The 567,572-nt window shown below is 46.8% G+C and overlaps 7 protein-coding genes, 4 long non-coding RNA genes, 1 other non-coding gene and 5 pseudogenes across 57 annotated transcripts, besides 48 other annotated features; 7 read left to right on the plus strand and 10 right to left on the minus strand.

Annotated features, from left to right (window-relative positions):
* Positions 5,780-6,297: an enhancer, noted in NCBI's record as "NANOG-H3K27ac hESC enhancer chr1:53895322-53895839 (GRCh37/hg19 assembly coordinates)". NCBI's record gives its function as "activates a minimal SCP1, AML or CMV promoter by ChIP-STARR-seq in naive and primed H9 embryonic stem cells {active_cell/tissue: H9 hESC(naive and primed)}" and the evidence as "EXISTENCE:reporter gene assay evidence [ECO:0000049][PMID:30033119]".
* Positions 6,253-6,453: a silencer, noted in NCBI's record as "peak233 fragment used in MPRA reporter construct". NCBI's record gives its function as "represses an SCP1 promoter by STARR-seq MPRAs in K562 erythroleukemia cells {active_cell/tissue: K562}" and the evidence as "EXISTENCE:reporter gene assay evidence [ECO:0000049][PMID:32103011]".
* SLC25A3P1 (solute carrier family 25 member 3 pseudogene 1) lies at positions 14,500-16,150 on the minus strand (annotated as a pseudogene). The gene is made up of 2 exons (NR_002314.3): positions 15,905-16,150; positions 14,500-15,178 (listed from the first exon to the last, which is right to left on the minus strand). The product of NR_002314.3 is annotated as a solute carrier family 25 member 3 pseudogene 1 (transcript).
* LOC105378733 (uncharacterized) lies at positions 15,766-21,522 on the plus strand. Its single transcript, XR_947371.2, has 3 exons — positions 15,766-16,031; positions 16,133-16,223; positions 21,311-21,522. It is a non-coding gene; the product is annotated as an uncharacterized LOC105378733 (long non-coding RNA).
* Positions 20,726-21,020: an enhancer, noted in NCBI's record as "tiled region #5491; K562 Activating DNase matched - State 12:CtcfO". NCBI's record gives its function as "activates a minimal TATA promoter and a strong SV40 promoter by Sharpr-MPRA in K562 cells {active_cell/tissue: K562}" and the evidence as "EXISTENCE:reporter gene assay evidence [ECO:0000049][PMID:27701403]".
* A 14,006-nt stretch (positions 21,523-35,528) lies between the features above and the next one.
* Positions 35,529-43,618, plus strand: DMRTB1 (DMRT like family B with proline rich C-terminal 1). Its single transcript, NM_033067.3, has 4 exons — positions 35,529-36,160; positions 37,603-37,775; positions 40,767-40,977; positions 42,725-43,618. Exons 1-4 carry the CDS (start codon positions 35,584-35,586, stop codon positions 42,790-42,792), a joined length of 1,029 nt encoding a protein of 342 aa, NP_149056.1. The 5' UTR covers positions 35,529-35,583; the 3' UTR covers positions 42,793-43,618.
* Positions 39,035-39,563: an enhancer, noted in NCBI's record as "H3K4me1 hESC enhancer chr1:53928578-53929106 (GRCh37/hg19 assembly coordinates)". NCBI's record gives its function as "activates a minimal SCP1, AML or CMV promoter by ChIP-STARR-seq in naive H9 embryonic stem cells {active_cell/tissue: H9 hESC(naive)}" and the evidence as "EXISTENCE:reporter gene assay evidence [ECO:0000049][PMID:30033119]".
* Positions 45,294-45,833: an enhancer, noted in NCBI's record as "H3K4me1 hESC enhancer chr1:53934837-53935376 (GRCh37/hg19 assembly coordinates)". NCBI's record gives its function as "activates a minimal SCP1, AML or CMV promoter by ChIP-STARR-seq in naive H9 embryonic stem cells {active_cell/tissue: H9 hESC(naive)}" and the evidence as "EXISTENCE:reporter gene assay evidence [ECO:0000049][PMID:30033119]".
* Positions 45,834-46,371: an enhancer, noted in NCBI's record as "H3K4me1 hESC enhancer chr1:53935377-53935914 (GRCh37/hg19 assembly coordinates)". NCBI's record gives its function as "activates a minimal SCP1, AML or CMV promoter by ChIP-STARR-seq in naive H9 embryonic stem cells {active_cell/tissue: H9 hESC(naive)}" and the evidence as "EXISTENCE:reporter gene assay evidence [ECO:0000049][PMID:30033119]".
* Positions 59,957-60,577: an enhancer, noted in NCBI's record as "H3K27ac-H3K4me1 hESC enhancer chr1:53949500-53950120 (GRCh37/hg19 assembly coordinates)". NCBI's record gives its function as "activates a minimal SCP1, AML or CMV promoter by ChIP-STARR-seq in naive H9 embryonic stem cells {active_cell/tissue: H9 hESC(naive)}" and the evidence as "EXISTENCE:reporter gene assay evidence [ECO:0000049][PMID:30033119]".
* Positions 76,647-77,487: an enhancer, noted in NCBI's record as "H3K27ac-H3K4me1 hESC enhancer chr1:53966190-53967030 (GRCh37/hg19 assembly coordinates)". NCBI's record gives its function as "activates a minimal SCP1, AML or CMV promoter by ChIP-STARR-seq in naive H9 embryonic stem cells {active_cell/tissue: H9 hESC(naive)}" and the evidence as "EXISTENCE:reporter gene assay evidence [ECO:0000049][PMID:30033119]".
* Positions 79,687-80,250: an enhancer, noted in NCBI's record as "H3K4me1 hESC enhancer chr1:53969230-53969793 (GRCh37/hg19 assembly coordinates)". NCBI's record gives its function as "activates a minimal SCP1, AML or CMV promoter by ChIP-STARR-seq in naive H9 embryonic stem cells {active_cell/tissue: H9 hESC(naive)}" and the evidence as "EXISTENCE:reporter gene assay evidence [ECO:0000049][PMID:30033119]".
* GLIS1 (GLIS family zinc finger 1) lies at positions 82,369-315,294 on the minus strand. Of its 11 annotated transcripts, NM_001390836.1 has the most exons (12): positions 315,235-315,294; positions 313,936-314,236; positions 176,231-176,408; positions 170,238-171,120; positions 167,135-167,158; positions 105,921-106,082; positions 100,907-101,017; positions 96,764-96,896; positions 90,755-90,911; positions 85,979-86,157; positions 85,250-85,417; positions 82,369-82,906 (listed from the first exon to the last, which is right to left on the minus strand). In NM_001390836.1, the coding sequence occupies exons 2-12, from the start codon at positions 314,192-314,194 to the stop codon at positions 82,749-82,751; spliced, it is 2,412 nt and encodes an 803-aa protein (NP_001377765.1). In that variant the 5' UTR covers positions 314,195-314,236; positions 315,235-315,294; the 3' UTR covers positions 82,369-82,748. The 11 variants fall into 11 exon arrangements, with proteins under 11 accessions (NP_001377765.1, XP_016855898.1, NP_001354413.1 ...); XM_017000409.2 differs by lacking the exon at positions 167,135-167,158 and having other exon boundaries at positions 100,919-101,017; NM_001367484.1 differs by lacking the exon at positions 167,135-167,158.
* Positions 82,721-83,247: an enhancer, noted in NCBI's record as "NANOG-H3K27ac-H3K4me1 hESC enhancer chr1:53972264-53972790 (GRCh37/hg19 assembly coordinates)". NCBI's record gives its function as "activates a minimal SCP1, AML or CMV promoter by ChIP-STARR-seq in primed H9 embryonic stem cells {active_cell/tissue: H9 hESC(primed)}" and the evidence as "EXISTENCE:reporter gene assay evidence [ECO:0000049][PMID:30033119]".
* Positions 83,248-83,774: an enhancer, noted in NCBI's record as "NANOG-H3K27ac-H3K4me1 hESC enhancer chr1:53972791-53973317 (GRCh37/hg19 assembly coordinates)". NCBI's record gives its function as "activates a minimal SCP1, AML or CMV promoter by ChIP-STARR-seq in primed H9 embryonic stem cells {active_cell/tissue: H9 hESC(primed)}" and the evidence as "EXISTENCE:reporter gene assay evidence [ECO:0000049][PMID:30033119]".
* Positions 102,730-103,233: an enhancer, noted in NCBI's record as "H3K27ac-H3K4me1 hESC enhancer chr1:53992273-53992776 (GRCh37/hg19 assembly coordinates)". NCBI's record gives its function as "activates a minimal SCP1, AML or CMV promoter by ChIP-STARR-seq in primed H9 embryonic stem cells {active_cell/tissue: H9 hESC(primed)}" and the evidence as "EXISTENCE:reporter gene assay evidence [ECO:0000049][PMID:30033119]".
* Positions 103,738-104,241: an enhancer, noted in NCBI's record as "H3K27ac-H3K4me1 hESC enhancer chr1:53993281-53993784 (GRCh37/hg19 assembly coordinates)". NCBI's record gives its function as "activates a minimal SCP1, AML or CMV promoter by ChIP-STARR-seq in naive H9 embryonic stem cells {active_cell/tissue: H9 hESC(naive)}" and the evidence as "EXISTENCE:reporter gene assay evidence [ECO:0000049][PMID:30033119]".
* Positions 115,524-116,491: an enhancer, noted in NCBI's record as "H3K4me1 hESC enhancer chr1:54005067-54006034 (GRCh37/hg19 assembly coordinates)". NCBI's record gives its function as "activates a minimal SCP1, AML or CMV promoter by ChIP-STARR-seq in naive H9 embryonic stem cells {active_cell/tissue: H9 hESC(naive)}" and the evidence as "EXISTENCE:reporter gene assay evidence [ECO:0000049][PMID:30033119]".
* Positions 116,492-117,459: an enhancer, noted in NCBI's record as "H3K4me1 hESC enhancer chr1:54006035-54007002 (GRCh37/hg19 assembly coordinates)". NCBI's record gives its function as "activates a minimal SCP1, AML or CMV promoter by ChIP-STARR-seq in naive H9 embryonic stem cells {active_cell/tissue: H9 hESC(naive)}" and the evidence as "EXISTENCE:reporter gene assay evidence [ECO:0000049][PMID:30033119]".
* Positions 122,260-122,759: an enhancer, noted in NCBI's record as "H3K4me1 hESC enhancer chr1:54011803-54012302 (GRCh37/hg19 assembly coordinates)". NCBI's record gives its function as "activates a minimal SCP1, AML or CMV promoter by ChIP-STARR-seq in naive H9 embryonic stem cells {active_cell/tissue: H9 hESC(naive)}" and the evidence as "EXISTENCE:reporter gene assay evidence [ECO:0000049][PMID:30033119]".
* Positions 152,636-153,265: an enhancer, noted in NCBI's record as "H3K4me1 hESC enhancer chr1:54042179-54042808 (GRCh37/hg19 assembly coordinates)". NCBI's record gives its function as "activates a minimal SCP1, AML or CMV promoter by ChIP-STARR-seq in naive H9 embryonic stem cells {active_cell/tissue: H9 hESC(naive)}" and the evidence as "EXISTENCE:reporter gene assay evidence [ECO:0000049][PMID:30033119]".
* Positions 161,372-161,572: a silencer, noted in NCBI's record as "peak234 fragment used in MPRA reporter construct". NCBI's record gives its function as "represses an SCP1 promoter by STARR-seq MPRAs in K562 erythroleukemia cells {active_cell/tissue: K562}" and the evidence as "EXISTENCE:reporter gene assay evidence [ECO:0000049][PMID:32103011]".
* Positions 193,075-193,241: a silencer, noted in NCBI's record as "fragment chr1:54082618-54082784 (GRCh37/hg19 assembly coordinates)". NCBI's record gives its function as "represses an EF-1alpha promoter that drives an FKBP-Casp9 reporter gene in an ReSE screen in HepG2 liver carcinoma cells {active_cell/tissue: HepG2}" and the evidence as "EXISTENCE:reporter gene assay evidence [ECO:0000049][PMID:32094911]".
* Positions 196,688-197,192: an enhancer, noted in NCBI's record as "H3K4me1 hESC enhancer chr1:54086231-54086735 (GRCh37/hg19 assembly coordinates)". NCBI's record gives its function as "activates a minimal SCP1, AML or CMV promoter by ChIP-STARR-seq in primed H9 embryonic stem cells {active_cell/tissue: H9 hESC(primed)}" and the evidence as "EXISTENCE:reporter gene assay evidence [ECO:0000049][PMID:30033119]".
* Positions 254,246-254,540: a silencer, noted in NCBI's record as "tiled region #11088; K562 Repressive non-DNase unmatched - State 21:Repr". NCBI's record gives its function as "represses a minimal TATA promoter and a strong SV40 promoter by Sharpr-MPRA in K562 cells {active_cell/tissue: K562}" and the evidence as "EXISTENCE:reporter gene assay evidence [ECO:0000049][PMID:27701403]".
* Positions 260,861-261,690: an enhancer, noted in NCBI's record as "H3K4me1 hESC enhancer chr1:54150404-54151233 (GRCh37/hg19 assembly coordinates)". NCBI's record gives its function as "activates a minimal SCP1, AML or CMV promoter by ChIP-STARR-seq in naive H9 embryonic stem cells {active_cell/tissue: H9 hESC(naive)}" and the evidence as "EXISTENCE:reporter gene assay evidence [ECO:0000049][PMID:30033119]".
* Positions 261,691-262,519: an enhancer, noted in NCBI's record as "H3K4me1 hESC enhancer chr1:54151234-54152062 (GRCh37/hg19 assembly coordinates)". NCBI's record gives its function as "activates a minimal SCP1, AML or CMV promoter by ChIP-STARR-seq in naive H9 embryonic stem cells {active_cell/tissue: H9 hESC(naive)}" and the evidence as "EXISTENCE:reporter gene assay evidence [ECO:0000049][PMID:30033119]".
* Positions 264,879-264,942, minus strand: RNU7-95P (RNA, U7 small nuclear 95 pseudogene; annotated as a pseudogene).
* Positions 270,104-270,730: an enhancer, noted in NCBI's record as "H3K4me1 hESC enhancer chr1:54159647-54160273 (GRCh37/hg19 assembly coordinates)". NCBI's record gives its function as "activates a minimal SCP1, AML or CMV promoter by ChIP-STARR-seq in naive H9 embryonic stem cells {active_cell/tissue: H9 hESC(naive)}" and the evidence as "EXISTENCE:reporter gene assay evidence [ECO:0000049][PMID:30033119]".
* Positions 287,712-287,912: a silencer, noted in NCBI's record as "peak235 fragment used in MPRA reporter construct". NCBI's record gives its function as "represses an SCP1 promoter by STARR-seq MPRAs in K562 erythroleukemia cells {active_cell/tissue: K562}" and the evidence as "EXISTENCE:reporter gene assay evidence [ECO:0000049][PMID:32103011]".
* Positions 291,710-292,209: an enhancer, noted in NCBI's record as "H3K4me1 hESC enhancer chr1:54181253-54181752 (GRCh37/hg19 assembly coordinates)". NCBI's record gives its function as "activates a minimal SCP1, AML or CMV promoter by ChIP-STARR-seq in naive H9 embryonic stem cells {active_cell/tissue: H9 hESC(naive)}" and the evidence as "EXISTENCE:reporter gene assay evidence [ECO:0000049][PMID:30033119]".
* Positions 291,710-292,213: a biological region, named in NCBI's record as "H3K4me1 hESC enhancer GRCh37_chr1:54181253-54181752".
* Positions 292,044-292,213: an enhancer, noted in NCBI's record as "experimental_8368 CRE fragment used in MPRA reporter constructs". NCBI's record gives its function as "activates a minimal promoter by MPRAs in K562 erythroleukemia cells, with activity observed for both the introgressed and non-introgressed 1:54181672 variant alleles {active_cell/tissue: K562}" and the evidence as "EXISTENCE:reporter gene assay evidence [ECO:0000049][PMID:34662402]".
* Positions 314,710-315,428: an enhancer, noted in NCBI's record as "H3K4me1 hESC enhancer chr1:54204253-54204971 (GRCh37/hg19 assembly coordinates)". NCBI's record gives its function as "activates a minimal SCP1, AML or CMV promoter by ChIP-STARR-seq in naive H9 embryonic stem cells {active_cell/tissue: H9 hESC(naive)}" and the evidence as "EXISTENCE:reporter gene assay evidence [ECO:0000049][PMID:30033119]".
* Positions 314,710-315,643: a biological region, named in NCBI's record as "H3K4me1 hESC enhancer GRCh37_chr1:54204253-54204971".
* Positions 315,114-315,283: a silencer, noted in NCBI's record as "silent region_910". NCBI's record gives its function as "represses an Ori minimal core promoter by ATAC-STARR-seq in GM12878 lymphoblastoid cells {active_cell/tissue: GM12878}" and the evidence as "EXISTENCE:reporter gene assay evidence [ECO:0000049][PMID:35858748]".
* Positions 315,294-315,643: a silencer, noted in NCBI's record as "silent region_911". NCBI's record gives its function as "represses an Ori minimal core promoter by ATAC-STARR-seq in GM12878 lymphoblastoid cells {active_cell/tissue: GM12878}" and the evidence as "EXISTENCE:reporter gene assay evidence [ECO:0000049][PMID:35858748]".
* Positions 334,399-338,151, minus strand: LOC124904179 (uncharacterized). Its single transcript, XR_007066094.1, has 2 exons — positions 336,677-338,151; positions 334,399-334,540 (listed from the first exon to the last, which is right to left on the minus strand). It is a non-coding gene; the product is annotated as an uncharacterized LOC124904179 (long non-coding RNA).
* Positions 338,152-341,607: 3,456 nt separating this feature from the next.
* NDC1 (NDC1 transmembrane nucleoporin) lies at positions 341,608-414,426 on the minus strand. 4 transcript variants are annotated; one of them, NM_001168551.2, is made up of 18 exons: positions 414,335-414,426; positions 411,630-411,750; positions 408,620-408,721; positions 404,129-404,183; positions 401,928-402,066; positions 395,101-395,209; positions 385,825-385,876; positions 383,786-383,921; positions 382,555-382,647; positions 380,058-380,139; positions 376,823-376,978; positions 373,029-373,274; positions 372,819-372,934; positions 369,359-369,409; positions 365,263-365,326; positions 363,288-363,388; positions 348,459-348,619; positions 341,608-344,163 (listed from the first exon to the last, which is right to left on the minus strand). In NM_001168551.2, the coding sequence occupies exons 1-18, from the start codon at positions 414,389-414,391 to the stop codon at positions 344,100-344,102; spliced, it is 1,905 nt and encodes a 634-aa protein (NP_001162023.1). In that variant the 5' UTR covers positions 414,392-414,426; the 3' UTR covers positions 341,608-344,099. The 4 variants fall into 4 exon arrangements, 3 of the variants coding, with proteins under 3 accessions (NP_001162023.1, NP_060557.3, XP_011540068.1); NM_018087.5 differs by having other exon boundaries at positions 404,129-404,303; XM_011541766.3 differs by lacking the exon at positions 414,335-414,426 and adding an exon at positions 414,037-414,265 and having other exon boundaries at positions 404,129-404,303.
* Positions 346,668-347,230: an enhancer, noted in NCBI's record as "H3K4me1 hESC enhancer chr1:54236211-54236773 (GRCh37/hg19 assembly coordinates)". NCBI's record gives its function as "activates a minimal SCP1, AML or CMV promoter by ChIP-STARR-seq in naive H9 embryonic stem cells {active_cell/tissue: H9 hESC(naive)}" and the evidence as "EXISTENCE:reporter gene assay evidence [ECO:0000049][PMID:30033119]".
* Positions 347,148-347,283, minus strand: LOC124900439 (small nucleolar RNA SNORA58). Its single transcript, XR_007067395.1, has one exon. It is a non-coding gene; the product is annotated as a small nucleolar RNA SNORA58 (small nucleolar RNA).
* Positions 386,404-386,518, plus strand: LOC124904725 (uncharacterized; annotated as a pseudogene).
* Positions 387,669-388,203: an enhancer, noted in NCBI's record as "H3K27ac hESC enhancer chr1:54277212-54277746 (GRCh37/hg19 assembly coordinates)". NCBI's record gives its function as "activates a minimal SCP1, AML or CMV promoter by ChIP-STARR-seq in naive H9 embryonic stem cells {active_cell/tissue: H9 hESC(naive)}" and the evidence as "EXISTENCE:reporter gene assay evidence [ECO:0000049][PMID:30033119]".
* Positions 414,180-414,309: a silencer, noted in NCBI's record as "silent region_912". NCBI's record gives its function as "represses an Ori minimal core promoter by ATAC-STARR-seq in GM12878 lymphoblastoid cells {active_cell/tissue: GM12878}" and the evidence as "EXISTENCE:reporter gene assay evidence [ECO:0000049][PMID:35858748]".
* Positions 414,420-414,899: an enhancer, noted in NCBI's record as "active region_1050". NCBI's record gives its function as "activates an Ori minimal core promoter by ATAC-STARR-seq in GM12878 lymphoblastoid cells {active_cell/tissue: GM12878}" and the evidence as "EXISTENCE:reporter gene assay evidence [ECO:0000049][PMID:35858748]".
* On the plus strand, positions 417,678-417,972 carry RPL37P7 (ribosomal protein L37 pseudogene 7; annotated as a pseudogene).
* On the minus strand, positions 427,863-465,927 carry YIPF1 (Yip1 domain family member 1). 4 transcript variants are annotated; one of them, NR_036639.2, is made up of 12 exons: positions 465,843-465,927; positions 465,374-465,593; positions 465,037-465,116; positions 459,243-459,406; positions 454,772-454,852; positions 454,445-454,532; positions 447,502-447,618; positions 442,888-443,054; positions 442,330-442,512; positions 436,186-436,283; positions 431,131-431,181; positions 427,863-428,400 (listed from the first exon to the last, which is right to left on the minus strand). NR_036639.2 is itself a non-coding variant. In NM_018982.5 (11 exons), exons 3-10 carry the CDS (start codon positions 465,065-465,067, stop codon positions 436,194-436,196), a joined length of 921 nt encoding a protein of 306 aa, NP_061855.1. In that variant the 5' UTR covers positions 465,068-465,116; positions 465,374-465,593; positions 465,843-465,927; the 3' UTR covers positions 427,863-428,400; positions 436,186-436,193. The 4 variants fall into 4 exon arrangements, 1 of the variants encoding a protein (NP_061855.1); NR_036640.2 differs by lacking the exon at positions 465,374-465,593; NM_018982.5 differs by lacking the exon at positions 431,131-431,181.
* Positions 464,686-464,980: a silencer, noted in NCBI's record as "tiled region #6831; HepG2 Repressive non-DNase unmatched - State 16:ElonW". NCBI's record gives its function as "represses a minimal TATA promoter and a strong SV40 promoter by Sharpr-MPRA in HepG2 cells {active_cell/tissue: HepG2}" and the evidence as "EXISTENCE:reporter gene assay evidence [ECO:0000049][PMID:27701403]".
* Positions 465,866-466,160: an enhancer, noted in NCBI's record as "tiled region #3939; HepG2 Activating DNase unmatched - State 1:Tss, and K562 Activating DNase matched - State 1:Tss". NCBI's record gives its function as "activates a minimal TATA promoter and a strong SV40 promoter by Sharpr-MPRA in HepG2 and K562 cells {active_cell/tissue: HepG2 | K562}" and the evidence as "EXISTENCE:reporter gene assay evidence [ECO:0000049][PMID:27701403]".
* Positions 469,903-470,403: an enhancer, noted in NCBI's record as "H3K4me1 hESC enhancer chr1:54359446-54359946 (GRCh37/hg19 assembly coordinates)". NCBI's record gives its function as "activates a minimal SCP1, AML or CMV promoter by ChIP-STARR-seq in naive H9 embryonic stem cells {active_cell/tissue: H9 hESC(naive)}" and the evidence as "EXISTENCE:reporter gene assay evidence [ECO:0000049][PMID:30033119]".
* Positions 470,317-487,216, plus strand: DIO1 (iodothyronine deiodinase 1). Of its 7 annotated transcripts, NR_136693.2 has the most exons (5): positions 470,317-470,485; positions 470,569-470,677; positions 480,796-480,939; positions 482,225-482,424; positions 486,061-487,216. NR_136693.2 is itself a non-coding variant. In NM_000792.7 (4 exons), the coding sequence occupies exons 1-4, from the start codon at positions 470,341-470,343 to the stop codon at positions 486,127-486,129; spliced, it is 750 nt and encodes a 249-aa protein (NP_000783.2). In that variant the 5' UTR covers positions 470,317-470,340; the 3' UTR covers positions 486,130-487,216. The 7 variants fall into 7 exon arrangements, 5 of the variants coding, with proteins under 5 accessions (NP_000783.2, NP_998758.1, NP_001034805.1 ...); NR_136692.2 differs by lacking the exon at positions 470,569-470,677 and having other exon boundaries at positions 470,317-470,568; NM_000792.7 differs by having other exon boundaries at positions 470,317-470,677.
* Positions 470,388-470,517: an enhancer, noted in NCBI's record as "active region_1051". NCBI's record gives its function as "activates an Ori minimal core promoter by ATAC-STARR-seq in GM12878 lymphoblastoid cells {active_cell/tissue: GM12878}" and the evidence as "EXISTENCE:reporter gene assay evidence [ECO:0000049][PMID:35858748]".
* Positions 470,388-470,904: a biological region, named in NCBI's record as "H3K4me1 hESC enhancer GRCh37_chr1:54359947-54360447".
* Positions 470,404-470,904: an enhancer, noted in NCBI's record as "H3K4me1 hESC enhancer chr1:54359947-54360447 (GRCh37/hg19 assembly coordinates)". NCBI's record gives its function as "activates a minimal SCP1, AML or CMV promoter by ChIP-STARR-seq in naive H9 embryonic stem cells {active_cell/tissue: H9 hESC(naive)}" and the evidence as "EXISTENCE:reporter gene assay evidence [ECO:0000049][PMID:30033119]".
* Positions 472,687-482,828, minus strand: LOC124904180 (uncharacterized). Its single transcript, XR_007066095.1, has 2 exons — positions 482,541-482,828; positions 472,687-472,980 (listed from the first exon to the last, which is right to left on the minus strand). It is a non-coding gene; the product is annotated as an uncharacterized LOC124904180 (long non-coding RNA).
* Positions 487,706-522,435, minus strand: IFT25 (intraflagellar transport 25). 21 transcript variants are annotated; one of them, XM_047422521.1, is made up of 7 exons: positions 521,685-521,829; positions 516,115-516,227; positions 506,169-506,275; positions 504,502-504,570; positions 500,034-500,077; positions 492,909-493,246; positions 487,706-488,748 (listed from the first exon to the last, which is right to left on the minus strand). In XM_047422521.1, exons 2-6 carry the CDS (start codon positions 516,210-516,212, stop codon positions 492,920-492,922), a joined length of 645 nt encoding a protein of 214 aa, XP_047278477.1. In that variant the 5' UTR covers positions 516,213-516,227; positions 521,685-521,829; the 3' UTR covers positions 487,706-488,748; positions 492,909-492,919. The 21 variants fall into 21 exon arrangements, 12 of the variants coding, with proteins under 12 accessions (XP_047278477.1, XP_047278476.1, XP_047278475.1 ...); XM_047422520.1 differs by having other exon boundaries at positions 487,706-489,608; XM_047422519.1 differs by lacking the exons at positions 487,706-488,748; positions 521,685-521,829 and adding exons at positions 491,191-492,527; positions 522,367-522,435.
* Positions 494,557-497,713, plus strand: LOC124904181 (uncharacterized). Its single transcript, XR_007066096.1, has 2 exons — positions 494,557-494,724; positions 495,478-497,713. It is a non-coding gene; the product is annotated as an uncharacterized LOC124904181 (long non-coding RNA).
* Positions 521,726-522,795: a silencer, noted in NCBI's record as "silent region_913". NCBI's record gives its function as "represses an Ori minimal core promoter by ATAC-STARR-seq in GM12878 lymphoblastoid cells {active_cell/tissue: GM12878}" and the evidence as "EXISTENCE:reporter gene assay evidence [ECO:0000049][PMID:35858748]".
* LRRC42 (leucine rich repeat containing 42) lies at positions 522,480-544,298 on the plus strand. Of its 3 annotated transcripts, none has more exons than NM_001256409.2 (9): positions 522,480-522,679; positions 523,918-523,951; positions 528,116-528,602; positions 534,279-534,410; positions 536,486-536,604; positions 538,164-538,252; positions 538,426-538,539; positions 542,426-542,510; positions 543,795-544,298. In NM_001256409.2, the coding sequence occupies exons 3-9, from the start codon at positions 528,130-528,132 to the stop codon at positions 544,067-544,069; spliced, it is 1,287 nt and encodes a 428-aa protein (NP_001243338.1). In that variant the 5' UTR covers positions 522,480-522,679; positions 523,918-523,951; positions 528,116-528,129; the 3' UTR covers positions 544,070-544,298. The 3 variants fall into 3 exon arrangements, with proteins under 3 accessions (NP_001243338.1, XP_006710391.1, NP_443172.1); XM_006710328.5 differs by lacking the exon at positions 523,918-523,951 and adding an exon at positions 523,992-524,111; NM_052940.5 differs by lacking the exon at positions 523,918-523,951.
* Positions 525,206-525,500: a silencer, noted in NCBI's record as "tiled region #3629; K562 Repressive DNase unmatched - State 25:Art". NCBI's record gives its function as "represses a minimal TATA promoter and a strong SV40 promoter by Sharpr-MPRA in K562 cells {active_cell/tissue: K562}" and the evidence as "EXISTENCE:reporter gene assay evidence [ECO:0000049][PMID:27701403]".
* Positions 525,274-525,323: a silencer, noted in NCBI's record as "silent region_914". NCBI's record gives its function as "represses an Ori minimal core promoter by ATAC-STARR-seq in GM12878 lymphoblastoid cells {active_cell/tissue: GM12878}" and the evidence as "EXISTENCE:reporter gene assay evidence [ECO:0000049][PMID:35858748]".
* Positions 532,846-534,045: an enhancer, noted in NCBI's record as "MED14-independent group 3 enhancer chr1:54422389-54423588 (GRCh37/hg19 assembly coordinates)". NCBI's record gives its function as "activates an origin of replication core promoter dependent on BRD2, BRD4, P300/CBP and CDK7 cofactors, and independent of MED14, by STARR-seq in HCT116 cells {active_cell/tissue: HCT116}" and the evidence as "EXISTENCE:reporter gene assay evidence [ECO:0000049][PMID:35650434]".
* Positions 533,366-533,660: an enhancer, noted in NCBI's record as "tiled region #11594; HepG2 Activating DNase matched - State 14:Gen5'". NCBI's record gives its function as "activates a minimal TATA promoter and a strong SV40 promoter by Sharpr-MPRA in HepG2 cells {active_cell/tissue: HepG2}" and the evidence as "EXISTENCE:reporter gene assay evidence [ECO:0000049][PMID:27701403]".
* Positions 534,906-535,612: an enhancer, noted in NCBI's record as "H3K27ac hESC enhancer chr1:54424449-54425155 (GRCh37/hg19 assembly coordinates)". NCBI's record gives its function as "activates a minimal SCP1, AML or CMV promoter by ChIP-STARR-seq in naive H9 embryonic stem cells {active_cell/tissue: H9 hESC(naive)}" and the evidence as "EXISTENCE:reporter gene assay evidence [ECO:0000049][PMID:30033119]".
* A 6,809-nt stretch (positions 544,299-551,107) lies between the features above and the next one.
* On the minus strand, positions 551,108-552,280 carry HNRNPA3P12 (heterogeneous nuclear ribonucleoprotein A3 pseudogene 12; annotated as a pseudogene).

Below are 567,572 nucleotides of genomic sequence, written 5' to 3' on the forward strand. Positions count from 1 at the left end.
ACATTTTATGCAAATAATCAGTCCAAGCATAATAAGCTTAATAATAAGACTAAATTTTTTTGGTGGTGGGGGGTGGGGACAGAGTCTCGCTCTGTTGCCAGGCTGGAGTGCAGCAGCGTGATCTCGGCTCAATGCAACCTCCGCCTCCTGGGTTCAAGCAATTCCCCTGCCTCAGCCTCCCAGGTAGCTGGGACTACAGGCACGTGCCACCACACTGGGCTAATTTTTTGTATTTTAGTAGAGACGGGGTTTCACCATGTTGGCGAGGATGGTCTCAATCTCCTGACCTTGTGATCTGCCTGCCTTGGCCTCCCAAAATGCTGGGATTACAGGTATGAGCCACTGCACCTGGCCAAGACTAAAACTTATTTTGCAAATAAATTTGTCTTACTATGATTTGTCTTTGGTAAAAACAGGGGACTGGTGAGAGAAAAATTATCTTTCAAAAGAAAATCATAGGACACATTGTCAGGCCTCTGAGCCCAAGCCAAGCCATTGCATCCCCTATGACTTGCACATATACATCCAGATGGCCTGAAGTAACTGAAGATCCACAAAAGAAGTAAAAATAGCCTTAACTGATGACATTCCACCATCGTGATTTTTTTCTGCCCCACCCTAACTGATCAATGTACTTTGTAATCTCCCCCACCCTTAAGAAGGTTCTTTGTAATTCTCCCCACCCTTGAGAATGTACTTTGTGAGATCCACCCCTGCCCGCAAAACATTGCTCTTAACTTCACCGCCTATCCCAAAACCTGTAAGAACTAATGATAATCCACCACCCTTTGCTGACTCTCTTTTTCAGACTCAGCCCACCTGCACACAAGTGAAATAAACAGCCATGTTGCTCACACAAAGCCTGTTTGGTGGTCTCTTCACATGGACGCGCATAAAATTTGGTGCCATGACTCGGATTGGCGGACCTCCCTTGGGAGATCAATCCCCTGTCCTCCTGTTCTTTGCTCCATGAAAAAGATCCACCTATGACCTCAGGTCCTCAGACCCACCAGCCCAAGGAACATCTCACCAATTTTAAATCCGGTAAGCGGCCTCTTCTTACTCTCTTCTCCAACCTCTCTCACTATCCCTCAACCACTTTCTCCTTTCCACTCTTCAATCTCTCCCTTCTCTTAATTTCAATTGCTTTCATTTTCTGGCGGAGACAAAGGAGACACGTTTTATCCATGGACCCAAAACTCCGGCGCCAGTCACAGACTAGGAAGGCAGCCTTCCCTTGGTGTTTAATCATTGCAGGGACGCCTCTCTGATTATTTACCCACGTTTCAGAGGTGTCAGACCACGCAGGGACACCTGCCTTGGTCCTTCACCCTTAGCGGCAAGTCCCGCTTTTCTGGGGGAGGGGCAAGTATCCGAACCCCTTCTCTCCGTGTCTCTACCCCTTCTCTGCGTTTCTGGGGGAGGGGCAAGTACCCCTCAACCCCTTCTCCTTCATCCTTAGCAGCAAGTCCCGCTTTTCTAGGGGGCAAGAACCCCCAATCCCTTATTTCCGCACCCTGACCTCTTATCTCTGTGCCCCAATCCCTTATTTCCACACCCTGACCCCTTTCCCGCTTTTCTGGAGGGTAAGAACCCCCGAACCCCTTCCCTCCATGTCTCTACTCTCTCTTTTCTCTGGGCTTGCAACTTCACTATGGGCAACCTTCCACCCTCCATTCCTCCTTCTTCTCCCTTAGCCTGTGTTCTTAAGAACTTAAAACCTCTTCAACTCACACTGACCTAAAACCTCAACGCCTTATTTTCTTCTGCAACACCACTTGGCCCCAATACAAACTTGACAATGGCTCTAAATGGCCAGAAAACGGCACTTTTGATTTCTCCACCCTACAAGACCTAAATAATTTTTGTCGAAAAATGGCCAAATGGTCTGAGGTGCCTTACATCCAGGCATTTTTCACACTTCATTCCCTCCCAAGTCTCTGTTCCCAATGTGATTCCTCCCAAATCCTCCTTCTTTCCCTCCCGCCTGTCCCCTCAGTCCCAACCCCAAGCGTCGCTGAGTCTTTCCAGTCTTCCTTTTCTACAGACCCATCTGATCTTTCCCCTCCTCCCCAGGCTGCTCATCGCCAGGCCGAGCTAGGTTCCAATTCTTTCTCAGCTTCCGTTCCTCCACCCTATAATCCTTTTATCACCTCCCCTCCTCACACCCGATCTGGCTCACAGTTTCGTTCCGTGACTGGCCCTCCCCCACCTGCCCAGCAATTTACTCTTAAAAAGGTGGCTGGAGCTAAAGGCATAGTCAAGGTTAATGCTCCTTTTTCTTTATCCCAAATCAGATAGCGTTTAGGCTCTTTTTCGTCAAATATAAAAACCCAGCCCAGTTCATGACTCGTTTGGCAGCAACCCTGAGACACTTTACAGCCCTAGACCCTAAAAAGTCAAAAGGCCGTCTTATTCTCAATACTCATTTTTTACCCAATCTGCTCCCGACATTAAATAAAACTCCAAAAATTAAATTCCGGCCCTCAAACCCCACAACAGGACTTAATTAACCTCGCCTTCAAGGTGTACAATAATAGAGTAGAGGCAGCCAAGTAGCAACATATTTCTGAGTTGCAATTCCTTGCCTCCACTGTGAGACAAACCCCAGCCACATCTCCAGCACACAAGATCTTCCAAACGCCTAAACCGCAGTGGCCAGGCGTTCCTCTAGAACCTCCTCCCCCAGGAGTTTGCTACAAGTGCCAGAAATCTGGCCACTGAGCCAAGGAATGCCCACAGCCCAGGATTCCTCCTAAGCCGCGTCCCATCTGTGTGGGACCCCACTGAAAATCGGACTGTTCAACTCACCTGACAGCCACTCCCAGAGCTCCTGGAACTCTGGCCCAAGGCTCTCTGACTGACTCCTTCCCAGATCTTCTCAGCTTAACAGCTGAAGACTGACACTGCCCGATCGCCTCGGAAGCCCTGTAGACCATCACGGACGCCGAGCTTTAGGTAACTCTCACAGTGGAGGATAAGTCCGTCCTCTTCTTAATATGGAGGCTACCCACTCCACATTACCTTATTTTTAAGGGCCTGTTTCCCTTGCCTCCATAGCTGTTGTGCGTATTGACAGCCAGGCTTCTAAACCTCTTAAAACTCCCCAACTCTAGTGACAACTTAGACAATACTCCTTTATGCAATCCCTTTTAGTTATCCCCACCTGCCCAGTTCCCTTATTAGGCCGAGACACTTTAACTAAATTATCTGCTTCCCTGACTATTCCTGGATTACAGCTACATCTCATTGCCACCCTTCTTTCCAATCCAAAGCCTCCTTTGCATCCTCCTCTTGTATCCCCCCACCTTAACCCACAAGTATAAGATACCTCTACTCCCTCCTTGGTGACCGATCATGCACCCCTTACCATCTCATTAAAACCTAATCACCCTTACCCCACTAAACGCCAATATCCCATCCCACAGCATGCTTTGAAAGGATTAAAGCCTGTTATCACTCGCCTGCTACAGCATGGCCTTTAAAAGCCTATAAACTCTCCTTACAATTCCCCCATTTTACCTGTCCTAAAACCAGACAAGCCTTACAAGTTAGTTCAGGATCTATGCCTTATCAACCAAATTGTTTTGCCTATCCACCCTGTGGTGCCAAACCCATTTACTCTCCTATCCTCAATACCTCCCTCCACAACCCATTATTCTGTTCTGGATCTCAAACATGCTTTCTTTACTATTCCTTTGCACCCGTCATCCCAGCCTCTCTTCGCTTTCACTCGGACTGACCCTGACACCCATTAGGCTCAGCAAATTACCTAGGCTGTACTGCCTCAAGGCTTCACAGACATCCCCCATTACTTCAGTCAAGCCCAAATTTCATCCTCATCTGTTACCTATCTCGGCATAACTCTCATAAAAATACACATGCTCTCTCTGCTGATCGTGTCTGATTAATCTCCGAAACCTCAATCCCTTACAAAACAACAACTCCTTTCCTTCCTAGGCATGGTTAGTGCAGTCAGAATTCTTACCCAAGAGCCAGGACCGCCCCCTGTAGCCTTTCTGTCCAAACAACTTGACTTTACTGTTTTAGCCTAGCCCTCATGTCTGCGTGCAGCGGCTGCCACTGCTTTAATACTTTTAGAGGCCCTAAAAATCACAAACTATGCTCAACTCACTCTCTACATTTCTCATAACTTCCAAAATTATTTTCTTCCTCATACCTGATGCATATACTTTCTGCTCCCCCGCTCCTTCAGCTGTACTCACTCTTTGTTAACTCCCACAATTACCATTGTTCCTGGCCCGGACCTCAATCTGGCCTCCCACATTATTCCTGATACCACACCTGACCCCCATGACTGTATCTCTCCGATCCACCTGACATTCACCCCATTTCCCCATATTTCCTTTTTTCCTGTTCCTCACCCTGATCATGCTTGATTTATTGATGGCAGTTCCACCAGGCCTAATCGCCACACACCAGCAAAGGCAGGCTATGCTATAGTACAAGCCACTAGCCCGCCTCTTAGAACCTCTCATTTCCTTTCCATCGTGGAAATCTATCCTCAAAGAAATAACTTCTCAGTGTTCCATCTGCTATTCTACTACTCCTCAGGGATTATTCAGGCCCCCTCCCTTCCCTACACATCAAACTTGAAGATTTGCCCCCACCCAGGACTGGCAAATTAGCTTTACTCAACATGCCCGAGTCAGATAACTAAAAAACCTCTTAGTCTAAGTAGACACTTTCACTAGATAAGTAGAGGCCTTTCCTACAGGGTCTGAGAAGGCCACCGCAGTCATTTCTTCCCTTCTGTCAGACACAATTCCTCAGGTTAGCCTTCCCACCTCTATACAGTCTGATAACAGACCAGCCTTTATTAGTCAAATCAGCCAAGCATTTTTTCAGGCTCTTAGTATTCAGTGAAACCTTTATATCCCTTACGGTCCTCCGTCTTCAAGAAAAGTAGAACAGACTAATGGTCTTTTAAAAACACACCTCACCAAGCTCAGCCACCAACTTACAAAGGACTGGACAATACTTTTACCACTTTCCCTTCTCAGAAGTCAGACCTGTCCTCAGAATGCTACAAGGTACAGCCCATTGAAGCTCCTGTGTAGACGCTCCTTTTTATTAGGCCCCAGTCTTATTCCAGACACCAGACCAACTTAGACTGTGCCCCCCCCCAAAAAAAAACTTGTCATCCCTACTATCTTCTTTCTAGTCATACTCCTATTCACCGTTCTCAACTACTCATACATGCCCTGCTCTTGTTTACACTGCCGGTTTACACTGTTTCTCCAAGCCATCACAGCTGATATCTCCTGGTGCTATCCCCAAACTGCCACTCTTAACTCTTGAAGTAAATAAATAATCTTTGCTGGCAGGACTATGCTGAATCTCCTTAGGCACTCTCTAATCAGATGCCCTAGGTTCTCCCAATTCTTAGACCTTTTATACCTGTTTTTCTCCTTCTCTTATTCCATTTAGTTTTTCAATTCATACAAAACCGTATCCAGGCCATCACCAATCATTCTATACAACAAATGTTTCTTCTAACATCCCCACAATATCACCCCTTACCACAAGATCTCCCTTCAGCTTAATCTCTCCCATTCTAGGTTCCCACGCCGCCCCTAATCCCGCTTGAAGCAGCCCTGAGAAACATCGCCCATTCTCTCTCCATACCACCCCACAAAAATTTTCGCCGCCCCAACACTTTACCACTATTTTGTTTTATTTTTCTTATTAATATAAGAAGACAGGAATGTCAGGCCTCTGAGCCCAAGCCATGCCATCGCATCCCCTATGACTTGCACGTATACATCCAGATGGGCTGAAGTAACTGAAGATCCACAAAAGAAGTAAAAATAGCCTTAACTGATGACATTCCACCATTGTGATTTGTTTATGCCCCACCCTAACTGATCAATGTACTTTGTAATCTCCCCCACCCTTAAGAAGGTTCTTTGTAATTCTCCCCACCCTTGAGAATGTACTTTGTGAGATCCACCCCTGCCCGCAAAACATTGCTCTTAACTTCACCACCTATCCCAAAACCTATAAGAACTAATGATAATCCACCACACTTTGCTGACTCTCTTTTTCGGACTCAGCCTGCCTGCACCCAGGTGAAATAAACAGCCACGTTGCTCACACAAAGCCTGTTTGGTGGTCTCTTCACATAGACACGCATGAAACACATATTATTAGATTCTAGCTTTGTCCATTGTTCTTGAGTTTTTATTATTTTCCTGTAATTTGGACTGAATTCTGAATTCCTTCCTGGCTATATGTCTCCAAACTAACATTTTCAAATTTTTTTTTCCATTTTTCTGACTTGGAATCATTAGAAATCATTGAAACTGTGCTTTTCTTAAGGCCCTGCAAACTGAAGCTAGACAACTTAAACTTCAGGAGAAATCAAAGCAACTTACATATAAACAGATTTCATGCTTGCTGAAGTATGGACTACTGAAAAAGTTCACTTAAACACCTGATTCGAACTACAATCCGAAGTTGCCACTGCAATCTGAAGATGTTTCAGAGACTCTTGAAAAGCTTGTCTATAGACTATTCCAGGCATTAACCTTTGTTTTTCTTCGGTTTCCATAGAAATGCCTCGTATTAAAGATGTTTGCCAGCAACATACAGACAGAGCCAATCTGCAATGCCACCTCCTGGAATAGGTCACAACTGTTTAACCAAACTGATATATTCTCAGGGCTGAGACTGATTCAAGAAGATATAGAACGATACACTTAAATTTGCTCTTTTCTGTTTATCCCAATTTGTTTTTCTACTCCTTTGTCCATCTGTACCTAAAACTTCTAAGCCAAATCTCTCCAAAGCTATTGGCTTAGCTTTTAATATGTGAATTTTTTTTAAGGTTTCAACGTGGGGACTGAAGGAAATCAAAATAGTTTACCCCAAAATATATTTCTTTGCCATATTTTGAGATGGCTGTCAGAGAGCCAGCAAACAGAAGTAGGCATGCAAAGCTGTCTTTTGTGGGGGAGATTTACATCTGTAGAGAATTTGCATTGAGGCAGCCAGGCTTTCCTTTGTCTGGATCTAGGGAAAAGAGTCTGACACCTTTAAGGTCTGAAAGAAACACCATCTATTCTCTCTGAGGGCTACTACCTGTGGAATTTCATCTACATAACAAGACCACCTTTGCTAGTCAGGCCTTCTCTTCTTTTCCTCCCATAGCCTTTGTGTGTGTGTGTGTGTATGTGTGTGTGTGTGTGTGTGTGTGTGTGTATGCTGCCATAACCTGATTTGCCACAATCCAGGCCCCCATTCTTTCTGTAACCTCAAGATGGCATAAAAACTTCTGCACCCCACTGGGATACTGGGTAATCATTCTGATGTACTCTATGTACATGTTAAGAAATTGGATGCCTTTTCTCTTATTAATCTGCCTTTTATGAGTTGATTTTTCAGTGAATCTTCAGAGGGTGAAGAAGTTTCCCCCTTTGCCCCTACAAAATTTATTTTTCCCACTAAACTGTAAGATCCCCAAGGGAAGGGTCCGTGTATTATGCTCATCACAAAACCTTTCTGCCTAGCACATGGTGGATATTGACTGGTAGTGTTTTAGACTGGGGCATGCGCAGAATTACCACAATGCTGCTGAAAGTTTGGATACCATATCACAGAAGCTCTCAAAATATACTAACTGAAACACACACACACACACAAACACAAATGTGGTCATAATCACATCGTTAATACCTACGCTATTTACATATCCACCCAAATAGTAGAATTCAGGAAGCCAAGACAAAGTCTCCTAAGTGATATTAAAATTTACATTTCCTTTCAAGTGGTTCTTTGCTCATGATTTTAAAAATAATTGATCTTCAAGAACACAAAAACAAGCATACTATAATTGAATGGCTGCCTATCAAAATGTGATCTGACTTCGGTAATTATTTTTGCCTTCCAAAGGCTCAAAAGACTTTCTAAAGACATACTTGTGCAGCAAGGAAAAGAACTCATAACCTTAACGCTTTGATTCCTTCTCATCTTTATCATGTGGTATTAACATGTAAATATGACCTTTGCTTTTCAAGATTTTACCTACTTCCTTTATTCACTTCTCAAAGGACAGATCAATGGATGAGATTACAGCTATCATGAAATTAATTTCATATACTTGAGAAAGCTACTTTAATCACCACCTGGAGGAAAAGATAAATAGCCTGATACCACTTCCTTAGCTGTAGGAACTAAGATTAGAGGAAAAAATTGTGATAAAGCCTCTCGTTGAAGCTGCAATACCACACACACACACACACACACACACACAAGCAAAAGTGCTGCATTTATGATCAGTCCCTTCAAGTTAGAACTGAGGCACTGACCTGGTGAGCAAATGACTTAAATATTAAATTAAATATTGACTATTTTGCAGTTTATTTCTAGACAATTTTGCCATAGGTTTTCCACAATTGAGACACACTGCAAACTCCTCATTGGTACAAAATGAGGAAAGCTTTACAGTACATATAAATAGAATTTTTTTTTTTGAGATGGGGGATCCTCCCACGTCAGCCACCTCAGCCTTCTGAGTAACTGGGACTACAGCCGTGCACCACGATGCCTGGCTAATTTTTTTTTTTTTTTTTTTTTTTTTTGGTAGAGACAGGGTTTTGCCATGTTGCCCAAGATGGTCTCAAACTCCTGGGCTCCAGTGATCTATCTGCCTCAGGCTTGCAAAGTGCAGGGATTACAAGCCGGCACCACTGCACCCAGCCTGAAATTTTTTTAAGAAATAATTTCAAGGTACTATAAAAAACAATTTAAGAAAATGATAGTCATTGGTTCTATCAAGGTGCTGAGCTGGAGTAATGAAGAACATGTGGACTTTGATTCAGACTATATCACTCATTAGCTACATGACTTTGAGCAAGTTATCTAGCATCTGAGTCTTAGTTTTATAGAGAAACAAGAATTGTGATTGTCAAGCGTGTCCATGTGAAGAGAGTCCACAACAGGCTTTGTGTGAACAATAAAGCTTTTTAATCACCAGGGTGCAGGCGGGCTGACTCCTTTTTCAGACTCAGCCCACCTGCACCAGGTGATTAAAAAGCTTTATTGCTCACACAAATCCTGTTGGTGGACTCTCTTCACACGGATGCACTTGACATTTTGTGCTGAAGACCCAGGACAGGAGGACTCCTTCGAGAGACCAGTCCCCCATCCTTGCCCTCACTCGGTGAGGAGATCTACCTATGACCTCAGGTCCTCAGACCAACCAGCCCAAGGAACATCTCACCAATTTCAGATCGGGTAAGCGGTCGTTTCACTCCCTTCTCCAACCTCTCTCACTATCCCTCCACCCTTCAATCTCTCCCTTCCTTAATTTTGGTTCCTTTTCCCCTTTCTGGTAGAGACAGAGGAGATGCATTTTATCTGTGAACTCAAAACTCCAGCGCTGGTCACAGACTCGGGAAGACAGTCTTCCCTTGGTGTTTAATCACTGCGGGGACGCCTGCCTGATTATTCACCCACATTTCAGAGGTGTCTGATCACCATGGGGATGCCTGCCTTGATCCTTCACCTTGGTGGCAAGTACCACCCCCCGCCCTCTGTGTCTCTACCCTCTCTTTTCTCTAAACTTACCCTTTTACTATGGGCAACCTTCTGCCCTCCATTCCTCCTTCTTCTCCCTTGGCCTTTGTTCTAAAAAACTTAAAACCTCTTCAACTCCCACCTGATCTAAAACCTAAGCGTCTTATTTTCTTCTGCAACACTGCTTGGCCCCAATACAAACTTGGTAATGGCTCCACATAGTCAGAAAATGGCACTTTCGATTTTCTCCATCCTACAAGATCTAGATAATTTTTTTCAAAAAATGGGCAAATGGTCTGAGGTGCCTGATATCCAGGCATTCTTTTATACATTGGTCCCTCCCTAGTCTCTGCTCCCAATGTGACTGTCCCAAATCTTTCTTGTTTTTCTCCCGTCTGTTCCTTCAGTCTCCACCCCAAGCTCTGAGTCCTTTGAATCTTCCTTTTCTACAGACCCACCTAACCTCTCCCCTCCACCCCAGGCTGCTCCTCGCCAGGCCGAGCCAGGTCCCAATTCTTCCTCAGCCTCCACTCCCCCACCCTGTAATCCTTCTATCACCTCCCCTCCTCATACCCAGTCTGGCTTACAATTTTGTTCCACAACTTGCCCTCCCCCACCTGCCCAACAATTTCCTCTTAGAGAAGTGGCTGGAGCTGAAGGCATAGTCAAGGTTAATGCTCCTTTTTCTTTAGCCAACCTCTCCCAAATCAGTTAGCGTTTAGGCTCTTTTTCATCAAGTATAAAAACCCAGCCCAGTTCATGGCCCATTTGGCAACAACCCTTAGACGCTTTACTGCCCTAGACACAGAGGGGCCAGAAGGCCGTCTTATTCTCAATATGCATTTTATTACCCAATCCACTCCTGACATTAGAAAAAGCTCCAAAAATTAAGATTCTGGCCCTCAAACCCCACAACAGGACTTAATTAACCTCGCCTTCAAGGTGTACAATAATAGAGGCAGCCAAGTGGCCACGTATTTCTGAGTTGCAATTCCTTGCCTCCACTGTAAGACAAACCCCAGCCACATTTCCAGCACACAAGAACTTCAAAAACCTAAACCATAGCAGCCAGGCATTCCTCCAGGACCTCCTCCCCCAGGATCTTGCTTCAAGTGCCAGAAATCTGGCCACTGGGCCAAGGAATGCCCGCAGCCCAGGATTCCTCCTAAGATGTGTCCCATCTGTGTGGGACCCCACTGGAAATTGGACTGTCCAGCTCTCCCAGCAGCCACTCCCACAGCCCCTGGAACTGTGGCCTAAGGCTCTCTGACTCCTTTCCAGATCTTCTCAGCTTAGCGGCTGAAGACTGACGCTGCCCGATTGATTGCCTGGGAAGCCTCCTGGACCATCACAGACGCCTTGGGTAACTCTTACAGTGGAGGACAGGAATGTCAGGCCGGCCTCTGAGCCCAAGCATGCATGTATACATCCAGATGGCCTGAGGCAACTGAAGAACCACAAAAGAAGTGAAAATGGCTAGTTCCTGCCTTAACTGATGACATTACCTTGTGACATTCCTTCTCCGGGACAGTGAGTCTCCGGAGCTCCCCACTGAGCACCTTGTGACCCCCGCCCCTGCCCGCAAGAGAACAACCCCCTTTAACTGTAATTTTCCACCACCTACCCAAATCCTAAAAAACGGCCCCACTCCTATCTCCCTTTGCTGACTCCTTTTTCGGACTCAGCCAACCTGCACCCAGGTGATTAAAAAGCTTTATTTCTCACCCAAAGCCTGTTGGTGGTCTCTTCACACGGATGCGCATGACAGTGATTATATGAGAAAATGAATATGAAATGCCTAACAATACTATATGTATACTATGGCTTTTATTATTCTAATAAGATATGGATGATTTCACAGAGAATGCCAATTATAGGTGTGAGGGAAGAATAACCCCCATAGGTTCTTAGTTGGAGTTAACCTGTTACAAAAGACAAATTAACAAGAGAAAAAGAAAAGCTTCTTAACATGTATATTTCACATATACATGAGAATAGAGAATGAGTAGTTCTCAAAGAGGTGGCTTTGAATTTCAGTTTATATAGCATCTTCAACAAAGAACAGCAGGACGGGCATGGTGGCTCACGTCTGTAATCCCAGCACTTTGGGAGGTCAAGATGAGCAGATCACTTGAGCCTAGGAGTTCGAGACCAGCCTGGGGAACATGGGAACATGCAAAAACCCCATCTCCACCAACACACACACACACGGAAAAACCCCATCTCCAACCCCTCCCCGCAACACACAACGCTAGCTGTGCATGGTGGTATGTGTCTATAGTCCCAGCTACTCAGGAGGCTGAGGCGGGCTCAGGCTCAATCACCTGAGACCAGGGAGGTCAAAGTTGCAGTAAGCTGTGATTGCACCACTGCATTCCCACCTGGGTGACAGAGACCCTGTCTCAAAAAAAAAAAAAAAAAAAAAAAAAAAAGAACAGCAAATATTCAGAGAAATTTTAGGAAAAGGACTTTTGAGCCTTTAGGGACAGCACCTTGGGGGAAGGCAATAAATGGCACATAAAGGCTAGTTAGTAAAGCTTGTTAATACAGATTGCTCTAGTATCATCTCCACACCTATAAGGGTCTAAAGTTGTTTTCAGTGGTTAATGTTTGTTCTGTCTCGCAGGAAGGTGGGCAAGGTACTTTTTGTCTTTGTAAATCTATGTCCTGCTCTTTGGCAAATAGGGAGAGGGTAGAGAGCTTTCCTGCATTTGCTTCTTCTGTTCTGTTCAACAATCTTTCATATTTTGGGGTGGCATATTCTGGTCTCCTACACGGGCAAGGTAAAACACTGAATAAAATTTTTAAATTGTTCCAAATAAATAATAGCTAGGAAAAACCTTAATGATTATGAATTCTTGTTATCTTTACTTAAATTATCTTTATTCTCTATTATCAGCTATCCCTACCCTATTTATTCAAACAGACATTTGTAAGCCACCAAAAAAAAGAGGGGAGTGGGGAATAGAATGTACAGGAACCGAATATGAAAACTGCTGACCCGAACTAAGTAAATTATTTTGCTCTTCACCCAGGCTGGAGTGCAGTGGCACGATCCTCCCCTCAAACTCCTGTAATCTCATACTCCTGGTCTCAAGTGATCTTTCCACCTCAATCTCCCAAGTAGTTAGGGATTTTCACAGTGTTGCCCAGGTTGAACTCCTGGCCTCAAGCAATTCTCCCTCCTTGGCCTCCTAAGCTGTTGGGATTACAGGTGTGAGCCACCTCCCTGGCCAATAAACCCATCTTCTTGACCATATTCATAACTGCCAGAATCATGCCATCTGGTTCTCCTTAGATTATACTTCGCTAAACACACACCATGTATATTACAAAAATTATCTGGTGTTATCAACAGAGCAATCATGAAATACCACAAACCAGAACAAGTGGTCTCTTACTATCTTGAAATCCACAGATTTTTGCAGCAATTTCCAAAATTATATTACTAAAAGTACTTTACTTAAAAATTGTTTACCAAATAAACTTCCTACATTTTACAAGACAATAGACAGAAATGTATTTAACTGAAGTGTCTTAACAATAGCTAATGATCCTTCCCAATAATATGCTAAGTAGAAGCATTAAATATTAATAAATTTCATTCCATCTCATTCAAAAGTCGACTTTTTTATCTCTTTATTATTCAAGACAGTTCTGACATACTTAAACCTAGACACTTTTAAACTTCCGTTAACCACTGAAGAGTTTACTATTACAAAGTTTAAACATTAACATATTCTAAGTTTGTAGTCTAATTTAATACAAGTTTTTAAGGCAATCATTTTACACTTTGGTAAGTTATATCAAATGCCTTATTGAAGTTTGTTTCTTATTCATATTTTACAAACATCCCTAATTCACAGAATTTCACTGATTGTAAAATTTCCCCAATCAGAGATGTGAAGGCTACAGAGAACAAAAAACATGCTTTATAATTTCAATAAATTTTATGAATCTCAACCATTGTAAAGATCACTGAAACATCTACCAAATTAAGTTAAGAGTATTTATTACACTTAAAGTGAGATTTTCCCTCCAAAGTCACCAAAACCATTCTTTAATATTCAACAGACAGTAGTTGGAATTTGCAGGATTTTGGGTTTTTTCTTCCTTTTTTTTTTTTTATGTCAGGGTGGTATGGTCTTCTTTGGATGTATGGCTGTTGAAAGCTGAGTTATACAAAAGAAATCTCTGGAGAACAGAGGCTTTTCTTTACATATTTATTCCCAGAGCCTGCCCTTCATCTCTTTCTGGCTTTCCACATTGATCCAATTGTAGCACTTCCTGGAGAGAGCTATGTTCTAATCAGCAACATCAGGAAGAGAAGGGACAAAGCAAAAGGAGAAAATGCAGATCTTCTCATGTCTCTTTGAAAACAGTGAATACATTCTAAGCTATCAGGCAGTATAAGTCACAATTTAACTTTTAATAATTTTTTACCTGTAATGGACATGAACAGGAAATATGCGATGAGTCATTCATCTATTCAATAGGTGCCCGATTTCTATTGAGATGAACACCGTGTACCAGAATCTCACTTTCTTCCCCATCCATATAGTTGTGCTGACCTTAAAACCTCATTTGCAGGCTATTCAGTAGTTATGCTTGGATAATCTCTACAGAAAGGGCGAATCAAAGGAGATAACACCTAGAGACCCTAAACTACCTAACATTACTTCCTGTTAAGTATTTTTTCCTTTTAATTGCTGAAAAGCTATTGAGTTAAAGCAACCACGCCAACTCCCCAAAGATAATGGTTCAAACCCCCAAACGAAATGTTTGCAATCCTCTTGAGTTGCCAAAAAGAAGCAGTCATTTAAAGAGAACTCAGACTGCATATTAAGTAACCTCTGCCCAAAATGTTAACATCTTACACACTAGCATTGTTTGCACGCGATTCCCCACTTGACGGAAATGTGGACCCACTGTGGCTAGAGCGGTTCAGAACTTCACACCTACTTTTTCTTCTTCAGGGGTTCGGGCGCTTGAGCCACGGGAGGGCGAGGCAGCTTGAAATAGACCTTGACCAGGTCATAGATAAACCACTGCAGGGCCGTGAGGGTGCCGATCATGGGGATGTGCGCAAAGAGGCCGATGCGCGCAACGACGCCCTTCCACACGCCCGTGAACCCCAGTCTTCGGAGGACGCCCAGGGCCGCGATGCCCTTCTCCTTGTTCAGCACAGACACCACGGAGTCGGCGGGATGGGACACGACAGCGCAGAAGACGCCACGAAGGTGATGCCCAGCTGCTTGGCCTTGGTGCACTGGCTCTGGGGCTTGGGCACGGCATACCTGTAGAGGTCCTCTACCGTGCGCTCGAAGCAGGCGAACTTCATCATGGTGTAGGGGATCTGCCTCAGCCACAGCGGCGCCACGCCCTTGTAGAAGGCCCACAGGCCCTCCTCGCCCTACATCCTGGACGCCGTGGCTCGCAGGGTGCTGGCGTAGCCCGGTCGCGTCTGCACGCGGACCTTGACCGCCTCCATGGGCTCCAGCGAGACATCGGGGAAGAACTCGGCGCTGGCCCAGGCGAAAAGGTACAGGCCGGCTCTCCACCCGTAGGCTTTCTCTGGGCCCAGGAGCTCCGCGGAGCGGATCTTGAAGACCTCGTAAAGGCCGAACTTGAAGAAGCCCTGCAGGGAGTAGCCGAAGAAGGTCTGAGCGCAGCCGCGAGCCAGGCCGCACAGCCCGTCGCTGTGCACCGTCACGCCGAAGCCGCTGAGGACGCCCTTGTACCAGCCGGGGTCCACCTGCATGCGGCACTTGACCAGGTGCAGGGACACGATGGCCGTGTGTGTCAGCCGCAGCTCAGCATCCCGCCCAGGCCGCACAGCAGCAGGTACCGGGCCGAGCCGTACTCCACGCTGGCCTCCTCCACAGCCGCCGCCCAGGGTCTGCTGACGCCTTGGCCCACGCTTCTCGCCTGCAGCGCTCGGCGGCCGCGAGGGGATCATCCATGGCCACGCTGGGTGCGGGCCCACCCTGCCCTCCGCCCCTCCAGGCGCACTCACTCAGGGGCCGCGGGGCGGGGCAGAGCGTCGTGAACCTCCCTCGCGAGTCCGCCCACACAACGGCCCAGGCGAGGGGATCCCTGCGGGACCACAGCGCTTCAGCCTGTGCCTGTGCAGTCCGCGGTGTGAAGGACGGTTTAAGTAGGCGGTGTCACCCCGCCCCTTCCCCTCCAGCACGCCCCGCCCCTTCGCCCCGGCGCCCCTTCGCCCCTTCTCGCCCCTTCTCGCGTCTTCGCCCCTTCGCCCCTTCGCCCCTTCGCCCCTTCAGGTCAATGGGCTCCTGGTAGCTGCAGGAACCCCGCCCCGCTGAGCCTAGGCCAGTCAGTGGTCAGTGGTCCCAGAGCTCACCTTCGGCGGTGGGCCGGGCCTTCACCACCCTGGTGACTTTGGTCCAGCTTGGCTGCCTAATCCTCTACAAAAATGCGAAGAAAGTAAACCAACATGTACAAACACGAGTAAACGCAGGAATAGGCGAGTACGTAGATCAGGAGGCGGGCGAAGGGGTAAAGAGTCGCCATGCACTGTTGCCTTCCTGAGAGGCCTTTCTGGAGTCCTCACCCAACTATGCCGGTTTAGGGGAATGGTCATCTCCATGGCAGTGACGTTCCACGGTGCGAATGGGCAGAGAGAGCCAGTGGCTTCCGGCCTTACATAACCTTCTCACCTGGTAGGTAGGTGAGTTTCCCCCAGCTCACACACCACTCCTGTCTCCCAACAAACGGTTGTAGTGGGAGCCTAGGAAGTATGGGGACACTCACTGAATTTAGGGGGGGGTGCTGATTACTTTCACTTATCAGGTATTTTCTTTTCATTGACTACTGATTTTGGAGAATACGAAAGTGAGTCAGAAGCCCTCTTCTTTTGGGAAGCTTACAGTTTCAGTGGCCTGAAAAATAAGAACTAAGTGATTCCAGGTATAAATCAGTAGCATACATCATCCATTCATTTACCCACTTTGTGCTAGGCCCTGTGCAGGGCTAGGGGTTCAGCAAAGAACTAGACATACTCCTGCTAACTTCTAAATAAGATTTTTTTTAAAAGAAAAAAGTCAGTATTTTGATAAGTATTATAACAGAATTTGTTTTTTGAGACAGAATCTCACTCTGTCACCCAGGCTGGAGTGCAGTGGTGTGATCTCAGCTCACTGCAACCTCTTCCTCCTGTACTTTTAGTAGAGATGGGGGTTTCACCATGTTGGTCAGGCTGGTCTCGAACTCCTGACCTCAAGCGATCCGCCTGCCTCGGCCTCCCAAAGTGTTGGGATTACAGGCATGAGCCACCGTGCCCAGCCTATAACAGAATTTGAATAAAGTTCTAGATGAACAATGAAGGAGCAACTAATTTTGCCTGATGAGGTTCAGAAGATTTCCCTGAGGAAGTGACAAGTGTAGCTGGGTCTTGAAGGATAAGTAGGAGTTTGCCACGTAAAAAAGACTAGAAAGGCAATTTCAGGTGAAAGGAAACAAACCTAAGTGCATTTCCTACTGAGGAGAGGGGCTTAATTCAGTATGATGGAAATCAGCAAGGGTTGAGTCTGGAAAAATAAAATTGGGTCAAATTAGGGAAGGCCTTAATGTCTTGTTCAGGACTTTGACTTTTATCCTGTAGGGCAGGCCTATCATTCTCACAAGTGTGATCCGCAGACCACCTGCATCAGAATCACCTGGAGTGCTTTATTAAAAATCTCACCTCACACTCTAGACCGTCTGAATGAGAATCTCTGTGCGTAGAAATAAGTGATTTTAATACACTCCTAGGTGGATTCTTCACTAAGCTTCACTAAAGTTTGAAAACTACACACCACAGTATGGGAAGTCAAGAATTTTTTTTAAGGTTTTCTGATCCACCCGCAAGTGGCATTTGACCAGGTCCAGGGGCATGATGGACATGTGTGTCAGCCCACAGCTCAGCATCCCTCCCAGGCACATGGCAGCAGGTACCAGGGCCAAGCTGTAATGATACATATTGATCAGATTTTCTGATCAATAATTTAGTGCTTATATCCTGAACTGGGTGTATTAAAGAGAATAAAAAATAATATTCCCTCAACCCTCGTAAGTTCACAGTTGGGACAGACTCCTGCAACAAAAGACAGATTAACAAGAGAAAAACAAGCAAGTTTATTAACACATGCAGTGCACATAATGTGGGAGAAAAGTAACTCTAAGCAGTAGCTTAAGAATCTGGCTTATATAGCATGTCTAACATAGCATGATATAATACATTTTAGAAACGTAACAAGACAAAAGAAAAGCAGTCCCAGGCTCCTTGAGGTGAGAAAATGTAGGAAGGTAAATTTATGGGGAAACTAATGGAGTAAAGTCTGCTCAGATTCCTCTGGCACTGTCTCTAAGCTGATAAAGGTTGTAAAGAAGAATTTATATCCCGTCTTCAGGCGGGAAAGCAGGGTGGGTGGATAGAAAGACCTTTTGTCTTTGTAATTCTCTGTCCTGCTTTTAGTCAGACAGAAAGAAGGCAGAGAACTCCCTACATCTGCTTCTTAATTGCCTTTAACTAAAAAAAAAAAAAAAAATTAAGTCAAAGAGGCATATTTTGATGTGACAAATTCTGGTTTCCTTCAGTATTCACCTGTGAAAATTTATCAAGCTGTACACTTAAGATTAGAGTACATTATACACTTTATGTATATTATACCATAATTTTTTTTAAAAGTTGACTGGTGTAAAATTCTCACCCCAAACTGGGGATGATGGCTAGAGGGGAGAACAGAGGCAGATACAGGTTTTCTCAATCAACGATCCTTTTTTAAAACTCCTCTCCTTGTAATAGTCTTCTACCAGGAATTTAAGTATTAAAGAGAAGTCTCCATCCTTGAGTCAGACAGAACAATGAAGTGTTAAAATATCCCATACTAACTAAATTAGGGCTTCCCACAGTATGTTCCTGGGAATACTGGTCCACTTGAAAAAGGTCTGCAGTCAAATGAGTTTGAGAAGTAATATGCTTTGGATCTGTGTCCCCACCAAATCTCATGTTGTGTTGTAATCCCAGTGTTGGAGGCCTGGTGGGAGGTGACTGAATCATGGGGGTGGAGTTCTCATGAATGAGTTAGCACCATCCCCTCGGTGCTGGTCTCATGATAGTGAGTGAGTTATCGTGAGATCTAATTGTTTAAGTGTGTAGCACTTCCCCACTCTCTTTTCTTCCTCCTGCTCTGGCCACACAAGATATTCCTGCATCCCCTTTGCCTTTCACCATAATTGTAAGTTTCCTGAGGCCTCTGCAGAAGCAGATGCTGCTATGCTTCCTGTACAGCCTGTGGAGCTGTGAGCCAATTAAACTTCTTTTCTTTATAAATTACCTAGCCTCAGGTATTTCTTTTCTTTTTTTTTTTTTTTTTTTTTTTTTTTTTTTTGACAGAGTCTCACTTATCTCATGTTGCCCAGGCTGGAGTGCAATGGAGTGATCTTGGCTCGCTGCAATCTCCGCCTCCCGGGTTCAAGCGATTCTCCTGCCTCAGCCTCCTGAGTAGCTTGGATTACAGGTGCCCGCCACGACACTCAGCTAATTTTTGTATTTTTAGTAGAAACGGGGTTTCACCATGTTGGCCAGGCTGGTCTCAAACTCCTGACCTCAAGTGATCCACCTGCCTTGGCCTCCCAAAGCACTGGGATTACAGGTGTGAACCACTGTGCCCAGCCTCAGGTATTTCTTTATAGCAATGTGAGAGCAGATTAATACAAGAAGCATTTCACACTAAGGCATGCTTCTCAACTGAGGTGATATCATCCCCAAGGGGGTGAAATGGTTCTTAGGGGGCAAAGAATCTTAGTACAATGGTTTGTGGCCCACCCAGTAAAATCTTATTCCTTAGTATTTAATTTTGGGGGAGAGTGGGAAGGAGGGAAAGGATGATTAGTAAAAATGTCTAAATCCCTGGGGGAGGGATGGCCTATAATGAACAAAAGGTTGAGAAACGCTGTGTCAGAGCTTGCTCTTGGAGATTCACAGGACACATAAACACATTGAAGAGTGAGAAGTTGTTTAGTTAAAAAAAAACTCTGGCTTTGTTAATTTAGAGTTTCCTAATTTTCCTGGATTTCAGAACCCCTTTTTCATTTTTATTTTATTTATTTTTTATTTTTTGAGATGGAGTATCACTCTGTCGCCCAGGCTGGAGTGCAGTGGTTTCATCTCAGCTCACTGTGACCTCCACCTCCCAGGTTCAAGCAATTCTCCTGCCTCAGCCTCCCGAGTAGCTGGGACTACAGGTGTGTGCCACCGTGCCTGGCTAATTTTTGTATTTTTAGTAGAGACAGGGTTTCACCATGTTGGCCAGGCTGGTCTCGAACTCCTGACCTCAGGTGATCCACCTGCCTTGGCCTCCCAAAGTGCTGGAATTACAGGTGTGAGCCACCGCGCCCGGCCAGAAGCACTACCCCCACCCCCACCTTTTTTTTTTTTTTTTTTTTTTTGAGACGGAGTCTCACTCTGTCACTCAGGCCAGAGTGCAGTGGTGCAATCTCGGCTCACTGCAACCTCTGCCTCCCGGGTTCAAGCAATTCTCCTGCCTCAGCCTTCCGAGTAGCTGGGACTACAGGCACACGCCACCATGCCTGGGTAATTTTCTGTATTTTAGTATAGATGGGGTTTCACCGTGTTGCCCAGGCTGGTTGGGAACTCCTGAGCTCAGGCAATCCTGGTACCTCAGCCTCCCAAAGTGCTGGGATTATAGTCATGAGCCAGTGCGCCCAGCCCGGAACCCCTTTTTTATATCATACCTATTCACATTGCTATTCATAGACATAACTATTCATAGACGTAGTCTTTCATGGAGCATATTTCGGGAAATGCTGGACTCTTCAGAAATGGAGTTTAGAGAAAATAAGGAGTAAAGAGGGCTAGAGTAATAATAACAGCAGCTACATTTACTGAACCCTTAGGCCTCCATTTCCTAAAGGTACAACTTGGATGTTTTCCTAACATATACCACTGTTCACTTTATGAAACCAGAGGTTATATCAAATTGATCTCATTTCTATCGGATACCTGTTCTGTACTGTGGGCGGCTAGCCACCCAGGTGCCGAGGCAAGAGACCGAAGGCACAAGCTGTTCCAGTGTAATAAAGAAAATATATATAATAAGAATAGTTTTACTAGAAATAGATTATAGATGTGGTTATATATGAATATTATTAATCATTAGTTTGTAGCATTACTATTTATTCCAATATTATAATAATCTTTGTTCTACAATTATAACCTAGAAAAAAACAGGCCATACAGAGATAGGAGCTGAAGGGACACGGTGAGGTGACCAGAAGACAAGAGTGTGAGCCCTCTGTTACACCCGGACAGGGCCACTAGAGGGCTCCTTGGTCTAGTGGTAACACCAGTGCCTGGGAAGGCGCCCATTACTTAGCAGACCTTGGTCTAGTGGTAGCGCCAGTGCCTGGGAAGGCACCCGTTACTTAGCAGACCGGGGAAGGGAGTCTCCCTTTCCCCGGGGGAGTTAGAGAAGACTCTGCTCCACCACCTCTTGTGGAAGGCCTGACATCAGTCAGGCCCGCCTGCAGGCATCTGGAGGCCTAAACGTCTCCCGGTGATCCTGTGCTTCAGTGGTCATGCTCCTGGTCCACCTTCATGTTCCACCCTGTACACTTGGCTCCACCTTCTAGGTAGCAGTAGCAGAAATAGTGAAAGTATTAAAGTCTTTGATCTCTCCAAGAAATACATAGAAGAAATAATGATGTAAGCTATCCTCTCTCTCTCTCCGCCTCGGCTACCAAATAGGGAAGGGCCCCCTGTCCGGTGGACACGTGACTTGCATGACCTTACCTATCATTGGAGACGACTCACACTCCTTACCCTGCCCTCTTGCCTTGTATACAATAAATAACAGCATGGCCAGGCATTCAGGGCCACTACCAGTCTCCGTGCCTTGGTGGTAGTGGTCCCCTGGGCCCAGCTGTCTTTTCTTCTATCTCTTTGTCTTGTGTCTTTATTTCTACAATCTCTCATCTCTGCACACAAAGAGAAAAACCCACAGGCCCTGTAGGGCTGGACCCTACACTGTACCACTAAAATATATATATATATTTTTGAGACAGGGTCTACTGTGTCACCCAGGCTGGCATGCAGTGACGTGATCATGGCTCAATGCAGCCTCAACCTCCCGAGGCTTGAGCAATCCTCCCACCGCAGCCTCCCAAGCAGCTGGGACTACATGCACATGCCACCATGCCCAGCTAATTTTAAAAAATTGTTTATAGAGACAAGGGTCTCACTGTATTGCCCAGGCTGGTCTCAAACTCCTGTACTCAACTGACCTGCCCTCCTTGGCCTCCCAAAGTGCTGGGATTATAGGAATGAGCCACTACACTTGGCCTTAAACTATTGTTTATAACAATGAATTTGTACAAGTTAAAGAAAACAATCAAGAAATTGTCAGGACAAAACTTTTCTTAGACAATTCTTAGTTCAGTAATGTCTCAGTTCATTAGTGTTGTTATAAAGGAATACCTAGGTAATTTATAAAAAAAAAAGAGGTTTATTTGGCTTGTGGTTCTGCAGGCTGTACAGGAAGCATGGCACCAACATCTGCTTCTAGTGAGGGCCTCAAGCTGCTTCCATTCATGGTGGAAGGCAACAGGAGATGGGGAGAAGATGGGGAGGAAGGCAAAAAAGAGGGGAGGGAGGTGCTGGGCTCTTTTAAACAACAGGCTTTCTCAGGAACTCATGGAACTCACTTGCTACTGTGAGGACTGCACCCCCTCATTCAGGAGCCACTCACCCCGTAACTCAAATGCCTCTCATTAGGCCCCACCTCCAACATTTGGTATCAAATTTCAACATGAGGTTTGGAGAGGTCAAATATCCAAGCCATAGCAAATAACTTTACTAAAACACAGCCATAAAGTCAGTAACAACTGAAAGTAGCCTACGAGAATATTTCACCATTACAGAGCACACAACTACCATTATTATTTCCTTGGTTGTTACATGATGTTGGGCAACATTTCTGTCTTGAAATCATCATTATACTTTTACTGTGTTCTTTCTGCAAACTTCAATTGATGAGTTAAGTAGACCTTTCCTTTCCAGAAGACCGAATAAAGACTTGTGTTTCTTTTATTTGTTAGAGAGAAAAGAGTGAAAACGTATTCCTTTATTCATCCATTCAACAGATTTTTATTGAGTGCCTATTATGTGCCAGCACATTTTAAATGTATAGCAAAGCAGAGCTAATATCCCACATTGTCCCCAAACAGAATTTCCAAAAGCTCTAAAACATAATCATAGAGCACTTAGATAAAACAATAGCAAACACTTATTTGGTATCTACTCTTTGCCAGTTGCTATAAACATCTGTAATCCTACAACAAGCATACAAGATAGATGTTCTTCCCATTTCATGAATACAGAGTGGCAGACACTGTTGTCTACTCTTTAGCAACAGAACCCCTATTTGTTCAGGTATCTGGGAGATATTCTTTGATCTCTACATCATTTTGACTCACTTCCTTCTCATGAAATTTTAATTTGCATGTAGGGTATTTGATTTTCAGCCATAAATACTTAGGCCCATGGCCCATTGATACTTTCTCTACTACAGTTACACAAATATATAATATATTCATGCAAGATGTCCTTATTCCTGTTGTCCATGTTTTTGTGTGTGCCCCTCCACTTTCCTCTACCAATCCATGTCATCTTACAGAATCAGTTACAAAGTATGTCTGCCAGAAAACTTTCTTTGCTTAATTCACCTCCCTTGTGTTTGCCAGACTTTCATTTGTATGTAATCTGGACTGGTAAATTGCCATTTTTTTTTAACTGTATAGGAAATACTTCTGACAGGATTGTAAGAACACTGCTTATTTTGTTTATGTATCATTTCATGGAACGGTGTTCTATCCAGTAATCAGGGGATAGTGGCCAACTCTCTTACCTGTAAAAATGAACCAGAGTAGTTGCCTGAATTATTTTCTCAGAGTGAACGTAATCAGATGACTTCATCCCCCCATAGTGAATCTCTATATTCACCCTACAAGTTTGGAGAATAGTGTTTTTGATATGTTATTTTATTTTGTTAGATTTAGCCTAAAACTGCCTCCTTACATATTTTAAGTTTGGCCTAAAAGTTTCTCCGTACATAGTGAACTGTAACCTAACTGGATGTGCAAACAGACTGCAATCTACCCTTGTGCCAATCACTGAGATTCAGCCAATCAAAGTCAGCCAACTGTTCAAACTATGTTCAAATAACGCAACACTGAACTGTAACCAATCTGGCTATTTCTGTACCTCTTTTCTGTACATCGCTTTCCTTTTTCTGTCCATAAATCTTCTTCGACCATGCACCAGTGGTGGAGTCTCTCAACCTATTCTGGTTCTGGAGCTGCCTGATTTGCAAATTGTTCTTTACCCAATTCAACTCTGTTAAATTTAATTTGTCTAACGTTTTTCTTTTTATATACATTTTTTTCTTAACAGCAAGCTCATCCTTAATCTTTTTATAATTTTTAAAGTATATGGAGGACAGTGAAATTAATAAATTTAAGTCCTTAGGAACTTCATGGGAAGGGGAATTGAATATTTATTAAACACTATGACTTGTCAGTACAGTGAATGTTTCTACTCACTTCTGACACCAAGTGTGGATTTTTTCCACACCACCAGTCAGTTCTCCAACTCTCTGGACACCAACTGGGTATCCAACAATTCAATCCAATTTGGACACTAACTACTTGGAATTAATGTCAAACCCCACAGGTTAAGGGCTTAGTCCCACAAGACTGTCCCCACTTCAGACACCAATTGCAAGTCCAGAGCCTCCCCTATTTCTGACCTACTGGCAATACATTGGAGATTCCCACAATCTCCTCATGTTCAATAATTTGCTAGAATAGCTCACAAAACTCAGGAAAACACTTTACTTACATGAACTGGTTTATTATAAAAGCTACAATTCAGGAACAGCCAAATGGAAGAGAGGCATAGGACAGACTAAGGGGAAAAGGGGCGCGGAGCTTCCATACCCTCCCAGAGCCTGCTAGCCTCCCAGCATGTCAATGTGTTCACTAATCTGGAAGCTCTCAGAGCCCTGTACTTTAAATGTTTCATGGAGGTTTCATTACTTGGGCATAGTTAAATCATTGGCTATTGGTGATTAACTCCATCTCCAGTCCCTCTCCCCTCCCCAGAGGTGGGGGTGGGAGCTGAAAGTTCTAATTGTCTAATCATGCCTTGGTCTTCCTGGTGAGCAGCCCCCATCCTGAAGGTATCTAGGGGACCCCAGCCACCAATCACATCATTAGCATATAAAAAGACACTGTTATCATTCCAGAGATTCCAAGGGTCTTAGAAGCTCCTGTCAGGAACTGAGGATAAAGGGCAAATATCATAACAAATGATGCTCCTATCACCCCTATCACTCAGGAAATTACAAGGGTTTTAGGGACTCTGAGCCAGGAACCAGGACAAAGACCAGATATATATTTCTTATTATATCACAATATCACAGTCAGACACTATGATATAGTAGAGAAAGTGTCACAACTTTGGGCTGAAACAGATTTTGAGTTCCATTTTTTTTCTAGCTGTGTGAACTTAGACAAGTTATGTATCCTCTTTCTGAGCTTATTTTTCTTTTGTAAATCTGTAATTTGAGTTCATTATAACTACTGTTTATCTTTTAGGGTTGCAATAGGAGAGACAATGTGCACGAATGTGTGAGAAGTTGTGCATAAAGTATGTGGCTCAGTACCCTGTACGTTAATAAGCATTCCACAAATGTCAGTTCTGTTACTCACCCCCATTTTCTGGCCCCATTCAATCCTCTCAGAACTCATGTTTCTGTGATGCCAGTCTCTGCTCTTTCTCCTCCACTCAAGTGGATGATTCGGTTAACTAAATTCCTACTGACTCTGATGATTTGGGACAGGAATTGAAGAAATCATAACTGGCAGAGGTGTGAACTTCTTTGACAATGCCCCAAGATGTGTCAAGGCATAAAATAAGCAGGTGTCAGGTCTCTGAGCCCAAGCTAAGCCATCATATCCCCTGTGACCTGCACGTACACATCCAGATGGCCGGTTCCTGCCTTAACTGATGACATTCCACCACAAAAGAAGTGAAAATGGCCTGTTCCTGCCTTAACTGATGACACTGTCTTGTGAAATTCCTTCTCCTGGCTCATCCTGGCTCAAAAGCTCCCCTACTGAGCACCTTGTGACCCCCACTCTGCCCGCCAGAGAACAACCCCCCTTTGACTGTAATTTTCCTTTATCTACCCAAATCCTATAAAACGGCCCCACCCTTATCTCCCTTCGCTGACTCTCTTTTCGGACTCAGCCCGCCTGCACCCAGGTGATTAAAAGCTTTTATTGCTCACACAAAGCCTGTTTGTTGGTCTCTTCACACGGATGCGCATGAAAGCAGGACAGAGATTGTTCACCTGTGGCTGTCTCAGAGCAGGACAGGACAGAGAACCAGGCAGCCTTCCTCCTCTTCCAAATAAACCCTTCCAGCCTGGTGCTTTATTCCGTTGAATTCCAGCTATAGTGGCCAACTTGTCCCAGCTTTTCCTGGACAAAACAGGGAGGTTTTACCACTAAAAATCACGTGTCCCTAAAACTCTTTCAGTGTCAGGCAAATCAGGACACTTGGTCACCATACCTGAGGAGTCTGGGCTATGTCCTTGGCTTCCACCTATGGGCAGTGTGCTGCACTATAATAAGCACAGGCTTTGGCACCAGGCATACCTGATCCACAGTCTGGACTATTCCACTTCTAGCTATGAAATTTGTAAAGTTTGTCTTATATTCTTGAACCTCAGTTTCTTCATCTATGAAATACATCATATTCTTTCCTAAATTTGTAATAAGCTTCATATTATTAAATGATACAACAATGCTTGCAATGCTGTAAAACCTTTATATATGTTAGTTCCTTCCTGACTTCCTTAAGAGGAGTTTCATTATTCTCTGGGGTACCATGTCTCTAAAAATCCCTGAAACCTCAAGTTTCCATGAAGGGGGGTGGCCATCGGGCAGCAGGGGGCACTGTTGCCACTATTCCATTCTTCCTACCCACTTCTCTGCACCCCACTATCCTCACACCAAAGGAATAAAGCTTTAGTAAGCCACTGATGAAAGATGGCCAAACTCGGACACAGGAAGGGGAATATCACACTCTGGGGACTGTGGTGGGGTGGGGGGAGGGGGGAGGGATAGCATTGGGAGATATACCTAATGCTAGATGACGAGTTAGTGGGTGCAGCGCACCAGCATGGCACATGTATACATATGTAACTAACCTGCACAATGTGCACATGTACCCTAAAACTTAAAGTATAATTAAAAAAAAAAAAAAAAAAAGTTGGCCAAACTCAAAACCCACACTTGGTTTTAACTTACCTAAATGTGTCCCACATGCTTGCAATAATGTTAAGGGTGTATCTGGACCCTTTTACATCTTGTACATTAATGTATAATCCTTCTCACTCCAGGGCGTTTATGAAGTGCGAGGGGGCCAAATGTTTATTCTTAGAATTATTCAACCCCAGATAATTAATTATTCTGATGAATTGTATACTTTTTTTTCTTTTTTCTTGACCAGATTGGAAACAATGATAGACATTCAACTGAGATTTATTTGTAAAACTCTGACAGATTGGGAATGATAGAGTTCCTTAAACTGTCTCTTAAAATAAATATTTCTGATTTATCTGGCAAGTTAAAGAGGAAAAAGCAACAATCCCCAAACTGATTAGGCCAAGTAAGTTTAACTATGTTTAAAGAAAATGTGTAGGAGGTAATAATCTCTATATGCTTAGGAAAAAAACTGTTCATAACAAATCTTCATGCCTTTTTTTGTTTAAGGAATTATTTGTGCAAAGCAAAATTACTACTCCTAGTGGTAGTAATTGTTTACCTGGGGTAGGTTCTAAGGGAGAAGAAGGGTATTAATCAAATACTTTAAAAACTAATTTTCCAGAATTCTTACAATATAAAATGTCCACGGGACTACATTTATCAAGCGACATGTACATAATCAACCTGTGCCCTCTGGTTGAGCTTTTAGGCAAAACTGATGGATTCTATATTGCAGGCATGCTGTAACCTTAGTAAATAATGACACCCTTCTTTCTTTTCTAGTTTACACAGTATTTTACTAGTAATTTATACCTAACAAGAGAAATAGGAAAATATTCCCATAAAAATAACATCATATGTTTGAAGATTCAAAATGCAAACTGGAGTTTTATTAGACTCTTCTAGCTGGCATTTTCTAATAGTAATATTTCCAGTTCTGAAGCATGAGACAGTGTTTTGATCCCATTAAAAAGGCCCTAAATGGTAAAGAGCAGAGATTCATGCGAGTGAAGGTTATCTAACCACCATGATGGAGGGGTGTATGAACGTGGTACACTCTACCTGAAGATGATGTAACACCTTGAACATAAGCTACTGTGGAAAACTTGGTCTTCAGAAGTAGAAGGACTGAGCACACAAATCTCTTGTGCACTGCTGCCCAATAGAAATATAATGAAAGATCATACATATAATTTAAGATTTTCTGGTAGCAACATTAAAAGAGTAAAAAGCCACATCAAAATATTATTTAATTCAATATATCCAAAATATTACTTCAATATATCCAAAATATTATTTCAATATATAATATATATAAAATTATTGAGATATTTTGCATTCTTTTCTTCATACTATGTCATTAAAATCTGGTGTGTATTTTATACTTTCAGAACATCTTAAATTTAACTGGGCACATTTTAAGTGCTCAATAGCCACAGTAAATAATAGGTATAGTATTGGACAGCTGGTGTTTAATGTATGCTTGGAGAGCCTGATGCCACTGTGTAGCTAAATCAAATCCTGTGATTGGAGGTGGCTTGGAGTCAGTCAGAAATACTACTTATCTCTCACCCCCCTTCCCTTTGTCCCTTCTTCCTCCTTGATACTATGTAATGCATGCTAACCATGTGCCAGATACCAGACCTGTGCTGGGCTATTCAAATGTATTATCTCATCAATCCTACAAGAGTCAGGCATCTCACCTTGTAGTTAAAGTAAAGGAAATAACTAAATGGTGGCAATATGGCATAGTACTTAGGAGTTCAGACTTGGAGGCTATTCACATGTGTTTCTGTCACTTCCTATGTACCTTGGGTAAGAATATTTCTGAACTTTAAGCTTCAATGTTATTTGTCAAATGGACACAATAAAATTACCTACCTTATACATGTTGTTCTGTGGTTTAAATGAGGCCATGTCTGCAAAGTTGTAAGCATTCATTAAATAACAATATCACTAAATGGGATATTGTGCCACACTTTGGGATTTGCAACACGTTTTACAAATATTACTATTGCAACTGAGGCTCAAAGAAGTTAAATAATTTAGCTAAGGTTAACACAGCTAATAACTAATGATCATGTTCTCACCCAGCTTGCCTGTCTTTATAGTATTACTTGCCATCTGTTTTCAGTTACAAAATGGACCGAACTTGTACTGACTCTCTGACATAAAATGTTTAGAAAGGTTACTCGAAAGATAAATTATTGATATCTGTTTGCCTTTCTCATAGAAGCATAACTCAGGAAAAAGATGCTGGTTTTTTGTTTTTCGATAAATAGTTACTGTTTTCTAAGAAATTAGACAAGGAACATACACAGAAAAAAGAAGATTCAATTTAATTTTCTTTTTCCTTTGCTCTTTTTGACTGCTTTTACCAGAGAACAGTACCTTGTATATGGTAGGCATTCAATTCATGCCTCTTGTGTTAAATTGAGTTTGCATTTTACCACAGGACAGAGATATTAAAGGTTATATTATTCCCTATTAGCAATGTAGTTTATAGGGACGTGTGCCTCTCGTATTTTCAGAAAAAAAAAATTGAAATTTATAGAAATTTGATAGTACTATCAAAAATACATGTAATCAGCTACATATACATATTATGAAAGTTTCTGTGGGCTGAGCACAGTGGCTCATGCCTATAATCCCAGCACTTTGGGAGGCCAAGGCGGGAGGATTACTTGAGCTGGGAGTTTGAGGGTGTAGTGAGCTATGCTCGCGCCACTGCACTCCAGCCTAGGTAATAGAGTGAGACCCTGCTGCAAAAAAAAAAAAAAAAAAAAAAAAAAAAGAAGAAGAAGGAAGGAAGGGAGGGAAGAAAGTTTCTGTGGGTGTCAAAAAATGTTTGTTCATCCAATTAGCAAGTAAAAACAAGACAGAACAAAGGTCAGTACTATTGGGTTGAAGAGTAGCACTTGGAGCATGCCCTCTCCGCCAGGATGGTGTACTTTTCCTTTGCTCCACAGAATTGCTTGTTCCAGTCTTAATCTTCACAGCCTCTCCAACAGCTTTGGTCTGTTTGACTGCCTCATGCTCTTCTTTTCTCTCACTCCTTTGTCTTCCATCCATTACTATTTTGTGCCTCGCTTCTCTAAGATTCCTAGGAGAGGTCAGATGAATCTGTTAATGGTGTCCCAGGGTTAGAAGGAGCAACCCTGTCTGGCCCAGTGCTAGTTTGGGCCATGGCTAGCCTCAAATGTGTGCCCCACCTGGAACAACCACCTCAAGGAAAACCCCACTCAACTCTATTTGAATCTTGCAATACCTGCACGAGTGCTTATTACTTACTGTTTTGCCTGGCTCTGCCGTGTGATTTCCTCTTCTCCTTGGTCAATTTCCCTCAAGGACTCCTTCCACAGCCTGGCTGCAACTTACTTTTCCACCTCATTTCTCGCCAGTGTCTCAACCTTGCTGCACTACAGCCACACTGTAGGCCACTGAGCATGTGGGACACACTTCTGCTTTTGTGGCTGGCTACTAACCCTTTAGGCATCAGCTTAGAAATCAGCCCCTCAGGGAAGTCTTTTTGATTTCTCAAGCCAGTTTAGGATTCCATATGGGTTCTGAAAACCTGACTTTTATTACTCTGGAATTACTTGTTCACCAAGTAATTGGATTGCCAGCTAGAATGTAGGCCTAAAGGCAAGGATCCTGTCTTTTTACTTAACTTCTGCATGCCTTATGCTTAGCACATGGTTGGCACTCAATAAATATTGACCATGGATAGAGAAAAGCAGCTAAGCAGGGCATCCTAGGAAGTTTCTCCAGGTTGGTACCCCCTTTACCCCCCTTTGCTCCAACTATAATATATAATGATACAAACATTTCTATTCATCACCGAAGCTTTCTTGGGGAGATCACTGTTTGGTTTAGAAGAAATATTTGGGTTAGCAAATATATGGTTAATAACATAGACTCTGACGTTAGATTTCCTGGTTTTGAATGATGGCTCTTCCACTTAATGGCTGTGAAATCTTGGGAAGTTCTAAACTTCTTTGGTCTCAGTTTTTCATGTATAAAATGCGGGTGATAATAACAGTAACCTACCTTGGAGGCTTGTTAGTAGGATTATATGACTTAATACATGTAAAGGACTTGAGAGTTCCTGGCACATATAAACAGTTAGAAAGTGCTAAATATTATTATTACTATTATTAAGCCATTAGGGGAGGGGGTGAATTCAAGAACAAAGTCAGTCCCCCAATTCTGCTGGTCAGAACAGTGGCCTTGATCACTGTGGGCTTTCTGTTTGCCTGAGCACTTGTATAATATTTGAGGGAAGTTGCTGAAGCCAATTGGGGAGGAGATAACTTTGACATTGGCAGGAGAGGGAGAATTCATTCACACATTCAACAAGTATTCACTGAATATCAATTTTGTGCTAGACATAAAGAGAAATAAGACAGCCACAGCCATCATGGAGGCTAACAGAAATAGAGAAAGGAGAGTGGAACTAGAGAGGCTGGGTACTAGCCGGTGGGAGGACAGAGCACTTGTCTGTGGGAAGACAGACCAGTGGGTTTGGCACAGCAGAGGAGGATCCTGAGAACAGAAATGCTAAGACAGGATTTTAAAGCATCTGCCATAGGATGTATCATGTAAATCCTCCACTCCACCTCTTCTATGAAATCTTCAATAAAGTTTTCATTGCTCACTGGAGAGAGCTCGAAGAAGGGAAGATAGCAGATATCTGGGTTATAGCTGCTGGGGGAAAGATGCTATAGGCAAAAAAAAAAAAACAACCCTTCCTTACTCTTGAGCGCTGCCAGTAAGGAAACATTCTAGTGCATGCAATATTTAATGATTATAAATGATACCCCTGTGCACTGCATAATGCAAGGCTCTTTAAAATGAATATGAATTAAACAGTACCAGCAGCAATCATATTAACCAAATAGAAGAGGCGTTAGGAAACTAGGGACTCTGGGAAAAAAAGCTGGGAGTCATATATGACCACCAAGCATCCTCACTGCGGTTAATTAGTCAAACTGCAATTCTTCAGCAATTGTAAGTTGGCAGACTTTCTTAAATGTAAATATCCCAAGGTTTAGGTGTGGGGAAGGAAGTCATTCACTGTGTATTTACTGCTCCCATCCTTTTTTGACTTCCTGTTTTCTGCTTTTATATCATGTCACTATCTTTTAAAATACTGCCAGGTGCAGTAGCTCATGCCTGTAATCTCAGCTCTTACGGAGGCCGAGGCCAGTGGATCACTTGAGCCCCTGGGCAACATAGTGAAACCCCACCTAAAAAAAAAAATACAAGAGTTAGCCTGGTGTGGTGGTGTGTGCCTGTTGTCCCAGCTACTCGGGAGGCTTAAGTGGGCAGGTAACCTGAGCCCAGAAGGCAGAGGTAGCAGTGAGCAGAGACCATGCCACTGCACTCCAGCCTGGGTTATGAAGCCAGACCCTGTCTCAAAAAACAAACAAACAAACAAACAAAACCCAGTTTAAAGAAATGTGTTTGTATATATATCTTTTTTTTAAAGCAGCAGTCTAAGAAGTAATTAGCCATCAACCTAAACAGAACAAAACTATTAATTTGCCTGAATTTCCAAGAATGAGATAAATAAAACTCTGTTGAAATTTACCTACGCAAATTGAGACTTTTGGGGGAAAGAAATAAACTAGTATTTTTCTTCGTAGATTTGTTTACTGTGTAAACCCTGCATCTTAAAACATGACTACTGATTAAATATATGGTTGTTTATTAACGTTCTCAAAGCACTATGCAAATTCACATCACCTTGGGTATATTTTGCCTCTGAAGCTATGAAGTGAATATGGAAGCATTTTGTAGTTAACAAGGCTAACGTATGTTAACTCAAATAGCTTGCTTTGAAGAAAATTTTCCTTTAAATTATTAATATTAATGAGAAAGTGAGAGCTTGGGTGGTCAAGCATGAAATATGAATGAGTAGTTTTCGTTTTTAGGCCTTATTATCCGATGTCACCTGATGTTCAAATTTAAATTTGATAATGCAGAAAATAACAATACAATTTGCAGTGTCATGAAACAATGCAGCTTGTGCCCCAGATTTTTCGACAGCAGTACTGAAACTATGATTTTTAAGTGACATTTTCAAAAGACAAGGTCAGTGAAAAACGCTATACATTTTTTATTGGGTAGAGTCAGAAAAAGAGCTTGCCTGTCCTTTAACTATTTTTTTATTTTTTTTTCGACAGGGACTTGCTTTGTCACCCAGGCTGGAGTGCAGTGGCACAAACACGGCTCACTGCAGCCTCGACGTTCTGGGCTCAAGCGATCCTCTTGAGTACAGGCACGCAAGTCACCATCCCTGGCTAATTTTTGTAGAGACATGTTTCGCCATGCTTCCCAGGCTGGTCTGGAACTCCTCAGCTCAAGCTATCCTCCTGCCGCGGCATCCTGAAGTGTTGGGATGATAGGCATGAGCCACTGCAACCGGCCACTAATCATATATATATATGATTCTTCTTGAGACAGAGTCTCGCTCTGTTGCCCAGGTTGGAGTGCAATGGCACGATCTCGGCTCACTGCAACCTCTGCCTCCCGGGTTCAACTGATTCTCCTGCCTCAGCCTCCCGAGTAGCTGGGACTACAGGCGCCCGCCACCATGGCCAGCTAATTTTTGTATTTTTTTTAAGTAGAGACGAGGTTTCACCATGTTAACCAGGCTGGTCTTGAACTTGTGACTTCCGGTGATCCACCTGCCTCAGCCTCCTAAAGTATTAGGATTACAGGCGTGAGCCACTGCACCCGGCCCACTAATCATATTTTTAAAATAAAAACTTAAGTGAGAGGTTGTTAGAGCAAAGCAGAAACAAACCTAGTCCTCCTTAAATGGATGCAGAGCAACCAGTGAAGTCCTAACAAGCCAAGTAACACAGGAAACTTTTTACTACTTTTACTTTCTTATTAAGATGATTTTTTTTAAAGCAGAAAAAGACTTTAAAACCTTTTTTCGCTTTCCAGATCTAATAAGCCCCCCAATGGTAACCATTTCCTATTCCCAGGCAGCTAGTGAGAAACGCAAGGTACAACTACAATCACGGACTCAGGAAAATCAAGGTGGACACCAGGCGTGGGCTTCTCCCATTCTACCAACAGAAAGAGAGAAATTCAAAGAAAGAGCAATGAAAAATGCACAAGTTTTAGCCACATATTAACTGTAACTACCTCCTTAAATGCGACTGATCTAATTAGAAGCTTTTCAGCTTGTTAGTGGCCCATTTTTTCCTTTTTTTGGACAAAGAAGGGAGGAGAGGGGAGGGGAGGGAAATGGAGGCAGTGGGGTGGTGGGGGGGAGGGGCGGGAGAGAGAGACAGAGAGAGAGAGAGAGAGAGAGAGAGAGAGAGAGAGATGCCTCAGGGTGTCACAAATTTGTTTTTAAAAAATGAATTAATGGCCGGACGCGGTGGCTCACGCCCGTAATCCCAGCACATTGGGAGGCCGAGGCCGGTGGATCACCTGAGATCGGGAGTTCAAGACCAGCCTGGCCAACATGGCGAAAACCCCGTCTCTACTAAAAATACAAAAATTAGCTGGGCATGGTGGCGGGCGCCTGTAATCCAAGCTACTCAGGAGGCTGAGGCAGGAGAATCGCTTGAACCTGGGAGGCGGAGGTTGCAGTGAGCCAAGATCCTGCCACTGCACTACAGCCTGGGTGACAAAGCAAGACTCTGTCTCAAAAAAAAAAAAAAAAACAAAAAAAAACAATTAATGCCCTCGGGTAAACTATGACGTTTGTGCTAACTTTTCAGATGTCCCAAGATTTGGGTTGTTTTACAAGGATAACGAAGTTCATGATGAGGTTAAGCAATCACTGAAGCTAGTGCTAGAAATTTTTTTTAATTTAATTTTTTAGAAAGAGGGGTCTTGCAGAATTTTTTATTTAATTTTTTAGAAAGAGGAGTCTCGCTATGTTGCTCAGGTTGGTCTCCAACTACTGGGCTCAAGTGATCCTCACGAGTAGCTAGGGCTACAGGCACAGGACACTATGCCAGGCTTAGTGCTACAATATTCTGTCTATTTTACTTTAAAATATTCTAAGTATGCTCACTTTGGAAGGCATCAACATCCAGAAATGCATTCCTACATCAAGACTCTCAAGAAACGGGAATTACTGTAAGGGCATACCCTTGAGCAACCATCACACTGCACTGAACTCTTGAGAATATTCTGGAATATCCTGGAAGCATCTCTGCAGGGCAGAGAAGTGAACTGCCACAGAAGGAGCAGCTTTGGGGAGAAGAAATACAGTTTGCCTCTTACAGTATTTTTCTACACCGAGAGCTACATTCCTCCCGAGTTTTAAATTTGTGGACCGTTGAATATCACTCCGCCTTTCATAAAGTTACAAATACCTTCCGTCGGTGGCGGGAACAGAGTTTGGAAAATTACATGCCTAAGACTTCAGATAAGCTAAATGACATACATGCAATAGCATCCCATGAAGAATTTATTCAACCCAATCCATTGCATCTAATTACCCAAAGCACAGAAACTCTCCAAACTGTGCACCCCCCAAAAGGAGGGAAAATGCAAGGTTCCTGCTGCAGTTCCCGGGACACACTGCGAGCCGCTTTGTTACAAGTGTATCCAATGTCCCCAGAACGAGGGACTTGTGGGGCGCGGCTCATCCCAGCGCCACTTGCTCTGCAGCTCCCAGAGGTGGTGGTTGTGTTACGAAGGCTGACCCTGCCAATGGCCGACAAAATGGTGCGCACCCCCAAGTGCTCGAGATGCAGGAACCATGGCTTCCTGGTGCCCGTCAAGGGACACGCGGGCAAATGCCGCTGGAAGCAGTGCCTCTGCGAGAAGTGCTACCTGATCTCCGAGCGCCAGAAGATCATGGCCGCGCAGAAGGTGCTCAAGACGCAGGCCGCCGAGGAGGAGCAGGAGGCGGCCCTGTGTGCGCAGGGGCCCAAGCAGGCCTCCGGGGCTGCGGCCGCCGCCCCCGCCCCCGTCCCCGTCCCGGCCGCGAGCCTCCGCCCGCTGTCCCCGGGGACTCCCTCCGGAGACGCCGACCCGGGACCCGAGGGCCGCGCGGCCGCTTGCTTCTTCGAGCAGCCCCCGCGGGGCCGGAACCCCGGCCCGAGAGCCCTCCAGCCGGTTCTGGGCGGCCGCAGCCACGTGGAGCCGAGCGAGCGAGCCGCCGTGGCGATGCCCAGCCTTGCGGGACCCCCTTTTGGGGCGGAGGCCGCAGGCAGTGGCTACCCTGGCCCCCTAGACCTGCGCAGGCCGATGCGGACCGTGCCCGGCCCACTGTTCACCGACTTTGGTAAGTCGTGGCCTTGGTCCCGCGGTCGACTCCCGGAGCTGGCAGCCCAGGCCAGCCCGGATGGGGAGCTGGCATAGGGGTTCGGGGTGGAGAGAAGTTTTTCCACGGGTAACGGACCTTCCGCTTTGAGAAACCCTTCTTCGAACAGGGATTTGGATTGGGTAACTTTTCGCAAAAAGGAAACGAGAAACAGAAAGGAATGGGCGGTTCAGAGGGCTTTTAACATTTAGCTGTAGTTTGTGCCATTCCGGCATGCAAGAACAAAATGGCGTCCAGTCGACTTAGCAGTGCTTCCTCCTCCGGGGGAGGCTTCGAGGAGCCGAGTCCTACTGCTCTTGCGCACCTCTTCCCGCCATTTCCTTGGGCTGGAGGCTCCTCCTCCAGAATAACAGAATTTTCCTGCCGGCACGTTAGCGCAAGGACGCCTGCGCACTCTTCCCTCCCGGTTCGCGGTCGGGAGGCTCCTCCCCTCAGCTCCGCCCTGGCCCAGTGCGCCTGCGCACCTCTTCCCTCCGTTTCCCCACGTGCAGGTGAGGGGAGCCTGCTTCTTTACTCCACACACGAGAACAGTTGGTCAGTAAAGATGTTGCCTTTCTTTTCTCCCTTCACCTTGTACATAAATTACATTGTTCCCTGTGCCTTGGAGCTTTTGGTATTGAAGTAGTTTCAAGTCACATGTACATTTGAAGCTTTAGAAGCCCCGGGGTTTGGTGCGGACGCGTTTTCCTGGTGTCTCCCCCGTGGTGGTGTGGTGGGACGGGCTCAGGCCGAGGCGGGGGCCCGGGTCACGCTGGACAAGCTCCTGCCCTCTGTGTGCCAGGGCACTGGTCCGGAGGCTCCCGCAGGCTCGTCCCGCCCCCCTGACTTTCCAGGAAAATCTAGGTCCCCAGGGAACGTCCCATCTGACAGGGTCACAGGCCTGAAACTGCAGATCTAGGAGAAGCCACCTTTCTTTTTTCCATCTCAACAGACAAGCAGGGCTGAGCCGAACCATGAGCCAGGCATTCGTGATGGAGGACGCGGGTCACATTTCTTGCCCTCAAGGACCTTGTCCTTGTGGGAGGGACAGGGTTGATCAAAGAGTCACACAAATCAGTGTCCAGGGCTTGAGCCATGGCCGGGTTCACTGTGACCCGGAGGAGGAGGAGGAGCTCGGCACTGAGGCCTCAGAGAGGCAGAGTGCGGGCTGACGGTGTGTGGGGCAGCGGGGAGGTCTGGAGGCGGCCCCGGCCCACAGCGGGCTTGATGGCCGTGCTGAGGACTTTCCAAGAGCAGTGGGGCTGGCTGGAGGATGGAGATGCAGTGAGGGCCCAGCGGAAGGAAGTGCGGGGTGGGCTTTCTGTGCTTGGACGGCAGCGCTGATGACCCCGCCGCCCTGGGCCGCCCTGCGGATGCTTTTCCCAGCGGTGTCTAACACTTCCCTCCTTGCTTGCGTTCTTTAGTGCGCCCTCTGAACATCAACCCGGACCGTGCACTGGGCCCTGAGTACCCTGGTGGCTCCAGCATGCACCCCTACTGCCCGTTCCCGCTGGGCTACCTGGACGCCCCTCCTGGCGTCCCCCTGCAGCAGGGCTTCCGGCATGTGTCCCGCAGCCAGTACCAAGGCGGAGGCTTGGTGAGTCCCACCCCTCACTTCTTGCCAGCTTCCTCCACCCAGTCTGCCCCTGCTGCCTTGATGGATCCTCAGTCCCAGGAAGCCAGCTGTCATAAACTGTGCCCACGCCATGCCAGCCCCCGAGTGCTGGTGGAGGACTAGGCACTGCCCAGGCACAGTGTGTGTGTCTCTGGGAGCACACGTGTGGACCAGTCTGCACCACTCGGCTTGGGCTATGGCCTGTGCTTTTCAGGGCAGTGGGCTGAAAGGCTCTGAGCGTTCAGGATGACCCCTTCCTTGACTGATGCTGATGCTAGAAGGGCCCTTCATTTTGCTGGACTCCAGAAAGGGCATATCACCTTCCTGGGACCACAAAATTTAGGGCAGAGCCAGGACCAGAGGTAGGCTCCCTGCCCACAGGTATAGCACACTTGAGACTGCAGAGGGCTTTCAGGAGGAGGTGGCATTTGAGCGGAGTCATGAAAAATACGGAAACCTTCCCCCAAACACTTGACACCTTAGGAAATACCTGTTGAAAGAATGAAATTTAATCCTTTTATAAGATTAATAAAGGTCAGTCGTTAGCTGGTATTCTCTGTAAGCTGGGAATTTTGAGAGCGAGTGTGTAAAGTCAGGTCATCCCTGTGGTGTGTACTACGAGGCAGGTGTGATTGAGTTTTATGGCCTTGATTACCAGCTCCTTCCAGACTAGGATGGCTAAAAGCCCCCTCTCTCCTTAATGAAAGTCATTAGCTGCACAGTGTGGAGCCAGTCCAATGGGGCTCGAGCTTCACCCGGGCAGGTTGGGCACACAGGTCACTGGGTCCTCACTCCTGCTTCAGCCTGGCGGCAGCAGCTTCTCTTCCACTTATCTTAGATGTTGTGAGATTGTGCTTAAAAATCATTTTCCACTGATTCAAGGGAAGAAAGTTTGAAAGCCACTGGCCTTGATAATTCCAGGGTGTCTATTGAACCTTCAAGGCAGGTATTATACCCCATTGTAGCATCGAGAAAAAAAGGCTCAGAGAAGTTAAGTTTTTGGCCAGGGTCACAAAACTGGTGAGAGAGAGACTGGGATTCCAGTTACACAGCTGGTTGGTGACAGAGCCGGGTCGTGCACCTCAGTCGCCCTGACTCTGGAGCCCAGGTGCTTTCCACTGCCCTTCCCTCCCTCCCACAGAGGTAGAACACACATGGCCCTTGACTCACACCAGCACTGCTGCCTGCCTGACATCTGTGGGCACTGCCCAGGGAGAGCCAGGCATCTCCAGCCTCCACACAAAGAGAGGGGCTCTGGCCAAGTAAAGCACGTTCCGTCTGCTCACACAGAAGTCTGGAGCCTGGCGTCCAGGGCAGCGCTCTGATTGACAGGCCTGCCAGACGGCCTTTGTTAAGAGTGTGATCTCAGTCGGTTTATCTGGGCCTGAGCTGCCACCACAGGCCCCAGGCAGGAGCTGTGATCCAGGGAGATGCTTGGCTGAGAAGCTTGGAATTAAAGCACTAATAATCCCTCTTCCACCCTCTCAAGTCTGGAGAGAGAATCAGGCATTGATTTGTGAGCTGTTTCAAACCCAAGAGCCCCTGAATCACTTTCATCCTTGTCCTGCTGCCCCCTGCCAAGGCTTGGAGGTGCTCTCCAGAACAGTTTCCTCCTTCCTGTTCCTGTCCCTGCCCACCTGCTGCTGCTTGGCTTCCTCTGCCCTCCTGTTCACAGGACAGCACTGGCCCTGGAGGTGGGCAGACCTAGGGTCCAATTCTGCCTCCCCCGTCGTGTCCCAGCCACGTGACCCGTGGCAGTTATCTGACCTCTGAGGACCTCACTCGGGTCTTGGTCTGTAAAATGGGAGTGAGAGGACCTATCTATTAGGGCTCCTGAGAATAGATAAGGCGATGCATGTAAAATACCTAGCACAGGGTCTGGCACATAGTAGGTACTTAAAAGTGAGATTTCTTCCCTTCCTGCTGGTTGAACGAAGTTAGGAAGTGCTGGGTTAATCTAAGGAGATTTTTGCAGACTCTTCCAAGCCTTTAATATGCTCATGTGTGACCCACTAATGTGGGGAGCAGTATATGGGGTTTCTCAAACTCACTTAACAAAGAACACTTTTAAGAGTACTAAAAAATACTTTGTAGGACACCAGGACTCCATGAAACTCAGCTCAGGATGTGTTGCTCTGAAGCATCTGGATAGAGAAGTGAATGACAGGAACTACATCCAAAACTCAGTATTATTTCTTACGACATTTGTGTGTTTCTTGGTTAAGCTCTGAGTTGTGCAGTCATCCCCTCTCCAGATCCTCTGATGGGGCCCTGTGCTGTGGTAAGGGGTTGGATTCCATCCCTTGAAGAAGGGACAGAAGCAGCAAAATGTTCATCAGTGAGGCCACTTGCCTGAAGTCACCCAGTGTATCTTGCCTCAGAAACAGCTGCGCTACACCCACATTGCCAACCTCTTCTCCCAAAGGCCCCCCTGGCACTTGAGTTTAAGTCACCACATGTGCCAGACAGGGGGTCCTGTGGGGTTGGGATGCGTTCAGACCCTTCCCCAGTGCAGAGCAGCGCTGGACAGAAGTCAGCTGAGTGGGCTATGGAGTCAGCCAACTTGGGATCCAGTTCTGCCCCTTAACCACAAAGCAGCTCTGCGGCCCTGGGCCTGTAGCTTCATCTCACTGAACCTGTTTTTCATAATTACAGCAAGAATAGTAATAGAACCCACCGCCTAGGATTCTGAGCACCCAAGCACAATCGCCCTGGCATATACAGAAGGGCTCTGTCACTGTGACCGTTCAGCTGTTCCCATGCTTATCTGAGGTTGCCTGTGTTCCTTCTTGCCTTCAATAATTTGGCAGGTGTTTGCTGAATGCCCCCTTCCAAATGCCCTGTGCCTGTGTGTTTGGGGCCGTGCATCTACCCCATCAGGAGCCCCCCACTTCAGGGGTGAGAGCTATGTTTGGTCAGCCCATCTGGCTAACTCTCTCTCCTCTCCGCCTCTCTGCTGTGTGTGCCGTGCAGGTGTCAGAACCAGGAGGAGACTTCCAGCCAAGCTACTACCTGCCGCCGCCGCCGCCGCCACTGCCGCCCCTTCCACCGCTTCCACCGCAGCCCCAGTTCCTCCCGCCAGGCTACCTCTCTGCGCTCCACTTCCTCCCCCCGCCACCGCCACCACCACCTCCATCATCTTTCTCACTGACCGTCCTGTTTGATACTGACAAGGAGAACACTGGTGAGTGAGCTCCAGTCTTCCAGCTTCAGCGAGAGCCAGGGAGACTTTCTGGAGGAAGAGGTACCTAATCTGAAGAAAGGTTAGGTGTGGAGAGAAGGGACATGGAATTTAAAGGGTGTTGAGCCCTAGAATGAGCTCCTTCTTACACCCTTCCTCCAGTCCCCATAGGCACACATCTAAGGGAGGTGGGAATGGGATTCCAGGTGAGGAAACCAGGGCCTCCAGCAGTTCTCTTGGGTATAAATGGCAGAGCTGGGATTTGAACAGAGTTTTTCAGTCTAGCTCCCAGTCTAGTGCCTGTTCACTCACCTTATTGGCTCGTGGGCGGTGCTGTGGAAGACAGCAGGCATATGGTGTGTTTGGAAGACCAGAGGTGCCAGGCCTCTCTAGCTGGGGTAGGGGAGCAGATGGAGAGACTGGAGCAGCAGCAGGAACCCGTGTGGTGGGGCTGTGCCTCTGCCCCAGGCCACTCTGAGGGAACCAGACCAGGAGCTAGAGAATCTGTCCTTCACAAGCTCTGCCACTGGGGCACTGGATGATCCTGGGCACTGAGGCTTTTCAACTATAAAAGGGGCCCCCTTACTAGGTTACTGTGAGGGTCGAAGAAACTTTTGGATGTGAAAATGTTTTGGGTTTTCTTTTGAGGGCCCTTGCAGCTTTAAAGCTTCTAGGACATTTTTCCTTTCAGTCTTCCCCTGGGGCTCCTATGATTTGGAAAGAACTGACAAACTCAACTAGGCCTTTAAAATGACTGTCAGACCATCTTATGAGCTAGAGGAGTCTGGTGGTATCACCATTTTACTGAAGAGGAAACTGAGGCCTGTTGCACACTTCCTGTGTGTGCAGTGCCTAGATCCAGTAGCTGGAGAGGTGGTTTCATGTGGCTGAAAACCACTGGCCCCAGTGCTGGGTGGCCTGGGTGTGAGTCCTGGCTCCAGCACTTGCCCAGCTGTGTAACTTGAGCAAGCTCATTTACTCTTTGGTGCTCCAGTTTCATCATGTGTAAAAGGAGACTAATAATGGTCCCTACCTCATGAGGATTCTGAGGATTAAACAGAACCTGAAGTGATGAAGGCATTGGTGAAGGTGGCCTATCACTGTCTGTTTCACTTAGTGCCCATGCTGCCATTGCAAGGTGGATACGTCTCATTTTACAGAAGGGGAAGCTGAGGTTCAGAGCTGTGGAGTATCTTGCTAATTCCTCCCAGCTTGTGACGAGCAGAGCAAGAGCTGGAACTTGAATCTGAATCACATGGCCAAGGCTAGGATTCCAGGCTCCTGGCGCCTAACAAGTTAAAGAAAATACATTCTCCCCTAGGGCTGGGAATGATGAGAAAGGCTTATGGAAAATCTGTATCTGGGCTGGGCACAGTGACTCACACCTGTGATCCCAGCACTTTGGGGAGGGTGAGGTGGGTGGATCACCTGAGGTCAGGAGTTCAAGACCAGCCTGGCCAACATGGGGCAACCCTGTCTCTACTAAAAATACAAAAATTAACTGGGCATGTTGGCGGGTGCCTGTAATCCCAGCTACTCAGGAGGCCGAGGCAGGAGAATTGCTTGAACCTGGGAGGTGGAGGTTGCGGTGAGCTGAGATTACACCACTGCACTCCAGCCTGGGTGACAGAGCGAGACTCTGTCTCAAAAAAATTAAAATAAAATAAGAAAAAAGAAAATCTTCATCTGCAAATAGGTAGTTGTAATTTTCGCTCTTTCTAAATCCAGCTACCTTCTTTGTCCTTCACAGATGACCAGGATGCAGAGGTACTGTCGGGTGAGCCCAGCCAGCCATCGTCTCAGGAGCAGTCCGACTAGGCCCCAGGCCCGCCCTCCTGGCCAGCAGAGTGGGGCACTGGGGGGCAACAGCAACAGTTTTCTTGTCTTCATTCAGTGATATGTAGGGAGGAAGGAGGTTGATAGCATAGATGGCAACTGATTCCCAGTTTAAGATAGGAGGAAGGAGAGCAATTTCTAAGTTTCAATCCTGCGCTGTACAGTTGAAGAAGAGTGTGGAGGAAGCTATTACCAGGGGAGGGCCAGGGCTCTGAGGAGTGGGCGCTGGGAGAAGCTCCCATTTAGGAATGAATTTAACTGTCCTTGGGTTACACTACCATTTATTGGAACAAGCCCCAGAGGCAGTATTTGATTTCCTCAGGCCCCACTCTAGGACAGGAGGCACCATCTATTTCAGCCTTCTGCTGCCTTTGCCTGGTCCTCCAGGTTGCTGGGGGCACCACAGACATCAAGATTCCAGTTCATCCAGGTGGCTGGAGCCAGCAGCCAGGACCAGGGTCGTTGACAGCAGGTTCTGCAGCATCCTGCCTTGCTGCTCTGTCCCCCACATCTTCCTGGCCACAGCCCCTTGCCCCTCCTCTAAGGGGTTTTACTAGCAAGCATCCTGGCTGCTGGGGCTACTTCATTCCCCCTCCATAAAGTTTCAGCCATTATGGGCACTGGTTTTAAAAAATTTATTAGTTTGACTATTTGATGTTTTTATAGTGATTGCCAACTTTAAAAAGTAGGCTGTTCATAAGCACTGATGCAGTCCCTAGGGAATAGAATGGTGCTTCTGATCACCTGTGACATGAACAGTTTCTTCTGTGAGGACAGTTGGCTATTGAAATAAAATGAGCAATGGAAATCCTTGTGGAAGGCTTATTCTCCCTTTGATCCTGGTGGAAGGTAGGGTTGGCAGGAGCCTGAGTTGGGGAGATTGGGGGCCTTGGTTTGTGGCCTGTGGCTGGCCTTGTCTGCACTTGCTTAGTTCCTATTTTTAGTTCCTGCCCTCCCTGTTCTACCTCCCCTTTCTTTATCAAGTGAGGGGATTGGGCCAGGCTAGTAGACTTCTTTATTATTACTGTTGTTATTTTAAGCAATGGAGACCTTTTAAGGAAATCTGATGTAGACACACAAAATGTAAAGATGTCTTAGTTTCCTTCCTCCAGCTCCTTCCATAGTCCCTGCATAGGAACATGCATTTAAAAAAACAGAACTTGAACCAATTCTGTTTTAGGGTCCTCGGCTTCTTCCATTGGTTGCATTTATACCTTCATTTAGAAAACATCCTGTGTTTCTACTAGATTCAGAACTTGACAGTTCCCAGCTCTGCCCATGAGGAACATGACATCTAGTGGGAGAGACAGAGAGTCTTAGGGGATTCATACTAGAACAGAGAGGTAGGGAGGCTGTGGGAGTGGTCAGAGAAAGCCTTCTGCAGGAGTCAGGGCCTCAACCACAACATAAGGGGCAATAATGAGTTAGGCAGAGAAGAAAGAGATGAGTACTCCCAGTAAGGATGCAGAGGAGGATGGGGACCTGGTGTGAAGGATTCCATGGTCAGGGCAGTGTCCTGTTCTCTGTCCAGGGAAGGGCTGGCACCCAAGAGAACAGGTCAACTTTACTTCCTTTTTTGCCTGTGGGCAGAGGTGTCCAGGCATCCTCCTAAGTCCTGGGATAGGTAGTGGGGGGATCATTGAGAAGTGATACCCTAACTATTCTCTTACGTCAGTGTGGTGGCTGGGGCCTAGGGCCTGGGCTTTGTTGGAAGGCACTGGAGGCAGGCACTGTCACAAGAACTTTTCAGTTACTGCTATACAGACATAAGAGTGTTTTCAGCAGGGCAGACCACGCATGCTGAGGCCTGAGGTCTGCAGGTCAGCACTGGTGTCAGCCTGGACAGGATGATGCGGTGATTTGGGACTACCCTGGCTTGGGGGCTGAAGCTATCACTTACCCCAGTGCTGGTCTTCCCCTTGGGGACCACAGTGCTGCAGGACCCTGAGAGGGTGGGAGAAGACATGCCTTTTGGTTGCACTTGACATCAATCACCATGCCCTAACTGAACCCCTGACCTGCCAGTACAGCAGGGTGGGGCTGGATTGGTAACCTTACTTTTTCTTTTTCTTTTTTTCTTTTTTTTTTTTGAGACGGAGTCTCGCCCTGTCGCCCAGGCTGGAGTGCAGTGGTGCGATCTCGGCTCACTGCAAGCTCCGCCTCCCGGATTCACGCCATTCTCCTGCTTCAGCCTCCTGAGTAGCTGGGACTATAGGCGCCCACCACCACGTCCGGCTAATTTTTATTTTATTTATTTATTTTTTTGTATTTTTAGTAGAGACAGGGTTTCACCATGTTAGCCAGGATGGTCTCGATCTCTTGACCTTGTGATCTGCCCGCCTCGGCCTCCGAAAGTGTTGGGATTACAGGCGTGAGCCACCGCACCTGGCTGGTAACCTTACTTTTTCATAACACTTGAAGTTTTATCTTAGACTCCACATTTTGAAAGATTTTCCAACCAAGTTGCACTACTCAAATAAAGCTGCTTTCCTGTTTCTGGTCAGCACACACGCAGAAGTATGAAACAGTCTCTGTGGCCACATGGACACCACAACTATTCCAGACCAATGCAAGGAAATGGGTTGTTTAGTTAGCCTGTGGGGAGATAGGAGGCTTTGGTCTTTGGAGAAGAGTAATGTCCTGTTGGAGGGGTTGATGCTCACACGACTCCAGGATGGGAGGATTTCTCATTTCCCCTGTAGGCCTGTGAGCTGATGAATCTCCAGAAATTGGTCGGCATCTTTCCTGGAGCCTTGGAGGCACCTGCTGGGGTGAAAAGACCAACTGGGGGTCAGGGGCTTGTCCCAGTGCTGCCCCCTGGCTTACTGGTTTTCAGGAAGGCCTGCCTTCCTACCTTTCCCCGGTATGAACCCCAAGTTGTGAGCACCCAGCCTGCCCTTTCCTGCCCCTGTGGGCTCACTGCGGTTACTTCCCCTGGTAGGTGGTAGACCCCTGCTCCCCGCAGCTTTGCCAGGCAGCCCAAGCCATGATCCCTGAATGCCCAGCTCCTCCAGGCAGGCCTCCAGCAGCAACAGCATGAGCACTGAAAAACCAGTTCTGCTCATGTTGCTGCTCTGCATACAAGCCCTCCGTGGCTCCTTCCTGCTCCCTCTGGCCGGACACGGTGGCTCACGCCTGTAATCCCAGCACTTTGGGAGGCCGAGGTGGGCGGATCACTTGAGGTCAGGAGATCGAGACCAGCCTAGCCAACATGACAAGACCCCATCTCTACTAAAAATACAAAAATTAGCCGGACATGGTGGCTCACACCTGTAATCCCAGCTACTCGGGAGGCTGAGGCAGGAGAATCGCTTGAACCTGGGAGGTGGAGATTGCGGTGAGCTGTGATCACACCACTGCACTCCAGCCTGGGTGACAGAGCAAGACCTCATCTCAAAAATAATAATAATAATAAGGACCTGCCTGCTGGCCTCTCCAGCCTCTCCCTCACTGGCTGGCCCAGCCCAGTTCCTGGAGGGCTTGGGGTCGTCCAGGTCCAGGCAGAAAAAGGATGGAAAGCCGAGAGACTGGCCGCCAGGGGCAGCACTCTTCATCCCAGATGGCCGGGATAATGTTCTGGAAGGCAACCAGCCGTCATTCCCTGACCCCGGTGCCCTGGCAGGGCGCCGCCGGGAGAGGGCGCGACGGCAGCAGTTGCGGGCGGGGCCGGGGCCTGTTGCCTAGGGACCGGCCTCCCACTAGGAGCATGTGGGCCGGTCGCTGCGCCTCTGCTCGCCGGGCTGGAGGAATAGGTTTCTGCAGCGGCGGGCTTGGAGCGCACCCCGGAGACTAGGAATTTCCCTCTAGTTTAGGCTATGCAATCGCCAACTTCAGCGAGTTGTCTTTGCGCAGCCCTGCCTGTGACATCCATGCCCTCCTAACTTTTCTTTAGACACCACCCCCATCCTCGTGTTCCATAGCACATTCGCCCGCTTTCTTTCCTTTCCGCACTTTTGCGCGTGGACAGTCCTCTGCCTAGACTCCTTCCAGCTTCACCTAGTCATCTATTGTCCTTTCAGACTTAGTTCCGGCGCCGGCTTCTTCAGGACACCGGGCCTCAGCCTCAGCGTGGGTTAGGAGCTCGTGGGGCCTGCCCTGCCCGCTGCTGCCTTCCGTCAAGGCCGCTGACCCCACTGAGTAGATGCCCCTCCCACAGGCCCGGGAACGTCCTGCAGGCAGTGGCAAGGGCTCTTAAGCCTCTGTCCCCAACTTCCAATGTGGGGCTTGGCCCTGGTTAGCCCAGTGCATGTTGCCAATGGATGCGTGAATCCAGGGCATGTGTGGTTTTCCGGGTGGAGGGTTCAGTTGGCCCAGCCTTTGGCCACCTACTGCGGTATCTTTTGCCTTACATTTTTGCTCTGTTTGCTGGGACATTACAGAGGGGTCAGAAAGTCAGCTTTCGTTGAAACTATACTGTGTGCCAAGCCCTGCATTCCTTCCCTGGTTTAATTCTCACCACGACCCATGGAAGGGTTGCATTATCATCCCCGTTCTAGAAAGTGGGGCACACACAGGGATGGAGATTTGCCCGAAGTCACACCGTTTGTAAGTGGCAGAGCCCCAGGTATAATAGAAGTGTGGACAAGGGTGTGCAGAGGGCAACATGGGTCCCTGGGCACCAGTTACGGAGTTTTTAATATCCATTTTGCTTTGAGTTGCCATCCTGGGATTTATTGAACACAGAACCCATGACGCGCCCTAGTTTCTGGGCAAATTCAGGCGCAGCATGGGGAGTGTGGCCTAAGGGCATTTACCTCCTCAACCACTGCCCACTCCATTCACCATAGCATGCAAGGCCCCGAGGGAATCCTAAAGCTGGCATCATGGTGAGTCAGCAGGAAGAGCCCTCAGGGTCTCAGGTATAACGCCCCAGTCCACCAGAGATTTTCAGCATCTCTGCGGCTTGAGCTCCTGCTGTGGCCTAGGCTTCACCATGAGCCCCACTACGTGAGATGAGATTGGCAGAATGCTTGCTATTGTGGCCAGGATGGAGCAAGGTGAGGAGGGGTATTTTCAGAGACAGGTTCTCACTCTGTTACCCGGGCTGGAGTACAGTGGTGTGACCATGGCTCACTGCAGCCTCAACCTCCCAGGCTTAAGTGTCCCTCCTGCTTCAGCCTCCGGAGTAGCTGGGACTACAGGCATGCCACCATGCCTGGCTAATTTTTAAATTTTTTGTAGAGATGGAGTCTCACTATGTTGCCCAAGCTGGTCTCGAACTCCTGGGCTCAAGCAGTCCTCCCGCCTTGGCCTTCCAAAGTGTTAGGATTACAAGCGTGAGCCACCACACCCAGCCCACTTTTCTGAGGAGAGTGGGGTAGAGGTACTCTGCTCCCTCTTGGAGACAAAATGTATCCTCAAGCCATGGGGGGAGGGGGGGATGAGGTCCTCTCCTAGCAGTCCTGGAGATTCTCACAGCTCCTTCCACTGCTGGGTGCTATGGTCTTGGTGGGCCTGGGCCTAGGCTCCTCTTCCTGAGGTGCTGCGTGAGCCAAGGCCTCCTCTCCTTGGCTAAGGCTGGGGTCTTTGGACCTCGCTCTTCTTCCTTTTCTCTTCCTAGCTGTGTATTGTTGGGCTCATCATGTAATTTTTCCAAGCCTTACTTTGTCCTCTGGTAACATTGGTTCAGTGGTGCTCTGAGGATGCAGGAGTGCTTGTGTGAAACACCTTCTTTGATGGCACCTGTGTCATTGGATGCTTGAAGGCAGTGACCTTTTTGAGACCACGTCAGAGGCTAGAAATGACCAAGGCTCTTTACTTCCTGGTGCTCCCCACATTCCAGGCACTGTGCTGAATGCTTCCTACGCATTCTGTCTCTGAGTCCTCAGAGTGACCCCTCAGGCAGGCACCAAGTACCTCATCTTACAGATGGCAAAACTGAGGCCTACAGAGATTAGATTTTCCCCCTCAGTTGCCCTGTCCATAAGTGGCAAATTCAAGTTCCACCTGAGTGCAGAGCTAAGTTCCTAGCTGCACTGTGCTCTCCTGCTTCTCTGAGAGGGAGTCTTGGGGAAGTGGTCCCCCCAGGACTTGCTGCCCAGCTGGGGTTCAGTGAGTGTGGACCAGTCAAAAGCAAAGAACAACTAGCTTAGGTCCTACACGAGGAATGAAATCATTTCTCAGAAATTTCCAAATCCTTTAATTTCATTTTGAAAATGATGAACAAACAAACATGAAGTTGAGTTTTTAAAAAAAACATGAGTATTAATAGCATATTAAAATTTAAGCCTTGTAGGGCTGGGTGCAGTGGCTCACACCTGTCATCCTAGCACTTTGGGAGGCCGAGGCCGGCAGATCACAAGGTCAGGAGTTTGAGACCGGCCTGGCCAATATGGTGAAACTCCGTCTCTACTAAAAATATAAAAAATTAGCCAGGTGTGATGACCTGTGCCTGTAATCCTAGCTACTCGGGAGGCTGAGGCAGGAGAATCGCTTGAACTCGGGATGTGGAGGTTGCAGTGAGCCGAGATCACGCCACTGCACTCCAGCCTGGGTGACAGAGTGAGACTCCATGTCAAAAAAAAAAAAAAAAAATTAAGCCTTATCCGTTTCACAAAGTAGATGGGAAATTTTTCAGTATTAGTGCTTTTAATTCAAATGTTACCTGGGAAATAGTTTTGATTTTTCCTAGGATAGTTTCTTTTCATGGTTATTTCTTCATCTTTCTCCAGGCTTTTTGTTTGTTTTTGTTTAAACATAATTAATTATAAATATAAATAATGCACAAACATGGTAAACAATTTTAAAGTATGAGCAAGGAACAGATATGTTTTCCCACCTCTATTTCTCATGCTCACTTATATCCTTCAGAGATATCCCTCTTTTTTGTGTCTCTTTCCAGAGATAATTTATACATATAAAAGCTTTTTTAGATTAAATTTTAATTCTGAGGTTGTTATAGATTCATACTCAGTTGTAAGAAATAATACAGAGAAATCCTGTGTACCATTTACCCAGCTCCCCCCGATGGTGACATTGTGCAAAACTACAGTACAACATCACAACCAGAATATTGACATCGATAAGATCCATCCCATTTATTCTGACTCAGTTTTACAGTTCACATTCAAATTAATTTTTGTATCAGGTGTTGAGGTGTAGATTAAGGTTCCTTTTTTTGCCTGTGGATGTCCAGTCGCTCCAGCACCATAGACTCCTCCACTGAATTTCTTGGTGCCTTTGTTAAAAATCAATTGAGCAGATGTATGTGGGCCTATTTCTGGGTTCTCTATTCTGTTCAATTGATCTGTGTTTTGAACAAACACACATACAGTGGCATATGATCCACACTTTTGCATGTCACTATGTTTGTTAACATCAGATCAGGGTTTCTGAGCCTTTTTTTCATGCCATGAACCCCATCGTCAGTCTGGTGAAGCCAGTGACCCCTTCTTAGAGTAGTGATTTAAGTGGATAAAACAAAACGCATAAGGTTATAGAGGAAACCAATTAGGTTTAATACACTTGTCAAAATAGAGAAATACATTTGCCACTTAGTAATACATGTTATTCCTGGCTAACACATTAAATACCAAGGTCTAGCCGTGGATCTAATCACTAGTAATAGTTTCAAAGTAGTGATGTAATTGATCTTTTGAGATACGTGCCACAACCGTAAAGTGAGACGAGAATATCTGTGATTTCTGTCAGTGACCAAGTCACAGCTAATTCTACTGGGGTTTTGGGGCCTACATTCATAATTAAAGGAGACACTGAATTATAGTTAGAGGTTAGTGAAAAATCAAGCTGTGATTCCCTCATCCTAGTTCACAGAGCCCTTAATTCTCTCTAGGACCCCAGTTATGAACTTCAGCATTAGAGCTTGAAGATCCTCACATCTTCTTTCTTGTTAGCAGCTGTGTAGTATTTCGTTGAATTGATGCACCCTTATTTAATCCTACTAAGAGACGTTTAGGTTGTTTCCAATCTTTTGCTATGACTGCTAACTTAATTTCCTGAAGGTTTCTCCTGCTAAGGTTTTCTTCTCAAGCAGGGCCACTACGCCAATCCCACTGCATTCAGGATAGACCCTTAGCCAGTCTGCGGAGGATGTCTGGGTAAGCAGGCTCCAGCCTCACCTCTTACCCCTTCTGGAACTGTCCAGCCTCCATACAACAGCATCCTTTGCTTCTCCCAAGCCTAGGATCAGGGGTTTCATGACAGTCCTGGTGAGCGAGCAGTTGGGTAGGCGGGCTGGGGAGGGTTCCCCAAGCTGTGCGGCATCCTGTGAGCAGATGTAAAACTCCTCTGTGCCTTTGTGCTACATTTTATTAACAGCAGATCGCAAGATGCTAACATTTTATCATGTCAGCTCTTGCATTTGAGCTAGCACAGGCATTGGCCTGTGAGTAATTAGCTGCTGGGTGGTGTCTTTTCTTCATCTTCTTTCTTTTTTTTTTTTTTAATTGAAATCAGAAAATCTGTTTTCTTTTCTTTGTTTCTTTCTTCTTGGTAGTAGATGCAATCCATGGAACACTCCACGTGGACTTGGCTGTTTCTCCGCATTCATGGACAATTAATTTCCAGCTATAATCCAGTTTCCCACCAAACACTGAGTTGCCTCCCAACGCTGTCGACCACTTGCTGGAACAATTGTCCCCCCTTTGCATGGGAAAGCAAGATATCATGACACTTTGTTCTGATGTGCAAAACATACCTGGTTTTGAGACCCTGGCCATTTCCATTGTCAGTCTTTAATTAAATCAGTGGTTTTCTACATCTGGCTCTTGGATTTTTAATTTTTCAATTTGGACTGATTTTTTTTTTTACTACCGTGGCATATTCACATCAGTCATGGAGTGATGTCAGCCACCATCTGCAACATCAGAAACAGCCCATGTTCTATCCACTAAGGCAATAGCATTTATTGGGTGCCTAGGACATGTTAGGCTTTGTGCTGGGCCCTTAGGATGAGCTAGATATTGTCCTTATGCATTGCAGCATGAGCGTCCGAATACCCAGATATGAGCATTTCCCCACATAAAACTCTTCCCTGGTTCTCCGCTGTTTGGGGGATTGAGAGGCAAAGGTCAGTAATCAAAGTCCTCTCACAACCTCCAGTTCAGCTGACCATTTCGGGGGTTTCTATGCCACATTGTCCCCGTTGCATTAGAATTTCCCAAAATGCCTTCAGCCCTTGCTCACGCAGCACCCTCTGCCTGGGTCACCCCTCCCACGGGGCCTCCTCCCTACTCCATGGAGCCTGTTCTGAGCTTCCCCAGAAGTCCAGCCTTGCTCTCCTTTGTTCTCTGTCCGTTGCTGCCAGGCATGGCTTGCATATGTCTCCAAGACATTATTGCACTTGTTTCTTCTGTGCAATTCTTCTTTCTTCTTACCTCGAGGGTAAGGATTACATCTCACTCACTGATTGAAATCACCAGCCACAACTTCGTGGCCAAATCCAGTGGACAGTTCTCTGTCTTCTGCTTCCTTGACCTCCCGCTGCATTTGCACACACTTCTCCAGACTTCAGGGCAGCACTCTCCTCTCATCTGATTCCTGCCTCCTGGGCTGCCCCTCCTTCACTCATGCTCCTCCTCCTTCTCTGCCTGCCCTCTGGCTATTGGGGCTTCAGCCCCTCCTTTATTCTTGTGGATGCTCTTCTTCTGGGGTGCTCATCCAGGTCCATGCTTTTGCTCCATCTTGTGTGCAGCGAGGGCTCGCCTGGGCTCCAGACTTATGTCTCCTTTGTTGTCTCAGCCTCTCTGACTGTATGTCTAAAAGGTGTCCTGGCAGTGGGGGTTCTGGTAGGAAACGGAGGCCAACTTGGTAGGTTCAAGAGATTTAATTTCTTGATTAATCACAGTCCACCAACTCTTAGAGTTGTGGGCAGGGTTAAGGGAAACAAAGAGACACTGGTGCCCTCAGAGACGCTGCAGCAGGAACTCGTTACCATCCCAGGGCCAAAGGGACAAACTGGTGTCCCCAGATCCCAGAGCGAATGGGAGCCTGTGGAGGAAGGTCTGCCCTGTGCGGTTGTGCTCATGAAGACATGTGACTGCAGCCAGGAAAAGCAGCCCTGCACACAGAGGGACCCGGGAGAAGCATCCCTGCCGTGCTCTCCTCCTGCCCTCTGCTCTCTTGCTAGTGCCATCCACTGTCCAGACCCAAGCCGACAGCAGAGGGTCAAGGGGCCTGGGCGAGGCCATTCACACACCCTGGCTCAGCCTCATGTGGCAAAGAACAGGGCAGAGAAGGGCGAAGAATAGGCTGGGGCGGGGTGGATAGACAGGACTAACACAGTCTGCCCCTTTGCTGCTCAATGTCTATTCTTGCCCTTCTTTCAGAGCAAGAAACTCTAGTTTCCAAAATGGGGGCAGAGACACAGAGCCCGTCAGCCACCGAGTCAGCGTGCAGCAATGGCATTTCAGTCATGCTCCCACCAGAAGCCTAAACCAGAACCCTAACTCAATGGTAGGAGATGGGGAAAGAAATCAACCAATAAACACAGCCTGCAGGCAGTGGCTGTAGTCACCACGTCTGTAGCTGACCAAGAAGCAGAGGACAGTCATCATGGCTTCTTTCTTCCAGCACCCACCCCATGCTCCCCTCACCCTTGGAGCCCCTTGGCTGGTGATAGTTCTCTACCTGGTAGGTGACCCAGTTCTTCAGTCCTGCCAGGCCCGAATCCCCAGTCAGCCTGCTTTGGTTGCCTGCTGCAGTTTCCCCTGGCAGTTAGAGGACATGGGAGCACCTCTCCCTGACCTCCGTGGATGCCCAGGTTCCAGGCAAAGCTCCCTTTTTCTCATCTGGCAGCAGAGCCCAGCTGCTGCATGGTGATCGAGCTTACCCAACCAAGGCACCGTGGTAACTGTTTGCCTGTCAGCTCAATAGCACGAGGAGTCTGAGTAGCCAACAGCAGCCCCACTTTCTAAGGTAACGGCATCACAACTGTGTTTCCTGGCGGAAGACTTTGAGGAGTAGGACCTCCAAACCTGCTTAGTTCAGCTTCCTCAAAACCAGAGTCCAAAATGAGGTTTCATGCACCTGTGACTTATTAAGAAAGCACTCCCAGGGGAGACCAGTCAGGGAGAAGGGGAAGGACAGGGAAGGGGAAGAACCCCAGGAAGGGCCCAAGTTCAGGCAAGCCTCAGCCCGAGCCTGAGCACATGGGAGCGCTGGCATGTATGTGTCCCCTGGGAGTTAGGTGGACATGAGGCGGGGCAGCTGGCTGTCAGCCTCTGACTCCCTCCATGGTTAAGGGCTGCCCCAGCGGTGAAGTAAATTCCCAGCCACCTCCAGCTGCCTGAGCCAGTGTGCCAGGCAGGCTCTGGGAGTCCAAGGGATGTTCTCTGAAAAAGAGCCTCACGTGTGGCTGTTAGAAACAAAAATACACCAAAACCAGGAGGCCCAAAAATGGGAAAAAAGAATCCGAGGGAAATCTGGGCAGAGCTCCAACATTATCTGTTATGTTGCAGAGATGGGAAACAAGAATTCCATAAGTGGGTTATTAAGGTACAAGAATGAGGGGGCTGTGGTGATGGGTGCATAACTCTGTGAATGTACTAAAACCCATCACATTGGCTACTTAAAAAAGGAAATTTATATGACGTGTGAATTATATCTCAATGAAGTTGTTATTAAGAAAAGAAGGACTGGGGACACTCCTGGTGGGAGACAGCACCGTGTACTGGTCCCTGGCTAAGGACGCCACCGGCCTCCAGGACAGGGCCCTGCCTCACAGTGTGCTGCCTCCCCGCTGGCTCCGCAGCAGAAGCTTCAGCAGGCCATTCCACCATCCCTCAGACTAGCTACTAGGTGCAAGCCTGTGGCCATCCTTCTCTCACTATCCATTGAGTTGCTGGGTTGGAGGCACTGCAGTGTGGCAATGGGTAAGGCATTCCATATGGCCACAGATGGCATTACTGGCAGAAGCATCCAGTAGAGAAGGCAAATCTCTGTCCAGATTCCCTGGGGATGAATTTCAGCACCCCTCCTGATGGAGACTGTTCCATGTAATCAACTTGCCATCACCGTGGTTTCCTGAGGGATGGCCAAGTGGGCAACATTGGTCTATGTGATTGGCAGCCTGGGATCTCAGCAGCAGTAGGCAAATTGGCTTTGGTGAAAAAAGTCCCTGTTGTTGCGCCTGTGAAAGGCCCCTCTCCCTATGGTTATGCACTGAATACTTATGTCTCCCTCACCAAATTCATGTGTTGAAGGCCTAACTTACAGTGCCTGTATTTGGAGATGGGGCCAAGATTACTCTAAGAAACTAATTAAGATTAAATGAGGTTATAGGAGCGGGGCCCTGATCCAATAGGATTAGGGTCCTTAAAAGAAAAGGCAGCTGGGTAGGGTGGCTCATGCCTATAATCCCAGCACTTTGGGAAGCTGAGGAGGGCAGATCACTTGAGCCCAAGAGCTAAAGACCATCCTGGGCAACATGGCAAGACCCCATCTCTACAAAAAATAAAAAATAAGAAAATTAGCCAGGCATGGTAGCATGGCTGTAGTCCCAGCTACTCAGTAGACTGAGGTGGGAGGATCTCTTGAGCCTGAGAGGTCAAGGCTGCAGTGAGCCGTGATCACACCATTGCACTCCAGCCTAGGCAACAGAGCAAGACTCTGTCTCAAAGAAGGACACTGTCTCAAAATAAAAAAGACACCAGAGTGCATTCTCTTTCTCTCTCTCTCTCTCTGTCTCCCTCTCTCTCTCTCTCCCTCCCTCCCTTCCCCATCCCACCCCCATGTGCACACACCTTGCTCACACCTTGATCTTGGACTTCCCAGCCCTCAGAACTGTGAGGAAAACATTTCTGTTGTGTAAGCCATGCAGCCTGTAGTATTTTGTTATGGAAGCCCAGGCAGACTAAGACACTGGCTTTGATGGTCACTTAGTTCATGAGCCCTTTGAGCAAGGACAGGACTAGCTGGGCAAAGGGATTAACTGATACCCACAGGATGGGTCCTCTTGTTTACCTAGTTATTGAGAGCCTCCTCTGCAGTGGTTGTCTCCTGGTGGGCATTTATGTGGGACATGAATATCTTCCCATACTGTGCCTTACAATTTTTTTTTAATTTTAAAATTTTTATATATTCTTTATTTTTGTAGAGACAGAGTCTCTACAACATATGCTATGTTGCCCAGGCTGGTCTTGAACTCCTGGCCTCAGGTGATCCTCCCACCTCGGCCTCCCAAAGTGCTGGTATGCCTGTTTTGAGAGGTCTAGCTACATACCTACCTCCTTATAACCAATTTTCCAATCTCATTTTTTCCCATTCCTTGAGCACCCGTAAATCCCTGCCCATGCATTGATGCAAATCCATACCTCAGCCTGTCTTTCCTTCCATGAAGTGAGCAATTGAAGGAACCAGTTGAAGTTCTCTGCCCACAGGAGGATCTCCTTTTGCCACTGTCTTTTGGGATAGTCCCTGAGTGGAGCTGTCATGCAGCCTCCATGCTTCTGGCTAGTGCTGGCATACCATGCACACCCATTTCTAAGCCAAGCTTCCAGAGGTTTCTCTTCTGTTAACTGGTCAAAGGGGATTTCACAAAAGACATGGCAAAGAAGCAGCAGCAGGTTTTGAAGGAACCTAGGCCAGGTGTTCATATAATTTACTTGTAACTTCTGGACCTGTTCCAGCCCAATTTTGTGCATGTGTTTCCATTAAATGCTAAGAATGCTGCATGCTGAGTGCTGCTGCTCATAGAGGGTCTCCTTTCACCAAGGCTGCTCACACCCAACTCTATGATTTGGAGGAGCAGATGAAACCTAGTGTATCAATTTTCTATTGCCATAAATTGGTACAAATGCAGTGGCTTAAAACACCTATTTACTAGCTCACAGTTTCTGTAGGTCAGAAACTGGGTAGCAGCATAACTGAGTTCTCTGCCCAGGGTCTCACCAGGCTGAAATCAATGTGTTGGCCAAAACAGCAATCTCATCTGAGGCTCAAGGTCCTCTTCCAGGTTCATACAGGTTGTTGGCAGAATTCAGTTCCTTACAATTGTAGGAATGAAGTCCTGTTTTCTTGCTGGCTGCCAGTTGGAACTCACTCTTAACTCCCGCTCTTGTCCTAGCCACGTGGCCTTCTCAACACAGGCAACTTCTTCTTCAAAGCCAGGACAATCTCCAGTCTGCTATGATAGTTTTATATAATGTAATTGTAGAACTGACTGTCCCATCATATTTAGACACAAGGGGAGGGAAGTCTATGGCCATGTACGCCAGGGGGCGGGCTCTTGGGGCCATGTTAGAATTCTGACTGCACACCTGGTTTATGACGTGCACTTGTATCATCATACAGCAGGAAACGGATAGTACATTCAAACTAAGACAATTTAAGGAGACTTAATAAAGGAACTAATAAAAAGATTTGACAGGAAATGGGGAACGAGGGGTAGCGCGGTACCTAGAGAGCGCCCTTACCATTAAGCCTGGAGGGGTGCGGGGATGGGACAGTTGGTGGACCCTGGGAAGAGAGAGTGCCGTAGAGAAGTCAGCTGTGACTCCCATCAAGGGACAGCCTACAGGAAGGGCGCTGGGAGCAGAAAGACTCTCTCTCCCCCACCCTCCAGTCTCCTGCTATGGCTCCTCAATGCTGAGCCTAACCAGAAGCCAGAGAGCCCCAAAGCCCCTTGATGCACTCCCCACAGGTCAGCCTCCTGGGGCACAGAGCAAGGGAGGAGAAGGGAGAGAAATTAGGGGCAGGGGTGGGTGCGCAACAGGAAGACATCTAGCCAGCGGCTCGGGACACAGCTGTTGGGCGTCCCATGGCCATAGAGGTCGGTCTCTACCAGGGCCAGTAGCCAGACTCAGCTGCCTTTCTAATGCGGAAGAGCAGCTGATGAGTAGAGCATCAGGGCTCCAAGGCAGAGGGCTCTGTGCTGTGACACTGGGGGCACGTCACTCCCACCTGCCACCCAACCTGCCTAAGACATTCCACGCTCCCTTGGATCTGCTGGGTCACAAGGTCTGTGTGTCAGGGCAGCTCGCACTGTAGCCAGACCTAATGCACAGCCCTTTCTTACTTGGAGCCCCTCCAAAACTGGCAGCCTCACCAGTTTCCCAGGAAGTAGGTCAGAGCCGCACTCCCAGGTGTGGTGTACGCATCCTCGGAAATCCAGAGGTCCTGCCAGCACCATGCCTCTTATCTACTGGCAGATGGTACAAGGTATAGCCATGTACCTTTCAGAGGAGAATTCCAAATTCTGTTACCTCCTGCCTGCTGGTCTCCTACTGGAAGCCAGAGAGTGCAGGAGCCCAGGAGATGCTGTCTGTGGGGGTCAGCCCCCTGCACACGGAGCAGGGTGGAGGCTGCATCTGCTTGTGACCTGCAGAGGGAGAGTAACCACCCCCACACGACACGCATCAGGTCAGTCCCCTGCCCCCAACCCACCAATGGCCTCTACTGCTCTTCAAATAACCCCCTGACCCTTGGCCTGGGCCTTGAGATTTGGAGCCATCTGGCCCCCACCAGGTTGGTACATGAGAGACACTCATCATTGGTCCAGGACACCTTCACTTGTTTGTTTGTTTGTTTTTAATAATGTGATAAGCACCCATGAATCCATTGCTCCAGACAAAAATCCAGGCCCGGACAGTATCTGACCTCCAGCCAGCGGACCCCCATTGACTCTCACCTCTCCGGCCTCAGCAGCCAGAACCCGGAATCCCTTTGCCTCCTGCACTTGCTTTGCTTGTTGGATTTCATTGCATCCATGTGTATGCCTAGATGGTCTTTTGAACAGCTGTTTTAGGATGTAGTCTTTGGGGCGAGGCTTCCTCACTGAATATGACGTTGCTCACATTCACCCATGGTGTGGTGTTGTGTGCTGCTGCCTTCTCTGCTACAGGGTACTCTGGGGGCATCCTGGGGTTCTCGTGCTCTTCCTCTGGCATGTGGGCATGCAGGTTACGCTGCGGGGAGCAGGGCTGCTGTGGATGTCACTGCCCAGGTCCTTGTTGGTCCACCTCTCCCCACACCTGCTACTCCCCTTCCTTTCTCTCACCCCCCGCATGCCAGCCACACTGGCCTTTCTCCATTCCTTTGAGCTCGTCCCCACCTTGGGCCTTTGCTCCTACCGTTTCCTCTCCCAGGAATGCTCTCCTTGCCTGGCTCGTCCTCATTCTGGTTCAGCTTGATGGCATCTTCTCAGATGCCTGCCCCAACCCACTGGGCTCTGTAGCCCTCCCCTCCAAACATCTGTCCCCTTGAGGGCAAAGTATTCCTGGGGGGCTAAGGGAGGGACTCCAGCAGATGTGGCTGGAGCACAGGGTGAGAGGGTGGGGCAAGAGATGCGCTGGAAGCGGTTGGAGAACAGATGCCGGAAGGGCCTTGAATGTCATGCCAAGCAGGTCCGAACACGCCCCAGGCTTCAAAGTGTGTTAGGATCCAAGCCCCAGAGGAGGCCTCCGGCAGCCAGAGCACTCCCCTAGGCCCTTGAGGAAGGGCAGCTACTACATGTGCTTCAATATGAGGCAAGAGGTTCTCCCCAAATATGGCCCTCAGAAAAGAGGGGGTTGCTCGTTTTGAGTCTATATAGTTTCACAGTTTTTAGGGGGCACTTGTTACTTTATTTTGAAAATCAAAGTTGTGGCTGGAGAATGCACGTTAGATTAAAACATCCTCAGCTGTTATGGATGCTCCTGAGGGCTACCTGCAAAAGTGGTGGAAGGAGGATGTGGAGAACCTTCTTACTAACAGGCACCATCCAGAGCGGTGTGACCCGGGAAAGGTGACAGTGCCTGAGGCCACTCAGCCAGGCTGCGTTCTTTGAAGCATGGGGGCTACACAGCGCAGGTTCATCCTCCTTGTTTTCAGAAGGGGAAACCAAGGCCTGGGGAGGTGAGTGACTTCCCGAGGAGCAGAGCCAGGCCTGGAATGCAGCATCTCTGCCTCCAAGCGCTTCCAGCTTTTTCAGTGTAAATGCAGGGCAACGCGAAGGGCACAAGGGACACAGACCTTTCTGCTTTCTTGGCCTTGGTGGCATAGATGATGCTGTTGTGGGGAGCATCAGCTTTGCAGCCAGGAGACCTGAGTTCTAATTCGCAGCTTCTTCCCGACCCAGCTGTGTGACCTCAGGCAAGTTACCTCCCCTTCTCTAAGCTGGCTTCTCTGCGAGTGGAATGATAGCAGTGCCCTTTCCTGGGCTGCTGTGAGGCTGCAGCCTCTGCAGAGGTGGGAGGGGGTCAGGCCCGTGAGTGTGGGAGCCAGGGGTGTGAAGGGGACACCAGGGTGGGGTAGGGGAGCTGTGTCCTCTCTCTGAAGTGGCCAATGGGGCAGCTAGGATGTGGCCCTGCTCAAGGGGGCCCAGGTGCAGCAGAGCAGGGGCAGGAGGGGCCTGGGTGGCCATTCAGCTGCACTCACAGCCCTGTGCCCAGCAGGTCCAATGGTTCTCACCATGGGAACATGTGTTTGCCACCACAGGCCTTGGATATCCTGTAAAACTCACAATTTGTTCAAAAGAATAAAGAGCATGAAAGGGGCTGCCCGGCCTTCATCCAGGGCTGGCAGTGGTGGGAACGGCCCCGAGGCTGCTTTCCATTTAAACAAGATTTGGAGGCGTCTGTTCTGTCAGAGCTCTGGGTCGGGAAGCCCTCCCCGGCACAGATCGTGTGCTCGACTCAGGCTTTGGATGGAGGACATAGGACCTCACTTCCCCATCTGTAAACAAGGGTAACGATGGGGTTATGACATGTGATAAAGGATGAATGTATGCAAAGTGCTTAGGCCTCAGTGGGAGAGCAGGTGCTGGGAAGGGTTATCGTTATTTCTATAGGAGACAGATGTGTGCAGACTGACCCCCGAGGAGCAGCACTGAGATTCAGGGAGACTGGGTCTGGGGGACATGGGAGGACCCTGATCTGCTGGAAGAGGCAGGGAAGCTTTCCTTGGTGGAAACAAGGGACAGGGTAGACAGAGGTGGGTCCCAGCAGAAAAAGTGGCATGTGTAAAGGCTCTCAGGCGGGAACAAGGTTTTCATATTTGAGGAGCTAATAGAAACTCCCCAGGGCTGAGAGGCAGGGGCCAGGTCGCACGGGATCATGCCTTAGAGGCTACCAGCCTGGGCATCAGTGAATGCTTCCCAAAAAGTGACACACGGGCTTGGTGTCAAGGAGCAAGAAGGCATTAGTATTGTACAGAAGGGTGTCCCAGGCAGAAGGAACAGCATCTTCGGAGGCCTGGAGTCCAGGGAGCGCAGGCACAGTGTATGGTGAGGCCATGCCGGGCCTGGGCCGGGCCAGCTCCCATCCCTGTCTGTTGGTCAGGAGGACGCAGTTTCACTTTGTCCCACTCGCCTCTACCTCCGGGAGACTCAGCACACCCAGTGTATGCAGCCAGCTAACAGGGATGAGATGTGCTGTCTGCTGAGCTGGCTCTGGAGACCCAGGTGCCATTTGGAGCCTGTGAGACCCCTTCTTAGGGGAGTCTCAGCCAAGAATCAGGACAGCACCCGGATCTCTGGCCTAAGTGGGTGATGTGCTGAGATGGGAAAGTAGGAGAAGGGTTTTGGGGTGCTGAGCAGGAATGTCTGTGAGAAGCTGCAGAAGGGGTGGGGGGCAGCTTCCTGGGGCTGAGCTCAGGAGGGCACCCTGCACTGGGGATGGAGAGCGGATGCTGTCCGCGCAGATGTGGTGTGCAGTCCTAAGGGGCAGGGTGCCTGCGGACAGGGACGGAAGCCTGAAAAGGAGGCAGCCGGGGGATGGAAAGAAAGCCGGGACAGGCGGGAGAGGCCTGGGTTCCGAGTAGTGGGCTGAGAGTGGCACTAAAGAGAACAAGAAGGGTATTGGAGTGATCGTGAGGTGGTAAGAGACAAGTGAGTGTCAACACATCCTTTACAAATTAGGCTATCACCAGGAGGACAGAAATAGGGAGGAAGAGACGAGGGAAGGGGTCTGTGGGGGCCAGCGGGGATCAGCAGCCTCCAAGGTTCTTTGGGTTCCAATCTTCCCTGACGACTTGGTTTATTTATGGCCAGGGGCTTGTGGGGAAGGCAAAGGAGTGGCCGCGAGGGGGCGCCAGGACCTAGCCCAAGCCCTCCTCCAAGCGGAGACTGGGACGCTCTCGTCTTTACTCAATGTGTTTCCAAGGGGATGTGAGCTGCGATGACAATTTTGAGTTTCCATGAAGCAGGGTCTCTCCTGTCCTCCATCAGAGACTTGCGGCCAGTCCTGCCAGTGCCCTCTAGGCCCCCATTTCCGTTGGTCCGTGGTGGTGCCCTCCTCACCCAGGTGGTGTGGAAGTGGAGGGGTGGATGGGAGGCACGGGCTGAGAGAGGGCCCACGGGGCCTATGCCTCCCTGCCCGGCCCCACCCATGCCCCGTGGGGCCCCGTGAGTGCTCTTGCCTGTAAGGACGCCTCCCAGCTCCGAGGATATTTATTCACCAGCCCGACCTCCACAAGCACGTGGGAAGTCACCAGGACTATGTTGGTGAGGAAACTGAGGCACAGGCCACTGCATGCTTTCACGCTCACCTGCCTGAAAATCCCCGCTGCAGGGAAGGCTGCACTCTGGGCTCTGGGGCTAGGGTGGGCTGTTTCTTCTCTATTTGCTGCGAGTACCCAGTCAGAAACCACACGGGACCAGGGTTAGGAGCTGCAGATACACAAACCAGCCCAGTAGAAGGCGGTCTCCTCACAGAAAGAGCACTGAGTCCAAATGCAGCCCTGGTGCAGGGGCTTCCAATGTTAGATGCTCTGTGGGGAGGCCAGGAATCTGCATTTGGAGTACTTGCCCCAAGTGGATCTGAAGGCAGGGTTGGGTGTGAGACAACCCTATGAGAAGCCACTCTATAGATGAAGGTAGCTTGTTAAGGGCACGAGGCTGGACTGCTGCTGCCGAGCCCCAAAGTCACATTTATCCCTTTCTTCCTTTGTTTAACAGGCATCAACCCATGGGGGGCCCTTGCTGTGCCCAGGGTGCTCAGAGAGAATTTACAACCAGTCCAGCCTCCGAGAGACTCGCAGGCTAGAGGGGAGACACTCACCTACAGCAAGCAATGAGTGCAATGTGATCATTGCACCTGGGAAGCTTGAAGGAAGAGTGCTCCGGACAGAAGGAACAGCACGGACAAAGGCCTGGAAGCAAGAGGCAAGGCTGAAAAGAGCAGGGCCAGGGAGAAGGCTGAGTGACAGGAGGAGGGCCAGGGCTCAGGTACAGAGGGGCAGAGCCCTCACCAAGGCCTTTGAACCTTAAACTGGGGCTGGGAGAGCCTGGGCGTGTCTCACACCGCTCTGCAACTGTCCTTTTACTTGAAAGTCTCCCACCATCCTGAGGACTCCCATGGCTGGTGAACTCTGTGAACCCACTCCTGGCAGGAGCCCTGGCACCCCCCGAACACCACACTCTAGTGTCAAGCTGTCCCCACTGGAATGCAGGTTGGGAAGGAGGCAATGGAGTGGGGTGGGTGGGAGCTGAGGTTGCAAAATTTGGTGGAAATGGGTGGGGATGGAGGCAGTGGGGAAGGGGAGGCGGTGGGGAAGGGGAGGCGGGGAGCTGCTGATTTGTTTTAGAGCAAGAGGCTCTGGGCTGCTTTCTAAGCTGCAGCATCAAAGGCTGCCTGGAAACATGTACAGAATAAGGTGGAATATTATGGAAATTGTCCTCCCTGCTTTGTGGCCTGGGAATTCATGATGATTGAGAAGAATTTCCCCTGGTCTCATATTTATCCCTCTCTTTGAAAGTAAAGCTTTTGGATCAAATAAATAAAAATTATGGTCATACATTTCTTCTGAACTCAGCTGACTTCACCAGCCATACTGTAAATGGATGGAACTTTTTAAAAGCTGTTCTTCCAGGGTTGGAGGGTCAAGCGGACTTGCCTCTTGAGAGTCAGCGTGGTAAGGTTCCAGTGTTCATCCTTCCTGCCATCATGCTTCTGGTCACTGGCACCAAGAGTGACCTGGCAGTGGAGGGCTCTGGCACCATCCTGACGTGGCCACGCCAGGGTCTTGTGCGAGTCCCTTAGACTTGTTGAGCCTCCGTGTCTTCTCTGCCAGGATGGATTAATTATACCTACTGATCATTCATGTTTATTTTTCCTAAAGTAATATAAACACATTGTTTCAAAAAATCTAATGGAACTATTGGCCAAGAAAGAAAACCAACAGTCCTCAAATTATCCCCATCTCAACCAGTTCCAACCCAGTTCCACTTTCCAGAGGCAGCTGCTCAAGTCCTCAAGCTGCTTCTGTCTTCCCTTTCATACCTCAGTCCAGCATGTTAAAAACGCTGTTTCCCCCGTCTCTACTAAAAATATAAAAAATAGTGAGGTGTGGTGGCGGGCGCCTGTAGTCCCAGCTACTCAGGAGGCTGAGGCAGGAGAATGGCGTGAACCCGGGAGGCAGAGCTTGCAGTGAGCCGAGATTGCGCCACTGCACTCCAGCCTGGGCAACAGAGTGAGACTCCGTCTAAAACAAACAAACAAAAAATCGCTGTTTCTCGCTCCTCCGAGAGACATTTCTATGGGCTTCCTGGGCAGGGCAGTGGGAACCTGCCTTTCTCCCGACGCTCCCACACTTCCTCTTCCCCAGCTCCTGGTAGTCAGAGCACATACGTTTTCACTAAATCGATATTCTGGATTTATGTTGTCATGATTATGTAAATATTTACTAATCCAAGTACTGTAATCTGATTAGTTTCTTTTCCTCATGCTTTTACCGTTTTCTGGAATTAATAATTGCCTGTTTTCTCACTGGCCTAGCTGTCTACGTTTCTATTGCTAATTCTTCCCCAGACCTTCTAATAGCGACGTCCAGCACCTCTCACATCACTCTCATACCCACCAATGCATCCAAGCATCTGGCTCTGCTAGCCCTGGACCAGCCCTCCACTTCCTACAACCCAGCTGTCCACTTGGACTCTGCTTGCCACTCTCCTGCACTGGGATCCTTGTTTGCAAGAGGTCTTGGCTTATTCCCTCAGTTTAGGAGAGCTTTCCTCTGATAACTTTTTGAAAAAAAATTTAGAAAATACTTCTTTTTGGCAGTGCGCGGTGGCTAATACCCATAATCCCAGTACTTTGGGAGGCCAGGCGAGTGGATCACTTGAGCTCAGCAATTTGAGACCAGCTTGGGCAGCATGGTGAAACCCTGTCTCTAAAAAAACAAAACAAAACAAAAATTGTGTGGTGGTGCACGCCTGTAGTCCCAGCTACTGGGGAGGCCAAGGTGGGAGGTTCATGAGCCTGGGAGGTGGAGGCTGCAGTGAGCCGAGATCACACCACTGCACTCCAGCCTGGGTGACAGAGTAAGACCCTGTCTCAAAAAAAAAAAAAGAAAACAATTTTTTTTTGTAGTTTTCGCACGTCTGAAAATTCCTTATTCTATGCTCACCCTTGATTAATAGTTCAGCTGGGCATAGAATCCTGGATTAAAAATTGCTTTCATTGAAAAATTTTAAGTCTTTTGCTCTACAGTTTTCTATCTCCCAGTGTTGCTTTGAGAAATGTGATGAGATACTGTTTCATATTTTTGTAAGAGGCTTTCTTTTTTTCCTCCTCCTTCTCCTTTTAGGATCCCTCCTTCATCCCTGCTCTTCAGAACTTTTCGAATGCCATGTCTTGGCACGGGCCCTTTTAATCTGTAGCACTGGGCACTCAGTGAGCCCTGTCAAGCTGGTGGCTTATATCCCTTGGTCTTCAACATTTTTCTTCTGTTGCTTCTTTGATAACGTTCTTTCCTCCATGTTCTCTTTTCCCCCTTTCCGGAACTTTTTTTTTTTTGAAATGGAGTCTTGCTCTGTCACCCAGGCTGGAGTGCAGTGGCATGATCTTGGCTCACTGCAAGCTCCATCTCCCAGGTTCAAGCGATTCTCCTACCTCAGCCTCTCAAGTAGCTAGGATTACAGGTGTCCGCCACCAAGCCTGGCTAATTTTTGTATTTTTAGTAGAGATGGGGCTTTACCATCTTGGCAAGGCTGGTCTTGAACTCCTGACCTCGTGATCCACCCACCTTGGCCTCCCAAAGTGCTGGGATTACAGGTGCGAGCCACTGCGCCCAGCCGGGAATTTTTATTGGTCAGATACCAACTTCCTGGATTGATATTCAAACCTTCTCATTAATTTTTCCCTATTTTTCATTTATGTGCTTACTCTCTTACCTTCAAACTTTCTATCAGAGCTTTAATTTTGGTTATCTTTTCTGTTTGTTGGTTTTGGTTTTTTTCTGCTGCCTGCATTATCTCTGTTTCCCCCAGCTTTTGTTTGTTTGTTTGTTCCTGGTGATCCTTGGTAGATGACTGGTATAAGAGTGAGGCACTAAAAAGCCAATGGGAAGCTCTGTGAGCCTGATTGGACGGGTGAGGCTTGTTGACTATGAGCTTCACTGGGGTGACCTAGGGGCAAGTCAGCTTCTTGGGGTGGGCTCAAAATGCCCATTTCTAGAGGCCAGTTTTTCCAGAGAAGCATCTCCACCTTCCTGTCCAAATAGCCACTTGGTGTTTCTGCATCAGAATCCCCTCTGGTCCAGTTTCTGTGAAGGATAAACCATCATCTACTGGTCTTCTGGGAGTGGGATGTGAGTGGCGGAGGGAGGACTAGCTGCTTGGTTTTCGGGGGGCCCCAGGGAGTCTAATAGCTCCTACACTGACTGTCAACCAACCCAGTCCCCTCTTTTTACTCCACCCTGTCTCCCACCTTCCTCAGGACTTGGTGCCTCTGAGTCCTGGGTGTTTCTGGGCTCTGTGGGAGACCCTGCCCATGTCTGGCAGTGCCCCTCGGCAGTCTCCAGCTGCTTCTGCCACCAGCCCAGGCTCCACTTCCTGCTGGCTCCCATCTCCCATCAGCGCCTCTCCTGTTCTGACAGCTCCTTTTATTTCTTTATCATCACCTTAATGGGGTTTAGAAGGAGATGAGATAAACACTTATGTCCAGTCTGTCTCTGCCATTTCAGTTACACTTTGCTCACATCAGGCAATCTGGGGAAGCCAAAGAAACATCATCATTATTATAACAGCTAATATTTATCCAGCACATTCTCTATTCCAAGAGCCCCGTTAAGCATGTTACAATGTATTATCTCATGGGATTCTTACTATCACACTAGGAAGGAAGTTACAGATGTGGAATGGGCTCAGAGATGGGGGTGACTTGTCCAGGGGCACCCTACGAGCCCATCCAGACCTCTCTGCAGGAGTCAGCCCCCTGGGCAGTCGTGGTACACTGACCTCTCCAGCCTCCCTCTTGCCCTCCCCCAACCCTGCTCCACTGGCCCGAACTACCCTGTGTTCTGCTCACCAGGGCTCACCCTCTCATTTCCACACTTTTGCATGGGCTGTTCCCCTGGAAAAGGAGCAAAACATGTTGGGAGAGAGCGTGCCTGTGAAACAAAAATGAGCCAGGCTCCCGGGCTGTGGCGGAAGCCCCCACTCACCTTCTATCCTCCCTGGCGTCTGTGGGAGCACCTTTCCAAGGTGGCCTCTTCCTTCAGTGGTTTTGATCTGCAGAAAAGGTTCGCTTCCGCCTGTGCCTGGAATGCACACTCTTCCTGGCCACTCCTGTTTCACTTGAGAAGGGTGGCTTTCCTCTCATTAGTGCCTCACCTGTTCGTAGTTATGTATCTCTGAGGTGACAACTGGCCAAGCAAGGGACAGGGTTGCATCCTGATGAGAACTGCAGTGCCAGTAGAGAAAATGATAGATTAGTCATCTGCTGCCACCACCAAGATAGTCACTTATTTAGACTGCTTGGATTCTATCATCATTAAGAAGGCCAGGCATGGTGGCTTACGCCTGTAATCCTAGCACTCCAGGAGATAAAGGTGGGCATATTACTTTGAGCCCAGGAGTTCAAGACCAGCTTGGGCAACATGGCGAAACCCTGTCTCTACAAAAAAATACAAAAATTAGCCAGATGGCACATGCCTGTAGTCCCAGCTACTCAGGAGGCTGAGACTGGAGAACCACTTGAGTCTAGGAGGTGGAGGTTGCAATGAGCCAAGATTGTGCCACTGCACTCCAGCCCAGGTGACAAAGCGAGACTCTGTTTCAAAAAAATAAAAATAAAAAAATTTGGGCCGGGCACGGTGGCTCACGCCTGTAATCCCATCACTTTGGGAGGCCGAGGCAGGTGGATCACCTGAGGTCAGGAGTTTGAGACCAGCCTGACCAACATGGTGAAACCCTGTCTCTACTAAAAATACAAAATTAGCATGCTTGTAGTCTTAGCTATGTGGGAGGCTGAGGCAGGAGAATTGCTTGAACCTGGGAGGTGGAGGTTGCAGTGAGCCAAGATTGCGCCATTGCACTCCAGCCTGGGCAACGAGAGTGAAACTCCATCTCCAAAAAAAAAAGAAGTTTGTAAGCAACAATTCAGCCTACAGACTCTTTTTAAAAACTAATGTGGCTGGGCACTGTGGCTCATGCCTGTAATCCCAGCACTTTGGGAGGCTGAGGCAGGCAGATTACTTGAGGTCAGGAGTTTGAAACCAGCCCACCCAACATGGTGAAACCCTGTCTCTACTAAAAATACAAAAATTAGTTGGGCATGATGGTGTGTGCCTGTAGTCCCAGCTACTCTGGAGGCTGAGGCAGGAGAATTGCTTGAACCCAGGAGGCAGAGGTTGCAGTGAGCCGAGATTGTGCCAATGCACTCCATTGTGGGCAACAGAGTGAGACTCCATCTCTAAAAATAAAAATAAAAATAAATAATAATAATGGCTTTGGCCAGGCGCGGTGGCTCATGCCTGTAATCCTACCATGTTGGGAGGCCAAGGTGGGCGGATGACTTGAGGTCAGGAGTTCAAGACCAGCCTGGGCCAACATGATGAAACCGTGTCTCTGCTAAAAATACAAAAAATTGGCCGGGTGCAGTGGTGAGCGCCTGTAATCGCAACTACTCTGGAGGCTGAGGCATGAGAATGGCTTGAACCTGGTAGGCAGAGGTTGCAATGACCCAAGATCATGCCACTGCACTCCAGCCTGGGTGACAGAGTGAGACTCTGTCTCCAAAAAGATAAAAAATAGAATAATAATAATAATGGCTTTATTGAGATATAATTTGCATGCCATAAAATTCATCCATCTAAAATATACAATTTGATGGTTTTGGCTATATTTACAGAATTATGCAACTTCATCACAACCAATTTTAGATCATTTTCATCATCCCCCCAAAAAAACCCCATGCCTATTAGCAATTACTCACCATTTCCCTCAAGCCACCATTCCTGGGCCACAAGGAATCTGCTTTCTGTCACTATAGATTTGCCTGTTCAGATTCTTCATATAAAAGGAGTCGTACAGTATGTGGCCTTTTGAGACTGGCTTTTTCCAGTGAGCATAACGTCTCCCAGGCTCATCCGTGCCGTAGCACGTGTCAGTGCTTCGTGTCTTTTCCTTACCGCATAATATTCCGTTGAGCGGATAGACCACATTTTGTTTATTCATCTGTTGATGAAGATTTGGATTGTTTCCACCTTTTGGCTATTATGAATTGTGCTACTTTAAACATTTGTATACAAGAGTTGGTGTGAACATATGTTTTAATTCCTCTTGGGTTTTTTATTCCACCTAAGAATAGAATGGCTGGGTCATATGGTAACTGTATTTAACTTTCTTTAGGAGCTGCCAAGTTATTTTCTACCACAGCGCAGAGAATTTACATTCTCCCCCGCTGCGTATAAGGGTTCTGATTTCTCCACATTCTCACCAACAGTGCTTAGTATCTGACCGTTTGATGATGGCCATCCCAGCGGTTATGAAGTGCATCCCACTGCGATTTTGACTTGCATTTCCATGATGGTTCATGACGCTGAGCATCTTTTCATGTGCTATTTGCCATTTGTAAATCATCTTTCTTCTTTCAACATTGGGTTGTCCTTTTATTACTGAGATGTAAAAGTTCTTAATATATTCCGGCTATAATTCCCTTATCTGATATATGTTACGTATATTTTCTCCCATTCTGTGGATTGTCTTTTCACTTTTTTGATGATGTCCTTTTAGTACAAAAAAATTTAATTTTAATGGAATTCAGTTTATCTTTGTTGTTGGTGGTGGTGCTTTTGGAGTTATATTTAAGAAATCAATGCCTAATCCAAGGGCACAAAGATGTTTTTCTTTTTCTTTTTTTCTTTCTTCGTGTGAAACAGGGTCTCACTCTGTTACCCAGGCTGGAGTGCGCTGGCACGATTTTGGCCCACTGCAGCCTTGACCTCCCGGGCTCAAGCAATCCTCCCACTCAGCCTCCCAAGTAGCTGGGACTATAGGCGCACACCACCACGCCTGGCTAATTTTTATATTCTTTGTAGAGACGGGGTTTTGCCATGTTGCCCAGGCTGGCACAAATATTCACTCTTATTTTTTTTCTTAGTTTTATAGTTTTAATTTTTATTTAGGTCTTTGGTCCACTTTGAGCATATTTTTACATATAATATGAGGTAGGGATCCCACTTCATTCTTTTGCATGGGGATATCCAGTTGTCCCAGTACCCATATGTTGAAAAGACTATTCTTTCTCCATTTAATTATCTTGGCACTCATTAAAAATCAATTGACCATAAATGTGAAGGTTTGTTTCTGAACTCTCAATTCTATTCCTACAGGTCTTTCTTTATGCCTATAAGCTTTAAAGTAAGTTTTGAAATTGGGAAGTGTGAGTTCTCCAACTTTGTTCTTCTTTTTGTAGATTGTCTTGGCTATTCGGGGTCCTTTGAATTTCCATATGAATGTCATGATCAGATTGTCAATTTCTGCACAAAATCCATCTGGGACTTTGAGAGGGATTGTGCTGAATCTGTAGATCAAACTGGGGAATACTACTATCCTAATAATACTAAGTCTCCTAATTGATGAACATGGGCTGTCATTTTGTTTACTTAGGTCTTCTTTCATTTCTTTCAACAATATTCCATAGTTTTAAGGCCAGGTGCGGTGGCTTATGCCTGTAATCCCAGCATGTTGGGAGGCCGAGGTGGGTGGATCATTCGAGGTCAGGGGTTCAAGGCCAGCCTGGACAACATGGTGAAACCCCCCCGTCTCTACTGAAAATATAAAAATTAGCCAGATGTGGTGGTGGGTGCCTGTAGTCCCAGCTACTCAGGAGGCTGAGGCAGGAGAATTGTTTGAACCTGGGAGGCGGAGGTTGCAGTGAGCCGAGATTGCACCACTGGGCTCTAGCCTGGGTGACAGAGTAAGACTCTGTCTCAAAAAATATATATATTTTGTAGTTTTCAGAATATAAGTTTTGTACTTTTACTAAATTTGTTACTGAATATTTTATTCTTTTGAATGCTATTGTAAGTGGAGTTATTTTCTTGATTTCATTTTTGCAATGCTCATTGCAAGTGTATACAAGTACACTTTTTGTGTATTGAGCTTGTATCCTGCAGCCTTGCTGAACTCGTTTGTTAGCTCTAATGGTTGTGTGTGTTTGTGTGTTTGTGTGTGTGTGTGTGTGTGTGTGTGTGTGTGTATTCCTTATAATTTTCTATATATGAGAACATGTTATCTGCAAATAGATAGCTTTACTTCTTCTTTTCTGATCTGGATACCTTTTATTTAATTTCATTACCTAATTGCCCTGGCTAGAACCCCCAGTACAATGTTGAATAGAAGGGTCAAGAGTGGGCATCCTTGTCTTGTTCCTGATCTTAGGGGGAAAGCATCCAGTCTTTCACCATTAAATATGATGTTAGTGGTGGGTTTTTCATAGGTGGCCTTTATCAAGTTAAGGAAGTTCTCTTTTATTTTTAGTTTGTTGAATGTTTTTCTAGTCATGAAAGGGTGTTGGTGTGTACCAGTAAGGTAGAGATTTTAGTCCCTATTTTACATATATATATTAGAAAACTAAGGCTAAAAAATGCTAGAGCAAATTTGGAAAATAGGAATAAATATGAAGAAGGAATAAACATCACTATCAACCCCATCGCTCAAAGATAAACCACTCTTAACTGTTGGAAGAACATCCTTCCAGACTTTCTTCTAGGCCTTTTTAGAAAATTGTCTGCACACCACATAGACTACCTTATTTCACTGCATAATATGTCCAGAACATTGAGGGAAGGATTTTCTTAGCCAGAGCTGAACAGAGATGAAGGGGTCTGCCTGGTTCCTTGTTGGTGGGAGCACGTGAGCACAGCAGCTTGTCCACACAATGTAACAGGGCGTCTCCTGGGGGATGTTTTTGAGCCAGTCTTCTCTCCTGGCTGTGAGGCTATCCAGGGCTAGGGCCAGGCTGAGTCATCTCACTTTCTTGTGCCCAGCTCAGAGGAGACTTGAGTCAGTTTGATGAAGTGATCAGCATGAGCCGAGGGACCCAAAAGGGAAATGAGAACCGGCTGAGTCTACAGCTTCTCTGGGCTGGGTCCTTTAGGAAAAGGAATTATGACAGAAGTGTCCTGGCCTGGGCTCTGCACTCAGTGGGCAAGTCCCTGCCCTTCCCCAGGCCTCCATCTCCCTATCTGTCAGATGGGGATTGAACCAATTTCCCCTACAGGCCCTTCGGAGATGGACTGGGTGAAACTCTGGGCCTTGATGCCTGAAAGACTCTGGGGTCTTGAGACCCAGAAGTTGGGGCCTTCTCCCAGGATGGGGCCCAGCAGCCATATGGGAATCCCCAGCCAATGTGTCAGCATCAACGCTGTGTAACATACTGCACATTTACCTGTGTGGAAGGAAGACTTGGTGACCTGGTCTTGAGGAACTCCCTGTCATTGGAAGATGAGGCGGCCTAAGGAAAATGTCCTGGAAAGATGGGTCAGCTTGGCAGGGCTGCGGAGCTCCTGGAGCTCTGGCTGGGAGTTTGGAGACTTGGAAATCCAGTCTCTGCCACTCTCCTGCTTGCTGAGTGGCCTGGGAAGGCCCCACTCCTCCCTATCCCTAATGGCTCTGAGTCTGTGACCCCGTGAGTTTATCCAAGGCTCTTACTGACTGTTGAGCAATCACTATGCTCTGGTGCTGGTAGCTGCAGAACTGAACCAAAGGATGAGGGTCAAGGTGGAGGAAGCAGGACTCGAAGAGGCAGCTTGTTCCAGGAGAAGGGAGAGCAATCTTTGGGCCCTGCAGACCTGGTCTGGCACTCTGAGCCTAGATTCCCTCTCTCTCTCTCTCTCTCTCGTTTAAAGAGTGAATGAGTTAACATATGTCAAGTGGTTGGCACATGGAGGGGCTCAAAAAAATTCCTGTTGTCATGAGCAAGACCTGGAAGTTGGGGAGACCAAGGGAGGTTCTTGGCCAATGGATGAGGGTAGGCAGCATGGACTGTAGAAGGTCTCTTGACCTTGGAGTGATGGCTTTGCCTTCGGGCAGCCTAGGCCCATCAGCTGGCAGGGTCACATTCTGTCTCTGTTTCTGGCAACAGCAGGATTTTCCCTCCCTAATTATCAACCTACTTGGGGAGATGCTAAAAGTAATGCCCATTCCTGGACATATGTCCAATTGTCAAGAGGGCACTGTGGAATTAACTATTTCGTTAGCACATTAAGTGCACAGAGAGAAATTAAGAAAAAAGACAGAGATTTGCAGGCTATGGGAAGGGAGGCCATGTTGGGGGCACTTCTGGGTGCTCAGCCCTGAAACACGCTTGCAGGAGCCTACCTTGTTGAATGGGTGTAAGAAGACCTGGAGCAGCCTCCGACTCTTCTTAAAACACAGTGGAGTATGACAAATTGCTCAACTGCTGAATCGACAGATGGAGACTTCTTCCCCTCTCCCACTCTGTCCGTGGCTCTCCAAGGTCACCAAATGCTGCCACTCCTGGTTTCTCATGTCCTCTTCAACACAACATCATAGTTTTCCATTTCTCAGTTGAAGACACTGAAGCCCAAAGAGGGCATGCGACTTGTCTAAGGCTGCACAGCCAGAATTTTTTTTTTTTTTTTTTTTTTTTTAATGAGACAGGGTCTCCACTCTCAGGCTGGATTGCAGTGGTGCAATCACAGCTCACTCACTGCAGCCTTGACTTCCCAGGCTCATGTGATCCTCTCACCTCAGCTTCCTGAGTAGCTGGGACTATAGGCATGCACCACCACATCCAGCTAGTTTTTGGATTTTTGGTAGAGATGGGGTTTCACCATGTTGCTCAGGCTTATCTCAAACTCCTGGGCTCAAGCCATCCACTTGCCTTGGCCTTCCAAAGTGCTGGGATTACAGGCATGAGCCACCACGCCCTGCCTCCAGAGCCAGAATTTGAATCAAGGTACAAGGCCCTGGGTAGACAAGCTGGGATGTGCTGACTAGTGAGGCCTCTGCCCAAGACAGCATGGGGTGGTTTGAGCACTGCCCTGGGTGTCCTGAGACCAGACCCACCACCAAATGGCCATGTGTCCCCAGCAAGTCAGGCCATCTCCCCGGGACTGTTTCCCCACTTGTACCATGGAACTTGATTTCAAATCATGAGGAGAATGCTTAGGGCACTCATCTAAATGGGCAGTCCTCGAACGAAAATACTCACACCTGAGCACCTACTATGTACCAAGCCCTCACTCTAGCGCCCCATTTGATCCACCCACCAATAGAGGAGGCATCGTCTCATCTTACAGAGTAGAACCTCAGATTCAGTGAGGTGACCTGCTCAAGACCCCAGTCGGAGCATGGCTGCGTGGGTTTTGGAACTCAGATTTTGGGAACTCTGGAATCCCTGCTGTCAACACTCTGGGCCTCACCATCTTTTTTTTTTTTTTTTTTTTTTTTTTTAGACAGTCTTGTTCTGTTGCCCAGGCTGGAGTGCAGTGGCTTTATCTCAGCTCACTGCAACCTCCCCCTCACAGGTTCAAGCGATTCTCATGCCTCAGTCTCCTGAGTAGCTGGGACTACAGGCATGTGCCACCATGCCCGGCTAATTGTTTTTTGTAGTTTTAGTAGATGGGGTTTCGAGATGTTGCCCAAGCTGGTCTCGAACCCCTGAGCTCAGGCAATCCACCCTCCTCGGCCTCCCAAAGTGCTAGGATTACAGATGTGAGCCACCTTGCCCAGCCTGGGTCTCACCATCTTTTGAGAGCCACCAGCTCCCTGACCCTGAGTTTCCCCATCAGTAATAGAGCAGTGTGTGCCTGTTGCACTCCGGACACCTGGGCACAGAGCCCCCAGGAAACCCCAGGCCCCGTGGAGATGGCTGCAGCACAGCCTGTGTCTTGCTTGGCGAGGGACGGTGTCTGGGCCCCGTGGAGCCTGTGTTCCTGGCATTCTGCCCTGCATGGGGCTTAGTGACTGCCCCCTGGGGCTGCTCTCCACCTCCCACCCTTTCCTTCCTAGCTGGAGACCCCCACTCACTTCTCCACTGGGGGCTCAGGCTCCAGCTCCTCACCCCGGGCCCCACCTTGAGTTGCTCCCCGTCTAGTGGCTGTGGTTTCACTGACACAGAGGAAACCACAGATGAAGGCGAAGTGCCAGGCTCCAGTGATAATACCAGCTCAGCTGCACATGGCCTTTCATGGTTTGCAAAACCCATCTCCTGTCCATTAGTGCTTTTTATTCCCCAGAAGCCAGGAGAGCTAAGAGGATAGCTCCCTCTCCACAGATGGGGAAACCAAGGCCCAGAGTGTGAAGCGACTTTCCTCCAGTCAGTGGTATAGGCAGATTGTAAACAGGCTGACTTCCAATCCCAGGGTCTCAGCTCAACTTGGCATGTGCCTCTCACCTCAGGAGTTTGGGGACAGCAAAGTTCTGGGGCTCAGAGGGTGGCCAAGGGCATGGGCTTTGCAGTTGAGAGGACGTGAGTTCAAAACCTGGCTCAGTGTGATCTGGGGTAATTTACTTTGCTTCCCTATAGAATGGGGGTGAAAGTAGGACCTTCCCCACAGGGCTGTGTGGTTTAACAGTTAATGTGCATGAAGTGCTGCGGTGCTGGCCATGGTGAGCGGCGTCCTCACCCCTCCTGGGTGCTGGAGCCCCCGGGGAGCTCTTCAAACAGCAACCCGGCTGCCCTCAGAAAGGCTGAATTTGTTGCTCAGAGGTGGGATCTGCGTGTGCAGCTTGGGGACTCCGGGTGTTTCCAATGCGCAGCAGCAGTGGGGGGCGCTCTGCTTTATGGAGCCCATTGTGCAGATGGGTAAACAGTCTCTGAGGGGCAAAGTGACCCCAAAGGACCCACAGGTCCTCTGGGCTCCTGTTTCTGCCTCCTCCATGACTTGGCTGCCCTCAGATGACTGGTTCCTGAGGGTGCCACCATGCAGGCAGGTGAGGCAGGGGCTCAGGCCTCCCTGCAGGGCTGGCTGGGCCGTCACGGCCGGGCCTCTCCTTGGGGACTTGATTTCTCCTCCTGTAGATAATAACCACCCCTCACTTCCCTGCCTCAGGGGTAGAGAAGGCGGCCCTGAGAAGTTGCGTGGTCCTTGACCCAGTGACAGGACTGCTTCAGTCTCTTGGCCAATCTTGCTTGCACTGCCCCAGGGACGGGGGCTCCTTTTCATCCCAAAGTCATCCCAGGGTCTCCGAGCACAGTCACCTTCTTCTCTCAGGGTGTCCTGCAGAGCTCTGGGGTTGGGGCCAGGGTCCCCGGGTCTCCTGTGCCCCCAGCACTGTCGGGTATGAGGTTAACCGGGCTCACCCTGTCCTGGCCCTTGTTCTGCACATACTCTTGTCACCAGCAAATTAATGCAGAGAAGCCATTATTAAATCCCAGCTGTGCACCAGACCCTCTGCTGGGCACTGGGGATACAGGGCCACCAATGTGGTCCCTGCTGTGACAAGACAGTCACGAAGTAAAGAGGACTCAGGCCCCAGACCCTCCCGCAAGGAGGCCCCATCCTGGAGGAGCGGAGCCTGCCCCAGCTGCCAGGCACGCGAGAAATCCCAGCCCAGCCGCACCAGGACTACTTGAATTCATTTCTGGAAAACGTCAAACATCCACACAAGTGCTCTAGAGAACAGCCTCGGAGCCCCAGAGAATACCCTGGTGGCCGAGCCTCCAGCGCCGGCATCTCTACTTGCTGTTTCCACACCCTCGGCCCCCTCCAAACCATGGGGCTGCCGGGTTCTTTATTCTGCCCTAAAACTAATGCAACCAGACCCAAGTCCAACCCCAGAGCCGGGCTCCCTGCCCTCCTGTGCGGAAAGGACACGGACACGCCTGGTGGATGGCGTGGCCTGGACAGGGCTGCCTGGCGGCATGTCTGTCTCCTCGGCCTCCCATGGCCCTTCTGCAGGATCCTGTTGCACCCAGGCCTGGGGCCCACGATTAAATCGTGCATTGGCACTGCAGCATGGGGCCAAGGAGGGGCTGGCAGCTCCTTCCCACTTCACATACGTTTGCATTTCCCCCAGAGACGCGACCACTTAGAAACCTATAAATCCCTGGCAGGGCTGCCGGCCTAGGCTAGTATATAAATCAGGACTTGTAAAAGCCTAATGGCCCCCTCTGGGCGGGTGAGACGGGCGTGTGCCAAGAATCCTCAGGCGGCGCCCCAGGACTCAAGTCTTGGTCTCTAGCTGCAGATGGGCAGGGGGGCAGGCAGGCGCCGGTGCCACAGACCTGCCTGGAATCCCCGCTCTGCCCCCTCTCCAACCTCGGGCAAGTCACCCCTGTGAGCCTCAGTTCTCTCCTCAGTACAATGAGGTCACAACCCGTGCCTTGCAGAAGGTCATCAGCAGGCTGCACAAGCCCTCTAGGAGCCCAGCATTCTTTTCTGGTGGGCTGAAGGGATGGGGGACAGAGCGCAAATGGGGCCCTGAAGCCTGGGCTCTCTGCTGCCTGCTGCTGGCCTGCCACCTGCTCTGAAACTCAGACAGGTCCCATGCCCCTCCACACCCGTGTCCTCCAACCGCGTTGACGGGTGTTTGCTGTGGTCCTGCTCTGGGCGAGGGGCTGTGGGGCCAGGTCCTTGTTTCCTCGTTGTCTCTCTGGCTCCACTGATGGGTATAAGAAACAGGTACTGTGTGCTGGCTGTGTGCCGGGTGCTGGCTGTGTGCCGTGTGCTGTTCCAGGGGCTGGGCAGTCAGCAGTGAAGAGGACAGCTCAGGCCCTGACCTCCTGGGACGGACGTTCTAGCAGGGGCCTCAGCAGCGCAGTCCCCTCTCAGCAGAGGGGCCTCCCGAGGCCCAAAGCTGCCGGGTCACTCCCCTGACCACCCCCCGGTCGGCTAGATTAGGGGGCGTGGAGAGAGGCTGGAAGGGGTGGCAGAAACAGAGTCTCTTGGGCCTGGGCTTCCCTTCTGTGCAGTGAGTGGGGTGGGGCTGGTGGTCTCAGTGGGCCCTCTCAGCCCTTATGGTCCGGGTCCTCTGATAGCTCATGGGGTCCCCAAGGGCCAGCAGGAGCACAGGGAGTCCCTAGAGGACAGGACCAGTGATGGTGAATCCCAGTGCCCAGCATGGAAGGGACCTGGCCTGGGCACACACACAGGGCAGGAGGGGACCTAATACCCAAGACCTGAGACCCTGGCAGGGTCAGAGCCTTCCTCCACCCTAGAAGGGTGGAGGAAGGAGAAGGCGGGTTTGGGAGGGGTGGGAGGGACAAGGGGCCTGGGGTGGGAGGGACAAAGGGGCTTGGAAGGGGAAATGTGGAGACAGAGGAGGATGAAGGTGAAGAGCCAGAGAGGAGTGGGTAGGGATGGGGGAGTCAGAGAAGGAAGACAGAGAGGACAGAGGGGGACAGAGGAGAGAAGGAGAAGAGGGACAGGGGAGAGAGGAGAAGAGAGGGACAAGGAGGCGGGGGAGGGACAGGGAAAGAGGAGGGGGAGAGGGACAGGAAGAGAGGGATGAGGGGGATGGGGAGAGAGGAGAAGGGGGAGAGACAGGGAAAGAGGAGAGGGAGGAAGGAGAGGGAGAGAAGAGAGGGATGAGGGGGATGGGGAGAGAGGAGAAGGGGGAGGGACAGGGAAAGAGGAGAGGGGGGAGGGAGAGGGAGAGAAGAGAGGGATGAGGGGGATGGGGAGAGAGGAGAAGGGGGAGGGACAGGGAAAGAGGAGAGGGGGGAGGGAGAGGGAGAGAAGAGAGGGATGAGGGGGATGGGGAGAGAGGAGAAGGGGGAGGGACAGGGAGTAGGGCGAGGGACAGGGAAAGAGGAGAGGGGGGAGGGAGAGGGAGAGAAGAGAGGGGAGGGGGCAGATAGAGAAGAGAGGGGAGAGAGGCAGATAGAGCGGGGAGGGGGAGAGACAGAGAGGGGAGCGGGAGGGGCAGGCAGAGATGAGAGGGGGAGGGACAGAGAGAGGAGAGTGGGGAGGGGCAGGGAGAGAGGAGAGGGAAGGGGGCAGGGAGAGAGGAGAGGGGAGAGGGGCAGATAGAGAGGAGGGGGGAGGGACCAGAGAGGAGAGAGGGGAGGGGCAGGGAGAGAGGGGAGGGGCAGGGAGAGAGGGGAGGGGCAAGGAGAGAGGAGATGGGGAGGGATAGAGAGAGGAGAGCGGGGAGAGGCAGGGAGACAGGAGAGGGGAGGGGGCAGGGAGAGAGAGGGGAGAGGGGCGGATAGAGAGGAAACGGGGAGGGACAGGGAGAGAGGAGGGGGGAAGGGACAGAGAGAGAGGAGGAGGAGGGACAGAGAGGAGAGTGGGGAGGGACAGAGAGAGAGAGAGGAGTGGGGAGGGACAGAGAGGGAAGGGCGGGACAGGGAGAGAGAGGGCCCTGATCCCTGATGGAGACAGAGAGACCAAGGCTTCAGGGTGGGGGTGCTGGGCCAATCTAGCTTGAACTTGACAGAGGCCAGGACTGTGGGGGCGGCCTGGAGTGGCAGGGCTGGAAGGATGCCATGGTCTCCTGTCCATCCTGGGCTCTGTGCCTATGCCCTGGGTTGGACTCGGGGGCCCCTGGGTGGACTCAGCCCCTTGGCTCTATAGACCCTGTGGGGTCCTGGGCTTGTGGCCCCCTAGGGGCTCTCTAGGCCCTGTGAGAAATCTCAGCCCCTCCACCTAACCCCACTAGCCTCCCTGTGTGACAGTGACAGTCACACCTCCTTGCCAATGGTGGGTCTGGGGGTAATCGCCGTGCCCTGCAGTGGCAGTGGCCAGGCTCCCATGTGCTGCGGGCTGCAGATCAGGGCTTGGGAGGGGCTTTGGTCTTGGTGTTTTTAAAATAAGGGCTGAAGATAGCACTACGGAGGGAGCTCAGGTCCAGCCCCCGGGGGTCCTGCCTGGGGACCGGTGTTGCAGTGCTCGCCTTCGCCTTCGATTAGGAGGGAGACCCTGCCGGCGTCGGGGCAGGGCGTCCCGAGTGTGCCAGGAGGAGCGGGGGCTCAGTGGAGTCCCAGGCAGAAGAGTGAGGAATGGCATTTCCAGATCCCGGTCACCACAGCAGTGGGACCCACCCCCGAGCCCCTCCGTGCCCTGCCATCCCCTGCGGCCTACTTGTCTCTGCTCTGTCTCGGCCTCTTTGTTTCTCTGCCTTTGTCTCCTTTTCTCCCTCTCTCTGCTCTCTGAAATTAAATGGGATCCAACTGCCAGCTCCCTGTGTGTTCCCCGCTTGCGGCTCAGCCCCTTTCATTATTAACAGAAATATGTCCTCATGGTGGAGCTTCACGCTGCTTATCTGGAGTGGATTAAGTGTTCACAGTGACATGCAGTACTGATTCCTCAGCATCCCTGTTCAAGGAGTTTTGCCTCGGCCTAATTAGTTCCATAAAATCAGTGGAGGAGGGGATGAGGGGCGAGGGGACCCTGGGTGGCAGGCAGCAGCCCGATGTGCTGTGTGACAATGGGTCGATCCCTCCCTGCTGGAGAATTGGACTGGGCCACTCTGGGAGGCAGAGGCTGAGAGGTGGTGGGAGCAGGTCGCCCGATTCTGCAAGGGGCAAGACAGTCTGAAGGGTGAAGGTGGAGGCTCCGGAGCCCGATGCCCGGGTTTGAACCCAGCTCTACCACTCACAGGCTGTGTCACGTGGGCAAGTTCCTTAACTTCACTGTCCCTCTTTTTTTTTTTTTTTTTTTTTTTGAGATGGAGTCTTGCTCTGTCACCCAGGCTGGAGTGCAGTGGCGCGATCTCGGCTCACTGCAACCTCCGCCTCTCGGGTTCATGCCATTCTCCTGCCTCAGCCTCCAGAATGGCTGGGATTACAGGCGACCGCCACCATCCCTGGTTAATTTTTTGTATTTTTAGTAGAGACAGGGTTTCACCATGTTGGCCAGGCTGCTCTTGAACTCCTGACCTCAGGTGATCCACCCGCCTTGGCCTCCCAAAGTGCTGGGATTACAGGCGTGAGCCACCGCGCTGGGCGCACTGTCCCTCAGTTTCCGTGCCTGTAGGATGGGAGTAAGTAGCAGGGTTTGGCAGGGAAGACCGTCCTTTTCAGCTCAGGGTGGTCAGGAGTTTCCTGAGGGGACCATGCTGCGGTGTGGGCCGGGGTGTCTTGAGTGATTCCCCAGCCCCACCCCACGCCGAGTGAGGGAGGAGAGGAGCAGCTCCCAGTCTGGAGTGGGCTGTGTGGAGAGAGCCACTGGACTGGGCCGAGACCTTCAGTGGAAGACACAGCCACCCAGGGACCTTCCCTCCCACCTCCCTCCCATGCTGGGCTCCTCACTGGCTGGAGCCAGCCCGGAGCCAGAGGGCAGCGGCCCTAAATGCAGCCCCCACAGGTGGGCCCTGGACACAGAGCAGGCAGAGCGCATGTCTGGAGGGGGCAAGTAGGACATGGGTGCAAGAACCTCGTCAGCAGGCTCCTGGGAGGAGGCAGAGAGCAGATCCCCGGGAAGCCCTGCAGGCTGGCATGGCACTGCTGTGTCAGTGGCATCGTGGATGATGGGGAGGACCAGGCGCTCATCACGGCTCTGTCACTATGTGGCTAGGTGTTCACTCTGACCCTCAGTCTCCCTCTCTATAAAGAAAGGGGTTACTGGGCCTTTCATCTTGTTTTGCCTGCCGAAGTCAGCGTGTAATACAAAGAGGCGGCCCTTTGGTGAGGGTGTGAATGCCGGCTGCCCCTCCTCACCTACAGAGGAGACAAGAAGACCCCTCCCTAGGCTGTTTCTGGGAGCACCGGGAGGGTGGTAAACATGACCGCCCTTGCATGGTTCCACTCCAGAGGGGATGAGGCAGGAATTTTCCTGGATCTTTGTAGCAGGTGATCAGTGTGACACGGTGAGATGCTGGCCATCGTCCAGGTCACCTGCCCAGGCCTGGAGCATGGGCCTGTTCCTCGTGCTGGATGCTGGAGAGCGAGACGGGGAGATGGGGACAGACCCACGCAAGCCTCGGTCCTCCAGGGTGGGCACAGGGCTTCTGGGACAAAGGCTGCTCTTGGCACCTGGCCTGTCTGCAGGGACCAGCCTTTGCCCTGGCTTTTTGAGGCTGTTTGGGCTCCATCCCCAGCAAGCTTGCCCTGCCCTCCCAGTTTTCTCTGTTTGCAGAAGCCCAGACACTAGATTTGAAGCTCGTTCTCCCACCCGCTGAGGAGTCGCTGTAGCAGGTAGAGGCCCAGGTCAGACGGAGCTGGGTCCCAACTGTGGTCTGACTGTGGGGCCCGGGATCTGAAGCCCGTCGCCGCACCCTCCCAGCCTCAGTTTGCCCACCTGTCCATGGGGATGGGCCTACCTCACTGCACAGTCCTGGGACTAGCGCTGGTGTCTGTAAGGACCATAGCGCATGGTGGGGGCCACGTGCCACTGGTTCCCATCCTCGTGGTCAGAACCCAGGGCCTGAGCTGGTTTCTACGCAGCCTCCCTAGCCCTGAACACCTGGCTCTGTCACCCTCCTCCGAGGCTCTCCCGGTCCCAGCCTCTGGGCTGAATCATAAAGCAGAACGAGGACTTCACATCTCCTTTCCAGTTTTTAATGTTTTTTCTTGTAAAACCAAAAATATAAAACTGGCAGGGGAACGGAAAACAAGTTCTGCATATTTTATATACACGAGGTCTGTGATTTCAAAACCACTGCGGGGAGGAACGGGAAGACAAGATCGAGGGAATGTTACAGGGCCACAGATCCTGGCGGGCACCTCTGTGCGCCCAGCTCAAGCTCGGATGGCGGCTCCCTGGCAGCGCTGGGTGGGGTGGCAGCGCTGGCTCCCCTGGGTCATGGCCTGGCTGTTCCGGCTGTGGCCTGGCACTCCTGCTAGGTGCACGGAGGGTGGGAGCGACAGCAGGTGGGCGAGGTGGCATCTGCAGTGCTGGATGGGCAGGCGCATGTGGGGGCTCCTTCAGGTGTCTGTGTAGATGGAGGGGATGTGGCCCAGGCAGTGGTCAAAGGCTCCATTGGGGAAGAAGCCACAGTCCTCGGGGCCGCTGGACACCACATCTTCAGATGGCTGCTGTGGCAGCGCTGTGGGGCATGAGGCCTCAGCCAGGGCCTCATAGCCTGTGAGTGGTTGGGAAAGGGTCAGCGCTGGAGGCAGCAGGGGCTGTGCCTGCGCATGCTTCCCAGTTCCAGGCCCCACCCCGCCTGCCCAGGGTCATCCCCTCACAGTGTCCCGTCGGTGGGGCCTGCTTGGAGCCCCCAACTTTTCCAAATGGGGGAGCTGGCCGCTGGGGTGGGGCGAGGGCTTGGGAGGCACCCTGGGCCTGGCACACCCAGGGGGCCCAGGGCAGCTGGGGAGACAGGCACGGGGTTGACTCAGGGAGGTCCATCACCAGGGCTGGGCTGTGGGGCAGAATGTGGGGGAAAGAGAGGAGCAGGGTAGGAGCAGCTCAGCCCTTGCCCTCAGGGGCTGGTCCCCTCCTGGTAGAAGGACCAGCTCACCCCCACCCTTTCAGTTGTATCCCCCAACCAGACTCAAGAAACTCAAAGAAGGCCACCAGCATTTACTGGGCACTTAGTAAGTGCTCATTTCAGCTTGCCTCGCTTCGGCTCCACAATGCTCCCCTGCGGTGGGATTCACTATCCTATTGTACAGCTGAGAAGGCAGGCACAGAGGCCAGGATGCTTGCCTAAGGTCACAGTGTGAGTAAGGGGTGGAGCTGGGATTGAACCCAGGTCCATCTGGCTTCAGAGATACCTGGCTCTTCCACCGGACATGCTGTCTCCAGGGTGGGGCCACCGCTCAGAGGCCCTTGACTTGGGAGGGGCCGGGAGGGGTGATCTTCTCCAGCCCCTGCCCGAAAGGCCTGCCAATGAGCTGCTGTCATGCATTTGTGTGGCCTAAGACAGGCGAGCCTCAGTCTACGCAGTGGGGTTGGGCTGAACTGTTCTGAGGCCTGCAGCCCCTGAAGCTTGTCAGCCTGGATTTCATGCTCTGTGTGTGATTTTTGCTTGACCGGGGAGGTGTGCACAGAAAGGCAGCTGAGCGGGCCTGGAGTGGGCACTGGGGAGAGGGGAGGCTGAAAGAACCTCCCCTGGCCGGTGTAGGGCCGGGGTGGGGTGTGGAAGCTGCCTCCTGCTCCATTCAGAGCTATTCATTCTAAGCCTTGCTGCTCAGCTGAGAAATCCCATGTGGGCTGGATGGGGGTGGGGAGGACAAGATGGGGAGAGCCCACAGTGCTGGGCACCTCAATTCGGGTATACACAGACACAGAGCACCCGTCTTCCATGTGAGCCCCATGTCACGCAGGGGGCCATGCACACACGTCTATCCCGCGTGGACACGGCACACGTTTACCCACGGGCCTGTGGGCACAATCCTCAAACACAGGTGCACACGTGCACACAAGCACACGTCTGTGGAAACAGCCATGAGTCGTGGGGTGGGTGACACAATGTGCACACAGATGGGGTTCACGGACATCCACATACACCTGGGGTAATACATGTGCAGACACGAGAGTGCAGCCCTGCCAGCTCCTGACACTCACGGGGCGCATGCTGCCCAGAGCCACCTGTGCAAGCCCCGCAAGCACGGGCACACGCAGACACCTGGCACGGGCGCAGGTGTGTGGACGTGGACCCACAGGGTGGTATGTGCCCGGCTGAGGCCTCAGTGCTTGTCCCTATATACCTGTCCCTCCACCCTCCCGCTCACTACCTCAAAGCTGCCCCAAGGGCCTCTGGGGCGGGTCTCAGGTTCCCCTTTGTTGGAGCCCTGGAAACCTCCTGTTAGACCTGGGCCCCGAGGCTGTTTTGAGGGTGGGTCTCAGCTGGAGGAATTCAGGGAGGGTCTAGCCCCTCCCTTCTGATGCCCCTGCTCTGACTAGGCCTGCCCTGCTGATCGGAGCCTGGTTCCACCTGGGCTGCGGGCACCCTCCCCTCTCCCTGGGCTTCTCTAGCCAAGCCTGGGGCAGAGCTGGGGAGGCCCAGGGCCCTGCAGGGCAACACCAGGTACCTAAGTGGGGAAGGAACAGCATGACCTCCAGGTTCTGTCCCCGCCTAATCTCCTGTGCTGCCAAAGGGAGAGCAGGATTTGTTCATTCCCTGCTATATCCCCAGGGTCTGCAGCTATGCCTGGCACACAGTAGGTGCTCAATAAATAAAGTGAAGCAGTAATTAAACCATGAGCTCCCAGTCCGATTCTTCAGAAACCTGCCAGCATTCAGACACACATAAGGCTCGCAAAGCTGTGCAAGGAGCATGCACTTTCCAGTCAGGCAGGTACAGACAGTTCTGCGGGGTCCTGGGACCTCTCTGAGCCTCTACTTCCCCCTCTGTAAAGTGGGGATGGCCCCACCACATAAGCATCCAAAGGCTGCAGGACAGCACGTATGCAGCACCCAGCACTGGGTTGAGCCTCGGCAGGTGCCCAGGACTGGGAGCCACGCAGGCAGGGCTCACCTGTGGCAGGCAAGGGCGTGCTGAGGCTGTGGTAGCCATTGGGCCGCAGGGGGTTGAAACCGTGGGTCTCCCCGACCAGTCCGTCCCCACCGGCTGCTGGTTCAGCCATCCGGTAGCAGTCGCCATAGGGGAAGCAACTCTGGATGGAGTGGAAACTGCCCTGGTAACCTGCAGACGGGGGTAGCAGGGGCCGCGTTCACAAAGGAGAAGTGCCCAGGGCAGGGAGGGGAACATCCTTGCTGCACGCTCCACCTCCCGTGTTGTCCTGTCCAGGCATTGTGGGTGTGAGAGAGAGAGGAGGGCCCAGGGCAGAGGAGGTGCAGGAGGCTGGGGCCCCATTCTCAGCTCCGCCCTGCAGGGAGGGGAGGGCAGGCGAGGGGTGGCTGAGATGGTCTCACGTGGCTGCTCCTGAGTCACCCGTGGCTGATGCCTACTCCCTCCACTCTCAGGCGCTCAATCCCGCTCACTGGCCTCTCCTCAGGGCAGCGGGCCTTTGCTGCCTTGTCCAGAACACACTCTTCCTCACTCTCAGAACCAGTTTTGTCCAGGCTGTGCCCTCAGCTGGGCCTCTTATGTCCCCTGTCTCCTAGCTTCTCTCAGCCCCCAGTGCCCAGCCGGTCATTCTCTGAGTACCTGCCTCCCCCACTAGGTCACTGTCTCCTCGTTCCTCTGGGGTCCCTAAGTGGGAATTGGGGGGTTATACGGAGCGGGCCCCTGGCCAGAGCTTACCTTGTGGGCTGGGCAGAGGCGGGGGTGGAGGGCTCTGGAAGGGTGGGTAGGACGGCTTGCTGGGGAGTGTGGGGAAGGGCTGGCCCCCCGGAGAATGGCTCTGAGAGGATGGGGGCAGCGGCGGTGGCCCCAGCCCCTTCAGGGGGCTGACTATTGGTGAGAGGAGGCCGGGCCCCAACCTGGAGAGAACAGAGGTGCCCATCAGCAGGCAGGGGTCTGGAGGGTGGGGGCCAGAGGCAGGGCTGCTGCGGCTTACACCCCTCCAGCGACGGGGAGCCCACTCACCAGCTGACCTGCTCCGACTTACAATAGTTAGAAGAGGAGCTTTTATTTTTGGTCATGTTCAAGCCAAACTTTTCAATCCTGTAAGCTTTGGAGTCTGGTATTTAGGATAGTCAGCAAGAAACACAGGTAAGAGGCACAACCTTTCCAGCTGAGAGAACTGTGTTCAAACCCCTAATTGCTCCGTTGGCCAACTATTTTGGGCAAGCTGCTCAATGTCTCTGAGCCCTGGTTTCCTGGACGGGCTGCTGGCTCACCACCGGGCACGCTGCAGTGTTCATTACCTGCTGGGTGCCCGGCTCTCTGCCTCGTGCATGCCACTCTGGCCACCTGGACGAGGAGCCCTGGAGCAGCCCATGGCACTCACAGTCAGCATTCACTGAGCCCCTGACTTGCCCCAGGTCCTGGGAGACAGGTGTTCTTGTGTCCTTTTCACAGACCAGAAAACCAAGGCTCAGAGAGCTTTGCCCAAGTTACTCCCAGCCACACAACATCTCAGGGGTTATGGTGAGGGTGACATTAAAGCAATATAGACAAAGTGTGATGTCCAATACATTCTTAGCCACTCCATCAATCATCATCATCATTATGAAGAGGAAGGGAAGAAAAACTAGCAAGTCGGTCCCATGGCCAAGTCGGCATTTTTTTCCTGCACAGTGTACTCTGAGGAACCTTCCGTTTCCAGCCCTGGCCATCTCTCCTCCACTTGCATACCTCCTGTGATGGGGGCTCACCAGTTGCCTTCATACAGAGCCTGAGGGGGATGCAGGCTCTAGACTGTGCACTCTGGAAACTCATGTTCTGAAACAAGACTGCAGTGGCTGAGAGCAGCACAGGTGCCCTGAGCCCAGCCCAGCCCGAGGGCCCACTACCTGGACCACAGGATGCTGCAGGCCAGGTTCCCTTCTCATGCTACCTTCCTAAGCCCCTGGGCCCCGTTCACAGGGGCTAAAATGACTTTGGGATCAATGGCTTGGGGGCTCTGGGGACAAGGCTGAAGGCTCCCAGCCTGTAAAGCATTTATGTACATGGCAGAAAGAGGGAGATAGTGAGAGCTCGGAGTCCCCATTTTCTTGTCTGGATTTGTGGCTTGTTGGACCATCCACATTAAAATATACAGCGAATTCAATGTCACAGCTCCAGGTGACCTCGTGACCCTTGCCCACCCTCTGAGACACCAAGTATTGACAAACAGATCAGTGCCTCTCTGAAGGAAGCAGGGCTATCTGGAAATGGGGAAAGCAGATTTGGAGAGAGGCTGGGGTCTCCGCATCTGTGCTGTGCCAAGTTCCTCTCTGCTCCCTCCAACGTTGGCAGCCCCTCCACTGCCCCTCCAGTCTGCTGTCATCATCCACACGTGTGGGGCCCCCGTCACTGTGAGCTCGCTGAGGACAGGGGAAGCAGGGCCTCGGTGCTGGGTCCCTGGCCCGGCCACTGATACACTGTGGGTCCCTGTCACTGTTTTAAGTTCATGAGACGAATCCTCATCACACCTCCAGGAATAAATTATCATTATCATCATCATTATTTTTAGGCCTGTCTTGTGGGGTGATCAAGTGGGACAGCGTCTTCCTCTATGCACTAGAAACCGTGGACAGCTGTGCACGAGCTGTGTGTTCTCATGACCAGTTCTGGCTGAAGCTGGGCTGGGGCCTGGCCGGAGAGTGGCTCCTCCTTCCTGCAGGCCTGCTGTGTGGTGGCTGCCTTATCCCCATCCCATCTGGGCACCCACAACCCAGCCCTCCCCTGGTTTCCTGAAGCCCCTGTAGGGAGGGCCAGGTCTTGGCCCTTCTCGGTCACCCGGTGCCCAGCGCTGGGCATGGCACACAGTGAAAAACCAATGACACTAATAAATGAGTTTCTGAATCTCTCAGTTGCAAATCCCAGAGATTAACAGCATTGCAGGATTAAGATGAACCAGATATGAAGGGGAAAAAACATGTGTTTTCAAAAGTTTGTTTTTCCTGTCTCACTCCACCATAAATTCACATTTGCCACCTTCACAGCTGGTGAAATTAAACAGAACACAACTCTCTCCACAGCAGACATGACGCCTGAGGCTATGCTGCTCTACCTGAACCCTTTAAAAGGCAAAAAAGATCTTCTGGAGCTCCTCCTCTGAGTCATGCAAATGATTCCTAAATCAAATATTTTTGCTTCAACTGGAACCTATAAAAATTAATATAAAACCTCACTAGCCTGGCAGACTGAGGGCTTCATACCTCGCACAAGGCTGGGAAAAAAAATACCCTATTCGGCGTCTTCTCTGAGCCAGGGTAAATAAATTTGGTCATGAAGTCAGGCCCTCTTAGCATATTTTTGAGTGAATCAGATAATTCTGTCAAGCTATTTAAACGTCCCAGCAAACCACTGGGGAGCCACGAGTGGCCGTTCCTTGTTGACTTTGGCAGGAAGTGGAGGCTGAAGGCCCTTTCCCCACTCTCTTCTCAGGGGATGAAAAAAGAAACCCATTCACGCTGGGCCTGGGCCTGGTGTCAGGCACGAGGACGCTTCTCTCCTGCAGCTGGACCCGAGGCTCCTACCCGCAGGCAGGGGTGGGCAGGCGGGGGTCCCGTCTTGTCATCACTCTGCTTCTCACTGCAGAATTCTTGACGGGCACTTATGCAGGCGGCAGGCAGGTGATGAATGAGGCGGAGCAGAGTGCACGGGCCCAAGCAGCGAACGGCCTTCGTGGTTTATTTTCCTTTGGTTGGAGATGTTTTTCGGCTGGTTGGTGGGTGAGCAGGTGGCCTGAGCAGCTATGGGTGGGGGCGGGGACCATCGTAGTAGAGCCTGTGCCAGGTGAGGCACACAGTGTCAGGCGTGTGTACGGCCCTCACCACCTTCCTCAGGGAGGGCCTTATAATGCCTTTCACAGAAGCAGCAGCTGAGGCTCAAGGAGGGCCCGGTTTTCTGGGTCCCCCTTTGCACCCCCTTCAGGCTGCCTCTTCATGGTTCTCTGCTCACACTCACAGCCACAATCTTCCCCTGCCTGTCAGCAGCCCCTCTGGACCCCCAGCTCATCCCTGAGGCCTCCTCCTCTCCCTGCCCAGCTCGGATTTCCTACTCCCGCTGCCTCCAGTGCCACCACTGCCTTCCGGGCTCCCCCTCCCCAGCCTGAACCAGGCCCTGGCTTGGGATGCTGTCTGTCCAGCGCCCCACAGTCCACCCCACCCCTGCAATGCCGCCCTGCGTCCTCATCCCCAAACCTGACCACATCACTGCTCAACACTCTTCAGGTCGAGTCTCATCCCAGGCCTTGGGATCTGGACCTGGCGACATCGCTCCCAAGTTCGTCACCCCACACAATGACTCATGTTTCCCAGAACACCCCAAGCTCTCACCATGCCTACCTTCACTCTTGCTACTCCTTCCTCCCAGCTTCTCCACTCATCCAACTCCAGCCTCACCTCCTCCAGGAAGCCTTCCCTGACACCCTCCTGGCAGCCACACCCCACTGGGCTCTCCTCTGGGCTCCACAGCCCTTCTGCTTCCTTGCCGCACACCACTGGCCCCCTGTGTGGTAGGTCTCCCTCTCACAGTAAGCATCTCCAGGGCCAGAGTCATCGAGGCACCAGCACTGGGCCCAGGGCCTGCCCACAGGGGCTCCATAATTGAACACCGAATGAATGGGTGAATGAATGGCAGGAGGAGCCCAGTAATAATAGGAGCAGTGGGCCACAAATGTGGCGATGAAGCCAGGCTGGCCCCAGGCGCAGGCAGGCCATGGCCAAGGCTGTAGCCAGGAGGAGGAAGGGCAGGGAAGGAGGAAGGTGCTGGGGCCAGGCCTGCGGGGACAAGGTGATCAGCAAAAAACAGCAGGGAGGGCAGGAGTGTGGGGCTGGGAGGCCTCCCTCTGCTCATTTGCAAGAAAAACAGATTTTGGCAGATCATGGTCCAGCAATTAACACATTCACCATTTCCAGTCAATTAAGTGGCCACAATGAGAACCACACTGGGTGCAGGAAGAGGCTGCCCCTCTCCACAGTGATCCTGAAGTAAAGGCTCCCAGGCAGCCCCCCGCAGGCCGGGCAATGCCCCAGCTGCAGTGGCTGGAGGTGGGCGTGGGGCCCAGACCAGCGTCTGTGGAGTGCGCGCAGTGGGCAGTCTGCTCCCAAATGCACAGATGAGGCAAGGAGACACCAGAGTGAGGCCCCGAGGAGGCCTGGGTTCCATTCTGCGTGTGGCAGCCCAGAATGCAGGGGTCGCTGGGAGGGGCCACAGCATTTTCCCAGGGTCCTCCAGTGGGGAGAAGAAGCTGCATGAAGTGAGGCATTCAGAAGCCAGTACGGTCTACTCAGAGTTACTGCAGGCACCAACGGAATCATGCACACAAAGTGTGTGGAATGCAGTCTGCAGTCAGTGTTCCCTGAAGGTTGGCTATTTTCATTATCAGTAACAAGCAGATAGATAGTGCGGGACACCTGCTCTCCCTGCCTCCCCCCGAGATCCCCCCTTGTTGCCCCTGGAGGAGGACTGGCCTGGTGTACATACCCATCCCGGGTGCTCTCAGCCATGGGCAGAGGGGACAGATGGTGGTGGGAACTGGTGGTGGCATCCAGCGGGTGGTGCCTGGAAGGTACGTCGTGCGCTGGGGGCAGGAGGCCCGATGCAAGTCCGTTATGGGGGGTGATGGAGCCAGGATACACACCTGCAGGGAATCAAACAAGGCTCACTGGACTCTGGCCACTCCCTAGAGATGGTTGTGATGGCCCAGGAGCTGTGTGTGCCTGATGATGGAGAAATAAAGACAAGAGGGAAAATGAACAACGTTGTATCACTGGAAGTTTAGGGGCCCCAGTGAGGGAGGTGCTGGCCCCACTCCACTCAGTTCAGCCTTGCAGGCCCTGGCTAAAGGGCTGTGTCCAGGGCTGGGGCTCACCCTGATAGCAGAGGTGGACTGGCAAGGGGCTGTCAGAGGCGTGGGGTGCTTAGGGTGTGTGTGTATATGTGTGTGTGTGTGTGTGTGTGTGTGTGTGTGTGTGTGTGTTCTGAGATGGGGGCATGTATAGGGCAGGCTGCCTCAAATCTCTGTGATGCTGTCCTGGAAAAGAAGAGGCTTGTTCTGTGTGGCCCCGAAGCAGACAGAGACCCAGGAATGGAGAGAAGCTTGAGAGTAGACAGCAGCCCAGGGCTCGGCAGTGCCTTCTAACAGGCAGTGCTGCTGCAGGGCAATGGGCTGCCCTTGCACAGAATAACTACCTCCCCCAGAGATATGCAAGCAGAGCCGGGGTGTCCACTGTGAAGGCTTCCAAAGAGAGATGACTGCACTAGCTGAGTGGCAGCTGGCCTGGGAGACCTCTGAGAAGGGCTGCCATGGATGGTTGCATGGGCGGTACACTGAACAAGGGTCCCAACTGAGGAGAGGAGTCAGCCTCATTCTAGTCTCAGATTCTAAACCTTCAGAAGACACCTGCAGGGTGATGCCACCTTTTATCACCTTTTACCCCCGAAAGTCTTACCCTTGTTAAGACAGGGAGGCTAATAAATCAATGGGGGACACTAGGTCAGAGTCAGACTTTGCTCCAGGGACCCAACTAGGGTTTGGAGTTACTGACCCCAGCACTCCCAAAATGCCTTCACCAAGAAACCCTAATCAGAGTAGGAAATAAACTCCTACTCTGGGACTGGAGCCTAAGAAAGACATGGCAAGAGTTGTAAGTTTTTGATGTTCCCTATTTTATCTAAAAAAAAAAAAAAAAAAAAAAAAAAGAATGCACCTGACCCCTGCATTCCAGGCCATTACACCCAGAATGGAGCCCAGGCCTCCTCCAGCCTCGCTCTGGCTTCTCCGGGGCTCATCTCTCTAGGAAGTGGCCAGTTTTGCATCCCTTTTTCAATCTGGCCATGTTTATTTTGATAGCAATTGACATCATTTTTTCTGAAATCCATGCATCCAGCAGATGCCCTGGGAGGACTCTTTGTGACCTGGGGGCTAGCCCGGGGCTGCACTGATGGACTCTGTGTGACCTGGGGGCTATCCTGGGGCTGCACTGATGTGGTGTCCATTCTGATTGGCCAGTGTGCACCAGGGCAGCTGTTACATGCTGAATAGCACTCTGGTTACCATGGATCCAGACCAGTGCTCTTATTACACCAGAAGGACCAATCTGAGAACACACCAGTCTCCTTTCATGGATGGGGTAAGGGAAACTTTTACCTTCTCAGTTGGTTGGGGTTCCCAGGCTAGCTCATCCCAGGCTGGCCCCTTTGGCCCAGGCCTGCAATTCAGGAGGCTGTTGCAGGGAACCGAGCAGGGCTGTGGCAGGGACGGCAAGCTCAGTGCCTCAGGCAGCATGGCGGGGAGCAAAATAAATGAAACTGCACGGATTAACAAGGGGAGCAGCAGGGCCTGTGGCAAAGGGGAGAGCACACATCCCAGAAAGACCTTCACATGGAAACCGTTAAAAAAAAAAACAAGCCTGTAATCCCCGCACTTTGGGAGGCCGAGGCGGGAGGATTACTTAAGGCCATGAATTCGAGACCAGCCTGGCCAACATGGCGAAACCCTGTCTCTACCAAAAATACAAAAATTAGTCGGGCGTGGTGGCATGCACCTGTAATCCCAGCTACTTGGGAGGCTGAGGCAGGAGAATGGCTTCAACCCGAAACGCGGAGGTTGCAGTGAGCCGAGATGGTGCCACCACACTCCAGCCTGGGCGACTCCATCTCAAAAAAAAAAACAAAAAACAAAAAACAAAGCACCACCACCACCACCACCGAAAAGTGCCCCTTTGCCTATGAGGCCAAACAGTTTGCAACTCCTGGCCTGGAGTTAAAGCTGCAAGCACCCTACGTTACATTACATCATGTGAGATTCAACTATCAAAATAACTACCATTAATTAAAAACATACTATGTGCCACACTGTCTTTCCACATTATCTAGTTTAACCAGCTTGACAAGTGTCAGTGGGGAACATAATATATTCCATTTTAAGATGAGGAAACTAAATATTAACAAGTTGAATGACTTGTCCAAAGTCACAGAGTAGGCGGCTCATCAGGCCCATCTTCCAAGCAGCAGAGAGAGAAAGTCCACTTGAGGCCAGGGCTAGGAGTGGCTCCAGCTCAGGTGATGGTCTGGATACCCAGCTGAGGCCTCGGCTCTGGTGCAGGCATCACTGCTGGCTGCTGTGAGACCCAGGGGCTCTGGGCCACCGTCCTTACCGCTCCCTGCCTCTAGGACTCTGCTCCCAGGCCTAGCACCACCTGTCTGTCCAGCCACTGCCTACCTCCCCAGCTTGGGGGAAGGTGCCTCAAGCGGTGTTTGTGGAGGGAGCCTGGCGAGGAGCTGCCCACACTTTGAGCCACTCACTACTCTCCTTAGCACCTCTTCGCCTGCCATCTTGAACCAATTTGGGGGCCTGACAGCTGGGAAGGCTTAGAATCCTGATCAATCCTGCACCTTCTTCCTCAGCCACGCTGACCTCATGCTTCTCAAGTCCTCACTGCCCATCACATTACCCTGGATCTGCTCAGGATGGGCCTGGCAGATAAGCTCCCAGGGGTTGGGTGGGGGGTCTCCTGTGCAGAAGAGAACTGGTCCCTACTTGAGGGAGCATCCTGCAATTGGACAATGGAAATTTGGTGTCTCCCTCTGCAGCTCGTCCCTCACCCTCTCCCCTCTGTTCTGGACTCTGCTAATCCTCCCTGACTCAGTCCCCTGCCCTTGCCCCTGCCCCGGGGCCAGGTCCCGGCCTGTCCAGCCTCCACACCAAGGACGGACACAGGGTGGGTGACCGAGTGTGTGAACTAGAGATGCTGACCATGTCAGCGAACAGCAGATGGGAATGAAGGAACCATGGGACTGCGAGGGGCAGCGGAAGTGGGGACGCCACGGGGCCTGATGGGCTCTCCCCAAAACGCACCACTTCAGGCTGTAAAGCTGTGTCATCAATCATCAGCCGTGAGCGCTTAACCTCTGGCCCTAACATCTGTTCCCTTCTCAGCCATCTGCCCTGCGGCCTGCAGAAGAACCCAGCAGGCCGGATCCTAGGGGATCCAGGACCCCGGGCTTCACCTGCCTGGTCCTGCCCTCCCCGCTGCACTGGAAGCAGCTCGAGGACAGGGCCAGCACCGGGCCTGGCAGACAGCAGGTGCTCAGTATAGCAGAGGAGCAGCACTAGCAGCAGGGAGGTGCGGGCTCTGGTTAAGAAGACAGCCTGCACAGATGGTCTGGGTTCCAATCCTGCCTCTGCCACCTGCTAGCTGTGGCTTGCGTGTGCCTTCTGAGGCCGACGTGAGGATGATGGCAGTGATGTCCACGCACAGTCCCTGGAGCAGCACCTGGCACACAGTCAATATGTGCTGGCTGTGCATGATTGTAAGGTGGACGAGTACATAGTCATTCTTCTTGCTCACCATAAACAATAACAGTAAGATGATCAGTCACATAGGGTTTATGTAAGTGACCGCATCCATGATCACATTTGTTCTCACAGCAGATGAGATCCCTCAGTGCCTGGGAGGGAAAGTGAGGCTCAAAGCAGGGAAGATACCACTTATTGTCACAGAACAAGGGCAGTAGCTTCAGCAGGAGTGGCTCCTCCAATCTGTGATGATGAGGACTCAGCTGATTCTGTTTCTCATCGGTAGCATGGGTTTCACATCCTACTGCACAGCGTAGTTGGGGATTGAACGAGAGGATATTTGTGAAGTCAGTGGCCCAAGCAGGTGCTCAAGAGATGGTAACTGCTGGCCCTGTCCCTTCTCGCTGGGACAAGCCTGAGGCCGGCATCTGGGAGAACAGGCTTGCAGCCTGGACTGGCTGCTGACTTCTCTGGATGACCTTAGGTGATTCCTTCTCCTGCCCAGGCCTGAGTCTTCCCAAGGTAAAACTGACGGGGTAGGTACAAGACCTTTGCCCTGGGGGCAGCACTGCTCCTCCACAACAGCTTTCTTTCTGGCTGAATCAGGAAGCAGCTTCCAAGGCCTTCTCGACACAGAGCTCCAAGTAGTCACTGTCATGACCATTTGTTAGGAGCTGGCACTTGAGATACCTTCGTCCCTGGGTTGGATGAGCCCCCCGGTCCCTTCCAGCCCTGCCATTTTAGCAATTCTGACCCTATGAGAAGCAGCCACACAGAGGGGTCCTCTAGCTAGACGTGAGGAGGGTGCAGACCCTCCCCCAGGCATCCATCCGCCTGTGTCCTCGCCCTTGTGGACCTGCCTGAGCACAAACCCCTGGAAAGGGGGACCCATGAGAAAGGCTAAAAGGCTTTTCTTCCTGAGGCTGTTTGGCAAGTGCTTTGATATATTTTTAAATCTGTTGCTACTTCAACATTGAGGGGAAAGAATAAAAAATTAGAAAACAAAAAATGTTGAAAATGGTTGGAGTAATTCAAGAAATCCCAGAGGGTGGGCAGAAAGTCTGTTCTGATACTGTGGTTTCTTTAGGGGAGTCGGGGGTAGAGCGCAAGGACTGTCAGCTGGAATCCAAAGGCCACGCTGCCCTTATCTGGGCTGGATGCCTAAGCCACAAAGCCAGGAATTCCTGCTGCGGCCTGAGACCTGCCCCGTGGCCCACGGCTGCTGGGAGGGACAGACAAGCCACCTCAGCTGGACCAAAGGCCCTTAGCATCTGGTTGGAGGGGCCCGCAGAGTCCCAGGGGCTCTGGGGGCCCCATCTCTGGGCCACAGAGTTTAGCGATGAGCTGGAAGTGATCTGGGCTAAGTTCCTATCCTCTCAGAGCCTCAGTTTTCTCCTCTGGAGCAGGAGTCAAGGCCAGGAGCAGAATGGGCTCTTCTTGAAGACGGTTCCTCCCTGCGGATGATCCTGGCAGCATGGGCCATCACCAAGGGCACCAGAGCCTCTCTTGCTGATGCTTGGGGCAGGGCCATGGGTTCCCCCAGCCCAGCTCTGCATGTCCCCATCCTGGGTGCTGGTGACTCCAGAATGAGGCAGACCCTGAGCCTCCCTTGAGGAACTCACAGTCTGGTGGGGGAGACAGATGGGCAGATGGGAAGTAGAGTGACAGCTCAGAGTGCTCAGCACTGGGGCAGAGCGAAGCCCAGAGGAAGACTTCCTGGAGGAGGGGACAAGGAGGTGGGTCCTGAAGGAAGGGCAGGAGCTACCGTCATGAAGGGTAGGAGAAGAGGGCTGGCTGGGTGTGGACAGTGTCCGGGGGTCGGGGGGAGCAGGAGCAGAGAGTGTTCAGGGAACTGCATCCAACATGCCAAGGAGGAGGCAAGAGCTGCCAGGAGGACCCAGGCCCCATACACCTTGAAGGCCAGGCTGAGACGGGTGAGGGCTTCATGCCCTGAGCAATGGGGAGCCACAGAATAATGTGAAGGAAACGTCCACCTAGTTAGACGAGCTGCAGGGAGAAGATGGATTGGAAGTAGGGAACCAGAGGCAGAGGCAACCAAGTCCAGATGAGTGAGTGCCTGCAACATGTCATGCCCATGTGGGCGGCCCACTGAGCATCACTTGTCCTTGACTGTGGGCAGAGAAAGGCCCCTCCTGGGCTACGCCCCTGGCCCTGCCTCCCCGCACACGTACCTGGGAGCAGCTCCTGGCCCAGGCCACAGCCACCCTTGCCGTCGCTGGCAGCCAGCTGTGTGGACGTGTGGAGCTGCTGCAGGACCAGACACTCGGTCAGGACGTCGGCCTCGGTGTCAGGGCCCGCATGCAGCTGGGGAGCAAGCAGAGGGAAAGGAGGTGTTAGTGTGAGACCCCTGCCCACCAGCAACCCTCACGTTAGGGGACAGGGCAGAAAGGACTGCAGCCCCAGGGCAAGACCCTTCCCTTCACTGTGCCTCAGTTCCCCATCTGTGAAATGGGCTGACTGTGTACATCGTGAAGATGTTGTTAGTCCAGGTCCTTTGAGAAGCAGATGCCAAGATGGGATTCAACATGCAAGGATTTAAATGGGAGACGTGCCATCTGTGAACTAGATGGGCTGGGAGAGCCCAAGGACTGAGAGAAGGAGGCAGGGAGAAGGGGTCAAGCGGGAGCCTCCGGGACAGGGACTCAGGGAGTCCTCAGCAGCCAATGTCTGCTGGATGTCAGGGAGTCCAGTGCCTCCTAGGAAGACTCTGCCTCAGTGTCCCTGCTGGGCCTGCCACACTCAGTCATTGCTGGGAGCAACCTGTGGGAGGTGTGGTCTCCGATGGGTAGCTGAGTTCTGCAGGTGCGTTCTGTGCAGCCGCACCGGTGAATGGACGCGGTAGGAATAAAGCGCAATAGGTGTGCCGTCAGCCTCCCCCAACCCCCCACCCAGCTCTTTCTTTCTTCCTTCTTGGTACAAGGTTCAGTGGAAATAGTTCAGGGCTAGGGATGAAGAGCTGGGCTCGGATCCCATCCTACCTCTTCTTACTCCCTGTGTAATGCTGGACAAATAACATAACCTCTCTGGGTCTTGCCTACCCAGCCTGTAATAAGCAGCAACAGTCACGCCTCACCCCAGGCTGCCATGAGGAGTAATGACACAGAGTGACGATGGCTGGGGGCATGCTTTGGAAGTGCTGTAGTAGGGGTGGCAGAGCTCCAGCTGGCCGAGCCCCATCTGGTCACCCCATCATGGGCACGATGGATCAGTATATAGACTTGAGGTCCCTTGGCTAAGGGTGAGCCTGGGCTGGGGTGCACCCAGTAACCCAAGCAAATCTTTGGCCAACAACCCTTGGCTGTCCCCAGACAGTCACCTCAGAACATCTTCCAGAGCCAGGATGGGAACAGGGTGAGGCCTTCAGGACACTGGATGATGACTGGGGCAGGCACCTGGGAAGGGCCCCTTCTCTCAGGGAAATCCCAAAGCTTGGCTCAGCCAAATGCTCATCTTCCCCAGGACAAAACAGACCCAGAGAGGGTGAGAGCCCTGCCCCACATCACACAGCAGCTGAGAGTCAGCCCTGAGGGCTTTTCTGCCCTCCTAAGACAGCAGGGCCAGGCCCAGGCTTGGAGAAGGCAAGCCCAGCCTCGAGATGGGCTCTTGGCTCCCTGACCCAGCAGCTGTTTTCCATGTAAATTAAGTTTCTGGCAAAAGAGAGCCAAGGCATGTTCTTGTAGACCGCAATGTCGATCGGATTAGGAGCAGCAGGAGAGGAGAATTAAGGAAGAAAAGCATTTCTAATTTTCTCTGAAACGCGGCAGGGCTGCCAAGGACTTGTCATAATACAAGGGTCGCTTTACCCAGAAAGATACATCATCCCTGATGGCTCTTAATGGATGCTTATTGTTGGGAAGTTTGCAGATCTGTGGCCCCAAGTCCCCGGGGGCTCAGTGCGAGCCAAGCATGGGGCCTGGGAAAGCCAGGACAGGATTCTGGTCCTCAGGCACTGGTCCGCTTGGGACAGAAGCCTCCCTGGTGTGGAGCTCCAGTCTGCTAGAGCCTGGGCCATTCCCTGTCCCCACTCAGGCCCTCAACCTGAGAGCAGTGAACGGAGCTCAGGCCCTGGAAGCAGACAGGTCTGGGATGGACCCTGGCTCTGGCACTTCTGGGGTGCATGATGCTGGGCTGGTTTGTTAACTCTCTGAGCCTTAGTTTCTCCATCTCTAAAATGAGTGTTTCATGACTCTAATCCCCACATTTTGGGAGGCCAAGGTGGAAGGATTACTTGAAGTCAGGAGTTTGAAACCAGCCTGGACAACAAAGTGAAACCTCTATCTCTACAAAAAAAATATATTAAAAAAAAGCCAGGAGCAGTAAGCATGCCTGTAGTCCCAGCTACTCAGGAGGCTGAGGCAGGAGGATCACTTGAGCCCAGGAGTTGGAGGCTGCCATGAGCCATGATCGTGCCACTGTATTCCAGCCTGGGTGACAGAGTGAGACTTTGTTTCTAAAAATAAAATAAAATGGGAATTACAGTGCCCACACCTACGGTTGTAGTTTCTTTTTCTTTTCTTTTCTTTCTTTTTTTTTTTTTTTTTTTGAGACAGGGTCTTGCTCTGTCACTCAGGCTGGTGTGCAGTCCAACTCCTGGGCTCAAATGATCCTCCCACCTCAGCCTTCCGAGTAGCTGGCGAGCTAGGGCTATAGTGAAGCCTAAATGAGATACAGGATATGAAGCCCCAGGTACAGTGCCTGAGCCTCAGAGGCACCTGGGCTAAAGCACATCCCCTCCCTCCTCAGGGAACATGGAGGTGGTGTTTCACCAGAAAGCTCATGGCGCAGGATTTGACCACGTCCCTCTCTGCTCCACAGCTTCCAATGCTCCCCACTGCCTGCAGGCTGGAGACCAACTTCCCAAGCCTGGCGGTCCCCTCCCATCTTCTTTCCCACTGAGGCCCCTTGCTCCCAGCACCCCATCGCTGTCTCCCTATCCCAGGGCCTGAGGCAGCTGCTTCCTCCAGCCTGCAGGCCTCTGCTGTTTCATTCCTGGCAGTGTCCACAGTTCACAGAACAATGCTTGGAATACAGTAGGTGCTCTGTAAATCTGGTTGAACCAATAAATGCGATCTTCCCACTCTGTCCTCCTCTGTCATGCCAGTGTCCCTGAGTTGGCCCCTGGTGTTTCTTTCACTCCCACACCCTCCCTGGCGCTCAAGGACCCTCACTCCCTGGCCCTGGAGTTCCATGGGAGTGCAGGTGTGAGTTAACCCAGCCAGGTGGGCTCTGCCCCCAGCTGCAGTCCTGTCCCTCCTGCCATGGCCCAGTCCCCTCAGGAACTCACACACGGCTCGTCCAAAACAGCATCCCCAACCCATTTTCTACATGGCCCTCAGGGTTACCTCTCAAGGTGCCATGTCCCTGCTCTGCTTAAGACCTCTCGATGGCACCCACTGTGCCCTGGACATAGCCCTGCCCACACCACCTCTCCTCACTGCGCTGCTTGGCCGCTGATCCTGCACACACTGGGCTTCAGGCTTCAGCCCTCTCAGCGCCAGTCACTCTGGGGAGCGTTCTTCTGAATTCACCGGCCCAACTCTTAGTCCTTCCTCAAGACCAATGAACACATACACCAATTTCTGTTTTGAACTTTTAAATTTGTGCCAGGTACAGTTCTAAACCCTCAGCATAAACCGTCATTTACTCCTGACCGCAGCTGTCTAAAGCAAGTCCTTTTTTGTCCCCTCTGATGGCTGAGGAACCTGAAGCCCAAAGGCACGTACGTGCCTGGGTGCAGAGCCAGCGGAAGCAAGCCCCGCGGGCCCACTCCGCGCTCACACCCCTAAACACTGCACCCATGCCTGACGCCACTTCCTCCACAGACCTTCCTGCTCCCACCCAGAGGGGCTAAGGTCCCCTCATCTGTGCCCTGACTTTTCTCTGCACATCTCTCTCGCCATCTTAATGACATGAGGTAGAATCATCTCTTTGTGTCTGCTGTCGCCTGCCAGGACACTGAAAGCGGGGACGTGCTTTTTCATTTCTGCATCTTCCGTGCCCAGCACAAGGCTGGACATCATGTGTTTACCACACAAGCCGCGGGAGGTGCACAGATGCATGGGGCGAGGAGCTGGTGGGCAGTCTGTGGGTGGTAAAGGGCCAGCTGGGGGTGTGGAAGGAAGGGCTGCGGGTCAGCAGAGACACTAAGGGCAGGTGGGAAGTGGACGGACGGACGAACGGACGAACGGATGGACGAACAGTGGCATACAGGGCGAGTGGGTGGGCAGATGCATGTGTTGAGGGTGGGCACCTGGCCTGATGCGGTGCAGGCGGCTGCGAGGTGGGAGGAGGCCAGATGAGGAGGGCTGGCTTACCTTCTTACGCACCTGCTGCTCTTTGGCTGAATGGGCCTTGACGTGCTTGCGGAGGGAGCTGGGGTCTGTGTAGCGCTTGGAGCAGCCAGGGATCTGACAGGCGTACGGCTTCTGTAACATGGGGGGCACGGGTGGGGTGAGTGAGGCCCATCCCTACGGGACACGCGCCTCCGCGTGACCTGCTGTGGGGAGGTGACCAGGCGAGAGGCTGGCTGCAGGCCAAGAGTACTCTGCCTCAGCCAGCCCGGCCCAGCTGTGGGGAAGGTGCCTGGCCTGGGAGCGGAGCAAGGGGTTTGTGTCTTCATTCCACCACCATCCTGGGACCTCAGGTCAGTTGCCTCTCCTCTCTGAGTCTCACCTTTCTTCTCTGAAAAATGGGGCCATCTGAGGTCTAAGGGTTCTTCCAGGTCAGACCCTGGCTCTGAGCCAAGTCCACCCTTTGGACCCCACAGCTGCAAGTAAGCATTGAGCAGACAGGGAGTGCAGTCAGACAGCTGCTCTGCAGATGGGGAGGAGGAGAGGGGAAGGGGGCACCCACACAGGGCCAGGCTAGGCGGCACTGACCGCACCTTGCAGGTAGGTGCAGAGGCACCGGACTGCTCTTGGGGCCACAAGAAACCAGGTCCTCCTGCCAATAGCTGTGAGAGGCTGGAAGCACGGCTGGATCTGAGAACACAGGGCTGGGGAGGCTGGGGAGGCTGGGGAGTCTGGCGGGGCTGGGGGCTGTGCCCTGTGCATGGGGAGTGGACAAGTCTCTTCCCCTCAGGCCCCCATGGCTCACCCAGAATATAAGAAGTGGACCCCAAATCCATCCCCACTGCCCCTCCTGAATTCCTGCCCAGGCCCCACCCTGCCCTCCAGGCCTCAGGCTCCCCACACACAGCCAGAGGGGAAGGTCTTTCTCACAGACCCGCTCTTGCCTTTGAAACCCCTTGGTGGCTCCCTGGTGCCCTACAGGCCATCTCCCGGCACCGCAGGCCCTACACCTCCCACCACGAGCACCTCCTCAGCTCTCCCGCAGCCACGTCACCTCCTCTCCAAGCTCTCCTCGCATCCTCCACCTCCTCCCCGGGCCAGAACATCCCCCTAAGCGCTGTCCAGCCTATGTGCTGGGTTTGCTCAGTGTCCCTCTTCTCAGCCAGGGAGCGACTTGTCTGATTCATCCTAGGTCTGAGTGACCCAGGGCAGGGGACTCGTGGCTCTAATTGAATCCCAATCTCTCCCAAGGCTTCCACAGGACCCTGCTTGAGGACTCTGGCCGCTGCTGGGGCTTGAAGCTTACAAGGCTTCCCTTTGCGGACACGTCTAGTGCTTCCGCTCTCTTAGAAGCCTCTGCCCTGCTGGGACTGCAGGGGACAGGAGAAGGATTGGAGGAAATGACACCTCTCAGAGTGAGTGCCAGGGACTGCCATGTCCTGCCAGACACACCCACGTGGAACTGCCCCCAGGACCTCAAGGCAGCTTTGCCCCTGCTGGACTAAGGAGAGGCCAGGCCAACCTCAGACCCAGGGAGAGGTACCCATGGCCCTGGGACCTCATGAGGAGGGGAAGCAGAAAGAGACGACCATACCTTGGTGCTGCCATGGAGAGTTGCCAGATTAAAGAAACGGAGGAGAGCAAAAAGAGAGAGACAGCAGTGAGAAGCTTGCCGGGGTTGGCCTGGGAGGGAGAGCGGAGGCCTGCCGCGGATGGCCCCTGCTGCCCCCAGCCCACCGCACCCCAGAGGTAGGCTCCCTCTCTCACACACCATACACACACACACACACACACACACACAAAACCACCACCACCACACACACACACCACACCATACACACCCACGCACGGCACACACACGTGCGTTCACATGTGCCCAGGCACACACACGGCCCTGCCCTGTCCCTGAGCCGGCCCCAGGACTGTCCCTTGGGGATGCTGATACAAATCCACTCGCTTTCGTCTAAAAGCAAACAAGCTGGCTCTGTGTCTGCCGGCACATTCGCCTGGAAACGGGCGGCAAGGCCCATCTCTGTGTTTGTTTTTCCAGGGCCTGACATGTGTAGAACATTCCTCAGGCCCCATTCCCCGTGAGCCTGTGGGAAACCCTGTGGCCGTCCCCAGCCAGCAGCCAAGCTCCGCCTGGAATGGCCATGTGGGCTGCAGCGCCGGGCGGCCTCCCTCTGTCTGTAATGAGGACGCTCCGGGTGAGTCTGCCGTGCGGAGCCCCTGCCCGTCTGCACTTGGAGGCCAGCTCTGCTGGGAGCGCTCCCCTGTGCAGGCCCCGTGCTGAGCACCAGCCATCCGCCATCTCCCTGAGCCCACACCCACCCCATGAGACTCATCCTGCTTTGCAGAAGAAGAAACTGAGACCTACATTTTGCCCAAGATCCCACAGCGGGGAGAGGGAGGGAGCGTGTGCAGGCCTCTGCTAGAATGCCTCCTCTGCTCGGTGGCCTCGAATGGTCCAGTGAAGTGGGCAGGGGAGAGAGAATCATCCCAGTGGGGAAGCTGAGGCCCCATGCAGGACAGCGGCTTATTCGAGTCCGCTCAGGGGATCTGTGCACTCAGGACTCGAGCCCCACACTGAGAGCCTGGGACACGGCAGGATGTGGTCAGTGCCCAATCAGTAAGAGGACAGGCAGGGGAAGGCCGCCCAGTCCATGTGCGGGGCCTCACACCTGCTGCCTCAGCTGACCTCCCTCGCTCTCTGAAGCAGGGGTTTTACCTCTCAGGAGGCCCAGGGAGGCCAGGGGCTTTCCTCAGACCTCCAGGACCAGGAGGCATGGCCACGGTCAGAACCCTGGCCTGGTCCTCTCCAGTCTGTTCTGAGAAACTTTCCCGCCCATGGAGAGAATCCCACATTCTCCAATGCCAGAGGTGAGCTAGGGACATGGCTGGTCCCCTCTGGAAAGCAAGGCCCTGCCCTGTGAGGGGCCTGACCCGAGGGGCCTCTGGGGGCAGGTGCTGGGACAGCAAACTAGCAACACAGAGCTGCCTGCGGTGTTTATGTGGGGAGCTGGATCCGAGTGGGGTGCTGGGCTTGGCGGCTGCACTTCCCAGGCTTCCAGGGGACCTCTTGGGGAGACGAAGGCCTGAGATAAGCCTGCAGGCTCATTCTGGGCCTGGCCTGACCTAGACCTTGGGGTTCTGTTCACACACCAAGTGGGGGCCAGAGGCCTGTTGCTTTGGGGCTGGGTCCAGGAAATGCAGTAAGGAGGGAGGGAGGAAGAAGGAGGGTCAGGGAAGGTGGCCCGAGAGGCACGGGAGGGTAGGGAGAGGGTGCAGGGAGGCCTGGCACTGTCAGCGCTGGCTTGTGGCCTCTGGGAGACATAACTGGGGGTGCTGGGGCACAGAGCGTGCCTCTCAGGACCTGGGCCAGGGTGCCACGGGCCCCTTGGGCTGAAAAGGTGACAAAGGCAGGGAGATCTGCTAGCACCCACTCCTCACTTCATGTCCGTAGCACAGCCTGTGACAATGAAGCTGAGAAGGGGAGGACTGTTGGGTTCAGGTTGGGGATGGGGCCCTTCCTTGCCACCCTCACCCCTCTGCTCTGCTGCATCCCCCAAGATGCCTGCCACATCAGCTCTTCCAGCAGAGAGCACTGGACTTGGAGTGGCCCAGCCCAGGTTTGCATCCCAGCTCTGCCACACACCTGCTGTGGACAGGGCAGATGACTCAGTCTCTTTGAGTCTCAATTTATGAAATGGGGATAATGGGCCCCATCTTGGTTGGTCACCAGGATGAAACTGGGGGCAGTGTGTGTGAGACTGTGGGGCCAGATATACAGAGTGTCCCCCCCAGGGCCTGGCCTGGCCCCAAGAACATTGCTTCCCTGCTGTTTTCTGGGCACTGAATCTTTTCTGGATCTCGGTTTTCCCGGCTCTAAGGTAAATGGCTGGCATCAGAGACCTGCAAGTGCCCTTTCAGCTCTGACCTCTGCTGTCTCATGGCCTCCAACTTACCCTGGAGGGGTCAGCTGCCCTCCTGGGCCCCTGTTTCCTCCTCATCTGTGAACTGGACGGGCTGGGGGGCAGCCACCCAAATCCCCCAGCCTCTGACCCACAGAGTTCCCCAAACACCTGCAGGAAGCATAGAGAAACCAGCCTGGGGCCCGGACATGGCTCTGCTGCAGACCCCAGTCTCCTGCAGCACATGGGGGCTGGGGTCCTCCTCAGGCACGTGCCCCTCACCCAGGGCCTAGTGTAAGGCCCTGGTCTGAGTCAGCTCTGCCACCGTCCAGCTGTGCGATGGTGAGCAGGCACTGGCCTCAGGTGTCCCACTTCCCTAATCTGTCAAATGGCTTCGTGACTGCCCCTGCCCAGAGCACAGGGTCTGTATGAGATCCTGAGGGGTGAAGTTTTAGAAAGCGCTCTATTAACGGCACATGGAGGGCTGCCTGGGCAGACATTGGAATAAAGCTGCTGTTACCTATGCCTGGTGCAAACAAGGGAAGGAAGGTGGGAAGGGAGCCAGTATCTGGAGGCCTGGGTCACCTGCAGGAGCCTGGAGTCTTAGGCACTGCCCACCTCCGCTCCTCACCTGCAGGGCTCAACGGACAAAAGACCACCCTGGAGAGCCTCTGACCTGTGTCTACGGAGGGGGCAGGAAGAGCAGGGAGCAATCTGCTCTGGCGTGGCTGACAGGTTCTGGGGAGGGGACACAGGAAGGCGAATGTGCTCTCTCCATGAGGCTGTGCACGGCTCTGGTGCCCAGGCTGGTACCCACAGGCCAAAGCATTGCTTCTTAACTGGGGCAGGTTTGCCTCCCCTCACCCCCGGGGACATTTGGCATCAGAGAGTTTTGGTTGTTGCGACTGGGAGTGGGAACATTGCCTCCTATCTAGTGGAGAGAGGCCAGGGATAACTGCTAAACATTCTAGAATGCAGAGGACACCATCCGACCCACTGCCCTGCCAAGCATCTCCTGCCCCAAACATCGGTGGGGCTACAGGGTAAGGCAGGGGCTCTGCACTGAATGAGTGGCAGGTGTGTGGCCATCCTCCACCCCGCCCTGGGCCTCTGCCTGTTGGGCCTACCGTGTCTAGGTGGGTGCGCTGGTGCTTGGCGCGGTCGCTGGAGTTGCTGAAGGCCTTCTGGCAACCCGGGTGCTGGCACAGGTACGGCTTCTCGCCCGTGTGGCTCCTCAGGTGGATCTTGAGGTTCTCCAGCCGTGAGAAGGCCTTGCTGCAGCCTTCAAACTGCAGGAGAGGCTGGTGAGGGGAACTCCCAGCCCGGTGGGCACCCCAACCCTGCATGGAAACTAACCCCCCAGGCCTGCCTGGCCCCAGCACCCCTGCCCCTCCCATCCTGCTGGAGCCTCTGAGAGCTCTGGATCAGCTCCCCATGAAGTGCTCAGGGCCCAGGCCTTATCTGGAAAGGCCTGGTGAGTCCAGAAAAATAGCACCCTGACTTAGAAATAGGGCGTGAGGGCTGGAGAAGAAAGTGGCCTTTCCAGTTCTGGACCCGAAAGGCTCCCCTCCCCAGGGCCATCTGGAAACGAGGCACTTGCCCTGACCACAGCACAGCCCCGAATCAGGGCAGGGGTGTGTCCCAGCACAGAGAGCTGAAATAGGGAAGGACCCACAGCCTGGATCTGAACTGGGCTCTGTCCCAGAGAGGCTTTGGGCAGTGCTCTTGACCCCTCTGCGCCTTGTTTCCTTGTTTTCAAGCTTGAGACTGTGTGGCCACCACTCAAGGCTGACATGAGGGCCCCAGGGGGTAGGACATTGAATGTCATGGGGTTTGTCCGTCTGGAGCACAGAGTTGATGCTAACTGCTGTCAAAACAAGAGCCACGTTTGTAAACTGAAGGGCCCTTCACAGATCCTGTGGCTCTGTGACCATATACAGCCCTCCACACCTCTCTTTAGGCCCACCCAATGCCCTAGATCAACATCAGGGGTTGGCCAGACAATTTCCAGCCTTTGTTCATTCAAGTCACTCAGCAAGGAGTGTCCCCTCTTTCACAGCCACCCACCAACCTCCCTCAGCCCTCACAGCCACCCACCAACCTCCCTCAGCCTTCAAAGTCAGCTCAAATGCTGCCTAGCGGAAGCAGCAGCCTCTCCTCCTTCAGTGTGATGAGCTGCTCCTTCCGACTTCTCCCCATCTGTCCCTGTCCCAGCCAGGCTGATGTTCTGGCCATGTGCTTGCAAGGGTGGGAGGAGGGGACCAGCGCTGACGGGCGCCTGCTACATCCAGGTGTGGTGCTGGGTGTTGGACACACAACAGCTGTGAAGTATACGGCATTAATGTCCCCATCTCAGAGATGGAGGCTCCATGTGGTCAAGTGACCTGCCCAAGGTCACAGGGCTGTGACATGGCAATGACAGGACTCAGGCCAAGTCTGATGCCAAAGGCCAGGTGGCTCTGCTATGCCTGCTGCCTTCCTAGGGCAGGTGACCCTTGAGGAGGAAGGGACCAGAGGAGGCTGGCCCCCTCTCATGAGCCATTGATTTCATCCTCCATGTCCAGGGCTGAACAGCCAACCATGAGCACCTAACCCAGATTAGGGCCCATGGGACCCTGCCCCTCTGACCCAGGGGCCAGCATGGGCTCCCAGCAGCAGGTGGCCAAGGATGAGCTGGTAGCAGCCGTGTTACCCGAGGACTGGCGCTCCCAAAGCCTGCTCTTCACATCCTTTCTCTGGGGCTCACCTGCGGGGAGTAGGGGGAGGAGCTGGTTGGGTGCCTGGAGAGGACTGTGGGCTCATTTCAGACCCTGTGATCCACCTGGCTGATTTTCATGGCCTTGGCTCAAGGCTGTTCAGCACATTGAGTAATTTCTGGTGCGAGGCTGTTCACTGGGACAGACTGGCTCCAGTCTGCGGTGAGTGCCAAGCTGCAGAGAGAACTCAGACATGGGTCCTGCCCTCTAGGTGTAGAGAGCCCATGTGGGAGATGCACACACGCACACCACCATAAAGCGACGTGGTTGAGATGTCACAGAGGGAGACACAGGGGCTGTGGCCACACAGAGGAGATGCCTGAGGCAGCCTGTGGGCCGCGAGCTGCTTCCACGGGCTTGATGACTGTAGCGAGCTTAGACAGACATGTAGCAGTGTGGAGACACAGGCAGGCAATTCCCCCAACACTGATGCATTCACCTCATTCTGTCTCTGGCCCTGCCCGAGCCCTGAACTGCAACCAACAGATCCAAAGAAGATAGTGGGGTGACGCACACTGAAGGCCAAGGAAGGGCAGGCACCAAAGCATGAAAAAGGCACAGATTCCCTGTGAAGGCCCCTGAGTGGTTGATGTGGGGTTCATTACGCTGGGGGTGGGCTGGGCTCTACTGGGCAAGGAGTCTGCAGGGAGCTCAAAGGCCAGATAGCGGGGACTCAAATGCTGGGCCAGTGAGCCTGGACTCCACCTTGGGGAAAGTGGAGACACTTCTCCTAAAGAAGGGAAAGGACAGGCTCAGATATGTGCCCTAGGAAGACCTCTCTGGCTGCTGGTGACAAGTGGGGACCGGGGGAGGAGACAGGAAGATGGCAATTGTAGCAGTTCCAGAGGAGGGTCACCAACGCCCCATCCAGGGCAGAGGTGGCAGATGGAGCACAGGCCAGGGCAGAGCTGCTCAGACAGATATGAGAGACACAAGAGACACGAGAGACAATGATGGTTCCGGGACAGCTCCCTCTGCGCCTGTCCCCTGGAAGCCCAGTCACAACTTGGGGCCGTGCTCTGCTGGGGCGGGTCCAAGGCGAGCCACCCACAGCTGGGTTTTAGAAGCTGTTCTGCTTCCTACTTCCAGATGTTGTGCCTTTTTCATGCATCCAAACCAGGAGGAAATCCTGTTTGGGCAGTAAATAGGCTGCAAGCCACCTCCCTTGCTCGCCTGCAATGGCCTTGTGCCAAGTTCACCCCAACGTGAGATGGGGGAGCCCGGGCTGGAGAGTGGGGCTTCCTCTCAGCATCCTTTGTTCCCCTCTGGCCCATGCAGGGCAGGGAGGTATCTACAGCAGAGGACAATAACTCCTCCAGGCTTCGTCATTTTCCTGACTGTGGGAGAGTGCTGGAAGGTGGACCATGATCGATACATCATCTTCTCCCCGAGGTCTGTGTATTCCTGCCTTGGCCAACCCTCTGCTCAGCACAGTTGCTCTGTCTCTATTCGGACTGTCCCCCTCCTGGGACTCCTTCCCTTCCAACTCTCTGACCATCTAATTCATACGTTTTTCAAACACAGGATCTGCAGCTTGGTGTTCATGGTCTTCCAACATGGACCCAACTGCCTCTCCCATGCAGACGCTCCACGCGTGATCTGCAGGAGTGAGACTGTGTCTGAACAGTCCTGAATTCTGTTAGGAATTTCCATGCCCTCAGGCCTTTACTTCAGTTGTTCCCTAGGCCTGGAATGCCTTTCCTTTATTTGCTCTTTTAGCAAACATCTACTCCTGTTGCTTAAGCACTCTCTCTCAGAAGCCTGCCTCAAACTTCCCCACCCCATCCTCTGTGACACCCATGAGCTTGTGGGGTAGGTTTTCCCTGCACAGCCATGGCCTTCTCCCCATGCCTCCAGGCTGAGAGTTTGAGAGTTCCTTGAGAGCAGGGCTGGCATCTCAATCATGGGGCAAAGGGTGGGACAGAAGCATGATATGGGGGTTGCTGGGCATGCAGTCCACGCACCCCTGTGAGTACACCCCCTTACCCCAGTGTGCAGAAAGGTACCCCGATAAGTGCGTGTGCCCTGATGCCTGTGCTGTGCCCATGTATGTTGGCCCAGCCTTGTTCTGCTCCCCGCCCCCTGGAACTTTCCAGAGCTGAGCCACAGGCTGGGGTATAATGAGCAGCTGGCTGGGATGCCCTGATGAGAGTGGCCCGTCCCTCCAGGTGGAAACAGAGGTACCAGCAGACGAAGGGGCACTGCCCCATCAGGACTGGTCTGGGATGAGGATGCTGCAGGCACCCCTGGCAGAGCCAGAGTCATGCCCCATCAGGACCAGCATCCCAGACACGCCAGGGGCCTTGAGGGCCTATGGGATCTGCCTGCAGCTGGCTGCCAAGGTCCCTGTGGTCCTTCCTAGTCAACAACTGCACAGATGGGGACAACAGAGGCACAGAAAGAGGGATGAGAGCGACCATCAGTTCAGCACCTATTGTGTGCTTGGTTCTGCTGGGCCTGGTGCTGTCACAAATGTGGCACCTTATCTTCTTCACTGCCCAGTAGGCAAGTATTACTGTCTCCACTGACAGATGGGGAGCTGATGCTCAGGGTGCAGCCAGCACAGGGGTTACACACACGGACCCTGGTGTAGACCCAGCCCAGGGGGAGCTCTCTGGGTCCCGGGAGCAGCCTCCAATGAGTGCGAGGTAGCCTTTGGGGTGGGTGTGGCTTGAAGGGCCCCCATCCATAGGCTGTGTAGGGCTGGGAGGGCTGCAGGGAGGGAACCCCCACCATTGGGTTGTGGGGGCACAGATGCTGCAGAATGGATGCATGGGGCTTGTGAGACCAGAAATGCAGCCATCTAGCACGTCCCTGGCTTCGACCTTGGTTTCTCAGGTGGAGGGAGGACTTACCTTCAGGTAATGGCACCACGACCCGAGGGCATCGTAATGATTCCATGGGGCCTGCACCACAGGGAGTGCCACTGGGGCGGGGCCTTCCTGACATCCCGGTCGCCTCAGGCTCTATGGTACATTTGTCCTGGACAGACACCTGCTTCCTGCTGCCAGTGTCCAAGGGTACAGGCTGGCAGAGCAGACCCTGGACCCCCACTGCAAGGGCTGAGTGCCTCTATGTGGGGGGTTCAGAGAGGGAGATTGTTCCCCCTGTGCCAGGGGCACTGAGCCTGAGCTATGCCATAGGCAGAACTGCCATCTCTCCTGAGAAAGAAGTGCCTGCAACACAAGGTAAGCCCTGTGGCCTGAAAGCCAGCTGTGCACCCCATCCCTCCACCCCCACCTGACCACCCACCCCATCCCTGCTACTGTGCACCCCCCATCCTTCCACTCACGCACTTCTGCGAGTCACTCACTCATCCTCTCCTCTTTGAGCACACAGGTTCTTATCCTCCTGCCTCACTCAGCTGCCCCTCTGTGTGCCTGGCAGTGTGCTCTGAGCTGAGACCCAAGGGCGTCAAAGACCCATAGCTCCAAACACACTGGAACTTGTTCAGAGCCCTAGGAAGGGGCTGACCCGGGGGCTTCTGGCTGGCAGAGGCTGGGGAGCTACAAAAGCCTTCACAGAGGAGCTCAGCCCTGACACCCAGGCAGGGGCTAGAAACACAGAGCCAGGAAAAGCATTCCAGGGAGAGGGCAAAGCATGAACAAAAGCAGGGAGGCTGGAAGAGGTGGGATATGTTCTGGAAACAGCTAAGGATCTATTGAGCAGAGAAGGAAGGGAAGCAGGGAGAGGAGAGGTGAAAGTAGAAATGGGAGTTTTGGGGGCTCCCTTCATTCAAACACATGGGGTAGTGGTTCCTTCTGCAGCAGGCAAATTTGGGGATTTTTGATTCTAAAGACTTCACAGAAGCCACTCCATGCAAGGACTGATGTGGCACAGGCTCTTCACTTGAGGGACTCTGGTGCGACTTCTGCTGGCTGGACCACCCCAGGTCACGCAGGGCTGATGCCCTGGGTCTGAGCTGTCACTGTTTCTTCCATCTACCTTTACTAAGCACCTACCGTGAGTCCAGGCACTGGGCTGGACCGGTGCAGGAGGGTGCGACATGGGCCCCTAAGCCTCAAGCACATATGGCCCTGAGTTGCTGGCACATGGCCAGCCCACCTTGGGGCCTCTCAGTCCCTCATGGTGGATGGCTGGGTGGGTATGGGGCCCCTGACCTCCCACCTTCTACCTGGATGCTTGAGCCAGGAACATGTTCCCTCCTCTCTGGGCCCTGCATCCAACTAGTCACCAGCCCAGGAAATGCCACCTTGTAATCACCTTCCAGGTCTGCCCCCTTCTCTTCTTATCCACCCACTGCCCTAATCCACACCCCAGCATCACTTACCTGGGTGACTGCACAGGTGCCATCCTGCCTCCCTCCTGCCTTTCCCAACCCATTTCCACGAGCTATCTGAAAAGAAGACTTAAGCCCATAGCTCTGTGTCCCTCCCTGCTCAAACCCTGCATGGTTCCCCAGTGCCTCAACATGTACAGATCCTCACCCTGGCATTCTGGCCAGCATGATCTGGTCCCTTGGTGCTGGCTTGGTGGCATCTGTACCCTCCAACCCCCGTACCCACACCAATGCATTCCAGCTTCAGATCAGCCTGGGTGCAAAGCTGGCCTCCACGCTTCCCGACCCGATGAATCAGGGTGAGCTCATTTCACTTGTCAGAGACCAGATACCTCAGATGTAAGAAGGGGCACACTGTGGGGGCTCTGTGAACCACTGTGTGCAGAGGCATCAGCGCTCTGACGCCATCTGTCCATGCAGAGAATGATACAGGCACCTTCTGTCGAGGGTGGATTTGAGACACACTGGCTCAAATAACCAAAAACACAACAGACTGATCTGGCTAGAAGGAAGGGCTCCCACACCATGGGAACAGAGAAGGTGATACTGAGGGCAGGGGGTACCCAGGATGGGGAGAAGGAAAAGCAGGCATGTATAACAATCTTGAAAAATGTAAGAATAGGTGGTTAGGTTTTTCTTATTTACCCCAAAATACACAAACAGTAAAACATATTTGAAGATGAAGTTGGGGTGAATTCAGAATGACAGTAGTGACTGGGTGACACTTTCTCTGACACCTACCGTAGGCCAAGTGCTGTGTGTGTTTCATTTAATTCAGACAACGTTCCCCGCTGAGGAAGCTACTTCCCAGCCCACTCTGCAGAATAAGAAACTGAGGCTCAGAAGGGTGATGTCACTGGCTCCAGGTCACACAGCCAGTCAGTGACGGAGCAGGAATCTGACCTTGGGTCTGGCTGATGAGTCTATATGTGTCCCTAACCACTCTGGCCACTGCCTCAGGGACTCCTACCTAAAGCACCAAAAGACAAGTTCTCTCTCAGGAGCTAGTACTGTCATTTCAAACCAGGCGTCACAGGTTCCATTCCTGGGGCAAGGCCAGGCCTGGGCCCAGCCCCAGAGCTGACGCTGGGAAGGGAGGATGCCCACAGTGGATGCCTCCATGCAGAAAGGAAAACCAGGTGGCACAGTGGAGAAGAAAGTACCAGCTGATCCACAGAACAGCCTTGAAAGGCCCAATTCCCACATGTGGGGTGTGTTACAGCAGAAGATTAAAAAAACGGGGAAAATACCCCGGGAACCGTGAAGCCCCAGACCATCTGGAGTTTTATAGTGACAGGCAGGGGAAAATCAGAACCTAATTGAAAAATGTCCACTGCAATCCATTACTGCTGCGTGCCGCTCACAGAGCAGAGGGCAGGAGATGAAAGACAGAGGGGAGCCATCCCAGGAGCCAGGCAGGGGGTGGCATCCTCGCCTCTGGGCCAAGCCCAGGGACCCCTCAAGCTCTGGCTTGGGGAGGGGGAGGGCTGAAGCCCAAGATCCGCTGGGGGCTGGCTCAGACGTTCAAGTTGCAGGGTGGGTCCACCTTCCTCAGCAAGCCACACTCAGAGCCTTTTATGCATCTGTGGACGGGCTAAGAGCATGCAGGGGAGCCCCAGCACAGTGCCTGGCGTGCCGCTGGCACTAGGTGATGGCTCTTCTCTCCCTCTGGCTCCTGGGGAAGAACCAAGGGCCCTGTTTCACATGTGAGTTGGTGACACCATGCCGCAAACCAAAGTGCTGCAAATCAAGTCACGCAAACAGAGGTTTGTGCTGGGGATCCACCACCGGGAGCCTGAACCTGGGCTAGTCACGCCTCATTTCTGTCCTCGTTTTTCTCTTCTCTAAAATGGGGCCACCACAAACGGCTGGTAGAAGTAAATAAAAGAATATGCCCAGTGTAGGAACTGGCACATAGCTGGTGCCTAATGAATGTCAAGTTTCCTGCCTGCGGCTGGCATGGCCCAAAAAGGAGGCAGGGTTCAGTTTCTCATGCTCTAACTAAGAATCTGGACACAGAGTGAAGAGGAGGTTTGGGGGAACAGGGCATGGCACGGGGGCAGGGGAGGAAATGCCTTCAGTTTTAGCATTTGCCAGTGACTTGCTTCTAAATAAACACATTTCTGGTTTAAGGGTAAAATATATTGGGTTACAAAAGTCTGGCAGGCCATTCAGGGATCAACTTCTCATTTTTGTACGAACTTTTAAGTTACTTTACAACAATGATGTGGATGGGAGAAATGCAATGCCAGCTCCTTCTCCAACATGTCAAATAATCCTGCGTTTGGCCAGCTTTAAAGGCCAGCAAGCTGGGCACTGAGGGCCGCTCCTCGCTCCTGCACTCTGGGAGGGGCCGCTGGCTGGCCTGAGGTTACTGTCCTGTGCTCCCCCGTGGGGCTCCTTGAGGGTCTCCTCAGAGTTTGGGGCTTCGCCAGTCCTCTGTGGGGAGGTTGAGGCAAGAATGGAACGGACAGACGGGAGGAGGGTCCTGGGGGTGAGGCTGGAGGGCACTGACCCGGGCTCTTTGATTTGGACCGTGAGGCTCTCGAGGGTCTGGTGTTTGGGGATGCAGTGCCACCTGCATACATGAATGGAAAGTGGGGCATGTGCGGGGACTGAGCAGAACAGCAGCTATCACATTGACCATGTGCCTAGGACTGGGCCAAGCTCTCCCTAAACACCATCTCACTAATCCTGCAACCCCTATTGTTACAGAGGTGGAAACTGAGTTTAGGTGAAGTGCCAGAGTCCCAGCGCTCACTCATGGGATGGAGCCTGGGTTCACCTCCAGTGCCGAGGTCTGTGCCCTGGGCACACTCTGGTCCCAGGTAGCCATGATCGAGCACTGCCATGAGAGGCAAGACCATCTGCTCACTGGGCCTTCATAAGCAGCTGGCAGGCCAGGGAGGGCTGGGGGCACACAGTGAGGCAAGGGAGAACAGGACAGAGGGACCATACACCTCCTCTGGGAGCCCATGCGGGTGGGCCTGTCCTTGGGAGGAGGATCTCAAGGCTGAGGGGGTGGGGGCTGCAGACACCCTGACCCTTCCTCACCAGGAACACACTGACAGCTCTGGGCTGGGCTCTTCTCTGGCAAAAGTTCCTGTCTGGGCAAGAAATGGGTTCCTGTCCCCAGCAGTGCAGTTGAGGCATCTCCTGGAAAGGTGGCCGGCCAGCAAGGATCAAGAGAGTCACCCTTCCAGGGCATGTGGAACCCCCGAAAGTAGGAGGTGCAGGAGGGGCTGAGTCAGCTTCTCTTGGGCCCAAGTGGACAGGTGGGATCCAGGGGCTCTCCCAGTGCAGAGCTGTGGCTAGACATCGTCTGGAATGAGGAAAGAGGCTCTGCCAGGGGCCAGGGCTCCGCAGAGAGCACACAGCATAGAATGGCTGACACATGTACACCAAGCCACCAGCCACAGGCCCAGAAACGTGGACACTCACACACTCTGATGTGAACACCTCTCCCTCCAACCAAGCCACACGTCGGAGACAGCCCCAACACACACCAACACACACACATGGATTCACACACACACACACACCAAGACCCAGAAACTCCCTCACACACACACACACACACTACACCTAAACACACACACCCCAATTCACCCACACATACCATATCCCCACATATATACCACATAACACACCCACACATATCATACCACACACACACTCCACAGCACATGAATGCACACCCCACACACACACCATACCACACATCACAGCACACCCCCAATACATACACATCATACCTCCCACACACACGTACCACACCCCCAACATACACACACCACACCACACACACACATACCACACGGTATACACCCCCCCACACACACTACACATCATACACATAAACTGTGTTTACACCCCATGACTCATATCACAAAAACACACAGGCCAGGACACACATGTTCACACATATACCCAAAGACGTCCAAGCCCCAGACCTGCCACATTCACAAACACACTAACCCCCACCCACCAGCCACACCGACACACTGCCCCACGCATAGCACAGCACACGTGGAAACTGGCCACCTGGAACATGGATGTGCGTGTGGGGTTCACTGAGGGGCTGGGTCCACTGCGCCTCCTGACCTCTGAGTGGTGGCTGGCCTGGCCTGGCCTTGGGGACAGCATGCATAGCCTGAGAGATCTCCACTGACCTCTCTAGCCCAATGTCTACTTCCCTCCCCACGCTGCAGCCACAGGCCACACATTGCCGCCTCCACGCCTTTGCCCATGCGGTGTCCTCTGCTCAAGGTGCCCCTGTTCACTGGCCAGTCCTCCTTGTCACTCTAGGCTTGGCTCAAGCCTGAGGCCTTCCCAGTTCTCTCACTGTCATCCCGATGCTGCGGCCAGGACTGCCGGTCCCTTACCACTCTCCTACCATTCAAGCATCACACACTCCTCTCAGAGCTCGGCCCTGGGAGGGAGAGAGGCAGACATAAGACCCCAGCGGTGAGCCTCGCACAGCCTGCCCCGCCCACACAGCCAAGCGGAGAGGAGCATGTTCCCATTTGCTGGGGGATTCTTTTTAGGTGGTGCAGTGCCTCACCATAAGCCCTGGGGGTGAGGCTGTGAGCGCTGCTTCAGGAGGAAGAAGAGGGCCACAGTGAATAAAACGGTCTCTCCAGGCCTCCAGCCTCAACCCTCTCTGCAAACAAACTCGCCCCACGGCCTCAGCAGGGGTCTCCCTCCCCCAGGGATGGCCTGGGGCTCAGGTGCTTCCTCCTCTTCCTGTGAGCCTCAGTGTTCTACTTGCAAATGGGGTGTCCTCCTGCGGTGGACATCAGGGTGTGGCCTTGGTACTGGGCACAGGACAGGTGCTCAGTAACATTAGTCCCCTTTTGGGATCCTCTCCCAAGTTCCAAGAAGAAATAGCAGGAGAGGGGTGGTGAGCAACACCTGGGTCTGAGATCCAAGTCCAGCCCTGGCTCTGCGTGACCCCGGCCCAGCCACCTCCCTTTCCTGAGCTTCACCCCGAGCTGCCTGCCCACCAGGGACCGCCTGCCCAGGATGGGGCAGTGGGGCGATGGTACAGGTGACAGACGCATCCATGCCCAGCACTGTACAACATACATCTGGGGCTGCCTGGGGAGGGCGGAGGCCAGAGATTCTCCACCCACTGCCTGAAAGAAAACCCAGTGTCAGGTCACCAGAATTATCACACACGTACCACAGGCAAAGCTCCCTGTCTTGAGTGGGTGGAAAGAACCTGCCAGTGTGCACCTGAGGCTCAGATCCCACCAGAAATGTCCCGTGAGGCCTGAGACCTCCATCTTGCGAGGGGGCAGTGTTCAGCACCAGGCCAGTGAAGAGTGTGGGGGTGGGAGCTGGGCTGGGAAGATCCACTGGTGTGTAGCTCCTGGAGCCACAGTGACCTGAGAGAGTTGGGGGTGGGAGGCCACCAAGAGGACTCTGCTTAGTAGCAGGATAAGCTCTACCGGGAGAAATGGTGAGCCTCCCGTCCCAGACGCTCAGGGACAGAGCCGGATGATGTGTACTCATCAGGGCTGCTCAGAGGGTGCAAATAGTTCCTAAGGTTACCTTCAGGAGATCTCCTTTAGGGGACAGCCCACAGTTTTAAATTGGTCTGGCCTGCCACCTGGGGCCAGTGGTATCAATAGGCCAGGCTAACCTGCCTTGGTCCTCCCCACACCCACCCAGCCACCCACATGATTGACCAAGAGGCCCCAAGGTGGGCTGGCCCTGTGCTGGCATCTCACGGCCATATGTGCATGAGGCCTAGTGGCCCACATCACACCCTCCTGCACTGATCCAGCCCAGTGCCTGGACTCACAGTGGGCACTTAGTAAAGGTAGATGGATAAAAACAGTGATGGCCTAGACCCAGGACATCAGCCCTGCACACGCACTCAAGTTAGGGAAGGGAGGTGAATTGCAGTGGGAAACCAGTCACACACACACAAACCAAAGGAAACCAACCAGGGAGGGAAGGAGAAGCTGGGAACAGACAGAGGCAAACCCATCCGGTGGCCAAGTGCCTCCATCTGCAAAGCCCTTCTCTTCCCTGGCATCACAGCAGCCCTGTGAGAGGCAGGACGGAGTTGCTGCTTTTGAGATGGGTAAACTGAGGCACCAGGTGGTGAAGGAAACTGTCTGGGGGTCTGAGGCTCGGTCCGTTCATCCTGCAGCTGGGGGAGTTTGGTGAGGAAGGTGCCTGGTGCACAGGTCTGTAATCCACAGCTCCTCCTGTGGCCAGTGATGATGGCACCTGGGTGATCACTCACCAAAGCTAAGGAAGGGGGAGGGCCACAGCCTTGGCTCAGAGGCCTCTGTTCAAGGGCTCACTCAGCTTCTCAGCAGTTGGGAGCCACTGCCTCCTCCCCAAATGCCCCACTGTCCACAGTGACATCTGGTTATAAGCAGGTGCCCAGCAGACTCAGCCAGAGGAGCCCCCTGGGCCAGGAACCCTGAGGATATCCCCTTCCCTGATGGGCCTCGGTTTTCATCTGTCAAAGGGGTCCGTGTGGAATAGCACTGCACCTCCACTCAAGCGCCGGGGGGAAGGAGATGACTTAGCAGAAAGCAGAGCAGACAGGAGCAAATTCCTGGCTTTTGGGTTTCAAAATCCCAGGCCGCAGGGCCGAATGGAAAGAACTCTGGACACGGATGAGTCACAGGCAGTTAATATTTCAAATGATGTTTCCGCCATAAACCCATCGGAGAGTGCCCAGCACAGGGGCTGGCACAGAGCGGGTGTTCGTGAACATCTGTTAATGAATGAAAGAACCAAGCAACAAACAAATGAGCCTTGAGGGAAGTGTGGGGCGGGTGGGGAGATGGCTGGCTGCTCAGCAGTCACCTCCCAAATTAGTTGGGGGCTGGGAGAGACCTTGTGATGAGGAAAGAGCAAAGCTTCCTGTACTTCCACCCTCAAACGATGCTCCAGCTGGGACAGGGACATTGGAGGGAAGCCAGACGCATGTACATGGCATGGGTCCCTAAAAGCTGCGAGGTCCTGAGCTCTGCCCCTTCACCCCTGGGGCTACGCCCTGGGGGTGCTGACAGCACCACTAGATAGGTCTGTGGGACCTGAAGCAGGGCTGCTCCCAGCAAGGCCCAGGCTACCTGGGGCATCCAGGCAGGACTCTGGCTGTCTCAGGGAGGTCCCCTCCCCGCACTATGGAGAAGACACTGAGTCTGGGCTGGCCCTGAGGCAGCCTTTAGATGGACAGGGACAAGTAGATTCTGGCCAAAGATGGGGCAGGATGGTTCAGCAGGTGTCAATGTGATAAATGACTCTACGGGCCCCTTGGTTCAGTGTAAGCCCCCCAAAACCCAGAATTTGCATGCAACTATGAGAGAAGATGGGCAGTGATCTGTGAACTGCCAGAGATTTGCTACCCAGCATGTGGGGGCTCAGGATAGGAAGGGAGTGAAAGGAACATTTAAAGTTACATTTTTTTTCTCTTTCTCACTCCAGTTTGTGGACTTCAGGTTTGGACCTGACATAAGTGAAACAGAGAGCACTAGCAGTCCTCCCTCACGGGGAAGTGGTCCTCCCTCATGGGGACGTGGACACGGGAAAAGCGAGGAAAACTGCCGCTGATGGGCGCCCTCAAGTCAGGCCATGCTACTCTTTCGGCGGACTGCCTTGTTTAACCTCCGGAGTGCTCTAGACAGAAGGTGCCACCGTAATCGCCTTTCCTAGATGAGGAGACAGAGGCTCCCAGAGGGCCTGAGCCCAGGGCCCCTGAGGAGTGAGAGCAGCAGTGGGAATGGAGCCAGGGTTGAGGAATGAGCCCAGGGCTGTCTGATAGCAAACCCCTGGCCCCTGTGCTTATGTTGCATTAAGTCAAAAGCAGAGTGGTCTATTGATTTAGGAAACACTAGCCCAAGGGGAAGAAATGACTACAAACAAAGGACTAAATGTTTCCATGTCAACAGAAAATAATGCTAGCAACAACAGCCACTGCAGTAAGCGCACTGGTCTCTCTTAAAACCCCAAATCGCCAGCTGTTCGGCTCAGAACAGGTTGGAAAGTTCTGGAAGGGTGTGGGGGAGGTGACCCACCCCTCACCTGCATCTCGGATGTCCCAGGGGTCTGAGAGGGAAGTGGTCATCTGCCGGCCAGGCAGGCCATCCGGCTCTCACATGAGCCTTCCCTCTTATTGGGCAAGGGAGAAACACCCCGTGGCCACCACTTGCAAGAGAGGACCGTGTCACTGAGAAAAGTTACATCCACACGGGAGAGCAGGAAGGGGCCCCTGAGGAGAAGCACGCTGTGAGGAGCTCCATGGAGAACCAAGGGGTGGCGGGAGGAGCCGTTCTGGGGCGCGCAGCCCAGCCCAGATGCCTGGCTCAGCAGAGCTGCGCCACCCGACTCAGAGGGACGCCTGGAACTCATTAGCATTATGTCAGGAATAATATAAAATTAAAACATTTAGCTTTGGCTTCTAAAATTAAGGAGGACAAAAAGAAAAGGATGCCATTGTGCTGAACCGCTCGGCTATGACCTGGGCACCAATAATTTACAGAAAATAGATCACTGCATTGCACTTGGGCCCAGTCAGGAGCCCGGGGTTGCCAATAGGGCTGAGGACTAAGAGAGGAGCCCGCAACTCTGCTGGAGATGGGAGAAGGGGAAGGTTGGGAGCCAGGGTGCAGTCCGGCCCCCGGGGCACAGTGAGGCCTTCGGGCAGCTCACTTGCCAGGGCAGCACCAGGTACATGTGCATCCTGCCACTCTCTTCCCTGGCCCCCCACCTCTAGGCTGGCCGTTGCTCCCAGATCCATCATCTCTCCTGCAGCAGGGAGACCCCTAAATTGCAAGCCTCTCCTTGCCACTCCCAAACCCTATGGGTGGCTCCACTGCCTTCAGGATACCACCCTCAGCCCAGCACTTCCAGCATCTCGCCGACTGACCTCTGGGGACCCTCCAGCTGTAGCTGGCTCCCCAAGCTCCCTGGTCCCTCTCCAGGTTCCTGTTACACTGACCACTTGGGCCATCAGAACTTCATATCTATGTGTTTTTATATATGCTGTTCCCTCAGCCTGGAATTCCCTCAAGTCAGGCTCAGCTCCAACACTGGTTTCTTTGTGAGGTTCTGGGCTTTGGGGCAGGTCCTGGGCCCAAAGCCTCTCTGGGTTCACCCTAGCCCAGGGGTAAATGCAAATGGCTGGGCTGGGCTGCGTGGGAACCCAAGCCTCACACAATGTCAGTACTGGCCAAACCTCCAAGGACCTCATGTTGTGGGTGGGGACACCAAGGCAGCCCAGAGAGGGCAAGGCTCCCCAAGGCTTCCCCTGCCACCAGCTTTTTGCAGGCCCCTGGATCCTTAGGGCAGGCTCTTCCTGCTCCTGTGTGCTCATTGTGGGAAACAGAGTGCTCAAGAGTCATCCAGACCTGGATTCAAATCCTGATTCCCCTCCAATTCTGTGAAAACCACCTAATACCCTAATTTGTCTGCATTGCCAGGGAGGTAATGACAGTAGAGTATCACCCCTCCCAGGGCTGTGGAGAGTCAGCATCAACACGGCAGTAACACAGTCTACACTACCTGCAACCCCATGCAGAGACACTGTGGTCCATGGACCCCAAGGACAGGGGGCCTGATGGGGTAGACACAGGCTCCTGGCTCCTCAGGAAGGCAGTCTGGGCAGAGTCCCCAAAGCCTGACCTGTCCGGCGGCATCATGGGGCAGACTGTCATGCTTTTATTCAGTCATTCATCAGCCATTCATTCATTTCCTCACTCGCTTATTCACTCAGCTAACTGTTCATAGCCAGACACCCAAAATACGCTGTTAGTGAAAAAATCAAGTACCTAAACAGTAAGTATAGTATGATTCCATTTTAGTAAAGAGTGTAATTATACACACAGAGAGCAGCCTGGAAAAATACTCCAAAATATTAAACAATGGTTATTTCTGAGTGGTGTAGTTAGGGATAACTTTTCCTTTTTTCCTTACATTTCACTCTCTACTTTCTACTTCTTTACATATTATACTTATTGCTTTATATTTTACACTATGTTGTTTTGCTAAAGTTTAAAAAAATTTACAGTGGGCAGCGTCATACTTTCATGGACAGATTTAGTCACAATTCTAGACTTCTTGCCTAGTGCTACGTGTGCCCTTGCGTGAGTCGCTGCAGAGGGCGGGACCCTGGATGCCCCCTGCTGCATCTGGAGCCAGATCCGGTCCATGCGCTGGCTCCTGTCCTACGTGACATGAGCAAAGGGCTTTCCTCTGGACTCATTTTCCACATAAGAATACAGGGACAACACGATGGCTTCCAGAGGGGATCTGAGGATTAAGGAAGACATGGATGGGGACCAACTTGCCGAAGGGCAGGGGATACAGCTCATGGTGACAGTGGTGTGCCTGCATCAGGGAAGTGAGACCCACCCACCGATGCACTGAAGGATGTGGGTGCCTCCTCGCAGGGTGACGCCACCAAGCTCCTGTTTCACACATGATGGCCAGGGACGCCTGAGGAGGCAGGGGGCTGGTGTAATTAGATACTGGTGACAGGCAGACTCACTCCTAAGAGCAGAGGAGCCAGAGGCAAGCCCACGCCACAAACCTTGGCAGGGAGGGCGAGGATGACATTTCACTCTGCAGCAGCAGCCAAGAGTCATGGGGCACTGGGGAGGAGCGAGTGCTCCCTCAACACCATCTCTGCAGCCTCAGCCAAATGTCTGGGGACACATCCCTGAGCCATCTGGATGGGGTGCAGCTTCGGATCAGGAAGACCAGGTTCAAGTCCCAGCCCTGCTGCTTACTCGCCTGTGTCCTCAGGCACGTTACTCAGCCTCTCTGGTCCTGGAGGTGTCTTCTGGAAAACGGGGTTAACACTCCCTGTTTGCAGGTTTATTGCAACGACTACATGAGATGAGAGATGGCAGGGCTCGTCAATCTGGCCTTGGGACAGGGTCCATCCAGCAGTGCCAATACACCAGCAACAGGTGGCACACTCCATGCAACCGACACCAAGGTGCCTCTGCTGCTATCATTCTCTTCTGCGGCCATCATTCTCTTTCCAGAATGTTCTTCTCCTGCCACTTCATCTGGCTGAGTCCTGCTCATCCTCCAAGCTTCAGCTCATAAGCCACCTCTTCCAGGGAGCCTTCCTAGATTTCCCTGTTGTTAAGACTAGGCTGCCCTGGGGTCCCCCACCATGCCCTTCCTTCCATCACAGCCCCTGGACTCAAGCATTGTAACTGCCGGGCTCTGCGCCTCTTTCTTCCCCTGACTGGGTATGGAAGGCTGACACAGAATGGACCTGGTCCTGACTGGCCTCTTATTCCAGGGCCCAACAAGGGACTGGACATACAGCAGGTGCTCAGGGCATGCTTGCTGACTGCAACGCTGTGCTCGATCAGGGTTAGCCACCCTTGTTTCACCTCACCGCTGGGGAAGGAGAAAGGCTCTTTTCTTTTAAAATCCCAGAAGGTCTGAGTTGAAAGGGATGTTAGAGGACGTCTACCCATTTTGCAGATGGGAAGACTGGGGCTGGGTAAGGCGAAAAGACCTGCTCAAGGCTGCCCAGTACATGTCAGTGGTGACACAGAGACAGAGAGCCAGGGCTCCAGACTCCCAGCCCAGTGCCCTCTGATCCTTGGCCTCGGGGCTGTCTTTTCACAGCCAGAGAGAGGGCAATAGCCAAGAGCTGCATGCTCAATGGGGCTGAAGGTGGCAAGACCAACAATGCACCCTGGTCTGGCCACCTCCATCTCCCCTCGTCAGCACGGAACCTGCCTGAGCTCTACTGTACTTCTCACTGCTGGCTCCTGCCTTTGATGGATGGAAGGTGTCACTTACCTCCGCCAGGCTCCACTTCCCAGGCCCTGACCCAGGCAGGGCTCCCCCAGCACACCTACCCCTCCAGAACGTCACCAATGGCCAAAGCCCTCTGATGGCCCCCACAGGCCTACTCAAGCCTGGGAACATATTTGCGAAGGCCAACGCAGTGGGTTTTCATCATTTTTGGTATGGCCGTACATTCTGGAATACAAACTTGGTGAATCAGGCTCAGACTGGGTTTAACGAATTCTATTTCCCTGCCCCTCTGCTGAGCCAAGCCTGGCTGTCAGCGATCACCAGGACAGAATGGCAGTGATTTCTCATTAGAAATATGGTTCATAAAGTCGATTTCCATTTTATTGGAGCAGCCAGGAGCAGCCAAACACGGCCCAGTGGTGGCTGTCTCTGTGAGGGGGCAGCAGGGAGGACTTGGTTTTTTCATCTGTGCTTTATTGTGTTTTACATGTTTTCTGCAATAAGCATATAAAACTTTTACAAATATTTATTTTTCAAAACTCAAGGACAGACTCCTCCTGCTTCTCCCTCCCGCCTCCCTGCTGGCCGCATCCTCTGCTGCTGTTTTCGCACGGGGGGCATTTCTGCTGAGTGCAGGCTGAATGTCTCCCCTCCAGCTGCCGCACTCCATGGGACTTGGGGGCCAAAGATGATCTCACAGGGCCGTTCTGGCTCTGGCACTCCACATCCAGGGTGTGCCCCAGGGCACCTGAAGGTGGGGCTCAGGTGGGTGAGTACTGAGAGCCTCCCTTCACACCAACACGGGACTTCAACCTTGCATGCACATCTCTAACGGGAGGCCCGGTCTGCACACAGCACTGAGTGAGGCTTTAGCATGTTACTGCTGGTATTCCCGTGTCCACCATGGACAGGGGCTCTCGGGGCAGGAACGAGAGAAGGGCCACATATCACGCATGGACGCCTGCTCCAGCTATGCTAATACCCACAACCTCGACTCATCCCGTGACAACGCTGCCATGCCACCAGGGTTATCCCTGCTCGCATTTCTACCACTTTGTCATGCTGCCTTTGCTGTGATGAGAACCCTGGGCCTGGCTCTTTGGGACAGGTCTTGGAGGAGCTCAGAAGTTGCTGAGGTGCTCTGACAAGGTAAGGGTTATAGACAGCCTCTGCCCTGGGAAGGCAAACCTAGAGGAAGGTCAAGCGTGGGCCAGATTTTCTGGCTGACATTATGCTTGCATCTGTTTCCCTGTGGTCATCCATGAACCTTCAATAAAGTCAGTTATTTTTTTATAGCTCTGTTGAAAGGTACTTCACATAATCATAAAATCCACTCATTTGAAGTATACGATTCAGTGATTTGGAGTATATTCACAGCATTGTACAAGCATTACCACAATCAATTTTAGAATATTTTTATCACTCCCGAAAGAAACCTTGTATCTACTAGCAGACAGCACTCCCTATTCCTCCCTCTCCCAAATCCCTAGAAACCACTGATCTACTTTCTATTTCTATAGATTTGTCTATTCTTGACACATCACGTAAGTTGAATCATGCAATCTGTGGTCTTTAGTGACTGGCTTCTTTCACTAGCGTCATGTTTTCAAGGCTCATCCATGCTGTCACATGTGTCGATACTTCACTCTTTTTGATGGCTAAATATTTTCCATTGTATGGATATACCACATTTTATCTATCCATCCCTCCATTGATGGACATCTAGGTTGTTTCCACCTTTGGCTATTATGATGAATGCTGTTGTGAACATTCATGTACAAGCTTTTCTGTGGACATTTGTTCTTATTTCTCTTTGCTCTATACCTAGGAGAGACATTGATGGATCATATGTTAACCACTGATCATTTGAGGAACTGCCAGACTGTTTTCCAAAGCTACTGCACAATTGCACATTCCCATCAGGGTACAAGAGTTCCACTTTCTCCACCTCCTTGTCAACACTCGTTATTGGCATCTCTTTGATTCTAGCCCTTCTAGTGGGTGTGAAGTGGTAGCTCCTTGTGGTTCCGATTTGCATTTTCCTGCTGGCTAATGTTGAGCAACTTTTCATGTGCTTTGGGCCATCTGTATCTCTTCTTTGGAGAAATGTCAGGTCAAGTTCCTTGCCTATTTTTAAGTTATGTTATCTTTTTCATTATTAAGTTGAAAGAGTTCTTAATATATTCTAGGTACAAGTCCCTTATCAGATATGTAATTGCAAAAGCAAAGTCAATTTTGAGCTGAAACAACAACAGCTAACATTTCTTGGGTACTTCCAATGTTCCAGGCCCTATTTCAAGTGCTTGTATGTGTATTAAGTATTTTAACTCCCACAACGCCATGAGGTAGGTATGGTTGTTATTAATATCATCCCCATATTACCAATGGGCAAACAGAGTCACAGAGCAGCACCCTGCTCAGGTCACCCACCTAGGAGGCCACAGAATGAAAGCTTGGGGCATTAGGGAAGGTCACGCCCACCCTTGAGCTAGCACTCCAACTGGGAAGTGGTGCCCCTGTGGCTGGCATGGGGTGGCAGCAGCAAGAGGCCCCTTAATGGGGACATGACTCCCTGATAGGCATCAGAGCCACCAGGTTCAGCCCAGCTCATGATATTTTCTCTCTCCTTTGCCAGCCCTGTATTCAATTTTATTCGCAAAGAAGTCAGTTTCCTTACAGGCATGCATGCTCAAATTGGGTGGAAAAGGAATTTCCTTCCACAAGGGATTCCAGACACTGGCTCAGGAACCGACCCACTGCAAATCATAGATGATGATGTTTCAGAACGATGATGTCAGCACCAGAAGCAGCTCAGCCCCCATTAACACATTAGCAAGTGAGCATCCCTGGCCTTGCTCTGCAGTAGGCCTGGGCTGGAAGAAGGTAGGGCTGCTGGGAACAGAGGCCTCTGGGGGAGGCTTGCCCCAGGGCTGGGAGGGTTAGACATGACAGTGCGTAGAGCGAACACACACTCACACTGAGTTAGGTTCAAACTGCCCTTTGACATCTCCATTCTGGGCTCCTACCCAAGGCTGAGGCTGGAGGTCAGACTAGTTTTATGCAAGAAGATGATAAAATATTGGCATTATGAACTATGAGTGGCGGAAGATAAGTCCCACAGTCGGGGAAAAGCTGAGTGAACAGTGCCACAGTCCCCACACTGGATGACCATACTGCTGTGAAACCACAATTATCAAGTACCATGGCGCAATGGCAGATTTCTTAGTCATAATGCTAAAACCACCAACATGAATATTAACAGTCCTCTCAACAACTCCACAGGGAACATGAGGCACAGAGAAGTGAGGTGCTTCATCCAAGACGAGGGGTGACAGGTTCAGACGCTCCCCACTCCAAAATCCCAGCAATTTTTATTTTTATTTATTTATTTTTTTTGAGACAGAGTCTTGCTCTGTGCCCAGGCTGGAGTGCAATGGCGCGATCTCGGCTCACTGCAACCTCTGCCTCCCGGGTTCAAGTGATTCTCCTGCCTCAGCCTTCCAAGTAGCTGGGATTACAGGCGCCCGCCAACACACCTGGCTAATATTTATATTTTTAGTAGAGATGGGGTTTCACCATGTTAGGCCGGTTTTGAACTCCTGACCTCAGGTAATCCGCCCACCTTGGCCTCCCAAGGTGCTGGGATTACAGGCGTGAGCCACTGCGCCCGGCCAGTGATTTTTTAAAGGATCCCCCGTGTTGAGCCCTCACTATGTGCCCGGCATTGTGCTAAGAGAGGAGCCAAAGGAAAACATCCCGCCACGGTGGTTTGAAGTCCTCTGTTCTCTTTTTCTGGTTTGCCAAATTTCTAACATATGATTATGCCACATTTATACAAAGAAATTTAAAACACCTGCCTCTCAGGGTTGTTGTGAGGCCTGGAAACTGTGGTGGCCCATCTGCACCCTGCACCCATGCCCGGGATGGAGGCCTTATGCAGAGGAGGGATAATTGCAGGGCAAGGGGGGTCCCTCAGCCTCTGCAGAACTGTGGGTCTCAGACCACTCCCTTCCTCTCACCAAACAGGGTAACCACCTCTGTCCTGATGCCTCCTTGGGCTTCTGGGAAAACGTCAGGTCGGTTGCTTAGAGCCCTGGGGCTTAGAGTCCTGGGGAACCAACAAGAAGCCCCGCGAAGGGGCTGCCTTTCTCAGGGCCCCTCAGAGTGCTCTGCAGAGCATGCTGGCAGTCCCTCCCCGGTGAGGGCACTCCCAATTGTGAGCTCTGTAGTCTAGCCTGCTCCCACCTCTGCCCTCCCTCTGCCTGCCATTCAAGGCCCCTGTGTCAGGGCTCAAACCCTGCTCTCCTCTGCCCTCTGTGCCCACCGCCTTCCCTGGATGTACCCGGTGGTTCCTGCCTCTGGGCCTCTGCACAAACCCATCCCTCCTCCTGTGTATATGTCTGTCTCTGCCATATACTCCTTCTCCACACTTCGACATACATGTACCTAACTGCAGAAGCACTCCATATTCACCCACCCACACTCTTGCACCCAACCAGAAAACTTCCCAACCAAACACTCCCCAATCACACCCCCAAACAAACTCTGCAACCATACACATCCCAACATACTGCAAACAGCATCCCCCAGATCCAGTCACATAAACACACATACCCACTCCCTCTAATCACCCCCAAAGCTTAACACATGCCCAGATACATTCAACCACACACACACTGACTGTCACAGAAGCCCCGCCAAAGCCCAAAGATGCAAGTCCCCTAGCCTCTCCCCTACCAGCTCCCAGGCCTCACCACACACCCCAACCCTAAGCTGCTATAGGTGGAAAGTGTGTCCCGGTAGGAGGGGGACCAGGCGGGTCCCTGAGAGCCCTCACAAGGCCCCCCGCTGCTCCTGTGCCTGGGCCAGCTCTACACAGCATGGCCCAGGTGGCAGGCAGACAGCCAGCTCCCGCCAGGCCTTCCTTCTCAGGTCTCCCTTCCCACATTCCTGCCTGCCCCAGGGGTTTATTCTTCCCCTGCTCATTGATGATGAAAATACTTTTAAGCCAACCACAAAGATTGTTGTCTTTGTCTTTTTAAATAAAAACCAACAGATGCATTTGGGGACCCTCTGGTTTTCCTCTGGGGTGATTTACATGACCACAACCAGTTCTTGGAGAAGAAAAGCAAACATTCCCGTGGCCTAATAGAAACACTTGCCCTCCACCATCCATCCTCCCAGCTGAATCGGCTCGTGCCCACAGATGGCTCCCCAGGGCTCCTCCATCCCACTTAGAGGCTGAGGGGCCAGAGGAGGATCCAGCTGGACCACGGGCTGGCAGCCCCACATGAGACAATCTCTCTGAGAGTTCTTCTGTTTTTATTTTTGTCATCGGCCCTGGAAGAGGGAGTTGGGCAGGCAGAGACTAACTACCTCAGTGACAGAAAAGGAGACTCCCATGAAATCAGCCCATTTAAACATTTAGCAACCCTGGGAGGCAGCAAGTGGAGCTATCTCCATCTGACCAATGAGGAGATGGAGTTAGAGGCACAGGAATTACTCACGTGCTCCAGGAATCAGCTGGTGGCAGGACTAACTGTGTCAGGTGCATAGCTGATGTTTCAGCTCTGGCTGGGATCACCAGCCTTCCTTGCCTTTCTAAAGATACCCCTGTCCCACCTGGCTGGCTGAGAATGGCTCGTCCGGAAGATGTAGATGAACCCCATCCCCATCAGCCTTGGCGAGCACACATTGTGCTTCAAAACCAGGATAAACCTGGAAAGCGCAGCCTCGGGGCTGGAGAAGTTTGTGGGGTTATTCCATCCAAGCTTCCCCAGCACAGGAATCCACTCCATGGTGCCCTGCCCAGGTGCACCCAGTCTTGGTTCGCATACCTGCTGAGAGCTGCTCTCCCTCATGAGAAAAAAAAAAGCTTTACCTATTCTCCATTCATCCATTCATCCACCTATCCATACCACCAGGACCCATCCACCCACCCATCCACCATCCATAAACTATTTCTCAAATGCCTCCAAGAAGCTAAGCATCATTCTAGCTGCTGGTGACACAGTGGTGAGCAAGACACATGTGGTCTTGGTGCTTGCACAGCTCACCTGCCGGTGGGTTGACACAGACAGCAACCAAGTAAGCAAATGAGTAAGACAATGTCAGACCGTCTAAGTGCAATAGGAAAAAACGCCTGACCTTGTGGTATGGCAGGGAGTACTGGTGGGGAGGGGCCTTTGCGACTTGCAGGTGGTCAGGGAAGGCCTCTCTGAAGAGCTGGCATTCAAGCAGAGAAATCAAGGATTCTCATCCTTCTCAGGAGCTACCCCTAAGCTTTAGGGACGGAGAATTTTGGATAAAGGGAATAGTCCATGTAAAGGCCTTGTGGTGGGAAAAGAGACAGAGCAAGGAGGCCTGTGTGGCTGGAGCAGAACGGGCAGGTGGAGGATGGCCAGGGGCTCTGGAGAGGTGGGGGTGCTGCAGCTCAGACAGTGTGCCTTGCTGACCAGCGGGAGGATTTGTCTGGAGGTTCTGGGGGACAGGGCTCCCTAAGATGGAGCAGTGTCAGCCTCAACAGCCTCCTGGGTGTCCCTAAATGGAGAAGAGGACACTAGGCCTCCCTAAACTCTGGCTCCAGGCCCCTCGCCAGGGCCACCTCTCAGTGCAGAGAATGCCATCCTGCAGCCATGAGGCCACAAGATGGCACCCATTACTCCTGACCACAGCCCCTTCTGTCACCTGGCCCTCAAGGGACTTTCCCATCTGCTCTCTCATCTAAGCATCCCCCAAACAACGGAGACAGGGCACTCATGACAACCTCCTCTTGACAGAGGAGGGGACAGAGGCACAGAGAGGCAGGACGACCATGTGAGGTCACACAATGAGTCACGAGTAGAGACAGCCTGAATCCAAGTCCTTCCTTCAGGGTATCCAGATGGCCCCACCAACCCCACCACAGCCCTAGGGGGTGATGTGTGGTAACTGAGGTCATGGCAGGCAGTTGGGGCCAGGCACAGTGCCCGGCTATTCACATAGGTTAGCTTATAAAATTAGAACCAAAGCTCAGAGAAAGGAAGTGGCATGCCTGAAGTCACACAGCACATCTGAGGAGGAGCCAGGATTTGACTCAAGTAGGGCACTACAGGACTAGTCCGGAGGCTCATCAGTGCTAACCAATATGGACTCAGGTTGGAGCCCTGAGTCCATATTGCCCCCCCAGGGCAACAGGGCACTGGAGAAGGGTGTGGTGTGGATGGGGGTCACAGCAGGGACAGCAACACAGGCCCCACCAAGCCTGACCTGGAACGTGCCCATCATTGGGCCCCCACAGCCGGGTCTGACAGGCTGGGGCACATTCCCCTGAGAGCCACTGTGGGGCTCAGAACAGCTGCCCTGCCCTCGACACACCCCCTGTCCCTGCTGAGGCCACTTCTGAAGGACACTGTCCTCCTCCTAAGCTCCATCAGGGCGTGTGAGGTGTGGAGCCATTCTCTGGGGCACAGAAAGGAAAGGGCCTCACAGGTAGGGCAGGGCACTTGGGTATCTGAGGGGGACTGGCAGGTCCCTGGAAACCCCAAAACTGTCTCCCTGGGCAGACCTGGGCAGCTTCCCTAGGCTCAGGGACCCACGGGACTGGCATGTTTCAGAAAGAACCCCATGCACTCTCAGATCTAAAGACGGGTAACCCATCTCCCCACTCAGGCGACATCGCCGCTCCCTTACCTGTAAAGCAACCTATCAGGCCACTCTGGTTCTGGAAATTCTCTTATACCTTGTTTGTGGCTCTGAAGGCTGCTGAGAGAGATGTGCCACCATCAGCTCATGCTTTTAAGAGACCACTATAAGAGCATAATTGCCTAGCACTTTGGGAGGCCGAGGCGGGCGGATCACGAGGTCAGGAGATCGAGACCATCCTGGCTAACACAGTGAAACTCTGTCAGTACTAAAAATACAAAAAATTAGCTGGGCGCGGTGGTGGGCGCCTGCAGTCCCAGCTACTCGGGAGGCTGAGGCAGGAGAATCACCTGAACCCGGGAGGCAGAGGTTACGGTGAGCCAAGATCGCGCCACTACACTCCAGCCTGGGAGATAGAGTGAGACTCTGTCTCAAAAAAACAAAAACAAAAACAAAAACAAAATGCATATTTGGATTGTTTGTAACACAAAGGATAAATGCTTGAGGTAATGGACACCCCATTTCCCCTGGTGTGATTACTACACATTACATGCCTGTATCAAAATAGCTCATGTAACCCATATATACACCTACTATGTACGTACAAAAATTAAAAATTAAGAAATAAAAATTGTGTGTGTGTATGCAGGTGTACTGCAGGTGTGTGTGTGCAGGTGTACTGTAGGTATGTGTGTGCAGGTGTACTGCAGGTGTGTGTATGCAGGTGTACTGCAGGTGTGTGTGTGTGCAGGTGTACTGTAGGTATGTGTGTGCAGGTGTACTGCAGGTGTGTGTGTGCAGGTGTACTGCAGGTGTGTGTGTGCGGTGTATTGCAGGTGTGTGTGCAGGTGTACTGCAGGTATGTGTGTGTGCAGGTATACTGCAGGTGTGTGTGTGTGCAGGTATACTGCAGGTGTGTGTGTGTGCAGGTGTATTGCAGGTGTGTGTGTGTGTGTGTGTATGCAGGTATACTGTAGGTTTGTGTGTGCAGGTGTACTGCAGGTGTGTGTGTGTATGCAGGTATACTGTAGGTTTGTGTGTGTGTGTGGTGTACTGCAGCTGTGTGTGTGTATGCAGGTGTACTGTAGGTTTGTGTGTGTGTGCAGGTGTATTGCAGGTGTGTGTGTATGCAGGTGTACTGTAGGTGTGTGTGTGTGTGCAGGTGTACTGCAGGTGTGTGTGTGTGCAGGTGTACTGTAGGTATGTGTGTGTGTGCAGGTGTACTGCAGGTGTGTGTGTGCAGGCATACTGCAGGTGTGTGTATGCAGATGTGTCTGTGCAGGTGTACTGCAGGTGTGTGTGTGTGTGCAGGTGTACTGTAGGTATGTGTGTGCAGGTGTACTGCAGGTGTGTGTATGCAGGTGTACTGCAGGTGTGTGCGTGCAGGTGTACTGCAGGTGTGTGTGTGGTGTACTGCAGATGTGTGTGCAGGTGTACTGCAGGTGTGTGTGTGTGCAGGTGTACTGCAGGGGTGTGTGTATGCAGGTGTACTGTAGGTTTGTGTGTGTGTGCAGGTGTACTGCAGGTATGTGTTTGTGTATGCAGGTGTACTGTAGGTATGTGTGTGTATGCAGGTGTACTGTAAGTATGTGTGTGTGTGTGCAGGTGTACTGCAGATGTTTGTGTGCAGGTGTACTGGAGGTGTGTGTGTGCGCAGATACTTGTTTGTGTGCAGGCATACTGCAGGTATGTGTGTATGTGTGCAGGTATACTGCAGGTGTGTGTGTGCAGGTGTACTGCAGCATGTGTGTGTGTGCAGGTATACTGCAGGTGTGTGTATGCAGATGTGTGTGTGCAGGTGTACTGCAGGTATGTGTGTGTGTGTGCAGGTGTACTGCAGGTATGTGTGTGTGTGTGCAGGCATACTGCAGGTGTGTGTGTGCAGATGTGTGTGTTCGTGTGTACTACAGGTGAGTGTGTGTGTGCAGGTTTACTACAGGTATGTGTGTGAGTGTGTTCAGGTACACTGCAGGTGAGCATATGTGTGTGCAGGTATACTTCAAGGTGTGTGCATGGGACATAAGCAGCACCAGGCCAGCATCCCCAGACCCTCTCACCTCCCGAAACACCAGAATGAGCCCACAGCCATGGCTGGGACTGGAATGAAGTGTGTCCATTCACCCACACTCAGGACTTATTTGCTGAACATCCTGGACACTTTGTCCATAGTATCATAAAGGCCCCAGGACAGCTCCAGTGGTAGGCATTATTATCATAATCCCTATTTTGCAGATAAAGAAACTGAGGCATGGAGCATTGTGCAACTTGGCCATGGTCACTCAGATAGTCATAGCAATTGGGATTTGACTCAAGCAGTCTGCCTCTAGAGGAAGGTTTAGGAGACTGGGTCATCAGCCCTTGGTGACTGGCTAGATGGATGTAAGGAGGTGAGGAAGTGTCCAGAAAGCCTCTTGGAGGTCTGTAGAAATGGCGGCAAGGGCAGCAGCAGGTACCCAGATGCAGAGCAGCCATGCCCTGTGGCTGAGGCCGGCTGGGGAAGAGCCTGGCCCCCTGACCTCATCAGGTAGGCCTTGAAACAGACGCACAGGGCAGCTCACATGGTGTCGTTGAGCAGCTACCAAGAAATATCTTGTCACTCCAATTACATTTCTGAATACCTCTCCTAATTCACTTCCTGTAAAATCAGACAGACTGGGTAAATATATATCTTCTTTTAAATGAAGCACGTTATAGTACCTAAATGGTTTTTATCAAGTTGTTTCCAGTCTCTTGAAAATTTCTGATTTCTAAATAATCCTTTATCCATTCCATATGCCCCTCTGAAGTCATTGTTAACAGAAAAGCAGAAAACACATAAATAATCTTCCCTTTTGCATGAGTTTAGGATTGACTCCAGTTGCTGCCAATCAAACATCATTAGGGGAGCCCCAAATCAAAGCAGGATGGTGGAGTCACTAATTAGATCGGGAAGCAGGCTCTGGATGATGAGAGATGAGGTCTGGAGGGGCTGGCAGTGCCCAGCCCTGCAGTGGGTACTGCCCCTCAGGCTGGAAGGGCACACTGTCAAACACACGCAACGTGCAAACAATGTGACCAAGAGCCTGCCCTCGGAGGTGCAACAGCACGCAGGTGGGGTGGCTGCCACAGAGGGACACAAAGGGCCCGATGCAGGAAGAGTAACTTAAGGACCTCTCCAGGCAGGCCAAGGGTCATGCTGAGAGTCAGCCCAGGGCTTTAGTCCCCTGCTCTGCCACTTACTATCAAAGCGATCTTTCGATGAGGGCCTATGGAGGCCTCACTGTCACTTTTCATGGATCTCTAAGATAAGGCCCCGGTTCCTCTGTGTGCATTCAAACCTCTGCCCTGGGCAACCTTTCCAGTCGCTGCTCTGCTGCTTTCCACCCTGGGCCCTATACTCCACCCCAGCAGACTTCCAGCCATTCTTGAACATGATGCGCCTTTGTTCACACTCTTCCCATGCCTCCCCCTAACGATCTCACTCTCTCAGGGCCAGCTCATGTGTCCACTGCCCTTCTCCAGTGTCTGGCTTCCCCACTAGACTGGGGCAAGCAGGGTGTCCCAAGGTCAAGCAGGGTGTCCCATTCATGCCACAGTGCCCAGCACCTGCCCATGGCCTGGCCCAGAGGAGCTTTTAGCAAAAGCTGAGTGAGTGAATGAATGAATTAATAAATGCCACCTTCCCCTCTGGCTGGGACATTTACCCTGCACCATTCACCCTGCTCCATTCAGGCCCCGACACGTGTTGAATACCCTTGATCTGTGCTCACCTATCCTGGACCATGTAGACTCTGCTCAGATGTGGCCAGAAACAAACCAGAGCTTAGCGAGCAAACACCTGCCTCCTGTGATCGTGGTGCTCTAGATGCTGAAGGTTAAAACATCTGGAAGGCAGACAGCAGTCCTAGACTTGCCTGTGCTGTCCCAGAAACCAAAAACCAGGAAAGATACAAATCCCAAACTGATGAGTGTTTGTGGTAGCAGAGGTAAGACTCAGACCCAGTGTGAGAAAGGCCTGGGATGCTTTGTGGGCCCTGGAGCCCTGGGACTTCTTAAAAACAGTAACTCAGAATGCAGGGGGCTTTGTGGCCGCTATCATTTTGTATAAACCCTGTTTTGGGGACTTTGGCTTCTCTGGGGACAGGGACCAAGTGTTTCTTGGCTGCACTCATCCTTCCTCAGACCCTGACCTGGCAAAGAGTGGAAGGCACCAGGGCCTCCTGGCTTGGTGGACTGGAGAGAGGACCTCAGGCTACAATCCCACTGGGCCACTCGTTCAATCCCAGCACTGTCCCGGGGTTTTGGACTCTGAGATGGAAGGATCCTGGGTCCTGGCCTTCACCTCTCCTTCCTCCCTCCACTGTGGTCAGTCCCTCAGCCCTCGTGCCCATCCTTCCGAGCCTGCTCGGCCCCTGCCCTGATCCTGCCAGGCGACCTCAGGCTGGGATGATGATTGGCGAACTCCTGCTGATGTCCAGCACTGGCTAGCCCCTCCCATCACTCACTCACCATGCGGCTCTGCTCCCCCTCAGGGTCGAGCCCAGCCGCTGCAATGCGGGACAGAGCCTGGTCCTGAGCCCCTGCGAGCCTCTGTTGCAGCTCATCCTCCCCCACACGCCCTGCACCCCCTGGCCTCAGCCCTGCAGCCAGCCACCCGCCATGCACGGGAGGGAGCTCTGTTTCTCTCTGACACACACAGGCACTCACCCTCATCCACACACACTCACTGTCAGGTACACACTCATCTACATCCCCCCCAGTCATATACACACACTCTATCACACATATACACACACACACAGTCATCTACATAGTCTCTCACCTGTACACATATGCTCACACACACACAGCCCCCTACCTCTGCCCACAGTGTTCCCTCTCCTAGATGGTCTTTCTCCACCTTGGCTAACTTATCCTTCAAGGTCCAACTCAAGTGCTTCCTCCTCTGGGAAGTGCTCCCTGACTTCCCAGGCAGGATTAGAGGCCCGTAGACTCCCACAGCTGCATGCCTAGCAGGATGAAGCACACACACAACATAAGGAATTTCTAACCAGGACTCTGCTGTGGGCAGGGACTGCCTCCTTGATGAAGATACAGAAATGAATCCAATACGAAGCTGGAGTGGCCTGTAGAGCTCACCAGCGAAGACAGACAAAGAAGAGCCAGCTTTGCCCAGACCTGGGGGCAGCAGCTGTGTTGACTCATCTCTGTCCCAGCACTGAGGGAAGACAAGGAGCCCTAGGGGTTGCTGGGCCTGCCCCTGCCCAGCAACTGAGTGCCCAACCCAGTAACACCCACCTGGGCCTCACGAGTCAGGCAGGAGCTCGCTCCCTGTTTGCAAGGGCAGGGGTTCCACTGGCAGACGGACAGTTCCGGTCGGGAGATATCTGGTCCACACACGGAGCAAATATCTGTTTCCCCCTGGTGCCCACCAGTTAACCCTTCGTACCTTCCAGGGAGAGTGGAGGCTGTGGTCGGGAGGGCAGAGCGGGCTATAGGTGAGACTGAAGACAGGCCCCTATTTGGCTGGTGGACCCCAGGTCCTGTTGGCATCACTGGCTTTGCACTGCCTTTGGCAAACACTTGTTGCGGGCCGTGTGTCCCGCAATGTTCTAGGCACTGGGGCAGCCATGCTCACAGTAGGTGCTTTAAGAAGACCTCTGCCATGGTCTGCTCAGTGGATGCCTCAGAAGTGGCCCACGACAGTGGCGATGAGTCCTTGGACTCCACCCATACCTCAGTACCCCAGGCCTTGCCACCTGAAGGGGCAATACACCACACTTTTTCCTGCCCCATCCTGCCCTGCCACTGGTATCCCACCCCGCCCTGCCCACAGCCAGGCAGCCAGGCAGAGCTCCAGAGAGGAGGCCGGGCCCACACTGGATGTCCGCTCCCTTCAGGATCTCCAATGTGCGCTCCGGGACCAAGCCCCTACTGTGTGCCCCCAGGACCGAGCCCCTACTGTGTGCCAGGCATTGGGATTGGGATGGCTTCTCTACAGACATTGACTCATCTGTTTGATTCCCACAGGCAGAGTGTCCACTACTCTTCCCTAGTCCCATTCCACCCCACTGGCCAAGTCAGAGATGAAGAAATTGAGGCTCAGAGAGGCTACACCACTTGTGTAAGGTTACACGGTAAGTGGGAGAGCTCCAGGATTCAGGGAAGCCAAGCAGCAGGGAAGTTAAGAATATATTGCATTTATAAACAGTGCACGACTTTACAAGCCTCCAGCTATAATTTCATCATAGCCCAGGACCTGGAAAGTCTGCATAATCCTGGAAGGCGCTGGGTTTCAGCTAAAAGACTGCTGTGACTGCTAATTGGATCCTCAGCCTACACTGTAAATCAGACCAAAGTGTGGGCAATCTTTTTTCAAACAGGCACTGTATGTCTTTACATTATTGTTGGCGGACCAGGGCCTTAAATAATTTCTGTGTAACTCAGTTCATAAATCTGCCCTCGCTCTGTGGCTGGCAAACACTGCCGGAGAAGAGACCAGGTTCCCAAGGTAAACAGCTGGACTGGCAGCTGCTCCCTGGCCATACAAAATCCAGAGCACTGGCCTGGGGTGGGGGCTGGCTGCACTCACTCAGGAAGCTCAGAACATGCTGGGTTTGGCAGAGGTCGAAGAGCCAGTGGGCCCAGCAGTTCATGGAGAGTCATCCCGAGGTGTGAAGCCAAGGAAGCTTTGGCCCATGGGAGCCAAGGTGCTCTGGTTGGGGAAAACATGCCGGCAAACAGGGCAGGTCCAGAGGGTGTCCAGAGAAACTGCAAGGAACTCCCCCCTCACCACGCACCTAGAGCATATGAATCTCTCCACACCCTCGGGAGGCTGGCTTCACTATTCCCGTCTCAGAGGTGGTGAGACAGGCTCATTTGTCCACAGAGCCAGCAAGTGGTGAACCCACAGTGTGAACCCAGCGCAGCTCGGTTTCAACGTCTTCCCATGTTACCCATGAAAAGAGGACCTGGGGGCAGATGGGGTTACAGAGACCATCTTCACCAAACCAGTGATCTGTCTGCCAGGAATAAGTGCATGCACGGTTAAGGGGGCAATGCAACAGGGCGTCTGAATTTGGGATGATGCCAGAACACCACAGTGAGGGAAGGGGTGAGCTTCCCAGAGATGAATGAGCAGAGGCCAGACCATCTCTTCTTACAAAGATGCTACAGATGAGGTTCCTGCACGATCATGGAGAAAGGTAAGAGTCAGCGCCTGCTTTCAAGGAGCTGAGTGGCAAACAGGAAACAGGACACCAAGATTTTCACCGTGCAGAGATGAGACACAGAATGAAACTGAGATGTCAGAGAAGTGCAGCCCAACCAGGGAAAACAACGAGGGTCACCTCCATGGTGACTCATGACATGTGGAAATGCACTCCCACACCCACAGCTCACCCACCTGCTCCTAAAAGACTAGCACCCCAGACCACAGCCGAACTGGCTCAACATCACCTCGCAAGAGCCTGTCAGAGCTGCAACCCCACCCTCTCAGCTGAGTCCCAGCCCACACTCCACATCGCACCACACTGCCCCGGGGGCAGGCATCCCATCCCCTTAGGTGCTGGTACACCTCCAGATATTCTCATTTCATCTTCCTCCTCCAACCGTATCAACACTATTAGAACAATGATGATAAAGAAGAATCTTAACCACTAGAAACCTCGATTTCCTCATTTGTCAATGGAGGTGATGACAGAGCCAGATCTGCGGGAGACACGAATGAAATGATGCATGCAAAGCACTCAGCACCGTGAAAGATCATCATCTAGTAGTTATTCTTCAAATAACACTTTACAGTGCTCTGCCATACATTATTTCCTATGATTTTTACAATGACGTGTAGAGTAGCTATCATTGGTGACTATTTCACAGATGAGGAAACGGAGGTTGTGCTTCTGGGCCATTCTGCTGCAAAATAATCAGATTATGCATAAAATATAGCTTCTGTCACATTGCTTGGGTTATAGGAGGTAAGGACAATCTCAGAGGACGGGAGAAACAGAAGTAGAAATCCCAGGCCAGAACTAGGCTGAAAGGTGGGGTTCCCCCAAGGGCAGGTACTCAACTCAGGCCTCCAGTGTGTCCAGAGACAAACCCTGGCCATGTGGTCTCATGCTCAAAGGTGACCAAACACATGAGGCAAGAAGAGGGAGGCTCTGCAGAAGCAATGAACCACAACGCTGGACCTTCCAAGGATTCCAAATGCTAAAATGATCAGACTTGGAGTATATACTAACAGGGGTGAAATGTGTAAGGAGTGAAAGGGCACAATCACAAAACATTAGCAAGTAACGAGACTGTCCAAAACCACCAATCAGATTTGAAAAGGAACCAACAGAATTTCCAGAAATTAAAAATGTAATTGTTGAAAATTTTGTTTAAACATTTTTAATTTTTCAAAAATGTTGACTGAAATGAGTCAAACAGCAGATTAAACACAGGTAAGCCAGAAGAAAGAACTGAAGAAATTTCACAGATTTCAGATCAGAAAGACAAGCAGCTAGAAAATAAGAAATATAGCAGCCAGAATAAGAAGGCTAATCTACCTTTAATCAAAGTCTCAAAAAGAAGACAGCATAGACAGGAAGCAGTATCTGAAGAGATAACAGCTTGGAGTTTTCCAGAGCTGCAAGGAGGAAAAAAATAAAAGAAATCCACATTTACTCACAGAATAGTGAAAATTCAGACTATCACAGAAGTAGAAGAACTTAAAAGCAATAGACAGGAAACACAGACACCCATAAAAGAATGACGGAGACTGACAGTTTTCTCTACAACAAAACAAAATCCATTGCCAGAGGCAACGTTATAATATTTTCAAAGCACCGAAAGAAAATAACTGTCAACCTAGAAGTGGGCATCTTCTATCTATCTTTCAAAATGAGGACGAAAGAAAGAGCACCTTACTCAAAGAATTTCTAAAGAATAAGCTTCAGGAAGAAGGAAGATGATCCCAGAAGAAAGGTATAAAATGTATAAAAACTAATGATGTGCAAATAAATTCACAAACATGTAAGTAGAGCTAAACGCACACTGTTTTATAAAATGGTAATGCCCTCTAATGCACGGGGTTGAAGAAAGGCCAGAACTAGAACACTGTACAACAAAAGCATGTAGGTTTGGATGAAATGATTAAGAGGCAGTGCCCTAAGGTTCTTGTATTGTTGGGGAGGGAGTTAAGGTATTAATGTCAGACTCTTTTAGGTTAAGAATTCATAGGTAATCATTAAGAGAAAGGAATTAATCAATTTTATTTTGCTTTTTAATCAATCTAAAAAGCAAAATAAAAGACAATAACGGCAACAACAACAAAACTAAGCCAAAACATGGAAGCAAAAAAGGAAGCATAGGAAAAAGCAAAGTAGAAAGCAAAATGTAAGATATCAGAAATATGTCCAAATGCATTAGTAATCACTAAAATTGAAAATGGACTAAATTCTAATTAAAACAGAACATGTCAGCATGAACTAAAGACATAAAATAAATTAACCTCCCTTTTGCTAATTACAATAAACACATCTAAACATAAGGAAAAACATACCTAAAACATAAGAAAAAAGTTTAAGGGGTAGAAAAAGATATACCATACAATTACTATTCAAAACAAGGCTGGTATAGCCACATTAATATTAGATAAAATAGAACTTAAACCAAAAACATTATTAGGGATAGATTGATTATCTAATAATAAAAGTTTTCATTTTATAGAAACCTAATCATGTTGCAGTGAAACCTAATAATAATATTAGCAATGCAAAGCCTACCACCTTGGTGGTAAATTTCAACACCTTTCTTTCAATTACTAACACATTAAACAAAGAAAAAAATAATAAAATTACAGAAAATTTGAATAACACAAGATTTTTGATCTACTGAACAAAAACAGAATATGCACATTTTTCTCAAGTACATATGCAACATTTACAAAAAACTGCCATATACAAGACCAATATCATATAAATAATGTTCTCCAATTACAGTAAAATTAAATTAGAAGTCAATCACATAAAGGCAAAAAATGTTCCTATGTTTGGAAAATTAAAGGCCCACTGCATCAATCAAAACATTATAATGGGTATTTACAATACTTATTTACAATTTATTGCAACTGAACTATAATGCCAACACTACACATCAAAAATTCTGAGATGCAGTAAAAGTGGCATTAAAAGGGAAATTTATTTTGCAAATGTTTATGCTAGAAAAAAAGGCTGAAAATTAATGTGCTAGGAGATCCATTTCAGAAATTACAAAAGGGACAGCAAAATAAACAAAATGTAAAAGGAAGGAGATAATAAAGATAAAAGCAGAAATTAATGTCATAGAAACGAAGATAAAATAGAACCAAAAAGACAGGAATTAGTTCTTGAAAAGACTAGTAGACAAACCTCCGATGAAATAATTTTTTTTAAAAAAGAAGGCACAAAAAAAGGAATAATATTAGGAATAAAACGAGAAACATAACTACAGATCCAGTGAAGATTAAAAAATAAGAGAACACTATGACTGGTTTTATGGCAATAAATTTGAAAGCATATACAAAATGGACAAATTCCTTGGTAGGGGCAGGCTAACTTCCCAAGAAATAGAAAGCATTAACAGTTCTATGCCAATTAAAGTAATTGGATCAGTAGTTTAAAATCTTTCCACAAAGATAGTTTTATAGGCAAGTTTACCAAATGTTCAAAGAACATATCATTCTAATCTTATACAAATTCTTCAAGGAATAGAAAAAAAAAGGGATACTCCCAAACTCACTCCATAAGACCAATAAAACCCCAATATCAAAATCAGATAATAAAAGTAGGAGAACCACAGGCAAATATCACTCATAAATAAAGACAAAAAATTTTGAATTGAGTGATGTATAGAAAAGAGAACAAATTATATCCAAGTTGGGTGGATCCCAAGAATGTAAGAAGTATTTGACATTAGTAAAGTCTGTAAATTTGACTCACTACATATACAAATTGAAGTAGTTAAGCTATATAGCTTAATTATGATAACCTCAATAGACTTAGAAAGAGCATTTGATAAAATTCAATGCACATATATTCTAAAATTATTAGCAAGTTAGGAATAAAAAGGAATGTCTTGAACAAGGCAAGATGTCCCCTCTTACCATTCCTTTTCAATATCATACTGGAAGTCCTAGCTAAGGAAGGAAGTCAAGGAAAGGAGACAAAAGATATACAGATCAGGAAGGAAGAAATAAAACTGTTCACAGATGACATAAAAGTATATGTAGAAAATCCAAAAGAAGAGATGAAAAAAACCTATTGGAACTAATAAGCAATTATAGCAAGGTTGCAAGATACAAGGTTAGTATATAAAAATCAAGTTACTTTCCTATATATCAGCAATGAACAAGTAGAATTTGAAATTTAAAACAAACACAGTATCATTTACATTAGCACCCCTAAAAATGATGTACTTAGGTATAAATCTAACAAAATATTACCAGATCTATATGAGGAAAATGACAAACCTCTGATTAAAGAAATCAAAGAACTAAATAAATAATCCCCATATTTCGGGGGAAGGGCCTGGTGGGAGGTGACTGGATCATGGGGTAGATTTCCCCCTTGCTGTTCTCATGATAGTGAGTGAGTTCTCACAAGATCTGATTGTTTAAAAGTGTGTGGCACCTCCACCTTCTCTCTCTCTTTCCTGCTCCACCATGGTAAGACATGCTTGCTTCCCCTTCACCTTCCGCCATGATTCCAAGTTTCCTGAGGCCTCTCAATCATGCTTCCTGTTAAGCCTGCAGAACTGTAGGTCAATTAGACCTCTTTTCTTCATAAATGATCCAGTCTTAGGAAGTTCTTTATAGCAGTGTGAAAACAGACTAATACAGAAAATTGGTACTGGGAGTGGGGCATTGCTATAAAGATACCTGAAAATGTGGAAACAACTTTGGAACTGGGTAACAGGCAGAAGTTGGAACAATATGGAGGGCTCAGAAGAAGATAGGAAGATATGGGAAAGTTCGGAACTTCCTAGAGACTTGTTGAATAGTTGTGACCAAAATGCTGATAGTGATATGGACAATGAAGTCAAGGCTGAGATGGTCTCAGATGGAGATGAGGAAATTTCTGGGAACTGGAGCAAAGGTCATTCTTGTTATGCTTTAGCAAGGAAACTGGTGGCATTGTTCCCCTGCTCTAGGGATCTGTGGAACTTTGAATTTGAAAGAGATGATTTAGGGCATTTGGTGAAAGAAATTTCTAAGCAGCAAAGCTTTCAAGATGTGGCCTGGCTACTCCTAACAGCATATAGTCATATGTATTTACAAAGAGATGGTCTAAAATTGGAACTTATGTTGAAAAGGGAAGCAGAGCATAAAATGTTTGGAAAATTTGCAGCCTGACCATGTGGTAGAAAAGAAAAGCCCATTTTCTGGGGAGAAATTCAAGTCAGCTGCAGAAATTTGCATAAGAGGAGCCGAATGTTAATAGCCAAGACAATGTGGAAAATATCTCCAGGGCACATCAGAGACCTTCACAGTAGCCCCTCCCATTACAGGACCAGAAGCTGAGGAGGAAAAAATGGTTTCGTGGGCTGGGCCCAGGGCCCTGCTGCTTTGTACAGCCTCAGGACATGGTGTTCTGCATCTCAGCTGCCCTAGCCCCAGCTGTGGCTAAAAGGGGCCAAGGTACAAGTCAGGTCATTGCTTCAGAGGGTGCAAGCCCCAAGCCTTGGAGGCTTCCACGTGGTGTTGGGCCTGCAGGTGCACAGAAAACAATAGGTGAGCTTTGGGAACCTCTTCCTAGATTTCAAAGGACGTATGGAAATGCCTGAATGTCCAGGCAGAAGTCTGCTACAGGGGCAGAGCCTTCATGGACAACCTCTATTAAGGCAGTGAAAAGGGGAAATGTGGGGTTGGAGCCCCCACACAGAGCCCCCCTTGGGCCTATGAGAAGAGGGCCACAGAATGGAGACCCCAGAATGGAGATCCACTGACAGCTTGCACCATGTGCCTGGGAAAGCCACAGGTACTCAACACCAGCTCATGAAAGCAGCCGCGGGGGCTGTACTCTGCAGAGCCACAGGGATGGAGTTGCTTGAGGCCTTGAGAGCCCACCCTTTACATCAGCATGCCCTGGATGTGAGACATGGAGTCAAAGGAGATTATTTCAGAGCTTTAAGATTTAATGACTACCCTATTGGGTTTTGGACTTGCCTGGGGCCTGTAGCCCCTTTGTTTTGACCAATTTCTCCCTTTTTCAATGGGATAATTTACCCAATGCCTGTAGCCCCTATTGTATATTGAAAGTAACAAACTTATTTTTTATTTAACAGGCTCGTAGGTGGGAGGGACTTGTCTTGTCTCAGATGAGACTTTGGACTCAGACTTTTGAGTTAACGCTGGAATTAGTTAAGACTTTGGGGGACTATTGGGAAGGCGTGATTGGTTTTTAAATGTGAGAAGGACATGAGATTTGGGAGGTGCAGGGGTGGAATGATATGGTTTGGCTCTGTGTCCCCACCCAAATTTCATCTCAAATTGTAATCCCCAGGTATCAGGGAAGGGGCCTGGTAGGAGGTGATTGGATCATGGGCGGATTTCCCCTGTCTTGTGATAGTGAGTGAGTCCTCACAAGATCTAATCATTTAAAAGTGTGTGGCACCTCCCCCTTCTCTGTCTCCTGCTCCACCATGATAAGACATGCTTGCTTCCCCTTCACCTTACACCATAAGTGTAAATTTCCTGAGCTCTCCCAGTCACGCTTCCTGTTAAGCCTGTGGCTCTGTGAGTCAATTAAACCTCTTTTCTTCATAAATTACCCAGTCTCAGGTAGTTCTTTATAGCAGTGTGAGAACAGACTAATACAGTAGGTGAATGGGTAAGTAAACTGTGTTGCATCTAGACAATGGAATATTATTCAGTAGTGAAAAGGAATGAGCTATTGAGCTATAAAAAGACCTGGAAGAAACTTAAATGCATATTACTAAATGAAATATGCCAATCTGAGAAGGCTACATACTGTATGATTCCAACCATATGACACTCTGAAAAAGTACAAACTAAGGAGACAGTGAAAACATCGGTGGTTGCCAAGGGAAGGAGGGATAAACAGGCAGCACACAGAGGACTTTTAGAGCAGAAAAACTATTGTGTGTGGTCCTATAATGGTAGATACATGTCATTATACCTTTGTCCAAATCCACAGAATGTACAATACCAAGAATGAACCTTAATGTAAACTATGGACTTTGGGTGATAATGATGTGTCAATGTAGGTTCGTTGATCGTAACAAATGCACCACTCTGGTGTGAGATGTTGATAGCAGGGGAGGCTGCGTGTGTGAGGGCAGGGGTATAGGGTAACTCCATGTACCTTCCACTCTGTTTTGCCGTGAACCTAAAACTGCTCTAAAAAAGAAAGTCTATTTTTTTTTTTAAAAAAGCCTTTAATCTGAGAGAAAGAGTCCATAAAAATCCTATAGGAGATATTACACTTAATGGTAAAATATTGGAAGCATTTAAAATCAGGAGCAAGACAAGGAGGTCTACTATCATTATTTCTGAAAAAGATAAAACAAAGTATAAAAATTGAAAAGGAATAAAATGTTCTTTATTCACATCTATGAAAGTCTATATAGAAATATCAAAAGAATCTACACAAAAATGAATAGAAATAATAAGAGAATTTGGCAAGTTGGCTGGGTATAATATAAATATTTAAAAAGCGATTTTATTTCTATTCACCAGGAACAAATAAAAAAGTAATTAAAAAAGATAAAATTCACAATCACAACAAAAAGCATAAGAAGACTTATAATACATCTTTAAAAGAAAGATATATAATACATATATAGAGAAAAATATAAAACACTGTAGAAAGTCACAAAGAACATGTTTATGAACAATAAGAATTAATAATCATATAAAGAGGTCCTATTCCCGTTCCCCCCAACCAAATTGATCTATAGAGTAAATGGAATTCCAATCAAAATCTAATCAAGGTTTTCCATAGAAATTTCTTTCTTTCCCTCCCTCTCCCTGACCTCTTTTTCCTTTCTCTCTTTCTTTTTTTATTATTTGAGTTGAGATCTTACTCCATCACCCAGGCTGGAGTGCACTGGTATTTATAATAGATAGTTTACTGAAGACTTGAACTCCTGGGCTCAAGCAATCTTCCTACCTCAGCCTCCCAAGTCACTGGGACTACAGGCGAGCACCATTCTTGGCTAATTTAAAAAAAAAAAAAATTGTTTAGAGATGGGGGTCTTACTATGTTGCCCAGACTGGTCTCAAACTCCTGGCCTCAAACAATCCTCCCACCCCAGTCTCACAAGTAGCTGGTATTACGAGTGTAAGCCACTGCACCTGGCTTCGTGGAAATTTTAAAGTTGATTCCAAAATACACATATGGAAGAGCAAAGTCCAAGAAAAGCCAAGGAACACTAAAACAAGACTGGGGTGGGAAATAGCGGGGATGGACTTTTCTACTAGATACTAGCAAAAACTTTTTATGAAACTATGGTAATTAATGTGCTGTGGTATTGGTGCAGGGGTAGAAAAACTCAGTAATAGAACAGAAGTGCCCAGAAATAGGCTCATAGATATACAGAGTCTCTGATATATGACAGAGTGGCACTACAGATCACTGGATTTGCAGATCACTAGTAAAAAGATAGGCAATCCAACAAACGGCTCCCAGAATAGCTGGATATCCAGCTGGAAACAAATCAAACTGGATTCCTACCTCATACCATATACTCTAATTCCAATGGATTAAAAATAAATGTGAAAGTAAAAATGTAAAATAAGCCCTCCCATTATCAGAGGATTTATCTGTAGCATTAAGGTAGAGAAGGACATTTTACTGCAGACACAAAAATACAAACAATAAAAGGAAAGATTGATAAATTCCACTCATGAAAATGAAAAGCTTCTACTAAAAAAAAATACCATCAGGAAAGTGAAGCTAAGTCACAAACTGACAGAAAATATCAAGAATTCCTATAAATCAATAAGAAAAAGACAAACAACCAATAGAAAAATGGGCAGAGGACGTGAAAGGACTTTTACAGAAGAGGAAACACAAATGGCCTATAAACTGTGAAAAGTGCTCAACCTCATTAGTAATCAGCTAAAAATGAAAATTAAGACCACGAGATGCCATTTCACACCTGCCAAACTGGCATAGTTACATAACATTTTTGAGGACATAGAACCACAGGACTTCAATATGCTGTAGGTGCGAGTATAAGCGGAACAACCACTTTTGAAAACAAGCCGGCATTTTCATACATTCCCTAAGCCAGCAATTTCATTTCTAGGCACACATTCTAGTGAAAATGTTCCATAGGTTCAAAAAGAGACATGAACAAGAATATTCACAGCAGCGTTGTTTGTACTAGCAGAAAACTGAAACAACCCAAATGTCCATCAACAAGAGAATGATTAAAGTTTGAGTTATTCACAGAATGTAATAGTATACAGTAGTGAAAATGAATGAATTATAGCTGCACACAATAATATGGATAAAAATTTTTTTTTTTTGAGACAGAGTCTCACTCTGTCACTCAGTCTGGAGTGCAGTGGCACGATCTGGGCTCGCTGCAAGCTCCACCTCCCAGGTTCATGCCATTCTCCTGCCTCAGCCTCCCAAGTAGCTGGGACTATAGGCGCCCGCCACCATGCCCGGCTAATTTTTTTTGTATTTTTAGTACAGACGGGGTTTCACCGTGTTAGCCAGGATGGTCTCGATCTCCTGACCTCGTGATCCGCCCGCCTCAGCCTCCTAAAGTGCTGGGATTACAGGCGTGAGCCACCACGCCCGGCCAAAATCTTAAAAATATAATATTAAGTGAAAAAACTGCAGAGACCACATACAGTATGAGACTATTTTTATAAAGCTTTAAACCAAGCAAAACCAAACAATATATTGTTTAAGGATACATATGTGTGATGAAATCATGTTAAAGAAAGCAGCGAACACTAAACAGAAAATAGGCAGTAGTTCCAGGAATTCACAGATGTTCATTTTGTTATGCTTTATTGCTTACACATATTTGCATGTATTCTCTTGAATATATCAAATATGATATAATTAAAAAATTAAACATGAGTCAGGGCTCTGGGGCCAAATAGTACTTATGCAAATCCTGGTGTCTCCACTTCCCAGAGCATTGCCCTGACAAGTATCTTTCCTTCTCTAAGCTTCCATTTATTTCTCCATCTGTAAAATGAGAATGGTGACACCTCCCCTGTGGGTATTGGGAGCTCATCCTATTGCAGCACAGTATCTGGCATGTATGAAACACTGAGCATTTACTACTTTTATTTTTACTATTAATAAAGATCAGCGCAGTCACTGGCAGGGCAAGGACCCAGACACCCCATCCACCTGATCCAGTGCTCCTTCCACGACACCAGCTGTCCTCTCTACCTGTTTGCCCACCTCCCTTTGGGCTGCAGTGGGGAGACTCTTTCCAGCCCTGTCATAGGAGCAACTACATCAGGTGGCACCATGGCCAACAGCCTCCGTGCAGTCAGGGGACGTTTACATTCCTGGTGGATTAAAATTCTCAGCAGGCACTGCAGCAGCCTCCAGGCCTTGGTGATTAATAACACAGCCCAGTGCTGAGAGCTCTCAGAGAATGGCTGGCAAGGAGCCAGCAGGATGGCACAGGAACCTATTGGACACATATGAGCTCTGGGGACAGAAACATGCCTCTTTCTGGCTCTGGCTGACCCCATTGCCTGGAGCTGGGGCAAGGGAGGAGGGTCAGTGGCCCCAAGGCCTCCTGTCTCAGGGGTGAAGGCTCCAATCCTAGCTGCGCCTCTGCTTGCTGCAGGCACAGTCAAGCAAGCTGCTTCACTGCTTGGGCTTGAGTCTGTCATTTGTAAAACAGCACCTAGCTCAAAAGTGTTAGTGTGCTCAGAACAGAGCCTAGCACACCAAAGGCTCAGTCACTGTGTTTTGTATTTTTCTTTGGAGAACCAGTCTTACAGGTTACCACCAGCAGTTTATGGGTCCATCTTCTTGAGGGCTGGAACTCAAGCTGAATTATGTCTGTGTCCCAGGGTCCAATGCGAGCCCTGGTATGGAATACAGAGCTTCAGCGAATGTTTACTGAGCTCAATTACCAAGTGGCAGGCCAGCCTCTGCTCCCACACTTTGGGGATGGAAACCTCATCCCTTCTGTCTGCTGGGGAAGGTGCCGCCTGTTAGAAAGTCCATCCTGGTACAGAGCTGAAACCTATTTCAATAGCTTTCTCCCTCTAAGCTTTGAGAATGGGGGAAGGACAGTGGCGGTGGGGGGAGACCCTCCACCCCCTCCAATTTATGTCCACTCTCCAGGGCCCAATCCAGCCCACCCTTCTTGGTGTACTTCCTCTGACCACCCCGGCCTGAAGGAATGGTGCCCTCCTCAGGCTTATAGAGCCCACATTCCCAGACCTACGTTGTATGGACACACACAGAGATGTGCAGACACACACAGCCACACGTACACATAGTTACATGGTCAAAAACTAACACACAGGAGGACACATGACATCTTGACCCATGTAACACGTTCAACCATACAAATGTGCCACACAAGCACATGCACATGTACACGCACACACACATGCACAGTTAGAGACGTGGTGTGAGGAGCACGCAGATGCATGCACACATGGGCCCTCAGACACAGGAATGTCAGAAGCCAGGGTGTCAGGGTCGGAGCTTCTTGAGGGAGGCAGCCTCAGTGCTTTCCTAGAAATGGACTTGGTATACCCTGAAAACATCCCTTCGGAGTGGCTCCGGCTAATGCTGGAGACCACAGATTTCTCCTTGGTTGCTCAGCAAGCCTGGCATCTAAGGGGCTCTTTTAGAAACAGCATAAACAGACACTCAGGGCATCCTTTCTGCTCCATTCCATGCACTACAAATGGTAAGGCAATGACTATTAGAGCAGCAGCTGCTGCAGGCCAGCCAGCTCCTGCAAAGATAGACCAACTGCTGCTCCATCCTGCAGCCGGCTCCAGGCACTCAGATGGCAGAACTCCGTGATCTGGGTGGGGCCTCACCACTCTGAGACCACCCACACCTCTGTGGTCCTGGTTCCAAGTTCCTTCCAGGGCACTGTCCGTGAGGCCCTCCCTGGTCCAGCACAGCTCTGAGCCTCAGTTTCCACACATATCACTGGGCCTTTGGTCAGCTTCCCCTGCCACTGCCCCATCCAGCCTGCCTTCACCTCAGGTCCCATTCACTGCTCTGTCCCAGAATATGCACCGCTCTGTACCCAGAACATGCACATGGCCTGGCATATTCTGGGTACTCAATAAGATTATTGAATGAATGAACACTTCTCACCTTGGAAGACAGGCATCATTACTGCCACAAGCAGCAGGGCCTCCCACGCAGTCTCCCCTGGGAGATTACCTGTATACTAATCCCCCTCTCAGGCTCTGCTCTGGGACACCCACCTAAACACCATTGTACAGGTGAGGAAACAGAAGCTTCAGAAAGGTAAAGTGACTTTCCCCCGGTCACACAGCACAGCAAGCCCTGGGGACTAGTTTTGGGGAAGAAGTTTCTCACCCTTTCTCTGCCTGGAGAGGCTGGTGGGTCATGATGTCTGCTGGTCCCCAATATGAGTAAAGGAAGCAGCCCCACCTGGGCCTTGTGTCTAAGCCACATTTGTCATTCCAGCTGTACCATTAGCAAGGGGCACTGTGATCCTCATGGGGCCATGGGGTCTAGCTGTGAATGTGGTAAAAAGCTGGGGCAGGAGGGCTGAGTTTAGTCAAGGTTTGGCCACAGGCCCGTTGGAGGGAGGATGTCTTCCCTCGCCCACAGTCAGGCTCCTTCACAGCAACTCTCTTAACAAATGGTGTGATCACTCCGGGGGCAGGGTGGGCAGCCCCGGTCTGAACCTCACATCTCATCTGGGCCCTCACTGGACACCTTGGCCCAACACAGAGGATACTTGGGCCAAGTTGGAAAACTGCTTGCAAGCACAGTACTTTCCAGCAGCCTATATAAATCTGGAGAAAAGGGGTTATTAAACCCTGGGAAATGGCAACTAAAGATACTATGTTCTTGGAAAAATTTCTAGAATTAAATTATCTGTGAGTTATCAAGAACGGAGCACAGATTGCAATTAACATCCCGGCTGCCTATGGGCGCTGGCCCTCACGGGGAACAGGAAGCTCACACAAGCCTCTGTTCACACACGCCTCACGCCCCCCTGCTTCAACCCTCCTGCGGTCTCTGCAGCCCTGAAGACAAAGCCCAAGCTCCTCAGTCTGACATCTACAGTCCCCCATCACCGGGCCCCTGCCTGCCTCTTTGGCCTCCTCCATCACTCCATGCTCTGGGCCTCACACAACTCTCATCTCCAAGCTTTGCCTATGCTGGTCCCTCTCCTGGGACACCCTTCCTGTCCTTTAGCACCTCGGTAGTTCTTATCAAGCTTTCCTCCCCACACGGGGCCCTAGTGTCCAAGTCCCCTCCTCTGAGCTCCTGCCTGTCTTCCCTCAGGGTATCCATCCCGTGGTTGGTTGTGTGACTTGGGTCACAAGTGGCTCTCCTTGTCTGGACTATGAGCACTTCCAGGGCAAGATTCCTGGCTGTGTGGCCAACACTCAGCACAAGGCAGGACATGGAGCAGGTGCTTGGTGAATGAATGCAGGATTGAGTGAATGAATGAACACACACAAACAGTGACACCCATGCAGGAGCAGCACTGGGCTGGGATGGGTGCAGGAGGGGCTACACAGGAGGATTCTGTAATGCCCTCTGATTATGCCGCCCTGCGGGTCCCCTCTGTAAGACACAGGGCACATGCACAGTCAGGAGGAGATCAAAGAGGGCCCCAAGGGGGTACAGTGGGCACGAACAACCAAAACCACTCTGCTCTTGTGTGTCCCCAGGGAAAGGACAGTCAAAGTCATCACTCCACACCGTGCTTGCTGCACCCCAGGGCTTAGCAAAACACCCTCAGAGGAGACAGACTTGCTTTCTCTGCCTCCTCACCTCAGATGCCCACCGCCCCTTTCCTACCCGTCCCCCTCACCAGCTCCTGGAGACGTGTACCCCGGGTACTTCACACTCCACACTCAGCAAAGGCCCTGTTTCTGAGGCCAGGCTTCCTCCCTGATCCAGGCCCAGCCACATTGGGTGACTTCCTATCCTGGTCTCCTTCCCCAAATCCTCTCTCCTCCATCCTCCTCAATGCCCCCTCCCAGATCCACACATCCTACTGGGGCATCAGATGCAGGGACAATCTCAGCTCCAGCACTAGCTGTGTGACCAAGCATACGTGACTTAACTTTGCTGTGTCCCATTTCCTCATCCATAAAAGAGAGAGAATAATACCTATTTTGCAGTGTGAGATGACCCATGTAAAACCCTCAAGCAATTCCTGGCAGATGGCCATGGTGATCACTGAGCACAGCTGCCTCTTCTTCCAGCTAGTTAGCTAGTGCACCCCTGACCTCCCGCCTCCCCATCCACTGGGCCTCTCTGGCCCCCACCTCCTCACTGCCCAGCTCAGATGCCTCTCCCTGTCCTTCTGGCCCTCTCAGCTGCTAGGCTGGTATAAACCCTGAGCAAAATGCATGGATCAGCTCCGCCTTCCTGGATTCCAGCTGCTAAGAAGGCAATGACCACAACGTGCACACACATATGCACACATACTCGTGCATGCATGCACAAACACACACGCCTGCATACAGTCCACACCAGCACAGGCTCGAGGGCTCAACTCTGTACCCCACTCTCCTCAACCTAAGCCACCTGGTCTGCTGTGCAGTCAGTTTTCCCTCAAATGTCCCCCTCGGCTGCTTTCAAACTGCCCTTTTCTCCTCCAGCCCTTCTCATTCACATTCTAACAAGGCCCAGGTTCCCTCTGCTTCCACCAAAACCCTCCCTGACCCCAGGGCTTTTCCTGATGGCTCCACTGCTCACCCCACCACACTGTCCCCTTGGCCACCCAATCTCTGTGCCTCACTTTCCCTGTTCTTCCTCCCTCCCCCAATAAATGCTGATGTCCCCTGTGGGTGCTCTCTAGCCCCCCATCTCACAGGCTAGCTCCTCCAGCCTCCCCCCCCTCCATGCTTCTTAGTCTACCTTGAGGCTGACCACACCCCTCTCCTGCCTTAGGAGCTCCAGACTTGCGCATCCCCTACCCCCCTGGGGCCCTCTGGCTGACACCTCCCTATTCAGCATGCCCCAGATCAAGTCACAGCTTCCTCCCCAAGCTGCCAGGCCTGCACCAGCACCCACTCAATGAACCCAGGCCAGAGGCTGGAGCCCTCAACTGGGCTCCCCACCCCACCCCATGCATCTAGCAGACTCCGCACTGCCTCCTGGTGACCTGTCCCTCCTGATTCTCTCTCTCAGATCAAGCCATTTCTGGAGCTGACAAACACGTGAGTCTTACTGGCTGCCCAGTTTCCCCATAGTAAGAACTATCACTCCTTGAGTGCGGGAAGTGAAGTTGTAAATAGGGAACACCTATGCCTCCCACAAAGCAGGGTCCAGCCCCTATCCACCTGAGGGCAGCCAGGCCTGGCCAGTGGGTTGCCCTGCTACAGCTGTGGCCCTGGAGCACAGAAGTGAGGATCCCATCATGGTGTCTGGGTAGGCTCTAAGCTTGTGTGCCCCTGGAGGACCTGGGATCCTGCCTGTTTTGAGTCTGATCCTCTTCCCTTGGACAGATAGCCTGTGGTCCCTGGAGCCTGCCAATATATTTCTGAGTGGGGATGCAGGGCTCACTATGGCCAGGATTGGTTTCTGCTGCTTGTAACTAAGGAACCTGGCAGGTAGACATTCTCTCCTCCTCTGCCACCACTCCAAGCGAGGCTTCGTTAACTCACACCCTGGCCCTTCCCCATGCCAGTGCCTCCTCCTGGAAGCCCTTTTATCTCCTCCACGATGCCATCCTGATCCCCCTACCCTAGGCCCAGGCTGATTGTTGCTCCTTCTCCTAGGCCCCATCATCCCCTGAGCACCTCCTTAAAGCAGGTAAAAGAAGAGGGCAAACAGTGTCACCCTCGGGGACCTTGGAGTCCACTAGGCTACAGACTCCTTGAGTAAAGGACTGCATCAGTCTCAAGTAATAGACTCAGACTTGAAGTCTGCAAAGACAGGCTGCTTGCTATAGCAGCCTGAATCCCACTGGGTGATCGGGGTCAAGTTAATTAACTTCTCTGAATCTCAATGTCCTCTACTGTAAAATGGGGATAATGACAGCTACCTCAGAGGGCTGACATATTGCTAGGCTAACAGCACCACACAGACTAGGACCTAGGTCCTTCACTACCAGTGTTTACTTGCCCTTGGCTTTTCTCAAATAATAGTAGCATAGTTATTTGTGAAAATAAGGTCTATTGTTTTGTTCAGGGTCTCTGTATCATCACCTGTTAATAATGAACTCTCTCATTTTTACAGCCTTCCTCCAGCCATCAGCTCATATGACTCACACATAAGACCTCGTAGGGATTAATATCCAGACAAAACTGCCCCCAGCACACAAGCTGGCTGGTCTGCTTCCTTTCCCACTCAAAAAGAATCCTGTATCAACAAGTTGCCCTCTTTGCTTTGGCTACCAGGAAGCTCCAGGAAAATATACGATTCAATCACGATAATTAAGTGAGCTTAGGTTTTCCAAGTATTTATGTCCTTTTCTCTAATCTATGTCAATTTAACTGCACATAGATCTTTTATTGTAACTATCCATCATTTCTTAATGGAAAACAATAACTCAATGATAAGGAACAAAATCAACTGTAACAGAAGGGAGCAGAGTAGAACATTGCAACAGGATTTTCCTCCACCTACCCCTTTTCACAGAGGATGAAATTGAAGCCCAGAGAAGGGAAGGGGTGAAGAAAACATGTACCATTCTGCAAGCAGCCCCAGGATCTGCAGGCCTTGCTCTTGGGGCTGATTTTCTAGGAGACACAGCAGGCACAGAACCTACAGTCCATGATACTTCTAGGAACTCATGAAAATGTTTTAATTTAAAATCCAAAAAAAAAAAAAACAGTTTAGGTCAAAGAAAATGTGTTAATACATAATATGTTTTTCTTTATACCAATGCTGTCATAAAATATACTTTTAAATGTTTCTCATGGAGGAAAGGGCCCAAAGGCAGAGGTGCTGGAACTTGAGGACGTCAATGAGAAAGCCCCACTGGATTTACCATCTCACCAATGGGGACTGGACACTCCTATTGCCCCCTGCCCAGCTTCCTGGGGCCCAGGCCTACTCCATGCTTCTCTCTCTGACACAGATCCAAGGGCAACAACCTTCAGCATTCTCACGACCGTGCCAGGGGACATGAGGCCTTGCCAGGTGAATCTAATTTACCCTCTAGGTAACCACCTCAGACAGCTTTTGAAAGGCTGAAACCGCTGCTCAGGCTGTGGGAGGGGGATCCCATGGCTGATTTCACCAACCAGTTGTCAGGACAGATCTTCCTGGGTTCACAATATGGAGACAATTAAAGAGCTGGTGCTTCGAAGCCATGAGCTGCCAACCTCCCGACAGAGGTGCTGACTGCAGGCATCATACCCTCTGTTCCTATCAGCTGGAGCTGGAAGCAGCCCTCACTCCTCAGGACCACACCTTGTCTTCCCCCAGTACGCAAGCTGTGCTTGCCGCGGGGGCAGCCATGGGGGCAGCCGTGGGGGCAGAGCTGGCCCAGGAAAACATCATCACACCCCAGGGTGTGGCAACGGGCTCAGAGGGAGAGGTGCACAGGGCAATCGCCTGCCCTGGGCTTTGTCACAGACCTCCCTGCCGCTCAGCCAGCTCCCTATCTCTCCAGTCCCAGTGTCTGCGTTGGAAAGATAGGGCAATGGTCCCAATGACATGAGGTTATCGTAGGACTATACGGAGTAAAGGGCAGGTAAGCAATTGGACACGGTTATCATTTCCACTGAACAGGTAAGTAAACTGAGACCAGAACAAGGAAAATGCATGTGCAGCCACCGTCCTGATGAATAAGGGATCAGGTAAGGCCTGGGATCAGAATCTTGATTCCAGGAGCCCCTGGGGCAGAGCCTAGGCCTCTTGAGGGGTGGCTATGCCTGCAGGCTTACCTGAACCCCATGCCACCTCTTACTGGCCATGGGACCTCCCCACATTCTGTCTTCTGCCCCCATGGGTAGAGCCATGAGCCGCAGAGCCCCTCCATCCTGACCTGGTTCCTGCACCCTCTTTCAGGGCTGGAGCCCCAGGCCGCTGCCCCAAGCCCTCCCTTTCCCGAGCCCTACAGGCCTCCCTACCTGTGAGGTTGGTATCTTCCTGTACACAAAGGTCAGGGAGTGAGGCAAGAGGACACCTTGAGCTCCTAGTGCTGATTCTTGATTTAGCAAAACCTCCCCAGAGGTTTTGTGCAGGTTAAGTGGAGAGATATGCTCCAAATCCATGAAGAGCCCAAATTACACGTGACTGCTTTTGAGGAATCGCAGGAACTAATTAAGAGGCCTGGTCAGGGGTCCTCCAAGGTGAGCTCAATTTAAAAGAGGAGTCATCGCTGATGCTGACAGAGGGTACCCCAGAGCAGGGGGAGGCCAGGGGCTGGAATCCCAGCTCTTGATCTCTCTGGGCCTCAGTTTCCTCATCCATAAAATGAGCGCATCACAAGATCCACTGAGAAAACATGGACGAAAGCCTTAGTCTGGCATATGGAAGAGAACACGTGCCTAACCAATGCCGCTTTCCTTCCTTCCTCACACTTTAAAATAGCTGTTTTTGGATGGTGGAATCATTTTTCCTGCTGCATTCTTGGCTGTTTCCATCCTTTTGTTATCAATTAATGCAAAATTGTACTCCTGCCCCACCTCTGTGCCCATGGTCATAAAAACAGAATCTGCAGAGATGGGCTTAATGATAAACAGCTGCTGCAGCAGCAGCTAATTACTGAGCATCTACTATGTGGAGGACTTGATCGTAAATTCCTTTCCAAGAGCGAAACAGTGTGGGAACCTGGATAAGAACGCCTCTCTGGGCCTCAGTTTCCAAATTTGTGTTTCCAGTCGCAGCAGATGGTTTCTATGTTCCTGTCTGAATCTGACATTCCAGGAGCTGTGAACTGAGGGCATAGCCTCTCCTGTAACCTGATAATGCCGATGAAGAAGGGAGGGAAATAGGGGTCAGGGGTAAGTGGGTGCTGAGCACCACTGGGTACTGGGCACTGGGCTGGCCTCCCTGGGCGGACAGTCCCAGCTAGGCTGACCCAGAAATACCTCTGGGACAGCAACCGTGCAGCCCTCAACACGACCCTGTGAGCTGCTGCAAAACCCCCCACTTCATAGGACAAGAGTCCTGACTCTCTGTCTGAGTCCTTTCTAGCATGTTCCATTCCTTCTGCCCCACTGAACCACTCTCCCCCTTTTTATTACTAACATTCATTTATCTGTTGATCACATATTGTGCATCGGGAACTGTTTGAGGCATTGGAGATACAGAGGGAACAAAACAAAAACATCTAGACTTTATGGAGCTCAAGTTTGGCTGGAGGACAGATCATAGACAAACACATAACAGGATTTCAGGTGGAATATAGGGGCAGACAGTGGCCAAAGGTGCTACTTTCGAGAGGCAGTCAGGGAAGGCCTCCTGGAGGAGGTGACATGGGAGCAGAGGTCAGGCTGGGGCAAGAGCATTCCAGGCAGACGGGGCAGCCATGTAAAGAGCCAGAGGTGGAAATGAACTTAGCATATCTGAGGAACAGCCGGAACAGAGCAAGAGAGAGGAGTGTGGAAGGAACTGGGGCCAGAGAGCTCAGGAGGGGCCCACACCTGCCCTTTCCATGCCCTCCACCCCCTTCCTCCTCCCTAGGGTGTGCCAGGAATGCAGGAAAGTAACTATGGACATCTGAATGTCTGAGCTCACAGGATGGAGCTCAATGGAGTCCAAGTCTTCCATTTTATAGATGAGAAAACTGAGGACTCAGAGGGGTGGGATGACTTGCCCAGAACCACAGACAATTTGAATGCAGAGTTGGGGAGGGAACCTAGCTCTGAACCCCTGGCCTCACTGTCTCTACTTAGACTGTATCAGGGTCAGGAGACCTAGGAGGGCTTCCAACTTCATCTAATCCAAGTCCTAATCACATACAGAGGAACTAAGGCCCCACAGTCAGGTGGCTCCATGCAAATGAAGAAAGGAGGCTGGCAGAGCCAGGCAGTGGAAGCAGAGCTGGCACTGGTGCAAGCCTGTGTGGGTCTTTGCACAAGCCAGGCTTCCTCTGACCCTAACACCCACAGCAATCAGTCATCACACCTTCCCAATGCACTAAGAAGGTGTGACATTTGAAACTGGTTAAAGTCTCCCTGGAGCCTGCCCAGCAGCTCTTTGTGAATCAGACCCTGCTAGGAGGGAAGGTGATTTTGACACGTGTGGTCTACATGCACCGCCAACCGTCTCCTGCTGTGTGACCTCCAGCAGGTCACCTCTCCGCCCTGGGTCTCAAGGCCCCATCTGTCAAAGGGTGTGGCAGGGGTTGGGAGGGGCATCAGAGGAGCTGCTGAACCTGGGAAATTTCCTCCCAGTGCACATGACAAGAGCCAGTGTTCTTCAGAATCTGGAAGGCAACACATGTAAGTGCTCACCGCAGGTGGTACTAGCACACAGGTGGTACTCAGCAGACTGTGGTGTCTAGCAGGCAGGACACTGGCTGGGAGTGAGGGATGCTGAGCTTGCCTCTTTCGCTCTGCAATTTCCAGTGAGCCACATCCTCTCTATGGGCCTCAGTTTCCACATCTGCAAACAGCAAATGTGAAGATCCAGGCAGTCGGCCTTGTGGCCTAGCTGAGGCACCTTCTGTTGTCCTGGACTCCTGTGGGAAGGAGGGAGGGGAGCAGGTAGAAGGGGTACTGGGGATCTTACGGAAGTATCTGAAGCACTCATTTTTTCTGCCTGTGGCCAGACTCTCTTAAGCTCCAATCACTGTCATGTTCACTGGCAACTCAGCCTGATCAGAAATGACCCCGTAAGCCAAACTGCCTCCCAAAACTTGGGGTTCAGCAGATGCTGGGAAGAATACACTCACATTTAAATGTGGTAGGCAACTAGGGACAGCGGGAAGATCATGGGGCAGAGCCAGGACCTGAGCTGGAGGCGCAGATGTAACACTGGCCAAGTAGCTTCCACTCTGTGCATTTCAGTGACCCCACTGTGAAACAGCAATCCAGCCACCGCCCTGTGCCTTCCCTGAGCACAGGATCTAGCCATCAAAACTCTGCAGCCCAGGGCCCTGCCCAGGGCCTGACTGTTCCCCAGGAAGATACAAATGTTACTTTTGGCTTGAAAACACTATGGCTTGGGGATCTGATAAAACAAAGGGGCTGCTAGATGGTTCATCAGTTGAACAGACACTCACTGGGTGCTCTGTGCCCAGCAGATGTCCCAGTCTTGCCCCCCAGAATGCAGAGTCCTGCAGAGACCTCCAGTCCCATTGCCCCATCCCCAGGAAACGTACCGCCCAGTACCACATTGTCCATCTGCTGTCTGAGCTTATGTCCCAACATGGCAGGACCTATCAAGGGAAGTGGCTATACAGAGAGGGCAAGAGCAGGCTGCCTTCTAACAGGAGGCCACCTCCCAGCCATTTGGAAATTGCTACTTGCAAGGCAACAGAATCTCAGTGACAGATTCTCATTTTATCATTACCCACGTCACAAGAATGTATTGCGAGGAGGAGGGGCCGGGAAAGTCGGTGCCTTAATCACTTACAGACCACGGAGGCCCCAGTCCTGGCAGTGGAAGAAGATTTATTGTGGGGACGGGTGGAAAACAAAGAACAGTTGTGCAAACTTTACGGAACCACATTATGGGATATGCTTTTCCCATTTCCCACTGGCAAATGTGCTGGAGGCAGTTTCCGAAGGAGGACCCAGCTCCATTACCCAAACATGTGCAGACACTGTGCCCCAGCACGACACACTAGGCTGACCTGGCCTGGCCCACGGGTGCCCAGGCGTTGGCAAGACTGGGTGCATGGTCCGAGGCCGGTGGATCTGTGGAAGAAGGGCTCCAGATTTGAGTGGACTGCCCTTCCTGAGCCCCAGTGTCCTCATCTGCCAATTGCCATGTACCCACCACACTAGCAACACTAAATGTTACCTCTGCCCATATCACAGTCCTGTGTACAACTCTTCTGAGACTCTCTCCACTCCCTCGGGGCACAGTCCAATTTCCTTACACTAGACCTTGAGGCCCTTTGAGGCTCAATTCCGATGTTTCTGCCCTCAGCCCCCATGCAGGTAATTCACTTCAAGACCAAAAGGACACCTATGTTCCCCACAAGGTCAAGACTATCACATGTCAAAACCTTCACGTGTGCTGTTTCCTTTCCCTGCAATGGGTCTTCTCATGGTCTACACCTGGAAAGTGCCCACCCACCTGTCAGAGCCCAGCTCTCATGACATCCTGAGGAAATCCTTCTCCCTCCTCTGTGTCAGAGGCATTTGGTTAATTCATTTGCCACCAGACCATTCTTCCTTTGACACTGTACTCCTTGCTTCTAGCACTGAACTTGGCACAAGGGGGTGTCAAGCTGTGTTGAAAGGTTGGTGGCCAGGTGGGGGTGGACAATACAGATTAGCCCAAGGCTGTCTCCCAAGGGAAGGGCACAGTTAAGGAAGGACTCTAAAGAAGGGCCTCTTCTCCTCAGCATCTCGGTCTTGGTGTGTCCAAGGTGACCGAGACCTTAGGGGTTACCTGGCCCATCCCCCATTTAACAGACGAGAACAGGATGCTGAGGTCTGCAGCTGCAGCCATCCAAGTGAGCACACAAAGCCAGCTCTGGCAACCCCATCTGTTATCCAGCAGAGACAGAGTCTATAAATTCTCAGTTACGAAGTTTGCCATTTCCAGGATGGCCCTCTCAGAAAACATGGTCTGGACACCTTCTTAAAGTCACTGTTGATTTTATCTGACATTCTCACTCCAGTAAGACAATCATTTCAATTCCATTTACATTAAGTTCAAAAGCTTTTTCCTTTATTAGTTTAAATTCAATTCAAATAGTTGTGTTTTTTATCCTTAATTTTTTTTCATATTCCATAAAGCAATGTTGGGCTCACAAAACTTGGCCAGCCCTCCTGTTCCCTCAAATTTGGTGCTCCTGGGAATTCTCTTCCCTGTGAGAGCTTGGGACTAACGACTTCAAAAAATGGGGAGGTGGGGGAAGGAACAAGGGCTCCTGTTTTCAAGCATCTAATATGCGCCAGGCACGAGGTAAGTGCTACACATATATGATCTCATCTAGTTCTCACAACACTCTCCCCTCCACGCAGACAGGAAACCAAGGCTCAGAGATGCCACGTGACTTGTCTTGAGGTCTCACAGCTGGTTAAGGGCAGAGTAAGGGATTTGAACCTTAGTGGTTGTCCTGTGTGTTTAGCCATTGGTCCACCCTGGCTCAGAATTTAAGTAAGAAGGGAAAGGGGTGGGGGGTCAGGGATGGAGATAAGTAGAAATGGGGGATGGGGAATGGGGGTGAAACAGGGCAGGGTGGGGATGGAGGTGGAAGTGAGGTGGGGGTGGGCTGTGGAGCAGGGAAGGAGGGCATCCAGCAAAGCTGCAGGCTGAGGCCTCAAGACCAGGAACTACATTTGGGGAGCACATAGCCAACCTGTTCCATTCCTGATGGGGAATCTAACCGGGAGGAACACACCTGTGAAAGTGCCCTGTCTGTACTCAGAGGCCTGGCTGCAGGCAGGAGTACTGGAATGGGAGTCAGAGACTCAGCTTCAGCCCAGCAGCCCTGACTAGGGCAACAGTGCCCCTCTGCAGAGCACTCTGCAGGTACAGAGCACAGCCCCTCCACCCCCTACAGAAACTTCTGGGGTGAGCATCACAGCTCCCATTTTACAGATGCAAAAACAGACTTGGGAGTGAAGTGTCTTGTCCAAGGCTGCATGGCTAGTGAGCAGCAGAGCTGGGATGAGTCTCCAACTCCATCTATCTCCAGTCCCTCTTGTCCTTCCCCAGGCAAGTTATTTCCATCTGGGGACTCAGTCTCCCCTCTGCACAGTGGCTGGTGGGGGACGAGGCTCTGACCTAATTGCAAGGCCAGAGAACTGGAAGGACACTGGCTTCCAGGAAGCCTCTCCTTGTTAAGCCCAAGCCCCCTGGGTTTGCTTTTCCAAAACAGGGGAGGAAGAAAAGCATCCCAATGTAAGCCAAGATCTGTGGAGCTAAACCTCGGGCTCAAGAGAAGAAAGGACATTGGCATCTGTTGAGCCCCTACTAAACACTGTCTACTGCAGACTCTGACTGCTAGGCACTATCCCATTTCACAGTGCAGGAAACTGAGGCTCAGCACAGCCAAGCGACGCATCCAAGGTCACAGAGCCAGCCCATGGCAGAGCTGGGACTTCCAACAGCCTTTTCTGTTTCTTTGGGGACATTCGTGACTGAACAGCCACTATCCATTTTAGACTTTCCCTTTTCTCTTTCGCAAATGCAAACTGTCCAGAACGGCCAGGACCATTCTGATATACTTACTGTGTGCCATTGTCTAGTTTCTCATCAAAGCCTCACAACAGTCCTATTACCCCAATTTCATAGGTAAGAAAACCGAGGCTTATAGAAGTCAAGCTATACTTGTACACAATCACAGGCTGAGGGGTGGCAAAGCTAGGTTTCAAATTCAGGCTTTCTTGCAGAAAAACTTCAAGCACCAGATTAGGGGGTAGACGTGACAGTCTTTAAAGTCCCACCAATGTTGTGACTTCATGGGAAACTACTCAGGAAGACAGGGTCCGGGCAACCTCACACAGCCTTGGAACAGAGAGAACAGATAATCACAGGGCAGAGCCTCTGTCCTAGGGAGGGGACTCAGCTCCTCCACAATGAAGGCCAGGCCAGGCACTGAAGGGCATGTGGTCCCCCAGACACTTGGCCATGTTAGGAACCACTGTTACACACAGCGCAACACATGCTGGGAGAACAGGAGGCACAGAGAAAGGGGGAGCTAAGGAGGGAGCACTGAACTGAGTTGTGAAGGATGTATAGGAGTTTGCCAGGCTAGGAAAGGCATTCTAGACAAAGGAATCAGCAAAAGCCAAGACCCAAAGGATTTAAAGGACCTGGAGAATGCAGACTCTCTAGGAATTCAGGAGGAGAGGAAGCTTCAGGGCAGGAAGAAATAAAGCAGGCATCCCTGGGTTGCTGTTAATGTACCGGATGACATGAGGCCATGGTGCCTGCTCTCTGGGCTTCAGCTTCCCCACCTAATAATGAGGGTAGACATGAGAAGTGACATGATCCCAGGAAGGATCATTAACGAGGACACTTCTGGATGCCAACTTGCAAGCTGACTTTGCCCAAAACAGGTCTCCTTCCCAGATCCATCCAATCCTAGATTGAGTTGAGGCAAGTTGAGGATAGACTTGGTGGCTTGAGTGGGTGGGACCACTTGGCCTCTCTGGCCTCATTTACAGCAGGATTCTCCAGGGCAGCTTTTTGATTTGACCAGAAACCCCAGCCTCCAGGAAGGGAGCTTGTTTCCAGGCGACTATTCTAATGAGAGTGAAATGTTTTACTTTTCAACCCATGAGGTGTTCTCTACTCCAAGACAGAACAAAGAACCCATCAAGTCAGCAGGCAACAGGCTCTCAAGGTGACTGGGTGCTGGCTTCTTGAGAAAAATAGTTACATGCAATATCCATTTACTTCCCCACTCGACTGAGGGCTCCTTGAGACCAGGCAGGATTTGATTCCCTTCTGTGACCCCAGGACCCAGCCAGGGGGCACACAGCAGGTGCTTAGTGACAGCTTGCTGAATGAGTTTCAGATCTGGATATTCTCTCAATGTTTGTAAACAGACTGATGATTCTGTGCCTGGGAGGTGGCTTGGGGTCATGGCTAGTACACAGTCTCTGGAGTCAGACTGAGACCTGGGTTTAAATCCGACCCCACCATGCATTTGGGACCTGAACTTGGGCCAGAACTGGACTGTCCTTTCCCCATCTATAAAATGGGGATCATAATTCCAGTCTCCATGAATATTTTGAGGGCTGAGATCATGCACGTGGAAGCACTACATAAACTGAAAATCGCCCAACAAGCGTCTCAATAATGATCTTGTCCCACTTGATCAACCTGGCCAAGCTTATAAAGCCAGGCTGCAAAACCTCAGCTCCTGGCTCCCCTCCCTGTCTCCATCATCCAGCAATAATATCACAAGATTCAAAAGCAGTGTTCTTCCCACAGTGCCAGAAGTCTCACATCACAACATCTTCATCTCTGCACCCCCAGCTCCTAGCACGAGGCCTGGCACACCAAAGCAAGGCAAGTGTTTCAGGGGAATAATTCTTTCCTAATTGGAGGGTCACTTTCCCACAGCCTAAACCTTCCCCAACTTTCGATTATCAGCCCCTTCAGGGAACTTTCCCTGCCCACTGATGCATACTTGTTGTGCAGTCCTGGGCCCCTGACCACCCTCTCTGGGTCTGTCTTCCCTGTTCTCTGTCTGTATGTGATGGGATGAACTGGCCGACCTGCCACTCATCCATTTCAGGATCCTGGGTAATTCCCTGGGATGAGCTTCAGATGTTGCAATGGGTGAGGGGTGTGTGCTGGCCTTAAAATGCTCAAGCCCACAGGGCTGGTCTCAAGATGTTGGGCAGGGGGCAGAAGGCAGCAGATGCACAGGGACTCCACCCACTGTGATTTGAAAAGCACAGAGGTGACTGTTCTTCTGAAGGAAGAGGTTGGGCAAAAGTAGATGAGTAGAAGGCGGTGTGTCCCATTAGAATGGGCCAGGCAGCTGAGGCAGGTCATACAGAGCAAGCCATTTTGCCTGCGAACTTCAGAAACATACAGTTTCTTCTTCTGTAAAATGGGCATGGTAATTCATGGCTGGCCATGGTAAGTTTCAGAATATATTAATTCTCTTCTCCCTCAGGATATCCCATGGGATATGAGCCCAGAACCCCAATCAAATCTCTCTCCAGTTAACACTGGTTGGGCAGGTCAGCAGATATGGTTGGTATCTACCTCCTGCCACTTGGCAGACTGTGTGATCTTGAGAAGTGATTTGGCCTCTCTGGGCCTCGGAGGTTTTTGTTTTTGAGACAGGGTCATGCTCTGTCACCCAGGCTGGAGTGCAGTGGTGTGATCATAGCTCACTATAGCCTCAAACTCCCTGGCCCAAGTGATCCTCCTGCCTCAGCCTCCCACGTAGCTGGGGCTACAGGCATGTACCACCATGCCCAGCTAGGAGGTCAAAACAACAGATAGGGAATGGCTTGCATTGAGCCAGGATAAAACCATCTCTGAATCTCAGTAAGGAGCAACTCCCTTTAGCTCCCCCGCCCCTCCCAGCACCCAGGATTTTGTTTCTCAGGGGCTGGCGGAGGGGGGTAAAGGTTTGGGGCAAGGCAAAAGGGAAAGCCAGAAGCCCCAGGATTATGGGGAATGACCGTGAGTTTGGCCCAGGCTAGGAGGGCAAGGCCCTCCCGGCAGGTCCAGCCAGGTGGCTTGTGTTCTGAGTTCCTTGGCTAGTTAAGGCCAATCCGTAATACTCAGCTTTCAACCAGATTGATTTCTCTGGCCCTAGATTCAGAGGCACCTGGGACAGACTGGCAAACAGTGGAGAGGGGCGTAAGGAATGGAGACCAGTGGCCAGTGCAGCTGCAGTGGCCAGAGGAAGCTGGGCAGGATGAAAACCCGGCCCGAGACTCCAGCAGCTCATGAGGACTGGGAGGACACGCATGGGCCTCCTATGCCACAGGTCCAGCTGCCCCAGCCTAGCTCCATGCCCCCTGAGCAGACACTGTCTGACTCAGAGAAGGTGATCTGCAAATGACTGTCAATGAACAAGATGCAAAGAATCAGGGATCCCTGGTAGATATCGAATGGCAAGGACAGAGTGCCTGCCCTGCCCAAAGCAACCACCCACATACTGCCCTTCCCACCCTACTGACAGCAGAGGCTGCTACAGTCTCAAGTCCAGGCTCTGCCACCCATTGACTGGCTCTTTTGAGCCACAGTTTCTTCATCTGTAAATCAGCTGTAAATAACCCTGCCCTAAGCCCCAGGGCTACTGTACACATCACCTGAGATCAATGCTGGAGTGTGATGGGGAAGCAAGCACCCTCCCTTACATCATCTCTTTTATCCCTAATCACAACAACCCTAAAAGGCAAGTACTATTATTACTCCATTTTACAATCGAGTATGCTGTAGTTCAGAAAGGGTAAGTCACCAGCACGAGGTCACACAGCTGCCAAGTGACTAAACCAGGCTGGGTCCCAGGTCTGTGGGACTCCAGACCTGGGCTTTTCACCTCTGCACATGCCTTCCGGACCGTGCTCACAGCTTTGGTAAAACTCTTCACCAAAGTAAGGGACTCTTCTCATGCCTATTGTTGTTTTATAAAACCCAAGGTAGAGAAGGGCATTGTCATGACTTTTCCTTTTTCACTCTGCCTCTCTCCTTCTTGATGTGGAGAAAAGCAAGCTACAGTCTGCTAATTTCTGCAGTCGCAGACAATCAGAATTCCGGCCGTCTGGGAGAACCAACCTAAGAAAGCATGAAATTAATCTGTTCAAAGTTAATGTCTTGGAGTCGTCGCGTCAGTATTTGGGTTGGACGGGTAACCTTGTTATCGTAACACAGATGAAGCACCACATTTAATAAGGCTGAGACAACTCGGGCAACGTAAGAAACATAACAGGATATTGCAAAAAGATTAGGGAGCTTCCTCTGGACAGCATGGATGGGCCGTGCAGAGGGCAGGGTGGGGGATGGTGATGCCATTGACCTTGGGGGTCCAGCAAGTCCCTAGTCCCAGGCCTGGCCTAAGGACTAAGATGCTCAGGCAGAGGGGAGCTGGGCTCCTCTCAGCACATTGAGGCCTGCCTGGTGCCGGAGCAGAGGCTCCGCTGGCTAAATGTAAGCCAGCTGCGAGAATGGGAGTGTTCCAGTGGGATGGGATGGGGGAGGCTTACCTCATGAAAGAACTGTGGAAACGGCTGCTGGAAAGATAATAAAAGGATTAACTGCTATTTTAGTGGGCCATTTACTCTTCAATCAAAATGTCTCATCTATTTCCTGTTCTCCAGAGGCTCTGGGTCCAAAATTCCTTTGTCTATTACAGTGCATGGTAGCAGAGGCCTGTCATGAAAAATTAATAATTTTACAGGGAAGGGAGATTTTACTTATCTGGGTGCTGGTTGAGGCCCACCCCTTCCCCTGGGTTACCCACTGTGCCAGCATCATGGAGGAGAGGGAGCACGCCCACCCCACCGCAGGCAAGAGGAGGCCAGGGGAGGCTCTGACAAGCCTCCGAAGCCCAGATCACTGCTGCTGTCTCCAGATGGTGACACCCAGTGGGGCCGGCCCTAAAGCCCAGAGAATAGTCAGTTTAGCAGAGCTACACAAACAAGAGCATTGCAGTTTGGAAAGATGTAGGCTCGAGTCCCATTCCAATGGTTACTAGCTGTGTAACCCTTAGCAAGTTATTTTTATTACCATTATCATTCTTAGCCTCTATTCTTATTATAACTGTTGTTATTGTTTCCAACTAGCTGTGTGACCTGGGGCAAATTATGCAATCTTCCTGAACCTCAGTTTCCTCATCTGTAAAATGGGGGTTCACAGTATCTACCCCACAGCATTGTGTTGAGGACCAGGTGGAGTTGTCACTTAGAATAGCACCTGCACACAGTCTGTACTTGGAAGCTGCTTGCTGGTATTATCATCACCACAATCCTAAACCCTGGAAGAGGCAAGACCAAGTGTTCTCATGGGAGCAAGTGGAAGGCCAGCCAGACCCCACCCAACCTTTGTTTCTTCATTTGTAAAAACCCTTGGTTTTACAGGACTTGTAAGGATTAAACAATACTGATAGGTGAGTGTAGACACAGCTTGATATCACCTCCTCCATGAAGCCCTTCTGGGCCTTCCCTCCCTGGGACTATGCAAACTCCATCCCAGGACCTGCCACTCATCTCCCACCCATCTCTGAGCATGAGTGTCCCCAGGGCAAGGGCCATGGGAGGTCCAGGTCTGGGTCCCCAGAACCAGGCCTCAGCCAGTGTAAGCCAGTGTCCTGTGAAGTCTGTGGAATCAAGTGAGATCCTGGCAGCCTGGCCGCAGAGAGAGAGACCCTGAGTCTGCACTGAGTAACCCAGGCCCCTCTGACCCCTCGCTGGGCCCTGTTTCCCAAGCTAGAAAGTGGGCGGGGAAGGGCTAGATCCTCTCTGACTTCCCAAATTTCCAACACAGATACTCTTCTGGATGCCGTGATTCCACACAGAGGCCCCACTGTGAGAAGACCACTAACCACAGGCAGAAGCCAGGTGTAAGCCAGTGTCCTGTGGAGTCTTGTCAAGGTTCCTTCGGGTCACAGAGCCTCCACCTCGGCCCCCACAGGCACCCACAGACTCACCCATAAAAGAGAATATGTGAAGGAGAACTGTGGCTCAGCAGCTGTCAGCTCCAGGGTCTCGGGGAGATATGGGGGCCCAGCTGTCTCCCAGCAGCCCTGGCCTGGCCTGCGCGCTGTCTATTGGTCAACTCCTAGGCAGGGGCATGTGTCACAGGACCCCAAACAAGCCAGAGCATCGCCAGGGGCTGGCCCAGCCACCAGGCCTCCTTCCAGCATCCTCTCAGCCCAAAGGCACAAGATAAAGTCAAAGTCTCAGCCTGTCCAATGCACTCTCCCCACCACTGCTCCACACACCAGAATGCTAACCACAAGCTCCCTCCTCCTGCCTCCCCTTGGCACAGGCCATTCACTGCTGCTCACTTGTTTACAAAGCAAACTCTTTCTCCTCCTTCAAGACCCAGCCTCCTGAAGCTGCAGAAGCAGATCCTGTCCGACGCCCAGCTCCCAGCTCCACAGGTAGGTGGGGCCCAAGGGCAAGCACCTTGCCCCAGGAGGACGGAGTTTATGCTGCTGATTGCCAATGTGTCCTGCCTCCTTCCTGGCCCCTACAATGTCACCCTGGGCTCTGAATGGGGACACTATGCCCCTTCCCAGACCAAGTGCTCCATGAGTGGGTGTCCAATGACAGTGTTTGACACTTGCACAAGTCCAAGTGTGAAACAGCTTGACTTTAGCTATGGCACCAGCCCCAGCACACCAGCCATGCTGCTGTCCTGATGGCTGGGCGGGCTGGGCAGTGGCCCTGGTGGCCCATGCTTCTCAACACCAAGCACACCCTGAGGTCCAGCTCTGCCGTTTCTGGGCAGGCACCTCTCCTAGTGGGCTGGCTGTGCCTCGGAGGTAGCACAGCAGTTAGGCTGAGTGTATCAGGGAGTGCTCCTAGCCTCTGATACAGTATTCCCCACAGACGGGGCAGAAATGACCTGTCACAGAAATGATCCATCACAAGGGCTGGAGGCCTGAGTACTCACAGTTAATATGCGCGTGTGTGTGCACGCGTGCATGCATGTGTGTGTGCACGTGCGCATGTACACATAATGCTAGTGCCAGAAACCTGTCTCAACTCCAGGAAGAACGCTACTGGTACTACCCAGGGCCTTAGCTAGTAACCCTGGGCCCCAGCCCAAACCCTGCCCTGGGGACCTGCAGCTCTCGAGCCGGGTGCCTGTTAGGCCCCACTGTTCCTTGGTGGAAGCCAAGGCTGTAGGCAGCACTAGAAGGCCCAGGGAACCTCACTGGGATGGGTGGTGGTGAGGGCCCAGCGCTGGAGGAGAGTATGTTCTCCACATCTCATTTGGCCACCAGCAGATGGGACATGGAGCACAAACACATGAAAGAAGAGGCTGGCCACGCCTGTTTTTCCAATCGCATGTGCACACAGCCCCGGGCCCTGTGGCGTGCTAAGATATATCTAATGCCTCAGGGTGGGGGACTGGGCACCTAGTGAGTATGAGGGCCCCTCTGCCACGGTTCCCAGTGACAGGGGCACTGACCGTCTTGACCAGGGGCCACATCCACAGCATGGGTCCTTTCCTCCTCAACCACAGGGATCTCAGCCAGCCCAGAGGACGGAGTCCCAGGCGGCCTCTCCTGGGGCACTGGGGTGAGTGCTGCTCTGCCAGAGGGGCTGGGGTGAGGCCTGGCGGCCGGTGGGAACTCACCATGCACTTGTTGGGCTTCTCGCCCGAGTGCACTCGCATGTGGATGAGCAGCTTGTAGCGGGCGTTGAAGGGCTTGTAGCGGCGCACGCAGCCAGCCCAGAAGCAGGTGAAGTCCTCGCCCTTGCGCTGGTCGATGTGGCTCTTCTCGATGTGCCGCACCAGCTCCTCCTGCTGCTCATAGGCTGCACAGCAGTCCACCCAGCGGCACGCCTGCCGCCCGGCCACCACCCTGCCTGCCAGGCCCAGCCCCAGGCCTCCAAGGCTTGGGCCAGGCGGCAACTGAGACAGGGGATAGGGGGGCGGCAGGCCCTGCTGGTGAGGCCCAAAGAGCTCTGAAAACTCATCCGCGGGTTCCTGCTTCAGGAAGCTCGCCTTCCGGCAGGCTTCAAGTTGCAAGCTGCCCTCATGGCTGTCCGTCGATGCAGGGCCAGGCCGGGCCCGCTTGGAAGGGCCCCCCAGATCTCCCGTCAGAGGGGGGCTCCGGAGTCCATTTACACAGGTGACCAGAGACGTCTGGGAGGAGCGGATGATGGAGGTGACGTCGGAGGAGGCACAGGGTGAGGAGGAGGCTGGGGAGGTGGGGGGTAGGCCCAAGACGCAGCACCGCTTCAGGCTGCCCTCGGGGAGGTGGGTCTCGGGCTGGAGGCCCAGGCCAGAGCTGGGTTCGCTGCCCAGAAGGTAGCAGGAAGGCGCAGGGGTGGCGAGGCTTCGGCCCGGGAGGTCCAGGTCTGGGTGCAGGCCAGTGGCCAGCGGGCCCCGACAGTGGGCAGACAGGGATGTGCGGGCCTCTGCCATGGCTTGGTAGTCGGGCAAGGACTCCTGTTTGATGTGTTGTGTGGTTGGGAGGCTGCCGTTCACATACGTGGCCTGGGGTCTAGGTGACCTGGAAGACAGTGCCCAGAGAGGTCATGAGAGGCTGGGCTCGCCACAGAGGGAAGGCTCAGGTGGGGGCAGACAGGGAAGCTGAGGATCAAGGGATGGACAAGCCCAGGGCAGGAGGCAGAGGCTGAGGGCTAGAGGCAGAGAAAGAGCACCTACAGACTGGTTGTCTGGAAAACAAGCAGAGTGTAAAGGAAAATGGGGAGAGAGAGGAAGAGAAGGGCTGGGGAGGGAAAGAAGAGGCAGGAGGCCAGGCACAATGGCTCATGCCTATAATCCCAGCACTTTGGGAAGGCAAGGCAAGAGGACTGCTTGAGTCCAGGAGTGTTCACGACCAGCTTGGGCTACATAGTGAGACTCCATCTCTACAAAAAAATTTACAAATTAGCCAGGTGTGGTGGTGTGCACCTGTAGTCCCAGCTACTCGGGAGGCTGAGGTAGGAGGATTGCTTGAGCCCAGGAGGTTGAGGCTGCAGGGAGCCAAGGTCATAACATGCACTCCAGGGTGAATGTGGTGAGAACACCAGGAAGGAGGACCTTGCATCGTTTTACCAAAGCTCAGCACCCCCACCCAGCCCTGGATGCCACGCCATCCTGCTTCCCAGGGGGCTGCCCTGCTCCCTCTCCGTGGCCTTCTAGTGAGTTCTCCAGGAAGAAGGCTGAGGCTGGCATTTTGAGGAACACCCAGGTCCAGGGTATATTAAATTCCACTTACATGTCCTTTAAATCTTTCTTAATTTTTGTAATCTAGCTTAACTTCTACAAATGCTAATTGTATGACACTTCGCCCCAAGCAGCCTGGCCTTTCCACTGTTAATGTCAGTGCATGGGGGAGTCTGAAGTGCAGTCCTGGTGGGGGTGTCTCAGGAGGAACTGAGGAAAAGCTTCTGAGGGGTCCCAGGGTTTCAGGCCCTCACAATGTGACTGCATGAAACTGCGATTTTGGGGAAAAGCCATGGGGCAGGCCAGGCAGGGCAGCCCATGGGAGCACGTGGGTTTGAGATCAGGCTCAGCCACATCCAGCCGTGCAAACGTGGGCAAGGTCCTTTGCCATCCTGGGTCTCTCTCCTCCTCTGGGACATCAGGAGGATCCTCCCCATGAGAGCGAGGGTGGTGTATGTGGGCACAGCTGGGGTTTGCCAGGTGGCTGTCTTCACCACATAGGTGGTACACAGGTGCCCAGAGGGCCTCTCCCACATGTGGAACATTCCCTCCACCACTGCGCAGGAGGCCAGGCTTAAATAACACAAGGGGATTCCTGCACTGAAGCTTCCACCATTCTGAGTGGGGGGACCAGGTAAGGTGCAGAGAGAGACGGAAGGGCCTACCTGTCACCAGAGCACTCTGAAAAGGGGAAAGGTCAGGAAAGTGAGGCAGGGCTGAGAGTTAGGACACCCCCCTGGCTGGCTAGGCAGAACAGGGAGCCTGGTGCTATGCCTGAAGTCTGGCTAGGACACCCCACGCCACCTCATCCCATCTGAACCTCAGTTTCCTTGCCTGTAAAATGAGGGCTAAGTCTCTCTACCTCAGAGGATGGCTGCCAGATCGAGTGAGATGGCCCCGTGACAGCCCTCTGCGAAGGGGATGGCAGGGTGAGGGGAGCTCTTATCGCCATTCACCACCACTGTCTTGGGGCTCTCTGCAGCCAGAGCTGTGGGGTCATCACCTGTCCCTCAGTTTCCCAAGATGGCCTTGCAGCTCCAGCCCCTCCATCTCTGGCTCCCTGCAACTGGAGCAGCCCGAGCTCCAGTCATGAGGTACAGGAGGGGAGGGGAAGGGACAGGGCTCCCTGGAAGGGAGCTGCTGAGATGGGGATAATCAGTGTTTCTCCAGCAGAGACTCAGGGGAGAGGCAGGGATCTCAGATCGCATGTCTCTGAGGGCTCAGGAACTGCAGTCTGAATGGAAAGTCAGTGATTTCACTCAACATGCTTTTCACTCTGTGCTGGGTGATGCTGAAGAAGTGGGAAGACCAGGTCCCTGACCTTGGGCAGCTCCCCTTCCAATAGGGGAGTCTGTGGACCAGTCCCCTGAGAGAACATTTACATTCTGCTGAGGGGTAGGTAGAGTTCTGGTGAACAGAACTAGTTATGTAGCCTCTCTAGCCTCAGTTTCCCCACTCAACGGCAGTTGGGGGTTGAGAGCATTAATGCATAAAAAGTGCTTGGCCTGGTGAAACCCTGTCTCTACTAAAAAAAAAAAAAAAAAAAAAAAAAAAAAAAAAAACACTACAAAAAATTAGCCGGGTGTGGTGGCGGGCGCCTGTAGTCCCAGCTACTCGGGAGCCTGAGGCAGGAGAATGGCGTGAACCCGGGAGGCGGAGCTTGCAGTGAGCCGAGATGGCGCCATTGCACTCCAGCCTGGGCGACACAGCGAGACCCAGAAAAAAAAAAAAAAAAAAGTGCTTGGCCTGGGGTGTAGTGCACAGTAAGCACACCACCATTGTTTTTTATTAGCCGTAGGATCTGGGCCTCCTGGGACCATGAGGACTGAATACAAGAATGTGCACCCAAAGGAGTCACTCAGGAAACCGAGGCTTTTATTAGTATTAGAGAGTTAGGCTGGAGGCAAGGAGGCAGCTGGCGCAGGAGCCCAGGCGCTAGTTGCAAGGTCCTGAGATTGGGAGGGGCAGGCGCCGAGAGTGGAGAGAAGGGGCCCCAAACACAAGGCCGTCGGGCGGTTGGGGGAAGGCACGGAATTCAGATCAGGTGCGGCATAGGGGCTGGGGGTCTGTTTTTCTTTAGGAAAATGAGCGAGTCTGAAAGTGTCAGCTCAAATTCAACCACTTTAATAGGGAGGGTGTGGGGGCACAGCAACTTAGACTGATGCCGGCGTAGAATTCTACACACAGACTCTCCTGTGCCGTAAATTGTCAAAATGATATTCAAAATGACAAATGATATTTCTGACTATCTCTAGCAAAAGAAAAAAAAATCCTCTTCCTTAGCTTTTCCTAGGTTAGCACAGCTTCTACCCTGAGAGATAATAGAATGAATTTCACCAGGGAAATTGGGTACCACTGGGGAGCCTCCAGAGAAGAATCCAGCAGATAAATGCATTTGACTGTCACCAAACAATGCACGGCTCAAAAACTATAAGACGCTTGCTCCTTGCTATGGACTGATTTGTGTCCCCCCAAAATTTATACATTGAAGCCCTAACATCCAGTTTGACTGTGTTTGGAGACAGAGCCTTTAAATAAATAATTAAGGCTAAACAAGGTTATAAGGTTGAGGGCCTACTCTGATAGGACAGGTGTTCTTATAAGAAATGAGGGCCGGGCACGGTGGCTCACGCCTGTAATCCCAGCACTTTGGGAGGCTGAGGCAGGTGAATTGCTTGAGCCCAGGAGTTCAAGACCAGCCCGGCCAACATGGTGAAACCCCGTCTCTATAAAAAATTAGCCAGGCGTGGTGGCACACGCCTGTAGTCTCAGCTGCTGGAGTGGCTGAGGTGGCAGGATCACTTGAGCCTGGGAGGTGGAGGCTGCAGCGAGCCAACATTGTGCCACTGCACTCCAGCCTGGGTGACAGAGTCAGACCCTGTCTCAAAAAAAAAAAAGGAGGAATTAGGGCACAGGCCGAGGGATGGCCACGTGAGTACTCAGCGACAAGGCGGTCATCTGCGAGCTAAGGAGAGAGGCCTCAGAAGAAACCAAACCTGCTGGCACATCAGTCCTGCACTTCTAGCCTCCAGAATGGTGAGAAAGCACAATTCTGTTGTTTAAACCACCTAGTCCATGGCATTTGCTATGGCAGCCTAAACAAACGAATACACACCCAAAATCAGAAGTTTTACTAATATCAAAGGAAGCCAGAAGGAATCTAAATTCTCAAAGGAAAATGGTTGCACTTGGGAAGAACAGCATCCTTCTATTTAGGAATTTATCCACTGTGGAGCTCTCACGAGAACGTAAACTCCATCAGGAGAGATCTTTGCTTCCTTCACCAAGATGCTCCCAGCACCGACCACAGTGCCTGGCACATGACAGGCACTTGACAAATGGCTGGTGAAGGAATAAACTGCAAACCGGCAACTGGGCAAATGTTTAGAATCTCTGGTCTGTGAAGCAGGCCTCAGGCCAGCAGCCCCAGGCAGTGGGTGAGGGGCCTGGGGCTGAGCTGGTGTGCACAGAGGCCTGTCTGTGACTGACCTGGCTGTCAGCAAACCAGAGGGCACCAAGGCTGCTATGGTTTGAATATCTGTTCCCTCCCAAACTCATGCTGAAACTTAATCCCAAATGTGGCAGTGTTGAGAGGTGGGGCCTTTAAAAGGTGACTGGGTTGGGTCATGAAGGCTCTGCCTCATGTATGGATGAATCCGTTCACGGGTTAATGGATGATCATGGGAGTGGGACTGGTGCCTTTATAAGACGAAAGAGACCCGAGCTAGCGTGTTCAGCCCCCTCACCAGGTAATGCCCTGCGCCACCTCGGGACTCTGCAGAGGTCCAGCCAGCAAGAAGGGCCTCACCAGATGCAAACCCTCAATATTGGACTTAGCCTCCAAAAATGTAAGACATAAATTCCTTTTCTTTATAAATTACCCAGTGCCAGGTATTCTGTCAATATGTAACAGAAAATAGACTAAGACAAAGGCACAACTGAGACCCCAGGAGAAGCTGTAGGAGGCGGGCGTCAGCCCAGTGCACACCCTAATGAGACAGGGTGGCCGGCACTGGAAGTGTGCAAGCACTGAGTGGACAGCTACCCAGCAGGGCTCTGTGGGCCATGGTCTCCTGGGGCAGAGATGGTATGTGGGAGGAATCCCTCTCTGCCCTATCAGCAGTTCAGGGTTTGACACTGTATAAACTCTGAGCTGGGCTTTCCTTCCCCAACCTACCCATGAATCTTCCTCTTCTGAAATGATTGATTCTCTGTGAAAAGCTTCGTCTGCTTGTTCAGCAGGGAAACACCTCAACAGAACCATCTTGTGTCTCTCAGAAGGCAAAGCAGAAGGTGCAGGATCTAGGCCAGGTAGCTGCTTCTGAGCTACGGGCCCCTCGTGCCTCCATTTCCCCATGTGTCCCCCCAGCTAAAAAGAGGAGGTGAGGCCTGAGGCCCATGGTCCTGGGGCCTCCTGGGAGTGTCCACAGAAAGCAGCTGCCCACACCTACCTGTCAGGGTGGGGGAAATGCAGCAGCCTCTCACAAGCTTGGGGGTGAGCCCGGGGCGGTGGGCTTCCTGCAGGGAGAAACAGGCCCTGGCAGCAGGTGGGGCCAGGGCCCTCAGCAAGGTCCAGGTCCAGCAGGCTCTTCTCTGAGCCCGGGGTACGGTGTCCGTAGCTCCCATTCACTAGGCAGAGAAAGACAGGGAGAGAGGGACACAGTGAGTGGGAACAGCCTGCAGAGGGGTATGGGGAGAGGGCAGTCCCTGGGGTACAGCAAGGGACAGGGCACCCAGAGCCAACACTCACTGCATCCCTGCTGCATGCAAGGTACCAGGATACCTCATCTAATTCCCACAACCACCAGCAGGATCGATAATAAAATCCTCCATTCTCAGATGGGGATGCTAGGTCTCCGGTGGTTAAATGACTGTTACATGAACACTGGATACCTCCTATGTACAAACACTGTTCTAGGTGCAGGAAACACTGGTAAACAAGAGAAACTCCGAGTCTCTTGGAACGTACAGTGTATTATCCTCACGTTAACCACACGGTGCTCATGAGGCAAGGTGTGAGAACACCAGCTGGGGCAGGTGGCTGCTCAGCTGCGCTGCTGCCCACAGGCTGGAGGGAGCAGTGCTGACATGTGAATGTCAAGGAGTACGTGCTCACTAAACAGCATCTGGTACAGTTAACACAAAAGCTCAGTCTACATTGTCTCCCAAATTGTGTTACACCACAGAAACACAGTGTGCAATTATACCTCGCTATTGCCTGATTCTTCCACAGCCTGCCTCATGCCCTGCCTCGCCCTGCTAGTGGGTTTCTAGGAAGATTAGCTGAAGCAGTTGATGTGAAAGTGCTGAAAAACCACATAAAGTGTAACAAGAGTCAGGCGTGCTTGTTCTAAGCTCCTTCCCCTCTCTGGGCCTCAGTTTTCTCATCTACGGATGAGGGATATACACCTCCAAACTCCATTTTCTTATGCTTTCTGTCCTGTCACTCACAGAGCAAAGCTAGGGAGGAAAGGACATGAATTTTGGGGGCTGACAGACCTCGATGTGAGCCCCTACTCTGCCCCAAACCAATTCCATAACTCAGACAAATCCCTGCGCAGGCCAGACCCTGTTTCCCCTGTGTAAGGGGATCTCACCCGTTCCCCAGTGATGCTGTGAGCCTCTGAGAGCAGGGGCACAAAGTCTCTAGCACGGTGCTGAAACCTAGTGGATGCACCAAGAAGGAAAATTGTTCTTATTGTTAAACAGCACTTCAACAATTACAAAGTGCCTTGCAGATACAATAAAACATGATTGATAGGCCCAAGTATGGCCAACCCTGAGAAAGATAAACCATTAAGACGTGAAAAAAACCTGGTCCTGGAACATGATTGACTCCTTACCATGAGGAAAAGGACATCAGCAAGCGCAGCATCTGCCGAGCAGCCTGTGCAGGACCAGGGCTGGGGACACACACCACTGTCGCACTTGAGCATCCCCACTGCTGTCCAAGGGAGGCCTGAGTCTCACTATCCTCATTTTACAGAGGACAAAACAGAGGCGTGGGGAGGTTCAATTACTCACCCAAGAACACACAGCTAGGAAGCCTCTGAGTTGGATTTCTGGATCAGATCTGTCAGACCCAAACCCCACGTCTTAATCGCTATGTAATAAGAAGCCTTTTAGAGAGTCCACCCCCGAGGATCCCTGTCCCTCAACCCTAATTCTAGCCCACCCTCAAGGCAGTTCCTTTGGCACACAATTATCCCCATGCTGAGGCCGGGCACTCAGTGCTAACTAGCCATGTGCCATAGCTCTGGACAGGCACCAGGCATTTGCTTGCCGAGCACGTTCCAGTCTGTGGATGAGCATGCAATGCTCACAAGGTCCCAGGGCAGGTGAGGTGCTCATATGGGAGCCTCCACGTTCCCAGCCACACGCGAGCCCGTGGAGAGGACTCGGCAAACATCTGCTCCCACGCTACCTTCCCAGCCCCAGCCCCAGTCCTGGCCCGTCCTGCTGCGAGCAACGCTTGTTCCCACTGGCCCTGGCTGCTGCCTGGCCAGCCCCTCGCAAGCTTATGTTTTAATAACTGGGTTGTTTTTTAATTAAAATGAAATCCCTGGTAACAAATGTGAATGGCCCGAGTTAATGAGAGCAGGCTGCCGCTCATTTAACTCCGTCTCTGCTTGGCCGTCTTTGCCTTTTCCAAATCGTTTCTGCATGCAATTTTATTGTCCCATTGAGGCAAACCCTGGGACTGGGCCTCAGAAAACTGTGGATAATTTTATGACCATTAATAGCATTTGGAGCAGAGAGAGCTTAATCATCACACGGAGCAGTTTCACCAGGGTCTTTCTCCCAGGGTCTCTAACGGGGGTGCCGTTCAGAGCTTCCTTCCAGGACTCACCAGGCCCCTCTGGGGCCTTGGGTTACTCCTCCCCTCCTGCACTTAGGAGGCTGTGTGCAGTGAAGGAAGGCAGGCCCTAGAAAGGGTGGACAGCCAGCACCTACCAAGCCCTCACTCATCAAGACCTTCAAGGGTCCATCCCTGTGGGGCAGGGGCAGGACAGCCATTTTCCAGATGAGAAAGTCAAGGTTTGGAGAGAGATTCTGTGCCTTTGAGCAGGCTTGGGGGTCTGTAAGAAGCAGGGCCACAGTTCAAACCTAGATCTCCCAGACTTCAAAGCCCACATCCTGCTGCCTCTTGGCCAACTGCTGAATAACCAGAGACCCCTAAATAAGTGTCCCCACCTTTGACTCCAATGAGGGTCATGTTGGAGAGCCTCTGGGAAAGTAAAAAGGAAAACCATCATAATGATGTCTAAGCTTTAATCTTTGCAATAATTCTGCCAGGAGGGTAAGCCCGCTCCATCGACAGATGAGGATACAAAGGCTCAGAATGGTCAAAGCAGTTTGCCAAGGTCACACAGGGAAGAAGGGACTGAGTGGAGATCAAACCCATCACTTCTACAGGAAGAAATAGTCTTTACCCAACAAACTATTGAGGCCTGTTAGCTTCTTCTCCTCTGGATACAGTAAAAGGTTTTCCTGCAGTAAATAAACAAACCAGCTTTGGGAGGGAGGGAAGGGGGAAGGCGCCACTCAAGTCATAGTATGGTGCCACTTAGTGCTCTAGGCTCATTCAAGCCCTTGTCTGCTGGGACCCTCACAGCGCTCTGGGTGGAAACATCAACCTCCCAACTTTGCAGAGGGACACTGAGCACCAGGGCCAGCAAGTGGTCACCCAAGGTCATACAGTAATTGCTGGCATAGTCGTGGCCCAAAGTTGGTCTTTCAAAGCCTAGACTCTGCCCCGGGATACCTGCTGTCTCAGAGACTGGAAGTTAAACCCAACACTGCAAACACGTGTCCCAGAAATGCTGCTGTCACTGGAAAGATGCGGGGACTCTCATCGCTACCCATCACGGTCCCATGTCTGCCAGGAAAGATGTAGGCACTGCCTCCTGTCTGTTGTCTTGCCTCCCTGTCCCCAGTGACTTCACAAGACCCAGATGGAGGAGGTCCACTCCTGTTCACTCTCCATCTCCAGAGAGCATGGATGGATGGATCCTTCCCTGGAAAAGCCGGGGGAGCAGGGGTGCCCTAGAAAGAGGTTGGCACCCGCAACCATGTCTCACTCTGTGCCACAGGGGGCCAAGAGCCAACCTTGGGCCTGGCTTTCCCCATGCAAATGAAGCTCCTTTGGAGACTTACAGGGTGATGGAGTCCTGTGTTTACTTTTACAAGTTAGTGAGAAATCCTAGAATGTCAGAGTTGGGACTGGCTGACCATCTATTTCATTAATAGATAAGAAGCTAAGGCTCAGAGAAGGAAAGGGCCTGCCCCAGCCACACAGCAAATCCATAGCAGGGCCTGGATTGGCACTTTTTAAGCTAGGTAAGAATTTCATTTGGTTTTCTCATCAAGCCTCAATGTTCTTATCTGTAAAATGGTGCTAACACCTAACCCACAACGTTGAGGTGACAAATGAGAATATGAACACAATGCATTTGGCATGAGGCCTAGCTCACAGTTAGTGCTTAAAAAGTAATGTGATGATAATTATTTCTTTTATTTCTCCTTGAGCCTGGGGCAGGGAGATGGGGACCTGTAAGGGAAACATGTTGTCCCCAGAAAGGGCAGGTCTGGATGACTCTAAGGCCAGACTCAGAAGGACAAACCCTCAAGACTTGGGGTTCAGTACATGCAGGATGGCGTAGCCTAAACGAGGTCACAGCCAACAAATCCGAAGCAAACAGCTCTAGTTACACACCAGAGAGCTTTGCAAATTACCATAATGACTTGGCTATAAAGTGGCACCACATATAAGGTGACTCCCCACAAGAATTTTAATTTATGCTGAACCCTGCCAAGTCTGCGTGAGAGTGGGCAATGATGCATTCAGCATCTAAGACCCAGAGGCTGCCTCCTTGCAGTCCCAGAAGCATCCAGCAGCTGGGTCCAGGCAGGCCTACATCATGACCGCCTTCTTGTTTTAACCACAAGCAGACTTTATTGTCTATCAGGCACTGGGCTGGTGATAGGGCACTGCACTTTACAGTTTACAAAACATTTTTGCATCCATCACCTGTGAGCTTCATTACAACCCTCAGGAGTTGACTGGGCAGGCTCAGAGAGGGCAGGTGATTTGCCCAAGCTCACACAGCAAGTATAAGGCTTAGACTTGCCTGACTCAGCCATCTAGTCAGCAAGCTTTTTCTGTAAAGGGCAAAAAAGTAAATGATTTAGGCTTTGTGGGTATATAGTCCCTGCCACAACTACTCAACTCTGCCCTTGTACCATTAAAAAATATATATATATGTGTGTGTGTGTGTGTGTGTATATATATACATATATATATATACACACACACACACACAAATGAGTGGGACTGTGTTCCAATAAAACTTTATTTAGAAAAACAGATTGCTGGCTCCTAGGCTGTTAATCGCCAACCCCCGATCTCATGCAGCAGTGAGAGAGACAGGATTCAACATCTGAAATGAGCATACTTTTTCCTGCATCTGTAAAATGGGGAGGATTTTACAGGGTGGAGCTGAGGGTGTGAAATCACTGTCAAATACTGAACGCAGGCCTGGCTCCTGGTGGGCATTCAATGAATGGAAGTGCCTTCAGCCTGGCTCTGGGGCCACTACAACCTAGACTCCCCTGTCCACCTGGTGTGACCTCACACATCCATGATGCTTCGCTGCTCTGAGGCACACATCCTCGGCATCCCATCAGGGTGGCCTGACCCTTCCAAACCCCTCTGGGCCCTCAGAGCCCAGCAGAAGCACACCTCCTCCTGGAATGGTGCTTGGTCTCCTGCCTTCCCTCCTGGCTTCCTCCACTGCCTGAGCTCCCCGGCCTCGGCAGTCCCTGCGAATAGCTGCCACTTAGGTGCGCCTTCTGCACATCCAGCACGTGCCAAATCCTTCCCATGGTTTTTCTCTAAATCTTCACAACATCACTATAGTACTCTCTACTGCCACACAGATGCTTTCGGTGCAATGAAAGTCCTACCTCCCCTACGAGCCTGAGAAATCCTTCAGGACAAGGATCTTGGAGCCCCAGAGCTGCTGAATGTCAATGTGGCCCTCAGCATGATTTTGTCCAACTTGCTTCACATATTGAAGGGAAAACAGGGGCCCGGATTGAAGAAGGGACTTGTCCTAGTCACACAGTGAGTGCGTTCTCTAGACACCTGGGCCCCCCAGGCATGTGCCCTCTCATTCCCTCATTCCCAGCACAGTCAGGCCCACAGCAAGTGCTTAGAAATGCTGGGAGGGTAGGTGGCTGGGAGGCCTGTCTCAAGTTTACTTTTGTGCCTACTATATGCCAGACACTGTGACTTAGGGGAGTGGAACAAGCTTTGTCACACACACACCTAGGTTGAAGTCCTGCTCCACCATTAACTTTCTAGCTATTTGACCCTAGACAGTCACCTCACCCTTCTGAGCCTCAGTTTCTTCATCTATAAAATGGGGATAAGAATCCCAGCTCCAGGGGATGGCTGGCTCTTAGGATTAAGTGAGGTAATGTACATGGAGTCTCTGGCATGGTGCCTGGCACAGGCAGCACTTTGATAAAGGCCCCTCTGCTGCTGTCTGGACAGGCAGAGAGACATGGTCAACAGCCCCTGGGGTAGACCTATTTTCCTGGGCAGTGGGCATCAGCCGCCATGGAAGAGCAGCCCTAGGCCAACGGAGTCATGCCAGCAGCCCTTCCCCAGGAGGCTGAGCATGGGCGTGGCAGCCCCCTCTCTGAGCCTAGCTTTGCCCTCTGTGCCCCAGGAGTGCTCTGCTGGGCTTCCCACAGGTCAGGCCCTGGCAGGAGGGGCACCCCAGGAATCACAGGCAGGAGACATAGTGCTTCCCACTTCCTAGGTCCAGGGCGGGTGAGCAGCTCACCGCAGGACACACAGCAGAGACAGAGCCCGAGCAGCGTTCATCTCCTAACCCTTTCTGCTCTCTGGGCTGCCTCGTCACTCCCTCTTTTCCCTCCTCACAAAATCCAGAAGCCCAGAGACCAGCAGGGAGATGGGCTTCTGAAAGAGGAGCAGCAGGAAGGTGGACAGCCCGGTGGACCGGGTTAGCTGAGACCTGCTGCTTGCCTGGAGCCGCCTTGGGGCATTCATGGCCATCAGAGGGGCCGTAACCTCAGCAGGGGCCTCCAGAACAGCAGGCCTGACGCTCGCGGCCTCACGCCGGGCTTCTGCCGCCCACCACCTCTTATCCCAGACTGCAAGAATCCCATAAATTCCCCCTTTAAAGCTAAGCTAGACTTACGGGGACTCGGGCCAGTGAAACCTGAGCAGGCTCACCTCAGGACGGCGCCGCGGAGACACCCGAGCCAGCCCATAGCTCCAGCCCGGTCCAGGGCCAGAGTGAGCAGCCCAGGGCGGGTCACACATGTGGGGGCAGGTGTATGGTGTGTGTAAATAAACACAGCCAGGGGCCAGCTTTTCCCTCAGACTCTCTTACTGCTAGCAAAATCACACATATTTATTGTAGAAAAAATCAGAAGGTGTACCTAGGCAAATTAGAAAATAGATATCACCTATAAGGCTAGCAGCCAGAAAGCACCATCACAGACATGAGGACATAAACCTCTGCAGTATTTTCTATGCATCTATATACATTTTTTGACAAAAAGCAGGGAAATACATGTATTTTCTTTTCTTTCTTTTTCTTTTAGAGACAGGGTCTCACTCTGTTGCCTAGGCCAGGGTACACTGGCGTGATCATAGTTCACTGCTGTCTTGACCTCCTGGCCTCATGGGATCCTCCACCTCAGCCTCCTGAGTAGCCAGGACAACAGGTGCTTGCCATCACACCCGGCTCATACTTTCTGATACTCTGCTTTTTTCATTTAGTAACATACCATGATACCAAAGTTGATGGAGTGCCCATTATGTGCCAGGTACAGTGCTAGGCTCTTTCCGTGCCAGTATTGCTAAACCCATTTCCAGATGAAGAGTAAGGGACTTGCCCAAGGTCATGCAGCTGTGAAATGGGACAGTCAGGATGCAAGGCCAGCTCTATTAGACTTGGAAGGCACTGCTGACCCAGACACTGCTCCACATCATTAAGCGATTTAGGGCAGCTGCAGCTGATGGCTTCCCCAGTGTACTAGTCAGTTCCGGCTGCTATAACAAAATACCATAGACTAGGTGGCTTAAACAACTGAAATGTATTTTCTCACAATTCCAGAGGCAAGAAGTCCAAGATCAAGTTGCCAGTGAATTTGGTTTCTGGTAAGGGCTCTCTTCCTGGCTTGGAGACAGCAGCCTTCTCACTATGTCCTCACATGGCCTTTCCTCAGTGTGGGCACGGAGAAAGTAGAGTGAGCTCTCTGATGTCTCTCTTTTTTTTTTTTTTTTTTGAGACAGGGTCTTGCTCTGCTGTCATCCAGGCTGGAGTGCAGTGGTGCGATCATAGCACACTGCAGCCTCAAGTTCCTGGACTCAAACAATCCTCCCACTTCAGCCTCCCAAGTAGCTAGGAAGGACTACAGATGTGTACCACCATACTTGGCTAATTTTTTATTTTTTAGAGATGAGGTCTCACTATGTTTCCCAGGCTGGTTTTGAACTCTTGGGCTCAAGCAATCCTTCTGCCTTGGCCTCCCAAAGTGTTGGGAATATAGGCGTGAGCCACTGCCCAGCCTGGTGTCTCTTCTTAAAAGCATACTAGTCCTATCTGATCAGGGCTCCACCCTTATGACCTCATTTAACTTTAATTACTTCCTTAGAGGCCTCATCTCCAAACACAGCCACACTGGGTGTTAGGGTTTCAACATATGAATTTGAGAGGGGGACAGTAATATTCATTCTGTAACACCTAGGATTCACGCCCTCCTTTTCCCTCCCTAGTAGGATCCCATATTTCCTATATCTAGCTATGGAGCTTGAGAGAGAGTATAGCATCACAGATAAGAGTATAGATTTTGGAGCCAGAAGACTAGGTTTGAATCTTGATTTTGCCACTTACTAACTGTGTGACCTTGTCTAAGCCAAGTGACTTAGCTTCTTTGTGCCACAGTTTATGAAGTTAAAATGGGTTAATGTACCATATATTAAGTACCTAGAACAGAAACTGGCATACAGCAGGCACTACATAACTGTTTGCTATGATTGTTGTTCTTATTAATCCCACCCCAGGGTGGGCTGTGGAAGGCCTGAACCAATCAGCATGTTCCCATCTCTCCAGATATAGTGCCACAGTGAATGGCTCAGAGAGAGACATGTAAGGCAAGCTGGCTTAATTAGACAGATTCCTGGCAGTTCTGTTTGATGACTCTGCCCCCCTGCATGTGAATGAGGATGCATGCAGCCCTGGGGGCTAGTAGAAGCCATCCTGTTCCCCTAAGAAAAGTCAACTGGAGGACAAGGTCAATAAAATGAGACCTCTCAGCTAGAAGAACAGCAGAGAAACTAAGTCACAGCACTGGTGGCACCAAGAGCCTCCAGTGAACAGTAAAGCTCTTATAGTGTTTCAAGCCTGTCACAGATGGGATTTTTATTACTTAAACCAAAAGCATCCTTATTAATATTCTTCTACAAAATAATTTTTATCCACTTGACAATCTTTGTTTTTAATTTGAATATTTAGTCCATTTATACCATTTACATTTAATGCAATTACCATATATTTGGGTATTTGGGTTTAAATCTTTTTTTTTTTTTTTTTTTTTTTTTGAGATGCAGTCTCACTCTGTCGCCCAGGCTGGAGTGCAGTCGTGCGATCTTGGCTCACTGCAACCTCCACCTCCTGGGTTCAAGCAATTCTGCCTCAGCCTCCTGAGTAGCTGCGACTACAGGTGTGTGCCACCACACCTGGCTAATTTTTGTATTTTTAGTAGAGATGGGGTTTTACCATATTGGCCAGGCTGGTCTTGAACTCCTGACCTCATGATCCACCTGCCTTGGCCTCCCAAAGTGTTGGGATTACTGGCGTGAGCCACCGCACCCAGCCTAAATCCTTTTTTATTTGAACCTATTCTAGGTTTTCTCTCCTTTCTTACCTTCTTTCAAATTAATCAAGCATTTTTTATTATTCCATTTTATTAGCTTGTTAGATATACTTTCTTCTATTGCAGTCTAATATAGATCAGTACAGTCATGCATCAACAACAGGGATACATTCTGAGAAATGCATTATTAGATGATTTCATTGCTGTGTGAACATCATAGAATGTACTTACACAAACCTAGGTGGTATAGGCTACCATCTATGTGGCATACATGATCACACCTAGGCTATCTGGTATAGCCTATTGCTCCTGTGCTACAAACATGTACAGCATGGTATTGTACTGAATACTGTAGGTGACTGTAACACAATGATTAGCATTTGTGTATCTCTAAACAGAAAAAGTACAGTAAAAATACAGTATCATCATCTTATAGAACCACCATTGTATATGTAGTCTGTCATTGATTGAAACATTGTGCAGTGCATAAATGTACTTTTACTACTTTCTACACAAGGCAAGAACCTCAGGACTCTAATTCCATTCATGTGCCTACACACACACATTCTTTGGGTTACTGTTTTTGTATATTTCAATTCTACATATATTTTTAAATCGTTACCAGATAGTATTGTTTTGTGTAGTCAATATAGTGTTTATTTATATATTTCTCAAAACCAGTGCCATAGTAATAGTTAATATTTAAAAAAATACTTTCCCTTCATCCTGTTTCCATATGAGGTCTTTTTCCTTTTGCATTAAAAATTTTTAAAAATTGTAAGCCTACTGGCAAGGAATTATCTCAACTTTTTCTGGGACCCAAACATTTGTTTGAAAATGTTATTATTTCATTACTTCTGAAGAATATTTCTGCTGGGTATAGAATTCTAAGTTGGCAGTTATCTTCTTTCCATATATTATGGATTTATGCCACTGTGTTAAGAATTTCATAATTTCTATTGGAAAGTCATCTCTAAGTCTTTTGAAGTTATTGCATCTTCCCCCTCAACCCTGACTACTTTTAAGATTTTCTCTCCGTGTTTTGTTTTCAGCAGTTTGACATAACTATGGTGTGCCTAGGTGTGCTTCTCTTTGTATTTATTCTGCTTGAGGTTCACAGGAATTCTTAAATATGTGTCACAACGTCTTCTGTCAGTTTTGGAAAACTACTGGCTATTACCACTTCAAACTTTACTTTGCTCGTCGTCTTTCCCCTGTCTTTCTGGGGCAACAATGTATGTTAGGTCCTTTCACCATGTCCTATATATCTCTTATGCTATTTTTGAATTTTCCATCCTTTTTTAACTTTCATGCATCAGCCTGGATTTTGTCTACTGGCCTATTTTCCAGTTCACTGATCCTCTCTTTAACTGCATCTTTTAAATCTAGCTTTTGCATTCTTAAATTCTGTTACTATATTTTTTCATTTAAAATTTTTCATTTTATTAATTTTTATGGTTTTCAGATCTCTATTAAATTCTCTATTTATCAATTTTCTTGAACATATTAATGTTATGAACAGTTATTTTATTTTTTGAGACAGGGTCCTGCCCTGTCACCCAGGCTGGAGTACTGTGGCATGACCTTGGCTCCCTGCAGCTTCAACTTCCCAGGCTCAAGCAATCCAGCCATTTCAGCCTCCCAAATAGCTGAGATTATAGGCAACACACGCACTATCATGCTCAGCTAATTTGTGTATTTTTTGTAGAGACAGGGTCTCAACAGTTTGCCCAGACTAGTCTTGAACTTCTGGGCTCAAGTGATCCTCCTGCCTTGACCTCCCAAAGTGCTGGGATTGTAGGCATGAGCCACTGCGCCTGGCCAATCACAGTTATTTTCAATCCTGTGTCTGATAACACCAACATCTGGACTACTTGTGTGTTTTTATTGTGTTTTTCTCCCTCTTGGTCCTGTCTCCTGGTATCTCTGGTAATTTTTGACAGAATGCTCAATATTGTGTATGAAATTTGGACAGATGATATCTTCCTCCAGAGAAAATTTTATTTTGCTTCTTAAAGGCAGGTAAAAGAGGAAAATATCATCTTAATTCAGTCTGGGATTTGGCTGTTTTAAAGCTGGGCTTCACTCTTTGTACAAGTTGCTCTGTTTCTGGCTCATCCATTCTTCTAGATGCTGCCTGTCAGGGTCCTCAACTGAAAGTTTGGGATACCAAGCTTCTTCTTTGCTGACCCTGAACTTCACATTTGTCTTCCTAGAACTTGAAGCTGTTAAAAGCTCTGCCTAATTTATCAACTTCTTTTTTCTTTTTCTTCTTCCTCTTCTCAGAGACAGGGTCTCACTCTGTTGCCCAGGCTGGAGTGCAATGGTGCAATCAGAGCACACTGCAGCCCCAAACTCCCAGGCTCAAGGGATCCTCCCACCAGAGCCTCCCAAGTAGCTGGGACTACAGGCCCATACCACCATGGCCAGCTAATTTTTTAATTTTTGTAGATACCATGTCTTGCTATATTGCCCAGGGGGTCTCAAACTACTGGCCTCAAGTGATCTTCCCCCCTCAACTTCCTAAAGTCCTGAGATTACAGGTGTAAACCATCACACCTAGCCCACTTCTCAACTTCATAACTGCCACATCTGTTGGTTTCTTTACCCCTTAGCCTGTGCCATGCATAAATCAGCAAATAACTTGAAGGAAAAGCAATGCTGAATGTTAGGCTTACTTTTTGTTTTTTTTAGATGGAGTCTCGCTCTGTCACCCAAGCTGGAGTGCAGTGGCGCGATCTCGGCTCACAGCAAGCTCCGCCTCCCGGGTTCACACCATCCTCCTGCCTCAGCCTCCTAAGTAGCTGGGACTACAGGTGCCCGCCACCACATCCAGCTAATTTTTTTGTATTTTTAGTAGAGACGGGGTTTCACTGTGTTAGCCAGAATAGTCTCAATCTCCTGACCTCGTGATCCACCCACCTCGGCCTCCCAAAGTGCTGGGACTACAGGTGTGAGCCACCGCGCCTGGCCTGTTAGGCTTACTTTTTGGCACTTCCCCATCTCCCTGGGATCTTGACCCCTCATGATCTGCCTGTCTCAGTAGCCCTTAACTCCAATTTTTGTCTCCACAGCACAGTAAGGCTATAGAAAGATCTGTTGAGCTCTCTGACTCTTGGCCCCACATTACCTACAGATTGGCTAATGCCTGAAAGGAAGAAGAGGCACAGTGTCATATTCACCTTAGTGCATTTCCCTTCTCTCTGGTGTCTTGGTCCCTCAAGTCCTAGCTGTCTCATTAGTTCTTTGATGCCTTTTTTTTTTTTTTTTGAGATGGGGTCTCGCTCTGTCACCCAGGCTGGAGTGCAGTGGCACGATCTCGACTCACAGCAAGCTCTGCCTCCCAGGTTTACACCATTCTCCTGCCTCAGCCTCCCGAGTAGCTGGAACTACAGGCACCCACCACCACGTGCGGCTAATTTTTGCATTTTTAGTAGACATGGGGTTTCACCATGTTGGCCAGGCTGGTCTCAAACTCCTGACCTCAGGTGATCCACCCACCTTGGCCTCCCAAAGTGCTGGGATTACAGGCGTGAGCCCAGCCAGTTCTTTGATGCCTTTAAACAAATGCTTTTTATATTTTATCCAGAGGAAATATTAGTCCGATACAAGCTAATTTGCTATAGCAGATGCAAAAATCCCCTTTTAACAAATAATTTTAATGACTCTATAGATTCCATTCTATGGTTGTACATATTTAATTTTTCCTCATGGTTGGAATTAAAATTATTTGGAGAAGTGAAAAACTCAAAACGACCATTTAATGAATGTCTTTATAGACCTATCTTCATGTCCATCCATATTTATAGCCTTAGGATAAATTCCTAGATGTGGGACTGCAGAGTCAAAGAATATGCAAAATTTTAAGCATTTATAACAGAAAAGAATAGGAGATAGCCTATATATCCAATAATAGAAGAATGAGTAAGTAAATTATTGTGAAGTTATTCAGCAGAAATTTTATGTAGCTATTGAATATGATACAGTGAAACCCTACCATAATGCAATAAGTGTGACCCAAAAGCTTCAATAAATTAAACATGCAGAGCTGTGTTATTATGTAATTTAAAAATGATATTTTTGGTGGTTTTTTTTTCAGTTAATGTGTGGGAAAAAATGTTTACATTGATTAAATATGTAAGAAACAGCCCACTTATTACAAAGTCCACACCACACAAGGAACTGAGAAAGTCTCAAATGATTTATGAGGCAGTCACTTCCTAAACCCATCCATTCCCCCACAGCTCCACAGAAAAGATGAATTCTCACTGCCCCATTTGTAAAGAGGCTGGACAGAGGACAGCAACAACTACCAATGGCCAACCATGTTTTATATGAATTTGCCTCATCACAAGTCATGGGTTTCTCTAGATTTACTCAAGTTTTCAGTCACAAAGGAAAATATTTATAAGAATTAATTATAAGCGCAGGATTCAAAATTCCATATACTAAAAATGACCTGAAGAGTAAAAAGAATGGCAAATCAATACATCAAATGTTAACAATTCATTCATTTAACACATGGATATTGAATGCCTACTATATGCCAGGACCAGGCACCAAAAATGCGGTGTTCCAGTGATGAATGAGAAAGGAAAGTCTCTACTCTTATGCGGTTTACATTCCAATAACAGGACAGTTTCAAAAGTACACAAATAAATATATACTGTAATATCAGGAACTGATTAATGTTATAAATTAAAATGAAAACAAGAAGTTAGAAAGTAAAGAGAGACAGGACAGTCAGAGAAGGTGTCTCCAAGGGGGTGACATTTGAACAGAGGCCTGAGGGGAGGGAGGGCATGCCAGGAAGGGGAAGCAGCAGGGTACAAAGGACCCGAGGCTGGAGTGCGTTCCAGGGCGGGAACACAGGCCAGGTGTGGCTGGAGCCTAGCAAGCAAGGTGACGGAGGCAGGCAGTGAGGCCACAGAGCAGGGTCTGGGGGCTGCGGTGAGGATGCTGGGTGTTATTCCAGTGTGGCAGGAAGCCACTGGAAAGCAGGGCACAACCAGACTCGACAGGTGGGAAACGCTCTCTGAGTTTTGTGTTGAAAAAGACTTTAGAAAGAAAAGCGTAGATGCAGGGAGGTGGTGGCTTTGGGATTAGGGGTGTTAAAAGCTCTATATTCCTTTTTTGGATTAAGGGGACTGTTCTGTTTCCTCATTGGAGTGGTGGCAATGTGACTCTATGCATTTGTCAGATCTCACAGAATTGTTCTCTCACACGCACACACACGCACACACATGCACACACATACTCTTTCACACACATGCACACACACGGACTCTCACCCTCTCACACACTCATACACACTCTCTTATACTCACATATTCGTGCACACACTCACACACACTCTCACACACATATGCATTCTCTGTAAATTTACTGTACATAAATTTTTAAATAATTTTTAAAAATCTCTATATTATATATTTTGAAATATTTCACATTGTTTTAATAATAAAAAGACTGCAAACAAAATCCTTGAGAATAAACCTAAGACAGAATGGGACTAGACGGTGGTCCTCTAACTCAGCACAGACCCTCCCCCAGGGTCTGTGAATAGTTCCCTGTCCCTCCTGGCCCACCTCTAGTAATTTGACGGCAGGGGTCAGGAGGACACTCTCAGATGCTGGCCCAGGGAACTGCTGGGTATCCTTCCCCTTGGTGGCTGATGGATGGAAACAGGTGCATCCACATGAGATAAGGCGGCTGGCAGGAGGGCTGTGCAGGGCTTCCTCCTCCTCAGGGCAGGTCTGCGAGGGCCTCTGCCCTCTCTTCCCTCCTAGTGCCATCTCCCAGGCTCCCCATGTCTCCCAACTCCTACCCTGTGAAAGGCTGCACCACTGCCCGGTGTGAGTGACCACTAGTGCCTCTCTAGGGCCAAGGGAGACTCCAGGCTGGGGTGCAAAGCAAGGTCCCAAGGAGCTGGAGCTGGTAGAAGAAGGCACTGAGAGTATTTAACATATTTCTGTATCTCCCAAGGGTTGGGAGGGATGGTCTAGTAAGTAAACCCCAACATCCTTTAAACTTCTCAGATTTTACCTTTTATCATACTGAGCTAGTATGATTCCAAAATTCAAAATTTGGGATTTATATGCAACAGGGATTCTATAATTCCATGAATCTCTCATTCTAAGATGATATGATTTTATTTATTTATTTTATTCATTTATTTATTTTATTTTTATTTTTTTTGGAGACAGAGTCTTGCTCTGTTACCCAGGCTGGAGTGGGATGGCACCATCTCGGCTCACTGCAACCTCCACCTCCTGGATTCAAGCAATAACTCATGCCTCAGCCTTCCGAGTAGTTGGGATTACAGGCGTGCGCAACCACACCTGGCTAATTTTTGTATTTTAGTAGAGACAGGGTTTCAACATGTTGCCCAGGCTGGTCTCGAATTCCTGAGCTCAGGCAATCCACCCACCTCGGCCTGCCAAAGTGCTGGGATTACAGGCAAGAGCCACCGCACCCAGCTCTAAGGTAATACAATTTTATAAAGCTAAGCACTTCAATTACTGCTTCTAAGATTCCATGATCCCACAAATCTGTCATGAGGAGATTCTGAAGTTATAAAATTCCATGATTCTCTGATCCCAAGGCTGCCATTTCCTGATATGTCCTAGAGCCCCATATAAGCCCCTGCCCGGCCTAAATTTTCAGGGAGCGACAGCGATGGTGACCAACACTCAAAACAGCCAGGACAGTAATGGGATGACAAGAAATGCAGAGGAAATGGCTGTTGAAATCGCTAAGAAAATGTATCAGAGATAAACATATTCCATCTGCGTTTTCAGTACATACAGGGCCATAGATGCTTATGTCAGGTATATATTTATTACTTCATGCTTGGCATTTTTTAACCTTCTCCTTTAAATCAAGCTAATTAGGTAACTCCTGTGCCCACACTGGTTTTTTCCCCCTCACTGATAAAATGCCTTCAAATGGCTCAAAAATATACAAAGTGTAAGAAGGACTCCATGACAGCAACAGGGTTGGGTGGGGGATGCCCAGCTCTGGACAGGAGAGGGGTGTGTGGGAGACAGGGATGCCAACACCTGACAACCCCTCTCTCCACCTCCCTCCATCTTGGGTCTCCATGAGAAGGACTGGTAGCTCTGAGTGAGATAATGTCACTGTCCTGGGGGACAATGCAGACACCCTGGACACCTCAGCTCTCCAGGAACGGGCACAATCCGGAGATCCAGCCCGGAGCAGACAGGGGCAAGAGTTCCAAGTCCCTCCGAGGCTCGGGATTTCTGGATTCTGTGGAAAAGATTATTTGTTCCACCATGTGGCCAGAAATAGGGAAAGGGCTACTGGGGAAGTCACAGCTTTGGCTTCTGAAAAATCCCACCCCCAACCCCATCTCCACCCCAGACCTGAACCCACCCAGATCCCAGGCTCCCTCCTCCAGGAAGATTTCCCTGACCAGCCCCACCCCATGGGGCTTCATGCAATCCTCTCTGCCCTCCTCCAGAGGGCCTAGAGCCAGCCTAGGCCCTAGGCTGGAGTCAGCCTGCACGCTCAGCCCGCCAGGAACAACAGGCCCTCAGACATCACTGTGGCAGAGGTTCCAAGGTGGGGTTCCACCCCAGGGGACACACTGGAAATCATGGGGGTGGATTTCTGGTGGCTGCCATGACTGGGAGTACTTGTCATTTAGTGGGGAGCAGCCAGGGATGGCCAACTCACCACCAAGAGTGGGTGGGTCAGTCTCACACTAACTTTCTAATATCTTGCCAGATATTCAACTATCTGTAAACAAGCAACCTGATCATCTAAGCCTAGAACATAGCTCCATTTTACATTTAAATACAAGTACTTTCTCATGGTTTTAAGAGACACTAAATTTTCCAGGAATGGAACTGCCATGTAAATTGAGGAAAGACTATGCTGTGTTTTGTTTGGGAGCTGACCAGGGATTGTTCACCATCTCAGAAAATCACATCACCCTCGGCCACGCTACTTGTGACATCTGTGTGTTTGCAGCCATCAAGCTTAGCAATGCCGCACACGGGCAATTGGCCGATGACTTCATCCCATCTTCCAGCACAGTCATGCCTGAGTGTGTGAATGTGGAAATACATTGTTTACAAGTTATTTCCCTTTTAGTTCTTCTTCAATATAAAACCTTATATGAAAAATTTTTAAAAGATGGTGCAGGCCGGCTATGTTATCGGTGCATTTCATTTCAGGAGAGCAAAGGAGGCAGTTCAAAGAAGGCCCTGTTAAGAAAAGGAAGCGCTGCTGAGAACCTCAGCTCCCAGCCATCCTTCTTCAGGTAGGGAAAGCAAGGTCTCCCCCAAGGTCACAGAGTGAGTGGGGGTGAGCAGGACTGTGTCTTGATTTCTTGCATCCCAGGGACTATTTCTGGATTCAGTGACAGAGTCCTGAGCCCAGAGGGACCCACAAGAAGGCAAGCATATGGTTCCTTTGAAAGCTCCCCAGGGAAGGTGAGCAGGCAGTCCAGGCCCTGTGCTGGGGCACAAGGTGGGAGAGTGCAGGGCTGACTCCAGAAAGCCCAGAAAGGGCAGGCCTGGGGAAGGGACCTCGGCAGGGACAGTCTCCCCACTGGCCGATCAGCAGAGAGGGTTTGAGAACCTGAGACGGAGCTCACCTCCCCAACCCTTGCCCATCCCAAAACTTCCCCTTCTCCCGCTGTAAGTGATCAGCTGCCAGCTTGCAGAACAAATGCAGAAATGAATACACCAGGTGAGAACTGGGCTAGGCCTTGGATGCCACTCAAGCCTCTGCTGCCAGGAAAGACTGCTAGAAAGATGAGAGATAAGAAGCCCTTTCTCTAAGATGCAGGCCCCTAGGGTGGGTCACCAGGCCACAGTCCCAGCTCTGGCCTTTACAACATTATTAGTTGAAACCCACTGGTTTCTCTCAAGAGACAGGAGGTGGAAACTAATGAACATTTCCATGAAGCAGCACCTAGCAGTGTTTTCATCCAATTAGGAGCAGGCCTCTGTGAGGGGCAGGGAGGCTGCAGACTTGCCCCTGGCCCTGCCTGTAGCTGTGCACAGGGCTGCACCAGCCCACACAGGACCACATTGCCCTGACTTCTGAGGATGCAAAGGGGGGTTTCTAGGAAAGTCGAGGGGCTGATGAAGGGCAGCCCACTCACAGATACTGCTGCTGCTGCTGCCAACATTGCCAAGGAGAAAGCCTGTCCATGAGACCATACTTTACCTCCATCAGGAAGCAGCAGGTGCTCATGCAAGTAGGGCTCCCTATTCAGGCCTGACCCTCTTTTTCACACTTGAGGTCAAGAATCCAGGGAAAGGACCCCCAGGCAGGAAGCAGAGCCCAGAGTTCTAGTCCTACCCTGGCTCTTAACTCACTTTCTGTCTTAGGCAGCAACCAGACCCTAGGCTTCAGTTCCCTTTTCTGTAAAACAAACACAGTAGACTGGAGATGCCTCTAAATGTTCTGTCGTCTTCTAATCCCAGACAGCCACTGTGAATCCCCTGTCAAAAGGCTTCATGATCCAGAGGCGGGGCTGGTCTTGGACCAGACCTCTGCCTCTCCCTCCTCTGGCCCCAGCATTTGGACTCTTCATGGTGGACAGGCCTGCCTGGTCTGGCCTGGTTGCCGCCTCCCAAGACCCTTTCTGGCATGGGCCAAAGAGAACACCCATCCACCCACCCTGAGCTGGGCACTGGGGCCCAGAGATGAGGCAGATACTGCTGCTGCCCTCAGGAGCCCTCAGCCTGGTGACAACATGGACCAGAACTGCAATGCCCTAAGGATGAGGTGCACACCTGCCTTCCCTTATCCTTCTTTAGTGGGGCCGCTGCTTCTAGGAAGGCTTCCCTGACCCTGCCACAGGGTTGGCCATTCCCCACTACAGCCCTTACCATGGGATGTGAGTGTTGTGTCTGCACCTAAGGGCCAGAACACTGTGCTAAACATTTCATCTAAGCCTCTCAACAGTCTTGCTAGATACATCAATCAGCCCATTTTACAGATGAGGAAACCAAGGCCAGGATGTTGAAATGACTTCTCCGGAATAACACATCTAGAAGGAGACATACTTGGGGTTCATCCCCAGGGCTGGTGATTCCAGACTACAGTCCTCAGCCCAGGGCTCCAGTGATCACCCTATACTCAACCCGCCAGGCGGCCCACAGGCCAGGAGAAGCCATTCCTATGGGAACTGTACACACCTTGAGAAGCATCCCTCAGCCATTCCACTGTAAGGTGGCAGGACTAAAACAGATCTAAAAGATAATCTTGTTTTACATAAGAGGGAGACTGAGGCCCAGTGAGCGTGAAGGGCTGTCCAAGGTGACACTGGGGCCAGTGGCCAAGTCAGGACCAGAACCCAGTCCTCCAGAGTTCCCATCAGGCAGTCATTGCAGAGCGCCTAGCTGCTGCCTCCTAAAGGTGGCCAGAGAGGATGATGCTCTCCTCTCCTTGGCATCCTGGGAGGTACGGGACATTTACAGGAACAACTTGGTTTATGAGTGTGTCTCAAAGGTTCTCTGGTTAGTTCTGCAAGGCTGAGATCAGCATTAATCCTGCTGGAGAGATGAGGACACTGAGTTTGGGCAGTGATGACAGTCATACCAGGATTCGATGCAGAGTTGTCTGGGGCAAAGCTCTCCTAGGCTGCTGGGCTCTGTCCAGCACTTCACGTTTACACAGATGACCTCATTAGTCCTCACTGGTTAGGGCTGACCTGTACTTCTGACGCCAGCTCAGTGCCCCAGCATCTTGTCTTCAGACCAGCGCTGACATCGCAGTGTACCACCTTGATGCTCCATCTGGTCAGAGGACAGGGTGAACAGAAAATGGGCGGGGGGGCCACCTGGGCTCAGGGCACAACTTCCCCAAAGCTTGCCTGCTTTTCTTCTCACTGCCAGTTTATGCCGGCAGAGCTGGGGCAGCTCACTGCCAAGCACAGGGACCCCGTCGGCGGCTTGGCCATGAATGAGTACAGTGTTTGGTACTAGTCAACAAGATGGATGTTGTTTCGTTTCGGCTCCACGCACCGTAAACATTCTGTGGCAGACGCAGCTCCAGGTGGCTCACTGGCTCTCATCCGCAGCTGGGCCGGCCTGCAAAGGCCCATTAACATGGACATAAACAAGGAGGGCTGGGGGTGGAAGGCGGGAGACTGCAGGGCCTGTCCCACTTTCAGGGAGAAGAACACAAAAGAGCAGAAATCCCGGAGCCAGGCTGGAGGTGGAGGCAGCCGATGGAGGACGAACAGGACCCAGCCTGGTGCCTGTTCTAGCTCTAATGCTGATCCACTAAGCGACCTTCAGCAAGCCTCACACCGTATCCAGATCTCAGTTTCCTCATCTGAGAAAGAGAAATGGGCTCCACTGTCAGGCTACAATAAGGCCCATAGAAATGGTTTATCAAGAAGCTGACTGGGCCAGTAGCTGCATGAGGACAAGGACTCCATCTGATCCATTTTGGCCCTGGGGATAGGAACATAGGCTTTAGAGACAGCCAGCCTGGTCTGGAATCTGAACTTTGCCCCTCACCTGCCAGTGTGGTCTTGGCCAGGTAACCTAACCTCTCTGTGCCTCCATTCCCTTATCTGTCAAATGCAGATCATCATACTAGTTGCAGGGGTTTATTGTGAGGATCAAGTGAGATAATGCCCCATGGGACACTTAGCTCAGGGCCTGGCACACAGTCCATAAAGGGTCACTCTCATTCTGTATCCCCCCCAAGTCTCCCCCAGCCCAGCCAGGAGCAGGCCAGCCAAGGCCAGGGATGGCCAGGTCTTGTGGGGCTCTCCCTCCTGGTCTAAGAGGATCTTTGGATCCCACACCAAGTACTCAGCCTGCCTGGCGCCTATGTGGGCCTCACAGCCCGGCCCCAGACACCAAGCCCCAGGCCCGTGTGGGAGGTGGGCCAACTTGATGAACATCTATTCTCCAAGTGCCAGTTGGCTAAAAATCAATGTGTCAAATGACCAATTCGTCAAAAGCCAATTAGCCACAAATTACTTCGCCAAATGGCTACATTCCCAAAATTTCCAAATAAACAGTTACCCAAAACTTGTTTATTTTAACCATTTATAAAGATGACAACAATTTATGTTAGAAGAGATGGTTTTAGTTTTAGTAATACGTTTTCATTTTGTGTTCATAGCAGCATTTAAAAAATATATTAAAATGGTCAAAATCAAGGATTATGGGTGAGTTTCTTCTTATTTCGTATTTGCTGTTCAGTTTATTTCATTTGATTTGGTCATCAGACATCAATGTTTCATACAGAAAAATTTTTTTTTTTTGAGACGGAGTCTCACTCTCGCCAGGTTGGAGTGCAGTGGTGCAATCTCCGCTCACTGCAATCTCTGCCTCCTGGGTTCAGGTGATTCTCCTGCCTCAGCTTCCCGAGTGGCTGGGACTACAGGCCCATGCCATCTGTATTTTTTAGTAGAGATGGGGTTTCACCAGGTTGGCCAGGATGGTCTCGACCTCTTGATCTGCCCATCTCAGCCTCCCAAAGTGCTGGGATTACAGACGTGCCACTGCGTCCGGCCTCATACAGGAAATCTTAAAGTTACACTGTATAGAAGGTTGAATGGTGGCCCCTTGAAAGATATTCCGGGCACAGTGGCTCACGCCTGTAATCCCAGCACTTTGGGAGGCCGAGGTGGGTGGATCACTAGAGGTCAGGAGTTCGAGACCAGCCTGGCCAACATGGTGAAACCCTGTCTCTACTAAAAATACAAATACTAGCTGGGTGTGGTGGTGTGCGCCTGTAATCCCAGCTACTCGGGAGACTGAGGAAGGAGAATCATTTGAACCTGGGAGGCGAAGGTTGCAGTGAGCCGAGATCGCACCACTGCAACTCTACCTGGACAACAGAGCTAGACTATGTCTCAAAAAAAAAAAAAAAAAAAAAAAGAAGAAGAAGAAGAAGAAGATATTCCATGTCAAATCTCCAGAATTGGTGAATGTTATCTTATTTGGAAAAAGGGTATTGGCAGATGCAATGAAGTTAAGGATTTTAAGATGAGATCACCCTGGACTATCCCAGTGGGCCCTAAATCCAAACAGAAGCATCCTTATGAGAGACATACACAGGAGAGACAGGCAGACAGACAGGGAAGAGGCGACATGGCCAGGAGACGGATGCTGGTCTGCCTCAAGTCAGGAAATGCCAACAGCCACCAGAGGCCCAAAGAGGCAAAGATTCTCCCCCGGAGCCTCCAGAGGGAGCAAGGCCCTGCCGACACCTTGATTTTGGACTTCTGGCCTCCAGAACTATAAGAGGATAAATATCTGTTGTTTTAAATTTTCTGTTGTTTAAAATTTGTGGGTAATTTGTCGCAGTAGCCTCAGGAAATACATGCTTTTTAAAAAAATTATTCTTTGCCATTTTCTGTTTTACCAATTCTTATCTTTTTTTAAAGCATTCTTTTGCTAATGTCTTAAGAAATGTATTAACCTCAGTTTGTTTCTAGTAATTAACACATGACTGTGATATGGTTACTTATGCTGCTTCTTAGTTTATTACTTTAGCCATTTTTTAGGACTTTTTATGATTTACAACCAACTTTCAAAATTCTTTCTTTACAATTTCATATTAATGGTTAATGTGTATCGAATCTGATATCTGCTTTTTAAAAATAAATCAAATTCAGCAATATATATTAATAGAAAAGATAACAAACACATCATGACCAAGTGAGGTTTAGAGAGTATAAGGTTCTAAATTGAGAAACATAATTCACTTAATCAAAAGAATAAAGAAGAGCCATATGATCAGCTCCATAGACACAGAAAAAGTAGTACCCACTGATGATTAAAATTCTCAGCATACTAGAAACAGAAAAGAATTTCCTCAAAATAATAAAGTATATCAATGATAAACTATAGCTAACATCATGCTTAATGGTGAAAGGCTGAATGTTTCCCCCCAAGACTGGGAACAAAGCAAGGATGTCCGCACTCACTACTTCTATTTAACATTATTATTAGATGTCTTAGCTAGTGCAGTTCAGTAAGAAAGGAAAAAAGCATGAAGATGGAAAAAGAAGCATAACTCTTTAACCTCAGATAACATGATTGTTTACATAAAAAGTCCTATGGAATCTCTAAAAACAAAAGAAAGAATAAATTAGACACGTTGCAAGATATAATAAAACATAATAAATATTGCAAACATAATAAAATGAATTTTAATTCTCTATACTAGAGGAAATAACAGGAAGATGGGATTTGAAAGCAATACCACATATAATAGCATCAGAAAACACAAAATGCTTAGAAATAAAGTTACAAAAGCTATTCATATATAAGACCTTTCAATGAAAAATAGACCTTTCACTGCTACTGAGAGAAAGCAAAGAAAACCTTAATAAATGAGGAGAGATACTATGTTCATGGATGAAGGATTAAATATTAAGATGTCAATTCTATCCAGATTGACCTGTAAATTTAATGCCATCTCAACCAAGACTCCAGTAGGCTTTTTGGTAAAATTTGACAAGTTGATTCCAAAATACATATGTGAAAATATTAGAGATCTAGAATAGCCAAAACAATATTGAAAATTAAGAACAAAGTTGGAGAACTCACACTATCTGATTTCAAGACTTTCTACAAATCTACAGTAATCAAGACAGGGTGGCACTGGCATAAGAATAGACATAGATCAACAGAACAAACAAAGTCTACAATTAAATCCACATTTACATGGTCATTTGATTTTTTACAAGGGTGCCAAGGCAAACCAATGAGAGAAAGAAATCTTTTCAACAAATGATGCTAGAAAAACTGGATAACTGTATGGAAAAGATGACCTTGACTCCTATCTCACACCACACATGAAAATTAATTTATAATGCATCATCAACCTAAACTTAGAACTAAAACCATAAAACTTCCAGAAAAGAGCACACTTTGGGACAGGCAAAGGCTTCTTAGAACACACAAAAAGCAGGAAACATTTTAAGAGTTGATAAATTGGACTAAATTAAAATTTTAAATCTCTTTTTTTTTTTTTTAAAGAGACGGAGTCTCCTTCTATCACCCAGGCTGGAGTGCAGTGGCGCAATCCTAGCTCACTGCAGCCTTGAACTCCTGGGCTCAAGTGATCCTCCTGCCTCAGCCTCCTGAGAAGCTAGAACTACAGGCATGTACCACCATGCCCAGCTAAAATTTAAAATCTCTGTTCTCTAAAAAGCACCATTTAGAAAGTGAAAAGGCAAGGCAGAGAATGGGGAAAATATTCCATATATATACATATATATCTCCAACAAGGCTTGTATCCAGAATATATAAATAACTCATAACTTAATAATAAAATGATAAACAACCCAATTTAAAAATGGACAAAAGACTTGAACAGACACTTCTCAACAGAAGACACACACATGAGAAGGTGCAAAGATGCTCTGGAGAAATTAAAATAAAACCAGGGGGCAATAGCAATCCTAGTCTGTTTGAATTTTTGTAACTGGACACCCACTGAAGGGCTGATGACTGCTCTATCATGAAGGACTGCATTCTTCACAGCCAGTCCAAAGAGAAAACAAATGCAAGTCCAGCTTCTGGCCGCTCCAGGCCTGGATGACAAACCTGGCTTCATTAGTATTGACCTCCTTTTCTTGCTTCTGAGCAGGAAGGAGTCAGAAAAAATTCCCTGAGGAGATGACTCTTGAGTATGAGTATGAGGAGATGACCCTGAAAGAGTATTTGCCAGGAAGATGGGGCAAGAACATCAAAAGTGCAAGGCCAGCATCTGGCCAGAGGCATGCAACAGCTGGATTTATTTGGGGGCTTTGAGTATTGCGGATCTGGGACCAGGAAGCCCAGGAAGTAAGAAGTCAGGGGCTGGCACAGATGGGGCCTGAGTGACACATCAGTAACCTTGGACTTCATCTTCTACTGTGATGAAGTCATAGATTCCATAGCTCGGCCTTGACACAACTAAATCCCAATAAGCAAACCATTTTCATTCATTAATTCATTCAAGTAGTCATTCAAAAAACATTGATTGCACATCTCCTGTTGACATTCTTGTCTCCCCATCTTAGATGGCATCCCCCAGGCCCAACCCTGGCTCTTTCTCTGGGATATACAGCCACCATGGAGTGAGCTCCTATTGTGTCTGGAGCCAGCCCTGATGCTTTGTAAGGAAAATCTTAATCCTCACATTTTCTCCATTTTGCAGATGAGAAAAGGAGAGACTCAGAGAAGAAACTGTTTCAAACCCATACTTAATTCCCAATCCCCCCTTCAGGTCAATCCATCCGTCTACACAGAAACAGTGCCCAAGTATAGGCTGAGGACCAGGCCCTGCAGCCAGCACAGGGGCGCAGGTGGCCATAACGCTGCACAGAGAAGCTCATGCCAACCTGGCAGTAGCTGTCTCTCCTATCAGAGGTGACCTGCCTTCTCCACAGAGGTCTGGGTTGGCCCCAGATGCCAGGGCTAAGTGATCTTGGAGCTGTTGGGAAGGCACCCACTTGCTCTCTAGGGCTCACGACAATGGGTACACTATCCCTTTGCTTCCTGGCAGAACCACCAGGCCCGGAGTGAGGGCCGCTCTTAGGAATGGCAAACGAGGGCAGGGCATGGTTCCAAGGCTCTAGCTTCCTCTGCTACAAGCCCACACCTCTCTTTGGCATGACCAGAACCTGGCCAAATAGTGAAGTTCCCATTACTGCAGCTAGTGGGGTTGCTAATCCAGCTAGAGTCACATAAATAAACAGCAGACACAACCCATAACTTCCCCAGGGGACAGCCTCCCTCCACCACACCCCTCCCTCCGGTCTTGCCAAGTCTGTCCTCGAGAGCCAGCAGCCTCAGCCTTTGCACACTGCCACCTCATCTCAGGAACCCCCTTCTGCTCCAAACCCTCTTCTGTGGCTCCTGTTCCCAGGGCTGCTACTCCCCAGCCTGCATCCAGGGGACCCTGAGCTGGCCGTGGAGGCCCTCCCTGACCTGAGAAGTCTCACAATCATACCATCCTGCTCTACCATCTTTATAGCACTCATCATTATTTAAAAGCATCTTGCTTATCTGTTGACATCTTTGTTTTCTGCTCGCTGAGGGCAGGGGCTTGGTCTATTTTGATGACAACCAAGATCTGAGAACACAGCCTGGCTCAGAACAGAAATTCACCAAGTATCTGCTACATGCATGAATCCTGTGAGGCCCAGCTTCAGTGATGCCCTCAGTGCAACTTTCCTACACATCCTTGCTCTGCTCCTCCGAGGTGCAGACCCCAGGGTCCACTCCCGCATCATCTGGCTCCCGTGCCTGCAGACAGAGCTGTGGCTGACATGCCCCTGCATCCTGCATCCAACCAACAACCAGCCCACCATGGGGGATTCATTCATTTTCGCTGAATAAATAAATGCATGCAATTCAGCTTCCCCACCTGTGATAAATGTGGAAGGGCTTTGTAAACTGTAGAGCACTGTGAACACACATTCTCCAGGGCCTGACGTGCCGAGGCCCTTACCACACGTCTGCTGAACTGAATCCTGGGCAGTTTCTGCCTAGGCCCTCGTTCCGGGTCCCACAACCACAGCCACACTGAGAACTATACAGCCCCAGTTAGCATGAATCTCGAACAAGGCATTACCTGAATGGCCTGGGAGGCAGAGGTTTACAAAACCAAAGAGCTGAACGCTAGGTAGTCCTGGGAGGGGGAGGTGTGGGCGGCCTGCACATGTGAGCCACAGATGGTCAGCTGGCCGATCGGGAGGGTTCTATTTCAGTGACAATTCATTTTCAGTAATTATCCCCCTCTCCTTTAAAGTCACCTAAGGCAGTCCTCGTGGGCACCGGACCGCTTCCCTGAGCGAACTTTCAAGTTATCTGCGCTTGTGGAGATGCGTGGAATTCAAAGCAGATGTGCCAAATTGAACCTCCCGCTTGCTGCTCCAGCTCCGATTTTTTTCCCCCAGCCCACTGTAAATGTTTTTAAAATGGGACCCCAGTACTAGACATGTCAAACAGCTGAACTCAAGGTAGAGGGGGCTGCCAGAAGGGAAGACGAATGAAATTTAAAATCCCTTTCGACAGATTAACTAGACGCACTTTGAAGCCATAAATCATGCAGACAGTCTAGAAGAAGCTAATAATGGATTTCGGTTTTGTTCGTATTTATTATCTTAAAGAGATAGCAGAATGCAGGGCCAATGTGCCTGGCTGGGGAGTCCACTGGGGACCTCCTAAAGCTGAGTATCAACCAGAGAGGAGGTGGAGGGGAGGAGGGACATAAGCACTAGCATTATGTACCTGTTGTGTGCCAGGCACTGGGCTTGGCATGACTTGTTTTAAGCCACAATGCCAACCATGTGAAGAAGACACTATTGTCCCCATTTTATGGATGAGGACCCCAAGATGCTCCAAGATAGCTTGCTCCAGGCTATGTGGCCTGTGTCTCTTGACTCTAAAGCCCTTGCTCTTTCTGCCCAATAGAATTTAGGTGAAAAGGGAGGACCCCGTCTGAGAGCACACTGAACCTGGGGGAGAGGGAGAGACAGCAAGGGTATGAGCACTCCAGCCCTGAGGGGCCAGTCCCCCAAGTGACCCATGCACTTCTCCAGAGCCAGGCCTTTAGCCTTGCTGTGCCCTTGCTGTGCCTTGCTGTGCCTTGCTGTACCTGGGGTGCCTTTAGTGGTCATTTCCTGAGCTTGTGTCTATGCTAGGACCTGGCCTGGGTCTCTGATCTCAATAGTGTGCCCCAGATGACAGCATTTTAGTGTTTGTCTTATTTGTCACTAGAGAGCTAGCCTCAATAGATTTGACCTTATCCACCTCTGTATTCTCCCATGGCCACACAGTAGATGCTCAACGTCCCAGCACCCTGAACACCAGCATCACATCTACCAAGGGCAGGAGAGCCATGGGAGGGACTGTACTGGCTCACTCGACACGCTTTTGAATGCCCACCTTGTACAGCACTGGGGACAGAACTGTGCACCAGAGTGCGTTCGCCAGGCTTACACCTGAGTACCAGTCACTTTATCCACGAATTTAACACCATCAGCCCTAGGCGGGAGAGACAATTATTCCCACCTAAGGGAGAGGAACCTAACTCTCAGAAGCCGAAGCCACTTGGTCAAGATCAAGCGGGATGTGCACCCACCCACAGGCACCCCCTCCACCGTCAAAGCCCCACCCCACTCATCACCTAGCAGGTCTAAGCTCAGTCTCCTGGGTGCTGATCATCAGACTCAAATGTGATACAAAACCACAGGGTGGAGACGGGATGGATTTAACAACCAAAGGCTACAATATAGGGACGGGAAACAGCACCCTGAGAGGTCAGAAGGGGTGGCCATCGGGGAAGGCTCCTGGGCACAGGACAGAATCCTGGCTCGTCTGTTTACAATTCTCCAAGACTTCCATCCACAGCAGTGGGTCCCAAACTGTCTGGCACATCAGAACGACCTGGGGAACTTGAAAAATAAATCTGGGCTCTGCTCAGGTAGATCAAATCGAATCTCACCTCTCTGATCTGATCTCCCAGACTGCATGCACATGTACACACATGGGGACATGTACACACACAGGATGTATCCACACACAGGGACACACACACACACCACACAGTCATACAGCCCAGGCTCTCCAGCTATCTACCCTTACCGTGATGTGCCAAGGATGCAACCCCGCCCCTACTCTGTGCTTTATGATGTTCTCCCTCCTGAGATGCCTTTCTACCCACTTTAACCTGGGGACTCACTCCTACCCATCCCTCAAGGCCCAGCTCAAATGCTTCCTCCCTGAAGCCCTCCCCAATCCCCTCTGTGCTTCACAGCCCATGAGCCAGCCCACATGGCAGTTGCTATCACTCTGTAGCATCATGCGGCACAGATGGCCCCAGCTGTTCCTACCCCACACTGTTAATTCTTCTAGTCTCGCTGCCTGACAGCACCTGGCTCTTAATGGTGCCCTAGAAATGAACAGCATGAGATGGGCTTCGAGAACAGGACTTGATCCAAAGATAAGGAGGGCCAAGGGCATGGCTGGGCATCTTGTTCCACTCTTCCCCAGCGTGCCACCACCACACCGGCCTCCTCCCACATCTTAGACACAGTGAGCTTGCTCCTCCTTCTGTCCCCTCTGCCCATGGGCCTGGACAGTTGCAGTGGCTGCTTCTTGTCATCAGGATCACCTTCCTGCAAGAGGCCTGACCTTCCTCAAACCCCGTCATTCTCTTTTTCTTCTCAGCACACACACTGCCTACTACATATTATTATATTTGCTCATTATCTGTCTGTCCCACTTGAATACAAGCTCCACAAGCCCAGAGAGCCTTCTTGACCATTCCTGCACACATGCAGGCCTTGAGAAGGCCACCCTAGGCCATTCAATATGGAAATGCCTTGGATTTTCCTTTCTGAGAGATATGTATGGTTGACTGTGCTCGTTCATTCGTGAATTGGGGGTGAATCTTCAAAAACTAAAAAAGAATTCCATAATTGCATCTCCCAGACTGCTCAGATTTTGATATATTCATTTTTTCACTACAACTTTCTATGTTATTGTGTGTGTATGCATACACATACATACAGATATTTAGCATCTGACTACATTGACATTTATTATTTGTTACACTAAATATCAAATCATGAGTGTTTTCCTTTGTCACTAGGGGTTCTTCAAAAGCCATCTTTAGAACGGCTGCATAATATTCCATCATGATATCACACCATGATTTATTTAGCAATTCCCTGTTGTTAGACATTGAGGTTGTTTCCAATTTTTTTGCCATTATAAATAATGCTGTGATGGGTGCTCTTGCATATAAATCACTGTCTGTCTCTCCAAATGCTTCCTTAGAAAAACTTCCAAGGGGAGGAATTCCTGGGCCAAAAGGGCTGAATATTTTCCAGGCTCATGGAACACACTGTCAAACTGCCCTCCAGAAAGATCAGCCCAATTTATACTCCCACCAGTGACTGTGAGGGGACCAATTTCTTTCTTTTTTTTTTTTTTCTTTGACAGAGTCTCACTCTGTTGCCCAGGCTGGAGTGCAATGGCACAATCTTGGCTCACTGCAACCTCTGCCTCCCGGGTTCAAGCAATTCTCCTGCCTCAGCCTCCCAAGTAGCTGGGATTACAGGTGTGTGCCACCATGGCTCGCTAATTTTTTGTATTTTTAGTAGAGATGGGGTTTCACCATGTTGGCCAGCCTGGTCTCGAACTCCAGACCTCAGGCAATCCACCCGCCTCGGCCTCCCAAAGTGCTGGGATTACAGGCATGAGCCATCGTGCCCAGCCAGAGGGAGCCAATTTCATTGCACACATCAACAAAGAGCAATAGGATTTCCTTTCTCTCTGCTAATGTGCAAGACTGAAATGATAGTTCATTTTTTTATTTGAGCTTTATAGCTAGTGGGGGCGAATATTTGAAAATACTTTTTGGCTATCTGTATTTCTTCCTCTGCCAAGTGTCTGTTCCTGTCCTTTATGCATTTTCTCTCATCATTTTGTGAGAGCTTTTTAATGTAGTAAGGATATCAGGTTTGCTCTTTGTAGCAAATACTCTTCCCAATTTTTTATTGCCTTTTATTGCTGTTTATAACTTTTTCCCCATAAAAATGTTTTAACTTTTCAAGTAGTGTAATCTAACGGGTTTTTTTAGTTGCAATTACTTTTGTGATTTATGTAAAGCTAGTCCTTTTCCAACCAGACAACAGATAAATATTTCCCTACAATACCTTCTAATTTTTTGTGGGTGGTTTCATTTTTCACACTTAACTCCTGAATCCATCTGGAATATATTTTGCAAGATAATGTAGGTGAGGATTTAACTTTATTTTCCCCCAAATAGTTAACCAATTGCCCCCATCTGTGTTATTTTAAGATCCCTATGGCAGGGTTTCCACCATCTCTGAGCAACACCAGAGAGTTATAATAATCATAAATATCACATGTATGTACTTACACTCTACAAAACATTATTCAGTCATCACATTTTTGTTGTGTACCTGCTATGTGCCAGAGACTATTCTAGGTGCTGGGATACAGCAGTGAATAAAACAGATAATAATCTCTGCTTTCATGGCATTCATCTTCTAACAGGGGACATAAACAAAAGAAATAAGTAAATTATACAGAATGTTAGTGGTATACAGGAAAATAAAACAGGAAGGGGCATATGAAATATCTGAAGGAAGGATGCACTTTTATATGGGGTGTTCAGGGAAGGCCTCACTGAGAAGTGTAACGGGTAATGACCTGAAGCAGGTGAGGGATTGAGTCATATGAGTGTCTGGGTCTCGGGGGAGGGCATTTCAGGCAGAGGGAACAGCCAGTGCCAAGGCCCTGAGGGAGCAGCAGACCTTACTAATGGCCAGGATCAGCAAGAAGCCAGTGGGCTGGTGTGGAGCAAGCCATAGAGCAAGAAAAAAAGGAGAGACAGGGGAATAAAAGAGAGGTGTGTGAATGAGTGTGAGGGATGTGTGAATGAGTGTGACTAAGGGGCGTGTGAATGAGTGTGACTGAGACCGGGGGAGTAAGAGAGAGGTGTGTGAATGAGTGTGCGGGATGTGTGAATGAGTGTGACTGAGGGGTGTGTGAATGAATGTGACTGAGGGGTGTGTGAATGAGTGTGACTGAGGGGTGTGTGACTGTGAGGGGCATGTGACTGAGGGGTATGTGAATGAGTGACTGAGGGGGCAAGTGAATGACTGAAGGGCGTGTGACTGAGTGTGACTGAGGGGTATGTGTATGAGTGTGACTGAGGGGCATGTGAATGAGTGTGACTGAGGAGAAGGGAGAGTAAGGGAGAGGTGTGTGAATGAGTGTGACAGACTGGGGGTGTAACAGATGGGTGTGTGAATGGGACTGAGGGGTGTGTGAGTGTGACTGAGGGGTGTTTGAGTGTGACTGAGGGGCATGTGGATGAATATGACTGAGGGGTGTAATGAGTGTGACTGGGGCATGTGAATGGGTGTGACTGAGGGGCATGTGAATGAGTGTGACTGAGGGGTGTAATGTGTGTGACGGGCATGTGAATGTGACTGAGGGACATGTGAATGAGTGTGACTGAGGGGCATGTGAATGAGTGTGACTGAGGGACATGTGAATGAGTGTGACGGAGGGGCATGTGAATGAGTGTGATTGAGGGGCATGTGAATGAGACTGAGGGGTGTGTGAATGAGTGTGAATGAGACTGAGGGGTGTGAATGAGTGTGACTGAGGGGCATGTATATGTGTGACCGAGGGGCGTGTGTATGAGTGTGACTGAGGGATGTGTGAATGAGTGTGACTGAGGAGAAAGGGGGAGTGAGAGAGGTGTATGAATGAGTGTGACTAAGGGGCGTGTATGTATGTGACCGAGAGGCATGTGTATGAGTGTGACTGAGGGGCGTGTGAATGAATGTGAATGAGAGGTGTGAATGAGTGTGACTGAGGGGCATGTGAATGTGACTGAGGGGCGTGTATATGTGTGACCGAGGGGTGTGTGAATGAGTGTGACTGAGGGGTGTGAATGAGTGTGACCGAGGGGCATGTGTATGAGTGTGACCGAGGGGCGTGTGTATGAGTGTGGCTGAGGGGCGTGTGAATGAGTGTGACTGAGGGGTGTGTGAGTGTGACTGAGGGGCATGTATATGTGTGACTGAGGGGCGTGTGTATGAGTGTGACCGAGGGGCATGTGAATGTGACTGTGAGGTGTGAATGTGACTGAGGAGTGTGAATGAGTGTGACTGGAGGGGCGTGTGAAGGGGCGTGTGAATATGTGACTGAGGGGTGTGAATGAGTGTGGCTGAGGGGCGTGTGAATGAGTGTGACTGGGGGGCGTGTGAATGGCTGAGGGGCGTGTGAATGGCTGAGGGGCATGTGAATGAGTGTGACTGAGGGGCTTGTGAATGAGTGTGACTGAGGGGTGTGTGTATGAGTGTGACTGAGGGGTGTGAATGAGTGTGACTGAGGGGTGTGAATGAGTGGCTGAGGGGTGTGTGAATGAGTGTGGCTGAGGGGTGTGAATGAGTGTGACTGAAGTGCGTGTGAATGTGTGTGACGGGGGACCACAGAGGGACTCGGTCCTTGTGTGGCTCTTCCTTTACCTCCATGTCTGGAAGAAATTAGGACTTCGTGAGTTTTAGGCAGAAAAGCAACATTTCTTGTGTCTCAACACTGCGTGTGTCAATCCTAGCACTACTGACATTTGGGGCTGGATAATTCTTTGTTCTTGGGGGCTGTCTTATGCATTGCAGGATGGTTAGTAACATCCACATGCATGCGTGCACACACCCAGGTGTGAGAATCAAAAATGTCTCGGCGTGGGGGGGATAGGGGGAGAAATTGCCCCAGCTGAGAACCACTTTAACAGGATCACTTTGGCCACTGTGCCAATGGGTGCAATGGCAGAGAGACCAGTTATGAGATCACGAATCCACCAGTGAACAGAGAATCATGGCGGCTTCAGCCAAGAGTGGGTGAAGTAGCTGGATTCCAGATCCACTGTGAGTGCAGAGGCATCGGGATTTATCAACAAATCAGTTATCAGGGAGTAAGAGAGAAAGGCCAAGGATGGCGCCAAAGTTTTCATCCTGAAGTCTTATAAAGATGGAGTTGCCGTTTCCTGGGATGGAGACGATGGGAGAAGGAACGGGTTTGGGGAGGACATCAGGAGCCGGATGCTGGTCACAAAAGTTTTAGACATGTTTAGACACACAAATGGAAATGCTGAACAGTGTCTACCAGCAGATCTGCAGTTTAGGAGCCAGCTCAGGTCTGGAGATAACTTTGGATCCATAGCAAGTAGACAGTGTTTGAAATGCAGTAATACAGATGAGACCACAAAGGAATGAATATAAAAAGAAAAGAAAGGGTCCAAGGGCTAAACCCTGAGCTCGCCAATGTTTAGAAGTCAGGGAGTTGAGGAAGAGTAGCCAGAGGGGAAGGAAACCAGGCATGAGTGGCGTCCTGAAGCTGTGAGAAGGAAGCGTTTCCAGGCGTGTAGAACGCTCAGCTGTGTCAAGGCTGCTTACAAGACAGACAAAATGAGGCCTGAGAATTGCCCAATGTGAGGGTGGAGCGAGGAGGGCCTCACTAGAGTTCATTTGTGAGGGAATGCGGGGAGAGAAACGAGACATTGGGCATAGACAACAATGGGCTCTGGACTCTTCTAGCACCTGTGACATCCTCTCGGCCCCACCGCTATTCCAGCCACTGCAGCTGCGGCCAATTGAAGGCAGCTTCCACAGTAGCAAGCACCTGCGAGGCCACCTCACACGTCCAACCCCAGAGTGGGTGGGGGTTAATGCCTCTGGAGCCACCTTGACCCAGGGGTATGGAAGCCCACGAATAAACGCTTCCCCTTGACAACACTGAGATGCATTCCTGCAGCTCATTAATGCATTGGCTCCCCACCGCCTTCCATCCCCCATCTCATTCCTGCTCCCTGGGATCACTTCCCAGGAACATTACCTAGACCAGAGCATGACAATCTCTGCTTTCAGGGGAGTCCAGGCTTAGACAAATGGGAAGGAGGCTGTAGTTGCATGTAGAGTCAACAGAGGTTGTCTCTGTTGTTGTTTTTTTTTTAATTCTTTTTTCAAGAAATAACAACAGGATTGTATGCTGATAGGGATGATCCAGGAGAGGGGCAAAAATTGATGCAGGAAAGAGAAGGGAGAACGGCAGGAGCAGTGGTGGCTTTGAGCAAGTGAAAGGAGGGTCCACAGTAATACTTAGGAAACCGACCGTGGACTGGGCCATAGAGCAAGCCTCGATAGTTCAAAGAATTGAAATGAACAAAACATGTCCTCTGGCCACATGTGAAAAAGACAATCAGAAATCTCATATATTTGGAAATTAAGAAACATGGCCTACAACCGGAATCAAAAACATAACGGAAATTTAAAATATTTTGAAATAATTAATAATGAAAATGCTACATATTCAAACTTCTGGAATATGGCTATCATATTCCCTAAGAAAAAATTTATGATTTTAATGTCTTAAATGTGTTTGTTAGAAGTGTTGAAACTTAATAAGTTAAATATCCACCACAAGATGTTAAAAAAAAAAAGCAAAATGAAGTAGCAAGAGAAACTATAAAGGCAAAAGTCAGCAATATAGAAAATATATATACACAGGCACACACTACAATAGGATCATAAACAAGACTAAAGCTGGTTTTTTGAAAAGATGAATAAAATCAGCTCTTGAACTACTGACAAAGACCACAAGAAAGAAGGAGGAGGCACAAATAACTAGTGTCAGGAATAAAACTGAGACAACACTTTATGCTGCAGGCAATACAAAGATGTTTACAGAATATCATGAATATTTCAAGCAAATAATTTGTGAAATGTACTCAAAATGGACAAATTCCTAGGAAAATATAATTTATCAAAACTGATAAAGACAACGGAAAAACTAAATAGTCCAATAGATATTAACATAATTGAATTAATGGTTTTAAATCTTCCCATAAAGAAAACTCCAGACCCAGTTGGCTTTTCCAGTAATTGCTATCCAACATTCAAGAAAGAAATAATTCTATTCTTATACTCATTCTTCCAGAGACTAGAAAAAGGGGGAATACTCTCCAGTTCACTGTATAAGGCTAGGAAAACTTTGGCATTAAACCTCAAAAAGGAGGCTATAAGAAAGGAAAATTACAAGTTAATTTCATTCATGAGTACAGACACAAAAATTCTAAATAAAATATTAACAAATGAAACCCAATAGCATAAAAACAGGAAAAATACATCATGACCAAGTCAGGTATATCCAAGGAACTCAAAGTTGATTTAACATTAGAAAATCACTTAACGCTATTCACCACATTAGTAGATTTTAAAAGAAGACCCTATGATCATCTCAACAATTGCAGAAAAAAGCATTTGATAAAAATTCGACATCCACTCATGATTTTAAAATAAAAACATTAACCAACCCCGAAAAGAAAAAAAAAAGCTTCCTTAATGTGATAAAGAATATTTGCAAAAAGCCAACAGCAAATATCACAGTTGGTAGTAAAATGCTGAATAGATATTGGAAGCAAGACGTCTGCCATCACTGCTCCTATTGGACATTCTGTGTAAGGCTCTGGGAGCATGGAAAGGCAAGGAAGAGAAGTCAGAAGAGGAAGGACTTGTGAAGGAGCTGACACCCACACCCAGGCTTCTCTGACCCCAGCCCACTCATCACTGTCACCTCTCAGCTCACCCTGAGCATCACCTGTCTTCAGTCTACCTGCTCCCTCACTCAGTCACTCGGCGACGCCTACTGGGCCTTCTGGGAGCCCATGCACTCACCTGCATTTTCTGACTCACGCCACTCTCCACCTGCGCTGTTTCTGACTTTGCTTCCTAAGGGGCCACACTCAGTGCAGGGACCACTCCTGTATTACTCTGTGAGCTGCAGTGTCCCTACCTCAGCTCCTTCTGTTCGTGGGCAGGACGAGGTCTGACTCACCTCTGGGTCCCTAGCCCCTCACGTACAACAGGTCGCAGTGAGCGCTTGCTGCAGGACGTGAGGGTGACTGGACATGGGAGCTACAGAAGGATGCTGCCTCCTCAGTGGGGCCTTCCCACTCACCAACATGCACTGGCTTCTTCCCTAGGAGACCACTTCCACTGCTGTGCACTGGGCAGCTCCTCTGTGCCAGCCCTGGGCTGGTGGGCACTGACACCTAGCTCCCCCCGGCAGGCTGGCAATGGCCACACAGCCAGAGCCCCACAGGGGTCTGTGGGGCAAGCAGGTACCTCACCCAGCCACAAGGTCAGAAGAGGCTCCCAGGAGGAAGGAGCCTCTAAACTGAGGAATAAATGACAAGTGGATGTTCATGTCTGAAGGAGGGTGATGACGGGAGGATACCCAGGGATGGGGAGCTACAAGTGGGTCCCTGAGGGTGACACGATGTGAGTGCAGCAATGAGACCAGAGAGGTCACTCTTCTATCTGTGAGAACCGTGGACCCAGCTCCCCTAAAACACATGAATGCACTGATAAGATGGTGCACATACCTTAAAGCCCATTCCCACACCCGAGGTTCAAGAATATGGACTATAGCCTGAGGATGGCAAAGTCAAACTGTTGCAGTCTTAGGGGAAGAAAAGTACACATACGGCTGATTTGCTGCTCATTTTCACCCATAACCTTGGGCAAGACTCAAAATAATACCCGCAGGGCCTAGGCTGCCCTAGGACAGACACTCCACATCCAACATACAAGGGTCCTGCAGGCTTTGGCTGGTGGCCTCGCAGTGACTGTACCATTGTGGGGAAATGTCACCATCCCCCTTGTGAGCACCTGCGCAGCTACCAATTGCAGAGCTCTCACCATGTATCAAGCAGTGATGGCCAGACCTGGGCCAGACAGTCAGGGGAGAGAAGCGTGTTCCTGGAACAGAATACATTTGTGCAGAGGACAGGGGCATGGAGGAAGCTGGTGTTTCTGGGGCCTGGCTGGAGGGCCATCAGTGCCAGGGGACCAGCTGGACACCCATGGGAGATGTTGGCCCCTGCAGGCCAAAGCCTGCAGCCTGAACGTTATAATCCTGAGAGAGGGAGGGAGCCAGTATCCCATCTGGGTTTAGAGGGATCACTCTGGTGGTCTGGAGCCACACATGTGGTGGGGACTGCCACGGGGAGAAGCACAGAGGCCACACGGTGTAAGGGTCAGGGAAGTCCTGGCCTGAGAGATGCAATATATGTGGGAGGGGAAGCAGAGAAGGCACCTCGGGGAAAGGGAGGGTTCCTTGTTTCTCTGCATTGTGACAGATGATAACCACAGGCCCGCATGGTGCTGGATACCATAACCCAAAGACAACGTGGTCCGTTCCCATCACAGCAACCACACGGGTGTTGCCTGCAGGAAACCAAGCTGAGCAAAACAGACACTGGCCCCAAGGGGCAGGCCTCCCCCAGGCCAGTTCAGGCCCCAGCTGAAAGATGACGCAGAGACCCACACAGGGTTAACCAGGAGCCACTACAGAGAGTGAGAATCTAGCTGTGACCAAGCCAGTCCTGAGCCCAGTCTGTCCTCCCTTGTTCCCCACTGCCCCCCAACCCCACTGCCACCCAATCCCAAAGCCTCATGACCCCAGCAGGGCCTCTGAGGCCCCATGGAGCAATGGCAAAGACCCTGGCGTCTGGGGGCAGAGAGTCCAGTGTCCATGTCCCAACTGCACATCCCGTGAGGACCTGGCCAGCCTACCTCCCTGTCAATAAGCCCCTTCCAACCCTAGAACCCCCCACACCCAGAACAAGGAGTGGGGCAGGGGCAGCCAGTGGACATGAAAACGAGGGTAAACCCTGGAGGGAGTGGCCGGGGGAGCACATGACGAGGCGGGCCCTGACCAGGAGGCAAGTCATAGCAGAAGGGGGACTGCCAGGCTCTGGGTTGGCCCTGGGTGACCTGAAGGTTTCAGACAATCACAGTCCCTCTTGTGGTCTGGACTTCCTCATGCACAAACTGGGGCAGGGAGTGGAGGGCAGAAGGAACAATTTGGACCAGATGACGCCAAGGTCTTCCAGTTTCTCAGAGTGGTTGACAGCACCGGCCCCTGAATCAAAGGATTGAAACTAGGATCTGCCACTGGTTAACTGTGTGACTTTGAGCCAGTCCTTATTCTGACTGAGCCTCAGTTTCCTCATCTGTAAAATGAGTCAATAATACCTACACCCACAGAGTCATTCTAGAGATGAAGCCACACCAGCCGATGCAGAGTACCCACATGACACTGGCCACACTCTCCAGCATTACACTAAGGGAGCTGCGGGCTGGCAGGGCGATGGCATATCCAGAAAGTGCCAGTGGGCTCCACCAGTCCCACCCTCGTTCGGAGGTGTCCCCTCCCTGCAGGCTGCTCTCCTTCCCATCTCCCATTGGCCCGCAGGGTGGCAGCAGCCGTCTGGGAGGCTGGACTGAGCCGCCACTCTGAGAACGCCTGTCCCTCTCGGGGCTGGCAGGAGGCACCCCATAAATCAATCAGTAAATTCCAAGCAGATGCGCACAGGCTGTTTTGGTTGGAACCCTGGCCCTTTTCTGTGGTTGCAGCGAAACCAGACTCTCAGGTGATTCACAATTTGACGGAGGCCTAGAGCTGGATCCACCAGAGGGTGACGATAATATTTTCTTTCCTGTCTTACCTCGGAGACAGGGTGGGGCTTTTTTTTTCCAGCCCGCTATCCTGGGCCGACAGCATACTCAGGTTTACTCAGTGAATATTTATAAACCTCCAGGCTTGGGAAGCCAGTCTCAAGGACCAGGAGCACTGCTGTGGGCTTCAATGTATGCAAACCCTTCTCCCCCAGGACTATACTCCTCACAGCTGCCCCGAGGTTCTGCTTTGCCACTGAGGAAAGTAGGCAAATGTGGATGTTGTTTAAAAGCTGTGGCTTTGCTGCTAATAGTCCTGGGTTCAAATCCCAAGTCTGATACGTCACTGAGCCTCAGTTTATACTTCCACAGAAACAGGGATACTACACTTAACAAACACGAGCATGGTGAGATTTAAATATATATGAGGTGCTTCCATAGTGCCAAGCACATTTTATTCATTAAGTTGTCACTATTATGATTATTATGATTGCTCAGAGAAGGGACATACTAGCCCTAGGTCACAAAGCAGTCAGAGGAGTGCAGGTGCCCTGTGCAGCAGGATGGGACAACCCAAAGTCAGAGGTGGGGTACCATGCCTGGCATCACTGAGCCAGCTAGCTCCCCAGGCAGCCAGGGTCAGGCAGGGCAAACACTACCTTGCCTTCCGGAGGCTCCACAAAGCCCCTTTGTGAAGAATGCCCAGTAAGAAAGAAAAATACCCAGGGCTGCATCCACAGCAAATTAGTGGTTTGACTCCTTTTGGTTGTAACCAAATGGGAGGAATATAAAAAGGCTGGGAGCCAGGTTTAAAAGCAGGCAAGTGACTCTACACCGTTGTTGGTGAAAATCCTGGCCTGTCCCTCCCTGGGTCTCAGTTTTTCATCTGACAGCTGGGGGCTGGACAGTTGGGATCCTCAGGCCCCCAGCACCCCGCTCTCCTGTGGAGCCTGGATCTCCTGCCTGTAGGGTGGCTGTTTAGAGTCTGACAGCAGCAGCCATCCACTGAGCACCTGCTATGTGCTGGCCCCTCTCTGAGCACTTCACTTGGACTGTCCTCCACTCCTCCCCAGAGCCCTGTGACAAGCGCTGTCACTGTGCCCATCATACAGAAGGGGAAAGTAAGTAACGTGCCCAAAGTCATCAAAGAGGTAAAGCCAGGATTTAAAACCCAGGCAGTAGTCTGGGATACTACATTAAGCCACTCTGCCACTCCCTCCCCTACCCCATGCCCCTTTCATGCATGTGCACACACACACACACGCTCATGCTTGTACTGAGGCAGCTCCCGGAGTCTGGGCTTGGCTGAGATGCACAGCAGGACTGCGAGATTAAGAAGACGTGGGGGAAAGGAAGAGCTGAAGGCACACTCTTAGGCCTCTGGAGGGAACAGAACCGGGGACTTCAAAAGCACAGGGAGACAGGCCCAGCTGATGATGGATGGTTTAAACCTGACCCTGGGGCAGAAATGTAGAAAAGGGCCCATACTATTGCCTGGCAGCAATGAATACCTCCATAGAGAGAGTCCCTGAATATCTTGGGGGACCACGGGGCAGGGTCTGCGGTGTTGACTCTTCTTGGAACCATCAGAGTGCCCAGTCCAGGGTTTGCATACAAAAGGTGCTCATCCTCCAGCTGAGTACCTGGGCTGGACCTTGGGCAAGTCCTTACTCTTTCTGAGGCTGTTTCCTCATCTGTAAAATAGGGATAACAACACCTGCCTCATAGGGTTGTCCTAGAGATTAAATGACAGTGGATGACATTCCCAACAGACAGCAAGCTCCCCTGGGAAGGAACAGCTTTCCTACAGTGACATCCCAGTGCCTGCCGTAGGAGCTCCAGCAGTCTGGGGAGGAGGAAAACAGGTGGGGCCAGAGGAACCTGAGCACTCTGAGAAGAGCCTCAGGTGCAAGTTCTGGCTATATCACTTGCTGACTGTGTGACCTTGAAGAACTCACTTGCCCTCTCTGGCCCTTGGGCTCATCACCTGAAAAATGTGGGTGAAAAACTCTGGCCCGTGGGTGTGGGGTTGTCACACAGAGATTGGGGGCCTAAGGGCACTTTGTGGATGATGGAGCCTTGAATAAACAAGGACAAGTAGGTGAGTGGTACTGACGAGGGCGCACCAAAAAGGGGCCATCTTGGTGGTGGAGGGTGGTTTCTTAACACGCCTTCCTGACACCCGACACCTCTCCTCAAGCTTCTTGGGAAGGAACGGTCCATCTGTCCATCTGTGCTGCAAAAGCAAGGGAGTTCAAGATCACTGGGTGCTCTGTGCTGGGAACCTCCACAGCTTGCACATCATTTAATCTCCAGCCCCAGGTCTCAAGCTGAGGGCTGTCCCATCCCAGGGCCGCTGCTCTGTGCCTCCCATCCTGGGCTGACCCCGAAGCTCTCCCTGACAAGAGTGTCTGCTCCCTGACCCCACTCCACTCCCAGGCACTGCCAAGTGTGGGGCCTGGAGGCTGCTCCTGGGGCCAGCTGGCCAGGCCAGGACACCTCAGTGGTCCAGCAGGCCCAGAGCTTGTGGGGCCAGGCCACACCTACCCTGATGAATCCCAAGGCAACACACTGCCCTGTTTCTGTTCCCCATTACGAGGACTGGTGCCCATCAAATAAATCAGGCTAATGGAGTCTGATGAACAAAGATTCAGATGGTGGGACACTGTAATTATAAACATCAGCAGCTTGGCAATCTGGGATCAGGGGAGCTGTCTTGCTTTGATGGAAGGCGAGCACTGGAGAGATTGTTCTGGACATTACAGGCAGGAGAGGCTGGGTTCCCTGCACCTATTTCACACTACTCTGCAGTGCTGTCAGAGTTTCAGGTTGCCACGCAACGATAAGGCCTTCCACCTCGGGGCCCTGCCACAATACGCTGCTGGAATGGCTCATAGTATCCACACCGCCATGCCAGTCAGTATTCTCAAGACTTTACAGAAGGTTTGTTCTGTTGGTGCTAATGAACGCCTGTCTATCCTGTAACACCCAAGTCAAGTGCTACCTCCTCCAGGAAGCCTTCTGGGTATCTCCTACAGTAAAGCACTTCTTCCTCTGTGCTGTAGGACTTGCCTTCCAGCCTCACATGAGCTAAGCTCTCTCCTTTCTTGTGTCTTTGTGTCTGCCATTCCCTCTGCCTGCAACACCCTTCCCACTGCAGTTTTAACTCCACTCACCCGTCTTGTATCAGATTCAACGTCACCTCCTCCGGGAAGTCTCCCTGATCTCCACCAGGCTGCCCGGCCTCCCCAGTTCCCTGCACTGTAACTTAGTTCACATGTCTGTGTCCCACCCTTATCTGGAAGCTCTCTGTCCCCAGTGCCCAGTGCAGGCCTGGCACCAAGTAGGCAATTCAGGAATTGTGAGCTCAAAACAACTCAGGAATTGTGAGCTGAGGAAACGTGTTCTATCGCTGTCAAACCACCACAGGGCTGGGACAGTCTGAGGCCTGCAGACTGTGGTCTGAGTCCTCTGAGTCCCGTCTTCTCGGACTAACAAGACCCAGTTCCTAGTTCCCGAACAAACGAAACCACCAAGGTCTGTTGTGACCCAAAAGTGGAGGGCTTCATATGGAAGGAATCAAGAGGCACAAGGAATCAAGTATCCATTGGAGCAGACACTTTATTATCCAGGCCATAAACCTGATTTACACTTGGGCCGCTTCTCTCCAGCAGCTCTGTAAAGTTTTAACGTTGCCCCAGCAAGCCCTGGGAACAAACCTTCAGAGCAGCAGGAAGAGGCCCATTATGACTTTGGTTGGGGGCAGTAGTGTTCCCAGATGCTCTTGTCCTCCAGGTAACCCTGCGGGTGGAGTCACCTGAACTTGACCTGGAGTGAGCCACGGGCTGAGAGCCTAGAGACCTGGTTCTAGTTCAGACTCCATCATGCACAGACAGTGTGGCCTTCACAAGCTATGTGTCCATCTGGGCCTCAGTCTCCCCACCTGTACAATGACCATGGGGAGGGAGCAAGGAGGCAGACTCAGTGCTAGTAACCAAGGTCACAGCATAACACGGCAACTATAGCTTCAAGCTGTGGCTTACTAGCTATGTGACTTGGGCAAGTTATGGAAGCTCTCTCTGCCTCACTTTCCACACCACGAACATGAGCGAACGGCGGGAGGGTGAGGCCTCCTCCTACCCCAGGGCTACGATGAGCACCAGGGGTTAACTGAGAAGCCTGTGGAGCAGCACCCCCGGGGTCTCCTAGCACTTCAGCCATCGGGGGCTGACAGGAGGAAATGAGGCCCTTCCAAACTGGTTGTCCAAACGTCCCCCAGTAAGCTAGGGGGTACAGAGTGTAATCCCCACACGATAGAAGAGGAAGATGAGGCTCGGAGCCAGGGGCTTACTCTCTCTGTAATCCAGTGAGCTGGGAGCCCAGCCCTGGCCTCCTAATGCCAAGCCTGGAGTTCTTTCCCTGATAAAGAATGTTCCAGGCCAAGTTGTTTTGAAAGGAAGGGGCAAAGTGGGGGAGGGGAGCAAGGCTCCATGTTAGGGTCAACTCTCATATTCTGGAAGAAGTCTCTACAAGACACCATTTAGGGTCAGCTGATTTGCCTCTTTCTCTCTGTCCTACCACCATCCCAATCACCAGCTCCCACTGCAGCTAGGCTGCCGGGTCACCCTCCCTCCACTTGGCTCTGCCCCAGAGAGCCTCTGACGGCCCAGCTAAAACTGTACCCCATCCTGTCCACCTCCAGCCTCTCACTCTGCCATGATAAATCACTATTTATCATACAACCTGACATAATATTGATGAATTTTTCTTCATTAAACAAATATTATTGTTATTCACAAACAAATTCATTAAACCTATTAAATCCTGGCTGTCATAGATGTTTGGGAGAAGACAGTGAACAAAACAGACAAAAATCCCTGCCCTCCTGGAGCTTCCGTACAGAAGAGGAGGTGACTCATAAATAACAAACATGATCAATAGGTCAAACATACGGCCTATTAGAATGGGAAGAGTTCTTCAAAAACAACTGAGTAGAGTAAGGGGATGGGGGTGCTGGGGTAGGGCAGGGTGCTGAAGGTGGGCACCACAGAGTGGTGAAGGGTATGCCCAGCAGAGGGAACAGATGGGACCAGGGCCCGGAGGAGGCAGTGTGCTGGGCTGGAGAGGAGGAAATTAGAAGGAAAGAATTAAACGGTGCATTTGGGGGGCCCCGGGGTCCGGCATCATCCCACAGGCCACAGAGAGGATCCAGAATTGCATCCTGAGTGCCACAGGGGCTCACTCCACAACAGCAAGTATTATTTGCAGAGGAGCGACAGATTCCACTGGTATAAAAGGATCACGCAGGCTGCTGTGCTGAAAGCAGACTGTCTCGCTTATTTGTTGGTTTACGGTTTATCTCCTCCACAAAAATCTAAGGTCCATGAGGGCAGCACTTAATCTGAATTGATCACTATTATCTCTCCTCAGTGCCTAAGAACAGGGCTTGGCATGTGCATAGGAAATGTCTGTGAAATAACTAAACAAACGCACGCCAGCCACACCGGCCTCCTGGCTATTCCGCACTCATGCCAAGCACAGTCTGGCCTCGGGGACTTTGCAATTGATGTGTGCGCTCTGCCTAGAATGCTTCTCCCCCCCAGACATCTGCATGGGTCCTTCCATATTTCGGATCTTGATTCACACATTGCATGAACATTGGGGCCTTTCCTGGTCGTGCTATTCCAAACACGAAATAGCCCTCTCCAACACTTCCTGTCTCCCTTCCCTGCTCATTTGTTTCTGTTTCACTTGTTACCAAATGACACACTGTATATTTCCTGTGTTTCCATCTGTCTCTACCCACTAGAAGACAGGCTTCTGGAAGAAGATGTTGGTCTATTGTAGTCACTGATCAGTCCCCGAAGTCTACAACAGTTGTGACACCCAGCAGGGGCCTAGCAAATGCTTACTGAATGGGGAATGACTCCTCCCGCTTACTCTCTTATCCATACTCAGCAAGCAGGATGGCAGGCCAGGGTGATAGGGGATGGCCGAGGGGATGGCCTGCCCAACAGCAAGACCCCCTATGAACCACAACCCTTGGGGTACAGGCCAACATGGGAAGAAGGGCTATGCCATCTGTGCTAAGTTGTTTCATGGTAAGCCATCTCCTGGTAACCACAAGTAATAAGTGTTTTCATCTCCATTGTACTCAAGAGGAAACACTGGTGCTCAGAGAAGCTAAGTAACTTTCCCAAGTTCATAGAATTTAGGGGGCAGCAGAGCTGGATTTTCAAGAGTCTACCTGACTCCTTGCTTGCAGGAAGTAGAGCTGGGCTTTCGTGGTGTCTACCTCACTCCTTGCAGTTCTTATTCAATCAAAGCCTTATTGACCTGCCATGCCATGCCTGACCCTGCACTAGGTCCTGAGGAATGCAGCAGTGAACAAGGGGGGCAGGGGCCATATTCATTCATATGATGAATATTACAAAGAAGTGAAAATGAATGAACTAGAGACACCTGCAACATCCAGCAACATAATGCTGAATTTAAAAAGCAAATCTCAGTATACCGAATAAAGTTCAAAATCCACTAAAATGGAATATATTGTTTAGGCACACATAGACACGTGATAAAAACTATTTATTTGATTAAAAATTATTTTAAAGCAAGAGAATGACAAACATAAGATTACCTCTAGTGGGTAAGCAGGGATGAAAGAAATAAAATATATAAGAATTGAAAGGAATAAATAAAACTTATTATTCACAAGTGATAATCAGAAATCAAAAAGAATCTAAAAACAAACTAGACCATTAAAAAGTTAATTTGACAAGGTCAGTAGATATAACAGGAACACTCAAAACTCAATTATATACTTATCTACAATAAACAGTAAAGGGAATTTTTTAGATATCATTTATGGTAACATAGAATAACATCAAATACATACGGATAAATCTAACACAAGATATACAAGACCTCAACAAAGAAAATTGCTAGACAGGCTGGACATGGTGGCTCACACCTGTAATTCCAGCGCTTTGGGAGGCTAAGGTGGGTGGATCAGTTGAGGTCAGGAGTTTGAGACCAGCCTGGCCAACATGGTAAAACCCCGTCTTGACTAAAAATACAAAACTTAGCCAGGTGTGGTGGCGCACATCTGTGGTCCCAGCTACTTGGGAGGCTAAGGGAGGAGGACTGTTTGAACCTGGTAGGCAGAGGTTGCAGTGAGTAGAGATCACACCACTGCATTCCAGCCTGGGCAACAGAGCAAGACTCTGTCTCAAAAAAGAAAGAAGAAAGGAAAGAGAGAGAGAGAGAAAGAGAGGGGAAGGAAAGAAGGAAGGAAGGAAGGAGAAGGGAAGGGAAGGAAGGAAAGGAAGGAAGGGAAGGAAGGAAGGAAGGAAAGAAGGAAGGAAAGGGAAGGGAAGGGAAGGAAAGGAAGGAAAGGAAGGAAAGGAAGGAAAGGAAGGAAGGGAGGGATGAAGGAAAAGAAAATTGAGATAAATTAAGGAAGACCTAAATGAATTGAGAGATAAGCCATATTCATGGGTCAGAAGATTCCAAATGTGAATTTAGAAATTCCAAATTTATCTAGAAGCTGGAAGTTGCAAATTTTTCTTCCCAAATTTATCTAGAGATTCAGTGCAATCCAAATCAAAATCCCAGCAGGTTCTTTTTGTCTGTGGAAATTACCAAGCTGGTTCTAAAATTTATATTAAAATTCAAACAGCCAAGAATAGCCAGGGTGATCCTGAAGAATAAGGTAGATATCAAGACTTATTATAAAGCTACAGTAATTAATGTGAAACTGGCACAAAGATAAACAAATAGGCTAATGGAACAGAACAGAGAATCCAGAAATAGAGCCATTTATTTAATTGATTTATGGTAAAGGTGGCCCTTCAGAAAAGTGGGGGAAGGACAACGTGGTCAATAGAAGCTGCTGGCTCAATCGGATTTCTATACAATGTCGGAAAAAAGAAACTTGACACCTTCTGCACACCAAACATAAAAACCAAATCCAGAGAGCCTCCTCGTATTTAGATGGACTATACATCTAAATACTAAATGTAAAACAGCCAAGCTTCAAAAATAAGCTTGTAAAAGAAAATTGTATAGGAGACTATTTTCACAATTTGAGATAAATTCACAAAGATTTCTTAAACAGGACTCAGAAGCACTAACCATAAAAGTAAAGATGAATAAACTAGATTATTTTGAAATGGAGAGTTTCTACTCATCAAAAGACATCATTAAGAGAGAAAAAGGGCAAGCCACATCTAACTAACAAAGGGCTTGGATCTAGAATACATGAAGATCTTCTACACGAAAAAAGGCAAACAACTCAATTAAAAAAAACTTCCCCAGACACAGTGGCACATGCCTGTAATCCCAGCATTTTGGGAGGATGAGGCAGGAGGATCACTTGAGCCCAGGAGTTCAAGACCAATCTGGTCAACATGATGAAACTCCATTGCTACAAAAAAACAAAAAATTAGCCAGGCATGGTGGTATGTGCACCTGTGGTCCCAGCTACTCAAGAGGCTGAGATGGGAGGATCGCTTGAGCCTAGGAGGTGGAGGCTGCAGTGAGCCGTGATTGCGCCACTGCATTCCAGCCTGAGCAACAAAGTGAAACCCTGTCTCAAAAAAAAATAAAAATTAAAAAAAAGACTTGAATAGGCACTTTACAAAAGAGAATATTCAAATGGTCAAAAAATATATGAAATGATGCTCAACATCATTAATCGCCAGAAAAATGTAAATTCAAACCACACTAAGACACCAACACACACCCACCAGAATGGCTAAAATTTAAAAGACAAGCAACATCGTATGTTAGATGGGGAGCAATGGGAACTCTGCTACTCTGCCAGCGGGAGTGCTAAAATGGTGCAGCCACTTTGGAAAGCTGTTTAGCATTATATACTAAAAATGAACATGGTCACATCCTATAGCTCAGCAGTTTAATTCCTACATATATACCCAATAGAAGTACACGTATATGCACATCCTAAGACATGTATACATATATTCATCATAATGTAAATATGGTCAAAAACTGGAAACAACACAAATGCTCGACAGCAGTGGAAAAGATGAGTAAACTGTAATACCATACATCAGTGAAAATGAATAAGCCATAGCTGCACAGCATGAACAGATTTCAGAAACATAATGTTGAGTGAAAAAAATCGGACACGAGAGAGTATGTACTGTAAGATCCCAGCCATATCGAGTTCAAAAACAAGCAAAACAAATCTGTGGTACCAGAAGTCAGGCCTGTGGTTACCTTGAAGAAGGAGGCAGGGAGGAGAGATGGGGAAGGCCATGAGTGGGGCTCTTCCGGGAATAGTAATTACGTAAATACTGGGTCCACAGTTACATTCACCTTGTGATATTCATCGAATTACATACTTACGATTTGTGTACTTTTCTATATACAGTTGACTCTTGAACAAGATGGTTTTGAACTGCACGGATCTACTTATTCATGGATTTTTTTTCAATAAATATATTAGAAATTTTTGGAGATTTGCAACAATTTGAAAAAATTCACAGACGAACTGCATAGCCTAGAAATATCACAAAATTAAGAAAAAGGCATGACTTAAATGCATAAAATGTATGTAGATACTAGTCTATTTTATCACTTACTACCATAAAATATATACGAATTATAAAAAGTTTAAATGTATCCAAATCTGTGCACACAGTTACAAACTGTACATGGCACCATTTGCCGTTCACAGAAACTGAAAGATGCAGTATTAAATCATAGCTGCAGAAAATTAACTATATGTTCTGTACGACTGCAGCTATGTCATAGCCACCTCCTGTTGCTATTGGGTGAGCTCAAGTGTTGTGAGTATCTGTGAGGTGCTCATCATCTCCGTGTGAGCAGTTCACCTCTCCAGTATATTGCGCACCACAGTAAAAAGTCATCTTTCAAGGTTCTCACATATTTTTTATCGTGTTTAGTGCAATACTGTAAACTTTGAATAACACCATAGGACCCATATGAACTGCCACTGGTGATGCTGGAAGTGCTCCCAAGAAGCAGAGAAAAGTCATGACATGACAAGAAAAAGCTGACTTGCTTGATATGTACCATAGATTGAGGTCTCCGGTTGTGGTTGTCATTTCAGACGGTTCATCTTGCAAACAGATGATGTAAACTTACAGTATTGATAAATACAATACAGTTCTATAAACATATTTCTCTTATGACTTTCTTAATAACAATTTCTTTTCTCAAGCTTACTTTATTGTAAGAACACAGGATGTAATCCATATAACATATAAAATATGTGTTAATCGACTGTTTATGTTATCCGTAAGGCTTCTGATCAACAGTAGGTCATTAGCAGTTAAGTTTTTGGACAGTCAAAAGTTATATGCAGATTTTTGACTATACCGGGGCTCTCAGCACCCCAACCCCTGTGCTGTTCAAGGGTCAACTGTGTAAGATTTACTTCAACAACAAGTAAAATCAACATAGAATCACAGAAACAAAATTGAGTAAAGTGATCACCTCCAGATGGGCAGCAGGGAGACAAGATAGGGGCAGTACATGCATAAATGTATTTTGTTAGTGTTCAAGTCACAGTTTGGGTGGTTAATTATATTGAAACAGGGGTGGGGGTGATAATCCAGACGGAGAAATAGATAGGTGGGCTCATTAATGGACCAAAGGCAGTGACACAAACCAGTAACTGTGCTTGATCCAACTCTATGCATTCAAGGTTAAAAACATAAATCCATAAAAAAGACCACACTTGGCCGGGCGAGGTGGCTCACACCTGTAATCAAAGCACTTTGGGAGGCTGAGGCAGGTGGATCACCTGAAGTCAGGAGTTCAAGACCAGCCTGGCCAACATGGCGAAACCACGTCTCTACTAAAAACACAAAAATTAGACAGGCGTGGTGGCACACGCCTCTAGTCTCAGCTACATGGGAAGCTAAGGCAGGAGAATTGCTTGAACCTGGGAGGATGAGGTTGCAGTGAGCCAAGATCACGCCATTGCACTCCAACCTGGGCAACAGAGTGAGACTTCATCTCAAAAAAAAAAAAAAAAAAGACCACACTTTAGGAAAGGCTTGGTAGGGTCATGAGGCGAGTAGGGGATGCACTGCTCTGTCAAAGCTAGAATAAAATAGATATTCCTTTCTTATTTCAGCATGGGGAACAAAGGCAGGTCTCCGGTAATTACAGACTAAAGAGATGGCGGAAGGAACGAATAGGTGAATCAGGACGCTCCCCCAGTCCTGGGATCTCACCCCGTCTGCCCACTGCAATTCTCTCCTCAGGCTTACACCTAGTTTTGGCTGGCACTGGCCTAATTAGTGCAGCCTCTAATAAAACCTCCTCACCATCCTCTCTCAGGCATCGAACACTGGCCCAGGGAGCCCTGGATGTTGGGCCAAATGAGTTAACAATTTCCTTCTAGCCCTGTGGCGTTTCTAAAATGCTAGTCCATTTTTTTCACAGTCTGAGAGGCCAGAGTCTGAGCCGTTTAACAGTCCAGTTCTGGCCTAGATCTGTCACCACGACAGTAAAAAATAAAAATTAAAAAAAGTTTAAGTGCATCGTATGCTTATAATAAATAGTTTGCACAAAATTATTCATTCCACATATGGGCAGAGCGATGCCTTTCATGTGCACATTGTTTGTGGAGAGCCCGTAACTGGAGTTGTTACTGGGCAGAATGTGGAAGTCGTTTTCTACTATTAAGTAAGGGAAACAAGGTTCGCATTTTAAAATTAATTCAATGAAAACTATTAAGCAGTTGGCCGTGAATGCCTTGCTATTTTTTCCAAACTGATACTAATAAGGGCTCCTACTGCCAGCCCTGCCTAAACAAAAACACAAGAGTAACCACAAAATTTCCAAGAACATTTTCCCAGTGTTCTTCTGAAACACAAACCAGTGCAGATCCCACAAAACTTGAGACCCAAATCCCTGTGACAGTACCTTCAGGTGGGTCTGGGGGGGCGACTGCCTCTTGGGTGCCAAGGGGCTGGTGAGTGGATCACTGTCATCCTTTTGTTCAATAATCAGCTGAGGCCAGGCACAGTGGCCTCACATCTGTAATTCCAGCACTCTGGGAGGTGAAGGCAGGAGGACTGTTTGAGGCCAAGAGTTTGAGACCAGCCTGGGCAACATAGTGACACCCTGTCTCTACAAAAAATAAAAATTAGCTGGGCATGGTGGCACACACCTGTAGTCCTAGCTACTCAGGGGGCTGAGGTGGAAGGATCGCTTGAGCCCAGGAGCTTGAGGCTGCAGTGAGCCATGTTCGTGCCACTGCACTCCAGACTGGGCAACAGACGAAGATCTTGTCTCAAAAAAAAAAAAAAAAAAGCAATTGACAAGCGGGGCACCCCAAGGCCTGGGCTCTACCTGAGTATTGAGGGGTGGAAGGCACTCAGGGTGAATGAGACAAATGCACGTCCTCAAGGCCTCTCCAGAGTTATGCAGGCAGCAAGTACTAAGCATTGACAGTACACCCACTGTGGGACAGCTGGCGGAGGCAGAAGACTACAGGATTCAGAGTCCGAAAGACCAGGGTTTAAATCTCAGATATGCACTTCCTAGCTCAGTGTCTTCATCTGTAAAACGGGCTGTTCTGTGAATTCTGTGTGTCCCTGTATGTAATGAGCCTCTCACATGCTTAGCACACAGCAGATGATCATCAAAGGTTGGGCCCCTTTCTTCCCTTCTGTGCCAGCTCTGTGCTGAGGATGTGGAGATGAGTTGGCCGCGGCTCTCAGTGGAAAACCAGCTTGCTAGAGTAGGAGGTACAGCCTTCTATGGGAGCTCAGTGGGGGAAGGAGGCTTAGATCTCAGGCCCAGGGGTGAGTCCTCCACCTGCCATACCTGAAGGCATGCCCTCATCTGCTGGCCACTCCAGACACTGCTGACCAGAAAAGAGGGTGGGATGAGATGGTGGCCAGGGGATCTCTGGAAGCCCCAAACCATTCTGGGATGAACAGTTTATATGTCCATGTCCCTGGGCCCTATGACCATGAGCCCCTGGAGGGCAGGGATAGTGTCTGACTCATCTGAGTCCTCAGTGCCCAGCCAGGCTGGGAGCAGACCACAACTCAGTGAAGGTTAGTTGATAAACGAATGAGTCCTCAATGATCTCTTCCATGTGTTTCCCGAGGCTCCTCGGTCCCTGTGCAACACAAGCCTCCTCAGTCACCCTCCTAAAACCAAGATCCAAGGTGACATAGAGGACCTGGACCCTGGGGCCAGTCCTAGGATGACATGAGGACCAGCTAAGGCCCCTAAAAATGAGGCAGGGGGCATGACAACTTCAGCCCCACCCTGGCCATGTGGTCCTGGGAAAGCCATTGAACATCTCACTGAGCTTCCATTTCCTCATCTGCAAGTGGGGATGATGAGAAAGCAACTCCTGCCCAGGGCGGCCAAGAAGATCAGCTGAGAAAACAGAAGAGAATGAGGCTTGCTGCACACACAGGAGGCTCAGCGCTTCCTTCTGATGTCTGTCTCTCAACACATTCTGATGGTGCATCTCCTGTGGGCAGGCCCTGTGGGCCCAAAGAGACAAACCCAGGCTGGAGGTCGGACTGGGTAAGTGCAGAGGTCCTGAGCACCATCAAGCCTGAACGAAGCAAAGGAGAAAGAAAAAGTGGCTGGGGATATTGCTTGGCACTGATGGGAGCTTAGCAAATGCTAGACTGGTAAAGAAGCAGATGGATGGACATATAGATGGGGACAAACGAATGAATGAAGACAAATCTCAAGGTTTTGGTTCCTCCTCTTCCCATGGTTTGGTGTGCCTTGTCCCCAAGAGACTCAGGCCCACAGTCCTCTCAGGGCCCCCAGTGGAAGTACCTATCCACAACATGCATCACAGCCCGGCGACCCCTGCCCAAGTCTCCATCCTCTCCACTCGCTGTCTATTTCTCTCTGTCTGCGTTCCTCTGTTCTGTCTCGTGGTCTCTTTCTGCAAGTCTCTAACGTTCTCTAGCTCATTCTGTTTTTCTCTGCAGGTGGGTATCTTTACCCAGATCTCCTCTTGGCCTCTACCTCTTCTTTCTTTCCTTCCCTCCTCCCCCTCACCCCACTGCCTGTCTTCCTGATCGCCATGTGAATTCCTTCTTCCTGCGGCACAGGTGTGCCTGCAGATGTTTTATCCAGGGAGACACTGCTGGTAAGCAGTGAGAGGATCAGGGTGAGACAGACATCCCTGCTGAAAGGGGGTGTGGCCTGAGGTCAGCTGTGACCCCAGTCACTGGCCCTCCACCATCCCCGCCCTCCCCATGCATCTCCTGATCCCTGGCCCTCCTCTGGCCCCCACCCTACAGGCTGCCAGCAGTGGGTGAGGAGGAAGAAGTGCTCCCGAAGGAGAAGTATCCACCTGGACCAGACCCTAAGGAACAGGGTGCCACAGGACCGGCAGGTTAGTTTTCACTAAGGGGTTCCCAGTCAAAGCACTGCCATCCCCCACCATGGGGCAGACACAGGAGGCTGTGAGAGGGGCAGTGCCAAATTCCACCTAGCTTGGGACTGAGACCAGTACACACAAGACCTCAGCATACCAGCAATGCTGATCACCTGCACAGTTGAGCCTGGCACTTCACAATTTCCCAGATCCTGACACATCCACCCTTCCCTTCAACAAATACTTATTGAGCACTCCTCTGTGCCAGGCACGGTTCTAGGTACTTGGGACAGAGCAGCGAACGAGATCAACAAGATCATGTGGAACTACTATTCCACACTATCTCTACTATTCGTGTGGAGAGCAAGCAACCTGCGAAGTCAGAACACAGAGGCCAGGGGGATGGAGGAGCCATAGGCGGTGAGAGGAGCAGGTCGGGGGCCGGAACAGCCCCAGCTCTGAACACATTAAATCTGGGGTGCCGCCTGGGTGTCCACATGGAGACACAGGGATGGCAGGCAGACAGGCAAGTCTGAGTTCCGGGGAAGATCCAGATGGGCATAGAAATTTGGGAGTCATCAACAAATGGGCGTTCTTCAAAGCCACGGCCTGGATGAGATTGAGAGAAAGAAAGGTCAGTGAGATGGTGGGGAACCAGAACGGGGACTGGGAAGAAGCGGAGGGGGAAACTCGGAGAGCGCAGTGTCTGGAGAACAAAGTGATGAGACACATCAGGGAGGAGGGAGCGAGCCCTGGCAAATGCACTGAGGGTCCCAGGACTGAGGCGACTGCAGCCCGGCCAGCCCTCCAGCGATCCTCCTAGGAGCAGCGTCGTGCCGCTACAGATGTGAACGCCCAGCAAGCCAGGGCTCCGAGAAAAATGGAGAGAGAGAAATGGGACCAAAAGTACAGCTAACTCTTTCCAAGAGTTTTGCTCAAAAGGAAAGGAAAGGAACGAAGGCAGTCTCTGAAGAGGGAAGTGGGTTGAGAGGTTTGTTTTGGTTTGTAAAATGGTAGAAACATCAGCTTGCTTACATGGGGATGGGGATGACTCAACAGAAAGGAAATGCTGATGATGAGGAGCTATGTCTTGGAGCAGGTGACGGGGCCTAGTGCACAGGGCCAGTGTGACGCTCACACACCCCAGAGGCTGGCCAGGCAGGAGGACCTGTCCTCATTTTTTAGGTGAGGAAACTGAGGCTGAAAATGGCTAACCTGTACCTTCAGATGTAGGAATGCCCAGGTGTTCCTTTCTCACCTGACACCTTACTTAAAAACCTCCTGTAACCCCCCAGAGGGTGAGGAATCTGCATTTTAACCCCTTCCCTAAATGTTTCTTATGCACACTGAGGTTTGATAATCACTGCTCTAGACGAGTTGTCTCCAACTTTTTTGATCTCATATCCCAATCTGGAGAAAATGTATTCATTGATAATTTAACTATGTATATATAACCAAATGCATTCTACCACATGCTAGTTATATGGCCTTGGGGTGCAAGGAAGTTCTCCGTGTCTCAGTTTCCTCATTTGTAAAAACCACATATCTCATACAGTCATTGTGAAGACCAAGTGAGTTACAAACATGTGCAGTGCTCAGAACAGTGCCTCACATGGAGGCTCATCACCATTATTATACCAAGAGTGAGATGCACCAGATAAGAATCGCATTCTAATATTTCTTCCCCCACCCCACAGACGTTCTGGGCACCCCCAGCTGAGCCATCGCTGCTCCACACAGTGAACTCGAGGATGAGAACCACATCTTTCTTATTCATCTTATTTCCCTTGCCTACATGGGGGTCTGGCACACAGCAGGCAGGCAATAACCTTGTGCTGGTTTACTTGTTACACCTGTTTATTTATCCACACTGCTTGGGCCCAACCTCAGGTTGAGGCACCACGAGCTGCATATCATCACTTAATCTTTCCAACAAGCACCAAGGTAGGGATCAATATTCCATTTTACAGCAAGAGACACTGAGGCTCTGGGAGTAAAGTGGTTTGTCTAAGATCCCAGATAGAATTAGAGCTTGGGCCCAAACCCAGGACACCAGATGCCTAGTCCCATGGCCAGTGGCCTCTCCCCATCACCAGGGGCTCAGCCCAGTATATACTGCTGGGATCTGGCCAACTGGGGAAGGGGGGTTGGCTCTCAGCTTCCTCATCCTCCTGCCCCCAGTGGAAGAGGAAAAGAGGAAGCACGGGGCAAAGGCTCACACACCTCATAATCAGCAGATGCACCTAGGGAAGCAGAGCCCCAAACAGGGAGGGAGGCAGAAGGGGAGTTGCGGCTCACAGGCACACCACCCCATTCCACTCCACCCCAGAGGGGAGTGCCCCATCCTAAGGTGAAACCCTCGCCTCTCATCAGGAGTCTGCATCTTCTCCTCACCTGAGACCTCCTCCTGGCCAAGCTGCAGATCAGCCGGGGAGGCTGCATTAACGGCTTTCTGAAATGTCACCAAGAACAAAGCTCCCCTTTCTGCCAGCCTCTAGTATTTACAAGCAAGCACAAATCTGTGAGAAAATTCAATTGAACACAGATGGCAGGAAATTCCTCTAAAATGACAGTGGCCAAATTCAAACCACAAGACATGAAAATAACCCAACATACTAGACATGAAGAACACATCTTATAGACTTCTCCTCGTGCGATTTGCAATCTGTGATGGATTACCAGGAAGACAGACTGCAGATTTATTGGACTTCTGTAGAACACGGATTCCATTTGCAACAATTAAACCTTCCGTGGTTGAGAAAGGGGTCGGAGAGGGCCAGGGGGAGATGGTGAAGTTAAGGAATGTGTTGTGAGGCTGATAAAGGTGGGCGTTAGCACTGGCAGTACCGGAGGGCCAGTCCAGCCAAAGCCCAAGGTGCCACTAGGCTGCAGGCCCCACTGTGTGGCAGTCAGTTAGGGGCAGAGGCATGCCGCCAGGCTACCGCAGACAGGTACGTGCAAATCTGCTAGTCCTCTGGGTCTAAGCTAGACCAGAGCTGTGGCTGGATCCTCATAACTGCAGAGGTCCGGAGGGTGCAGGAGAGAGGAACACAATCAATGAGCTGAGGGACAGCGATATCACAGTCCCCACACCTTTGACAAAGGAGACATCACTCATAGACAGCAAGTGGCTGAAGCTGGGTCCCTGTTTGCCACCCCCGGGCTAATGCACCGGGGGCCTTTTAGTGTGTGCTGGTGGCTGGGCACAGCCATTAAACAGGTGTGCTTAAACTCTTAATGAGCTCAACATATGCTAATAAGCTAGAGGCTCAGGTGTATGTAATGGGTCAGTGGTTGAGGGGTATGCTAATAGGTCAGAGACTCAAATCCATGCCACAGAGCTTTCTTTACCAAGTGGCTGGCACCCAGCACCTGTATATTCCACCACCCAAGTCTTCAGAGGACTCAGATCTCCAAGGGAGATGGGTAAGAGGGATTAAGATGACCACAGATTTGACACTATTCCCATTAAGAGGTTGGTCTGTTCCCCCGCCCCTTGGGTCTGGTGTGGCCTGTGACTGCTTTGGCGGATGGAGCAGAATGTGGAAGGAGCACTGTGCCTGTTATGAGCCTGCCTTTATAAGGACTGGCAGCTTCCCTCTTGGTTTCCTGGAGCCCTGAGCTACCACGTGAGAAGCCTGATGCCCCTGCCGGACGCATCCACAAGGCTATGTGGAGGGGGAGAGGACCGGGTCCAGCCCAGCCTTCAGTTGCCCCCACCCATGCACCATCCTAAGAGCTGTGTGTCTTGCCCCTCCAACCAGAGAGCCATCAGCTGACTGCCACCAAAGGGACCCCAGTTGATTGCAAGAGGAACACAAGGGTCACCAGGAAGAGCCTGACAGCAAATTCCTGACTCAAAAAATTGTGAGATCTGGTGAAATGTTGGGTGATTGAAACCACTCAGTTTTGGGCTAGGCTGTTAAGCAGATCATCCACCCTTGCCCCTTCTCTGCACCCTCTCTGTTCTCTCCCTTTCAGCCTCATCCTCTCAGCCTGGGCTCTCAACTTCCTGTCTGGTCCCCTACTAGCCACATTCCACCTGGTCTCCAGCAACCTTGCTGGTGCTCAAAGCCCTGTGGGGTCTTGATCACCCCTCCAGCCACCGCACCCACCACTCCCCTATCCACCCCTATGCTCACCATTCCCCAGATGGAGCACACTCTTCAGAGGCCCCCATGCTGTTGTACATGCTGTTCCCTCTGCCTAATTCACTGCTCCCTGGCATCTGCTCAGCCAACTCCTATGCATCCTTCAGGGCCCAGCTAAAATCCAGGGCATTTATTGGCTCTCTCCTATGGACCCTTTTAGCCTTCACCATCCTATATTGCTACTATACACCTGATCTTTATTATACACTAGTCTGGGAAGCAGCTTGAGGAAGGGACAGAGGCTCCTGATTTGTCTGCCCTGTGCTAACACAGTACCTGGCACAAAGTTCAACAGGGTTTTATTGAATACGTTAATGAAATAACAAATGCATGACGCCAGAAGTTCAGTGCAGATCCTGGCCCTAAGCAGTCTACAGGAAAGGAAAACATGAAAAGCTGAATTCCAACAAAGAATTCTGTCAGGCAACACAGCAGTCATTATGGGCTCAAGGTCAGGGAAGAGAAAGGCTACTGGGGCCTGGAAAGTCAGGGAGGACTTCCTGGTGGAGGAAGCCCATGCTGATGTCAGAGTCTCCTCTTCCAGTAGCACCTCAGGTGGGTCCTCTGGGCCGAAGCTGCCCCTTGCACTCCCACTAGCCTGACTGCACTGGTGCTGCTCACATGCCTGGCTCCCTGTCAGCCACTCACTGCTGCATCCATGGTGCACAGCAGGAGGTAGGGGTGTAGAGGACAAGGGTCAGCTTGTCCTCTACGGTGGCATCATAACTGGCCTACCTGTCTCTCCCCCAATACAGGGCCCCACCCAGAGTAGGCACAAAGAAGCTGGTTGTCAGGAAGAATGAGTGGGGAGGTGGGGGGCACAGCAGGCAGGAGGAAGGTCTGAGGGGCCCAAAGAATGCACCAAGGGGCCAAGGGGGTAGCAATGCCCTGGCCGCATGACCCCAGAGTCTCCCCTTCTATGAATGCGGATCGTGGCAGGGGCGATGCCGTAAGTACTTGGCACAGCAGCGTTTACTGATATCCAGGTACACCCATCTGGGCCTCAGAGGGTGCTGGGGAATAGCCCAGACCCTGAAGCCCTCTGAGTGCTCTGAGCCTGAAGAATGGCTCTGCAAGCAAGGAGGCCAGGAAGGGAAGGAAACATTTCCAAAGCTCCAGTCAAGAGCAGGCCTGGACTTGCTGTCACATTCCAGGAGGGAGCATGAGATGAGGGCAATTGGGAACAGGGTCCAGAGAAGCTCACGGGCACTCAGGTGGCTCGGCTCTGCAGGAGGAGAGCTTTCCAGCCCTGGGGTGAGCTGCCTAGAGAGGTAGTGAGATGCCCATCACTAGTTGTCCATTCAGCAACTGGGTAACCTCTTAGATTAGAGAATGTCAAGGCTGGAGGGTCTTTCAGTCTTCTTCATTGTATCCACAGGGAAACTGAGGCCCAGAGAAGCCAAAGGACTTCCTCAAGGTCACATGGTGAGTTGGTGACAGACCAAGACTGGCACCCAGGTCTCCCTGCTCCCAGTCAGGACACCACTCCACACAGGCCCTCCTCAGCAGACCCAGAGCCAATAATGTTTGTGAGGGGGCCACACCTGGACCCCACTCACTGATGCTGAATACTAATCCCCAAGGCTCTGCAGCACTGAGAAGGGGCTGAGCGCCTGGACCCACCCCCACCAGCGGTGCCACCCTGGGAAAGCTGTTCATCTACATTGAGCCTCAGTTTCCTCATCTGCAAAATAGAAATAGTAACAGATCCCACCTCAGTGGGTCTATGTGAGGATTAATGAGATGAAAGAGATAAGAGTAGTTAGAACATCCCATTGTGCTTCAAGGGCTCAATAAAGGTAGATGTTGACTTTTTCTTTTTAACTGTTTGAGGCACTGGAACAAAAAGGCCCCTGCCCTGCTCCCTCCTGGCTGGGTGGCCTTGGGTAAGGCTCTTTCCCTCTCGAGCCCCTTTGCTTCATCTAAAGTGAGCAATTTGGCTCCGTGGTCACAAAGGTCCCGGCCAGCTCAACAGTTCTTTGAGTCTACTCTGGGCTTTCCCAGACATTCTCCAGGTTGGGGAGCCACCTTGTTGGCAGCCCTTTTCCAGACACCTCAATGGGGGAACATCCGAAAAGCATCAGGGCCTTGCTTAGGGGAGGCTAGGCATCCACTGCCTCATTTCCATCTTGCAGACCCTTGCAAGATGAGCTCATTTCACCCCCACCTCCACCCATGCCTCCCTTGCCCCAGCCATCCTCCCTCTGCCACAAGGAAGGAGCTGCTTTCTGGGTGGAGTAAGGGGCATTTATTCATCCAGCACGTATTATGTGCCAGGCAGGGCATCAGGCCCTGAATGTCAGAGCAACTCAGAGATGAGGACAGCGTGCCCCATTTGCACCCAAGGAAGCTAGCTCCAAGACTGGCCCTGGGTCACACTAGTAAGTGACACAAGAGAAACTTGAGCCCACATTCTACACTCTACCCTAGAGCAGCTTTGTAGGGACCCTAAGCTGAAGAAGGGTAGAGGAGGACAGGACGTGGACTACAGTCCCCTTGAACCAGATCCCTGGCCTGGGGTGGAGAAAAGGGGAGAGTCAGGGTCAGCCTGACTGGGGCAGGGAGGAGGGAAAAGGCCAGCCCCTGGGGCAGCATACAGACATGGACCCTTGAGCCACAGCTCAGCCTAGACCTTCTCCCTCTCAGCTTGCTATCTGGCTGGATGGGGGCTCTCCTGGTGCTCAGGTTTATGGGAGTGTGTACCTTCAGGGCTCAGCAGGGAGGAGAGACTACAAAGAGAGCAGGGAGTCACTGCAAATCGAAGTGTAGCCCACCAGCCGAGCTGACTCTCCCAGCTGGGCAGGGTGGACCACAGTCAGCAGCCAAGACAGGATTCACCACAGGGGGAGGTGGCCATGCAGGATGGGATGTGTGCTGGCAGACCCATGTTGGAATCATCCACCACCCGTCCACTGAGTGGCCTTGGGCAGTGTCCCCTTAACAAGGTTGGAGGACTGAGCAAGATAGACACATATACACATCCATGTATGTATGTCTCAGCACTGCCTGGCTCATAGGACACAATCAGGAGAAGGTGCAAAGTGAGAAATGCTAATGCTTCTTGGGAATGAGGTCCACAGGTGGGGGTCCCTGCCTGTTGGGAGGACAGGTAAGCAAACGGTTAGTGACAGAAAAGGCCCTCACCCAGTCGAGACAGTCAGGGAAGGCTTCTTGGAGGAGGGGGCACTTGAGCTGGGCAGTGGGGATGAGGTACAGGGAGACTAAGGTAAATAGCACATCCAGGATAGAAGGCAGAGGAGGAGTTAAGAGGCAGGCTGGGCCCATCACACGGCTTATTTGCCTAGTGATGCATTTGGGCTTTGTCCTGGAACAAGATTTTCAAAAAGCCTAATTGGTTTTTATTAGAAACAATCCCCCAACATCGAAAACTCCCCAAATGCCTGGTCTTCTAGACTTCCCTAGACCACTCCAGAGGCCCACACAGTTGGAAATCTCTTAAAGGGGAGGCGTGGGGAGGACGTGATAGAGTTTCTGGGCTGCTGAAGGACCCTGAAGGCCTGATTCGAGGAGGCCTAGAAAGGCGCTGACTCCTTAAGGTCAAGCAGGACCCAGGCCTCCAGCAGCCACCCGAGACTCCTCCTCCCCACGGCTCCCTGTGGGACCTCTATGCTGCCCCTCTCTGGGGTGGCCCCAGGATGTGCCTACCGCACGGCAAGTAGCAGGGATGGTGGGACAGACACAACACTACAGATCAGGACTGGGGACAGGGAGGTTGGCTACCACCAGATGAGAACTCAGTGAAGAGTCATTCAACCCAGGACTGCCAACAGGGAAGATAAACTTCCTGTCCTGAGGTCTCCGCTGGGCTGTGTCTCCAAACAAGAGCTAGGACCAGTGCAGGGAGGGATGGAGGGCCATAGATTGGGGCTGGGGTGACAGACCTCTGCTCAACACAGGGAGGGAGTGAGCTTCCTATCCCCAGAGGTATGTAATCAAGGGGCTGAACTGCTGCTACAGAAGGGAGGCCTGCCCCCTGCGAAAAGGCTTAACGGAAAACAAAGCCCTCTTAAGTCCAGGCCTCACAAGCTGGAAGACCCCAGGCAAGTTGGTGGCATTCTTGGGGCCTCAGACGTTCATCTGTCGCAGGGGATGTTCTTCCCTGGTTGATGTGCCGTGTGAGGAGCCACAGCGAGGACACTCGGCAAAGCACTATAAAAACATGCAGCATTATCATCATCATTCGAAACAGGCTTTCTGAAGAGTGGGCCCCCGCAGGACCCAAGAGAAATGCATCCCTTGCCGTCTATTGAAACCATGTGTTCCCAATGAGGTAATGGATGGGAACGCACTTTGTAAAATGTAAATCCCAGCACAAATGGTAGTTGTTATCATTGCCATTATCATGATGATGATGGCGGCAAGGATGATGATGATGAGGGCTGTTCTCCCATCTCCTGCTGTGGGGACCCCAAGTGGCCAAAAATAATCAAGCGTGGATCCTGAGGGCAAACCCATCACATGTGGGCCGTCAGCCTCCTGGTTTGGAGGCAGCTACAGGGGGCAGTTTCTAACAGGCTTAGCCAACTCCATAAGGGCTGCCACATTGCCATTGTAATCAGGTGCCCCAGATCCAGCCAGGCTGAGCTAATTATCCCTCCCACCCTCACCTCCAAACCTATGCCTCCTTCCCCACCTCTAATCAGAGCATCGTCCTCTGCCTTACTCCCCCATCCAACCAGTCACCCATAATAGTGACAACTAATGCTTACTGAGCACCAATGTGGGCTGAGACTGTTCTAAGTCCTTTACAGAGACCATCTCCCCGGCGCTATAAAGCAAACACTGTACACCCCCATTTTATAGATGGGGAAGCTGATGCACAGAAAAGGTAACTGCCCAAGGTCACACAGCTGATAAGCACTGGAGCCAGGATCTGAACTCATAGATTCACTGGCAATCCAGAGCCCATGAATGGCCTCTTCCATCACCCAAGCATCTGTCGCAGCTCTCCCACTGAGCTCCATGGCCACTCCCAAGTGTCTGTCACAGCTCTCCCACTAGCTCCATGACCACTGCCACCACCCTAGTCCAGACCCCCAGCACCTCCCATCTCAGCCTGTGTGGCCCCAGCCCCATCTGCACACTTGGCCTGCCTCCCACAGCCAGGTGAATAACTCAGGGCTTGGATCTTCTTGTTCTTTTCTAGGTTTCTAAATTCCGGTACAGGGCTGGGCCCACAGCAGGCAGGCATCAGTGAGTTCTGATTACACGGAAGTGAACCAAACCCATATCAGAGGCCTGGGGGCTGCCAAGGCTGAGGAGGGGCCACAGACGGCAAGCGAACGGCTCCTGGGTGCCAGGGGCCATGCTGAGCACTTTCCGTGAGTTATCTCATTTCATCCAAAGACCACTCCAGGCACAACTGTGCCGCTGGACAGATACAGAGGCCCCTTCACCCCACCAGCTGGGGCACCCTCCTCTAGAATCCAGAGGGGAGAACCCCAAGCTGGGCTCCGTGACCCTGCCTCATTGCCCTTCACGGCTGTGTGCCACAGCTCCCTCACCTGTCCTGTGGAGTGAGCCATCCCTTTCTGGAAGGGTGGTTGGGGCAGTTGGAGGAGCAAACACTGGTGAGTCGCTGGCCAACTCTGGCACTTCACTGGAGCCCGGGGAACACTGGCTGCCTAAGCTCCATGGAGGTCTCTCTCGGGGTCAGGACAAAACGTTCCAAGGCTGAGCCACGGCTCCCTCCAGGCCAGCGGCGGGGCAGCCCCAGGCAATAGCCTTTACAAGGAGCCAGGATTTATGGGATTTATGGCTCACATCCTCAGAAAAGGCTCCTCTGATGTGGCTCCAGGCGCCTCGAGGGAACCGGGAAAGACTAGCCGGGGGGCTCTATCCCAAGCCACCCCTCCCTTCTCACTGACTCCCCTCCTGACTGCTCTTGCCCAAATGATCTGGAAGGTGGCAGAGAATCCAACTCAGAAAATGAGGGCAACCCAGAACCCACTCTGCAGGGAGTCTGGCCCTAGCCAGCTAGAATCGAAAATAACCCTGACAGGATCCATGCGGTGCCCACTTCCAGGGGAAAGCCTGGCACATCAGAGATTCTGGTGTGCCCCCACCCCAAACCCCACACCAGCAGAGACCAAGTCACTCCCTCTACCATGGTGAGTATTAATCCCACACTGCACCTGCTGGCCCCTAGCCTAGAGCATCCTGCCTCCCACACACCCCCTCCAGGAAGCCCTACCGGATGCTTCCTACACCAGAGGCAGAGTCAGAGTACGATGTACTGCTGATTATTGTCCAGCACCTGCTATATGGCAATGCTCATTAAATATTTATCAAATGGACATATGAATTCTCTGAATTTGTATTGTTTGCAAAGAGCACTTGCCTCCAATGTCATCATCACATGCAGACAACCATAACAATGGAAAAGTATTTAGCATTCAATATGGGCAAAGTTCTAAGTAGTTTTCATTTAAGGCACAGTTACTCAGCTTCTACTATGTGCCAGGCACCATTCTAGGCCCTGGGGATAGAGAGCAGTGAGCAAACAGAAACCCCTGCCCTCACAGAGCTGACACTTTAGTAACATAAACAGCAAACAAACGAATAGTTGCACCCATCAGTTGGTGGTATGTGCAGTGGAGAAAAACAAAGCAGGCAAGGAAGCTGGGGCCTGGGGGTGGGGTGCAATTTAAAGCAAGTTGGTCAGGGAAGACTCCAAGAGGCTGGTGGCTGAGCGAAGACCTGAAGGAGCGAGGGAGCATGCCAGGAGGTTTTCTTGGGGGACAGTATTCCAGGCAAAGGGACCAAAAAGTGCAAAGGCCCTGGGGCAAGAGCACAGATGGTGTGTGAGGGTGAGCAAGGAGGCCTCTGTGGCAGGAGGAGGGGGAGGGCAGTACAAAATGAGGCCAGAGTGAGCAATGGGGCGAGGGGGGCACTGCTGCCATTGTAAGTAAGGACTGTGGCTTTCAATTTTGTGAGATCGCAGCCACTGGAGGGTTCCGAGAGAGCCTATATAGCAGGGAGGCCAGACAGGAGGCAGCACTGCCATAATCCAAGCAAGAATGGTGCTAGCTTGGGCCAGGATGATAGCAGGGAAATGACAAAAATGGGTCAGATTTGGCCTGTGTTGTCAGGAAAGAGCAAGATTTGGGGCTGCTTTAGATGCATAGGGGAGAGAAGAGACAAGGGGACTCCAAAGCTTCTGGCCTGGGCAACTAGTAGGAACATGGGGAAGACTGGGGGAGGTATATGTTGGGGATGCCAGGGGTTCATTTTGGATGTGTTAAGTTGGAGATCTTTTAGACATCCAACTGAAAAGAGAAGCAGTGTAAAGTACGGAGGTGAGGTCCAAAATGGAAGTATCAATTTTGGATCTACCACATGATATCCAAAGACATCAGTGTAGATGAGATCAAGACAGCAAGTCTAACAGCTAGGTGCAGTGGCTCACACCTGTAATCCCAGCTACTCAGGAGGCTGAGGGAGGAGGATCGCTTGAGCCCAGGTGTTCGATGCTGCAGTGAGCTATGATCATGCCACTGCACTCCAGCCTGGGCAGCATAGCTAGACCCTGTCTCTTTAAATAAAGAGCTTGAATAGACAGATACAAACCCTGGGGCATGGGTACTTATAGACGAAGAATCAGCAGAAGTGAGTGAGAAGCAGCTATCAAGGAGGTAGGAGAACCAAGAGGTGACCTTCAAGCAAACAAAGTATTTTAAGGAGGGAGTGAGTGTCTGTATCAGCTACTGCTGAAAGGTCAAATACAATGACGCCTAAGAACTGACCCTTGGATCCAGCAACATCGAACGCCCTGGGGACCTTAATTTTGGTGGCATGATGGGATGAGAGCCCAAGTGGAGTAGATTTAAAGGAGAACAGGGAAAGAGAAAATGGGTATTAACTCATTTAATCCTCATGACAATCCTATGAGGTCAGTACTGCTTTGCTCATAGTCACAAATTTAAAAAGTGGGAGGTAGGAAGCATCAAGGGCTAACCAGAATGCACGAGGTTACACAGCCAGGAAGTGGTGAAGCCAGGCTTTGAACCTGCACTAGCTGGCTCAAGGACCTCTGGTCTCAACACTATACTCTGCCATCCCTCACTGCTGAACATACAGTCACCTGTTAACTGAGCACCTGCTATGTGCCAGGGCTAGTGCTTCACAAACACGACCTGGACAGCAGCTATCTTTTCTCAATCAGATGCAGGTTGGTTATTTCCCTAACCTGCAGATAAGGAAAACTGGGCTCAGCTAGTAGGAGGTGAAATAAGCATTTGCTGGTCTGGCTGACTCTGATGCCTGTGCCTGTAACTGATAGCTTTCAGGATGGAATCCCAGGTCCCACTAGATTAGACACTTGCTTAGTCAGGGACCAGACCAATCACCCTAATTTAGAGTCCCCAAATTCCAGTGGCTGACAAAGAGCCCAGGTATCAGAAGCAGCTCTCAGGTCCCTTCAAGGTCTGGCTTGCCTCCTCTCTAATCTCATCTTCAACCCCACCTCCCATCCCCACTCTGCCCACTCTTGGGGATCCAAAGCCAGGCCTGGCAAATTTGAAGCCTGAGTTCTTTTCCCCAAAACCACCAGAAACACAGCAGAGAGAGGCAGTGAGCCCAGACAAGCCCCTGGATGGCAGAAATAATCCCATGCACCTCACACCCTCTACTCACCAAATCCCTTCCCATCGGCAGGTCTGTGGGCCAGGCTGGGGAGCCAGCAGGGCAGGGGTGATGAAGTCAAACTCTGCTGTGCTCCTAATGCCTCCTTTCTTAGTGATCTCACCCCTCCCTCCTCACAGGTTCAACCTGCCCTAGAACCAGGGACCAGCCTTCTTCCAAGATGACCCTGCAGCTGTTTCATCTTTGTCTTCAGAACATCATCTCCTTTCATGCCCATTCACTGTGCTGCTCATCCCTACACTACTTCATTCATTCATTCGTTACAAGGGAACCTCCTTCTCCTAGTGTCTTAATTTGAGGTTCAGTTTTTCTTGGTGAAAATGTTGATAATGTATACTTGCAGGGCTGTAATGAGAATAAAAGAGATTCGAAGGACTAAAAGCACTTTGGGAACTGCAAAGCACTGTGCACATGTGTGTGCCACTCCGGAGCTTCCCCTGCAAGGCCACTGGCACCTGCACGCCCACAACGGCACTTAGTTCACTCCAGGTGTATCAACCCAAAGCTCTCCTTCTCTCAATATGAGCTCCATGAGGGCCTCACATCCCACTCAAACCACTTCTCTTGCCCCTTGCTTTTGCGTGGCACACACTGGTTTCACAGTTCTTGAGGGAGACCTCATTATTCCCATGCTATGAAGAAACGGAGGCCTGCACCAGGGCAGTGCATCCCCAAGGTCACTCAGCCAGGGAGGAGTGGGGCTTCACCTATGGCTCAAGCTCCATCAACTCTAGCCCGGCCCTTCCTTGGTCCTGGTCTGGCCCCAAGGTCCATTCCCAACCTTGACACTGAGCGAGCTTCAAAACACCTTCTCATCTCTCTTTCAGACTCACAGGCTCTCACAGTTCATTTGTACTGCTACAATAAAACACCTAACACTGGGTAATTTATAAGGAACAGAATTTATTTTCACAGCATTTTGAAGGCTAAGAAGTCCAAGACCAAAGCATCAGCATCTGGTGAGGGCCTTCTTGCAGCGGAAAGCAAAAAGGGCAAGCTAGCTGAAAGGTGCATTAAGCCTCTTCTAAAAGGGCCTTAATCCCATGAATGAGTGCGTAGACCTCATGGCCTAATCACCTGTTAAAGGCCCCATCTCTTAATACTATTATATTGGCAACACCTGAATTTTGGAGAGGCCCCATTCAAACCATTGTACATGGCTTCAATAGTTCTCTACTGCCCTTGGGTAGCAATCCATTTCATTACCATTGCCCTCACAGCCCCACCTTATTTGGTCCCTCTGGCCTCTATGGCCTCATCTCGTTCCATTCTGCTCTCTGCCCTCAACAAACCTGCCTGCCCACCGCAGCATCTGCTCCATTGCACAGAGCAACAATAATCCACTCCTCCAATTAAACTCTTTTCAATTACACCTGGGTTTCTCAACCTCAGAACTGATATTTTAACAGCAGTAGACACTTCCTTGTTGTGGGATTCATCCTGTGCATTATATGATGCTTAGCAGCATCAAGAGTCACTACATACACATACACACATACACTCGTGCTCCACATAGTAACATTTCAGTTGATGACAGAACATATATAACATCAGTGGTCCCATGAGATTACAATCCTGTATTTTTACTCTACCTTTCCTATGTTTAGATAATTTTCTTTTTTTGAGACAGAGTCTCGCTCTGTCACCCAGGCTGCAGTGCAGTGGCATGATCTCAGCTCACTGCAACTGCTGCCCCCTGGGTTCAAGCAATTCTCCTGTCTCACCCTCCCATGTGGCTGAGACTATAGGTGCACGCCACCATGCCCGGCTAATTTTTGTATATTTAGTAGAGACAGGGTTTCACATATTGGTCAGGCTGGTCTCAAACTCCTGACCTCAGATAATCTGCCTGCCTCAGCCTCCCAAAGTGCTGGGATTACAGGTGTGAGCCACCATGCCCAGCCCTATGTTTAGATATGTTTTAGATACACAAATACTTACCATTGTGTTACAGCTGCTTACAGTATTGAGTACAGTACCATGCTGTATAGGTTTGTAGCCAAGGAGCAGCAGGCTATCCCATCTAGGCGTGCGTAAGTACACTCTGTGATATTCAGACAACAACAAAATCACCTACGACACGTCTCAGAACGTATCCACAACACTGGGCAATGCATGACTCTGTATGGTGAGGGTTGGGGGCTGAAAGATAGGATCAGGTCTGGGTTCCTTCTGTACCCCTCACTTTTAAGAGGAACACTACATTTTATTTTACAAGGTGCTTTCATACCCATTGTCCCCTTTGGCGCTCCTAACCCCCACATGAGTCACCAAACATTATAGATGAGGAAACTGAGGCACAGATGAGGCCTGGGCATTCTCCCAGACAATCTTCAGGTAAGCTGGGCCCTCCTAGCTCAGCGCTCCTGCAGACCTCTATCTGGGCCTCCACTCATGTGGTCCCCAACAGTCCCTGAACATGTCCTCTGTGCCTGGCCCTGGGCTCATCCTCCCCCCACCTAGAGGAGTTTCCAGGTGAGAGACCTGGACACGGAGATGTGCACTCAAGTGCCATGGGGGCTACAGTGGGGCACCCACAGGAAGGGGGTGGAGTGTGAGCAGAGCTCCATGTTGCCCACCCTGTGGGCCCATGAGCCCCCTATGTATATCACTACCAACACAGGGCCTGGATCCCAGCGTGTGGTCAGCGAGGGAGAAATGAAAGAAAGGGAGAAGGGAAGGGGAGGGGTAAGAGGGGGCAGAGAGAAGGGGAGATCTGTCAACCAGGTAAGGCTAGTGAAGACCAGATCTCCTGCATGTACCAAAGCTGGGTCAGACACTTCCTAGTCATTCATCACAAACACCCACTGAATATCCACTCTATGCCAGGCTAGGGACTGGAGGTCCTTCGGAGAACAAGCCAGACACATCCCAGCCCCTGTGGACCTTATAGGCTGCAGGATGTCTGGGCTCCATAGCCCCAGTGCTGCCTTTGATCCCAGCCCCTCCCATCACGTGCTAACTGCCTGCTATGTGCCTATCCCACATAGACTGGGACTCCCTGAAAGCAGAGGACAGGTCCAACCCTTTGCTGTGTCCCCGGCACCCAGCACAAGCCTGGCCCTGAATGGCCCATCTGTTGGCTGAACTGAAGAAATCATGCATCCAAGGATTCAGGCAGCAGAGGGTGGGGGAACTGCTTTAGAGAGGACTTCCTGACCAGGACAGCAGCTTGCAGCCCAGCCAAGGCCCAGCCAGCTTGTTTTGTCAGACAAGCAGTAAATACTTAAAGTGGGACAGACTCCGTGACAACACATGGAGATTACTGGTCTGGCTTTTTATCTGCTTTTATCAAATGATCCAAAGCATAAAACAAGAGTGGCTCAGCAGCCACAACCCAGGCCAGGATCCTATTTCTGGACTGGACCACTCTCTGGATTCAATATTAAACTAGCTCTGGCCAAGAATGGCTCAGCCAACAGGAATCTGAATGCTCCCCCAGCCCGAACCCACATCTCCATCAAGAGGAGGCAGCGTCCCAGAGTCACGAAGCACCTGGCCAAACAGAGACAGAACAATTCTGGCTGTGTGAGATTTTTAAAACCTTTTGGACTATAAATCTCCAAAAAGTGAGACTCCTCCCGACAGACCCCAATCTGATGCCCCGCTTTTCTAAGCCCTCTAACTTCTTAGCATGTCATCTTAGATGTCTACATTGTCTTACCAAGAAGACTGTTATTGATTCAAAGACAAGGATGGGTCTCATTCATTGCTTCCTGCTCCAGATCCCAGTACACAGGAGGTGCTTAATACAAATTTATAGTTTTCACAACTTAGCAGTTCTCTAAGAGGAAGACACCTTCCATCCAACCCCTAACACACCAGCCACATGAAATTCCAAAGGGATAAATGTTAAGTCCTGTGATAGGATTCAAATTGCTTCATGCTGGGTCTCCCTGAGTTCCCACAGCAAAGCTCCAGTGTCTATGTAAACTCCCAGTGGAGAACTAACCAGACTCTAGTCTAACATTTGTTCCCAAGTCAGCCTCCCTGACTGTGCCCTGCCTAAGGTGCCTTGTTCATCTCTGCTCTGCAGCACCCAGCACCTCACCTGACCCATGGGAGGAGCTTACTGGTTCTTTGTTAAATGAAGATGTTTATCACGTTACTATTTGCCATAGCGAATGAAAAGCAGGCAACAATCTAAACGTCCAGCACCAGAGGAAAGACTGTGTAATTATATCAGGGTGTGTGCAGGTAAAGAAATACTGTATGACCACTATTTTGAGAGGATGTGGCACACGAAGAAAAATTTTAAAGTAGAGTATGAAAGTATCATCCATGCCATGATTCAAACTATTTTTAAACCATGCATGTGGACAGAGGTCAGAAAGGAGCAGTGAGCAGAAGAAACTGGTGATGTTTTTGTGGGGGTAAATTTGTGTAACAATGCATCTCATTTTCAGTTACTGCTATAATGCTGTCAGTGAAGAAATTTTTAAAATAATTTACAGAAGAACAGGAAAGTGAAAACCTGTCTTAGTAGCAGGGGATATTTTTAAAGGATAGAGGATTTGAAGGATGGAGATGTTTAACATACGGAGTCAACAAATTGATGAGATCTCAAGCTCCATTTACCAGAAGAAAAATGTTCAGGTGAAAATACTCTCCTCCTGGGCCCAGAAAGGCCATGTCCACCAGGCTCGGCTCCTGGCACCACATTCTAAAAGGAGCTTGGGTACCTGTATTTGGAGAAGAGTGCCCAAGGCAGATGGCTGGGGTGTTGGCTCCTGGAAACGAGAGGCCCATGGCCCCCAGTGCCTGAGGCCTCACAGAGTAGAACCAGGATCAATGGGAGAAGTTATAAGGGCACAGATTTCACTAAATATAAGAACGGTCTTTGAAAGTAGTAAGCTCCCCATCACTAGAGGTATTCAGGGACAGACTGGAAGCCCTCCATTAGGAATATTTTAGGGAGAGGCACATGAATTTCATGAATGGTATGGAAAATGGAACATTTATTTATTAAGTACCTATATACATTAGAATGCACTTTATATGTTATTTCATTAAATCTTCATAGATTTTTACAGATGAGGAAATTCAGGCTTAGGAAGGTGAAATGGTTTGCTTAAGTTCACAAAGCTGGTTAAGGCCAAGCAGGGATTCAAACCCAGATCTACCCAACTCCAAAGCTCCTTCCCCTCCTTCTCAACTTTTAAAATATTATATTTATTAACAAGAATTGACTGGAATCTTCATTCCCACTTCCTCCTACTGTAGGATGAGGAAATTCTCAGCTTTTCCCTCTGTGAGCTATAGCCTGGGATACACAGCAGGCCCTGGCCAAGCTGGTTGTGGCCAACTGCAGGGTAGGAGGGCCAAGGCCAACTGAGTCAAGGCCTGCCTCCAAGCAGCCCTGAACCCATCCCACCCAGCCATTCTTCCGATCCAGGTGCCAAAATGGACCAGAAGCCCAGGGTATATCCTAAGCCTTCCAGGGCTCCTGATGGGGCCTGAGAGTAGAGTTAGGAAGCAGTGCAGGGCAGTGGGCAGAACATTAGATGAGGAATCCAGAGGTCTGGCCTCCATCACCTTGGGCAAGTCAGTCCACCTCCACAAGCCCCGCCTTCCTTTGTACGAAATGGAACCATTCTACCCACCTGACTCAACTCAGAGCTGTATGGAGTTCCTCCGGGAATACTTTCTTACCTTCCTATCTGTTAACTCCTACACATCCTTCAAGGCCCAGCCCCAAGATCACCTACTCTGTGAAGCCATCCCTGATCACCTCCTACCCCTGGGCCTAGAGTGACTTATTGTGTGCTTCTCTAGTACTCAGAACATCCCCTATCATTGGACTATTTATTCGGCTGTGAGTCTTGGAGCAGTCTCTAACCGCACAGAGCAGTGAGCTGGATTGACAACAGGGCTTCTCTGCCAACCCAAACCCAGTTGGCTTTTGAGGCCTTGCATTTGCAGGTCTCTGTGAAGTCTGCCTGCAGCCTCTGATGCTTTGTTTGACAATGTGCCCTGCAAGACTTTCCACCTGCTCCTCTATCTCCCCTTCCCGACACAAACCTCGAGTTTTCTCTCTTTCTATGCCCCACAGCACCCAGCTCAGGGCTGGGTATAAAAGCGGGCCGTGATCTCCCAAATGTAGCTGCCCACAGTGGCAAGAGCGCCCTGGAGCTGCTGTGGCCCTACCCTACTCTCTGCTGGGACTGGCTGCAGGGCTCAGGCAGCGTGGGCCCTCCCCTAGGCCCAACATAGCCAGACTGTCCCCAGGTCTCTGCCCAGCCAGGTCGCTCCAGTGTCGGGTACATTACTCCCTGAGCTGGCAAGCACTCCGTGTTCCCCACAATCTCATGCCTATAAAGGCCTAAGTGGCGCCAGTGGAGGTGGAAGCCTTGTTCCAATCTGGGTCCCCACAAGCCCCCCTTCATTTCCCGAGCCCACACTCAGTTTAGGCTCATAAGTGTTATGTCTTTAACCTCTTGTCCACACCATGCCCACAGAATTTTTGTTGTTGTTGCTAGTGGAACGCCGCAGTGATTTAGAGATAGCAGTGATAAAATGACTCTGAAAGGGCCTAGATTACCACTGGGGCGACTTGGCCAGGGAAACTCAGCCCCAGATACACAGGAAAAACAAAATATACCCATGCCTCCAGTTACACTGTGCTGAGGGAATGAACCAAAAGGGCTTTACAGAAAGGCAGCACAGTGTAGGGGAACCGTGGTTTCAAGCCCTGACTACGCTCAGCAGCTGTGAGGTCCTGGGCAAGTCACCTCCTTCGGAAAGAGTCCTTTGACACCTACTTCCCCAGTGGCCCCTACCTATGTACACCTACTACTCCCCGAGCTTCTCATGCATCTCCCACTACACTGGATTTCCTCCAAACCAGGGTTACATCTGTTCTTCTCAGTCACCCAGCTCAGGGCCTGAGACAGAACAGCACTGGTAAGCATTTGTTGGATGAACAGATGGATAGAAAAACAAAAGAACGAAGTTCAATTCTCTGGGCCTATTTTTCTCTAGAACAAGAATTAAGCCACTCTCCATTATACATTCCCTAATGCTAAGCACAATGCCTGGTGCACGGTAGGTGGTGAAGTCCGCATGAAGGCAAGAATGCATGGAAGCCTGTGTGGTCTGACTCCTCATCAGGGTTATGGTTAAGAATCCACTGAGGCCGGGAGCGGTGGCTCACGCCTGTAATCCCAGCACTTTGGGAGGCCGAGGTGGTCGGATGACTTGAGGTCAGGAGTTCAAGACCAGCCTGACCAACATGGTGAAACCCCGTCTCTATGAAAAATACAAAAATTAGCTGGGCATGGGGGCACGCGCCTGTAATCCCAGCTACTTGGGAGGCTGAGGCACAAGAATCGCTTGAACCTGGGAGGCAGAGGTTGCAGTGAGCCAAGATCATGCCACTGCACTCCAGCCTGGGTGACAGAGCGAGACTCTGTCTCAAAAAAAAAAAAAAAAAAGAAAAGAAAAAAAAATCCATTAAGATGGGGGTGAAAACATTGCAAATACCTGTGTGAGAGTGGCTTTGATCAGTGCTACCCAACGTGTGGTCCACAGTCCAGTGGCATCAGCATCGCCAAGAAACCTGCTAGAAATCCAAATTCTCACCCCAACCTATTGAAACAGAATCTCTGTGGACAGGGCTCAGGAATCTGGATATTAACAAGCCTGTCAGGTGATTTTTAGGTACAGGAAAGTGTAAGAAACACTGTTTTTAAAATCACAGGTCTAAATTACTTAAGTTCTCTGTGCCCTGGTTTCCACATGTGTAAAATGGGGACGGGAATACATGTAAATGTGCTCAGAGGAGTTGCAGGCATGTGAGCTCTTGTTGCTGTTGTTGCTGAACACCTAGCCAGGATGTTCAGCATGGTGCGAGACACTAGGAGAGGCAGAGAAGAGCAGACACAGCCCAGTTCTGATGTCCAGAGCTTAGGCTTAGGGTAAAGGCATGTTAACCTGAGGAACATGTAATGAAGTACTTGATGATGTGGCTGTGGTCCAAGGCTGATCCAGAGGCCCCTGGGATTGAGCTGAAGTCATTCACATAAGGGATGCTAGGCTCACCACCCCACCAAAGCTGGCAGGAAATTTCTCTTTTACAGAAAAGGAAACTGAGGCTGAGAGAGGCAAGACTGGCCTGAGGTCATTCAGGCAGTGCGGGATGAGCCAAGCCTGGCATGCAGGCTGCTAAGAGAGATTACAAGCAGATTTCAAATAGAAGTGCCCTGCAGGAGCTGTCACTCACTCGCCATAGCCCAGGAGCGGCAGGGACAGTCTGCCTGCACACACTCGGTGAATTCAGCTCTCCTCACTCACTTCCAGCCAGGAGACTCATGGGCTGAAGGAGTCACAGCATCTCACCTGGAGACAGCTGGTTGTCTGCAGCCACCAGCTTTGCTTGACTGGGGTTACGGGTGAGGGTCCTGATAACTCCAGCATCCTGAAATTCCCCAAAATAGCCTCTTTCCCAAACCCTGTTAAATTAATATTCATTCACTTACTCTCCAAGGGTCTTCTGTGTGCAGGCTCTGAGTCCTTGCTTTAATCCTAGCAAGGACAAGAAAATCACTCACCTGGGATTATTATTCCATCTTTAGAGATGTGGCTCAGAGAGGGTATATGGCCTGAGGTCACACAGCTCAAGCAGGGTCTGATGGTGAAGCCTGTGCTCTGCTCGTGCCCTTGCTGCTTCCCTGAATCAGAAGCTTGGGTGGTGCCTGGCTCAGACCCAAATTAGGGCCCAACTTTGGGCAAGTCATGGCCCCACTCTGAGTGAGCCCAGATCTCCCAAGGCAAGAAAAATATCATCTCTCTCCCACACCTGTCTGGGGAAATGTAAGAAAATGAAGCAAGGAGCTGTGCAAACACACAGGTGTCACTGACCACCTCTCACAGCTGGCCTCAAGCACAGATAGACACTGCCAGGGGACTTCTCCTCATGGCTCTGAAGGCAAGAGGACGGTTTTCCTCATTTTGGCAGAGGCTTATAGAGATGCAGCTCTCACACAGAGGCACAGAGCAGCAAAGTCCGGACTCGAACACAGGTCTTCTGGCTCCTGGCCCTGGGCTCCTTCCAATTGGAGCGCTCATTGTCCTGCCACTTCTTCACCAAAACCTCCCCCAACCCCCACCCCACAGAACAGCGGCTCCTACCCCACCCCATCCCACCTCCTCTCCCTACCTGGCCCAGAGAGAGAAGCCTGGAGCCAGCAGCCATCAGGACCTTGTCCAAAAATCCCCAGGCAAAAGCAGGAGGGGGAAAAAAGGCACAGTTAAGATGTGAAATGTCTTGAACAGAACCCTCTTTTATTTTGAAGAAGAAATCGTAGACTTGGTTCACAATTCAGGGAAAAAAAAATTAATCCTTGGATTCACTTTGGGATTCAGCAAATTAACACCGTTTGCTCTGGTTTGGGGTTTGAGGTTTTGGTCAAATCTGTGGGATGCAACAATTGGGGATACCCCACCCCACAGGCCCCAAGGGTGTCAGCCTCAGTGGCTCCACTTAAGGGGTGGGGACAAGGAAAGACTCATCAGGGAAGACCAGGCAGGAATCGTGGTTCCCCTCAAAGCTCTGAGCGCAATCGGCCCAGGCCTGGACTGAGAAGCATCCACCCTTCCCCAACTCAGTCTCCTCCTCAGTCTGGGCTAAGGGCTGGGCTACCCGCCTCCCCCACACCCTGGCACAGCAACCCAGGGAGGAACCTCCAAGCCTAGGAGATCCAACACACCCCCATAGGCCCTGCCCGGGTCTTCCTGAGGATCTTTCCACCTCCTCACTGTATGGGGTACTCCCTGAGGGCTAGTCCCCAGAATCCAGCACAGTCTACAGGCATGGCCGATGTAGATATTTAGAAATCACCAGCACCCCGCACGCACCCCCAGCCCCAGCCCTGCCACAGACATGTTCCTTAAGGACAATCAGGCTGAAACAGGCAAGGCACAGGTCCTTCCCCAGCCCTCGGGCTGAGCCTTCCAGCTTTTCACGTGTGCGTCCTGAGGCCAGAAGCACCCTCCACCCTGACCTCCAAGAGTGCCCTCTAATGCTCTCCAGGGCCAAGCCAGGCTGTATCCCTCCCCATCAGCCTCATTTCAGGGCTAGGAGTTCTAATACCCCCTTGAATTTATTATAATTTCTCTTTCATTCTTGCCTCATACTAGAATGAGAAGGCTTTGGACGCACTTGCCTTCAAATCCCACTTACCGGTCCTGCGGGCCCTCTGGCCTTGCTAAGGCTGATCTACAAAACCAGAATGTAACACAGGTCTCTGGGACTGCATGACGTGACATACACGGAGCCCCTAGCTGAGCAACGCAAACAGCAGGTACCGCACAAGCCCAAGCTCTCCTTCCCCTGTCCCGCTACCCTTGAGGATGACGCCGGCCTACAGCTCTGATGACAGACGCACATTAGGGGTATAATGAGCTTCCCGAGGAGCTAGTGTTTCCATCAACAGAGTGAGTGTGTAGATTAGTTATAATGGGAGTTACGGTTGCTACATCCACTTTTCACCAACGAACAAAATTGGTGGAACCAGAAAGGCTCCTTCCATGAAGGACCAGCAGGGATGCCCACCTTCCAGGTGAGAAGATGTAGGCACAAAGCTGCCGAGTGGCTGGCCAAGGCGGTACAGGCAGTGGGGATGGCGCGGGGGCAGGAATTCGAGTCTGCCAGGTTCTGGGACCCAATGGGGAGAAACACCCCGCAAATGACAGACTCGCCTCACCAACACCTAAGCATGTTCCCAAAAGCTCTGCTCCACGGCCTGGCCATTGAACGCCAGACAGACAGCCAGAGGAAAAACAACCCAGTTTGGAAGGCAATAAAAATGTGTTTTTTCTTGCTAAACAAATTAGTTTACATCTGGCGATGTACAAATAAATTGAGGGGCCTCTGCAGGCCCAGACCAGACGTCTCCCAGGGCCTGGGCCCCAGTCCGATTGGACCCAGCCGCGGGCACCCGCGAGGAGCACCTTCACTTCACGCTTGCTGTCACGCCATCTCTGGGATCTGCCGTGCCTCCTCACCTCTCCCTGCTTCTCTGTCATCACCTCAAGAACTGCCCATCTGTAGGCGTTCCTCCAAGCCTTCTTCTCGCTTAAGGGAGGAGCACAGTCTCTGGTGTTTGCCTCCCATCTCACTGCTGCGAGGCCTCCAAAACGTACTTTCCCCTCTGAGCCTCAGTCTCCTCAAGTGTCAAATGGAAACACTGATGTCTCCTGCCAGAGCTGTGGCGAGAATAAGATACACCTGAGGTCCCCACCACCATGGCTGGCACTTAGAAAACAGCCCCCAAACGTGGGATTCCTCCACAGTTCCCTGGCACCACCGGCTCCTTGGGAAACATACTGGCTGTGGATGGCCCGAGGTCTGTTGATCCTGGTCTTTCTTCCCCATGCTCCTGAGGCAGTGGGCACCCCCATCAGACCTGATGATGTCCCCAACAGATGTCCCCTGAGGTGCCTGCCACCCTTGCTGTAGAGCCACGCTGAGCTGCAGCTCGCCGCAGATGCCCAGAGGGCCCCCTTGCACGAAGAACCTCTCTGCGGATTTGAGCCATCAGTTCTCAGGTGGCCTGGGAGTGCAGGAGGGTGAGGGGGGGGGGGTGGGGGGCAGGGGGGAGCGGGGTCACTGCCTCAGAATGGGCTGCAGCTGTTCAACCTCCACACAGATGAAGAAACTGAGGCTCAGAGAGGTTAGATCACTTGCCTGGCATCATTAAAAAAAAACAAAAGCCAGGTCTCTGGACTCCTAGCACCAACAATATTTTCTAATTCACATTAATGAGAAAAGGCTGGTACCTGCACCCCCAGCCATGGATGGGGAGGTGATGGCAGAGATGTACTAAGGGCACAGAAACATCACCTACAGCCTGTCCAAGTACCAACAGTCACCATGACTGCCCAGTTCTCTTGGCACTAAAAGGCTGCTGAGTTCGAGCCCTGAGTTAAATGAATGCATCACTGGGGCGTTGCCAACTGGTACTATCAGCCAGAACACAGACAAGAACAGCCGGGAGCAGAGCAAGAGTGAGGCCTCAGCCTGGGGAAGGGGGAAAGGTCTCTGACCTCAGTCTCCTTAACTGGAAATGGAAAGCACCGCACAAGCTGAACTCCAGGGTCCCTTCCCAGCCAGAGAATCTGCCTTCTATGGACCCAACTTTCCAGCCCACTTCTGCTGTCAAGTGTGGTGTGCCTGTGGTCTGGGTTCCCAGGGAGCAAACCTAAAACCAGCCCCTGGCTGCTCCTTCCCTATGACCCTCCACAGCCTGGGAGGTCACCCCCCACCTCTCATGTCCTCTTCCCACCAGGCCCAGGTCTGAAGTTGGGCTCGTGGCCACTGCAGCTGCCGGCGTTCTTAGATGAAGCGGGAAACACGGGGGAGCAACCTTACATCCCACTTCATCTCCCTCCACTACCTCCAGGCCACCCTGGACCTCTGATGGGAGGGGGAAGGGGCCCACTACGAGGGGGAACGGGCAGGAGAGAGGGAGGTGGCAGCCACAAATGCCCCCAGCAGCAGCTGCGTGACTGTGGGAGCTGGGCCTGCAATTAAAATAAACCCCAAAACAGCCTTAAAATAACTACAAGGCATTTCAAGAAGATTGTATTGTTGAATTTACTGTTTGTTTACTGAGACAATCCGAGTTGGGTTTCAGATGAAAGTAGGAGGGAGACCAGATGTGAGGCTGAACGTCTGACCTGAAGCATCTGCTGCTCCAGGAGGAACCCAGGAAAAAGGGCCAGCCCAGAGTGAGGCAGTGAAGACTCAGAGACTCAGACCCCTGCCCAAACCACAGGCTGCCTGGCCCCTCCTGTTCGGGCCCCAGAAAGCCACTTGCCCCATTTACACAGAGCCCAGGGAGGGCTACTGACAGCCACTGTGTCCCAGAGAGAAGTCTGAGCCACAGAACCACAGAGATGAGAGCTCAAAGTCAGCCATGCCTCCTGGACGGGCCCCTTGGCTGCTCTGAGCATGCTTCCTTGGGACAGCAATCACTCCTGCCTTCTGGCGCTGCCGGGAGGAGGGCCTGGGGAGGGCTGGAAAGCCCCTGTAGCATGCTGACACACGGTGGACAATGCTGGCCCAACTTTTTGACTTCTCTCTCCAGCTCGTTGGTCCTTTCTTGTAAAGAGGATACTTAGAGCTGAAAACCAACAGCTCCTACCCACACCTGAGGCAGCCTGACCTTGGAAAGGCCACCCCATGTTCCTGTGGCACCCAGGGTGCCCCCAAATATGGAAGCAGTAATGGAGACCCCTGTTTCCTTACCACCCCATCCAGGCCACATGTCTTTGAACTCCTCAAGGTCAGGTGCCAGGTCGAATTCTCCAGATCCCCAGTCCCCAGCCCAAATGTCTGCTGAATGAAGGAGGGAGAAGGCAGGGAGGGAGGCAGGTCTCCACTCACAGGAGATTCTAAAGGACCTAGATTGTCTCAGCCACTAACAGCTTAAAAAAAAAAAATTCAGATCAAATACGGCATTTGTCCTTAACGTCTTCATAAGGAAAGGCAAGGAGGGAGACTTCCATCACATAAGCCTCATAGATAGGAACACGGAGGCCCAAAACGATTAAGAAAATGTACTTCCCTGTCCACAAACCCCTGCTTTTTGGCAGGAAGTAGAGACTATGATCTATGCCACGAGTGTGGTGCCCACCACTCAGTGGCACCAGTACTGGGGTGGAAGGGGACAGCCACAGACCTCTGCTCCTGACAGAGCTGTGTCACCATGGGCAAGATACTTAACCTCTCTGAGCCTCTTCCTCCTCTTGCAAAAGATGAATAATAAAGCCCCTCACCTTGACAACATTAAATAACAGAAGGGAAAGTGTTCTGTGAACTGTAGACCACATGGAAATGTGATCCTCAGAAGATGTGATAGTCATCCTGTTAATATCAGAGAAGGTTTTAAAACTCACGTGGCCAGAAAACAAATCCTATTTGGGGGAATAGGTGTGATGCTCCTACTATCTGCTGAATGAATGAATGAATGAAAGACACTCCAAAACCAAAGCCATTCAGGTCATCTGAGTTTATTCTAAGACTGATTCTCCCTACTAAGCAGCAGGAATAAAATATCAGATCTAATCCCACAGCTGTCTAAATGAGCAGGGTGAGACGTATCTGAAGATGCAGAATTGACTGTGGACAAGAGCTTTACCCTTCACTGTGCCCAAGGTGAACTTCTCCACAAGACGGCACACATGTGGCCACTGCCCAACACATCTACCCTGAGCAGACGCTGGCCAGATGATCTCAACCCTGGACACAGCTGGGTCAATGTTTCCAGGGCCTTCAGCCTGACTGCGCTGATACTATCTGCCAGGGTCAGAGAGAGGATGCAGGCCCCTCTTCTCGGCCTTGGGTCCACACAAGCCTCTGAAATTAAGTTAAAGAGGAAAACTCCAGCACTCCTCCACTGCTCCGTGATCCACACTGGCAGCTTCTTTTCTGAGTTCGTGGCTGCGTGAAGACGCATGCCCAGCTGTCAGTACCTAGGCTGGGTTATGAGTAGATGGCATGCTCTTCTCCAGGGCTGCTCATCAGAACCAGGGCTGCAGCCTGAGGTGGGCTGAGATGGGGCCAGCCACAGTTGTCCAACAAGGCAGAGTTTCAGGGCCTCATCATCTGCTGCCTGCATCTCTGCCACCGCCCCTCACTGGCCGCCCTGCTCCCAGGACAATGCCAAGTAGGGAGGGATATACTGGCTGGAGCCAGAAAGGGGCCTGGACCCAAGTCAGAGACAAGGGAGAATTCCTGTAAAACTGTGAGTAAAATGGGAGAAGTGGATGCCACCAGGCTGGACAGTCACAGGCAGCCAAGAAAGAGAGCATTCATATTCTCTCTGCTGACAAAGCAGGGGACTGGACTTCCTGCAGCTTCCACAGCTCCAGGATGGCTATTTCTTTTCAAGGACTACTAAGGAGAGGTAGGAAAAGGGCTTGAGCCCACCAGTGGTAACCACCCCACAAAGACTTGTGAAGCCCCCACTTTGCTCTAGGTGCGTGGGACACAGGAGGACCTACCCTTAGGGAGCAGATGGCTCAGAGCTGAGTGCATTCGAGGTTGCTGTGGGTGGGTGGAGCAACTGGGACTGAACCCCCTCTCTCCTCCCCCATCCTCTTCTTCTGTAGAGCCATCTGCACCCAGCCAGCAATACGTTCCTGCTCTCGGGGGCCTTCTTTGACTGCTTCCCCTCCCTTCCTGCTACACTCTGTGCTGAGTTTATACTACACTAACTTAAACCACTTTGTAGGCTACTTTGCAAGTGTTCTTAATCTTTCAACTAATTCGTTGGCTCTTAGAAAATAAAGGAAATTTGAAATTGCTGTGCTGCATGCAATAAACTCTTGGCATCTGGCCAGCGGGGGCCGTTCCAGGCAGAGTCCGCACCAGCCCTGCACAGATGCTTCCTGTTGTAAAGGTGAGGCACCCCTCTGCCTCTACACAGCCGCTCACCACCGGACTCCGACTCCAACTCCAGACCCGCTTGCAGCCATGCATTCTTCACTCCTTCAGCCATCCAGCAAGCAGCCGCTGACACAGCTGACACCTGGTGGCAGGTTGTGTGTTAGGCATGAAGGAGTGGGGGGATGAAAGGTGCATCAGGCACAGTCCCTGCATCCCTGCATCCCCGCGAGGAGCTCACATTCTGGTGGGGGAATGGCCCTCTCATTCTGTAGATGACTGAAGTAAGCTGAACATAATCAGAAGAGGGCCTTCCTCTGCAGGTTACCTCTCAATATGTGTCCCCATAAGGGATGCTGAGGCACAGGCAGATGGCAAGGGCCCTGGCAGAGACCCTAAGTGCTGGCGTTGCAAGTTGGCAGCACTTCGCTTATTAGAATACACCCACGTTCCTGTCTGAACTGATTCTTCAGGGGCAATAACGCAGAGCCAAGGGGCAGGCAAGGAGACAAAGGCTTAGGAGAGGCCCTTTCACCATTGGTTAATCTAGGAGGAGCTGCCTTTCATAACAAGTGTGCAGCAGTAGCTCATTCAATCAGACCAGAATAGGAAGGAAACTCGAAGATTATCTGAGACAACCCTGCCATTTTACCTACAGAGGGACTGTGGCCCCTAACTGTATGATGAGCTAAACAGATGTCCCTGCCTTGAGCTCAGCACCTAGTGAGGGGTCAGAGAGCAATCAAGGAACCATACAAATAATACACGATCAACTCTGTTAGAGGCACGAAGGGGGTATACATAGGAGAGGAATCAGGAAGTCTTCCCTGTAGAAGCAGCATGAACTGAGACATGAAGAATGAGGAAATAGTGAGCAAAGGCTGCAGCAAAGGAAGGGAGAGGATTCCAGGTCAAGGGAATGGTCTGTGCAAAGGCACTGAGGCAGAAGGTGGCACCGTGCTTTAGAAGGAAAGGAAAGAAGGCGAGTTCAGTCCTGGCATATGGAGTCTGGGGTCCCACTTCTGGCAGACACATTCCTGGCTCCCCAACCTGCACTGTGGATATACACCATGAACACCTCCTGAACATCTACCAATGGCCAGGTGCTCATCCAAGCGCTCACACTCAGTAACCCGCTAACGGGCATCCTCACACCGCGTGAATGTGATTATAACCGCAGGCAGGCAGTCCCCAGAGCCTGAGCCCCCCCAACCAAAGGCCTCCTAACTTGTGGAGCACAATGACCATGAGCAGAGACTATGATGTCAAAGCCTGGGTTCAAGCTCCAGCCCTGCTTCTGATTATCTGCATGACCCTGAGTGAGTTACTCTATCTCTGCAGGCCTCATCTGTGAAATGGGGAGAATGAGGGCACCACCTACCTCAGAGAGTTCTCACGTGGATCACACGAGATCATCCACATAAATCAGCACTGTGTCTGGCACACAGCATGCATCAAGGACGTTAGCAGGTACTAGCCTTAGCTCTTCTGTTTCTAGCCCTAGCAGAAGACCTGGCACGGGCAGGCATGTGGAATGAAAGAATGACCGAGGTGCCCGGTAAATGCTTGTCAGGAATGGAGTGTCACAGCACTGAATTGGGTACCCTGGGGAGGTACTGAGCAGCTGTCAAGAGAGACCCTCAAGCACACAGTGGGTGGTCACTTGCTGGGGATGCTGCAGAAGGGATTTGTGCATTGGGAGGATGTGGACTAGAAGGATGAGGGCTTTGTACAGTCCTTGCCAGGCTTGAGACTCAGGGACTCTCCTGACCCACCCCGCCTGCCAGAGCTCGGACAATTTTATGGAGCTCAGTTTCTTAATCACCTTGTTCTGCTGGGGCTTAGAGTGGAATCTTTTCCCCAAATTGGACATTTATGGGGCTGGAGTAGAGATGGAGAGCAGGATGGATGAAGTGTCCACATTCCAGCTGGGAGGTTAAGGGCTTTTGTGTTCCTTCCTTCTAAACTCCAAAGTTCCCAGCCAGGCCTGGGGGTGTCCATGTCTCCCTCAGATGGGCAGGGCATTCCTGGGTCCATGTCCTCCCCACCCCCAAGATCTCTGCAGTCCAGCTCCTCCTACCCTCTCTGGAGGGAGCCAGGCTGCTAGAACCTCAGGGCCTCCCCAGAACTCAACACAGGGCTGGCACCCAGAAGGTGTTGTGTATTTATGGAATGTGTGAACCAAATTCAGCCGATTTTCCTAACCCTGGGAAAGCGTGGGAAAGCCTAGAAGCCTCTAGGGGTCTCCCTGCTCCCTCTGACTCCTGGGCTTTTTGTGGTCAGGACCAGCCTGGGGCCCTTAAGATGGTTCATGGGGACCACTGCAGGTGAGCCTCACTTCACACTGTGAGGTGAAGCAACAAGTAGAGGTCAAAGCCACCAGGGTGGGTGGCTGTTCAGAGAATCTTGCTCTCGCCAAAGAAATGGAGGGCCCTCCAGTACCTCCTGAAGCACAGTTTGGTTTCTGTCACTACCTCAAATCAAGAACTCACTAGTGCCCACAGGGTCACATCCAGGCTCTTCAGCCTGGCACTCATTCCCTTCTTCCCTGCCATGAATCTCCTTCATACAGCTCCCACACCAGCCTGGTGGGCCACCTGCCTCTCCTCTCCTCCTGGCCAGCAGGCTCCCAGCACCCCTACCCCATGACCACCTCTCAGCAGAAGTCCTGGGCCTGCTTTAGGGCAGGCAAGTGGAGCCTGGCTTGCTGTGTGGCTTCAGGGAATTGGCTCTGCCCAGATCAGTGAATCCACTCTGCCCAGCCCTGAGCTGGAAACAGAGGACACAGAGAGTCATGCTGCCATCAAGAGACTCACGGGAGGGGAGATAAGCCAGAGCTCTGAGGCTGTGGGGACCCAGAGGAGACACCTGACCTGGGGTGGAAGTCAGGGAAGGTTTCCTGGAGGAGATGCTGGCAGAGTTCTGGGAGGGACACAGAAGAAAGAAGAGGGTGGGGAGGCATTTCCCCCAGCAAAAAGGCCATGAGCAAGCAGGTAAAGGTGAAAGACAGCAAGACGGGTGTCCTGGCTGACCTCTGCCAATGCCCAGCTCACAGGAGCACTCCCCATCCAGAGGCCACAGAGAAGGAGACTAGACAGCATGCAGCTGACCCTACATGCTGCCACACACCCCTGCACCTTCACTCCCTTTGGAGCCCGCGGACATACCATTCCTTGTGGCCGCCCCGCCGCGGAGGACCGCGTCCCCAGAGCGCCGTGGTGTCTGCGCTGCCGGGCGCGATCTGTTATTATCCCCCGTCAGCGCTGCCGGCCTGTGTACATTCCTCCGTAATGAGTCTGACCTCCTCGGCAATGTTTAATCAGAGCCTAATCGACCCTGGCTTTGATCTGCTGCATTTTCTGCAAAAACCCTGGTACCTGATTTTTACAATCTGATTAGCAGGCTGACTCTCCGAAGCCAAAATTACCCTGAGTTGCAGAGATCCCTGCTGAGTTCTTTGTGTTTTTTCCCCTCTCTTCCAACAAGTTATTTCCTGAGACAACTGTCACTTCCCTCCTTGCCTGTGACTGTCTCCCTCACCCTCAGCTTTCACATCCAGTCAGTTGTCAGGTCTCAAATAGTGGGTCCTAACCCATCCCCTCCTCTCCCCAGCGGCTTCAGCGCTGGCCACCGCTACCACGGTCTGAGGCTCCTGCCCCTGACTGGCCCTTCAATCTGTCCTCCATCCCGCAGCCAGATCTGCTGGGAGCCGCTGCCACTGTGCTGAGCCATCTGGCCTCAGGAACTGCTCCCTGCTGAGCCCTCCAGCCAGCCTGTGGCCAGCCCCACCTCAGATTCTCCCCACTCCCTCTCATGCATGGGTTCCGTCAGAAACCTGCCCTCCCCCTCTGCCCCTGCCCTTCATCTAGTTTCATCTCCCTGTCATCCACCAGGCTGCTCACTGGCCCCTCTCCACTCCCGCAGCCATGATCCCAGCTGCCCACCTATGGCCATTGTTCCTTCCATCTCTCCCACCAGACTGCAAAGCCCCTTTAGGAGGTTCTCTCTCATGCTCCACTGTTTCCCCACGGAGCGGAGCTATGACTGCCCTGAAGCTGGGTACTCAGTAAATGAGGGAGGAAGGAAGGAAGGAAGGAAGATTCCCTTGCAGCCCATTCTGGAGGCCACGCACTGCCAAGTCAGACCGTGGCCCCTTGTTATCTTTCAGCTCCACACGGCACAATTCTCCCCTCCGGCTCAGCCTACTCCACTTTCCACCAGCCCCCTAGCCTCTCTGATGGAGGACATTGCTTTGTTCTCATCCGCAGTGCTTTCTCCCTCCAAAGTGGGAAAGAAGGTTAGGAAAGAGAGCAGAGGTCCTTGTGAGCACAGGAGAATGGTCCTTGCTTGGTTGGTGGCAGACCCTGAGCTGGACCCTGGAGGCACAGATGAATCAGATCCTCTCCCTCTCCTTGGGAAGCTCACAGACTGTGGGGGGAGGCAGCGAGGGAAGCAGATAAACTGGAATGCAGGGAAAACAGTGCTCATCTCTGGCCAGGGGAACTGACTCTGCTTGAAAGATACAGGAAGGAGTCCAAGAGGGAGCATCTGAGCTGGGTTTAAGAGAGAAATAGGAGCTCTCCAGCCAAGAAAAGAGTGACCATGCAAAGGCACAGAAGCATGAGAACGTGTGACGGGTTCAGAGGATGGGAAATGTTCCAGGTGGCCTGAACGGTGGCGGGGGTGGGGCAATAAGTTTGCTGTGGCCAGATCACCAAGGGCCTTGTCCACCATGCTAGGGAGATGGGACTGTGGCCTGCAGGATCACCGTGTCCATCACCTAACTGAACTTCCTGACAGTGTTGAGCCCTTTCTTTGCCCTGGTACACAGTGGATTCCAGAGCTGTGTATAGGAGGCTCCCAAGAGCTACTCCACTGCCAGTGAGGCCACTGAGGCTCAGAGAGGCCAAGTAACTTCGACGAGGTCACACAGCCTCCGAGGGGCAGAGCATGGACTGGAACCCGGAATCTCCTGAAGTTAAGGAAAGGTTTTCCCAGGATGAGGCAAACGAGAGAATCACTGTGGGAGCAGAACCAGAGCCAGGCAGGAGAGCTGGACTTGGAAGGGGCCGCTTGCCTCTTGGGCAGAGGAGGACGGAAGTAGTCCCAGCTCCCAAGGCCCTTCATACCCTGCAAGGCACCACCCGCCCACCTGGGTCTCTCAGACATTTTTAGGGGGTGGGCAGTGGAAAGAAAGAAAGAGTCTCCTAAGGGATTCCCATGGAGTTCTTTCACTAATTATTTACTCCCAGTCATTCCAAGGACAACATCTATCACCCGGTCCAACCAGCCCGCCCCGCTTCACCAAGCCCGTGTCAGGCCTCGCACAGTTGAGCCCCCACAATAACTCCTCATGGAAGACCCGAGTACATCCCCGCTCTCCTGTGAGAGCCGAGGAGCTTCCTGAAGGGCCCCCTGCTGTCGGGTGGTTCTGTGCGTTCTCTTCCCCAAACCACAAGGTCTGCTTACATGCAATGGGTCCCCCCAGCTAGGAAGGGGCAGCACCAGGTCAGAGCCCCCGCCGCCCACCACCCAGCCAGGGTCTTCCCATAGCATCTAGCCACCTCCTTCACGAAGGGACGGACAGTGGGCAGGAGTTCTGGTTAACGGGGGTTCCAGTTAACCAGGTATCACAGGGTGTTCTCTGCCCCAGGCCCCCATGTCACCAGGGGACAGTGACAACTGCTCCCACTTGTGCAGGCTCCCAGGCACAGGTGCTTGACCTCCCCGCATCTCTCACCCCAACTCGGGGAGCTGGTGGCGTCCACCACATCATAGATGAGGAAGAGTCCTAGACGCAAGCGGGCCCGGCTGTGCCCCTAGCCCCACCTCAAGCCCGGAGGACCCAGCCTCTGGCCCTCCCTGGAGCCATCAAGATCACCGTGCTGTGCTGTCGAGGCTGAGGAACCGGGGCTGCCTTGCTGGAGGCCAGACTGGCCCTGCCCCAGCGCGTTTCCTGCTCGGCAGGCTCTGGCCCTGTGTGTGGCGTGCTGACACCCGCTCTCGGTCCCTGATTCAAGAAGAGCACCTCACCAGACTCATTCGTTTCTGTTTTCTCTGCAAACATCCCCACGGGCTCATCGCTCCCTCCTGTGCCCAGGAATGCGAGTGTGGGCTCATGGGGGATAAATCCGTCTGAGTCTGTATTTTGACTAGTCCCTACAAAATGTGCTCTGAGCACTTTGCAGGGTAGAGGTGGGGAAAGGGGAAGACGTGGCGGGTGGAAGGGGGCTCTCCCCTCGTGCAGCTGTGCAGTCCTGCCGAGCCAGGGACTAGGGACTACACCCAGTCCCCCAGCCTCTGTGCCACCTTTCCCACCACCCTCTCTGCTCTCCTGCCCATTCCTTAGTGCCCGGGCCAAATGCCCCCTCCTCCACAAAGACTTCCCTGGTCTCCCGACTGGGAACTAGGATGTCCTTCCCGAGCTCCACAGCACATTCCTCCTCCCTGGTCTCACGCTGATGGGTGACTGTCTTGCTTTCCCCAGGAAACCCTGAGCTCCTCCAGGGCAGGCCCACAGCCCCCATACGGTGTCATGTACAGGAAGAGGTGCTAAGGAAAAACCTGCTAAATAAGTAGTTTTTAAATTGGTTTTTGTGTGGGGGGGGATGTTTTCTGGTGAAAACCAAAAAACCTGCCAGAAAAATTCTAAAAGGGCTGCACCACTCGTTTTTCAATTTTTACTGAGTGCCTGATCTTGCCCAATGGCAGCGAATTCATTTGGGGGCACCTTGAGGACACCTGCTGGCAGAATCCATGAAGGCCCAAGAGTAGTGCAGAGGCACCAGCCACACCCCCAGGCCAGACTCTGGGCCAGGCATGGCTGGGGAATAAAACTGTCACAGTAGTCTTAGAACTCCAGGGTCCACATTCTTCCTCAAGCCCCCTGCTTTCAATAGCACTTTGTGGATGGCTGAGCACATTCTCTCAGGTCGTTTGATGGTCTCCTTACACTCCACCCTCACAGGGTGGGGCAGGTGAAGAGACCAGCCCAAAGGTACAGTTGGTCCATGCACCTCAACACTCATTCAACAGTCATTAGAAAGAGAGACGTGGAGAGTTTCAATTCAGAGCAGTAAGTGCTGTGATGGAGCGAAGCAGGGGCCAGTGGACATACAGAGAAGCCACAGCCCAGTCAGAGGGAAGGAGGCCTCAGAGGCTTCACAGAGGCACCACCTGCCTGGGCAGGACTCACAGCAGCTGCCCTCCTTCTCCTGGCAAGAAGCATTTACCCTGGCTGGGCTCTGGTTCCAGTCCTCCCTCCTGGCTGCAGCCCTCCACTGTCTACCAAGTTGACCCACCTGTTGAGTCCCGTGTATCTTCCCACCCAGAAACATCCTGAGCTGAGAGCCGGCCAGACCAGAGCAAGTGACCACAGAGACAGGGAGTCCCAGCAAGATCTGCACTGTGACCTTTCTGCCTGAGAACAGTAGAAGGCAAGCGCTCAAGAGGTCTTCATTCTCAACACTTAGCCCAAACAAAGACTTACTTCTCCATTTGGCCACAGGCAGTACCAATGCCCTGTGTGATGCTAGGCAAACCGAGCCCCTCTCTGGGCCCACAGTAACAGCCTGAGACCAGACCTCCCCTGTCCAGGAGCATGGCATCTGTGATGTGTTACCCCCACCAGGCCCCTCTGAGAGGCATCTCAGCGCCCATTACTGGCCCCTGCAGATGAGGTCCTAGGAGCTCAGCCTGGCCCTCAGGCCCCTGGCCCTCACCAGCCTTCACTTGCCCACATGTGCCCTTCAGAGCCGGTTTATCCCCACCACTGTGCACCTCTGGGCTACACGTAGTGAGCGGAATGCCTTTCCCCTTGCTGTCAGGCCAACACAAGCCTATCTCTTCCCAAATGAAGCTCTCTCACACCTTGCACTGGGCTCCCTGACCCTGAGTCACACTGTGTGGTCATTATCTGATACCTGGTGGCCTGCCCCCTCTGCTGTGAGCACCCTGCGTCATGCCTGAAGCTGATTTATCTCTGGATCCCCAGCATAGGCTAGAAAGGGTAAAGAACAGGAATCAAACATCAACCACATGTGCACAGTGATGGCATCAGGCCAGGGAGCCTCACCGCCCAGCAACGCTCGGCACCACGACACCGCATCTTCAGGGCCACAGGCAGGGATGGCTCACTGCCCCAGGCTCCGCTGCCCCCATCAGCGCATGATGGGGAAGAGGGTGGTCTCCAAGGCCCTTGTTCTGTGAAGACCTGTGCTGCAGGACACAGCTGGGGCGGCTTCCACTGGCCTCATATGAGACATGGCGGGGGCTGCTTCAGGAACCAAATCTCAAATGGCCTCTGCCTGAACTGGCCGCCAAATGGTCAGTTTGGAGGGTGGAGAAAGGACACTTTAACCACAGCACCTCTTGGCTTCAACGTCTGCATCTGGCAATGGACATGACAGAACAAGCAGGACGCTGTGGCGCAGCCTGCGCTGTCCAGTGCTGTTCAGAATGCCAGGGCCGTCTCTCTTTCCCTCAGTCATCCAGAGAGGCAGGCAGGGCAGCGATGATTAACCCCTGTTTTCGGCTGAGAAAATGAGACTCAGGAGGCAGGACATTTGAACTGGCCTTAACAGACAGAGAAGGAGGAAAGGGCATTCCGGCAGAGGGGTTGGCATCACTGGAAACAGGTGATGATGTCGATGTGAGAACTGTCCAAGGGTGTGGCTGGAGCAGGAATAATAAAAACCAGGTGCCACTCCAACCGCTTTGCATAAATCTAGACATGTAATCCTCACAACAACCCCTTGAGGTAGATACAATTATGTCCCCCTTTTTCCAGCTGGGGCAACTGAAGCACAGGTAATCTTCCTGACGTTGTCCAGCTAGCAGTGAAGGAGCAGGGATGAAGCAAACCCAGGTTCCAGGGTCCACATTCCTCCTCAAGCACTTGCCCACACTGCCTGTCAAAAAGGAAGGGAGAGACCAGGCGCCGTGGCTCATGCCTATAATCCCAACACTTTGGGAGGCTGAGTCAGGAGGATCACTCAAGGCCAGGAGTTCAAGACCAGCCTGGGCAACCCAGCAAGACCTCCATCTCTACAAAAAATTTTGTAGAGATTCAGGCTAGGGCGCACTCCCGCTGTGTCCCTCCAGCTGTACCCACAGTGGGAGCTTCAGTGCCCAGGCCCAGCCTCTCTCACCACCTGCTGCCCACTGATCCCCATCTGACCCAGCCCTGCTCATCTCATCATCCCCCCTCCCACCACCACATGAGACACACATAAACCTAAATCCATGTTCCTCAAAGTCTGGCCTTTTGCCTGTTGCCCTCAGAATCCTGGGCCCACTCTGGACTCCATGAGCAGAATCACTGGAGATGATGAGGACCCCGGGCCCAGGATCCCAGATTCACACGGACTGGGAGGAGCTGAGCCCCCTGCTGCTCCATGCTCTCCCACGTCCATGAGCTCCTCCACCACTGCTCCTCCTCCATTCCCTCTCCCTCTCCCAACAACCGCCTCGCCTGGAGCTTCCACACCTTTTCCACCAGCCACTCCCTGCAGCCACTCAGCCAGCATCAAATCATACACTGGCCGAGCTTCGGATTTGCTAATAAAGGGTCCTTCATTTCTGCACAGCTCCACCTTACTGAATTTGCAGTTTCTCTAAATGGCCTCTATATTCCTTTCATGGCCAATCCTGACCTCCCTCCTACCCCCACTCCAACCCAGGGTCACACCCACCCAGCATTACCAGGTTCCACAGTTAAACCAACTCCGCCCCAGTGACTGTGTCTCTGAAAGCATAGAGAGATGTATATTACCATTACTCTAGTCCCACCATGGCAGCAGCAAGGCCCATATGGACAGGAGTCGTGGAGGAGCGGGGAGTTCCACACCTATAATCTAACCTGGAGACAGTGTCTGGCAATTTCACACCCAGCCTGCAGCCCACTCTGCAGTTCTCCCTATCTCTATTAAATACCTGACCCCTCAAACTGCCTCCCTTTTTCCTAACACAAGCTTTCTTTTCCTTCTCATCCAACCTCTCTTTTTCCCCACCTAAAGAGGGAAGGGTTTGAAAAGCTATTTCTAAAACTACTATAGAACAATAAAGCCCCTTTGAACGAAGCACACCACGTAATGAGGCTTAAACTCACTGCCAGATTCAGCATCCTGGAGCTCAACCCTATGTCATATCCTTGCTCAAAATCCCTCCATGGCTCCCCACTGCCTGAAGAGTAAAAGGACTCAACACAACCATAAAATAGCAATGGTATCCAATGTACTTGAGATGTGCATGGAAAGAATGTGGTAATAACCTGAAGGACGTAACGATAACAATAAACATAGCTAGCAATTATTGAGCACTTACTGTGTGCTTTACACACATTAATGTGTTACCCTACAGGGTTACAGTAACCTTCACCCAGCCTTGCCTGGTGGGTGCCACTATTGTCCCTGATTTAGAGTTTGGGGTTGTGCTGAGAAATGGAGCTTCCAGCAGCCCCATTTCTCAGCCACTGTGGGTGTAGCTGGGGGAGGGATACTGAGGGTGTGGGCTCTAGCCTGAGTGGAAGTGGGGGACCCTGACCCAGGTGGGGGTGAGTTTTTGGAGGGCTTGGCTAGAAGTTGGCTGTGAAGAAGGGAAGTTGGGGAAACCCAGGCCATCCTAGCTCGGGCCTGCTTTCTCCCCACTGGGCTGGAACCCCACGCTTGCCCAAGGTCCCTGCAGGCCCAGTTCTCTGGATGGTAGGCACCGCCACCCTAAGCAAACCCCAAAGTCTTTGAGAAACCCACTCAATCTTCACTGGCTGGACTGGCCTCTCTGTCAATGGACTCCCAGGGGCCCATCCCATCCCAGGAAGCACCTCCAGAGCCCTTTTCTATCCCTCTACATCCATGTCCATCTTTTCTGAAGGAAGGTATGTCCCTCACAGGTGCACAGCACTTCACAGTGTGAGGGTGCTTCGTCGAGACCTCGTATCAACCCAGACAGAGAAGCAGGGCAAAGTACATTCCACTCTGCAGACAAGGAAATCATCGTGGCTCCATATGTTACACGCACTGTTTCATAATTTAATCCTCCCTACAGCCCCTTCTGAGACTATTATCCCACTTTACAGATGAGGAAACTGACGCAGAGAAGGGCTGTAACTTGCCATGGCCCCATGTCAAGTCAGTGGCAGGACTTGAACCCAGGTCTCCCTGGGGGCATTCAGTCTCTGGAGGCCACCAATATGGCCAACTTAACCTCAGAAGATCCATCTTCCCTGCTGCTGACCATCCCAAACCTTCTGGACACCCAGCCCTCGGGGGCAGGCATCTGGCCAACCACTTGAGATGGTTCTCAGCAGCCCCTGTGGCCAGAGGCCAGAACTGCTAAGTCTGGCTCTGGCATGCTCCCCCAGCCACCACATCCCATCCTGGTCCCACAGCACCCCAGCCAGAGCTGCCCCCACAGCCCAGCCTCTCACCCCCGCCCACAGATCCAAATTTCCATTCCCTCAGCAGCATGAGCTCAGTGGGGAGGAAGGCAATCTGATTACAAGCAGTCCCGGCCTCGGGGTCGCCAAGGGTGTGGGCATCATAAAGCAGGCGCTCTGGCGGCACTGAAGAGGGGAGGGGATGGTGCAGGAAGCCCGGGATGTCGAGGCCGGGCTCTGTTACCACCGCACTGGGTGGCCTCCTGAGCCTCAGTGCCCCCACCTGGAAAGCGTGCCTTTTCATCGATCGCTGCCTTACCTAACCCTCCAGATGGCTGTGCCGCTCAAAGTGACCTTGATGAGAAGATGCTTTGGGAAACAGGAAACATGACGCAGACATGAGGAGGCTGTGTCATCACCGTCACTCTGAACCAGCTTTCCCTGAGCGCCTGCCTGGGCCAGGCCTGACGGTGGGCACTGGGCTCACGAAGAGGAGGAAACAGTCCCGGCCCCTGCAGTCTACTGCCTGGTAGGGGAGACAGGCAACAGGCGGCCACCACACAGGTGCCCAGTGCTGCATGGAGGGACACTCTAGGGACTGCAGGGACCCAAAGAAGGGGCTCTGGCCCAATCTGGGGTCAGGGCAGGTCTAGGATGGCCCTGAATGAGTTTGAAAGACCAATGGGAGTTGGCCAAATGGAGGGGGTGGGCCCTCTAGGTGAGAAACGGCAGGGGCGCTGGGGGAGGGGTGACAAGGAGAGAAGACATCAGCAAAGCACACAGCACACCGTAGGTGCTCAGAACGCGGTTGTTCTCTTCCCCTCCCCATACCTCACCCTGTGGACTCAAGTCCAAGCTTATACCTCCTCACTCCCTTTCTGCGAGCCGGCTGGCCCTGCCAGGGACCCTTTCTGCCTTCTCTTCTCAATGGGCTGCACCCAGTGTCCCTGCTGGCCCAGGAAAGCCCTGCTGACCTGACCTTCTGGGTACCAAGCTGGGCCCAGCCCATGAATTAAGCTCATGCAGAGGGGGCCCTGCTGAGGCGGCAGCACCACCCAGGAAGAAAGCCCAAGCTGGGCAGACACCGCTGGGGTCCCAGCTCCACCTCCTACAGGCTGTGTGGCCTTGGGCAGGCTGCTCAAGGGCTCGGACCTGGGACTTGGGGTAGAAGGAGTTATTACAGACTGGGCTACGTGGGGCACACAGCACAGTCCTGCACACACACTAGCAGGAGCTAAATTCTCACTATCATAGTAAATTAACGCTGCCTCAAAAAATCCAGGCTGTAGGGTCACTTGGTAAGCATGAAATGTTGCACAGGACAACGGTACTGGTACGGAAGGGTGGCTGAAAACATCGGCGGCTCCGATCGTGCCTGCAAACAGCCACTGCACTCCAGCCTGGGCAACACAGTGAGACCCCAATCTCTAAATATACGTAAATATATATACTGGCTCACTACCTCCCCAGACACTAGGGACCACGGCCAGGCAGCAAGTGGTTCCTAATAAGTCAGGGAAGGCAAGTCAATGAAAACATTACAATCCACAGTAGGCCCGCATCTGTTTAAAAAGCCCTGTGTGTGTAACGAAGCCCTGCAGGCCGACTGTCAGCTGGGGTGGGGGTGGGTTGAGGAAGAGGAAAGCCCCCAGGCTCTGCTACTCTCAGCTGCTCTGGACTGTGCGGCCCAAATCCCCACTTATGTGACCACAGGCCGTCATCTCACCTCGAGAGCTTGCAGCTCCCATGTGTAAAAGGGGAGTGAGAGGCCTCCAAGTTCATGGTGCAAGTCTAAGGGGAGGATGTGTACGAAACACTAACTGGTAGTGAAGCATGAAGGAGCGGCATGAGAGAGAAGCAGAGGTCAAGGGGAGTCACTTCCAGGCTGGGTGAGCTGAAGACTAACCAGAAGAAGGTGACAGACAGGGCACTACGGCAGCGACTTGTCTGTCCTCAGCCAGCCAGCTGGGAGCTCCCTGAAGGCAGGGACCCATCTCACTGGTGCCATGACTGCCACATAAGTAGCAGGCACCGAGCAGTGAATGTCCAGCACAGCGGAGGGCTCAGCCCGACCCTGGGCCTCTTCCCTCCACCCTGTGTCCTGGGAGGCCCCAGGTCCAGTTCAGGAAGGCAGGAGGGGCGCGGGGTGGTAGACAAGAGCTTGGAGCCCAGAGCCAGAACAAAGGAGGGGAGATGGCCTGGAGAAGTGTGCCGCACCGGGACCCAAAAACTGGCTTTTACTGAGCACCTACTGAATACAAGGGTATTGGGTTTATATACAGTGTTTCATTTAGCTCTAGCAACTACCTCTAGAAATGAAAACTCTTCATCTGTTAAGATGGATTAAGCAATGTAGCCAAGATCACTCATCTTAGGAGAGGCTCAGGTCTGCCTGACCCAGGGGCCAGGGGCCTTTCCTGGCCCTCTTTGGCCCCTAGCTGTGGGTGCCAGAGCATCTCTTGAGAATGCAGGCAGACTCGCAGTCAGCAGGCTGCACTCCAAGTCCAGAAATGTCTCCAATGCATGAAATCCCCAGGGCTTCTCCACTCCCAGCAGTTACCCCTGCTTTACAAGGTGGGACAATTCTGAAGGTTTCCCTCCCCTCAGGGAGCTGGCGAGCTCCAAGCGGTTAATGCTTTGCTCGGCACAGGCCTGAGTTTAATAAAACTAGAAGCAGCTAATGGCTAACAATAAAAAATAATATTTTTCCTTCAAGCAATTAAATTGTAATATAGATCTCACTAATTCCTTCCTGTTCTTTCCCTCGAGATCTCTGATCAAGCACCAGAAGAAATAAATTATGCATCACTATTCCCCACTTGAAACTCAAGTTTTAAGGAATCTAAGGGAGAAATATTGCCTCCTTCATTAAGGCAGAAATCTGAGGATTTTTAGAGGTTTCACGTAACAAGTTACCTTTCTGCAAACACAGGATCCACGACCCAGACCCATCTGAAAGATCGAAAAATGCACCACTTGCCCTTTCTCCAAAGAACCACAGGGTGTGAAAATTAGTCTTACCAAAGCATAGCTAAAAACTCTCCATGGCCCCCTCTACCTACAGGAAAATAAATCAAACTCCCCCACCCTCACCCCACCCGGCCATGCTCATGAGGCCCTCCAACTTTATTTCTCTCCTTCCCTCCACGTGCCCTTCCGTGCAGCCAAGCAGAGCTCACTGCTGTCCTCATACGTGCTGTCTGCTTTCCCACCATTACACTTTGCCCATGCCGCCTGGAACTCCCTTCCCGCCAGCGCTCAAGGGCCCACCTCCCACACGGAGCCTTGCCTGCCTCCCCCAGCTGGAACAGGTCATCATCCACTCTTGGAACTCCTGCAGAACTCTGTCTCTTAAAGACTTTCGCCTTTCAACCCTGGCTGACAGCCTCTCGAGATGGCCACATGAGTCTGGGCACAGAATACCTTCCACGTGGCATCCCCATACAGCCCCTCTCGAGATGCCCCTTCATTGTGCTTAGCATGGTGACCAGTATTTTTATAGGAGGTGTGTCCATATTCACTGGGTGGATTCATAAATGAATTCAATAACCACTGAGGACTACTTCTCTCAAGACCACGGGAGGGAGCTGGGAGGAGGCAGGACAAGAACTTTTGGACATTGTCTGGATAGTGGGAAGACGGTCACAGCAACAAACCCCAAGAATGACACAATAGCAGGCTCTGTAAGGAAAGTGGAGGAAAGACAGCAATGCCAACCTGAGTGGGTCACCCTGCCCAAAATCCTTCAGAGACTCCCCCTGCCTACTGGCAGAGTTGGGACTTCCTTAGCTTGGCATTCAAGGCCCTCTGAGGTTCTCACTCTGCTGCCAACTTTCATTTCCTATTCCAGTTGCTTTGCACATGCAGTTCCTCCCCACCGTTCTGCCTAAGGGACCTCTCTTCACCCTTCAAAGCATGGTTCAGTGCCACCCCCCCAAGTCCCACCCTCCTCTGGGGGCCACTGTCTGTTCTGGGGCCTCCCCTTACCCAGGCTGTGAACATTCCTGGGACAGGTTCAGGATGTGATCCACCCCCAGCAGAGATCCAACCCCTGCTCAGGGCTCGAGAAGCATCCATGGAGCTAAACTACACAGCAGAGGAGGAAGGAGAAACAGCTCTTCTGGAAGGACCTACCCATCCATCACACTCCTTCCACAGTCCAGCTAACACTTATTTAGCATATACTCGGTGCGGACACTGTCCTAAACACTTTTGCACGTATTGCCTCACTTCATCCTAGCAACAACCTAGGAGGTAAGTGCTACTACACTTTTACTGATTATTTTACAGATGAGGGAACAGAGGCACAGAGAGGTTAAGCAACTTGCTAAAGTCACAGAGCCCATAAGAGGTGGAACTGGGCTCAGAGCCAGTGGTTCTAACCGCTACAACGAACACTCTATGTAAAATACAAGGACGTGTATTGGGATGGGGACAGAGCAGGGTTATTCTAGCAACCAAAGCCCTCACGTTTGAAAACCTCCCTGTCTCCACATCCGTTTCCTGACATCTGCCCTCTTCTGTGCTGCCCAGGCCAACATTCCGAGGACTCCCCACCCCACCCACCCCAATGCCCCAGACCAGACAGCAAACAAACAGGAAACAATTAAAGAACCAACCAGAAAGTCTCATAAACTCTCCCAGGAACACGCCCTCCCAGCTTCAGTGCGAGATGTCAGAGCTGGGGAAGGACCTTAGGCCACAGCTCTGAAGACAAATGCAACAGGCAACATCCCCTCGGAACGCACTCCAGAGGATGACGCAGAAGGAGTTCCAGGCAGTGATTTTCCACCTGGAAGACTTCCGAGTCCCTGATGTCAAGGAACAGGAACAGGAGCCAACTCGAGCCTCTGCTTCTACATCCCCTCACCCTCCCCAGAAGGCAGCTTTTGACTGCAGCCTTCCCTGTAACCCATGGTTCTCTCACTTAGGGTCCAAAAAGCTGTGAGGAAGACTGGCTGCCCTGCCTAGTCAGCAGGTCATCTTCCTGGTCTGCCTTCCAAGCACGCGCCACTGCTTGTGGGCACTGGCCCCATTTCCCCATCAGGGGTGAGATATTTGTGAGCACAGAACACCAGCCCTTGGCCAAGCCAGGGACCTCTGTTCAGCCCTGCCACCTGGGTCCGGGTAGACCGAGGCTGCTGCCAGAAGAGAGCCACTTCCTGAAAGGTCCATGGGCAGAGCTTCCAGCCAGGGATGCCCTCCAGACCTGCAGCCACCTCTCCACCAGGCTTTCCCTGTGTTTCCCTGCCATAAAAACTCAGCCACTTCCACAAGCATGCCATTTCATGGTTTACGAGCCCATTGACCTAGATTATCTCATCTGACCCTCATCACGAACCTGTGCGGGCAGCACCAAACCCCACTGAGGAAATGGGATTGGAGACTGAAGTGACTTGCCCAAGGTCCCACAACTAATAATGACCATCAGAGTCATAAAAGGAGCCACCCAAGAGTAACAGTGCATGCCACACACTGCACTGTGCTATGAGTTTTACAGCCATGATTGTTTTTTGTTTTGTTTTTTGTTTGTTTGTTTTTTATTTTTATTTTTATTTTTTTTTGAGACAGAGTCTCATTCTGTCACCCAGGCTAGAGTGCAGTGGCATGATCTCGGCTCACTGCATTCTCCGCTTCCCAGATTCAAGCAATTCTCCTGCCCTGGCCTCCTGAGTAGCTGGGACTACAGGCACGCACCAACACGTCCAGCTAATTTTTATATTTTTAGTAGGGACAGGTTTCACCATGTTGGCCAGGCTGGTATCGAACTCCTGAACTCAGATGATCCACCCACCTCGGCCTCCCAAAGTGCTGAGATTACAGGCGTGAGCCACCATGCCCAGCCGATTGTTCTTGATGCCTGATCTTAGTCTGCTCAGCTGCCATGACAAAATACAAGGTCAATATCCCTTATCCAAAATGCCTGGGACCAGAAGTGCTTTTGATTTCTTTGGACTTTGGGAGATTTGCATTATACTGACCAGTTGAGCATCCCTAGCCTGAGAATCCAAAAATCCAAAGTCTGAAATGCTCCAACTGAACATCACGTTGGCACTCAAAAGTTTTGGATTTTGGAGCATTTCAGATTCCAGGTTTTCAGATTAGGGATACTCAACCTGTACCATAGAGTGGGTGCCAAAACAACAGAAATTTATTTCTCCTGGTTCTGGAAGCTGCAAGTCCGGGATCAAGATGCCAGCATGATTGGTTTCCGGTGAGAGGTCTCTTCCCAGCTTGTGGACAGCTACCTTCCCACTGTGTCCTCACATGGCAGGAAATGAGAAAGCAAGCTCTCTCATGTCTCTTCTTGTAAGGTGCTACTCCCATCCTGAGGCCCCCACCCTCATGGCCTCACCTAATCCTAATTACTTCCCAAAGGCCCCATCTCCAAATGCCATCATATTGGTGGTTAGGGTTTCATCATATGAACTGAGGGAGATATACAACCCTAAAACACAGAGAGGTTGAGTGATCAGCAAAAGGTCACAGAGCCAGAAGAAGGGCTGGGACTCAAATCCAGGCTTCCCTGACCCAAAGCCAGGACTCTGAGCTGGGATGACTCTATCAGGGGATGGCAGAGGCCACTACACGCTCAGCCAGGGTCTCAGCCCACTGTACCATGCTACCTCAAATGGGAACATCTACAGTGCGCAAGGCCCTCGGCCTGGAGGAACCAGCAGACGATGGAGTAGTCAGATGCTCCTGCTCTGGATGCGCCCCCCAGGCCACTGCCAGCCCTCACCTCCCCCTCATCACAGCCCTGTGCCACAGAGTCTCTCCTCCTCCTTTTCTCCCTGTTTTCAGGTAAGGAAACCAAGACCTAGAGGAAGGGGCAGGAATGGGAGGGTACGCGGCTCCGTGGCTCCAAAGCTCTGGGTTTCTTCCTGTGACAGCATCTGTGAAGTGCATACATCTCGGCCCAAGACAGGCTGTCAGGAAGGAAGGATGGAGGGTAACATGAACAAATGCATGGCCTCTGCTCGTGTAAATGCATGGCCTCTGCTCGTGTAAATGCATGGAGCATGCGTGAGGGTGGGTCCCAGAAGGGGTGGAGGGGTCAGATCCTGCAGGAGTTTGGTTTTTTGCTCTTCTTTTTAAATTTGAGATACAATTCACATATCACAAGATTCACCCTTTTAAAGTGCACTATTTAGTGGTTCTTACCGTATTCAGAGAGGTGTGCACCCATCACCACTATCTAATTCCACAACATTTTCATCACCCAAAAAGAAACCTGTACCCATTAGCATTCACTCCCTATTTCCCCTCCTCCCAGCCCCTGGCAACACTAATCTATTTTCTGTCTCCATAGATTTACCTGTCCAGGACATTTCATGTTAATGGATTCACATAACATACGACCTTTGTGTCTGGCTTCTTCCACACAGCATAACGTTTCTAAGGCTCATCCGTGTTGTAAGATGTCAGTACTTCATTACTTTTTATGGCTGAATAATATTCCATTGCACAGATATACCACATTTTGTTTATCCATTCATCAGCTGATAGATATTTAGGGTTGTTCCCACTTTTTGGCTATGATGAATAATACTGCTATTAACATTTTGGTACAAATTTCATGTGGGCCCATGCTTTCAGTCCTCTTAGGTGTAAACCTAGGAGTGTAGCTGGGGGGTCAAATGGTAACTATGTCAAATGGTAACCTTTCGAGGAACTACCAGACTATTTTCCCCAGCAAAAGCACTATTTACAGTCCCACCAGCAGGGAATAAGGATTCCAATTGTTCTACACCCTTGCCAACTCTTGTTACTGTCTTTTTGGTGACAGCCATTTTAGTGGGTGTGAAGTACCATCTCATTGTGGGTTAGGCAGGGTTCTGAACTCCCGACTCAGGGAAAGTCTTCTTCCCCCAAGAAGAGGAAATTTGGGATTCAGAGCCTCCCAGAGCTCCCAGCTGTCCAACGCCCTCCTCCGCTGTCAAAAGGAACACTTACTGAGAGTGCTCATGGCGTGCCAGGTACTGTCCTAAGCCCTATTGTGGCCCCATTTTACAGGTGCAGAAATTGAGGCATAGGAAGAAATGATTGCCCAAGTTGGTAAGTGGTAGAGTCAGGATTCAAATCTAAGCTAGAGTCTGGCTGCAGGGCCCTGGCTCTTAACCACCAGGACCCTCTGCCTCCTACGTAGAGACACTGCTGCAAATGCACTTTGTTTGAAAATGAAAGAACTGGGTTGGGTGTGGTGGCTCATGCCTGTAATCCCAGCACTTTGGGGGGCCGAGGCCAGTGGATCACTTTAGGTCCGGAGTTTGAGACCAGCCTGCCCAGCATGGAGAAACCCTATCTCTACTAAAAATACAAAAATTAGCCGGGCGTGGTGGTGGGCGCCTGTGGTCCCAGCTACTCTGGAGGCTGAGGCATGAGAATCACCTGAACCCGAGAGGCAGAGGTTGCACTGAGCTGAGATTATACCACTGCACTCTAGCCTGGGTGACAGAGCAAGGCTCTACCTAAAAAAGAAAAAAAAAAAAAAAAAAAAAAAAGAAAGTCCAGCTTCCTCCACAGTCAGCCCAGGCACAGAGCTGGCATTTAACAAATGTTCATGGAAGGCAGGCAGGCTTCCCGTGTCCCCCCTCCTGCATTTGCCCATGTAGGTGACTTTGATGGCAAATCCCTTTCTACTCCCCACCATCACAGCAGCAGGGTGCTGTGGGGTCAGAAGGGGCTATGGCTGGAACTCCAAGGTCACTGCTCCTCCCCTCACCAGGCTGCCTCTCCAGGAGGATGCCAAGGCTTTCTCCTCACCTGTAAAATGGGGATAAGAATAGAACCTACTCACAGGGCAGTGGTGAAGAGCAGGTGAGCTGGCACACAGAAAGTGCTCAGAACAGTGGAAGACGCAGGGCAAGCATGCAGTACACATTAGCACACATGAGCATGAAGAAGCCTCCCCCGGCATCTGCCCCCGGGTTCCAGGTAGGGAAGCTGTGGCCTCCTGGGAGAGGGTGGCAGGGGTTTCCAGATAGGGCAGGAACAGGAGAGAGAGACGGCTGACCCAGAGCCACCTGGCCACAGGCCAGAGTTTCCCTATCACTGCTCTGGGCAGGTCACACTCATAGCAACGACCTCAGATAGCAGGATGTGAGGGGAGGGGGCTGCTCTCCAGGGCAGGGGTTACGGCCACTTGACAGTCTGCCCTGAAATTCAACCCAGCCCAATTAATGAGGAACGACTGTGTCGACAAGGTCTGCCTTGGGACCTCAGCCACAGAAGACTCTGGCCACATTCTCTGCATGGCCATAAAACAAAGAGCCTACCCTGACCAGTCTGCTAACACCCACCCATAGGCCTCAGGATCTTGTCTGCAGAAACGTGGCCTGCCCACAGGGCTGTGGGAGCATGGCACTGAAGGCCACCGTGGCCTGTCCTCATGAGGGGGTTCTCCTGTCCCCCAAAAGGCCTCTGCTGAGCACCGTGGCATCAAGGCTCTCATCTGCTCAACAGATCTTCTCTGGCTTCAAAGTCGGCCAGACCCAGGCTCCCCAATCTCTGCTCTGCCACTCGCCAGCATGGGCAAGTGGCTTCAGCTCCTTGAGCCTCTGCTACATTAAATGTAAAAACTTACCCCATCCTTCCCTGGCAGGGCTCTGGTGGAAGCCGACGTTTACTGCATGTTTGGTCTGTGTTTGGCACTGTTCTATGCATTTTCTATGTGTTAACCCCACTTTATTTTCACCACCACTCTACAAAGTAGGTACTATTATTATCTCTATTTCACAGATAAGAAAACAGAGACAGAGAGGTATAAAGGAGACTCATACATGGGGCACCTGGTACAGGCCCTGGCACCTAGAGCTGCTCAAAAGCATGAGTCAGGCCAGGTGCAGTGGCTCATGCCTGTAATCCCAACATTTTAAGAGGCCAAGGCAGGAGGATCGTTTGAGGCCAGGAGTTTGAAACCAGCCTGGGCAATATAGCAAGACCCCATCTCTAAAAAAAATAAATAAAAATTACCCAGGCATGGTGATGTACAACTATAGTCCTAACTACTCAGGAGACTGAGGCAGGAGGATTGTTTGAACCCAGGATTTCAAGGCTACAGTGAGCTATGATCACACCACTGCACTCCAGCCAGGATGACAGAGTGAGACCCTGTCTCTAAAAAAAAAAAAAAAAAAAAAAGCATGAGTCCTTACTTTTCCAAATAGATCAAGGCAATAGGACAGCCCTTGACCTAAAGAGACCACAGAGCAAACTAGTCTCCAAGCAGCCCTCGACACAAACCTCCTAACCCAAGGCATTCAGAGCCCAGAGGAAGGTGCTCAGAATACTGCCTGCCTGGGCCGGGAAGGCTTTCCAGCCCCTCACTGGTAAAATTGGTGCTGAATGGGCCCATCACTACACAGACCTTCAGTAGCCTCACAACTCAGTGACCATGTCCAGCAAGACACAGGGCAGGGGGAAGCACTCCTGATCCCTCCACAACCAAAACCGCACACATTTAAGCCTCTTAGATTTTCCTATTTTAATCAAGCCTAGCCCAGAGCAACATTCTTCAATAAGAGGGATTTGTTTAGCTTGTTCTGAGAATCAGTGTTGCCTACTAAACAAACAACCCTTCTCCCTCAGTGGCACTTGTGCATTTAAGATGATATGTGGCCTTTGAAAAGTCTTCTCTCCCACTTGGAAGAAATGTTTGCCCACAGCCAATGCTGCAGAAATTGGGGTGCTCTCCCAGGACCACCGTGTCAAACAGCACCTTGCCGAATGGCACTTTCCACCAGTTCCCACCTGCTCACTCTCAGCCTACTTTCCACCCCTTAAACCAATTTATGGCAGGAATAAGGCAGGCATTAGCAATCCTGTCTTACAGATGAAGAAATCAGGGCAAAGAGAGGGGAAGTAACTTACCCAAGGACACACAGAATTAGCGGCAGGGCCATTCGCCTGCTTGTTGAGCCAGTCCCTGACCTCAGGGGGTCTTTTAATTCAGTGGACTCCCCACCTTGCACCACACACAGCCCTGCCACCCTGGGCCTGGGTGAGCAGATGAACAGTGGTGAGGAAGTGGGAGGGAGGGGAAAGGAAGGGAGAGAAGGGGTGGGGAGGGGAGTTCATTTAGGACAGAGGGAGCTTGAGGAGCGTAGTGCTGTGTGAGCCCATCGCTTTCCATCTCAGGGAGCCCAGGGTCTCTCCAAGGGAAGCCGGAGGACAGCCTGGCCATCAGCGGGGCAGACCTCAGTTTAGCCCCTGGCTCTGTGGGCTCTAGCAGCCCCCAAACCTGGGGCAAGTCACTTCCTCTCCAAGCACTGGCTCGTAGTGAGAGAGAGCAGAAGTTAAAGGAGACAACTGCTCTCTGTAACCCTCCACATGAGGCATGATGGTTGTTAGCATCACTGAATTTACAGGGGTTGCAGCTTGCCAGCTGCTTTCACAGGCACCACCTCATGGGAGGCAGAAAAGAGAGTCTCCTCCCCATTTTGCAGATGAGTAAAGTGAGGCCAGGGGAGGAGACATGAAGAGGGAGCGCATGAATTCACACCTGCCCCCAACACGTACCTAACAGCATTGCGCCAAAGAGTGAAGGAGGCATTTTGCTTTTCAGGGCTTTTCCTAGGCCTCATGCTGCCTCCTGGGAAGATCTGGCACATTCTAACTCAGTGTCGGGGCCCAGTTCAGAACTTCCACAGCTACTATCGCATTTGACTCCCACAGCTACTATGTATCATACAATGACACTGAGCCCTGGGAGGAGAGAGCCACCTGCCCAGGGTACCTCCTGGCGAGCGGCAGATACAGCCAGAGGGTAACTTCAAGCTGGCTGACTCCAAAGGCAGCGTCCCCATCCCCACAGATTCCTCCCTCACTCTGCATCTAAATAAAAACCAGGCAGTAAATCTCCAGGGAAATGGCAAGTGCTGATCAATACAGGATCTTAGAGAAAGTCAATGTTGCCAAAAGCAAACTTTTCCTCTTGGGGAGTTGGAGCGGGGAGGAATCTTTCCTTCTCTCTTCTCTGCAGCTTCTGCTCCTATAAAACAACTGGTAAGCTAGTTAGACGTCCTACTGAGACATTTTAAATATGAAAAGAAAATCCAATCTTGCTCTCATTAGTTCTCAGGTCACCTGCCACCAGGTGTGCAGAAAAGAAAAAAAAGGTGAGTTTTCTGGCTGTGCTCAGTCCTGGGTCAGCAGCTGCCAACCCCAGACTCCTTCTGAGACAACAGGAGGCAGAAGAAGGGAGGAAAGGGAAGAAGGGAGGTGAGGGGAGCCTTCCATCCCAAGCTGTTTCCACTTTTTATATTTACCCAAATCCTTTAATTAGCCTCTGCGGAAAGACTCCCAATTAGGCTAATCCTGCCACTGAGCTTTCCCATCAATGCTCCCGGGAAGTCCGAGGAAGGCCAAGGTAATATCCCAGGTCCTGGTGCAGCAGTCAGCCAGGCCAACCCTTGCTGACCATCTGCTGTCCCCACACCTCCCACCGAAGCAGCCTCGGGAAAGGCTCTGGAATCAGAAGGACTGGATTCTGCTGCCATCCTCTATGTGCAGTGACCTTGAAAAGTGCCTCAGTTTATCTTTAACAATGACAATAATATTGGCTAATGTACTCTGGGGCACACCTAAGAGATCGATACTATTATTATGCTAATTTTACAGGTGACCAAGGAAACAAGGCTTAGTGAGGTTAAGTAACTTGCCCAGTGTCAAAGACAGTGAATGACAGAGCGGGGACCTGGAAGCTTCCTACAAACTGCAGTCAACATTCTTAGCCCCATGCCATTCTGATTCCCCTTCAAGATGGTAACAGCCTCAGAGCTGTTAGGCTGACGGGCTGGTCTCTGTAGGAAAGCACTTACATGACAGAGTCTGGCACACAGTAGGTGCTCAAAAAAGATGCGTTCTTTTCCCTTCCTTCTTTCCTAGATGGTTGAGAGGAAGAGGGGCTCTTTCTGTCCTTCTTCAGACCTCTATGCAGCCTAGGTCCCTAGATGGGAAGTGGTGACAAACAGTCCTATCCCAGCAAAGGGACCGCCTGCCGCCTTCAGCATTTTCTGCAACCAGCTGAGGGGGTGACTCCACCTTCAAGGCCCCACCAGGGACCACTTCCTTCTCTCTGAACCTGGCCTTTCAAAGGGGCTTTCATTTATCGGCCTTTAATGTCTCACATGATTTAATCGGAAACACGTGCCTTGTAAATATTGTCTGTCATGTTCCATTAGGTTCACAGGGAAAAGTACAAGTCAATAAACAAAGGTTGTAGCATAAATCTACCTTGAACACATAATACCTCAAATAAGAAAATCAAAACACATGTGGCCTCTGACCCGCAGAGTTTCATGAGCAGGAACTCGGGGTATACTCAGGAACATTTCTAAATGTTCATAATTAATAGGGAAGCTGGGGCTGGTCCGTTTGCATAGTGCACGAAAAGCCCTTCAACAAAAGAATCTGCCTCACCAGCACCTGTCAAATCACAAAGTGCTCCTGGCTGGACCAAAACCTAGATTTCTCCTATGCAGAAAGACTCCTAGAGCCCCAGAAGCTTCTTTTTTAAAAGTAAGGACATTCCCCCCGACCCATTTTCCTCATATGGGGGATGCAGGAAAGGATAATAGGATAAAAGCCCTCCCTCATCCCTTCCAGTCCCCTTCCTTCCCTGGCACCTTCCCAGGCTGTTTTGAAGCCCTGAAATGGAGACAGGGGAAGAGGGGAGAAAGAAGATAAGGATGAGGTATGGGAAGTCACATAACCTAGAGCTCAAGTCCCGGCTGCCATTTAAGACCATGAGGCTGTTATCTGTGACTTGTCTGATCCTCGTCTAATAGGAAAGCAGTTAACAACAACATGTTCTGTTGCAGGATTCTTGCTATTAAAGAAATCAAAACCGGCCGAGCACAGTGGTTCATGCCTGTAATCCCAGCACTTTGGGAGGCCAAGGCGGGTGGATCATGAGGTCAGGAGTTCAAGACAAGCCTGGACAATATGCTGAAACTCTGTCTCTACTAAAAATAAAAAAATTAGCCGGGCATGGTGGTGTGCGCCTGTAGTCCCAGCTACTCGGGAGACTGAGGCAGGAGAATCACTTGAACCTGGGAGGCGGAGGTTGCAGTAAGCTGACATTGCACCACTGCACTGCAGCCTGGGTGACAAAGTGAGACTCCGTCTCAAAAAAAAAAAAGAAATCAAAACCATTTATTGATTTTTTTTTCCCAAAAAGAAATGAAAGTGAGCATTTACTATCTTATCTTTTGTACAGATAGGGTCTCAGTATGTTGCCCAGGCTGGTCTCAAACTCTTGGGCTTAAAGGATCCTCCTGCCTCAGCCTCACAAAGTGCTGGGATTACAGGCGTGAGCCACCATGTCTGGCCAACATGTATCATCTTAAATGAGATACTGGACAAAGATGGCACTCGTGTACCCCTAGTGTGTGCCCCACACACTAGGCTGGTGCTTTCAGACATGCAAAGCCATCCAACCTGATGAAGCTCTCCCCAGAGCTCTGAAAGGAAAGCAAAGCACCAGGCGCGGTGGCTCACGCCTGTAATCCCAGCACTTTGGGAGGCTGAGGCAGGCAGATCACAAGGTCAGGAGATCGAGACCATCCTGGCTAACACGGTGAAAACCTGTCTCTATTAAAAATACAAAAAAATTAGCTGGGCGTGGTGGGGGATGCCTGTAGTCCCAGCTACTCAGGAGGCTGAGGCAGGAGAATGGCGTGAACCCAGGAGGCAGAGCTTGCAGTGAGCCGAGATCGCATCACTGCACTCCAGCCTGGGCACAGCAGAGGGAGACTTCATCTCAAAAAAAAAAGAAAGGAAAGCAAAGCTAAAGACAGCTTGACAGAGTGTACTCAGTTTTCTCATAGGCCAAGTGGGGGTAGTACTTCTTCCCTGACAGGATTGTCACAAGGATTATTACTCAAAATAGTATTAATATATTCAAGAATGCCACCATGAAATATAATATTATTATGTCTCCCCTTTTAATTGAATTCATAGATCTCAGAGTCATGGTCCAGGAGATTTTGCAACTCATCTATTCCAACCCCTTCATTTGGTGGTTCTGGGACTGGGGCTGAGTGTGCACGGGACTGGTGTCGCCTAGCAAGTCAGCAGCCAGGCTAATTACCATTTCCTGGGCATCAAGAAGGCAACTCAGGAACAAAAGGCACGCTGGCACAGGTTTCAGCAGGTCCCCCAGCTTACTTCCAGGCCCATCCCCAGGCTGACCTCTGGCTTCTCCTCCCCAGGAAGTTCTCCCTGGCTGCCCCTCTGACCACCTGCAGTCCTTATGGATAAAGTGCACTCCATCCGGAACACAGCACACACTGGCAGAGCTGGGGAGCGTTATCTTTGTGCATACCTGTCTCACCTCCAACAAGGCTGCAAGCTCCCTTGGGGAGCCTGCCCGTACCCAGCACACAAGGGGCACTTACCACAATCATTATTCATTCATTTACTTGTTTACTGGCTCCTCCACTAGAATGTACACTCCATGAAGTGTGTACATTCATGGAGTACTAGTGTACTCCTCCACTAGTACACTCCATGAAGTCAAAGATTATCTATCTTGTTCACCACAGTATTTGACTTTGGGTACAGAAGGGCTCAACAACTATTTATTGAGTATATGGATTTGTTGAATAAATGAGAGTAGGATCCCTGTCCTATGCTTCTGTGTTTACAGAAGTCAGAGACGGAAGGGACTTTAAAATCAAGTCCAAGTCACTCGCTTGCCCCAGAATCTGATATAGTGCCTCGCACATATTGGGATCTTAAAAATATGCTTGTTAATTTAAATAGTATGAAGTAAATATAAATTTATATATTTACTGTATAAATATACACATATATATACATATATACATATATATACATATACATATATATATACATATATACATATATATACATATACATATATATATACACACACACACACACACACACACACACACACTTGTTGATGGTGTGAAGGTGAATGGGTTGATGGGTAAGTTGGTGATTCCTGGCAGTTAAATGGCTTCCTGGCTGGTTACATAGATGGGTGGGTGGGTTAGACAGCTGGGTTCATGAATGGGTAAATGGGCAAATGGACAAGGAGGTGTACAGATGGAAGGGAAAAACTCATTCATATTTACTCTCCGATCTGATTCATTTTTAAAGGAAAGTCAGGGTGTTGATGGGCCCTCCTTAATGTCAGCGACAGAAAGCCACACCCACTTCCATGAACCCCCCAGAGGCAGTTCCCATTCATCTCTGCATAGTGTAGTGCAGAGCTAGAGCAGAGTACATGACAGGCATGGCACAGGTCTGCTGCTCAGTGACTGGGTGGGTGGATGAAGATATGGATGTTCACACAGACGGGCATGAAGACAGAGTGGACAGCTGAATGGGTGAAAGCCTTATTGTTGGGAGACTGGTGGAGGGACAGGTACAAAGGGACATGGGAGTCCCCACAGATGTACAGGATGGGAGGGGGACACTTGTACAGAACAGGTGGGGTAAAGTACAAGTCACCAGAGACCTTTGCCCACATCACAATTTCCCTGAGGATGCATGCTGCCCACACACTGATGGTCCACCAGCTACAAACCCCAGCTGGGACTGCCCATTCAGCTTGGAAGAGGAGCCCCTTCTTTCTGAACCCCCAGAGAATCCAGGGTGCTGCCCTAGGCTCTCCCAAGCCCCCCAAACACCACCCGTCTCCATCTCTGGGGGGCTTTCCGAATCATTCCCCACCTGGAGGCATCCCCCTCTAGACTGTAAATGAAATATGCAGCCCATGGCCTTTCACATTTCACACCTAAGAGGTGGGCACGGCCGCAGGGCCATAGCGTGGAGCCCCTGGGGGCTGTGCAATACGGTGGCCCTGGTCAGACGTGTCACATCCTCTCGCATGCTTTATCTCATTCAGTCTTCATAACAAGCCTGCAAGGCAGGTGGTCTCAGACAGACGAAGAACTGCAGCTCAAAGAGGTGAAGGGACTTGCCCAAGGTCACGCAGTGAGAGGACCAGTCTTGCTGACTCCAAATCACACACCCTGTTGCTTACAAATTCCTCCAAGGTTCTGTATCATTCTTCATGGGGACAATAACACCTACTTCACAGGGAGGATGAGAAATTTTCAACAAGAAGCACCTAGAATGGTCAGTCCTACCCCTCTGCCTGCTGGGGCTGGAGAACCCCTGGGATGCACTCTCCGAGCTCCTCCTGCAGGCTCCCTGGCCCCAGGTGGCTGCGAAGCTCCAACACAGGGCCTGTCACGCTCGTGCAAACGTGGTGCCTCCCACAGACCCCCAGCACATGTGGGAAGCCAGTGCCAGGCACCCTCCCACGCATGTGAATGTTCCTAAACAGAGTAATTAGAGTGGTGTTTAGGTAACTTTTACACAGGCCCCCTAATCAGAATCACATGTGGGAAGGAGTCAGCGATGGTGGCCGAGCTGGAGGGGCTGACCAGCCCCTCCCCCAACAGAACTGCCACCCCTCTGCCTTCCTGAAGTTAAGTTTCTCTGACTACACCCACCCGTACCCCACACCCCAGGACTGAAACCACTCACACCCTATCACAGGCCAAAAGGAAAACACTGGTGGGTCCAAGGCTGAGCCACCCACCAGTACCTCTATAGTCACAGCACGGCATACCCCAAGTCAGACACAGAACCGACCTTCGGACCCTCTACTTGAACTGCCCTGTAAACCCCAGAGATGAGGAAACTAAGGAAGTAACTTGCTCATCCAAGGCCACACCAAGCGCTTGGTGATCACCACACCTGTGTGATCTTCCCAGAGCCCAGGCCTAACCATGTCCTTGCCCTGCATGGAAGCCTCTATCATTACACAGTGTACACATGTATCAGACCATCACAGTGGACCCCATCAGTATGTACAATCATCATGTGTCAATTAAAAACAAAAGAAAAAAAGAAGGTAAAACTTAAAAGGTAAATAAATAAATAAACAAATAAATAAAAGCCTCTGTGCCTTCCTGCTGCCTCCAGGTTCAAGCTGACCTGTGTCTGCTTCTCCTCCAGGTGGGGAGAGCACAGCAGGGAGCTCGGGCCCCGGGGTCCGCCAAGCTAAGTTCAGAGCACAGCTCTTTCTTTTATTAGTCCTTATGCAAGTGACTTCACCTCTCAGAGCCTTAGTCTCCTGTCAGTTAAACGGAGATCACAATAGGGAAAAGAACTGTTTCATTAGCCCAATGGAAATCTCTTGGTTCAGTGTGTGGCATGTAGCATAACCTTCACAAGTAGCAGTCATTGTTATCAGTTAACACTTTCCCAAAAGAGCACTAGCTGTGGCATCACAGAGCCATGGGTTTGGAGTCTAGTCCCTCCTCTGATTTGCTGTGTGGCCTTAAGCAAGTCACCTGGGATCTCTGGGCTTTAGTTTCCCCATTCATCTAATGGGAAGGCAGGGCCTGATGATCCCTACAGGCCTTCGCTAGCATGGGAGCCTGCGGGTCTGTGAGTCTGAGTTCTGAGAAGGAGCAGGCAATGCCCCAGCTCTGTTCTCATCCTTAGGGAGTCATTCAAGGCCCAGCACAATTTAAGTCCAATCTTCTTTTCTGGCCCATTCTGGCCACTTTCAGCCACTGTTTGATTTGAGTCCAGTTTTCATTCTGGCCCATCTCTGCTCTGGCAACACCAAATTCCTCCCCACTACCCAACATACCAGCTCTTTCCCTTCTACCAGGCCTTTGCACAGACAGTCTTTGCCTAAAGCAGTGCTTCTCAGGCTTCGACATGCACAGGAATCACCCAGAGACCCTGTGAAAATCAGATTCTGATGCAGCAGGTCTGCACTGAGGCTGAGATTCTGCATTTCTAAGAAGCTCCCAGGCCATGCCAATGCTGCTGGTCCAGAAACCACACACTAAATAGCAAGGGCCCAGAATGCCTTCCTCCCTGCTCACCATCTAGCAAAGGGCTTCCTCATCATTCAAAGCCTGGCTCCAGCAACCTGCTGCCAAGAAGCCTGAATCTGCAGGTGATTCATAAAGGCCCTGCAGGTCTCCTGTGTGTACAACTGGTAATACCTGTGCAGCTCTGGTCACAACAAACAGGCTCCAAGTCCATATCCTTATCAGGAGCCCTTTGAAGGCCGGGCCCAGCACAGGACTCGACACAGAGGAGAGGTCAGCAAGCATCCCCTAACTGAATAAGGTCACAGGCAGTGGGGTGGGTCTGAGAACCACTCCATAAGGCTGGCAGAAGTGGCTTGCAGAGCCTGCCCTCCTCCCGAGTGCCCCAGGACCTGACCATGTGAGGCTTTGTCTGGTCCTACCCAGGCTCTGATTTCTAGGCAGTTCAGGTGCAGGGAAGAGCCATCATCGGCGGTGGGCTACAACACGGACTCTCCTTTAACACAACGGCAAACACGGCACTGCCAGAAATAGCAGGTAAAAGGAGCCCAAATGTGAATACGGACCCAGGAAGGCAGAAACCAAGAGGAAGAAAAAACACAGGTAAAAAGTGAGGCAGAGAGAAACCAAGGTAAGATGCAGAGGGAAAAAAGAGAAAGTCAGAAATAGAGACAGTATCAAGAGAAATACCAAAAAGGAAGGAACAGAGACGTTGTAGAAAGAAGAGGTGACAAAGTATAAACGGAGACAGAGACATGCCACGACTTCAAGACCAGCCTAGGCAACATGGTGAGACCTCATCTCTTCAAGACCAGCCTGGGCAACATGGTGAGACCTCATCTCTTCAAGACCAGCCTGGGCAACATGGTGAGACCTCATCTCTTCAAGACCAGCCTGGGCAACATGGTGAGACCTCATCTCTTCAAGAGCAGCCTGGGCAACATGGTGAGACCTCATCTCTTCAAGACCAGCCTGGGCAACATGGTGAGACCTCATCTCTTCAAGACCAGCCTGGGCAACATGGTGAGACCTCATCTCTTCAAGACCAGCCTGGGCAACATGGTGAGACCTCATCTCTTCAAGACCAGCCTGGGCAACATGGTGAGACCCCATCTTTTCAAGACCACCCTGGGCAAAACGGTGAGCCCCTGTCTCTTCAAGACCAGCCTGGGCAACACAGTAAGACCTCGTCTCTTCAAGACCAGCCTGGGCAACACGGTGAGACCCCATCTCTGCCAAAAATTTTTTAAAAAAATAACTAGCTGGACTTACTGGCGCACACCTATACTCCCAGCTACTCAGGAGGCTGAGGTGGAAGGATCGCTTGAGCCCAGGAAGTTGAGGCTGCAGTGAGCTGTGATTACACCACTGCAACTCCAGCCTGGGTGATAGAGCAAGACCCTACCTCAAAACAAGAGAGAGACAGAGGCACACCAGAGAGCAAGAGAGAAGTAAAGGAAAGAGATAAAGGACAAAAGACCTTTTAAAACAGGGTGGAGATAGCTCCTAAGATGGCAGCTAACTCTCCCTGAAAGCCATTAGCTAATCCAGAGGGTATAGACAGACTGCCACAGAAGGACACCCTGGCCCCCTGAGGGCCTCACCTGTGCCCCAGCTTTAGGGTGTGTGGCTGGACAGGGCAATTTCTAACACCTTTTTCCCCATTTCCCTCCACTTTCTCCAACCTCCCCCTTCTCCTCAAAATTACTAAGTGAAGAAAGATAAGAAAGAAACCGGAAACAGCAATGGGGTTTTGTTGTTAGAAATACAAACAAGGTCCAAAGTTAGCAGGAGATGGGGATGAGCCTAAGAAATCAGAGGAACCACAAGCTCCAAGAATCGCCAACAAGTCATTCATCTTCTGAGTCTCAGCTCCTTCAGCTGCAAAATTACCAGAAGCCTCACAAGAGTGTTGAAAAGATTAAATGAGCTACATAAACATGAGAACAGCACCTGATTATAGCAGAGGGGTGCTCCATAAATGGTCACTACATTTCAACTGCAGAATGGGTTATGTAAATACCCTTTTATTGGAGTTTTGTATTAAAAAATAAAAGTACTTTTTTACCCAGTATCTCACCTGAGCCTCACCAGGAGCAGGGACATGGATTATCAACCCCATTTCACAGAAGAGAAAACAGAGATCTTACAAAAATAGCCCGCCTGGTCCTCAAGACAGTGTGAAAATTCCAGTCCACGATGGTCTGAAAGATGGTCCCCATCTTTTCCACTGTACCAGCTGCGGGCAGCATCAAAACTGGGGCTCACATGAGATTAACAAGAAATGCATTTTTTCCTACAAATAGTGGCCAAGCCTCTTTAGAGGCTGTGCCAGGCCCTGTACTGAGATGAGATGAATTAAGTGTGGCCCTGCTCCCTGGGGAGATGGACACCCAGTGTGACCATCACTGAGATGGACAGGCGCAGCAAAGGATGTGCCACCCACTTGGAGTCAGGGCCCACTGTGCAGCAAGCACTGCTTTAGGCCCTGGCAAGGTCCTGCTTCCCATGGAGTTTTCCTTCTTAAACACAAGTTTTCACTCTTTTCTTAAATTTATTTTTATTTTTATTTATTTATGTATTTATTTACTTGAGACAGAGTCTCACTCTGAAGTGCAATGGCACAATCATGCCTCACTGCAGCCTTGCCCTCCCAGGCTCAAGCAATCCTCCTGCCTCAGCCTCCCAAGTATTAGGGACTACAGGTGCATGCCACCAGGTTCACTTAGTTTTTTTATTTTTTGTAGCAACAGGTCTCACTATGTTACCTGGGCTGGTCTCGAACTCCTGGGCTCAAGCCATCTGTCTACCTCAGCCCCCCACAGTGCTGGGATTACAGGTGTGAGCCCCGTGCCTGGCCAAGTCTTCATTCTTGAGTAAAATAACACAAAGAAACTGGGTGATCAGAGAAGACCCTTCTGGGAGGTGATATGTAAGCAGAAAAGTCCAGAGTCCACCATGGGCAGGTGAGCTGGAAAAGCACACCAGGCGGAGGGAGTGGGCCATGCAAAGGCCCTAGCGCAAGGTCAGCATGGTCCAAGTGTGGCAAGAGAGGCAGAGTCATGTGGAGGACAAGCAGGGACACTGCATCTGCCTTGGAGGCCAGGGCAGAAGAACAGAGGGCGGACAGAGGGCTTTCAAAGTGACGCTGTCGAATGACTGACATCTTAAATTGCATTTACACCGGCTGCTGGGTACAGAACACAGAGAGGCAAGGGTGGCGGCTGGGAGACCAATGAGGAGACTCCTGCAACCACTCAGACCAGGCAGTGTGCACAGGTTCAGGACTGAGGCAGGGACGCCAGCAGGGGGCGGCAAGAAGGAGCTGCCGGTGCAGGGAGACAGCTAGGGCCCACCAGGAATGGTCACTGTGCCTAATGTTACTGAGAGGACGAGTGAGATGGAGGCAGACAGGGTGACCAAATCTGGCCCCATGGAGGCCGTGGAGGACCTGGCAAGAGCAGTCGGTGGACTGAGGAGGACAGAGAATGGGAAGTGAGGGAAGAAAGGCTGCAAACAGAAGTGGAGAATGGGGCGGTGGCAGGAGGGGGATTAGACGCAGGAAGGCATGGTGGCTTTGCTTTTTGAGCTGGCAGGTCCTGAAGCACAGTTATATGCCAATAGGAGTGACCCCTGGAGAGGGCGAGAGTCGCACTGCAGGGGAGGTCACTGCTGAAGCACAGTCTTCGAGGAAGAGGGAGGGTGGATGCAAAGCCCTGGGATGGTTTGGCTGTTGATAGAGGAGAGGCATTGCCAGCTCCCACAGAGGAGGGGAGGCAAGGCTTGGAGAGTACTCGCCAGAGCTCTCAACTCCCAGATACAGACTGGGCTCTTTCAGGGTTCCGTGTGTCTCCTCTAGCACCATTTGACAGACAGCTACAGGTGGTTCGATCTTAACTAGGGTAGGGGCCCAACAGTGAGAACAACAGGGGGAGAGGGAGGCAGAGGGTTGAAGGTGCTTGGGGAGGTGTAATTATAATGAACACTAAGCTAGGCAAGGAAGGAAGTGAGGACAAGTGGGTGACCAGTTGGGGAAAGGGGAGGGTCAGTAGATCTGACATCCTCGTATGGCCAGAGAGTCATCATCGGCATGTCAGGAAAACCCTCAACCTGAAAGGAGTAACAACAATCAACAAGTGGAACTCAGATGAAATGAATGGAAAACAGGAACACAGGGAATAAGGAAAAAGATGGTTTAAAATCCTAAAAATCTCCTCAGAGAGGTATGATAAGATATTGCATCCATAAATGGAGGCACAATGCCTGAAAGTGCTTTTGCAACCTAAAAATAACTAAAATAAAAAAGAAGATGGGAAAAAGAGTCAAAGAAACCCTCCAAAAACAGATCAAAAAGACAAAGAGCTAGGTATTATAAAAACATAAGAAATGTAGAGGATCAATACAGAAAGCCAAACAGGCAACTAGGGGGATTTCTAGAAACCGGCAGTAGAGAAATTATATTTAAAAAAAAGTCAAAGAACTAATACTCTGTCTAGAACTGAAGGTCATGAGTCTCCAGAAACAGTGGGCCTGCCAAGTATCTAGCCCAACGAATGGGAAAAACCCCACATCAACAGAAAATTTCAGAACACGAGAGAGAGACAGAAAATTCATAAACTATCTAGAAAAATTGATGGGGTAGAGTGGGGGAAATGCAGAGTCTAGACCAAGTATCAGAAATCATCATGGCATTGGACTTTCAGCAGCAATGTGGGAAGCTGGAAGACAATTGAATTCTCTCTTCAAAATTCTTAACAGGATCCGTCCTGATGCCAGATGGCCCAACTTCAAATCCTAGACCTGCCACTTAACAGCTGTGATCACGGCCAAGGTACTTACCTCACTGGGTCTCAGTTTCATCATCAATAAAATGGGCATAATAATAATCTCTATCACCTCTTTGATGTGAGGATGAATTAATCCACGTAAAGCAGTGAGGACAGTGCCTGGCACATGGTAAACATTTAAAGGTTCGCTCTTATTAAAATTACCCAGTCACACTATCCATCAGCAATGAAACACCTTCAGACATACATACCTACTCACCTTTCTCACCAAGCCATTGCAGGATACACTCCAGAAAATTATGGGGCTAAACCAAGAAAAAGGAAAATACAATGCAAAGGACATTTGCCTTTTTGGGGGGTGCCCAGCATCTGAACACACTTCTTCTACGGGGAAAATTACTCACCTTATAAGGCAAAACCCCCACTTCACCCAATACACACACACTCACTGAAAATGTCAGATCCTGCAGATCCTCTGTCTCTGCTTAAATGTCACCCTATCCTGACTGCACTGTAACCCAGCAGGCCTCCATCTCCCTTCACTGCTTTCTCTCTATAGTCTGCATAGCCTGTGCCATCATTTGGTAAACTTTATATTTAACTTGTTTACTTGATTACTGTGTTTTCCCCCATCTCGAATGTAAGCTTTGTGAGTACAGACATTTTTTGCCTATTTGCTTATCTTCCCAGCATCTAGAAGAGTGCCTAACTCACAGCAGGTGCTCAACAAAAATGTAAGTTAAAAAAAAAACTTGCTTTCCAAGCCTCCCATGCAGGCACATGACCTAGGCTCTGCCCATGCGAAGCATCCACCCCAGACCGTGATTCCAGAGAGATGGCTCAGGTCCACTCTGGAACAGGTGACAACAGAGAAGTCAGCTACAGCCCCCACTATAGCAGCAATGCAAGCTGTGCACCGGGGCCCAGCGGCATTTTCACTGGACAGCCCTGTGGTGGGATTTGGGATAAGGTTCTTGGCTATGCAGTTTTCCAAGCCTGGTTCTCTAGTCTTATAGAAAATTCTGAGAGCCACTCAGCATCGTTTTAATAAAATCTCTTCTCTGCCTAAATCAGTCAGTTTGTGATATATAGTAAACCAGAATCCAGGGGGCACAGGAGAGTTTTGAAGAGACGCCTCGGGAGGTCAGCAGGGTGTGAATGCACCCCTCTAAACCAGTCTGCAGTGCTGGAGAGACGGAACTGAGGGAACCTGATGCATTTGGACATTCAGGAAAGTATGATTCACAGGAATTTGACAGACTGATGGAGTATGGCGGCAAGCGGGGGAATGGTAACAGCCCCATATAAAATATAAAATATAAAACTAAGCAAATGAAAAAAGAGGTCATATGTAACCTCAGGAAAACAAAAAATTGTACTAGAAAGGAAAAGTTCTGATGGTGCATGACTTGATTTGACATCCTGTTCCAAACATAACCACCATGCTGAAAAAGTAGACTCCAGAGGGTGCTACAGAAACAGCTTTACCATCTCCAGCCCACACCACTGCCACTGTCCTTTCTAAGACTCCATCTGCAGACTTGTTCCCCATCCCCACCCCCTACTCCTAGAAAGTCTGTGGAAGTCTGGAAGTTCCCTTAACTCTGCGGATCATTCCTAGATCATAAACAATCCCCGAGACACTTTTTAGTCCCAAGAACAGTCTCATCTTAGTAATTAAAATGTCCTGTCCAGATTAACAATCTCAAGTCTGACTTTTCTGTATAATCAAACTTCTCCCCTCCCCTCAGGCCTGCCAGGTTCAGTGTCTCAGACCCCTGACTCTGTCCACTGGAGCTCTTTGGACTTGGATGCTTAGTGCCCACTGTGTTACCCTGGGCCACTTCTGTGGGGTCCTAGGGAGCTCCTCCGGTTGGCAGGCACCCGCATGCATCCCGTGGGACACTTCCAGCCTCTCTCCTCTACCTGGCAAGAAGCTCTCTTGGGCAGGATCAGTTTGAAAACGACCACTGCCCAGGTCCTTGAACACTGCCTCTGCCCCATCGTTGGCAGAAACAATGCAGCCACCTCTCCTCATTCTGCCACGAAGCAGGGGCTCCAACCACAGTCTTTCGTGTTCCGTATTTCCAGGCATGGATCAAATGCACTCACTGCTCGGCGTCCAGGGCTGTGCCCAGTTCTCTGAGTGATCCTCTTAGAGCCCTTCTCTCTTGAGTTGAGGTAAGGAAAAAGCGTTCCCTCCCTGCCCACCTGGCATGGGGGGCAGAAAACGTCAGCTTCTCAACAATTCTCTCTGAAGAAATCCTCTCTGTGGGCTCTTCCACCTCAACCCTTTCATATCCTCAAAGCGTATGCCAGTAAGGATCTCAAAATCAGAGTTTACACACCTGAAGTCCTGCTTAGGAATGTAGTGGCCAATGCCTACTGTTAAGATCCACTGTCTTAGGACTCAGCCAGACCCACAATGCCTACACTAATACCCCGTTACACGTAGTCCTAGTGGTGCACCACTTTACCCAAAGAATTGTGATGCAACTGGGGCAGGAGGAAGGAGGGAGGGGTAGTGCAAGTGAGTAAGATGGGGGTGGAGTGGGAGTTGAAAAAAACCAAATCCTCTGTGGAGAAAGGGGGATACTCAGACACTGTTGGTGGGAATGTAGGACAGACATTATGGAAAACAGTATAAAGGTTCCTCAAAAAATTAAAATTAGAGCTACCCTATGATCCAGCAATCCCACTGCTGTGCATACATCTAAAAGAAAGGAAATCAGTATATCAAAGGGGTATCTGAGACCTGGCACATTGGCTCATGCCTGTAATCCCAGCACTTTGGGAGGCTGGGGCAGGTGGATCACCTGAGGTCAGGAGTTCGAGACTAGCCTGGACAACATGGTGAAACCCCGTCTCTACTAAAAATACAAAAATTAGCTGGGCATGGTGGCATGCGCCTGTAATCCCAGCTACTCAGGAGTCTGAGGCAGGAGAATTGCTTGAATCCAGGAACCAGAGGTTGCAATGAGCCAAGATCGTGCCACTGCACTCCAGCCTGGGCAACAGAGCAAGACTCTGTATCAAAAACAATAATAATAATAGTAAAAGGATACCATCACCATTACAGCACTATTCCCAATAGCCAAGAAGGAATCAACCTAAGTGTCCATCAATAGACAAATGGATAGAGAAAATGCGGTATAAATACACTATAGAATATTATTCAGCCCTTAAGAAGAATGAAATCCTGTCATCTGCATCAACATGGATGGAACTGTGTTAAATGAAACAAGCCAGACACAGAAAGAAAAATACCGTAACTTCCTTATACTCATATGTGAGAGCTAAAAACATTGTTCTCATGGAGGTAGAGGGTAGAATGGCAGTTACTAGAGGCTAGAAAGGGTGAGGGAAGGAAAAAAAGAAGAGAAGTTGGTTAATGGGTACAAAAAGAGGCAGAAGAATAAGATCTAGCATTTGGTAGTACAGTAAAGTGACTATAGTTAACAGTAATAGTACAAAATAGCTGGAGGAGAGGAACTGGAATGTTTCCAACATAAAAGGGGGTGAATGTTTGGGGTGATAGATGTCCCAATTGCCCCAATTCAATCATTACACGTTGTATGCATGTGTCAAAATACCACGTGTGCTCCAAAAATATGTACAACTATTATGTATCAATTTTAAAAAAGAAATAAACTAGTTTCTGAGCCTGGGCAACACAGTGAAACTCCACTACTACAAAACATACAACATTATCTGGGCATGGTAGCCGGAGTCTGTAGTCCCAGCTACCTTAGAGGCTGAGGTGGGAGGATTACTTGAGCCCGGAAGGTCCAGGCTGCAGTGGGCCGAGATCACGCCACTGCACTCTAGCCTGGGTGACAGAACAAGACCCCATCTCAAAAAAAAAAAGTTTCTGGCACACAGTAGGTACTCAGTAAAAATATATTAAATGACTAAAAGGAAAACACAAAAATCACTTTTTTATAAAATACATTTTTATTTATAAATTTTTTATAAAATAAATAAAAATCATGTATTGAATGACTGAAAGGAAAAAAAAAGAGAACTAAATCTTCATCTATCATAATAGGAAGCCAGTAGACAGTAAGTATACTTGATCCAGGAACAGGAGCAGAAATCTTATTTAGGGTGGCCTAATCCCAGCTCCACCACTCACCAGCTGCGTAACCCTGGACTAGTTCCTTCCCTCCTCCACATTTATTTCTTCATCTGCAAATCGGGGAGAGTAACAGTAACTCCTTCCTAGGGCTGCTGGGAGAATGAAAGGAATTATATTTGTAAGGCACCTGAAGCAAGCCTGGACCGTAAACACCACGTAAAGTTTAGCTTCCACTGTTTTTATTTTTGTAACTGAGGTGTACAGAAGAAAATGCCAAAAAAAAAAATGACTGAGTTGAAGGCAGGGCTGTTGTGCTACCCAGGTCCACACACCTGGTGCCCCCTGAAGGTGGGCACCACAGCAGCCCTGGCCGAAGGCAGCTGCCTCTCTGGAGTGCGACAGAGGAGGAGGGGTTCTGTCTAAAGCCTTATTTTATTAGGTGATTTTAAAAACTATGTTTGGCATTATTTTGCTAAAAATAAAAGTTTATTTTTAGAATGTTAATAAAACAAGCTCCCACAAATAGTAATAATAACAAACGATGGGACGTGGTGAACGACAAAAAGAAAGCAATGAAAGAAAAGACAAAAGAAAATCTTGGAAATATGACATAAAATTCAATTTTTTATTTCAAAATCATAAAAAACTTATTAAGACAGCAGACTCATAAAAATATTAGTAACAAATATGATGAACAAAGGCATTAACATCCCTAATGACAGCACTTTAAAAATGCCAATTCTTAAATTTTATAAGTAAAATATTCAGATGCCCAACATAAACACCAATTTGCAAAAGAGGAGATAAGAACTCTGAAGCAACACACAATACCTGTTTGACTATACTAATAATCAAACAAACATATAATGAAACCAGATGTCAATTCCATCTTCAAATTAGGAAAATGTTGAAACACTGGTAAAGATACAGTTCCATGAGACAGCAATGCCTGCAGTTGTGAAAATCAGTGTACCCTTCCCAAAGAGCTATGTGGTAATATGTGTTAAATGTTACTACCCTGTAGCCTAGTAATTTCCACTTCTGGGAATCTATCCTACAAAAATAATCAGAAACGCAAATGAAGATTACTACATAAAGATATTCACTGCAGCATTAGCTTTACTGGGGGAAAGCTGAAAATTCTGAACTATTATGCACATGCAAGTAATATATATACATATTTGTTTGTATTCACATAAACTATCTCTGAGAGGCCAGACAAAAGAGAGAAGAGGAAGGCGCTCTCTAAGGACCCTTTTTGGGCCTTCCAAATTTTGGACCATTTTAATGTATCACCTATTCAAAATACTTCAACAAATTTAATAAAACGTAATATGCAGGCCAGGTGTGGTGACTCACTCCTATAATCCCAACACTTTGGGAAGCCGAGGTGGGAGTATTGCTTGAACCCAGGAATTCAAGACCAGCCTGGCCAACATGGTAAAACCCTGTCTCTACAAAAAAATTAGCCAGGCGTGGTGGCGTGTGCCTGCAGTCCCAGCTACTGGAAGGCTGAGGCGGGAAATCACCTGAGCCCGGGGAGGTGGAGGCTACAGTGAGCTGTGATTGGGCCACTGCACTCCACCCTGGGCGACAGTGAGACCCCGTCTCAAAAAAAAAAAAAAAGAGTAGGCCAGGTGCAGTGGTTCACACCTGTAATCCCAGCACTTTGGGAGGCCGAGGCGGGTGGATCACCTGAGGTCAGGAGGTCAAGACCAGCCTGGCCAACATGGTGAAACCCCATCTCTACTCAGAATACAAAAATTAGCTGGGCATGGTGGTGCATGCCTGTAATCCCAGCTACTCAGGAGGCTGAGGCGGGAGAATAACTTGAACCTGGGAGGCAGAGGCTACAGTGAGCCAAGATCGTGACACTGCACTCCAGCCTGGGTGACAGAGTGAGACTCTGTCTCAAAAAAAATAAAAATAAAAAATATGCTTCTGAATCTTTACAAAGAATGTTAATAACATAAAAAAGGTTTATTATGTTCAATGTTAAGCTTATTATTTATTTATTTACTTTTTTTTTTTTTTGAGCTGGAGTCTCACTCTGTCACCCAGGCTGGAGTGCAGCAGCTTGATCTCAGCTCACTGCAACCTCTACCTCCCATGTTCTTCAAGCAATTCTCCTGCCTCAGCCTCCCGAGTAGCTGGGATCACAGGTGCGTGCCACTATGCTCATCTAATTTTTGTATGGTAGTGACAGTGTTCGCCATGTTGACTAGGCTGGTCTTGAACTCCTGACCTCAGGTGATCCGCCTGCCTTGGCCTCCCAAAGTGCTGGGATTACAGGGGTGAGCCACCGCGCCTGGCCTTAAATTTAAATGTAAGTAATAAGACTATATTCAGAATGATCTCAATGATATAAAACTATATTAATAGACAAGCATAGAAAGAAGACTGAAAAGAAATCTACCAAAATGTAAATAGTAGTCATTACTGGGGGGTGAGATTCTGGGCAAGTATTATTTCCATCTTTCCATGTTTCTATAGTTTCCAAAGCTTCTACAGTAAGTATATAGTACTCACGTGAGTGGGAAAAAATAAAGAGTATTAAATTAAATTACCTTTAAAGGGTCAGCCACTTCCCAAAGAAGGACTAGGAGTAAAAACTCAGTAATTTGTTAAAATCCAGGAACCTACAAGAATAAATCAATATTCTGCCATTCCCGTTTAAGCTGCTGCTCAGGGCACTGTCAGCATGTTTCCATTTCCAGGGGTGAGCTGGCTCTGGGTTACCCGCTAAGGAACCAGCAGAAGCCACCCACCAGGTCTGGCCACTCAAATGCTACCTCTCATGGAAGACTGCCCTGATCTCTTTTATCAGTGCTGCCTTAAGAACACTCTGAGAATAGGACAGATCCTAGGACTCACATGTGTATCTCCAACAGGAGGCAGGACTGGTAGCCAGCATGACAGCCCCATCTCAACACTTCTATGGCCATCTGCCCACCCTCTCAACTGGATGCTCCCCAAGGTAGAGGCCAAGGATGCTAGAGACTTTAGCATGTGACAAGAGTGTCAGGAAACAGGTGAGGAACAAATGAATACATTAAAGAATGATATTTTAGACTAATGCTGTCCAACAGAACTTTCTGTGACGGAGGAAATGCTCTATATTTGCAGTTTCCAATATGGTAGCTACCAGCTAGCCATGTGTCTACTGAGCACTTGAAATGTAGCTAGTATGACTGGAAAACTAAATTTTTAATTTTATTTAATTGTAATTCATCTAAATAGCCATAGTGTTTTTGTGGAGAAGCAAACATCACAAGGTAGTTTTAAGATTAAACAAGATGATCTTTTATTTTATTTTGAGAGATAGGGTCTTGCTCTGTCACCCAGGCTGGAGTACAGTGGCTTGACTACAGTTCACTGCATCCTTGAACTCCTGGGCTCAAGTGATCCTCCCCCTCAGCCTCCCTAGTAGCTGAGACTACAGGTGCACACCATCAACCTAGCTAATTTTTAAATTTTAAAAGTAAAGACAGAGTATCACTATGTTACCCAGGCTGGTCTTGAACTCCTGGCTTCAAGCAATCCTCCTGGCTTCAAGCAATCCTCCTGTCTCAGCCTCACCACTAGCTGGGACTACAGGTGCATGGCTGTTAAGATGATTCATTTTTAAAAAGATGATTGGTCCAGTACCTAACAATGCTCAATTGATCACTGTAGGATAATGAAAAAAAATGAGGAGGAGAAAGAGGAATAGGAGGCGAGTCTCCAACAGTGCCACCTGCTCAGCCAACATCAAGCAATGGGAATTTAGTTTTCTCTACCCCACCCCAGCAAATAGCTCTTCCGTATTCTGAGTGCATAGCAGCCAGAGCCATGGAGAGAGTGGGAATGGGAAGAGTGGGGAGGGAGAGGTATGAAGCTGGGACAGGAGACACCCTGCAGACTTGCTGAAAGAGGAAAGTTGTTGGCCTGTATTGCCTGAGACAATGAGTAGGTATTCACTCCAAGAAGAAAGCTTAAGCCACCAGAATCGGCAACAGGTACAAGAAAAGGGCTGCCCAAAGCAGTCCTCAAGCCCAGGATTTAACACTCTGTGTCCACCAGTGTCCTGTAGAGGGCTGGTCTGCAAACTCAAGTTCTGACCTGTCCTAGAGTTCCCAATTGTTAGCCACCTAGAGAGCCCTTTTCCACCCTACCTCACTGATTCTCATGCTACCCTGGCCAGGGGAGTGAGCACCAGTTTCCATTCTGTGACTCAGCAGACCAAGGCTGGGTGAGACTGTCTGAGGTCATGAGGCTGAGACTGGCTGGAGAACTGGAGTCTGCCTAGGACAGACAGCAAATGATAAGGTGCTGATGCCGCACAGAGGCCTGGAAACCCGGCCAGCCTGAAGGGGGAACCTGCAAACACCGACCCTCCAGGCTGCGAGCTCCGAGGAGGCAAGGGCTCCATCTGTTGGTTCTCCATGGTGTCCCAGGGCAGAACCCAACACTGGGAGCACAGCGGGCATCCGATAAATATGGATAAACCAACCAACCACCAGCCAAACACAGGTACAGCCATTCCAGTTTTCAGGCTAATTCTACATACTTCATCCCATCTGCCCCTAACAATTGGCCAGACAGGGGTCATTCCCCCATTTTAAAAGGGGGAACTGAGTCTCAAAAATTGAGAGCCACTCTGAGTTGCTGTACTGAAAATCTGCTTCAAGAACTTCCCAAGAAGCCCCACCTTGACTGGAGAGGGGCAGATTCATCCTGCCAGGGTGCTGTGTTCTTTCTATCCTTTGCTCTATCCTCTATCAGCAAGTCAGAGATGCGTTCATGACATATCCTGCTTCCAAGAAGCCCACAGTTTCATGGGGAAGGGAAAAATGAACGCAAGCATCTGGAACACCTGACTCTTTCATGAGAGATAAATGACAAACAGCAGTCAGACAATGAAGGAAGGACGGGTTAATTCTGGCTGGAGGAGGAAGTTTTTTGACTGTGATGAGTGGGTAACATTGGACCCAAGGCCTTGATGGAAGGTCCAACAGGTGGCAAGGTGTGTAGAAGGGGCGGGTAGGTCGGCAGCTAACACCTACCAGCTCTAGAACTCCGGGCACATCATTTAGCTTCTCCAGGCCTCAGCTTTCTCATCTGCAAAATAAGGATGCTAACACCCACTGCGCAAGGAGTGAATGTAGAAAGAATTAAATGGCCTCATGGGACGTCTACTCACAGCAGGACTCAACAGATGGAAGCCACTACATTACTGCAGGGCCAGGCAGGCATGGGGACGTGGGGAACAGGGTAGTCCTGGCATCTTAGGTTTTAAGAGGAAGAATCAAGGTAATTCCTCTGGATATTGGAGTCTGACAGCAACTCCCAGCCCAATAAACTAGGGAAGAGGTGGGGGTGTGCCTCCAGACCCACTCAACAGACAACCCTCATCCTACTGGACACCACAGGCTGAACAAGCATCTTGGACTGACCCAGGGCCAGGACCTGTCAGAGAGATGCACCGAGGCAGCCCACACCCTCCTCCCTCCCCAACCTCCCCCAGCCCTAGGGGAAACCACTATGCCCACCAGCCAGACCTGCATCCTCCATCTCTGCAGCTCAAGCCTCAGTTTGACCCCAAAGTCCTTATTCTTGTAATTACACCAAAAAAGAATTAAAAAGCAGAATCTGGGAATAAAGTACTACAGTGCAGAGGAGAAACAACATCAGACAGAGTCAGGCCTGGGACCTAGCCCAGCTCTCCACTCACAAAGACTAACAACCACAGCTCACCTCTGGGACACACCTGCTGTGCACTAGCACCTGAGCTATGTGTTCTACAGGCACTCCTCTTAATCCCCCTAGCAATCCATGAGACAGGAACTATCTCCACTTTTCAAATGAGGAAGACTGAGGCTCAGAGTTCAACGAACTTGCCTAAGGCCTAGCAGGTAATGTAGTCAGGATCCAAACTCAGTTCCGACTCTAAAAGCCATGTGGCCGCCTTTGGATAAGTAACATGACCTCTCTGAACCTTAGTCTTCCCAACTACCCAAAGGGGGCTTGAATGAATAATATGATTTCTGGAAAGCTTTACAGTTTACAAAGCCCAAAATGGTGCCCAGAGAAGGGCCATGAGACCAATACATCCCCCAGGGGCTCTAAGCCTGTCCTGGAGTGGAGATCTTGGGTGTGGACACCAATCACCACCCCAGCAGGGTCACCAAGAGCTACCATCCTCTGGCTCCCAGCTCTCAATTCCAACATTTGGTCTAAGGTTCCTCTTCATCTTAGAGAAATCTGGGTGAGACGTGTAGCAACCACTCGTAGCTGCTCTTTAAGCCACAAGATGAGACGCGTGTCACAGTACTTGGGGCTTTGTCTTAAAGGGAGGATAAACATGTGACAAAAAGCGCCAATCCTGGCCAAGAGGCCAATGGTCAGTCACTGCAGGACAGTCATCAGGCCCCAAGCTCCTCCACCTGGCCCCTGGCCTGGCAGCTCCAAAGGCTTGCAACGAAAGAGCCTGCAAGCCCTGAAGCCAATCCTTCCCAGAGGGAGGGGAGAGGGAGGCCCAGCTGAGTGAGGAGACTCCCCCAGGGTCACTAGCAATCAAGGGGCAGACCTTATTTTGAAGAGCCTCAAGACAGTGTTGGAAAGAAAACATGATGGTATCTGCATGTGAGAACTCATGCAGCATTTACTGGCATCTCAGCACCATAAGACAGGGCAAGAAAAAAGAAAAAGAATTTACTGGCATCTCACATGTGTTGAGAGCTTACCATATGTTCAACCTTGCAGGAAAAACAAGAACATCAAACACAGCTCCTCCTTTACAGGCTACAGGCTCCTTGAGACTGGGCTGTACTTCATTCCCAAACTTCCTGGACACTCACTTGGAGCCAGCCCTGTGCTGGCCATACGGGGTTCAAGGATAATGACACTCTGCCCCTGTCTTCAAGGACGCATAAGTAAATAGGAAATTGCCATAGAGTATGAGCAGGGCTATGGCAAAAGGAAGGGTAATAAGAAAGGGAAGACTTCAAAGAGGAGGTGGCATTTGAGCTGGGTCTTAAAGAATCAGTAGGGTCAATCTGGTGGAATGGAAGGGAGGGAAAGCCCTTCCTAGAGGTTCTGTTTACCATTTACATGGTAGTCCTAACAATAATAATTATTATAATCCCAAGATTAATTGAGCATTTACCATGTGCCAGTCTGTTTTTTAAGCACTTATACATGTGTTAACACATTCCACCCTCACAACAGCCTTGGAGATCATTACTATTATTATCCTCATGTCACAGATAAGAAAATTGAGACCCAAAAAGCTCCCTAACTTGCCAAGGTCCCCAAGTTAGTACACAGAGCCAGGATTCGAACCTAGTGGCCTGGTTCCACACCCATGCCCTCAATCAGCACCCTATACATTTCTTATATACAAACTTCATGCCAGACTTTGTGCTGGACACAAGAATACAAAGATGAATCTTTGAATATTATCTATTTTTCCACTTGTTCCAAAAATGATTTAAGGAGGCACAAAGATGAATAAAAAGAAGCCCACAGATTATAAGAAAAGAAGGCCAGGTAAAGAGTAAATTCCAGGTCTAAGGCCGCATAAGGAAAAGTCTGCTGCCACAAGCAGACATCAGCAAGAGATGGAACTGGCCCGGCACAAAGGCCTTGAATGCCAGATCAAAGGGCTCAGATTTTTCCCATTGGCCAGCTGGCTGTCAATCTACATGCCAAGTATAATTTCACAGATCTTTAAAGCATGTACCAAGAACTATCTGTAGGACAAACTGATGTCTCTACAGATGTGTGTAGATGCTGTCGTGGTGGATAAAGTACATATCTACTTAAAAGAGCTCTTGAAATTAGCAGTTACCTAAACCTCATTAGGTATATTCTGCTTCAAGAGATACTAAAAGTATAGATGCTGTCACGTGGACAGTGGAAAGATTTTTGTCCTTATACTTAGAACATTTGGATACCCCTGCTGTCAGGGATGGGAAGTAACACAGAGGTTTTAAGCGAGAAGTTCTACGGACTTGAGGTCTGGGATTTTTGCTCCGCATCCACCCGCGGACCCCTCCTCACCAAGCCGCTCGATCTGTTTGAAATCATCCGTTTGAAGGCCCAAAGAAGAGCCTGCCTCAACGAGAAGCCCTAGCACAGAGATATTCTCACAAAGAGCGCTCCGTAAGTACAAATGACTGTTTGATCAATCATTTGGCCTCAGCGTGGGATTTGGTTAGAATTAAAGCCATCTGGCTGGGGTTGACGGGGGGTACGGAGGGAGGAGACAAGCAGGCGGGAAAAAGACCCACCCCCCTCCCCCAAAAAGCATTGTTAAAACAGGGAAAAATAGTAAAGTTCCTGCTGTTATTTCAGCCTAAGCCACTTAATCCATCAGCACATAAAGCAACTTATTTTATGACCTTTTCCCTTTAAAAAATAAATCAGAAGACGATGCCTTGAATTCACATATCTCTGAAGCACACTACTCATCCCTCCCAGTGAAATATCCTGTTTCATAAACCTTCTTCGAGATACTTGAAACTGCAGATCACTAAATGCTTTGCTTTAGGCATCTGACATTCCAGAGAATTAATATTTAAACTTATTATAGGAAAAAAGAATTGAGTTTGGTTGAAGCATGAAATATTTAATAGTGTCTCCAAATTAGAAACCCTATTTTGTTTCGCGCTGGAAATGCCACGATATTACCTGGGCTTTGCACTCAAATAAGATAAAATGCAAAGGCAGTCTTGAGATTAAACACACAATTACAGCCGTTTTCTCCAGAGAGATGGGGAGTGAGACAGGTTTGGGGAGTGGAAGTGATTGAGTTTCATTTTTACGATATGCTTAAAATTATATTATCATTCTCTGCCTTGAGGGTTGGACTTGAGACTGCTGAAGCTACTTAACCACCGAAAACGGTGTCAAAATCAGTGACTCCGCGGAGGCCTATTCTCAGGCTCTTTAAACCGTCGTCTTGGGATGGGCCCAGTGACAAGCAAAAAACTCCGTAACTTTCTCTGCTTGCTAGGACAAAAGTATTCGGTGGTTTAGGATAAAAATTAAGCTCCAACTGACACAGTGGATCCTGGCAACCTCTGCCGGCACGTGTAATTTATTTACAGGGTTGGAAAGTTGGCAAAATACATCATCAACTCTTACACAAACTTCTACTAGGTATTAAATACCCAACCCTCTGAGAAGTAATTCATATAGTCCAGCAGCGTTCCAAAATAAACCCAATCTCCAGTCCTCCGGAGAGCTTAAAACAGCAAATGGGATCTGTATTTTTCAAGTCAGGTTTATAGTACTCCCTGGTTTCTTGCTAAAGCCTGATTTCTAGCAAACCTGTTATTTAAAAACAAAGGTAACATCTAAAAGAGTAATCTGGTTGCTAAAAAGACACAAATAGGAACAGGCTGGGCTGTACGGCAGGCAGGGCCATCCCTTGTACTTCATTCACTCCCCTTCAGACACAGCGGCACGTAGGAAGGCAAAAACACCTCGGACCAGAACGGCTCCTGCAAGTCCATCTTCAGAATCAGTATGACTCCCTGAGAATGTACACATTCTCATGAATGCACGTGCAAGGCCACAGATGCAACCAGCCGTGGGACCTTTACCTTCCATAGGGGGGGTCATCTAGCTCATTCATCATTTGACACAAAAGACCCATTTCTCACAAGCAAACTCTCAAGTTCACTCTGATCCCCAGCCTGTTCTCCCTCCCAAGCCCTACTTCATCCCACCAAGTGTTTAACAAGAAATAATTGTTTAATAGATCCCTGAGCCAACATGCTTGGGGAAGCACGTATTCTATAACCAGGCATGGTGGGGATCTTGAGGAATTCTCGTCCAACAGATGTCTTTGAAAGCCATAGAGGGGAGACTACGACCGGGGCCTTGGCAAGGAATCTCCCCATATGGCAAGAAAGACTCAGACAGGGACTACTACCTGCAATAACCAGTCAGGACGGGAGTTGCCACTGCTTCTGAGAAGCGGTCCCTCCTAGGGGCCCCCTCCATGGCCTCAGAGAGTCTTTTTCCAGACCCCAGATTCCTGAGGATCCTGAGTCACTGGGAACATTCTCCTTTCCCTAGTTCTGCAGGGGGAGAGGAGCAGTGCCCTACGGAGGCAGAGTATCCCCTGTAAGTCGCACCTCAGCCTGTTGGCTGAGACTGAGAAAGGGGTGCTCTGGGATGTGGCTGTCTGGGCCCCCTGCAGCCTCCTGCTGCCTTCCTTTGGGCTTCCTTGGGGGCGCGCAGCTCTCTAGAGCCGCATCCTCTCCTTCCCAGCCGCCTGGGTTTAAGAAGCTGGTCCTGGAGAGTGGTGTATTTTCAGAGGAAAGTACTGGCTCTGCTGTCAGACAGACCTGGGTTCAAATTCCAGGCTCTGTTGCTTACTACATGCACAACCTTGGACAAATCACTTTGCCTTTCCAAGCCTCAGTCCCCCCATCTTTAAAATTAGAACAGTGCCTCCTTTCTTCCTAGGGCTGCTGGGCATAATTAAATGTGATCACGTCTCTAAAGCATCTCACCTGGCACAGAACAGCCGCTCACTAAAGGTTAGTTGACCTCCCTCTTCCCCATTCTTTCTGTGTTCATCTTTAGCAGTCAAGAGTTCCAGTGTATAACCTGGTCTGAGACAAAAGTGGCCTCTTCCTACACCCCAGATCCTTCCAAACCTTCCCAGCCCAGTCAGTGTGGAATCCTGGAGTATCAGCAGGCAGGGACTATGGATCATCCAACTGAACTGCTCTCCATTTTACAGATGGGAAAACCAAGGCTCAAAGCACAGGGCACGGCCCACTTGCAAAGATGCTACACAATGGCTCATGTGTTAGCTCCAGGCAGGCCCAACCATAACCACCAAATAAATTCAGGCCATCCAGGAAATGCGTTATTCAGTTAACAGACTAAAGGTCTCTTCTCAGCGCATCTGACTCAAATGCTAACTTTAAAAACACAGCTCGTAATGCTAACACGATCCGCCTCGATCCACCGGAAACCTACTGAAGGAATAATCCTTTGGAGTTTAAGGGGGAAAAAGGGCAAAAGAAGAAAACATGCTTTAAGTGACTTTCAACTCTGAGACCACTGGGTTAGGGTTGTATTCTCTCCACCCCTACCCAGCCCAGCCTTCGGCTTTCTTTCAGTTTCTTATAAATATGGCTTTGGGAGACCAAAGTAGCCACAAAACTACTTTTCCCCCTCTTTTCTGCTTTCCTTACTCAGTAACTCAGCTGTCAGTCCCTGGACTTTGCTTCCAATGCTGAAAGCTTTTTTTTTTTTTTCATTGTAAACTATTAATTTGGGCAGTGGCTGCTGATAAACAAGAAGTCCGTTTTTAAACTGCTAGAATCATTAGCACAGTGAAGGCGAGCAGCACAAATATTTCAGGAGTTTGGTCTTTTTTCCTGGCCCTGGTATTACAGCTGTGCTTTTTGCATAATGCAGTCCAAGTTTTCAAAGCCCACTGCAAACTTTGTTTCATTTCTTCTCCCCCTTGAACTGAATGTCTTTGTTTCTTTAAATATAAAAATAAACTACCCCCCACCAAAAGAAACCACACAATTCTCTAGGTCCAAAATAATTGCAACGGAAATCTATATTAAAAAAAAAAAAATAACAAACCACACATTATAATTTAACTTTGAATATAACCGTATATGTAAGGTGAGGTTGCTGAAATACTACCACATCGTGTTGAAAACAGAATTCTTTTCCAAGACAATTGAGAGAAGGAAGGGAAATTATCCTCAGCGATAGTCACTGGTCGACTTCCCAATAAAGTTTATTTGTTTGTTATTTTTTCCCCTAATCCTATCCAAAACAGATTGAAAACCCTGTCCCAAACTTTAGTTTCTCCCCTCTTCCAGGATACTGGCCAAACTCCACAAAGTAAAACCGAAGAAAATGATGATAATTATGCAACATTCAGAACAAAGAACATAAGAATATATTTTTTTAAGTGATTCATTGTGCACTTATGCCTGTAATGGGATTTTAACGCACTGTAAAAATAAGTGTGCTGGCTCACTAAGCTTCTCACGCAAATGAAACGCAGGGAGATGAGTAACTCTGAGATGAGGTTCATTTTGTTTTTTGTTTTTTGTTTTTCAGAAAAAGAAGGATGAAGAAAAATCATAGCATATAAAGAAATTTACATTTTTAAATCACAGATGGAGCAACATAGACTATCGATGTGATTCCACAGCTCTGAAGCTCTGCAGACCTCAGTCCAGCTAAGCACGCTACAGGTAAACTACTCAGAAACAACTAAGCCTAAATTAAATTACGATCTCACGTGATGGTCCCCTTGCCATTTTGCCCACAGAGTCCTAGCTTCTAGAAAGCTTGAGAGGCAGGAAGGGAAGAGGAATTCTAGCCGCCCGAGATTCTTAGGGAATCTTTGGGAATTATATTTCCGCTACATGTCTATAAAAGATTTGTCGGATACATAACTCTTATGACTGTAGACGCAACATGTTCCTATCTCATTTTTTACCCACACACATACTTGTTTCTCTTTGTCTCACTGAGCCTGACATTTGGCCAGCAGGTTTTTCTCCCCCTTATTTGAAACTTCATGCACTGAAAAAATTTGGATCTGATTATTTCCGGATCGCAGGACCAGCACTTTAAAATGGATGAAATGCAAGCAAATTGCCCACCGGAGCCGGAGGGGAGAAATGCTTTAAAAGTCACTCATACCTTTCTATGAGGGATGCGCTAGCCTTCCAAGGCCTCCCCAGAACATCACAGGAGCTTCTTATTCAGATGAAGAAATTCAACCAGGTGGTACCACCAAAACATCATGACTTACTGTCCACCGCCCCCACTCCGAGTCCATGCGCACAATCTACAATTCCTTTTTTTTTTTTTTCAAGTTACAAGACTGACTGCTTTTTGGCATTTACAGCCATGATGGCTGTTTTTATAACGGCGGGGTTCACATTTGTCGTGATCAACCTCTTTTTTATTGCAAGGATGCATCCAGTCTCAGTACACAGTGAAAGGGCCCAGTGAGTCACTGTAAATTAAATAGTGACCTCATTATCTGGTTTGGTGTGGGAACAGCAACTCTGGACAAATGGAATCATGTGGTAAACTATAAAGTTTTCTAACTATGGCATAGATACTAGTTACCAATTCCCAAAGATGTGAGACAGTAGAAATACCAAAAGCAAAAGACATTTTTAAATTCTCTGGGAACGTTCAGAAGGCCTTCGTGTGAATGCCAGCTCTCGGCCGCCAACACACACATGTAGAAGGTACAAGTTGTGGAACCAGAATCAAATATTTGCAGCTGGAAGCCTGGAAACTGCCACCTACTGTCTGCAGCTTTGAGCAAATCCCTGAACCTTAATGTCTGCATCTATAAAATGGGAATCACATTAATAACAGCCAGTATCTGCCCAGCACTTTACAGACTTCTACATCTGCTCCCTCACAAGAGCCCCCAAGGCAGGCAGAGCCCAGCTGGCGTGAGGGCAGACAAGAGGATGTGTGGGAACACGCTCTGAACACTGTAAAGCACCGTGCACAGAGAACAAGCGTCATCAGGCCATCACCACAAAGCTGTCCGCCTGCATAAAGCCCAGATGTTTACCTTCTTTCCTTGTCAGGACTTATAAAAGCAGAGTGTCGGGTGTTTAATAATAGGAAAGAAAAATGCAGCATCTGGCAATTTGGCTTTTCCAGCTGTTTGGAATCTGGATAAACGGGACTCTGCCATAAACAGATCATGATTCTTATTGTAAATGATGACAATGTTAGTCCATGACATCACACCATCCCAGTGCCTCCCGATTCCAGATCAAATACACAGGCCCCAGACATTTATGGATAAACTACTAGGTTCAAGAACCCACTCTCTTCCTCTGCTTAGGGACTGTCTGAGGCAGGCGGCAGAGCATCTGAAACCTGACCCCAGGCTGAGCCATACTGTCTTCTCTCCGGTCACTGGGCAGCTGTGGCCACAAAAGACCTGAAGCTTGGCACCTCTCAGCCTCCCCTGGCTAGCACACCACAGTTAGCACCCTTCACATTCAGCATTTTAAAAATGTAACCTTGCTTCCTTCTCACTCTGTCCCCTTTATCTCAAGTGTCACTGACCCTTGCATGGGCCCTGCACGAATTAATAAAAGTGCCTCCTTCTACCTTTTTAGCTTATAAGGCATTCTTACAACTCTTGTTTTATTTACCCTGCAAGGTAGGCACCATTACCTCTCACGCAAATGAAAACCCAGAGGTTGAGAATGTGAAACAGGTTACAGTAGTAATCCTAAAAATAACCAGGCACTGAGGTGGCCCTTGCACATTCTTTATCACTAATGATCTCATCAGTCTTGCGAATTAAGTCTCAGGGTAAATTTACAAACGAAGGAACCAAAGGCTCAGAAGAGTAAAATCGATTCCCCCAAGTGCCACAGATCATAGATGGTGGGGTCTCACAATTCCCAGCACAGTCAATACATATTTTTCAATTGGTATTTCTGTCTGTTTCCAATAAGCCTGAGAACTTGGAGCTAGACACCAAATATTCAAAGGGTTACATGGTCTGGGACTATTTCGGTGGGAGTAGGGGCAGTAAGAAGGTGCCGTTTCCTCGCAGCATTTTTAAGGACGCTGAAGAACTGGGGGAAAGCTGGGTTTGTCTCGGGCCACTTGGTGACTGCACTGTGAGGAAAAGCTTGCCTATAGCAACACAGAGGCCAGCAGGGAAACCTCTCCAAGCCCAGGACCCTGAGCCTTCCCTTTCTCCCTAGGCCAGGTTAGGCCAGAGCTGTGGCTTCCCTAACCACTGCCCTACACATACCAAACACTTTCCCACCTTCAGGCCTCAGTTTCCTCACCCTTCAAATGAGTGGGATACATCCCACCACAACAGCCTCACTGGGAGGCTATGAAGAAAAGTTGTGAAACCTCTTGGAAAAAAGCTTCACCAGAGAGACCAGCTTAAGGTACAAAGAAAGAGGCTCTTCCTCCCATCCCTTTATTCTCCTCTGCCCTTTCCAAATGGAATCCTGACTTAAAGATCTTTTATTTTGGACATGTTTGGGGGCGTGCGTAAAAATAACTGGGGTTAGGGGGAATGGAAGTAGGAAGATCGTACACAAAGCCCCCAGGTGAAAGGTCTCACCATAGCGTGGAACAAAGATTATGTTCGGGAGAGCTGTTTGCTAGGTCTGCAGAGAACTCGATCTTCAGAGGACAGCCATGATTTTTTTAAACACAGAACGTTGCAGGAGGGTATCTATTTAAGGGAGGATTGTGTATGGAGCGGGGCAAGCCAGGGAGCTCCCGGCAGCAAACATTACTCATGTCTCGCTGCGCAGCGCTCCTCTCTGGTAAAAGAGACCTCATATGTGTGTATTCCAGCAATAACACTCAGCAGGCATTTCCCGCCCCTCCCCACTGTATCTGTCCTTCTAAAATATTATCTCTATCCCTTGAAAAAGAGGCTGGCATCTAAAACAAGGAGATGAGAAGTAGTTCTCTCTTACAAAGTCAAGTGTTTTCTTCAAAAAAGAAAAAAACTACTTATGTTTATTTCATTTTACTAATCCCTGAACCAGGGAGTTGGGTGTTTTTGATCCACAAGGAGCTCTCAACTCTAAAAGTAGGCTGCCTACCCCTTCCGAGTTGTGAGGCTGATGCTAGGAAGTGATGCCTATAACCGTAAAACCCAAACTGTTTTTGTCTTCCTTGAGAATCATCTGGAATGAGAACCAAGAGGTTCCAAATGCAGATATAGTCAAACCCCAAAGCCTTGGTTTCCCCTAAGGGAAAAAAAAAGGGGGGAGGACGAGGACACAGCATCTTAACAATTTCTCCAATTCCTGGTTAATTATCTGTCAGCACGAAACTCATAAATAATGACTCAATAATAATTAACTGTGATGAGAAGAGCATGTTCCTGAAAATCCCAGCACCATCTCCGACTTTGAGCCCATAAGCCATACTGGGACCCCCACCTTCCCGTGGCCAGCTTCACTGGGGGACGAAGGGACTTGCCAAGGAGCTTGTGACCCAAGACTAGGCTGCCGAAGCACCAAGTACAGAAAAGCCATGTTTAAGTTAGGACGTGACTAGGCTGGATTGCTGATGCAGAAAATTTTCCATCAGGAATCCAGAAATCATCTGGTTTAATTAATTCCTCACTTGACAGATGGGGAAACTGAGGTCCCAAAAGGAGAGGGGTCTTGCTAAAGGCCTCTGGGTTTTGTCAGCTGAGGAGATTGAAATACTTCAAACTATGCCTTGAGCTGCTCAGAAACAGATACCAATATATGCGTTGCTATTCGCCCTCATGTATAATAAAATTTTGACAAGTTTCTATGCAAGCTTTATCAGAAACACACAGAAGCAAAATTATGTAAGCTGAGAGCTTTCTATAAACACATTTCCCCAAACGGGGCTAATTGAATTTAAATTAGATGCTTCGCAAAGCAGGCATACTTTCACACTGACAAGCTAGTCCCAAACAATAAGAGAGAAACTGAGGAACTCCGAAGAAAGTTCCACCAAGCTCTCCCGAGCACGCGGTGGCGACGCCGGGCAGCCCGAATCTCCACAGGAGCCGCCAGGCACGTTGGCAGGGCCGAACTCACCCTTCCCGGCGGCGGCGGCCTTGGATGGACCGTAGTCTCGGGGACTGCGGGGCCGGAGGAGGTCGTGGGCGCGCGGTGGCGGCGCAGGCGGCCGGGCTAGCAGGTCCCGCGGGCCCCTGTCCCCGCAGCCGCCGCCACTCACGGTGACCCTGAAGGCCATGTGCGCGCCGAGGCTGGCGGGGCCGCGGTCGGGGCCGGGCGCACCAGGGGCCTCCTTAGGCCTCTTGTCCGAGTGTGCCTCAGCCACCTCGCAATGCATGGCGCCGGGGCGGGGCGCACGGCTGGGGGTCGCGCCGGGCTCCTGGGGAGGGGAGACAGCACAGCCAGTTAGAATGCGGAAAGCGGCCCCCGTATTGTCCCGGGGCCGAGTTTGAGCAGGTCACTGCCCCTTCGGTGGATTGCGCGTCTTTAACATAGGTTAGCACCACGACACCTAGCCCAATCAGAGGTCAAACCCACCTGATTCCACGCAAAAGCCCCCTCGCTCAGGAGCGGTTCGCCCTTCCCTGGTGTGGGGAGGACCCCAGGCCCCCGCGCCGCGGCGCATTACCGCGAAGTCCCACCCAAATCCTCCTCCACCGAAACCAGCCTCCTTTGCACGAATGGTGAAACTGAGGCCTGGAGCGGGTAAGGCGCCTGTTCCGCGTCCCCCAGTGGAACACGGAGCCGGCGGCAACGAGGATTCCCAGAGCAGGGCTCGGGCGAAGCCCCGGAGACGGCTCCGGGTAGGTCACGGGCTGCGCGCTTCGTCGACTCTCCGGGGCCGAGCTGCGCGCAGAAGCTGGGGACCCGAACCCAAAGGCCCGAGGGAAACCCCCAGAGACTCACCCGCGACCACCCGAACCTGGAAAACAGGAGTCCCAAGCTGGGCGCTGAATCCTGCGACGCGAACCCATCACGCGCAGCCGGGACACCCACATTCCTATGCGCAGCGGAGGAATCGAGCCCGTCGCGCGCGCAAACCGGCACAGTGGGCAATGCCCACGCGGCCGCCGCCACACACCCGCACACCCGCCGAGGCACGCCCGGGGACGGACACGCCACCCACACTGCCGCTGGTCAGACGCTCAGCAGCGCACAACCACACAGTCCCACGCTCTCGCCACACGCGCGTGCGATGGGGGCCGCGACAGAGCCTCCCTCAGCCCTTCCATCAGGGGCCCCCAAACTCTCCGTTCCCCTCCGCGCTCCCTGCGCCATCCCCAAGCTGCCGGGGTTCGAGCGTCGCCGGGACGCCAGCCTCGGATCTCGGGCCCCGCACACGCCCCTCCCTCGGCCGCGGGCCGCGCCCCCTCTCACCTCGCAGCGGCAGCTGCAGATCGCTGGGCGCCCGGCTCGGCGCGCCTCCACTGGCGCAGCAGCCCCCGCAGCCGCCGCAGCCGCCGCCGCCGCCGCCGCGTCCTGCGGGGCGGTTCCCCGGGGGACGGGGGCGGGCCCGCGTCTGCCCAACAGCCGCTCCAGCCACTGGCTGGCCGCGGCCGCCCGGCTCAGGCCAATCGCGGCGCGAGGGCGGGGCATCCCCCCCTGGGGGTCTGGGCGGGGCCCGACGCGGGGCTGAGCAGAGGGTTTGACAGGCGGCGGCCGGCTGGATCCCCGCGCTGCCCGCTGTTCTCAGACGGCCGAGCCGGGCAGGACGGCGGGGCGGCGCCGCGGCGAGAGAGGCTGGGCTCGGGGGTCGGCGGAGTGCGCTGGGCGTGAGGAGTGCCGGGCTGAACCCGGCTCCCTGCCCGCCTCTCCACTAGCCCCGGGCAGGATCCTCCCTTCTCCCGGTCGGTTTTCCCCTCCGTCAGATGGGAACGACGCTGTCTGCTAACGCGAAGCGGACAGATGCGAAAGTGCTTGAAAAGTTTTCTTGCAGAATCCAACCCTCTCACTGGAGAATTTGCAGAGATTTCACAGCTAGTGGGCAGCAAATTTGGGACCCAAACCCAGGCCTCTCAGCCCACTTTCTTACGTTTGTTTTTGTGTTTTCCGCCGGAAAGAGTCCAGGGTAAAAGGTCTCAAACTCTGAAGTTAAAGATAAAAAAATGGTGCCTGATCCCAACTAGGAAATATTCCAATTGAGTCTTGGGGAATAGGCCCCCAGCACTTAGGCTTTTAGCGAGCTCCCAGGAGATCCTTACAGATCTGGGGATTGAGACCCACTCTAGGGGTCTACTCTGTTGTCCTGCCTTCTGGGATTCCCCCACAGACAGCACGCAGTGTCTCAGGGGGCCCTGCCCAACGTGTAGGAAGAGCACGGGACAAAGAACAGTAAGGCTTCACAGAGCCTGCAGGCAATGGCTCAGTTCCCCGCTCTGAGCCTGAGTCCTCCCGTGTAAAATGGCAGTGTTTGCCTAGGCCTGGTCTACCTGCCATGCCTACCGAAGGATCCAGCCAAGCCCTGAAATGGTTTCTGCATTTCACCTAGGCGCCTCCTGTGCACTGTTTGATGGTGGTCTGGGCTGGCTCCAAGGGGCCTGACTGGTTTCGAACTCCTTTGAAGTCTGGTCTCTTTGACCTTGGTCTCAAACTGGAAAATGTATATGGAGCCCTTCTGGACTACACAACATGTCAAGTTCATAGCACAGGACTCTGCACAGAACAACCGACCCCAAGCAGCATCCTCAGAATCCTGGAAAACCAGGATTTTAGAATTTCAAAATCATAAAATTGGATTTCCTATAATTTGTTTAAAATAGTATCTAACAATTAGAGTAATAATAGTAAGAAAGACTTTGAGGTTTTAGTTAGACCCACCCTCCATTCAGAGGAGAAAGGACGTGACTGGCCTGTGTCAATGTGGTGGAGGGTGGCAGAGCCCCGGGATCCAGGCTTCCTGACTCCTGGCAATGCTGTTCCTTCAGTACCAACCACTCTGCTGCTCACAGGGAGAGGGTGTAAATCAACCATGCCCATAACACACAGGCCAAGGGTTGCGCCTCACTCAGTGCCTGCACCCCCCACCACCACATACTCTTGTGGAGTCACAGCTGGTTCTGCTGCCAACAAGCCATGTGGCTCTAGACGAATGGTAACCTCACTCTGGACCTCAGCTTCCCCCCTCCAAAGGCATGAAGTTGGAAGATCTCTGGCCTTTCTAGTTCTGCTCTTCTCTTCAGTAAGGCCAGGATCCAAGTCCTCTGCCCTCCCTCCACCCCCCACAATGCCCCCCCCCGCCGCCCCGCTGCAAAACACACACACACACAACAAGCACTGCGCTGCACATTTAGTCGGGACTCTGAAAACGTTTGCTGAATGAGTCATTTAACCAACTGGACCTGAAAGCAAAGGCCCTCCAAATTTCCAGATGAAGAAACAGCTCTTTCCATTATTCTTTTGAGCACTTACCCTGGGCCAGCCCCTATACCTGAGCTAGGGACACAGAAACACAGAACCCGCCCCCTCCCCTTCCCCTCAGTGAGCTCACAGGTCCACCTGACCAAAATAGGTGGGTTTGTGAAGGCTGGCAAAGTGATGAGAAGTTTAATCTGCTCAATAAAACAGACCTCTTAAACACTGTAAATGGCAGAACCCCTTTGGAGATACTCAGAATCTAGTAGGTATATGCTTTTTTTTTTTTCCACAAAGGAAACACAAGAAACTGTTAACAGTGGTTAAGGGAATGGAGGACTGAGGGAAGGCCTGCACTTTTCATTTTTATACTTGTCTGAACTGATTTGTGTTTTCTAAGTATATATTATCCTCCCTCTCTCTCTCTTTTTTTTTTTTTTTTGTTTTCTTTTTCTTTTTTGAGACAGAGTCTCACTCCTCTGTCTGCCCAGGCTGGAGTCCAGTGGCACAATCCCAGCTCACGGCAACCTCTGCCTCCCAGACTCAAGTGATTCTTCTGCCTTAGCCTCCAGAGCAGCTGGGACTACAGGCGCGCACCACCATGCCTGACTAATTTTCGTATTTTTAGTAGACAAGGTTTCACCATATTGGCCAGGCTGGTCTCGAACTCCTGACCTTGTGATCCGCCCACCTTGGCCTCCCAAAGTGCTGGGATTACAGGCATGAACCACTGTGCCCGGCCCCTCCCTGTCTTTCAATAGGGGTTATTTGAGCAGTGGGATTATGTGCTGCATTTTTTTCCTTTATATTTTTGGTATTAAAATAAAACTCCTTAATATTTTAATTGTCAAAAACAAAATAAAGTGAAACACAGTAACCTGCTTCTCACTTTAGCAGGCTAGACAGTAATGTCTGCTTTTTACACTAACCCGTGTTACAACTCACACTCTCTTCTGCCCTCCCACAGTCTGTCTACTGGATATCTCTATCAGGATCCATCTGCAAAATCGAACATCATTTTTTCATCTCTGACGTTGCTCCTCACTCCTATGTCCCTAACTGGGTGAATGGCCCTATGGCCAACTCCCCCAGTTCAGAAATCTGAGTCATCCTCAGCCCCTCCTCTCCCATACTCCTATATCTGACTTGTCATAAATTTAACTAACAATCCTCCTCCTCTCCATCCTCACTACTACATTTCTTCCAAGTTCTTTTTGCCTCCATCCTCATCCTTCTCCTAATTAGTGATTTTCCACACTGGTCTCCTTATCAGTCTCTAAAGTATAGATCTGGCCGGGCACAGTGGCTCCCACTTGTAATCACAGTACTTTGGGAGGCCAAGACAGGAGGATCACTTGAGGCCAGGAATTGGAGACCAGACTGGGCAGCATAGCAAGACCTTGTCTCTACAAAAAATAAAATAAAAAATAGTCAGGCATGGTGGCCTGCACCTATACTATCAGCTAATCAAGAAGCTGAGGTGGAGGATCCCTTGAGTCTAGGAGTTTGAGACTGCAGTGAGCTATGATCATACCACCATACTCCAGGCTAAGTGACAGAGAGAGACCCTGTCTCTAAATAAATAAGTAAATAAATAAATAAATAAAAATATAGATCTGACCATGGCACTTCCCTGTTTAAATCTCATAGCTCCCAATGGCCATCTAAATAAAATCAAACCATTTTCTTACCCTGCTCCCACCCCTACCCTATGTTCCAAGCACCTTGGAATAGTTTTCATCTCCTAGAATCCGGAACATATATTCATGCCTTCATAGCTCTGTATATGATTTCTCCTATGCTAATATTTTCTCCCCTTATTCACCTTGCCTACTTCTTCCTATGAATCATTTCATACCCAGCCCAAGTGTCACCTTCCCACAAGCCTTCCCTGAATCCTCGAGGGGGCTATAGCTATTTTCTCCCTGCACACTTTCACAATCCTCTGCTTTATTCTATCTGAGAACTTATTACAGTTTTGTAACTGCCTGTGTAACAGCCTGTCTCCCCCCTCTAGAATGAGACCTCTGTGAGGTCAGGGGCAGCTTTTTGCCTTTCTATCTTCAGAACCTAGAAGAGATTCCTGCACAAAGTAGGTAAATATTTACTGAATGCTGATTGAATTATTAAAGACTCACCACTAATTCATTTGCTTGCCTACATTTCTAGCTAAGAGCTTCCCCACCCTATCAAGACGTCTCTCCTCACTGTCTTTGTTCAGGGGTGTAAGCATTCACTCAGCAAATGGTTGAGGTAAAAGTAGACATTTCTGTGTCTAAGGTGTCCTGTGTCCAGGAGATAGGAGGAAGGAGAAGGAAGAGAGGTGATCGATGTTACACTGCTTACCCTGCCTCTGTGTCTTGCAGCAAGGGAAGAATTAACATGGGGAACCTACCATGTACCATGGCTGACACTCTCCATATGTGACCTCACTTAATCCTGACAACTCTGGATAAAGAGGTTATCATCCCTATTTTACAGGTGAGAAGATAAAAGTTCAAAATTAAGTGACCTCCCAAAGTTCCCACAGTCAAGAGCGTCTCTGCCTCCCATACATCTATGGCCAACTGATTTTCAATAAGAGTGCCAAGACCACTCACTGAGGAAAGAATTGTCTCTTCAACAAATGGTATTGGGACAACTGGATATCCACCTGCCAAAGAATGAAGTTGGATCCCATCTCACATCATATTCAAAAAGTAATTCACAATGGACCAATGACCTAAATGTAAGAGCTAAAACCATGAAATGCTTAGAAGAAAACACAGAGGTACACACCTTTTTAAAAAATAATTTTTAGGAGTAAATCTTCTTGATCTTGGATTTGGCAGTGGATTTTTTTTTTTTTTTTTTTTGACAGAGTCTCACTCTGCTACAACACAATGGTGCAATCTGGGCTCACTGCAGTCTCAACCTCCTGAGTTCAAGGGATCCTCCCACCTCAGCCTCTCAAGTAGGTGGGACCACACACTCTCAAGTAGGTGGGACAACAGGTGTGTGCAACCATGCTCAGCTAAGTTTTTAAATTTTTTGTAGAGACAAAGTCTCACTATATTGCCCAGGCTGGTCATATATCCTGGGCTCAAGTGATCTTCCCATCTTGGCCTCTCAAAGTGCTGGGATTACAGTCATGAGCCACCACACCAGTCTGGATCTTTGATACAATACCAAAAACATGAGCAATAAAATAAAAAATAAATTAGGCTTCATCAAAATTTAAAACTTTTGTACACCAAAGAACATTATCAAAATACTGAAGAGACAACCTACAGAACGGGAGAAAATATAGGCAAATCATATATCTGATAAGGGTCTAGCCTCCAGAATATACAAAGAACTCACACGACTCAAAAACAAAAACACAACCCAACGAAAAAATAGGCACAGGAGTTGAATAGACATTTCTTCAAAGAAGATATACAAGTGGCCAAGCACATGAAAAGATGCTCAACATTATTAGCCATTAGGAAAATGCAAATCATAACCAGAATGAGCTACTAGAGAAGCTGAGGTAGGAAGATTGCTTGAGGCCAGGAGTTCGAGACTGCAGTGCTGATGATCACGTCTGTGAATAGCCACTGCACTCTAGCCTGGGCAACATAGTGAGACCCTATCTCCAAAAATTTTTTTAAATTTTTTAAATAAATAAAAACAAAACACAATAAAATATCACTTCACATCCAATAGGATGATATAACTGAATAAAAGGAATGTCTCAAGTTGAATGATGAGGAATCATAAAAAAAAATGAGTGTTGGTGAGGATGTGGAGAAATAGGAACCCTCAAACATTGCTGGTGGAAATGTAAAATGGTTCAGCCACTTTGTATTTTTTAGTAGAGATGGGGTTTCACCATGTTGGCCCTGCTGGTTTCAAACTCCTGAACTCAGGTGATCCACCCCCTCGGCCTCCCAAAGTGCTGGGATTACAGGTATGAGGCACCACGCCTGTCTGATTCAGTCGCTTTGGAAAACAGTTTGGCAATTCCTCAAAAAGTTAAAGATAAAAGTATAATATGACCCGGCAATTCCGCTCCTAGATATATAAAACTGAAAACAGGGAGTCAAACAAATACATGTACATGCATGTACACAGCAGCTCTATTTGCAATAGCCAAAAGGTGGAAACCCAAATGTTCATCAACAGATGAATAGGCAAATAAATTGTGGTTATACATACAGTGGAATAGTATTCAGCCATAAAAAGGAATGAAGTAGGCTAGGCACAGTGGCTCACGCCTGTAATCCCAGCACTTTGGGAGGCTGAGGTGGGTGGATCACCTGAGATCAGGAGTTCAAGAGCAGTCTGGCCAACATAGCGAAACCCCGTCTCTACTAAAAATACAAAAATTAGCTGGGCGTGGTGGCGGGTGCCTGTAATCTCAGCTACTCAGGAAGCGGAGGCAGGAGAATTGCTTGAACCCCGGAGGCGAAGGTTGCAGTGAGCTGATATAGTGCCACTGCACTCCAGCCTGGGTGACAGAGCGAGACTCCATCTCAAAAAAAAAAAAAAAAAAAAAAAAAAGGAATGAAATACTGATAGATGCTGCAGTGTGGATAAACCTCAAAAACATGGTAAGTGAAATAAGCTAGACACACAAAGGTCACATATTGTATGATTCCATTTATATGAAATATCCAGAATCCACAGAGACAGAAAACAGGTTGGTGGTTGCAAGGGCCTGGGGGAAGGGTCAATGTATCTGCTCAATGGGTATGGTTTGCCTTTTGGAGTAAGACAGATTTGGGGGAACTTGATAGAGGTGATGGTTGTGCAACATTGTGAATACATTAAATGCTACTCAAGTGTTCATTTTTATTTTATTATTTTATTTTATTTTATTTTATTTTATTTTATTTTATTTTTTAGAGATGGGGTCTCAGTATGTTGCCCAGGCTTGTCTTGAACTCCTGAGTTCAAGCAATCCTCCTGCCTCAGCCTCCCAAAGTGCCAGGATTACACGCATGAGCCACTACACCTGGCCTAATTGTTCACTTTTAAATGGTTAATTTTATGTTATATGAACTTTACTGCAACTACAAAACAATTAACTTAATGAAAATAAAAAAGAGTATCTGCCTGAGCCCAGAGCTAGGCTTCCTTCACTGCACTTTGTGGGCATTCACTGAGGACAGCCCATAGAATGGCATCTATAATGGTTGTGACTCTGGTGCTATCAAGCTGAGGGATGGCAAGTCACCACACTTGCATTCTGAACACTGAACCTGCCAAATAAAGATGACAATACCTGACCCACCGGAGCTTCCATAGAGACTCAATGCAAAGGTGGAAAAAGTAAAATCAAAATGAGAGATGATGATAATGATGATTAATGAAATACCCCAGTTACCTCTCCCACAATTTCTGGTGTTCATCTTATAACCTGAAGATGCACTGTCAAAAACAAAACAAAACCCTGAAGAATCCCAGTATAGAACAATAGAACACAGTCACAAAGGGCCCCTAAGGATGTTTTAGGTAAAAACTCATATGATTAGAAAATAAGAACCAATTTAAACTAGGAATGCAGGAAAACTTTCTTACCTAGCTAAAGGATATCTAACAACAACAACAACAACAACACAGAACAAAAACAATCCTCCCACCACCACCAAAACCTACAGCTAACATCACATATTTACCACTACACTTACTGTAAAGACTAAGTTCCCCAAGATCAGGAACAAGGTAAAGATTCCTGCTTTCACTATTCCTATTCAACAGCATACTAGAAGTCCCAGAAAGTGCAGTAAGGCAAGAAAAAAAAATAAAAGAATAAAAAGCATATAGGCTGAAAAGGAAGAAACAAAACTCCCTATTGGCAAGTGACATAATTGTCTATGTAGAAAATTCCATGAGATCTACGAAAAAGAAAAAACCTCCTAGAACTAATCAATTAGTTTATCAAGGTTGCAAGATACAAGTTTAATATTTAAAAGTCCATTGTATTTATATATACTAGCAATAAACACTTAGAAATTAAAATTTTTCAAAGTACCATTTATAATAGCACTGAAAAATTAGATATAAATCTAAGAAAATATGTACAGAATTTGCTGAAAACCACAAAACACTCACAAAAGAAATCAAAGAAGACCTAAATTAAAAGAAAAGGTATACTGTTTTCCTGGTTTGGAAAGCTCAATATTGTTAGGATGTCAATTTGCCCCAAATTAATCTAGAGACTCAATACAACTTCAATTGAAATCCCAGCAGGATTTTTTTGTTGTTAGTAATCAATAAGCCAACTGGAAAATTTATTTGGAAAGGCAAAGGAACTAGGATAGCCAAAACAATTTTGAAAAAGAACAGAGTTGGAGAACTCACTATCTGATTTTAAAACTCACCATAGGCCAGATGCGGTGGCTTATGCCTATAGTCCCAGCCTCTTGGGGCTGAGGCAGGAGGATCACTTGAGCCGAGGAGGTTGAGGCTGCAGTGATGAGTCCTGATAGTGCCACTGCAGTCCAGCCTGTGCAAGAGTAAGACCCTGTCTAAAAAAATATACCTCACTATAAAGCCACAGTAATCAAGACAGCGTGGTATTGGCAAAAGAATATATACAATTTAAAAGAGTCAACTTGATTATTCCTAAAAGTAGACTCTCTTCTGAATGAAACTTTAGGTTAATCAGAATCGCTCTCAAAATGGAAAATTAAATGGCTTGGGAAGCCAGGTTCTTCCCAACTCATTTCCTGTTTCTCCTCCTTTCTTCCCTCCTCATCCTGTGTTTTCTCTTACATGAGTGATGACCCCTCCAAACCAGGATCTGATGGGTTATCCCAGGCTCCTTTCTCCCTACCCGCCCCTTCAGACACCAAGGCTGTGATTCCTGCCTTCTGAGCACCTGCTCTCCACCACCACAGCAGTGGCCCTCGTGAGGCCCCATCATGTCCATCCTGAATCACGGGGCCAGCTTCCCATTGGTCTCCCTGCCTCCAGCCTGGCCCCTCCAGTCCATTCTCCCTACAGCCAGAGCAATCTTCCTAAATCACCCATCCAACCATGTGGCTCTCCTAGCTCCAAGCCTTCTCAATGCTGGGGAACTCCTTGGAGGCAGGAATTCTTTGTCACAGTAGCCTCAGGACCGAGCCCATGCGTGGTGCCCACGCACACTCAGCGAATGATGATTGAATAAATGCACGTTAATAAAGTAGATGAAGAACTTATTGAAGGAGGTGCAGGCCCTTCAAAACCTCATTCAGAGAGGTCAAAACACAATGGCTAAGAATGCAAGGAGGAGGCACCAAGGTCTGGATCCCAGCAGTCTCTATTCTCATCCAACAATATTGGTTGAATACCTACAATGTACTCAGCACTGTCCTGGGCGCCAGAGATTCATGGAGCTTCTCTGTGGACACAGAGTATTCAACTAATCATACAAATGAATGCATCATCACAAATGATAAGACCCTAAGGGAGAATGCTCCATGCTATGAGAGGGTGGGAAATGAGGAAGGGGACTGGAGGCCTGACCCCATCTATGGGGTCCAGGAAGGCTTTCCTGTGGAGGTGATCATTAAACTAGACTCTACGGCTGGGCACGGTGGCTCACACCTGTAATCCCAGCACTTTGGGAGGCCAAGGCGGGCAGTTCACAAGGTCAGGAGTTTGAGACCAGCCTGGCCAACATGGCGAAACCCCGTCTCTATTAAAAATACAAAAATTAGCCAGGCGTGGTGGCGGGTCCTGTAGTCCCAGCTACTCGGGAGGCTGAAGCAGGAAAATTGCTTGAACCCGGGCAGCAGAGGTTGCAGTGCGCCGAGATCATGCCACTGCACTCTGGCCTGGCTGACAGAGCGAGACTCTGTCTCAAAAATAAATAAACAAATAAAAATTTAAAAAATAAACTAGACTCTGTGAGGAGGAGAAGTTACTGGTTGTGGCATTGAGGGAAAGCTTTCCAGCTAGATAGAGGACGATGTCCGAAAGCCCTGAAACTAAAGGAACTAAGATCACTTCCAGGCAGCAAAAGAAGGGCAGTGTGACTGGAGCCACAGAGTGAAGGGCAGGAGGGCATCAGATGAGACTGAGGAAGGGCAAGGTCTGGATGCTAAAGGAATGAAGGATTTTACCTGGAGACTGATGATCAGATCTGTTCTGAAAATACCATTCCAAGCCAGGTACGGTGGCCAATGCCTGTAATCTTACCTACTTGGGAGGCTGAGGTGGGAGGGTCACTTAAGACCAGCAGTTCAAGACCAGCCTGGGCAACATAGTGAGACTCTGTCTCAAAAAATGATGAAAAAATGTAGCCAGGTGTCGTGGCATGCACTTGTAGTCCCAGCTAGTCAGGAGACTGAGGCAGGAGGATTGCTTGAGCCCAGGAGTTCAAGGCTACAGTAAGTAAGCTTTGATCCTACTACTGCACTCCAGCCTGGGTGACAGGACGAGACCTCATCTCAAGAAAGAAAGAAAGAAAAGGAAGGAAGGAAGGAAGAAAGGAGAGAGAGAGAGAGAGAAAGAAAGAAAGAAAGAAAAGGAAGGAAGGAAGAAAGAAAAGGCCAGGTGCAGTGGCTCACAACTGTAATCCTACCACTTTGGGAGGCCCAGATGGGAGGATTAGTTGAGCCCCGGAGTTCGAGACCAGCCTGAGCAACATGGTGAAACCCTGTCTTTACAAAAGATTTAAAAATTTAGCCAGGTGTGGTGACACACACCTGTGGTCTCAGCCACTCGGGATGCTGAGGTGGGAGGATTGCTGGAGCCCAGGAAGTCAAAGCTGCAGTGAGCCGTGATTGTGCCACTGCACTTCAGCCTGGGCAGCAGAGCGAGACCCTGTCTCAAAAAAAAAAGAAAGAAAGAAAGAAAGAAAAGTAAAAAGAAAGTAGCATTCCAGTGTCATGTGGGAAATGGGCTAAGAAAGAGGCAAGAGTAGGTGCTGAATGCACAGTCAGAAGTCCCAAAGATGAGGAGCCTGGACTCCAGGAGAAGTGGCTGGGACATAGCTTTATTTAGGAGGCAAACTTAATACACCTGGGTGATGGGAGTGAAGGGAAGCAATGTCTGGGCATCTAGGAAAATAGCAGTTTTAGGGTTTGGAACCTCCCCTGGGAGGCCCAAGGCATTCTTAGTCCTCAGTGGTGGTTTCCAGAAGCAAAGTCAACATCACCATTACCAAGTCATTAAGCTATATCTCTTCCTCATGCTCATCGCTGCAATGGCTTTTCTAGAGAAACTTTCATTGGCTCTCAGCTCATCACTGTCTTTATAGAGAAACAGAATCAGACTTACTATAATATGCATGTCAAATGCTGCTAATGAGGACAATAAGATCTGATAGCTTAAACAATTATAACGGACAATATTTGCTATAGATATGTAAGGAAGGGCCTGTTACTTATTATGGAAGCACACAGTCCCAGGCCCTGTGGCAGGTGCTTTTCCATACATTAATGCAGACAATGCTGTGTACATACAGCAATACACAGGACAGTCGTATGAACAGGGTAGTATTGTTTCCTATTACAGATGTGGAAGTGAGATCCCAAGGAGGCTAAGTGACTTGCTCAAGACCTCAGAACCAGCAAGTGGCAGAGTCAGGCTTGACCCTAAATACCACCATCTTTCCACCACACTACCACACCTCATCTCCAGCTGATCTGGACCATTCTCTGTCACCTGTCCCTTCCTCTCCTTTCCCCTAGAATGCCTTCCTGGCTGACCACTCCCATCCCAGCCCACCCAGATCTCCAAGTGGCCCCTTCTCCACTTAAGGCTTCCCCTCCCAACCAAACACCAAAAGCACAAAGCCTTCACCATAACTCCTTCCTGTGAACTGTGGAGTCATTGCCCTTCTCAGAGCACCTATTCTCTGCTGTGTTACTTACCCATTTGTGTATTTACTGTATTCCCACTAATAAACTGCAGACCCCTTGAAGGCAGGGACTTTGTATGTGTATCGAACATGTTCAGCAATTTGTGGATATGAACCCATGTACAAAATTGATTCAACAGATCAACAAGTTGGTAAATGAGGCTGAACCAAATGCATATATGGAGTAAGGAACAGAATAGTTGATTATTTTTATTTAAAATGTTTCTTATAAAATAAACAGAAGACTCATCCAGTACACACTAGTATTATGTAATTCCTATGCTGTTTTCCAGGCACATATTAAAGTCATCTAGACCTGTATCCAGAAAGCATTTTAATAAATAGAGGAATGGAATTGTATTCATGAATAAGTTTGAAATGAATTTTTCAATTAAAAAATCAGTTTTAAGACGTTTAATAGACATCTCGCATAATCCGCTCTTCAAAGACATTTTATTTCTTTTATGAAACCAAACTTACCTTACTGCATCCCAAATTCAAACACTCATGCAATGTTACAGTTAGAAGGGAACTTCAAAATCATTCAGTCCAATTCTTTGATTTTTCAGTCGAAATAGATAAGTGATGTGAAATCTTAGCTGAAGTTCACAGAGCTAGATAGTGCCAGAGATAAGACTAGAACTCATTATTTCCGAAACCCAACTCTCAGAGACAGCTGGAAGCCTACCTTTATATTCATCCTTTCATTTTTCTCCAGTAGCAGAACCCCAATTCTATTAATGGGTTACAATCAACCTCTAAAAGACATTTCCTAGACTCCCTTGCAACCAGATGTGGCCATGGGACCACTTTGGCCAATGAGATGCTAAGCGTTAAGTATGTGCACTTTCAGGAAGTGTTCCTAAAAGGGAGGGAGGATGCTATTTTCCCTCCCCTTCCTTCTTCCTGTTGCCTGGAAGGAAGGCATGAAGGCTGTGGTTCCAGGAGCCATGTGGGACCACAAGAGTCAGGACCACACCTTGGGGCTGGCTACGTGGAGAGCTAGAATGAGCCTGAATCCCTGATAACCTCAGGGAGTCACCATAGCCATTCTGGACAGCCTATTTCTGGATCTTCTTTTATGTGAGAAAAAAAAAATAACTGTGTCACTTAAATCACCATTATTCTGAGTTTTCATTTACATGCAGCCAGACTTAACTAACCCATCTTGCTTCCTCCATCTCACTAAATGGCAGTTCCATTCTACCAGCTGCTCAGGCCAAAAACCTTGGAGTCAATACTAGCGACTTTCTCTTTCACACTCCACAACCATTCCACCAGCAGTGCTTGTCACCTCTTCCTTCAAAATAGATCAAATCTGTCTGCATCTCACCCTGGGCCCAGCCACCATCCTCTCTCATCTGGTTACAGCAGTGGTCTCCTAACCTTCTTTCATTCTTGCCTGCCACCCACGGTCTCCAGTCTCTTTTCCACAGAACAGTCAGACTAAATTATTTCTTAAAGGTAATTCAACACATCTTACTCCTTTGCTCAGAACTTCCCAATGGCTGTCCCTGACTCGAAGCGGGAGCAAGGTCCTTCCTGTAGCCTACCTGGCCTGAGTGAGCTTGTCCTGGCCCCCATCTTGTTCACATTACCACACTCCACCTCATCCACTGCGCCTGGCCACCCTGCCCTCTTTGCTATCCCTTGAACTTATCAGGTATATGCCTGCCTTGGGACCGTTCTGTGTTTTGGAACTCACCCCTCAGGTACCTACATATTCTCTCCCTTACCTCATTCAGGTCTCTGCCCAAACATCATTTTATCGGGGGACCTTCCTGGACCACCCTATCTGAAATGGAAAACCAGCCAGGTGCGGTGGCTCATGCCTGTAATCCCAACACTTTGGGAGGCCAAGGTGAGAGGATCACTTGGGCCCAGGAGTTTGAGACCAGCCTGGGCAACATGGTGAGACTCCATCTCTACAAAAAATTAGCTGGGTGTAGTAGCATGTGACTGTAGTCCCAGCCATTCAAGAAGCTGAAGCAGGAGGATCGCCTGAGCCCAGGAGATGGAGGCTGCAGTGAGCTATGATCATGCTGTGATCACACCACTGCACTCCAGCCTGGGCAACAGAGTGAGACCCTGTCTCAAAAAATAAAAATACAAATAAAATGGAAAGCCACTCTACTATTTACTGTCTACTTGTTCCTCAGTGCACTCACCACCACATTGCATTTGTTTATATTCATTCTCTCTCCACCCACTAGAAGGGTAAGCTCATTTGTGTTGTTGACTGTTGTGTTCCCAGCACCCAGAATAGTGTCTAGCACCCTAGGCCTAGCATACATATGAATGATTGAATGAATGAGTAAATGAATGCTAAGTCTGTGCCCTTTTAACTATGTCACTTTGCCTCTAATTGGAATCCAGGTGCATTTGCTCCATGCACAAATATTACTATTGGAGCCGCTTGCTATCCCTGTGAAAGCTTGCTAAATATTTGCTGACAACAAAGATAAGCCAGCTTCTTCTTATCAGTTAACTGAGAAGATCTAAAAGGCAATAAGGTTTTCTATTCTAATAGTCATTATATCGTTAATAACAACCACAAGACATTAAACATTTTGAAATAGGAATAATGGAGAGCAGTACACCAGACAAGTTTGTAAGACTCCAGAATCCAATGTCTTTTGTGGCAGCCCCCCAAATATAAAGCCTTTTCTTTTCCTTTTTTTTTCTTTTTTATTTTTTTTGAGACGGAGTTTCACTCTTTCACCCAGGCTGGAGTGCACTGGTCTAATCTCGGCTCACGGCAACCTCCTCCTCCCAGTTTCAAGCAATTCTCCTGCCTCAGCCTCCCAAGTAGCTGGGATTACAGGCGCCCGCCACCATGCCCAGCTAATTTTTGTATTTTTAGTAGAGACAGCGTTTCACCATGTTGGCCGGGCTGGTCTCAAACTCCTGACCTCATGATCCGCCCGCCTCAGCCTCCCAAAGTGCTGGGATTATAGGCGTGAGCCACTGTGCCTGGCCAAAGCCTTTTCTTACTATTCTCATATCACCTCCTCAGTGAGAAGAGGAGGGTCAAATTGACCACTCATTGTCCAGTGACGAACACAATTGTCTTCTCTTAACACTCTAGCTTTATGGAAAATCCTGGTGGTTAATTTTAAAATACAAATAAAAGTCCACTAAAACAGATTTATCTTTTCATTCACAAACAGTCTATATCTTTTCAAGTTAAGAGGTTTTCAGTTGGCCTTGTAAACTGAAATAATAAATCTCTTAGTAAACTCTACTCACTAAAGAGGTCTTAAGCTCAGGACATTTTTTTGAAACAACGCACTCCTAATATTTGTTTTCATCTGGAGAAGGAGCAAAGCCTGACAGAACACCCCAGGTTCCATTTTCAAAGAAGACCAAGAAGCAACACCTAGCTTCTTCAAGCAGATAGTGGCTGAATTTTGAAAAAAAAAAAAAAAAAAAAAAGTCAATCTCTAAGATTTTGCTTCAAAAATACATACTCCTCTCATACATTTTTGGCGATTGCTGCTTCAAGCTGCTAAAATAGTTCTCCTTTGGGGGAAAAAAATATAGCTCTCAAGAAACTCGAGTTTGGTTTTGAAGACATATCTCCCTGTATATGAATCTGTCTCTTCTAGCTGTGTATCCTTAGGCACATCATTTCACTTCTCCTCCCCTCAAGCTCCTCTGAAGTAACCTCACAACGACCCTGGAGGATAGATTGCTGTTAAAGATAATGCCTGTAAAATGAGGAACACAGGGTCCAGCACATAGTAAGTGCTCAATAAATAGTAGTTACTGTCACTCCATAAGCAACTAGCCACACAGAAGCCTACTCAAGTCATCAGCACTTTTCAATATACTATATGCAAATAATTCATTGTGTAGAACATTTGGAAAATATAGAGAAGTATGACTAAAAAAATAACCCACCAGTACTGTGAATAAAACCTCCCCCAAACCAAAGAGAAATGGTGTGGACAGCAGACAACTTTTCCTCTAACCACTTTGAAATAGTGACCTCTGCTGGCCAGTGGAAAACACAAGCCTTCCAATCACCTCTTCCATGATTGAGCAAGGGTTGAGTGAGCCAGGCTTGGTCCTTGTCCCTAGAACAAAAACCAGGTGTTGCATTACAAGGGACAGAAATCGTCACAAGGGTTACCACGATGTAATTGGGATGTTAACAGAATTAAAGGCCAGTCTTTCCATTTGCTCATCCGCCCAGAAGATTCTTTTTTCAAGCCCCATAGTCTCTTATTTTTAAAATGTCATAATTGCATGCAAATGTTCCAGCAGAAAAACAACGCAAGGGGCATTAAAAATCAATCTTCCATGTAAGCCTCAGATTTTCCAGCATGAAGATCCAAAAGCAAAAGTGGTGACAAATGTGAGGAAAACAGAGTGAAAAAGTCAGAACGCATCATTAAGAATGTTACAACAAAAGGAGGGAAAAAAAATCTCTGGGAGCACATGTCTGATTCAGCTGGGGTGAACAGCCAACTACAAAGAAGGCTTTAAAAACCCTGCAAACTTCTTACAGATAGGGCCCAGAAATCCAATTAGGACCTAGTCAGGAGTCTTTTCTTCAAGGAGAAGTGTGCCTGATGGAGGAGGCCGCTCAAGAGACTACTGACTGGAATATTCAGATGTAAAACACATTCCCACCTCTTAAGGTAGGAAATAAAACAGAAGTTGTAAACTGGCAGTAATAGGCTATGTAGTTTAGTTTGACATTCATTGTTTTGTTTTGAATTAATTAGTTGCCAACACTTCAAAAAGGGAGATTTTGTATCGAAATGCAATTTTTTTTTTTGACTGGGTCTCACTCTGTTGCCCAGGCTGGAATGCAGCGGTGTGAACATGGCTTACTGCAGCCTTGCCTCCCCCAACCCCACCCCACCCCACCCCACCACAGACTCAAGTGATCCTCCTGCCTCAGCCTCCTGAGTACCTGGGACTACAGGCACACGCCACCATTCCCAGCTACTTTTTGTAGTTTTTGTAGAGACAAGGTTTCGCCATGTTGCCCAGGCTGGTCTCCAACTCCTGGGCTCAAGCAGTCCTCCAGCCTCGGCCTCCCAAAGTCCTGGGATTAAAGGCATGAGCCGCCTGGCCTCGTTCTTGTAAACAAATAGGGAGCTCTAGCCACACTGGGCCAGCACTCTCCCATAGCAACAACAGCAGCTGGGGCCAAGCAGCAACAGCAGCCTTCCACACGCTCTCCAGTATGCTGTTCCCTGACCAGCTGGCCTCACTCACCTCATCAATTGTCTGGCTTTTGTGAACACTTAAGTCTAAGACCCTGGGTGTGTAACAGCTCCAAGACACTGATGATGAGGAGTTCCATTCAGTCCAAACAAATATCAACTGTGTACAAGGTACTTTAATAGGCACTAGGGATATAAAGAGAAAGACACGATCCCTAAATCCAAAGAACTCATAGACCTTTGGAAAAGAGGGCAAGCCAATTCACACTAATCATACATTATGACATGTGTATTGGAAAGGTACAAAAGTGGTAAAAACTAAAGGGATTAAATCAATTTTCTAGCTTTTTGAGACACTTACCTCACTGACATCCAGCCTTTCTTCTTTTCTAACATATGCACTTAAGGGTATAAATTTCCCTCTAAGCATGGCTTTTGCTATATCTCACAAATTTCTTTCTTTTTTGTTTGTTTTGAGACAAGGTCTCACTCTGCCTCCAGGCTGGAGTGCAGTGGTGCAATCTTGGCTCACCACAACCTCCGCCTCCCAGGTTCAAATGATTCTTCTGCCTCAGCCTCCCAAGTAGGTGAGCGTCACCACCACCCAGCACATTTTTGTATTTGTAGTAGAGATGGGATTTCACCACGTTGGCCAGGCTGGTCTTGAACTCCTGACCTCAGGTGATCCACCTGCCTTGGTCTCCCAAAGTGCTGGGATTATAAGTGTGAACCACTGCATCCGGCCTCAATACGTATTTTTATTATCACTCATTGAAAAATATTTTTTCCTAACTTCTACCTATGTGATTTCTCCTTTGACCCATAGGTGATTTAAAATGTACCTTACTTTCAAAACATATGGAATGCTCTAATTATCATTTAAAATTGATCTCTACTTCAATTGCCTTATAGACACAATTTTAAATGATGTTAATCCTTTGAGACCGAGACTTACTTTATAGACCAACATATAACCAGAATTGTAAATGTTCAAGATGAGCTTGAAAAGAATGCTTGGACTCCAGTAGTTAGGTGCAGTGCTCCTCATGTGTCCCATAGGTCAACTGTGCTGACTATGTCATTCAGATATTCTACATCCTTACTGATTTCCAAAGTCTACTTCTATCAGTTACCAAGAGGTGTGGAAAATAACTTCTTTTTTTTTTTTAAATTTAGACAGAGTCTTGGTCTGTCACCTAGGCTGGAGTGCAGTGGTGTGATCTTGGGTCACTGCAACTTCTGCCTCCCAGGTTCAAGTGATTCTTCTGCCTCAGCCTCCCGAGTAGCTGGGATTACAGGTGCACACCACCAAACCGGGCTAATTTTTGTATTTTTAGTAAAGATGGGGTTTCACCATGATGGCCAGGCTGGTCTCGAACTCCTGACCTCAAATGATCAGCCCGCCTCGGCCTCCCAAAGTGCTGGGATTACAAGCGTGAGCCACCACACCCAGCCTGTTCTGTCAGTTTTTATGTATTTTTTTTTTACCAAAGCAACATACATAAAGTACACAAATTTTGCACATGCAATTCAATGAATTTTTATATGTATACACCCCCATAACTCAAATCAATATATGGACGTTTCCAGCACCTCAGAAGTTTTCCTCATGCCCTTCCACAAAGTCAATATACTGCCTCCTTCCCCATTACCACTACTTTGACTTCTATCACCATTAAATTCCACCTGTTCTCAATATGCATATAAATGTCATCATACATTAGATATTCCTTTGTGTCTGGCTTCTTTGGCTTAGTGTCTGTGAGCTCCATTCACATTGTTACATTTAGCAGTAGTTCATTCTTTTGATTGCTAAGTAACATTGCACCGTAAAAGTATAGCACACTTTATTCTACTGTTGATGAACATTTCAATTGTCTCTCATTGGGGACTATTGTGAAAACTCCTGCTTAGAGGCATCCTAGTAAACATGACTTTTGGTGGGCATATGCACTCATTTCTCTTGGACATTTACCAATTAGCAGAACCGATAGGTCACAGGGTAGGCACATGTTTAGCTTTAGTAGATATTGCCCATTTTTTCCCTCCTTCCAGCAATTATATGAGAGTTTTAGTTGTTCTACATCCTCATCAACACCCGTTATTATCAATCCTTTTATTTTTAGCCTTTGTAATGGGTGTGTATTAGTCTGTTTTCATGTTGCTCATAAAGACAAACCCGAGACTGGGCAATTTACGAAGGAATGAGGTTTAATGGAGATCTCACAGTTCCACGTGGCTGGGGAGGCCTCACAATCATGGTAGAAGGCAAGAAGGAGCAAGTCACATCTTACGTGGATGGCGGCAGGTGAAGAGAGTTTGTACAGGCAAACTCCTGTTTTTAAAGACATCAGATGTCATGAGACTTATTCACTATCACGAGAACAGCAAAGGAAAGACCCGCCCCCATGATTCAGTTATCTCCCACTGGGTCCCTCCCACAGCCCATGGGAATTATGGGAGATACAAGATGAGATTTGGGTGGGGATACAGAGCCAAATCATATCATTCTGCCCCTGGCACCTCCCAAATCACATGTCTTCACATTTCAAAACCAGTCATGCCTTCCCAACAGACCCCCAAAGTCTTAATTCATTTCAGTATTAACTCAAAAGTCCACAGTCCAAAGTCTCATCTGAGACAAGGCAAGTCCCTTCCACCTATAAGCCTGTAAAATCAAAAGTGAGCTAGTTACTTCCAAGATACAATGGGAGTACAGGTATTAGGTATATACAGCCATGCCAAATGGGAGAAATTGGCCGAAACAAAGGCCTCATGCAAGTCCCAAATGCAGTGGGGCAGTCAAATTTTAAAGCTCCAAAATGGTCTCCTTTGACGCCATGTCTCAAACCCAGGTCACGTTGATGCAAAAGGTGGGCTCCCCCAGCCTTGGGCAGCTCCACCCCTGTGGCTTTGCAGGGTACAGCCCACCTCCTGACTGCTTTCACAGGCTGGCACTGAATGTCTGCAGCTTTTCCAGGCACATGGTGCAAGCTGTCAGTGGATCTACCATTCTGGGGTCTAGAGGATTGTGGCCCTCTTCTCACAGCTTCACTAGGCAGTGCCCCACTAGGGACTCTGTGTGGGGCCTCCAACCCCACATTTTCCTTCTGCACTTCCTGAGCAGAGGTTCTTCATGAGGGCCCAACGCCTGCAGCAACCTTCTGCCTTGGCATCCAGGTGTTTCCATACCTCCTCTGAAATCTGGGTGGAGATTCCCAAACCTTAATTCTTGACTTCTGTGCACCCACAAGCTTAACACCATGTGGAAGCTGCCAAGGTTTGGGGCTTCCACTGTCTGAAGCAACAGCTTGCATTGTACCTTGGCCCCGTTTAGTCATGGCTGGAGTAGCTGGGATGCAGGCACCAAGTCCCTAGACTGCACATAGCAGAGGGAGCCTAAGCCTGGCTCACGAAACCATTTTTTCCTTCTAAATCTCCAGGCCTGTGATGGGAGGGGCTGCCACAAAGATCTCTGACATGCCCTGGAAACATTTTCTTCATTGTCTTGGGGATTAACATTTGGCTTCTCATTATGCACATTTCTCCATCCAGCTAGAATTTCTCCTCAAAAAATGGGATTTTCTTTTCTATCACATTGTCAGGCTGCAAATTTTCCAAACTTTTATGCTCTGTGTTCCTTTTAAAACTGAATGCCTTTAACAGAACCCAAGTAACCTCTTGAATGCTTTGCTGCTTAGACATTTCTTCCACTGGCTGGGCATGGTGGCTCATACCTGTAATCCCAGCACTTTGGGAGGCCGAGGTGGGTAGAATCACCTGCGGTCAGGAGTTACAGACCAGCCAGACCCATATGGTGAAAACCTGTCTCTACTAAAATTACAAAAATTAGCCAGGCATGGTGGCGTGTGCCTGTAGTCCCAGCTACTTGGGAGGCTGAGGCAGGAAAATCACTTGAACCCAGAAGGTGAAGGCTGCAGTGAGCCGAGATCATGAGACTGCACTCCAGCCTGGGTAACACAGCAAGACTCCCTCTCGAAAAAAAAAAAAGAAGAAATTTCTTCCACCAGATACCCTAAATAATCTCTCTCAAGTTCAAAGTTTCACAAATCTCGAAGGCAGGGGCAAAATGCCACCAGTCTCTTTGCTAAAACATAAGAAGAGTCACTTTTGCTCCAGTTCCCAACAAGTTCCTCATTTCCATCTGAGACCACCTCAGCCTGGGCTATATCGTCCATATCACTATCAACATTTTGGGCAAAGCCATTCAACAAGTCTCAAGTAAGTTCCAAACTGTCCCACATTTTCCTGTCTTCTTCTGAACCCTCCAAACTGTTCTAACCCCTGCCTGTTACCCAGTTCCAAAGTCACTTCCACATTTTCAGGTATCTTTTCAGCACCTCACTCTACTGGTACCAATTTACTGTATTAATCTGTTTTCATGCTGTTGATAAAGACAAACCCGAGACTGGGCAATTTACAAAGGAAAGAGGCTTAATGGAGAACTCACAGTTCCATGTCGCTGGGGGAGCCTCACAATCCTGGTGGAAGGCAAGGAGGAGCAAGTCACATCTTAGGTGGATGGCGGCAGGCAAAGAGAGAGCTTGTGGAGATAAACTCCTGTCTTTAAAGCCCTCAGATGTCACGTGACTCATTCACTATCACAAGAACAGCACAGGAAAGACCTGCTCTATGATTCAATTATCTCCCACTGGGTCCCTCCCGTAACACGTGAGAATTATGGGAGCTACAAGATGAGATTTGGGTGGAGACACAGAGCCAACCGTATCAGGGTATGTAGTGGTGTCTCATTACATTTTAAGTTTGTATTTTCCTAATAACTAAGGGTGCTTATTTCTCTTACAGGCCATTGGGATAAACTCTTTTGAAGCATCTGTTCATCTTTTGCCCATACTGCTTTATGTACTTAGAGGTTACAGAAGTTGCATTAACATTTAGAACTGTATCATATTGGCCAGGCACAGTGGCTCACGCCTGTAATCCCAGCACTTTGGGAGGCTGAGGCGGGCAGATCACGAGGTCAGGAGATCGAGACCATCCTGGCTAACACAGTGAAACCCTGTCTCTACTAAAAATAAAAAAAAAAATTAGCCGGGCATGGTGGTGGGCGCCAGTAGTCCCAGCTACTCGGGAGGCTGAGGCAGAAGAATGGCGTGAACTCAGGAGGCGGAGCTTGCAGTGAGCCGAGATTGTGCCACTGCACTCCAGCCTGGGCAACAGAGCAAGACTCCGTCTCAACAAAAGAAAAAAAAAAAAGAACTGTATCATATTAAATGAACCTTTTTTAAAAAATCTTTTATTATTTTGAGGTGTCCCTATTTATCTCTAGTAAGGCTTTCTGTCTTAAAGTGTACTTTGTCAAAAACTTACATAGCTATACCAGCTTTCATTTAGTGTTTGCATGTTTATCTTTTCCTATCCTTTTACTTTCAACGTATCTATCCTTATAATGAAATCTCTCAGCTATTGTTGAAATCTCTCAGGTATTGTTTGTCTGAAAAAAAAGTCTTTATTTCCCCACCATTTTAAAAGATTAATGCTGGGTATAAAATTCTAGGTTAGTAGAGTCCTTTCGGCACTTTAAAATGTCCATTTCGTTGTCTTCAGTTGTTTTTGTTGAGAATTGCTGCTCATTTGAAAGTGGCCTTTGGCCAGGCACAATGGCTTACACCTGTAATCCCAGCACTTTGGGAGGCAGAGGCGGGATCACTTGAGCCCAGGAGTTCGAGATCAGCCTGGGAAACATGGTGAGAACCTGTTCCTACAAAAAATTTAAAAATTAGCCAGGCACGGGGGCACATGCCTATAGTCCCAGCTACTAGGGGCCTTAGGTGAGAGGACTGCTTGAGCCTGGGAGGTCAAGGCTGCAGTGAGCCAAGATCATGTCACTACACTCCAGCCTGGGTAACAGAGCGAGACCCTGTCTCAAAAATAAAATAAAAGTGGTCTTTTTTTCTCTCTACTTTGAAGACTTTGTCTTTGGTTTTTAGTGCCTTTACTATGATGTAGCTCAGTGTGGGTTCTTTTTATTTATCTGTTTAGGGCTCATAAAGCTTTTTCAATCTGTGGCTTGATGTCTCAAGTTTGGAAAGTTCTCTGTTTCGTATCTTCAAAACTGCTTCTGTTCCATTAGATCTCCCTCTCCTTCCAGGATTCCAATTACACTTATACATTTTCTCACTGTATCATCTATTTTAATCTATCTTCTGTATTTTAATATTTTTGACTTTCAAAGCTTTATTCTGGATAGTTTCTTCTGACCTATCTTCAGTCATTTTCTTCAGCTATGTCTAATCTGCCATTAAATCTACCCATTGACCTCTTATTTTTAGTTATCCTGTTTCTGTTCTAGAATTTCTCCATGGTTCATTATCAAATTTTATATAAATGGCTTATAAGTACCTAACCACAAATTATATATGTAAATATGTAGCTTCCAGTTCTCTAATGAATTAGAATTTTTAGTCTCATTGAATATAGCAGTAATAACTATTTTAAAATCTCCGATAACTCTCTCATGCAGAGTCCCTATGGATCAATCTATTGTCGATTGCTTTTGTTGGTTCTCATTCATGTTATGCTGTCTCTTCCTGAGCCTGGCTACTTTTAATGGTGTATAGAACTGTATTTGAAAATTTGTTTATAGATATAATGAAGGCCTATGGTGTTGTGTTCCTCAGAAAGGATTTATTTAGCTTCTGCCAGGGCCTGGAAATACTGGCAAACAGATAATCTCAATCCAATTTAATGAGGATTCTCCCTCAATTAGTTTATGGCATCTACTTCCTCTTCATCCTTCCTCCTAAGGTGAAGCACTTTGGGGTCCCAACCCAAGGCAAGGGGATTTGCCAGCTCCTCTTTGCAGGCCTTGAATCCCAAATTTTGTCCTCTATCCTGGGAGGCTCTGGGAACTGCCCCTACTCTCCATCTCATCCTGATCAACAAAGGTAGGTTTGTAGAAGCTATGTTGGCACACCATGGCCTTGCCCCTCACGCCTAATTAGACCCTTGGATATTTCATCCATTTAGGCTAATCTCTTTCAATCAGGAATTTGGTTGGTATTCAGAACTAGCTGGTCAGTCTCTTATTACATTGTAAACTCGGGAGCTGGATGGAGTGGCAGAAAGCAAGGAGGGAGAATAAAACGTATGTGCAGAAAACAGCTGAGAAGGAGACCATGAGAGCTCTTCAGATTCTTTCTGGGGTCTGGAACCTACACTTGTGCTCACCAAAACTTTCCTGTGCCCTCAGAATCAACTCTCCTTTCTATGCTTAACCTAATTGAGGTAGAGGTTGTGTCCTTGCAACCAAACATCATAATACAGTTAGGAAGAGACTAGCGTTTAATATTTTTTTTAAGACTACACACCACTCTTACTAATGGCTTGAGAGGTAAAAGGATAAACCAACTAAGAGTCAACATATCTTCAAACGACTATCAAGGTAAAAATCTGATTCAGAGGTCACCTTCCAGTGTTTCTCTGCCAGGCATTCCATGGGACTTCCAGAACCACTTTACCAACAGAATCACTTATAAGGCACACTCAAAATCTGGTAAAATACATGTGAGCAGGGAGAGCATGACCACTTGAGGGCGGTCCAGCCACACAGCTCTGCAAAATGAGGTGGGTGACAAAGTGGGCTAGCACCAGGACATCTAAGGACATGCTATGGTTAATGATAATGACGGTTAAGCTCATTCTAAAGAATGGGAAGTTTTTGCCAAAAAGATAGAAATTCAGGTAAAGGGAACACGCACCAGCACAGAATGGTGTGGAAAGGCAACCCATGTCATGTCACTGCTGCAACTTCAAGATAAGTATCTGAACACCTGAACATTGCTCAGCATTCTTGCATTACCTAGAGATTTAACTGTACTCTTCAAGCTTTTCAATAACTGAATCAGATAGAAGAACTCTACAGCGAATGATAGTTCATATTGCTTCAGACACTCATCTGAGAGAACACATTAGCAATCCACTAGAACACTGGTTCTCAAAGTATGGTCTCAGGACTAGCAGCATCAGCATCACCTGGTGATGTGTCAGAAATGCAAATTATTGGGCCCTACCCTAGACTTACTGAATCAGAAACTCTAGGCTGGGTGCCATGGCTCACACCTGTAATCCCAGCACTTTGGGAGGCTGAGGTGGGTGGATTGCTTAAGCACAGGAGTTTGATACCAGCCTGGGCAATAGTGGGACATTGTGTCTACAAAAAATAGAGAATATGGCCAGGCGTGGTGGTGTGCACTATGATCCTAGCTACATGGGAGGCTGAAGTGGGAGGATTGCTTGAGCCTGAGAGGTCAAGGCTACAGTGGGCCAGGATCATGTCACTGCACTCCAGCCTGGGTGACAGAGAAAAAGAACCTGTGGAAGGATGGAAGGAAGGAAAAGAAACTCTGGAGGTGGGGCCAGTAAATCTGTTTTAATAAGCTCCTCAAGAGATTCTGATACATGCTAAAGTATGATCTAGAATAAACCCTTCTCATAATGTGATTCTGCTTAGACTTTTATTAAAAACTACATCTCTTGGGAACCAGCTGAGACCTCTTGAAGCAAAATCTGCACTATCGTGGAGCCCAGATTCTACATAGCTACTAAGCCCTCCTGGTGATTCCGATGCACAGTGGGTTTCAAATACCCCATTAGATTATAAACTCCTTGAGAGCAGGGACTGTCTTGTTCAGTTTATTTCTAATTGTTGTGCCATAAGAGACACTCAGTGAATGTTTGTGAATGATCAGCTAGTTCCACATCAACCTGCCCATCACGACAGCAACTTGTGCCAAGGCTGCTTAGGAGCATGGCAGAACTGTAGAGGTATGTGTTTATCCATCCCCTTTCTTGCCCCTCAAAACAATAAAGATTTTGCTTACTTAAAAATGGCCAGCAGCTTGGTAAGCATAGCTGGATTGTTAACTGATGAATGAAAGCCATCTTTGTTTTAAGCTATTTGGTTGTAAAGAAAGGTAACTATGGCTTGGGAGAGCTAGAAGGGGTTTGAGGTACCTCAACTACCTAGAGGTGAAGTTCAGATTAATTTAAGTAACGTTGACAGACGTAACTGTTAGCCTAGGGGAATACGATCCATTTGGAAACACTATTGCAAGAAAAGAAACTTCTGTTAAGAGATGGCTTTGAGCACCTCCACCCTTTGTTTAGTTTTGTCAGCCAAGACAACAAAGAATGAGACTTTCTGAATTCAGGCTCCTTAGAGTTACCATGAAACCCACCAAATCAGTCTAGGTTAAGGGCAAAAGCTGACTTCTCAAGAAGTTCAACTCTTTCTGGTTTTATAAGCAACAACTCTGAGACTAAATTGAAATGATTCAGGAAACATCACCACCACCACCCCCCCGCCCAGAAATTAAATAATTGACCTTATAAACACACATATTTCAATTAACTGTTCCATTTTTTTAAATTGCCAATTTATTTTTCTACCCAATCCAGTATCAACGATATACAAAAGGATATAAACAGACTATCATGAATATTTACAGGATGACACACCAAACAATTACCAAGGAACAAATCCTGCAAAGTAACAAATTGTTGCTTATCCATGTCCACTCAACTGTACAAGGTTTATTTCTAGGACAATTTCCCAGTTCTCTGGGAAGGAAGTTCTGTGGATTTATACCTTCCATAAGGGTCAAGCAAACATGCTAAGAGCTGATACCATCATGTTTTTATACTAACAGCCGAGAAAGGCTTTTAAAGAACACTCTCTTTCAGGCCAATGTTACAGCATTAGTGGGCTCATAGACAGGATGTGACTTCATCAAAGGAAATGCTTCTCTCCTCTTGGTCTCCCTAAGGTCCTCCTCCTAGTACACAGGAGGAGTTCCCCATAATAACACCCTGGTTCCAACAGATGGTGTGTAGATTATCAACACACAATGAGAAAAAGAAACTGACCCCCTTACCTACCAAATACAATACAGATCTGGGGAGGCAGTTTCCAGATCTTCAACAGGCAGACACTATGTGGCCTGTATTTAGTACACAGCACATTCTCTTAAGAGAAAACAGGAATGAACATTCTCAGAAACATTCACATTGCTCATCAAATGTAGCTTTACCCAAAGTATATAGGAAATGGCAAAAACCTAACCTAGCTGGACATTTTATACAAGTAAGTCAAAGTTCAAAGGAATCATCCTATCTTTATTCTCAGAAATCCAATGTTGAATATCACAGTTCTTCTTTAATGGAAGCAGAAGATTCAGAGTCCTTGTCTCCCAAAATGCCTCAGCCAGGGTCAGCACAGAGAGTGGAATATAAAAAGCTTAATTGTGTTAATACATGGAAGACAACAGTTCTCAGTCAACCTAGCCACAATTTTCTGTCTTGGCCATCTGTAAGAAATGACTACGTTTGAAATTCAACTTTCACATTCAAAAAAAAGAAATCAATTCAGCTTCAGACACAAAGCAAAACCAAAACAAAAAAACAAATGGCAATAGTCTACATATCTAAACACTTGACAATTGGGGAACTGTCCCACAGTGATATGCTCAAGGCCAGTAGCACCTATTTATAATTTGGCATGTACTGCTTGAAGGGGCAACAGGACCCGGAGCTAAAATATTCAATTATAAAGATATAATACATCGATGAATCAGACAAAAGTAGACATATATGATACCACATTAAAGATTCATATACAGTACTGTGCTGACTTTAAAGAAAATATTTTGGGACACTAGAAGGAAAAGACAATAGGAAAAGAATTACAAAGGAGCATTTCAGTCCAAAGCCAGTCCAGTGAATATCTATGACTAGGATTTCCAATCTTTGATCTCCAAAGAAGCTGATCTAATAAATTCTAACAATACTTCGTTCACATTTGGGACACACAACATACTTCCAAGTACAGTAATCCCTCTGACGTTTTGGTTTCACTTGCTATTTGATGACTAAGTTGTTTCTGGCTATAAAGATCTTCCTATTTTAATTAGCCATTTAACACTACAGAGGCTGCTCCCTTTGAGAGACCAGACAAGTTTCACAGAATTTGATCTAATGAAGATGAATGGTGGGGAAAAAAGGGAACATTTCCTGGGTTTTTTTGCAAACCTTTTTCTCTTGCTTGAAAAACTCTGCAATCACTTAATGTTTTGCTCCAGAAAAAGAAAGCAAAACTAGCTGGGAAAATACCCATACATTAATACTTCGTGTTTACTAGCATGATACAAAATAAATTCATAGATGTCAGTCAATTGTTTCTTAAAGACCAAATGTGAATTTTTAATCTTGTAACTTAAGAACTGAGTTTTTCCACATTCCTTTATATAGAGTTAGCATCTGTAAACTGAGACCCTTTTTTGGGTAATCATACAAATTTAATTTGTCCCTGGAAACAAAAACCCAACCTAACAGATTAACAAAATATGTCCGTTAGACAATATTTTTTGTGAATATTGCTGCACTGTTACCATTTTTATCCTTCAGTAAATGAAACTACACTTAAAAAGTTTATGTATTTTGAGTTTACAAAGAGCTAAACTCTTAATTAAGAAGACTATGAAATCAACCTATACTCATTTCAGAACTGGCTTCCCTCCTTTCAAAAGTAAATTCTAAAAGTTTTTTAGTTATTACTATTAAGTTATATGAGCTAGAGACATTTCGACTGCCATCAATGCTTCTGTAAAATTGAATAAAGATTTTATTATACCACACACACAAAAAGCAATCGGTACAGAAAAGGCAGTTTTCAGTTATTCTGTTGAGAATTTCTTTCCATGATTTCTCCCATTAAAGTATAGTTTTCAAAGCAACCACCACGACAAAGGAAGCATCTAATTAGTCCGTTTTCTTCTGATCCAAGAATGCTGAACATTTACTGTCCCATCTGTAGTTGTATCAGCAGTGTAATGAACACAGTTTATATTACTTAACTATTCTTTGAACTCCAAGAACTGTTGAAGTCTTTTCTGATGTTCTGCAGATGCTTGCACAGCACTAAATGAAACATAAATTCAAAGCATAAGCTTTATTTTACATTAAGCATATTAAGTGAACCACAGAGCACAGAGACAATATTTTTCAAAACAATTAAAAATGAATAGAAATCTTCACTTATTACTATTTCTGAAAAAGCTGGATGAAAACTCTTTTTAATCTAATGAAGAGGAGGGCTTGCATTCAGTAATGGCATGCTTCTATCTTCTAAAAGACCAAACAAATTAAGACTGACAAGTGAAGGCATTGACTTTAACCTGCTCTGCTATGGAACCTGCTGTGCGGAGTTCCAGGCCTTGGAGTAGATTTTCTGGATTTTATTATTTTATTTAAACCAGATTCCAACATTATCTTTGAGTTGTGGAGTATCTGAATTGCCTTTAATACAAAATCCTTTAATCTAAAATGTTTGGTTAAAACACAATAGACTCCATTAATTGTTTTCAAAGGTAACAGCTTGGTGGTTTAGATTTACTTCTCCCTTTGAACATAAGTTATGTTTTGGATGTGAACACTGTGTTCTCTCTCCACCCTCACCATCACGAAAATATATTACACCTTGATAAAATTAGGGCAAATATATACTGAAACTAGTATAATACTTCCTCTTAAACTTTTGGGCAAAAATTGAATATAATGAAAAATTCCGGTTTTCTAGTTCTTGAATAGGTCACCGCTTTTAAAAGTGCCAAAACGGTCTTATTTTAATAATTGTGTTATGAATTGCCCTAAAATGTCTTATAGACATCTTTGCTTTCTTGAACCATGTACCTCCAATTGAACCATTTCAAGTATTTTACTGTACAAAGATGCCCTCTAGGTGCTAGTGAGGCTGTCTTCTCTAACTTAATGGCTCTGGAATTCTCTCCAACACCAAATCTGTGGCTTTCCCATTATATTTCTCTCTGCTAGCAGGTAGTAAAGTGTCCCTTACAATTTACTATTAGTACTCCTGACTCTAGTAGCAATCTCTGCCCCTCAAATAAATTTTGATATGGGCCAGGCATGGTGGTTCACACCTGTAATCCCAACACTGAGAGGCCTGAGGCAGGAGAACTGCTTGAGCTCAGGAGTTTGAGGCTGCAGTGAACTATGCTATGATCTTGTCACTGCACTCCAGCCTGGGCAACAGAGCAAGACCCTGACTCAAAAAAATTTTTTTGATATGTTATAGGCTGGAAAACCAGAATTAAATTAGCCTAAATTAGGAGTAAATGGGAGGTGGCAGGGAATGGGGAGATGTAGGTCAAAGGATAGAAAGTTGCACATATGTAGGATGAACAAGTCTAGAGATCTAATGTATAACATGACGACTATGGCTAACAAAATTGTAATGTACTAGGTATTTTTGTTAAATAAGCAGATTTTAGCTGCCTTTGACATACACACAAGAAAGTAACTATGTGAGATGACAGACATGTTAATTTACTTCACTAAACATTTTACTATTTATATATAAATCCCATAACATATGTTATAAACCTCAAATATACACAATACAATTTATCTTTTAAAAAATAAGTAAATAGTGTTGAATGAATGTCTCCAATGAGTGGGCTGTGTTTGTTAGTTGATTTTCAGAGCTCAAGAGCTAACTTCATTTATACCTAGTTCTCAGAGGTAGAGCTTTGAATAGTGAATAATCAGATATTATACAATAAGTATCATGATAATGTAGACTGCACAGTGGGCTTTACCTACGTATGATCCCATTTTATCTTTACTAACAACAAATGAAACCAAGTGGGTGTGAGAATGTTCCCTTTCATGGGGACAAAAACTGTATCAGAAAGATTCAGAAGTTAGGGGAAACACCACAGTCTAGGTTAGGAGTATAGACACTAGAGATAGAACCCTAGGGTTAGAAAGATTTGCATCTGAATCCTGGTTCTGCAACTCACTACTTGCATAATCTTGGGTGAATTACTTAAAACACTAGGAAACTTGCTCACAATCACAGATAGCTAATGATGCAAGCAGACAGAAATCCAGATATTTTAACTCCAGATCTAACATTCTTTCCACTATACGACACTGTCCTACATTTGTACAAATAGCCTCCACTGATTTTATCAGCTTTGGCACATATATAAAATATGGCTCTTTTCAGAGAAAAGAAACTAAGGTGGAATTTCATTCTCACAATTTTTATTTTATTTATGTATTTATTTATTTTTGAGGCAGGGTCTCGCTAAAATATGGCTCTTTTCAGAGAAAAGAAACTAAGGCGGAATTTCATTCTCACAATTTTTATTTTATTTATTTATGTATTTATTTATTTATTTATCTTTGAGGCAGGGTCTTGCTCGGTCGCCCAGGCTAGAGTGCAGTGGTGCAGTATCGGCTCACTGCAACCTCCACTTCCCGGGTTCAAGTGATTCTCCTGCATCAGCCTCTGGAGTAGCTGGGATTATAGTTGCCTGCCACCATGCCCAGCTAATTTTTGTATTTTTAGTAGAGAAGTGGTTTCAACATGTTGGCCAGGCTGGTCTCAAACTCCTGACCTCAGATGATCCGCCCGCCTTGGCCTCCCAAAGTGCTGGGATTACAGCCATGAGCCTCTGCAACCGGCCCATTCTCATAATCCATTCTCATAATTTTTAATCAGTCATCTATATCTCTTTTTCTTTTTTTTCTTTGAGACCGAGTCTCGCTCTGTTGTCCAGGCTGGAGTACAGAGGCACGATCTCGGCTCACTGCAACCTCCGCCTCCTGGGTGCAAGTGATTCTCATGCCTCAGCCTCCCGAGTAGCTGGGATTTCAGGTGAGCACCACCACGCCCAGTGAATTTTTGTATTTTTGGTAGAGACGGGGTTTCACCATGTTGGCCGGGCTGATCTCAAACTCCTGACCTGAGGTGATCCACCCACCTCGGCCTCCCAAAGTGCTGGGATAACAGGCATAGACCACTGTGCCTGGCCTATATCGCTTTCTTATCTAAATCCCTATGCTCCCCTTTTCTTCTTGCCTTTTTTCCCCCAGGGGAATGTTACAGTCCTGCTATTTATCCAGCCACTGATTAAGCTGGATAAAGCTGGCAGGAACTTCAAATTAATCTCGAATACAATGTCCCCCCTGCCTGGACATGAGCACAGTCAGGCAAGGTCTACGGGTATGCCCTTCTCCTTGCTTTTGTTCTATCATTAATATATGTCATATCTATTTCATTCTCTAAATTCATCAGTATTTTCTGAATGTGTCCTACATACTAATTTATATCTTGGAGGCAGTCTAGTGTTGTAGATAGAAAGATGAAAGATTTTTAAGAGAAAGAAAGACTTGATTTCAGGTTCATGTTTAATACGCACTAGATTGTGCTATCAGGCAAATTTTAACATCTCTATGCCTCAGTTTTCGTATCTGTACAATTATGATAATTTCTACACTTCACAGGGTCTTTGAAAAGAGTAAATGAAAAAACATTAAGTTCTAAGTGTATTGTCTAGAATAGCACTATCTGATAAAACTTTCTGGAAGTAGGGAAAGATGTTATACTTCTGTTGTCCAATACAGTAGCTACTAAACACATGTAGTTATTAAGTACTTCAAATGTGGCTAGGGTGACTGACAAATTGAATTTTTAACTTTATTTAACTTTAATTTAAATTGGAAGTCTTAAACTATTCATTGATTGCATACAAAAACAGCAGAGCAATCTCTCGTGTCTTCTAAAGTTCATTTATAATTGTGATAAATATAAATACAGTTTAGTTACTAAGCTAGTATCCCTCATCCTGCCTAGCTAGATCATTTCACAAGAGGAAAGCAGTAAACATGAATAAAACTAAATATAAACAGGCTTGGCATTTGTGGTTTTCTCTCTGGTTCTGTTTCTCAAGGTGTTGTGATCTGTTGGTGTTTTTCCAGCATGAATCACAAAGCACCAGGGATTCATTTCTGGAATACTTTGCTCACCCCAAGTCTTCAGTTTGCTGACCAAGATATAACAATAGAATTAGTTTTAATATGCTTTTCTGGAAAGGTACTCGGGTTTTCTGCTCTTTTTTCTCCCTTAAGGATCTTTTGATAATTTAAATATATATATATAATTAATCTGCTGCATTTATAACTTTCTGTCTTCTTTTGTCCATTTGAAAGAAATCCCCAAAGCTTTATGATGGGCCAAATTTTAAAATATAAATATTAAGTCCACATCCAAGCTGTAAGTTTACAGTGAGAATCATCAAGGTCCCAAAAGAACACTTTCAACACATGAGCCTTATCATTCCCATACCTATTTCTAAGGAAAGCTCCCCAGAATAGGTATCATCATGGATCAAAACAGGTAAACTTACTTCAGATGTTCACCAAATGTAGTAGTTATTCGATAGATGGCAGTTTTCAGTGATGCTCTGAATGCAAATCTTAATGTTTTATATGAAGTGTCCACAAGGCTTCCTGAAATCCGGGGTGGTTTACTGGAAGCATGAGGAAGCTTAAAGTACTTGTCGACTGCCTACACCAAGAAAGAAAACACATCAGTTTAGATTATAAAGAAAGCCAACCTAGGCCAGGTGCTGTGGCTCACATGTGTAATCCCAACACTTTGGAAGGACGAGGCGGGAGGACTGCTTGAGCCCAGGAGTTCCACTGTACTCCAGACTGGGCGACAGAGATCCTGTCTCAAAATAACATAACATAACATAACATAACATAACATAACATAACATAACATAACATAACATAACAAAACAAAACAAACATAATATAACATAAAATAAAATAAAATAAAAAATTAAAAAGAAAAAAGTCACTTCAGTCCAAAGAATTAAGATTTGAGATAGATACAAATGGATATATACAGAGAGATATACACATATCTATAGCTATGCTGTAACACATTTCTTACTGTAGATCACAGTCAAAATAGTTTCATAAACAATGCAATAGGGAGGCTCAGCTACTATGACAGTTACCAGGCCCCCCCCAAAATCCAGACTTGCCCTTGGAAATGAAGCTATCATTCAATATCCTTGAAAATGCAAAGCTTGAAGTCAAACACTGATGTCCTACTCTGCTTATGATGTGACAGCCAGGAGGAGCTTTATTAAAAGACCTCAGCAAAAAAAAAAAAAAAGACCAAAACTTTATACTTTACAGAAATAGTTATTCACTAAATAGTTTATCTTCCTTTTCAATTCAGATAAGGCATTTATGATACTGTTACATCATGAGGTCCCCATGGAAAAATAAACTGACAAGATACAACAGTATAAGCGTACTATTTATAGTTATGAATGTAACCACCAAAAGAACTGAAAACAAAAATAATTAAAATTATTTTTGCCATCAAGTTCTTAATTTCAAGAGCTCTTTAACATCATCTGTTCTTTTTAATTTTAGCATCCTATTTTTGTTTCAAAGATGCAATATCCTTTCTTATTTCTAAGGATTCTGATGACAGCTTTTTTGTTTTTTAGTTTCTTCCAAGCTGATTTTCCCCCTTTGCTCCCTTTAGTCTCCAACTTCTGCATGAGAGACTTTCCTCAGAAATCTAGTGATCCTCGTTCACAAATGCAAGTGGGACCTGCTAAAGAGCTGAGCACCAATTCTAAGTGCATGACTGGGGATTACAGACGAGCGGCTTCACAGTGGGTCATCTGCAGGGACTTTTGGGGCGTGAACCTTCAACTCAGTCACTTTAGGTCTTTCTTCTTGGACTGGTCAGAGTGCCCAAAGAAAAGTCTTCTAGTATCCTGACTACAGGGCCTGCCCCAGTGTTCTGAAGCCAGGTGGACACCAGGGCTTTGGAACTCATCCCTCTCCTTTAGTGCAGCACCCACAACTCCCCCAGACTGGGTGTTCTACTCTCTCTTAAAGGATAAACCTCAGACTACAGTGGAAGAGGAGCAATTACCCCACATCATAGGATCTAGGGATCTAACTAATTTTCAAACAGCTCTCACCCAAACCTCTTTATTTTGGGTACCTGTCCCTTCACGCGTGGTTCTAGAGTTACTTGGTGCTTCTCCCACCACCAATTTGAAATCTGCCTCTGGAAACTGCTAAGTTAGCGATCTCAACCATCTGCTTTCCAGCTTTGAAAGTTTTGTTGCTATTATGTCCTCTCCTGTTTATGGATTTAAGTATTATAAAATACCTTTCCTATAGTTTAGCAGAGTTTTGGGGAAGGAACAAAATTTGATGCATGTGTTCAGTCTGCCACGGTAACTTTAGCATTACTTAATATTTCACTGAATTTCACTGAATTTAGTGTTATTTAAGTATTTCACTGAATTTCAACTACTACCTAAAATTATCTCAAGCATGTTCCAGTCTTGGGAAACACTTTTAAAAGTGACAGTTGAAAAAATAAATGATTGGACTCAGAGTTATCGTGGCAGATTGAACAAATGCATCAAATCTTGTTCCATCATAATGGAAAAGTTATATTCTTTTCAATTTTCTTGCAAATGTCCTGATTAACCCTCAGTATACCAGGAAAAATAATCATCATCATTAATGCCTGGGTCCTATGAATACTTTATATTTTTTGTAGTCTAAAATCATTTTACAAACAATTTACAGATGACAAGGTAATGTAAAATAACACCATAAAACTTTAAATAAGAAGGCCAGGCACAATGGCTCACACTTGTAATCCCAGCACTTTGGGAGGCTGAGGCAGGAGGACTGCTTGAAGCCAGGAGTTCTAGACCAGCCTGGGCAACACAGAAAGACTCTGTCACTACAAAAAATTTAAAAATTAGCTGGATGTGGTCCAATACCTGTAGTCACAACTACTTGGGAGACTGATGTGGGTGGGAGGATTACTTGAGCCCAAGAGTTCAAGGTTACAGTGAACCATGATCATGCCACTGTACTCGAGCCTGGGCAACAGCGCAACAACCTGTCTCTAAAAAACTAAATAAATAAAATAAAATAAAAATGAAAATAAGAATATAAACACGGCAAATCCAAATTTTTATTCCATATTTTCTAGGTTTTGAAGGTATACACACCTGAAATAAGCAATGTCCTTTGAATGCAACTAGCTGTTCACCAGCTATTATGCATAAATCTGGAATATATCCATCTTGTAAATACTAACTCAAAATTTAGGCTGTATCTCTAATAGGTTCTAGCTCATCAATTCTTCTGGTTCTTTTTCTTGCATTTGCACCATCAAAATGCAGTACCTTAAATAACTTTTGACAACTCATAATTTTGCTGAAGAAAGTACAGCCATTTTCTTTGCACCTTAATTGCAAAACATTTTCTTTTTCTTTCTTTTTATTTTTGAGACAGAGTATCACTCTGTCACCCAGGCTGGAGTACAGTAGTGTGATCTCGGCTCACTGCAACCTCTGCCTCCAAGGTTCAAGCGATTCTCCTGCCTCAACCTTCCAAGTAGCTGGGATTACAGGCGCCCGCAACCACGCCCAGCTAATTTTTTCGTATTTTTAGTAGAGATAGGGTTTCACCATATTGGCCAGGCTGGTTTTGAACTCCTGACCTCAAGTGATCCGCCCGCCTCAGCCTCCCAAAGTGCTAGGATTACAGGCATGAGCTACCGCACCTGGCTGCAAAACACTTTCATTCTTAGGTTTATAAATACAAATTCAAATGATCAATTCCAATGGCTTTTTTTCTTTGACATCACCTATTGCCTTCTTATCTTTGTATACACACAGCTACCTTCAGCACTTATCCCCTTACAAATTGTATAAAGCAAATTTTGGTGCACAAATACAACAGCAAATGAAGGAACACTGGTCATGTGTACTCTTAGCAAAATGAGAGATTTAAGTTCTTATTATAAAATACTGTGGGATGAAGTCTTTCCTGTTGAATGACTTACTAGATAAGCATACCACATATATTTCCTTGCTCTCCTTAAAAACATATTGTTCTGTAATCTTTGAGTTTCAGGAAAATATATCTAGAATATCATCAACTGAAGGTTCACAGTCTGAAATTCCTTTTTTTTTTTTTTTTTGAGACGGAGTCTCACTCTGTCATCTTGGCTGGAGTGCAGTGGCACGATCTCAGCACACTGCAACCTCTGCCTCCCTGGTTCAATCGATCCTCCCACCTCAGCCTCCCTCGTAGCTAGGATTACAGGCATGCACCACCATGCCCAGCTAATTTATTGCTATTTTTAGTAGAGACGGGGTCTCACCATGTTGGCCAGGCTGGTCTCGAACTCCTGACCTCAAGTGATCTGCCTTCCCCGGTTTCCCAAAGTGCTGGGATTACAGGTGTGAGCTACCGCGCCCGGTCCTGAAATTCCTCTTATATGATCAATTTCACCATCATCATTAAAGTCTAGAGCTATGCTGTCCAATATGGCAACCACTAGCCACATGTAGCTATTGAGCACCTGAAATGTGGCAGGTCTGAATTGAGATATGCTACAAAGTGAAAAACAAACACCAGATTTCTAAGAATTAGCATGTAAAAATGGATATAAAAGATCTCATTAGTAATTTTATCTTGATTACATGATAAAATGATACTACCTTAAATACTGGGTTAAATAAACTGTACTATTAATTTCACCTGTATTTTGTTAATGTATCTATCAGAAAATATAAGATTACATAGGTGACTGCATTTTATTTCTATTGGACAGAACTGGTCTAGAGTGCTGCTATCTGTCTCTCTGCATTTGTCTTCCAATGTGTCTCAGTAATTGTTTTAACATATTGGCAATTTTCTTCCCTTTACCATGTGGACAGAAAATTTAAAAATTATGAATTATCAATTGTATTCAATGAAAACTAAAAGACTACAAAGATGTGTGTCTAGACTTTTCATATAGCTTTTCATGAAAAATCATGCAATACTACATGATTTTATCATTATTCTGTTTTCATATTAGTCTTTTTTACAACACAAGAATAACTAATGAGTAATGATAATTCCTAGGATAATCGATAGCAAATTGTTACAAGATAGTGAAAATGTACAATCACTAGATCTATAATATACCTTAGATTTTAAAAGGGCCCAACAGACCTACATGGATAATTGCAAGAGAATAAATTTTGTTGAATTTTTTTTTTTTTAGAGACAGGGTCTCACTCTGTTGCCCAGGCTGAAGTGCAGTAGGGCAAGCATACCTCACTGTAGTCTCAAACTCAAGCAATCCTCCTGTCTCAGCCTCCTCACTATTAGAGGCTACAGGTGCACACCACAGCACCCAGCTAATTTTTTTTAAAACTTTTTATAGAGACAGGATCTCGCTTTCTTGACCAAGCTGGTCTTGAACTCCTGGCTTCAGGCAATCCTCCCACCTCAGCCTCTCAAAGTGCTGGGATTACAGATGTGAGCCATCATGTCCAACCTTGTTGAATTTTTTTTAAATAAGTAATTGCTCTCTTTGTTCTCTAAAAGACCTCTAAGAAAGAATAAAGGTCATAAAATAGCAATCTTTATAAATAGTTAGAAATGCTCAAAATAGAAATGCAAAAAATTAGGTCCAACACACCCTAATGGTATAAGCGTTAAATTAAGAAGGAAAATCTCAGTTTAGAGTAAATGTGTCCTTAACCCCTCTCTAGTTCTTACTAATCTCACACTATCCACATTTGTAACAAAAGATAAGCAGGCCTCAGGTTCAGAGACCTCAGCAAGTAAGAGTATCAAGCTAGAATTTAAAATCATTGACTTTTCTCACTTTAATTGCCTTATCCTCAATTCTGATATCCAAAAAGCACTGAAAACAAAAAACTTCTGCAACCTTATTTTTTCTTTTTGAGACAGGGTCTCACTCTGTTGCCCAGGCTGAGTGTAGTGGTATGATTACAGCTCACTGAGCTTTGACCTCCCAGGCTCAAGTGATCCTCCCTGCTCAGCCCCCAAGTAGACGGGACTATAGGCGTGTGCACCTCCCCACCTAAATTTTGTTGTTGCTGTTGTTGGAGACGGGATTTCACCATGTTGACCAGGGGCTCAAGCAATCCATCAGTCTTGGCCTTCCAAAGTGCTGGGATTACATGTGTGTGCCACCGCGCCCGGAGAATCTTTTTTTTTTTAAAGTGATGTGATGTTGTAACAAAAGATGTAAATCTTTTGGTGGCAAAAGCTGACCTGACTTGGACTCATCTGGCAGTAAAACATGACCTGTGCTGACACAGGCTATTTATAGTCTTCATCCCACTTTACCCCACTTAATCTGAATATTCAGTTAACCGGAGAAAAGCATTAATGTATCCGATTAAGGGGATTCTACCTCAGATACCAAAAGGAATGTAATATAGTATATGATGTGTGTGTGTATATACACACACACACACACACACACACACACACACACACTGTCACATTTTTAAAATTAATAAACATCTGAATTCTGAAATACATGGTAAGGTTTGAGATAAAGGACTATAGACCCATATTCTATTTGTAGCAAGTCAAACTAGTTTTCCTTTACTATAGTCATAAAATTTCCTTTACAGTAGTCATAAAGTTTCCTTTTAAAATAAATGACTTGGACGGGCATGGTGGCTCACGCCTGTAATCCCAACACTTTGGGAGGCCAAGGCAGGAGGATCGCTTGAGCCTGGGAGTTGGAGACTAGCTTGGGCAACAAAGTGAGACCCTGTCTCTTTATTAAAAAAGAAAAAAAAAAGAATAAATGAATGACTTAAAACACTAAGTAAATAAAAGCTCAGGGAAATAAAATATGACTAAATGACAATAGTATGTGAAAATATAGTTATGACAAAAATTATGAAGATAATATATGAATAGTTTAAACTGGGTATCTGTCTGACACTATGTCTGCTAGATTGCTTGCTAACAGTATTGACAGCAATACTTTTTTTTTAACCTTTCTTTTAATCTGAAAGATCTTTTCTCCTGTATAAGAATTATCATGTGGCTGGATGCAGTGGCTCACGCCTATAATCTCAACACTTCGGGAGGCCGAGGCAGGCAGATCACTTGAGCTCCGGAGTTCAAGAGCAGCCTGGACAACATGGCAAGAACCTGTCTCTACTAAAAATACAAAAAAATTATTGGGCATAGTGGTGCGTGCCTGTGGTCCCAGCTACTTGGGAGGCTGAGGAGGGAGGATCAATTAAGCCCAGCGTGTGAAGTTGCAGTGACCAGTCTGGGTGATAAAGCAAGACTCTGTCGCAAAAAAAAAAAAAAAAAAAAAAAATTGTCATGTAACATAGGAATAATGACAACAAAGTAGTAAGAGCTAACATTTACTAAGCACCTAGTATGGGTCACACATGCCAAGGGCCTTACAGAGATAATCTCATTTACTCTTCATAACCCTATGAGGTAGCTAGCTACCATTATCATCACTCCCATCTTCCAGATATAAAAACTGATGTTTAGAGATTGCCATATTTATTAGTTCTATAACATACTTTTTTTTTTTACATTTTATACTTTCTGAAATGAAGGTATATGTTCCAATTAATGGCATCTTAGATTCAAAGAAATATAATAAATGTTATTTTCCAACTAGGAAACAGTAGAAGCTGGAATTCAGACACAAGTCAGTCTGATTCCAGATCTCACACTTTGGCACATCTGCCATACTGCCATTCTATCGTGAAAAAGGAGGTTAAGAAATGCAAAACTCTGCCAAGCTCTCCCAAAGGTAATCTAAAAGGGTGGCCTGCGAAGGACTTGGGGTCCAAAACCCTAGTTTCCAATTCTGACTCAGCCATTTACTAGGTACAATCATGAATAAGTTGTACTCACACAGAAAATAGTTTCTGAAAGAGACTTCAACATGCAAAATAAGCCTTCTTTTAACCTCACAGGGTTTTACAAAAAACATTTTTAAAGCATTTCTTTTGGAATACTATGCAAATGTTAGGTAAAGCAGCATAGGACTTCATAGAAACCGAGAATAGACTCTGACTGATACAATGTTGGTCAAGGGTCTCTGGGCCTTCAAATCCATAGCTCTGGCCCTCAAGAATATTCCTTTCTTTCCCCCATTCCTCCTTCCAACCCCTACATTCTCCAGGAGCCATTAATTATCTCACATCTCTCTATCCCCTACTTGCAAGACTAGCTCAGATTCACCTGTCATATGTTCTCTGATCATCCTGCATTTCTTTTTTTTCTTTTTTTGAGATGGAATTTTGCTGTTGTTGCCCAGGCTGAAGAGCAATGGCACAATCACGGCACAATCGCAGCTCACCGCAACCTCTGCCTCCCAGGTTCAAGCGATTCTCCCACCTCAGCCTCCCGAGTAGCTGGGATTACAAGCGTCCGCCACCACCCCCGGCTAATTTTTTGTATTTTTAGTAGAGATAGGGTTTCACCATGTTGGCCAGGCTGGTCTCAAACTCCTGACCTCAGGTGATCCACCCGCCTCAGCCTCCCAAAGTCCTGGGATTACAGGCGTGAGCCACCGCGCCCAGCCTCATACTGCATTTCTATGCACAGTGGCACTGTGGCACTGACTACAACTGTAGTTCTTTGTATGATTATCTGTTTTACATCCTGTAAGCTCCCGGAGGGCAGGAACCCTGTCTTTTTCCATTCTGTATCGTATCACATGCTAATTGCTTGATAATTAAATAGTTACTGGAGGGATGGATCTGTGAATGGCATAAAGGTAAACATCAATATTCCAAATAGATCAAAATTTGACCTTCAAGTGACGAGGCAAAAAATATAATAGATAGGGTTGATCAACTTCATTAGGATGACATTGGCCTTTCCACAGAAACCAAGGCTATCTAAAGAATGTAAAACATATTTTAAAGATGAAAAGGTTCTGGAGATGGATGGTGGTGATGACTGCATAACAATGTGAATATATTTAATGTCATAGAACCACACACTAAAAATTAGATTAAAAAGGTTAATTTTTATGTTATGTATATTTTACTAAGTTTAATTTTTCTTTCTTTTTTTTTTTTTAGAGACAGGGTCTCACTCTGTTGCCCAGCCTGGAGTACAGTCACATAGCTCACTACAGCCTCAAATTCCTGAGCTTAAGTGATCCTTCAGCCCCAGCCTCCCAAGTAGCTGGAACTATAAGCTAGCATCATCACACCTGGCAAATTTTTAAAAATTTTTTTTATAGACACTGTCTCACTATGTTGCCCTGGCTGGTCTTGAACTCCTGACCTCAAGCTATCCTCCTGCCTCAGCCTCTCAAAACTCTGGGATTACAGGCATGAGCCAACGCACTTAGCCAAAAAAATTTTAATTATAAAATATATCATTTTGGTTCCTAACATTTTGTATGTAAGCACCCTTTTTAAAAACAACAATAAAATCCTATGGACCTCCAGAGGATAATACTTGTTGTCCATCCACTGATAAAGGAAATAACTACTATGAACTCAGCAATGCTTTCAAATGAATTTGTATTTTAATTAACCAAAACAGCATGTAAAAACCTCTGAGAAAACAGCTGCAAATATGTTGGAGAAATGGTAATCATTCAAATGAAAGTACATATGTCCCTTATAATAACAGTGATCTCCAGGATGGTCTGGCCACTGGCTGAAACCACTGAGCTAGCTAGCATATCCATCACTCTACTCCTTGCCCTCTGAATACTTTGAAGGATGAAAGGCTCCCCTTCCCTTTCACATTTTGCCTTTAATGATTCAGTGAAATGGCTGATGTTATTCATACTGAAAAGTAAAACAAAAGGATAGAACAGTTCCACACAATTGTTCCTTAGTAACACCCAGAAGCCAGTAATGTACAACTTGCCTTAAATTACAGAGATACTTAAACTTACGCTCTTCACTTTGATCCCTTCTAGACCAAAGAACAGAAAGCCAAAAATATATAACAGGGATCATATGAGTCACATCACATTCCTGCCTCTCAAAACAAAAAGATGGTTTGGGAGCATTTTAATCAACCCATTGCATCAGAACTGTCACTAAATTTAAGCCCCAAAACAGAAGTCTTCGTCCACTGAACCAGCAATGATGCAATCCAGCAGCCATCCAACAAGCATTTAATAAGTGCCTGTCATTTGCCAGGTACTATATCAGATGATGGGAATAGAGGCGAGACAAAGTCCCCACCTCTACTCTAGCTAATATGAAGAGGAGACAATAAAAGTCAATAAAGACAATAAAGTGTTGAGGGGGGAGTTACAGAGTAGAGTCAGACCAAAGGAGAAAAATATGTTCTAGACAAAAAAGGAAAGAAAAGGCAGCATGTGCAGTTAGAGTCAAGTTAAGAAAATAAGATATATTTGGTGGGAGGCAGAGACTGAATAGTCTATGGTAGTTATAAGAGCAGAGGACTCATGGGAATAGCAGAGTGGCTGGAATCAGAGCACGAAGTAACTCAGTTGAGAGTCCATAGGAGCAAGAGGATGTAATAATTCAGGACAAAAATGCCAAGATCCTGAAGCAAGGCAGGAAGGATCAGCAAGAGAATGGGTGGGTAATGGAACTGCCACATGGGTGCAGCTCAAGGACATGGGGACAAAGGAGTTGAAGGAATTGGTAATAAAGTGGTTGAAATAATAGACTGCAAGGTCTAAACTGGACACAGAAAGGCATATACGCAAGTCAGGAGGGAGCTGAAAGACAAAGAACATGGGGAAAAGGAACTGGAAATCCTGGTAGGATCAAAGAAACTGTACAGAAGCAGCAAGGACATGAAACGGCTGTGCCTGGAGCAAGGGCTCTTACATTGGGTCCATAGGCCTAAGGGAAAAATTCAGGGGGTACAAACTTGAATTACACATTTATCTTTACTAAGATCTAATTAAAATCTAGCATTTCCTTCAACTATGAATGTAAGCAACAAATCATAGTAGCATTAGTAGTTCCTGTGACTTTGTCACCAACAGAAATCACCAACATCTCCATATCCCAATACGATTGTTATAGTTATCTTGAAATATCATTCATCTTATCCCTACCTCAAAATAAGTTATTGGACTCACTGACAGATCTTGTTATGTAATGCAGTAATTAAAAACCACATATTACTATATCATAAATTTAACGTCTTGATAATTTCAATATAACTGATTTTTTTTCTAATCCTAAGCACTTTATGCATTTAAGAACATGATTCTGAGAAGTCCATGGGCTTCAACAGACTGCCAAAGGAATCTTTGGAACAAAAACATTTAAAGACTCTAGCTTACAGGGTAGAATCCTGGAGTTTCAAGATCTGGCGGTGGAGTACTCAGGGGATAACTGGGCCTAGGTGATAGTTGTGGGTTGAGAGGGTATACAAATGGGTAGTGAAGAGGAGGAAGTCAAAGAATTGTGCAGACAGGGTGTGGGGCAGATTACCCACACAGACTCTGAATTACTCATTACAATCAACCTCAGGATGTAGAGTGGAAAAAAAAAAGACTATGAGGCAGTTTTCAAAATCTGATGATGGCAGAGCATGACCAAAAGGTTGGTCATGATGTGGCTTAAGGGAAGATAGACATTATAAGCCTTATATAAGGAGGAGTTTTATACTGAGAAGCTAAGTATCAGGTCACTGGTCCTGTTCTCTTTGTTCCATCTTTTCTCAACATCCAAAAATATGCCTCTTTGCCTCGTTCTACTCTGCCCCTCGAAAGTATTCTCCAATCCAACTCCCCTGTTTCTAAGTAAATAGGGCCTGCTATGACTTAAATTTGTCACCCAAAAGCATGTGCTGGAAACTTAATCCCCAATGCAGCAGTGTTGAGAGATGGGGCCTAATGGGAGGTGTTTAGGTCAGGAGGACTCCACTCTCAATAATGAATTAATGCAGATTATAGAGGGGTTTAATACTGTGAGTTCGATCTCTTGCTCTCTCTTGTTCAGGTGATCCCTTCTGCCATGTTATGATTCCGCAAGAAGGCCCTTACCAGATGCAGCCCCTTAATCTTGAACTTCCCAGCCTCTAGGACCACGAGCCAAATTAAGTTTCTGTTCGTTATAAATTACCTAGTCTGTGGTATTCTGTTAGAGCAGCATGAAACAGAGCAAGACAGGGCTTGACCTTTTGACAAATCTGTAATTCCTATTTTCCTACTCAAAGGTATGAATGACTATAATCAAACAGATTGCTTTCCTTCTAACCAACTATGAAGAACCAGAAATTCTGATGGTGGTAGAGTTAAAAGCAGAGTAATTTTGGTATAGAATACCTCTAGGGCAGGCAGTGTGATCTTTATGAAATCAATTCAGTGAGTTTTAACCAGCATTTTAAAAAATGAAATAGAATGAAAAATATTAAAATGCACTACACATAGTAAAAGGTGAGTACTGTTCCAAGAATCCTTTATTTCTGTTATCTACACACACACACACACACACACACACGCACACACTATATTTTGAGTCTAATGTAAATGCACTGCAGATCACAGTCCAAAAACTTTGAAAGCCACAGTTCTAAGGGTAGAATCATTCTCTCTGAAGAAAGAATAAGGGATGTGGATCAAGCCAGGCGCAGTGGCTCACGCCTGCAGCAATCCCAACACTTTGGGAGGCCGAGGCAGGCGGATTACCTGAGGTCAGGAGTTTGAGACCAGCTTGGCCAACATGGTGAAACCCCATCTCTACTAAAAATACACAAATCAGGCCGGGCGCAGTGGCTCACGCCTATAATCCCAGCACTTTGGGAGGCCGAGGTAGGTGGATCACGAGGTCAGGAGATCAAGATCGTCCTGGCTAACACGGTGAAACCCCGTCTCTACTAAAAATACAAAAATTAGCTGGGCGTGGTGGCAGACACCTGTAGTCCCAGCTACTCAGGAGGCTGAGGCAGGAGAATGGTGTGAACCCGGGAGGCACAGCTTGCAGTGAGCTGAGATCACACCACTGCACTCCAACCTGGGCGAAAGAGCGAGACTCTGTCTCAAAAAAAAAAAACATAAATCAGCTGGGCATAGTGGCATGTGCCTGTACTCCCAGCTACTCGGGAGGCTGAGGCAGGAGAATCACTTGACACCAGGATACGGAGCTTGCAGTGAGCTGAGATCACGCCACTGCACTCCAGCCTGGGCAACAGAGCAGAGACTCAATCTCAAAAAAAAAAAAAGCGGGGGAGGGATGTGGATCTGTAGCTTTTTCCAGGGTCTACTGCACTGCTAATGCCCTGCAATCAGACTGGGTTCTAGTTCCAGCTCTGCCACCTAGGAGATTGTGTGTGAGATCTGAGGTAAGTCACTGTACTACTAAGCCTCCCTCATCTATTAAAAAAGGGTGAAAACACTTCCACCTTGCTGACTTCACAAGATGGTTATAAAGATCAAATAATAATGATATCACATTACTCTAGACTATAAACACTGTACCATTATTGTTGTTTTAACTACACTGCCAGAGTGACAAAAAATAATGTTATGACCATCAAAGATATGCCCAAATCATGGTCATCCTATTGTGCAGTCAGATAAACCAAATATTCGAAGCTGCAGGGAATTGCTAGGAAACTATTTATTTACAGAATGGCACTTGGGAAAGAGTACAAATAATAAAACTATCCATGTAGACACACACATCTCAAGTAACATACATGAGAAGGTACTCACAAAAAGTGCTCAAAGCAAAAGAATCACTGGCTTTGATGGGTAAGATTTTCTAATAGGTAAAATGAATTGAGTGTTAAAGAAAGAAATGGAGAAGCATATTTCCTCTTCATTATCTTTTATTTTTTTGAGACAGGGTCTCACTCTGTCACCCAGGCTGGAGTGCAATGGCATAATCTTGGCTCACTGCAACCTCTACCTCCCGGGTTCAAGCGGTTCTCCCCCGTCAGCCTCATAAGTAGCTGGGACTATAGGTGCGCACCACCACACCTCGCTAATTTTTTAAAACTTTTTTGTAGAGACAGAGTTTCATCATGTTGCCCAGGCTTCTCTTCATATCTTAAATGGTTTCCCAAGACCAAAAGATGCACCAGTTATCATTTAAGCCTAGTTCAATTCCACTTCCTCCAGAAGGCCTACTATATACACCAGATGCTATTTTTATTCATTTATTTATTTATTTATTTATTTATTTACTTTTGAGACAAGGTCTCACTCTGTGGTCCAGGCTGGAGTGCAGTGGCACGATCTCCACTCACCATAACCTCTGCCTCCTGGGTTCAAGCGATTCTCCTGCCTCAGCGTCCCGAGTAGGTGGGACTACAGGCTCACACCACTGCACCCAGCTAATTTTTCTATTTTTTTGTAGAGATAGGGTTTTACCATGTTGCCCAGACTGGTCTTGAACTCCTGAGCTCAGGTGATCTGCTCACCTCAGCCTCCCAAAGTGTTGGGATTATAGGTACAAGCCACTGCACCCGGCCTCCAGATGCCATCTCTAAATGCCTCCAGCCCTTAGTGTTTATAGCTGTCATGTGACACGTAACTAATATTATAAGGTGACATAAAAAGTACCAAGTAACATGAAGTTAGAAAAAGAAGCCTACTGCAAAGCAGAAAGCATGTGTTTTATTTTTTGCTCCTCTTTAAGTCTAGGACCAAGAAAACCTATTAGCTAAAACTAGCCATCAAGCCTGGTGATAGGCATCTACTGGCCTCAGTTCTTGAGCCTCAACCCAATAGGGCATTTATCTGCATGGGTCATTTAATCACAGGTCACTTTTGGTAGCTACAAATTGTGTAAGGATTTACTTTTGTCAGTGAACAGAAGTCTAGTATTTTAAACAATGTGTTTAATACCAGGGGCATATCCTACAGGTTTAGTATACTTTCTTTTTCTGTTTCTGTAAAATTTTATAAGCAGATTAAAAGTTTTCTCTTCCAAACTATCTTTTAGTTTTGTTTTTTAAAATAGAGACAGGGTCTCGCTCTGTTACCCAGGCTGCAGTGCAGTGGTGAAATCGTAGCTCACTGCAGCCTCAAACTCCTGGCTCCAACGATCCTCCCACCTCGGGCTCCTGAGTAGCTGGGACTACAAGCATACACCACCATGGCCAGCTAATTTTTTATTTTTTGTAAAAACCGAGTCTTGCCATGTTGCTTAGGCTGATCTCAAACTCTCCACCTCAAGCGACCCTCCAGCCTCAGCCTCCCAAAGTGCTAGGATTATAGGCATGAGCCACACCAGCATCTTTTCTGTCTTTTAGATTGTAATTTCCTGAGGGTGAAAAAGTATCATTATTTTAACTTCCAACATGTTTTGTCACTCGATAAATGTGATATATAGGAAACAAACAAAGCACTGGGTGGGAGGGGAAGATGACCTCTACCCCCTCCCAACCCACAGATTTCTTACCTCTTGCAGTGTCAACAAAGTATTAAGGATAGCTGGTAGTGTCGTCTGGACAACTCCAAATCTATCCTCTGTAAATGATGCTGCTACTAAGTGCGACAGACCTCAAGGGAAAAAAAAAAAAGGTTAAAAGTCAATCAAAATTAGGCAAAACTATTTGAAATACATCTATTTTAGGAAGGATTAATATTCTGAATATAAAAAGAAATAAAGGCTGGGCACGGTGGCTCACACCTGTAATCCTAGCACTCTGGGAGGCTGAGGCAGGCAGATCGCTTGAGCCCAGGAGTTCAAGACGAGCCTGGGCAACATGGTGAAACCCCCTCTCTACAAAATTAGCCATGTGTGGTGCCACAAACCTATAGTCCCAGCTACTCGAGAGGCTGAGGTGGGAGGATTACTTGAGCCCAGGAGGCAGAGGTTGAAGTTAGCCAAGATCACACCACTGCACTCCAGCCTGGGCAACAGAGTGGGACTGTCTCGAAAATAAAAAGTAAAATAAATAAATAGATAAATAAATAAATAAATAAATAAATAAATAAAGGGAGGAGCAATTCAATAGAAAAACGGGCAAAAAAATTGGAATAGGCACTGAAAAAAGTACTCAATTGCATTAGTAATGAATAAAATAACAGTCTCTGGCTTTACATTCTATTAGGAAGAAAATTTTAAAAATAATATAGTGTTGCGTAATAATATGTGCCAGGAAATTAAAAAAAAAAAAAAAAACATGTGGTAAGGGCATACAGTATTCAGAGAATGGTCAGGAAAGGCCTCTGAGCAACATTTAAGCACTGAGACGGCTGTATCTATAAGATGAAAAGAAACAGCTCTTTAACAACTAAGTTTTCATATTTAACATAAGTTAACATAAGTTAAAAACAATCTATCTGTTGCACTTTTTTGAAGTAGAGAAAGATATAAAAGAATCCAGGCTCAACAGCCTGGGCATCTTAGCAAGACCCTGTCTCTATACAAAAAATATAAAACTTAGCTGGGCGTGGTGGCATGCACCTGTAGTCCAAACTACTCAGGAGGCTGAGGGAGGAGGATTGCATGAGCCCAGGAGTTTAAGGTTGCAGTGAGCTATGATCATGCCATTGAACTCCAGCTTGGGAGACACAGCAAGACTCCATCTCTTCAAACAAACAAACAAAAAGACTAAGTGTGGTGGCTCACACCTGTAATCTCATCACTTTGGGAGGTCAAGGCAGGAAGATCACTTGAGCCCAGGAGTTTGAGACCAGCCTAGATAACCTCGTCCCTACAAAAAAAAAATTTTTTTTTTTGAGATGGAGTTGCGCTATTTGTTACCCAGGCTGGAGTGCAGTGGTGTGATATCAACTCACTGCAACCTCTGCCTCCTGGGTTCAAACGATTCTCTGGTCTCAGCCTCCCGAGTAGCTGGGTTATAGGCACATGCCAGCATGCCCGGCTAATTTTTGTATTTTTAGTAGAGAAGGGATTTCACCATGCTGGCCAGGCTGGTCTCGAACTCCTGACCTCAGGTGATCCACCTGCCTCTGCCTCCCAAAGTGCTGGGATTACAGGCGTGAGCCACCGCAACTGGCCCACAAAAAAGTTTTTAAAACAAAAATTAACAGGGCGTGGTGGTATGCAACTGTGGCCCCAGCTACTCAGGAGGCTGAGGTGGATTGTTTGAGCCCAGAAGGTTGAGGATACAGTGAGCCATGTTCATAACACTGCACTACAGCCTGGACAACAGAGCAAAACTCTGTCTCCAAAAAAAAAAAGAACCCAGGCTCAGTTTCTCTGCTTACATACAAGAAAAAATTGTGCCCAAATCAAAATACGCCTAAATATATTTTTCAAAATGATCTATATAAAACAAAGATATAAAAACGAATCTGTACATTCAAAGACTGAAATCAAGGACCAGAACTGACCTTTCATGAATTATACTTCAATATTTAACTGACAATTAAAATCATAGTTACAGTTCACAGTCATTGCTTACCTTCTAATGCCCAAATATGCATTTGGGCATCTGAAAAAACAGCCTGAATGGAGGCCTCTGGGTGCTACAAATAAAAACAAAAACATTCAAGTGAATTCCCCTGAGCAAAAACTCCATTATTTCCTTTAATTAAATATGTAGACCACAAAACAAAAAATTCACAGCTGCCTCTCAAGAATTAAAATTTAAAATAAATTCTTTTATATTTAACTTGATAATTACTCATTTAACTATAATAAAGCACTCTACCATCAACTCATTGTGTGGCCCTTGCCAAGTCTCTAAATCTCTGTGTCTCAGTTTCCAATTTAAAGTTACATATACTCAACCCACCTCAGAGATCAGTTCTGAGATCACTTAAGAGAATGGTTACAGAAACTCTTTTTAAAAAACTTGGCTGGGGCTGGGTGCAGTGGCTCATGCCTGTAATTCCAGCACTTTGGGAGGCCAAGGTCAGGAGTTCGAGACCAGCCTGGCCAATATAGTGAAACCCTGTCTCTACTAAAAATACAAAAAATTAGCTGGGCGTGGTGGCAGGTGCCTGTAATCCCAGCTACTCAGGAAGCTGAGGCAGGATAATCACTTGAACCTGGGAGGCAGAGGTTGCAGTGAGCTGAGATCGCGCCATTGCACTCCAGCCTGGGCAACAAGAGTGAAACTCCATCTCAAAAAAAAAAAAAAAAAATTTTGGCTAGGCGTGGTGGCTCATGCCCGTAATCCTAGCACTTTGGGAGGCCGAGGTGGGTAGATCATTTGAGATGAGGAGTTTGAGACCAGCCTGGCCAACATGCTGAAACCCCATCTCTACTAAAATACAAAAATTAGCTAGGTGTGGTGGCATGCACCTAGAGTCCCAGCTATTTGGGTGGCTGAGGCAGGAGAATTGCTTGAATCCAGGAGGTCGAGATTGCAGCGAGCCAAGATCATACCAGTGCATTCCAGCCTGGGATAGCTGGAAGTGGTGGCTCACGCATGTAATCCCAGCACTTTGGGACGATGAGGTGGGTGGATCACCTGAGGTCAGGAGTTCGAGACCAGCCTGGCCAACATGGCGAAACCCTGTCTCCACTAAAAATAGAAAAATTAGCTGGGCATGGTGGCACGTGCCTGTAGTCCCAGCTACTTGGGAGGCTGAGGCAGGAGAATCACTTGAACCCGGGAGGCAGAGGTTGTAATGAGCTGAGATCACGCCACTGCACTCCAGCCTAGGCGACAAGAGCAAAACTCTGTCTCAAAAAAAAAAACCCCAAAAAACCAAAATAAATAAAATAAAAAATAAAAATAAAAAAATTGGCTGGGCGCGGTGGCTCACGCTGGTAATCCCAGCACTTTGGGAGGCTGAGGAGGGCCAATAACCTGAGGTCAGGAGTTTGAGACCAGCCTGGTCAACGTGGTAAAACTCCGTCTCTACTAAAAATACAAAAAATTAGCCTATGTGGTGGCGCACGCCTGTAGTCCCAGCTACTTGGGAGGCTGCAGTGGGAGAATCGCTTGAACCCGGGAGGCAGAGGTTGCAGTGAGTCGAGATCATGCCACTGCACTCCAGCCTGGGCGACAGAGCAAGACTTCGTCTCAAATAAATAAATAAACAACAACAACAACAACAACAAAACTGCCTACTTGTTATCTCTTTTAAATTGTCTACCCTCAACCCCACTCAAAGAAAAACCGCCTAACCTTCACGTAAAAAATGTTTTTATTTGCACAAATTTATGGAGTACATGTGAAATTTTGTTACACGTATATAATGCATGATGATCAAGTCACGGCATTTTGGGTATCCTATCACCTGAGTATAATATGTTTTTGTTAACTGTAATCATCCTACTCTGGTATCAAACATTGGATTTATTCCTTCTAACTGTATATTTGTACCCTTTAACCTACTTCTCTCCATCCTCCTCCTACCCTCTACCCATCCTTCCCAGTCTCTGTTATCTTTCCACTCTACTCCCATGTGATCAAATGTTTTAGCTTCTATACGTAAGTAAGAACGTGCAATATTTATTTTTTTGTGCCTGACTTATTTCACTTAAGATTGTGATGTCCGGCCAGGCGAGGTGGCTCACGCGGTCAGGAGATCGAGACCATCCTGGCTAACACGCTAAAACTCCGTCTCTACTAAAAATACAAAAAATTAGCCAGGCGTGGTGGCAGGTGCCTGTAGTCCCAACTACTCAGGAGGCTGAGGCAGGAGAATGGCGTGAACTTGGGAGGCGGAGCTTGCAGTGAGCCCGAGCTTGCAGTGAGCCCAGATCGCGCCACCGCACTCCAGCCTGGGCGACAGAGCGAGACTCCGTCTGAAAAAAAAAAAAAAAAAGATTATGATGTCCAATTCTATCCATGTTGCTGTAAATGACACAATTTCATGCTGCCTACCCTTCTTTAACGTACCACCATGGAATAGTGTGGAACAACTGGTCCATTTGAACAAATGCTGTCTTTGGTTATGTACCCAATGAAGCCTACTAAGTACCATACAACAAGTCTATTAAGTTACATTTTTTAACATCAAATAGCAGCAGTGTCTATAATTTATCATATAATAGACCCACTTGCAAAACTGGGATGAAAATTAGCCTTTCACTTTCAAGAAAACAGGAGATCTTGGTCACCATGTGGTCTGCCACTTACTGTCTCTGTGCCCTTAGGCTAACTATATGACTCCTCTGAGCCTCAGGTTTCCTTATCTGTAAAATGAGGATAAAAAGACATATCTCACAGGAATGCTGTTAGAATTAAATGAGGGAACTGAAGCGAAAACAGAGTATGGCACACATAAGACACTCATAGTGAGTTATTTTCCCCTTCTTCTTTTTTTTTTTTTTGAGACGGCGTCTCGCTCTTTCACCCAGGCCGGACTCCAGTGGCTCTATCTCGGCTCACTGCAAGCTCCGCCTCCCGGGTTCATGCCATTCTCCTGCCTCAGCCTCCCGAGTAGCTGGGACCACAGGCGCCCACCACTGCGCCTGGCTAATTTTTTGTATTTTTAGTAGAGACAGGGTTTCACCGTGTTAGCCAGGATGGTCTTGATCTCCTGACCTCGTGATCCGCCCGCCTTGGCCTCCAAAAGTGCTGGGATTACAGGTGTGAGCCACCATGCCCGGCCTTTCCCCTTCTTTTGAAACCAAGCACTGAAGTAAAACTTCAGACAACCCCTCTTCCTTTTGGTGGAAGACAAGACACCTTCCTCTAATGGGCAGACCAGGGTGGATTATTTTTTGGTAAAGGTAATGGCTAGTTGGGTGGATCGTCCCTTCCACCATAGTGGAAAAGCAGTTTCAAGCCCCTGAAATGACTGTTATGCGTTATCTATATTCTATCAGGGTTGCTCAGACCTCTTTTCCACCAGAGTATGACTCCGAAATAATAAATATAACAGATGCCAATATAAACTTTCACTTGAAGGTATTAATGGAGTGAGCGTGATATTAGATAATACTGCAATATCTGCAGAAAGAGAGGCTAGATTTTAAAAGCTAAAAACAAAAATTCTTTCCCCTACATAGGGGCAAAGGTTTTGCACATCAAAGGATTAAATAGAGACACAACAGTCGTAGCCAGCAAAAACAGGAATCAATCTTTAGCTTCTACAACTGAGATTTACTCTCCTGTGGCAGCTGGAACAGCTGATACACAAGTTGGGAAGTCATTTCATGTGTGGTCTGAATTATAATTTTTTATTCATCATAAATTTAACATCTGTGATATCATCATCTCTCTTTTGAACACCAAAATGGTCACAAAGACGCTAGCAGGACGTGAGCCAAGAAGCACCAGATAGCCACACAAATGTGTTCACTTTGTGAAGATCCAGACAGCAGGAAGGGGTCTGTGTTGCCTATCAGCACAAAGCTGCCAGCAGCCAAGAGATACGAGAGGCAACTAGAGAGTCAAGCTTCAGAAGCCACTGAAGTGAGATGTGTGTCTAGGGCAACTATTGTTAAAACGGAGGTTCAGTGAAGCACTATGCAAAGCTGCCTAGCTTGCTAGGATTAAGCTATAAAATATTTACAAGTCAGATCCTATCTGCTACTTTATTTCATATTTCATTTCCTCCCTCCCCATTCCCAACGCTATAACCACATATTCTTACCTTACTGAAAAAATACATTATCAGCACCCGTTTTGACAAGAAATTCTTAATCTGAGTTGGAAAAAAGGAAGAATTAACACATTTACCTTTTAAATTCTATTCAAATATAACACATTTCCTAGTTCTTCCAGACAGTAACTTAAATGAAAAAATGAAACACTTCACATCTTGTGGGCAAAGAATAATAATACTTAAACAATACGCCATGTAACTAAATACCTTTGTGCTACAAATTGGACAACCAAGATGAGCCAACTAAACTGTATTCCCATGTATACACGTTTAACCCCCAAATTAGAGCCCTGACATAAAAAAAAATTAATTAATTCTAAGTGGTTTTGGTGAAATTTTTTTCTTTTTTCTTTTTTCTTTTTTATTTCAGAAACAGGGTCTCGCTTTGTCACCTAGGCTGGAGTGCAGTTTTATGATCACAGCTTACTGCCACCTCAAATTTCTGGGCTCAACAGATCCTCCCACCTCAGCCTCCTGGGTAGCTGGGAATACAGGCACACCACCATGTCCGGTTAATTTTTAAATGTTTTTGTACAGACAGGGTCTCACCATCTTGCCCAGGCTGGTCTCAAACTCCTGGACTCAAGCAATCCTCTCACCTCAGCCTCCCAAAGTGCTAGGATTACAGACTGGAGATATTTTTCAAGGCCACATTATTTCTCGATTCTCTATAACTGTCCTGCCCTTTAACCTTTTAATACCCAAAAAAAGAGTATGTTTCTCTCACAGGGAAAAAAAAATCTTTTTTTTTTTGAGACAGGGTCTCACTCTATCACCCATGCTGGAGTGCAGTGGCACATTCATAGCTCACTGCAACCTCTGCTTTCTGGGCTCAGGTGATTCTCCTACCTCAGCCTCCCAAGTAGCTAGGACTACAGGAATGCACCACCACACCCAGCTAATTTTTGTATTTTTAGTAGAGATGGGGTTTTGCCATGTTGCCCATGCTGGTCTCGAATTCCCGGGCTCAAGCAATGTTCCCACTGTGGCATCCCAAAGTGCTGAGATTACAGGAAAAAAAATATCTTAAGACACAAAGTAGTTTTCTACTAGTTGACAATTCCGGGGGAAAAAGTGTTCTTAGTATCAGCTAAAAGCTAACCCAACTAACTTAAAAGTGAATCTGCTCCTACCATACTCTCACCCAAAGCTGCATGACTAGTCAGAAGGCTGCAGCAAGCAGCACGTGTCTGGTTGGGTAGAAAGTGACACGGCAGTACTAATGGCATATAGAGCCGTATGGGATCCCGAAGTTTATGAAATGCCTTTAACCATTCATTCCCTATTAATCAGTCATTCCATCAGCAAACATGTTATAATTTCTCCCATCTTAAAAAATAAAAACATGACTGGGCGTGGTGGCTCGCGCCTGTAATTCCAACACTTTATGAGGCTCAGGCAGGATGACTGCTTGAGGCCAAGAGTTTGAGATCAGCCTGGGCAACATAGAGACTGTGTCTCTACAAAAAATAAAAATTAAAAAAATTAGGCAGGCATGGTGGCAGGCACCTGTAGTCCCAGCTACTCAGGAGGCTGAGGTGGGAGGATCACTTGAGCCCGGGAGTTCAAGGCTGCAGTGTAGCCATGATCATACCACTGCACTCCAGCCTGAGCAACAGACAGACCAAGAACCCATCTCAAAATTTTTAAAAAAGTTCCTTGACCCCTCAATTCCTCCCAGCTATTGCCCCATTTTTCTGTTCCACTTACAACAAATTCCTTGAAAAATGTGGTTTTTCTTGTGGTCTCCAATTCGTCTACCAATCTCTCCTGAACTCATGCATTTTTTTGTCCCCACTACTCCAGCCAACAGCTCTTGTCAAGGACTCAGTGACCTCCGCATTTCTAGCTCAACAGTTAATTCTTAGTTCCCGCCCCATGCTACCCATCAGCAGCATCTGACACTCCCACCTTCTCCTCCTTGAAACTCTTTCTTTTCTTGGATTTCTACCCACCTCAGTCTCTGTTGCTATTCTTTATCTCCCAAACTTTTAGCCATTGGAGGGCCCCTTTCTTGGATATCTCTTTTCTTCTGTATTTACATTCAAGAGTTTGCATCGAGTCTCATGCTTTGAATACTATCTATACTCTGAAAACTTCCAAAGTTACATTTCTAGCCCAGAACTTTCCCCTACACTACCGCTATATGCCTAATTTCTTACTAAGTATTTTCACCTGGTTGTCTCATAGGTATCTCAAAATTGGCTTGTCCAAAATCAAACTCCTGATTTCCCTCCCCTCACCTCTATCAAATCTCCTTCTCCAGAATCATCAGTAAATTCCAACTCAATAAATTGCAACTATATTATTCCAGATCTTCAGGCCAAAAACCTTACCAGTGAACACTGACTCTTTCTAGTATACACCACAACCAAACCATAAGCTAATCCTATTCCATCTAACTTAAAATACATACCTAGACCTTGACCACATCTTACAGCCCCCACCACTACCACTCTGGTCCCAGATACCACCATCTCCCACTAGATTACTTAACACCTTAACACCGTCTCTGGGCTTACATGCCTACCTTGCAAGAGTTTAGTCCCAACACAGCCCCTAGAGCAGCACTTTCAAAATATAAGTTACATCATATCATTCTTGTGGGCAAGACCATACGGTGACTTTCCATCCCACTCAGAGATGAAGCCAGTCTTTACTACAGCCAATGAGCCCTGGGTGCCTGCTACCTTTCTGATCTTATCACCCACTTACCACTCTCCCCTCACTCACTCTGCTCCAGCCACACTGGTATCCACATTGTTCTTCACACAAGCCAAGGCCATTCCCATCTCAGATGCACTGGGCTGCTCCCAGCTCTCCCTTCAGGTCTCTGATCAATCATTGCCTTATCAATGAGACTTCCCCTTATCACTCCACATAAAATGATACCCTCTCCCTTAGGAACTCTCTGTCTTCCTTGCTCTGTTTTTCTAGTTAAGACTTATATCAAATTTCTTCCTTCTTATGCATGTTTTCCATATCTTGAATATGACCTGTTGAGATGCATCTTACAGTCAATAGCACGTCATGGGTTAAGGCATCTTTTTTCTTAATAGCACATAAGTCTTATAATTAATGATATTTTATATTTCAGAGAAACAGAATATAATACATTTGCTTACTCACTGATTTCCCCTCACTCGAATGTAAATATTACATGGGCAAGGACTCTGTTTTGTTTGCTTTTTTCCCAGTGCCTAAAAGCACACCTTGGATATATAAAGAACTCAAATATTTCTTACATGAAGTTATCAGGTCAAGTCATATGAAATTACAATGTGTATAGCTCAAACCAGTCAAATATTGGCTGTTTCATTTGAGTCAATACACGAAGCATAAAAAAAAAAAAAAAAAAGCTTCTTATTCCTGATGACTTACTCATGTGAGATCCTTAATGTTCTCAATTTTACATGCAAATATAAATCCTATAACCATATCATCCTACCTGTTCACGTTTATTCTGAATCCATGAATAAATCACACTGGGTTGTCTCATTGTCTTACCCTCAGCACTAATAGAGGTAGATGGAGAAGGATTAGAAAATTCAGTCATTTGCTGATCTATTTTTAAAAAAGAAAAGGCAAGATAAGAACTTAGGCTGTCTGATCCTCTGCAACATGACATTTAAAATCTTAAAAAATATATAATTCTCACCAGAAGCTGATGTCCACAATCTTGGCCCCCTTCTTATTAGCTGAGGACTTTGCGGTGACCCATAGCAGGTGTTTACATCAAAAATTCCAGCCATCCGATTCATTACACTAGAGCCAAATGGGGTCCCAAATGGGCTCACAACATCAGGTGTAGATAATTTTGAAGAAAACAGTGATGTTTTAACTAATGGTGGCACTGAAGGCCGAGGCATCTGGCTAGATTTTGGTGTCTGAAAAGCAGTTTCTTCTGTAAAACAACAGATCCAGTGCTGAAGAGGCAACCTGATCCAAGCAGGCTAGCAGCAACGCTTTCAAATTCTACACATACCAAATTTTTGTTTAACGCATTTACCCAAAGCTCAGTAGATTGTTTCCATTTATGATTATAGTCTCAAGATTCGATTTTACTACTGCATTCAAGCTCCACTCAAAGAGCTTTATACATCTTCTTCTGTCAGATCGATATAGTCTCTCTTTTTCCCCCCCCATGAATATCTTCATCTTCAACGTCAATTTATCTAACTCTAAGCAATTTTGAATGAACTCATCAATTCACATTTTATTTCTAATTGGCAATTTTAATTACTGCATTAGAATCTATCCAGTTTTACTGCATTACTATTTTAAGTATTACTTGACTGAACATACCAAATCTATATTGTGAACATATACAGGAAAAAAATATTAACCTTACCCCATTTTCCCCAGTTTTTTCCTTTCCTTTTCTTTTTCTTTCCTTTTCTTTTCTTTGAGTCAGGATCTTGCTCTGTAGCCCAGATTGGAGTGCAGTGGTGTAATCTCGGCTCACTGCAGCCTCAACTTCTGGGGCTCCAGCGATCCTCCCACCTCAGCTTCCTGAGTAGCTAGGACACAGGCACATACTACCATGCCTGGCTAATTTTTTTATTTTTTGTAGAGACAGATTCGCCATGTTTCCCAGGTTGGTCTTGAACTCCTGGGCTCAAGTAATCCTCCTGCACTGGCCTCCCAAAGTGCTAGAATTATAGGCATGAGCCACCACACCTGGCCTGAAAGTTCTTTCAAGTTAACAAAAGTCACACCAAAGGCTAATTTGCCCAGAATATCTATAAATCTGATCTGTAAACAGCTTTTTCAAAAGTCATCTTATGACTCTCCAATTTAGTAATAGAGTCTGTTATACAAAAACAAAAGGAACTTTTCTTGTCACTCCAGCACAAGCCACAAAAACAAACACATTGCATTAGGATTCCATCTTCTTTTTATTATTATTATTATTATTATTATTATTATTATTATTATTATTATTTTGAGATAGAGTCTCACTCTGTGGCCAGGCTGGAGTGCTATGGCGCAATCTTGGCTCACTGCAACCTCCGACTCCCTGGTTCAAGTGAAATCTCCTGCCTCAGCCTCCCGAGTAGCTAGGATAACAGGCATGCACAACCACATCCAGCTAATTTTTGTATTTTTAGTAGAGACAGGGTTTCACCATGTTGGCCAGATGGTTTTGACCTCCTGACCTCATGATCCGCCCACCTCGGCCTCCCAAAATGCTGGAATTACAGATGTGAGCCACCTCGCCCAGCTGGATTCCATCTTCTTAATAAAACCACCATAAGAAATATAAGAAATTAAACATCCCAAGTACCAAATTTTCATTATATGACTTTTCTTTTTTTTTTTTTTTCTCCTTAAGAAGGAGTCTCACTCTGTCACCCAGACTGGAGTGCAGTGGCATGATCTCAGCTCACTGCAACCTCCACCTCCCGAGTTCAAGCAATTCTCCTGCCTCAGCCTCCTGAGTTGCTGGGACTATAAGTGTGCAACACCACAGCCAGCTAATTTTTATATTTTTAGTAAAGACGGCGTTTCGCCATATTGGCCAGGCTGGTCTCAAACTCCTGACCTCAAATGATCCACCTGCTTCGGCCTCCCAAAGTGCTGGAATTACAGGTGTAAGCCACCACACCTGGCCCATTATATGACTTTTTAAAGGTTAATGGAAATTAGAAATCTTTGAAAAATCAATTTAAAAATTAAGACTGGAGTTTTTAAGAGTTTTACAATTATTCTTCAAAATATGAGACAAATTTTGGCTGAGTGATGGTATATGACAAAAACTTACAATAATGAATGCTCCATATTTGGTCAGACTCATGATCTACCCAACCCAGAATTACAATGATCTTTCCAACGCTAATTTGATGGAACTAGCCTATTCAAAATTCTCCAATGGCTCCATATCTCTATAGAATAAAATCTAAACTTTTTTTGTTGCAAACAAGGCTTCCTTTCATTATCAAACATCATCTTATCCAGTCGGACTCCTTTTGGACAGATTTCCTTTTGGCAGTTATATTGTATCATTATTTGTGTGCCTTCCACTAAAAGGTCAGATCCAAGAGTGTTTTCCATCTGTGATTCCCTGGCTTCTAGCACATTGTTTGGTATGCAGTAGGAATTCAATAAGTATTTGTTGAATAGAGGAATGCTGATCTGAAAGCTGATAACATCTGAAACACTCTCAAACCTTTCAAAATCTGATGTGTGTTAATTTATTTAAATCATTTTTCATATGTAATCTATTTGTTTTGGGGCTATGACCCCACCAGAGTACTGATTTTGAAACTAGATGAGTTTGCTTTGATCTATATAGTGATTTTTAAATATCAAGATTAGTTGCCAATGTTTAACAACTGAAAGATTTCACCTCAAAATTTGTTTAGATTTCAGGCTTCTCTTTTTTAAAAAGACCGGAAGTTCACATATGGGATCCAAAGTCCCATATGGGAACAATGAAGCAGGGCTAACCAACAGCTTCCCCCTTCAGAGGAAGCCTGTGCTCACAGGTTCACCACCATCCTCACCCAGCCAGTTTCATCCATTTTCACTAAATGCCTGGCTCCAAAACACATGGAACATTAAGTCCTTTTATCAGTCTTACATTCATAGGTGTCTTCTACCTAAGGGATTTGGTGAACAAGACAGGTTCCTCCACCTCTACTTCTTCCTCTCAGCTTTTGTCTTTTAAATGGAAGGGGTACTAACATTATGCCCCACTTCCAAATCACCCAGTCGTCTCAGCTGCTCTTCTCTGGGACAGCAACTTTTTGTCTCTGGACTACTGCAACCAGAACAGCAACAGATATTGTCTGCAAAAATTCACCTGGCTTTGTGCTAGAGTAAGCTGAAGTCTCCTATTTAATAGCCATCATTTTGGTAGTGTTTTTAATGCTACCACCACACTGAACTTAATTTGTTTCAAATTAACCAATGAAAAACTGCATATACTTAGAGTGTACAACGTGATGTTTTGGGCTTAATTTTTTCAATCTACAATGATACCCACGTCATTTTCTTGGTTCAATATAAGATGCTATATGTTGGATCAATTTTCCCTAAAAATATACACCTCACACTCATATAAGTATCCTTCAATTAACTACAGTCATCTTTTTTTTTTTTTTTTTTTTTTTTGAGACAGTCTCACTCTGTCGCCAGGCTGGAGTGCAATGGCACAATCTCAGCTCACTGCAAACTCCGCCTCCCTGGTTCTCCTGCCTCAGCCTCCTGAGTAGCTGGGACTACAGGTGCACGCCACCACGCCCAGCTAATTTTTGTATTTTTAGTAGAGACAGAGTTTCACCATGTGGGTCAGGATGGTCTCGATCTCTTGACCTCATGATCCGCCCACCTCGGCCTCCCAAAGTGCGGGGATAACAGGCGTGAGCCACAGCGCCCAGTCTACTACAGTCATCTTTCTTAGGAAATAAAATGTAAATGTTTTCCCCTCTTAGTAGTCCTAGGGATTACCTGGAGAATTTAATTTCTTAGGTTCCACTGGGTAAGATGAAGACACTCTCCCATTCGTAGCAGCAGCTTCTTGATAGAGAATCAGTTTCTGAGTCATACCATTTAAAAGATTCAAACACTCCCTTGAAATGGCTGTCCAATTGTGGGGATGTCCACCTAGGAGGTCCAAACACCAGCTTTTAAAATGTAAATAATCTTACATTCCCCTCTTGAAGTGGGGGAAAAAGTCAGTAAGAAATTCTACATTATGCTTGGCATCAGGACCCACTTTTCTTAGTGAAGCTACTATTTATACTCATGACATCTAATACACAGCAGGAGTTCAATGAATACTTGGATGAATTAAGTTTCCCAAAAGTCTACAAGCAAAAACTTGCTATTTTACCACACACATACCAAAAAAAAAAAAAAACAAAAAACCTCTCAAATTGGTCGCTAAAATAAAGCCAAACACTAGATCATAGGTTGAGCGAGAAAGACCAGGGTTACTTCACTAGCAGTATTAAACAGACTGCTATGACTGTGAACAATGAACTAAGACAATGAACACTACGATGTCCAGTGAGATGCACCTCCATGGTCCCCAGTGACCTCTAAACTTTTGCGTCTGACCCCCTGGGCTTCCTTACATTTTCATGTATATAACAGCCCCTATTTGCTGTTACATCTGTGGGAATGACTCGTTAATAATGATCACACTTTACACTCAGAGAGCTTACAGATTATCTTATTATTTAACTTAAACTACTGTGTCCCCATTCCTTTAAAAATTCCCTTATTTCTCATAGTAGATCTTTGTCGCCTAGAGTTATTATATAAAAATCAAGCATGCTCCATTATGCGTTAATAGCAGAGAAGTCTACTGAAAACTGGTTTCTCTATCCTATGTGCCAAATGATCATTCCCTCTTCACTTGGATCTCTCCTTAAACACTCCCCCCATTGTAAAACTCAGGAATACCACTTAACCTACAAACACACACACACAATACTCTATCACTAGGCCTCAGGATGTTTTGTACTACTGTAATTTGGGTACATGAGGAACTGTGTAACCATCCAATTAAATTTTTGTTTGTTTTTGTGATGGAATCTTGCTATGTTGCCCAGGCTGGAGTGCAGTGGCAGGATCTCAGCTCACTGCAACCTCTGCCTCTGGGGTTCAAGCAATTCTCCTGCCTCAGCCTCCCGAGTAGCTGGGATTATAGGTGTGCAACACCATGCCCAGCTAATTTTTGTATTTTTAGTAGAGACAGGGTTTCACCATGTTGAAACTCCTGACCTCAGATGATCCTCCCGCCTCAGCCTCCCAAAGTGCTGGGATTACAGACGTGAGCTGCGTCCATCCAATTAAATTTTTTTTATGTGCTAGAATGTACACTCTCTGGCAGAGCAAATGCCACCCTTTTACGGTTTACTTGAATATCTGGTAAAAAACATTTAGAGTATAGAATTCCTATGTTAACTCAAATCTGATAGAAAAGCATTGTTATAGTTAATTTTCCACAGTATCAGCTCTGGGTTTCTCATGTTACTAAAAGGAGAGTGGTTCCAGTCAATTACATTTTTATATAACTGGATTTCATTTCCATATAACATTTAACTATAGAAGGTTTATTATCTGGTATTTTATCTGGTAATTGGCAAGCTTGGCAAACTAATGAAGAAATCATTAAAAAAAAGATGAAAAGCTGGTTGAGTGTACTGGCTCACACCTGTAATTCTAACACTTTGGGAGGCCAAAGCAGGAGAACTGCTTGACCCCAGGAGTTCAAGGCCAGCCTGGGAAACACGGCAAGACCCTGTTTCAACAAAAATTTTTAAAAATTAGCCAGGTGTGGTGGTGCACACCTGGTATGCCCCTATAATACCAGCTACTTGAAAGGCTGAGGCGAGAGGATCATATGAGCCCAGCAGTTCGAGGTTACAGTGAGCTGTGATCATGACACTGTACTCCAGCCTGGTGATACAGTGAGACCCTGTCTCTTAAAATACAGAAGAAAGGCTACCCAGGTTCTCTGTTTCCCACCAGTGCCTGGGACTGGACTGTTTTCCCTCTAGGAACAACAGAGAACTGGCAAAGTCACAGTCTTGAACAGCATGGCAAGAACAGTATACACTGTAAGTGTTTCAGAGTTGCTGAGAGCATCCTTGAGTCACCATTGAATCTAGTTTCTTCCTAATTTTTTTTTAAAAGGAGGCAGAGTAGCATAGCAGAAGGAGGAGTCCTGTACATGGAGCCAAATGACAGGACTCTTATTCCAATTCTGACATTAACTTTATTTAAGCCAATCTCTGAGACTTAAATCTCCCATCTAGAGAGTAGACCACCTAATTTTTAAGATCCTTTGTAGCATTAAAAGTTTTAGAATTCTTTTTTGGGGTGGGGAGGGGGACAGGCTCTCACTTTGTCACCCAGGCTAGAGTACAGTGGCACAATCTTGGCTTACTGCAGTATCAACCTCCTGGGCTCAAGCAATCCTCCCAGCTCAGCTCCTCAAGTAGCTGCGACTACAGGCACATGCTACCATGCTGGGCTAATTTTTTGTATTTTTTGTAGAAGAGCGGTCTCATCATGTTGCCCAGGCTGGTCTCGAATTCCTAAGCTCAAGTAATCCACCCACCTTGGCCTCCCAAAGTGCTAGGATTACAGGGGTGAGCCACCACGCCCAGCCAAACTTTTAGAATTCTTAAGCTGTATTTTTCTGCCCTAAAATTGTCAGTGTACTAAATAATTTCTTCAGGTTAAGGAAATGAAGGAGCTGAAGGTAATAAACTCTTAAGCTGTGTAAGATTTAATTCAATACTTCATTTAATGGACTCATTGACATCTGATATTTTATTAAATACATCTTTCTCACCAAAAACTTTAAGTTAATTAATTTTTTTTTTCTTTTTGAGACGGAGTCTCACTCTGTCACCCAGGCTGGAGTGCAGTAGCGCAATCTCGGCTCACTGCAAGCTCCGCCTCCCAGGCTCACGCCATTCTCCCGCCTCAGCCTTTCCAGCAGCTGGGACTACAGGCGCCCGCCACCACGCCCGGCTAATTTTTTGTATCTTTAGTAGAGACAGGGTTTCACCGTGTTAGCCAGGATGGTCTTGATCTCCTGACCTCATGATCCGCCTGCCTCGGCCTCCCAAAGTGCTGGGATTACAGGCTTGAGCCACCATGCCTGGCCAAGTGAATTACTTTCTACACACATATGCCTAATCAAGTCTATTACTTTTAGCAATACCTGGTTGGCTGAGGCTGAAAACTTCTTGTCTTCGTGAAGGAGAATATTGAGAAAGCAACATCAGGTCCTGCAAGGCTAAATACTAACAGGGGGAAAAAACACATATTATTTAATTTTTTTTAACCTCTACATAAAATCTCACTAATTGGGTTCATCATTATATATCCAAGAGGAAATTAATTAAACTTTTTCATGAAAAAAAAAATCTCAGAACCATAACCTTCCTTTCTAGACTTCCAGAACTTTCCTGCCTCTACCCTCCCTACCTACTACAAGTTCTAGCTACAAGGAACTACAGAATTCTCTGTGCTCTTTCATATATCTGCGGTGGGAAATTGAAACATCACTTCCTCCTGGAATTTTCCCTGGTTTCCCTCACACAAACATACACTCACATAGCTCTCAACAATGGCACTAACATCATGTATTGTAATTGAATGTTTACTTGTCCCATCTGATTCCACCCACCAAACTGTGCGGCCCACAAGAAAACGGAAAATCTTACTTGCTACCATATCCAAAGGCAGTGCCTAGCACGTGATACCTAATTTTTTTTTTCCTTTTTTTGAGACAAAGTCTCACTCTGTTGCCCAGGCTGGAGTGCAGTGATGTGATCTCGGCTCACTGCTACCTCCGCCTTACGGGTTCAAGCAATTCTCCTGCCTCAGCCTCCCGAGTGGCTGGGACAACAGGCACACACCAGCACACTCAACTGATTTCTGTATTTTTAGTAGAGATGGGGTTTCACCATGTTGGCCAGGTTGTTCTCAAACTCCTGACCTCAAGTGATCCACCTGCCTTGGCCTCCCAAAGTGCTGGGATTACAGGCATGAGCCACCATGCCCGGCCACCCTATTTTTTTTTTTTCTTTACTGAAAATCTTCATCTTTTCCCAGGCAAACCCCTTTACTCATCCTTCAAGATACCATCCCTCTCTGAAGTTTTCTTGCATTGGTCCCAAGCTGAATAAGAGGTCCCAATGTATTTGCCACAGTACATTTTAGTTATTTTGGGCGTCTGTATTTTCTACTAGGCTGTGCTATGTCTTATTCATCATTCTACCACAAACAACTAGCAGAGACTGACGTACCACTAAATAAATATTTGGTGAGTAACCAAATGAGTAACTGATACTTTTAAGTTTCTCTAACAAATTAGTTATAATTAATATTTAAAAGTAATTCTATTTATTTTCTTATTTGTTTATAAATTCTTTAGAGTGTGATCAAAACTGGGTTCTAACTACTTTCTTTTAGCATTTCTGTTTGTTTGTTTAGAGATGGGGTCTCACTCTGCCACCCAGGCTAAAGTGCAGTGGCAGGCTAGAGTGCAGTGGCAGGGTCACAGCTCACTGCAGCCTCCAACTCTTAGGCTCAAGGAATGCAATTGCCTCCACCTCTCAAGTAGCTGGGACCACAGGCATGTGCCACCATGCCATTCAACTAATTTTTAAATTTTTGTTGAGATGAGGTCTCCCTATGTTTTCCAAGCTGGTCTTGAACTCCTGGGCTCAAGTGATCCTCTCACCTCGGCCTCCCAAAGTGCTGAAGACCACACACAGCCTCTTTTAGCTCTTTTTAAAGGACCTTTTAACAGGATCACACATACTGTAGATCTAGTTTAAAATTTCAACTTGCAAATTCAATCTAAACCATTTATGCTTACTTAGATTGATTTGTAAAATTACTACAACTTCTTTAAATTCTTGATTGTAATTAGTTTTAGGGTCATTACCAGCAATTCATATTTAAGGAGAGTTCACTAAATATCTATACATTTCTAAGCGCTATTTTTGATCACAAAAGCCAACTAATACTACAAGAGTAAAAATGTTTTGATCCAGTGATTAAAAAATCAATAATATTGGCCGGGCGCGGTGGCTCACGCCTGTAATCCCAGCACTTTGGGAGGCCGAGGCGGGTGGATCACGAGGTCAGGAGATCGAGACCATCCTGGCTAACACGGTGAAACCCCGTCTCTACTAAAAATACAAAAAATTAGCCGGGCGTGGTAGCGGGCGCCTGTAATCCCAGCTACACGGGAGGCTGAGGCAGGAGAATGGCGTGAACCCGGGAGGCGGAGCTTGCAGTGAGCCGAGATCGCGCCACTGCACTCCAGCCTGGGCGACAGAGCGAGACTCCGTCTCAAAAAAAAAAAATCAATAATATTTTGTTATGCTATCATGAATAGTTTGTGAGAAGTTAATGTAGATGATTGCATATCACTGTATTTTATGCTTGGAAATATTCTTATATCTGTTTCTGAATATAGAATTAACTAGCTTATACACATACACTGTACTGTGCACTTGCATTTTAGTCACTTGGAAAGAAAATTGAAAAAATAAACAGCATTAGCAAGTAGGTGATTTTTATCATACCAGTACAAGAATATTATAGGCCCTCAAAAAATACAACTACTTAAATATACTAAATATTAAGTGTATTGAATAAAGTTAGAGAAAACTGTGTGAAGATATGCAACACAGTTTGGATACCTTTATGATGGGGGGAGGATTGCTATTTAACACTTTTGGAAGGCACTCATCTGACCCTTCTGCAAATGGTGGTTGAACAGGAAACACATGAGCCTATCAAATAAATTAAAAACCAAAAATGATTATTTTCATGATCTTACATTCAATAAGCATGCACAAATTAAAACATAAAGACAGACAGCACAAGCAAACTGACATCTTTCGTGCTCCTTGCAAAGACAGGTTAAAGTTACATAAACCCAAACACACCATTTTTTTTAATGTTACTTTCCCAACTTTATTAGACTCTGTCTCTGAATAATAAAAACCACTTTCACAAACAAGGATTCTCTGAAGCCACTGAAGAATACAAACCTACGGAGATTGTAAAATAAAACAGAAACACTAATTTTCTAAGACAAACACTTGGATGATAAAAACAATGTAATTCTCAATCACTTAAAAAGATTTCTGTGGGAATTATCCAGAAGCTCACCTCAATTTCCAAAATCATTTCTTTAATATAAATTTTAAAACTTCCCTTCAGAAAACAAATATCTTGGCTGGGTGGAGTGGCTCACACCTGTAATCCCAGCACTTTAAGAGGTCGAGGACAGATCATTTTGAGGTCAGGAGTTCGGCACCAACCTGGCCAACATGGTGAAACCCTGTCTCTACTAAAATTCAAAAAAAATTAGCCGGGCATGGTGGCACACGCCTGTAGTCCCAGCTACTCGGGAAGCTGAGGTGGGAGAATCACTTGAACCTGGGAGGCAGACGTTGCAGTGAGCCAAGATCAGGCCACTGCCCTCCAGCCTGGGTGACAGAGCGAGACCCTATCTCAAAAAAAAAAAAAAAAAAAAAAAAAAAATTCTTACTGCCACATATTTAAATATTTTAATAGTAGCTATGCCAATGACATGGAAAATTAATTTAAAATTCAAGTCCATTTAGTATGTACTCAGTAGAGAAATGGAAGCCCCCAGAAGACAACTAGGATGTCAATAAAGCATAGTGGCAGTCCATTCAGTTTAATCTCCAAAAATTAAGTGAATATCCACACTGTTCCTCTGAAAAAAAATACCACATAAATGGTGGTTACAAATGATATGGCCCCAAGAGTCTCAGAAGAGAGACCAAAAACCAGCTTACGGAAATGGTTTTGCGTGTGCTGATCAGTGTGCTCTGCTAAAAATCAACTGTGCACTCCAAAACACAAAAGTATTAAGAAAAAATATTTTAAAAAACATACCTCTGTGGCATAGATTTTGAAGAGTATCCATGAGACATACCAAGTCGTCAGGAGAAAGACACCACACAGCCAGACATGGTAGAGTAACGAGAGATTTAAGAGGCCACTCACTGTGTCAAGTGGCCTATGAACCTGCCTGTGAATGCAGAAATTACTATTAATCCTCTAGGAAAAATGCAATCTAAATATTAACACACTTAAGTCTCCACATTGAGACACAAATATTATGTCTAAATAACAATGTTGACAGACTCCTCTCCTTCGATATCTTTATAAAGCTCTTTCCCTAATACTTTCTTATGAGGTACATGAGGGAGCTTTAAGGGAAGAACAGACCTAAATCGGGGCTACAGTTTCCTGTGTTCAAAATCTTCACTGACTTTTACTACGAAGGAGGAATGAGCTAAGCCTATAAGCCTCACTACGAGCAGCTGGGTGAAAGTTTATTATTGTTGCTTTGTAGTCTAATACCTCAAAACCATTAAACATGACTAGTACTTCTCCTGGACCAGATTTCAGCTTTATCCTTATGCCCTATAAACCACAGATTCATAGTCGTTAAAAGCACATGCTACTAAACAATGTTAAAGCAATTTAAGACACTCTGTTAGACTGCTAAGTAAAGCTAATGCTGCCATCTTTCCAAAACTTTGACTAGATCAATTAGCAAAGTTATTATAATCCTACAACCAGCAATTATGAAAACCAGGATTGGAACCTGACTCTGCCATTTCTAAGTGTTGTGATTAGGTAAATCACTCCACCTATCCCACCAGCGGTTTCCTCATCCATATAAGAGTGGCATAATATGTTCATTCTTCCTCTTAGTCCTATTACAATTTTTAAAACAGCTTACATTAGGAGTGCCCAGCACAGTGCTTGACATTCACTGGGGGAGTCAACCAATGATGAAGTTATTTTTAACTTCTAAGTAAACATTTTACTGAGGCCCTGACATAAATGAAGGACAGATTATCAGGCACTCAGCCATATACACAAAACATTTTTTGAGTGCAAGGAAGAAAAAAATATTGTTAAATTTCTATCAAATGCCATTATTATTTTTCTCTTTCCATTTCACCTAGTTTAAAATCTGGGCTAAAACAATAAATGACTCATGCGTTTGGTTTCATACCTAGCAAGTAAGCAGAAGACAAAACTAAATTTTGCCTAGAAACTTTGAAAAGTGAGAAACCATAATATCTCTTAAATACCATGTATGTCAATATTCCCACTCCCTAAAACTGATATTAGTGAATTCCATATATGAAACAAAAACCCTCACAGTGGAATATACAATAAGAACAAACACTGAGAGAGACTGACTTTTATTCGGCAAATACAGATTAAACCTTTATGTGCAAAGTGCATAGAAGATTACTACAACAATATACAACCGTGCTGTCACTTGACTGCCACTTGTGACCTTCAACTGATTACCTGACCTTGCTCAATTTTGGTTTCCTCTCATAGGCTAAATTAGAATAATGCCACAGCATTGGTATATATCATGAGACACCAGAGAAGGAATGATTGTTGGGGAGAAAAACGAAACAGAGGCCTGGTCCATGCAACTCGAGAAAGCCACTTTTGTATAGTATAAAAGCTGCATCTAAGAACAATTATCATTGCTTACTTCTGCGGAGAACTGGGTGAGTGGAGACAGAGGAGGAGACTTTTTCATTTTATACCCTATTATTATTATTTTCTTTTTGAGACAGGGTCTCGCTCTATTGCCTAGGCTGGAGTGCAGTGGCACAATTATAGCTCACCGCATCCTTGAACTCCTGGGCTCAAGCGATCCTCCTGCCTCAACCTCCCAAGTAGCTGGGACTACAGGCAAGTACCACCAAGTCCTGCTAATTTTACCCTTTTATACACCTTTGGAATTTTAAACCATATAAACTATATGTATTCAAAAATGAATACAATTTTTAAAAAAATGTTAAAGGCAAAATCTAAACAAAATATCTGGAAAATAGCAAACATCTAAAAGAATGGAAACAGAGTTAAAATTAGACTTTTTAGGTATCACTTACTCATCTATGTGAAGGTTCATAGCAGTGCTAATCCAAGCTTTGGGAATATAGCCTGAAGGGAAAAAATACCAAGCTATGAACATAAAAAGTTATAAAACAAGTTTTAGTCAAGCTTTAGAATATAAGGTCAATGACATGGCCACACAGACACCAAGACCTCAGTCAAAATGTTAGACTTATTAGGAATGAGTAGGAAAAGACAGTACTTATTAACACAGGCAGTCTTTGCTTTGTACAGTTCTGATATATACACATTTCAGTTACCATGGTTTAGTTAAAAAATACCAGTCACCCAAAAATGCAGTTCAAACTCTAGTTACTGTGGTATATTAACTATAAGCAACTGCATATAGCACTTCTAACTTTTCAGGACACAAATCAATATGTAGATAACCGATGTGCATTATAATCTGTGACCCAATCCCATCAATTCTCTCAAAGTCTGTTGCTGATTGGTCACTTGGATCTGTTATTCAGTACAGACACAGACAGCAAAGCATGTAGTTGTGTTGCCTCCTTGTTTCCCACAATAAATCCAAATGATACTTTTAAAAAATGAATAGCTAAAACAGGAAAGTAGTGCTTGCTTCAGCAGCACATATACTAAAATTGGAATTGCGCATACTAAAAGGGGAATTGCGCATGACCCCTGCGCAAGGATGACATGCAAATTCATGAAGCGTTCCATAAAAAATAAAATGGTTTTAATTAAAAAAAAGAAGAAACTGGCAAAAAAAAAAAAAATCAAAGTGCAACAAAGAAATGAAAAGTGATAATGCTGAAAACGAAATTTGAATTGAACATAAATGAAGTTATAGGAGAAAGAGCAAATCATGGAAATGATCATAGTCACAAAAATAGCCCAAATAAACAACTCTAGAGGAACAACCAGGCTGACTGTATGTAGTAGGTCAATACATTGCAATGAGGCTGAGCGTGATGGCTCATGCCTATAATCCCAGTACTCTGGGAGGCCAAGGTGGGAGGATCACTTGAGGCCAAGAGTTCAAGACTAGCCTGGGCAACATAGCAAGACCCCATCTCTAAAAGAAAAGAGACACTACTAATCATGATGGCAGATGGGTGGCAGGACTAGATTGCAGCTCCAAACAGGGCAGCTTGCAGATGCTTGTGTTGTGATTTTTAGCTCCAGATCGACTGCAAGAACAAACCAGCAATCACAAGAGGACCCACAGACCCTCTGAAGGAAGCAGACTGCTCCTGAGGACCCGGGAGACACCCCAAATACTGTGAGTGCCCCAACTGTGGAAGTGGAAAAGGAAGACCCTCCTCTTCTGAACACACACCCCCACTGGAGAAGGTGAAGGTCTGTCTGTGGGAGAAGTTTCTGACCTTACCTGGAGCTGAACCAGTTTAGAGAGTCAAGCGAAATACAGGGGTAGAGGAAGCAGCAGAAAGGCCCTGGGAGCTTGCTGCACTCCCTAGCAGGCCATTCCTGCCTGGCACCACAGGGATCCATCAGAAGGTTGACCAGAGGAGCAGGGAGTAAAACTCCACAGGGAAAAGGAAATCTCCAGCTGAACTTTGTAACAATTTAAATGGGGCAAGAAGCCTCCTGGCCAGAACTTGGGGGAGAGGGCAAATCTAATGTGTAGACTCCACAGGTGGGGCAAGAACCAAGCTCTTTTCTCTCCCAGCTGGGAGGCGGGTAGCCCAGGGCAAGTTTTCAAGCCCATCTGGCCTTCCACCTGGAAACAGACTCAGGGCTGTTGCAGGGCGGTGGGAGTGAGACTGGCCCTTTGGTTTGCATGGGACCTGGGTGAGGCCTGTGACTGCCACTTTCCCCCACTTCCCTGACAGCCTGCATGACTCAGCAGAGGCAGCCATAATCCTCCTAGGCACACAACTCCAGTGACCTAGGAATCTAACTCCCATTCCCCACAGCAGCTGCAGCAAAAACTGACCCAGGAGAGTCTGAGCTCAGACTCGCCTATCCCCACCCCCACCTGATGGTCCTTCCCTACCTCAATACAAAGGACATATAATCTTGGGAGTTCTAGGGCCCCACCCACTGCCAGTCCCTCTCCACACTACTACAGCTGAGGTTTTCCGGAAAGCGCCACCTCCTGGCAGGAGGCCCAATCAGCACAAAAGTAGAGCATTAAACCACCAAAGCTAAGAACCCTCATGGAGTCCACTGCACCCCCTCACCACCTCCACTGGAACACGCACTGGTATCCATGCCTGAGAGACCCAGAAACAGTTCACATCACAGGACTCTGTGCAGACAACCCCCAGTATCAGCCCAGAGACAGGCAGACTCGCTGGGTGGCTAGACCCAGAAGAGAAACAACAATCACTGCAGTTCGGCTCACAGGAAGCCACATCCATAGGAAAAGGCGGAGAGTACTGCATCAAAGGAACACCTCGTGGGACAAAAGAATGTGAACAACAGCCTTCAGCCCTAGACCTTCCCTCTGACAGAGCCTACCCAAATGAGAAGGAACCAGAAAACCAACCCTGGTAATATGACTATACAAGGCTCTTCAACACCCCCAAAAAAAATCACACTAGTTCACCAGTAATGGATCCAAACCAAGAAGAAATCCCTGACTTAACCTGAAAAAGAATTCAGGAGGTTAGTTATTAGGCTAATCAGGGAGGGACCAGAGAAAGGCGAAGCCCAATGCAAGGAAATCCAAAAAATGATACAAGAAGTGAAGGGAGAAATATTCATAGAAATAGATAGCTTAAAGAAAAAACAATAAAAAATTCAGGAAACTTTGGATTCACTTTTAGAAATGCGAAATGCTCTGGAAAGTCTCAGCAATAGAATTTAACAAGTAGAAGAAATTCAAAGCTTGAAGACAAGATCTTCAAATTAACCCAATCCAACAAAGACAAAGAAAAAAAAGGAGAATATGGACAAGGTCTCCAAGAAGTCTGGGATTATGTTATACGACCAAACTTAAGAATAATCGATGTTCCTGAGGAAGAAGAGAATTCTAAATGCTTGGAAAACATATATGGGGGAATAATCAAGGAAAACTTCCCTGGCCTTGCTAGACCTAGACATCCAAATACAAGAAGCACCAAAGAACACCTGAAAAATTCATCACAAAAAGATCTTTGCCTAGGCACACTGTCATCAGGTTATCCAAAGTTAAGACGAAGGAAAGGATCTTTAAGAGCTGTGAGACAGAAGCACCAGGTAACCTATAAAGGAAAACCTATCAGATTAACAGCAGATTTATCAGCAGAAACCCGACAAGCTAGAAGGGATTGGGGCTCTATCTTCAGCCTCCTCCAACAAAACAATTATCAGCCAAGAATTTTGTATCCAGCGAAACTAAGCATCATATATGAAGAAAACATACAGCCTTTTTCAGACAAATAAATGCTGAGAGAATTCGCCATTACCAAGCCACCATTACAAGAACTGCTAAAAGGAGCTCTAAATCTTGAAACAAATTCTGGAAACACATCAAAACAGAACCTCTTTAAAGCATAAATCAAACAGGACCTATAAAACAAAAATACATGTTGAAAAGCAAAAACAAAAAGCAAACAAACAAGTACACAGGCAACAAAAAGCATGGTGAATTCGATGGTACCTAATATTTCAATACTAACATTGAATGTAAATGGCCTAAATCCTCCACTTAAAAGATACAGAACCACAGAATGGATAAGAACTCACCAACTAACCATCTGCTGCCTTCAGGAGACTCACCTAACACACAAGGACCCACATAAACTTAAAGTAAAAGGGTGGAAAAAGGCATTTCATGCAAGTGGACACTAAAAGCAAGCAGAGGTAGCTATTCTTATATCAGACAAAACAAATTTTAAAGCAACAGCAGTTAAAAGAGACAAAGAGGGACATTATATAATGTTAAAAGGTCTCGTCCAACAGGAAAATATCACAATCCTAAACATATATGCATCTAACATTGGAGCTCCCAAATTTATAAAACAATTACTAACAGACCTAAGAAATGAGATAGACAGCAACACGATAGTGGGGGACTTCAATAATCCACTGACGACACTAGATAGGTTATGAGAACAGAAAGTCAACAAAAAAACAATGGATTTAAACTATACCTGGAACAAATGGACTTAACAGATAGATACAGAACATTTCATCCAACAGCCATAGAATACACATTCTATTCAACAGCACATGGAACTTTCTCCAAGATAGACCATATGATAGGCCATAAAACAAACCTCAATAAATTTCAGAAAACTGAAATTATATCAAGCACTCTCTCAGATCACAGTGGAATAAAACTGGAAATCAACTCCAAAAGAAACCTTCAGAACCATGCAAATACATGGCAATTAAATAATCTGCTCCTGAATGAGCACTGGGTCAAAAACTAAATCAAGATGGAAATTAAAAAATTTTTTGGCTGGGCGCAGTGGCTCATGCCTGTAATCCCAGCACTTTGGGAGGCCAAGGCGGGTGGATCACGAGGTCAGGAGATCGAGACCATCCTGGCCAACACTGTGAAACCCCGTCTCTACTAAAAATACAAAAAAATGTAGCCGGGCGTGGTGGCGGGCACCTGTAGTTCCAGCTACTCAGGAGGCTGAGGAAGGAGAATGGCGTGAACCCGGGAGGTGGAGCTTGCAGTGAGTCAAGATCGCGCCATCGCACTCCAGCCTGGGCAACAGAGCAAGACTCCGTCTCAAAAAATAAATAAATAAATAAATAAAAAATAATTTTTTGAACTGAATGACAATAATGACACAACCTATCAAAACCTCTGGGATACAGCAAAGGCGGTGCTAAGAGGAAAGTTCATAGCCCTAAGCACCTACATCAAAAAGAGTGAAAGAGCACAAACTGACATTCTAAGGTCACACCTCAAGGAACTAGAGAAATAACAAATCAAACCCAAACCCAGCTGAAAAAAGGAAATAACTGAGATCAGAGCAGAACTAAATGAATTTGAAACAAAAACAACAACAAAAATACAAAAGATAAATGAAACAAAAAGCTGGTTCTTTGAAAAGATAAGTAAAACTGATAGACCATTAGCAAGATTAACCAAAAAAAGAAGAGAGAAAATCCAAATAACCTCACTAAGAAACAAAACAGGAGATATTACAACTGACACCACTGAAATATGAAAGATTGTTCACAACTACTATGAACAACACCTTTACGCACATAAACTGCCAAACCTAGAAGAGACAGATAAATTCCTGGAAAAATACAACCTTCCTAGCTTAAATCAGGAAGAATCAGATAACCTGAACAGACCAATAACAAGCAGTGAGATTGAAATGGTAATTTTAAAATTACCAACAAAAAAAAGTCCAGGACCAGATGGATTCACAGCAGAATTCTACCAGACATTCAAAGAAGAATTAGTACCAATCCTTTTGACACTATTGCACAAGATAAAGAAGGAACCCTCCCTAATTCATTTTATGAAGCCAGCATCACCCTAATACCAAAATCAGAAGGGACACAACCAAAAAAGAAAAACTACAGACTGTTATCCTTGATGAATATTGATGCTAAAATCCTTAACAAAATACTAGCTAACGGAATCCAACAACATATCAAAAAGATAATCCACCATGATAAAGTGGGTCTCATGCCAGGGATGCAGGGATGGTTTAACATACACAAGTCAATAAATGTGATACACCACATAAACAGAATTAAAAACAAAAATCACATGATCATCTCAACAGATGCAGAAAAAACATTCAACAAAATCCAGCATTCCTTTATAATTAAAATTCTCAGCAACATTGGCATACAAGGGCCATAACTTAATGTAATAAAAGCCATCTATGAGAAAGCCACAGCCAACATAACACTGAATGGGGAAGAGCTGAAAGCATTCCCTCTGAGAACTGGAACAGACAAGAATGCCCACTCTCACCACTCCTCTTCAACATAGTACTGGAAGTCCTAGCTAGAGCAATGAGACAAGAGAAAGAATTTAAAGGCATCCAAATCAGTAAAAAGGAAGTCAAACTGTCACTGTTTGCTGATGATATGATCGTTTACCTTAAAAACCCTAAGGGCTCCTCCAGAAAGTTCCTAGAACTGATAAAAGAATTCAGCAAAGTTTCCAGCTACAAGATTAATGCACACAAATCAGTAGCTCTTCTATACACCAACAGTGACCAAGTGGAGAATCAAATCAAGAACTCAAACCCTTTTAGAATAGCTGCAAAAAAAATAAAATACTTAAGAGTATACCTAACCAAGGAGTCGAAAGATCTCTACAAGGAAAACTACAAAACATTGCTGAAAGAAATCAGGCAACGCAAACAAATGGAAACACATCCCATGCTCATGGATGGGTAATTAATATTATGAAAATGACCATACTGCCAAAAGCAATCTAAAAATTCAACACAATCCCCATCAGAATACCACCATCATTCTTCACAGAATTAGAAAAAACAATTCTTAAATTCATATGGAACCAAAAAAGAGCCCACATAGCCAAAGCAAGACTAGGCAAAAAGAACAAATCTGGAGGCATCACACTACCTGATTTCAAACTATACTATAAAGCCATAGTCACCAAAACAGAGCGGTACTGGTGTGAAAATACGCACATAGACCAATGGAGCAGGATAGAGAACCCAGAAATAAACCCAAATACTTTCAGCCAACTGATCTTCGACAAAGCAAACAAAAACATAAAGTGGGGAAAGGACACCCTTTTCAACAAATGATGCTGGGATAATTGGCTAGCCACATGTAGAAGAATGAAACTGGATCCTCATCTCTCACCTTATACAAAAATCAACTCAAGATGGATTAAGGACTTAAACCTAAGACCTGAAACCATAAAAATTCTAGAAGATAACATTGAAAAAAACCCTTCTAGACATTGGCTTAGGCAAGGATTTCACGACCAAAAGCCCAAAAGCAAATGCAATAAAAACAACGATAAATAGCTGGGACCTAATTAAACTAAAGAGCTTTTGCATGGGGAAACAAAAAACAAAAAAAAAAAAAACAGCAAAGTAAGCAGACAACCCACAGAGTGGGAGAAAATCTTTACAATCTATACATGTGACAAAGGACTAATATCTGGAATCTACAACAAACTCAAACAAATCAGTAAGAAAAAAAACAAACAATCCCATCAAAAAGTGGGCTAAGGACATGAATAGACAATTCTTAAAAGAAGATATACAAATAGTCAATGACATAGAAAATGACAAATGGCAAATGACATATGAAAAAATGCTCAATATCACTAATGATCAGGGAAATGCAAATTAAAACCACAATGCAATACCACCTTACTCCTCCAAGAATGGCCATAATCAAAAAATCAAAAAACAGTAGATGTTGGCGTGGATGCGGTCAACAAGGAACACTTCTACACTGCTTGTGGGAATGTAAACTAGTACAGCCACTATGGAAAAGTGTGGAGATTCCTTAAAGAACTAAAAGTAGAACTACCATTTGATCCCGCAATCCCACTACTGCGTATCTACTCAGAGGAAAAGAAGTCATTATTCAAAAAGGATACTTGCACACACATATGTATAGCAGCACAATTCACAATAGCAAAATTGTGGAACCAACCCAAATGCCCATCAATCAACGAGTGGATAAAGAAACTGTGTATATATATATGATGGAATACTATGCACATAAAAAGGAATGAATTATCAGCATTTGCAGTGACCTGGATGAGACTGGAGACTATTATCCTAAGTGAAGTAACTCAGGAATGGAAAATCAAACATTGTATGTTCTCACTGATACGTGGGAGCTAAACTGAGGATGCAAAGGCATAAGAATAATACAATGGACTTTGGGGACTTGCAAGCAAGAGTGGGAGGGGGATGAGGGATAAAAGACTACAAATAAGGTGCAATGTATACTGCTTGGGTGATGGGTGCACCTAAATCTCACAAATTACCACTAAAGAATTTACTCCTGTAACCAAATACCACCTGTACCCCAATAACTTACAGAAAGAAAGAAAGAAGAAATATAAAAGAAAAACATGACAGTGAAGTATTTACAGAAGAATGACAATCATAAGAGCTATGTAGAAATGGACTATATAAACTACAAGTGAAAGAAATAAACAGGATGGCCTATACACAGTGAGAAGAATTTTATAAAATATATATCCATAGAAAATATAGGATCAGAAAAAGTTATAATCTGAAAATAGTATTTCTGAAGGTAGGATTTTGTTTAAATTATTACATGTTGCTAACAAGATTAATGTTTTCACCTTGCACTATTCATGATACTAAATAATAAACTGATTTTTGTGCTTAATATTCATGTTAATAAATTCCACAAGTTTCCCCTACCAACAAAATATTTACATTGTATTAGTATCAAGTTACAAATTATAAAAAGGAGGATGTCATTTCTAGATAGAGTAATGACCAAATGATGCACAGTATTTTTTCTTTCTTAAAAAAAGAATGCATTTGTTTTTAATTGTGGTAAAAAACCTACACATAAAATTTACCATCTTAGGCCGGGCGTGGTGGCTCATGCCTGTAATCCTAGCACTTTGGGAGGCAGAGGTGGGCGGATCACCTGAGGTCAAGAGTCCAAGACCAGCCTGGCCAACATGGTGAAACCCCATCTCTACTAAAAATACAAAAAATAGCCGGGTATGGTGGTGCACGCCTGGTAGTGGTCCCAGCTACTTGGGAAGCTGAGGCAGGAGAATCACTTGAACCCAAGAGGCGGAGGTTGCAGTGAGCCAAGATCGCGCCATTACGCTCCAGCCTGGGTGACAGATCATCAAAAAAAAAAAAAAATTTACCATTTTAGCCATCTTTAAGTGTTCAATACAGTAGTGTTAACTATATGCACATTTTTGTGCAACAGATTTCTAGAACTTTTCATTTTGCAAAACTGAAACTCTATACCCACTGAACAACTCCACCCCTTCCCAACTCTCCAGGCTGACAACCACCATTCTGTTTTTTAAGAGTTTGACTATTTTAGATACCTCATATAAGTGGAATCATACAGTATTTGTCTTTTTGTGACTGGCTTATTTCACTTAGCGTAATGTCCTCAAGGTTTATTCAAGCTGTAGTACATAACAAGATTTCCTTCTTTTTAAAGGCTAAATAATATTTCGTTATAGGCATATGTCACATTTTCTTCAACAATATTTTCCTAAATACATTCTCTTTGACAATTTAAACAATGAATCAGTTGAGCTAATCACATACCTATAACTGTAGAAAACACAAAAACACAAGAATGACTTTGTAACTGACATTTTCTGGGCTATGAGATAATATATCACTGTATCAAAAAGCAGAAATTCTTACCAAGAAAATAATATAAAATGCAGAAATTTCTAACCAGGAACAGTGATTCCACACAACTGTGTTTAACTAATAAGAGCAGAGATCTCCTAAAACGCAAGAACTTGTATTGCTGTGGGGAAAAAAAAAAGAATCAAATGACACATTCAAATCAAATGATACACTCAACATCACCTTAAAGCAAGCACTTTACTGTAACAGTCTACATAGAAAACATAATTATTGTATAAGAAGACAAAGAGTATTGCAGAAGCAAAAACATCAACTATTTCAGATGTTAAAAAATTAATATTTATATTATTCAACATCTCACTGATATAAAATCAGAAATAAGAAAATTAACCATATCAATCCATACTTGGTACTAAGCACTATGCAGATGAAGAAAGTACAAGAAACACAGTAACAATAGCAGCTAACATTTTTTTGTTGCTTACCATGTACCAGGTACTGTCTGTCCTAAGCACTTTACATATTTGAATTCATTTAAACCTCATAAGAACCCTGTAAGGGAGTTTTTACTACTACCCTCATCTTAGAGATGAAGAAAACAAGGCACAGAGAGATTAAATAACAACCAATGTTATCAACCAGCAAAAGGAAAATCTGAGCTATCAATCCAGGCAGGCTGGCTTCAGAGCCTCCAATCTTAAAGATAATGCATACTGCCTTTGCACTGAATTTTTAAAAATGCTCTTTGCAAAAAAATGGGAGGCAGTGAAGAAGACACTAGCCTAGGAATCAAGAATTGTGAGTTCTAGTGCTCCCTCTTTCTGTACAACCCTCAGTAAGTCATGCCTCCTCTCTAATTATGTGAAAGACAAGAAAGCTGAACCAGCTAAATAGTTCCTTAGTGGGAACCTGAAAATTCTAATGATCTAAGACAGGGGTGCCTTATCTTTTGGCTTCCCTGGGCCACACTGAAAGAAGAATTGTCTTGGGTGACACATAAAATACTAATGATAGCTGATGAGCTTAAAAAAAAAAGAAAAGAAAAGAAAAAGGGCTGGGTGCGGTGGCTCACACCTGTAATCCTAGCACTTTGGGAGGCCTGAGGCAGGTGTGTCACTTGAGGTCAGGGGTTCGTAACCAGCCTGACCAATGTGGTGAAACCCCGTCTCTACTACAAATACAAAAATTAGCCAGGTGTGGTGGCACATGCCTGTAATCGCAGCTACTCGGGAGGTTGACGCAGGAGAATCACTTGAACCCAGGAGGCAGAGGTTGCAGTAAGCCAAGACTGCACCACTGCACTCCAGCCTGGGCAACAGAGTGAGACTCTGTCTCAAAAAAAAAACAAAAAGAAAGAAAACAAAATCGCAAAAAAAAATCTCATAATGTTTAAAGAAAGTTTATGAATTTATGTTGGGCCACAGGTTGGACAAGCTTGATCTAAGAAAAAGGAATCAAATAAGAAAAAAAAATCGGGGAGTGGGGAGGGATAGCATTAGGAGATATACCTAATGTTAAATGATGAGTTAATGGGTGCAGCACACCAACATGGCACATGTATACATACGTAACAAACCTGCACATTGTGCACATGTACCCTAAAACTTAAAGTATTAAAAAAAAAATGTCTTTTCTTGAAAAAACTACACGTTTTCTGAAACAAAGGTTGTCTACCTCTCTCTCCTTCTCAGTCTCTGCCCCTAAAATACCAATGGAAAACAAGATAAATGATTAGAAGGAATCTAAGGAAAAAGAAAAAAATAAAAGATGTACTTCTCTCTCTTTTTTTTTTTTTTTTTTTTTTTTTGGAGATAAGAGTCTTGCTCTGCCTCCCAGACTCAAGTGAAGTGGTGCCATCTCAGCTCACTGCTACCTCTACCTCCCAGGTTCAAGCAATTCTTGTGCCTCAGCCTCCTGAGTAGCTAGGACTATAGGCACGCCACGCCTGGCTAATTTTTATATTTTCAGTAGAGATGGGGTTTTGCCATATTGCCCAGGCTGCTCTCAAACTCCTGAGCTCAGGCAATCTGCCCACCTTGACCTCCCAAAGTGCTAGGATTACAGGCATGAGCCACTGCACCCAGCCCTGGTCTTCTTTTATGCTTATATTACGACTGATTCTTCCTTAAGGAATTTCAGAAGCTGAAGAACAGCAAATAATTATAGTATTCAGAAACTATATCTTCATATTATGAATGGAGATGCCTACAGTATCTTACAAAAAGCAGCCCAGGCCAGGTGCAGTGGCTCATGCCTGTAATCCCAAAACTTTGGGAGGACAAGGTGGGCAGATCACTTGAGGCCAGGAGTTCAAGACCAGCCTGGCCATCATGGCAAAGCCCCGTCTCTACTAAAAATACAAAAATAATATATGTAAGATAAGGCACGGTGGCAGGCGCCTGCAATCCCAGCTCTTTGGAAGGCTGAGCTGGGAGGACTGCTTGAACCTGAGAGTTCAAGTTGCAGTGAGCCGAGACTGCGCCACTGCACTCCAGCCTAGGTGACAGAGCGAGACTGTCTCAAAAAGAAAACAAACAAACAAAAAGTAGCCCATATAAATACTTGGTCACTAATCATATTGCTTCAATTATATTGGTCTGTTCAAATATTTTCAAAGTACAAGATGTGGAATTGCACTATTCTGTGTAGCCACTGGGTGCTACCACCACCACACACCTGCCCCAATAAAAACGCCATAGTTCCTATGCTATTCCTACTATAGCTTTCACCTCAACCATTCTTCACAAAGGTTCAGAGAGGCTAGGGAAGCAGGTCGACATTTCAGCAGACAGGCAGAAAACACCATTTCCCCCACCTCTTGCTCCCATGCTGAAGTGTTTTTCAATTCTCTGTTGGATTTCTTCTGTGATGTAGCTATGAACTACCCTTCACTAAATATTTACTGTGTGCCAGGCACTATGCTAAATGCTCTATAAATGTAATACTTTCAACAGTCTTGTTGGCATAGTTGTCTTGATGTCCATTTCTTTGTGCCCTACTTCATACTAACAGTCTGCTTTTCCCTATGGGTCCATCATTAAGAATTATTTTTGTTCCTGTTCTTTTTTGGTTGGGTGATTTTGTTTTCATCTTTTTTATTATTTGTATTTTTTACACTCCTGGTAACTCACAGAACAAAGAATCTGATAAAGGCAATAGAACTGGTTTTAGTAGTGTAGGCAAGTTTAAAGAAAAAACTAATGGACTAATGGCAAATTGGTTAAAATTAGTAGATCTTTAAAAAGCCGTAATTTTTCTACAAAAATTAGTTGGGCGTGGTAGCGCACGCCTATAGTCCCAGCTACTCATGAGGCTGAGGCAGAAGAATTACTTGAACCTGGGAGGCGGAGGTTGCAGTGAGCCGGGACTGTGCCACTGCACTCCGGCCTGGGCGACAAGAGCAAAACTCCGTCTCAAAAAAAAGCCTCAAATTTTCATAATTACATGAAAAAAGTAGTTACTGAATAATATATATAAGATAAAACCACTTATATAAACCCCACTTCACAAAATATATAATGTTATAGGTACATACATGTAAATGTACACTAAACGGTCTGGAAGAATATATACTAAACTGGTAGCAGTTTAACTGGTAAACTGCTACCAGTTTAGTGTATATCCTTTAACCGGTAAACTGTTACCAGTTTAGTGTATATCCTTAATCCCATTGGTAACAATGGTTACCAGTGGGACAAAGATTGAGACTGGCCATGGGATGGTCAAGGAAACATTCAATTTATCAATATGATATTTAAATATTTTATAATAAAAATATTATCACTTTGGAAAGCTACCTGACAGGTAGCATCAAAAATAATGATGATATAAACATACTCAGACTGTCTGGCAAAAAATAAATAAATAAATAATGATGATAATGATAATGGTTGTTATTGCTTATAAAATTCTTTAAGCTCTAAAGTTCTCTGGTCAGCTTGGCTATCAATCATCACATCGCGCTCTATAGAGGGTCAGAATGGGAATGGGCCTGACTTCTCACATCAAACTTGCAGTTTCCTGACAATCCAACTTGCTTCCTTAGCAACTTAAAATGCACATGGAAAGGTGAAACACTTCTAGAGCTAATGAAAGAAAGATAAGCTACGGTGTCCTCCCTCCCTCTTAGTCTTCTCGGGAGGCAAACCTACCCTGCCAGGCAAGACACTTACAAACCTGATAGGCAGGAAACTATGGTTCTGGGCACCAAGAGCTATCATTTCCACTAGTCTTGCCAAATCTTCAGCTTCCTCATTCCACTGCCCTTCCACCACACCACCCAGCAAAACACCTGCTCCAACCATCCCCAGGCTGGAGAACAGCGCCCACCTGGGCAAACCAATACCACTATACACTCATGGCTACAAGACATGCCCCATATATATTTTTTGACCAAATACTGAATTACCAATTATCAAAAATCAATACTCTGTCAAAGCTGAAGCCAAAGCTGAATATTACCATCATAGAATAAACTTTTGGGATTAAGAATAAATCTAACATTTTACCAAAAGAAATTACAAAAAGAAAGTACTAAAATTTTACAAATTTTTACAGTACATGGTAGAAACAATAATTTATCAGCATTGTCAACTATCAGACTTCTATGTGCACTCTACTGCATATCTGTGGTGTTAAATACATGGTCACTTTCAACTGGGGACCATGGAGGTCCAGCAAGGTATTGTGGGGCATCTCATTTTTCCCTAACACTTTCTTTTATTTTTAATATTCTTAATTTTGTTAGAATCAAAGATGATTTATTATGGACATTTCTATATAAGATTTTGGAGTTTTTCTCCTTGTGAAATTTTGAGGTAGCCAAGTTGACATCCTGCTTTTAATTCATCTTCACAAGATATGAAGGATTTCTAGATAGGACTTTTTTTTCATACACTCAGATTGCAGGGAGGTGAGGGCCAGATCCTTTTCAGTGGGCACCATCTCCCTGCTGTGTGTGTATTTTCATTAGCTTGTTCTCATGGATGCAACAGGCATGTGAAAACTTTATTTCTTTTTTCTTTCTCTTCTTTTTTTAAAGAGATAGGGTCTCAGCCAGGCATAGTGGCTCATGCCTGTATTCTGAGGTGGGTATATCGTTTGAGTCCAGGAGTCAGAACAGCTTGGGCAACATAGCTAGACCCCACTCTACAAAAAATACAAAAGTAGCCAGGCTTGGTGGTGCATGCCAGTAGCCCCAGCTACTCAGGAGGACTGAGGTAGGAGGACTGTTCGAGCCAGGAGGTCAAAGCTGCAGTGAGCGATGATCGTGCTACTGCGCTCCAGCCTGAGTGACAGAGCAAGAACCTTTCTCGAAAAAAAAAAAAAAAAGAAAAAAGAAAAAGAAATTTAAAAAGAGAGAGAGAGAGACACGGTCTAGCCATGTTGCCCAGACTGGTCTCAAAGTCCTGGGCTTAAGAAATCCTCCCACCTCAGCCTCCCAAAGTGCTTGGATTATAGGCACAAGCCAATGTGCCCAGCCAAAAACTTTAGTTAATCCAACACATTCTTATATGTTATACTCTTATAATAATATACCATTTGTTTACATATCCCTCCCTCCCCACCAGACTGAGTCCTAGTGGGAGGGAGGCTAGTTCTAACATTTTTGCTCCAATGCCCAGTCTTCAGCCTGCCAGGGCATGAATGAAGCAAGTAATAGAATTGTGCGAATGAGGAGCAGCAGAAACAGGCTGCGAAGAGCCCTGATGCATCTGTGAGACATCTCAGCCACCTTTCCCTCTCCTGCCAGAGGAGTGCTTCTCAGTTCCAGGAATGACTCCTACCAGATTACATTTTTAAGACTTAACTGAAAGGTAGTTTATACTCTACCACTCAAACCAGCTGAAACTGTTTTATTTATACAAACTTTGCCTTGTTCTGAAAATGATAGGAGACAGTAAGTGATATGTTCTAAAATTACTTGCACATCCCCAAACTCACAAGGTTCTAAGTTCAAAAAGAAGCCAGCAGGCCATCCACGATGGCTCACACCTGTAATCCCAGCACTTTGGGAGATCAACACAGGCAGATAGCTTGAGCCCAGGAGCTGGAGACCAGCCTGGGCAACATGGAGAAACCCCATCTCTACAAAAAATACAAAAATTAGCCAGGCACAGTGGTGCACACCTGTAGTCCCAGATACTCGGGCAGACTGAGGTGGGAGGATGGCTTGAGCCAGCAGGTGATGCTGCAGTGAACCGTGACCACGCCACTGCACTCCAGCCTGGGTGACAGAGTGAGACTCTGTCTCAAAAAAGAAAAAAAGAGCAGCGGCTGGGCGTGGTGGCTCATGCCTGTAATTCCAGCACTTTGGGAGGCTGAGGTGGGGGGATTACTTGAGGTCAGGAGTTCAAGACCACCCTGGCCAATATGGTGAAACCCCGTCACTACTAAAAACACAAAAATGAACTGGGCGTGATGGCATGTGGAGGCTGAGGCAGGAGAATTGCTTGAACCCAGGAGGCGGAGGTTGCAGTGAGCCGAGATTGCGCCATTGCACTCCAGCCTGGGCAAAGAAGCGAGACTGTCTCCAAAAAAAAAGAAGCTACACAGAGTACTTTGCATGAATGTCATCATCATCTTCCCCAAACCCTGCTGGGTCACAGCAAGTGCCACTACCTAGCAGGGAGGGAAACAGTGTAGCAAAGAGGTATTCTGAGATTGGCAACAGGAAAAGGTAGCTGCAACTCTCAAAAATATGCTTAAGTCTCATGAAGACAAATCTCTTCTCGCTAAATGGCATTTTGAGGATTTCAGTTCTAAGTGTTGGTTATCAAATCTTGAATGAATCAGATAAATCCAGTTATATACATATGCACCAAGGCAATTTTACCTCAGCCAAATTTTGACATCAAGTAATGCTCAAATGATCTTACCTGTATGATGGGAAATGGAAGATAGTTCATGTTGTTAACAAAATACAGGAGGCTATAGCTATAGCCCATAAATGCTCCAGTCAGTAGGAAAAAAAGATGATATTCATTTAAGCAGGTTTGCGCAGCAGGGCTACCAAAGCTGAAGGGAAAAAATTAAGTTATTAATTCAACAGTCAGGGACATGTATCACTGTTTTAGGCTCAATGTTTACTGAAGGCAAAGCTTAATTACTTTAATGACTTAAGAAATGTCCCAAATTCTAACAAGATGGCTCGTTTTCAGTAAGTGTGAACAAGATTAACAAAACCTTTTTTCCTGAATCATGAGACTCTGATCTTTAATTAATTCTACCTCTGTTCCCCTGGAAATCTGACATGATTAAGTATATCTACCATAATAACAAGCAGTATTGCTTACAAGTGTCTGGGCTGACAGCAACTGTAAATAAGTTATATATACCTGATAGAGATGCCATAACATTGGGTTTGTGTTATCTCTTTAAAACTGAGTATTCCCTCACGGGGATCCTGTGCCCATAAAATTGCTACAAGAGATGCTACTGGATTTTGTGGGGCACAAGGCCTTTAAAGCAGATAGAGTCCCATACATGTCCGATACCGATTTTTTTTCCTCCTTGTAGCTGAGTGGTATCCACAGACAAGACTGCAGCTCCCAGGTGGCTATGGGACTTATCATCTGTTTGAACTGCCTGAAGGACTCCTGCTGAAGAGGAACTCCTGATGCTTCCCAAATCTAAGAGGATCCCCCTGCTGGACACTGCTTTAAGCCACTACCCTATCATTTTACAATAGCTTTAATTATAAGCATAAGATCTATTTGGTAAACAACAAGCTCTCAAACTCCTTTGAGAGTTTCTTGAGAATCTCTATGATCTATGAGATATCTGGGGGTATACAGAGCCAACATCAAAATTCAGTAGAACTCAATTTTTAATAGAGGCACACAGGTTGTAGGCCTGCCCCACCATCTAACTCCATGAGAGGTAAGACTCAAGGTTAACTGTTATCTGAACTCCGAGTTACAAAATGATGAAGATTAGTTTTGTTAAAGATTCTGACTGTGAAATCATCAGGAAATATATTTGTAATAGGCATTATAATGTCTTCAACAACTTGTAGCTTACTGCTGCCTTCTGCTCCCTGGAACTTCACTGCCACCTCCATTAGGAAGAGAAGTGCAAAAAGGAATTCAAGACTCATCCATGGTGAGCACTTGGGATTTCCTTTTTCATAGTAGTCCTGTACTCACAGTCTTTTATCATTTAATGTTTACCAACAGGACAGTTTTTACCAAAGAAAGCCTATGATATTAAGGGGGAAAAAACAACCTGCCTTATATAATAGTAGCTGGAGGCAAAAAGAAAATCAAGTATTCAGTAGTAATAATGTAACACTGTTTTAAAGTCAGTGGAAAATAGAGAACTTAAGATCACTCCAATCATCTTTGTTTAAAAAAAAAAAAAAAAAAAACAAGGTCTCACTATGCTGCCCAGGCTGGAGTGCAGGAGCTATTCACAGGCATAATCATAGGGCACTGCAGCCTCTAATTCCTGAGCTCAAGGGATCCTCCTGCCTCAGCCTGCCAAGCAGTGGGACTACAGGCACATGCCACCACTCCTGGCTTCCAGTAATCTTTTTTAATTTTTAAAGTCAGAATATCAATTTGCAATTAGTATCAATGCCATGTGTTCAAGAACTATACAAGTTTCAAAATTATAAAAGCACTCTATAAAAAGGCAGTTATAATTTTTAAAAATTTTTCTTCATTCTTTCCATACTACCCTTCCTTCAAACTCCAACCAAATGCTACCTCTTCCAAGAACATGTGTGGATCCCTCTTGTTTTCTGAACCTCCACAGGTTTTGTCTGCACATCTCACTTTCTTCATCCTATTACATCCCTCTGCATCCATGTCTTAATTTCTCTATTGTTCTCAACTCTCAAAGAGCTTATAGTCTATGTTTGAGTCACTCTCATAAATCGCATAGCACCTTGCACATAATAAATTTTTTTAATTGCTGAAATCAATAAACACAAAATATTAAAAACACTTGATATATGCAAAAAGCACCTTTTGCAGAAGTCTGGAAAGCAAAGAATACTCATAGGATTAACCTATATAGGTCACCTTTGGCTTAGTAAGTAAATGAGATTCCTAAGGAAATATATATTTAATATTACCTGTTAGTACCAGTGCAGGGAACCACAAGAAAGCTGTACTGGCCCTGGGTTATCACTGCAGCACACCAGGCCATCACCATTCCCATTGCAGCATGAATAAATGAGTGCATGAGTTGCTGAGGATGAATGATCTTCCCTATCAGAGCTAGTCTGGAGCAAGGAATAGAAGGCACAACTGCAAAGGAAACACATTACTGTGGCTTTATAACCTACAGCATATGCAGTTAGAGGATCTAAACTATCCCCTCTCATCCTTGCACAAATGTTCCAAAGGCAGAGAGAAATCCACAGTCAACGCAAATACAATACAGAAAAATTTAAAGTTAAAAATTCTAAGTTAAAAAAATTTGAGGAAAGCATGAATAAACAGACACAAAAAAACCCAAAGAATCTAGAGATGAAACCTAAGGACAGCATGATCAACATTTTTCATTAAAATTTCCTAATAGTTCCAATAGTGCCTATCCTAGTATTCTCCTAAGCACCATAAAAGAATAATGATTTTTTTTTTCATATATGGACTACTGTAATGGTCTTGCAGTGTGGGAGAGTGACTGGGTTCAGCTCCTGAATACTGACTTTTTATTTATTTATTTATTTATTTTATTTTATTTTATTTTATTTATTTTTGAGACGGAGTTTCGCTCTTGTTGCCCAGGCTGGAGTGCAGTGGCGCAATCTTGGCTCACTGCAACCTCTGCCTCCTGGATTCAAGCGATTCTCCTGCCTCAGCCTCCCAAGTAGCTGGGATTACCGGTGCCTGCCACCATGCCTGGCTAGTTTTTGTATTTTTAGTAGAGATGGGGTTTCACCATGTTGGTCAGGCTGGTCTCAAACTCCTGACCTCAGGTGATCCACCCACCTTGGCCTCCCAAAGTGTTGGGATTACAGGCACGAGCCACCATGCCTGGCCTACTTTTTAAAAAGAACTCCTGCCATCAGCATTTGAAACTGTCAATATATAATCCACTTACGAAAAATAAACCATAAAGTAGGTAAATACTGACAACATAAATGCTAAGATAAATGCTTATATAGGGATTTTTAATACCCTTCAGACAATCCAAAAACATTTTCTGCAAATGAGCTAGGGAGGCAACTATGGGTAGGACATGAGGGATGTTTACCTTTGGAAACAGCTAGCCTAGGGTTCCCTGATCTATCTATGTAGGTATTTTGCTCTTACTATACTCAAAGTAAAGAGATGGCAGGAGGTAGAAAATTAAGTATGAAGGGACAAGTTTCAGGTGCTTTATACTTTGAGGAAGAGGTTCCTATGACCTCTCCCTCCCAACCAGAAATGCCCACAAGGTCCTACTGACTGTGCAACTAACTTATAACACTCTAAATATACCAAACCCTCTCATGTCACTAAGCCTTTTTATATGCTATACCTTCTCTCTAGAACATCATTTTCCTTCTTTGTCTACTTAATTCAACTCATCCTGCAAGGCTTGGTTTAAGGATCATCTCCTCAAGTTCCCCCATGCTGGGGCAAGTGGTGCTCCTATACAAGCTCTTACCATCCAATGTACTGTAATCAAATATGCTTCATGTTTACTGTCTCTCCATTAATCACGATCTCTGGAGAAAGATGGGACCTATCATTTCTCTTTTCTCTCCACACAATGCATGGCATATAGTAAATGCATAAGGGATGGTTACTGAAGGAATGAGCCAAAGTGAATAGTCAGGCTTTAAGAAGGACTGGCTGGGGACCCCTCAACTGACATATTACATACAGAAGATGACCCAAGCATATGGGAGAGTATGAAAGAACACTCTGTTTAAGTGTGGCTGTAAGCCAAGGAGTTTCGAATAGGGCTTGCATGGAAAAAGCTTACTAGTCAATAGTGAGGAATTAAGAAAGCAGGCTGAGTGCAGTGGCTCATGCCTGTAATCCCAGCACTTTGGGAGGCCAAGGTGGGCAGATCATGAGTTCAGGAGTTTGAGACCAGCCTGGCCAATATGGTGAAACCCCACCTCTACTAAAAATACAAAAAATAGACGGGCGAGGTGGCAGGCAACTGTAATCCCAGCTACTCAGGAGGTTGAGGCAGGAGAATCACTTGAACCCGGGAGGCAGAGGCGTCAGCGAGCCAAGACCATACCACTGCACTCCAGCCTGGGCAACAGAGTGAGACTCCATCTCAAAAAAAAAGAAAGAAAGCGAGGCTGGGCCCAGTGGCTCACACCTGTAATCACAGCACTTTGGGAGGTCAAGGCAAGCGGATCACTTGAGGTCGGGAGTTCGAGACCAGCCTGACCAACATGGTGAAACCCCGTCTCTACTAAAAATACAAAAATTAGCCAGGCATGGTGGCATACGCCTGTAATCCCAGCTACTCAGGCGGCTGAGGCAGGAGAATTGCTTGCACCTGGGAGGTGGAGGTTGCAGTGAGCCGAGATCGTGCCACTGCACTCCAGCCTGGGCGACAAAGCTGGACTCCATCTTGGAGACCAAAAACAGAAAGCAAGCAAGGGAAAAGGATACGTATTGTAACATCCAAAGTCAGAATTTGAAATTTTACGCCAGATTTTACAAGGAAGTGTTGAAGAACTAAAAAGGCAAATGATGTAGGCTGGGCGCGGTGGCTCATGCTTGTAATCCCAACACTTTGGAAGGCCGAGGCAGGCCGATCACCTGAGGTCAGGAGTTTGAGACCTGCCTGACCAACATGGAGAAATCCCATCTCTACTAAAAATAGAAAAAATTAGCCAGGTGTGGTGGTGCCTGCCTGTAATCCCAGCTACTCAGGAGGCTGAGGTAGGAGAATCGCTTGAAACCGGGAGGCAGAGGTTGCGGTGAGCCGAGATCACGCCATTGCACTCCAGCCTGGGCAACAAGAGTGAAACTCCGTCTCAAAAAAAAAAAATTCCTCCCGGTCTGAGTATTCTATGATCCTACCGCATCTGTTTCTCTCAAAAAAAATAATAAATAGGCCAAGCATGGTGGCTCATGCCTGTAATTCCAGCACTTTGGAAGGCCAAGGCAGGCCGATCACGAGGTGAGGAGATTGAGACCATCCTGGCTAACATGGTGAAACCCCGTCTCTACTAAAAATACAAAAACAAAATTAGCCAGGCATGGTGGCGGGTGCCTGTAGTCCCAGCTACTTGGGAGGCTGAGGCGGGAGAACGGCGTGAACCTAGGAGGCAGAGCTTGCAGTGAGCCGAAATCGCGCCACTGCACTCCAGCCTGGGCGACAGAGCAAGACTCCGTCTCAAAAATGATAATAATAATAAAATAAATAAATAAACAGAATATTCATATAATCAATGAAATGTAAAATCTAAAACATGACATTATGATAAACTAATTTAAGGTTTAGACATGTTAGCACATATGGAACATGTACATTTAAAAAATTTTTTTTAAGTTTAAAAAAAGGAAAATGGGCTGGGTGCAGTGGCTCACGCCTGTAATCCCAGCACTTGGGAGGCCGAGGGCAGATCACAAGGTCAAGAGATCAAGACCATCCTGGCCAACATGGTGAAACCCCCTCTCTTCTAAAAATACAAAAATTAGCCGGGCGTGGTGGCGCGTGCCTGTAATCCCAGCTACTCCGGAGGCTGAGGCAGGAGAATCACTTGAACCCAGGAGGCAGAGATTGCAGTAAGCTGAGATCGCACCACTGCACTCTAGCCTGGCGACAGAGCGAGACTCTGTCTCAAAAAAAAAAAAGGAAAATGATGTTATAGTAAAAAAATAAGAGTCAGGAAAAGCTTCTTATTGTATCTTTTTTTCCTTATGTGAATCTGCCACAACTTGTATCTTAAAGGCAGTCTCAAGGAATCTGAAAAGGCAGAAAGAATATGAAGAGAAACAGAAAAATTAAAAGCTCTGGAATCCAGCAGGTGATTCTCCAAGGCAAAACATAAGTTTTTTTTTAATCACAGTATTATAGATTATTATATTTGAAAAAAAAACTTAGAAATCACCTGGTCTTCCCTATAAAGGAATTCTTTTCATAATGTATCTGCTAAATCACAGCTTTAATACTAGTTATGAACTATTAAAAGGTCTAAATTTTTTTATTGTGGTAAAATAATAAAATTCACTATTCGAACCATTTTTAAGTACACAGTTCTGCGGCATAAGTACACTCATATTGTTGTATAACCACTACCACCATCCAGCTCCCAAACTTTTCCATCTTCCACAACTCTACCCATTAAACAGCAATTCTCCACTCCCCCTCCCCCAGCGCCTGGTAACCAGCATTCTACTTTCTTTCTCTATGAATTTGAGTACTCCAGATACCTCGTATAAGTAGAATCATATAATATTTGTCCTAAAAAGTCTAAAAATATTTTTAAAACAGAAACTAGCACCCAAATAAATTTTAAGGTACAACATTTGAAGCATATGATTCTGTATACGTTTTTAAATTTTTGACACAAAACACATTCACATATAAAATGTACTAAGTCTTCCCTTAGTTAAATAAATTCGCATATTTCTAAGAAGGTTAACATTTGAAAACTCACCTGCATAGAACTCCACATTGAAAATACTTATTATTATTATTACCACTGACAGCAGCAGGAAGTAAAAGATTACATAGGAACTATACAGGTCACTGAAAGAATCTAAAACACAAGAGAGATGAATTAGTAAAGGTTATTCAGTCATGTAGTCACGTTCAGGACACTGCAATATAAAAAGAGCTTGAACCACAATTGTCATTAATTTTAAAGGTTATCTTTTCTTCAAGAATTTAATTGTACACCACTGACAGGTTCAATGAGATATCAACTCAAGAACTACAGTGTGGGCTGGGCATGGGGGGATCACTAAGCCAGGGAGCTCAAGACCATCCTGGGCACATGACAAAACCCTATCTCTACAAAAATACAAAGATAGCCAGGTGTGGTGGTGCACACCTGCAGTCTCCAGCTACTCAGGAGGCTGAAGTGGGAAGATCACTTGAGCCTGGGAGTTTGAGGCTGCAGTGAGCAGTGATCATGCCACTGCACTCCAGCCTAGGCAACAGAGAAAGACCTTGTTTCAAAAACAAAGGGGGGGAGAAAAAAGGAGTTACAGTGTGAGTTATTCGTACCTGGCCCCAGGTACTTTAAAATTATACTACAATTTCTTAAATGACCCAGTTAACATCAGACAAAACACTAGAACATGGCAAAACTTTCTTTCTTTCTTTTCTCTGTCTTTCTTTCTTTCAAGACAGAGTATTGCTCTGTTGCCCAGGCTGGAGTGTAGTGGCTCAATCTTGGCTCACTGCAATCCGCCTCCTGGGTTCAAGCAATTCTCCTGCCTCAGCCTTCCAGTAGCTGGGATTACAGATGCCCGCCATGGCTATTTTTTGGGTTCTCACTATGTTGTCAAGGCTGGTCTCAAACTCCTGACCTCAAGTAATTCACCCACCTCGGCCTCCCAAAATGCTGGGATTACAGGTATGAGCCATCACACCCAGCCACGCATATGCAAATATTTAATCATGTGAAAGAGAAGTATCATCTTTAGTAATATACCAACAAAGTTTTTTCTTAAAATATAAAGAATACTTTTCAGATCTCTTCTTCATAAATGCAATTACCTCATATAGCTAAAGTAACATTTTTGGAAATAGAATAAGCCATACATTACATCATCTAAACGAGCGGAACTCAAAAACAAAAAAATCAGGATGCCCCCATGAAATACTAATACATTCACATTTTAGAGTAGTTCAACAATCGATATTCCATCTCAAAGTTTAAAATATATATATATAATGCCTAAAAATATGAATGAAATAAAAATAAGAGCATGTTTGCTAAGACTTAAAAATTAACCACTTATTTTTAAAAGTACAATTCATTGACCTAAATTTTTTTTTTTTTTGAGATGGAGTCTCACTCTGTCACCCAGGCTGGAGTGAAGTGGCGTGATCTCAGCTCACTGCAGCCTCCACCCCCCACTCCCCCTTTAAGCAATTCTCCTGCCTCAGCCTCCCGAGTAGCTGGGACTACAGGTGCATGCCACCACACCCAGGCTGGTCATAAACTCCTGAGCTCAGGCAATCCGCCCGCCTCAGCCTCCCAAAGTGCTGGGATTACAGGGGTGAGCCACCACACTCGGCCCATTGACCTAAATTAATGAGGAATATTTACTAAGCATCTACAATTAAACCCAAGCTTCTGATGAGGAAAATGGCATAAATCAAATCCAACCTGCAGAGAAAGTGTGATGAGGATTAAAAAACCTCTGGCCATGAAATGGCAAAAAGTTTTTGTCCCCAGTGCCAATTGTGAACAATTGGTAATGGCTCTCAAATACAAGATTGAGTACTCTAAGGTTGCCACCAGAGAGCCATGATCAGTGAGTGAAGCAGACACAGGTAAGGTGGCTATAGAAATATTTGCTATGCCTGTGCTGGCTTATGGCTTAATTTCACCTGACCAGTGGGACCTATCGAAAAAGTGATGGACGTACGTCAACAAGAAACTTAACACCAATATCTCCAAAGGTCATGGGTAAAGAGTCCAACTCCTTGAAAACTGGCATTTTCTTGTGAAAAACGAAATTAAAAACTCAACTTCCCACTTTACAAGGCAAAAGAAAGACCAATTTTCAATCCTAAATCAGTTACTCACTAGCTGGGTGTCTCTGCATGGATTATTTAACCTGAATCTCAGTTATCCCATTTATAAAGTAGAAAGTACCTCTTAACTACACAGAGTTACAGGAAGGATAAGAAGTAATATATGTAAGGAGCTGGCACACGGTAAACAGGCAATAATGGGTAGTTATTAACAGAAAACAAGTTAATTTTAATACATTTAGTAATTTTACTTAGTCTCTAAGGAATTTAAGGAACATTTTAGGCCAGGTGCGGTGGCTCACACCTGTAATCCCAGCACTTCGGGAGGCTGAGGCAGGTGGATTGCTTGAAGTCAGGAGCTCAAGACCAGCCTGGGTAACGTGGCAAAACCCCGTATCTACTAAAAATACAAAAATCAGCCGGGCGTGGTGGCGCGTGCTGAGGCACAAGAATTGCTTGAAGATGGGAAGCAGAGGTTGCAGTGAGCCAAGACTGAGCCACTGCACTCAGCCTGGGTGACAGAGCAAGACTCTGTTTCAAAAAAAGAAATCAAGTGCTCTTAATTTTAGACGTATTTTTAAAAGAGGTACATGTCATATTTTCTACCCACAATTTCGAATCGATGACAGGAACCATTCTGTATTTTAAAGAGACAAACAATCTCAATAAAGCTGCCCAAAGGAAAAACAAATGAAACTAAGTTTTCATTTATGGGGTCTTCTAATGATCTTTTCGTTCCTATGATCACAGTCTTTGACAAGCTTATTAATCTTATTACATAATAAAAAGGTGATTTATGTTACGAAGGAGACATCTTAAAATTATCTCAAAGTGAATGTTTTGATGTGTCAATATAACATAGGCAGTAATTGAAAATAAACTGCTTGAAACATAATGCAATTTTTATGTTGAGAAGTAGGTCCTATAACTTTCTCCCCAAGTTGAGTATCACCTACCAGACAGCCACTGTATAGGATGAAACAAATCAATCCTGCTGAAAATTATAAATACTGTGGTGCAGATGGGTAGAAATAGCACTGACCAAACAATACTTGCAACTATCCTCCAGCCCAAAACCTATAAACAAAAAGAAAAACCCTCACTCATGAAGTCAGTTAAATTATTTCAGTTATGCAAATCCTATCTTTTCATACAGGATGTTAACCACTAACTCAGATCATAATCCGTAACTCAAACATTCACTACTAGTAATAACATTACGTACCACTAAAGAATTTATAGTATCAGTGAGCTGATGCCTGCATTAGTACAAAGTTAGGTGCAACATCAAATATCATACTTTGTATGAGGGGTGGTGGGCATTGATTTACAGCTGTTTTAGAGCAACTAATACTTGTCTCTCTAGGCTTAATTGATAGCTATATTAATATATAAAGGCTGTACACATTTTATGGGAACCACCTGTATACTGTAACTGTATTTATAATCATCAGATATGAACCTTTACTGGGCAACTACGGCACTGTAGCATTCTATTCATGTTTGAATTGCCCGTATCTATCATATAGGAGGAAAATATTTACTGCTGAATAATACAAGAAGATATAGAGGGGTTTTAAGCATGAAAGTGACAATCAAATTCATGTTGCTCAAGGTAAAACATGTCTGTTTACTGAAAGCTGGCTTTAAGGAAGATGGAGGAGTTGGGACACGAACCAAACCAGAGACAATGCAGTTAGGAGGCAGTCCACCAAAAAGCTGAGGCCGGGCGTGGTGGCTCACATCTGTATCCCAGCACTTTGGGAGGCCAGGGTGGGCGGATCACTTGAGGCCAGGAGTTTGAGACCAGCCTGGCCAACATGGTAAAACCCTGTCTCTATAAAAAATTTTTTAAAAATTAGCCAGGCATCATTCCAGCCCGGGCAACAGAGCAAGACTCTGTCTAACAAAAAAAAAAAAAAAAAAGAATAAAGTTGAACTCCTATCCCACATTCTTTTTGATGTTGTGATTTTGAGACAGCTCGCTCTGTCCCCCAGGCTAGATGCAACAGTGCCATCTCAGCTCACTGCAACCTCCTCCTCCCGGGTTCAAGTGATTCTCCTGCCTCAGCCACCTGAGTAGCTGGGGTTACAGGTGCCCGCCACCACACCTGACTAATTTTTTTTTCAGTAGAGATGGGGTCTCGAACTCCTGACCCCAAGTGATCCTCCCACCTCAGCCTCCCAAAGTGTTAAGATTACAGGCGTGAGCCACAGCGCCCAGCCTCCTATCCCACATTCTATACAAAAATTAACTCAAAATGGATTAAAGACCTACATGTAAGAGCTAAAACTATAAAACTCTTGGAAGAAAACATAGGAGTAAACCTTCATGATCTTGGATTTGGCAATGGTTTCTTAGATATGACACCAAAAGCATAAGCAACAAAAGAAAAATATAGATAAATTGGACATCAGCAATATTTAAAACTTTTTTGCTTCAGAAGACACTGTCAGCCAAGTGCGGTGGCTCACAAGTGCCAAAGGTGGCAACAACCCAAATACCCACATACTGATGAATGGATAAACAAAATATGTGGTATGTCCATACAGTGGATTATTCAGCCACAAAAAGGAATGAAGTACTCATGCATGCTAAACATACACCAGGCACGATGGCATGCACCTGATGTCCCAAATAGTTAGGCGGCTGAGGCAGGAGGACTAGTTGAGCCCAGGAGCTCAAGACCAGGCTGGAGAAGATATCGTATCTCTATTATAAAAATAATTTTTAAAAAAATTTTAGAGGCCAGGCACGGTGGCTCACGCCTGTAATCTCAGCACTTTGGGAGACCGAGGCGGATGACTCACTTGAGGTCAGGAGTTCAAGACCGGCCTGACCAACATGGTGAAACCCCATCTCTACTAAAAATACAAAAATTAGCTGGGCGTAGTGGTGCGTATCTATAATCCCCGCTCCTCGGGAAGCTGAGGCAGAACTCCTTGAACCCTGGAGGCGGGGGTTGCAGTGAGCCGACAACGCGCCATTGCACTGCAGCCTGGGCAACAGGGAGCGAGCCTCCGGCTCAAAAAAAAAAAAAGATAAGACTTACGGACCCAAAAGTTTTTAGTTTGGAATACAGGGGAGATGGCAGTGCACTGGGATAGAAGCACTTTTCCAAAAGGGATCTTTCTCCTCTTTCTCTTTGCACTCCAGAGAAGCGATGTAGTACTGTTAATTCCGTAACTTTAAGGAGGAAGTACTATTCCACTCAGCTCAGTCCCATTCTACCTTACAAAGAACACCTGCCCTGCTTACTGGACCCTAACCCCAGCCTCTACTAATGCCACATTTCTTTCCAATTCCGTGCATTCCTTCCCACTTCTTAACGAAACAAATTAAGTTATTTATTTTGCACCTACTGGATACGGTACCCTTGCGTAAAACTCCGCCTCACTCCCTATTCCAATTTCCATTCAGTCCATCCGTCCCACTCTGACCAGCTTCCTTCCACTCAGGACCCCTCTCCTACCCCGTAACCAACTTCCACTCAGGACTTCCCACAACCCTGCAATCAGTCCCCCAAGTGGTGCCTTCCCCACGCGTTCTCTCCACGCTGCCCCGGGACCGGCCCTCCCCCGCCCAGCGCGCACGCGCGATCAGAGCTTGCCCGCCCGGCCCGACCCTGGCAGTGCGTGCCACAGTGCACGCCGCACTCACGCGCCACAGTATGTCCCGCGACCTGCCGGCGCAGGGCCGGCTCACGGCCGTGGCCATGGAGATGGCGGCCCCTAGTCTAGGGCGTACAGGAGACCGTGCGCCCGCCCGCCACCGCAGTTCAAAGGCAGGAAGGCCCCAGGAGGACCCTGCTGGGTCTGCCTCAAACGCTGCCTGAGCGAAGCCCGGCCCAGGCTCCAACCCATCCCTGCGAGGCTTCGTCTGGACAAGCTCAACAGGCCAGGACTGCCGCGCAGACACGTCCCGCAAACGCGGCTGTAACTCCAGGAACCGCCCTCTGGCGACCAAACGGTCCCTTCGAAGCAGGGTCCAGCGGGGCGCCAGAAGCAGGTGGCGGCGCTGCATGCTGGGAACTGTAGTCTCGACGGCCCCCTGAGAGGAAGTAGGAGGAATGTTGCATTCTGGGACTCGGAGTTCCAAAGTACAGAATGCTGGGAGTCAAGGTCTTCCTGGAGGTGCCTTGAGGCATGCTGGGAATAGTAGTCTTTTATAAAGCCGATAACAGCCACAGTATTGATTGACTGGAATTCTTCAGTTAGAGCTAGCAAAATGATCTGCCCTCATTTCTCCCTATTACTTTATAAGTCACCTAAAAGTGAAACCAAAGGATGTGGTGGTCTTCTCCACAATAGGTACGCAGTAATTTTACTGAAATAAAAAAAAAATTCTCTAGAGATGCCTTTGGTTTCATAAAATCTGGTTTCTACTTCCAGATCTGCCACTTGCTAAATTGAATATTTTTATCTTCTCTGAGCCTCCATTTCTTCAACAGTAAGATAAGGATGAAAATAAAAATATCCTGGTGATGTTGTGAGGATGTAAATAATATGCTATACAAATGTTATCATTAATATACTGCCAGTAAGAAAAAAGGTGTTTCACCAACCCAAGTTTCACCTAATGAAGTCTTCTCAGTGCTTTAGACCTCAGTGAGATCTCTGGATGCATATCGCTAACGCCTTTTTATGCTCAATCACATGCCACAGTCAACATGCAATACTCAAGACAGAAATAGATTCAGTGATTTACTGACTAAGGAAATGCATAGGCTGGTGAGAGGAATTGAGATCACACCTACTGCTCTGCAACGTTTGCTAACAATGGCTTCCTGAATGCTTTAAGATTATATCCTATTCACTTCCAAAATCATGTTACTATCAATCATGTCTAAAGCACTGTAGGACAAACTGGGAATACAACTGATAGATCAAGTCTCTGCCGTGAAGAGATCTATCCGGTGGTGGAGAAAACTTGTAAAGAATTAGTCCAGGCCAGGCACAGTGGCTCACACCTGTAATCCCAGCACTTTGGGAGGCCAAGGCAGGAGGATCACAAGCCAGGAGTTTGAGACCAGCCTGGGCAACATAGTGAGACCTCATCTCCACAAAAACAACAACAACAACAACAACAAACTTTTTTTTAAATTAGCCGGGTGTAGTGGTGCACACCTGTAGTCCAAGCTACTCCATAGACTGAGGCAGGAGAATTGCTTGAACCTGGGAGGTTCAGGCTGAAGTGAGCAGTGATGGCGCCATCACACTCCAGACTGGGCCATAGAGTGAGACCCTGTCCAAAAAAAAAAAAAATCAGTCCAAATGCGTGTTCATAAAGACACCTCAGGTTCTAAGGTTCTTGTGGTAGAGACTACTCGTTGTCTGCCTCAATATCTATTCTCCCCTTCTTTCATAATAATTGAACTCCCAGTTTTTTAACTGGGCATATAGTTATATTTCCCAGCCTCTTTTGCAGCTAGGTATGGCCAGCTGACTGAGTTCAGGCCAATAAAATATAATCAAAGTATTGCATGGTAGCTTCCTAGAAACCCCCTTAAAAGGGAGCTACTGCATGATGGTCTTTGCCTCTTCTTAATCCCATCCTCCATTCAGCTGCCTGGATTTGGGATGTGTTGGCTGCAGCTCTAGCACCATACTGGACCACAGAAAGGGGGTCACACTGTAGGGAAAATGAAGTACTGAGCCTAAAGGAGACTTGATTATTTATGGCAACCATATCAGTTCTAGGCTACCTGCCTTTACCTCCTAATTTCATTTACACAAGAGAGACAATTATTTATTGTTTAAGCCACATCTATTTTTTTTTTTTTTTGAGACAGAGTCTCACTCCTTTGCCCAGGCTGGAGTGCAGTGGCATGATCTCAGCTCACTGCAACCTCCGCCTCTCGGGTTCAAGTGATTCTCCTGCCTCAGCCTCTTGAGTAGCTGGGATTACAGGCGCATACTACCATGCTGGCTAATTTTTGTATTTTTTAGTAGAGACGGGGTTTTGCCATGTTGGCCAGGCTGGTCTCAAACTCCTGACCTCAGGTGATCTGCCTGCCTCAGCCTCCCAAAGTGCTGGGATTACAGGCATCAGCCATCGCATCCAGCCTCTGCTTCTGTTTTTATAGCACCTATCACAGTCTTAAATCATCTTGTTTGTTTACTTCTTATTGTCTGACTTCTCACTAATATACAGACTTCACAAGAGCAGGGACTTTGTCTTGTTTATCATCGCTTCCAAAGTACCCATTACATTAGTAAGTAATAAATGAATTTTTATTTAATGAATAATGAATGAGTGGAAGAAATTAACTATATTGGACAGTGTTTCTTCAGGACAAAAACTTTTGATACCTATATCAAAGGGGGATTTAATGCAGGGAATTGATAACAAAGTTGTTGGAGAGGCTAAAAAAGCATAGGAAAGAAAGAACGGGGCTGTAGTAGCTAAGAGCAGAATGGAGTTACTGCCCAAATACCAGGAAGCTACTGCTTCCATTTAGAGCCATGAGACAACACTGAATGCTGAGCTGCTGAGGGTGGTGCCCCTGCTGCTGTTAGAACCACTCTGTTGATTTGAGCACCCTGTAGCTGCTGAAAGCACCACCCAGAAGTGCCTGCAACTATCCAAAGTTGCTCTCTGAGCCTTTGAAAGCCATAACCTGGCCGAGTGTGGTGGCTCACACCTGTAATCCGTTTGAATTACTTTGGGAGGCCAAGGTGGGCGGATCACAAGGTCAGGAGATTGAGAACATCCTGGCCAACATGGTGAAACCCCGTCTCTACTAAAAATACAAAAATTAGCTGGGCATGGTGGCACATGCCTGTAGTCCCAGCTACTCAGGAAGCTGAGGCAGGAGAATAGCTTGAACGAGGGAGGTGGAGGTTGCAGTGAGCTGAGATCGTGCCACTGCACTCTAGCCTGGAGACAGAGTGAGACTGCATCTCAAAAAAAAGAAAAGAAAAGAAAAAGAAAGCTATAAACTAATTATTTGAAATAGAATAAATTTTTTAAATGATACAAGACCTCTTTGGTCTCAGCCACAAAGGGAACACCATCGTTTGGAAAGCATTGCAGTAAGACACACATGTTGTGCTGCTGCTGTGCCCCTAAGGCCTATGCCCTTCAGTAGTCAACCTGTGGCACATGTGCCACCTTGCCAAGCACAAGAGGAAGTAACACTGGAGTACCAATGCTGAAAGATGAAATACCACCAGGACTAGTCAAATGAGGCACCTAAAAAGTGTATACCACAGATTCAGGCAGGGATTCCGTGAAGGAACAACACCTAGACCTAAGACGGCAGCTGTTGCAGCATCCAGTTCATCTTAAGAATTTCACTCCAGCCTGGGCAACAAGAGTAAAACTCTGTCTCAAAAAATAAATAAATAAATAAAAGGAAAAAAAAGAATTTTGATGGTTAGTCACCCAATAAATGTTCTGGTTGGCCGGGCGTGGTGGCTCATGCCTGTAATCCTAGCACTTTGGGAGGCTGAGGCAGGTGGATCATTTGAGGTCAGGAGTTCAAGAACAACCTCGCCAACATGGTGAAACCCCATCTCTACTAAAAATACAAAAATTAGCTGGGCATGGTGGTGGGAGCCTGTAATCCCAGTTACTTGGGAGGCTAAGGTAGCAGAATTACTTGAATCTGGGAGGCAGAGGTTGCAGTGAGCCAAGATTGCGCCACTGCACTCCAGCCTGGGTGACAGAGTGAGACTCTGTCTCAAAAAAAAAAAAAGTTCTGGTTTTTAAAAATTAAAAAAAAAAAAATGATACAAGACATGAAGAACAATACCAGTTAGTATTAGAAAAACTCAGAAATTATGTGATAGAACTCAGGAAAGAAATCAAAATTTAAACAATTATTATAAAATGGAAGTTGAATTAGAAGAGCAAAGAAACACAACAGTAATGTCATAACAAACGAAGAACTTTTATAATCAAAAAAGGAATAAAGAAACAAAAACAATTTTAAGTGACAAATAGAGAAAATAGGCAAAGAAGATCTAACATATGAATAATGGGAGTCCCTGAAGACTCTGGAATCTCATTTTAAACCATCACTGTCTCGCCCAACAACACACAAGGATGTGAGAATTCCTTTCTGTTTTTAAATTGCCCTAATATTTTTAAATGAGTTGTCATTTTCCCGAAGTTTTTACTACAAAATTTTCACTTGTTGCATAGCCTTTAATACTTTATAGCCTAAAAAATATAAAGGGTGGTGGTAGCAAACAACCCTTCTTTCTCCCAATCTGTAACCTGTTTCAAATTCAGTCCTTCCAAGAGAAAGGCTGCTAACTCATGATAAAATGTGATGAGCTGGCCAGGCACAGTGGCTCATGCCTGTAATCCCAGCACTTTGGGAGGCTGAGGTGGGCGGATAACCTGAGGTCGAGAGTTCAAGACCATCCTGACCAATATGGAGAAACCCCATCTCTACTAAAAATACAAAATTAGCCAGGCATGGTGGCGCATGCCTGTAATCCTGGCTACTCGGGAGGCTGAGGCAGAAGAATTGCTTGAACCCGGGAGGCAGAGGTTTCAGTGAGCCAAGATTGCACTCCAGCCTGGACAACAAGAGTGAAACTCTATCTTAAAATAAAATAAAATAAAATAAAATGTGATTAGCTATTTGCAAAGACAAAATAAAAGACATTCACTTTGAAAGACAGCTCCTTGGACATACAAAGTCTCTTGTACAACAGTATTTTTGTGGTGAGTCAAACAAAAAATAAATTTAAGACATATAGATGATATTTACCTGTGGGGTGTGGAGAACACAAATCCCAGAATAACTCTGAACTATCTATTATTATTATTATTTTATTGCCAAACTCCAAGCCTCTGGGAAGAATTCAAAAGGCATAGCAACGTGGAAAGAAAAGTCAGGCTCCTCCTTCTTCCTTTGATGCCCCCTCTCTGGAGCCTGGCTGCACTCCTGGTTGGCAGTTTGGTGGGCTGTCCTCTGCTGCCTGCTTCTTCGGGGTGAAATCTCAAAGTAAAGGCTGATGCAGAGAGAAGGAGATCCAGGAGGGGAAACTCACATCATATTGCACAGTGTGTAATCTACGCTTTCTAATGTTTTTTCTCCTAGTTTTTTTTAAAGGTTTTTTAAAAGTTTTTTTCTGCCTAGTTTGTTAAAAAGACTGACTTAACCCTCTGCCTGTGACACAGAGACAGTAAAATAAAATCTGTGGGTGAAGGTAAGGCTCCGTAGTGCCTCATTTCCAAGGATATGAGGAAGAGGCAGGATCAAAGGCTTTTCACGTAAATACATATGCGAGGCAATAGGTAAAGGCTTTAGAGTCAGACAAATGGGGATGAGTCCTGGCTCCGTGCTTCATGGCAGGGTGGTTAGCTTGAGCAAGTAACTCAACCTCTTAGTGCTTCAGTTTTCTCAACTGTAAAAAGGGGGATAGTAGTGTGCACTGTTCTGCACTGTTTTGTTGTTGTTGTTGTTGTTGTTGTTGTTTTTGAGACAGAGTCTCACTCTGTCGCCCAGGCTGGAGGGCAATAATGGCATGCGATCTTGGCTCACTGCAACCTCTGCCTCCCGGGTTCAAGCAATTCTCCTGCTTCAGCCTTCCAAGTAGCTGGGATTACAGGTGTGGTGTGCACTGTTCCTTATTTCTATGGACTTTTATTTCTATGGACTTTTATTTCTGTGGACCTATCTAAATTGAGCCCCCACCCTTCAAATAATGTGACAGTCATTAATACTCCAGGCACATGATAGGATTTCACTTCGTGGCCCCCTTTGAAGTTAGGTATGGCCACGTAACAGTTCTAGCCAATAAATTGTGAGAAATAACATATATCATTTAACGGTGGAATTTAATTGCCATTATGAGACTCTCCAGAGCTCTCTTTCCTCTGGCACACTGACCAACAATATTTTAGATGTTTGTTACTCCATCACCCCAGATGCCTGAGTGACCACAGTGAACAGAGTCTCCTGCCAGCCTGTGATTAACTTACAACATGACCAAGAAATAAAACTTTGATTTAAGCTGCTTTAAACTATAACTTACCATTCTTGATTTTTTAAATTTATTTTTATTTATTTATTTATTTATTTATTTATTTATTTTGAGATGGAGTCTCGCTCTGTCGCCCAGGCTGGAGTGCAGTGGCGCGATCTCGGCTCACTGCAAGCTCCGCCTCCCGGGTTCACACTTTTCTCCTGCCTCAGCCTCCTAAGTAGCTGGGACTACAGGTGCCCACCACCACATCCAGCTAATTTTTTTTCTATTTTTAGTAGAGACGGGGTTTCAGTGTGTTAGCCAGGATGGTCTCGATCTCCTGACCTTGTGATCCGCCCACCTTGGCCTCCCGAAGTGCTGGGATTACAGGCGCGAGCCACCGCACCCGGCCAGTTCTTGATTATTTTAGAAGAGCCTAACCTATCCCCAAAGATACCAGTAGTAAATCAATAAATGCAGTTACCTGAAGAGGACTTGAAAAGTCCTTGAAAAACTTTGTTTTATGCATCACCTTATTAATTCACCCCACCAGCATTTACCAAGCAATGAGTACCGGCCAGGCACTTTGCTAGGCTCTGTGGGGGTAGACACAGGAGTGCAGTCCCTGCTGTCAGGACCCTTCTGTCGAGTACACAAGGCCTCCTCCTTAGACACTCACTCTCTTCAACCATACTCCCAACCAGTGCATGCATCTGGTAGAAATGGCTTTATCCGTTTTTAGCTTACAGGCTGTTCTTGGAAAATGGATGAAGCCTCAAAGTACAGGTTTAAGATACTAAAGCCGATCTAACAGACCCTTCATCCCCTCACCAACACATCATGACATCATGTTTATTTTTTTCTGCCTTCATACCTCTGCTTAATCTGGACTCTCTGCATCTTCAAATTCCATGTCTTCCATGAAGTATTTCCTGTTGAATTCCTCCTCTTCTAAAAATCCTGGAATTCTACCCCTTATTGAATACATCCTGCCATCAGTAGCATAGTAGAGAAAGAGCAAACTTTGGAGCCAGACAGTCCTGGACTTAAGTCCTGGCTTTGCCCCTCCCTAAATGAGAAGGCTAGAGACCATGTTTTGGTTGAATGCTTATTATATACTAGACACTCTAAGTCATATCATATAAATTTAATTATCACACTTGCCCTTCAAGACTGATTATATATATATATATATATATATAAATAAAATATTTTAGAGAGTAAGCCAAGCTGAGGTAAAAAGAAGCACGGACTCACACACTCCTATCAATTTTAACATTTCAGCTCTTTTATATAAATAATTTTTCAGAGTGGTATATCTTATTTGCTTGCTTGCTTTTTAAAAAAAATTTACGTGGATCACGAGGTCAGAAGATCAAGACCACCCTGGCTAACACGGTGAAACCCCATCTCTACTAAAAAAAAATACAAAAAATTAGCCGGGCGTGGTGATGGGCACCTGTAGTCTCAGCTACTCAGGAGGCTGAGGCAGGAGAATGGCGTGAACCCAGGAGGCAGAGCTTGCACTGACCCAAGATCACGCTACTGCACTCCAGCCTGGGCAACAGAGCAAGACTCTGTCTCAAAAAAAAAAAAAAAAAAAAAAAAAAAAAAAAAAAAAATTTACAAAGGTTTGTATTTTTGTTCTAATCATTTCCTTTTTTTTTTTTTTTTTTTTTCCTGAGACGGAGTCTTACTCTGTCGCCCAGGCTGGAGTGCAGTGGCACCATCTCGGCTCAGCTGCAACCTCCACCCCCTGGGTTCAAGCAATTCTCCTGCCTCAGCCTGCCAAGTAGCTGGGATTACAGGCACGCACCACCACACCTGGCTAATTTTTGTATTTTTAGTAGAGACAGGGTTTCACCATATTGGCCAGGCTGGTCTTGAACTCCTGACCTTAGGTGATCTGCCTACCTCGGCCTCCCAAAGTGCTGGGATTACAGGTGTGAGCCACTGCACCCGGCCTCATTTCCTATCTATAACATCTTTTATCCCCTCTGTTTGGGAAACAGGTAATGATTGTCTATTGTTTTCCTCTTATGAACAACATAGACGTTATTTAGTAACTTCTTCCTCCTCCCCTTCTTATCCTCCAGCAGGTGATTTGAAGCAAAGTTGTTTTGCTATATCTATAAGGCAACCAGCAGATTTATTCTGCTTTAAACATGCTCTCCCCATTCTCCTTCCTCTTTTTTTAGTTATACTGTAGATTCATTTTAAGGGCACATAACCGTTATAAATTCTATTTTCTCCCTTATAAGCATTATTAAGTTCTACATGTGAACAGGTATTTCGTGCTCACCAACTGCTATGTCAATGTCTTAACAGTCATTTGGGTTGTCTGAAGTACGTTCTCTAGAAGATACCTCGGAAAGGTCTCATGGGAATATTCCCTGTGTTCTTTCACATTGATAACGTCTTGTCTGTGGTCAGTTTGGCTAGATGTAAAATCCTTAGTTCATATTTTCTTTCTTTGGGTATCTATGTTACCACTGTCTTTGGACATAAAACAGTGTCACCAACTGTGTCTCAGTGTTGATCTTCTGTGTTGATTTCCCCAGGTATGAGTGTGCCCATTTTATATGTAGTATTTTTTTCCAGAAAATTTTATAGTTTTTTAAAAATGTATTTTTCTCCATGGCTTTTGTTTCTTCTTTGGACATCTATAATACATCTTTAGATCTTCTCTGCCTATCTTCCATATTGGTCACTTTTTTTTTTTTTTTTTTTTTTTTGAGATGGAGTCCTGCCCTGTAGCCCAGGCTGGAGTGCAATGGTGCGATCTCGGCTCACTGCAACCTCTGCCTCCCAAGTTCTTCTCCTGCCTCAGCCTCCTGAGTAGCTGGGATTACAGGCGCCTACCACCATGCCTGGCTAATTTTTGTATTTTTAGTAGAGACAGGTTTTCGCCACGTTGGCCAGGGTGGTCTTGAACTCCTGACCTCAGGTGATCCACCTGCCTCAGCCACCCAAAGTGCTGGGATTACAGGCATGAGCCACTGCGCCCGACCCATACTGGTCACTTTTTCTTAAGTTCTTTGATTTCTCTTTATTCATTCTGGAATTTCATCTGTTTTCCTCCTTTTTCACTTTTTATTCCCTTAAAGCATTATCTGTTGTGCTCATTCACTCTAATATCCCTTCTATTATAATTCAGCCTTCATTTGTGAGATGAGTTTTCTTTTCTTTCCAATTCTTTCCTCAGTACTATTACCTAATTTCTGCCTTATAATTCTGATTAGTGATTTTCTTTCATATCCTGTACCATTTCTTATTTTAGCTCATTTTAAAACATTAAGTTATGGCTTTTATCTGGTTTTGTGAGCATGACTGTCTGGAATGCTTTCATTACCATTAGGGATGTTATTCTGCTCCTTGTTCTCATTTTTCATATAATAACTTCATTACAAGATTTGACTGCGATCCTTTCTGTTACTCTTTTTTATGTGAAATTAGTTTTCCTGCACATTTAGGAGGAAGAGGTGAGGCAGAATAGCTTTTCCAAATTCAAGGCTTTACAGCTTCCTTTTCTGTTTCCATGACATGTTCAAAAATACAGCTTCATCTTTCTGACATTGCTCTGTTCCCCTCCCCGACTCTCATCTGGACTTCTCTTTTCTTTGCCCCAAATATCCCTGGCCTGCTCCGCTTGCGTTTTGCTCCGTGCAGTTTCTTTTCTGGTGCCTGGTTACTCCAGCTTCTTCAGAACTTGCTGTGGATCCCTTGCATGCATGTGCTGCAAACTGGGTATTACGAAACTCCAGTTCCAGCTGCTGTTCTCCTATTAGCCCATTGCACTTTCCAGGGAGTACCTATTGGCTGTTTTGGGGTGCTCTTATTTTCCAATTTCGCAGATACCCTGTTGCTTTCCTGTGGTTCTTTCCATAAAAATGCTGATACCATGTCAGTCTTGGCGCTGCCAGAAGATTCCCTCTGCTTGAATTTTTGGGTTTGTGGGGATACCTTTTCACCTTTTGTTGTAGATGCCGATTTGTTTTTGATTTTGCTATCCCAGGTGCCCTGTTTCTATGAAAGAATTCAGGGAGCTTCAAAAAGTATGCTAGTGCCACTGCCATTTTCCCAACATTCATTTCTCTCAATTCTTTGTATGATACCAACCAATTAAATCAAACTGATAATGGACAAACCACCACCAACTTTTGTAAAAGGAGGGGCTCCAAGATGTACTAGTTATCTGTCTAAAACCCATTCTGTCTTCCTTCCTTACCGACAGTATTCTGGTTCATTCAGGGTGACAGTGTGCCCAGCTAAAGAGTATTTCCCAGCCTCCCTTGCAGCTAGGGGTAACTGTGGGATACAGTTCTAACCAATAAGACATGAACTTTTTCTCTGGAGAAAGCTCATTACAAGGCAGGCTAACTCCACTGGCCAACCCTCTTTTACCCTTTCCCTTCCTGCTGCCTGTCAAGAGCTGAGTTGAGCTAGAAAAAGCTGAGCTGCCAGGACTTGGAGTACAGTTAAGTGAAAATGAAGTAACAGCAAGCCTTTCATCACTTACTGTGATGGTACAAGCAACAGGCTAACCAGGAGAAAGCGCTGGCTCCCCTCATGTTCCATTTCCCACCATGAACCAGTGCCAGGCAAGGGTCAGGTGGATCAGTGCAAATGTGGGGATGGTCTCACTGCCAATTGATCCCTAAACAAAAGGCTCCTGCCATTTCACAGGGCCTGGGGACTGAGAAGAGGAAGAGGGGGAAGGGTTAGGAGTAGAAAAGTACTGAGCCTTGGAAGTGAAAAAAATATTTTCAAGTTCCCCGGTACCCCATAGATAAATTGGTCTCTGCAGAGGCACCTGAAAAAGGCTATGGCTAGGAGGCCTCCAAATGGAGGAGCCTGGGCATGAAACGCAGATATGCGTAAGAGTATCCTTGACTGTAGTCCCTTCAGAGACACATGGCACTCACTGGGCACCCAGTCTGGTGTGGGCAGGCAGCTTTTCCCAAGAGGCCTGTTGGGTAAGGCCTTTGTCAGGCCTGAAAGATCAGGCACGGGTTTTTGGCCTGGAGGCACACTCCGCACCACCTACCCTTTGCTGGAGGTAACACGGGCATCTTGGGAGTAGATGACAAATTCATGCTAAGGACTGCTGGGCAGAAGAAAAATAAAAAGAGATGGCATCATGGAGCAGCCATGTTAACCTCAGACTATCTCTAAATTTCTATTTACATAGGAAAGACAAAACGGCAAATTTATTTAAGCTAACTGCTTCTCAGGGTTCTTTTACAGCTGAATGTAATTCGTAAGAGCTGCATGGAGGTCCCAAGGGCAGTGGCTCCCAAATGGTGGTGCTGGTTAGTTCACGAAACTTTCACTGGTCTTGGCTAGGTGAGAAAAAATTAACAGTCAGTTTTTCATAAAGCTAAACTTACCAAGTTTTTAGTACTAAGATTATGTCCTTCCAGATTATTTGATATTATAATGTCCTTTCTTCTATAAAGATAATGGTGCTGACAATGCTGGCTGTGTCCAAAATCCTTACTTAAAAATTAAATCCTGGCCACTTTATTATAGAATCTCTAAACATATTTTTGGAAAAATTTACCGGTGATACCGACTTAAAAGTACTTAGTAGCTTGTAGTCCTAGCAACTTGAGAAGCTGAGGTGGGAGGATCCCTTGAGCCAGGGGTTTGAGGCTACAGTGGACTATGATGGCTCCACTGCACTCCAGCCTGGGAGACAGAGCAAGACAAAAAAAAAAAAAAATACTTAGAAGACTCAAGGGACACAAACAGCTGTCTTCAAACATCTGAAGGGAATAAGGCTCACACTTGTTCTGTGAGGCCCAGGGGCAGAGCAAAGACCACGCAGTGATGGCTGCAGAGGCACTTCTGACAGAACAGGCCATTGAAGGACGAAACGCTGCCTGGAGAAAGCCGGATGCCGGCAGCCACTGAGCAGTGATCACTGGACTGTAAGATCCAGGAGAACAGGGAGCTTGTCTGTTTTGTTCACTGTTCTAGCCTCAGTACATACAATAGTACCCAGCACATAGTAGGTGCTCAGAATATATTCGTTGGTTAATTAATGGAGGGATATTCAGCATCTGATGGGAGGTTTGCCAAGGTGATGTTAAGCTCATTGTAGCCTGATTTATGTGTCTTCCTTTACCTGCGTGGTCAACCTTTTAAGTCTAAATGTGTCTTTGTAGCTATCTCAGAAATATATAGGGAATTCTGTCTGGAAGAGGATGATATGGTTTGGCTCTGTGTCCCCACCCAAATCTCATCTTGAATTGTACTCCCATAATTTCCACATGTTGTAGTAGGGACCCGGTGGGAGATAATTTGAATCATGGGGGTGGTTTCCCCCATACTCTTCTCATGGTAGTGAATAAGATCTGATGGTTTTATCAACGATTTCCGCTTTTGCATCCTCCTCATTATCTCTTGCCACCACCATGTAAGAAGTGCCTTTTGCCTCCTGCCATGATTCTGAGACCTCCACAGCCATGTGGAACTGCAAGTCCAATTAAACCTCTTTTTCTTCCCAGTCTTGGGTATGTCTTTATCAGCAGCATGAAAACAGACTAATACAGAGGACAACAGAAACAGTAGGTGATCAGTAATCCTGACCATCAGAAGCTCAGCCTCCCAGATCATATGCATTTTGAACAAACAGTATGTTAAAGCTCTTTGCGGTGTCACTGGTTTCTCTCTTTAATGCACACTAGCCAGGAAGTCAAAGTGCCAGGTACTCCAAGTACCCTAAGAGAATTTTGTGAAATTTGTCAAAATGGGATGTAAATGAACTTTTTTTTTTTTTTTTTTAAGAAAAGGTCTCACTTTGTCACGTAGGCTGGAGTGGCTCACTGCAGCCTCAACCTCCAGGCTCAGCCTCTCGAGGATACTTAACATCACCTTGGCAAACCTCCCACCTTAGCCTCTCAAGTAGCTGGGACTACAGGCATGTGCAACTACACCCAGCTAATTTTTTGTATTTTTTTTTTGTAGAGACTGGGTTTCACCACGTTGCCCAGGCTGGTCTCAACTCTTGGGCTCAAGCAATCCACCCATCTTAGCCTCCCAAAGTGCTGGGATTACAGGTGTGAGCCACAACTTCTGGCCGAATGTGTTCTTTAAAACTGATATTCCATTCTTATAGGAAGAAACATTCAGATGTCCCATTTTAATCCACACATCATAACACCGAGCACATTCAATCAGATTCCCAGCAGCCTCCAGTACAGACAAACCATCAAGGAAAAACTTGAGGTCAAAGTCACAAAATGCAGACACAGACATCATGTGAGGTATTTATTTTGCAGCCATTCAGTTCAGCTGTCCAGTATCAGGTTACCAAAGACAAATTTTCAAGCTCCCGGTTAATCCCCACCAAAGTTTCTACTGTTCGGCTACTTCAGGATGGCTAACATTTGGAGAGAAGAGGATCCCCCAGGTAGTCTGTACATAATTCAGAGAGAGGACATCAGAATTTTCCATGGTTCTATTTCAGGTATTAAGGTACCACAGTGAAGCATGTCATTTGACTGTGGTGGCAAAGGGACGGCACTGAGCATGCCTAACCTATTCCCTGGCATTTCAGTCCAATCAGCGCATGCTCGCAATGATCATCCATGGGTGAAAAGGAAGAGCTGAAAGACACATGTGCTGAGCAACATTTAATTTCTGCTTGTTAAACGGGTGATTAGGCGCCAGTGTGGCACCATCCAGACACTGGGAATTTGTGCCACTCCATCAGTTCTGCTGGCTCTGCTCATTCTGCTTTCCTGCAGTGGATGCCACTTCCCAAAGAACCATGCTCCAAAAAACAAAAGAGAACTGAAAAACAAAACGGGAAACTTTCAAGATAAAGCACCCCCCCACCCCGACAGGAAAGAGCTACATTGTAGAAAAGGATATTCATGTATGTTTAGAGATATAACTCCCAACACCGGAGCAGTCTGCTGCCACCAATTCCCTAAATCTTGAGGCTTGAGTCTAATTTTGATGCTAAAAGTAGAGCTTAGTGTTGGAAGAAAGATGATGCTTTAAAAAGTTTTCTTCTATTTGCTTGGAAACCCAGTGACCCTTTCCAAGCCAGATCCTAAAGCTACCTTTGCCCATCCTTCTCTCTTTCTCTTCTCCGTGACAGCACTGTGTTAAGCACTAGAGGAGAAAAGATAAGAGTGGATATGGAGGGACTTAAAGATCTGGGACCTGGAAAACCGTGGTAATTGAAATGTAAGGTTATACAGGAGATAATGGCAGGATATGAGGCAGGACAAATAAATCAGGGATAGATTGTGGCAATGCAGGGGGTTTCAATTTTGTTATTTGGGCAATAGGGGGCCAAAAAAAAAAAGTTTCTAAGTAGGGAAGTGACATAGTTAAAGGCGTGGTCAGAATTATAAATTTTCAAAGACCCCTGTGGCTGTGTATAGGATGAATTGGAAGGAGAAAAAGAAAAGAAGTGGAGAAAGCCATCATGTTACTGCTGCAGTTCAAATATGAAATGATCGGTCCTGAACACTGGGTATGGTAACAACAGGACAGAGATGAAAAATACTTCAGAGATAGAAAAGACAGGTCTTGCTGACTGATACTATGTGGAAGGTGAGTGGGGGGAATCTACAATCTACCTTGATGCTGAGGTTTCTATCTTGGGTGACTGGATGGATTTCTTAATTAATCCAACAAATATTGAGGACCCATGTGCCAGGTACTGGGGACAGTGATGAACAAGACAGACATGGTCCCAACTGTCAAGGAACCAGTCTACCAAGAGAAGCAACAGGGCAAACAAATACAGAAAATATTATTTATTTAATTATAATCTTAACTTGCCAGGCGAGGGTGTAATAAAGAATCTAACCTACTCTGCAGTCAGGGACAGTATAAATGATGGTGCCATTCCCTGAGACAGGAAAACATGAGGAGGATCTGGTTGTAGTGGGGGATGAGTATAGCTTGGAATGTAATGAATTTGAGGCAACTGTTGGTATACCTACCTGGGGATTTGCAAGACAGGGAAACTTGGAAAGAGGGGCTGGAGATAGAGTTAAATCCAGGGAAGACTAAGGAATATGGTGGAGAATAAGTTCCTAATGCATAGCCTTCCACTTGGGAGAATGAGCTAGGCCTTCCTGGAGACATCAACAGGACAATACCACATTCAGATGTCAGCGTTTGATGATACCACGAAGGTGAGGCTAAGGCAAGGGCTAACTGCCCAAGTCTACTGGCTCAAGAAAAGAGAAACATTGCCAACAAAATATCTGTGAAAAGTGGCTGGAGAAAGCCAGATGCTGTAATTTGCTGGCATGAAAGAACCTAAAGCCCTGATCAGCCTTTTAGTAACCATCAACTTGGGTTCTGAAACGCTAAATAAAGGTAGGGACAAACGGGCCCACAGAGCAAGCACTCAAGATTTTATATTCATAAATATATACTCTGTTTTTCTCTCCTCTTTCTAGCTGTCTGTTCCAAATCAATGTCAAGACTAGGGAAGAATATGAAGACTAGAAAATTCCCTTCTCAGGTAGGCATGGTGACTCATGCCTGTAATCCCAGCACTTTGGGAGGCTGAGGTGGGCAGATCACTTGAGGCCAGGAGTTAGAGGCCAGCCTGGCCAACATGGCAAAACCCCATCTCTACCAAAAATACAGAAAAATTAGCCAGGCATGATGATGCATTCCTGTAATCCCAGCTACTCGGGAGGCTGAGGTATGAGAATCACTTGAACCCGGGAGGTGGAGGTTGCAATGAGCCGAGATTGCACCACTGTCCTCCAGCTTGGGCAACAGAGTGAGACTCTGTCTGAAAAAAAAGAAAAAAAAAAATTCCTTCTCCTGCTGCCAACTTTTAATGGGTGGCCAGAAGCGAAGAGGTTGGGAATTCTTGGCACTTAGGCCAGAGGGAGAAAAGTAAGATGCTGTTGCCCTTTGTGCCAAAGTTGGTCCCTAATGTCACCATCAGCCAGCACTTCCTTACCTCTTGAAGATTGCCTCTACCACCTCTTGGCCTATGACCTGACTCCTGACCATTTTTGGCTCCCCATCTTGGGTGGCTGCACTATCGCATGGGCATTCTCTGTCCCTTTCCTTGCCTCAGCCCTGCAGCCAAACCTTCCAATGTCACCACAGTCTGATCTGGGATGTTCCAATGAGAAGTTCCCATAATCATGTTTCTCTCTTTAATGTAAAAGGGCCTTCTAGTCTGTGTGGCGTATGAGATGTAAAACTGGAGTATAGAATCTGGGAGGGTAAGGACTGATCTCCGTTGTTCACCAGCACAGAGTAGAACTTCAATGAATGAACAAGTAAAGATTTCCCAAGTAACCTGCCACATAAATCCAGGAAAGTTTTGATGCTATATGATTGGCCTAACAACTTGTTCAAATGAAGCTTTCTCCAAGTGTCTGCTGGGTGCTAGGGAGCTATATTGGTAAATAAAGCTCTGCCCTCAAGGAACTCTCAGTCTATGAAGTTACAGTGAATAAGCAAACTGCCATAATAGAAGAACATACGAGAGCTGTAGAAGAGCACAGAAAAGAAAATAAGTAATACTACCTGGAGAAGTCAAGAAAAACTTCAGCAAGGAGAGGGTATCTCAAGTGAGTCCTGAAAAATAAACAGGAAATTGCCAAGTAGACAAGGCTTGTGAAATGAACACTCTTGACAATGTGAGCGAGTGACAGGATAACTGCATACAAACCCTGTGTATCCAATCAGGAGGATTTAATGACAAAGGACTCTCCAGAAGCCCTCTCTGCATCATTAATTAAAGCCCTGATCACACTGCGATATGATTATCTGCTGATGGCCCTCCTCCGGACAGCCCCACCTGTCACTGCCCCTGGAAAGCTCACCCCAATCTGGATGCGGTCTCAAGCCCTCAAGCCAAAGCAGGGCTTCCCAGGTACAGTTTCCAGGCTCTACCAGGGTCTTGGCTCAGAGAAGACATAGCACTGCCCTCATGTGAAAAGTTAATGAAGAAGGAAGGATGGAAGCCAGATATTCTTTATATTATTTCAATAACTTACATAGGGGTAGCATGCTGATTACAAGTACAGTCCCACACTGCATAATGATGTTTCAGTTGACAACAGACCACGTATACAATGGTGGTCCCATGAGATCACACCATATTTTTACTGTACCTTTTCTATGTTTAGGTACACAAATATTTACGATTGGGTTACATCTGCCTGCTGTATTCAGTATAGCAACATGCCACACAGGTTTGTAGCCTAGGAGCAATAGGCTATCCCACATAAGTGTGTTGTAAGCTATACCATCTAGGTTTGTTTAAGTATATTCTATGATATTGGCACAATGATGAAACTGCCTAATGACGCATGTCTCAGAATGCATCCCATCATTAAGCAATGCATGACTGTAACTGGAAGCTCCCCTATGATCCTGAGGTTCCAGGGAGAGAAGGGGTTCTCCCTGGAATGTGTTCTAAGCTAAGCCTTCCAATGCTCTCCTGGGAATGCGCTCTAGGCTAAGTTTTCCAATACACAGATTTACATGGGGAAGGTAGGTTACTGGTGAGATTAGAAGCCTTTATTTTTCAGTGAAAGCTGGGAGTCCAGAGATGACAGTAGAAGGCACAGCCAGCTCGTAAATCAGCAGCATTCAGGGCTCTGGACAGCCTCTCTATCAGCAAAGCAATTGATGCTTCTGCCAGGGAGGCTGCAAAGAAGCTGTTCATCACTACCTCATTTGGAGACTTGACACCCAAATGGAGGCTCTAACAGCCAAGTTCATAGATCTGAGCAAAGCGCAGAGGCGTCAAATCTGTGTACACCAGTCTGCTAAGTCTTCAAGGGCCCTGAGGGGCAGGCTCTTCTCAGATGCTGCTCTGACTCTCTGAAGGCCTTTACAACCAAAATGAAATGAAATAACTTAAGTCCTAGCTCAGGGGCAGGTTGAGAGAGACCCTCAACATGGCGATGTCAGGTACTTTGGGCCAAAAGAGAGACCCAGGAAACTGTTGCCATTGTGTTCTCTACCTCTGTCCCTCTCCAGCTGGGCTCGAATTGTCTCGTTCTCAGTGATGTGAGTCCACATCGTCTTATCATGGTTCCCCTGTACAGCCTAGGTCTTCATCTTCCCAAAAGCCATGGGAAGCAGACTACTTTTTCCAGAACAGCTAACTGACTGTGCTCAACCTTTATGACCCAGTTCAAACAAGAGCCCCTCTCTGAAGCTTCCCTCCAGGCCAACTCCAACTGAGTCCCTCCCTTCTTGGCCCCATAATGCTAAACTGACAACTTGGCTATGGCATTTAAAGCTTTAATAGTTCCTATATGGATTGACAACAGTATATGCAAATACTTCAAATATATACGTATCACAAGTTTGTGCTTGTGACTGAGAATCTAAAATGGCCTCCAGTGATCCCTGCCTGTCTCCAGGCATTCATGCCCTTGTGTAATTGCCTCCCCTAGAAGGTAGGCAAGACCTGTGACTTGCTTCTAGTCAATAGAAGATGGTAAAGGTGATGACCATCTCTCCTATGTTTACATTATATAGGACAGCAACTTCCATCTCACTATCAGACTCGATTGCCTCTCTCTCCCTTTATGGCTTTGATGAAGTGAGTGATCATACAGAGAGGCCCACGTGGCAAGCAACTGAGGGTGGTCTCCAAATGACCGTCAGCAAGAAGGCCCTCATTCTACGAAGCCACAGGAATTGAATCCTGCCAACAACCTTGTGAGTTGGGAGGCAGATCTTTTCCCAGTCTAGACTTCAGGTGAGACACCAGCCCTGGCCAATGTTTTGACTGCAGCCTTGAGAGAGAATCTGAAGTAGAGGAGCAAGCTAAGCTATCCCCACAGTCCTGCCCCACAGAAACTGTGAGAATGTGTATTGTGGTAATACCACTGGGCAGCAATAGATAATTAATACAGCACGCAAACTCTCAGCTGATAAGACATGCAATCAAAGGAGTGTGGAGACTGCTACTAAACACCTCTAGACCCGCAGAGGAAGGCTCCATCAAACAGCCAAAGGCTAGCAGTGAGAACCTGCACGTTTTAGTGGTAAAAAGAACATTTGTCTAAAAAATGGGAAAGTGAAAAACCTCAAAAATTGGCTTCCCAAGACTTAGATATGAGTCCCAGCTCTGCCTCTAAGAGGTAGGTGATCTTAGTCAGCCCAGATTTACTCAGCCCAGCCTTCTCATCTATACATACAATGTGGTCAAGAGGGCCAGTAAGAGTGGCCAATGAGAGAATAAACTAGGAAATGTTTTGTCAGGCCGGGCGCGATGGCTCACACCTATAATCCCAGCACTGTGGGAGGCCAAGGTGGGTGGCTCACAAGGTCAGGAGTTCGAGACCAGCCTGGCCAACATAGTGAAACCCTATCTCTATTAAAAATACAAAACATTAGCCAGGTGTGGTGACGGGCACCTGTAATCTCAGCTACTTGGGAGGCTGAGGCAGGAGAATCTCTTGAACCCGGGAGGCAGAGGTTGCAGTGGGCCAAGATTGCGCCACTGCACTCCAGCCTGGGCGACAGAGTGAGACTCCACCTCAAAAAAAAAAAAAAAAAAAAGTGTTTTGTCAAATGGAATGTGATAGACACATGTTAGTTTGCCCCAGAACTCTGGGGTGGCCTTGGGTAAGGCACTGTCCTCTCTCGGTCTCAGCTTCCTTATTGTAAAATGAGGAGGGAAGCCCATGCTATTTAATGTCTCCAAGGGCTCTGATCTTCTTTGATTCTAACATCGCATACCCATGAGAAGAGAGGAAGAGGCGAAAGTGGTAGACTATGACATTTTACAATAGTTCCCAGTCATTCTACTGGCCAGGGTGACTGTCTTACCATTAAGGAACTGGAAAGCATTTGACCAGTCATATCTAGTCAACCTACAGGGCCTACAACCTGGATTCCTCAACTAAGAGGGAAAATCCCCATTTGTTTTACAAAAAGGAAAAAATGATCAAGGTAAAGTCAGTGGGAGCCACCAAACATAAACTACTGACGCACTCTGAGAGTGGCAGTAGCTTTGATTTTATTGCTGAGCACCTTAACTATGTGCCAGGAGCTTTTATAAAAATAATCTCCAACCTTCACTACAATCTTATATAGTTTGTGTCATTCTTATTGTAAAGACAAGTTAGCTGAAGCTCAAAGAGAGTAAGCCCCTTACCCAAGGCACATTGCTAGTACATGGTAGGGCTGGGATTTATCATTATTATTATTAGAGACAGGTTCTCTCTCTATCATCCAGGCTAGAATGCAGTGGCACAATCACAGCTCACTTTAACCTCCATCTCCCAGGCTCAAGTGATCCTCCAACCCCAGCCTCCCAACTAGTTGGGACTACAGGAGCATGCCACCATGCCAAGCTAATTTTTTGTATTGTTTGTAGAAACGGGGTTTTGCCGCATTGCCCAGGTTGGTCTCAAACTCTTGAGCTCAAGTGATCTGCCTGCCTTGGCCTCCCAGAGTGCTGGGATTACAGGTGTGAGCCACCATAGCTGACCTGGGATTTAATTGTAATTTTATTTAATTCTAAGCCCCTGGTTTTTGCACACATCTCATGCCTCTGGGAGAGAGCAGCTTGGACAGAAAGGACAGTCTGTGATTACACAGCAAAGTAAAGGTTCTTGTCCTGCAGCAAGATCATGTGCAGAGTGTGGCTTCATTTATTCATGCCACAAATATTTACTGAGTGCCCTATGTATACTAGGTTATGTGGTAGGCAATGAAGATATAGAGTAACACCATGCCTTGTTCTTGTCGAGCTGAGCCTAACTGGGGAGACATTGTAGTATACAGTGGACAAATGAATGAATAAATAGCCGAACAAATTAATGAATAGGCAGATGGACACATGATTAGTCAGCCATTAGTGTTTCAAGCACCATGAGAGTGATACTTAATACAAAGTGTAATGGGATCACCAGATAAATTATATGACCAGATAAATGGCCGGGCACGGTGGCTCACGCCTGTAATCCCAGCACTTTGGGTGGCCGAGGCAGGTGGATCACCTGAGGTCAGGAGTTCAAGACCAGCCTGGCCAGCATGGTGAAACCCCATCTCTAATAAAAATACAAAAATTAGCCAGGCAGTAGTGGCACCCACCTGTAATCCCAGCTACTCAGGAGGCTGAGGCAGGAGAATCGCTTGAACCCAGGAGATGGAGGCTGCACTGAGCTGAGATCATGCCATTGCACTCCAGCTTGGGCAACAAGAGCGAAACTCTGTCTCAAAAAGAAAAAAAGAAAGTAAGAAAAAGAAAAAAGAAAAAACCACCAGGATTGTTATAAAATGGAACAAACCCATATTGTGTTCTAGGAAAGGGTTCAGGGAGAAGAGAGTCCCCTCTACTGGGACCAAAGGCAGGAGCTCCTCTTACAGAAGAACCTAAGAGCTCATGTTATCCAACTCTATAAAGCCAGTATCATGTGGATTTCAAAACAGAGGACTTCAATAAGAGGAACACAGAAACACAGACATGCACATGCACAAACCCACGCTGAACTGTGCAGAAGGATGAAAGGGTCTGGCCCTCTGTGCTTAAAGCTAACACTAACAGAATTGATACACCTGCCCATGTTTTATGGCACCACACAGCAAAATAAAAATAGAATCTCTTACTTTCCTCATTAGCTGGACTTGGCTGCAGCAACTGTTTGGTTTGGAGTAGCTGTAGTTGTTGGGAGATGGTCCATCTCTGGTGCATCAAAAAAGTATGCCTGTGGGGAAAAAAAGACCCAGGAGGGAGTTAAAAAGACAGTGGTCCGGGTAAGTGTTTTTTTAGACTCCATGCTAACAGTACTTTTGGACTCTCACAGCCCCTAAGTTCTTCCTACCATATTTGCCATCACACTAAACTACAACCATCTCTGTTTACGTTTGTCTCACTAAATTGTGCATACTTTAAAAAATTTAGCTATCATGTACTGAGCACTTACTATATTACATGACTTACTCTTAATAACCCTATGAGGTTGTTAGGATTATCCTCATTAGACAGATAAAGAAACTAAGGCTCAGAGAGACTGTCATTTGATCAGGTGAACATGGCTAATGAGTGGTGAAGCCAGAACTCAAAGCTAGGTCGGTCTGACTCCAAAGCACAAGCTCTTAATCACAACATTATACAGTCTTTCCTCCAGGGCAAAGACTTCTTCATCTTTGTGTCACCAGCACCCCTGCACAGGGCCTGGCACAGTATGTAACCAATCAATACCTAATGAACTGAACTACATTAGCTTGCTGCTAAACTAGTTAGTTGGCTTTCTGCAAATACCTTGAAAAGAGAGTGCTAGGCATGCTTTCCCTAAAAATTCTTCAGCTGGGAAATGAAAGGTTTGCTAAGTGCTTCCACTCACCATCTACAATTTAACGGTCAAAAGTCAGAAGGAGGTAAAGGAGGGAAGACATAAGGTCTAGAGAAGCCTAACTTGAGCGAAGCCAAACTTGAGCCCAGGAAAATACCAATCTCACTACCCTTGAATACTGGTTGTTCAAAGGAAAGGTGAATCTGTTACTACATCAAGGCTCACTGAATGTTCATGATACCCCCTTGGGGTCAGTGCCCTTAGGAAGGTACACTGTTGGAAAGCCAACAACCATTTTTCACCAGCTCTGCTCTCTATCAGCCAGAAGGGGGCACCAACACAACATGTTGGAGCTCTCCCCTACCTGTTGCTATTCCATGTTAACTCTTTTTGAAAAGTTTCCAGATGATGTCTTTCTCTGCAGACTCCCTCTAGTTTGCCCCATTCCCAAAGCAACTCTATTACTTTTAAGAGGCTTCCTCCTTAGGAACCCTTCCAGCAGCTGTTTTCTGGGGCAAGGAAAGAAGAGTCCCTAACTTAAGTGGGGGATGGGGCCACAGTGCTAGTGCTGGGCTCCTCCAGTTCTCCCTCAGGTACACTGTGCCACAAGCCCCCAGGATGCAGGAACAAAGCCTTTCTTCCAGGCTACTGCAGGGTGCCCTTGTAAGACAGAATGAGCAAAGAGGCCCAGCTTCTACACCTGGCTCTGCTATTAGCTCACACTGTGACTTTGGACAAGTCGCTCCACCTGCTTTGGCCTCAACTTTCTGATCTATAAAATTAAAGGATTAGAAAAGATGATCTTGGGGCTGGTGTGGTGACTCAAGAGAGAGAGAGAGATTGGGTGTGGTGGAGAGAGAAGGAAAGAGAGTGAGAAGGAGAGAGAGAAGGCAGGCAGGGAAGGAAGGAAGGAAGGGAGGGGGGAAGGAAGGAAGGAAGGGAGAGAGAGAGGGAGGGAGGGAGGGAGGGAAGAAAAGTAAATAAGATCTCAGCTGGGTGTGGTGGCTCACACCTGTAATCTCAGCACTTTGGGAGGCCAAGGCAGGTGGATCATTTGAGGCCAGGAGTTCAAGACCAGCCCGGCAAACATGGTGAAACCCCACCTCTACTAAAAATACAAAAATTAGCCAGGCGTGGTGGCACATGCCTGTCATCCCAGCTACTCAGGAGGCTGAGGGACAAGAATTGCTTCAGCCCAGGAGGCAGAGGTTGCAGTGAGCCTAGATCACACTGCTGCACTGCAGCCTGGGTGACAGAGGGAAACTGACTCAAAAAGAAAAGATGATCTCTTAGGGCCATTCCTTGAACAATCTTGAATTCTATGATTCATTAATTCCAAAAATGCTTAATAACAATCACAGCCATCATTTGGGGAATGCCTACTGTGCACCAGACATATACTTGATCATTAATCTGCTCAAAAGTGCTGTAACAGGCCATTTTATCCCTTTTAAAGATGAGAAAGCTGAGGCTCAAAGAAATGGAGATTTTCCCAAGGCTAGACAACTATGTGTCTGAGCTAGGATTTCAATCCAGTCGAGTCCATCTCCATAGTCTGTGCTCTTCTAATTCTCCAACACTTCCTGCAATTTGGCACCTAGTCTATGTCCGGTCCGGATCTAGGCACCGTGGAGACCTCAAAGCTGAATCAGCAGGTTCTCTGTGAGTAGGGGTAGGGCACAGCTCCCTGTAAAAGCCAGCAGTAACCACCTCAAACTTAGGCTTGTACATCTCCAAACATACACCAAGGGTGCAGCCTCTAGGTGCTTCCTTAGTCATCCCTGCCAGTGTGTTCTTGTATAACTTAGACATCATTTACATGTGCAATCACCGAGGGGTCCCTGGCAAGTGTGGGGCTGTTATATGCTTCACTGCACTAAGGCAAAAACACCAATCCGTGTTCCCCAGGGGAGAGTGAGGAAGCCAAGCTGTCTGGTTCAGCCGGTGCCCCTCAGCTCAAATAACTCCCCTGCCAGTTCCTCTCTCTGCCCTAATAATAATGTCTTCCATTTACATGACTCGTCATATTTTCCATGCTGCATATATCATTCAATCCTTGCAACGTAAAGATGTTGCCATGGCATGCACGATCGGCCCCTGTTTCTAAGTGAGGAGGCAGGAGTCCAGAGAAGGGAAATCACCCAACCAGGTGACAGTGGAGCTAGGACTGGAACCCAAGTTTCCTAACTTCTGGCTCAGCCCTTCTGCAGCGCACAATGCCTCCAGAAGAAAAAGGAGGGGCTGGTCACTGTGGAGAACAAAACCCAGGCATGATGGGCCCCTGGCTAGACACCTGACCACGGGATGGTTCCCTTCCTCCAGAAAGAGAAAACTGAGCCTTCCTCTCCAGGAAGAGGCCCTGCACCCCACAAGGACCTCCCTGCTCCACAGTCCAACCCGTCCCGCTCTTCTGAGTCCCTTACAGACTGAACAGCCTCTTCTGTCTCCTCATCTCCACTGCTTTCTCATCCAGGTGTGTAATGGGTAAAAAGTTCAGGAGAGATAAGAAGATGCCAGTGAGAGGCAACAAGGAAGGGCATTGTCATTAAGAGTGGGAGACTTCAGCTTTGGCCCGGGTACCAGCTGTGGGACCTTGGACCACTCTTACTTGGGTACTATGGAGGAATAAGCAGCATACTGGCCCTGGCAGTGTCTGACGACACAGGCTCCTTTAATGACTTTGCATCTGAGGAACACTTCACAGTATATGGAGGGCTTTCACAGCCAGCTCATGGCATCTCACAAAACCCCAAGAAAACAACAATCCCTTTCACAGATGAGGAAACCAAGGTTCTGAGAAGCAAGTCTCTTGCCTAGGTTTGCAGCGCTGAGCATCTCTCAGTCCAGGGCACTCCCTGCTTCAGAATTACGCTCTTTTAGAAAGTTCCTGAGCAGCAAGATGGGCAGGTAAATCCTGGTTTCAGCGCCATCTGCCCCAAAAGGGAACAATAGGCACAGGAGGTAAAAGGTCCTGCCACAGGTACTAGATGAAATGGGTTCTTTTTTTTGTTTTTTTGAGATGAAGTCTCGATCTGTCACCCAGGCTGGAGTGCAGTGGCGCAATCTCAGTTCCCTGCAACCTCCACCTCCTAGGCTCAAGCGATTCTCACACCTCAGCCTCCCTGGTAGCTGAGACTACAAGCACGTGCCACCATACCTGGCTGATTTTTTTATATTTTTGGTAAAGACAGGGTTTAACCATGTTGCCCAGGCTGATCTCGAACTCCTGAGTTCAAGCCATCTGCCTGCAACTTCCTCCCAAAGTGCTGGGATTATAGGCGAGAGCCACCAAGCCTGGCCTGAAGTGGGTTCTTAATAATAACCATAATAGCTCCCTGCTTCACTGCTCAACCTGCCCTGCTCCTATTCCTTAGAGAAATGAGAAGGGCAATGCCTCCTCTCCTGCCTCCTTCTCCTCACCAACTTCTCAGCCAGGCACGTGAGGGGAAGAACTTCAGAAGAGAGACGGGAGATGCCAGTGAGGGACGAGAGATGCCAGTGAGAGTTGGTCACAATGAAAAGGATGTTCTTCAGCAGACAGAAAAGTCCCAGAAGAGTCACGGCAGCATTTTAAGGGATCAACTCAGAGATTCCAAGTGCCAGAAATTAATAGTGTCATTCTGCCATGAGTCAAACCAACAGGCCCGCCTTGAGGGCTTAAAGCTTACGCACATGTAAAGTGCATGTAAACTAGGTTTGTGTTTCACAACTTGGCACTTTTTATGAAACTTGTTTAATGATAAGGCATTGGGATTTCATTAATCTAATGAAATTCTAATCAGATTAATGCATTTAATGAGACATGGTTATCTACACAAAAATGTTAAAGATCAAATGATGCCAAAGAAACATTTACTCCTAAAATTGCAAAACCTGACCAAGGGTCTGGAAACCTGCCATGTGGACTAAGACACCTTCCCATGGCCATGTCCTTTCCTTTATTAGGGACCTTAACATTCTTGGACTCTGATTTTTTTTTCAAAACCTGCAACAGGGCTTGTTAAGGCCGTGGGCAGCAAATTTTGTGCACAGTGTACAGAAGACACAAAACCATGTCTCCTTAGGATCAAAGGAAAGGGACCTAATTTATGGGCATTTACAGGACAAGTTCCATGTTAAGTGCTTTATAGATATCATTTTATTTGCCTCTCAGAACAATCTTGTGGCAGGAAATATACCCATGTCACAGATTAAGAAATTAAGATTCAGAGAGGAACAATAACATCTCCAAGTTCACACAGCCAATGAGTGACAGAGCCGGTCTTCAATCTGGGCTTATCTGACTCAAAAGCACATGCTCTCTCCCTAAAAAGACACCTACATATGAACTCAAACACTACTTTAAATGTTGTTCACCTTAAAAGTAACTCCACTTTCCCATATCTGACTTCATTTTCAAGCTTTCTACCTTCAAATTTAAAACTTTTAATTCCTACCTTTAAACTTTAAACTTTCTACCTTTAAATAAAACTTTAAATTTCAAAAATCTTTCTAGGTATGTGCAGAAAATCAGCAAAGACATCCAAAAACAGAATCCCCCACCCCAGCTCCCTAACTCTATATAGTCAGCCCTCCACATCCACAGGCTCAGCATGCTCAGGCTCAACCAACCACGATGAAAAATATTCTTTAAAAATATGTAAGTTAAAAACACCAATATGACAATAAAAATAATACACATTTTAAAATACAGTATAATAACTATTTACATAGCATTTACATTGCACTAGGTATTATGAGTAATCTGGAAATGATGTAAAGCACATAGGAGGATGTCTGTACACCATTTTTATATAGAGAACTTGAGCATCCATGCTTTGGTATCCATAGAGGGTCCTGGAACCAACCACACCCCCACAACCCCCATACCAAGGAACAAATGTATACAGACACTCATCCACACCTATTTCCTCTGGTCAGACCCCAAATTCTCATCAGATTACTGAAATTAGGCAAAACCAAAGACTAAAGCCAAATTCTCATAATTTCACCACTTCCCATGTAGGTGAGTCTACTTAAAATGAAATTTTATTTCATAGAATCAATTTTTTTTTCTTTTGAGACAGGGTCTCCCTCGGTCACCCAGGCCGGAGTACAGTGGTATGATCTCAGCTCATTGCAACCTCCACCTCCTGGGCTCAAGCGATCCTCTCACCTCAGCCTCCCAAGTACCAGCTACTTGCGATGCTGAGGTGGGAGGATCGTTTAAGCCACGATGCCCAGCTAATTTTTGTATTTTTAGTAGAGACAGGGTTTCACCATGTTGCCCAGGCTGGTCTTGAGCTCCCGAGCTCGAGATCCGCCCACTTGGGCCTCCCAAAGTATTGGGATTATGGGTGTGAGCCAACATGCCCAGCCCATGGACTCAATTTTAAAAGAACTGTTGTGTCTAACAGTTTGAGGTCTTTTAGCATTTGGATATAAAACACACCAAAAGAATATACGACTGAACCCATACCAAGCAGCCCACAGAAAGCAGCATATGGAGCAACACAATTGTCACAATTGTGGCCAATGCAACGCGTCGGTTATCCTCACGAACAGCTGGCCAAAATGTCATTGCCAAGAGAGATCCTGAGATGCCCAGGGCAATCATGACTAGAATCCAACGAACAGCTTTCTGGGGGATAATCCACAGTATCTGAAAGAAGAGAAAAGGAGGAGCGGGGAGTTCTTGGGAGGCATTTGTTCATTCCAGGCACATATGTTTACAAAGGCCCCTGAGCCAATCAGCAGCTGGGCCCCCATTGCCACTCTGGTTTTTCAGTACAGGCTGGAGGAACACCACCAGCATGTAGACTGAGGCATATGCTTTTATAACAAAGGGCCCAAGATCCAATGAAGGCACTAGGCTCCCCAGACCCCTTTCATGCTTAACTTCTAACTTCAAAGGAGATTTTTTCAGAAGAACATGAGTATTGCGCTGGAAATAATGATGGTAGGTCAAATTCTTGGTTGAAGTTTCTACCAAGAACAGAGCATCACTCAGAATCTACTCCCTAAGTATGGTACTTACTGCGGTGGGGATATAAATGAAGAGGGAATATCCATAGACACACACAATCTCCAGAAATGAATAGGAGACGATGTTCATAACTTTGCTGTTTCTCCACATGAGGAAACCCCAGAGTGCAAGAGGAACCAGCCAGGCATAGGCATAGATGATGGTAGCTGCTATGGACACTGAGGATGACAGGACACAAGTTTCAATCTCCATCATGCCTTTAGTAGACTATCAGAGCACTTCCAACACCTTATTGTACTTAAATGCTAACATGTCAATTGACTTCAGTGGACCACGGAATCATGTCTTACTGGTCTGTAATCCCTGAGCTTGGTACAGTACCTAACACACAGTAGGCACTTTAGAAATGTTTGTTGAATTAATGAATCTTTACCATTCGTCTTTGTGGTGAGGATCAATAGTCTCTCATATGGTTTTTATAGGTCATTTAATAACTAACAACTAATATTATTAAACAACTGAACTATGCAACTGAAATACTTCAGAGGGCCACACTGCAAATGTTCATATATAGTAGATATTTCAATCAAATAAAAACCAACTATCCCCTTGGAAGAACATGTTCTCTTCCTCGGTATAACAAGAGCTGACACTGACTTCCTTTTTTTTTTTTTTTTTTTTTTTGAGACAGAGTCTTGCTCTGTCGCCCAGGCTGGAGTGCAGTGGCGCGATCTAGGCTCACTGCAAGCTCCGCCTCCCGGGTTCACGCCATTCTCCTGCCTCAGCCTCCCGAGTAGCTGGGACTACAGGCGCCCGCCACCACATCCGGCTAATTTTTTGTATTTTTAGTAGAGACGGGGTTTCACCGTGTTAGCCAGGATGGTCCTGACCTCGTGATCCGCCCGCCTCCGCCTCCCAAAGTGCTGGGATTACAGGCGTGAGCCACCACGCCCGGCTGACACTGACTTCTTTAGCAAATGTATTAAAATGCCTTGGGTAGAGATTAACTTGCTCTGCATGCTCTCTAGAGTTCCTCTGTCTCTGAAATTGGGAGATGCAGCTCACTGATTAACTGCTTGAAATATTCTCCAGTTATACTTTCTTCCTTAAATAAATAATTCCGCCACTGTGGCAAAAATGCTATTGAGTGGCTCCTCAGAACAGCAACGTTCAGCATATTCCTGTACCTCTCTCCTCTTCCTCTAGTAGCAGCACGCCCTGGAGGATTCCCTTTCCCTCTTCTGGAGTGGAGGTCATAAAGTTATAGGTAAGCCATGGCACCAGCCCTTTCTACATGAAAATCAGTAGGTAATTCACTTAATGCATCTTGGCAAGAACAAAGACACCCCTAACAATTATAGTCAGACTCTGGTTAAGACATGAATGTCCAAAACATGTTTTAGCTCCCAGAACAGTTTTTTCACACTGGGAATTGCCTCGTTAGGCCAAATGTAATTCTGCTGATGTACTGCCTTTTTCTTGGATAACTAAGGGAAGAGGAGGAAATTACTCCCATGGCTATAGCTGTCACTTATTGATCAACTACTGGGCATCAGGTATTACACTCGGTGCTTTATTGAGAGGCAATGTGGAATAATGGTCAAGGGCACAGACTCTGTATACAGACTCCATGGGTTCTAGTTCTAGGAAAAGAAACTCTTGGGGGTAAGTTACTTAACCTTCCTGTCTCAGTTTCCTCATCTATAAAATGGGAAGAAAAATAATATACTACCTTCTAAGATTAATAGGAGAATTAAATGAATAAAAGCAGGTAAGAACTGTTCTATGTAGAAGAGCGACTGATCAATAATAAATGCTCAATCAAGAATTAGTTTTTATATTGTTAACTAATATGTAGCTACATTTATTTCATACAATCTATATTGTCATTTTAGAGATGAGGAAAAGGGGTCAGAGAAGCTAAGTTGTTTGGTCAAGGTCACATAATTAACAAGTTAGTAGAAGCAGGATCTCATCTCAGATGTGACTCATACTTTTTACATAAAACGGAAAAATGTTTATTGATAGGGCCAATGACTACTTTACCAGTATATATATCACATCACTTCCTGATACTGGGATGCCCAGCCAAAGAGGATAAGAACAGGTAAAGACTCTCCTGAGTTTCCAGATCCCCAGGCAAAGTGGTTCACTCCTTCTTCTATGTCAATATACCTACACTTATCTCTGATATAGAGGTTAATATGTACTGTTTACAGCAATAGTCATTTACTAGCTTTCTAACCACTGAACTACTTGAAGGCAGGATCTATATCTCATGGTTAATATTTACTGAATTAAACTCAAATCAAGGTTATTTGATAGAGTTGGGATTGAATCCAAGTCTGACTCCATGATGGACAAGAAGGGAAAGTGGGCATGGAAGGTAGAGGGGAAGAAAAGAAGGAAGGATACATGGATACATTCTCTCTCTCTCTCTCTCTCTCTCTCTCTCACACACACACACACACACACACACACACAGGCAAATACATATCTTTCTATGTACACACAGTGAACTAGCTGAAGGCAGGGTTTCTATCTCATGGTTAACATTTATTGCATTAAACTCAAACCAAGGTTACTGGATAAATAATGGGATTGAATATATGTGCACATATTTTTGTGTGTGTGTGTGTGTATAGTAATAGTTAATGTTTATTGAACTCTTTTTGGTACAAACCACTATTCTAAGCTTTTTATATATATTAACTCTTTATTCTTACAATAGTCCTGTAAGATAAATATTATTATTTCCATTTCACCAATGAAGAATCTGAGGCTCAGACATAAAATAGCTTGCCCAACAGAGTAGAAGCTAGTGAGTGGTGGAGCTGGAACTGAAGCTAGCAGTCTAGTTCCAGAACTGGTGCTCTTATCCAGGCTACTTACAGCCTCTCGACAGCAGAGCAGGCAGGGAGAGAGCGAGGGAACTGAGAAAGTGGTACAGGCCAATCTCCGACAAAGCCAAACTTCCTCATTTGGGGGCAGCTGTCATCTGCAAGTCTCTAAAAGCTGTTTTGTTTTTTCTTCTAAATACCCAATACTGACATAAGAAAGGACGTTTTAAAACAAGAATGTCATTCACAAGCCCATCCCTAGGACACATTCATTTCTGCATTTTCCCTTCCAGGCTTTGATCATTTGCAGACTTCTTTCTCCCCGCTTTTTTTTTTTTTTTTTTGAGACAGAGTCTCTCTCTGTTGCCCAGGCTAGAGTGCAGTAGCGTGATCTCGGCTCACTGCAACCTCCGCCTCCTGGGTTCAACCAATTCTCCTGCCTCAGCCTCCTGATTACAGGCATGCGCCACCATGCCTGGATAATTTTTTATTTTTAGTAGAGACGGGTTTCACCATGTTGGTCAGACTGGTCTCGAACTCCTGACCTTGTGATCCACCCACCTTGGCCTCCCAAAGTGCTGGGATTACAGGCTTGAGCCACCGCACCGGGTCTCTTTTTTTTTTTTTTTTTTTTTTTTTTTTTGAGACAGTGACTCGCTCTGTCACCCAGGCTGGAGTGCAGTGGTACGATCACAGCTCACTACAGCCTCAATCTCTGGGCTCAAGTCATCCTCCCAACTCAGCCTCCTGAGTAGCTGGGACTACAGGCATGCACCACCATACCCGGTAACTTTTTTTTAGTTTTTAGTTTTAGAGACAAGGTCTCACTATGTTGCCCAGGCTGATCTCAAACTCCTCAGCTCAAGCAATCCTCCCACCTTGGCCTCCCAAAGTGCTGGGATGACAGGCATGAGCAACCATGTCCAGCCCAGATTTCTCTTCAGCAAAGTTGCTAACAGAATAGGCACCAGTTTGGAATAAGTTATGAATTTTCCACATAGCTCTAGGTGCTTTGTGACTGGCAATTGCAGATGACCCCAGCTAGTTGAGCCATCACAGCCTAAAACAATGTTTCTATTGTCTCCAAAATGTGGATAATACAAATAATGCCACACAGGAGACCTTCACACACACCTTTAAATTATTTTGTACACTTGTCTTAGAATATATTCCAGCTGTGGCCAGGTGTGATGGCTCACACCTGTAATCCTACCTAGCACCTCGGGAGGCCAAGATGGGAGAATCACTTGAGCCCAAGAGTTTGAGATCAGCCTGGGCAACACAGGGAGACCTATCTCTATAAAAAAATAGAAAAATTAGCCAGGTATGGTGTTGCATGCCTATGGTCCCAGCTACTCAGGAGGCTGAGGTGGGAGGATTACTTGAGCCCAGGGAGGTGGAGGCTGCAGTGAGCTGTGATCGTACCACTGCACTCCAGCCTGGGTGACAGAGCGAGTCACTGTCTCAAAAAAAAAAAAAAAAAAAAAAAAGGAATAAACTGCAGTTGCTATTCGGCCTTGATTTACAGCTTTCCCAAAGATTATGTGGACTCATAACATTGTGAATGTACTTAATGCCATTGAATTACACATTTAAATGGTAAATTTTATGTAATATATATTTTACCACTGTAAGAAGAAAAAGATTATGTGGATTTATATAGATGGGTGGTAAACTCATCTACACATTTGAGTAGATACATTGAACCCTAAAACACAAAAGCAGGGCTGCAGCATCTAGAGATGGGGCCCAGGAGCTCAGTGGGTAAAAAGAACTCAAAGCTAGAAACTGACAGCATTCCAAATGAGTCAAGCTATTCACCAACCTTTTCGGAATTCGGGCACATAATGGTACGTCTTCTCTCCCAGATGGATCAAGAAGTTGGAAAGATTCCCACTAATTGCTATGGCAAAGACCAACGTGGCACATATCCAAAAGGGGCCTGCAAAGGAAACCAGAAAATTCAGAAACAAGAAAATGAAGCATAAGCCTTTAGATTCTTACAGAATTTCTTATCTTCCTCTTGTATTCATGTTAGCAAAAGAAAATGAATTTTCTAGATGGGATCAACACTTGCTGAAGGGAAATTTTTTTTTCAAAGGTCAAACACACATCTCAGTAATTAGCTGCCTTAAAGAAGGTGGGGTGTTGGTACTCCAATCCAAAGGCCAAAACGCCTTCCACAATTAGGTGAATGAAGACACTGATTTCTGTATAGCTTCTTTTGTTGGAGGATCACCACCGACAAAGAAAAATTCACAGGCTTTTTATTAAACCTTCCACCAGAATACATGAAGTAAAGATTACTTCGCTTATCTAAGTGCCAAATGTTAGCATCACAGAGAAAGAAGTTAAATCAGACAGAGCTTGTGCAGCATACAGAAAGAGCAGGGCAAACAGAACACATGAGGGCAGAGTCGATTAAACCTACCAGTTCACCACGGTTGTGTTGAGTGTCAGTGTGTGTGTGTGTGTGTGTGTGTGCTTAAGGCTTTTTCTTTTTTTTTTTAATGAAAAAGTAATACAATGCACTATATACACCTACTGTCTACCCACAAAAATTAAAATTAAAAATTAAAAAAAGTAATATATGTATATGGTCCAGTGTTTCAAAAGGTACAAAGGGAATATGGAGAACAGCAAGATCCACTCCCTCTCTGTGCCCCGGCTCTCTATCTTTCCTCCCTAAAGCTCACCAAAGTAAGCAGTTTCTGATGAAACCTGCTAGGAATATTCCACTCATGTATATAAGCAAATGCATGTGTATATGTGCATATTTTATACAGATGATAACATACATATATGTCCTCCTGTGTACCCTTCTATTTTCACCTTAATATAGCCTGGTGAGTCTATCACAGCTACTCATAAAAATCAGCTTGTTCTTTTTCAATGGTTTTAAGATATACCACTGAGCAGATGAGTGGACCATGCTTTACAAACCTCTTTCATTATTTGCATGATTTCGTGAACACTATCCTTGTCTCTCCCCATCTAGAAAAAGTACTATGTAGAACAAATACTATCTTTAGATTGAGAGATTTTAATAAATTGTATGAATTTCATTTTTCAATTTCACTAATATTTTGCAACACCCTTTGGGATAATTTCAGGTACCTTGACACGTCACAAAATTACGAACATTACTGTCATAGGTGAGATGACTAGCAGAAACAGATTAGTACTTTTCAAAGGCAAGCACTGGCCCCTGAAGGTGGGAAAAGGAACACAAGCAATCAAATGGGTATGCTTCAAAAAGTCACCAATATTAGCTCTCCACAAACTGCCTCTTTACTCACTAGACTGAAAGCTTTCTGCTGTAGACAAGGACTAAATCTCACAGTATTATTCTGAGTGACCACACATAAGAGTGGCAAAAAAAACCAACAACAAACAAAAAACCCCACAAAGCCCCTATAGCCAAAAAGCTTTACTGAATGAATAAATCTGACCATGTGTTATAGATGAGCTGAGACCATCCAAGGGTATGACCACAAGTGGCCAAAATATTAACTTACAATACCCAAATAACTAGAAAACCAAGAATATTATGTCCTCTCAGTCATTATTTACTAAGTACCCACTACCCTCTGCTGGGGACACGATGATGGGCAACAGAGACACAGTCACTGCCTCTAGTGCACCCATGCACTCCGGGGAGACGATCAATAAAATATCTAATCTCAGAAGGTAGTACAGGGTGCCTATGGGAGCATATAGGGAAGGTGGAAAACCTAGAGAAAGGGATGTGTAAGCTGGGATCTAAAGAAGAACAGGAGTTCACCAAGTGAGGACAGAAGAGAAGAGAGGTCCGTGAAGAGGGAATAGCAGGAGCAGAGACTGAAGTAAGAGGTACCAGTTCGAGGCCAAGCTTCAGGTCAGGAGTAGCCAGAGATTGAAGAGATGGGCCAGAGTCAGATCATGAAGGGTCTTAGAAGCCCTGTTGAGTTAGGAATTTATCTTGAGGGCAACAGGAAGCCTGTGAATTGGGCCTGGTGGCTTAAGCCTGTAGTCCCAGCTACTCAGGACACTGAGGTGAGAGGGTCACTTGAGGCTAGGAGTTTGAGGCAGCAGGGAGCTATGATCATGCCTCTGAATAGCTACCGCACTCCAGCCTTGGCAACACAGCAAGACCTCATCTCAAAAAAAAAAAAAGTGGGGGCGGGGGGGAATGCGGTGGCTCACACCTATAATCCCAGCACTTTGGGAGGCTGAGGCAGGCAGATCACTTGAGCTCAGGAGTTCAAGACCAGCCTGGGCAACATGATGAAACCCTTTCACTAAAATATTAATTAACTTTTTTAAAGGCAGGCTGGTATGGGAAGATATGTATACTAATGTGAAGACTTATCTAGCATTCTCTAGCTGCCCCATGCTCTAAGCTACCTAACAACTCTGGCACGGGAACAGCTGGAGAAACAATATTTTCAGGTGGCCTGAAAGGTCCAACACCTGCCCACCCACTACCTCTATGTGGCCCAATGCTCATCCTTGGACACAAGCAAGATAACTTTCCCAGCCCTTAGCATTTTTGTCCCTCTCCTATTATCATCCCTCTCCCCCGTTTGCAACCCTTCACTGAACCTCCACTGCTTAAGGACAAAATCCTAATTCCTGAGGCTGATATAAAAGGCCCCAGGATCTGGGCTCTGTAACTTCTCCAGCTACCCCCAGTGGAAGGCTGGACTCCAGAGACTTACGACACCCACTCATCCCAGGACCTGCCATGTTGCTTCATACTGCCTTCTCCGTTTCCTGCCAAATTCCTACTCTTATTATGGGTTGGGGGTGGGAGAGAGCCTTAATTTAGGTTGTATTTATAATTAAAATTTCATATTATGCATTTTTATATTATGAAATATTTCTAACATACAGAAAAGCACGAAGAATAACACAAACACTGGTTACCTAGCATGTCACTTTTAAAAAATATTTTTAGGCCGGGCATGGTGGTTCACACCTATAATCCCAGCACTTTGGGAGGCTGAGGCAGGCAGACCATTTGAGGTTAGGAGTTTGAGACCAGCCTGGCCAACATGGTAAAACTCCGTCTCTACTAAAAATACAAAAATTAGCTGGCGTGGTGGCACATGCCTGTAGTCCCAGCTACTCGGGAAGGCTGAGGCAGGAGAATCACTTGAACCCAGGACTCAGGGGTTGCAGTGAGCCGAGATTGCGCCTTTGCACTCCAGCCTGGGTGACAGAGTGAGACTCTGTCTCAAAAAATATATATATATTTTTAATGGTATCATTCTATTCATATCCTTCCACAACATGCTTTTTAAAATCATTGTGCTAAGATTTATCTATATTTATGCTTTTAGCTCTCATTCATTTTTTTAACTACAGAATTCCATGTATAAATATAGTAGCACAATGTATCCATTCTCCTGCTGATGGATATCTTGGTTGTTTCTAAATATTTGCTATTACAAGCAATACTGCTACAGTGGATAATATTCTTCTATATGTTGTTCCATATATATGTGAATTCCTCTAAAATTATCTACCTAGGAGTGAAACTGCTGAATTATAGGGTATAAGCATCTTCAAACTGCTCCAATTTGTGTACCAGTTACATACCCACCAGTTACATACCTACCATACAAAAGTTTCCACTGCTCCATATCCTTGGCCACACTTAATATCAATGTTCATGAAATCTGACTTAGAGTATGTCACTCCTGGCTTGGGGCAGTGGCTCATGCCTGTAAGGTCAGCACTTTGGGAGGGTAAGGCAGGAGGATTGCTTGAGGCCAGGAGTTTGAGGCCAGCCTGGACAACATAGTGAGACCCTGTCTCTACAAAAAATACAAACATTATCCAGGCATGGTGGCACATGCCTGTAGTCCCAGATACTCATGAAGATGAGGTGGGGGAGGATGGCTTGAGCCCAGGATTTTGAGGCTGCAGTGAGCCATTATCGAGCCACTGCACTCCAGCCTGGGCAACAGAGCAAGACCCAGTCTCAAAAAACAAAAAAGTATGTTACTCGTCTGTCCAAACTCTCCAATGGCTTTGCATTCAAGCAAATGCCAAAGTCCTCACTGTGACTTATGAGACCTTACCTGTCCCTCCACACTGTCTCTCTCACCTCATCTCCTTCTAGGTCCCCCTGTTCACTCTCATCCAGTCGCAATAGCCTCTTGAGGTTCTTTGAATGTACTAGGCTAGCTCTTGCCTCAGGGCCTTTGCACTTGCTGATCCTTCTGTTTCAAGTGCTCTTCCCTTAGATATCTACATAAATCACTCCCAATTACTTCAGGTCATTACTCAAAATTCACCTTTTTAAATTTTCAAATTCACCCATTTATACAAACACTTCATGTCCTTCTTCTCTCTGCTATTAAATTTTCACCTAAGCATTCATTACTAGAAAACTATATATTTTACTTTTCTTTGCTTATTGTTAAGCTCAGTAAATTAAAAATTGCCTAAGGGTAGAGATTTTTATGTTTTCACTGCTGTATCTCCAGTACAATAGCAAGAGCTCAATGTTTGTTGAATGAATTGAATGAATAAATGAAGACAAGCCAAACTGTGTATGTTTACTAAAATAATGAGCATAAATAATCTTATTTTACTTTTTATTTCTCTGGTTGCAGGTGGGGCTAAGCATCTTTTCATATATTTATTGGCAATTTTTTCCCCAGAGTTGCTTGGTTTATTCTTCTAATTTGTGGGAGTTCGACATATATTCTTGTTTCTCACTGTTTGTTGGTTATATGCATTGGAAGTATGTCCCCTGGTCTGTGGTTTATTTTTTTACTTTACTTATGGTTTATTTTGTTGTGTAGAAATTTTAAATTTTAGGTGAAATGTAGTCAAAGTTATCAATCTTTTCCTTACACTCTGTAAATTGTCATCTTTTTCTTAACTGCCTTCCTCTAACCTCCACCCACAACAAAACCTAATCCTCTCTGCTATCAAACACTTCACCTATATTGTACCTTCTTCTTTTAACCACGTCTATGAGCTAATGAGGCTACTAGTGTCACAGAAAAGAAGCAAGCCTTGGATTCAAGCCCTGGCTTTGTCATGAGAGGCAGTATAGCATAGTGATGAAGAAATGGATTATGAGCTACAGTGTTGATTTGAAAATTGAGCCCAGCACTTACTAGCTGTATAATCTCAGGCAAGTTACTGGACCTCTGTGTGACTCAGTGTCCTCATCTATAAAATGGGGATAATAATAGTATCTCCCTCATGAAGTTGGATCTGGCATAAGGATTAAATGAGTTAATACAGGTACTGCCCTAATAATAGTGTCTGGCACATAATAAGCATTATATGTGTGTTTGCCATTATTATTGCTAACTCTGTAACTACGGGCAAGTTATCTCCTTAATCTCAGTTTTCTCTTTTGTAAGATAAGGCTACCTTGGAGTATGGGAAATAAAATAGCATAAAATACTAAAATAGTGCTTATCTCCACGCTTGGCACTTATAAGGTATTCAACAGATGTTAGTGTTCTCTCTTCTTCCTCATTGGGGCTAGGGACCATGGCCTTATCTTTAAATCCTCAGCCTCTAGCACAGAGTCTAGCATAAAATAAGGTGCTAAAAATTGTTTGAGCACCTGCTGTGTGCCAAGGCCTCTGCCAGGCACTAAAGACACTGAGGCACAGAGCCTGCCCCTCAGGATGTTCTCAGGCTACAAGTAAGAATGAATGAGACAGAGAAACCACCCTGACAACCCTCAGATGAAAAGCATGGGCCAGTGCAATGGTTTTCACACCAGGCTCCCTAGAGTCCATATTTAAAATCAACATATATGACTGCTTTACTATTTATCATTTCTGATTGAGCATATATATCAATGATCCTCACTGAGCATCAGCTTCCTCATTTGAAAAGTGGGGATACTTTGCAAGGGTTGTTGCAAGAATGAGATATGATCAAGTACACACACAGTCTTTGGTACAGCACCTGGCACACGGACAGCACTCTCTTCTCCCCTCAAACACAGGCCACTGTTGGGGCCTTTTCCTCAGGAGTACTGGGTGGACCTCTGAGTTTTTCTCAGACAGCATTAAGGTCAGGGATGACAACAATCCCCGGCCCAATCCTGTTTTAGACTTCCACTGCTGGTGACCAAATCCTAAAAGGAGCCAGCTCATCTGAGGGCAGAGCTGGAACTCAGCATATCAATGAAAAAGTGTGAGAATACCTTCTCCTCCAACATCAAATGGTCCAATCTCCACCTAGTCAAAGTGACTAAATTTGTCTCAAGTTGTAAAGTTATTTGAAGAATTTTTAAAAATCATTCTTTTTATTTTTATTTTTTAGTAGAGATAGGGTCTCCTTATGTTGCCCAGGCTGGTCTCAAACTCCTTGGGCTCAAGCAATCCTCCTGCCTTGGCCTCCCAAAGTGTTGGGATTACAGGCGGCAGCCACTGTGCCAACCCAGCCTTTAGTAGAGACAGGGTCTTGCTATGTTGCCCAGACTGGTCTCAAACTCCTAGCCTCTGGCAATCCTCCCATCTTAGCCTTCCAAAGTGCTGGGATTATAGGCATGAGCCACTGCGCTCAGCCCCATTTAAAGACCTTTGAAGGATATACTAGTACTTGTAATGATGACGTGGCACTAATATAACACATAATTGTATTCCTCCAAAATTACTTGCAAGGGTTGCTACTGAAGTTCAGAAAAGTCTAATAATACATGGCATGCCCCACCAATAGTGCAGTTCTCCACATTTCCAGGCAACCCTCACACTCACCCAAGTTCAACTGAAATACGGTAAACAAATCAGTACTAAACATACCATAGAGATCTGGATTGCTGCGGATATATAACCTCACAAAGTTTTTCCCGGGTATTGGCAAAAGAGATCCTTTAATTCTGTCAAAGACCTGGAAAACATCATAGCAGTAATTCTACTGAAGTTTTTTAAGTTTAATAAATTCAACTACTACAAAATTGAAACTCAGTCATTAGAGCTTTTATGATAGTATTTTCAAATGCTAATAACCCTTTACTTTTGTAAGACCATTTTCAGTATATAAAGGCTTTCACATTATTTGGTTGTTCAACCATTAAAGAAACAAGTCTCCTTTACCCGTAAAAGGAAAGGTGAAATTGGTTTCCAAACCTGGTAGGTGTCCACATCAAAGAATGTTTGGTAGTATTCAAATGTCCAGAAGGGGGAGCTTTTCTTCTGTCCAGCAAGTAACTGTCAGAAATAAAATAAAACATAATGAACACATAAGCAATTTCTTAATTCCAGCTGCGTGGGGTGCAGGAGGGATCTGATCTAATGGAAAAGCAAAACGTTTGAAACAATAGGCTCTTCCACATTCAATAACCAACTCTGAAATAGCCAATTCGCAACTCTCAGCCTGATTAGAAAAACAAGCATTGGTTTTGAAGTCACACCAAAAGGGTTCAAATCCTGGCCCCTCCACTGAGGGGAGCTTTGGCAAATCACTAGACTCCTGCTGGGCTTAGTTCCCTTATCTAGATTCAACAGTATATAGAATTATGTACAATAATAAATACATATACACACATACAACACATACAGAAGGCAGTCAGTGTAAATATCTTTTCGCTTTTTTTTTTTGAGATGGCGTCTCACTCTCTTTCCCAAGCTGGAGTGCAGTAGTGCAATCATAGCTCACTGCAGCCTTGAACTCCTGGGCTCAAACAATCTTCCCACCTCAGCTTCCCAAGCAGCTGGGACTACACGCGTACACCACTATGCCCAGCTAATTGTTTAATTTTTGTAGAGACAGAGTCTCATTATTTTGCCCAGGCTGGTCTCAAACTCTTGGGCTCAAGTGATACTCCCGCCTCAGCCTCCCAAAGCACGGGGATTACAAGCGTGAGCCACTGCATCCAGCAGTGTAAATATCTCTTCCTCCCCCATCCATCCACAATCCTCCCTACTATTGCCACCTGAATTCTCAAAAATCTGATATATTGACTCACTCTAAAGTACTAAAAATATTACTACTCTGACAAAAAAAAAAATCCTATTGAGAAGAGGCACCTGAGGAGGGCCATACCCATCCCAACAACACAGCTCTTTGGTGGCAGAATGCATGCCCAATGCCAGGAATTGTGCCTGTCATCTTCAGATATCCGAAGGGAATTCATACAGCAAAAAGTACGGTGAACACTGAGCTGCTTTGCAGGACAAGGGCAGGTGCTATAGGCAGATATTTTTTGTTCATTATAAAGGAAAACGGATGGCCGATTAGAAGTAGCTGTGGTCTGCAGCACTCACAGAGAGGAGTGAAAGCGGTGAATGAATTCAGCACCTTCAACTGAAATACCCAGGTTCTTGCATTGGGACTGACTAGGCAAGTAGCTCGACCCACGGAGAATGAAGAAAAGCAGGGTGGGGCGATGGCTCACCCAGGAGCAGCACGGAGACAAAGGAACACCCATCCCCAACCAAGGAAAGCATTCCCCTTGAAAACCAGCACAAGACATGGATGCCCTCTCTTATCACTCCTATTCAATAGTATTAGAAGTTCTGGCCAGGGCAATCAGGGAAGAGAAACAAATAAAGGGTATTCAAATAGGAAGAGGGTATTCAAATAGGAAGAGAGTAAGTCAAATCACCTTTGTTTGCAAGATGACATGTTTCTATATCTAAAAAACCCCATCATCTCAGCCCAAAAGCTTCTTAAGCTGGTAAGCAACTTCAGCAAAGTCTCAGGATACAAAATCAATGTGCAAAAATTGTTAGTATTCCTATACACCGACAACAGGCAAGCAGAGGGCCAAATTATGAATGAACTCTCGTTCTTTTGTATGAATGAACTGCTACAAAAAGAATAAAATACCTAGGAACAAGGGAAGTAAAGGACCTCTTCAAAGAAAACTATAAACTACTGCTCAAAGAAATAAGAGAGGACACAAACAAATGGAAAAACATTCCATGCTCATAGTTAGGAAGAATCAGTATTGTGCAAATGGCATACTGCCCAAAGTAATTTATAGATTCAATGCCACTCCCAGTAAACTACCATTGACATTCTTCACGGAATTAGAAAAAAACTATTTTAAAATTCATATGGAATCAAAAGAGAGCCCAAATAGTCAAGACAATCCTAAGCAAAAAGAACAAAGCTGGAGGCATCATGCTACCTGACTTCAAACTAAACTACAAGTCTACAGTAACCAAAACAGCATGGTACTGGTACAAGAACAGACACATAGACCAATGAAACAGAACAGAGAACTCAGAAATAAGAATGCACGTCTACAACCATCTGATCTTCGAAAAACCTGACAAAAACAAGCAATGGGGAAAGGATTCCCTATTCAATAAATAGTGCTGGGAGAACTGGCTAGCCATATGCAGAAAACTGAAACTGGACCCCTTCCTTATACCATAAGCAAAAATTAACTCAAGGTGGATTAAAGACTTAAATGTAAAACACAAAACTAAAAAAACCCTAGAAGAGAATCTAGGGAATACCAGCTGGGCGCGGTGGCTCATGCCTGTAATCCCAGCACTTTGGGAGGCCAAGATGGGTGGATCATGAGGTAAGGAGTTCGAGACCAGCCTGGCCAATATGGTGAAACCCCGTCTCTACTAAAAATACAAAAATTAGTTGGGCATGGTGGCACGTGCCTGTAGTCCCAGCTGCTTGGGAGGCTGAGGCAGGAGAATCGCTTGAACCCAGGAGGCGGAGGTTGCAATGAGCCTCCAGCCTAGGCGACAAAGCAAGACTCCATCTCAAAAAAAAAAAAAAAAAGAAAAAGAAAGAAAATCTAGGGAATACCAATCAGGACATAGGCATGGGCAAAGATTTCATGATGAAAACACCAAAAGCAATTGCAACAAAAGCAAAAATTGACAAATGGGATCTAATTAAACTAAAGAGCTTCTGCACAGCAAAAGAAACTATCTTCAGAGTGAACAGACAACCTACAGAATGAGAGAAAATTTTTGCAATCTATCCATCTAACAAAGGTCTAATATCCAGAGTCTACAAAGTACTTAAGCAAATTTACAAGGAAAAAACAACTCCATTAAAAAGTGGGCAAGGGACATGAACAGACACTTCTCAAAAGACATACATGTGGCCAAAAAACATATGAAAGAAAGCTCAATATCTTGATTTGAGAAATGCAAATCAAAACCACAATGAGACACCATATCATGCCAGTCAGAATGGTGATTATTAAAAAGTCAAGAAACAACAGATGCTAGTGAAGTTGCGGAGAAAAAGGAATGCTTTTACACTGTTGGTGGGAGTGTAAATTAGTTCAACCATTGTGGAAGACAGTGTGGCGATTCCTCAAAGACCTAGAGGCAGAAATACTATTTGACCCAGCAATCCCATTACTGGGTATATACCCAGAGAAATATAAATCATTCTATTATAAAGATACATGCACATTTATGTTCACTGCAGCACTATTCACAATAGCAAAGATACGGAATCAACCTAAATGCCCATCAATGATAGACTGGATAAAGAAAATATGGTATATATACAACCATGGAATACTACGCAGCCAGAAAAAGGAATGAGATCATGTCCTTTGCAGGGACATGGATGGAGTTGGAAGCCATTATCCTTAGCAAACTAACACAGGAACAGAAAACCAAACACCACATCTTCTCACTTATAAGTGGGAGCTGAATGGTGAGAACACATGGACACATGGGAGGGGGAGCATCAGGAAGAAGAGCTAATGGATGCTGGGCTTAATACCTAGGTGATGGGGTGATCTGTGCAGCAAACCACTGTGGCACATGTTTACCTATGTAACAAACCTGTACCTCCTGCACATGACCCCTGAAGTTAAAATAAAAGTCGAAGAAAAAACATTAAAGAAAAACATTTTCACAATTAAAGTCGACAGTGGCAGCAACTGCCTTACATGGTGGTAAACAGCCCATTCCTGGAGGTACTCAAGCAAGTGTTTTCAATCTTTCCTTTTTTTTTTTTTCTTTCTTCTGGAGACAGGGTCTCACTCTGTTGCCGAGGCTGGAGTGTAGTGGTGCAATCTCAGCTCACTGCAACCTCTACTCCCCAAGCTCAAGCAATCCTCCCACCTTAGTTTCCCGAGTAGCTGGGGCTACAGGTGTCCACCACCATACTCGGCTAATATTTTGTACTTTTTGTAGAGGTGGAGTTTCACCATGTTGCCCAGGCTGGTCTCGAACTCCTGGGCTCAAGTGATCTGCCCGCCTCAGCCTCCCAAAATGCTGGGATTATATGCGTGAGCCACCACGCCTGGCTCCAAGTGTTATCTTTCCTACATAGCAAGGACAGCATCAATATCTCAGGAGAGAGGCTAAAACAGAGGGCCATGAAGGTTCTTTCCTACTCTAATATTAGAAAATATTGAGCATGGGAGTCCCACATTCCATAAGCTAGGATCTCTGCTCACTACCCCAGTGTTCCCCTCCACAAGTGTACTTACGGAAAGTAATGGTCTGTTTGCCTGTTTCCCCCACCAAGGAAGAGGCCATGTGTCATTTACCTCTGAGCTGTCATTGCCTGACACTGTACCTGGCACACAGTAGACAGTGAATAAGCACATAAACAAGCTTTAAAAATTGTTTAAAAAATATCTCAAAGACAAGTTCAAACCTCAGTTTTGTCAGAGTCATCATTTCCCAGTAACTCATCATCTTCTTCTCTTCCTGAGCCTCTTGGGGATCCTGGCTGATGTTTTGGGGTTTCACCAGGATCCTCAATGTTTACTGTGGTGGCATCTGGGTTTGCTGTCAGAGAAGTGGCTGCATTGCCAAATTCTGAAATCAATTAGAGCACACGGGCCTCAGAAACCTTACCCACACTAGAAATGCTATACTTTGAATTTAAAGACAAGCTGTCACAACCTCAGCTTTGCTATAGACCCTACCTGATACAAAGGGCAAAAGCTTTGAAAAACAAAAAATCTCATCAGGAGATCAATCTGATATAGAAAAATGACTATGAAGACAACAGAATTTGGAGTCAGACCTAGATTTTGGTTCTGGCTCAGCTAGCCACTTACTAAATACACAAGCCTGAGTAAGTAACTAAACCCCTCTAAACCTCAGTGTTTTCATCTGTATCATGGGGAGAATAACATTTATTTTAAATAATTTTGGGAGAACAAGGAATATAATCTAAGTCCTAAACTTTACTTCTTTGATTCAAGTCCAAAAAATTTTAATGAAGGTTATTTTTTCCAGTAAGTCTACATAATCACTACAGAAAATATGGGAACAAAAATGAAAGTGGGATCAGCTGCGCACAGTGACTCACGCCTGTAATCCCAGCACTTTGGGAGGCCAAGGCAGGCGGATCACCTGAGGTCAGGAGTTCGACCAGCCTGGCCAACATGGTGAAATGCTGTCTCTACTAAAAATACAAAAATTAGCCGGGTGTAGTGGCACATGCCTTGTAATCCCAGTTATGCTGGAGGCTGAGACAGGAGAATCACTTGAACCCAGGAGGCAAAGGTTGCAGTGAGCCGAGATCACACCACTGCACTCCAGCCTGTGTGACAGAGTGAGACTATGTCTCAAAAAAAAAGGAAAAAAGAAAGTAGAAATCACAGGATAAAAACCACTCTTAGGCCAGGCATGGTGGCTCATGTCTATAATTCCAGCACTTTGGGAGGCCAAGGCAAGAGGACTGCTCGAGCCTCAGAGGTAGAGGCTGCAGTGAGCCGTGATCATACCACTGTACTCCAGCCTGGGCAAGAGAGTAAGACTTTGTCTCAAAAAAAAAAAAAAAAACCCAAAAAACAAAAAAACACTCTTAGTTCTACCACATAAAGGCAAACACTATTAACATTTTAGTATATTTCCTTTTCTTCACATAGTGAGATTCATGCCACTGATGATCATTCATTTATTCAACAAATATTTACTGCATGCCCACAATGTGCCAAGTACTGATCTAGAACATGATACTATAATTAATTTTGCATCCTGCTTTGTCAAGATTATGTAAAATTGGGGATTATACACAAAAATGATTTTTCATATAACAGTCTCTTAAAATGATCACTTATGTGACTGCATAATATTCCATCAATGAAGGTTTTCTTACAAATACAAAAGGAGTGTCTGTGTAGAAAAAGCTTTTTGGGGGGCAGCCTTAAGATGAACACCTATCAGTGTGATCACTAGGTCAACAGGGTGCAAACCATTTTCAAGGATCCTGAACCATGTTACCAAACTGCTTTCCAAAAGAACCTTACCTACTTGTGTCCACCAGCAGTGATTGAGACTTCCTGTCTCCGAATATCCTAACATACTTTATTTCAGCTGCTCTTGAATAAAATTCAGGGCAGCTCTGAACCTTCGAAGGCCAAAGGAAGAGTGCCAGCAGGGCACCATTATAACACTACAAGCAGGGCACCAGTCCTAGCAGTAGGACAGCTGAGTTCACTCTTATTGCCTCTCAACTATATGAGCAGTTTTATGGAGAACACTAAAGTGACTGAAATTAATCAGGTAGCTAATATGCAACAATTACTGAAGCCTCAATTGGCAATGTTTGGGTAGTTTAAGCAACATGAGGTTCTGGAGTGAGATGGTCCTTTGTTCAAGGTAAGACTCTTAATACTCAGTAGCTCCATGACCTTGAGCAAATTACTCCATGGCTCTGAGTCTCTGTTTCTTCAATTATAAAACATAGATAATACCTACCCCACAAAGAGATTTTGAGGATGATGAAATAATAACTATCATTACAGGTACCTCTTATTGATTGTACAGGGCAATGACATTTAAAAAGATAGTCACAACTTTGCTGGAGGGAATTAGACCAAGGAAGATATACTTAACTCTCACAGTTAAAAAGCAGTAGTTAAAATAACTAGAAAAGTATAACTGAAGCTGGGCGTGGTGGCACACACAAACTGGTGGTCCCAGCTACTTGGGACGCTGAGGCAGGAGAATCGCTTGAACCCAGGAGGCAGAGGTTGCAGTGAGCCGAGATCGCACCACTGCACTCCAGCCTGGCAACAGAGTGAGACTCTGTCTCACAAAAAAAGAAAGAAAAGTAAAGTATAACTGGGCTGGATGCAGTGGCTCACGCCTGTAATCCCAGCACTTTGGGAGGCTGAGGCGAGCAGATCACTTGAGGTCAGGAGTTCGAGACCAGGCTGGCCAACATGGTAAAAACCCATCTCTACTAAAAACATAAAAATTAGCTAGGCATGTTGGTGGACACGTGTAATCCCAGCTACTCAGGAGGGTGAGGCACAAGAATCGCTTGAAATGGGAGGTGAAGGATGCAATGATCTGAGATCATGTCACTGCACTCCAGCCTGGGTGACAGAGCGAGACTCGGTCTCAAAAAAAAAAAAAAAAAAAGAGAGAAAAAGAGTATAATTGGATTGTTTGTAATACAAAGGATAAATGCTTGAAGTGATGGACACCCTGTTTACCCTGATGCAATTACTACACATTACATGCCTGTATCAAAATATATGAGTGTACCCTGTAAGTATATATACCTACTACATACCCATGAAAATTAAAAAATTTTTAAAAAGCAGTAGTTTACCAGGGGGAAGGAATGCCAGAAGGAGGAACAGACAGTACCACTTTAGAAGCACAAAGGTCAAAAAGGCCCCAAGGAGGGCGATAACTCCTCTAGTTATTGGGATCAGGAAAGGTTTCTTGGAGAAGATACCATATGAGAAGGATGGCCAGAGGTGCTGGGGATGGCATCTCATGCAAAGGGAAGGGGATGAGCAAGACCCAGAAGATGGAAAGTGTGCCCGTGATGGAGGGACAGTGACGGCATAGTTTGACTGGAGTGTGGGCTGCGTGTACCCCTAACATGACGACTCTTCACACAGTCTGCTCTGTGCTGGTTATTCTTGTCCATCTCAGCTCCTTGAGCATAAAACTGGTATGTGTCTTATTTCTGCCACCAACATTCTCTGCTTTTACATCCTGGCATATCCTAAGCTAGTTTCAGCCTCTGCTCCTTTCCTGAAACAATGCCTTTCACCTGAAGGCTTCTGACCTCTACTTTTTCATCCAATACTACCGTTCCTCCCCGGAGAAGCCTTTCATGACCCACCCCCCGCCACCCCACCCCCAGCATCCTGTGTGCTTTTCTAAAGACCCAAGTCCTTAACACAGTTGATAAAGCCCTGGGTGATTTGTCACCTGCCTCCTCCTAAGCCTCACCTTGTGTCAGCTTTCCCCACCATCCGTGATCTGGAACACAAGTGTTCTCCCAATCCTTTAGGAAAAAAATTAAACTTCCTCACTCCACAGGGGCTTTTGCGAGGGCCACTGTCTTTAAACTTTCTTGCACTGCACTCCTAGATAGGATGGCTGAGGAGGGTCTCTCTAATGAGGAGAGATTTGAACAGAGCAAAGAAGCAAGCCATAAGGCTATCTGAAGGGAGAATGTCCCACACAGAAAGATGGCACAAACATCCCAAGCTGTGAATGTACTTGGTGCATAGGAAGAACCGTGACAGCCCATGCAGCTTGGGCAGAGACAGAAAGGACGAGAGCAGCAGATGAAATCAGAGGGTTGGAGGCTGCATCATATAGGGGCCTCCTAAGCCACAGTAAGGGCTCTGGCTTTTTCGTTTTTGTGTTTGTTTGTTTATGTTTGAGATGGAGTCTCGCTCTGTCGCCCAGGCTGGAGCACAGTGGTGCGATCTCGGTTCACTGCAACCTCTGGGTTTGAGCAATTCTCCTGCCTCAGCCTCCAGAGTAGCTGGGATTACAGGCGTGCACCACCATGCCCAGCTAATTTTTGTATTTTTAGTGGAGACAGGGTTTCACCATGTTGGCCAGACTGGTCTCGAACTCCTGACCTCAGGTGATCTGCCCTCCTCGGCCTCCCAAAGTGCTGGGATTACAGGTGTGAGCCACTGCGCCCAGCCTGGCTTTTTCTTCTAGTGAGATGGGAGCTACTGGAAGGTTCTGAAAGAATGACATGATCTGCTTGAGTTTTAGAAGGACTACTCTGGCTGCAAAGTACAGACTGTAGAGGGATAAGGGAGGAAGCAGAAAGACCAGAAGGAAGGTAAAGGCTATAATTCAGAAAAAAGGTGACAGTGACCTTGAGCATGGTGAGAGTAGTGGTGGAGGTGGTCAGATGCTAGATGAATTTTGAAGACGAGGTTGACAGTATTTGCAAATTGAGGTGGATTTCTAGTACTTGCAAATGAAATAGATTTATCTTTAAACAGTGTATCTCTTCCTTAGATAACAGAGACAGCATAAGCTGTGATACCAGACTGGATGGGTTCAAATCCTGATTTTATCCCTTACTAACTGCGTGACCATTAGGCAAATTATTTTTCTGTGCCTCAGTCTCCTCATTAATAAAACAGGGGAATAAAGTAACTATTTCATAAAGTTGACATAAGGATTATCTGTACAGGATTTAGAACAGTGCCTGACATATAGTAAATGTTAGGTAAGGTGTTAATAAAACAAGTAAGTGGGCCAGGCCTGGTGGTTCATGCCTGTAATCCCAGCACTTTGGAAGGCCAAGATGGGTGGATCACAAGGTCAGAAGTTCGAGACCAGCCTGGCCAATATGGTGAAGCCCCGTCTCTACTAAAAATACAAAAATTAGTCGGGTGTGGTGACGGGCACCTGTAGTTCCAGCTACTCAGAAGGCTGAGGCAGGAGAATCGTCTGAACCCGGGAGGCAGAGGTTGCAGCAAGCCAAGATCGAGCCAAGGCACTCCAGCCTGGGCAACAGAGTGAGACTCCATCAAAAGAAACAAACAAACAAACAAACAAGTGTTCATCAATCCCTAGCCTAAGTCAGGCTCTGGGTTATGAGTCCTAATATCTCCTTGAACTTTTCCTCCAGCACTTTCATAGTTTGTAGGTATATATTTAAATGATCATTTAATAAATACATGTCCCCCTCACTAGACTGAGAGCTTCACAAGGAAACTATTTTGTTCACTCTTCTATCCCTGATAACTAGAACAATTGCCCGGTTCCTGGTCACAACCAGGAGATATTTACTGATTCAATGAGGGAATGATCTGATCACATTTCATCCTAATGATCTTTTTACATTTTTATCTACTCCACCAGTGGATAAACTTCTTCATCTTTTTGTCTCCAGTATCTTGTACGGTTCTAAGCACAAAGTAAGTGCTCAATAAATGTTTTCTGAACTAAAGCAGGAACTGTGTAAGCATTTTCTGTAATCACTGTACTAAATTTATGATACTCGTTACCAATCTGAAGGGTTATCTGGCAAAAAAAACAAAAACAAAAACAGCTGGTGTGGACAAACAGGAAACACCTGGATGTGGCCAACAGCCACCAAGATGTTTGAAATAATATCCTTCAATGTGTGAGGCAGTATAGGAATGAAAATACTTGCTGTGACTGTAGCAACAGTGATCATAAATATAAAGGTGGGCACCCAACTGGTATACCTTCAAATTGCAAGTCATCTACTGCTGCCATTCGGCCAGTGAGTCTTCTCCCAATTATGAGGAAGAAAATTTGCAGGGTTCTAAAAGAAAAAAATAGGTAAACATAATAGGATGACAGTATAAAGTATCTGCAAACAACTCTTATGTATTAGAAATGGTATCACTTTCCCTTGCCTCCCTTTTCAGTGGGGTTTAATAGGTTTATATAAAGATAACCACTAAGCATCAGGTATTATTAAATATTAAAACTGTAACAAAGAAACTAACCCCGGGGATCCAAAGGTTCCAATTCAACCTTATTTGGTTGTGTATGTACCAGGAATGAATCTCAACTCACTGTGTGAATGTTTAGAGAGCAGGTGCAGCCTAGAGATGTAACGATGAGGAAGGAGAGGCTGAGGTTTGAAAGAGGTGATGGGGACAGTGAAGAACAAAGGCAGTTCAGCCTAGCCAGTGGTTAAAGGCACAGGCTCTGGGGTCAGACAGAGCTGGGTTTGATTCCCGATTCTGCTGCTTCTCTGCTGTATGCGCGCTCCTCGCGGCCTCAGTTTCCTCATCTGTAAAATGGGTGCATAACGATACCTAGTCACACAGTGCGGGGGTCATTAAATGGGAGTGCGTGTAAGGAGCCTAGAGCGGAGTCAGGCAATTAGTAGGCAATGGGGTGTCGGCGACCCTGCAGCCCGGGACACCGCGAAGCAGAGGCAGTGTTTCAGGGAGAGGAGCTGGGCCGCGGCGGCCCGGGCGGGCAGGAGATCCTGAACCCCCTTAGCCTCGTACAGGTCCCGCAAACTCGGCAGCCTCACCTCGCGGGGTTAGGCGTCCCCCGGGTCCCGAGAAGGCTCGGGCCTCAGTTGCTCCGCGCCGGTTTCGGTCCAGCCCAGTTGCCGGAAGCCGGAGATCCGGGGGGCGGAACCTCTCCGCCTCCTCCGGGAAGAGCCCCGCCTCCTTAAAGAGACAGCAGCTCCCAGAGAAACCTGCGTGCTGCGGCGCGCAGAGCCCGCTCCCGCCCGCCCTTCTCCCGAGGCTGAGCCTCGAGTTCTTAAAGAGACAGGCGAGGGCGGAGTGGTGGGGTCGCTGAGTGTGACTACTTGGGCTGGCCTTGCTCCAGGGAACGTAGAAAATTCTCGAGTTTAGGGTTTTCTTACTGTGTGTTTATACCTCTTTTCCTAAGGAAATATAAAATCGGGTGATGAAAGACGATTGTGAAAGAAAAAATTAAGTCACCCGCGTCACCAGTCCCTCAGTTTCTTTTGGCCACAAAAATTTCACTGGTGAGAAAGTACATGATGAGTCAATTACATTCTGAATGAGTGATCGAAAGCGCGATGTCTGTTCGTATGAGCACCCCCAGTAAGTGAGCGCTTGGAAAGACTTTACATCTAATAATAGCCATATATAGTGTATTTTTTTCCCCAAGATGATCATGATCAGGCTTTGTACATGCAGGATCTCTAATTCTCAGAACAATCCTGCTATCTTGGGGTGATTATCCTCATTTTACAAAGAGAAAGCTGAGGCTTAGAGCATGTGCAGGGCACTTTTGGTTGAGTATGTACCAGGAATGAATCTCAGTTCATGAATTCAGCTGTGCTAGTATATCAGCCACCTCTTATGTCCCATTTCAGATCATCTTGGCCTCACCTGCTGCTTATTTCACCGCCACTCATCTTATTCCAGCGTCAGCAGATATAACCTGAGTGAGCTTGCCTCCAGTCTATGCCTCAGGCTTCTCACTTTCTGCTTCGAGGCTTGTTTCTTCATGCGATGGGGCCATGGGACCTTGCTGGAGCCAATCAGCACCCAGACAGGTGCATCCCAGAAGTGTAGGGGTAGAGAGTTGTTAATGTCTCATGAGGCAAATCTCTGACCAATGGGGTCAACACTTGATGAATATATGCTTTTCCTGTTTTTCCCCCTCAGGCGCCCTTTCATATAGCTTTCAAACTACCTAGCAGGATTAAGCAACCAAATGCCTTTGGAAGTGACGCATTTGACAATGCATCTTCGCAATGGGTCTCCTTCCTTCCCTGATATACAAGCCCTGTACTTCACTCCTGGTGCTTGGATTCATACTTGCCAATAAACTACTCATATGAGGAAGCAATATGAAGGCATGTTGGTACCAAAAGTGGCCCCAGAAAATAAAACCTTAGGTTGGCATTTTCTAACTGAACTGCGCACCAGTCACATGGCAACAACAAATATATTGCTGGTGTTAAGGGGAGAGAGAAGGAGGGGGGTGGTGGTGGTGTGATAACACTTAGAATAGAATGGCATCACAATTACTAAGGTGTCTGTCTGCAGTTGATTGGGATAACGTGCAGGTAGAAGATAAGGTGCTGAGTTATCTAGTGGCTGTGGCACAGGAACATTAAGAGGACAATGGTAATTATAAGGACTATGGAATGGACTGGGTGTTCTTAACTCCATTGGAAACCTTGAAAATAAAATGACAGACTTAGAACAGCCAACTGTCAACTTGAGGCACTTTGTGAAAGCTAGAGAGCCTCTATGGCAGCTTTGAAGATTCTTATTCTTCTATAGCCTTGAGAAAGACTGGACTGAAAATCAGGCCCAAGATCTAATTGTAAGGGTGGCAAAGTTTCAACGAAGACTGAATGCACAGCCTCTGTAGGTCTCCTCCATCAAAGCTGGGGCATTGTCAGAAAATGAATGGGAACCTGAGAACTGGGATGAGGATATTTGGGTAGGAAAGCCTGAGACTTGACCATCCCTCGTTTCCAGTTTCCCTTGAATCTTTCAAGGGAAAGGTGGCTGTGGCAGAAGTAGTCCTTTCCCCCTTGTTAAAGGAAAGCAAAGTCCTCTTGCTTACGGATCCTGCAATGATTACCTGCACAACATTGCTTTGGACTAAGGGACCAATTTAATTGTAAAGAACATGCAACAGTGACACATAACCATGGGTCTTACCCACTGGTCTTACCATGTGACTCAGTCATCCAATAGTAGGTGGCCTAATAGGATGGTGGAATGGCTTGTTAAAGGCACAGTTAGGGCTCCAGGTTGGGGAAAATACTCAGGAGACTGGGGCATTGTCCTCCGGCATGTAGTACATGTACTAAACCAATGGTTTATCAATTATTTATAATGGTACTTTGTTCTAAATACCTATAGATTTGCAAACCAAGGGGTAGCACTTCTTACTATCACTTTCAGTGAAACCTACACACATAGAATGTGTGCCTCCTGCGTCACAAGTTTAAGTTCTGCTTGGTTGGAGATCCTGGTCCCAGGGAAGCAGGGAAGGCGGAGAGAGAACACTTCCATTCCAGTTACAGTTCCACTGAATTGGAAGCTGTAACTACCACTTAGGCATTTTTGGCTTCTCATACCACTGCACCAGCAGGTAAAGAAAAGAGTGCCGGCTGGGCGCGGTGTCTCACGCCTGTAATCCCAGCACTTTCGGAGGCCAAGGTGGGCGGATCACCTGAGGTCAGGAATTCGAGACCAACCTGGCCAACATGGCGAAACCCATCTCTACTGAAAACACAAAAATTAGCTGGGCATGGTGGCACACGCCTGTAATCCCAGCTACTTGGGAGGCTGAGGCAGGAGAATTGCTTGAACCTGGGAGGCGGAGGTTGCAGTGAGCCGAGATTGTGCCACTACACTCCAGCCTGGACAACAGAGCGAGGCTCTGTCTCAAAAATAAATAAATAAAGAGTGACACATGGTGGGGAAAATCAGCCCTGATTACTTTAAGAAGTTGGGGGCTGGGCATGGTGGCTCATTCCCATAATCCCAGCATTTTGAGAGATCAAGGAAGGAGGATTGTTTGAGGTCAAGAGTTCAAGACCAGCCTGGGCAACATAAGGAGAAGCTATAACAGTCACAAAATTTGCCGGGTTTGGGTGGCACTCCTGTAGTCCTAACTACTCTGGCTGAGGTGAGAGGATGGCTTGAGCCAGGAGTTTGAGGCTGCAGTGAGCTATGATCACACCACTGCCCTCCAGCCTGGTGACAGAGGAAGGAAACCCCGTCTCAATTATTTAAAAAAAAAAAGGTCTTGGGTGTATTTTAAAACACTTCCCAACTCTGAGCTCTATGATTCTTCTTTCAGTTTCTCCAATGAGCCATGCTGTCTCTGGCTTCTGGGCCTTTGGCCATGTGGTTCCTTCCACCAGGACACTATCCCCACTTTAGCCAGCTGACTGCTTGCCGTCTTTCTGGTTTCAGCATAGAAATCACTTCCTCAGTGAAGTCCTCTTGACTTCTCTAACCAGAATTAGCTTCCCCTTCTCCCTGCTCTCGTAGCCCACGCACACCCTCCGCCTCTGGACTTCATTTAGGAAATGGTAGTTTTTTGTTTACTTGTCTATTCCCCGCACTAGACCATGACTTCCTTGAGAGAAGAGGGTGTTTTATTTGTCACTCTATGCCCAGTGCTAAGGGGAGTTGCAGGCCCCAGGTTTTGTTAGAAATGGTCCCATTTCTGTCTCTGCCCTGGGAGGTTTGAGATCCATATCCCCTGGGGAGGGCTCTGACTACAGAAATAGTCAACCACCAGCTAGAAGCCATGATTGGGGGCCGGGTGCGGTGGCTCGAGCCTGTAATCCCAGCACTTTTGGAGGCCAAGGCGGGTAGGTCATCTGAGGTCAGGAGTTCAAGACCAGCCTGACCAACACGGTGAAACCCTGTCTCTACTAAAAATACAAAAATTAGCCAGGCGTGGTGGCAGGCGCCTGTAATCCCAGCTACTCAGGAGGTTGAGGCAGGATAACTGCTTGAACCTGGGAGGCAGAGGTTGCAGTGAGCCAAGATCGTGCCACTGCACTCCAGCCTGGGCGACAGAGCGAGACTCCATCTCCAGCAACAACAACAAAAAACCATGGATGTTTGTTGGGAAAACAAAGATCTTTGTTGGGAAAAACATCTTTCATTAGTAAAAGAAGAGTTTGTGTATAAAGAATAACTAATAGCCAAATCTACTGACTTGTGAGAGAGCATCTAACAGGTTCTCTTTAAGTGTGGTCTTTTTAAGTACTTGTTTTTTAAAAAATTAATCAGAGGGAGAATTTAAGATGTGGAATCTACCAATCCAAGAATCTCTCAAAAGCTCAGGCAAAGAATTGGAAATGATAATGATTAAAACAGACCTTTGTGCACCTGGTTAGGAATTTTCTATCTCATGACAGAAAGGCAAACATCTTCTGACCTGACTCCTTCCCCTGACCCGGGGTTGGCTGCTCCTACCCTGCACCTTCATTCAGCTCCGCCCAGTGTTGCCTGGCTGCAGCCTCTCTGCCCATAGAACTCAGAGCTTACTCTGGCTTTGCCGAGATGGGGCTGCCCCAGCCAGGGCTGTGGCTGAAGAGGCTCTGGGTGCTCTTGGAGGTGGCTGTGCATGTGGTCGTGGGTAAAGTGCTTCTGATATTGTTTCCAGACAGAGTCAAGCGGAACATCCTGGCCATGGGCGAGAAGACGGGTATGACCAGGAACCCCCATTTCAGCCACGACAACTGGATACCAACCTTTTTCAGCACCCAGTATTTCTGGTTCGTCTTGAAGGTCCGTTGGCAGCGACTAGAGGACACGACTGAGCTAGGGGGTCTGGCCCCAAACTGCCCGGTGGTCCGCCTCTCAGGACAGAGGTGCAACATTTGGGAGTTTATGCAAGGTCAGGAGGCTGCCACACACTTGAGGGGTGCTTGAAATAGCAGTGGTAGAGGGGGATGAAGAGATGGGTTGGAAAGTCCTGAATTCTCCTACTACTTTTGCTGCTCCTTTTGGACCTTCTTGTCCTCTTCCTGCTTCCTGAAACTAGAACTTCTTGTGGATTGTTTCTCTAAGTAACATCACCACCTTCCCAGGCACTCAAATCACAAACCATCCAGTCTGGCATTTCAGCCCCTGGAACACTGCTCTTACTGTACAGGCTGATCTGCCTGGGCTGCTCTTTGCCCACCTCTCTGCCTGGTTAACTCTTGTTCAATCTTCAGACTGTTGCTCAATGACGCTTCTTTCGAGAAGCCAAGCCCAACTCTCCCATACTAGGCTACCCTCTCTCATCTGCCTGCTTAACATCCTAAACTTTTCTTTATTACACCTGTCGCGGTTTGTAATTATGTACGGCTGGCTAGGATTCATGTCTGCTTCCCTCACTAGTCTGCAAACTCAATGCAGGTCGAGACCATTGCTCTCACCCACTATTACACCCATGCCTGATGGTGGCACATGGTAGCTGCTCAGTAAATACTTGTTAAAGAGCTCTCGGCTGGGCGTGATGGTTCACGCCTGTAATCCCGGCACTTTGGGAGATTGAGGCTGGCAGATCATGAGGTCAGGAGTTCGAGACCATCCTGGCCAACATGATGAAACCCCGTCTCTACTAAAAATACAAAAATTAGCCAGGCGTGGTGGTGTGCACCTGTAATCCCAGCTACTCGGGAGGCTGAGGCAGAAGAATCTCTTGAACCCCGGTGGCGGAGATTGCAGTGAGTCAAGATTGTGCCACTGCATTCCAGCCTGGGCAACAGAGTGAGACGCTGTCACAAATTTAAAAAAGTCTCAGTTTTCTCTCTCTAACTCCATCCACTCCCCAGTCCAGGAAAACCAGTTTCGTCGACTTGAGTTCTTGACCGTTCCAGTTTTCTCTTTTTTGTCCTCCCAGCTTCTCTTCCTGCCAGAACTTCCTTCTCCCCGACTTGCCCACTCAGCCAGCCCAGCTTGTGAATGGCTGCCAGATTGCTCTTCTCTGAGTACATACCAGCTCAACCACTTTCAGCAGCTCCCCTCTGCATTTAGGATGAAGCCCAGGCTCAGCCTTGGATTCCAGGTCCTCCCTGGTCAGGCTCTAGCTTTTCTTCTCAATTCTACCTCTGAGCTCCCCGCCACACTCATTTCTTTCGGACAAACTGTTGGGCCTTGTACATCTCTTGTACTTTCCCTTGTCTTTGCCTTTGCTGACATCGGCTGGTCAAGAATGCCCTTCCCCTCTCCATCGTCGTCTATATCCCCCTCATTCATGTGGGTCCAGCTCTCCTGACACCTTGTCCTCCATGAAGCCACCTCAGCTTCCTACAGCTAGGCATGTGCTCTCTCCCTTCGGCTCATGGCTCTCTGTCTGCACCTCTCCTTGGACACTGCTGCTTCCTGCTCAGCACCTGGTACCTAAGCACAAGTCTTATTTCCCTGCCCAGTGGAGAGCCTCAGGAGAGGGTGTGTGTCTGATTTATCTCTGGATTCCTCAGCATGCTCGGCCCAGGGCCTAGATGCAGCAGGTAGAGAAGGCACCTGAGGCAGTTGGTTTATTCCGTGTTTTTCTTGTTTTTCTTTTTCTCTTTTTTTTTTTTTTTTTTTTTTTTTGAGACAGAGTCTCACTCTACTGCCCACGCTGGAGTGTAGGGGTATGATCACGACTCACTGCATCCTCGATTTACCAGGCTCAAGCCATCCTCCCACCTTAGCCTCCTTAGTACCTGGGACAACAAGTGCACACCACAATGCTCGGCTAATTTTTGCATTTTTTGTAGAGGTGGGGTTTCACCATGTTGCCCAGGCTGGTCTCGAACTCCTGGACTCAAGTGATCCACCCACTTCGGCCTTCCAAAATGCTGGGATTACAGGCATGAGCCACTGTGCCTGGCCTATCCTGTGTTTTTGAAAGAATGTTCTTTAGAACCTAAGTTCCACAGATATGCTTTACTATGTAGTGTTGCCTGGTCAAAGTAGTTGGGAAACCCTGAATACTATATCCCCCTCCTATGCAATTTCATGTGCAATTTCATGTGCACATGAGTGTATGCACATGAGGAGTTTACAGTTCCATAGAACAGATGGAGGTAATAAACAAATCCTTACAGTCCTATGAAATGGGGGAGGCTATAAAAAAATAGAACTTTTGCCTGGAGGACTTGGAAGTTTTCCTGGAGGAGGTGGCTCTGGAACTAGGTCTTGAAGAATGAGTCAGATTTTTGTAGCCTGACAAGGAAAAAGGGAAGAGTGTTTTAGAGGGGAAGGCAGGAGCTTCTTTTGTTTTGCTGTTCATTCATAATTTTAAACCACAGTGCACAAATGACCTCAGTTTATTCAACAAATGTTCACTAATTCCATTGGTAGTAAGAGCAATGGTAATAACTAACTTACCACATGCCCATGTGCCAAGCACTGTAACAGAACCAGGCCAATTTGCTGAATGCCAGTCATCTGCAGTTCAGTTCCCTGAAAGCCAGCTTGCCTCATGGCCAATTCATGGAATGTACTTGCATCATGTAACTGTCCACTTTCAGTGAGGCAGTTTACATTTTAAAGACTGTTGAATTTGGTCTGAGCCCCGTGGCTCACGCCTTTAATTCCAGCACTTTGGGAGGCTGAGGCGGGCAGATCACTTGAGGTCAGAAGTTCAAGACCAGCCTGGCCAACATGATGAAACCTCGTCTCTACTAAAAATACAAAAATCAGCCAGGCATGGTGGCATGCACCTATAATCCCAGCTACTCAGAAGGCTGAGGCATGAGAATCACTTGAACCCAGGAGGCAGAGGTTGCAGTGAGCCGAGATCGCACCACTGCACTCCAGCCTGGGTGACACAGCGAGACTCTGTCTTAAAATAAAATAAAATAAAATATAAAATAAAATAAAAACTGTTCAGTTTGTCTCTGCTCCCTGCTGCTGCAGCTGAGACTGAAAATTGGTAGGAGTGACCAGTTGCAGTGGCCCATGCCTGTAATCCCAGCACTGTGAGCGGCTGAGTGGGAGGATTGCTTGAACCCAGGAGTTCAAGAACAGCCTGTGCAACAGAGTGGAACCCTGTCTCTACAAAATATTTAAAAATTAGTGGGATGAGGTGGTGTGAGCCTGTAGTCCCAGCTACTCAGGAGGCTGAGTTGGGGGGGTCACTTAAGCCCAGGAGGTCGAGGCTTCAGTGAGCCATGTTCATGCTAGTGCACTCCAGCCTAGGTAACAGAGTTAAGACCTTGTCTCAAAAATAAATAAGTAAATAAAATTAAAAATTTTTAATGGTAAGAGGAGGGGACTGAAGCAAAAGAAAAATCTATTTGCAAAATAGAGTTTACTTTCAGCACATTAACCCAAAGTCCCCTGAAATCATAGGTACTAACAATACGGAAATAAACACCATGGGCCTCTGCCCTGGAAGGCCTCATAACTCAGAGTGAGAGATGGTGTCGTGACAGGGAAGCAGAGGGCACTGGGGGCAGGAACCCTGTTAAGAGTAGGGTAAGGAGGTGGCCAAGGGAAAGCTTCCTGGAGGAGAGGATGGTGTGCTGATTGTCTAGGGACAGTGAAACCTTGGGGTGGGTGAGGAAGAGGGGAATGGAAAGCAGGGCAGGGCACAGAGGAGGAGCAGCAGAGGTCTGAGATGTGGAGAAGCAACATTCAGTTTGGCACAAGTGGGGTCCCAGAGGCAGGAAGGGGTGAAGGATGAGGCTGAAGGCATCATCAGGAACCAGAGCTTACGGGGCCTTGTGTGTCGTAGCTGCAGGTTGACTTTATCCTGAGAGTACTGGTGAGTTCTGGAAGGGTTTCCAAGAGAGAAGTAAACATGATCAGTTCTGCTTATTAGAAAGACATTGGCCGAGCATGGTGGCTCACACCTGTAATCCCAGCACTTTGGGAGGCCGAGGCCAGCGGGTCACTTGATGTCAGGAGTTCGAGACCAGCCTGGCCAACCTGATGAAATCCTGTCTCTACTAAAAATACAAAAATTAGCCGGGCATCGTGGCATGCGCCTGTAATCCCAGCTCCTTGGGAGGCTGAGGCAGGAGAATTGCTTGAACCCGGGAGGTGGAGTTTGTAGTGAGCTGAGATTGCGCCACTGCACTCCAGCCTGGGCAACAAAGCGAGACTCTGTCTCAAAAAAAAAAAAAAAAAAAGAGACATGTTGTAACTACTTTGGAAACCCACCAGGCCACCAAAAAGCTCTGTTGTATGCTTTGGGTATAAACTCTGAACTCAGAGCCAGAGACAGAGAGACGTGAAGAATCTTTACTGATAATCTAAAGCAACCGCTTCGTTTTTGAGATGCAAAAGTCCAGAGAGGTGAATGACTCGCTTAGAGTCACACAGTGAGTTCTTAGAAGAGCCAGAACTAGACTTCTGACTCTCAGCTCGTGCACTTGCTGCTACTGGATACGACAGCAGGAGCTCAGGGAAACTCTCAGCCACCTCCAGCCCTCTGTGCGTCCACACACGCACACACACACAATATACACACACTCTTGGACACACACAGAACAAAACATCGAGTAACTGGCATGGTGTGGCAGAAGGCAAGTTCTGGATGATTTACTTTCTGGATACCTGAGAGTTAATCTGAAATTGGCTTCATTTCAGCCCCTGTTTAAAATCTTCTAACGTCTTTCCAGCTGTACTTACAAGTGTTGTCCAATAACTATAAATAGGATTTCTCTGCTGACAGATCCTGACATGGGGGTTAATTTACTGGTCTGGGCTGTTTTCCCATTTATACAAAGGAGTTGGACTTGATAGTCTTCACTGGATTCTCGAAATGGTGTTCTCTGCACTGTGGTCTGTGGACATGGGCAGGGTGCCAGCCCCCATGCACCCATCCTTTACCTCTCTGCTGCTGAGGAAAGCAGAGAGCTTAGTTTAAACTTTGCCCTCAATACTGACCACTGTACCCAACCACACTATAAATAATTAAACAAATGGCTCTGTCTCTTCCAGGGTCTGAATCAGTGGATGTTGAGTTTTTTTCCCAATTAAAAACAAAATTTCATACAGCTGATACTTAGAGTTGATCATGACCATAAGTCTTTTGGGTTCTTTATTTTTTATTTTTATTGAGATGGGGTCTCATGCTGTTGCCCAGGCTGGAGTGCAATGGCACGATCGTAGCTCACAGCAGCCTCATTCCTGGGCTCAAGCAGTCTTGCTGCCTCAGCCTCCCAAGTAGCTGGGACTAGACATGTGTCACCACGCCTGGATAATTTTTTTTTAAGAGACAGGGTCCTGCTATGTTGCCCAGGCTTTTTGGGTTCCTACCTAAAGAGTGACAGAGTGACTCTCTGGGGTCATTGGAGGCCAGTGACCAGCCACTTGGCCACAATTGACCTCTGAGCTGCCCTCCTGAAGCCTGGGCCTCCTTGTCACATGGGTGAGAAATCATAGTGCAGTCAACCAGCAGAGACTGAGGCCACTCAATGCCTCCTCAGGCCTTTTAAGAAAAAGTCTGACCCAAGGACAAGGAGAGGGGCTTCGTATGTCCAGTGAAACTAGTCTGCTTTCCTCTCATATGCTAAAAATTGAGAATATAAGCCAATTTTGTTTCTTCTTTTACTTGGCCACCAGGAAGCTCAGAGTCAAAATATAGCTCAGTTATAACAAATGCATGGGACCTATGGCCTGTGTGTATTCCGTTTTCCCCTCCTGTTCTACACCTCCCAGAGGGGCATGATTAAAAAAAATTCTGGCCAGGCGCAGTGGCTCACGCCTGTAATCCCAGCACTTTGGGAGGCCAAGGCCGGTGAATCGCTTGAGGTCAGGAGTTCAAGACCATCCTGGCCAACATGGAGAAACCCTGTCTCTACTAAAAATACAAAAATTAGCCAGGCATGGTGGTGCACGCTTGTAATCCCAGCTACTTAGGAGGCTGAGGCAGGAGAATTCCTTGAACTTGGGAGGCGGAGGTTGCAGTGAGCTGAGATCACGTTTTTGCACTACAGCCTGGGTGACAGAGGAAAACTCCATCTCAAAAATAAAAAATAAAAAAATTCCATTTAATGTGTTAGTATAGGTGTAAGGAGCTTTAAATTCTTTGCAGAACACAGAGGGGGTATAGTTAACCAAATAAACCACATGTAAGTTAAGATGCCCTCTACTCCCCATCTATCTGCAAACCCTGTCAATTCTGCCTTCTCCCCAGCTCCACTGCCCCACACTAGCTAGCCCAGGCGCCCATTTTCTCTCTTTTTCTCTTATAGAGACAGGGTCTCATTCTGTGGCCCAGGCTGAAGGGCAATGGCACAATCACAGCTGACTACAGCCTCAACCTCTTAGGCTTAATGGACGCTCCAGCCTCAGCCTCTTGAGTAGCTGGGACTACAGGCACACCCTACCAGGGCCAGCTAACTTTTTTTTTTTTTTTTTTTTTTTTTTTTTCAGAGATAAGGTCTCACTGTGTTGCCCAGGGTGGTCTTGAACTCATGGGCTCAAGCGATCCTCCTGCCTCAGCCTCCCAAAATGCTGGGATTACAGGTGTGAGCTACTGCATCCAGACCCATTGTCTTTCATGTAGACTTCTCCAGTGCCCCCTAACTGCTTATCCCTCACTTTCATTTTCACTCTTAGTCCTTTCTCCACAGAGCAGCCAGAGTGATCTTCAAGTGTAAATCTGGTTATTACATGGCCCTACTGTAGCAGTCAGGTTCTGGCTTGTAAGCAACAGAAGCTCCCTCTGGTTTTCTTGGTCACACACACATATGTACATAAAGGAACATACTGGAAAGGTGTTGAGTGCTTTCCAGAAACAATATCAGCTGGTCTTGATTGGACTGTCTTTTAGCATCAATAGTTGGGCCTGGATCCTGCTGTCATTGTGGTTGCCATGGGAACCCATCACCATCCCTTACAGGAGCACCACAACTGGGCTGTGGATGAATTCTGCCGTCTCAATGACTCCCAGAATCAAAGATCTATGTGGAAGGGTATAATTAGCCCAGCTGGGGTCACTGCCTGAGCCCTGGCTGCCAGGGGCAGAGTGCGAACCTGGCCCTTCTGTCTTCCAAAGAGCAAGGCTGGGCACACTGTTTCATAAATAGAATACAAAATAGGGAATTCTAAGTAGGAAGGAGAGTTAGGAGTTGGGCAGCCAAAACTGCAACAAACAAGTCAGATATAGTCAAGTGCACCTATAGTTCCAGCTACTCAGAAGGCTGAGGCAGGAGGATCACTTGAGCCCAGAAGTTCAAGGCTGTAGTGTATTATGATGGCACCTGTGAATAGCCACTGCATTCCAGTCTGGGCAACATAACAAGATCTCATCTCTCAAAAAAAAAAAAAAATGAAAAAGAAAATATGCAATAATATTCACCACCCTTGCTTTATATTCCTATGATAGCCCACATACCTAGGATAAAATCCAGATTCTTTACAAAGGCTTATGGGAGCCTGCCTGCTCTGGTCCATCCCTAACACTCCAACCCTTCTCTTGTTGCTCTCTATGCCGGGTTCCTGCCAGTGGTTTTGTGGGGCCTTGAACACACCAAGTTCTCTCCCTCCTTGGGGACTCTGTGTGAGTCTCTTTGGCTAGAATCCCTTTCTCCCTTTTCCCATGGCTGGTTCTCTCCTGTTTTTCATTTCTCAGGTTAAATGGCAGCTCCTCAAAGGCCTTCCCTGCCCCGCCTGTCTAAAATAGGTAACTCCTTTATAGCCTCTCTCGTAACACTGATCACAATTTGAAACTTCTTCATTTACGCATTTACTTACTTTTTTTTGCCTGTCTCCCCACTAAGCAGACTTCAAACTGCACACAGCCAGAGAGCTGCTGGTCTCATTCTCTGCCGAATCCCCAGTGTGTGGCAGGGAGACTTGCATATTTTAAGTGCTGAATAAATATTTGTAGATAGGATGAGAGTATACTACATTCTGGAGATTCGAGGATGAATGAGGAACAGGCCCTGCCCTCAGGGGACAATGAGTAGGGGGGTTTGGGGGTATGTGGACACTTAAACAGGCCATGTCACAGTGCAAGACTAGCCATGCTCCAATAAATGTATGGTAAGGGCTCAACAATGTCAGCTCTGGCCGTAAGAAACCACAGGAGGCCAGCTGCTCCCCAGAGTTGTCCTTGGTCTAGGATGGGGAGTTACAGAAGGCTTCCACCCAGGGCTGGCTTCATGGACATGGGACCAGTGAATCACACAGGGACCTACACTCAAAAGGGCCTTGTCCTTGGGATTTAATGTTCTGCAGCAGCTGTCTTGAATTTTTGTTGCTGTTGTTGTTTTTAGCACACCAGAGTTGTAAAGTATGTCTTGAAATTCTTCATAATTTTATCTTTGAATCTGCATTTTGTAAGTGAAACCCTACGGGACAATGGAGCATGCCCTGAGGACTTGGAGCCTCTGCTTGCACAGGCTCCTGCCTTCCACAGCCTCCCTGCCCCTCCAGGACATGTTCTCTAAGGCCCACTCTCCCATCCCCAGGTGCTCCTTCCTGCTTCCACCCAGTGACTGCTGCCATCTCCTGACCCCAGAGTGGGCCTGGATACAGACATGAGGAAGGTGGGGGTCAGGTGTCACGTCCCCCAGTGTTGCATGGCAGCTGTCCCCATCCCGGGCTCGCAGTGCCATAGTGCAATTCGCCAAGTGACTGAGGGTGGGGGAAGCCTCTTGCCCACCCTTTCCCCCATCAAGGTACCTAGTATGTTCCTTACAGAGGTTGCAATACCCTGTGGGTTGGGGTGGTGGGCAGGTGGGAAGGGGCCATGTCTGGCTCAACTTCTGTGATGCTGGGCGGGGCATGGCATGTTGGTCTGGTGGCTGGAGGGAAAGGGAAATGCACACACACTCGGTCTCTGGGGTGCTGGGTAGCTGTGAGGATCTGCTCTCACTCTATGAATACCCCAGGGGAGTATGACATCAAATAGCAACTAAAAGACACGATGCCAGGTCAAGAGAGGGACTACAGAAGATTAGAAATGTCTTTGTATTTCAGGCTGGGCACGGTGGCTCAGGCCTGTAATCGCAGCACTTTGGGAGGCCGAGGCCGGCGGATCACTTGAGGTCAGGAGTCTGAGACCAGCCTGGCCAACATAGTGAAACCCCGTCTCTACTAAAAATACAAAAATTAGCCAGGTGTGGTGGTGTGCACCTGGAGTCCCAGCTACTCAGGAGGCTGAGGCAGGAGAATCGCTTGAACCCCGGAGGCGGAGTTTGCAGTGAGCTGAGATCACACCACTGCACTCCAGCCTGGGTGAGACTCCATCTCAAAAAAATAAAAAAGAAACGTCTTTATATTTTAATAAATTTAATGGCACTTTCCCCCACTTTTTGAACAAGGAACCCTGCATTTTCATTTGGCGGCAGGCCCAGCAAATTATGCAGCTGGTCCTGCTCCTAGCATTCACTCTCTTTGTGGAGCTGCCTTCGGTGCCTCCCTACTTCATAGCTCAGGGAGGAGATACAAGCTCATAGCAACAGCTTATATTTATGAAGCACCTACTATGGGCCAGTAACCAGTTTAAGCCCTTATCTCTATTAATTTATTTAATCCTCCTAACAGTGCTACAAAGGATTATTATGCCCCCCTTGTGGATGAGGAAACTGAAGTGCTATGAATAGAAAGAGCACTGAATTGAGAGTTCAGAAACCAGAATGTTCATTTTAACTCCTCACTGACCTGCTGTGTGACCTGGAGCAAATGTGTAAAACTCAGTTTCTTTGTCTATAAAATGGGGGGAAAAAATGACCAACCTTGCAGTATTACTAATCCCATCGCATGACAGAATGGATGCATACCTGCCTTATAAACTGCATGAAAGGGACTCCTCTTATATTTAAACTGCTATGCGGCAACTGCAGGTGGTCCACTGAGACCACCTAAAAAAACCTCTCATTTTAGAGAGGAGTAAACCAGCTCCAGCCCCTGCTAAGTCATGCTCTCTAGGTGTCGGACCCCAGTGCCTAGGACCCATCCTGGGGTGGGGGGTAGGGGGAAATAAAAATAACAGAATTGAACATAGGAGTGAAAATGGTGCTTGTAAAAGAAAGCTGTGTGTAGGGTCTCAGTTTGTGATGGTTGTTGCTGTTTCAGGTAATAGGCCACTGGTGCTGAATTTTGGAAGTTGTACCTGACCTTCATTTATGTTCAAATTTGACCAGTTCAAGAGGCTTATTGAAGACTTTAGTTCCATAGCAGATTTTCTTGTCATTTACATTGAAGAAGCACATGCATCAGGTACAGAAAGATTCTCTGCCTCTTCTACCTCTTCCCACTGTCTTTTCTCTCTCCCTTTTCCCCAGGCCCCATCTCAAGGTTGGGAGGTGGAAGGAGGAAGAGGAGGGGAGAGGGAAAGAGCCACTATTCACTGAGCACCCACCACTCCCAGGCCCTGCACTGGGCTAACCTCACAGTCTGTGCTTTCAACCAGGGTACAGAGAGCAGAACACCTGGAGTGACAGGGTCTGGCTAGGAGAGGATTCTAACATTTTGATCGGATAAATAGGGAAGTCAAGGGAGAAGAACTGATTTGAACACATTTACAAAGAATTCAGACCCAAAATGTCACAGGTGAAATGACGGCCTTATGGCTATTTTTTTTTTTTTTTTTTTTTGAGATAGGGTCTTGTTCTGTCGCCTGAGCTGGGGCTGGAATGCAATAGCACTCACATGGCTCACTGCAGCCTCAACCTCCTGGGCTAAATCGATCCTCCTGTCTCAGCCTTCCAAGTAGCTGTACTGCAGGCATACGCCACCATGCCCAGCTAGTTTTTTGTATTTTTTGTAGAAACAGAGTTTCACCATGTTACTCGGGCTGGTCTCAAACTCCTAGGTTCAAACAATCTGCCCACCTCGGCCTCCCAAAGTGCTGGAATTACAGTCGTGAGCCACTGCACCCAGCCTATATTTGTATTTTTGAAAGAACACTGTGGTGAAGAATTAGGAGAAAAAATAGTACTTAAACTCAGTATGAATTAGAATCATCTGGAAGGCTGTTAAAACGCAGATGTCTGGGTCCCATTTCTAGTCCATCCACGCTGACGCCTAGGGTTTGCACTACTTAACAAACTTCCAGGTGACGCTGATGCTGTTAGTCTGGGGACACACACTTAGAGAACTACTGATCTAAACCCTTGCCTCTCCAAGTATGGTCTAGGCGCCAGCAGTCTTGGCATCCTGGGAGTTAGATGGACTCTCAGTTCCACCTTCGACAGACCGAATCAGAATCTTCCTATAACAAGGTCCCCAAATGATTCATGCACATTCAAGATCAAGGAGTGCTGGTTTATTGGACTATTTCACGTTGAAGAGCAGGGGTCTGGCAGACAGAAGCCCTGGGCTTCAGTTCTGGATCAATCACTAATTCCTGACGTGACCTTGCACATTCAACCATAATGGGAAACCAGGCCAAATCATTGCCAAGGGCTCCTCTGAGAACCTCAGTTAAAAGTGAGGGGCTATTTAGTCTGCAGGAAGTGTGTGCTGTGTCAATGGGACTCGGTGCCTGGCCTTTCTCTTGTAGATGGCTGGGCTTTTAAGAACAACATGGACATCAGAAATCACCAGAACCTTCAGGATCGCCTGCAGGCAGCCCATCTACTGCTGGCCAGGAGCCCCCAGTGCCCTGTGGTGGTGGACACCATGCAGAACCAGAGCAGCCAGCTCTACGCAGCACTGCCTGAGAGGCTCTACATAATCCAGGAGGGCAGGATCCTCTACAAGGTGGTGACCTGGGGACAGGGGGCCCAGGGAGGGCAAAGGGGCCCAGGGAGGGCAAGGGCAAAGAGAAGGCTTTGCATCAAGCAGAACTGGATTCAAATCACCACCCAGCCACTTACCAGCCATGTGACCATGGGCGAGTGCTTTCACTTCTTGGAGTTCCTTCAATTTCCTCTTCTGCAAAATGGGAATGTTGGTCTCCACCTCACGGGGGATGAAATAATGCACACGAATGTCCCTAGCATTTGGACTGGAGCTGCATCCTCCCGGCTTCCTTTTGAACCCAGATGATGGCCCAGTCCTGGTCTGGTTTCAAACTCAGAGACAGAGAATGTTGTTTTTGTTCTCTGTTTTTTGGGTTTCTTTCTTTCTTTTTTTTTTTTGAGACAGACTCTCACTCTGTTGCCCAGGCTGGAGTGCAGAGGGGTGACCTTGGCTCACTGCAACCTCCACCTCCCGGGTTCAAGCAATTCTCCTGCCTCAGCCTCCCAAGTAGCTGGGACTACAGGCGCACACCACGCCCAGCTAATTTTTGTATTTTTAGTAGAGACGGGGTTTCACCATGTTAGCCAGGCTGGTCTTGAACTCCTGGCCTCAAGTGATCTGCCCGCCTTGGCCTCCCAAAGTGTTGGGATAACAGGCGTGAGCCACCGTGCCCGGTCTGTTTTTGTTTTATGAACAATGTTCAGAGAGGGGAATTGACTTGTCCAAGGTCACGCTGGGCAAGGCTCTGATTTCAATTCTAAAGCCCTTGATCGGGTGGGCCAGAAATGAGAAGGTCTGAAGCTGCTAACATTTGCGGCAGGCCTGAACCAGGGCTGGCGGGGTAGAAGTCTCAAGGGGAATGGAACCCGTGGTTTGGAGCTGGAAATGCTGGACGCAGGGATGTGCGGCAGAAATGCATTTCAGGCTCCCTTTCTTGTGATTGCTTCCTCTCAAAAGTTCCAGCCTGGTCAGGGTGAGGGAGGTAAGCACAGCCTCTGACTCTTTAGACACAGTTGGCTTGGCCTCCCTTAAGAAGGTAGAAACTACATTTTAAAGCTATTGAAGGGATTTCAAGCCTTGGAGAGCAGATGAAACCAAGTATGTGGATGCTCCTCTGTCCACAGATCAAGATCAAGCTGACCCTACCTATTCAGATAAAACAAGCAAAAACTTGCAGGCAAATTCCCAAGGTGCAAGGGTCACAGTAGAAGAATGTGGGTCCTTCATCCTTTCCTGTACCTTGGGACATGGTTCAGGCATGATTGAGGCACCCTGGGCACTGAATCCCTACCTTGGGTTAGGCCCTGTGCAAATACTGGAAACACAAAAATGAATTGAAAATGACTCATACCTAGCCGGGTGCAGTGGCTTACGCCTGTAATCCCAGCACTTTGGGAGGCCGAGGCAGGCTGATCACTTGAGGTTGGGAGTTGGAGACCAGCCTGACCAACATAGTGAAACCCTGTCTCTACTAAAAATACAAAATTAGCCAGGCGTGGTGGCGCATGCCTGTAATCCCAGCTACTTGAGAGGCTGAAGCAGGAGAATCGCTTGTACCCGGGAGGCAGAGGTTGTGGTGAGCAGAGATCGCACCATTGCACTCCAGCCTGAGCAACAAGAGTGAAACTCTGTCTCGGAAAAAAAAAAAAAAAAAAAAAAATGACCGGCCGGGCGCAGTGGCTCATGCCTGTAATCCCAGCACTTTGGGAGGCTGAGGCAGGCAGATCACGAGGTCATGAATTCGAGACCAGCCTGACCAACATGGTGAAACCCTGTCTCTACTAAAAATACAAAAATTAGCCAGGCATGGTGGCATGTGCCTATAATCCCAGCTACTTGGGAGGCTGGGGCAGGAGAATTGCTTGAACCCGGGAGGCGGAGGTTGCAGTGAGCCGAGATCGCACCACTGCACTCCAGTCTTGGCAACAGAGCGAGACTCCGTCTCAAAAAAAAAAAGAAAAAAAGAAAATGGCCCACACCCTTACTTCAAGGTACTCACAGGCTGAGGGATAAGGAAGACCCAAGTAAGACTATTACAGTGTCCCAACTGCTGGGGGACTCCAGAGCAGGGGTCAGCACGCCTTTTCTGTATAGGGCCTGATAGTAAATATTTTCAACTTTGTGCCAAGTAATCCCTGTCGCAACAATTCAATTCTGCTGTTATAGCACAACAGCAGCTGCAGACGACATGCAAATGAAAGCATGTGAGGCATCAGGACTAACCTGGCTCTCAGACTGTAAGTTTTTCAACCTCTGGGGAAGGGTAGGCTTCTCAGAGGGGGCAGCAATTGCTTGGGCCTTAAAGGATAAGGAGTTGGCCTAGTGAGCACAGTGAGTGAAAATCACTGCGGTATAGGGAAGAGGGTGGGTGGAGGCACTGAGGCATAGTAGGGCAGAGTGTGAATAAACGATTGGAGACATTGGGGTTACACAGGGGTCTCATTCTAGACCAAGGGGTTTGGTCTTCATCTTAGGGCAAAGGAGAGCCACTGACGGGTTTGGAGCAGGAAAGAGACATGATCGGACCTGTACTTAGAACGTTCACTGGCTCACGGCTGTAACTCTAGCACTTTGGGAGGCTGAGCCGGGCAGATCACCTGAGGTCAGGAGTTCAAGACCAGCTTGGCCAACATGGTGAAACCCTGTCTCTACTAAAAGTACAAAAAAATTAGCCAGGCGTGGTGGCGTGTGCCTGTAATCCCAGCTACTTGTGAGGCTGAGGCACGAGAATTGTTTGAACCTGGGAGGCGGAGGTTGCAGTGAGCAAAGATTGTGCCAGTGCACTCCAGCCTGGGCGACAGAGTGAGACTCTCTCAAAAAAAAAAAAGAAAAGAAAAAGAAAGTTCACTGGTTCCATGGCCGGGCGTGGTGGCTCATACCTGTAATCCCGGCACTTTGGGAGGCCAAGGCGGGCAGGTCACTTGAGGCCAGGAGTTCGAGACCAGCCTAGCCCACGTGGCGAAACCCTGTCTCTACTAAAAATACAAAAATTAGCCAGGCGTGGTGGAGTGCACCCGTATTCCCTGCTACTCAGGAGGCTGAGGCAGGAGAATTGCTTGAACCTGGGAGGCAGAGGTTGCAGTGAATCAAGATTGCGCCATTGCACTCCAGCCTGGGCAACAGAGCGAGACTCTGTCTCAAAAAAAAAAGAAAAAAGTTCACTGGTTCCTGGTTGAAAAATGGACAGGAGGGAGCAGGGACTAAGGACTGGGGATAGCTGGGAGGGGTGGCAGCTGCCCAGGCTGTAGGATGAAAAGGGCTGACCTAGGGCAGTAGAACTGGAGAGGCAGAGATGGTTCTGAGGTAGGATGGGTAGAACTTGATGTGAAGGCTGGAGAAGATTAGGCCAGTCTGAAGGTCTGATTATGGAAGAAAAGCTTATTTGTACAGAACCCTTCTCTTTTTGAAAGACTATGTCACTTTATGTCCTCTAGTTTTTCTACTTCTCTGTCCAACCTTCCTGTTAACTGCTGATGCCACTGTACACACTTTCTCAACCACCTCACGGTTGCATCTGCCATTGAATTAGCCATGCTGATGGCTCCTACACAGACATCATTTGACCACCTCTTGCAACTAACCTCCAGACCTACATGTTCCTTACAACTTGGAAATCCTTACAAGTTGGGAATGCCTGATTCGTTTCTCTTGCAGGGTAAATCTGGCCCTTGGAACTACAACCCAGAGGAAGTTCGTGCTGTTCTGGAAAAGCTCCACAGTTAATCTGGACAGATACCTCAATTCTAGGTGACCAACGGGAGGGCTTCTCAAGGCTTAGCTCTCCCTGAGACCCAGCTGGCTTTTACCCTTGACCTGTGTCCCTAGCTGAATCACTAGCTCAGATTTTTCTGATCTAAGCAAACAACTCCCAGCTGAGGAATGCAGGCCACAGCACCCAATCAAGACAAATTGTTATTATCAGAAAATGAAGCAACACTTGAGCTGTTCAGGCCAGTTCCCTGTTGAAGAAACAGTTCCCTGTTGAAGAAAGTAGAGCCTGACACTGCTCCCACTTTGGAGACCACATTCCCTGCACACGGTCTTTGAGAGAGCAGTTGCACTCTACAGGCACACTTCTGAGGTACGGTATCTCTCTCCAGCCACTCTGATACCAAGTAATTCAAGCTGGCATTCCTTCTATTAGGGAAATTCATTTTACCCAATTTGCATTTATGGAATTGATCATTTAAGACACTAAATTAGTTTTTAGAACCAATTATGGGAAGAATTCCAGTTGTTAGGAAGAGATGAGGAGTTGGAAGAGGAGGGATTAGAAACAGGAGGAGGCAGTCATCCTCTCCTTGCCAAAAGATTTAAACCTGTCCACATTGGTGGTGATGATGGGTGAGTTTCCATGGTAACACATCCCTAATTTTACCAGGGAAGAGGAGAGTACTCACTTTACCATCTTTGAATATATTTCATAGAAATCTAGCTCTCTGTACCCTGAAATCTTCCACTAGCCTCACTTTTCAACAGAGTCATCTAGAAGGGAGGGTTGGCTTCCCAAAAGCATAACCTTGACCAAACCAAACAATAGGCACCAGCAATGCTGTCATTCAGTTATGCAGAAGCTCATTTGTGAAATTCTGTTTCTCTGATTTCTTCGCAAGTCTCTTAATGGTCATTTGTGTTAGATTACATCAAACTGATGGATAGCCATTGGTATTCATCTATTTTAACTCTGTGTCTTTACATATTTGTTTATGATGGCCACAGCCTAAAGTACACACGGCTGTGACTTGATTCAAAAGAAAATGTTATAAGATGCAGTAAACTAATAACAGAATTATTAAAATATATCAGGCTATTTTGGATGGCTTCCGTGTGATCTTTACATTTTCTTTTCCAATTTGTATCTGATTACCCAGTGTAATCTGACCAGCAAAAATACCATACGCTGAAAGGGCCTCATTTTGGGGGAAGAACATTCAGGCCCTATGTTACATGTTAAATGTGGTTTTGTCTTATGAACTCCTGCTGGAGTGAAATAATTTTTCACATTGGAATCAAATTACCTTTATAACATGACATAAAAGAATGGATCAGGAGACCTTTTGCTAGCATGAGAACATATTCTCTTTAGCTATACTTTAGTTGCTACAAAGTTAATATTATTAATGTTGTCACTTTATTATTTTAAAAATAGTTATTGCAAGAGGCTGAGGCAGGAGAATCACTTGAACTCAGGAGGCAGAGGTTGCAGTGAGCCAAGATGGTGCCCCTTAATTCCAGCCTGGGTGACAGAGCGAGACTCCGTAAAAAAAGTTATTATTAATCATCTACCAGGCACAGTCACTTTCAGATATGTTATCTCATTTAATCTCTATATATCTCAAAGAGGAGATGATTATCCCCATTTTACAGATGAGGAAATCAAGGCTCAGAGAGTTAAGTAACTTGCATAACTTCTCAGAACTAGTAAGTAACAAGCCGAGATTCAAACCGGATCTCTAACTTCAAGGCCAGAGTCCTAGCTCTGTTCCTGCCAGCTGGGTGACTTTGATCAAGCTGCCTTGGTATCTTGACCTATAAAACAGGGTATCAATAGTGCCTAGTCCATAGATTCATGAGTAGAGCACTCAGAACTGTGCCTGACTTGGAGAAAGTGTCATGAAGTGTTGGCTATTATTACGATTATCATAATTATTGTCCCACAACTGCTTCCTCGGGCCCTTTTTTGGGGGGTTGGAGGTGGAAGGAGGACAAGACAATATGGATGCTGAATAAAAATTCCCCATCCTACCAAAGCCACTCATGACCAACATAGGCATGAGTTTGTGAGGCTATACTGAAAATGAGAAGCTGTGACAATGATGGGACTGAAGCACAGATGAGCACTCACTGTTCCTCCTAAGTACTAAGTTGCACAAAAGGAGACAGGATGTAAGGCAAGCCTCTTCTGAATCACTTCTCTGATGGTCTTCCAATTCGTGTCTACAAATGCACAGAAATCTCCCCATTTTCACTAAATAATAGTAGCTGGAACTGAGGAGCTTTTCAGAATGACAAAAATAGACCCCCGGCTTTCCAATTAGATTCTCTTCAACTTAATGCATCAAACATTGAGCATTGATTCTTTTCTGGGTGCAGAGTTATGCAAAGATGGACGAGGAAGAGCTGTTGTCCTCCAGCAGCTTAATCTCACAGGGGACCAGACATACACTCCAATGACCATAACTCAAGGTGGAGTATATGTTAGAGTGAAGACTAAGTGCTCAGAGGGCACAGAGGAGACAGCAATCCTCTGAGCTGGGTGAATCCAACAATGCTTTTTGGAGCTGGTGGCATTTGAGCTGGTCTTCAAAGATGCCCAGTACTTCCATAATTTGGGATGGGAGCCTGGAGAAGATGGGAAGGGAGAAGGGCATTTCAAGTGAGGAGAACTACAAGGGCAAAGGTGGGAAAAGGGCTATGTGCAGGAGACTGCAAGAGGTTTGGGTTCAATTCCAATCCTTTTGTTTTACAGTTGCTAGCCATAGGCCAGTGTAGTTCAATGGTTCTCAAACTTGGGCATGCAACAAAATCACCTGGAGGGCTTGCTGCAACACAGATTCTTGGTTCTCATCTCCAGAGTTTACGATTCGACAGATCTGAGGTTGAGCTAGGGAATTTGCATTACTAACAAGTTCTCAGGTGAGGCTGATCCTGCTGTCCCAGGAACCACACTTTGAGAACCGCTGCTATAGTAGGTGTTGTTGGTGCTCTGCCCAGATGCCTTTTACCAAGCCATTGTACTCATGAGCCAGCTGCTGTGAGTGTTGGCTGCTAATGGCTCACAGATGCACTCTTTCCTGAGAATTTGCCCTCATGACAGGAGCTATCTTACCCAGAAATACCTGTGAAATTATGTCCTTCACCTGAGTGTGGCCCACAGCCAGTGACTGATGGATTTGAAATTCCAAAGCCTTTTCCCTTGCTGCAAGGTGGGGCAGTCTACTTCTCCGGTGCCAGTCATGCTTCAGAGCTCCCTATGGGATCAGACTGAGGCTAGACTTCAGCAGAAGCCATGTTTAATTTTTCCCTCTGCCTGATCCTGCTTCTCTCACTTCCTTAGAGGTTTCTCCTGAGAGCGCTCCCTCAATAAATCACTCTTCAAAGAATCCTTGTTGGAGGCTCTGCTTCTAGAGAACCTGACCCAGAGCAGTCCCCTTCTGGGTCTTTTCTGATTATGAGTCTTCATTAGTGGGGCTTGTTATCTGCTGAAACATAGTGTGGGATGAGGAGTCAGGTGGCGCAATCTGCAACTTTCATTGACATTCGCTGTCTTGAGTAGCCTATTATTAACTAAATTCCTTCCTTTGAGATGGGGCTCAGGGAAATCCCCTTCAGTTACACTCCCTTTACTTTGGATGCTTTTTCACCTTCTGCTATGGATTGAATTGTGCCCCTCTAACCCCCAAAATGCATATGTTGAAGATTTAACCTCCTTTTATTTGGAGACAGGGCCTATATAGAGGTAATGAAAATCACATGAAGTCATAAGGGTGTGGCCTTGATAAGACAGGAATAGTGTCCCTTAAGAGACACCAGAGTGCACTCTCTGCACACACACACAAAGAGCTCGTGTGAGCACACAGCAAGGTGGCAGCTACCTACAACGCAGGAAGAAAGGGTTCACCAGAAACTATGCCGGCACCCTGATCTCAGACTTCCAGCCTCCAGAGTGGTGAGAAAATAAATGTCTGTTGTTTCAGCTACCCAGTTTATGGTATTTTGTTACAGCAGCTGGAGCTAAGACAACTTCCTTCATCATGCTTTACCTCCAGCAGTCTCCTCTGGTGTATCCTGCCTGATTCTCTCCAGCTCCATCTTCCCTGCCATTCTGTTATTAACCTCGAGGCTCTCTGGAGACATTCTCCATCCTCCTGAGCCACCTGCAGCCCTCTTCAATCTAATCAAGGGACTGTTGGATAAGCCTTTCATAACCATGACACGTTTAATAAAGTCTCTAGCTTTGAGAGAACATATGCCAGTTCTCAGCTTCTTCCTTCACCAAAATCCTCATTTCACAGTACTTAGTGAGTGGGCGTCCCATTTTGATGTTAGGGATTATAGCTGCTTCCTTGAAGATAAAATGTTTTTCTTTTTATAATTCTTTTTGTTGTGAATGTTTTGAGAAAGGGGATGGAGTAAAAATCGCTTTACCCCATCATCTTTAACCAGAAGTATCCATTTTTATATTTATAAACATATATATGTATATATATAAAATTCATATCCCATTATAAAATGATGTTTGTATATATCATACTTTCTAATATATGGCTGCGTAGTAGTTTCCAGTTTTTCTGTCTTATAAACATCATTGCTATAAACTTTGTCCACTTATCTTTGTATATTCCTTTATCTGATTATTAGGCTATATTTCTAGAAATGGAATTTCTGTGTCAAAGACTACATGCATGTTTAAAACTTTGATGTACACTGCCACACACTATCTCCCAGAAGGCTATCAGGGTCAAGTTACAAAGGGTTGCTGGAACATCACCTAGAAGGTGAAGCCCACAAAGGATGCCTCCCCCAGCCTGACCCCTGCAGAGAGGCATTCCTGAGAGAGGGCTCAACAAATGCAATATGCTATAAAAAAAAATCTGTATAAATGAGTGATAAACACAATTTTCATTTCTGTAATATTTCTTTGCCTAGACTTGGTACATGGTAAAAAGGTCATTAAATTTTTACTTTTTTATCCATCGCTTTAAATAAGTATTTACTGGTTTAAACTTTATGCAAGGCGCTGTGATAGGCATTGGTCCACAGTAAGTGATCCAAAAATTCATATATTGTTGACTAGCTTTATTCAAAGCTCCTCAAAGATTCTACAGTATAAAGAGATATAGGCGTGCAAATAAATGAACGATGTTCACTTATTCAGTCAACAGATATTTCTTGAGAATATATGTGCCAGGCACTATTCTAAGCCCTGAGGATACAGTCATGAGCAGAAGCAAAAAAACCCCCTGCCTTGGGGAGCTTACATTCTAGTGAGAGAGATGATAAACATGATATACATGGTAAACAGAAAAAATACGTTAGACAGTTATAAGCAGGGCTGTCCCTATAAGGGTGAGAGAGCCCCGAGTAATTCAATTGGATTAAATCTCCTACTCAAGAGGATCACACCTGAATGCAGGTGGCACTGCCCTCATCTTTCAAAGGATACTTGGGCCATCATTAATATCATTAAAAGAAAAAAATTTAAGTGGAATTTTAATGATAGAAATGAAGAGTCAGGTATAAGAACTCCTAAATACAGAACACAGGGTGACTGCGTCAGGTCCCTAACCTAAGAAAAGAAGAAAAATAAAACAGGGAAGAAAGATTTAATGTGTTTGTCTTGCGAGGGTAAGGTGCAGGAACACTCTAATTTTAATAGGGAGGCCAGAGAAAGGCTTATTGAGAAGGAAATTTTGTGTAAGGACCTGATGTCAATGAGGAAGCCAGCTATACTGACACCAGTGGCAAGAGCACTACAGGCAGAGGAAACAGCAAACACAAAGGCCTCAATACATAGTACACACAGCACAGTGGCAGTCAGGAGTCCATGGGCAGGTGGAGAAAAGGCCACATGAAAGGGAAAGAGGATGCCAGTTGAGGACAAATGAGAGTTTAAAAAGGTGAGGGGCTGAGAGCAGTGGCTCACACCTATATTCCCAACACTTTGGGAGGCCAAGGTAGGAGGATCCTGTGAGCCTGGGAGCTCGAGACTAGCCTGGGCAACATGGTGAAACCACATTTCTATAAAAATACAAAAAATTAGCCAGGTGTGGTGGCATGTGTCTGTAGTCCCAGCTACCCAGGAGGCTGAGGTGGGAGGGTCACCTGAGCCTGGGAGGTCAAGGCTGCTGTGAGCTGTGTTTGTGCCACTGCGCTCCAGCCTGGGCAACAGACCTGCTCTCAAAAAAAAAAAAAAAAAGAGGTGATTGGGGTAGTTCAGCAGTGAAATACAAAACAAAGCAAAAAGGTAAAGCTACATATCATATCTATTGCCTGAAATGTGGAGTGGTTTAAGGTGATAATGAGAATGAGTTTTTTAAAGCCTAGAAAAATGAAGTTTAAAGCATGCTGTTTTCAAATACCGTATATGAAATGGGTGTTCTACAGTCATCAATTGTTTCCTGCATCCACAGAAGACAGAGAAAAAAGACTTAAAGATAACTCACCAGGCCTGTGCCAAAGAAATCAATCAGATAACCTCTGGAGATCCCTTTTAGCAATCTGTAAGCCTCAACACAGTGTTTCTTACACAAAGAGTTATTGCCATTTCAATTTAGAAACTTGGCAAAAAGAAAATGCTCAGCATTTCATTTTATTGAACATGAACACAATTGCTATAATTCACATTCCTTCTCAAAAACCTTAAATGGTTCCAGTGTTACAAGAAAATACCTGAAAGCCTGTGATCTAGCCGTAATGTTCAGTTTTAGTTTCACTTTTTGCTCTACTCAGACTTTTTTATTCATCTTTCCCCAAATTCATCATTATGAATGACTACTCACCTTCACATCTCTTATCTGGTATACCAAGGTGGCTTTTGAAATGCCTTTCCTACTCTTCTCCATTTAAAATTTGCTTTTCCGGGCCGGGCGCAGTGGCTCACACCTGTAATCCCAGCACTTTGGGAGGCTGAGGTGGGCAGATCACCTGAGGTCTGGAGTTCGAGACCAGCCTGGCCAACATGGCAAAACCCCATCTTTACTAAAAATGCAAAAAAATTAGCTGGGTGTGGTGGCAGGTGCCTGTAATCCCAGCTCCTAGGGAGGCTGAGGCAGGAGAATCGCTTGAACCCGGGAGACGGAGGTTGCAGTGAGCCAAGATAGCGCCATCCCACTCCGGCCTGGGGGATAAGAGCAAAACTACATCTCAAAAAAAAAGAAAAACTTGGCAAGACTCCATCTCAAAAAAAAAAAATAAATAAAATTAAAGCATATATAAGTAGAAATACTCCTACAATGAACCTCCATATATCTATCACCCAGATTCAATAATTTATTGCCACATTTGCTTCTTCAACTAACCCTCTTTCCTTTATAAAGGCTCTGCTTAAATAGTAAGCAAATTCCAGATTATCAGGCCATTTCAGTCATCCATAGTTCTATATGCATCTCATATGCTTTATATGCATTTCAGTCACCCATAGTTCTATATGCATTTAAGCTCATGCATTTTATTACATAAGCTTAAAGCCAGTATCACACATAGTAAAAGGAATAACACCCAGTCTACAAGAAAATTTCCTCAATTATCTTAAAATGTCCTTTTTTGGTCAGGCGCAGTGGCTAACACCTGTAATCCCAGCACTTTGGGAGGCTGAGGCAGGCAGATCACCTGAGGTCAGGAGTTTGAGACTAACCTGGCCACCATGGTGAGACCCCCAACTCTACTAAAAATACAAAAATTGGCCAGGCGTGGTGGCAGGTGCCTGTAATCCCAGCTACTCAGGAGGCTGAGGCAGGATAATTACTTGAACCCAGGAGGCACAGGTTGCAGTGAGCTGAGATTGTACCACTGCACTCCAGCCTGGGCAACAAGAGAGAAACTCCGTCTCAAAAAAGAAAAAAAAAAAGTCATTTTTCAGTTTGTCTATTCAAATCAGCATCCATCACGATCCACACATGGCATGTGGTCATAGGAGCTCTTAGGTCTCCTTGAATTTAGAGCAGGCCCCTTTCCTTAATTAACATTTTTTATGCCACTGACTTTTTGAAGAAACCAGGTCGCTTGCCCTGTAGGATGAGCCACATTCTAGACTTGTCTATCAGTTAGGATAGGCTAGGTTATACTGTGGTAACGAGCAATTCCAAAATCTCATTGGCTTAAAACAATGAAGCTTAATTTCTTACTCCTCCTACATACCCATCTCAGATTGAGCTACAGCTGACTGATAAAAACAGAATTCCTTTACCCAAAATACTGAAAAGAATGTAAATAAAAACTTAAACAAATTGATACAAATACTTTAAAGTATATCAGTGACAACTTCCTGTTTAAATAAATATATTGTTAAAAAATCATGCAAGAGCATTTTGTTATAATTACTAGGAAAGATTTGAGGAGCCCTGCTACCTGTTAAACATCAGTATCACTTCCAGACCCAGACTGATAAAAGTAGTTACTGTGTAGAACATTGTTGGTCAATTACGGCACAGGAGGAAAAGAACTCCGAAGGGTCTCACATAGGCAATCAAATGCCTCAGCCTCGAAGTCAATTATTCTTCATCTCATTGGCCAGAACTGGTCACATGGCACTACTTAAGCAAATGCCAGAAGTATTATCTTGCCACGTCCAGGAAAAGCACAAATCTGGACATTTCAGTAAGCTGTATTACTGGCTACTAGTGTATTTGATTCCTTGCAGTGTCGCTTTACTTGTTCCTCTATCTCTTGAGTTTCCTGAAAATGGAGGTTATCTCTAGAGTTTGATTAAATTCAGGTTCAGTAATTTTGGCAAGAGTACTTCATAGGCTGGTCTGTGTGCTTCACATAAAATCACATCAGGAAGCATACTGTGTTTGACTGTAGTAGATTGTAGCATTAATGGCTCCCTCTCACCCCAGCCCATTTTTTCTTTTTTTTGAGATGTAGTTTCACTCTTGTTGTCCAGGCTGGAGTGCAATGGCGTGATCTCGGCTCACTGCAACCTCTGCTTCTCAGGTTCAAGTAATTCTCCTGCCTCAGCCTCCTGAGTAGCTGGGACTACAGGCGCATGCCACCACACCTGGCTAATTTTGTATTTTTAGTAGAAAACAGGGTTTCACCGTGTTGGCCAGGCTGGTCTTGAACCCCTGACCTGAGGTGATTTGCCCACCTCGGCCTCCCTAAGTGCTGGGATTACAGTCATGGGCCACCGTGCTTGGCCCTTTTTTTCAGATTTCCTTGTATTCATGCCCTTGGGCAGGTACCTCTTGTTTTCACTCTGAGCTTGGACACATGACATGATTTGGCAAGCAGACAACAGCAAATCTGATGGCAAACAGAGACTCAAAGACCATTTGCACTGTATTTAGAGATAGCAGAAGAAAAAGAAAACTTTGCACACTGGGGATTTCCCTCTTTGCTACTTTTCAGAAGGCTGAGACCATCATCTGAAAAAGCCTGGGTTAGCCCCCTGGAGGACAAGAAACAACTTGGAGCAGAGATGAACAGTCCTTGCTGAGGCACCTAGATCCCTAACCTGCAAACCTTAAAATATGTGAGTGAAGTCATCCTACACTATCTAGACCATAGGAGTTGCCAGCTGACCACAGATACAGCAAAGCAAGCACAAGCCAGAAAAAAACTGCCAGCATATCCCCAGAATTGTGAGCAAATGAAATTGTTGCATTAAGCCACTATGCTTTGAAGTGGTTTGTAACAGAGCAAAAGCTAACTGATACACTGGTTAATCCATTTTTAATAAATCAATAGATTCAGATCCCTGCATTGTAAAGTTCCCCACCAATCTTTCAATTAATGCTCATCCACTGATTGTTGCCTATATCAATGTTTAATTTCATGCAAATCAATAACTTTTTTCCTTTTTTTTTTTGAGACAGGGTTTTGCTCTGTCACTCAGGCTGGAGTGCAGTGGCACAATCATGACTCACTGAAGCCACGATCTTCTGGGCTCAAGCAAACCTACCACCTCAGCCTCCCAAGCAGCTGAGACTGACTACAGGCACGTACCACTCTGCCTGGTTTTGTTATTTTTAACTTTTTTTGTAGATATGGGGTCTAGCTATGTTGCTCAGGCTGGTCTCGAACTTCTGAGCTTAAGCCATCCTCCCACCTTGGCCTCCCAAAGTGCTGGGATTATAGGTGTGGGCCACCATGCCTGGACTAATGATGATTCTCTAATTCTATCATATCTTCCACATCAATGAGCAGGAATTCTTCTGCAAAGCACTTTCTCTCATCTACCAGGGTTATGTCTGTACATGATAGATGCCCAATTCTTTCCTTTTAAATACAAATATTCAAATGAGTAATTCTGCCCTAGTTACATCCCATGGAGTCCAATGAGGGTTTTGTTTTGGTCTTTTATTTTTTCTCTTCTATCAATATGGATTCACTTTTAAATATATTCAGTATGGTTGTAGTCAACTGTAAAATTTTTTTTCCTGCTCAAATTGCCCTTTTTTTTTTTTTTTTCTAATAAGAGTACCTTCATGTTAGCTTCTGTATCCTCTTGACATTATCCATTAGTCTACTTTCTGGCACAACAAAATGTCCCAGGCTAATCTTGTCTATTTCTTGTCACACTTTTGGAATTGGCCATTCCTCCAAAGAGTCTTGGTTCCAATTAATGGGAAAGGTATTTAGAGATCACAATCTGGGTATTTGATGTGCTCACTGATACTTGGATGTCACTGCTTCTAGATCTTTTCATGGACTTAAGAAATAGTATTCTTAAATAAGAGAAAGAGGGCCGGGTGTGGTGGCTCACGCCTGCAAACCCAATGCTTCGGGAGGCTGAGGTGGGCAGATTGCTTGAGCCCAGGAGTTTGAGACCAGCCTTTACTCCAGCCTGGGTGACAGGGCAAGACTTTATCTCAAAAACAACAACAAAAAGTAAGATTATGTGTTTCTAACCCTTCTCTGAGGTTTTCAAGCCAGAACAAATAAAAGTAAAGGCCGGGTGCGGTGGCTCATGCCTGTAATCCTAGCACTTTGGGAGGCCAAGGTGGGCAGATCGCTTGAGCTCAGGAGTTTGAGACAATCCTGGGCAACACGGTGAAACCCCTTCTCTACAAAAAATACAAAAACTAGCCAGGCATGGCGTTATGCACCTGTAGTCCCAGCTACTTGGGAAGCTGAGGTGGGAGGATGGCTTGAGTCCAGGGGATGGAGGCTGCAGTGAGCCAAGATCGAGCCACTGCACTATAGCCTGGGTGACAGCTAGACCCTACTGCAAAAAAATATTTTTTTTAATTAAAAAGTAAAATCACTCGTTTTACAGGGCCCACCTCAGGTTCCATAACCTCAGTGAAACCCTTCCATAAGTACTTTCTCTTTTCTGACTTCTTACATTGTTTACTGTCTATATTGCTCACTTAGTCCTTTGCATCAATCAATCAATTAAAAAATTAATGCACTACGATCTGAAGAGCACCAGAGTGGATGCTGTGGGGATGCAATGTATTACCCATTAAATTTTCATGTGCAGTCACTTCCTTGATTAAGCTATATACTGAAGCCAAACCTTTCTAATTTCCCCCATGGTGGCCAGTACTGCTGATTGATAAAAACAGAATTCCTTTACCCCAAATATTGAAAAGAATGTAAATAAAAACTGAAACAAATTGATAAAAATCCTTTTAATAAAGTATATCAGTGACAACTTCCTGTTTAAATATATTGTTAAAAAATCATGCAAGAGCATTTTGTTATCATTATGAGGAAAGATTTGAGACTACTGTTCCTTCTGCAGAAACGCTATGCACAGATGCAAAATGATCAAAGGCTGATACAATAATGAATCTCAAGTAAGTAGCGGAGCCATCATGTGCCTGTATGGGAAAAAAATCAATATAAATGCTTTTAGCAGTGCTAGTTAACTGTTAACAAGCAGTTAGCAAAAGAAACAGCTTGATGCAAGAGTAATATTCTAAATATATAACAACACATAAGGCCAGCTACATATAATAGTTGTGGTACATATCAGCTAAATACCAGCCTTGATTTGATGAAAAATAGCAACTGGAGCTAAAAACTGCAACTCTCATTTTTTGTAGGGACAGGGTCTCACCGTGTTGCCCAGGCTGGTCTTGAACTAGCCTCAAAGCTAGTCTCCCAAAGTGCTGGGATTACAGGCATGAGCTACCATGCCCAGTTTCTAATTTTTTAAAAGTGTCAGCTGGGCTCAGTGGCTCACACCTGTAATCCCAGCACTTTGGGAGGCTGAGGCCGACAGATCACCTGAGGTTGGGAGTTTGAGAACAGCCTAACCAACATGGAGAAACCCTGTCTCTACTAAAAATACGAAATTAGCTGGGCGTGGTGGCACGCACCTGTAATCCCAGCTACTTGAGAGGCTGAGGCAGGAGAATCGCTTGAACCCGGGAGGCAGAGATTGCAGTGAGCAGAGATCGCACCACTGCACTCCAGCCTGGGCAACAAGAGCAAAATTCCGTCTCAAAAAAAAAAAAAAAAAGTGTCTTTCTAAAGTATTTTTCATAATAAAGAAGTTTCCTTTGGTTAATGTTGCCTCAGAATACGCTACCCTGAAGCATGACTACATTTTTATATTTATATAATTTCTCTGGAAAGCAATTAGCCAATATATTTTAAAAGCTATAAGTATGTTTACAACCTTGCACCCAGTAATTCTATTCCTTGAAATTTAATCTTAGAAAGTAAGAAAAAAGGTGAAGGTACCAGTAGCAGGAATATGCATAGATGTCCCCTGTGTATTACAGAGGGGACAAACTGTGTAATGACAGAGGGAAGAAAAAGAAAATTAGTTTAAATGTATGCCAACTGGCAAATGTTATTTTAAAATTGTACTTACGAAGCCTGTGATATAATACTAAGTTAAAAAAAAAGATGACACAAAATTGTTCACACATTATTATTCTAACTGTACAGCATATGGTCAACAACTAGAAGAAAATAAATACAGTAAAAGTTTTTGTGACAGGGTAATAAAATTCTGGGTGATTTCCAGCCTCCCATTCCCCCTTGCTATTTTCCAAATTTTCTATAATGCTGTAACCCTCCACAGTGGAGTCCTGAAACAATATACGAAAGGTAGCAGGGGCTTACTAATCATAACCCACTAGGTAAAGACAGAAAAAAACAGGAAGATAAAATTCAGTAACATTAATCATTTTTCAGGACCTCACTGGCCTCCCCAGTACTTGGGTGAATTTTGGTGGGAGAGAAAGGAACTAATGGGATTCAAAAACTTCCTACAGAATTTTTTGAAACACTGATTTAATAGCAGCTTCTGGCAAGTTGTGAAGAAGTAAACTTAATGGATAAGGTACTATTTTAACCCTCATTTAGGGAAACCTTAATTAAACAAAGCATGACCACCTAATAGATATTCAGTTGTTTTGTGTTTGTCTAAAACCAGGGCCTGACCAACTACCAGGAATAGCGGAACTCCTGATGAGGCAGCAGCTTCCTCATCAACGGGCATTCATTTCACTTGACAAGCAAAGCCCAATGGAATGTTGTCGAAAAATACTGGTTGTCTTTCCACCTCATCTCTCTTTGGCTTATTTGTTGCTGATCCTATGCTCTAGTTCCCCTTATATGAATCTCACTTGTCCTTTCATGCTTAAATTAACATTCAATTTTGGCATCGCGACCCTTTTTTCATTCCTATTCTAAAATGCCTACAGAATCAAATGAAAGAAAGCAAACCAAATAAATACTTCAAAGTAAATGAATGAGAAAAATAAAACAAAAAATAAATGAATTGTTTTATCTTGCCGTCACTCTCTATGAAAGGTAAGAACCTAATTTATGAATGTACATTTAGCTTATATTATTATTGAGAATAACTTTCTCTACCGGTTGATTTAGGTACAAACCTATAATATCATGAGGAAATTTATTAACTATGACTATGGAGATAGGTTAAAGTCTAAATACATTGTGCAGGTTAATTTTTAATTCTATAAAGTATATTCACTTACCACAATTTCTTCATTTTGAAGCTGCCCCTCTGTGTGTACCAAATCTAAAACATAAATGTAACAGAAGAAATGAGTTAAGGGTCAAAATACATGAGAATAGCTATTGAAATTTATGTTCAGCAAAATATGATATCTGGTAAATTATGAGACCAGGTTTGAAGGAATCATCGTTTGCATGTTGAAATTTAATTTAAAAATAGAGGTATATGATACACAAGGCAAAAAAGATAAACTATGAGCTATAAAATATCCTAGTGAGTATAAGCAAAAGGAAATGCAAAGGTCAATTATATTAATAGTAAAAGGATATAAGGAACTGATAAAATGTGAAAATTTCTTTTTAAAACATTTATTTAAAAAAAATCCCCCTTTCAAGAAAAAAAAGTGAACATTTGAGGATCCAGCTACTAACAGAAAGGAGCCATTTTGCCATAGCCACGGGAAACAACTAGAGCTGAGTTTCTCAGTGAAACTTTCACTATGATGCATAATTGTGTGGCCCATGAAGTAATCTTTTCTGGTATCCAAATTTTAAAAATGTTTCCTTATGTAATTTTAGAGCAGATTAATTTATTTCATCATGAGTTAATCATATCAAACAATTCTTCTGGAAACATGAAAGATTTAATTGCTATAATGGTAGCTAATGACAGCCGGGCACAGTGGCTCACGCCTGTAATCCCAGCACTTTGGGAGGCCGAGGTGGGCGGATCACGAGTTCAGGAGATCAAGACCATCCTGGCTAACATGGTGAAACCCTGTCTCTACTAAAAATACAAAAAAATTAGCCGGGTGTGGTGGCAGGCGTCAGTAGTCCCAGCTACTCGGGAGGCTGAGGTAGGAGAATGGCGTGAACCCAGGAGGCGGAGCTTGCAGTGAGCCGAGATCGCGCCACTGCACTCCAGCCTGGGTGACAGGGCAAGACTCCATCTCAAAAAACAACAACAACAAAAAAGATAGCTAATGACAGTATTCAAAATTAACTTCACATTAAATAATGTACACAATGTAAAAGCCCCGTAGTATTAAAAGAGAAGTCTCTGTGTTTCTGTTTCCTAACCCTTTTCTGAAATAATGAAAATCAGTAATCTGCTTTACCCCTTCTTTCTCCTCTAGTCCTGCTTCCTAGAAGTAAACATTCTCAACTCTTCAAGCTATTTTTCCTGAAATTATAATATGCTTTTATTCCTTTTTGATAAATTTTTTACTGACTTTATATAGTATGGTAGGTAAAATTTTAGCTTTTTAAAACCGAAATCCCCTCTTCTTCCTCCTTCAACTTCTCCCTCTTTACCTCCTCTCAAATTTGAAATCCTACTTGATGGTTACATTACTCTGTCTATCTAAAGGTTATTTACTCCTGAAATAATACATTATAATGATATTTTCTTTCTTGTACAACTCTATCACCAGAAATTAATAATAAACTTTTTCATTTGCTTAGTTTTTTTAGTTATGAAAAATTGAAAAATATCGGCTGGGCATGGTGGCTCACACCTGTAATCCCAGCATTTTGGGAGGCTGAGGCGGGCAGATCACAAGGTCAGGAGATTGAGACCATCCTGGCTAACACGGTGAAACCCCATCTCTACTAAAAAAAAAATACAAAAAATTAGCTGGGCATGGTGGCGGGCACCTGTAGTCCCAGTTACTCGGGAGGCTGAAGCAGGAGAATGTCGTGAACCCAGGAGGTGGAGCTTGCAGTGAGCCGAGATCACGCCACTGCACTCCAGCCTGAGCAATAGAGTGAGACTCAGTCTCAAAAAAAAAAAAAGAAAAGAAAAAAGAAAAATATCAAACATACTTAGGAGAGAACATAAAAAAACTCCCACATATACCCATAAGCTAGATTTTATAATTACTAACATTTCATCATAGTGGATTTATCAATTTTTTTTTTCACTAAAGTATTTTAGGCCAGGTGTGGTGGCTCACTCCTATAATACCAGCACTATGGGAAGCTGAGGTGGGTGGACGATTTGAGGTCAGGAGTTTGAGACCAGCCTGGCCAACATGGTGAAAACTCTGTCTCTACCAAAAATACAAAAATTAGCCAGGCAACGTGGTGCACGCCTGTAATTCCAGCTACTCAGGAGGCTGAGGCAGGAGAATCACTTGAACCTGGGAAGCGGAAGTTGCAGTGAGCCGAGATTGCGCCACTGCACTCCAGTCTCAAAAAAAAAAAAAAAAAAAAAGTTAAAGCAAGTGCAAGTGTAAGACATTATTGACATTTCATCTCTAAATACTTTTTTGTTCTTTTGAGACAGGGTCTCACTCTGTCGCCTAGATTGGAGTGTACTGGCACAATCTCAGCTCATGGCAACCTTCACCTCTGAGGCTCAAGTGATCCTCCTTCCTCAGCCTCCCAAGCAGCTGGGACTACAGGTGCATGCCACCACACCTAGCAAATATATATGTATATTTTTTGTAGAGACAAGATTTCTCCATGTTGCCCAGGGTAGTTTCTTGAATTCCTGAGATCAAACGATCCGCCCACCTCAGCCTCCTAAAATGCTGGGATTATGGGCGTGAGCCTAGCTTCCCCTAAATACTTAATTATCCATTTCTAAATAATAATTCTTTATATAACCATAATACCACCATCATAACATTAAAAATAGTGGTTTAATATAATATGAAACCCAATTCCTATTCAAATTTCCCCAATTGTCCCTGTCTTTTTTAATTGGTTTATTAAAATCAGAATTAAGTCTCTTTTAACCTTCAACTGCTTTCTCTCCCCTACACACATTTTTTAATGTCTTTGACTTACTGAAGAGACCAGGTCAGTTGTCCTGTACAATGTCCCACATTCTAGATTTTTTTTTTTTTTTAAAGAGATGGGGTCTTGCTCTGTCACCCAGGCTGGAGTGCAGTGGCATGATCACAGCTCATTGCAGTCTCAACCTCCTGGGCTCAAGTGGTCCTTCCATCTCAGCCTCCCAAGTAGCTACGATTACAGGCACATGTCACCATCCCTGGCTAATTTTTAATTTTTTTTTGTAGAGACAACATCTTGCCATGTTTCCTAGGCCAGTCTTGAACTCCTGGACTCATGCAATCCTCCTCCCTCAGCCTCCCAAAGTGTTGGGATTACAGGCATGAGCCACTGTGCCCAGGCCCCACATTCTAGATTTTATCATCTTGTCTATTCGTGGTTTCACTTAATTTGTTCCTCTATCCTCTACATTTCTTATAGATTGGAAATTAGAGCTAAAAGCTTGATTATATTCAGGGTTTGAGGTCTTCATTAATGTCTTGTGATCTTTCTTTTGTTACTTGTGGATCATTTGAAAACTGTGCATCATTTGAAAACTGTGTGCATGAGCCACACTTATTGATTACTGGACTTAAATAAGGTGACCAGAAATGAGCTGGCCTTTGTCAGTATCCATAGGTCTTTTTTCTAGGGCCATTTAGTTTCTCCAAAGATGAATGTTCCAGTCTCCCAGCTGAGGGTATATTCTTGGCTGCTGAAGTTAATACCAGAACACAGGAAGGAGGCTGGTGTTCCCACTATTCAATATGTAGGCTTCCACTAGTATCGTATTTTCAACTCCATGTCTCACTCACTCCCTACTATATCTGGTCTCCTGAGCCTCAACATTCTATATTTGCAGTTGTCTCTTGAGGGTTGTGGTGGAGGTCTGTGGGATAAAGGAGTGGTCACCTAGTTTTGTAGGACGGAAGAAGGTACCTAGAGTCTGATTACTCTGTAAATAGATGTTCAACTAATCATCCTTGTTTTCTGACCCAGGTCTCATTCATACTTCCCATGGCACCTGTTGCCTTTGAGCTCTAGGCCTTTCTGGGGTTTTGTGTGGCAAAGTGGCTTGCTTCTTATTGACATGCTCCTTGTCAAGACCTTAGGTTATAACACAGTTCATTCAGCTAAAGAAGTTACTACTCTTCAATCTGCTTTCTCTTTATCATAATATACACTGATCTCTCACATTTGCTTTAGTTTGCTGGTTGTTAAATCTTTTGTCCTTGTAGGTTTATGCCTCTTTTTATTCCTTTAATATTATTTTCATGGTATTTTGAAAGGGAAAATAGACATATGAAGGCAAGATGCTGTGTTTAATTAAGTAGAGGCTATCAATTCTGCTGGTGATATTTAAATAGTACCCTTAATCAGGACAAAAGGAAAGAAGATGAGAAACTAATATTTATTGTCTATTATATGCCAGACACTAGTTCACCAAAACCTTGAATGATAGATATCATCACCATTTTCCTAATAAGGATTCTGAAACTGAGAAAAATTAAGTCACATGTTAATACTTATATAACCAGTAAATGAAGAAGCAGCTTTGTATTCAAACCTGGGTCTTTCTAGACCCTAAATGTGTCACAAGGATCATTAAAGTCATCTTTTTTCACCAAAGTGCAGCTAGATGAGAAATGCAGAATCAAAGGAATATTATCTACTCCTTCATGCTCAGAACAATGCTGGTGAAACACATACCTTTTTCAATCCATTGCTCAAAATCAACTGGCTCTTTAGACGTGCTTTTTTCAATCTTCAAGGTCTGTACTAACATTGTAAACAAAGTAAGTAAAGTGTTAATCTGGCTGTATGTTTTTGTCCCTATATTTCTTTTTCCCTCTGCCTGAGATTATCATGCACAGTGGAACTACACAGAGCACTGGGATCAGAAACAACATGGAAGTTACTCTGTATGTTTCCAAAAAACCCTATGGTAAAATATAGTCTTGTGTAACTAATCTTCCAAATGTTCGCAACCATACAACACAGAGCAAGTAGAGCTTTTCTGAATTTGGCATTGTTCCGATTTTTTTGTGTGTATGGCGATAATACTACTATTGGTGGTCTTGGTCATAAACATTTATGGAGAGCCTATGATGAGTCAAACATATTTATCCATTCACTTTTGACTACAATCTTATGAGAAAGGTACTTTAACCCACTTTACTGGTGAGAAAACAGGTTTAGAGGAGCCAAGCAAGGTGTTCAATGATATACAGCTCATAAGTGCCAGAAATGGAATTCAAACTTTAGGTATGACTCTAGAACCTCCACGATTAATGAGAGAAGAGACTTATCAGGAATACAGTCATCTTCCTTCTAAACTGGTTTTTCTCCACTGCTCCAGTCCAGTCTCTACCACTCCAGATCCATTCCTCCTCTTCTTTGTCCTGTTCTGTGCCATGAGGGGCTAACCTCTGTGGACTCTATCACCTGGATTCATTTACCCACTGGCTTCTGATTGGATTGGATTTGGCCAGTGGGAGACACCAGGGGGAGACTGGGGTGGGGAAGGGAGATCAGCCAATTTTATCTCCACTCCCTCCCTGCTTCAGTGTGACATCTTTGACAGTTTCTCCTGCCTACAGCTCCTATTAGGCCCTTTTACACAGGCTTCAGCTCTCACAGATCTCTGATAACACTATTTCCTTCCCTGTGCCAGGGCTAGTTACAGCTTCCTGCTATAGCTAGTTTCTGAGGGCCTCATCATTCCTTGCCTTGTTTGTTCCCTTAACCCAGGCCATAATTTTGCAAGTAGCCCCATCAATAGAGCCTCTTCATTTGAACCATCTGGGATGTATTCTGTTTCCCGCCATGATTTTGTCTGATACATTTTATCTTTAAATAAATAGGATTAGAATGATGTCCCAAGGGAGATTATCCCCCTAAATTCCTGAGAAAATGCCACTAGTAATAGAAGAATCTCAACTATCCAATGTAAATAATCAGAGTTATCAGATTTTCAACAAGAATTTGACAAATAACTCCAGGACAAATGAATCTAGAATAAAGATGTCATGGAATAGTGTTCTAGCAAGCTGGAGTCTTATGTTCCTAATAGGGCCTTTTGCCAAAGACTTTTACATAGTAAATTGCATGGAAATTATTATGTGCTTTGGAAGGGTTTCGAATTTGCAGTTTGAGAGAGGCCAACTGAGCTCAAGGCATTTACCTCATAATCCCCATCCTTTCACCCCAGCAATAAAACTGGATTCCATGCTATAAAGAAAAACTAGTGTTTTGCCAAAAGTTTACATATATGCCTTCTGCCTGTGGAAAAAATGAAAGGATAATGAAAACTAAAATATTAGCCTTACCTGGAGCACCAAAAAAAAAAAAAAAAAATTAATGTAAGATTTGCTTACCAAAGTAACTTTGGATTACAAGCCTTTCAATCCTTACATGTTTGTGGAAACAAATAATGAATTCCTGGGGAAACATTCCTGTGGTGGTCCAAAACGTTTCTGGATTCCTATTGTTAATTTTAAAGAAAAAATAAGAATAGCCAAATATAAATGGTTAATCATAAAATTTTATTGAATACCTGTTTTTTAAAATTAAATGACTACTGGATTCTCACATCTCCTTTCTGTTAATTCTGCCTCTAATCTCTCTCCAACTTTAATAATTCTTCTTTACTACTACCAGGTATTCTTTTCTAAAACACAGAAACGGAATTGATGTCACTTCTATCTAAATGCCTCAGTGGTCCCTTTATTGCCTATAATTCTAAACTCCTTCGTATGGCATTTAAGACTGTAGGATCTGGTTCCACCATTAAGTTATAGTCTCTTCCATCACTGTGGTCACACTGGGCCACTTAAAATTCTGCAAATATGTTAGGCAGGCTCTTGCTTCTGTACCTTAGTTCATTCATGAGGTTTTTTTTTTACCTGAAAAACCGTTCTTCCCCTTGCATAAGTTCATTCACTTTCTGGTCCCATTTATCTAACCCCACCAAATCAGAATCACTTCCTCCCTCTTTTGCACTTATCTCATACTCAGCCTCCATCTCTACATTGGCACTTAATCTCCTGTGTTTCTATGGCTCCCACTAGATGCTGAGCTCTGAGTCCAGTTTCTTTCTCTTACTCACCTTTGTAACCCTACAACTGCTACAATGGCTCACCCATAGTAGACACATGCTAAATGTTTGTTCAAACAAAAATTAAAACATGCACTCAATTTTAAGTCATATATAGGCAAAATAGTATATATTATGGTTTTGACTACAGAAATAATCATTTCTATTTTAACTATATAAGCTTTTCTTTTTTTGGAAGTAAAATTTACCTACAGTGGAATTTACCTTAAGGGCATAACTTAGTGAGTTTTGATAAATGTATACGCTTATGTAACCAATACTCCAATGAAAATACAGAACATTTCCGTGACTCCAGAATTTCCCTTATCTTTCCTTCCAGACAATCCCTACCTCCCTTAGGCAACCAGTGCTCTGATTTCTATCACCACCAACTATGCTACAATGTTTCCATTCGTGATTTTGTTTGATATTTTTGTTGGGTATTTTAATTGCTTGCAGCTTTTTACTATTAGGAACAAAGCTGCTCTAAGTATTCTTGTACAAGTGCTTGTGAACATGTTTTCATTTCTCTGGGTAATTACTAAGAGTGGAATTGCTGGGACATAGGGTAAAAGTATATTTAACTTTATAAGAAACTGTCAGCTTTCCAAAGTGGTTGTACTATTTTGCGCTCCATTTTCTTTCTTGTCATGTCTTTGTCAGGCTTTGCTATCAGGATAATGTTGTTCTCATAAAACAATTTGGGAAATGTTTCCTTCTCTATTTTTGAGAAAGTTTGTGGAAGACTGGTATTTCTTCCCTAAATATTTGACCGAATTTAATTTCCATAATAGATATGAGGCTGTCCAGAATTTCCAATTGATCTTGTGTTATTTTTATAGGTCGAGCTTTACAAGAAATCTGTCCATTTCATCTAAGTTGTCAAATGTATTAGCTTAAATTTGTTCTTTATATATGATTCCTTTAGAATCTGTAGTGATATTACTTTCATTCCTGGTTCTAATAAATTGCATTTTCTTTATTTCTTGGCTAATCTTGTTAGAGGTTTATAACTTTTATTAATCCTTACAAATAATCAACTTTAGGCTTTATTATTTTTTCTAATAATTGTCTATTTTGTTGATTTCTGCTCTCACCTTTACTATTTATTTTCTTCTATTTACTTTGGGTTTAATTTGCTCATTTTTTTCTAGCTTCCTAAGGTGAAAATTTAGATTATTGGTTTTACATTTTTTTCCTTTTTAACATAAGTATATATGCTATTACTTTCCCTTGAGACACTGCTTTAGCTGCATCCTACAAATTTGGTATGTTACATTTTCAACGTCATTCTGTTAGAAATACTTTCTAAGGCCAGGCATGGTGGCTCACTCCTGTAATCCCAGCACTCTGGGAGGCTAAGGAGGGTGCTCACCTGAGGTCAGCAGTTCAAGACCAGCCCGACCAACATGGTGAAACCCCGTCTCTACTAAAAACACAAAAATCAGCCAGGTGTGGTGGCACATGCCGGTAGTCTCAGCTACTTGGGAGGCTGAGGCCCAGGAGGCAGAAGTTGCCATGAGCTGAGATTGCACCACTGCACTCCAGCCTGGATGACAGAGGGAAACTCCATCTCAAAAAAAAAAAAAAGAAAGATTTTCTAAGATCCCTTCTGATTTCTTTTTTGACCCATGGGTTATTTAGAAGTGCAGTGTTTAATTTCTAAGTTTTGGGGGGTTTTCTGAATATCTTTTTGTTGTTTATTTCTAATTTAATTACACAGTGGTCAGAGAACATACTATCTAAGATTTTAATCTTGAAATATATTGAGACTTATTTTATGTTTCAGCACATTTCAGTGAATGTTCAATATGCTGGGTTTTAAGAGACAGAGTCTCGCTCTGTCACCCAGACTGCAGTGCAGTGGCACAATCTTGGCTCACTGCAGCATTGACGTCCTGGGCTCAAGCCATCCTCATGCCTCAGCTCCAAAAGGAGCTGGGACTACAGGTACACGCCACCATGACTGGCTAATTTTTGTGTTTTTTCGTAGAGATGGGGTTTTGTCATGTTGTCCAGGCTGGTCTCACACTCCTGAGCTCGGGCAATCCGCCTGCCATGGCCTCCCAAAGTGCTGGGATTACAGGCGTGAGCCACCATACACAACCCATCAATACATTCTTGTTCCATGTTGTTGATTATAGTGTTCTATAACCGTCAACAAAGTCAAGGTTATGACATTATTCAGATCATCTATGTCTTTATTGATTTTCTGCCAAATTGTTCTATCATTACTGAGAAAAGGGTATTAAAATCTCTAACTATAACTGTGAATTTGTCTATTTCTCCCTTTCATCTGTCAGATTTTGCTTTATGTAGTTTAAAGAACTATTATTAGGTCCATATACACTTAGGATTATCCTCTCTTCCTTTTTCTCTTTTTTTTTTTTTTTTTTGAGGCGGAGTCTCACTCTGTCGCCCAGGCTGGAGCGCAGTGCACAATCTTGGCTCACTGCAAGCTCCGCCTCCCGGGTTCATGCCATTCTCCTGCCTCAGCCTCCCGAGTAACTGGGACTACAGGCATGCGCCACCACGCCTGGCTAATTTTTTTTATTTTTAGTAGATACGGGGTTTCACCATGTTAGCCAGGATGGTCTCGATCTCCTGACCTCGTGATCCGCCCGCCTCGGCCTCCCAAAGTGCTGGGATTGCAGGCGTGAGCCACCGCACCCAGCTATCCTCTCTTCCTAATGAACGGACTCTCTAACACTATAACGTGTCCCCTTTGTCTCTGGTAATACTCCTTGTCTTATATTTTTGTCTGACATGAATATAACTACAGCGACTTTCTTATGTAAACTGTTTGTAGGATGCATCTTCTTTCATCCTTTTATTTTCAACTATTCATATCTTTATATTTAAAGTGCATATCTTTTAGACAATATATATTTGGGTCTTGGATTTTTATCCAGTCTGACAATCTGATATTTAACTGGAGTGTTTAGCCTCACTGATATTTAGTGTAACTACTGATATGGTTGGGTATAAGTCTACCATCCTGCTATTCATTTTTGTCTCTCCCTCCTATTCTTGTCCTGTTTCTTCTCTCCTGTTTCTGAGTGAATAATTTTTTTAAAATTCCATTTAATTCCTCTATTTTTTTTTAGCTATACCTCCTTTATTAGAAATTTTTGAAATAGCTGCTCTCTAGGTTACAACATAAAAACCTCATGATAGTCAATTTACACTGAACATCACTTTTGTGCCATTGTTGTCATATATTTTACATATATAATATATCCCATAATACAGTTTTTTTCATTAAGTGGTCAGTTATCTTTCAAAAAAATTAAAAGAGGAAAAAAAGGCAGTCTTTTATATTTACCCAAATATTTATCATTTCCAGTACACTTAATTTCTTCTTATAGGTTTGATTTTCCATCTAATATTATACCTCTTCAACCTGCAGGATTTCCTTTAGCATTCCTTATGATGCAGGTCTACTTGTGATGAAAAATGCCTTTATCCTATCTTCATTTTTGGAAGATAGTTTAGCTAGACACAGAATTCTGGGTTGACAGGGTTTTTAAATATTTGCTTGTTTCTCCCTTCCCCAGTATTTAAAAGATATTGCTCCATTGTTGTCTGGCTTCCACTGTTTGTGATGTAAAGTCAGCTGTCATTAGCACTATTGTTCCTCTGTATATAATAGTTTTTATTTCCTTCTAGCTATTTTAAATATTTTTTTCCTTTTTCAGCAGTTTGACTAAGATACAATGTCTGTATTTATCTAGCTTGGGGCTTGCTGAGTTTTTTGGGTCTATAAGTTGGTATTTTAAAATAAAATTGGGAAAAATTCAGCTCAAAAGTAGAAACAACCCAGATGTCCATCAACTGATGAATGCGTAAATAAAATGTGCTATATCCATACAATGAAATCTTGACAATAAATAAGAATGAAGTACTGATATGTGCTACAACATGGATTAACCCTGAGAACATGTAAGTGAAAGAAACCAGGCCAGGTGTGTTAGCACATGCCTGTAATCCAAGCACTCTGGGAGGCCAAGGCAGGTAGGTTGCTTGAGGTCAGGAGTTCAAGACCAGCACAGCCAACATGGTAAAACCCTGTCTCTACTAAAAATACAGAAATGAGCCAGGTGTAGTGGTGCACACCTGTAGTCATAGCTACTTGGGAGGCTGGGACATGAGAATCACTTGAACTCAGCAGGCAGAGGTTGCAGTGAGCTGAGACTGCACCACTGCATTCCAGCTTGGATGACAGAGCAAGACTCTGTCTCAAAAAAACAAAAAACGAAAGAAAGAAACCAGTCACGGCTGGGGGTTGTGGCTTACGCCTGTAATCCCAGCACTTTGGGAGGCTGATGCAGGTGGATCATGAGGTCAAGAGATCAAGACCATCCTGGCCAACATGGTGAAACTCCGTCTATACTAAAAATACAAAAATTAGACGGATGTGGTGGGGCCTGCCTTAATCCCAGCTACTCGGGAGGCTGAGGCAGGAGAATCGCTTGAACCCAGGAGGCAGAGACTGCAGTGAGACAAGATTGCGCCACTGCACTCCGACACTGTTTCAAAAGAAACCAGTCACAAAAGACCACATGTGTATGGTTCTATTTATATGAAATGTCTCAATAGATAAAATCTACAGAAACAAAGTAGATTAATGCTTGCCTAGGGCTAGTATGGATGGGAAAATACAGGGTGACTGATAACAAGTGTGGGGTTTCTTGTGTGGGGTTTCTTTTTGGGATGATGAAAACGTTCTAAAATTGATTGTGGAGATGGCTATGTAACTCTGTGAATAGGCTGGAAGCCACTGAATTGTATATTCTAAATGGGCGAATTGTATGGTATGTGAATAATATGTCAATAAAGTTGTTACCCACCCCCAAAAAAAGGCCAGAACTACTTTTTTTTTTTTTTTAAGAGACAGGGTCTTGCTCTCTCACTCAGGCTGGAGTACAGTGGCACAAACTTCTGGGCTCAAGTGATCCTCCTGCCTTGGCTTCCCAAAGTGCTGGGATTATAGGTGTGAACCACCTTGCCCAGCCAAGGCCAGCTCTCCTAACTCAAAATTCTGGGTTTTTATAAAATGCTTAATATTTTACAATCTCCTTTCATATTTATATTATTTTAAATTTTACTTATTGAAATTCATTAATTTTAATTGCCTCATGTTTTTCTTTGGATGCTTTCAATGAACATAACCAATAGAATAACATAAAATATCACCTGAATTTTAAAATGACATCTAACTAGGCCGGGCGCGGTGGCTCATGCCTGTAATCCCAGCACTTTGGGAGGCTGAGGCGGGCTGATTATGAGGCCAGGAGTTTGAAACCAGCCTGGCCAATATGGTGAAACCCTGTCTCTTAAAAAAAAAAAAGAAACCCTGTCTCTACTAGAAATACAAAAAATTAGCTAGGCCTGGTGGCGTGCATCTGTAATCCCAGCTACTCGGAAGGCTGAGGCAGAAGAATCACTTGAACCTGGGAGGCAGAGGTTGCAGTAAGCCGAAATCGTGCCACTGCACTCCAGCCTAGGCAATAGAACAAGATTCCATCTCAAAAAAACAAAAATTAGTCGGACATGGTGGTGCATGCCTGTAGTCCCAGCTACTCAGGAGGCTGAGGCAGGAGAATCGCTTGAACCCAGGAGGCAGAGGTTGCAGTGAGCCGAGATTGTGCCACTGCACTCCAGCCTGGGTGACAGAGTGAGACCTTGTCTCAAAAAAAATAAAAAAGACATCTAACTAAATCTTGTAATTATGTATAAGGAAGTCATCAAAGTGGTAGTTTTCTTTTAAATACGAATTTATAGCTAACACCTATTTTACATGGATTATCTCATGTGATTTTTTTCTCAATTCTGAGGTCAGCAGGAAAGGTGGTATTATCCCCATTTTTCAGATCAGTAACTGAGGCTCAAAGAGTAATATATGTACTCTTTGACCAAGATAACACATAATTCACTTACCCAGGAATTTTAATTCTAAATATAGTATTCTTCTACACTACACCAAAAGGACTGATTTTCTCTCTTCTTTTTTACTTTGCTTTTTTTTTTCCTAGTGTAGAACTTCTTTTCCCCTTTTTCATTGACACATTAAACACAAACGGCAGAGGAAAAGTAGAAGTATAATCATTTTCTTTTTTTAGAGATGCGGTCTTGCTATGTTGCCCAGGCTAGTCTCAAACTCCTGACCTCAAGCTATCCTCCTGCCTCAGCCACTATGCCCAGCTATTTATTTAACTCTTATTTCTGAAGGAATGGAGAGTTTGGAACAGGGCCATAAAACAATATTCCATTATCCTGTAGGGACACATTTATAGCACTGTTTTCTCCAAATACTCCTATGGTTACTCTATTTAGATAAAGCAACTGTGAACAGAAAATAACTTTTGGTTTTTCTTTGAGACAGAGTCTCGCTCTGTCACCCAGGCTGGAGTGCAGTGGCATGATCTCAGCTCACTGAACTTCCACCTCCTGGGTTCAAGCGATTCTCGTGCCTCAGCCTCCCGAGGAGCTGGGACTATAGGTGCACGCCACCACAACTGACTAATTTTTTGGTATTTTTAATAGAGACAGAGTTTTGCCAAGTTGGCCAGGCTGGTCTTGAACTTCTGACCTCAACTGATCTGCCCGCCTCAGCCTCCCGAAATGCTGGGATTAAGACATGAGCCACCGCGCCTGGCCAGAAATTAACTTTTAGTGTCTACAATATACAGTCTAATTATATTTTCTGGAACTGCATATGGATTAAAAGTCCCCGATGTATTCTGTTCAGTTATCAGGACAGTAATTACATTATTCCATGTTTTCCCGTACTAACAGTTTTTGTCTAATCTAAAAAATATTATGTCTTTATTCATCAAGATGGACAGAGCCTAAAATATTAACTGTGATATATAATAGCTAATCTTAATGTTCTATAAACATATGAACATACTCGCTTGAGAGAAAGATCACCAAAGTAGTGCAGGGTAAATTGATCTTGCCTTAGAAAACGAATCTATCTCCAATCAGAATCAAGGAGTGTTTCTGGAAAGTCCTCTATTTCTGGCAAACAACTTAAGGCAAATCTCCTCAGTTCTGTGTATCCTTAAAGCAGTTGCCACATTAATTTTTCTACTCCAAGACAGAGTAGGATAGTAACTATTACCTGAATTTCAGGAAGTAAACAACTAAGAAGAAGAAAGAAGGGACACAGGCAAAAAGTGGATATTGAATTTTTTATTCAAACTAAATTTGAGTTAACCTAGTGTAGCACAAAGATCCCTGAAGTACAAGTTAGAAGACACGAGTGTCAGTTGATTCTGCCTCTTGCTTATCTGTGTAATTTTGAGCAAGTCATTTTTATTTTGAGCAAGTCATCTGATCATTCTTTTCTTCATCTTTACAACGGGGTTGAAAATACTTTTTTGTGCTTCTTATTCCCCAAGATTACTGTGAGGGTCAACTGACAAAGTATCTATGAAATTATAAAGCCCTATGCAAATGTACAGTTATATATACATATATATGTGTTTATATGTATGTGTGTATGTGTGTAGACTTTGATTACTTTCCAGTATTAGTCAAGTTTGACTCATAGAAATAGTCTCTGACTTACAGGAATTCACAGTTGAGAGAGGGAACAAACATTAAAAATAAACACTACAATAAAGGAAAAAGTAAGGTAACAGAGGTATATACCAAATGTTATTGGAGCCCAGCAAAGAGATAAACGAATCTGAGGAGAAAAGTCAGTTGCCATAAAGATGACAACTACGCTTCAAGGAAGAGGCTGAGTTGCTAGAATTTCATCCAGATACATGGGCTTCAAGATATGCAAAGAATCATAAAACCTCTGTTACAACCAGTTCTGCCTTCAATGATTAAAAGTAGTACTTAACCTCTTTAGACCTCTCTTACCACAAGTCTAAAATAAAGGGTTTTGGCAAAATAAACCCATAAGTCCCGCCAGTCCTACAATTAGATGATTCTATGAGTCAAACTCTGTTCATTGTACATATACCAAGAAAGAGGGTTCAAGAAAGTAGTAAGCCAGAACTATTAAAAAAGGAGTCCTCCACCAGGCAGGGGGCTCACGCCTGTAATCTCAGCATTTTGAGAGGCCAAGGCGGGCGAATCACCTGAGGTCGGGAGTTCGAAACCAGCCTGACCAACATGGAGAAACCCCGTCTCTACTAAAAATACAAAATTAGCCAGGCGTGGTGGCGCATGCCTGTAATCCCAGCTACTCGGGAGGCTGAGGCAGGAGAATCGCTTGAACCTGGGAGGCAGAGGTTTTGGTGAGCCGAGATCGTGCCATTGCACTCCAGCCTGGGCAACAAGAGCGAAACTCCGTCTCAAAAAAAAAAAAAAAAAAAAAAAAAAGAGTTCTCAGGCTGGGCTCAGTAGCTTACGCCTGTAATCCCAGCACTTTGGAAGGCTAAGGTGCGCGGATCACAAGGTCAGGAGTTTGAGACCAGCTTGGCCAATACGGTGAAATCCCATCTCTACTAAAAAATACAAAAATTAGCCAGGTGTGGTAGTGCACGCCTGTAGTCCCAGCTACTCAAGAGGCTGAGGCAGGAGAATCACTTGAACCTGGGAGTTGGAGGTTGCAGTGAGCCAAGATGGTGCCACTGGACTCTGGCCTGGGTGACAGAGTGAGACTCTGTCTCAAAAAAAAAAAAAAAAAAGGAGTCCTCCCATTCCCATTAACTGCTTTTTCTTGGAATCTGAAGTCTAAGAACAATATTTAGAAAAATATCTAGCTAGAAAAAGCTCTAGCACAATGAAGAGTAGAAATTGGAAGGATATCAAAAAGGGGAGAAGCAAAACAATACACGATAGCAAGGAATGAAGCATTCAGTTCTGCAAAGATATCACTTAGACCAGTAAGGAAATAGGTAGTAAATAGGAAGTTATAATATTTACATTCTTATTCCAAGAAAAACGGAGTAAAACCATAACCAGACCTTAAAATTTACACTTCCATAAAATGAAGTTGTTTGAGTTTTTGCCTTGGTAAACCACTTCTAAAAAAACCTATTTGTATCAAGAGTTCAGTTTAGGCATTATAAAGAAAAGGATCAAAAACCTAAATATACACAACTCAATTAGTTTCAGAAATGGTACCAAAAGTGGATATCAGGTAATCCACCAAACATTTATTAAACTATGTTTAATAGGGCAAGTTGTTATAAAACACAGTCCAAGTACTCAAGGGATTCACCGATTTAAGACTGTAAACAACAAAGTATAGTAACTCTTACCCATCAATGATATTTTCAGGTGGGTGTTTTTCATCACTTGATGTAGCTAAAATCACTTCGGACCCTTCAGAGCTCAGACAGAGATCAATTTTTCTCATCTTAAAGTGTTTAACCTGCAAATTAAAAAATAACAAAAAAAGCAACTTCTTGATTCTCTAAACTTTATCTGAGAAAACGAAGTGAGAAGGAAAGGCTGTTGCCTAGCAGATGGTTTAACACCCAAGCTATTCAACATGTGGGAGGGACTCTAACATGTTTGTTTAGGTAAGAAACCTCTCCCAGGGATAATCTATAAGACATGACTATTTCTGCTACTCTGCTTCACAAAATAAGTCCCTGACTACCCTAGCCAAACAAAAAAACAAAAACACAGAGGTACAGGAAGAAGGTCAACCGAGGAGAACAACATGGAATACCATAAAAATACTCGATTAATTTGAAAGAAGGCAGAAAAAGAGAAACAAAAGAATAAAGAAAAATGGGACAAATAGAAAACAAATAGCAAGAACACAGATTTAAGCAAAAATACATCAATTATTCCATTGAGTGTTAATAAACATTCAATTATTAAATTAAAAAAACAACTAAATACTGTTTTCCAGAGATACATTCTAAATATAAAGATACAGACTAAAAGCAAAATGACAGAATAAGGTATAAAGTCTTAATGTCTGGCAAGGTAAATTTCCCTACTTTTCTTAAAATTTTTAAAAATTTTCATTATTTTATGTTTTAGTTTTTTAGAAATAGGGTCTCACTCTGACACCAAGGCTGGAGTGCAGTGGAGCAATCATGGCTCACTGCAGCCCTGAACTCCAGGGCTCAAGTGATCCTCCCACCTTAGCCTCCCAAGTAGCTGAGACTACAGGTATGCCACTATGCCCAGCTAATTTTTAAAAAAATTCTCTGTAGAGGCCAGGTGTGGTGGCTTATGCATGTAATCCCAGAACTTTGGGAGGCCAAAAAAAAATTTTTTTTTTTCTGTAGAGATGGGGTCTTGCTATGCTGCACAGGCTATCTTTTTTTTGAGATGGAGTCTCAGTCTTGTTGCCCAGGCTGGAGTGCAATGGGGCGATCTTGGCTCACTGCAACCTCTGCCTTCCGGTTTCAAGCAATTCTCCTGCCTCAGCCTCCTGAATAGCTGGGATTACAGGCAACAGCCACCACGCCCAGCTAATTTTTGTATTTTTAGTAGAGACGGGGTTTCACCATGTTGGCCTGGCTGGTCTCAAACTCCTGACCTTGTGATCCACCCACCTCAGCCTCCCAAAGTGCTGGGATTACAGGTGTGAGCCACCGCGCCCGGCTTGCACAGGCTAGTCTTAAAACTCCTGGCCTCAAGTGATCCTCCTGCCTCAGCCTTTCAAAGTGCTGGGATTAAAGGCATGCACCACTGTGCCCGGCCAATATCAATATTTTATAAAAATGCATTTCTTCTTAGTTTTTGTTTATTAGCATAAAGTTCACTTTCTATTATATTTTAAAAACTAGTATTGATAGTATTAAAAGTGTGGTAACATTGGTAAGAAATAAAAACATATATTTTAATTTTTTGTGCCTTTTTTCTCTACCAATCTTACCACAGTTTTCGACACTATTGATACCAGAGAACCAGTCAGTGTGGGATGAACATTGTCAAGCCTTAGTTTTAAGAGGAGAAAGATGGTGAATTCTGTAAATACAGATTGATAAACTTGAATGCTAATTCTCGACAAAATCCTAAAATTATTAAATTTCATTATTAAAATGGTAACCTTGAAAATGTAACCAAGGAAGTACTAAAATTGGAAGTAGCAGTAACATTAGTTTACAAGCTATACCAAACCTATATATTTCGGTTTGTCTGATGGAATTCCTACCCATCTGGAACATGTTCTAAAGATTTCAACAAAGCTTCAGACAAAGCTTCTCAAGATACCCTGTGGACCCGACAGAGAAATATGAATTGGGTGATAGCTAGTACTCTAGGTAGATATTTCTAACTCTGAGTGGCTATACTCAAAGAATGATGATTAATGGAAGAAAATGAACTTGTGGAGGACTTCTATCCTTATCCTACTCAACATTTTTATTAATTAAGGATGCACAAAGTATGCTTATCAATTTTGCAGACACAAAGCTGGGATGTCAGCTGATATGCTAGGTGACAGAATTAGCATTCAAAAAGAAATGAGCAAGCTAGAAAGACGACTTGCAATGAGTAAGATATTTAATAAGGATAAAAGTAAAAACCTATACTCAGTTTTGAAAAAAATCCATCATACAAGGGTTGGTCTAAATCAGGGGTTAGCAAACTACTGCCTGTGAGCCATATCTAGCCTGCCATCTGTTTTTGTATGGCCCACAAGCTAAAAATGCGTTTAACATTTTAAAATATTTTTAAAAATCAAAATATTCTGTGACACACAAAAATTACATGAAACTCAGATTTTAACGTCCATGAATTATATTGGAAAGTGGCTATGCTCATTCACTTATATATTGCCTATGGCTGATTATATGTTACAGTGACATAGCTGAGTCACTGTGAAAGACCATAAGGCCCATAAAACCTGAAATATTTACTATTTGGCCCTTTACAAAAAAGTTTGCCAACCTCTGATCTGATAAAACATATAGGTTTGGTTGACCACAAAGTCAATATAAGGTAACAGTGTACTCTATCTGCCCCTAAAGGTAATGGAATGCTATCTTAGAGTTAAGGAAGTACCACATTCCATCAACATTTTTGAACACCAATTGAACAAAGGGCCAACCACTGTGCTAGTAGTGCAAAGATGAATAAAACAACCTAAGTGACTAAGACTTGGTTCTTGCCTTCAAGCTCAGAGTCAAGGAAGATGAATAAGCATGAAACTAACAGTACAATATGCTATGTGCTAACATCATGTGACGCACATCCAGAATACTGTGTTCAGTTCTGGGTACTACGTTTTAAGTAGGACATTGTCAGGCGTGATATTGTTCGGAGGAGAGTAAAAAGTTCATGATGATCTATAAACCATATTACATAGAAAAAGGTGAAAAATAGAAATGCGACTATAATTTTTACTCTCAGTGGTGCTCACAAATGGAAAAAGGATTTAAATTTCTTTTTTTTTACACCTCCTGGGGCGTGAACTGGACTCAACAAATGCACATTTTAAGCAGGAAGACTTTGGAGAGACAAGGACTTTCGTTCAAAGTAAAGATTTTAAATTTCTTTCATCCCTGAAAACGTCCAAGAAAAGTCGGTAAGAGATCATAATCTATGGAAGAAGGCAAAGAAATCTACGAAGGAAGCCAAAGAAAGGATTCCTGCATTGGTAGTTCTCTTAGGCTGAGTCAGATTTTAGGAAAGGTAGATTGGGAATAGATAATGAAAGATCTGAAAAGCCAGGTTAATGGCAATGAACTTTATCCTGTACTCCAGTGGTTCTCAACTGGACTGGGTGTAGATTTTGGCCTCCAAGGGACACTTCAAAACATCTGAAGTTTTAACTGTCACAACTTGGGAGGGAACGCTGCTAAATATACCATCATATACGGGACAGCACATCCTCAAGTAATTATTGGTCCCAAGTATAAATAGTGTAAAGCTGGGGAAACTATGCAGTAATCTATTTGGCGGTGGAAATGTGAGGGTTGGAGATGTAGGGAGAGAACTTTTTTTTTTTGAGGCAAGGTCTGGGCTCTATGGCCCAGGCTGGAGTGCAATGACTCGATCTCGGCTAACTGCAACGTCTGCCTCCCGGGCTCAAGCGATCCTCCCACCTCAGCCTTCCTAGTAGCTGGGACTACAGGCATGCACCACCACGGCCGGCTAATTTTTTTGTTTTGTAGAGATGGGGTTTTGCCATGTTGCCCAGTCTGGTCTCTAACTCGTGAGCTCAAGCGATCCGCCTGCCTTGGCCACCTAAAGTGCTGGGATTACAGAAGCTAGTCACTGTGTCCGGCGGATAACTTGTTTTTTAAAAGAGAGTTACACTTTAGGGTTGATATGGAGCAGATGAATAGGAAAGAATGTACTCTCCAAATGTTCAGTTCTTTTCTTACCTCACATTCTTAAGTTTTCTGAGAGAAGCAAACACATGCTTTAATACAAAACTCATTTCACACCTTCTATATTCACCATTACCCTTCCTATTTCCTGTTTTGGGTAGAATTACTTAAGTAGAAACGGCAGAGACTTGGTTTTCTTTAAGGTTCTTTGTTGCAGTTAATGAGAAGAGGCAACCAACCTTAGAGAAATCCATACAATGCCAGGCCTGGTGACTCGCCTGTAATCCTGACACTTTGGAAGGCCGAGGTGGGCGAACAGCTTGAGCTCACAAGTTCAAGACCAGCCTGGGCAACATGGTGAAACCCCAAAACCCTCTCTACTAAAAATTCAAAAATTAGCCGGACCTGGTGGCAGGCGCCTGTAATCCCAGCACTTTGGGAGGCCCAGGCAGGCGGATCACTTGAGGCCAGCGGTTCAAGACCAGCCTGACCAACATGGTGAAACCTCGTCTCTACTAAAAATATAAAAATTAGCTGGGTGTGGTGGCAGGTGCCTGTAATCCCAGCTACTCCGGAGGCTGAGGCAGGAGAAGCTCCTGAACCCAGGAAGCGGAGGCTCAGTGAGGCGAGACCGCGCCACTGCACTCCAGCGTGGGCGACGAGCGATTATGTCTCCAAAAAACAAAACAAAGTGCAGGTTTGGGAGGTAGTCTAATCCCCCACCCCTTTAGAGCAAGGCAATTTCCTCAGGGCCGCAGTTTACCAAAGGTGGTACACTCTGGGGTGCTATCCTTTCCATTTTTTACAATCCCTGACCCTGGTATTCCCTGATGCCTTATCCTGTCTTCTAAACCAGTGCCACTGGTTTCGTCCCCAGTTCACCCTTTCATCGCTAGCTCACATGCCCTTTGTGGTCCTTCTTTCCCCAAACCTCTTCAGGTCAAGTCCTTAGAGGACCTTCTCCCTGACCAGCTCCCTTGGTTCTGGTGCTACAGCTGGACTCCTCACGCTCTTTCTTCAAGCATCATCCATTGGGAACGTGGTGTACTTTAGAAAACACGGACCCGGCCTAAGGCTTCTGTCTCCGAGGGGCCAGGGCCACGGCTTCCAAGGCAAACCAGCCCTGGCACCACCTTCTCACCTCCATCCCAAACCCTCCTCCTCAGTTCAAGGCCCTAAAGCCTCAGACTTGTGGAGGCCCGCCCCAAATTATGTAAAGAATATATAAATGCCCCCGACCTTAGGTACAATTTATAGCTAGATGTGTTACGTTGCGGCTGACAGCTTACATTACATTTTGGTAGACTAATTAATTTCGATTTACAACTGGTTTTCCCTTTTGGGGGGTCAAGACGCTATTTCTGGCCTCAAAGAGTTTCGTGGGCTGGTAGTGGCGCTTCCAGGGTCTAGAGGAAAAGGCGGGCCCGCGTCAGACCTCCCGCCGCGGCCCTTCCACGCCTCCCGCCGCGCGTCTCTTCACCACCCCTCCACTGTTGCTCCCTTCCCACCAACATCCCCGTCCTTCTGCCTTGCCCGGCCAGGCCCCCATACCCTCTGGTGCCAGCCTGCCTACCCCGCTACCCGCTCACCTGGGACTCCCGTTAGCTCTGGGCGCCGGACCTTCCGGGCTCGAAACCTCCCTTGCGCCCCGCCCCACGCAGAGCGTCCCGACCCGCAGCTCCGCCTGCTCGCCGCGGCCTCCGTGGAGTCCGGGGTCGCGCGCGCTCCAACTCTGAAATCTTCGCGCCACGCCTCCCACAAGCCCCGTCCCACCCTCAGCCCCGCCCCTTCGCCGCGGCCACCGCTGAGTTTCCGGGCGCGCGCTCCTACCCCGAGCTCTTTGCGCCACGACTCCCACAGGCCCCGCCCTGCCCTCAGCCCCGCCCCACCCCGCCACCGCGGCCTCCACCGAGTTCCCGGGCGCGCTCGCTCCACCGAGTTCCCGGGCGCGCTCGCTCCTACCCCGAGCTTTTCGCGCCACGCCTCCCAGAGGCCCCACCCCGCCTCAGCCCCGCCCCCTCGCGGCGGCCTCGGCCCCTCCTACCCCTAGCTCTTAGCGCCACGCCTCCCACAGGCCCCGCCCACAATCGGCCCCGCCCTCTCCGGCTCCCATTACTTCGCGGGCCAAGATGCGAAACCACTCCTGTGCGCCTTTCCCCAGGCCAGTCCCGGGGCGCGCGCTGCCTACCCTCCCCCAGCTCAGCTCTATCCCCGGGGCCCGCAGGACCCAGGGGACCCACCCTCCCGCGAGCACGCACGCGCAGGGCCCACCTCTGCGAGTTCCAAACCCTCGGCCCTCGGGTCGCCTGCCCTGGGCCTGGCCCCGCCTCCAGGTCCGGCCCCGCCTTCGTGCCGGGGCCCGCGCACGCGCGCCTCCCCGGCCCAGCCTTGCTCCCGCCCCCGCCGGTCCCGCGGTCCCACGGCGCCTGGTTGCCCCCAGCCCCCTCCCTCCTCCCACCTTCACTGTGTCCCACCCTTCCTAGCTTTGTGCCCGGGGTGCTGAGCCCTTCCCCGTCAGCCGGGCCGCGGGAGGAGGGAGCCGTCACCGAGGAGCTGCCGCTCGCTGCCCCGGGCAGGGGCACAGGTAGGTGGCGGCCGCGGGCCGGGCCGCTCGCGGGGCCCCGGGTTGCGTGTGGGAGCGGGGGCGGGGTGTTAGGGAGGGGCGGGGTGGGGGAGGGGACGCCCCAGAGGGACGGCGGGGCGCGGGTTGAGGGGAGGATGAGGTATACTGGTGGGGGCGATGGGTTTAAGGGTGGCGTAGGGGTGCGGGGGCAGGCTATGGGGACGTGTGAGAATTGGGGTTCGGGGCCTGGGTGGGACAGGGAGCAGGATTAGCCTGGGTGGACTCGGGGAGAGGCATGCTTGGGGAGAGAGCGGGAAGAAGGAAGGGGGAAGGGAATGGGATTTTAGGGGTTCAAGGAGGAAACGAGATAGGATAGGAATAGAGAGGGTGGGGTCTTGGGGGCAGGGAAGAAAAGTTGGGGGTGTGGAATGCCAAGTTGGGGATAGTGAGGCGTGAAGGAAGAGGGTCTTGAAGATTGAGAACAGAAGGCAAGGAAAGGGATGGAGAGATTGGGGTCCTAGGAGAGGGAAGCCCCTAGAGTGGGAAGAAGGGAAGAATAGATGGTGAAGGAGAGGAGTGGGGGGTGGAGGAGTGTGGGGAAGGAAGGGGAGGCAGGTGAAGGTTGGGAGATCGGAGGTTGGAAGGTTGGGTCTGTGGGACAGCAAGCCACCTTTCACCAGGGGCTCGGAAGGGCTGGAAGGGTCTGAAGGTTGAAAGGGGCAGGAGAGCTGGGGTGGGCGAAGGGAGTGGGGTTAGGATTTTTGGTGTGAGAAGCGCTAGAATTGGTAAGAGTGTCACGTTGTGGGAGAGACTGGCATGTTCTTGGAGGGAAGTAGGGAGCCTGAAAGGGTATGGGTGAGAAGGCAGGTAGGAAAGTGCATATTATAGGAAAAAAGTAGTGAGGAAAGTTGAAAATTGAAGAATGGGGACACACAGAACAATGAAGGTGGATTGTTGGTTATTGGTGGTTTAGAACTACCCATAGTTTAGTTTCTGTTTAGGTTTTTATGTTAGAAATTTTCCCAAGAATACTGCATTTTCAGATAAACCAAAAGTGTCTGCAGCCTTGGGATGAAGGCCATGGGTTGGCAGATGTTCTCCTGGTATATGGATGTAGCTCATTTTGGGCCTGGCTGAGGGAAGAAGGGAGGCCTCGTTGTAAATGTCCTGGCTGTGTTCCCACTAGCTCTTTCCCCAGATGTGCACTGTTTTTTTGTTTGCTTTTGTTTTTTAATCTTATCCCCACCCCCTCCCCCCAGGCTTCATCCAGTGAATACTAGAGGGATCGAACAGGTGGGTGAGATTAATTTTTCACATTTTTTTTATCCTTAAGGTTGATGTCATATTTTTAGTCTTGAGAAACAGCATCATGCCAAGGAAAGAGCTTGAGCTTTGGAGTAATGCGGCCCTGAGATTGAATTCTGGCTCTGCCACTTATTAGCTCTGTTCTAGAGTAAGTTATTTTATTTCCGTGGGTCTCTTTGTCTATTAAAAGGCAATACTGACCTCATAGGATCATTAAAGATTACATGAGATCATTTTATATAGTACCTAACACAGTGCTTGGCAACTGGTAGGTGCTTAATAAATGGTAGCCATCATCCAGTATCATTAAACATCATAGTTACTGCTACAACTTGTTATTCTTAGGGGATTTTTATCTTACTTTATCTACTGAAGTTAGATATTTTCTTCTTCTTCTCTTCAAATTAGCCGTAGATTCAGCTCACAATTTTACCCTGTGGGCTCCCTGACAATCCCAGTCCACCTGACTGGCATAGTCATGCTTTTTGCTTGGGAAACTGGATTCAAGGTCTAAAAAACTGTCATGTGTAGTTATCAATAATTTTGTCTGGCCTTTTTCAAGAAAGCTGTATAGAACTGAGTTTTTAATGTAATACAGCTGTGTTTCATTCATTTGATGAAATGGTACACTTCGTGGTAACTTTGGCTCGCTTGTGGTGACCAAATGCTAGAACATACATGATTGTAATATTTTTCTATGCTGTCGTATGGGTTACAAAGCTGCCTTCCTGTAGCAGGCTGGGAAACTATCAAAATGTCGCTGTTACTCTTGATCCAATATATAATACAGCTACTACGATCTACATTGGGCATTGTTATTGTTGTAGTGACTAAGTATTTTAATTTTTCAATTTGGATGGAGTTTTCACCATGGTTTAGAACAGGCCCTGTCTCCTGACCAGGTCCATTTGTAATACACCACCCAGTACAATAGTGAGGGACAAATGAACCCAAGTAGTGAAGTTTTGTGTAGAATTCTCTTGCCTTTCTGGTTCTTAGCCTTGAAGGGTTCAAATGTTAATTTAATGCTTAGGTCATGTTACATACCTCATAGACTCAGGAAGATCCTTTTTGGGAGAATGCAGGATGTGCTGATTTAGTAGTAGAAATTAAAGGACGCCAGGATTCCCAAACCAAAGTCAATTCCTCCAGTGGCTTCTGGACAAATGATGTGGGTTTACTCTCCAGGAAAAAATTGTATTTATTTTTTCCTCATTTAGAAAGATAAGTGGTATTTGGTGGGTAATCTAAAGAAAAACAAACAAACAAAAAAACAACCAGAACTGTGCCTTTTTTTTGAAAATGATCCCTGGAAGCCAAAGCAGCCAGGATTTTGAGGAGCCCAGGTTAGGGTCCTTACTCTAGCCCCAAGCTGCTTGTGCCCTCTGCTGGATGGAATCAGACTTCTAGTTTTCATCTGAAGTGGTCACCCACCCACCCCATCCATCCATCCATTTGTCCATTTTACAACAGTGTTTGTGGAAGGCACTGTTAGGGGTGAGGGTTGGGGGCAATACAGATGGGCAGACCCTGTGTCATTGCTCAGGGAGTTCACAGTGTATTCATCCACTATAATAGGGTATGTTCCATAGAATTTGTCTTTCTGTTGTTAAAATCACGTCAGTCCTTTTTAGGGCCATACCTAGCGTCTGCTTTCTGATCTACAAGTAGAGTGGAGCTCTGAATGTTAAATGACAGGGATAAAGACCAAAGGACATCTGCCGTAATTCCTCAGTCAAAATTAAGGTCTGCAAGGTTGGAGGGTCCAGATGCTCACCCCTACTGGAGGAACAGCTCAGAATAAATGAGGTGTCTCCTTAGCAGCAGGGGCTGTAAATGCTGGCAAGAGAAAAGTATGGGTTATAAGAGCTGGCACTGTGACAGGATTTTTTTCCCCTGTTTTTTAGTTTAGTTGTCTCCCACCCCTTGTAGTACCAGTAGCAATATATTCCCATCGTCTGCTTTGCCTCTGCCACCTGCAGAAGGGTCTGGCAAGTGGGGGAGGAGCCTGCAGCTGTTGCCTGGAAAAGGAGCTGGCTCCTAGCAACAGTATCAGCAGGCCCTACAACTGAGAGCACCAAGTTTGTCCTTTGAGGTCTTACCCTTCCTTTCATACAGTTCAGCAAATATCTTTTGAGGGCTTACTTAGTACTAGGCACTATGTCAAGCCTGAGAAAGATAGATGAATCAAATAAGTACCTTGCCTTCAAAAAGCTCACCACTCTGGGTACATTAACAAGTGAACAGACATAGTACATGGTCCTAAGTGCTATGTAGGAGAGACTGGGTGCTCTGGGAAAACCAGACAGGCACGTACTGGTGCAGGGGTTAGGGAAGGTTTCCCAGAAGAGGGACGAAGTTAATGATGAGTAGGAATTAGCTAGGTCAGGTAGGCAGAGAAGGATGTTCCAGCCAAAGGGAACAGAACGAGCAATGGCCAGTGGGACATGAGAGCATGGCCAGTTTACCTGGGTAGTATGACAGGGCCAAAGAGTAGGACATAAGGAGATGAGCAGGAAAGGGTGAGGCTCTAGGGCTAGGCAGAGTACTCTTCTCTCATGTGCTTTTATACACATAATTATCCTTGAGAGAAACATGGATAGTACTGATTCCCACACACAGGTTCATTGTTTCATCTCCAGAGACTCAGCATTTTTGATCACGGACCTAATTGTGTGCTGACACTCATAAGTGCCTTCAGGGCCACATTGTGGCCCCACATTGATGCAGAAGAAGCTGAGTTGGTTCACTCTAAAACTCAATCAGATTATTTTAGGGATATTATCAGGCATGTATGATATTCTACCTCTCTTCTCCCTTTAAATTGTAGAAATAATCCTCAAATACCTTCATTTTATGTAACATAGCAATTTTTCATGTATTTTGAAATCTCATGGTTACTCAGGAGGAAAACAAGTATTCCAGTTAGTTCTTGGGCATATATTATTACCCACATGACTGCAGAAATGCCCAACTGTTTGACTTTTTTATGTTAAAACTGCCCTAATAGAACTTTAATAGATACGAAGTTTCCAAAGGCTAGAATAGTTTTTATGTAGCTCTTGTAATGGAGGTATTTATTTGTAGATAAAAAAAATCCTGTTGCTTTTGGTCTTTGTAAAGTTTAGCAAACGAGTAAATGTTGGTTCCACACTATCTGCTCGGGGACTATAAGATGCCAGGACACTGTGTTATAGAGTCTGCATGAATTCAGCGTGGTTCCTTTTCTCAAGGAGCCCAAAGCAGCAGATGGCAGACTCAGAAACAAATAAATACAACAGTGCACCGAGTGCAACCAAGAAGTGTGTGGAATGTGTCAAGCTAGCAAGGGAGTTATTTATTTCTAGTCTTTTTTCTGTGTCTAAACATGTTTTTTAAAAATTCATAATTTTAATGGCTTTATCACATTCCATGGTACGTGTAAGTCATAATGTATTTATTAACATCCCAATTGTTAGACATTTAGGTCGTTTTCCAATTGTTTTGCTAATATAAACTTGCTGCCATTAATTTACACATAAATGAATCTTTGCTGACATCTGTGACAACTTCCTTAGCATGAATTTTGAAGATGAGATTTTGACCTGGGTTTCTGTTTGTTTTTTTTTGAGACGGAGTCTCGCTCTTGTCACCCAGGCTGGAGTGCAATGAAACAATCTTGGCTCACTGTAACCTCTGTCTCCCGGGTTCAAGCGATTCTCTTGCCTCAGCCTCCTGAGTAGCTGGAACTACAGGCACGCACTACCACGCTCGGCTAATTTTTGTATTTTTAGTAGAGATGGGGTTTCACCATGTTGGCCAGGCTGGTCTCGAACTCCTGACCTCAGGTGATCCGCCCGCCTCGGCCTCCCAAAGTGCTGAGATTACAGGCGTGAGCTAATGCGTCCGGCCTTGACCTGGGTTTTGAAAGAAGAGTGGGAGATGGCCAGATAAACAAGAAAAAGGGAAGAGTAGGAAGGGGCATTCCAGGTAGCGGCAATAGAGGCAACCTTGAATGCCAAAGTTCCCAGGCAACTGGTGAGTTTTGCTTTTCCTAAACCAGCCACCAGGCCTGCCTGGTAGGCTCATAAAGCCCTGGGCACAGCAAGATGAAGTTACATGTTACAAATGGCATTTTAATTGGATTTGCTTCCCTGTGCCTTGCTTTTACAGTTGCAACCAAGGCAATGTCTTACTACCTCAGCTCAGAAAACCACCTGGACCCAGGGCCCATCTACATGCGAGAAAATGGGCAGCTGCACATGGTCAATCTGGCTCTGGATGGTGTCAGGAGTAGCCTGCAGAAGCCAAGGCCTTTCAGACTGTTCCCCAAAGGCTTTTCTGTGGAGCTTTGCATGAACAGGGAAGACGACACTGCACGGAAAGAGAAGACTGATCATTTCATCTTCACATACACCCGAGAGGGGAATCTTCGGTACTCCGCCAAATCCCTCTTCAGCCTTGTCCTGGGTTTCATCTCCGACAATGTGGATCACATTGATTCCCTTATTGGCTTTCCTGAGCAGATTGCTGAAAAGCTGTTCTCTGCTGCTGAAGCCAGACAGAAATTCACTGAGCCAGGTGCAGGGCTGAGGGCTTTACAGAAATTCACTGAGGCCTATGGAAGTTTGGTGCTTTGCTCCCTGTGTTTGCGAAACAGGTGGGTGTTCTGATTAGATTATTCGGTATTTTATTGGGTGTGTTAATTCTGTCAAGCTCTGGGGCTTAGTGGGCTCAGGGGCTTCCCTCATCAAATAGCACTTCAGTTTAGAACTTCCAAATATGAAGTAAAAGACCATATTGAAAAAAATCACTCTTCCTTCTCCTCACCTCTTAGATGACACTTAACTTTATTCTGAAATCATTTTACAAGGATTAGTTGTCACAGCTCCTCCATTAAGTAGAAAATATTATTCTAACAGCTTTCAAAGAGAAAATAGAAAAGACAAAATGTGATCTGCCAAATATCTCTTGATACGCTCTTACAGATGGGGAGATTAGTACCCAGAGTTTTTGGGCCTGTTTTTGGTTTTCAGACCACTAGATACTGACCATTAGATAAAAAGTGACCTTAAAAGATTGGGTGATTAAAATTTCAAATATCCTAAAGTTTGGCAGTTCTCAAAGTCCCAACACTAAGGTCTGTGGTCTTAACAAAGCAGATATTTTCTCTTGTGACTGCCTTTGCTCATATGCTTTATTTAAAATTTTTACTTTACCGTCATGTAAAAACACTTTCAAAACATCTAATTTTTTAAAAAACTTGCAAAAACAATAAAACTATACATGGCAAACAATTTAAACACAAACACAAAGTGGCATAAAATGAAACATAAGCCTTCTTCCTATCTCATCTCCAGTTTCCTCTCTCCAGAGACCAAATGCTGTTACCAGTTTTTAAAATACCATTCCAGAGATATTCTATACACATACATGCTTATGTAGTTCCCGTCTTTGTTATACAGATGGCAGCATGCTGCATACACTCTTATGGACCTTGCTTTCTTCACATAATTTGAAAATCATTTATCATCAATACTTGTAGATTTTTTTTTGTTTTTTTTGAGACAGAGTCTTGCTCTGTCGCCAGGCTGGAGTGGCAGTGGCACGATCTCAGCTCTCACTGCAACCTCCAACTGCCTGGTTCAAGCAATTCGCCTGCCTCAGCCTCCCGAGTAGCTGGGATTACAGGCATATGCCACCATGCCCAGCTAATTTTTGTATTTTTAGTAGAGACGGGATTTCACCATGTTGGCCAGGATGGTGTCGATCTCCTGACCTCATGATCCTCCCGCCTCAGCCTCCTAAAGTGCTGGGATTACAGGCGTGAGCCACCACGCCTGGCCTACTTGTAGGTTTTTAAAATAGCTTTATTGTATACCACTGTATGAACTATTCTGTGATTAGACCTGAAAGGTAGCTTACTTTTTTTTTTTTTGAGACGGAATTTTCCTCGTTTCCCAGGCTGGAGTGCAATGGCGCGATCTCAGCTCACTGCAACCTCCACCTCCCAGGTTCAGGCAATTCTCCTGACTCAGCCTCCTAAGTAGCTGGGATTACAGGTGCCCACCACCATGCCTGGCTAATTTTGTGTCTTTTTAGTAGATACGGGGTTTCACCACGTTGGCCAGGCTTATCTCGAACTCCTGACCTCAGGTGATCCACCGGCCTCAGCCTCCCAAAGTGCTGGGATTACAGGCATGAGCCCCCATGCCCAGCCGGCAGCTTACTATTAAGACGCACAATCTGCATGAGCATTATAACAAGGGCTGAACAAAAAATGTATATAAGAGAAAGCCATATCAGAAAACAGGAGGTAAGCTCGTATGCTTAATAAAGGAGAAATGATCTTTATTTAATCAGCTCATAGAATTAATGGTTTCACCACAGGCCAAATACTGTATTTTAAAAAGAAAAGACATAAACACATGCAGAAAAGAATAGAAACTTGGCTCATAAACTGAGCAGGCACCTTGAAAGCTCTGTCTCTGGGCTATGGTCTCAGTCATGGCTGGACTTGGGACTGCTGCCAGTGGAAAGGAAAAAAATTACCTTGCCTAAATGAAAAAGTCAAGCAATATTTCATTGTGGCTTATGCATTTAAAATACGTTTTACCCTTCATTTTTTCTTCCAAGTTGTTTATGTTCATTGTAGAAAAGTTAGAACAATGGCAAAATAGACTTATGATGTATATCTTGTTTTAAAATTAGCAATACATGCTATTTGGGGAATGCATAAAATTGTAGTATTAAAAAATCCATAATCCCACCATGATGATCATTTTCAAATATATTATTTTTATACATTTGGGAATATATACTTTGTACAACTCGTATTCTGTTTTTTCCCCCACCTACCCTTATAGCTTAATATTTGCCATGCTGTTGAAAACGCCGTTTATCCATTTGCGATGTCTGGATACTGTTGTAGTGGTAGATTGGTCAGATTGGGATGAGAATAGCACTTTTCATTCACATTTGATGAGGACATAAATTAGTGTAGCATTTCTGGAAGCAGTTTAGCAATATGTATCAAGAACCTTGAAAACATCCATACTATTTGTTTGACCCATTAATTCTACTTACTAAGAATCTATTCTGATCCCTAATGTAATAATCAAAGATGGGAACAGATATTTTTACATAAGAGTGTTCATTGTAGTACTGTTTGTACAAGTGAAAATCTAAAAACTAAATGTTCAACAGTAGGGAGTTGGTTAAGCAAATTATAGTATATTTATATGATGAAATATTATGTAACTATTAAGATAATATTTTAAGAAACAGATTTTTTAAATGTATGTATTGGACAGATAGAAGGAAAAAAGAAATCTACCAAAAAGCGGTCTAGATGGTGGGATTGGAATTGATTTTATATTCTTTATACTTTCCTATATTTTCTTAATTTTTTTCCAATGAAAGTGATACATTATCAGAAAATGTAAGAAACATTTACATTTATATAATAATCAGAAAATATAGGAAACTTTTTTTTTCTTTCTGAGACAAGGTTTCACTCTGTTGCTCAGGCTTGAGTGCAGTGGCGTGATCTTGGCTCACTGCAGCCTCCGCCTCCCAGGTTCAGGTGATTCTCCCACCTCAGCCTCCCGAGTAGCCAGGACTACAGGCGCCCGCCACCGTGCCCAGCTAATTTTTGTATTTTTTGGTAGAGATAGGGTTTCACCATGTTGACCAGGCTGGTTTCGAACTGCTGACCTCAAGTGATCCACCCACCTCAGCCTTCCAAAGTGCTGGGATTACAAGCGTGAGCGACCATGCCCAGCCAGAAAATATAGGAAACAATTTTAACATAATCTTTTTTTTTTTTTTTTTTGAGACGGAGTCTCGCTCTGTCACCCAGGCTGGAGTGCAGTGGCTCGATCTCAGCTCACTGCAAGCTCCACCTCCCGGGTTCACGCAATTCTCCTGCCTCAGCCTCCCGAGTAGCTGGGACTACAGGTGCCCACCACCACGCCCGGCTGATTTTTTGTATTTTTAGTAGAGATGGGGTTTCACCATGTTAGCCAGGATGGTCTCGATCTCCTGACCTTGTGATCCACCCGCCTCGGCCTCCCAAAGTGCTGGGATTACAGGCGTGAGCCACCGCGCCCGGCCAACATAATCTTTTAGCCCATATTTTATTGCAGCAATTCCACACTTGACTGTCTCATTCAAATGTAAGACTTTCAGTTGTTATCAAAAACCTCTCTTCTCCTTTTGAATCCTTAAAGGCAAATAGAGGGCAGGAAACTTGAGGTTGCATTTGCAATCCAGGGCTGTAGCTGCAGTCCAAGAGGTTTTGTCAGCACAAAGGGGTTCAGGTCAAAAGTAATGAGCTTGAAAAAATAAATGAAAATAAAATAACTGGGTAGGTGCAGGCACTTGCTATCTTGGGGTTAAGTCACAAAGCTACCTGCCAGAAGCAAGTGTCTTTGCAACTGAATTCCAACCTTACGAAAACTCTCTTCTCCCTTGTGTTGAAACCCCAGTGATTTTTAATCCCACTGGTGGTAACAGGGAGGCAAGTATGTTTTCCTTAAAATATCACTTTTTGTTGTTGACATAATAGTAATAGCTACTATTTCATGAGGTCTTGCAAGATGCCATGGAATTTTAAAATATTGTTTCTCTTTTTCTTAATCATCCTGAAAAGAATTTTGTAGCCCCATTTTGTAGCTGGAGAAATTGAGGCTCAGAAAGGTTAAGTAACTGTCTCACAATCACACAAGTAATTGGGCTGTTAGAATCCAAACTCAGGTCTGGTCTGTGCTCTTTCTATTGCTTTTCCACTGTACTGTTCCGAACCCTTTAAGGGAAAATTTGGAAGACTGGTTGCAAGCAAGAACCTAGAGCTTTGATTATGTCCTAGATTAGCACCTAGTAATGTCTGTGGCCTAACATGTTTGTTCCTCAACCTTGAGTTTCGTAATGTTTCTTAATCACATTACACAGTGTTATGTCCTTTGCAGAGAACCCTTGTTTCAGAATTACTAAAAATCTTTTGGTTAATTGATCAAAGTATATGTGTTTTCCTTTCTCTGATTGCCAGTAATCCTCTAAATCCCCATTAACACACTTCAACTCTGTGATTGGAAGGTGGAAAACAGCAGCTTTATTTACAATGCAATTAAAATACATCTGAGTAAATAAGGCTCTTTTGTGTACCCAGCTGAGCTCGGTCTCCAGGCACCTTAGGTTCCACCCTTTAAGGGGGTATCAGTGCCTCAGACCATCTGTACCTAGCTGTCAGGCTGGTGATTAGTTTGAGTACATCTTTTTTTGGTTGGAAGTAGGAAGAAAAGAGATTAACTCCTCTCTTGCCCTCTGATTATTCCATCCTGTTTTTGGCAGTTGTGATCCTGCTGATGGAAGAGAGGTATGTACTCTTTTAGGTGTAACCCCACTGATCCTAACACACCATCTTGCTGTGGAAACTTCCAGACATTCAAGAGGAAGGTGGATGAGAGAGGCCTGCTCTTGCCACAAGTCAGTTTCCCTGTCCTCTTAGGTTCCTCTCCTCTCCATTTCCTGTCACACCTAATCCCTTTCATTTTTTCTCACTGACCTCATCTGAGATAGATGAACCACTAGAAAGCAGGGTGGAGGCCCCAGCCTGGGCTGTGGAATGCTGTTTTGATCTCCTTTCCCTCTCCAGAGGCTTCCCTGATGCTTCCTGATAACAACTTGGCAAGGTGCTGCAATGTAATTAAGTTGCTCGTGCTCAGGGTTTGTCTTAATATCCATCTAGACTGGAGTGAGTCCTTGTAGCAGTCTTGCTGTACATACTTTTGGAGTAAAGTTAGGATAACAGGCACAGGGGAGTGTTCAGGAAAGATAAAATGTGATGTGCCAAATATCTCTTGGTATGTTCTTGGGGACATGCAGATTGGAAACGAGAGTTCTTGACCTTGCTCCAGTTTTCAAATCACTGGATGTTGAGCATTAGATTAAAAGCAACTTTAAAAGAATTAGTAATTAAAAATTCGAGTATCCTAAAGTTTGGAAATTCTCAGGTAAGGTCCCAACACCAATGCCAAGGTCTGCCTGATAACAAAGCAGGTGTTTCACTTGTGACTTTCCTTTGCTAATATACATTTATTTATTTATTTATTTATTTATTCAAAATTTTTATTCTACCATCACATAAAAAGATGTTCAAGGCATTTACTAATTAAAAAATTCAGCCTTTGCCCTGATAGTAATTAGTGAAGTCTGCTTATTCCATAGTACTGTGTCCTGATGGGATGGTAGGATATTGACTATGATACAAATCCACAAATGGTAATGCTTTAAGAGTAGTGAGGGGAAGCTATTGATTGCTCTCCACGCTCCGTAGGTATCTCGTGATTTCAGAAAAGCTTGAGGAGATTAAGTCTTTCCGGGAGCTGACCTGCCTGGATCTTTCCTGTTGCAAGCTTGGAGATGAGCATGAACTTCTAGAACATCTCACCAATGAAGCCCTGTCTAGGTACTGACCTGTCACCACTTGCAGATGAATTGTTTCAGTATTGTTTTAAAGGCTGATCCAACAGGATTATCTTCAGGAATGCTGATTACTTCCCATTCTTATGTTGATTTGCTTTTTTTTCCTAAAACATTTTCAATCTCCATTTACTTGGTATAAGCAATATAGATTAGACAACCCTTAGAAAGTCAGTCAGTTGACTCAAGTCAGTTAGTTGACTCTTTTTTTCTAAGTAACTTTTATTTTAATATGTAATACTTGAAGCTACGTAGGTTAAAAAGTGGTTTTGCCCCTTATTTATTTATTTTTATTTTTATTTTTTTTGGAGACAAAAGTTTCGTTTTTGCCACCCAGGCTGGAGTGCAATGGCACGATCTCAGCTCACCGCAACCTCCACCTCCCAGGTTCAAGCAATTCTCCTGCGTCAGCCTCCCAAGTAGCTGGGATTACAGGCATGCACCACCACGCCCAGCTAATTTTGTATTTTTAGTAGAGACGGGGTTTCTCCGTGTTGGTCAGGCTGGTCTCGAGGTCCTGACCTCAGGTGATCCTCCCGCCTCAGCCTCCCAAAGTGCTGGGATTACAGGCGTCAGCCACTGCGCCTGGCCCTATTTATTTATTTCTTTAGACGGAGTCTTGCTCTTGTTGTCCAGGCTGGAGTGCAGTGGCGTGATCTTGGCCCACTGCAACCTCCACCTCCAGGTTCAAGCTATTCTCATGCCTCAGCCTCCTGATAGCTGGGATTATAGGCGCCCCCCACCACGCCGGCTAATTTTTGTACTTTTAGTAGAGACGGGGGTTTTGCCATGTTGGCCAGGTTGGTCTCGAACTTCTGACCTCAGGTGATCCACCCACCTTGGGTTTTGCCCTTTATTTATCCAGTCCTAGTTTATTCTAGCAAGGGATGAGACATTATACCATAGTCAACAATCATTATCGTTTGCTACTTTAACTATCAATGAGCTACAATTATAAAGAAAATGAACTATTAAAGACAGCCAAAGAAATTCTTTTCAGGAGTCATGATTTAAAGAAATGGCCCAGTTCATACCATTCACAAATAGTCTGACTGATCTCAGGTTATTCTGGCCAGCAAAGAGGAGGACAGATGGATCCCTCTGTGGTTTTATAAACACCCAGAAGAACAACAGCATTACAAACCTAGGTCTAACCTACTACCTGAGGCCTGCTTCTGACAGTGACACCTACCTACTGCCCCATAAAAAGATGCTGTTGTGTGAGGCTAGCCAGCATCAAGGCTCAGATTTCTTATGTGAAAACGGAGCATATTAATATACCAATTCCAGCTTAGCATCAGATGGATTGGATTATGGGTATACCTTATTAACCCAAACTGAAAATCTAGATTGATAAAGCTGGTTAAATTTAGAGGATTGTTTGCTTTGCAAAAATAATTCTCATAGGAGTTCTTTAGCAGACTTTCCTGACATAGTTAGAATGTTTTTGATTTTCACACCATTTGTCAGAAAAGCAGCTTTTGTTTTAAAGTATATTTATCCCCTAGTGGAAGTCCATTTACCTCATTCAACAATATACCTTTAGTGCCCTCTGCCCTCTGAAATTAGTACTGCATGACACTAAATTAACTCTCACTTGGTAACTGAAATGGCACCAAAAAATCTTTTTTTTTTTTTTTTTGTTAGGCAGGGTCATGTTCTGTCACCTAGGCTGGAGTGCAGTGGTGCAATCATAGCTCACTGCAGCTTTGAAATCCTTGGTTGAAGCCATCTTCCTGCCTCAGCCTCCCAAGTAGCTGGGACCACAGGCACACAGCACCTTGGCTAGCTAATTTTTTAAAATTTCTTGCAGGGATGGGGTCTCTAACTCCTGGGCCCAAGTGATCCTCCAGCCTCAGTCTTCCAAAGTGCTGACATTACAAGCATGAGCCACCATGCCCAGCCCAAAAGAGCTTAACTTTGTTAAATGCATTGGGTATGAAATAGCAAGAGGTAGAGGATATGTTATATTTTTAAATGAAAATGTTGAAAGCATGTTTTTATACCTAGATTGTCTCAAACTCTCTTTGAGTAATTTATGTATGTACTTTGTTTCCCTAGTGTAACTCAGCTCCACCTGAAGGATAATTGTTTATCTGATGCTGGGGTGCGGAAGATGACAGCACCAGTTCGAGTGATGAAAAGAGGCCTTGAGAATCTAACATTATTAGACTTATCATGTAAGTTTTCTTCGAAATTATAGATTATTTTAATGTTGGAAGAATGGCCTTAGAGATCATGTAGTTCTTCCTCTTCATTTTAGAGGTGAGAAAGGAAAGGTGACTTTCCTCGGTGCCATAGAAACTTGGTGGCAGAACAGGATTGAGGCCAAAGACTCTTGACTCCTGGCCAACTGATTTTTCTAGCACATACCACCTCTTTAGGGTAGGAAAAACCCTTACACATTCATCCATGCCACTCGCTGTGTGCAAACAGAGACACCTTTCATCATATTCATTGCATACTTAAAGGACATTTGACTCATCTTTATTTTCCTTGAGTCTCTGATCCTTGGTGTCTGTCAGCTAGGTCCTTTTTTATCAGTGTTTGCCTGATGAAAAGCTGGATGAACGGATAATTTACTCAGATTAACCAGATATTGACTCCAATGGTAAGAGGTTGACAGAGATCATTTACAATTTAACCGAGCATCCATTGACTCTATGGCAGGACAGTATGATGCCAAAAGAATAGAAAGAGCAGTGGTTTGAGGTCTGAGGACCCTTCTTGGTCTACCACTTTTACTACCAGTTATATACCTTCAGACCAGTTATTTAACCACTTTGAGCATTGGTTTTGGCCTTTGTAAAATGAGGATAATAATGAATGTCCTGGCTGGGCGCGGTGGCTCACGCCTGTAATCCCAGCACTTTGGGAGGCCGAGGCGGGCAGATCACGAGGTCAGGAGATCAAGACCATCCTGGCTAACACAGTGAAACCCCGTCTCTACTAAAAAGATACAAAAAATCAGCTGGGCGTGGTGGCCGGCACCTGTAGTCCCAGCTACTCGGGAGGCTGAGGCAGGAGAATGGCGTGAATCCGGGAGGCGGAGCTTGCAAGTGAGCCAAGATTGCGTCACTCACTCCAGCCTGGGTGACAGAGCAAGACTCTGTCTCAAAAAAAAAAAAGAAATAATGAATGTCCTCCCTACCTCCCAGGGAAGTGTATTCATTCAACAAATATTTTTTGAGCATCTACAATGTGCCAGGCACTACGCTTATGGCCTTGAGGACTCAATGCTAAGTGTAGTACTCTCTGACGTGAGAAAGTAATATATAAGAAAGGATTCTGAAAATAATGCAAGTTGGTAAGAGTGGTGATAGTATCTGTGTCTAAGTTCCCTTGAATATCTTTTTAAAATAAATAAATGCTTTTACTTTGGAGGTGAAATGGCCATGAATAAAGTATGATAAACCATTGTAATACATGTTTATGTATGTTTTCATATGGTTCCAAATTAAACCCTTTGGGATAACTACCTGGTTCATTTATTTTTCTGCTCACCCCCAACTCCTAGAAAGTAAGAGCTGTAAAGGATCTTTAGGGATCATTGAGTGTGGCTCTTTTATATTACAAATAGTAAAGATCAGACCTCTGTATTTAATTTACTTTGAAAAGTTTGCCAACTCAAATGTTTTATAGTTTATCATTGCCCGGACGTTTTTCTGAGCTTATTTTTGGTTGTCATTTTAACAGCATTTATATTGTGACAGAATGCTACGTTGTTTTTGACATCTAGGTAACCCTGAGATCACAGATGCAGGCATTGGATACCTCTTTTCTTTTAGGAAACTAAACTGCTTAGATATCTCTGGGACAGGGCTCAAGGTAAGACTTTTGGTTCCTTCTCTCATTTTTCTAGACTCAACAATTTGATATTTTGCCTGTGCTAATTGGTATTTAGAAAGGGCTGGTATTTATGATGGTCTTTATTTACTACTGAAAACAAGTAAGAATTAACCAAATGTATTTGCATTTCTGATCTGTCTCTGCCTCACTAGGACATCAAAACCGTCAAGCACAAGCTCCAGACCCACATAGGCCTTGTTCACTCCAAAGTGCCTTTGAAGGAATTTGATCATAGTAACTGCAAGACAGAGGGCTGGGCTGACCAGGTACTCCAGATTTTTCTTCCTTGCGGTTGATGCAGCTTTTCATCTTAATTCCAAGTGTCTTATCCAACACATTGAATAAACAGTAATCCACTTGGTAGTCCTTGGTTAAATTGTCATCTTCATGTCAAATTGGAGACACTGATGGGCTATAACTGGCCCACGTGCTTAAAGAATTGGCGCCAGACCTTATATCTCATGCTCTGGTCACTAGGTTGTGCCTTATCTTTACTGGACCTAGGAGAAAATGTCATCTTACAGATGACTCAGAAAATAAGTGAATTCTGGCTTGCTACACAAAAAAGCAGTCTGACCCAACTTCAGAAGGACAGATTCTCTTAGTAGTGTGTATATACAGGAGAGAGAATAAACTCCGGTGTCATGCAAATAAAGATTCAAATATGATTCTTCTCTTTGTTTTGGGAAAGTTTCTTACCTCCCACAGCCTTAGTGAGGAGGTGTCTTTCTTGTCCTTCTCTCACTGAGTCTTAACAGTGAGAGAACTTTACTTTGACTTCCTTTTGTCTTGATGGTCTTTCTTCACTTGGTAGAGTACAGACTTAAGTGAGATTCAGAGTCTTCTATGTAAGTTGGAAGTGTGAAAGTAACCAAGTAGGACAGCACAAGTAGATGCCACCTTCCCTGTGGCTGGGGCCTTTCTCCCTTAGATGCTTTTAACCAATGTTTCTTGGTGGAGGCCTAGAGGACCCACCAAACTGTCCTGGATCCCCTCTTAGCTCCAAGCCATAATGCAGGATGGTAGAACTATCCACCTGCTGGATTGTAGCGTCACCTCTCCACAGGTAAGCAGGGAGACTGCTGAGTCGTGTTTCAGAAGCACACTGAGCTTGGTCCAGAACATGCATGATGAAATAATTATCATGGTGCATTGCCAGACAAAGTTTCTAGTGCTGTATGAGACCTAGATGCATCCAGTGGATGTGGGACAGGTGTGGGATGGTCTTACAAAGGCTTGCTGCAGTTTGGTAGCAGGTGACATGGTGGAAAGAGCATAGGCTGTGGAGTCAGAAAGACCTGGGCATGGAATCCTGGCTCAGCAACCCCATAGCTGTACAACCTAAAGCAACTTTCAGTCTCTGTGTTTTCATCCATAAAATGCAGAAACCAGGACCTCTCTTGAGCAGGGCTCAGGAAGGATCAAATAAAACACCTAGCAGCCTGGCCTGAGAGTAAGTTGACTGGACCAGTGCAGCTTCCTGCCCTCCGCCCTCAGCTGGGCCCCTAGGGCGTGGCAGCAGTGCTTTGCCTATGTCTTGGGGATCTGTTATTGAAACTGTTTCAGGCTGATTCCACTCACCTGTCCTCATTCTCATCTCACAAGGGTCCACTTACTTCCCTATTTCTGTCTCAGAATTTCTCCATTTCTTCAACCGTATTACACTTCCCTTCTATCCGAGAGAACAAGTATGCTCCTTTATTCCAGTCACAAGCCCTTTTTTTCTTTTTTAAAAAATTCTGTTCCCTAAGATCTCCAACTTCCCTTGTGCTATTTACTAATAATTATTTTCCCCTCCTGCCCACCCCCCCCCCATCTTCATTGTCCCCCTTTGTTGGCTATCTGCTTTCTGTGGATAAACACAAGGTGTCCTTATTCTAGCTTGGTCCTCATTCCCCAGTGCAGCTGTGCATTGTTTCCTGTCCAGTCTGTCCCACCCCCTCCTTGCCTACTCAGTTCTTACTCCCTTGCGATTTAGTTCTGGCCTCCCCTGCTCTCCTGACAGTGTCCTCTTGAAGGAGATATTCTTCACCTTCCTTGGCTTTCCTGCAGCATTCGATAGAAACATGCATGACTTATGTATTTTTCTCTGGGCCTCTCTCCTGGCTCTCCCCCAACTTTCTCACTCCTCTGGCTATGACTGATTCCTCTTTCTTCCTCTCCTCTTCTCCCACATCTCCACACTCCCCAGGTGCTCTTTCACTGTTCTCAGAGCTCCAGCTGTCCTTGCGAGGATGACTCTGCATTCCTCTCTCAGACACTAGACTCATTCCCAAGTATCCTCTGTAAATCTCCACCTGCCACCTCAAATTCAGCTTGTCCCGAACCAAACTCATTTTCTTCTTCCCCATCCCCGACCAGCTCTTATTGACATTCTTATTTCTGTTTAGCGGAAGGAAGCACCATTTTCCCTATTGCCCACTGAGTCAACATGTTCTATTAATCCATCCTGGTGTTCCCTGAAATCTGTTCCCATTTTTATAACCAGAAAATTATAGAAAAGATGGCAACTAATATTTATTAAGTGCCTTTTGTGTGCCAGACACTGTGCTAAACTCTTTATGTGTATTATCTCATTTAATCCTTAAAACAGCCCTATGGAATGTGTACTATCATTGATCCTTACAGATGAAGAAATTGAGACTAAGAAATCACTTGCCATGGGTCCCCTGGCAAATAAGTGGTGGAGCCAACTCTGGAACTGGTTTTTTGTTTGTTTTTAAATAGAGATGGGGTTTCACCATGTTGCCCAGGCTGGTCTCGAACTCCTGGGCGCAAGGGATCCTACCGCCTCGGCCACCCAAAGTGCAAAGATTACAGATGTGAGCCACTGTGCCTGGCCTGGAACTGTATTGTTTTTTTTTGTTTTTTTTTTTTTTGGAGACAGAGTCTCGCTCTGTCGCCCAGTCTGGAGTGCAGTGGTGTGATCTTGGCTCACTGCAACCTCCACCTCCGGGTTCAAGTGATTCTCATGCCTCAGCCTCCCGAGTAGCTGGGACCACCATGCCTGACTAATTTTTGTATTTTTTAGTAGAGGCAGGGTTTGACCATGTTGGCCAGCCTGGTCTCGAACTCCTGTGATCCGCCTGCCTCGGCCTCTCAAAGTGCTGGGATTACAGGCGTGAGCTACTGAGCCTGGCCTGGAACTGTATTCTTAAACTCTGTGTTGGGCTGCCTATGTCCTGAAAATGTTTTTCTTGACCTTTTTTATGGTCATTTCATTGCATTCCATAATAAACAAATATTAAATTTAAAGTTCTTGTTATTCATGGTATATTGAAATGATCATTTGCTTTTCTTAATGTATAGTTTATATTCAGGCATATTTCTTTTTTCTTTTCTTTTTTTTTTTTTGAGACAGAATCTCGCTCTGTCACCTAGGCTGGAGTGCAGTGGCACTGTCTCAGCTCACTGCAAGCTCTGCCTCCCGGGTTCACGCCATTCTCCTGCCCCAGCCTCCCGAGTAGCTGGGACTACAGGCGCCTGCCCAGCTAATTTTTTTTTTGTATTTTTAGTAGAGACGGGGTTTCACTGTGTTAGCCAGGATGGTCTCGATCTCCTGACCTCGTGACCCGCCCGCCTCGGCCTCCCAAAATGCTGGGATTATAGGCGTGAGCCACCGCGCCCGGCCACATATTTCTAAAAGAATTGGTAGCAGCTTATAATAAAAATATATTTTTAACAGTTTAAAAAGTAAAAACTGATCATGGTATGTTATGAGAATATGGAAACATGGGCATTTTACATACAAAAGTTTGAGTTATAGTTGGCATATTTTAAGGCACGAGAGTAAGTCTAGGAATGTGTGGAAAGTGTTATGACTAAAGTTTTAAGTTTTAGTATTTAGTTTAAGGATATGTAATTTATTTCCAGCTTGGAATAAAGATGAAAATAGACAGTGAAATCAGCTTTATAGATTTCTCTTAGTCATGCAGATACATATATCCAACGTGTTTGCATTCTGACTCAACTCCTGCATTAGAACAGAAAATGCAGACTTGACTTGGTTCTTATTCTTATCACCAGTCATCTGAAGTTAAATTTACCAGAGGGGTTTGTGTTTATGGAGAGGGAAAAAGGGGGAACAAGAAAGGCTTGAGATTAAAATCTCAATATTTTGTTTGGATTCAAATCTTTCCAAATATGTTTCAGATCGTTCTGCAGTGGGAGCGTGTGACTGCGGAAGCTGTGAAGCCACGGGAGACCTCGGAGCCTAGAGCAGCAGCTCAGCGCTTCTGTGAGAAATTCCCTTTCCTTTGAAGTTTTTTGCCCTTTATTTGCATCCTTAAAGCAGTTCGCTTGTTTTCCCTCCTTGGAAAAATTAATTATGATAGTATTGGCTTATTTATGATCACCAAGACTTGTATTCCCTTAGCATAGCTTACAGTATAAGTTCACACTTAGCTTTGAGCACCAGCACCAGGAAGACAGCTTTTTAAAATTACTTACTTACGTACCATCTTGTTCCAAAAAAGATTTGTGGTGGTACAAAAGCTATATAGAATACAGAAGATGAAAAAGGAATTGAGTGTAGCCAGAGGGTGGAAGCAGCCCAGGTGTCCCATCAACAGATAAATGGATAAACAAAATGTGAAATATACATACAATGTATTTCAGGCTTTAAAAGTAAGGAAACCGACACAACATGGATGAGCCTGCAAGATGTTATGCTAAGCAAAATAAGCTAGTCACAAAAGGACAAATATTGTGTGATTGTTCTTGTATAAGGTACCTAGAATAGTTAGATTCGTAGAGCAAGCAGAATGGTGGTTGTGACTAGGGAGGCGGGGGTGGCACGGGCAGGAATAGGGAGTTATTGTTTAATAGGTACAGAGTTTCATTTGTACAAGATAAAAAGAGTTCTGGAGATGGATGGTGATGATTGCACAACAGTGTGAATGCCCTTAATACCACTGAACTGTACACTTAAAAATGGCTAAAATAGTAAACTTTATGTTATGTATATTTTATCATGATTTTAAAAGAAAAGGAAGTAAATGATGAAATCAAAGTGAAGGAAATGTAAAGGTACTAAATAAGAATCCAGGGCATACCAAAAAAATGTAAAATAGGTTGTATCATTTGCTATTTGGCTCTTAGAGTCAAATCCAGATTTCGAATAATGAAGGCTGTCATTTTTGTGGCCTTTAGTGTGTGTCAAGCATTGTGCTAATCACTTTATGTACATGATCTCATGTATCTTCATATCACCCTTATGAAATAGGTTTTGTATCCCTCTAGAGGTGATTAAACAGAATCTCAGACAAGTCACTTACCCACGGTCACTTCTAGGAAGAGGCAGATCTAGGATTTAAATCCAAATCTGTCAGACTGTAGTATGCCTCCAACCTGTGCCGCCATGCACACCACAGCGACCTCACAGGGCACTCAAGGCAAAATGCAATCAATGCAGATATCACCCTGTTTGGGCCTTTGTCATATCCCTGGGTTTATCCTAGACTGATGAGGGAATTAGCATATGCCAGTGTAGTGAACTCATCATCCCTCCCTTCTGTCACAGATGGGAAGCGGTCTCGAGCAGAAGCCCCACTGAAGTGTCCCCTGGCAGACACCCACATGAACTCTTCCGAGAAACTCCAGTTCTATAAAGAGAAAGCCCCAGATTGCCATGGGCCAGTGTTGAAACACGAAGCTATCTCAAGCCAGGAGTCAAAGAAGAGCAAGAAGAGACCTTTTGAGGAGTCAGAGACAGAACAGAATAACTCTTCACAACCTTCAAAGCAGAAATATGTATGTCTTGCTGTGGAAGACTGGGACTTGTTAAATTCCTATTGATTAGTAGATACAAGTTGACCTTTCTCTGGCCCCCAGCTCTAGTGTTTGAGTAAAGGAGACTGAGGATGATTTACTTTTTGTTTGAATTTACCTATGGCATTAGCATAGTAAGCAGATATTTCTACTTTTGTGGTGTGGGAGGGGAATGCTATGGAAGTATGTAATAATTTCTAATGTATATTTTCAATACATAGTAATTTTTTCAAATAAACATTTTTGCTGTCCTTAAGTTCTGCTTGTGGATTATAGACTGGAGCCACAGGAAATAACACGGTTTGGGATGGAAGGCCAGGTGAACTAACAAGGCAGCTTAGCATAACTCAGAGATACTGCAGGTTTGGTTCCAGACCACTGCAGTAAAGCAAACACTGCAATAAAGTGAGTCACCAGACTCTTTCATTTCCTAGTGCATATAACAGTTATGTTTACACTATATAGCAGTCTCTTAGATGTGCAATAGCATTATCTCCAAAAAGAAAAAACATGTATATACCCTCATTTTAAAATACTTTATTGCTAAAGAAAATGCTAACAATTATCTGAGCCTTTAGCAAGTTACATTCGTTTTGTTGGTGGTTGGGGGGTCTTGCCTTTGTTGGTGGATGGATGCTAACTAATCAGGGTGGTGGTTGCTGAAGGTTGGAGTGGCTATGGAAATTTCTTAAAATAAGACAATGAAGTTTGCCACATTGATTGACTCTTCCTTTTGTAAAAGATTTTGCTAGAGCACACGATGTGGTTTGATAGCATTTTACCTACAATAGAACTTCTTTCAAAATTGGAGTCAGTCCCCTCAAACCCTGCTGCTGCTTTATCAACTAAGTCTATGTAATAGTCTCAGTCCTTTGTTATTTCAACAATGGTTACATCTTTACCAGGAGTAGATTCCATTTCAAGAAACTACTTTCTTTGCTCATCCATAAGAAGTAAGTCCTCATCCTTTCAAGTTTTATCATGAGATTGCAGCAGTTCAGTCCTATCTTCAGGCTCCACTTCTAGCTTTCTTGCTATTTCTACCACATCTGCAGTTTCTTCCTCCACTGAAGTTTTGAACCCCTCAAAATCATGAGGGTTGGATTCAACTTCTTTCAAACCCTTGTTAATGTTGATTTTTTTTTTTTTTTTTTTTTTTTTTTTTTTTTTTTGAGACAGAATCTTACTCTGTGGCCCAGGCTGGAGTACAATGGCATGATCTCGGCTCACTGCAACCTCTGCCTCCTAGGTTCAAGTGATTCTCCTGCCTCAACCTCCCAAGTAGCTGGGATTACAGGCGCATGCCACCACGCCTGGCTAATTTTTATATTTTTAGTAGAGATGGGGTTTCACCATCTTGGCCAGGCTGGTCTTGAACTCCTGACCTCAAGTGATCCACCTGCCTCAGCCTCCCAAAGTGCTAGGATTACAGGAGTGAGCCACCACACCCGGCCCTAATGTTGATATTTTGACCTCTTCCTATGAATCACAAAATGTTCTTAATGGCATCTAGAATGGTGAGTCTTTTCTAGGAGGGAAAGTTTAGTTTTGTTTTTTGAGACAGGGTCTTGCTCTGTTGCCCAGGCTGGAGTGCAGTGGTGTGATCATAGCTCACTGCAGCCTCGACCTTCCAGGCTCAGGTGGTCCTCCCACCTCAGCCTCCCAAGTAGCTGGGACTACAGGCACATGCCATTGTCACACCTGGCTGATTTTTGTATCTTTTGTAGGGATAGGGTCTCACCATGTTGCCCAGGTTGGTCTCCTGGGTTCAAGAGATCTGCCCACCTCAGCTCCCAAAGTGCTAGTATTACAGGCGTGAGCCACTGCACCTGGCCTCCAAGAGGTTTTTAATTTACTTATTTACTTTGTCCAGATCCATTAGAGAAGTCACTGTCTATGGCAGCTATTGCTTTGTGAAATGTATTTAATAATAAGACCTGAAAGTTGAAATTACTCCAGATCCATATGCTGCAGAATAGGTGTTATGGTAGCAGGCATGAAAACAACATTCATCTTGTAAGTTTTTGGGTGATCAGGTATATTGTCTATGAGCAGAAATATTTTGAAAGTGCCTCTAATTTGTGGACTACACATTGAGTAGCAAAGCTCTAGACCTTTACTGTCCAATATGTAGCTCCTAGCTACATGTAGCTATTAAATACTCGAAATGTGGCTAGTCCAAATTGAGATGTGCTATAAAATACACACTGGATATCAGATATCAAAGACTTAGTATCTAAAAGTTTGAATGAAAAATGTCTCAGCCAGGCGTGGTGGCTCGCGCCTGTAATCCCAGCACTTTGGGAGGCCAAGGCGGGCGGATCATGAGGTCAGGAGATCGAGACTATCCTGGCTAATATGGTGAAACCCCGTCTCTACTGAAAATACAAAAAATTAGCCGGGTGTGGTGGCATGCACCTGTAATTCCAGCTACTTGGGAGGCTGAGGCAGGAGAATCGCTTGAACCCGGAGGGCAGAGGTCATAGTGAGCTGAGATTGTGCCACTGCACTCCAGCCTGGTGACACAGCAAGACTCTGTCTCAAAAAAAAAAAAGTCTCCATTTTGAAATACTGGTTACATGTTAAAATGGTAATTTAAAATAATTTCACCTGTTTTTATTTTTCTAATACGGCTACTAGAAAGTTTAAAATCACATTCATGGCTTGCATTTGTGATTGCATTATATTTTTACTGGACAGGACTGCTCTAGACCGTATTCATCTTTAAAAGGTGAGCTAAAAGCAAGAGTTACTGGCAAGTAAAAGGAAGGGAGAAAATACCTCAAGAAATTGACAACATTAGTTTGACATTTGTAAGTGCTCTGGAGTTTAATGAGGATTTTATTTATTATTTATTCATTATTGTTTTTTAACTTTTAGGTTCAAGGGTACTTACGGAGATTTGTCATATAGGTAACTTGCGTCTCATGGGGGACTGGTGTATAGATTACCTCGTCACCCAGGTAATAAGCGTAGTTAGTACCCAATAGGTAGTTTTTCGATCCTCTCCCTCCACCCTCAACAGGCCCCAGTGTCTGTGGTTCCTTTCTTTGTATCCATGTGTACTCAGTGTTTAGCTCCCACTTACAAGTGAGAACATGCAGTATGTGGTTTTCTGTTTAATCAGGATTTTAATAAAGGTAGATCTTAGATAAAATATGTGTTAATTGCTACTCTGAGCTAGGCAAGGTACTACCTCTTTAAAGGTGGGCTGTTACCCAGGATCATATCAAAAGCTTGATTTCTGAAATTTATAAAATGAAAAAGCGAATACAGTGCTGATTGGTTTTCTCTGTAACAAAGTAGAGTTTTAAAATATCATTTGAGGCCGGGCACGGTGCCTCACGCCTGTAATCCCAGCACTTTCGTAGGCGAAGGCGGGCGGATCACTTGAGGTCAGGAGTTCAAGACCAGCCTGGCCAACATGGTGAAACCCCGTCTCTACTAAAAATACAAAAATTAGCCAGGCATGGTGGTGTGTGCCTATAATCCCAGCTGCTCAGGAGGCTGAGGCAGGAGAATTGCTTGAACCCGGGAGGCGGAGGTTGCAGTGAGCCGAAATTGCGCCACTGCATTCCAGCCTGGGCGGCAGAGCGAGACTCCATCTTTAAAAAAAAAAAAAAAATCATTTGAGTGGACAGTAGCACTCTGTCAAATTCCAAATGCCAATCAACAGCTGGCTCTACTTGTCAAAGTTGGCATATTATTGTTAGTCAAACCAGAGTCCAATTTGATCACCCCCTCATGCACACAATCCCACCACCACCACCGGACTCCACTGTTGCCTGTGGGGCAATAATGCCATGTTAACAGGGAGCATCTGGAATTACTCTTCAAACATCCGCCCATTTTGATCACTGTGGAAGGCAAATCTTCCTTCCACATTTACCCCTTCAGAGCAACTTGTGCTCACTTCTCTCATCAACACAGTGTACTTTTAAAGCTAAGATTTCATTTTCTTTAATCCTTTTTTTCAAGAATCACATTTTTCTCTGCTGACGATTCCTTTAAACAAATATTTCTTGTTTTGGTCTGAGGAATTCATTCTTTGAAATGGAGTTATAGAAGTCTAGGCTTTGTTTTGATGACTGAGGTGAAGGCCAAGAATTTATGACCAGCATACAATAGATAGGGTAATTTGTGTGTTTGTGTAACTTACATGTGAGGATAGGCTGTTTTTTAAAATTAGAATTTGTTTCTGCCTTCTTAGAATTTACTTACTGACTCGTTATGAACTTCGCAAAGTGACTCAATTCTGAAAATCCTCATACCTCTTTAAAACTCTGCTGCCTACCTACATAAAGCTTACAAGAATGAATAAATCAGTGCTTCTCAAAAAACATGTTCTGTGAACCCCTGCCCCAGAGTTTTCTGTGGTATTTGTTAAAATGAAGATTCTTAGACCCCACCCATGTTTATTGAATCAGAATCTCATATTTATTATTTATTTATTTGATATGGAGTCTTGCTCTGTTGCCAGGTTGGAGTGCAGTGGTGCAATCTCAGCTCACTAGTTGAACCCGCCTGCTGGGTTCAAGTGATTCTCCTGCCTCTGCCTCCTGAAGAGCTGGGATTACAGGTGCCCGCCACCATGCCCAGCTAATTTTTGTATTTTTAACGGGGTTTCACCATGTTGGGCGGGCTGGTCTCAAACTCCTGACCTCAGGTGATCCTCCCACCTCAGCCTCCCAATGTGCTGGGATTACAGGTGTGAGCCACCGCGCCCGGCCTGAACCAGAATCTTTTAGTTTATGAGAATTACTAAAGAATCTGATATCAGGCCATTTTTTTTTTCCATGTATTCATTTTAAAAACCTGAGCCATTCATCAGTTTATTTGAACAGGTATCTGTTGAACACTTAACATGTACCAGGTGCTAGGGACTCAGCAATAAACAAGACAAAATACAGTATTTTCCTTTAAAGAGCACAGGGTGAGCAGACACAAAGTTAAGTGAACAGAACAGTCAATCAAGAAGCTAAGTTCACATAGCGATAAGTAAAGAAAATGGAACAGGGTAATGGGATATTGGGAGTTATGGAAAGTTAATTTAGATTTTTAATTAACTTAGGGGGTTACAGAAGGCCTCTCTGAGGAAGTGACACTTGAGCTGAGAAGTATGATAAGAAGGAGCTGATAATGCACACATCTGGAGGAGGGTCTCAGGGAAGGAAAGAACAGTGCAAAAGTCAAGGTGGGAAATGTTTGGCACATTCAAGGGACAGAAAGAAAGACAAGTAGAAGGCCTGAGACTGGGCCTCAGTCCTTCCCACACTTAAGATCAGGCAGAGAGCAGTAGATGTCAAGGTTGAAGATTAATACCCAGGAGAGCATTTAATATAAACTTAGAAATGTAAATGTTTCAACAAGAAGTGGGTAGTGAATGACTATTAGATGAGGTGAGTTGGAGTTGGTGGCTTTGATTGGGTTGGGTGGAGAGATGAAAGTTAAAAGCCTGATTGGATGTAGCTTAAAGAGAATGGGAGACAAGGAAGTGGAGACGAGCTGCAGAAAATGTTTAGGAAGTTTTACTAGTTAAGGGAGTAAAAATTCAAAATTCTGGTGGTAACGGGTCTTGGGGTCAAAAGAAGGTTTTCTTGCATAATTTTTATTCAAACATATTCAAAAGTAGAATAGAACAAACCCCCATGTACCCATTACCCATTGTGTTTGGGTGAATAATGGCCCCACAAAGATGTCCATGTCATAATCCACAGAACCTGTGGATATGTTACACAGCAACAGGGACTTTGTGTGTGTGATTAAATTAAGGATCTTGAAGAGAGATTATCCTGTATTATCCAGATGGGTTCAATATATTCACATGGACCCTTAGGGAGGCAGGAGGATCAAAGTCAATAGTAGGAGATCAGCCAGGAGTGGTGGCTCATGCCTGTAACCCCAGTACTTCGGGAGGTCGAGGCAGGAGGATCGCTTGAAGCCAGGAGTTTGAGACCAGCCTGGGCAACATAGCGAGATCCCATCTCTACAAAGATAAAAATGAAAAATTTAGCCAGGTGTGGAGGCATGTACATGTAGTCCCAGCTACTCCAGAGGCTAAGCAGGGAGGACTGCTTGAGTCCAGTAGTTGGAGGCTGCAGTGAGCTATAATTGTGCCACTGCACTCCAGCCTAGACAACAGAGACCTCATCTCTAAAATAAAAAAGGTAGGAGATGTGCTGATATCTGTAATCCCAATGCTTTGAGGGGCCAAGAAGGGAGTATCGCTTAAGGTTAGGAGTTTGAGACCAGCCTGAGCAACATAGTGAGACCCTGTTTCTACAAAAAAAAATTTTTTAATTAATCAAGCATGATGATGTGCACCTGTAGTGCTAGGTACTCAGGAGGCTGAGGCAGGAGGATCACTTGAGCCCAGGAGTTCAAGGCTGCAGTGAGCAATGATCACACCACAGCACTCTAGCCTGGGTAACAAAGTGAGACCCTGTCTCCAAAAAAAAAAAAAATAGTAAGAGATACGATGATGGAAGCAAGAGGCTCAAGTAACACACTGAAGAAGCCAAGAGCCAGAAAATGCAGCAGTCTCTAGAACCTGAAAAAGGCAAGGAAATGGATTCTCCCACAAAGCCTCCAGGCAGAAGGAAAATACAGGAGAATGGGAGTGTTAAAGAGCCAGCCATTAGCTTTTCCAGTCATGAAGTGCTTGGGACATTTGGCTTCTTGACGGTTTTTTTTTTTTAAGTTAAAAATTCCTTAATTTTTTTATTCCTGGTACCACTACCACAATTTACAGGGCAATATATCTGATGTAATGAAAAGAAAAAAAGATATAACAGGAATGTACATCTAATTGACTCTGCATTGCATTAATCAGTAGCTGCACTTTTTGGAAACTGTGGCTGTGTCAGTCCTGAACAAGAAGGGTTTCCTGTTTAAGCTGCAGTAACTTTTCTGACTATGGATCATTGCTCCTTCTGTGGCAGATTTTTACAGTTCCTCTAATGCATGTGGGACGACTGTCTCAAAGTAACCTGCAGCTTTCCTGACAACTCCTTGCTTTCTCTCCTGCTAAGAACTGTAGCCCTTTTCTGCTGTTTTTAGAACCTTCTGCTACCATATCTACCACTCCCACCACCAGATCCATAACCACCATCATAGGGACTGCCTGAGCTGCTTCCACCAAAATTGCCCCCTTTCATGAGTCCTTAATTTGATTGCTGTTGTCCATTATAATTTCCAAAATCATTATAGTTCCCACCACCACCATAGTTACCACGGCCAAAATTTCCTCCTTCATTGTAACCATCATATCCTCCACCACCGCCACCATATCCACCACCTTGGTTTCCACATCCTGGTCCACCACGACCATAGCCCCCTCTACTACTATAACCAGGACCGCCGCCATAGTTGCCACCATCACCTCCAAATCCATTATATCCACCATCACCTCCTCCATAACTATCTCTGCTGCCACCACCTCCACCACCATAGCCTCCTCCTCCACCAAAGTTTCCACCACAGCCAAAATTACCTCCACCACCTCCAAAGTTTTTTCCACAATAAAATTGCCAGATCCATCTCCACAACCTCTCTGTGATCCAGCAGACTGCATCTCTTATTTAGAAAGGGGCTTTTTCACTTCACAATTATGCCCATTAATAGTGTGGTATTTCTGAACAACAATTTTATCAACTGTATCATGATCATCAAAAGTTACAAAAGCAAATCCTCTCTTTTTTTCCACTCTGCCTGTCTTCCATAACTTCTGTGGTCTCAATCTTGCCATACTTTTCAAAGTAGTCTCTCAAATTATATTCTTCTGTATCTTAATACCACCAACAAAAATTTTCTTCACTGTTAGATGGGCGCCAGGCTTTACAAAATCCTCTCTGGAAACAGCTCTCTTTGGTTCGACTACACACCCATCAACCTTGTGTGGTGGAGCACACATTGCTGCATCCACCTCTTCAATATAAGAATAAGTCACAAAACCAAAGCCCCTGGAGCATTTTGTTTGGGGGTCTCTCATTACCACACAATCTGTGAGTGTGACCCATTTCTCAAAATGTTCTCTTAAACCATCATCTGTAGTTTCAAAGCTCAGACCACCAATAAACGGTTTTCTCAACTGCTCTCGTTCCTTTGGATCATGGCCCTCCTCCCCCTGGCAGCAACGGCGATGGCCGGAGCCGGGCTGGGGGCAACCGGCAGCAGTTTTACCTCCATCTTGAGACCAGACTTGCCTCTTCCAACTCAAGTTCAATATGGGGATGAGAGCTTCTTGACAGGTTTTGCAGAGTTGACTCATTTGAGATTCTCCCTACTCCCTACTCCATTAACACTGAGTTTTAATGTTAAACTTAGCTTTGTTCCTCTGGGATCCTATAATTAGACAGAGGTAATACCAAGTCAAAATAAATAGAATATCTTACCAGAAGGCCTTGCTCTGTTTCTAATCTGTCTACTGAAAGTCTTTTTGCAGCTTTGGTTTGGGAGTGCCATGAAGGTGTAGCTTTGGAATAGATTTGTAAGAGAATATTCTGGCAACGGTAAGTGCTACATGACTCCTGGTGAGTAAAGAACAATGGCCCAGCTTTTCTGACCACCTTTAAAATGTATCTTTTGCCATATTTTTTATGAGTTATCATAAACCCCAAATTAGGAGTCCTTAATACACTAGGTGCTGAGCCCTGGCCATACTTGTATTCTCTCAATTGGAGAAGAGAAATTACACCGTGGAATTCCTAGGTTGGCCTGACCAGGCCCACTTGGACTTCCTGCTGTTGTGGTTTTCCTCTTGAGTTTCTGTAGTGAGGTCCCCTCTGCCCCTGCTTCAGCTTCCTGCTCCCAGCAACTCCCTCCTGGCCTCAGCTCTCAAAGATGGTTCTTCAGTCCCAGAAGGATCAGCCTGAGACTGAAATTGGAAAATCCAGGCTCTAATCCAGATTCTGCCACTTGCCAACAAATCTCTTCCCCTCTCTGGGCCTTGGTTTCCTCATCTATAAAAAAGAAGACAGTCCAGGCATGGTGGCTCACACCTATAATCCCAGCACTTTGGGAGGCCAAGGCAAGAGGATCATTTGAGGCCAGGAGTTTGAGACCAGCCTGGCCAACCTAGTGAGGCCGTCTCCACACACACACAAAAATTATCCAGGTGTTGTGGCACGCTCCTGTAGTCCCAGTTACTCAGAAGGCTGAGGAGAGAGGATTGCTTGAGCCCAGGAGTTTGAGGCTGCAGTGAGCTAAGAAGGTGCCACTGCACTCCAGCCTGGGCAACAGAGAGACCCTGTCTCTTAAAAAATAAATAGGCCAGGTGTGGTGACTCACGCCTGCAATCCCAGCACCTTGGGAGGACAAGGCAGGCAGATCACTTGAGGTCAGGAGTTCGAGACCAGCCTGGCCAACATGGTGAAACCCCGTCTCTACTAAAAATACAAAAATCAGCTGGGCAGGGTGGCACACGCCTGTAATCCCAGCTACTCGAGAGGCTGAGGCAGGAGAATTGGCTTGAACCTGGGAGGCGGAGTTTGCAGTGAGCCGAGATTGTGCCACTGCACTCTGGCCTGGGCGATAGAGCGTGACTCAGTCTCTAAATAAATAAATAAAATTAATTTAAAGGCTGAGCGTGGTGGCTCACACCTGTAGTCCCAGCACTTTGGGAGGCTGAGGTGGGTGGATCACCTGAGGTCAGGAGTTTGAGACCAGCCTGGCCAACATGGTAAAACCCCGTCTCTACTAAAAATACAAAAAAATTAGCCAGGCATGGTGGTGAGTGCCTGTAACCCCAGCTACTTGGGAGGCTGAGGCAGGAGAATTGCTTGAACCCGGGAGGCGGAGGTTGCAGTGAGCTGAGATTGCGCCACTGCACTCCAGCCTGAGCAATAAAAGCAAAACTCTGTCTCAAAAAAAAAGAAAAAAATTAAAAAGAAGACAATAACAAATTTGCTTGATGGAGTTGTTACAGGAATTAAATGATATGATGTGGTGAAAATGCATTAAATTATAAAGTGTAATCCAGAAGTTATCTAATTATAATTATTCCTTAGTGGAATCTTTGAATATTCTCATAGCTCTTCATTTTAAAATGGGGAAGCTGAGGCTCAGAGAGAAGTTTACTCATTGTGATAGTTCATCTTATGTGTCCAGTTGGCTAGGATACAGTGCCCAGTTGTTTGGTCAAACACCAGTCTGGATGCTGCTGTGAAAGTATTTTTCAGATGAGCTTACCTTTTAAACTAGTGAACTTTGAGTAAAGCAGATTACCCTCCAAAATATGGGAGTCATCCAGTCAGTTGAGTATCTTAAGAGAAAAGACAGGTCCCCTGAAGAAGAAGGAATTCTGCCTCCTGACTGCCTGTGAATTCAAGACTTCAGCATCAACTCCTGCTGGAATTTCCATCCTGTTGACCTGCCCTGCAGATTTCAGACTTGCTAGGCCCACGCAACTGCATGGGTCAATTCCCTCAAATAAATCTCTCTCTCCTTACCTCTCTCTATGTATATATTGAGATGCAGATTATAGATAGGTTATAGATCTAGGTACACATACACGGTACTCTCTATTGGTTCTGTTTCTCTGAATAATCCTTACTGATACATTCATCCTTTCCCTCATGAAGCAAATAATTATTAGGCACCTACTGTGGGCTCTGTTAGGTAAAGCAAATAAGACAGGGTCTCTGCCCTCAGGCAGGGAATAGACAAGTGACTTCCCACATACAATGTAGCGCGACCAGTGCTCTGAGTGGGGTGTGCTTTGGGAACTGTGGATCCACAGTGGAGGAATGTTAAAATGGTTAACTGAGAGCTGTGAGGCAGGAAATGCTTCCCAAAAGATAGTGATGCCTGAGTGAGTTTTGAAGGATGAATATGGATTAGCAAAGCCAAGAAGAGAGGGGCCAGGCATTTCAGGCCCAGGAGTATGGGAAGCAGGGGCAGCATTTATGCACATGAGACCCTCGGGAGTTCCAGGTTGCTGGAGCCGAGGGGTGTTGGAGAGAGCTGAGCAGTGAAGCAAGAGCAGTCAGCAGGGGACCCCTTTTAGAGATGCCCTTTATCCTGGAAGTCACAGGGAGCCCTCAAGGACTCCAAGCAGGGGAGACAGGGAACTGAGTTTCAGAAGGGTGCCTCTGCTACCAGGTGGAAGCTGACCTGGAGGGGACCAGTGAGGAGCCAGGTTAGGCCCGATGTGAGGCAGAGGATGAAGGAGGGATGGCAGTGACAGGTGACCATTCCCTCAACACGTGGCCGAGCTCCTGTTACCAGTGAGACCCTCTGCTCAGTGATGAAGCTCCATAATAAACAACACAGACACTGCTTCTAGGGAGCTTGTTGATGGAACAGAGGGGACTTAGCATTGACTATTGATCTGTTCATCTGAGGGTCAAGAGAGCTATGGGTCAGAGAGAGATTGGGAAGAAGCTAGGGTGAGACTAAAATCTGGGAGGAAAAATAGGCTTTGTGTTAAGAACCTGGAATTGTATGTAAAATATTGTGCATTTGGTTGGTTTTTTTCCCCCATTCTGTAGAGAGGATCTACAGTCATCATCACATTCTCAAAGGGGAGAAAATATCCCAAGTTAGGAAACACTGAAGTAGAATGCAGTGAGCAGATGGCAGAGGGTGGAGCCCTGGGGAATGGCAATATTGAAAGGGCGGCAGGCAGGGCACGGTGGCTCACGCCTGCAATCCCAGTACTTTGGGAGGCTGAGGCAGGGGGATCATTTGAGCCAGGAGTTCGAGACCAGCTTGGGCAACATGGTGAAACCTCATCTCTACAAAAAAATACAAAAATTAGCTGGATGTGATGGTGGGCGCCTGTAGTCCCAGCTACTCGGGAAGCTGAGGTGGGAGGATCACCTGAGCCCTGAAGGTGGAGACTGCAGTGAGCCGTGATTGCGCCGCTGCATTCCAGCTTGGGTGACAGAGTGACACCCTGTCTTAAAAAAAAAAGAGGCAGAGGAAAAGGCAACTGAGAGGAAATGGTCAAAGAAAGAGGAAACAGGACAGTGCAGCCTTATGGAAACCTAGAGAGGGGAGAGTCCCAAGAAGCCAAGGACTGCTCAGCGCCGCCTCCTGGTCCAGAGCAGGTAAAGGAGACAGGCAGACACCAGCCATTTGATTTGGAGTTGAGGAGGTGGGCAGAGAAGAACCTCCCAGAGAAGAAAGCCATTTTATATCAGGAAGCCCGTAGCACAACACACGTTCATATGCTGCAAGGAGCAAGCCAGGAGAATGAGAGCGGTCTCTGGCCACCAAGCTCCAGGCTGCATCATTCCTTGCCCTTCGGGAAAGCGGTGGCCCCCAAGGAGCAAAAGGAAACCAAGCGATAAGTGAATGATGGCAGCCACGTGCAGCTGTGCACTGAGGCTTGCTCAGAAGCTTGAAAACCTGGATCCCAGGAGGAACAGCCGAAGAGCTTGGGGTTCTGCAACTTGAGAGGCCTCTGGGGAGATGATCAGCTGTTTTCAGAGGAAGGGCTTTCCTAGGGCAGAGGGAACAGGTATGTTTTCTGGATCCAGGACTAATTAAAGCAAGACAGAGTGGATTCAGTAGCAGAGGGAATTTTCTAAAGTCCCAGAAGCCAAGAGGAGTAGCAAGGCCCTTGTCTTCAGAAGTGTGCAGAGGCTAGGTGTTTATTTGGCAGGGCTGGTACACAGACGATCCAAACCTCAGGTCGGGGTTGGATTCCATGACCTTTAAGGTCCCTTCCAGAGTTAGGAATATCTAATACTTATCAGATTTCTCTGTCATCTTGAAGGGTTTTGTGAAATGGTCCAAAAGACTATTGTGATGCATTTTATTTTTTAAAAATCATGCTACATAAGGCTCATGAGGTTAGGGGTAGAAACGGATAGTGCGGCTTAAAAAAATAGCACATCTAGCAAGTATTATACCTCTTAAGAAGGAAATCATTGACTAGGGTTTGGATCAGTGGTTCCCAAAGGTCACTTGAGGGCAGATAACCTCCACCCCTCTATTTTAACTCTAAGAGCCCAGGTTGGACCCAAGGTGGGCCCAGGAATCTATCTTATTTTATTATTTTATTTTTTTGAGATGCAGTCTTGCTCTGTCGCCCAGGCTGGAGTGCAGTGGCGTGATCTCGGCTCACCGCAAGCTCTGCCTCCCGAGTTCAAGCCATTCTCCTGCCTCAACCTCCTGAGTAGCTGGGACTACAGGCGCCCGCCACCACGCCTGGCTAATTTTTTTTTTTTTTTTTTTTTGTATTTTTAGTAGAGACGGGGTTTCACCGTGTTAGCCAGGATGGTCTCAATCTCCTGACCTCATGATCCGCCCGCCTCGGCCTCCCAAAGTGCTGGGATTACAGGCTTGAGCCACTGCGCCCAGCCCTATGTTTTAAATAAGCAACAGTGCTCCACCTCCAACAAAAATCTGATGTGGCAGATCCCAGGACTACTCTTTTGAGAAACTGGGTGATGACGGACTGAGGATAGCAACAATCCTCCAAATAAAGTGCTCTATAAATGGCGATGTGCTTTGCGGTTGGGAAAAACAAGGCTCAGCAGTGTGGAATGTGTGCCGGGACAGGCTGGAGGCAAGTGTAAATCCCAGATTGACCTCAGGTCCAGGTATTTCCCCTTGGCATTGAGCAGGCTAAATGGAGAATTTTGCAGGCCTTGATCTCATTCACTTTCATCACTCCCACCTGGGCGGAACAGGCGGCTCAAATCACTGCCTCAGTCTGCTGGTCTATAAAATGAAATAATGGTGATTGGGCCTGTATTCTCCACGAATGAGGGAGAACAAATCTGCAAAGTATGGACCCCCAGGACTGAGTGGGGCTGGAACACTCTGGAGAAAGCTGCTATGGACTAAATGTTTGTGTCCCCCTGAAATTCATGTTGAAACTCTAATCCCCAACGTGATGGTATTTGGAGGTAGGGCCTTTGGGAGGTAATTAGGGTGAGATTAGATGATGAGGGTGGAGCTTCCAAGATGGAATTAATGCCCTTATAAAAAGAGGAAGAGGCTGGGCGCGGTGGCTCATGCCTGTAATCCCAGCACTTTGGGAGGCCAAGGCAGGCAGATCACTTGAGGTCAGGACTTCATGACCAGCCTGGCCAACATAGTGAAACCCCATCTCCACTAAAAATACAAAAATTAGCCAGGTGTGGCGGTGCATGCTTGTAATCCCAGCTACTCGGGAGGCTGAGGCAGGAGAATAGCTTGAACCCGAGAGGCGGAGGTTGCAGTGAACTGAGATCGCACCACTGCACTCCAGCCTGGGTGACGAGCGAGATTCCATCTCTAAAAAACTAAATAAAAAGAGGAAGAGACACAGTGCTCTCTTGCTGTCTCCTCCTCCACCCACCTCCTCCTCCTCCTTCCCCCCTACTTCTCTCCCTCCCTGAATGCTTGCACCAAGGAAAGGCCATCGGAGGCCATAACCAGGAAGAGAGCCCTCACGAAGAACCTGACCATGTTGGCACCGATCTCAGAATTCCGGCCTCCAGAATTATGAGAAATAATTATTTGTTATTTAAGCCACCAAGTGTTTGGTATTCTGTTATGGCAGCCCGAACTAAAACACATGACTATTTGCTCAAAGGATTCAGAAAGCAGCCAAGAAGGAATAACGGGGGTCACATTCACCCTCCTGCCTGGAAAAAACTGGGCAGAATGTATGAAGCAATAGTTTCAAAGTGCTAGACAGCAGGCAACAAAGGACAGTGATCCCGGAGAAACAGGAAGCAAACGAGGTGAGCCCCGCGATGGCTCCAGCTGCCTGCGGGGGAAGTTTCCAGGCTGCAGCACAGGGAAGGGGAGCAGAGGCGGAGCCCAACAGAATTCCTGAATTGAAGCAGCAGGAGCTCCCAGGACAGCATACTGGAGAGGAGGAGCGGCACAGAGACATCTCCGGAGATAATGCGCAGAGAGAGAACTTCAGCGGAGTGCTGCTCAGCATGTGCGTGTGAGCAACCCACTCCAGGCCAGGGTAGGAACCACCCAGAAGGATGAGAGGAATCTAACTTTGATGGTCATAAAAAACAGAATAGCTTCTGTTCCCACCAGTCAGACAGGAAAGCCTCATTATCCATGGGGTATTGGATAGGGCACTCGGGAGAGTCTTGCCTCAGTCATGGGGAATAATTAATCCTAGGTAATAATTAGCCTAGACAAAACATGGCTCTGCTCCCACCCAATAAATCTTAAAAGCAAGAATTTAAAGGATCAAACTGTTTCAAGTAACTTAACTGCAGTCCCAAAACAGAGCTCGAGAATATTTACAGGAAATCAAAAATACCTAGCACCTGACAAATGAAAAATCTTAATGTCTGGTCCAGTAAAAAATTACTTGGCATGGTCTATATATAAACCCTCACTTTACAAACAATTGACTTTTGACAAGGGTGCCAAGATAATTGAAAGGGAAAAGAATAGTCTTTTCTGTATTTTTTCTTGTTTTAGAGATGGGATCTCGATCTGTCACTTAGGCTGGAGTACAGTGGTGTGATCATAGCTCACTGCAGCCTGGAACTCCTGGGTTCAAGAGATCCTCCTACCTCAGCTTCCTGAGTAGCTGGGACCACAGGCTCATGCCACCATGCCTGGCTAACTTTTTTTTTTTTAATTTTGTGTAGAGACAGGGTCTCACTACGTTGTCTAGGCTGGTCTCAAACTCCTGGCCTCCCAAAGTATTGGGATTACAGGCATGAGCCACCGTGCCTAGCCAAGAATAGTCTTTCCAACAAACGGTACCAGACAACAACTGGATATCCACATATAAAAGAATAAAGTTAGACTTTTTTCTTCATACTATATCCAAAATTTAACTCAAAATGGATCATAGACTTAAATATCAGGGTTAAAACTATAAAACTCTTAGAAGAAAATATAGCCATAAATCTTCATGACCTTGGGTTAGACAAAGCCTTCTTAGATATGACACCAAAAACAACTGACAGTTGGTAGGGCTCAGTGGCTCATGCCTGTAATCCCAGCACTTTGGGAGGCTGAGACGGGCAGATCACTTGAGACCAGGAGTTCGAGACCAGCCCTGGCCAAAATAGTGAAACCCCATCTCTACTAAAAATACAAAAAATTAGCTGGGCATAGTGTCAGGCACCTGTAATCCCAGCTACTCGGGAGGCTGAGGCAGGAGAATCACTTGAACTCGGGAGGTGGAGGCTGCAGTGAGCCGAGATCGCACCATTGCACTCCAGCCTGGGTGACAAGAGCGAAACTCTGTCTCTCAAATAAACAAATAAACAAAACACAATAGACAAAAATAAAGATAAGTTGAAATTTATTTTTCTAATTTATCCTTTTTGTCAATTAGAAAAATAAATTTTAATTTATCTTTTTATTTTTGTCAATTTATCAAAACTAAATTCTTTTATCCTTTGATGGACACCATCAGGAAAGGGAAAGACAGGCCCACTGAATTAGAGAAAACATTACATCACATGTCTAATAAAGATCTAGTATCCAGAATGCATAAAGAACTCTTGGCCGGGTGCGGTGGCTCATGCCTGTAAACCCAGCACTTTGGGAGGTCAAGGTGGGCAGATCACCTGAAGTCAGGAGTTCAAGACCAGCCAGTCCAACATGGTGAAACCCCATCTCTACTAAAAATACAAAAATTAGCTGGGCATGGTGGCACATGCCTGTAATCCCAGCTACTCGGGAGGCTGAAGCAGGAGAATCACTTGAACCTGGGAGTAAGAGGTTGCAGTGAGCTGAGATTGCACCATGGCACTTCAGCCTGGGACAGAGCGAGACTCCGTCTCAAAAGAAAGAAAGAAAAAAAAAACTCTTACAACTCAACAACAAAAAGACAAATAACAGACATTTACCTGAGTAGACATTTCTCCAAACAAGATAAACAAATGGCCAATAAGCACATGAAAAGGTACTCAACATCATTAGCCACCAGGGAGATACAAATTAAAATCACAGTAAGATGCCACTTCACACTCACAAGAATGGCTATCATCAAAAAAACAGATAACAGCCAGTGTTAGGATGTGGAAAAACTGGAACCCTCATACACTGCTGGTAAGAATGTCAGACAATACAGTCACTGTGGAAGAGAGTCTGGCAGTTCCTCAGAAGGTTAAACATAGTTACCATATGACCCAGCAGTCTCACTCCTAGAGAAATTAAAATGTAGATCCATGCAAAACAGGTACACAAATGTTCATGGCAACATTATTCATAATAGTTCAAAAGTAAAAACAACCCAGTGTCTATCAACTGATGAATGGATAAACAAAATGTGGTCTACTCAGTACAGTGGAATATTATTAGCAATAAAAAGGAACGAAGTACTGATACATGCTACTATATGGATGAACCTTGAAAACATTATGCAAGGACAAGAAGCCAGTGAGAAAAGACCACATATTGTAGGATTCCATTGATGTGAAATGTTCAGAATCAGAAAATCTACAGAGAAAAAGTAGTTGCCTAGGGATGGGGAGTTGGGGAGTGACTGCTAATGGGTACAGAGTTTCTTTTGGGAGTGGCTAAAATGTTTTAAAAGTGATTATGATGATGGTTGCACAACTCTGTGGACATACTAAAGAACATTGCACTGTATTTTTATTTTATTTTATTTTATTTTTGAGATGGAGTCTCGCTTTGTCCCAGTCTGGAGTGCAGTGGCACGATCTCTGCTCACTGCAGCCTCCACCTCCAGAGTTCAAGTGATTCTCCTGCCTCGGCCTCTCAAGTAGCTGGAATTACAGGTGCACACCACCATGCCCGGCTAATTTTTGTATTTTTAGTAGAGACAGGGTTTCACCATGTTGGCCAGGCTGGTCTCAAACTCCTGACCTCAGGTGATCCACGTGCCTTGGCCTCCCAAAATGCTGGGATTACAGGCATGAGCCACCGTGCCTGGCCGACATTGTATATTTAAAATAGGTAAATTGTATGATATGTAAATTATACCTCAATAAAACTGTTATATTAAAATAAAATTACTAGGCATTAAAAGAAGCAAGAAAATATAATCCATAATAAGGAGAAAACCCTATCTATCTAAATCAACTCAGAACTGACACAGATGTTAAAATCTGCAGAGAGAGACATTAAAAGTTATCATTGTGTTTCATATGTTGAAAAAGTTAAATAGAGACATGGAGGATTTTAAAAGGCCCAAGTCAGACTCCTAGAGATGAAAAAACAGTCTAAGGTGAAAAATGCACTGGTGGAGTTAAGGGCACATTAAACATAGCAGAAGAAAAAAATTAGTGAATTTGCAGGCACAGCAATAGAAACTATCCAAAACAAAATACAGAGAGGAAAAATAATTTTTTAAAGATGAGCAGAGCATCACTGAACTGTGGTACGCTTCAAGCAGCCTAACATGTATGTAACTGAGGATTCAGGAGAGGAGAGAGAAGGGGAGGGACAGAAAAAAATATTTAAAGAAATAATAGGCCGGGTGCAGTGGCTTACGCCTGTAATCCTAGCACTTTGGGAGGCTGAGGCAGGTGGATCACTTGAGATCAGGAGTTCGAGACCAACCTGGCCAATATGGTGAAACTCAGTCTCTACTAAAAATACAAAAATTAACTGGGCATGGTGGCGGGCACCTGCAATCCCAGCTACTCAGGAGGCTGAGGCACAAGAATTGCTTAAACCCAGGAGGTGAAGGCTGCAGTGATCCAAGGTCATGCCACTGCACTCCACCCTCGGTGACGGAGTAAGACTCTGTGTCAAAAAAAAAAAAAAAAGAAAAAAGAAAGAGATAATAGTTTAAAATTTTTCAGGCTTGATCAAAACAAATCCAAGAAGCCCAATGAACCCTAAGTACAAGAAACATGAAGAAAACCACACAAAAGCACACATCATAATCAAATCGATCAAAAGTGATGATAAAATCTAGAATCAGCCAGAGAAAAAAAGACACCTTACATACAGAGGAACAAAGATACAAATGACAGGTTTCTCATTGGAAACATTGAGAACAGTGGGAAAACCTCTTTAAAATACTGAAAGAATTTATTACCAGTAGGCCTGCCCTATAAGAAATGTTCATCGAAGTCCTCCAGGCAGAAAGAAAAGGATATCAGATGGAATATGGATCTATACATGAAATAATAAGGAGCACTGGAAATAACTACATTGCTAAACATATCTCTTTCTTACTATTTCAATCTCCTTAAAAATAATTGGCTGTTTAAATGAGAATAACAGCAATGTATTATAAAATGGATGACAATTGCACAGCGGTCGGGTCAGGAGAAATGGAAGTATACTATAATTAGGTTCTTATACTATATGTGAAATGGTATTATATCGCATGAAGATAGACTGTGATAAATTCAAGATTTATACTATAAACTCTAAAGCAACCACTAAAATAAAACAGAGTTTTAGTTTCAAAGCCTACAAAGGTGATAAAATGGAATCATAAAATGTGTTTAACCCAAAAGATGTCAGGAAAAAAAAGGAAAACGGAAACAACAGATGGCGGCAAATAGAAAACAAATAGCAACATATTTAAACCATATTAATATTCACATTAAATGTAATGTAAATGGCCTAAACTTCTCAATTTAAAAGGAGATTGTGAGGTAAATTAAAAAGCAAGACCCAACTATATGTTGACTAAAAGAAACACACTTTAAATATAAAGACACAAAAAAGTTAAGAGTAAAAGGGTAGAAAAATATACCATACTAACACTAATTTTAAAAAACCTAGGGTGGTCAAACTATTATTAGACAAATAGATTCCAGAAAAAAGGAATATTACAGTAGGCCGGGCGAGTGGCTCATGCCTTTAATCCCAGCACTTTGGGAGGCTGAGACAGGAGGACTGCTTGAGCCCAGGAGTTTGAGATCAGCCAAAGCAACATGGTGAGACTCCATCTCTACAAAATTAAAAAATTAGCCACATGTAGTGGTGTGCACCTATGGTCCCAGCTACTTGGGAGGCTGAGATGGGAGGATGGCTTGAGCCCTGGAGGCTGAGGCTGCAAAGAGCCAAGATTGTGCCACTGCACTCCAGCCTGGGTGAAGAGCAAGGCCTTGTTGTTTTTGTTTTGTTTTTTAAAAAAGAATATTACAGTAGTCCCTCCTTATCCATGGTTTCACTTTCTGAGGTTTCAGTTGTCTGTGATCAACCAGGCCCTAAAATATCACATAACTACTCCGCCTCTTTGAGGCCATTAAGTAAAATAAGGTTTAGTTGAACACAGGCAGTTCAACATAAGCACAGTCAACCTGATAACCAAGACAGCTACTAAATGACTAATGGCAATCTGGGCAGATGAAGCCAGACTGTGGGAGATTTCATCACGCTACTCAGGATGGTGTGCAATTTAAATTTATGATCTGTTTGTTTCTGAATTTTCCATATACTTCACAATGCCTATGTTATTCCCCTTACTTAATCTCATCATGTCATTATTATCTCACCTTCACAAAAAGAAAGGTGAATACAGTACAACAAGATATTTTGAGAGACAGAGAGAACACATTTACTTAACTTTTAATAGTGCATTTTTATAATTGTTCTACTTTACTATTAGTTGTTAGTCTCTTACTGTGCCTAATTTATAAAGTAAACTTTACCATAGGTATGTTATGTATAGGAAAAAACAAAATGTATATAAGGTTTGGCACTGTCTGTGGTTTCAGGCATCCACAAGGTGTCTTGGAACAGATCCCTTGCAGATACAGAGGGACTACAGTACCAAGAATAAAGAAGAGCAATTCAAAATGATAAATAGGTCAATTGAGCAGGAAGACATAACAATCCTAAATGCTTAGGCACCTAATAACAGAGATTCAACATGCATTAAGCAAAAAGTGATATATCTGCAAGGAAAAATAGACAAATCCACAATTATAGTTGGAGACTTCAATACCCTCTCTTGATAATTGATAGAACAAGGGGGAAGAGATTCAGCAAGGATATAGTAGACCTGAACAACACTAGCAGCTCGCCTGATCTGATGTATATGAGGGGACTTCAAAAAGTTCATGAAAAATGTGGAGTATGAAAAACTACATGTGGATTTCAATTTTTTTTTGAGACAGGTTGTCACTCTGTCACCCAGGCTGGGGTGCAGTGGTGGAATCATAGTTTACTGCATCCTCCATTTCCTGGGTCCAAGTGATTCTCCCACCTCAGCCTCCCAAGTAGCTGGGATTACAGGCATCAGCCTGCCTCAATTTCTTTTTGCACCAAAATAAATTCATACTAACTTATTATAACATGTCTGAACACTATCTAGCTTGAGACGCTAAGAAGGATAAGACTCCAGTTTGAAAAGAGCCCCAATCAGAGCAACATGAATTCTGCTAACACTGAGCAAGAACAAATATCAAATTTATGGTGAAGCTTAGGTGGAAGAATGGTGAAATCATTGATGCCTTATGAAATGTTGACAGAGATAATGCCCCAAAGACATCAGCAGTTTACAAATGGTTCACTCGTTTTAAGAAGGGATGAGATGATGCTGAAACTGAAGCCCACAGTGGCAGACCATCCACATCAATTTGTAAGGAAAAAATTCATCTTGTTCATGCATTGAAAAGGACCAATGACTAACAGTACAAACAACAGCCAACACCACAGACATCTCAGTTGGCTCAGCTTATACAATTCTGACTGAAAAATTAAAGTTGAGCAAACGTTCTACTCAATGGGTGCCAAAACTGTTGTGCCCAGTTCCACTGCAGACAAGAGCCAAGCTTTCAGTGAAAATTTTAAACAGGTGGGCTCCGGATCCTGAAGCATTTCTTTGAAGAACTGTAAGAAGAAATGAAACATGGCCTTCTATCAGTGTGATCCTAAAGACAAAGCACTATCATGGCAGCGGGCCAGGCAGAGCAGAAGTGGACCAGTCAAGAGCAATGGTCAAGGCAACACTTTTTCAGCATGCTCAAGGCATCTTGCTTGTTGACTTTCTGGAGGGCCAAGGAACAATATCATCTGCTTATTATGCGGTATTTTGACAAAGTTAGCCAAAGCTTTCGCAGAGAAATGCCCGGGAAAGTTTCACCAGAGTCCTTCTCCACCACGATAATACTCCTGCTCATTCCTCTCATCAATTGTGACCATTAGGGAATCATTAGGCATCCACCTTACAGTCCTCATTTGGCTCCTTCTGACTACTTTTTGATTTCTAATCTCAAGAAATCTTTAAAGGGCATTCATTTTTCTTCTGTTAATAATGTAAAATAGATTGCATTGACATAGTTAAACTCCCAGGACCCTCAGTTCTTTACGGATGGACTAAATGGCTGCTATCATTGCTCACAAAAACATCTTGAACTTGATGGAGCTTATGTTGAGAAATAAAGTTTACATTTATTTATTTATTTATTTATTGAGACGGAGTCTCGCTCTGTTGCCCAGGCTGGAGTGCAGGGGCACAATCTCGGCTCACTGCAAGCTCCGCCTCCCGGGTTCACGCCATTCTCCTGCCTCAGCCTCCCAAGTAGCTGGGACTACAGGTGCCCGCCACCACGCCTGGCTAATGTTTTGTATTTTTAGTAGAGTCGGGATTTCACCACGTTAGCCAGGATGGTCTCGATCTCCTGACTTTGTGATCTGCCTGCCTCAGCCTCCCAAAGTGCTGGGATTACAGGCGTGAGCCACCGTGCCCAGCTTACATTTTTTAATTTATATCTCCACTTTTTAAATTTTTAAATTTTTTAAATTTTTATTCCACTTTTCCCCTTTTTGAAGTGGAACTTTTTGAAGTCCACTCACAGAATCCCACAACAGCAGAATACACATTCTTCTCAAGTACACACAGAGTAATATAATATTTCTAGTAAGACCAACAACAAAAAAAAAAGAAGATATCAGTAAAATTGATAAACCTCTAGCCAAACTGATCAGGGAAAAAAATGGAGACACAAAATACTGATATAAGAAATGAGAAAGGTTGGGATTACTACAGATTCTACAGATATAAAAGCATAATAACAAAATATTACAAATAACTTTATGCCAGTAAATTCAGCATCTTTGATGAAATGGATAAATTCCTTGAAAAATAATACCAAAGCTCACTCAAGAAGAAATAATCTAAATAGTTGCATATCTATTAAAGAAGTTAAATTTGTAATTAAAAATCATCCCACAAAGAAAACTGCAAGTCAGATGGTTACACTGTTATAAGATCTTTGGGGTGTTGGCCAGGTGTGGTGGCTCACACCTGTAATCCCAGCACTTTGGGAGCTGAGGCGAGCAGATCACCTGAGGTTGGGAGTTTGAGACCAGCCTGAACAACATGGAGAAACCCCGTCTCTACTAAAAATACAAAATTCTCTGGGCATGGTGGTGCATGCCTGTAATCCTAGCTACTTGGGAGGCTGAGGCAGGAGAGTCGCTTGAACCCAGGAGGCAGAGGTTGTGGTGAGCTGAGATCGCACCATTGTACTCCAGCCTAGGCAACAGGAATGAAACTCCGTCTTAAAAAAATAAATTAATTAAAAAAAAGAATTCAAGAGCAGTTTGCTGCAGGAAGTGCTCCCACATATTAGTTTTCAAGTGAAACAGCTATAAAGGAAGCAGGATGGATATTGAAGGTTTGTGCGACCTAAGAATGAAGGTTGCCGCTGGTGCCACATTGAAG

The sequence above is a fragment of the Homo sapiens genome, chromosome 1, assembly GCF_000001405.40.
Source record: "Homo sapiens chromosome 1, GRCh38.p14 Primary Assembly".
In the NCBI taxonomy this organism is placed as follows: domain Eukaryota; kingdom Metazoa; phylum Chordata; class Mammalia; order Primates; family Hominidae; genus Homo; species Homo sapiens.

Excerpts from the sequence above, each read along its gene's own strand:
- YIPF1 (NM_018982.5), bottom strand. The coding sequence starts at position 465,067 with ATGGCAGCAGTAGATGACTTGCAATTTGAAG. Across the intron at positions 443,055-447,501 it reads TGTGCCCGAATTCCGAAAAG|TGTCCATAGCAGCTACCATC; the intron begins GTTGGTGAATAG and ends TGTCATCCTCAG. Across the intron at positions 436,284-442,329 it reads TGCTTTCTGTGGGCTGCTTG|GCATACTTTTTTGATGCACC; the intron begins GTATGGGTTCAG and ends TTTTCCCCACAG.
- DMRTB1 (NM_033067.3), top strand. The coding sequence starts at position 35,584 with ATGGCCGACAAAATGGTGCGCACCCCCAAGTGCTCGAGATGCAGGAAC. Across the intron at positions 37,776-40,766 it reads AGTACCAAGGCGGAGGCTTG|GTGTCAGAACCAGGAGGAGA; the intron begins GTGAGTCCCACC and ends TGTGCCGTGCAG. Across the intron at positions 40,978-42,724 it reads TACTGACAAGGAGAACACTG|ATGACCAGGATGCAGAGGTA; the intron begins GTGAGTGAGCTC and ends TGTCCTTCACAG.
- IFT25 (XM_047422521.1), bottom strand. The coding sequence starts at position 516,212 with ATGAGAAAAATTGATCTCTGTCTGAGCTCTGAAGGGTCCGAAGTGATT. Across the intron at positions 506,276-516,114 it reads CCTGAAAATATCATTGATGG|GAATCCAGAAACGTTTTGGA; the intron begins GTAAGAGTTACT and ends AATTAACAATAG. Across the intron at positions 493,247-500,033 it reads TTCAAAATGAAGAAATTGTG|GCCGGAGTGGGATGGCGCTA; the intron begins GTAAGTGAATAT and ends CTTATCCCCCAG.
- NDC1 (NM_018087.5), bottom strand. The coding sequence starts at position 414,391 with ATGGCCACGGCCGTGAGCCGGCCCTGCGCCGGCAGGTCGCGGGACATA. Across the intron at positions 408,722-411,629 it reads TCCTATACAGTGGCTGTCTG|ATTCTTTCAGTGACCTGTAT; the intron begins GTAGGTGATACT and ends CTTGTGTTTTAG. Across the intron at positions 395,210-401,927 it reads TTCCATTTCCCATCATACAG|CAATACAAGTTCTTGCGTTT; the intron begins GTAAGATCATTT and ends TTTTCCCCACAG.
- LRRC42 (NM_001256409.2), top strand. The coding sequence starts at position 528,130 with ATGTCTTACTACCTCAGCTCAGAAAACCACCTGGACCCAGGGCCCATC. Across the intron at positions 528,603-534,278 it reads TCCCTGTGTTTGCGAAACAG|GTATCTCGTGATTTCAGAAA; the intron begins GTGGGTGTTCTG and ends CACGCTCCGTAG. Across the intron at positions 538,253-538,425 it reads TCTCTGGGACAGGGCTCAAG|GACATCAAAACCGTCAAGCA; the intron begins GTAAGACTTTTG and ends CTGCCTCACTAG.
- DIO1 (NM_001039715.3), top strand. The coding sequence starts at position 470,341 with ATGGGGCTGCCCCAGCCAGGGCTGTGGCTGAAGAGGCTCTGGGTGCTC. Across the intron at positions 470,678-482,224 it reads CATTTGGGAGTTTATGCAAG|ATGGCTGGGCTTTTAAGAAC; the intron begins GTCAGGAGGCTG and ends TTTCTCTTGTAG. Across the intron at positions 482,425-486,060 it reads AGGGCAGGATCCTCTACAAG|GGTAAATCTGGCCCTTGGAA; the intron begins GTGGTGACCTGG and ends TTTCTCTTGCAG.
- GLIS1 (NM_001390836.1), bottom strand. The coding sequence starts at position 314,194 with ATGCATTGCGAGGTGGCTGAGGCACACTCGGACAAGAGGCCTAAGGAG. Across the intron at positions 167,159-170,237 it reads AGAAGCCCAACAAGTGCATG|CCGTTTCCACAGTTCTTTCA; the intron begins GTGAGTTCCCAC and ends TCTTTCCAGCAG. Across the intron at positions 96,897-100,906 it reads AGCAGCAGGTGCGTAAGAAG|CTGCATGCGGGCCCTGACAC; the intron begins GTAAGCCAGCCC and ends CTTGCTCCCCAG.